The sequence below is a fragment of the Bombus fervidus genome, chromosome 2, assembly GCF_041682495.2.
Source record: "Bombus fervidus isolate BK054 chromosome 2, iyBomFerv1, whole genome shotgun sequence".
Classification (NCBI taxonomy): domain Eukaryota; kingdom Metazoa; phylum Arthropoda; class Insecta; order Hymenoptera; family Apidae; genus Bombus; species Bombus fervidus.
The window spans coordinates 16,963,319-17,540,034 of NC_091518.1; the positions used below are offsets into that span (position 1 = coordinate 16,963,319).

At 35.1% G+C, this 576,716-nt stretch overlaps 3 protein-coding genes and 1 non-coding gene across 7 annotated transcripts; 2 read left to right on the forward strand and 2 right to left on the reverse strand.

Annotated features, from left to right (window-relative positions):
* The first annotated feature begins 12,578 nt into the window (after positions 1–12,578).
* Positions 12,579–31,557, forward strand: LOC139998190 (poly(A)-specific ribonuclease PARN). 2 transcript variants are annotated; one of them, XM_072022544.1, is made up of 12 exons: positions 12,579–12,749; positions 15,252–15,465; positions 15,823–16,098; positions 16,174–16,456; positions 16,532–16,653; positions 16,743–16,969; positions 17,043–17,112; positions 17,182–17,237; positions 17,321–17,407; positions 17,507–17,699; positions 25,694–25,836; positions 26,068–26,300. In XM_072022544.1, exons 1-11 carry the CDS (start codon positions 12,731–12,733, stop codon positions 25,794–25,796), a joined length of 1,650 nt encoding a protein of 549 aa, XP_071878645.1. In that variant the 5' UTR covers positions 12,579–12,730; the 3' UTR covers positions 25,797–25,836; positions 26,068–26,300. The 2 variants fall into 2 exon arrangements, with proteins under 2 accessions (XP_071878645.1, XP_071878644.1); XM_072022543.1 differs by lacking the exons at positions 25,694–25,836; positions 26,068–26,300 and adding exons at positions 28,208–28,296; positions 30,854–31,557 and having other exon boundaries at positions 12,580–12,749.
* Positions 31,558–33,430: 1,873 nt separating this feature from the next.
* Positions 33,431–473,770, forward strand: LOC139998191 (uncharacterized). 3 transcript variants are annotated; one of them, XR_011803208.1, is made up of 11 exons: positions 33,431–34,017; positions 275,380–275,595; positions 280,187–280,460; positions 280,893–281,048; positions 281,736–281,874; positions 282,400–282,607; positions 282,695–283,016; positions 385,964–386,020; positions 434,160–434,265; positions 457,962–458,002; positions 473,754–473,770. XR_011803208.1 is itself a non-coding variant. In XM_072022546.1 (10 exons), the coding sequence occupies exons 1-9, from the start codon at positions 33,868–33,870 to the stop codon at positions 434,216–434,218; spliced, it is 1,581 nt and encodes a 526-aa protein (XP_071878647.1). In that variant the 5' UTR covers positions 33,431–33,867; the 3' UTR covers positions 434,219–434,265; positions 457,962–458,006. The 3 variants fall into 3 exon arrangements, 2 of the variants coding, with proteins under 2 accessions (XP_071878647.1, XP_071878646.1); XM_072022546.1 differs by lacking the exon at positions 473,754–473,770 and having other exon boundaries at positions 457,962–458,006; XM_072022545.1 differs by lacking the exons at positions 385,964–386,020; positions 434,160–434,265; positions 457,962–458,002; positions 473,754–473,770 and adding an exon at positions 284,012–285,009 and having other exon boundaries at positions 33,432–34,017.
* Positions 342,491–344,268, reverse strand: LOC139998267 (uncharacterized). Its single transcript, XM_072022694.1, has 3 exons — positions 343,899–344,268; positions 343,523–343,644; positions 342,491–342,840 (listed from the first exon to the last, which is right to left on the reverse strand). Exons 1-3 carry the CDS (start codon positions 344,229–344,231, stop codon positions 342,498–342,500), a joined length of 798 nt encoding a protein of 265 aa, XP_071878795.1. The 5' UTR covers positions 344,232–344,268; the 3' UTR covers positions 342,491–342,497.
* Positions 473,771–499,788: 26,018 nt separating the features above from the next.
* On the reverse strand, positions 499,789–499,870 carry Trnas-cga (transfer RNA serine (anticodon CGA)). The gene has a single exon. It is a non-coding gene; the product is annotated as a tRNA-Ser (tRNA).
* Between the last annotated feature and the right edge of the window lie 76,846 nt (positions 499,871–576,716).

A 576,716-nucleotide genomic window follows, 5' to 3' on the forward strand; every position in this document is an offset into this window, starting at 1 on the left:
CTCGATACATCTAGCATATATTACATGCCCACAGGTGTTATTATCGTAAAGCTTTTCACCTGCAAAATAAAATTAGATATCTGCAATTATTTAGTAAAGAAATGATAGGCGCATCTGGGTCAATTAAGGTTAATATTTTTAATAGTTAGACCGCGGATGTTTATGCGTTTATATAAAATCTAAAATAATATACAGAATGCACATAATGTGCAGTAACCTAGAGACTATCCACGGTCGAACCTATTCTTGTCAGGAAAGAGCCTCGTCACAGAGCTTCTAAGTCTTCTCATCAAATATCGACAATATACTCTACTATACTTTTAAAAATTCTCAAAACCAGTAGACACACGACTCAAAAGAATTTTTATCATCTGCAGAACGATCTAAAATTGGCTGTTTTCTATCATCCTCTCTTTTATGCTCCTCATAAAACCCAACTTCTTCCTATATACACTAAAATTTTCATTTAACATTCAAACGACTGTGAATGTTCAAGCACGGCTCTTATTTCGTGTTCAGAGTCAGAGAGAGAGAGAGAGAGAGAGAGAGAGAGAGAGAGAGAGAGAGAGAGCAAAGAAGAGCAAGGCGAAAAACAGAACGGTGTAAAAAGTTGAACGAGATGCTTGGGCGGATTTTACGGGCGGATGTCGTTGCTTGAAAGCACACACCAGTTACAGAAGTGTCTTTTCGTTTGTTAACGCAGCGGCGTCGATGCTAAATTACCAGGGCAATAGCGGTTGGAGGTGTAATGTAGCGTTGCTAAGTACCATTGCATTAGTGAGGATACAGTGTACACCGTGTAGGATTGTTATCGTTTTAACAGCAAGGCTAACAGTACCAGTAAATCTCGTTGCGTAGCACAGCAGCGAACACATTTATCTGACCACGTAGTATTTACCGTGTCCGTACGGAACGATCAGTTTTAACGCGATCATGCGTCGTTTACAAGGCAGACGCACGGCCGACCGATTAACGGCCAAATATTGAAATATCTCGGCGTGAGGAAGGAAAGGAGGAAGAATATGTCGGACAAAAACGAAAGTGGAAAGCAAAGTCAAAGAGGAAAATAATACACGGGACGATATTTTGCTATTGGCGATAGTCCAGCAGGAGATAGAACGGAAGCTATTCTACCTTTTTCCGGCCTGATATAGTCGACAGTTACACCGTAACCATTCCGACGACGCTGTTATACAAAAATTCATTTCGAAGACAATACAAAACAGTCGTATTTTACGATTGATAAAGATCCGTGGAATATAGCGAAGCAAGCATACGACAGACAGACAAAGCTATTACGCGTGTCTTTTTTCTTTTTCCTGGCCCCCGGTGTTTGCTCTGTCTCTCGAGGAATGGAGAAAGAGGTGGACCAACAGTCAGTCCATCATGAGATCCAGCCACGCAAGCCGATGATCGATATCTGTAATCTCGGACAGTTCGCACCTGTATTTCAGTTCTTCCCTCAGACACTAGCCGCCCCGGTATTAACTGTAGAAATGGGAAAATTCGGTGTTACCAGCTATTACGTTAACGACCACGCGAACGCATTGCTCGCCGCTTCTCTAATGGGTACACATTGCCCTCGTGTCAGAGTAATAACGACTCTTTCGCGGCTGTTTTTCCGGGCATGGAAATCGTGCCGGACCGATAGCTCGGTGTGTATAGTGTATATTCGGTTGCCGATGCCGATGCCGATGCCGATTCCGATTCCGATCCCGACTGCTGCCTCTACCAGGGTAATCGTCGGCTGATTCCCAATCTCAATAAAGCCAGTAATAGACCAGTTACAACCTAACAGGCTCTTCCATACCCATACCCATCCACCGACCGACCGACCGACCGGTTTCCCTCTTCTCTCTATCCTCCGCGTTCCACGAAATATTTGGCCGACGCAGCTTAACCCGGGGACGACGGGCTTGCATGTGCACCCCAGCGGACTAGAAGCGCGTTCGAGCGTGAAAGCTCCGGCGAAAAATGCGATGCACCGCCGTGAATTTGTAAAACGGTCTCGTCGCTTTTCGCGGAGAACCGAGAAACGTGAAAACTGTACTGCCGTGCCGCGTTACCTTTTTTTGTGCCGAAATTATCGACCCTTTCCCCCGTCGTCGTCTTGACGTCCAACGGTGAACGTGAGTGGTTTTGTCTCCGAGCAGAGATTCGGCCCGGTGAAACGTGAATTTCTGCTCGGCGATGGTCCGCCGGTGGTCCAACGACTACTATCCAACTCCCACCCACTAACGAATTCTTTTCTCCGCTTTATGGTGACATTGTTTCGGAGATTCTGCACAACGTGATGGCACGACTCTGTATCTACTGTCTCTGCGTGTATACGTTTGATTTTTCTTCGTTTCAATGGGTGTAATCGGCAGTATAAATTCGAACCTCGCGAAACGGAATTTTAAAGATTGTAATTCTGGTTCCATCGTCGAAGATAAGGTTGGAAGAAAAGATTCTTCGCTTGTATAACGTCGTATTATTCGTGGTTAGCGAGTCGATAGTCTCCTACTATAATGCGGCTTGTTATTGTTGCGCGTATTTTGTAATATCAGTTGAATAAATAGTTATGTGACTCCAACAAAACGAAGATAATCGTTAGAGTTTATGTAAAGATTTGACAACGTATGTATCATGTGTACGAAATATAATGCACTCGTAAATTGCAATTTAATAATACAAGGATCATAAAATTAGAATTTGTTACAATTAAAATAAGACCAGCAAGAAGACTGTCATTCCTTATTACGACTAATATGACGAAGTGATTGATCATTCATGGAGTTCTTACAATTTATCCCCAACAGCCCCTATGGTTTAGACATAATGTGGCGTTATCGCAATAAAGAAGGTACCATTAGCATCGATAGAATTTCTCTATACTTAGCAACTTCTGAGAATCCTCGTGGTAGAAATCTACTTCACCAGGCTCTTTTTTAGAATTCTGTATAATTATTCTCTTGTAATTATTTCAATAAATTTAAATACCAAAAATTCAATAATTTGATGAAATTTCTAGCCAAGGTGAAGTAAATACAGGACGTAAAACTTTTTTAAATAATTCGTTCTACTTTACGTTAAACGAAATTCAGTGGTATTTTTCTCTATTTATTTTCTTGTATTGTATTTCAGGTAAGTAACAATTACCAATATTTTATTTTCCATTTACGCAGTCACGAACGTACATAATTCAATCTTTCGAAAGAGACGACAATTTTGAATTATTTGCGATGTATAATTCCTAGTACCACGTACATTCAAAATTGCTTATTTCCATAGGAATACGAGTTCACGTAAAACGACACTCTGTGTAGTCGACTAAAGAACGATGTTAAAGCGATAAAGGCATATAACGATCTTAGAAGTTACGCACAGAATATTTCTCTGTGAATTATTATGCAGATGGGTGGTGCAAATCATCAACAAAGTCAAGGATGCTGGTGTTTGTGTACATGGCGTTAGTTTGGTGTCTTGTCGTGTGGTTGACGTTTAATTCAGAATCTTGTGTGTCTTCTGTCTCTGGTCTCGACTTAAGCTTACTCGTGCCGTTTCACCATGAACCCATAAATCTCAGAAAACTTGGGGGTGGCACAGTGCGAAATAGGGCTGGCTGGTGAGCTAACCACTTCCAATTAGCATCGCCAACAACTTTCAACGTCGTAGATCCATGAACGCGAATGAAACTTCACGATTACGAATAAACACCAAGTCCGATGTTGCGTTTCATGTTCGCACATCGAAACAGATAAAACAGTTTAGCACCGGTCTCGTATGCCTGTATCATGATTGTTCATTTCTGAAACTTTGCAGAATGCTAGGCAAAGTGTAACTTCCCGTTCACGTAATACACGTGTTAAATATTCCCTTCGCGATGATATTCCTGGTAAAAAGATACTTTTACCGACTATGAAACGAAAGAAGTATATCACGTAGAAATGTAAGTAATATTACGTTATACCTGGACTACGGATGTTCGTGCAAATTGATATTTTTATGAACATAACTGAGAAAACAGAATGTAAACGAACGCCGCAAATTTTGTAATGTACTACTTTTCCAAAGAAATCTAGATGAAATTGATATAATAGAAAATAATTGAATCCTCTTCTGAACAGCCCATCCACGCGTTAATTCCCTACGGTATTACATTACATTAATTGATTGAAACGATAGTAATCTGCAGTTAATACTTTGAAAGATAAACGCTAAAATCCTGGCTATTTCGGGTCTTTCTTTTATTCCAATTCGACTCTCTTACGATAGCTGTTAAAAACACGATTTAACCCAAGATATTTCAGTTAAATCAGCCTGATATCCAGAGCAACGGATTCCGATGTGGACACCCTGCCTGTCGCAATGTACGGTATGGAACCGAGTGGCAAATAGCTAGTACAAAACAGTGAAAGCTCCCTATGGGCTCATCCCCATGAACGAGCTCCTGCAAAAACATTAATCACGAGCTACTTGTTACCCAGCTGGCTTTATGGCTGTATCACACATTCAGTTAACAAAAAATACCGTGATTCGTTCTATTTCTCATCGTTGCAGTTCATATCGTTATTGTAATTTTTACCGCAACTCGTTCTACATTCCGAACATTTTATCTGCATATTTAATGTTTCTCATCACCAGGAAATATGAGACGCGCAACTGTGTGGTATTATATTTAAATGATGAAAATAAACGAGTAGAAATATAATATACATATAGCGAGCTAGATTTTTTATTTCAGTCATCTAAGTTTCAACATTTTAAGATTTATTCTTGAATTTTTGCATAGAACGATCAAACTTGTATATTATTGATCTATGATATAATATCGAACGAAAAAATGAGAAAGTAACGTATACCGTAGATCTCATAAAAAGACATCAAAAACGAGAATATTGAAATTAGTCGAACAAACTATGTTTTGATGAATGGAAGTTGCATCCTCGTAGAAAATCATCGCTGTCGAGCAATTAACGTAAGTACATAATATATCCTATTTCGATATATATAATAATTTTATATAACGAAGAGTTAAATAATCCGTTTTCAGTTGTGTAGATCGCCTAAGAATTGTTCATAACCGAACTGAGCGAATTACAAGGCAAATTAACTCGAGTATCCTTCTGACTCAATAACGGTACTTTAACTTATCGCGTTAAGCTATATATTTTCTTGAATTAAGAAAAACGAAAGTTTATAAAGCTTGACAAAGCCATTTTGATATTACAATGATTTAGGAAATAGTTCACAGATCTGCCACTTTAACTTCCATAATCTTAGTTTTCCCGGCAGACACTAATCCTTCGTAGGCCATCATCGAGGACTTCATTTCGTCGTCGTGAAACTTCGAAAGCCGGGCGATAATGGCTATCCTGGCTGCAACCTTTTGAATATTCAGTCGGGACAAGATAAGACCAAGATGGAAGAATGATCGTCGCTCGTAACCGCGCGCAAAAACTGGAACTTCATTTTCGGCCGTGAGCAGCGTCACGTGTTAACATCGTTTTTCCGGCCTCGCTCGTCCAACCAACCCTCCCTTCGCGGTTTCTTTTCTCCACGATCTCGACGAGGAAAATCGATCAGAGGTTAAATGTAGCATAAAATTTGAAGAGTCCTCGTACGGCTGGGCCGTCGCGTCGCGGAGCATCGAGCACCGGAATCCTCGAGGCCGCTTCAACAAACGGACGAACGGTTCGCAGAACGTAGCACGCTGCTCCTCGACGAAAGGCAATATGCATGTAAAGAGCACTTGGACCCGCTTTACGACTCGAAAGACCCTTCCGACACGGACGATAGCAATCCGTCTGATGGAAACGATATTCCAGCCTACAATGTGTGTATCGGGAAAACTTTCCTTCGGTCGGTCGAGGTAACTTTGTAATTATTTCTCCTCCTCTGCGGGGATGCGGCGAATACGTTTTAAGCCGGCCGAAAAACGACGCGGGAGCTTTGCTAAGCGGTTTAAATATTTCATGCCCGTCGAGTCTATCAATCGAACGGCTTCTGACGGATGATTTTAGCGACTGCTCTCCGGTTCTTGGTTATCGCCCTCCCGAGGAGCGGGAACATACTGTTCGCGGATTTTTCGTGTATCGTTCTGCTCCTATTCCGAAGTACACTCAAGAGAAAAAACACCTACGTAGTTGGATTTTTCGAGTGTAACTTGAGTATCCTTGTTTTGGAATCGTTTAAAGAGTTGATTTATTGACGTTGAGAAGGCGTGTGACAATAAATATTATGTATATGGTGGTACATGTAAATACATATTAATAATATATTATCCAATAATGTATATTAATAACTATATCCTTTGTTAATATATATGCTCTGTTGTATAATACATTATTCTGAAAGGTATTACTGAAACAATCAGCATCGTCGAATAAACTAGATCGTTGTAAAATTTACGAAAGCGTTAACGCTGTTTAAACGATTTTGAAGAGAATCGCGTTGCAATAATCTGGAGCAAGCTTACTGTTTAAATTCTCATGAACGTGAAAATGATCGTAGTACAGTTAAAGCCGATACGATGTAGTAACGGAAGCCCTAAGGCAGTTTAATTGTGTACGTTTTCTGTGGATCTCGCGGGAACGACCCGAGGTTTGAGAGCTCGTGAGTGACCCTATAAATTCTCGTAATCTGATTTCGAGAGTAGTGAAACCGGCTTCCCTTTCGAAATCGAACCGGAGAATAATAGATTTCCGTGATTTCCTGTAACGTTTTTTCGTCAAATATTGATGGTTACTCAATACTGTTGAAAGTGGTCCGACGCTCTACGGTAATCCTGCAAGACAACCTAACACACGCTCATGATACTTTAATTCATTTGGAAGAATGTAAAACTATTAACAAACCAGCATTAACGTATGCTATTACTTAAAAGAAAATTCTATCTTTAACGTTATTTTCGTTTCAGAGTATGATATTCATATAGAGAAATCTAAAAGAAAGTTGCTTCTTCTATGAACATAGGAAGAAAAAGTGCGTAAATAATCGGGATAAAAAATTAAAAATTTGTATTAATTCTAGATTATTAAAACAAAATATTACACTTTCCATCCATCTTTTTTTTCTTTAATCGAAGGTTTAGAGTCGGATCAACATCTCAGGTCATTTTGTTTTAATTATTTCTAAGAAATAGTAGCTCTTCGCTGTTAATCTTTCGACACGAAAAGATAAAAAATATTTAGCAGTATCAAAGTGTGAATTTGTTTGAATAAGTTAATAAAATTACGTTATTCGATCATCTGAATCCTATTTTTAATTTTCAAGTTATAAATTTTATTGCTCGGTATATGTACATATATAACTTGAGATAATCCTACTTTTATCTATAACACATTCTAGTTTCTAGATCAGAATAAATAAAAGGAAACTGAAAGAAAGTTTAAGTAGACATTCGAACGTGCTAATATTTAACCAGCTTGAAAGCTTCCTTATCGTGCAAGTACCAAGGTTAGAGAAGAGTTATTAGTTAGAATACATGGGCGGATAAACGTCCTGAGGATCTAAGAAATGATTAATATCCGCGAAACCAAATCACCGTGACTAATTTGTAACTTGCAGTTGGGGAACCTCGCTTTATAGTACCATAACAGAAGTACAAGAAACTTCTGATGCCTTCGCAGATTTCCGCCCTTGCAATCGAGTAAAACACGAGGCACTGTGCCTCCCTCGACGTTACGAACTTTCATTTGTCCCACCCTAACCATTTCCTATCGGTCAAAACAATTTCGCAGCTTCTTAATAGACTTAATAAATCAACCGGCTGGAATATCGAATCGAACCTAAACTCTCCAGTGAAACGTCGATATATAAGCAAAAAATCCCGATCGTACCAATTGTATTTTAGAAAAAGTTTTCGATAGGTACGAGAAATCGTACATCATTCTTTCTACCTCGCCACTGTCCCTTTATTAAAATTTTTATGAATTTACTTGAAATATACGATCATAATTTGCACGTAAATTCGCTCGAGGTGTTTGATATGGAAGAATCGGATATTGATATCGGATATTGATTTTGTTCAGGAAAAATGAGAGTGCATTATTGTGAGAATGAGGATCTCTTGCAGGTGAAAAGTACTCGAAGATGGTTCTTGAAGAATAGAGCGTGAATTTTTCCTCTATAAGTTTAATATTAGTTTTCGTTCGAAAATATATGATATCTCGATTTTTGATCAATCATAACATAGATAAAGACACGTGTATGTATTCTAAAGGATTGACTTCAGAAATGGAATAAAATTTATTTGAACAAATTCAGTGCCTACCATAGAAAGATATTTTGGAAATAAAACAGGTCGCTTGTAATTCTCATTAGAATTGACGACTATAGTCTATATATCATTATAACAAACTATTGCAATGCTTTATCTAAGATACATTAATTTATTTATACACAAGTACGTATATCTTCGCAAAGATGGAATGAAAGCTGGTAATAAGCAAGTAAGTTCTAAATTACATTTTACATAACGCTACATACTATAATAGATTGCTACTTATCGAAACAAACCACACAGCCATGACTTCTAGAAAATTGGAAATCGAATGATTTAAAAAATTGCTTGCAGATACACCTGACCATTCGATCGGATCGACGAATCTTACGATTTTTTCTTCGCGGTTCCGCGTACTTTTATTAACCCATTAATTTTTCCAGATCATTTCAGTGGGGAATTACAGCGGTTGGTTGGTACCATGACACTATTAGATTACCGCAAAAATATCTCCCGAGAAACAGTTCGTCGAGGAGGGTATTTTCCTAATCAGGTATACAGCTAATAAGGAAAATTGATGATTTAGGGAGCGAAGGAGAAAAATAATAAGAATAACTGTCGACGGGGGGTACAATGAAATTAAGTCCCAGGAAATGGTTCAACCCTCTGGCAATGGTGCGAAATCTCGAAGGGTGGTCCTATTCTTTTTCTTTTTCTTATTGCCAGTACCTTCAACCGACTGGCTTTCGTCGGTCTTGCGTAGGCAAAATGAAAAATGGCTTCTTATCGGCTACGGGACCTTGCGCAACTTTTCTTTCGAGTGGTCATATAAATTACGGACACCCGATAGAACCTCAAGTAACGGCATTAGGGTGGCAGGGACCCCCGATATCTTCAAACAGCTCGAATGAAAATAATGCGCTGCGGCTGTAGGATACTCGAAGCTATCGAGAGCTCCTTACAAGGTATTAAACCTTTCATTGATCGTAATCACGTTTCGCCAAGCCAGCAAATTATACGACGGTCAAATAATTTGAAACCTAAGACAAGAGAACAACAATCCCTATCATTACCGGAGGAATTTCAAAATATTAAGAAATATCCATCTTTAATTTTTTTCTAATATATTGTTAGATTCTCTGTGATAGAACAAGTTGCGACACTTTACAATCGTTCGCAGGTATATGGATACACATACATATATAGATGCATGGTTGGGAAAATTATGTGGAAAGTACTGGGGAAAAGAGACGGCGTGGAAGGAGCTAGGGGAAAGGTTCCGAATGATTAAGGTTTAGGATTTTGATCATTCGTCGTCACGCGTTGTTGTTTACATAGGCATAGAAATGAGTGTTTGTTGCTAGTGACATGGCGATGACGTAATTCCTTGTCGAGACAAGCTGGCATCCAACGATGTCATACAATTTATAGAATATCTAATTTCTCTTCATAGAATTGAACGAACAGTATGATTAATAATACGTTCTAGTAGCGAGAAGCTGGATTCGCAACATATCGAATTTGAATTCCAAAATCTAACACGACGAATGTTTTATTTTCAGAAATTGAATTACCTAGAATAAAAATTAAAGATGCTAAAATATTCGTTTGCTTTTTTGAAAAAATACGCGACCAAGGGTCGTTCTTGTCATAAGCTCTTCGATTAATTATTTTCATAATTAAAGCAAATTTTTTCTAATTAAGAAAGTAATATCCTGATTAAGTTATTAATATTCACCGATATGCAGGAAGGTAATATGCTTTACCAAGCTGGTTCATAATTAATAATGAATGACAAACACAGGCGGAAACTTGATCAGAAACTATTAACCGCCCCAAAAACGGTCAAACCCTCTGGGAAGGAAAGAAATTGGCATTGTGCAGAACCTCGAATAGGCGTATTCCGTTCTAAATTGGATCCTTCGAATCTTGTCCTTCGCTTTTATTTCGAAGTATTGTTCTTCCAATCTTCCCGTTCGGCCAACCATTTGAAGGAAGCGAATCGCAGTCCACGAGCCGGGAACACATCGAAGAGATAACGATTGAAAGCTTAATTCAATTACCTTTCAATTCGCTTTAATTAGTTCTGGTGCGGAAGTAACGGATTGAGGAACCTCCGCTTGTTATCACTGCAAATTGTTTGCCGATATGATTGGATTCTATTTCCGCTTACTTATTTCATCATATACTAGAATTCTTTTAAGAAAGAGAATCGTCTTGTCCTTGTCTACTTCACTGGAAGATATCAGTGGTATTCAAATCGTGTTAGTGCAATGTTGACGATGTTCGAAAATTATTTATTACTACGTTTGAAAATAAGAATGAAGAGAACAGAGTTAAACGAATGTAAATGTGGAAAAAGTATGGTCGATTTGATTTACATTATCGCTTCGATTTACATTATTTGCTGAAAATTGTAAAAATTCATTGTATTAATGGAAACTAGGGTATTTTCAAATAAACATTATCCTCAAACATTATCTTCATACAGTCCATACACAATCCAAACTACAGGATATATCTAATATAATTCTTGAGTTTTTAGGTAACTAAATTCCATATTTCAAGACTAGAAAAACAATTTCGTACAAACATACAAAATTGAAGGAAATTATTTGTAATTTCCCATCGTTAAAAAATTCATGTACTAGTTTTTCTGTTCCTACATGATTAAAAAATATTTTATAATTTAATACAAAAGTTGCTTAAGACATTGAAATGTAGTTACTATGTACTCAACAGTAGTATGTTCTGTTCATATCTCAAGTGTGATTTACGATGTAAGATCGCAAACTCTGGAAACGTAGACTTATTTTAAATAAAATGCATTTTAAGGAGAAGCGTTGCGACATCTGTACAAATCATTTTGAAAGATCGTTAAATGCTTTTTATTTCAGGGAATTACCAGTTGAATGATTCGTCGGAAAGAAAGCGGAATTTTTCAAGCTTAAGGTGAACAGGACAATGTACGTGTGAAAGTATTGTACCAAGATTCCAGACCTATTGGAACAATCTATCCGGTTATTTCGCTATAGGATTGATCGGATACAATTTATCTTAAATTTTATTCGAATAGATTTTCTTGCACGCTATTTTAGGAATGCGTTATATGGTTTCATAAAACGTTCATGATATGTAATTGTCCATTATTATATTATGATCTAGATGTCTATTTCTGTTTAAAACAAACTATCCTGTCTATCGAATATATGAAAATAAGTAGTAAAATTTAAAATAGTTTCCTATTAGTATAAAGTGAAAATCATTTTTTAGTTACATACAATAAGTACAATTCTATGGGTGATGTTACAATAACATCAACAATGTATCAATAATAACGTAGATAAAGGAATGTCACCTATGAGTGCGGTCATGTGAAATGTATATATCGCGTGACTTTAGTTCTAGAATTCGACTATAGATTGCCTGATATGTCTTTTCTTTTCTCGTTAGTGGTACCTATATTCATCTTTTACTATATAAATGTATCTTTAATAATACTGTATAATAGGAGATGAAGAAATATATTGCCTGATTGTACAGTGACTGAATATAATCGTAGCATGGACGTAATTCTGATCCTTTTATACTTTATTTGAGTATTTTATTTTTATTGAAATATCAATGATATTATACATTCATATTTCGAAAATGTTTTTTTACCTTCTTATATCTGCATTTGGTTATCATACTTTTAACAACATGTTTGAAGCTAATAAAAATTATATACACGTTCAACTTTATTAAATTATAGTAGTAAATAACTTTCATAATTAGTAAAAGATATTAGTATAGAAATATCTTTTATCGAGTATGATTTCTAATAGCATATTTATTTATTTTTTATAAAAGAAAAATATAAATAGGCAGGTAATAACACTAATGGTAAAAAATTTTGAATTACTAAACATACGGATTAAATATTTCTAAAAGCTATGTAGGGAGAGGAAATTTCTACTCTGATAGTCTGTAGTGCTGTTTGGAGTATCGTAGAAATATAAAATTCTATACTGCATTGCGATTATTCGATCATTAGATATGCTATTTTATATTTTACTCATTATATCATACGGATATTTCATAAAAAACTTTTCATTCAAACTAGTATCACAAGCGAGATCTCGTCTATGTTAGTACTATATAGAGTCGATAACGTCACACGTGACACGAAAATGATGACCTCAAAAACGTGGAACACAAAAAAACATCAAGTATCAGATCCGTGATGTACCATCTACTCTGTATCTCGTCGGTGGTTAGGTTACGTTAGGTTTTCAAGCATAATAAACGCGGCGTGAGGAAACAGTATGTCAGTTCTACTCCAGATGGCAATCCATGTACGATGTTATTTTTATCTATAGAGTCCACATTCTAATTTACTTACTTAATGTGGTCAAGTACGAGAAGATCGTGTAGGATCGATGGACCCCGTTAATTTTCGCGTCTAATTTCAGTTCCGGGAAAGAAATAGAAGATGTCCGTTGTAAGTTCAGTGTAGATAAGTAAAAGCAAGGTTAAAAAAAGATGGAAGTGACTTCTTTAAGTGAGTAATCGTAAAAAATAAACATTATACTGTCGGCTTTTATAATGATTGAGAGTGGGATTATTTATAATTATTACATTTATAATTATATTTATGATATTGTAGTTTCTCTAATTAATTTGTAATATGAAGATTCTATACACAAACACGTTGTCTATTTAAAATTAAACGTGTGAAAATGTGAACAGTTATCAAGAAAAGATTAAATTAGAGCATAAAACAAAATTTGTCTCTCTCACGTGACGTGCTATTGTTGCTGCATACATTTTGATAAAATTTTGTAACTACTTTATGAAATTGCAATATTACATATGTAACTTATAAACTTTTGGTGGAAACGTTTTATATAGTATTGTTTTTTATATCTCTTGATAACTAATATGATTGTTTAAAAATAATCTACAGCTTTTTAGGTTATGAAGTTTTGTATAATTTGGAGTTGATATAGTAAATTTTAGTGTTTATTGAGATGTAATTGGCGCAATAAACAAAGTGCTGGAGATGGAATTATTGTGAACTTGTTGTAAAAAATATTATATTTTGAACAAAACACATTGCAATCGCAAGAGTTCAGCAGTATCCAGCAATGTAAGCGTCAATCATAGTATGCAAGAAAGAAATCAAAGAAATGTACAGTATTACAATAACATTATCATAATGATATTATAACATAGTAATATTACAGAAACAATGTTGTAAACTATATATATATATATATATATATATATATATATATATATATATATATATATATATATATATATATATATATATATATATATATATATTGTTAAATCTTTCATGGATATATATATACATATATATATGAAAGAATTAATGAAAGATTTAACAATCAATCTCTCAATATACCATTTTTCTATTTTTGTATAACCGTGTATTTCTAAAATATCATTGCAAATAATAAACTCTAGTAACCGAATTTAATATATTAGGCATTATACTATATGTCATCTATATAAAAGGAAGATATATAGTTATGTTAGAGTTATATAAGGTTAGACTTAGATAATTATCTATAAATAATATGAACGTCATAATGATATAGTGTAGCTAAAACGATGAAAATATGAATATTATAATTTTTGATTCAATTTAATTTATATATTTGGAGGAACTGGAAATATAAGTTTAATGTTTTATATTAATATGGCTTTCTTTACTTCATAGCCTGATCCATTTCCTATTATAAGTAATTAAAAATATTTAAATAGTAACTATGAATAAAATATTTTTCAATATTATGCTTATCCGAAATATCTTGACATTGTATTATATCTAGTTTTATTTTTTGTTTATATATATGCATCATTAGCTATTGCAAATTATTTTTATTCTCAAAATATCAAACTAATCCCAAATAGATACGTCGGTTACACAATCTGTTCAAAATTTGAGCAAGAAAAATTGTTATTATTGCGAAACAATATTTTTATTTTAAACATGTTTTGTTGCATGGATATAAGTTTATTAAGTATATTTAGATAAGAAGAAAAGATTATATCTATCAAGTGTATTGTTAAAGCATTTAAATGATTAATATAACTATACAGCTATTACTTTCAATGCGATTCTTATCTTCTTTCATTAAATTGTTTCAATAATTCATATAATTTATTTTGTGTTACATTTATGAATGACTGTTTATTTATTATCAAAGTTAAATTGCGATTTTCTTCAAATTAACACTATTTATAAATTTTCTCCAATGAGAATGATTAAGTCAGATCAGAGCCTGCTATTACTTTATCTTTAGTTGGAATTATTTGAAATAAAAAATTCTCGAGTATTTACTTTACTAAATGTTGAATGTTATTTTCTAAGTATATATAGTGTACGTGTGCAAACAAAATCTTTGTATGAAAATGAAAATATAGTTTATACATATATATATTTCACAATTTGAAAATTTACGTTACCTTTTTTCTCGGTGAAATCCCGCGCTTCTGTATTACATCTGGACGCAATGTTGAACTCATTTTATGACGTCGCATCATGAATTTCGTCACAATTATTTATGCATAGTACTATCTTGTATAGAATACTATAAAAGTTACTTATTTATTATACTAATTTAACAATAATTATCGCACTGTGTCGCGGACCAATGCGTTAGATTTGAAAATCCTAAAAGCACTACATGCTACCAACCTTTGATCACTGAAGACGTCCCTTCCGTATATCAGCGCGAAATTCGATTACTACTATGTTTTAAATTAATATATTTTTCTAGTTTTATACTTAAATTTAATATATACATATAATAATTTATCATAAATGAAAAAGATGCGTCCTTGTTGTTATACTTAATTAATAGTTATTATAATGTAATAATAAATGTTATCAATAATTAATAATGATTCTATAAATAACTCTAAAAATTCCTCTCTCAATCATCACGAATATATATAAAGTAGGATATAAATAAAGTAACTAAAATCAATGCAATGTTTGATACAAGTAAAGTTTTGAAAATTTTTGCAGATTTTCAAGAAGTCCTTGTGGAATTGGATGAAGTTATAAAAAATGGAACATTCCTTGCCATTGATGGTGAATTTACAGGACTGAATTCAGGGCCTGATGCTGGTGCCTTTGACACACCTGCTCAGTATTATGCAAAATTGAGATCGGGATCAATGGATTTTCTTCTCATACAATTTGGCCTTTCTGTATTTACATTCAATACAAAAACTCAAAAGTACGAAGTTGATCTTAATAAACACTTTTGCAGTTTTAACTAAATGAAATGTTTTCAAATTAAAATTTCATGCATTAATATTTTACTAAATAGATAAATACATAGCATATATAATAGATTTTTGTGAATACCTATTATTTTTCAAGTACGAAATATTCTTGCTAATTTGAAAATTTATGAAAGTAATTTTTTATTCAGTTAAGTTAATAATCCAGTTAATAAGTATCAACATTTTCGGCAGCTATAATATTAATTTACTATTATAAACTGATTGTATGTCTGATTGCTTATTAACGGGGTGTTCGTATCTATATATATTTCCAGATTTGTGTTAATATAATCGTTCTTTTTTTGTAGGTACAATCAACGGTCATACAATTTTTACGTGTTCCCGCGTCCTCTAAACCGTACAGCTACGGATTTGAGATTCATGTGTCAGACATCCTGTATGTCGTTTTTGGCATCGCAAGAATTCGACTTCAATAAACTTTTCAAATTAGGCATTCCTTATTTAACACCAAGCGAAGAAGAAAAATTGATCAAACGATTAGAGGAAAAGCAAAAAATAAGGGAGGAGACATCAGAGATTTTGCCTATTTCGGATGTTGAGAGGCCTCAGATCGAAGAAATTTGGTAAAAATAATTTTAATTTTAAACAACGTTTCTCCATCATTAATATAAACGAAGTTTAATTGAAAACCATTTTAGTAGAAAGATGGATGAATTCATCACTTCCGAAGAAGAAGAACTAGTGATTGATAAGTGTAGTGCTTTTATCAGACGACTAGTTTATCAGGAAGCAAAGCTGAGGTGGCCAAATAAATTGAGGATTGAAAGTAAAATGGAGAATTTTGGATGTAATCTCATTGTACAAAGATTAGGAACTAAAGAAGAAGAAGAACAAAGAGAGATTGAGAAAAGAGAGAAAGAAAGGACAGAAATTCAACATGCAGTTGGATTAAGTATACTCATGAGAAAAATTTCAGATTCTGTGCGTTTTGTTAATCGTGTTTAATTTATCAAGTAAGTAAGGTGTAATCTATAATGATACATATTTTTATTTCAGGGAAAGTTAATAGTTGGTCATAATATGTTACTAGATCTCTGTCATATAATCCATCAATTTTTTGGATATTTGCCAGAATCATATTTGGAATTTAAGTCTCTTCTTCATGGTCTATTTCCAAGGTAAGAGTTTCCCACGTTTTTTTCTGAACATTACTATTATATCTTAATAAATATGATTATTATATATGATATTTTTTTTTTTTTTATAGAATTTTAGATACAAAAATAATTTGCCATTCGCAGCAATTCAAGGAAAATGTACCATCGTCGAATTTAGGTATATTGCTAGAAACAGTTAGTAAATCACCGTTTAAAATTACAGAAGTGGAACCTATCGATGGCAGAAGTTATTCAACGATGGCAGAAAAATGTCACGAGGCCGGTTACGATGCATATATAACTGGAATATGTTTCATTGCATTGTCTAATTATCTTGGTTAGTAACTGACATGATTTTATCCTGAGAACATGATCTGTAAACTTTTTTCACTAGAAATATTCTTTTTTAGGTTCCTTACAAAACCCCGAAGTGCCGATAGTTTTATCGGATTCATCATTACTCGACCCTTTTGTAAACAAGTACGTGTTATTACATTTAATATCATTTATCATGTCTATTATAGTGTTTAATTTATTATTTTGTTATAGACTCCTCATAGCAAGATTGAAAGATATTCCGTACATAAACGTTGTCGGAGAAGATCGTAAGTATCATTTTAAATTTTGCCTTTTTATTCATATATTTTAAGGTGAATCTTATGTTAATAATATACGTTTTCTTTGTCAGCTAATCCAAATAGAGATCATATATTACATATAACATTCCCGAAAGAGTGGAGATTTAATGATATATCTCAATTGTTTAGTCCATTTGGTAAGTATACAGTTACAAAATTCTTCCATTTACTCGATAATCACCACCAACATTTATATAAATGTTATTGTTTTAATGTAACTGATATAACTGTTACAGGAGGTGTGCATGTGTCATGGTTAGATGACACGTCTGCATACATAGGACTATACCGTCGAGATCAAGTTAATGCAGTAATGAAAATTCTAGGTAAAACGAATACCTATAAGATTCAAAGGTATGCTGATTATCAAGCTTCTCTAGGGGTGACCGTTGGTGCAGGAGATCGTAAACGAAAATTATCCTCGTCTGAGTAAGCATAATTACAATGAATACATTTATATTTTTAGTTTGGAATCAAACAATTTATTCTTAATGAATTATTCTTACATCACACGTTTCTTAACTTTAAACAACCATTGAATAACCTTTAACATATTTACTACCAGCATCACACTATCAGCATATGTGTGATATTCAGATTTTATTTTTCAACTTTATATACAGGCTGTTAACGCTATTAGTATCCAGTATTTTTCTCGTAAATGATAAGTATGAGGAAAAAATGAAAGAGAAAGAAGACGAATGGTTATAAATGAACTACATATTCACGATAATATCTCTTTATGAAAAACAAGGAAAGATGAAACGGAGTACCCTTGTATCTATGTTTTCTTTGTCTTACATATGATAAATACTACAAAATTAAAGTTAAAATATTTTTGAGTTTAATCAGTTTTCGGCCACGTTACTCTATTTATCTTTTTTTCGTAGAATGGCAAAAGGATTCGATTTATGCAAACAAAAGGGAAGCCTTTCATTAAAAGAAAAAATAGTGCAACTGCAAAATGAACATGCATTTTTCCACTTGCGAAAAGGTATTATCGTGAAAACATATTTCATTTACAACCATTCATCTTCTTTTTCTTTCATTTTTTCCTCGTACTTATCGTTTACCGTTTGAGAAAAACGTTGGCCAAACTATTAATAGCGTGAACAGCCTGTACATGATTGTATGTATATGTTGTAGTAATAATTCAAAAAACAGAACATAGTATCCGGTAAACGTATTGCTTTAATTCACTATAATGGCAAACTGTTAAGTATCTCTTCTACACCTCATATGAATCTTATATGAATGAAACTTTTCTCCAATTTTGGACACATAAGGCAACATATTATGCAGATGTAATGTTACACTATGTTGTGCCTGTTGATATAAAATTATCAAGTTTCCCTCGTTAATTTCTCAGCTTCTCGGTAGCTGTGATTGTTTTTCTTCTTGACTCGTTGATTTATTGCTTTTCGATCATGTATTTCGCTCAGTCGTCGTAATTTCTGTCGACTAATTTTATTGCTTGTCGCGAACATCTACAGCGGTATCTTCGATGAATGAGCATAATGATAGTAACGAGTGGCGGCACATAGCTCAGTCCATCATAGTCATAAGTTATCTTAGCCAAGGATGATACTGTTGATACCGCGGGATGCGGGATATTAAACGCTGGCAAGAGGTAGCGTCTCATAGTTTAAAAGAAGGAAGTTAACGCATTATAGGAGACTGCGGAATGAGTTGCGCGTGTGCACAATAATAATTTCAAGCGAGCATCGCCGCAAAGCGGACAGAAGGGGTGTGGATGAGCAGAGGGAGGCAACGTTTCAAGCTATAGTCGACTTCTTAGAATTTCCTGTACACGAAAGATTTGCATAGGGTCGTAGAGCTCATTTTAAATTAATGCCAGCGACGCTTGTTACACGCGTGCCTTGACTTCCTCTTTCTCCTGTTTCCTATGCCGCCTGTACTCTTCTTCTTTCTCTTGTGCTTGGTTCGTTCGATGCTTCATCTTTCTTCGTCCACTCCTTTGCCACTTCGTTCCTTCTCATGATCATCACGATGCTAAAGTCGCCAGTAAATCAGAGTTCCTCGCCCTTGCCGACGGAACTTATCGGATGCGCCGATCGAGTATCGATCTGGCGGGTATCAATAAATTGATCGATGCGTATTGAAAAATGACTTCTAAGCTATGATTAATGAACCTACGAGATTTACGAATGAAATCGAAAGAGGGAATTAATGTTGTTTCATATAATGTTAGACACAAGTACTTTAGCAAGTAGTAACTTGGACTTTCTTAATTATGTGTTTTAGATGGGTATGTTGTAAATTATTCCAGGAGGAAACTTGTTATTATTTGGATGAAAAATTATATGTCAACTTTGACTTTTTGATGATGTAGTAGGAGTTGAACGGAGTGGAAGAAAATTGTCTTTACTTTTACTTTCAGTTACCCTACATATTTTAAGATATATATAACGAAATTGGTTATTAGCTAATGTTATGCAGTTCTAAATAGATAAAACGGATATATATATATATATATATATATAATTCTCTTAATCAATACAATTATTATTATACCGCAAGTTGGAAAATGGTTACAATTTGGTCGATTAATCAAAGCTAATATCCTTATTTATTATTAATTTTTATTTAAAAATGTAGTTAATATTGATACTTTCGCAAGAAGAGATTTAAAAAAAATTAAAGTCCTTTATCGTGTTTTCCTACAAATTAAGCAATTTTTATATTCAGTGGATTAACTAGGAACTTTATATCTCAAACGTAATACTGTCAAGATATTCCATGTAATATTCAAAACGGTTGATTACTCATATATAGATACATAATACTTTATAATTTATAAAATAATAAGCCAGATCTAATTTAGTTTCCCCAAAGCTTTTAGGAAATAGAGAGAATGTTTTTCTTTTTTTATTATTTGTTCGAGGTCACACACACCTTTTATGGTTATTAGTGACCAAGTTGAGAATGATCAGGGGAACAAAACCTGTTCGTATTAAATTGTATTATATAAACCGATACGTTTGAGAAAATTTAGAGAGGAAATGGTTTGTTCGAATGAAAAGACAGCTCAAAATTGCTCATAGAGTCGAATCGCGGCGACATATAATACCCTGCCTGATCGCGATCATTACAAGTACAAACGAGCCGCATTGCCTACGTGCGAATAAAAGCAAAAGGACGCTGGTATTAGGGTCTTGATTAGAATAATGTAACATGCTTCGAATAACGTGTCGTGTCGCTCGACGAGGACGCGACCGCAATGCAAATGCGCGCGTATGAATCAGTTACATCTGACACGTGGACAGCTACTGCGATGGATTCTCAAATTGGAATCGGAGGATACACTTCTTTACACTTAAAAAAAAAAAAAAAAAAAAAAAATGCTACATATTTGCTCGCAATCAAACTAGTTCGTTGGTGAGTATCCTGTACCAGTTTCTTCTGTTCATTTTACCGTTTAGTTACTACGCTGTTGAATTACCAACGTTATTATACGTCGCACGAAATGATTAAAGATACTCATTCGTTCGACAGCTATGTACATAATTAATGCAACACAAAATGTTAAGTATGTATTTAGTTAGGTACAAGAATTCAGGACGCGAGACTTTGATGATCTATAAGAAATTTGAAAGATTTTATGTTCTCCGGGAGAAGACATAACAGCTACTAATGATAACTAGACTGCGGATGTTCGTGTAGTTATAACACATTTAAACGTGCAAAACAGTATATACAAACTATCCACGGTAAAGTGCCTACTCTATAATTTAATATTTCGGGAGTGAAATAAATCTCTAGAGATTCTTCATTTCCTTGCATTCATAAAAATCTGAATTTGCCAAGTTAAGAAAATTTTACGAAATTTCTAACGATAATTACTGCTTCTGTTGAGTCGCTGTACATTTCTGTTCACTTTCTTTTTGACTTGTCCTGCCTAGACCATAGGCATTTTTTATCAAACTAAACGGCTCATTGATAAACTGTATTTTGGATTCTGTAGGTTCGTCAGAAACATCTTAAATAAACATCGTTATTCTATAAACAAGGTTAATTAATTAATTAATTCCACTCATTTATAATATCTTCATAAATTCAAATTTAGTTAATTCTTTATATTCCTCGTTATCAATAAATACTTAACATCATTTCTAGTAAGTTTCTACTGTATCCACGTTTCATCGAGCATAATTCGTTAAAAATTACAATTTCTAAGCCCAAGTATTTATATAAGTACTTAAAAATTCACCCTGAAAAAGAAACCATCTCTCTGCACACAAGTTACAGGAATTTAATTCCATTCGAAATCACTTTCCTCGTTACAATCCCAGGACGGCACGCGAACATTTATTCTCCCCCGAGCGACAAGAACATTGTACTCCCGTAATTGCTTAATTACCCTCGCCATGCGTCATTCGCGTTTACCCGAATGTACCGCGCCGTGCTAAATGCACGGCTATTAGAATCGCAAATACGCCGTGGCCGCGGCGTATTATCGCGGTATTTATTTGCCAACTATAAATAAGAACGCCAGCAGATACAGCGACAATTTATAATGGTCAACGTGTGGCCCGGTAATAGCCGTATAAATTACAATTTGAGTTGAACACCGGCGCGCCGTTTTTTCTTTCTCAGTGGATCTCGCTTTCTTAAAACGCCATTTAAATCATATCGATCGGAAAAGTCGTGGCCTCAACACACACATACGCACTCGTCTGATTTCTTTGCGTTCTCCGACGTGGTTACTCGGATCCGGTCGGAAAATTCACCGCGACTTTAATCCTTCATTTTTTCACTCCCCCTCCGTGTCTGCTTTATGATTCGCCGAAGTACATAATGAACACGCCGTAGCCGGACGCACGTGTATCTCTTACCTAGTCTTGGGCATGAGAGCGCGCGTGTGTGTGCATGTGCGTGTTCGGTACTCTGGCATGCCCCATAAGCATATATCACTTGGCGGTACCAATGCATCACTCCGCAAACGCGCGCCAACACCATCGCGGACTGCTTCTGTGTCGCATGCGACTTTTATCTGGTACCGCGTTCTGGAGTGCCCCAGCTATCCTTCGGTCGTGTGCACGAGAAGCTTCTTTCCTTCGGACGAAGCTTTCGTGTCACGCGGAAACACCGTGCGCGACCAGTAATTTATCGACGATGTTGGTTCGCGTGCCGTGATTGCGCGCGCCTATCCACGGACATAGTTTCGATACCCTCGCGGTGCTTTATTAATTTTGAATACTCCTGTTTGTTATTGTCGCTTGTCAGGTTTATTCTTCTTTACCAAGAAAGACTGGTCGTGTGCGATTATTCTTTTGAAATAGGGTTTGTTCTAGGTTTTATATCTGGTTGGTTCCTATGATTGAGTGTTTTGAGGCAAGCGCAGGTGGATCGAAGGTGGACAAAAGTGTAGATCGCAGGGAAATTTGTACGTTTGTTTTGTTATCGAAGTATCGCGAAAATTGGTTACAGCGTAACCGGGTTGGATGTGGTTGATATGAGAATGAAAAATGATACAAGTGTCACCCTTACTTTATAATTGACAGTATAAAGGACTTTCAATTATATTATTCATTTTCGTTTATAGAAAGATAACGTTATTGTATTAATTGAATAGCTTACAATGCTCGAATTGAATAAATATAGCGTACGTTATTCGAATGTATTATTCCGATTATCGTTAAGTGCGGTTAACGTCTGCAACAAGTTTTGTTCGACTTGTTTCGTAATATATCCTTAATTACTCGTTAACGTAGTGTAAATAGGATCAGGCGGAGCGCAGTGAAACGTATTATGTCAGTTTTTCTTTATAACGTTAGTTAAAAAGGAAATGTTATTGACATTATACTTTTAAAAACGCATTAATAATTTTATTATCGAACAAGTAATCATTTGCATTCCGAGGACATTGATAAAACAAATCGAACAACGTATTATCAGTTTAAAATTATAATTTGCTCTGCAAATGAAAGCAGACGGCAATATCTCATTATCCCGCGTGTAATTAAAACTTTTCTTCGTGCGCGCAAGAAACAGCGGTGACGAAGAGTCTGGTCACTTTGCATATCTGGCGGCGTAACTACACCCTGGTGATTTCAATGGACAGCTCGCGAATCGAAGCAATTCGCGGCAAGTAATGACGATTTACGAGGCGGATCACTGTACGGCTGTGCATTAAGCTATTAATATCAACCAGCGCGGCGGGACATTAACCCTCGGCCCAGCTAGATTACTTCCCACCTTCGAAAGGAATCGCACGTAGCACGCCTATTAAATGTTATTTATTGCAACGGCAATTCGTTTATTAAAGAGATTATTAGACATCTACTTCGGTTGCGTTGGTATCGAGCCGGTGAGTTGATCGCAATAAATTCCTGCTCGTCACCATGCAGCAAGTGGTACGAACGACGCGAACGTTGTAGCAACAGTGGTGAGGATTTTTATTACGTCGAACGGCCATTAGGCAGGTCGAACTTGGTCGACACGGTTATCGAACCACGGGACACGAATTTATACTTCGATCGTTCCGCGACTGTTCAATAAATTTTATTTATGCCTCGTATGTTTCATTACTAATGCGGCCAAAAAATTGTCCCATTCTTCCACGCGTGTATATTAATTGCCACGATGAAACAGGTTACCGCGCTCGACCACTCTCGTAATTACCTGCCTTGAAGCGGTGGATCCGATCTGACCAATACGTAGCCTCTTCCAGTGCCGCAGTTTAGAAAAAGATTAAAATTCAACCGCGTTCGGGATAAATTGGCTTATTACGGAAAAAGCCAGTAATAACGCTGTAGGATCGCTGATCGTCGAGTGCCATGCCGGTACAATCTAATTGTAAGTAATCTTCGCGCGGTCAGAAGTGTTATTTTGGTAGACAAGAACCATCACTTTCTTTCTTTAGCTTTCGAGGAGGCAACGTAACGTTTTACCTATTTCATCGTAACCGTATGATTTTTAACGTTTTGTAGAACGCTTTTCTCCGACTCAACGAGAAAAAAGTATTGGTAATTAGTAGAGTATTAATAAAGGTTTATTATTAATATTTTATGTCATAATGTTTTTGTATCGTTTGATTCCATGGAATCAATTCCATTATATTTTAATCGTATGGCATAAATCTTTGATGAAGTTATAATGTTGTGTCGGCATTTTCTAAGTAAGATGTCAACATTGCCAATGAAGAACGAGGCGTGTTTTATGTAAGTGTCATGTTATCGGGTTGCATGAGATTGACAGAGAAAATAAGCGAAAAAGTGAGACGTATTATTTCTGTTAGAAACAGTATTGACGTCTAATGGGTTGGCTTTATGGGAATATCTGATGATATTTTCATGCGTCGAGATAATGTTTGTGGTTTGAAAAAGGTACTTACACCTAGCAGGAGGTAGTAGATTTCCATGCATAATGCAAATACTTTAGAGCAGCTAGTATATCTTGTATCCGAGCACAGCCCCTGTATCTGTATTATGCCTTCGGGATCGCGGCTGTAATGCGTTTAACATGCCTCCAATTTTTCTGTTCTTTTTGCAATTTATTTTCTTCTTTCACTGTCTTTTTCTTCAAAGTATGTATACTCGTTGGGCTGCTACCTCATTAGCGTTATTTCCGAGTCGATTTCGCATTCTGGGAAATTAATTTTTTCTCTATCCTACTATCAACCTCTTTTTACATTTGAAATTATGTTGTGAAGATGCGCATAAAATCCTTCAAATATCAAAGACAATTCAGGTACTTTAATTTGACGAGAAGAACATAAAGAGCGAAAGAAGCTTGAGAAAACTTTTATTACGAAATTTAATTCATCTTGTAGTTTTTAAATAGAATCGTATTCTTGAAAATTCCAGGACATCTACCTGTTTACGTATAGGCTCGCGTTTCATATTAAACATAAACGAATATCTTATCAGAAAAGAAACTTGTATGGTCGTATCTAACAAATTTAAACTCTCTTCGTTCGTTTCATCGAATCATCGTTAGTCTTTGGGAATCTGTAAACTTTCATTGACAATAATATCGTATGGTCACGAATGCTTGAAAAACTATGGGGGTCGTAACTCGCATCCCTTTACACGCAACACGTTGTCTCGATTCGAGACACGTTCGCATGCATTAACCGGCGAATGCGAATGGGAATATCTAGTTTCGGAATAATAATCGGAATGTCGTGAAATAATTCGAGCCATACTCGCATAGAATTCCTTGTTATTCAATGCTTTCGCGGAAGTTTACACAGATACGAGATACATATCCGCTGCACAAAGTTCAAGGTTTCGTTCTGGGATGTAATAAAACGCTTGACAGTCACTCGTTGTGTTTGTAGTTATAACGTAGTTACCATTCCGTGAAATGACGAGAGTTATGAACATAGTAATTGGTCGGGCACGTGGGCGCCTTATTAATACCGTGTTGCCAGCGAGTCTGATCTGTCTGTCTCATAGGGTTGCTGCCAGGGTTGTGACAATGGGATCGTACCTCCAACAAAATGCGTTAAAGCTTGTTCAAAGGATCCGGACATTCTTTCCTCATTTTCCACGAAGATAGCCTCTTTACATTTCTGGAATAATATCATATCATCCTGACGGTGCGTTGACCTTTTAATTACGAAATTCAGTAAATTACAGAAAGTCTTTCCGCACTTTCGCAATCTAAAATTTATATTAACAGTATACGTAAATGAATAACTCAATTGTAACGTATATGGTCATTTTACGTTTTTAATCAATTACTTCTTTTTTGACATTAACAGTACATATTGCTGTGTGCGACTATTTGTTTAAAAGCTTATATGTATAATTGCAACATTTTATTGCAGAATTCGTTTCAATCCCTTCGAAAGGATTAGTTTTAATGGAACAATGCACAAGATGGAGCACTACTTGCGCGGACTGAGATTCGCTATGTACTGTTGGAAGGGATGCAACGAAACGGGTATACGAATCGTTGCGTATCTTAGGGAGATCGTAAACGGCATGTTTCACTAGAATGAATTATTTTTCTGAAAATAAAATCAAGAATTGAACGAATATACGCTAATTTAATTTATTTTTGAAATCGAACATGCGCCGCAATCACTACACTAGCATAAGGTCATCATCTACCTGCGCTTTTTCCACCTTTTTAAAAATATTATTTTTTATGTACGGATCTCACGATTTTTTCTACGGCAACCTAATCATTTCTGTACAAATTTGGTGACCAGATTCCTAATTCTTTCCCTACTTTCTATTCATAATCTCCAAGATATCAATCACGTCTAGATCTTTTCGATTACATTCGATTCTCTCACTTGTTATTTTCTCAGTTTCTCTAAGTCTTCCCACCTCACTCTTACTTTCTTTCTTTTACATTAACTGTCTCTTCCCTTTCCATTTCTTTTCTATCTCTTTAAGAACTGGTATTTTCGTTCTGGAGAAAAATTCTCAACTCTTAGTTGCTCGGCCGGCATCGTTGTTGCTCGCTGTTATTATTGTTTTTATTATTAAGCAAGTGTCGCATTTAGTATAATTTATCATTATTTCGCATGTTTCGAATCCACGTCGTTTATTTCAGCGAAAACAACAAAAGATCTCTTAATTACAGATTCATAGCAATCCGCATCAAACCCTTTCGATTTCGATGTATACGTTTTCATCGAAACCTGTTTGAGCCTCGACAAAGTTCAAGAATGGAGAAAGTATCTTAACGTGATTTACAACCATAAAAATGCACAATTTACGCAGCCGTTCCGTCTTGTGAATACCGTAAAGTCAAAATATATCCTGAGTTAGGTTCGTTAACGCAGGGGGAGAAGGAGCGATTCGAAGACTCGTTAACTTCAGCCATTCCAGTTGGTGACATGGTTGATGTTCGCGAAAGGCACGGATTGGAAGAAAATTCCCAGTTGACAGGATATCTGACATTCTTGCACTGATCAGCCATACTTAACGACGATGTACATCGCATGCACGCACGTGATGCTGCATATTCATAAGTTGTGGTCACAGTTGCGGTAACATTTCCGCGGCAAGCTTCAACACGTGCACCGAATAAATTCTTCCCACTCTTTAATGCTCGATAGCGCACGACTAAAGGCAATTGATCTATTTTTTGCGTAAACTTTGGCCAATAATCGTGCTCGTTCGGTATAAAAATAATCGATACAATGCTTACACGGGAGAGAGATCGACGCCTTTTTATGCACGATCGCGAAATGCGTACGTAAACAGGATAAATACGCGTGACTTGTACCCGTGAATGTTTCGAACGTTCGAGCACAGTATCCTGCGTATGGAAAATTTTACATATCTCAACATATTACAACAGTTAGACAGATACACAGCAGGATATGGTTGCACGAAAATGATTGCAAAATGATGTATGTAAGAAACATTGGTTGTACGATATCATGCGTGGTTTACGAATAACAATTCTAACTTTGATTCGGTTGTTCTGTCAACTAGCCATTTGGTCCTTTGTATCTACGTATATACATTTACAGTAGTGTTTAGTTTGATTGCTGTAAACGTTTGGATTATGTATGATATTTGTAATGCTGTTTAAAACTGACGTTCCTCGATGATCGAAAGAAAAATTTCTCTTTGTCCTTTGCTTCGTATATTCTCTGTCTCAATGTATATAGTAGGCTATAAACTATTCGATATGCGAATAAAGTCCATGGGTCGAGTTGATACTTTGAAATTTTGCAAATGGCCGAAAAAAATAGAAATAACTCACGCTATAAGGTAGTTTATATAAAAATAGAATAATTATGTACTTACTTGTAGCAGTGAACAAGTGCCTCTGTACACTCACCATTAATGTAATTTCTGCCTTGGCATTTAATGAATTTCCCAATAATTCTTTACGTCTTGTAACAAATTTTACTCGTCTACTTTTTAAGACATAGAATTTTTATTAAAAAAAATGTTATGTCAAAGAGGATAGCTCCTATTTTGGTACTTTTTGTATTGTAGGGCTGTCTCGCCGAAGAAAGGGGAAAACTCCGTGCCAACGAACGGCGTGAAGACTACTAAGGACGACGATGGCTGGGAAGTAGCCACAGGTAATGACCTCGAATTATCATCAGAGTCCATCATCCCTTGCTCCTATCCTCATGAACGATCGAGAGCCACGTCGAGGCCCCGTGCAAGTTATCACGAGGGCGTCGAGACGTTCTTATTTGAACAAATGAAGGTCGGGCAGAAAATCAGATTAAACAAGAGCGTTAGTTTGACTACGGATTTCCAGAACGAACGAAAGAAGGACGCGATGCTGGAATACATGATAATGAAACGAAACGTGGAAACTGATAACAATTGCAAGGTAGACGATACGAGGCAAATTTCAAAAAATACTGAAACAAAGTTGTCGAACACAGCCAAAGACGATCGTTATAATTCGTTGATATTAAACAATCGTAACTGCAAGCTGGGAAAAACAAAGAAATGTAATCCTAACAAAGGCACGGGTCAACAATCTGTATCAGTGCAAACTGGTTTGTGTAACAATAAATTGCCTGAGAGAAAGTCATCCGTTTCGACAAAGTGTAAAGAAAATGAAGCGTCAGTTGAATCTTCGTTTTCCTTGAAAAAGACGTTTAGTACAACTTCGTCTCCCTCAGCTAGTCCTCATCTAAGAAACCGGACCAAAAAACAATCGAAAACGAAACCGGTAGTGGTAGAGAAAGTCTATAATAACTCGAAAAACACCTTGGCGCTTGATAAAAAGAAATTTTGCTCAGATGATAAGAAACAAAATAATTCAGAATTGTTGTGCAATTCACCTCAGTCAAGTAAAATTGAACAACGATTCAGTAGAGGGAAATGTTTGTTTATCATGTTAGCAAAAATTTTTACTCTAATTTTTCTTTATTACATTGCGATTAAGACGGATTGAAGGAAGTGAAATGTGATTTTTACTCGGGTTTCGAAGATTAATTTTGTTGACAACGCAACGATAGCGGATTGTTCCTGGTGCTCGATCGTCAATTCCTTAAATTTACTCAATTTGTTTCTTTAAAACATAAATAGTTCGATGACATGTTTTTAGAAAGTATTTATTTTTTAATTTAAAAGAGACCCTGGGTATTATACAGTCGAGGAGGGGAATCCTTGTTTTATGCTATATTGTTAGTATATATGATTTTCATTATTTAATGACCATGTTTTCTTTTGTATTTAATATTTTATACATTTGTTTTTATAAAATATTTCATTTGATAAATGTATAGAATTTGCAATTATTATGCAACGGAACTGAAATTGAAGCTACATGTGACGATATATACAAAATGTCTCAACTATCGTGGCAGCGAATCCAATGGTGATTTCTCATGTAAAGACAAGTTAAAGATGCAGAACAAGGTGTTTGTATATGCAACTTCGTTTACGAGGAGAACGATATTGTCGAAATTTGATCCAGTTACACATCTACTGATTGTAAAACAAAGTCTTATATACAAAAAGTTTGTTTTGTGCACTTTACTTCGTCTTCAGGAATCTCCATTTACCTATCCACGATGGCTGGGCGTTATGTATACGACTTTAACTAATGACCACTCTAAAAATGCGGATATACAAATCGATTCCATAAAAGTGGAATAATGACATCATAATGATTATCACAATTTAGAGATTTTATATTATAAAACTACGTGCTTTAAGACTTTTGCAACTAATAATTATTAAAAGAATGGATATACGCTTTTTAGGAAAGTTATTTATTAGAATGCGTTTTCGAGGCATTTTTATAAACTAAGAATTTTATATATTTAACTTTTTACATTTTATTTAAGAAAGTTTTACACTCTTTTATATATATATATGAGTCTTTTACATCCTACTTAAGGAAAGAAAAGACAGAGTTGTTGCACTTTACATAAGAAGATTCTTTGTAATTAACGATTTACATATTGTAAGGCAATACATTGTGAAAGACAATTTCGATTTTGTTATGTGCAAAATTTATGAAATTGTGGTCACTTGTAACTGTATTTCTGTGATTAGATTGTTAACTTATTGGTGTTATATTAATTGATAAGAGAAATTGTATTGCTCAAACTTCTACGCTGCTTTCAAACAAAAATTTCAATTTTGCTTAAATTTGTACCGACTCGTGATATTTATCATAAATTACAAAATATAGAACGAAATTACTCAAAATACTTTATTCTACTTTTATTGTCGGATTTTACAAGATTATTTTATATTTCAGCTGTATGATAGCAATATCCAGTTCCATAAATTGACAACTAAAATAAGTACAATCTTGTAATCTTTACTTTTTGTAATGGAATGATTAGTAGAATTAAAATTGTAGTATCGAGACAAAATCTGTTATCTACGAATCATTCGAATATTTTATAACACATTCGTTATGTCTCATATTAATGATGATATTGTAATGTTACAAAAGAATGACTGTGTGAAATAGAAAATTTTCTAGTTTACAACTGATTTACAAGTGATATGTTTTATTTCTCTTTTTTTCTGTGTGTATGTGTTGAAATACTATATAAATTCACCTATGAAGTAGTCGATTAAAAATGAAGTATTAGTATCAACTAATAAACTCGAAGGGTTATGTCGTCGCGCATAAACCGATTTTTGTTATGTGCACAGGGAAACGACGCCGGAAGCGGAAGGACCGTACGGACGTAGGTGATGCACGAAAAACGAAGCAGAAATTCCCTGAGGCTGACTCTTGGGAATAGCATTATTCACAAGAGCCAAGTCTCAGATTATAACATATCGTCCTCTGAAGAGACGGTGAATAAGTTGGAAAATCCTGAAACATTTCGACTATATTTTATTGTATCTTATTTCTTGTTCATAATATCAATATAATGATATCAATAATAACTCAAACTTTGCATGGCACTATTTTTTTTTTTTTTTTTTACGCACTTAAAAGCATTAAACATTTACGATTAAAAATGTACATGACTGATCCTTTCGTTTCGTTTAATCGCTAAATTAAACAGTGAATCGTAATAACACGTCAACCAAAAATTAACATTATGTTCTGTAAATTAGCATTTTTGATCGAATTTTATATTTATACGTATAAGATCAAATATTTTCACTAAACACAATGTATTAGTACAAATATATGTATTATGATCTGTGAAATGTAGCCAAATAGCCTGACGCAGATATGTATGTATCTAGTTTCATGTCGAAACTGCTTTATATTGTTAAATACTTTGGAATAAATATACGATTTGACAAAATATTTTTTCTATACATACAGCAGATTACATATAGTCTGTTATCAAATGTAACATTAAATGGATTAATACAATAAAGCACTTGCTGAAAGTCGACAGTCTGTCGTGCTATTTATCTCTTGAAAAGCCCCCTATATTTTCATAAACATCGCTACTCATAATCAGCGAGTATAATTTTTCTTTGATACTTTTAATACCTCTGTTATAAATTATCTATTAATAATATAATAATACTTACAATTTTTTTATTAATATTCTTTTACTCGTTCGTTACATTATTTAAATATTGAAATATTTAGCTATTTAAAAAGTATTAAATAGTCAAGCTCTTGGTTCTCTAAACACGTTGAAAATATTGTATCTTTTACAATACATTAAAACGCTCGGTTTTATTTCTAAAGGAAATAATTTTTCTCTAGAAGCTGTCAATTTGCATATATATTGGAATTTAATTGTCTAATTCGTAACATACCGTAGATATTTATGTATTTTGTGTTTGATTATTTGTTTTTAGGAGAAAGCACTTGCGAAGAAGTATATGTATTCATTCCTTCAAAACTTACAAAATTTGATATTTTACTCGTATCGTGTTATCTGAGAAAATTTCGAATATGTATGTTTCTATGTTTATTGTATCATGAAATACATGTCATATCTTGCACGATGCTTTCGCAAACCTGTACTAAAAAATGGATAATTGATATTTATATACTAGTTTATATACTAGTTCCCATTTGCGCGGGAAATATCATTGGTAGTTCATTAAGATACTACTATTTAATGCAACTTTTATAGAATTACTAACCAACTAAAAAATCAGTAGTTTCTAACAAACTTCTCGTGTGTATCCTGTTCAATTAACGTTCTTTAACGTGTTCGCATCTCCCTGCAATGCTATTCTGAATCATTCGAGAATTTTAAGGTATTAATAAGAAATTAAAGGTTCGAGCCTCATAAACGTTTAGGTTTACGCATGATTTGCATCCGAAAGATTTCATTACATTTACATGCATTTGAAACCAAGCATTTCTTAGAGTCTGTTGAAGCAATAAAACACCATTTAACACGTTCGCTGCTTACGTTCCTGATTCAAGTTGGTGCGTACTTTTACGACTTACAATATGGAAATAATATCGACTTAGACACAGGAGGCAAATTATCAGGTCATACCCATAGCTAATGTCTTCTCTTATTTTGCGCTTTGAATTTCCAGTTAAAATTTACAACCAGCAATTAGAAAGATTGTAAAATTGATATCTACAGGAAAAGTCAATGCTAATGAGTAATGAATGAGAAAGGAATTTTATTTTATTACGAGCGTCAGATAAACTAAAGAGAATGTGTAATTGAAAATTATTACTCCATCCACTTTATCTCTTAGTTAAGTTTATCGTTAGTACGTATAAATTATCGATTCGTTCGATTATTACGAAACCCTATAAAAAAAGTTAAGGCTTCAATGATTTTTTAAGAAATTAATGGTTTATGGAAAAAAATGGAACAAAGCGTTAGGAATGGGTTAATTATTACTAATATGTTCCTATTAATAAATTTAATATTTTATTTTAATATTTTTTTTATTAATTTATTAATACATTAAATCAATGTAATCTTTCTAATTGATAAGTCCTATTTTCGAACATTTAACAGTTACATACGTACATAAATATTACTTATAGAATAATTTATAAAAAAACTACATAATTAAAAAACAGTTTGTAACAATTCATATAAATACATACGTAAACTCTTGCGATATAGAAATAGAATAAAGATTTTCTATAGAAGTTATTTCTTACCCTCTATTATTATAGAGAATATTTGATTTCACTCCGAGATAAAACGAAGGTATAAACAGACGTCGAAAATAATCGTAATTTCTTATGGATCGCCGAATACGTTACATATGTTTACATTTTCAAATACGCGCGACCTTGCACGTAACGTCCACGAATGTTGTCAAATTCTATTCAGTCGAACGTTGTCTGCGCGTGGCTCGGTATGCGATATTTCTCTCCATGCTTTCGAACAAATTTTACGACGTGGCAAGATTTCTGTTTAACTCTAACGATTATCTAATTAAGTATTTCGCGTTACGTTGTTTTATATCTCAAGTTTAAATAGTGATTCGCTATCGAACGATAGAATATCATTAATTGTAAAATCGGTACGTATTTGAAAGGTTCCTTGTGTTCAGTTGTGGCTAATTTCAGTTGGTACCACTTGATCAGTTCTATTTGTCGTCGCGAAATTGCTTCTTCGAATGTTTATCGAATAGTATATTATAGTTTGTTAAAAGATTCGTTCGTTGTGTTTCGTACGTGATTTTCATAGTGATTGTTGTACGTGTTTTCTATCATTTCGCGCACGGTTTTTGTGGAAAGTGTACGCGTACGATTAATCTATATGGACAAAGATTCGCGATCGTTCGAAATGCGAAGAATGTTATTGGACTTTCGGAACCATCTGGATCAAGAGAATGAAAATATCGATGCGACTCCACGGCGCAGAAGCTACGTTAGATTCCCGCGAGTACGGTTGCTTGACTTCAAACCGGTGAGTCATATCTTTGATATTTTTTTGTTATGTTTGATTCAGTCGTTGCAAAGATTATCCTAATTCTACTTTCTACCGGATCTAGGATATCCAAATGACAACATTAAACTTTAGAATGTAAAATAATTAACTCCGTGAAATATATTATGTACATATATATAAAATAGATGATATACGATTAATCTTTAATATAGATTTATAAATAAGGTAATTGGGATACCTTTTTTACCTACTTACGTTCTTCATTTTAACAATCTTAAAATATGATAACCAATAGGAATTTCTGTATAATATCCAATTTGACACTTTAATCGTTCGTTAAATAAATAAGTTAACTTTGACTTATTGACTTAAAAATTTTTTAAAAATACAGTTCTTAAAATACTGAAAATAATTACATCTTGTTTATATATTATACAATCGTTGAAATTAATATATTTTATTGGAAATGTAATTAACGTAATTCTTTATCTCAAACACAGAACCCGATATTTAATATTTGTTTCACATTAAATATTCACTGCATCTTCGGCGAACATATCCAAGTTTGGACTTTGAACTAGAGCTATGTGTAGTAACAGTTTGCTGTTTTGATTGTATTCTCGTAACGTAGACAAGCGTTGGACATTTTTGGGATTTCGAAGGGCATTGCATTTGTAAAAGCAAGGCACATGCCGCATAGAAACCCCAACCCTGCCTCAACGAAATCCAAAACGATCTCGTACAGTTTTCCACGTCTGAAATCAAATTGCATTTTTATTTTCACGAGACATATCTTATCGCTGTGTAAGAACAATATACAACGTCGAATTGATACTGCATGTAAAACAAAGCATTATTAGAGTGCGAATATCGTAGGAAACATAAATTTTTATTTTATTTGGTAGGTGATAAAATTTCCAAGTAATAAAATAGAATATTTACTGCCGATCGTAATAGCAGCTGTAAAAGATAAAAGATCGATACTAACATTCATCTGTGATTTACTGTCAAATCAAGTAAGCATGTAGAAATGTTGCAACTTCAAATGTGAAATCTCACGAGTGGCTTTCAGTATTCTACCGGGTTAGGCTCTGTGCGGACGAGCGGTTTGCAGCGAATCGTCGAGGCAGCTCTTGGAAAACCATGGAAATGCATATCGCGCCATTTCGTGGAAACTGACACAAATTGAAAAACGCTATTTTCGAATTGTTATAAAAATGTCGCAGAGACACTCCTCGGCCAATTATGAAAATCTTATTCATTTATCTTCATAGTGTGGCCGATAGAGGACAGTTATGTCGCTTTCGCTGATTTATGTGGCACTGTGCGGTATCCTACAATTGTGCCTTGTAATTGCGATTTGTGTTTTGACTCGAGAACTAAAATGAAAGGAAAAGAGCACTCGAGCCTGTTGTTTCATAAATTTAGTTTAATTACGTTCAAAAGTAGTTTCTCGCTTCTTCTGGGAAATATACGTTTTCGAATTGTGTTTTAATAAGTATCTAATATTTGAAAAATAACTTTAGCGTAAATTCGTATAACAGAGCATGCATATTATTTTTTAGCGGTTAAAATTTTTTAATACTTTTAAATGACAAGGCAACAACAAGGTTAACAAGCTTTTTCAAGTTTCCTACTTTACACTACTTAGAATTGAATAAATATAAAACATTCTTCACAGCATCGAATGTAGTAAATTCCATTTTTGTGCAGTTTTTATTACTACATGGGGCTATTAAAAATATTGTAGATGTTCCAAGGCACTGAAAATCGTACTTAAAATACGATGAAATATCCCATGCGCAGAATTAAAAAACAAACTTTTTCAACATAAAATATTCGAGGCTTGAAAGTCTTCTCGCGAGACATCGTACTTTTAACGAATATTGAACACGATATGCTGAATAGAGGCGTTCTATGATATTCTTTGCGATATTTACTTCCGGCACTAAATATTATTGATGCATCGATAGCGCGGAAGATCCTCGGTTACGACGGGATGTTTTGTTCGTTGCCTGATTCGCAGCATCTAGCTATAGCGCCATTAACATTGATTTATTGCGATTTTACGCTTCTCTCTTCGTCGACACCTCGGGCATTTGCGAGAATCTTCGCACTTTACAGTCCTTCTTTCTTTGTGTTTTGTATACTGACTGTATCTTGAATCGATCGACATTCTCCTACCATCTTTTGCTTCAGAAAGTATCACGTATCATAGATACGTAACTTTATTGCAAAAAAATTCTGGATTAGATATTATCGCGATTATAGCAGTATCCTTCGAATTTTTATTAAATATTCGAGATAAAGTTTTCACCTTTTATATTAATTTCTATATTATTTATATTTCTATAGAATGTTAAAAAATTTTCTAATATCAGCCCAATTCTTCACAAACTTACGTTGAATACGTTGAATAAACAATCGAAGGCGGTTTAATGTCTATTGGAAATTAAATCTAATGGAAACATAATCAACGCTTTTTACGATATTAGTTGTTTCTATATAAACATATTACTATAATTTGTCGTGTTACGTTGGTTATTTGCATTATTTATTCACATTTTTATTATTCTTATATGTTACTAACTAATCATTTAATCTATCCTGAATATCATCACGGAGAATATTTTCTTTTTGCAACTTAAAGTAAGAAGTTAATTTGGAACATCATTTTTATCTTGACCGGTGTTGGCGAACATTTGCCTCTAAATTATTTGATTTTCTTTTAAATCACGCAATATATCAAAAATAATAAATAATAATAAACCATCACAATATACACAACGATATAGTTTACTATTTATTAAAATATCAATTATTATTAAGTTATTTCTGCACATTATTACAATTTAGCGATTGCCAGTTTCAAACTCATTTAGAACCAAATCGATTAAAAGTTCAATATCAGACGCACGATACGTTACAAAAGCAATATCTTCAACAAATCACATTCAATTTTCACTTCCTCGGGCCTCTGGTATAGAGGCCTTTCAAGTTCTATTGGCCAAGTTCTAAGCTCGCTACGAGATCACCCTGTATATATCTCTGTACACGGAGCGAAGCTTAAAAGGGCGTGCTGCGCTATATTAACAGCAATATACTGCGTCCCACTGTACTGTAATGATTTCTTCGAGTTCTATAGACCATGAGATTTACTGTGCCCGGCAGCACTGCATCGTACAATGATACGACTTCGTTCCCCTACGTAATACCGTTTCTATCCGGACGAGAGTTTCTTTTCGTCCAGGGTAGGAGTTGCACGCTCGGCGTGGGACAGTTTCGACTTGTCACTTTCTGCTCTGTCGATCAGTCTGACAAGTAATCGATCGTTCGTAGAAAGATAACTTGCATGACTGACTGTTAGGGAAACGTTGAAACGTACAAGTGGTAAATAGGCGTGAATTTCTGCTCTTGGATTATTAAAATTAATTATATCAGCCGAAAGTCAACATTTTCTTATTATATATCTCATTTCTCGAGTCCTTGAGTTTGTCGTAACCAGTCAAGTTGTTATAAGTTCGAACAATTTTTAATATTTCGGTTTTTTTGCGTGGAATAGATATCAAATCACTTCAAAGTAGAACCTCGTGCTTATTAATCATATTTTTTTAACGAATAACATATCATTAGCAGCTTTCAGTAACTTTTCAATTTTTCTCTTGAAAGACCTGTACGATTTCCGTGCAAAATACTTGGTTATATAAAATATTATTAAAGTTCGGTTTCTTTAAATCCAATTCGAGGTGGCTATTAAACGTGTCGATTAGTTTAATACAGAGAGGAGTGGTAAAATTGTAATAGGCGATATATTAAAATCACTGTGAGTACAAGTACAGAAATAGCGTACACTGATTGCAATCGTCGCTCGCTCGAAACAATTCAACTTCTCTACTCGTTAATTACTCTACTATTGAACTGTCCTAGACAGCACGTTCGTCTATTTATAACAGCAGTTGTTGTTAGGGTAATAATTCACAATTAGCATGCAGATTTGTCAAATATTATTTTCCTGCAACTATGCATTATTAGGATAAAATAAATTTCTCTTCCAATTGAAACGTGAATACTTCATCTTGTTCTTTGATATTTTCCACAAATATTGGGTTGGCAACTAAGTGATCGCGGATTTTGTCATTAGGTGGTATTGATAAAATCCGCGATCACTTAGTTGTCAACCCATAGATCTTTTGTTTCAAAATTTTCCTAGAACAATACTACGAAATTTGCGACGCTTCGTAAAATCAATTAAAATCAATCATTGCAATCACTCACGTGTTCCTTTATTCATACCTTAGCCATTTTTATTACGCACAGTCGATCCTGTTCCCTGCATATCTTCGTTCGTAGTTTTTCATCGCAAAGTAGTGTTCTTTCTAAGACTGACGGTGACAGTGGAGATATACGTTTCCGTTAAACAATAGCGGTTTGGTCGAAGAGAATAATCCAGACGGTAGGACGATATCGGCATACCTTCTCGTATTGTCGACCTGTAAAATTAACATCTTATCTCGAAAATGTATAATAGCAGTTGAAAGCGCCGTGGCGCCCCGTAACTCTTCATTGACACATTGCGAATTTGCAGGATGTCGAAATATATATATATATATACTTTTAATGACACCACTACAGTGTTTCATTTTCGTGACGTATATTTCTCTGAACGACGTTCGAAGCTTTCGTAAGGTGCTTTTTTCCACCGAAGAGCACTCGAAACTTTCGTACAAGCTGTTTCTTTATTATCCATTTCCTCGGTGGTTATTTTACAAGCAGTATGATTTGCAAACGTCGTTATCATCGTATCATATATCTTGGTTAAAAGCAGACCGCGTAGAAAAAGATGCTGTATCTCCGCATACAGATGAAGTTCTTGTGGACTCTGTTTGAAATTCACATCCTGCCAACCGCGCTACGTGTTATTATAGAGTCGGCGATAATTCCGTATTAACAGCTAGAAATTTTTCGCAGTTTTACGAGGTCGGCTCCTTTATGGAATTACGTTCAGACTTCCATGGGCTATTAAGGCCCTTGCTATAATAGGCATGTTACGGAAATTTTTTCGGTAGACACCGCAATAATAGTTGACTTTCATTGTGTTACGTATACGTACGCGGAGTTTCATCGATTCGTTGCTAGGAAAAGGAGTTGGTTTAGTACCCTTTGGAGGTTGCTACGTTATTACTCGTTTTAACGTCGACGAGTCTCTAAAACGCAGACGCACCATTTATGTGATTAACATTTTTCTTTACACTTCGGCGTATGTAAATTACGCGTTTTAATGTCGTTTAATTTTTAACACATTCACTTTATGTAAATCAACCGTGTATTTTTAAGTTGTGTACGTGGCTGTGTTTATAAATATCCGAGTGCTTTGGTTGATTTGTAATAACGGTATAAGAATCGTACTAAGGTGAACAAATTAACGATGACAATTAGTAATTAGAAGCATCACTTACTACGTTTCTTATGCAATCTACCTAGACTATACGAACGTAAATATAGAAAATCTTAAGGTTATTGATTGATTTCAATTCACATGAAATCATATCGACTTTAAAAGTATCTGTTATCATGTGTTAGATATAGGGTATGCTATTAGTTTTCTTCACATGAATTTTTCATCTGTGGTTAAGAGGCTTACAGTGACCATAAAAAGCATTTGCACATATCCCCGTTTTTCAGTGAAGAGTCTCTTCTTTTTATCAGATTTTACATTTCATTTTCATAGTAGATATCAACTTTATTTGATACCATGAAAACCCCATTGCATGACATGTAATATACTTGGATCAAATTAATTAATATGTAAATGCTATCATAAATACAATGGTGATGTACGAATACTTTTATAGCCACTGTATATCTTTGCACCCTAATAGATTATTCCTCTTTTTAATTATATTTCGTTAAAGTATACCCTACCAACCATTGAATAATATTAGTATCAGAGAGTCAACAAAATTGTACTTATCATATTTTTTCTCCGTAATATTCGTGTAATTTCCCATTACATCTCCTTAGACGTCTATAGATACTAGTTTCATATTAGCTTTCTTACGCGGTAGTCGAGAGACTTGGTCGACGGTTGGGCGTGTGCACTCTGTGCAGGTCGAGGACAAGGAGAACGAAGAAGAAGAAGAAGAAGAAGAAGGTGCGAGAATGGATCTTCGTCCTCGTATATTTCTACGCGGTGCATAAATGCGCGCGTGCATTTAAATAAGGTCGTATCTCTGCCAGATGTTAATAAATTCGTATTCGTGGCTGTATAACGCAAGCTATGCGTTTCGATAAGCGAAAAGGGGAATACTCGAGGTAGCATAGCAATTGTAATTATTATAGCTCGATTTCATACGTCTCTGGTATTACGACTAGATACGGAATATTCGTTATTTGTAGTAAAATCTGGTTGGAATTTTAGTTAGTTCACTGATTAAAAATTCTACCGTTTGACCCTGTCTGAATTTGATTTAAGACGATCATTGAGATTCCACGGAGAGCGAGAATCTTGTTTTTATTAGGTAGTTAAATCTCTTGATAGTTTTGTGTTACGATCACAATGTGCTGTCGAAGAATCGTTGAAGTTAATCATATTTTGTAGTGAATTTGATAATAGCTTGAGAATGCATATATTTGCATATATTTTTGTTGAAAGATGTTTAAACATTAAGGTTGAGCATTTTTTTCAAAATATCATTGCATTTATACACTTTGTTTAATAACGTATTAAAGTATCTTAGATGTAACATATCGCATTTACGTTTTAGTTATTTATGATTAGTTATGATCGATCATGTATTTTTATAGAATCGAAATGCAACGTTATTTGCATTACTATTTAAAATTCTTAAAAAGTTCGCATAAGAATCTGGTTCAATTGATAAGAATCAATAGTTTTTGCTTGATCAAGGTCGGTTATCTTTATAGTGTTTGCAATATTATTTTCTTTGAATAGATAGCTATTCGATAAGTTCAATCTGTACTTAGAAAGAAACGTAAATTTTTTATTATACATCCAATATGTATGAATATATATTAAAGCTGGATAATCGATTTTCTGCACCGATTTACAAATTTACGAAATCACGATGTAAATCTCAAACTGTAACAGTAAGTATACAGTACATTTTTACTGAAATGCAATTTTAATATGACCAGTTAATAATCATTGACGATAAATTTAAAGACACACATGTATAAAAGAAGAATTTGTAACATTTGGAAATTTTTCAGAAGTTAGGTAAGTCTACTAGTATCAATGTTAGTACGTTCAAGAAACACGACTAAGTTTTGATAAATAAAGTAAAACAAGCTCAAACTGTTTTCACCTACGAGTAGCCTTAAAAGCCACGCGAGAATTCACTCTTTTTCTCGCCAATTTTAGCTCTTCTTTCCCACGTCCTGTTCGTTCGTTTCGCGAACAAGCTCCGATACCCCTTTTCATCGCCACTCTATCCCACGTTCGTTTGCATTCATTTCCACTCGATCTCTCCGGTCTCCAATATATTCCGCGAGTGTTTTACGATCATCCCGTTCGAACGGCTTTTAGTAACAATTTGTCGAACACGAAGAACCGACGCGACGCTTGCTTTGCATCGAACTCGGTATTCGGCTTTCGTATCCTGGCCGCGGGAGGACGATTAAATTTGTATGCCCGTTAAAACACAATGCTTGTTGCATGGTCGTCAGTGGGACCTAAAAAAGTCCTTCTGCATAGCATCGTTCGGATCGGCAACAAGAATAGTACCCGGTTCGCGAAGAGCAGCTTACTCGAGCGATACAGCATATGCTCGAACATCGGTCGCATAGCGGGTGGTTGCCGACTAACTAGAGCACTTAAGAATCCTCTCGACCGATCTCATGCTGTACGAAGAAAGGTAAGCAGCGTCAAATAAATTTTCGAGCAGACCAATTTGCCTTTTGGATACAAAAGATATTCCGCGAAGGATATGTTCGCTCGCGATAATAAACGATCATCGGCTCGTCAGGAAGTATTTAATATTCGGATACCGCTAGCTCCGATGATTTCACGCCTTGTGCTGTCTCGGTTTTCCGTTTAATAATCGTTAACACCGTGTATTGCAATAATTTCAGGCGTTTCGTGTTCAGATCGCTGTCGCTTTTTCCGCGAACGTCGCCAGCCAAGGTTCACTGCGAATTATTACGAACCGATACCGATCTAGAATAATCTACCGGTACAGCAACCGGTCGATATTAATGTTATTAGAAAGACGATAAATATGTAAGGAATATGAGACTTGTAATTAACTTACTCACACGTTGGTCGTGTCGTGACGCCTCCCGGGAGCCACTTAAAATTCCAAGCTTCTGTAACACGCATCGACGCTATGTTAGGTATCCCGAACGCCCGCCGTATCACGATGATTAAATCGACCGTCGATTACTTCTTTTTTTTTTTTTTCTACTTTACGCTGCATCGATCTTGACAGCTTCGCCGTGATGAATAAGGCCATTGTGCGCCGTCCTCCGTTCCCGGTCAACACTTTCTTAAATCGATTTTCATTAACTACGTTAAAAGCTTGCATGTAAATCGATACGCCATACCTTTGCGAGTCCTTCTCTCGTGGTATTCCATTAAGCATTAATGGGCCGATTTAAAGGACGTAAATCACCAAACTTAACGAGTCACGTTCTTGGACGGTTACAGTTTCACAAAGAAAAAAGGATCAACGGAATAAAAATGTGCTTGCCACGAAATCTTGTCTGTTTTCGCCGATGAGGCAATAAAAAGCCACCCGCGGCGCGAGTTCACGTGCAATTAGTTTAACGATCTCGAAACTCTATGTTCGACACGACGCGATGTTACTTTATTTGGCAAAAATAAGCTGACGATTCATCGTCGAAACTGCGCGGTTATGCACTCGTTTATTGCTGCGCGCGCTGAGGATTACTTGGGACTTAGCAGGCCAGTAGGATTCATACACAGCCACCACAGGACCACTAAGGCCCAAATCACCCTCAGCTTTTACTGGTCCCTTTGCACGGCGCAACGCCCAAAACTGGACTGGCGGAGTCGGAGCTCGTCGTTTCATCGTATTTGTATTGTTACCCTCCTTGTATTTGTCAGCGTTCCTCTGTAACGAAAAGTATTAAGCAGTTTAGTGGTGAATAATTTCTCTGTAGTCGTTGGAGATCGTAAACGATATACATATGTTAGTGTTCTTTAACCATTATGGTAGAACGTCGGCGCTTCTTACAAGTCGTTTCACGTTTGCATTTTTAACCTAATGTGTTCTTTCGGTCGTTTCAATCGGTCTTATTGTACTTTTCTGTCGCTAACAAATTTCTTATGTTGAAAGATCCAAACGCGATTCAAACACGAAAAGTCAAGAATTACAACAGGATCACAGCTACGTGCGATCCCAATTTTGCATTTTAATATTTAGCCTATGTATATGAATATTTTTGATTCAAAAAATCGTTTAAAAACGGCAGGAAATATCTCACAAAATACAGTCATAACAAAATGTATTGACACGGATCCTTATTTTCCAATAAAGCGGTTTCTCATCAAGCTTTATATTTCATTTTTGTAGCATCACATTTTTGTACTCGTATGAAACTAAATGATACAAAGTTTGATATATTTGAACCTAATTGATCGCTACTTTAATGCTCCAGCGAATATAACGGTATGCAAATACTTTCTGTAGCGACTCTATATCATAGAACATCAAAAAAATGGTCCAATTGAGATCCTTCGTGACGACGATGCAAATGAATATTCGAATGAAACAGTGTGAGTTATTCAAGAATATCAGCAAATATTTCAGAGAATAGATTATATCGTACAATGTCAGAAGTTAATCCAATTGAAGTTGTTTTCGACGAGGGAAATCTAAGAATCGCGTGCTTCTAATAAAACGAGCAATCGATCGAATGCTACGAAATTCTGTTACACAACGAAACGGCAAACCGACAGACGTTACTCTACCATTTGCATCTGCCCCACGGTATTAGCAAGTACGGTAGTGTAATCTACCGATTTAACCTCGATGCACTGCAATCTGACTGAAAGTACGAGCACAGGCCTATATTCGAACAAATGTAAATTAACGTTGAGTCAGTTTCGCGAGCAACTCCTTTCTTCCGCGCGTATATATCATCGAAATGCCGCGTAATTATAATGTCACCAGTTGGCTGCCAACGCGATTATTTATTACATTATACGCTATAAGTAATAACTGACCGACCACCAGCGTGTCTGTCTTATAACGCGGCAAAAGCGTTATTCACAGAGCTGTCTATGTCCGTACGATTTACAGATACAACGATTCGACAACTTGTCTAAAACGAGTTCACGTAGGTACTAGCTGATATTTATACGAGCTAACGGAAATTCGCGTGTTCAGCAAGAACGGACCTATTATAATTCACCCTAACCCATTTTGCGTGCCGGCTAACTTTTTGCGAAAAGTACGAGTACCGTGTTCCACGGTGCAAGCGCTCGGAAGGATCTTGTCCTCTAAACAGATTACAGAGATACGTACGATTCGATTCGTTACGAGTAGTCCGTTGCACATAGTGTGCAAGAGAGAGGTAATGGTAGATTTCGGGGGGCGTTTCTTCGTTACGCTGAAAACGTATCTCGACTTGGGAATTACCATTTGCGCAATCTGTGTTCGTGGACCATTTAGCACCTCGTGGGATTCGTGGCTCGTACATACCGGTCGATCCAGCGATCGTCGAATTAATAATCGGTTCTTTTCGTTACCAGTCGAGCAACGATCTCTCTCGAACGTGTTTTCAGAGCTAGCTGTGTGCCCTGTCATTGACACTTTCCTCGCTGTTGCAACTACTCGGCTAGATCGTGCATTGCCACTTCGTCGGGCAATTAATCCGAGAGCTCGGTTTAATCTCACCGCTCTCGAGCTGTTATTTATTGTTACTCGTGCTCGATAAGAGCGTCTCGAGCCGTGCACCCGTGCACTTCATCGGCGCATATCTCGCGACTATTATCGAGCTGGTTAATTAGATCTTTCGCGATTGCTCGGATTCCATTGCCGCCGGTGTTTCGTTGCTTCGCTTTCGTCATGGATCGTGGTGCACCGCGTCCGTATCGATAGATCGCGCTGAAAGGAGAATAAAAGTAACCGAGCCGGGGATTGCTTTTCTCGTAAAAACTACATTATGTATTCTACTTTTATTTTAGTAGTTTATCTTATAATCGAGATTCCTCAGGGAGGGGGAACAATTCGGTTTACGCGAAAATGACGCAATCCGTGCAGAATGAGATCGATTCAGGTACAGGTAGGAAGAAAGGGTGCTGCGAAAGAGATCGTATTAAACGTGCTCGTTGTACGAGACATTCCTCGGATCAACCACCTTTTCTTGCACCCTTCTCCTTCTCCGGACGCAACAACCGAGAAGTAAGTAGGAATACGGGGTGATTTAAGTGGTCGAGTCGGACAGTAAGCACATAGCAAATGAACATCGTGCGAGCTAAGGTGCCGTGCTAGACGCCATAGCGAAAACGGGATCCACGAAGGTAGAGCAAGCTCGTTGCACGAGGGGAAAACATCCTGACTAGCTTATTAACGAGATTCAGACAAGTAGTAACCCCCACCATCAGCTGAATTGTAATCGGGTTTCTGAACGTGTGTAACCCTTGGTATATTTGAGCCAGGCTCGCTGCTTTCTTTGTTGCAACATGGTAGAAAAGACAGCGTGGGTAACTGAAATCGTAGAAAATAATATTTCGATGTGTGCACACGGCACATTAGGAAAAAAAACCATTGGATCTTTTATGTGGGAATCTCAACAGTTCGAGCGTTTGCGCTTTTTGTCGGAGAACACTTACGATCTTTTTCGAGTCTCCCTTTCTTAATGCCCTGAGTCTCATTCACACTTGCTTTGCATTTCGTTCGATCTTCTTAATGCTGTTTGAACTTGCTGCGCTTGTTCATCTCGATTCCTTTCATCTTCGAAGTTTCTTGCTGCAATGTTGAACATCATTCAGAAGAAGAAATTGCAACACGAGGTATGATTACGAAGCTCGAACGTAAAACAAGATTGTTGTTTCGAATTTTGCTGGACGAATTCTCAATTTTCTTCGTAATGGAATCTCTGCTCGATGTTTAATTCCCATTTTTCATCACATCGGAGATTCCTGATCGCGATTAGTTTAATCGCAAAACGTGACTATAGTGGATTAAACGCGCATACACGTGATATGTGTACGCGCGTAAAAGATACAGATCGGAAAGAGGAAAAAGACGTGCGCAACCTCTGCCGTAAACTCCAATCATGAATCAGGCTTAGGCGTTTTATGCTTTGTACGATTGTCATGCTACCAGACTAGCCACGTTTATCGAGCAATAGATTCACATTTACTGTGTCGAGTCACGGCTCATTCGTAATTAGTTGCGAAGCAACGAGACTAATTGGGAATCGTTAAAATCCGATGGCGGTCAGGTTGTGGCGCATGTACCGGAAATTACTCTTTGGCAAATGACCGAGGCCTCCGGGCAAATTCATTTCGCCGTTTCATCTGCTTCTGTCTTGGATATCTCATCCTGGAATTCGCTGAAATTTTTCTCGTGAATGCGTACCTTGTTAACAATTCTACCCCTAAATGAACCGTATAATTTCTATACATCTCACGAAACAAGCTTCGTGAATGAAAATTTCAGACGTTTCTTTCGTTATTCAAATATCCACATGCCAGTTTGATGTTGGAAAATTTTTATATCTTTCGCTTCTTTCAAGTTGATAGATTTCAAGCTGACTTTTCATTGAAAATTGTACGTATTTCGATAAGGAACCTTGGTATTATGATTGTTTTCTGGCTGAAGCTGCTACTATATCCGAATGATTCAGCGAGAAGGATGTATCTAACGTTAACGATCCTCGATCGTGGCTACGTAAGCTCGCGAGGTTGTAGCGCAACTTAGCTTTCGGTCCGACTAAAAAATGCCGCGAACGACAGTCCCTCGAGCCTTCGCATAAATCCAGCCGTTATCCAAATCAAATCTCCAGCCGAGCGAGGAACTCACTTATTCCTCACCTGAGTTTTATCTGCCGGATCGAGCATTATACTCGACCGGCTAACGCCCGGGAACCAGGGAGAAAGAGAAACAGAAAGAAAAGGGAAAAACAGAAGGAAAGAAAGAGAGGGGCAGAGATGGTTTATCGAAAGCCCGGGGCGCTCTCTCAGACATTCCGGAAATTAACAATTATGATGCTGCTTACTATCATTACGCGTTAAATATCATGGAAGCAGCCTCTAAAACTTAATGACGCCATATGGCATCGGGCAGCAGGAAAATCTTGAAGACGTTCAACGGAAGAACGAAGGAACGCTCGATTCGAGTACGGTGCAATGTATACAGACTGTAATTAATGTATTATAGTAATGAGCAGTTCACGTGCTAGAAGCAGTTGTAATTTAGGGATCCAAGGGTGCGAATCTCAGCGTTACGCTGGTCGAGATTTCAACCTTTTTCCTTCGTTCCTCCATCTTTTCCTTCTGCTCGTACATGTACAAGTATATCTATATGTATATGTATGCGTGTGTGCACGTGTATTATACGCGTGCACTGGTATTTCACCTTCGAAGAAGTGGCGTAGTCCGTGGTCCGCGGACTTCCGGCACACTCGTTAGATCGTGGTGTACATAAAATCGCAGTGGATGAGTAGGTGCCTCCGTTGAAACACTTCTGGCGTTCAGCTACGTGAATAAGCTGAACGGACAGTCGTTAAATGCTTCCGACAGATCTGAATGTCGGTAACCACTGGACGTTCGGGACGAAAAGGGAGCGGACAACCAGAAAGAGCCGCTCGCTTCGATCGGACAGTCTCGACGGACATCGTGATTATTACGTGGGACGCGTTTGATCATGCGCGCCTGTATTGTTTCGGACCTCGTTTCGGACACACATTGATGCAGCGACGCGGGGACGTGCAAATTTATCTTGAGTTTCTTTTCGAGATTTGTTTCATCGTTTTTAGTTTGTTCGTTTTACGATTGTAACGTTTATATCGTACACGTGTAGATGCCGTTGGAAGTGAAAAATCACATACGCGATACTATATGTATTTCTGCATATACGTATATATAGATATACATATGTACGTTACACGTTAAATGCGAGAAAAATCTGTGCAACGTGTGCTAATCACCAATACGCAATAATATTTTCTGTTTTAGTCACAAGTGCCAAGTCGTATAGATTATGAATATTTTCACATCATCTATACGTATGTTATACATATATTAAACGAGTTTGAGTGATTCGTAAGTAGAAGGGTTGCCTGATAGAATTACTGTATTGACGAAGAATTCAGTATACTAATCGCTGTATTAGAAAATCATTATATTAAAAAATACACTTACATCACTATAAATTTAAATAATTTTACAAAATTTGACGTTTATAATATGCTTTTATTATGTGCTATATGAGTCACCTGAAATTATGCATATTCTCTCCACTATCCTCTCTGAAAGAATTTCTATTTTCCGAAATGTGAAATTTTCTACTCTATACACCTATCGTGATAAAATTGAAATTGCTCTGAAACTTTTAACGGAAATATATCAACTTGTAATTTGCAACTCGATATCGTGTGGTTATTTTTTTCCTTTGTCACTTTTTACAAATTCTTACGGTACTGTTATTGTAGCAGCACATGAGCCATAGGACAAGGTGAATCGAGAACGACTCATGTCTTGACGCACGAAACGTAACGACAAATAATCGATCAAAAACAAATTCGAATTTTCCGACCCTCCCCCGATCAGGAAATGGACGCGATCGCGAGCAGTTCAGTTATTATTCGAGTTATTGTTGAAATTATTATACGAGTCATTATACGAGTTTCTACCGAGTTATCGACGAATATCTAGCGAGCATTTTATCAAGTATCCATTGGCAATTCGACTTTGCGATTTTTACTCTGTACGAGCGACTCAGCGAATATAGTTTATGTACTAAATTATTATTTTAAATATATTCGACGGTTTCAACAACGAGCAATTTCGTCCATTAAACCTCACGATCAAACCTCCTATATACCAGTTCCCCATATTATAAATAAAACTTACATCTCGATTTATGCGACTTAGTACAGATCATAAAGAATATAGCATCGTATTGCTATATGTGATAAACGATAACAAGTATAGTGATCGACCAAGCAATTGCTTGCAATTATTAAAATGCCAAAAAAAAAAAGATTTGTTTCAAATACCTATTCTTTCGATATAGAAGAGGAAGCACCAATAAAAAGTAAATCCTAAACCTAAAGCTACAATGCGGCCGGTGGAATATGTTCGAAACATGAAATAAAGAGAAAGCCGTTCATTTAGATAGGGAACATCGATAGAGGAAAGTTTCGTAAAATCTAAAATCGAAAACTAATACGTTACGTGGTGTAATTTCTTATTTTACCAGTTGGAATAGCTAGTCGTGATAAAGAATGACTTTAGGCAAATAATTTACCTTGCTAGGGAGTTTCATATATTAGATATTAACACATAATGTTTGTTAGAGGTCGTATATTATACTTCATACCGCGAGTAAACGAGTTATAACTCCTTGTATATGACGCCATTATCGTACCACATTGGTGTGCATATTATAAAGACCAACCACCGAGTATTACCATTTAACACGCTGCAATATCGCAAATACTTTGGCTTAATTGGCAAATCAAGAGATTAAAAGGTTGTTTAACCCGTACCCGAAATTTACAGATTATTAATACAGATTATTCGTAACATTATCGCATCCTTTGACTAGAAATATACGACAAAAAATTGAAATGTTTTTAATTCTTACATCAGCTCCTTTCCTCGAAATTTTCTTTCTTCTTTAAAATTACTTTTTTTCATGTCTATATAATATACAGTAGAAGATCTTCCTATGGTGTGTATGTGTTATATAAAACATTAAAAAATTTTATTGTCACTGAAACACATCTGTTATGATAGGTCAAATTTGAAATCAATCTGAGAGCGTACACAAAAGTTACAAAATATTTCTTGCAAATATATAATTAGTAAAAAATTAGCATACAGTATGAGTAATCATTTTAAACATATAAGTGTTAAAGATGATTCCACTGAATATTTCAGACTTATTGATGTAACGATAATTGGCTCTTTATATACTTTTGTGGCCTCTGCGAAATATGTAGTCGCATCGAATATCTTGTAGCTTCTGTGTGCATTACCGGATTTGTTTCAAACTCTATCAACATAATCGTGATAGTCGAATTTCATTAAAGTACAGATGAAATTTCAAAATGATTCGTATAACGCGCATGACATACTCGTCAAAGGTTTCCATAAGCGTTCGAATACTTTCATGAACCACTGTATGACTGAAAAGTGAACATAATAAAAATCGACCCAACGATCGTTGTACACTTTTCTGTGAGCGATCGGCACGATTATAATTCCACGCAGTGAGTTCTGCTGCTACTGACTTTCGTCTAAGCAGTCTATTATTAATTTTCGATCATTGAAACCGCCAGGTGAGGCCATGGAATCAATTATTAATTAACTTATTTCAAGTAATAATTGCGACACGGTGTACGTGCTCATTTGCTCGGCTACCCATCGCCCGTACCGAGAGCATCGCGCCACCAGATTTTATCTGCGTGAGAAAACGGATCCATGAAACGTTTCTACGATCGCTCGATCCGATCGATCGCTCATCGGGTAATATACTCGCCAAACGAAAGGTGAGACGCGATCGTTCCTTTGAAATCGCTTTGACGATCGTCTTGAACGCGGATGATTCGATTCTCCCCGGAATCGATCAGGCTTCTAATAGCGTGATTAATATTTATTGGAAGTTTCTTTGGTGTACGCGTACGCGTTTTCTGATCTTTCGGCCGGGAATCGAGAAAATGGAATTCCTGCCAGCTGGTCCGGTACGTTATTAACGAGAATTTTTTCACGAAGGTAATGGTTGCTTACGCTGGCGTAATTGTAGTTTCGAGTTATTAATATGAGATATTCCAATGAAAGCCACTTGTTAAGATACTTCGGGATACAAGTATCGCGACTTTTATCGTTAACATAATGTTGGTAATATCATACTTGTATTGGAATATGATTACAAACGAATTAAGTGGCGTGCAAAATAGTGGGAAATATTATTTTCGGAATTTCTTTCTTTTAATATTCGCTACATTCGATCTCCAATTGTTTAAATTCCTAGTAAAGAGAAAGTGTACGAAAGAAAGTGTAATGTTTCGCTATAATTTACATTTTATTTTTGACGACACCTTTTGAGTAGAATATCTTACTTCGCGATATTTTTATGCCAGTGAAGATAGTTCAATGTTATTCATAGCCTACCTTGTCGCGGTTTTACACATTAAAAATAACAGCGTAACGACGTAAAAAATGTAGTTAGAGTAACGAGGACGGACAATTTACTGCGATCGTTGAAGAACCAGAGAATGATAGTTAGAAAATTATAAATCATAGCCGTAACAAGGAAACGAGCCTCATTTTAAAGTCGTAACCATAACTTACGTTAACGTCGCCTATGTTTTAAGACACTTTCCATGATTCCGTGTAAATAAGTATCTTGTATATCGTGCAACTCGCTTGACTTTTTGCAATCGAATAAATTTAATATTCTAGTTACAGACTTAGCTTATCTCTTGTTACTGTATATGTTTGTTAACATCAAAATTGTGAACTGGTGAACACTGGACAAATAATGTTGTACCCCAGGTTAAGTTTTGTTAGTTTGTGACGAAACAACAAAGGTATTGAGTAAAAAATTTATAATATAAGATTAATTTACATTTCTGAAATGTTTAGCGTTTAATAATATTAGGCACTGATGCGAATATAATTGTTTGATTCTTCGTTCGCACTGTGGCTGAAAATATATGTGGTTTGAGCGAAAAACTAAAAACTTTCGATGATTTTTATCCAAATTTATAAATTTCGCAAAATAAGTTATAAAATTAGAACGAGTTAATTTTTGTTTGAACGAAGACTGGGAAATATATCGGGTGGTATAACAAGATTTATTTTTTATGATTTTTCTTTTTCTATAAATATAATAATATATTGCGAGGAACTTCTAGATTAAAAATATTTTTAGAAGAAAATTATTTCTTATTTATGACCTCCGGATTAACATATGAATGCAATGACTCAGGAAAATGAATACACCTCATGTTTTATTCAAGGAAATATTTAAACCTGCTATGATCATGCGAATGTTCTTTTATATGCTTACGAAAGTTTTCTGTATTTCATTCTTCAAAGATACAGTGCGAAAGACATTTTCATTTACTTGATTAAAAACCGTAAAAGAAAATGTATAGTGAAAGTAAATTATAAAAAATAAATCTTATTCCACTATCCAATATTTTCAAAGTTATTTATTTGAATTAATTAAATTTAATTAAATTTAATCTTCTTATTATGAGAAATAGGTATATCGCATATCGGTATATCAAAAGCATGAAAATTAATCGCACGAGAAAAGAAATCATTTTCATTTTTACGAAATATTCGTTAAATTTTAATTTTCATCGAAACAAAAATGAGAAAAGCACAGAAACAGAGACGATACAAATACCACAATCGGTTTCTATCGCGTGCAGCGTCGATTCTTAGCGAACGCATGCGACTTTCAAAGCGTCTGCCATTTTAGAAAAGCGACGCCATGCCGCGTCGAGGAGACGCACGCAGGAAAATGCGTCGGAATCTTTCGCCGCGGCGAGGATTTATTCGCGGCCACCATCTTACCGCTGATATATAAATTGAATTGTAAATGCGAGGCATGCCGAGGCGGCTGGCCCACACAAGCGGCTTGCATTATGCGTGCGACTATTTGCACGCGTGCTATACACCCACGCGTACGCGTAGACGGTGCTCGGGCAACCTTCGTCCTCTTCGCCCTCGCCTTCGTCTTCATCTTCTTCGCTAACCTCGTCCTTGCCCTCGAATAATATTCGTTTGATCATTCTGTATCCCCGTCCGAATCTATTCTTTCCAAGTAATTTTCCAACTAATAGCGTGTAACGAGGGGCGTATTGAGCAATACGTATGATTTTTATGCGTTTCTGATGCTCCCGCTTTAAGTAGTATCATTTTACATTTCTGTCTTATTTTTCGAAATTTCTTTCTTAACGATGCTTTACGTGGTACAGAGTTAATTGGTTTTCTTAATTCGTGACAAAGTTGTACACAAAGATGGTGATTTACATATCTAATTTAGTCGTTTCTTTAGTCGATATAGATTGCTGTTGTAGAATAGCGAATAGTATGTTAGGTTTCTTATTCATAGAGAGCTCCTTTGTTAATTTGGCTTCGATTGAAATTGTCGTTTGAAGTGTGTCACTGTGCTCGATAGAACATCACTCACACGACGTAGTGGGGGTGTACGCCATTTTGAATAAGCGAACGATTCCAATGATCAATGAGAGCGTGGAGCTTGGCGAAGCACGCTTCTATTTTTATGACCGTGAAAAATACGTAAAGTAGAAAGCGTACACGTACACTTGTGGATATTTATAAATTACCATATAATTATATATGTGATTATAATAATATAAATCAAAATAATAGGGTTAAGTAGCCAACAAAAGTTACACAGATTTCTACGTAGCTTGCATCAATTACTTTGCGTTCCAAAGCAACGAATATACAATAAATAATCGAGCGCCAACGGACTAGAAAATTATAGTTTCCAGTAGAACGTCAAAGGATCGAGTACGATGAAAAAGCACTTTGATAACAAACGTCAATAAAAAAAGAAAAAAAAAAAGAAAAAAGGCTGCAGCTATATTCAATCCACGAATATACATGCATAAAACACAGCGAGAGACGTGTTAATCAAGGCGAACCGGTCGAAGCAGCGACACACTCGTCAATTATTTCTGAAAATATCTGGAAACTCGTTACCAATCAGCTCCAATTCATTCGCACTGCCAATCACCGGGAATCCTTTGAGCGTTAATAAAACGATACACGAAACTGCGATACCGGATATCAACGTGGTTACAAAACGAAACGAAACGAAATTTCCAGAAATATCTCGACGGATGATGTGTCGGAATCTGGTCAGTGAACGAGACACATGCAATCTCGTCTGTCGCGAAGCCTTTCGGGATGATGAAACGTCCGAAAAATCGTAGAGTAACACAAGTTCCGTGCCCGTGCTTCGTTACTCACTCCTCATCAGCATCGGTGCAGCACGTGCATCCGGCATATCGACACATGCGTTCGCGTTGGTCGCGGCGAAGACGCAGGTGCGAATGCGCAGCGTATCCAGATCCTTGTCCATCTCTGTTCGACAAAGGCGACAAAACGTCGAGGGCTTTCACCGTCCTCTTCCGTAAATGCACCAACACCAGGGGAAGGAAATCGCGGGACGCGGTGACGAGAGCACAGTGAGACGAAACAGAACTGCGAGACACGGCCGAGGGAGCAGTTTCTGCCCGAAAAGTGGAGGAGTCGCCGCGGAAGACGGTCGGTCGCGCGTCACGTTTTTCGTCGCTTGCCCGGCCGAGTTTTTCGTCGCTCCGACACTGCCGGGCCACGCACGCAATATTTTTGCTCCGCACGCACATCCCTCTCGCTTTCACGCAACGCGCCTGTGTGTGCGTCCGCGTATACGAACGCTCGAAACGATTCGTTGTATGGGTTTCGAAACGGGGCTGTATTGGCGCGTACGTACGGGGTCGTTTCTCCTCTCTTTCGTTCCCAACCCACACCGCCACCGGGTACTCACACATCACGGCCGATACGTGGCGGGCGATGTTCATAGAAGGGAGAAAAATCGATGGAGCTGGCAGGAGAGAGGCTACGCACGGGAACCCTTCTTCTTTTTAACCCGCGCGCTTTTCGAGGGCTTTAAAGGCCATGGTGATTAGCATAAATTTTGCTACCTTCGACCACACCCTTTCCCAAATCCTCCGGCCAGTTTCCACCTATCCGGGAGTGGGTCGGTGCTCAGGATGCCTGGCTCGATGGCCAGTCAGCATCGTCTTTCGCTACCCCTAGCTTCCGAGGAAGGGTCGGAGCTTCAAGGGAGGCGGGCAGAAAAGCCACCCTTCGTCGAGTTTATTCTGTCTCGGGAGTGGGGTCGCGAAATTTCGCATGGATTCCGTGCGAATACGGGCAAGGGTAGTTTCTCTTTCGACAACGTCATGCCTTCTCCTTCCTTTTCCCCTGATCCTCTATCCACCCCGTTCTTTTTGTTTCTTTCTTTTTTTTTTTTTTTTTTTTTTTTTGTTCGAATCCCTCCCTTGGGTTTGGGTGAGTCACGGGTTATCATGGCGGACTTCTTTGATTCCCTGCCCCTATTTCTGCCGTTGCCACGCTACCAGATACGATGGCAGGGGAACCAGGCGAATCGAGAATCGACGAAGGAGTCTTTATTTTTGTTCCACAGCCGAAAATCTATGCTGTACGTGAGCGCGCGCGTGTTCAATACGACGCCCCGTGTTATCTTTGTACGCTTTTGAAACTGGACCGACCGGATCGGACGTTCTCCGTCCAGGTGTCATACACGATCCTCTTAACCCCCTTTTTATTTTGCTTTGGGAAAATATTAGGAGAAGAATCTTCGTGGGGGACCGGTGGTCTATTTATCGGGTGCGAAGTTGTTCGTTTGTTGCTTCGATCAGACGCTACCCTTTCGATTTCATTCGTCGGTGAGAATGGCGAGGGGCGATGAATCGGTTGTAACGGTGCTCGGTGTTTCTAATGATTTATATTTTGAGGTATCTCGGGTGTCAGAATTTTAATTGTACGCTTCACAATATGTCGTTGTACAATATGGCGTTGGTATATGCTACAGAGAGATGCATTGTGTTGTGTATACGCAGAAAGAGGAATGTTTCAACGAGAGATTTATCGTAGACGCTATGTGTATTTTTATGTAAATTCGGAAAGTACGACGTTTCGTGTAAGGATGTGACTTTAAAAATTTGCCTCAGAACGTAAGGTACAATATTATTTGAGAAGAAACGTAAGATTTTACGTTACATCTTGTCTCTGTAATTTTTATTTTCGACGCACGCGAACGACGCGATCTTGAATATCCGAAATATAACTCTATTCACAAACTTTCTACCTCGAAATAGCTGTAAACATTTCTTCGTAATTGTCTCTTTCTTTGTCTCCACTTAGCCGGAATATAGCAAAGGAATACTTTCACCAGTCCCCAAGATTTCATTTAATTCGATTTCTTCGAACTACTTTGCTCTTTCCACTTGATGCCTTGTAAAATTACATCGCACGTTCACGCTAATCGGTGAAATTTCACAAAATCCTCGCGCGTCGACCACCTTCGGTCGTTTTGAATAAACAAACGCTGTGAACAGTTCAACAAGAAACGCATGCAGCATCTTAAACGCCATTAGAGTAACACCAGCCAAGCCTTGCCTCTCGATATAAACATTACCCTGGCTGATCTTTCCGTGGTGCTCTACTCGCTGCCATTCTGGTCGCGATCGAACGTTTCGAAAGCAACTTTTTGATAGGTAGCTCCGTTAGTGACGAAATGATTCAGCATCGAATGGGTCGAGCCGGTTTTTGCCAGGCCCGGTCTCTCGGTAACACTCGGCTCAAGGTTCGCGGCGACATAATGTTTCAATGTAATGGGACGATAAGAAAGGGAACACGCGAGAAAAACGTACGCCCTGATCGAAATTGGTAAGTAGGCGGTTTAACGAAGCGCAATTTAGTTTCTTCTTTGAGCTGGCCGGAGCCTAGCAGCTGGAAACCGATCGTCCGGCTACCGAAGACCTATCTACCCGGTGATCTGTGGAAACTTGGACAACGGGTAATTACAAAAGTTACCGTGCCACGGTAGGCAAATAGTAGGCCATCCGTGAAGGCAGACAAGGCTCGGCATGTCCCGAGTGATTTAACGCGTCTTGAAAGACACGATGGCATCCGTCAGTCTTTCGATGGACGTTGTTCTCGTTCTCGCGTAATCGTTCGCTTTTCTTGAATGAAATCCTTTTTACGTTCTCTTGTGGCCCTTTCTTTTTCTTCGGTTACCCTCCGCTGTTGCGCCGTAAGCCTATTTTACTAAGGCAATTTCGTATCGTTACTCGGGGAAAGAGCAATTTCGCCTGTCCGGTTGCCGGTTACCAGATTTAATACGCGGTTCTCGAGTAAATGCGTAGTGTATCGCGCAGCAGCGGATAACCGTGGTCGCGATCGGTTTTTACCGCGATTCGACGCAGGAGTTCAGGCGACAGACGTTGATATTTTATTTGCTCGTTGACGGATGACGCGTGTTATTAAATCAATACATCCCTTTGTCGGCGAGCGCGGCTCAGAAATTGCACCGAGTCTCCACGAGACGTGGGACGAGGTTCAATTATTGGCGTTCGCAATACGGATGGAACGAATCTTTAGAATTTAAGGAATGCGCGCTTATGTTCTTCCGCGAGTCAGTCCTCCTCTCCTTTCTTGCGCGTCGCACCAAGGGAACAGACGTCGCGAAATGAATTGTTACGTTTCTTCGGGGCATTGCAATTTGACTAATGTAACGTTGCTCGTTCTGCGACACGTCGTCCTACGTGCTCAATTCATCCCATCAGATTTTTGCGCGTCTTTACGACTGTCCATCCCGACAGATGTGGAAATGAATACCATTTAACATCATGTCACAAACCGATTATTTGCCGAGTACTTACATCATCGATAATGGCAACTTTTTAGCAAGACACGATAAATAGTTATTGTGTTCTGTCTGTTACAAACTCTTTGCAAGAATCTGAATGGTACGTGCTATAGGTTATTTAGCAATTAAATGAAAAAGACTTGTTAGTTACTTAACAGTGGCCTCACGTATTGCAGAGGCTGGTCTTGATATGTAAGGGAAGACGTACACAATTTTAGCGGAGGTACTGAATGGCAAGTACCTTATTGTGTCATTCTTTTCTGAGAGAACTCGGGAGGAAGATATCGAATTGCATAGAGTATATATCTGTTCTGCTTTAGATACATCCAAGAGGGTACTTTGGTAATTCTTGTCTTTTACGCGCTAACATGCACTCTATATATTTAAACAAAACGAGGTAGAACTCTCCCTCCTATTAATATTTTCTAGCTTGTGGAAAAAAATATTTTTTTGTCGATAATTGGTGACAGAAACGCGTCTTCCGATTTTTCGAAAGGAAAACGTAACGTACTAAAAATTAGAAACGCATTTACCAAAACCAAATACGTTTACCGTTCAATTAATTAACAACATTTTGAAATGCGATGTTGCTTACGCGCAATCAAGCGTGAAAAGGTTAAGATAAATCAATTCTCACCCTAGATTTCTACAAAATGCCCGTATAAGATTGTTCAATGAACGCAAGGAAGTATCACGCGCGTTTCATTCTTCCTGCGAGATGAATCTCTGCCGTCAGTTCTTGCATCGCCATTCCCTTCCTTTCTTCCTCGGCTTTTCGTCACGCGCATAACGCATAATTTAAAACAAGCTGAGAGCTCGCGTGCATTTCACGACCAGCGAGAAGAAGCAACCGCCCGACAATTAGCCGCGTCTCGTCTATTTTCTCAGACCAGTTGTTCGCGCGGTCCGCGTCCATCCGCGTGCACATATAGCCGCGTACGTGACACGGTCGTTTCCGAGGAGAAGCGAAAATGCCCTCGGCTCGCGGATACAATTATAACAGCGGAGCAGTTCGCGCTGTGTCTCTGCGCCAACAGTCGTGCCCTTTCTCACGGTCGAGATCGCGAGGTCGCGAGAGAAGTCTGGCCGAGTCGGACGTAAAAGTTGGCGGTAGGCACCTAAGTCGGCCTCTCCTTCGGCTAAACACACGCGAAAGCGCCGCTTCGCTCGAAAGCGTCCTGGCGTAAGTAAGTTACAGTCGAAGCCGTCCGGAGCGACACTCGTGCGGCGACACGGACATTACACCGAGGCCCAGCCGCGGGTAAATCGCCGGATAAAGAGTGCGGAGCGGCGCTCGCTCGGCCGTCGGGCCACACGATTATGCAAACGCAACTTCTGCTTAAGGTTTTCCCGATCGTACGCGCGGAAGAGCCGTGCGAAACGAGCCCACCTCGGTCTCGCTTTTACGACCTTACCGAGAAATTGATGGATAAAAAGGGACATCGAGATCGCACCGCTCGCAGAGTTACGGGTCTATTTGTGACGCGGAGCCGGTATATAGTCTCCCTCCGTATGTAGCCACTTTTGACTACACGCCGGTACTATGGGAATTTTATTAACGACGCGATGCCACTTGTTGGTGTGTGTGTTGTTGTTATTCCCAGCGCCTTAAGTGGAACGAGCTTGGAGGATTCGGAGAAGTCAGTCGTTACGGTGTCGCGTAACTCTTCCTTTCGGTCTCATTATGGGGAGATGAGCAGCATGAGAAGTTTATGACGTTTGGTAGAGAAATCTGCTGAAGTTGTGCCGTTACGAAGTTCAAGGTGTTCGTAGGTTTTGTAGAAGTGTGTTTGGATTGTAGTAGTGATTTCTAGAACGGTTAGTTTCTGATCTGCAAAAGCGTCGATAACCAGTGTTTCTTGAATCTTTTCTTCCGATTTGTTTTATTTTTTCCAAACAAGTAAATGAAATTGTATCATCGAAAACGAATATATATCGACCATGAATGAGAGTTCGAATTGTATCGATGAAGTGTGCGCTGATAACTCGATCCGTATATTACCGATACTGCAGCAGCAATCAGTGCGATGACTTTAAACGCCGAAAAGTCGGGCATTCTTTAAGAAAAAGCCTCAGAAATCAAAGCTACTTAGCAAAAAGATCTTCGTACCTCGAGCAAGAGACTGTTACATATAATTCTGCAAGTTGTACGCCAAACTGATCTCCGTTTGCGCTTCACTGAAGCCATTGAACACGTTTTTCGAGTCATTGAATAACAGACACCGATTCACCGAACGATCGAGCCGAGAGGAGTGAACGGGAAGAAAGAAGGAGCTAATAAATGCCAATGTATACCACCAAACACGTCTCGACGATCCACGATAAAACCTGAAACCTCTCCATTACGAAAGACACTGGCAAAAATATCGCTTCTTCGTTTGCCATTCGGAGGCAAGATCACGTAAAGGAAAGAAAAAGCAAGGTCCATCGGAGCGAAAGAAATCGCGTTCCCGCGATCACGAGGGAACCCCGCGCGAGCATCGCATCGTGCGCATCGGGGAATATACCGCGCCACGTTGGAAACGCTGCAACACGAAGGATTAAAACGCGGCACCGCGATTCCCGGTTGCATACCGCGGCTCCACGGCACTCGGGGGCCCAGTTTAAGTTACGTACGCAGCGATCCTGAGTGACACATGAGAACCGTATAGGACGTGGGACCGGCGCGACGCCGAGTAGCGTGCCGCATATATAGGTATATAGAGGCATGGCAGGCGCCTTGAATGGAGACCATTAACTTCAAACGTATATTATTCAAGCCATTCAGACACGAGGAAATCGTCCCTGCTCTGCATAAGGACGAGCGTAGAGAAACGGGCTTGACATGGGCCCCAGAGTAGCACCGGCTCGCCAGTTCGCTTATGAATCCTCTGCTCCTCGCATACATATGTATCGTCTATTATTGTGCGATGCTTGTCGAGCTACCGTCAAGTAAACGTCACCCGTGTCCGCTACCTTCGTATCGCCGAATTCAAACGACCGTATCGTCCGTGCATCGTTCACTTCGCGATTTATTCTTACTTTTCGGTGAAATTTTGCAAGTTGCTTTCATTGCCGGTGAAACGAAGAATATATATGATAAGTTAAGGTTACTCGAGTGAAGTTAAATAAGTCGACTCGTAATTCGATTAGTTTGGTTATAAATAATTTTTTGACCGATCCATCGTTGAAGATTAAACGCGTCAATTCGTTTCTCGTGCGGTGACATACAGTGAAATATATTATATGCATTGACAATTTGACGGCTATAGTCGATTTGATATTAATGTTGAGAACAGTTGTAATTATCGTAATTCAGTAGCGCGTATATTACTTTATTTCTGAAAATTATCTTTTCGTTTAGGTATTTTTTTTTAGTTCTTTATACGGTGTTTATAGAATACCGTCTCGCTGACTCAAATTAATTCTACCGTGAAATTGTTCGAATCATTTTTCCGTTTTTGACATTTCTCTAGCTGCGTCTGATATGTTGCTTGATCTTAATGAACAACGGCGTTTCCTAATATACAATAGGTTTGATTATTCTGTGCATAGTTAGAGATTGAGATTTAAAATTGTTGAAGTAATTGCTTCTAGGAAAACTCTACATCTTTTTTTTTTGTATACCTATCACCTGGACACCGCCGTTACGAAGAAAATAGAATTTAGTGAAGCAAAATATTAAGAAAAGGAGAGGTCCGTATTATTGTGCTCTTGAATATGAACGTTGGTTTGAGTTACAAGGTCTAGGAAACAAAAGAGCTATAAATAGATTTTTATTGCTGTTTCTTGTAACTTTCAGCTAGAGTTACACACCAAGGTTAATGTTTTGGTAATGCCCTTTGCTATAAATATATCAACGTGCTTCATATCATCTTCTATTCTAACGTAATACTGCTAAAGTGTTGATCTGGACCAGCATATACTCTACCTGTATTTATACTTATACTTACTTCGATATATATTTTTATTACAAATCCATCCACGCGTTCCTCTATCAGATAACATCAACAAAAATGTTGAAGCTCAGGTGATTCAAAAACACTATACTTCCTACTACGACCGTGTAGAATATATAGAGAAGGAATTGAGAAAGGAGTATGGTGGTGGTACGAATCAGTGAACGTGATTCGAGGATTTATCATGGAACTATGGGATTGATAAAGATAGATGTCTGATGAGATCTTTTATTTATGTTAGAAACATCGATGTCGTAACTGGATAGATCGGTGCTCGTATCTGGAATATGGTTTTACGAATTATTACTTAATAAAGACTGTGAGAGGAGATTGGCGTCGACATTTTTGCCCTGAGCTATTATTCGATGTGGGAAGAAACGTTTACTTCAGCCATTTGGATAAATTAATTTGCTTTGCGATGAACGAATAATCGCCTTGCAGGTAGAAACGTATGTTATTAAACAGAGGTACGTGAGAACAATAAAGGAAGAAAATATACCTTTACGAAGATTTGGTAAAGTGATGAAACAATAAAACGATAAAATTAGATTTCGGTATAAGAAACTTGTATATATACGATCTTAACCTTAATAATTAGTTAGAAGTAAAGAAATATGGCCAAGACAAATATGTATATGCAATTATGTTTCTGTCTCAACGAAATGATGAACACTTGTAAGCTTTTAGCAATTGCGAAAGCGTAAATAAAACATATTTTTATTTTTAAAAATTGAAATATTCCCAGTCGTTAAGATACATATGTTCCATTGATGTTAGATACTTTCTTCCCATTTCTCGGCCATTTATGATAGATGAAACAATTCTTATTGCATATCTGTATCTTGAATTTCTTTCCAATCCCTAAGACGTTATGTTTCACTTAGAGCTCAACTATCCTTTGTTGTTAAATCAACTGTAGACGCGATGAAAGATAGTGAGACGCTCCTCTGATTTTGAAGCAACGAAGTATGAAATAATACACGATTGCGTAGCACTAAAAAAGAATACAAAAATTTCATCTACCTTCGATATACAAATTTATCTTCCGTTTGAGAGTAAACCGTCGAATAAAATAGAGCCGTGGATTGCCTAAAACGACGAGAAACGCGCCACTCCCCATCCTTTACATATTACCACAGCAATTTACCATTGCAAATGTTTACGTCGGTACAAACATGTTCTAATCGTCGCAGCTCGAATTCTTACCACAGCAATCCGTCCTAAAAAGCAGCGGCTGCAAGACCGAGGCAATCTCACGCTTCTAGTCCGCCTGTGTACCACACCTTGCCACATATGGAAGACTCCCGGCGAATCGTTTCGAAACGGTATCAACGAGCAAGGTAATCTGCTGAAAAGCAACGTCGTAAAGGGTCCAACTTTCTCCCGTATTCAACAGCCTGAAAAGCCTCTTCGGGATACATGTCGGCGCTTTTTCACCAGGCGATATACGCGATATACACGCGCTTTCGGCGAGGTCGAGACTGGGAAACAATGGGCCCGGATATGCTCATGGGTCGTCGTTAAGAATACGGAATCTGCTCTATCGGACGGTATTGCATATTATCTGGCCTGCCAGGGGGTACTGGTAGTGAGTATGGGCGAGCCAACGAATTATCATGGTAATCACAGAACGGTAGCCGCTGGTACTCAGAGGTCAGACCGATGCCACTAGATTGCACTGCTCCGAGGTACTCGTAGGTGGACACTGCCTATGGTATACAGTGGTATCCTGTGGTGTAACGCGACTACACTGTAATGGCTCGTACCGATTCTATAGCTGAACATTGCTCCCTAGGAAATGGAGTAACGCGTGTACTACAGCCCGTGGATTCCGTACTGGAAGCTTTGAACAACTGCTGTTTCGTGACAGTACAGAAGTTCTTAAGGGGATCGAACTGGTTTTTGGTGTTTCGAAAAATTGAACAGCTTGGCCGGTGAATAACTGTAAAATAACGTGGTAAAATAATTCGCATCGTGGAGAATGATAATGAAAAGCTGGTGGAATAGTGAACGTAGTTTTCGTTTTCACGTATTCCGCGACGAAAGCATCGTATAGAATGAAAATGGATACGGGGAAATTTTATATTTACGCAAACATTGACTCTGTTTGTACAGATACTATAAATCTTTACGAAGTAATTCTATTCAACTGTAAAGATGAAGTTTGGCCAATTCTGTGACATTATTAAATATGTTTTAAAAGCTAGAAGTCTAGTTTTTGATAAACTTATTTAACAAATTTTAAATTGAAAATTTACGTAAGATTGATTATTAAATTAATGGCGAGAGGATTCATGGATTCGTTCGATGAAAGTGCAAATAGACGATCACGAGGAAGAAACTCTCTCGTTCGGATTGAGAATCGCTGGCTGCCTGCGGAGATAAGAAAGTCGTGATCCTGGGTAGTGCAGCACCGCATCGTAAGAGATACACATCTCGTATGCTCCGAATTAATAAATAATAATGCAATATTGTTGGCTGAGCTGACTCGACCTACCGGTCAACTGCCGTACGGCACGTATCGGCTTCAGCCAAAAGATTTCGCTAGAACGTTCGCGTTATGCGCATCTGTGCTTAATGTTTCTCGTTCACGAAATATTTTTAATTTGCCGAAAATTCGACGATCGATATCGCTATTGATATCGGTTTTTTATATTTTGCTACAAATGCTTCACGAAAGACGGAATATGAAAATTATTTGGCCATTATTCTAGATTCTAGAAGAATGTACCGCTTGTTCGAAAATAAGGATCAAAGATATTAAACAAATATCCCGAAAAGAATTTGAGAAATTCCAGAGGATCTATTACGACAGTTCAAGCAAACTACAAGGATTGTTTTATATCGTAGCGTGTTTTTATGAAATTACTATGTGTTTCATCAATGTGACATTGCGAGGAAGAAAAAAAGAAAGCATCGCGCTTATTCATTTTAGCATCGTATATTTTTTAGATCGTGGGAAAAATATTTTTTATCATCAATAATAGAAACGTACGTTCTTTGATGCGAATAAAATTTCAGATCAGTTTCATCGAAAGCAAATACATTTATCATTTCACTAGATAATAATTTAAAGCACAATATTGTGTGTATGAGACTGCCGTGAAAGGGTTATAGATACAGTAGTGAGAAGAATATCGAATCGGTCTTACAATTAGCGTATTTACACCTGTTCCTAGAATTACCTTTAAAAGGTAGACAGTACAAATCTCTATAAATTTGATAAATCTGCAGAGATTGAACCTGTGACTTTCTTAACGCTATATTTTACTTCTCGATCTCGTCCGCTTAACGTGTCCGCACGAACGCGCGTTTGTATCCGTACGTTTCTATTATCCGTAATGAGTGTGAACTTTACCTCGGAACATGACAGTGATAGATCATTTCGCCGGGACTTTTTTCATACGACGTAACAACCGACGATGCCAGAAAACGCGCAAATAGCATTTAATAGTAAAACAAGCCCGCTATAAATTAACCGCGGGCCTGAAGTGCGCGTAATCGCTCACTAAATGCATCAGAGGCCGTAATCACATTCCACGCAGGTCGCACCGAGAAGAGAGATACATCGAGTCTTGAACGCTTTTGCAAAACCGTGAAACAGTTGCAGAAAATCATGTTATCGAGACGGACAAAAACAATCGTGGAACTCGTTTGAGCATCGTACTTTGATCATCGAGTGTACTTCTTGCTTCCGCGAGTCTTAAAACCGTCGCATCGAGCCCACGAACAAAAATCTGCCAACTGTAATTTATCAAAACCGTGATTGCTCCGTCCGAACAAAAATGATTTCCCTTGTTTGCTCGTGGAAACGGCTACATAAAACGCGCGTCTTTCATCAACGCGGAAACCGCTTGATAAACTCGTTTCGCTCGTAAGAATCGGCATGCGAGAAACGTCGAATGCAGCGAAGCGAAGTTTTTGAGGTGGGACGTATCCTCGTGGAGAACTGGCTGAAGTAAAAATGGCGATGAAACGCATCCGTGGTGGCTGGAGAGAAGGGTGAGTCGAAAAGACGACACGCCGCATGTCAAATGTCAGACACACCGCGATAAGGATCTCGAAGAGTCCCCGAGAAGGTACGAGGTTGTCGGTGTCGGGAGCGACGTGGTCTCTCGCATGGACTCATTACCGAGCCTGCAGGATACGTGCAGGATGCGCATCGGCTTCAGACGACGCTCTATTATGCCGCGAAACAATGGTCGTCGTGGCACGGCCTTACACTTGCCGAGAAATAGTTGGTACGTTAAGACAGCAACCATTTCAGGGCAGTAGCAAGGCTGTACCGGTAACATGCTTCTTCATAGAGCCACCATATAATGGAATATAATCGGAATATGGTGCAGCGTGCGAGAAATACGACGTGTCGATTCCATTTCCGGTGCTTTCTATTTCGACGCGTTCGCAAGAGAAATAGAGGATACTGACATCGTGGAATGTTTCACTGAAGTAAGAGAATCTCATGAAAGTTCTCTAGAACGTGAGTTGCTTTGATAGATAGTTGTTGAGCTATTCAGAGTCCAACAGAGTGGTTAACTTCATTTTTCTTAATGCCATTTAGCGTCGAAATATTTGATCGATACTTATCTTGTATAATTTTATCAATCTCTTTTACCTGTTGTTTTTCGCGGAGTAAATCGATTTGGATCATTATAATTTGATTCCGTGGAATTTAGTTGATCTCGCGCGTTTTATTAGATATTTTTGTTCGTGAAATTATGATAGATACCATTTATCATACTTATTGTTAGCTGTTTATTTTCTAGGATATAGTTTTCCGCGATCATGTAATCTCAGATATCGTTAAACGTTAAAGTTCTTAAACACGCAACTTATAATATCAATATGAGAACAACTGTACCTTCTAAAGAGAGTTTAATCTATCCACTTTGCATGGGAAAAATATCGAAGATTGCACACGTTCGAACGATGAAAAATGATAAATTAAAAACGATAGTATTAGAAATTTTAATCATTCGAGAAGTTACTTCTATCTCAATTGTTGCGTAAACACATTTACAAGCAACCCTTCTGCAGAACACTGACAATAACTATACTCTGCCTCGGAGCGTTCAGAAAGGTCATGCAGTATTCTTCTAATGGCCGGTGAATGGATTGTATGTACAAATGCACGAAATTGCTGTATTCTCATTGACCACATGTATTGCTCGTTTCTATGTAATATCAAAATGTTGCATATCGGAATGGTACGGAATATGCAGTGAGTCATCTCGATTTACGCAGTAGCGTTAAGAGAGAAAACGGTTTAGATATAAACTCAAACTCTAACGATACAAGCAAACAATGTTTCTCCGATTGTATTCCATATTCGCCGAAAATTGACCGTAAAGTTACAACATTATCCACGTGTTGCAATGCAAAATTTTCATTTGAATTATCTAATCACGCAATGCTATATTTTAAATTGATATTTAAATTAATATTAAGTCACAAAGAATGTTGAAATTGTGAGAAAGGTAACAAAATAATATTTGTACCAGGCACGAAGAGTTATAATTAAATCTATACAACGTCACGAACCAGTTTCTCATCAAATAAATTCTTCTATACGGTCGATTTTTAACATTAATTCGGTCACAAATTAGTATTTTAATATTCAGACTTGTATTGGACTAGAACAGATTTACATCGTGTCTGACTAGATACGTTCTCATGTTACTGTAACTCCTGTTGTAGTATTAATTCATAACGTATAATCAATTAATCATTAAATTACATACAAGATTCTTGAAACGTTAAACGACATGAAATTGTTCTGCTGATGCAGTTGAAAGTTCTAGATTAACTTTGTCAAAAGAATGAGGAAGCATGTTGAAGACACAACTGTGGCGCGTCCCGTCGTTCGCGAGTAACAGTGATTTACGCGTGATAATTAATTTTCAATTAGTTTGGTGCACGCGTTTGCTTAAGTGGCACTTAAGGATCGTAATAAAGTTAATGGTTCATCTGTAATTAGAGTGCTGACCATTGGAAGGTGTACGCATCAAATCGCGAGAACCTCTCGGTTCTTTTGTGTACTAACCAGCATCCTTTCATGTGCTAGCTATTTCTTTGCTAACAATAAGACAACTAGAATCTAATTAACGTCCCGTGTATGAGTAATAAATGTTAATAAATCATGGCAAATAGTACGCATCGGGCAAGAAGAGCAAATAAAATTGGATGATCGCGCACAGCCCGTTGTACCTTTGTTGGAAGTTTCAGTTTCGTATTACATCTGGGAGATCCGCGAAAATATCTCTTGAAAATTTATGTTATCGTTACAAGTTATATGCTATAGTGATGCATCTGCAAATATGAATCATTGTACGTTGTACGTCTCTTCTTAAGTTACATCTTTGGATTAATTACACATATACTCTTATGGGTGTTTTATCTTATCGTTTCATAATTATTTTAATCTGTGTATGGCTCAATTAATTAATTCAGAAATTATAAATTTTCTTCATTGAAAATTTATAATAAAATTCATTCATTGAAAATATTTTTTAAAATGTTTATAATATTGGCTGTTAGATATCGTTGCACATTAGATGACGCGATACGTTGGAAATATTAATATTCCTTTTATCGTGTGGTTTAGCTTTATAACATATTCTTCTAGCCTTACGAAAAGATCAATTTTTAGTAATAAAATGATTTGTCATTTCTTACTTATTCCCTTTGCCAATTCCAATTAGATAATAGAGCTTTCTAGCTTTCTTAAAATTTCTTTCTTTCTCCTAATAGTTTGTTCACTGTCATTTATAAAAAAAAATACTTCCGCGCCCTATCTTTTACTCCACTTTGTATTCAATTTTCCCATTTTTCAAACTTAACCTAATAAATTTTCCCTTGACCTGAAAGACAATCGAGAAAGTTAACTTATCCAAAAATTTATCCAAACAATTCCGTAATACAAATTCTCCGACAAATCTATTTATAATAAAATCTTATTTGCGTGCTCTGCATTCGACCGGATGTTCACCGTAAATTAACCCTAATTCGTTGAACAGAACCGGTTAAGAAAAATACCGTGTTACAATCGCTGTACGAAGGTCTTGCTCGACTCTGCTGGAGGGTGAAAGCTTCCGATCTCGAAGTATACGATTGCTTACCGGGCATAGTTGTTCTCCAGCGCTCGGGGCAGTCTTCTCTCGACTCTCGTTCCTTCCATTTGCCATTTCTCTTTCCACTCGATTCTCGAGCCTCCCCGCTGGGCTAGGTCAGGCTCGCACCTGCCTACCACGGCACCTGCGCCTGCAAAAGTTCATAATACACTTTCCAGGATTTGCTGTTTACCGTTAGATCGCCTTATTGTTTATCGTTTGGACGAAACACCGGGGGGCCCGATGGAAAATATCCTATTCGCCGCGATACGTAACGAGTGGTCGATTATGGTGGCGCACGCTATGCGGCAAGGTCGTTTCGTGATTCTCCGTTCAACATCATAAATCGCGCGCAATAAAGCTAGCAGAATGGATGAAATTTGAAATTCCCCAGGGAAAGTAGAACAGTGTGGAGTTGGCTTTATTTTGTCTTCTAAACGTAAGTTGAAAATTGGAATGTTCTTGGTGTGATGTTATGATTTTGTAAATAGATGCCATTTTACTCGAATATTTTAGGAAATTTTAGTATAGGGCAAAAATAAATTTCTATGGTGTTAATGACAAGGCAGCTTTAAAAGCATTATGTTTATTTTACTGGCGTGTATAGGTAAATCACAGGATATTGTTACTTTGTTTGGATTTGTCACAAATTTAGAACGTATCAATCATCTTCGTTGCCACAGGAATTCATTAAAAGAAAATAGTAAATTGACGCTCAAGCGTATTTGAACTATCCACAATTGAAGTATAAATTTTGTAAAGAAGCTTTGCAGAAAGTCGCAAGCGATCACCAAAAATACATCGTTCTAGGTTTGCACATTTTCTATGTAAAGTTACGTCATTTTGTAAGTCATTTTATCCACTGCAGTAATTGTAGCGTAGTCTCAATAAACTTCTCGCGCTGCTTTAACGATACAGTACTTTGGTACAATTCATTATCTGTTGCAATAAATATTTCTCGATATGTGTACTTGGAAATTTTCATCTTCGTATCTTATTTTTCATATCGATTGCCATATAATTGCAATCGATCTTGTACCTTCGATTCATCGAACTGAGTCATCACGTTCGTATTGCTCGCGTTACGTAATAAGTTTCTCGATTTAACTACTATGATCTTTTAGATCCTCATACATGATTCATCTATTCGAGATCTGAAACAAATATCCAGCGTGGCGAAACAGTTGGACGATTCGACCGGTGTGGCTTCGTTCCTTCTGTTCGGGTGTCACTCAATCGGCGCGATATTTCAATGATGGTGAACAGAGAAAGTGGGCAACCAGAAAACGACTTGGATTCTCTTGCGGGAGAATCGTCAAACACGGGAAGCGCATCGCTCGTTAGCGCAATAGCGGTTCTAAACTGTGGGAAATGAATCTATGCGCGCGCGAGCGAATCTCGTTGCACGTTTGCGTTAACCGCCGACTTCATTGCCGACATATTCAGTAAATAATCTTAGTTATTCGCCGCGATCGATACAGCCGGCACGATTCTAATCGATGCATCGTTTCGATACCGTCCGATAAACTGTAACGATAGCAATAATTATATTAAGCACGAACAATTCATATACTGCCATCAGCTATCGCCACTTCGATGTTGTTCGTTGTTCGTCATTGCATTGCTATCCGAGATCGGCTGAGAGAGTCTCGAAGCTAGGATTTTACATTTCTAACGTAGATATAATATGGATATTTGTAATATTCAATAGCACCTAGCTGATGTTTCGAGGAAAAATTATAGTTTCAAAAAGATGAGTTTGAGTTGAGATGTTGAAGTGGTAGTTATATTAGTAGAAGAGAATATCGTTTCTATATTATGTTTTACGATGACTACGAAAATTATTTGTACACCGTTGAATTTATTATAGCATCTACGTACATTTGTTATCATTTAGTAACACTTTTATATTCTTACAAAAATTTGATAGAATGGAAATTGAATGTAGAATCAAATAGAAAACGCTTGGTGGAAAAATAAAAATATACGCAAACAGTTTCTGTAGTCACTACGTCTTCGTTAATCTATTAAGAACACGCGATTTATTTAATTACACGTTTCATTTAATTGTATAAATATCACAAAAAATATCAAACATTGAAATATCACAGTGAATCCTTAATCATTGTTAATTTTAATTTATTTTCATTGCCGTTAATATTCAAAGATATATTACAATCCATGAAACACGATAATTCATACACTCGTTTCTTGAAACACGAAGGAACTTTACTGAAACGACGGTATTAGTAAAACATTAATCATCTACATTCCGAGATATTGAATTCATCTTGAAAATACGTCTTACATATTGAGCAACGCAAATTTATAACTTCGACAGGATAAGTCCGCTCTTTCGAGCCTACTCCAAGAACAACGTAAATAAACGAACGCAAATAAACGTTTATTCGAAGAATTTAGTTTCTTGAAACACCGATATAAATTTCCTTAGCGCGTTAGTTTGCGATCCCGTAATGTTATACCGTATGGGAAGATTTATCTATCTAACATTTCTGTTTGTGGTGCCCTGGCATCAGTGGTTGCTGATGCGTAAACGCAGATTTCGTTGAGGTTAGCCTTCTAAGAAAGTTAAAATTCCTCGAGGCGTTCCCTGAGGGTCCAATTATCTCTTCTGCATATTCGCTAATAACAGCTGGCCTGGTTACCAATGGTCCATTCGAGTTTATTTGCCGCCGAGTTTCTGCAGCTGCTTGCAGAAGTTTTTCGTTTTTCTGATTCATTCGACCATTCGTTTCCGTTTATTTCACCGAACGAATCCAACTTCATATGGAAATTTCGCAGTTCATCGATAAACATTGTATTAGGTATATTTTCGCGCAACGCGTTTATGTTTCGTCATCGATTATACGGAGGTGTACACGTGACGATATTATCGACGTATCAACTACTTTTTATTTTATTCAGATTACTGTGGCAACAGAATCGAAAGGTTCCGAGGTATCCCTCGAGCGTCCAATTATCTCTTCCGCGTGTGCGCATCGATGATTACCAGTTTCTAAAGTAGATCAGAGATTCTCCTAACAATACGTTCCTACGGTTGCTTAAAGATTTATTACCTTTAGCGTTTATCGTGCATGTATCTGTTTCCTTGCATTCTGTGTCAATGATCGCGAGTATCACGAAGGAAATTTCACATTGGATTTTTAATATTACGTTGATACCAAAAGATTCGATCAAATATTTTATCCGATAGTTTATTGATACTCGTGGCTGATAAATCTGTCGTTGATCTTGTGCCACATGAAAATGAAATAGAAATAATACGCTTTCATTTGAAACGCTTTAGAATTGCATAAAGAATTCCTTTTCGAACCATTCGCGTCAACAATCTTTTTCCACCTTTATCGAATAGTTTCATCTTTTCTTTTTCACCCAAGACCGTATAGAAATGCAAATTTTTGACGGTAACATGTCCGAACGAAGAGTCTCTGATTCTTGTTCGCCTATTTTTATCCTTGGCGATATTGTAACTGTCACTTCTCATCAGGCATACGATTCATCGTTTTCGAAAGAATCGGCCATTTTCACAAGCGAAAGAACGCGACTCGCGCGCGGAACCGCCTCGCTTTATGCAGATTGCCAACGAAGTCAGAGGTTTTAGAGGGAACCCCCGAGCATCCAATTATCTCTTCCGCATGTTCGCTAATAATTGCCAGTCTAACCCCAGCTAGCGGTGATCCATCGAATTGATTTTCTTCCGAGTTTCTGCAGCTGCTCGAGACGCAGCGTGTTCCCTGCCACGGGCCTGGCCTCTCACTCTCTCTTTCTTTCTCTCTCTTTCTCTTCGTTCCTCTTTCTCCGCCCTTTTCACATCCTTTCGTCGTTGTTTCTCTCCGTACGCGACGAAATCGCGACGAACTCTCGAGCACTCTCGAGGGTCAATTAAAATACCGATGACCATCGTCCCGGGCAGGATTTACGAGCGTGCTGATCTTCGGCCCTGATCGTTCATCCGACAGTCAGCTGGTGTCGAAGTCCACAGCTGGGAACCTCGTTGCGTTTATCATTTGCATTGCAGCTATGCAACGCGCGGATCTTGTGCGTCCTGAGTAGCACGAGCTTGCCATTTCCTTTCTTCTTCGTGGCTCAAACCTTGAGAGCGCCACTTTACCGTGAAGTACACTTGGATTGCGTCCGGATCTTCAAGCTTCGCGGAACATGGTTGCTACTCACGAAGTAGTAGATGCTTGCACAAACGTTCGAGACATGAATTGTACGCTGGTTGCGAGAGTTTCTTATGGGCTTGTTACTTTGTTACCATTTTTGAAAAGACTCGACGAACGTTGCATTTTCAAACGATGATCGATCGAGAGTTACGAGTAATATCGAATTCTTTCCTGTGGAGCTTCGCTTATTGTTCGTTGTTAACACGTTTCAAGCGTCCGATAGGGAGACTCTGAGAGGGATTTGAACAGAATGAAAAGATAACTTGATATTTAAAAGACAAACAAATAGTTTCAATTTTATCGATTAACTGATTTCATGAAATTATTCAGAATTATATAGAATTAAATTGAAAATAGACTAAATATTTTTGGTAACAAGTACAGGAATATTGTAAATAATAATGGGATAGATTCTCGAAGAATAATATTTAATCTTATAAAAACACATTTCTTATAACTTGATCCTATTTCTATATTTTTTTCATAATTTCTTACTTCCGAGTAAAAACATCACAGACCTCGTTTTCTATTTTAAACATCGAAGTTGCAAACCTGCTTCTAGTACACTGAGTCGAACAACTTCGATATTTTTCACAATCCCACGTCAATAGCGATACAGTTTCTAACGTATCCTAAAACTACCGAACCAATTTCTAACTCCAAACCATAGAGCATCAAGTTCAGTTCCATTAAACGTTATAAAACTGTATCGAATAAATCTTAGGTGAGCGAATGCTTATCTGCTATTCACAAATGAAAGGCACTAATTTAAGTTTCTCTAGTAGAGGTAACTCGCCAGTCTGGCATAGCGCTTCCTTGGAAGTCGGTACGATATCGAAAATTCGCAGAATCCGATAAAAGCGAATGTTACGTTGGGATGGCGGGTTAGTACCGATAGTTGAACCGGTCGCATAATAAATAAACGAAGGTCCCTAATGGATCTTAAGCCGGCAACAATGGCTCTGGCCGGCTTCTGGACATGTTTACGAACACAGCAAACTGGCGCGCGCGTATGCAGATGCATGCCACGTGCATGCGCATATGCTTGTGTGATGCAGATCCGTGGAACGCATACGCGTGATGCGAACATTTGTGCATCCACGCGGAGAGGACAGATGCACGCATTCAAACGCGTACGATCGCGTGTATTAGATACGTGGCACGCGATTTCCCGATGCTGCACGGATTTCAAAATGAATCGTGTAACGACCCTGCCCCTTTTTGTTCGTGTTAAAATCTAACCGAATTCTCAATGTAATCTGACTGAGATCTTATTAAAACGCCAACACGTGTACATATTTAGTTTTTTTAGCCGGATAGGTGAATAAGGTATAATTTATCGGCTGCTGCAGTCTTTCTTTCGTATTGGATATACGTTGCACGATTGCAGGAGAACTGTTGTATTTCAGAACTGTTGGGGAAGATTGGAATATGAGTTGCGTTTGTTAAGGCAAGAAAAATTGTTCATTGGTATAAAAGTATATTTTGAAGCACATATTTATCGAGGCTATTCAATCTTGTATCAGTACATTTGAATGAATTTTGCGCATTGGTATCGCGTACATAAATATATTGTGGTAGTATCATATAATGACAGGATGCTTAATGCATTAGAATAACGGAATCCCATTTTTGTTTTTTGTTTTAATTGCACAGAATCGATACAGAATTTTTATTCCATCTTTTTGGAACATATGAGAAATATAAAAGAATATGATCTTACAAAAAGCACGTTCTAATTATTTCCTAAAAATCTTTTTCCCTTCCGCTTTAACGTTAGTATATTCAACAATACATTTTATACTTTAAAAGATAATTCCTTTAAAAGATAATCCACGTAAACTCCTGTCCATATGTGTGACTGAAGATTGAAGATAGCTTATACAATTACATATATGTATAAAAAAAAAAAAAAGAACAAAAGGAAAGTAAAGAAGATTTCATCATAAATATGGCTTTCAGACAAGCTTTATTTCAACTATGTATGTACAATAATCCTTACTGTACATGTATGTAATCCTTGGTGCTTTTAAACATTGTTACACGTAATCCGAAGTACTTATCTGCAAGAGCAAAGTATGACACGTAAACGCCTAGTCGATAAGAGACTCGTAAAATTGCAACACAGAAGTCACATTTACGCGTGATTTACGCGCGAAGGGATGAAGGTGCATTAGAAGATTGCTGCCGGCACGAACGAAGAAAAACGCGCTCTTTCTATTCTCGGTAGACGAACCACAAGGGTATCGCATTCATTACTCTTTATCTTTGCTCCTTGCCAGCTACCAGGGATACCACCACCCGTTCTTCCTACAACACGTTCCACTCGGACGAAGATTTTCGTGCCTCTGCCCGATAAAAGGCTGCCGTGCATGCATATCGCACCACGATAATTTTGACGAGGCTTACACGGTTTTGGTATTAATATTCAGAAAGTACGTGTTCTGGTTATACGAAACAACGATAACGAACTACCGGGCTGATTGTGCTTCGAAGATAAGGAATTATATACGTTTCGACGAGAATTACTGTGGTATTGTCGATAAATTTGGCTTGTTGTTCGTCGCTATTGAATCATGTTGGTAAGGTTGAGTCGTGGGAATCACAGTTTACTTAGAGAGACTTGCGCTGTGATTATGTGTATGGCAAAATGTACTATGTAGTTGCCTCTATGCAGTGTAAGTTAGGATTACTAGATTGTAACGTACGAAATATTCGACTTTCTTGTGTCAATTTTCTAAATACTTTTTTTTTCACTAAATAATTCTATTTTTATAGACGTATTATCGTATATCGTTTTAACTCTAGCGTGGGTAATCGAGGGTATCTGGATGTTCTCGGTTTCTCTATTCTTTTTACCAACTTTTTAATTTTCTTGGGTATTTTTATACCGTAATTTATGTGGTAGTTTCAAGTATTAAAACTATTAACATACTTATACACTTGTTGAACACCGTTTTTGCAACATTTTGGTTGCCTTCGTAAGGATGAAAAATCAAAAAACTTTCTTCGTCATATACAATTTTAACATTTAGGTACGAATATAAGCAAATTCCCTTCAATATCTATAACCCACTAGAGTCCTAATTTCGAAATAATATAAAGATAACACTTCCTATTGTTAAATTAATCGAAAGAGTTTCGATATTTTTCCTGTCTATGTTCGGATACCTAAAGGGTGCGATTATTTCGTCCATTTCATCTGGATAATAATCCTATCCTTCGATCAAATGTTTGATCGAACGACTAAGCCAATACCAAACCTTAAATTTAGAAATCACAGGTTTCAATCGATAAACGCACTGTGTAATTGAGATTCACGTAGATTCCCGATTACTCTTTTTCGTTTCGAACTGCAAAATTAAAGCTCAAAGATGCCCAAGCAGAGATACTATTGGCGTCATGAAATTATGTTCACTGTTGCTCCGATTGAAGAAGCTACCTGCAAGAAAAAGAACAAGGCAGATGCAGCTGGTCGAGAGCGAGATAAGCGAGCCTATCTGTACGCTCCATGCGGGGTATGGAGTTACGAGCGAGTTAGCAGCCGATATGAATGTACGTTGTCTAATAAGGACAGTAGTCTGATTGTGAGACTCGCTTTGCCACGGTGCGGTACCGCCAACTTGCATTAGCGATTTTTTCACTTGATAGCTTGAAAAATGATTCTCTTTTAATCGGTTCAGGAAGCTCTCGATTTGGACTACGTGTTCATCGAGGATACAAAGTGCTACTCGTTCTTGTTACGACTATTAATATTCCATTAAGTGACTGTCCCATGGTATAATGCTGTGGTATTTATTTCATTTTGATCCATTTTTTTTTTTTTTTTTAATTTTATACTTCTTAACTAATGGAGGTTTGTAGCGTTTATCATAGGCAACTGTTGGATATGACAATATATGTATTTGTTGGAATAGATATTTAATTTTGATTTGAATCGTAGCTCAGCGACATAATAATTTGATTTTTGCTTTCTTTCCTTAATGCTATTAATTATTAATTTCGAGGTTTTTCCTTTTTTAGTGAAGTATTACGGATAAAGATTGTAACACTTTTTGGGATATATATGTGTGTAGAATGTAAAGTTATTCATTAAGTTCATCAGGTAATTTATGTTATTAAGTACTCTATATAAATTGCGACCAAATCGATTTTATTTTCGTATCGCTTCTTATTCCATGTTTTATAATTCATTGCAGTCAATTGGATCGTCATATTCGACAAACGCAACATTACAATTTATTTATCAATCTAGAATCTATCAGTTCTATCATTTACTGTTCTGTCATTGTTGCAAAAGTTCATTGTAGGCTTATCAAACGAATAAAATTCTTAATACAAAGAATTCTACATAAACGAAGTCTAGAGTCTCACGAATCGAATACCAATGGTAGGTTGTATCTTTCACGCGCGTTTTCACGCCTGTTCGGCAGTCGCTTTTTTGCTAGAAAAACGAACAGAATTGAACGAGTTGCAGCTACAGCTAATAAACGAGTTACGCTTACAAAACAGAAGTGCAAACGCGTTTCCAGCTGTCGTTGTCCCAGTGGAACACGATAAATATCAAAGGAAGAAGTCGCGCGCTGATTATACTCGTCGCGATACTTTGCACGTCTTCTTTTCATACCCCTGGGAGTAAAGTTATTTTTCGCGGGAACCCATGAAAGGATTCGCCGCCAGCGTGAAATCAACCAACCGTCTTCCATCGGGTTTTCTTCTGTAATGTGAGATCGTTATACGAGTTTCAGACGGGAAAAGGATATCGACCGAACAGGGATAACTTATTTTAGCTGTTACGCGAACAGGTTCTTTTTTTCTAATCTACACCATTGGCTCATTTTCCATCGAATACGTTCGATTCCATCAAAAATTAATTCTATCAGTCTTATCGCTTATTCTTCGCGTTTACACTTTGCGAGGTGTATGGACACTTTCCCTGGAAAATTTATGTCCATATCGTACGTATTACGTGAATATTTTGGAATTTTATTGGCACTGTAATGAGATATGGCTGTTGCGATTGCAATGTTTGTAAAATTTGAAGCCAATCTGAAAGCGTATATAGAAATTATAAGATATTTATCGCAAAAGTAGTATATTAGTAGAAAATTAGTATACAGCATGAATAGTCATCTTAAACGTATAATTGTTAAATACTGTTTCACCGAATATTGGAATTTATTAATAAAATGGATATTTTGTGACTTCTACATAAAATGTAGTAATAAATGAAATATGTATATAATTGCATTAATTATTTTTTAATTTCTATATATATTTTCAGAATTTTTTCAACTTTACGAATACAATCATTGTAGTAACAGAATTATTTTATCGTAATTTGTCGTTAGTCGAATTCGAAGATTACGAAATAGACATTAGTTAGTTTTTAATTCAACGTGGTGTCGAACGCTTCGGGGAAAGTGTTGGATTTTTTCTAAATCCTGGAAAAAGTGGCTATTTAGCCACCTCTTGTTCGACATGAACACGCTTGATCGCGTAACACATGTTTGCAAGCAAGCAACTGCTAGGTACACTTGGTGTGTAATGAACGATGACACATTAAATTAGAAGTTACTGCAGCATTGTTCGCCACGCGAAAGTATGCGACACACGCGAAACTGTTGTTCGTGAGCCATTAAACTGTGTGAGAAGAAACACGGCATACGAAAGCAAAGAAGTTCGATTCACTTCCGCGATGCAGAAGACAAATTCGTATAAGCGCATTGTATATCGACATTATCGATTGTTTATTTATTTCGAATTTCATGTTTCAAATGTTTTAGAAATGTCGATATATTAACATTAATATCTACTGGCTACTTTTCGTTTGATCGATTACTCTAACAAGTCTTTTCGTTGTATAATAATCACGATAAAACTTTAATTTACAAGAATTTCGATACAAATTTCAACGTTCCAGCCTCGTCATTTTTCAACATAGAAAGGAGAAAACAAAATTCGTCGGATAAAATCGAGCGAATCAATTTAATCCAAGATAAAATCAGAAAACGAGTTGGAAACTTGCAAGCGGTAAACCAGAAACGTAATTGTGATTTTTCAATTTCATTCTATGTTTTCCATACGCCATTGTACATAGTCGTGTAAAGAAAGTCATGAAATGTGTATGAATAAGGAATAAATCATATTTATAGAATCATAAGTGACTCAATGGAAACTTTCCTCAATTCCTGAGTCAGAGACCGTCTGTAGAAATCTGTTCGTAGTTTTACGTAACTAATGATCGCCTTACAATAGATAACCTCGAGGATATTTTTAATAGGTTTCGAGGCTGAGGGTGGAGCAACAAACGGTAATTCACCAGTTTTCCTCGTTGTTGATTCATTATGACAGTAAAGTTCATGTAATAATAACGCGTGCGAGTCTCGCGACGTCAATTCCCGACGTTTCAAATTGTTTTTCTGTGTTTTATAGCGAGTCACTAAACGGATCTCCGCTATGTTTTCCAGGTGATATATTACATCGAGTGTAAATAAAAGTCGAGAGCGTAAAAATGATATTAAAAGCGTGCAAGATTTTTTGCTCCATTTCCTTTATAGTGGTCGTTAAAATACGTCTTTCTAAAACGACGGTGTTGATTTTATTAAAAGCTATCATTACTTTCATAATAAAAGAAGATTTAATCAATTCCTAGAGTTTTAATGAATCCTATTTAGAGGAAGATTTAGTATATCGTTTTTATAAAAGTTTTAATAAACGTGTTTACGTTAGAACTTTGCGATATATTTCTAACAAAACGTCTAACAAAATCTTAAAGAAACCACACATAAAATTGCACTGAACTAAAACAAAATTTTATAATTTCTTACAATTTTCAAATGTAACTATTTTCTTGTTTCATTTTCAAAGTTACCGCTTATGCGATAACGATGATCACGATAATGAAACTGATAATAAGCATGGAATACATAGGAAATAAAGATAGGTTACAATACCAAAGAGAAAGTTTAGACTATTTGAAAAATAATTTGAATAGAAAGAATATCTTTGTTTCTAAATATGAAGCTTCATATAATAATACATTTATATCGAAATAATCAAACGAAACAGATCTTGACGAATTGTAAAAGCCATTAACATTACAATGAACTTCTGCAACGTTTTATTTCAATAAAATGAACTCTCTTATGAAGTTTACAAAAATTTCTCTCCATTTATGTATATTTATATCTACGTAGTGGTCCTAATCCGTGAAAACATGAATAAGCTCAGTGTAACTAACTGACCACAACTGTAGAGAAAGCGAGAAAAAAAAAAGAAGCAGAAGAAAATAAAATCCCTCCTTCTTCGGTATTCTCAATTACAAGTTCAATATCCGGCGTTTACGCGCGTATCGCGTAATCGGCAGTCGCGATTCGACACGATTCGAGCGTGACGGGTAGTCGAATTCTTTCTGCGTGGCGCACCTCGGAATTGCTTTTGCAGTCACCGATGCCGTCCACGTTAATAGCAGCTTGTTACGCGAACCGTGGCTCCGCGAAACGGCGTAGTAAATTTGCTGATCAAACGTCTAAATAAACCGCGATACATCGTAAAACGTAATAACCGGCGAGGGCTTGGGATTAATTTTCTCCATGGTAGATCATTTGCGCCGGCCTAGCACGTTAAAGAAGACACGCTTCTTTGCTTTTTCGCCTCTTCCCCGCTTCCGTAAGGTCGTTCGGTCGGATTTTTAATTATTACCTGGCAAAGCGTGTTACGCTCTTAGATGCCACCGCGACACGGTTCACTGTCACGAGCGTTTCTGCTTCGTTGCTACAGAGCCGTAGAATGATTTCTAGTTAATTACACGTCAAGTCGTACGACTCTTGTACGTATTGGACGATGTAACTCGGTATGAAAAGTTGGCGTCGATTCGCTTACTTCCTTGCGTTGCAAACACCGTTTGAATAAGTTTGCGCTGTATCGGGAAAAAGCACGAAATTTGTTATGTTTATTTGTCGTAAATAGGTACACGCATCTTTCTATTTCTATGTAGATACGTAGAGTTTCTATGGCTATGTATTTATGTATTTTCCTTTGGTGTTTATGCGGGAAAATATTCGCCGCTTAAAGTTTTCCTATGTAGCAACATATATATAAGTACACCGATGTTGGTTCAGTTTTATTTCGCGTATTAGTTATTTCATCATTCTTTCTTAATTAAACTTGTATACGATTTTACGTATCTGATTCTATAGTATTTGTATAATACATCGTTTATGATAATACTTATATCTTTCGTTCTTTGAAACTTGATAAACCGAAATCAAGCGATTATTAAAGATATATATTATTACATGTAAGTATGCAATCTTGCTTTCCTACATCTGTAAATATTTTGTCCAATAATAAAAACATGCCTACAAAAATATATAAGATGAATGATAGAAAGTATGCGATTATGTTTGAATGAAGCGAGTATATTCACACTGACGATAGATAACAGAACTAAACTACCAGTAGATAACAGAAATAAAAAAGACATCTTTGTTACCGTTATTGAAATTTAAGGAACCAATAGAAGATAGCAACACAATGACAGAAAGAGTGTCAGAAATTATAAATGATAATTCTAATTCTAATAAAATCAATATCCAATAACGAGATTGCATAATCTTGCAACAAATATCGAAAGTGTTAACATTCACGATTGATACGTTACTTATTCTTGGTATAAAGATGTTCAAAAGATCCTGTCGTCCTGTTCTCCGCGATAACGTTGGAAAATTCCACGAAACTAGCGTCCAGTCGATTTGGAACCGAAGACGACGACCGCAGGAGCTTGTCGCTTGTCAGTTTGGCAACCTGTAAGCCGAACTGTGTCACGTTGAGCGACACAGAGACAGAAGAATCTTTCAAATGGGAAAGAGCGAGAACGAAACGGTTGGTCGTGCCGCAATTCACCAGATTCGTCGGCCGACTGCAGTCGATCGACGCCGCGCGACGTTTCAACGATCCGACGCGACATGCGGTTACCCTTTCTTAAGAGCTCATCCGGTATTTGATTACATGCTGCGGATATCGTGCACCCTGGTAAGGTGCGTATCCACGTATCGTATCACCGTTGCGTGTCATCGTAGCGTGTCATCGTGACGTGTCATCGTGGCGTGTCATAGTAGCGTGTCATCGTTGCGTATCATCGTTGCATGCGTATCCGTATTTCGTATAAAACCCGAGGATACGATCTGTCATGAGAAATAGGGCTGCAGAAATAGGGTTTCTCCTCTGACTGCAATGACTTCACCTCTTGAGTCAGCAACAGCCTTCTACGTTCTTATACATCGCACTCTGAAGACTCTCCCCGAAGAAAAAGAAAAAGAAAAGGAAGTCATCTCGTTGGTGAATGTTTTAAATATTAGATTGTCCGAAATGTTTCTTTCGTTTTATAAGGAAATAATAGACGCACAATGTTTTTTGTTTTATATTGGTTTGTTGAACTATGCATGAACATAATAATAGAAATAGAACGAAATGGATCACACCTAATTCAATAAAATAATATAAAACAGAAATTGTTGTTCATCTGTTATCACCTTATGAAACGAAAGAAACTTTTCGGACAACCTAATACATAAAAGTAGAGATATATACAGTGGGTTTAGTTTATTAGCTGAACTGAATGCATCCTAGTGAACTCGAGTCTTTGTTATAGTTGATTGGTACGAAAGTATTAAAGAGAAATGTACTACGTTTCGAAACGGAATTAATATTGTTTTCAAATTTTCAAACTGTCAGTATGCAAAGTTGTCCCAGAAGTATGTGATGCCATTGTGTGAGAAGTATCGAAGGATCATATTCAATTAAATACAGTATATTTTATTTTGATTTAAGGTTTAACATTATAACCTAATGAAAATCGTTAACTGTATATCATGACTATCTGTTGATATATTTTATAATTACATATACATACATATATTTTGAGAGAAACATTTACGACAAATCGTGAACATTATAATCTTGAAAGATCTGTTCATTGGAAGGTTGTATTTAGGGTGAAAGAGTTTCTGATGCGTAAGCGCGATGGCTTTGAGAGGTGAAATATTCAGGAGAAAAGTTCGGTTGGATGGTAGCCTGGACTAGGGTGGAATGTATAATTAATGTTTCTGTAGTAGCCTCTGATCGCTCTTAAAAATATGTTTGAAATGTCATTCCGAATAGCATAGCGTACGTGGTCATCGTACATACGCTATTTTCATGCTATTAAATTTCTAAAATGAAAACTCTCATCTTGCATGATGTTGCCGGAGTTTATTGATATTTCGAAAGCTCTACTTTCGAAGCGGTGATTATCCGTTGTTTTTTTCTCTCTTTCGTCACTGACGTTAACGTTAACGTTGATAAATTTGGGGAAATTTTCTCTGCATTTTCTATCGTAGCTTCTGATGGCCTTTCGACTTTTTCATTTGTCGTCACTTCGTATGTATTGTTAAAAATTCAAAAAACGTGACGATCTGGAAAATGAGAAAATTCGGGACCGGAAGTTCATAAAAGAATCCAAATTAATCGACAGATTATTATAGTACTTACATAGTTAATCTTAAGTTGTCGCTAATAACCTTGTAGTTACTACGACATAAAACTCTAATTAAAACGAGAGAAGCAGAAAAATGGCTAAAAGTAGCTAGAGATTGTGACGCTACGTGGAACTTTCCACGGTATATCGGTGCTTGTGGTGGTAAACGCGGTACTCCGTGGCGCTCCGTGAAAAGTGGCAACGAGTACATAAAGTACAAAGGGTCCTTTATCATTGTGCTTTTTTCTAGAGTTGATGCTAATTGCACCTTCATGTTTTTGGACGTGAGTTGTCAAGGAAGAGTTTCTCTCAAGGAAAAAGGATATTTGCAAATACCGAGTTGCATACACTAATGAAAGAGAACCGCTGGAATCTACCTCGGTCTATTGCTTTAAGCGGAAGAGAAAAGGAATTACAATCCTTTTTCCTCGTTTGAAAATCTTATGAAACTCTTTCCAGATTCCTGTACTGAAGGGTCCACGCAAAGGATTTTTAACTGAGGGTTTTGTAGAGCCCAAAGGGTAGTTAAAAATATTTTCGGCAGAGCCTCGTCGACCTTCCGCGTGCTGAGAAAATCTCAGTTATTCAACTAGAAAAAATATGAATTATCGACTAACGGTTGCTCTGTCACACAATTTCTTGCGACGAAGATCCAATTCGACCGCATTGTACGCTTGACAAGGGAGATTTAATTCTGAAGAAGCAGGTGTTGTAACAAATGAGAGTTGGAGAGGGACAAACACGAACAAATAGGTTCGCTATTTCGCTTAAGAAGAATTGCATGTCGAACAAGATCTACATTGTTAAATATAAGAGAAGAACTGGCCGATTATTTTTCGAGGGAAGGAAAACTAGAATGGCAAGGTAACTAACTATAGAAAATAGTATGGCAAATATATCTGTAACAAAACATATAACACAGCTATGCATAACGAAAACAAATTGCAATGGTTATATAATATAGTCAACAAGAAGTGTAACTTTACTTAAGTATCATTCTTATTTTTTAACTTATTCTACTCAATGTATTTTTTGTAGATTATTTTTGTATGATAGAAATCGTAGGCTTTTAAAGGCGAATCAGGAACTTCTATATATCTCATCTGTCCCTAGAAATAAAAGAAATGACTTACCTTCTCCCATTCCAGTACTTTCCTTTATCTTCATCTTCTCTTCTCAGTGCCGGTTGAAATATCTCATTATTTTTTGCACTGTTCGATAGTTCCTTTTGCTTTCTTTGCCATTTCCTGCCATGCATCTTCTTTCCTTATTCTATCATTAATAATTTACGTTACTTGGGTTTTAAGTTCCAAGAATGCCAGCCATTTACGATACGTATCTATCAATGCGATAGTTTCCTCCTCGCTTGCTCTCACCGCGCTGATCGCGTATAAACGTTCGAATAAATAGCGTCGAAGTGATCTCTTTTTGGCAGCAAACTAACGCGTACAACACTACTCGGTCGAATTTGGCTCAAACGAATATCGTGTCAACCTTCGGCCGTATCCACGGTTAAAGAAGAAATATCCAAGTTCAGAAACAGATATAATATAAGAGTTAACAACCACCAAAACCCATTAGTTACCCAATTACTTGACAGGACGGATCAGATCTGCAGACTAAAAAGGAAATATTAGATCGAAGCATTAGATTCGACTAGAATTAAACATACTATAAACTTTTATAATCCAAGCTACAGTATCACGCCAAAATAATTTACTTAAAATTCTGTATGAGAATTGATTGTAAATAATCTACTAAATAAAAAAAAAAAAAAAAGAACCTTCGCCGTGAACACGCAGAAGAACGATCCGCTTGTTTTGTCCTTTTTCCGCTTTACGACATCGCGTTCCTGTATGTGTACAGTTTTTGACGTGGCGACGAAAAAGGAGAAACTGACAAGTAACCGATCGGTTCGGTCTGTATTTTTGGATCACATTTTGCTAACCCAACAAAAAAAAAAAAAAAAGAAAGAAAAGAAGTGGTATAACACTTGCCCATCCACGTTGATGTGTATCAGCGATACGATACGTTTTATACGCTTGCGAATTATACAGGATACATATACGTAATGGGTCCGAAAACTCATTGTCGGTTTTTTGCCGTCGCATCAAGGAAATGATACGCATGCACGCAATATACGACGATACGCAACGATGATGTACGACGGTGATACGCAACGGTGATACGATACGAGGATACAGGACAAATGGACACGCAGTGATAGGACAACGAAGAACGTAAGAAATACTTGGAATACCAGCTGGTTACTCCGATATTAAACGTCAGCGGCAATCTTTTCTTCGTGTCATTTTTTACTTGCTTTCTTCGTTCAACGAATCGGATGGTCCCGTCGTTGGTACTTGGACTCATCGTTTCGATAACTGCATTTGACAAGTTACCAGACAGCATTGCGTCGTTAATTGAACAGTTAGTGGTATAAAAAGCGTTGCTTTTTTTGCTTTGAACCGCTAATCAAGATTCGAGCAGCGCATTTATACAGACTTTTTCTGAAACTTTTCCAGACCACGACTACTTAGGATGGAATTTTAATACCGACTACGTAGCTTCTTTTGCTGCAGCGATAGCGATCTCTGGTAGAATCGACGTAAACAAATATGGCATGAGCTAACGGAAGTACGTATAATCGGCATAGGTTCATTGTACACATGTACGCAGCTGATAACCCACTTCAATTCGTACTTCATTCTCTATTATCCTTTGTAATTCGTCGTTTTGCTTTCTTTTCTTTACCGTACACAGCGAGACTGAAGAGCTCGTTAATTCCTAATTAGCTGTGGCTAATTTCTCGACAGAGAAACCCCCATGGACTACCGTATTTGCGAAAAAGAACTCGAACGATGGGAAGTCGATGGTGGTCCGGAATACGATCGTTAACTGGTACACGAGAATCGAGGGCTTGATTATACCGGGATTTCACAAGAAATTTCGAATGTACAAGAACTTGGAAAGCCTAAATTTGGTCATACACTGGCCCATGCTACACCATGGAATTTTTAATTCTCTGCGATATATACATACCTACCTTATATGTCATGGAATAATTTTGTCGTGAAAGGTTTCGGTATCACGAAGTTGTTCTTCTTGCTGTTTTTGCGCTATTGCTTGATATTCGTAATGAATCGGCGGTAGATTTTGATGCATCGATGCGAAATTTGAAGATGAAGAGACGCGTAGAGTACATATTAGGTTGTATAACTTTGTTTTATTTTATTCCAAAGGATAATTTTGTTTTATTATACTTTGCGAATGGATTACGTAATTTATTTATCCGATCACTTCAATGCTCTTGTTCTTCTATAGAAAGATTTCTACGCATGTGCATTTTTATATTCGCTAAATTATTTAACGATTACTAAAAAAGGTTTTCCGAATGGAAGATCGAAGTAATTAACATTCCATTATCATTAGTATCGTAAATATTGGCGATGATCTCAAGGATCGAACGAAACTGTGAGAATTTTTGCCGTATTCTTTTACTAAATTGTCATAATGTTCGTTTGCTCTCAATTGTTGTCACTAAATCCACTTACAAGCAACATTTATCCATATTACTTATGTGCAATTGATATAATAACAACTCCTATACTGCTCCTCAAAATTTTGTAAAATTTATCAAACACCGAAAGACGAACAGATTAATTAAATAACTTAATATACAAAAATATATGCCTAAAATACAGAAAAATTATCCATTATAATTTTTAATAAATAAACCGGATCTTTGTTCGAGTCTTTAATTTTCTTAATATGTTCAAAAAAAAAAAAAATATATATATATAAATTTGTATAAAACTCTGCAGCCTAGTAATGAATAAAAGAAGTGTATACGTGATAACTCGATAACGTACAACTTCCAGGTAATAAGGATGGAGAAATAAAGTGGAAAGAAAGCTGATAATTATGTAGACTACTTGATTATTGGATTTCATTATCGGATCTTGAACACGGCACTTGTTATTCAGTTATACACATGTAAACACGGTAATGAGCAATTACATTTTATACAAGAAGTTGTGGAATCGTCAGATTTCTAAGGACTATCGTTCAATTTACTCGGCGACTGCTGTTTCCGTTGGTAAAGGCTTCGTAATATTTGCTACATTAAAACCTACCGTTTTATTTGGGATCTAAACTTTTTGTTCGTTAAAGTTGTGAAGCATCCTTAATGAAGAGATCAAATATTTTACGTTATTACTTGATGCAAAAACTATGTTAACATATCTATTAAGCGAAAAAGGTTTGTACCGCTTTTACAGATATAACTTGATGTAGTGGAAATTACAAATATTTACGATAGCATCGTCGTTAAAGTATTACGTGCTCCAATTAACCTCACCTTTTACCGCCATTAGAAATATTATTAAGGAATATTATGCATGTATAATAATTCGACGTATATTTACGTTCAACTGAAAAATTTATCCCAAGTTTATATATGTTGAGGTTGTTAGATGTATGTGAATACAAAGGAACGCGTGGATAAATTGTAAGGTAGAAAATATATATTTTAAATACTGAAGTGTAAATACAAGTCGGAATATAATTGAGCTGATCCAGATCCGCACGCTAGCAGTGTTACCCTATGACTGAAAACCCTGAAGCCAACGTCGCCTATCTACTGTTTATGGTTTGCCTAGGACCCAGTCTTTTGTCTATACGCTGTCGATGGCTTCGGCCACTTCAACAATATATCTAATTATTTTATGATATTCTATAATTATACAGAAATTGTATTGTACTTGTGGTAACTTGTTTTTACATATTAATTACTTTTCTTTCTGAAGCTTAATCCTAAGAATTCGCTATCCAAATATGTTATATGAATTTCCCGTGCGCATAATTTTTACAAATTGATCGCGAAATATTATACATACTTCAGCCGCTTATTTTTCTTTAGACGACTGTGTAGGATTAAAAATAGAGATGAATCGGTTTGACTCTTTTGGCGATTCTGCTTGATCTGTTCTATTAAATATTTCTAGTAATTAATTAAAAACGAAAGCAGTGTTATAAATTAGTGGTAATGTAATGGAGATGGTGATTGGAAATCTAAATAGCCAAAGAAACTTAAATCCGACAGTCAGTTCCTTCGAATCTGACAACGAAAATTTGTTCACGGTGAGTTGATACTTGGTTCTTATGAATTATACGATTATAACGTGTCTATCGTTCAGATACGTTGTCTCTCCAATTTTTATATCGTGCTACATCTCGATTTATTTACTTTATTTTCTCTAAATAAGCTTTCCAAATGTTCCCATACTGTAGCAAACATTTTCCCATTTTAGTATCCATCTATCAATACATTTTTGCACCGATTTAAGTCCAATATATACAGTTTCACCGCAAAAGGAACATCCACGAAGTACGTACTTCTTTTTTTCCTGTCTAACGTTTTACAAGCGAAAACAACGAAGTACAATGAACCACCGTGAAGGTAATAAATCGCACAAGATAGGAGGGAATTGCATTGTCTGTCGGAGAAATTAAAAGGTAACGGTGCCCTGTTAGCCAATCCACGCTATACTCGGAATGTCAGCGATACAGTTACGCTTGTTCGATCAATGGCAGGCCGTGGTGGGCGCAAACGGTATAAAACGGTAGCATTCTTCTTCGAGATCTCCTGTCCACTTGGGTTCGCTTCGTCTTCTGCTGGGTTAGGTGCAGGAAGAGTCTCGCGCCCACGTTTCAACGTTTCCACGATAGATAAGGAGACGCGGGTCAGTTTTACGCGGCGATGCAGTGCGTAATTTCCTGTGATACCATTTCAAGCTTCTCTTGCCCCCGGTCGAACGATCTGGGACACGGTGCGACCGAGCCAGGAAGACCACGGAAGGGAAACACGCTATGGGACACGACTGGATAAGACCACGGCTATTGTGTCTCTGCCCACGTGGATGCTAATATTGAATACAAATACGCGCAATAAACCAAGCTGCCCTAGCCTGCCCCCTATCTCTTGGCCGCATTGTTTTCACCCCACCTTGCTACGTTTTCGCGAATATTTTTCCATCACGTCGTCATACGATTTTCGAGTGTCTGCTAAGATAACAAATCTGGTGATATACCTTTCACTCAGCTATGAATCAAGTTTCACTCGACTCGCTTGCCAATTATTTGAATAAGATCACACGTTGGTGAAAAATAGTTGCTTGAATGATACATCATCCTATCTGACTGTGAATATTATGTAGAAGTAATTATGCGTTAATTTACTTGATCAAGCGAACGATTTTTCTTCGGATTATTCAGCTATCACATGAAACAATCTCTTATCTTATTTGGTTTTTACTATTTGTATAAATGTTTCTTGGAACGATCTCTACAAATAGCTTCAGATTCTTACAAAAATTACGTCAAAAGTATAAATTTCTTCGCAGTGTCTCCTACAGTCGCTAAAGTAGAAGTAGTAGTAGTTGAAATGTTTCGATATTTCAAATCGTGACTTTTTATCTTTACCTCAAACACAATTTGCTCGTGTTTGGTTTCACTTAGATTTGTTTGAGATGAGAAATCTGATTGATTTTCGTTTGGTAGCGTTCTTGCTAGAGAGAAATGACTAGGAAATAAATGGTTCATGGAGAGGTATGAAAATAGATCTAATTTTAGAATTTGACAAACATCATAGTTGGTTTATAGACCTGGTTACGAGCGGAGAATTTCTTATGTTCCTTAAGCTTTCGTTGTTACAATGTCCAAGAATAAGATACAAGACGTAGTTCAGAAGATGTTACTTCTTTGAACTTTATAACAATTTTAATCCTCCATAGTAAATTCATTTGATATTAAAAATAATTGCAATGGAGAGTAACGAATCACTTTTTCGCGTGACACTGTTAAAAATTTATCGTATTTGGCTAGAACAGGAAGAAAAATTACTTCGAAATTCTATAAATGTATCAATCGGTTTGAACTATTCCGACTTCAAATATTTATTACAATAATTCTTATCTCACCTCGAATGCAAAAATATTTCTATTCTCTTTGGAAATCAGAAATACCATTGAGTAAACAATTGCTGCGTATAAACTGCTGCATCTAACATTTCAATCTACTTTCACGTCATATTATATTTCTTCGCAATTTTCCTCGAACCATATGATATAAAGCTGTTTGATGCGTACCATTGGAATTATAGAAATTCTCGGGACGCTATTGTTAGCGTGCTTCGCTCTATTTTAAATTTCCCGGGGCTTTCAAATCCAAGGTGGAACGTTGTCTATGCAATAAACTAAGCTACACAACGCGGCCTGTCTTCTATCTCTGCGGTATTGTTCCCATCAGGGAATATGTTTTCTCGTCCTTTCCTGCTTATGTTTCAGTCGACTCCCTCCGATATCGAATCTTACAACTCGGCCTGTGCTTGAAGTCAGATGTTATCGAAGCATTGTCTGCGGCATCGTTTCGCTTAAACATAGTTATCACTTCTTAGCGTGGATTTTTCTCCTAAATATCGTTAGGAACATTCTATTACTGAAAATGGAACAAGTTTCATTTGAAACTTTAGTTAGAAGAAGAATGTTTATGAAGATAAAACGAAGCTATTATAAGAAAATGAGAAAAATTGAGAATAGTACATTAGGAATTTTTACGAAGAAATATTTAGTGAAAGAAGATATTAGTATAATTTATGACGATACATATTATACGGATAAGTATTATTCAAGAATTTTATGAAAGTAACGTTTAGAAATAATAATATTGCAATACGAAAACTTAAATAAATTTAATTCTAAATTAATTCAGAAATACAAAGAATTCGAATAATTCAAAAACATTTCACGTACGTTCTAAGCAACCTATCGAACATTAATGTATACCTATAAGAGAATAGAGAAATTGCCATTATCACCAAGTATCACATTGTAAACAGACATGATAGTTAGAAGCCATATTATTCGTTAAAAGGCTCTACCAGTTCAAGTAATAGGAATCCAACGTTAAATAAACGAATGTTTTATGCAACTCGTTTGGTAATGTCTCGGAGCCGAGACACTGTGATTATCGTACCAACTGAAGAAAGACGTTCGAGGAACAATCTGAAAAGTACTTCCCGGAGGTGTGATCGCCAATAGCTTATCGCTTTCGTTGCCATTGAAACGGATTTTTACGCGAGAGGATCGACTGGAGGAATTCTTGTCCTCGGCCCACAATGGCCTACGCAATGTCTCGTCACATTTTTCCTCCTTTCTATGTCGCGTTCCCGCTTGTACTTTCCGAGGAGAGACGTTTCGGTTCTATTATCCGTCGATTTATTCCGAGTTACGAGTCGTTTCATATGCTGACGCCATCGTGAAAATGGAATTTATGCAAGAAAATGAGCAACACGATAATCATCTTGCTCGGCGGATTATCGATAAAGTTCGCGTTGCTGATGAAAGCAAAATGAAAAGCGAGTAATAAAGTTGCTCAGAATTGAAGTGTTTCGTTTGCTAAGTGTCTATTGTTCGAGAATGCTAGTATTTAATATTTCTTACGATATTTGTACATTACGTAGATGGTACATATGGGTTTGTTGGTAGTTTGTATGTACGATTCCGAAGAAAAACATTTTCACTTCATATTCGAGAGAGATTGCGCAGTAGGACTTGATGTGTTTTGACCGTGAAGTGATTGTAAGATAATTCGGAGATCGAGCAGGTTCTGTATTTTTATGATTATAAAATTCGAATGATTCTTATAGGATAAAATAATTAATAGAGAGTAATTTTGAAAACTAATACGGCAATATTTCTAATGCGTACTTCAAGTTATGATTGCAACTGCGAAAGATGAATTTGATATTTTTCTTGTTAGAATTTTTCAAGCTAATGTTAATGTTCGTATCTTTGAGTTTCAAAGTTAATATAGGTCGGAAATAACGTGTGATAATATATGTAATATTACATGAAATATTTATCTAGATGGTTCAATAAAATACGAAAGTATACTTACACAAAATGAATTCTTTATTTAGAAAAATTTTTAGGTTGGTATGCGATTCGATGCATATGAGCGAAATTACCGATCCCGTTAATATTATATTTCCTTAATTTCAGTTATATTTTTCTCAGAATAATTTATAGCGGCTTGTTTCTTTAATATACATGAACTGCACGTGACGTACATCTGAAGTACACGCAAAGTATACGTAAAGAACACGTAAAGTACGTGTTAAGTTATAATTTTTTTTCACATTGCCAGCGTGTAAAACTTAATCACCATAATCTCGGGACGTGTAAAATTCACCCTTCGAAAATTGATTTCTCGTTTCGTAGTACGTATATCACATACGGAGCATGATTTCGACATCGGGACATGTTATTTTTCCCTTGCGAAAACCGGTCGTAAAGGGGTAACGATCGAAAAATAATAAGATGCTTCTGATTGAAAGGAAAGAAGAGGACGCGCCTGGCGCCGGGTCTAAAGTCTGCTTACGTGGTTGCTTCCTGTTTGGTTTATCACACGAGAAGAGCAGCGATCGATTTCAATTAGTTGATTATATACCGAAAACATAATCCCAAAGTACAACGAAATCAATTTTTTCCCTTGACGAAGACTAATTCACGGTTTTGAGCGGTATGATAATGCGTTTGTAATAAGATGATGGCGAAAAAATTCACATGTCGCGATATAATGGCTCCCTCTGAAACGGTGATAATACGTGGTCGAAATCTGAAATATGTTTTTCAGCTCATTTTAACTTTCTTCCTTTTTAAAACGGTATCAATATATTATATTTATTTTCTGTTTCTAAGAAATAATTTTCGTCGATTAACCAGAGATTCTATCTTATTTATAGTAATATTTAATCGTATCTTTTAATAGATGCTCCTCAAATGCAAAATCTTTAATGAATTTTTCAACAAATAGGCTAATATTTTTAGAAGAAGGAAATTTCTCTTTGTCGCATATAATTCGATATGGAAATTTATGGGATTTATTATTTTAAAACTTCCAAAAATCTAGAAATTCAAAGAGTCTGTAAAGAATAGATTTTCAAAGTCTTCGAAACAATTGGAAATAATCGTATTGAAATATCTCCATCAGCACAATGTAATTACAAGTGTAGCGATTTTATACAAACGTGCTTTTTCAATAATCAACTTGGTACTTTCTGCTGTTTTAATACAGAGATACGTATGTCCATTCATTTCATAGAGATCGACAGTTGACTGTGTACCTCTAACGGTGCTCGTTTCATGTTCACTACTGTTAATTCCACGTCTACCTTGATAGGTGATTGACAGTCACTGCAGCCGTGCGCTGCTTCTGATTCTGTGCAGTTGCACACGGTTACGCACGAGCGTGAATTAAACGTTGACGCGCGTATCCAATCGTTTTTTCTTAGAAATTCAACGGAATTTCAAGAGTGCAACGTGTTTCTAGGTGTTTTTTTTTTTTTTTTTTTTTCTTTTCTTTTCTGTAGCGACTTAATGGCGCCAGTGCTTGGCTCTTAACGTTGTTGGTGGCCGAACCGCGTGCAATTGAATGAGTAAACCTCATATTAAACGTTTGATTAAGCTCGTACGCTTTAAATATTGTATCAACCGTAGCAATATACCTACTATAAAATTCAGAGAATTCTTCGTCCTAATGATATTAAGGTAGAGTTCAAATAGATTCTTTTATGAAGTAGCAATATCAAGAAAGATTCTATAGAAATTAACAAGGAAATCAGACTGTCCTTCTTCTTCTTTATATGCAAAGATACTTCTTCCTTTTAGTCATTTTAAGATATAGTTGGAATAGATTTCTCTGGGAAGAGGCAATATTAAAACAGATTCTATAGAAATTGGTTTCGAAAACAAGTTGTACTTCCTCGTCGTCTTAACACTTCCACTTAATCATTTTAAGATAAACTTCAATGAAGTAGCAATATTAAGACTTCTTACGTTCGTATAGCTTCGCATTTACAGTTTCACGAATATATTGTGAGAAGATAACTCAAGATATGTAAATTGCATGGGATTAATATTTAAATACAATGTTCCGTATAAAGTTCAAATAATTATTATCACCGAATGATACAACGCTGTAGCTGTTCCTTTTAAAAACACCGTATTCCAATACCGTCTAATTGATATTTCACCATTGAGCCTATCAAGCGCGACGAACTAGCTATAATTCGAAGCAGCATTCTTCTTAGGCAGCGTGTTAACGAATCAATTACCTAATTACCTTTCGAAGTACCGAAGTCGAGACAGTACATTAACGTTTCATAACGAGTATCCTTTTGAAGTAACTCGCGGTGTTGTCCTTTCTAATTGCATCGTTTAGCGACATAGAAATTCGATCGAGACGGCTCGATAGATCGAACGACCGATATTACAGGCGTTGCACAGAGGGTTCAAGTAGTATGATCGACCGCTTGATGGAATGTAAAGCAAAAAGTCGAGCCGAGTTCGACGACCTATTCTCTCTATATGTACATATACATTAAAGTGATACATGAAAAGGAAGTGGAATTAAAAAAAAAAGGAAAATGAAATATTACAAATGGAATATCGGAGATACCGATGTGTCTCAGCGAAAAGCAATCAAGACTAATTAACGTGCCAGTTACGCCAACGGGTGGGGATCATGTGTTTTCTCCGTACGCGGGCAGAACATTATTTGTCACGTTCCACGACCGGCGAAGATTATGCAAAATGGCGGGTAATTGGCGCCAGGCGAACTGAAACGAGTTTTTAAATTGATTCCAACCCGATTAGGCAAGACGCAGCTTGGACTTTCTCACACCTTTTCATTTACAAGCTGTTTAATCTGGGCATCGTCAACGCTGCTTCTCGAAGCTTTAAATTAAACAGGGGAGCGCCTGTTATCGAACAGAAGACCGATGCCTATCAAACGGAAGTTGCGTTACGAGCTTCATCTTCTCTTCTTGTCACGATCCTCGCCGACTTAGGAAATTCATTATTCGTGTCTTTTTATTCGATACCGAATCGTGTGTTCCAGTATCTCTACCGAAGGGGTGTGTGGATGCTTTAGACGAATAGAATTGTCTTGCATAGTTAAGCTAATATTATGAGCAAAATTTTACAAGTTACCACAAGGTACAAATTCTTTCATATATGTAATGACACCACGTTTCGAAATAAAACGGATAAAATTCTACGCGTTGACATTACAAATTAGACAGCTCGTAATAAAAACCACGTTTGTCCGTGCTTGTATTTTTTCACGAAAACATTATAATTTAATTATATTTTAGCATCGTTAGTTTCTGCCGAATGCATTTTAATCTCTTATGTTGCGATCATTGTGAGAACATTTTATAAAATCAGGAATAAGTCAAGTAGATCATAAAAATGTCAACAAATTTAACATGAATCGTTTTGACGAGTCCCTTTAATTATAGGCAAACTAATTATAGGTAAACTTGTGTAATTCTAGAAATCTATAACTTACAACGTATCGTTTCTCAATCTACCAATGTTGTTTAATTAGTAAATCATTATGCAGGAGAGCCTAGAAAGTTGCAAGTGAAACCTATTTGAATACAGTTAGGTGTTAAGCTGAAAATAATGAAACCAACCATGGAGAGAACCGATCCGTAATGGTATATACTTTATTGCCAGATTTTATCTCGATTTTTCCTTATCTTATTTTCCATTCTTCTTCTCCATATATGCCGAGAGTTCGGTCGTCGGCCATTAATTAGGAATTGCTTAGCATAGTTGGGTACAATCTGAAAAAGCCGCGCAATTAACCGCGTTCATCTTTTTGCATACTTCTCTATGCCTCTCTGAGGAGGCGTACGTTTGTTGCTGATCGAAATAGTACTGGAATGTGATCCCATTATCGTTGTTGTTCTGTGGCTGGTAAAGGCAACTTGTTTCAATTAGCATAAAATGATACAGGTTCAGATTTTCATATAACAAGGTAAATAGCCTAGAATTATTTTTAACGATTATTTAAATATCCGGTTAAGGAATAGTTTAACCACGATCGACATTAACTACGCTTCTTCATTAACGAAGAATATTATAAAATCAATGTCCTATAGAGTTAGCAGAAAATTACCATTCGATTTCCAGATAATACGACAAGTAGCGTAGAATTATCTTAAGTGCACGATTGTTTAGAACAAAGCTTCCTGATGTTTATGATATAGACGAAAATATTTAATATAATTTTTACTCTACTTTAAACAGCACGTTTTTCCAAATTACAATACTTCTTTCCCAATAGAAAACTTTTAATCGGACAATTCGTTGATTTAAGGATGTCTATAAAAGGATCTGGCAACAGAGGCTTTTCAAAATTTAAGGATTACTCTCGGGTTTTAGAACGTTTGCATCTTTGAACTTCTAAGATTTATTTGTAATTTTTGCGAATTTGCTTTTCACAAATTTGCAAACTTCTAAACTCAACTTCTAAACTAATTACGCGTTATTTATAAGCGTATACTTATTAATCGATAACTACGTACAATGTGGGAGTATTTAGCAATGTCTATCGAAAGTTCTATGACCAAGGAACGATTCGATCAATTGATATTAACTGAGCTACTCGATCGACGAAGAATGCCACAGGAAGATTTAACGATAAGAGTGCTGATTATTGGTAGTTCCCAGCATATGTAGATTCTTGCCCTGGATCATCCTGGATCGTTGGCGGGGAACACGGGCACGCCGATCGTGAGACGATCGCGGGGGCCGATGAATTAAAGATCACCGATCGGTCGCCTTCGGTAGAAGCCGATGAATTTGTCCCGAGACTGCCGCAGGACATTGAGAACATAATCGGTACTCTATTCTTTGAATCGCCACGTATGAGAATCTGCGACTAGAATCGCAAACGTTCACGCTCAAACGACGCAATCCTACGAAGAACGTTTAGAACACTTCTGTTCCATAGAATGTAACAATTGAATCTTGTTTCATGGATTTCTATTTGTGAGAAAAAGGTAATAAATAAAGTATTCCTTAAAGATATTTCTTTAGAGAAAAGATACGAATAATTTTGCTGATTGCTAAGAAGAATGGATTTTTATGATCAGACACTTTGACTACACCAAATGCTCCATTACACCAATCGATTTAATTCAAATGAATATCTTGCACAATTTCCAATTCCATTTGTGAGAAAAAGGTAATAAATAAAGTATTTTTTAAAGATATTTGTTTAGAGAGAAGATACGAATAATTTTGCTGATTGCTAAAAAGAATGGATTTTTATGATCAGACACTTTGACTACACCAAATGCTCCATTACACTAATCGATTTAATTCAAATGAATATCTTGCACAATTTCCAATTCCATTTGTGAGAAAAAGGTAATAAATAAAGTATTTTTTAAAGATATTTCTTTAGAGAGAAGATACGAATAATTGTGCTGATTGCTAAGAAGAATGGATTTTTATGATCAGACACTTTGACTACACCAAATGCTCCATTACACCAATCGATTTAATTCAAATGAATATTTCGCATAATTTCCAATTTGCAAATTAACAGCCAAGCATGGAATCGTACAACCAAACAGTCTGGTGCATAGTGTATGTACATATATTCATATTATGAATACAATTTTTGATCTGTATTTGTAATACATTTTCTTGTATCTTATAACGTCTAGCAATGTTTCAACGATAAAAATCTATTTCGCAATATTATTTCTTTATTCGATATTCTTGTCTGTAAACAGTCATTTATACTTTATTTCTAAATATTCGGAATATATATCGTGTTTCTTTCAAATCCCATATGACTGACGTTAACACGAGCCACAGTATGTAATAAACCGAAACGTCAGGAAGCATTGTATTCAAACGTGAGATTTAGTTAAATATCTAATATCGTTTAACGAATATGTTAAAAATAGCTTTGGGCAAGTTTAAATTCTTCGCGTGCTCCATTTAGGATATATCGATTGAATAATATCTGAAAGAATGACTGTAAATGTATAAGAACGTGGACTTACCGCCACGCAACAATCACAATGTTCGTATGGAACGAAACTCGAAGAAATTGTAGGCTACGACTAGAATTGTAATTTCAAATACAAGCTGCTCCATAGACATGAAAGAGACAACGCCACCGTTTCTCGGGGACTAATGGCGCGAAATCTCAACGCTGCCCGTATCCGTTTCTGAGCTGTGTGGGTGCGTGAAACGGTATACTTGTGCATTATGCACGCAGCGTATAGTTGTTCCTGGTAAGGTATATCTGCCAAGAGGAGCAGCTTCGAGTCCTATTTGTGACACCGGATGTAGTTGTAGCTTTCGATGCAGGGTAGGTATTTTCTCCTATTCCGGTCTCGTTTCTCTTTGATACTCCGGTGCTGACTGCATATGGACTGTTCCAGTTTATTTAAATTTCACGGTTCGTTATTTATGGAGATACGAATACTGGATCATTCGTCGTTTCTTGTGAAATTAAATTTCGCGTTAGGCTAACGAATGGAGAGTTTCGTCTTTAAAATCGTGCGTAAATGCGAAGATAACTGAAGAAGAAAATGGAATCTAAATAGAAAGTTTCGTTTACGAATTAATACATCGAATACTTTAATTTTAATTTAATTTTCATTTAATTAATAAAGTACCAACGTTTAACACGTAATATTACGAATACTTTGCATATCCGATATATTACTTCGACTTTTTCTTATATCGTATTCACCTATTTATTCACCTATGTTCGCATTTAGATATTTCACACATGCATAAACATTGGTAGTCTAGTAATAACCAGTATATCGTATAGAATCGTTTAATAAAAGCTGATAAGTGATAGTTTCACACGTGATAGAGTGTATGCATATTGAGAAACACCCCTATATTTGTTCGATCAATCACTTTGTTTCTTAATTTTATGCTCTTAAAATATTAGAGTGATCCGTTCCATTCAGATAAGCAATGCATTGAATGAAACACATTTACTTTAGAACGTAACACAATATAATATGATATGTCAGTAAAATATTTCTCTTAGAATATTATGCCGAACTCTTAATAGCACCAGCTCGTTATGCAAATGTTTATCACTTACATAGAATCGGAGTGCCGAAATTTTAAAATGTTTCTTGTCGAAGGCATTTTGCAAATTACGCCCATTAAAACAGATTTTCACGCAGAACATCGAGTACGCGTACAAAGTCGACTTTTTTAAACAACTCCATTACACCGAAAGATTGATGTATTGAGATATAACAGGTTTCTTTACAGTTGACATCAACACAGATATGATTAGTTGTAGCAAACTGACGTTATATAAATGTGCTTGCCAGCAAGAATAACGAAATGCGCGCGATTTTCTCCTCCGACACAACGCATGAACGTTTCCAATGAAATATCCTGGTGTTTAATTTGCATAAAATTTCAGTGAACGATATTTCAGTATTGCCACCCTCGATTTTAATGCATCGGCTACGTTTAAAAGTAACAACGGAATTCGCTTTGAGGATTAAGTAATCCACGTGGAAAAATCGCATAATTACCATATAATCCGTCGTATTTCTCCGGTAGCCGCATAGATTATGCGCATAATGGCTAATCCACCTAATCTGCGGTGAATCACGCATTCATTATAGTCGATCACGTGCTTCTCCGAGCACGTTTTACGAAGTTTATTTATTAACCAGCCGCATCAATTTCGAAATCAATTTAATTAATTATCGGGCTAACAGCTACCGTTTGCGTGTACTAAACGATAAATCGTGAATTATATTTGTATTATTTCAGGTTATTTAGAGATTCTAAATTAGTTTCAGGGACTTGCTTAAATAACCCGAATTTCGTGCCTAATCTTCTATCGAACGTTTTCCAATTACATCGTTGTTAGATCGATCGAATTATCGTGTAGTTCCTTCAGGAATTAAGATTTCGGATTCGATCGTTTGTTTAGTCTAAACAATGATTCTTTATACGGTATATTAAAAGAATGCATGTTCTTACGAATATCGATTAACTAAAGTTTTGCAATATTTTCAATTAAGTTGTTTATCGTTGATATCGTTTTTGTTCGCGATTTTAGGTACGTGTTGATTTATTTTCCAAAATTCACTACCAACATTCATTATAATAAACAATGTACACTGTAATGTAATAATCTTTACGCGGAGATATAAATTGCTTAAATAAAAAGAATAGGAAGAAATAGTACGAAGAGTAACACCGACTAACACTCATGTTCAACCCTCTTGTTACTTTATTACAGAAAAATAGTCACTAAAGGACTAAACAATCAGTACCAATAACTCAGTAACGTCGCTGCAGCAAATTCCGGTTACAAATAATTCGAGCATCAGATATCGCGTACGACTCGTGCGAAACAATGTCGCCGCATTGTTCGCTCCACTTTTTCGAGCTCGTAAATTACGCTCGTGGACCTGGTAAGACAATGGTATCAGCGTCCGAAGATGAAGCAATCCGCGTGGAAAAACGCTCTCGTAATTACCATATAATCCATCGTATTTCGCTGATAGCCGCATACCGGGCTACGCGCATAATGGCTAATCTGCCTAATCTACAGCGTGGCTCGCATCCATTACGCTCGACCACGTGTTCCTCTCTCTCCTTGTTTCTCTCTACGAGCGGCTACACGAGGTTGCTTCGGACTCGTCTGTAACCTGGCGCCGTCTCTCGAGGGGTCTCTTTTATTCGCGGCTCGAGAGAATTCGATCTCGAGATCTCTAGGTCCGATATTCCTACCGACACATCCTGGACGTTGTGGAGACCGGGATATATCGCGATCCATGGCGAATCTCCGGTTGAGTGACACGGAGATCGCTTGTTACCGATACACGCGTGTGTAAGACGACGTGTTCGCGTGATTTAATAATTGCCTTATAAGGACGGGGCCTGTAATTGATCGATACGACTCGCCGCTATTCCAGCCTCACCACAGATACCCGTTCCGCACGCTCTCGCTTCGAGATCCACGCTCGTTTCAGCTTTATGCGCCTTTTTTCTACCCGGTTCCCGATGGTTAACCGCTAGATCATCTTCCAGCCGATATAAGCCGAGAATCTGAAAGTGACTGTTCGTTACCAGCCAGGCATCATTTCGAGAACAGTGATGGTTGGTTGTTCGAGACTATCCGGGGAATGGGAGCGATTGCCGGCTGATTGTGGGAATAAAAGTGTCGATACCACCGATAGTAACCGTCTTGTCGTTAGGTGTATCGCGTAAATTTGGATGTAAAATGTGAAGCGGATGTTGTTTGTTTGAGATTATTTGAGGAACGAGAGAGATTGCAAGGTGATTGCGAAAATGAGAGTGCCGATATTCGTGTTTCGTGTTGTTAGATTTATCGTTGCTTGTTTGGATACAGTGGATAGGAAAGATTCGTTCAGAGAAAAGTGCCGATGCGTTTGATCGAAACTTATTAAATGTTAGAATATAAAGATACTCGAATATATATAATAAGATACTGTTTGTAAGATATGAAGCAGTCAACGGGTCTGCTATTTGGAAAATTATCTACAATTTTCGTATTTTTTCATACGGATAGTATTGGCTTTTTGCGTAGCAAGTACAATTAGGTTTAAAAGTCTAAAGATTTTGCAATGTGAAACAATTAGGTTGGAACGATTCTGGTATAGAAATATGTGCAATCTGAATAACAAACTGATAGCAGCTTTTCCCATATTATACTTATATTCGTACGGTTCGGTAGTAACTAATGGCGAGCCAATATGTTCAAACGCTTTTATAACGTTTCTTTGCGTCTTCGAATGTGATATATTTACCCCTTTATTTGTATAGCCTACTACCAGTACATATATTTCGTGTTTCACAAGCTACTCGCTTTCATTCGTATTTCATTCGCTAAAAACGATTTGCTGTTCCATCAATCAGATTATATTATTAGACTGTGGAGGTTTATGCAAATTTATTCTTTCATAAAGGTAACTAAACGAATGAAATTTACAGAAGATTTATATCATCTTGTTGAATATTACAACGAATACTGTGCTTCGGATATTTTATGCATTTTTATGTATTATGTACTTATCGTGTAATTTTGCATCTTTAAATTTCACGTAATTGCATAAACATACTGTTTTCTACGTATTAGTCAACGTATTACCCGTTCTATATGCAGTGGCTCGCGAAATTACTCGAATATTTATAAAATTTTGACGAATATATCGCATGTTTTGTACGAAATGTTTTGATATCTCATCTCGGTTTTCATTTATATTGGTAAAGGTTGAAACAAATATGGAAACGTACTTAGCAGTTACAAGTTTAGACAGCCAATTATCCGCTGGATTAATAAACCTCATTATATTCTAACTATAAACCTCAATATTCACTAGGTCCATCTTTAACACATATTATGCGTTTAATATGTCTGTTCGTGGTGTATACTAATTTTCTTAAAAAATGTAATTTCTATATTAAAATTTGTACAATTTTGTCAGAGTTTGAAACCCTGTGTACCTCGAGAAACAGTAAATTTATAATGCAGGAACTTTATGCAAAAGTTAACGTAAAACCATATAACGCTCTATGAACTTTTTCTTCCGAGCTTCATAAGAAAAAAGCTTGACAAATAGAACTATTTCCACGGCGCGATCTCTCAATCTGCCCGTTGAAGAAGAAATTAATCTCCGAAGACGTTGCTGCAAGCACCAGCCGTACCTGAGGGAAAAGCAAACGGAGCACGTGTCTCTTTGCCTCACTTTGTTGAACGAGGCCAGGAACTCGCGATCGCGTTCCAGCGTGGAGAGCGTCGCGTTCTTTGATAAATATCGAGTTCGTGCTTCCTATTCGTGCTCTCGGGCGCAACGCGTGTGTTTCGTGTAAATTCCAAGTAAATTCGCGGCAGCATGTGGCTACGGTTAGAAACGCGGCGGATCACGTAAGAAGTGGCGGTGTGCAGCGCGCACGGTGCATCGAACGTAATAAATAGGAGGAAGAGAGCATTGCGAACTCCGCCCATGGTCGACTGTCTACCGAAGAAGCCGAGAGTCGTGTTGTGAGTTATGGCTTCTCCGGGTGAATTATAACATGTATAACGCATACCGACGATGGACGCTCGCTTCGAATCCACACGTACACCGAACCGCAGGGGTTAAAGGCGCGGTTGTAACTTCTGGATTTTACGGAAATTTCTTCTGGTAGCTGTGGGAGCATTCTGCCATTTAATAATCACGGCACATGTTTCGTTCTTGGTGTACGTATTGGATCTATGAGCCTCGATATTTTCGATAGTTTTGACAAATTTATACATTAGGTATTTTTTGTAGCAGCAACTAACAAGAAAGGTCTCTATGGTAATAAGTTGGTGTCTACGTTGGATGTTAATCGACACCTCCTTTAACTGGGAATTTTATATCAAGTTATAAATGAGTTATACTTCGCCAAACCTTTAAGACGATGCGTTTATATACGTTGTACGTAATAGTTGAGGAATTCGAGTCATGTAGAGAAAAGAGAAAATCCTTGATTGCAAAACGATCTACGTATAAACGATCCAAAGTATAGGGAAGAATACAACTAAATGGGAATGGGACATTTCATGTTGTAAAACCTGATACAAGTGTGATATTAAAAGTTAATTAAAATAATATTAAATAATTTATTTTCCAGTAGAAACGAGGCAACGCGTTACAAGCTAGAAAAATCTTAAATAAAAAAATTATTCTGCCTAAGAGTTTGGGATTTCGAGAAAGTGACGAGTTAATGTTCGATAAATATGTTAAATATGAATATTCAATATTTTCTTTACGACAAGACTCGTAGTATCTTGTTATATCACGCCTTCCCAAAGTTTTATACCAGATCTATAGTTACGTTGGAAAATAATCTGTGATCCAAGAGTAGTTGATAATTAAAACAGTAAATACGTACTTTCTATTTTAATTATTAGTGTCGTAAATAACGACGTTATTTCACTGTCGTCGTCGTCGTCGAACACTGCTTGCAAGATGATACTCGGGACAAGCAATACAAGTTTGAAATTGCAAAGTGCATCAACTTACAGTACATCCATCAAACCCACACGATCTCTTATATTATTCGTAAAGCCGCAATCTGATCAACATGCAGATGATAGTCGTAGTCGTACTGGATGGATCGTAAAATAATTGTATTTAAATATCGAAGATACGTCGCGTACGTACTTTCTTCGATTCTTCCTTCGACTTTTCCAATTCATTTTGAGAATAAGTCTAGACTACGTCTTGTGTTTTATCCCTAATGTTATGTAGCAAACTGTATGCTTTATAATTTTCCAGATCTTTCATATCATGATCTTTAACTCTTTATCTCGCAAACTTTTACTTGGTTTATCAACGAAAATGATTAATATTGTTTCGAATAAAAGAACATTAATAAGGAAAGTGGGTGTATAATATAATTACGTATAATATATCCTTGCTCTTAGATTAACAAATTCCAGTGGCTAAAAGAATCGATTGTATTAAAAAAAAATTTTAGGTCCATATGTGTCACACGTATGTGTCTTAAGTATCACAGATATCGTCGAATTTCTCTGCAACAGCAAAATATATTAAAACGAAAGTAAAGAGATTAGCTAAAAAGTATTCGTACGCGTTATACGTTCAGAGCATTCTTTTCTTATACTTGATGAACTTACGTATAAAAGCTACATATACATCGAGGAAGACGTAACAATGGTACGATAAAAGTATCCACGCCCACGAAGGAAACACGAAGTACTTCTCGTTACGTTCGTTTCCTTCTTTTGCTCTATCCAAAAAGATGGAAGAAAATTCTCCGAACGTGGAAACAGAAATGGGATATTAAGATGGTCATGATATTGAATGCGGGAGGAGTTTGTGACGATCGTTTACATCGATGCATGATGTGGAAATATATTCCGGCCGTGTAAGTCGTTAAAATCGCGCGTGATCGGTCAGACTTCTTCTGGACGAGGGAAAACACCGTGAAACAGTAGTCGAGGAGGGCCCGCGAGAGATGCGATGTCTCGACAACAGCGTACAACAAGAAAGGGAACAGCAGGATGAGGGCGAACAGGTGAACAGAAAGCGTCAAAGAAGGACTGGAATCCGAAAGAAGTGTCGGAAGGCGCTCTTTCCTGATACATACATAATTCAAGCTTGGAGGAAATCGGCTGGTCGACGCGTTCCGCGCTAAATTTAAATTTTGTGTGCTGCGAATTTAATAGGAGTTCGAGTGTGTTTGAAAATAGCTACGATAGTTCACGAAGGTATTCGAGTACTTGTAGACATTTTTTATGAATGTACTATGCGTGTTAGACGAGACTGAATTTGAAATTTTGATAGCGTGATAATCAGACTCGACGACGATGATTATATTGGAAAAGCTTGAAACAAATCAAAAAATATACACAGGAGCTACGGATATATTTAGCGCGAATATATATTTTCCAGAGATCGTGAAGGTATTTAAGTAGGCAGTATTTAAGTTATTCGATTATCCATTATATTAATAAACCTCGATAGTCAGTGGGATCATTAAAAATATTTATTACATATTTAAAGTGGCTGTTCATGCTGTATATTAATCTTTTACCAAATATATCTTTCGTACATTTTAACGATATTTTCTGCATTTTGCAAAATGGCTATTGCGTTTTGTAATAAACCCGTTCGTTATCAGGTTGCATTAAATCTACTTACGTTTTATTATGGAAAACCAGTAAGTTTCATTTCCTTCTACAAGGAAATTCCTCGCTGATTATATACCGAGAAACTTTACGTTTTACGTAAAATCAAAGGCTGAACACTGTAGTACAAACAAGTACACCTCGTAATTTCCGTAGACAATTTTTCAGCTACTTAGTCCACCACAGATATAATATACTACGTAGAAAAAAAATTCCAAGCTGTAATACCATATTAAAAAAAAAAAATATCCAGAAAATGGTTAAATTTGTAAAAATACCGAAAACATTAATTACTAACCAATTTTTATCAACTCAATATCTTTATATCTTTATCAATAACGGATATTACTTCTAAACGAATTTTAATTAACTTGATATCTTACGAATATTTCAATATACCCAACGATAATTAACGCTTAGCTTTTTTCTTGTAACGGCGAGCAAATTTCGATCAAAGATTTGCGTCGCTGTTCAACGATAATTCTATCTCGCAGCCTACGAATTCTGATTAAATAGTCGTACACGCGTCACGATCCCGATATGTTGTATACTGCAATCAGAAACTGGGAATATCACGAAGTCTGGAACACACTGGCAAGAAAGCGCGAAGCAAGCGAAGGCAAGAAGTCGAAGACAAGAAGTCGAGGGCAAGAAGAGCACGAGGAAGAAGCAGGAAGAGTGGAGTCGGCGGTTTCCTGAATTCCATTGGAAGACGGCCGTACAGGCTGCGCGCGGTGTATCTTGGGTCACTCGGTGTCGGGATTTTTGCAATGTTCTAAGTCGTGCTTTACAAGACAAGTGTAGGAGGCGGGGTCCCGCGGTGAGGGACGGAAAAGCCGTGGAATAAAGGCGGAGAGGCTAGAGAGAGGTGGCGAGTTGGAATAAAGGGTATCGCGAGGAAGAAGGAGGCAGAAAAGGGCGAGGAGAAAGGGCGAGGGAAGAAGCCAACAGAAGAGAGCGAGAGAGAAGGTATAACGCATTGTAAATTGAATCTGAAGGCTGACCAGATGGGCGCTGTCATGGTGGCACGAGCGCCACTATTTCATCCGTCCTGACACTTCTCGAGTGGCCTGACCAAACGAAGGAAAATGATTGCGCCCGACCGAGGACTCGTCTTCCGGCTTAGAAATCTAGCTGCGATCACACCCCTAACCCATTATCCTCGCCCACGTGCTCGTTTCCGCGTAATATCTTCGGACTCTGACAGGACAAATGCGTCCAGCTGGGCACCGCGGGAGGAAGCTAACCGGGCAACCCGTTCAGCCCTCCGCCAAGTCTACCTGACTCTGTCAGTTCTTCCACCGTGAAAGTTCGCGGATTTCGCGTATCGTCCATCTTGGCGAAACACTCGGTCGGCGATCTGACTCGCGACCGTGTCTTGCCGCGATTTCTAATGGATCGGCCGAGCGCCGATGCGTTCGCGTCGTCTTTCATTTTCTCTCGAGCTCCGCCCGGTAAAAAGCCGGGAAACGAATGGCGGACGAGCTGCCGAGCGGACGCCACGCGCATCAACCGGATACGGGATTATAGATTGAAATTTCTCGCCGGGAAAAGGGAGTGTCATTTGCATAGGATTAATTTGAAAGCGACGTGGAAACGGACTCTAGTTTTGGAAATTTCACGGCGATCGAAGAGGCTTCGGATATTTTAAATAGACACGATTCTAGATTAACGTAAGTGCAATTTTTCTGGAAAAATTAAACGCTCAAAAATAGAAGATTAATTTGAAACCGAGTTAGAAACTGGCTCGAATTTTTAGGATCATGGAAAGAATAGGGAAAATTTCCGACGTTTGAAGTAAGTACGATTTTAACTGAACGCTGCTGTAATTTCTTTAGAAGAATTGGATTTTCGGAGACAGTAAGGGCAACGTTATGTACGTAGAGAGATTAATTTGAAAGCGAGTAAGATAAAATGGCTTAACTTTTTAGAAACTCGAGGAAAACTGGCAAAGATCTAAGTACTAGAAATAGGTGTATGTACAAGTTTTTAAGTAAGTTGAGACAGGTACAATTTCTTTGGAAGAATTAGAGTTTCGGAAGAAAGTAAAGGGAGTGTCATTCGCACGGAGAAATTAATTACCATGCGAGCGAAACAGGCTAGGGTTTTGGAAACCTGAGGAGAATTGAGGAAACATAACTCTAATTGTAAGCTAACGCAAAGGTGATTTATTTGAAAGACCAGACAATGTTACACGATTGGATTTATTAGGATACAGAATGTTAGTTGGAATGAAAATTGAATAATTTCTTGAGAACTTAGGACATAACATCTACGATTCTATTGTGCGTCGGAGCCTTGAACTTTCCGTTTGAAATCAGATTCAGATTTACATCGGCAATAAAGTTAAATAAGAAGTAGCACAACATTAGAATGGTAAACAGGCTTCGACTTACCGGCGATATAGATCTCAAAAATGTTCAGTTTTCTAGTTTGTGAATCAATCATTATCCATCTATTACGCCTACACGCAACATAATATGTTTCCTCGGTAAATCTCACAAAGATCCTAATACCTCTCTTTACGATTGAAATTTGCAATAACGAACGAGAAACATAAAATCGAACAATTTACACCTGCCGTTCCCAAGTTACATTCAATAGATGCAGTACCGTGTAGAAGTATTTGAACGCTTTCGAATTATTGCAAATAGATGTACAATATTCTGTATTTCGAGTGAAACTCTTTAATCTAATTCTAATCTGTAGTTTTAACTCAAACAATCGTATACGGTTAGTAGAGATTCATAGAAATAATAGTTAATATGAATAACTATAAACGAAAGAGTAATAATCGAAGAAAATTGATCTTGCAAAGACACTACGGTTAAGTGACGTTTAATCGCTTTTGTTCGATGTTGGGATCATAAAGCGATTGAAATATGTTTTTACTCACGTTCTAGAAAACTATATAGATTTTATGAAATTTCAATTATTCATTAAATAAATAAACATGGAACTTACGTTACGCGGTATTCTTTGTTTCAATTTTTTAGCAGAGCAATTGATCCCAATTACGGCAACAAGTGAAAAAACATTCTTTCGTTATAACGTAAAAAAGAGTATCGATCCTTCTTATCCAGGAAATTCTTATCTTAATTCTTATCTTAAGTAATTTTCCTTGTAATTCGGTTATGGATCATTTTTATGCGCTCTACGTCTGTGTGGAAATGTATAACGCAATACCTCTTCGCCGACTCAAGCGATCTTATCACATGGTTATTCAAATCATTTTCTCTTGCCGAACCTAAAGCACACGATATTTTTTCATTATTTTGTCGTTGCGTTAAAGGCTAACAGTGCCTCGTAATACACAAGCTTGACTATTCTATGCAGAGTATAAGATGCAATTGAAAAATGTTGAAGCTTAGATAACTCAAACAACCCTGTCCCACCGTGTATATCTCTTTACCGACACCTTTTATTTTCTCCAATGAGTCACTCAGTTTGCGAGGTTTCATATCCATAATTCACGAACGCCCTTTACGTAATTCCACATTGTTAGCCACGTTCTTCGCGTTGGACCGGCGGTCGTAATTCCGCGCGGGAATGCGCGTAAGAGGAAAAAAGTCGCGGGCGCTGAATTACGCGAAAGCTGGCAACGGAAACCCGCGGTCGCGTTCTTGCTTGTTGCAAAACAAGAAAGCCTGCGCGGTTCTGAATCAGCGGCGATTTGTAAATGTCGGAGACACGTCCCATGGGCTCGTAAATATTTTATCGCACGGCGAATGATTATTTACGCGTTGGCCGACACCTTCTAATCGTGGCCCCTTCTCTCGCAAACGGCGGCGTGTCGTTTTCTTTACGGGCCGCCATCCAATAATTGACATAATCGTTCTTAAACGCTCATCGTTCACCGATCTCACGGAACGGGGAACACAGACGCAACGTTTCAACGATATCGTGCAGCCTGCACGAGGGTAAAAGGAACGGAGGTTCGCGAACCTGGTCATTATCGTCTCTGAAATTGATTTTTCCCCCGTAAATCAGGCAAATTATTCCGAGGCGTCAACACAGAACGTCCCATGGCGGAGCCGCATCGTTTACACGCGAACATTTATAATGCTCGTAATATCACGGACGATCTGTTGGCAGAAGTAGCGGATGAGGTTTTAGTGCAATCTTTGATGTAGTTTGACTTTTATGGAAGTAACAGCATAAAGCTGAGGCAAAGTTGTCGAGTGAGTCTTCCGATGATTAGAGAATTATGGTTGAGATATTTATTTCGACTGGAATCGTGGTAATAACTTATTACTGATAAATAGTCGGAATATTATCGTGGCACGCTTGACACAGAAGCATAGCGAATATGGTATATTAATCATAAGATGATTCTATATTTCCATATCTTTATATGATATGTAAGAAATTATTTCACAAATAGAAAGCAAGACACGACAAGAAGAATAATAGATTTGAACTCGCCGTTAAACTTATTATTTCCCTACTGATCGTAATAAACGATCGCTACATACCTACTTGGATTCACGAATTTCATTTTCCATGACAAGCGCTTATTATTTAAATCGAGCGGATATATCCATCGGACATAGACATCGGAACACGGTTAACACCCTTTCATTTGAAGATCACCTGTCCGCAAAGTGACAGCAGGTAATCGTTGGATCGCGCGACATCGAACTGGGACAAAATTAAATTTCACCTAAGACGGTGTATCGAAGAAGGAGGGAACGGAAACTGGTCGCTCGTAATATTTTCACCAGTCGTCGAGAGTTGCCACCTTATCGGCCGAATGAATGCCGCCCTAATGAAAACCGGCCCCCCGACTAAAGCGAGCTGATGCTTTAATTAAGCACACTTAAGATCGCGAAGATTCCAGGTTGTTCTGGTTCTGGAAGCCGGTCGGGAACCAGCCTGTGGCTTGTCCTCTTGTTTCGTCCCGCGAGTTATCCGTCTTCCTTCAGCGTCTTCCTCGATCCCGCTGACTCCCTGGCTCTCTCCTCGTCTCTCACGAACATCCTCCGCTCGAAGCAATTACTCAGGAACGAAGGTTCTTGCATTCTCGGATCCCGTGGCACCCCGTTCTTATTGCAGCTTGATAAAGTGGCCATGGCATTAACTTCTCTTCCGAGTCGCGCTATCGGGACACCGCAAATAACGTACGAGCCGATCGTATTTTCCCGCCTGTGACAGAGAGATCGAATCGGGAACCGCGGCCGATGATCGATGATCTGGTCTCCGGATGCCGACGTGGAATAATCGCAGGAAAGTGGAACCGACCAGAGATCCCGCCACGAGCCTCAACCGTGCCGAAGATTAAATGCAAAACGACCAGCTGCTCGTTCGCCATTGTTTGCGTTAGATTTGCTTTATTTCTGTGGAAATATTCGGCTGGTTAGAAAGTCACGTAACCTTTGTCGACACGGTATTTAATTAATTTTCGCGTCACGGTATTGTTGTTGTATTTATAAAAAATTGTCGAGGTTATATCGCTTTCATCGAACTAGGATTTTCGTTAAATAATCTGGTGTCTTTTATGACAACCTTGATTGATGATTTTCCAAAGAATTTTCCTTCCGTTTTAGCAAGCGTTTGCTTCAAGTGGTTTTTGTAGAATTGTACGTTATTCTGTTTCTTCTTACTAAGATTTATAACATTTCCGCTGAGATCGAACCTTTTTTAATACGCTCATCGTTAATGCCCGCACGATGTCCAAAGTTGTTTCGTTGAAACGCATCTTTTCCATTAATCAATGAAAGATAAAATGTTTATCAATGTAGGAATCTATTTCGTAGAGTTGGTTTTTAGAAAACTTGTACGGAATTTCCAACATTTATAGAACTATAACAATATGATGATATATTACATTTTAAACTTTGTACTATTTTTGATAAAGACGATTTTTAGTGTCTTTAATATATTTTCGTTCTATTGGACCTGTGGTCCATTACGAGGTGAATTCGCTGACCTATAATGTCTTTCAATCATTTATTATTATTATCTTCTCCCGTGTTATAGGAGCTTTCGACATAAAATACAGAGTGACTTAATCAAACGAATCTGCACTCATTTTGATTTAAAATATTTACGAACGAACCTGTGTTAAACTCTGTTTAACAATTACTTCAACACTTTCCTAATATTCGCATAGCGTTCGTATTTCAAGGACCAGACCTCAGAATTTCGTTACGCACTGATTAAACAGAAATGTAACAGGCAATAAATCAGTTATGATCAACGTAGATGTCTTCCATAGAATTTTTATTGGAAAATCTATATGGGACTTTTTTCTAACAACGATAAAGATATAACAACATGATAATACGATACGTTGCAGTCGATACTTATCACCGATCATAACAACATAAAATCGTATCTTGCTAAATCTATTCGAATCAAAGATCTTTGGTATCGATGACACGACTAACGTTGGAGGAAAATACAATCATTGAAAGGAGAAATGGCAAGAAGTTGCAGAGGCATTAAATCACGAACGAATAATATTTCGCCAGAAGCAGGAAGAGACTATCTTCGGTTTAATATCGAAGTTGGCCAGCGATGATGGACGATCAAGACGAGCTTCGATGACACTGCTAGATCGGACGAAAGCCACGCTCGCGGAAGAGTTTCTTACTGAGAGATAAGACAGAAGAAAAGTCGTTGACCATTTTAGATAAAAAGAATGGCCGAAGGAGAATCGTATGTCGCCATAGATGATCGATGTCCCGTCGGCTAATTCATAATGCAAAATTATTGCCGCACGATACGTACGACAAGTTTGTTCTGAAACGGGCAGTGTCGCTTTTTGCCGGAACTCTTCGCTAGTGGATCAGAATTCAGATGGTGGTAGGATGATGGACAGCCATGACCGGTACGGATGGCACCTACAACGTCTCCAGGTTCGCATTTGGAAGATTTTATCGTAATCTGATTGGAAAAAGAACAGCATTACCCTGGAAGGTTACCGATGTAGACGAAGAAAGATGAATGTTGCAGAAGAGGATGAATATGAAAGGATTACAGTTGGTAAGTAGTGTTTCAAGTTTTATCGTGGAGTAGCAACATACATGCCGGAAGTAAAAAGTTTGAAGATGGCGACATTAATGCCTTTGGAATTCTATGTAACTTATTATATTAAAATAAATAATTGATACGTCGCGAGCAGTAATAATGATAAATAGGAAGTATAATAATGGTTGAAAATCATAGTGGCGTACCTATGTCACTGCTATTTTTCATAAAACGCTGTTTCGTTTTTACCGTTATGAGAAGATACAACGCGTATTTTTTGAAAATTAAGAAAGACGTGTCGCAACGCAGAATAAAATTACCATTTAGCTTGATTAAAAGAATAATTCTTCGGAGGGTTGTGAAATAAGAATAATTTATATTCGAACAAAGCTGACTTATGGCACAGTGATTTTTCTGCCCACCTCGTAAATAACAAATTTATTTTATTACATCGTATGAAAATTTATTATCGTTCTCTCGGTACATTAACCGTAATTAGTGAAACCTCTTACATCTTTTGGAACAATTTCTTCAAATCAATCCTTCGACCTCTCTTTTCCGATGTAGGAATTAACCCCAAAATTTCGGAGCAACGGTAGAAATAATTAAAATGAGAAACACGTTATTCTTGTTACCGTACGGTTACTAAAGAATGGAAGAATCTTTAGAAATATCGATCAATGGGTTGTGTTGACTTCAACTGGACAGACAACTAGATTTCAAAGATGGCTCCATCATTAAGGACGGACGAGCGTGCAGAATATCGTTTCTGAGCTCCTCGTAGCCGTAACCTCATTTACACTTAAAGGAGCCTGCAGCAGAGCAAAAGGAGTATCCTGCATATTTAAAGTACAGTTTAAAGGACGAACAATGGCACTGCCACCATATGATGGCACCGTATTGTGTGGGGGCTTCTTTTTCTTACTCGTTTTTAGGGGCGTTGCTATTATGGATGCATGAACTTGTTTTACTAGAGACAGTTAACAAACGTCTCCCCGGCCATCTTTCTCGGTCTAATACTTTCGAGGATTCGCAACGTACCTAGGGTGAATGAATTTTGCAGGGCATTAAGCAACATTTTTGTCTGTTTTAAATATTTATCGTGGGAAATAATAATAAGAACTGGTTCCTTGGAATACCACTCTTTGTAAGATTCGTTTCTTAAGTTCCATCGACTCGAAATCGAGCTGATATTATCATTTCGCTGTCTTTTCTTTCTCTATTCAAGTTAGACGGGGAAAGAGAGAATATCGCAAGAAATTTCTATAGAACCTGTCTTTCGTCGTTATTTAAGAAATCCTATGCTTATTGTTAGATAAAGCTTCTTCTCTCGCCCAGATTTGAATTTGCAAGTAGTTGGAGATTAAAAATGAAATATTTGGCATTCTCGAAAACTTTTTTTATATATTCTGTACGATACGTCCGATGTATGGAAATATCTGAAAATAATAGGACGATCCTAAATCAAAACACGGTCTTCGCCTTCCTTCTAGCAAAGAAAATTTAACGTAAAAATTTGTTCAATATGCAAATATTTGAATAATTTAAAAAATTTCCAAAAGATCTTTAAAGAATGAATTTAGATTTCTACCACCATCCTGCGTCTGCCATGGCGGCCATTAGGCGACAGCCATTTTTACCTACCTACCACTCCACCATTACCATCAACCCCCATAATACCTATCTCTCGATCATTCATCTAATAACTAATCCACCGAACACCGTTTAATTTACTCGCTTAAACAATATCTCTTGTTCTCTCCAAACTCATTAACCACGTCGTCTACTACCATCACTTTCACGTTGGACTTATCGATTTTTTCGGTTGCACCTTCTCTTATTTTCCCTTCTTTATGAACGGAGTCCGGCAACGTAATGAACACGTTGCTGGGCCACCCGCACACAGCAACGTGAGGGCGCTGCAGCGGCTATTCTGTAAACTAGAGGACTGCACCTTAGCGTAAAGGGTTGGTTCGGAGGAGGGTGGAGGGTCTCTCGAAGAAAGGAATAATCCGCGGGCTTCCATTGTCTCCGACGTGCCTTACCGTACGAGTATTTTTCTGCCGGCGCGAGTCGAGAACACCAAAAACGACCATATCGCCCGCGTAGCTATTGTTTAGGGAGTATATCGACCGATATGATTTAAAGACCTTGACGTAGAAAGCGGAGACGCTACCTGGACCCTTACGGAGGCCTCTTGTTCGACAGTGGTTCTCAAGATAGCAAGTGCAGATTCTTTGTTTTTTGAAATGTATAACCACTTGATATTAGGTAAAATCTTGCGACGTATTTATTTGAGATTAGCCAGAATTTTGGAATGTAAAATAATTATATTTAGATAGCCAGCATTTTATAACTTACTACGTGAATGTGCCCATAGAACTACGTATGTTAGACGAATAAAGTAAAATAATTTCATGTGTGTGAAATGTGAGATTGAAGAGACAAGGTAATGAAAGTCGTGGCTTTATCAGAAAAATTGGAGATTCTTTGGAAAAATTGTTTGCCATTAACTGACGAAGATGAAACATATGTTCGAGAAACTTTGGATAACGAAATAAAATGATATCGTAGATTCTTCGTATATTTTTATTTTTCGATTTCGTTGCTTACAATTCAACAGAGTGAGAGGAGAATCGATTTCCTTAGAAACGTACAGATATCTAGAAATATTTACGATGTCTTTCTTACGAGTCACTGAGTTATCATCGGATCTTCATCGATGTGAATCTTTTAAAGGACAATCAAAGAGTTTCAGTAGTTCAAAATAATATATTGGATTTTATTAGAAATTCTGTTTCTATATTTATTATACAAACAAACTGGTCGAATATATATTTTATATAATCACATAAAATATTATCAAATTAATTCTTCGTAATAAAACAAAATCGCCTTGTAAATCAAATACCACCAACTGTTCATAAAATATCCAATTCTTCTCGTTCTTCCATTTTAACCTATATATGTACCTGTTATTTTTTCTCCAACCAAAACACCAAGAACAGCAGCAAGAACAGACCGCATTAGAAGTTCCTCACAACTCGAAGACTGAAATACCGTCTAAGGCGAGAATTGCTGCTCGTTCGCTACAGCGTAATACCAATCAGACGGTGAAAACTGCAAATCGAAGGAACGTAGGAGCACACCACTGGAATTGGGTATTAGGCGGAAGCATCGTTTATGAATGCGCACCTGGTCGTTCCGATCGTCGACTCCGCGACTCACGTATGCCGGGACTGCGACGAAATATTCGGTTCACCGTTTCGTTAAGATTCCTGCCGCACTTGAGACGCGATCGGTTTTTGTCGGGAGCTACGCGGAATTCCGGCAGATAACCGTAGCTGTGGTCGGCGGGACGGTATCGTTCGAATAGGTCGTCTTTTATGGTAAGACCGCGGTGCGCTCGATATTAGTCGATCGCATCGATAAAGCGCGGATTGCAACGCGGGGAACGAGTGGAAGCGATGCAAGGCTCGTACTTGCGGATATATCTGACTGGAGACGGGAGATAGGCGAGTCGGTATGCGCGAGTGGTCGCGCCAGAGACGCGGCAAAACGAACAATATCCATGGCCGTACGAGGGCTGATTTGTGTCACGAAGAACCGTGTTCTCGGAACCGTGACGAGATAAATTGGCCGCGCACGGACCGCTTACGAAGACGCGTGTTTGACTATATAGGCGAGCTGAACCAGTAAAACAGCCCGAAGCAGGAATTTTTGAAAACGTTATAATGTAACCAACCACCTTTTCTTTCCTTTCTTCAGCATTTTCCATATCAGTTGCGCGTGGACTACCTCCGTACGCGTATTTATTACTTCTTCCTTCCACCAAGATCATGTTAACGTTCAATCGTGTCTTCTTCTGTATACAACAAATTGTCGTTTAGTTGCTGTTATATGGTTTACAGCATAGATCAGAGAATTCGAAATTCGGAGTTGAACCATAAAATACTCATCATTGCGATATTGGTAAGATGCTCTTTTACACCGTACTATTTCTCTCAAACTTTGACAACAACTAACAATTAATTAATTAATTATTAAATAAAACTGACCTTTTATATGTTATAACGAAACAGTATGGTGGCAAATTTTATATATTGTGGTGAAATTTGTAAACTGTAAGCAGAGACGCAGAAACACGTGTTGGAGGAAACAGGCAGACATTTCCAACATTTTCTGTAATTACCGCTAACTTGAACAGGGGAGATTATTATGTTCATACGACATTTTTTTTATCTATTATAATACGTGGATTCACACCCTGTTGGAGTACAGGTATTAACATGCATTTATGAATAATCCTCTGTAAGATACTCGTTACTAGCTAGAAACTCTACAACTTCATCGTGGATATGCGCTTTCTATGCTATGCTACGCTCATTGACTTTTCGACTGAACTGAATTGTTCGCGTATCATCCTCGTATCAGGATCATCCTTATCCTTAATAAGTCGCGCTCTATCGATATATCGGTACATTCCAATTTCATAAGCGAATGGTCGAAACAGTTGTAAAAGACGATTTAAAGAAGAAGCGTTTAGCATGGTATTCCGAGGGGACATGGTCGATGAAGCGGCGGACCGGATTCGAGGCAGCGAGCAAATCGGAAAAGAAATCTCGCCGTGGAAACGAAGCATCGAGATCTCTCTCCCGATCTGGTGACGCTGGTTATGCCGCTGCACGTTATACCGCGGGGTAGACCGGCCGCGTAAAAACTTGCTTGATAGAAGAAAAAATCGGCACTCATCTAATGATGCCGTGCGCCTGCCGTGGCTCCGTCATACACCGTACGTAACGAACTGGCCGGTCCCGCAAAAAGTCCTCGCCTTCGCGTCCTAACGCGAATTTAAATCGCAACGCTTCACGATTGTCCGCCGGGGATCGCCGCCCGTTCGACCGGCAAATGCAACGTTGCAATAAATCGCCGTTTCTGTGAAAGATTGTCAGACATGTCCCCGGAGCACGGCCAATTACCTTCTGGAACTAGGAGCACAGGCAATAACTCAAAGCTGAGATGCGTTTCATACCTTTGATAATCTTGCTCTCGATCTTTCAACGGTGGATTTGATCTTTAAACCCAGAAGTTTTGTCTTTATGTTAAGAAGTTTGAGCGTCGATGAAGAGGAGCAGCGTTTTTGAGATGTTGAACAGAGATTGGGTTTCTTCGATTACACGGAATCGACTTAATGTAATTTCGTGGACACCCTGTGAGCGCCGCTTAACATGGTTTAAGGTATTACATCAGGTGGTGAAACTTAGGTTACCGATTTTATCATCGATTTACATTATTTTCAGAGTGAAATTACCTACTGTTCGGAGGGATTGAAGCTTTAGAGTTTGAAGTACATAGAAACGTAATTGCGATTTTTTAATCAACTTAATAATTTCTATGCAAAGTATAAGTATTTACTAAATATTTCTGGTTATATTACTGCTCCGTATCATATTACACTTTTTCGAAGAAACCAAGGTTCGATAATTTTTTGTTTAATTAATAATATATGCAAAAATCCATTACTTATTGAAGGAAAAAATGCTTTTGTCAGATCGCATTTTTACGAGAAGGTTAACAACTTCGCTAAATCCATCGTTAAATAAATGAAATACATCAACAAGTGTCATTTAGTTCAGAAAAATGGTCCATTTCTTGTTAATCTCCGAGCTAGATCAGAACCTTCGAGCAACTTGTAAATATTTCAAACATAAAACTATCGTTTAAATATCAATTTTCTTAGAAGTAAATCGACGATTTTGTCCCAAAGTCACCGTGACAAAGAACAATAACCAAAGCACCTTAACATCTTCTTAATGTTTCATTGAAATTTTATAAATTTACAAGGTTGCATTTTTGAGGATTTCGATAATTTTTCGTCAAATATATCGACAAGAGCTTGGTTTTCTCTTTGTATTACATATTTTCTCGCATATCTTTCGCTCTGATTTCTCTGCGTACAATTTCTATACTTTAGCAGTCCCTAGATCTAGCGTTAAACAATTATTCAGATTACGAAAGATCAACTATACATCGGTTACGAAAAATATTCACACACCATTGTATTCATTACATTTATTAATTAATTAGATCCAAGTATATTACATTTTATATCATTCGCTAGTATTTCCTTACGACTACAAAACATTCATATTACGAATATAATATCGTATAAAGTAATGGGATAAGAAAATGCTTCATTAAGAAGGAGAGATACTGTGCGAATGCTTTTTACATCCACCGTATTCCGTCGTGAATTTTTCCATCAATTTGAAAGTTTCGAGCATTGTGAGCGAAGCTTAACGGCAGAGAACAACGCCAGGACACCGGACACGCGACTCGCATACGAATCCCCGGCAGCGTGAGAGTCCAGGCGTCCCAGTCCCTTTTGCCTCCTGGATTCCTTCTAATTGGGCGCATACGCCGCAGTTGCTTTCTCGTCGAATAGACGGGGCTGGCTGCTGCCGTTGCTGCATCCCGACGCTTCTTGCGGCACAGCTACAGTTCTCTCTGCTCCGGACGCATCCGTATCTCGAGCAGCGCACACGCTCCGCGTCCACGCTCGCTCCCACGTTTTTTTTAATCAATCACATTGTCTATTGTGCGTTGCAGCTGTTCCAGCGGACCCGGGCTGATTTGAATTTAATGGGCTGACGTGCATAAGCGGCAACAAGGAATCATTAATTACACCGCCCTGAGATTTCTACATGTCCGCCGGCAAAAATGTGACATGCGCGCGGAACAGAAGAGCTGCTGCTGTTGATGTTGCTTCGCTCTTAAATTAAGCCGCGTTATCCGTCGTCGTGTGGAGCATCGATCGATCCACCGATCGGACGGATGCATTTCATTCGGAGTAATGCCGTTTCATTGTTAAACGACGGATTGAAATGACCGCAGAGTACAAGATGAAGAACGAGGATGTGGGATTTTTGAGATTTTTGGTCCTTCCAAGGGCTCGAAGCTTTACTTTCCCTGATGTTGGTATTGCTTTTTAGAATGTTGGAATAATAGCGTGTTGATGTTCTATAGAACGATACCGCAGCATCTAGTGTTTTAATTACTTTTTATGTTGCACGGTAGGCTATATTTTTCTCGAGTTTCTTTAACGTTAATAGTATTCTGATGTTGTGCTTTAATATTACTTTTATTCTTTTTACTCTGCTTGTTTTTCTATAGCAGAATTTTAATAAGTAGATTCTAGGATTTATTGTTAAATCTGACGCGTAAACAATGTGGCGAACTAAATATCCGCAAGTTTTGTATAGCACATATTCTGAGAACCAAGTATAAAGTTATAAAACATTGTTTCTACAGTTCTTCGTAAGTTTCTACGAATCCTCTATCGTGATAATAAATCGATTTTCAGGACGAGAAATTATGTACTTCCGTTTTTACATCTCGAATCTATTTCAATTTCTTTCATTTCATCGTTTCCACTGGATTTTGCCGTAAATTACGAAATGCCATTTTACATGTCATTAAACTTTTCACAAATTCTGAATTAAATGTCGTACATGAGATTCTAGAATACAATTCAAATCTTTACGCTCTAAATCCCACAGATACAATCAAATCCTCCAATTTCTCTGAACGAATCGTTTAACTTGCGTATTTTAGTTACAAAATTAAATTATTCACAACGATAATTCCTCTTTGATTTGTTTAAATTCAAAATACAATGTCACCTACTTGCGACGCGTACGAGACGAACTCAAAGTGAATTACACGCGCGTCGAATCTCGCGCGAAAATTAATTAGCGGCAATCGCGATCGACGCGTGAAGAAAAAACTGTCAGTTGAATCGAAGCCGAAGCGAAATCGCGAAGAACCGTGTAATAGGATTTTTTTGCGGATATAAGCCGCTGTGGGCAACTATGGAAAACAACTTGCCGATTACCCCCGGTCTACGGTATATGGTATCGTTGGAATCTCGCGTGTCGTATCTGGCACGTGGACGCTCCTCGAACGATCGTCTCCTCGCATGACCATTTCAGGAAATTACCTTGTTCCGCACGTTTTCATTTTTTACGCTGCGTATCCTGGAATCCCTCACGAGATTGCAAAAAACCGGAGCATTCCGTGTGTTCGTTTAGAAGCAGACTTTTCATTCGTCGCACGACCAATTCCGCGATATTCGTGATTTTGTCAGTTCCGACCGATAGCCAAGCTGCAGTGAATATTTATTTTTTGTACAATTTTCGTTACTCGTTTCTATTTTTTCCTTTTCTTTTTTTTTGGGATATTTTTTGGATAGATTTTTCATTTAGATTTCGATTTTAATAGGAATCTAATTAAAATTTAGATTGGGTATTTCTGAGGATTTGACATCGAGTTTCGTGATAAGAAACCTTATCTAATTTTTGTATCTCAATCTCAAACTCGCTTCAATGAACAAATGGACTTATGCATAAAATTGCTACGTGAAATTATACGTACGAGTAGCGATTTTTCAATTCTATCCTTCAAACGAAGAAAAAGTTTAACAATGACAGGATACGATCGGGTAGAAAACGATCCAAAGCGCGCAGCAGGATTAAAATTTTAATATCACCATTTATCCGATATATATATATATATAGACTTATCCGATTTTTCTGAAAGCGCAGTTTCTTCTTCCAAGATTTCTATAGGAAGTTGCGAACGATATCAAGACACGTAGAATGTCGTGGGGAATTTCCTTATGTTCTTGAAATTCTTAAATTTTTTCCAAACGTTTTAAAATTCTTCAAGTTCTGTTTCTCGAAAGCTATGCCGGATATTATACGCATTTTTAATTCGTGAAATTTTACCATGTTGCTGCATATCCGATGATATTCACAGAATGCAGTTTTTGAATATGTAGCCAAGATAAGCCAAGAGTCGAAGTTTGTAACATATCGAAACAAAGCGACGGCTTACGCCTAACAAGAATAATTCTAATCCATATATCTCGCAAATAACACCCTAATCATCGTCTAACAGACAATTTGCCAATCTTTTGCAAACTGAATCTCTCGATGATAAATTATAAAATTTCTGAAAATCTCTTCATTATTATTCCAATATATCACTGATTACCGAAGCGAATTTACTCACAGTGAACTCCTGCAGTGAACGAAACCGTAAAACGTTCACCTCCATACCTTGTAACATTTAACAAGCTCGATAAACGGAACACCATTCGGCCGATTAAACATGCGACCACCCACTGATACCGGTTCGCCATGATGGTGCTTCTTATCAACGGACCAAAACGTGAACTCACTGATCGTTAATTTATCGCCGGGTAGCTTCGTTGCGCGCGTTATCCCTCGAATCGACCAGAGGTTACACAGTCGTGGCAGCGTGTCGCGTATCACAAAGACTGAAAAAGATGTATCGCGTATTACGCGAACGGTTCGAGACCGGTAGAACCGGACCATGCGTATTTATACAGGGGGTTTCAACGGGGCTGCGCTGTTTTATGGTTGTAGAACAGTCGGTGGATGATCGAAACGCAGCCCTGGGGTGTTTCTGCGCAGGAACGCCTGACAAGATGGCGGCAGAACATAGCCATAGTTCTGAACGACGTCGGTGTATGCCTCTTGTTCTCCCCCCGAAGGTAACGAGCAACGTGTAATCTCGCTAAACTATGTGGCCGGATTGATTCCTGGCATTGGCCGCTCGTAAATTCAACGATCCTCTGTGCTTATCGCGTCACACGACCGTCTTCTCGTGCCACGACTACAGGGAAATAGTTCCCTTGATAGAGCCAGACAAGAGAGAAAGAAATAGAGATAGAGATAGAGAGAGAGAGAGAGGCGTTTGTATCGGTGGTTGATGCGTCTCGCAAAAAGGTGTACTTGCCATTCACGTCGCGTTTGGGGACTGTTCAGGCGGAGTTTGCCATCCACCGTCGCTGCAATTGCCCGGTAAAGCGTAGAAATGAAAGTTCGATGGGCGACGGGCGTTGGTTCGGTTTCCGCGATAAAGGCAGAGACATGTTTCCGGAGCAACGGAAATAAAATGGCCAGGAATAAGGAGACGAGTGAGGCTTTTTCGAATAAAGTTAGGATTATCGTTGGGGTAATTCTCTGTCGTGTTGAATTTGAAATGGTAATTTATGTTTCAGAGACTTGTATTACAGGTTTGAATTGTTTATCGAGAAGGTGTTTATAGAGTCTAAGAGTAAAGAATATTTTTCTGCTTTATAATCGATTACTTTGGTTCAATCATATACATCGATGGGCATTATCGTGTTGTGAAACTAATTTCAAAATTTAACACAGTATGATCAAATTGTTGAATTGCTGAATACGTGTCTAAATATCGCGACTATCATGTCCATCACTTATAATGGAAATATAAAAGATCGTGGAACTGTTTTTGAAGTTACTATCGTTTCTTACTTGTAATTTTGTAATAACCACAGGTATGGTATTTAGGTCCAAGAGCTAAGAATATTAAAGACGTGCGGCACGTAGGAAAGTAAGGGATTAGCAAGATCTTCGAAAAATATTAATGCATATCCTTCCTCTCTTATATTAGATTAATTTCTATTATGAATTTTTATTATGAATCTAAATAACAAATTTAATCCGTGGATGGAAATTACAAACGTTTGAGATATTTCACAGAATATTTGTGTAATATTATTCAAGTAAAATAGAGAAGAACATTCTTATTTCTGTTGCATATCGATTAGAATAAGTATGGGAAAGAGGCTGCATATATTAAAAGATTAATACCGTTCTAAAAACTTTATAGTAGACAATTTTTACAAACGTAGGTATTACAAGTACCATAGAACATTACAACTACCACCTTGCACTATTATTTCCACTCAAATAAATTAAATTCAATATATATACGATAAAATAGATGAAATCTTTGTTAAAGAATCAAAGATGAAATTTGTCCTGGAAGAATTCATTCTACCCGTTAACATTACTCGACACTTGTCAAATATATCAGGACTTATCTTCACCGACAATCTTCTTTCCTCTTCTTAATATCGTAGAAAATACCATCTTTCTCATAAAACTGCTTTTCACAGAATTTAGATATTTCCAAGCGCGTTTCGTTTTCATTCTCACGTGCCCGCATGAAAAAACGCGCAAACCACGCAGCCGCTAGCTGTTCGTGGTTGAAGTCTCTTGCGTTAATTTACGCGAACAGCAGTCACCGTCCTCGGCTGAATCGTCGTTAATCAGCGCGCATTTTTGCATGTCCTCGAATTTATTCGCGGACCTAGCCGCCTCGCTTAGAACGCCGCAAGAATTCGCACAAGCGATGAAGCGAGCCGCCCGCTGACATTGTGGCCAATAATTATGACAAACTCCGTCCCGCTTATCAGCCCAAGATACTGTCTGTCAGCTGTACCGGTGCGGCGTGCCACGGTTTAAACGGATTAAGGTTCACCATACGTACGGCTTGGCTGGTTGACTTTTTTAAGACTCGCGACCTTTGCTTCTCGCGTTCGGCCCGGTTGCCCGTGTCCCGTCGCTGATTCTGAAATATGGCGATCCTTCCTTCTTCTGAGCTTTTCCCACCGCTAGGTGAGGCCAAGGAACGAACGGACACCGCGATCTCTTGCTAGAAGAAGCTGAGTAACATCGTTACACGAACTGGGCTTGTAGTTGTTTGATTAAATGGATGCTTCGATTGTTTGGGAATTAATAGAAATTAATAAATACGTTGAGATAGAATTTCAATGCGTTAAAACGACGGTTGTGAGAGGATCTTAAATACTTGAGCAAAAAATGTAAAGATCTATGATAGGAATACTAGTTAGAATTCAGATTTCTCGACAAATGGTCTGCAATTAGAGATTAACTTTAATTTTTAATTCAATTTGCTTTTACTCTTTATATGCAATTTTCACGAAGATACGAAACGATTGCTTAGGTATATAAGGACTTTGTTTTTCGTTTTCATTGATAAAGCAAATATTTTAGGGTAATACAAGGAAAGATAAATAAAAATATTTCCTTACGAGAGATCATAGCTGTTGAATGAAGTAATTAAATCGTTTAATTAAGTTTCGAGAATCTCGACGTTACCAAATATTCAGGCTTCGTTCCTACAGAATTTCTCTCTAGATAAAAATTAGTGTCTCTTTTTTAAAGAAGTATTCAGACAAAATAAAAAGCAGAAAATCTGGAAATGAAGGAATACATAAGGTTTTAAATTACTTTACATCAACTATTTTTATACTAATAAATATTCAATGGAATATCAAGTTTCTTTTATATAACTTTTCGCCATCCTTCTTATTAATAATCCATTGCATCTCTCCCGTCGAAATAGCATCTCCGTTGATTACAATCATCATGGAATCAGTCATTAACGAGTGCTCTATCTGCTACACCTATTACAGAAGATGAAAGCACAAAGTATCAAATTTAAACAAGCCTTCGATAATTAAATTTTCAATGACAAAAAGAGGAAGAGCAAGAAAGATCGATAGAATTCGTAGAATCGACGAAACATCGATTTGTCTCTGATCCAATTAAGGAAAGAAATCCGATGCATTATGGATGATTTGCAGTTACGCCGAGGTCAATTCTCGCTGACGACTGTCTACGAATCGTTAAAGTTTTATTGCATTCTTATTGCTGGCTAATTGAAGCTTCCCTTGGAATGTGTATGATCGCAAGATGGCAATCTGGTCGTTTATGAGCAGCACGTACTTGTCCATGTGCTAAGTCGAGAATTAATGTCGGCATTATCGTGGAAATGAAGACTTTGTACGAAGCTGCGCTTTAAAACTTTCATACATTCTATTCTTATCTTCTCCGCGGCGACTGTTTATGCCCTTTGCCATGAGTAATATTGCATTAGGCGATGGCATAACCGCGTTGTAAAAACTTGAACATAGTTCTTTGGCGTAATTCATCGCGGAAAGATCGTACTTAAGTCTGTACTATCGTGAAGATTAATAAGGTGAATTATCAGGCTAAATATGAATGAAAAACTTTAAGATCTTCTTCTCGTTATTTTCTTTATTACTTGCTCGTTATCTTGCCTCATTTTTATGTTAATAATCGCATAAAGTTATTTCCTGGCATAATAATAAAAAGAGTTATTTTAAAATGGAAAGTTAGCTTCCTGGAAAATCTTTAATTAAAGTGTCGTTGATATCGATAAATTTGTATACGTTCTTTGTCGAATTTATATCTGTTCCATCCTTGTGTCAGACTTCTTTTATCAGACAACTCACAGATTATTTCCACATTCTACGATCACTTACGATCCACCGTGTTTCCCAAACGCGTAGCGAAATTCGAAGAAAATTCAGAAAAGAAAATGTACGTTTCCAATTCCTCGTATAAAACACAATTTTATAAAATAGGGATGTTACTATTTCGTTAATTTTCAGCCATTGCAAATTTCTCCTCGAACGAATCGCAAAACTCGATCAAAAAGTATCTCTGTTCCTGCAATTGGACGATTCACAGAACCGTCGTATGCAATTTTCACAAGAAACCGAACTTTTGTGGTAGAACGTTTCGTAAAAATGTAAAATCGAACCAGGAAGTCTACAAATAGAATAGAATTCGATTCGAAATCGTAAACGCGAAAGGAACGAAGAAGCGTGTGATACGGTTTCGACAAATCTCTACAAATCCTACGGTAGAAGATGCAAACGGAGGTCGTACAGGTGTTCGGGCCCAGTTACGACAGGTATTCTGTTCCGTCCTGCTCCATATCGGACATAAATCGCCGGGACTTGACGTCGTCTTTGAAAGGGCGCCTTAAAATTTATCGCCCGATAAAGAAGATGGCGGTATTCTACCGTGGAACGAGACCAGACTCTGAAACGCCATTCCACACGCGTATTTCACACTGTTACATAAAATCTGTAGCAGGTAGGCGCGAGTATGCAACTGGATCGATACCACGGCCAAAGGATCTCTTTACGACTCGCGCGCGATCGATCACTTTTCACCGTGAAGCGGAAATGAACGGGACACGCGATTGATCTTTCGCCAACAGCTTCGCTTTACGATTGTTCGTTCAGGTTTGAGGCAAACGACGATATTTGTCTTTCTGGAAGGAATGGAAGTTGCGTTTGATCCTTCTTTCTGCGTGTTTCTCTGGCGTTAAAAGCACGGTTTGTTTCTTACAGCTTTGAACACAAAGAAAGGTAAACACATTTTAGACGATGATACGAACGATTGTTACAAAGTTGTTGATAGATCGTCTTGTCGTAGATTGGTTCTTTTAACACCATGAAAGCTAATTATTAACTTACCTATCTAAGAACAAAATAGAAGCTACAGATATATAGATAGATCTAGAGTAGAGTACACGAAGAAGATTGAAAGCTGTCGTTGATATTTGCCAGCAATCGATAAAGAAATCGAAATCGAAGTACTTTTTGATGTTAGTCGAGCTGGTGTTTTCTTCCATTTGATCTTGCGTCAATTTTCTATTAGGTCTTTTATGAATCGGGGATGCACGATGACAACAAAACAAGCTAATTTCTTTGTAATAATTACTCGGCAGTTATTTGTTTTATACTCAACTAAATGTAATCTAGCAACATAAAATATGTAATATAATAGCACATCAACTAAAAAATATCTGCCATTTTCAAATTGAACAATTACCTACGCCATTAACAACTTTAACAGAACGTCTGCAAAGATATCCATTGAACCTCATCGCCAGTCCAAAACAATTCACACGTACGATCACAAAACACAAGTAGCTAAATGAAGACCCAAAAACTATAATTCTTCAACCCATCTCTACCTTCAAACATATCAATCACCGTACTATTAATATCAGCAGCAAAACATTTCTCTTTTGACGCGAAAAGAGAAGAACTCACGGTAGAAAATGAGGAGAGGAGTTCGATCAAGGTGAAGGCAACGCGATGATACAAAGACCCTGAAATTACGAATTTATCAATCATCATTTCCACCGGAAACAAAAAGAAAAGCAACGTGTCGATATTTACCAGTCTCTACGAGCAGGCCGATATACAGGGTGTCTCCTACTTTTTCGATCAACCTGCAGAAATATAATCTACAAGCGAAAATAAGGGAAAATTTTCACGCGGAACTTTGTTGTGATAAACGCTTTGTTACAAAGTAAATAAACCGATATTGAACGTAGTGAAATATTTACGTCCATAAGGATAAATTCACTGTTACGGAATATAGAAAATAATAGTAGATAGAATACAAAAGTAACTACTCGGAAAGAATTAATACAACGAATTGATAACTTAGTTACTGATATTTAATTAAATTCTCAAGAAATTCGGAACGTAACGAATTCCATGCTACATCGATGTCGACGTTGTAGCAACGTACCATGACAATATGCTACGCGATCCGAGTTTAACCACCTAAGCAGTTGTGGTTGCTTGTAGCATGCAGTACTGAAAATGAAGTTTATACATAGAGCTTATATACAGAAATAATGTAGAATCTATCGAAGCTGAATTCGATTTTCTTTTTACTTTCACTCGCAAATTATGCCCCTATCGTTTAGTCGAAAAAAAAGAGGAAACATCCTGTATATTATTTTGTTCCAAGAGGATGCAAGCGCATCGTGTTGGACTACGCGCAGAGATTTGTGGTGGTCGACAACAAGTCGAAGACAAATGCATCGAGCAAACGAATAAAACGTTGCACGAACAAACGTGGCCAGGTGCATCGGTGGGTACGTGACGTAATTGGGTGAGCGAATAGATGAAAATCCTGATCATCGGTACGGAACCGAGCCAATGGCATGGGCCAGTAAACGGTAATAGGTGAGATAGTGGAGGCTTAATGATAGCTTCCTTAATAAGGCGACCTTAGAGAGGAGAAACGATGTTCGTGGCTGTTGCAGGCCTCTCCTCTCGAGAGTCCCTCTCGAGATAATTATTATGAAATGCTACCTACTACGGGGCTACAATCAGACGAACGTGCTTCTGCTTATACACCTGGTTATTTATTTGTTTCTCTATTTAACCGGCACCGGAGGAACGGGAATTCGATTCAATTCACGAGGAAGTCGCTGCTGATGCTTAATACCGGCATCGTTTCCTAGCTAATGCTTTGCCCTTTGCTAATATCGTGGCGATTATGCGTGCTTAATCGATGCTTACCGGCAAAGGAACGGAATTTTAGTGGTCGCGTGTGTTTAGAAAAAATTTCATAAAATCCCGTTTCCTAACAATATATTATAAAATTTCAGTGATATCGGACTTTGATAGAAACGGACAAAATCGTAAGAAATAGAGGAATAATGATATTTATTTTTTAAATGTCGTATTACTATAATGTGTATTACTTTTTCATTATTTAAATTGGACATAGATCGATGACTTCGTGTTGATAGTAGAGAAAAGAATTTCCAAGTGAAACAGTAGGTGTAGTTCTTTCAATACAAATTTCTGTTACGTAATATTTATTATTCGATTAACTTTCAGGCTTCTAAGGAAAACCAATTATAACGCTGAGAAAATATTGAAACATTTTTAGAGTTATTGACTGTATGCAGTTCATATATTTATTCTAGGTATTTAAACGACTGGAATGAAATACTTTGCGATCCATAAAGAGTTTCAATAATTTTATCACGCGAGAATACTCACGTCGGCCACCAAAATTGTTTTCGATAGTAATCGAAGAGACGAAAGAAATAACGATGTTCGTAGACCCTCGAACATCTGCAAACTACGTTCAAGTATGAAGGGATAAACGACCAACTATCTTATTATTAATTATTTTAAATAACATACGTCTCTATGTTGAAATAAGTAATTGTGACAACCAGTTGGAGAATTACGCTAGTGCAATGTTGATTCGTAATGAAGCTTAATTATTATCTGAAAAGGAAGTTGGCCACGTTTAATTGCCATATCGCATATAGCTCCGTATATGTCATAAAGGAACATCGGCACAGTAATTGCATTCTTCAATAATGATAATAATTTCCGATTCCTTGCATTTACGAGTGGATACGGATAGAAAATATGCACTTTCAATACGGGCGGAAGTCACTAGCAGAAATTATGAAAAAAATTTCCACGTCTTTTACCGCTATCAAATTGCTATAAATTCATATCTACAAATTTTCTCCACGCCTGATAATAAAATAATTTCCAACTTTCAAATAATTTTAAACAGTACTAGGCTATACAATATCCGAATTATAGGATTTATTAGAATTAAAAAAAATTAAAGATCTTCAATAGTTGGTGCAAAGACAAGAATATAGAAAATAAATAAAACGTCAAGAACAAGTAAAACGTTTTACAATATTTGAGAGATAAATCACACTCTTATTCAAACTTCGTTTCTCTATCAGTATTTGCAAGAATAAGAATTTTTTATAGAAACTCGCAGTCTAGTTACAGTGGCTGTAAAAAATAGACCAACGGCACATACTGTTATCAGCCAATGAAGTCTTCTCCGCTGGATTTGGCATTTTCACCTTTACAGTATCTTTGTAGTCGTATGAAAGTACCGGATAATATGAAATTTAATATACTTAGACTTAATTAATTAGTATGTAAATGCTACAATAAATATACTGGCGTACTTCTATAGCCACTCTGTAATATTTAATGGACGAAACAAATCTCTTCTTGGGTTCTGTTTCCTCGCTTCTATGTTCGTAAACAGGTGAGTTTGTACAAACGTGCACACAATAACTTGTGAGTTAGAAAACTGAGCGAAAAGAAGCTCAAGATCCTTAACGTGGAACGATCAATGTACCATAAACACCATTAACTCTCAGATTGTTCGTTCGTTCTTAAACCCACCAGATAACTCAAGAGACAACGCAGACGCGTTACTAAGACTCTCGCTAAGACGTGTATCATCGTTTAGAATTTCAATTCGCGTTTACGTGGGCTGGCATGTGTTGAAGCTTTCCACGGGGAATTCGATTCGGCGTGGTCTCCAGTCGGAGTTATGCGTTTCATTATCATAGCGCGGCGTAATGCGTGTAAAAGAGGCGAGCACCGCGCGGATACTTAGTCGAGGCCGTGGCGCCAGTGGCACGCGTGAATTCCACAGGAACCGTACGAGCTGATAAGCCGTAGCTTTATCGGAATTACGGAGGGAAACGTACACAAGAAGTAAATTGCCGGCGACTGGTTTATTGCGTCCGACCTTTTCAATGCGGACCTACACGAGGGAGTTGCATGAAGGAATAAAGATCGCCGGACTATGAATAGGCGAGCATTTCGAGCGCAGTTTACGAGTCAACTTCTTCCTTTGTCAACCTGTGCCTCGCTTTCGTATCGTGCTCGCGACGAAATGGACCTATCCTCGATTTATTTTAGCAACTAGGCTTTAATAAACATGGATGTGCTATAAGGAGATAAAATTTCTTCGGTTTTATGGTCCCCGTATGCGCTGTTAACGTTACGTGTGATACGAGCTTGTTACCAGAGCGAAGAAAATTCTTCACATTGTTAAAAGGGAACCTTTAAACCGTTGTGTTGTGACATAAACACAGCGGGTTATGGAAGCTATATAACGAAGAATGTGGAAATTGTTTTATTGTTGGTATTCGTAGCCTGCGAACATTGAGCAGTTTACTGCTACGTATAATGTGACGTTATCAATCTCAGTCAGTATAGTCGATAGAACCAATATATCGTGGTAAGGTTGTAAATCGAAGCTTTAAGTAGAGTTATTTATCGATGTAGGTCTATCAACAGTTGTATAGAGTCCGTTGAATCTCACGCTGCAAAAATCTGTCATTAGAACTGTATTTTATTAAATATGTTTGGTATTAAATACATGCCGCTTCTTTCTTAAACGTTTGGATTAATAGAAATTAATCTGCAGTTGTTAAAAACACTAACTCTAGGTCGTCTAAAATATTTCAAATAACTTGTCCTAATACTCAAAATACAACTCCTTCGCCCACCATATATCTTCCATCAATTATCTGCTGATTAACTAGTATTTTCCATTAGCATGTACATCTGATTTACATACGATCTAAACCCATCGAAGATTGTATCCAATACTTAACATATCTCGTTAGACAATACTCTCTTATAAACAAATAAATTATCGACAAATCACATTAGCAAACAGATAGAAATTCTACCGCCTTCGTACTCCTTTATAGATAACAATAAAATATCTATTGCTTGTATCGTTTGAGAAAAAATCAACGTTCTCTCGTATTTTTTGTCACGCACGCTATTGATCCCACAAGAGCCCGCCGTTGCGTCGAATGAAAGCGGCATTCGAAGAGATACAAAAGCAAGAGTCCTGATAGCAATAACAGAAACCAAAATAAACATCACGTTTTAGCCGCACCGATCTCGGTTATTTGACGCGAAATCGAAATCCTTTTAATGATACTGGCTACCGGGCGCTAGAATTGTAATTCCAACCAAGTGGCTCTATAGATAACAGCCTTATCGAAATTGTTGCATTCAGAAATAGCGAGAAATAATCGCGATCTCGATGCGGTACCGCCACCACCGGAACTTCCATTGTCCATATAGAATCTGTGCGTTGAACTTTTTAAGAAACCAAAGAAAAATGGTGCTCTTAGTAGGACGCGAAATACCACACGGAGCGGTGGCTTATCTGCCACGTCGATCGTCGTTATCCGCACAAAAGGAAGCTGTGCGCGATCGGAAACGTACGACTCGCTTTGGTTCGCGAGTGCTGGCTATCGCCAGAGAGCCTCGAACTAGCCACGAGAGAACTATAGCCGGAGAAGCATACTACCACTGACCATTCCGGCTGGCCGGAAGAGGAAAAAACGCCGACTCGTAGCCCGGCGTCGCATAATGCGATGGCACACGTGTGCAGAGTGCTTAGGTGCACGCGCGTGCTACGTACGTGTGGGTTCACGCGTACGGAAGCACGCCTCTAGCCGTGCTAAATGAGGGCAAAGCTAATTAGATGGTCCCGCCGGTCGATCCCTTTTCCGTCGCACAATGCGATATAATAATTCGTTCCTCTTTAATTGGCACGGGTCAGCATCGGTATTCCGGCCGAAGAAATCGTAAAGAAAACCATGTGCATCGCCGCGGGAATAGGAGCGGATTTACATGCCAGGAAACCAACAGGACGCTCAGGATAAACCACGGTTTTATTGTTCCGTGATTGGAATTAGTGGTATTAAAGTAAGCTAGGAGTTTGCGTTTTTAAAGCTACAGTCATGCTTCCAAGCTTCACGCTCTAAGGATTAGAGTTATTAAGGCTGGAGAGTTTAACGTGTTATTTGTTGCTACTGATGCATACTATGCGTCCATTCAATTATCGTGCACGCTTTCTAAATAGTAGCGCTAAATACCGTGTGTTGAGTTTTTCAGTTCGCGTGTTTCGATAGACTGATATACAGACACAAGTAAAGTAGTAAATAGCGTGTTAAAATAGACATTATTATTTGGAATAAATATCTTTCTGATGAAAAAAGGTCTAACTAACGGGTAGCCATATTTTAGTAAGTGTGAATGCAATAAGTTCGAAGATTCGCGCACACGGTAGTTGCAAGTGAGAAGCGATTTGAACGTGACGATTTAATTGTACATAAAGAGGAATTATTATTCTTATGGTGAATATTACACAGATGTAAAGTTAACTAGAAATCGAAGAGATAAATGCACGCACCAAGTGAACAATCAACTTCAAAACCTAAATTGATAGTTTAATTGTAAAAAAAAGAGATAAGAGACTAATCCAGTTTATATATTCCTACCATGTTATCCTTCGTAGAATTCGCAGGATTATTCTTAATTTTCTTAGATAAATCTCAAGAATTTCCTTTGATGTAACCCTCATACTCCAGCTCCATCGGTCAACCATTTTCATTCGTGCATACGCTCTTCAAATCCTGTAGACAATCTTCTTCCCCATTACCTTACCCTCCGATCAGCCTAACCGTAATCTTAAACCAAGAAACTGGATCTCGAAAGCAAAGCCAACGCCGCTATCCACTATACCGAAACAGGTTCGTCGTTTCTCAGCAACGTAAAGGTTCAAGTTCGAGCTCGACAAAATGGCCTCTATGTACGAAATTGTAGTATAAGCTAATTAAATGGATCGATATATTGTCCATCCATCTAGAATATCGTGTACGCGTGCGCGTTGGTCCTCGGGATAAAGAAAAGTAGTTGGAAATGGTCGCTATCTTAACCGACTCGCTGTTTACGAGACTAAGCAAGGGAGGGTTTATTTAATCGACGATTCTCGAAGATTTTGCAGGAATAAATTGGGGGAGCGCCGCGTCCATTTAATTGAACTCGATAGTCTTAATGCGCGACGGAACCGGTACGGAACGTGTAAGCGTCTCGATGGCATCGAGCTCGCTCGATGTTCCGTACGCACGGTCGCCTGAATTTATTGCAATCGTTACGTGGGAATAATATAGCCTAGAAAAATCTGTAAGCGGCAATACAGGATGAGCGATAACGATAACGGCCGGGTTATTATATCGGTCGAAAGTTGCGCAGCAAACTGGTCTTCCAGCGAACGTAGTATTATGGGCCGGAGCATTGAAACATGCTGCGGAATGAATATTTATCGGTAAATTGTAGGTACACTTGTACAGGGAGAAGAGCATGTTTGGATACAAAGGAGACGCGGGGAAGGAACAAAGTGCGCTGTTAGTTGCTCGACGAGGTTGTCTTTTTGAAGAATTCTGCGAAGAATGCGAGCGTTCCATCCCTTGGGGTGTAGATTTAAAATTATGCATTTAGTTGGGACGGTTTATCGTGCTCCTGTAGGCTGTATGATAATTTTATTTCATTTCAGGCGTCCAAAGGCTCTATAAATTAATACTTTTCGTTGCGACGGGTCGTTTATAGAAAATTTCGTAATTGATAAAACATACTTAAATTCTGTCGTACGTACGTTTATGTAAAATAAAGAGACACGTGGTCTTATGGCGTGAGATAACGCTGTTAATAGAGTCACGCTTAGAAAAATGTATTAGGTTGTCCGAAAAGTTTCCTTCGTTCTATGAGGAAGTAATAGACGCACAACGTTTTTTGTTTTATATTATTTTGTCGAATTACGTACGATCCATTATGTTCTGTTGAAATAAACACTGTTGTAAAAAACACATTTGCGAAAGAAAGATACTTTTCGGACTACCTAATATACATAATCTATTCGGTATATTGAAAGCGATTCGCCAATCAGGAGTTTTATTTTTCTGCATATATAATGATATGCAGGAATGTTGTGTAGTTATAACTTATAATATACTTAAGTTTTCTATTTATATAATCGTAAGCAATGTATGAACGTATTCTCGATGTGGTGGAAAAAAATTCAAGATGCTGTTTCATCGAGATACTTAAAAACTTTCACAATCACCATTACCAGTAATGTCATACCTTCCCAAATATTTCGTATATGTCGTGAAATAGAAAATTCATCGAAAATACAATTCTACCCTTCAAATTAAATTAAAAGACTTCCAGCTACACGTACCGCGCCTTTTTTTTTTTTTTTTAACAAAAATACTAGAGTCGAAAATTGTCGACGTTTAAGAAGAAATAAAACTCGCCTAAAAAGCAAACTTTTTACCTTCGTGTTAACGACATAGCTTAAATCTTTTTCACAAACTCCATTTTAAATGGAGATGAGCAAATCTTAATCTATCTTAGAGCATGTTCAACAAAAAAAGTTATCTACGATGGTGAAGAACTTGGGTTAATCTCAATTTTTTACTACCTGAACAAAAATGAGAATGCAAGTGCGAGAAGCATCGTGGCGCAGAAAGATCGCAATCTTGATAAGAAGCGACGCATAGACTCGTTCGGAGAAGAAAGAGAACGCGAACACACGAGAACACGAGGCGGGATAATTAAATTAAACTTCACCGAAGCGAGCAGGTTATCTTCTTATTGGCGTTGAACTTCCTTTGCAGTAACGCGGATCCAGACTGGAAAGCCATCAACATTATAATCCGACCTGATGCGTAGCAAATAAATCACTTCGAGCACGAAAATCCTTCGAGATTATAATCCCCATTAGGATTTTTAATAAAACGCTGTATTTGCGCGTCTTTCCCTTCCCATTTAACAAAAAAAAAAAAAAAAAAAAAAAAAGAACCAGAAAGAAAAAGAAAAATTCCAACGTGACGTGAATCAAATAAATTTCGAAATGGAAAATCGTCCAAGATTATAATTTCCTTTTCACCTTTTGGAAAAACGCAAGATTTATCGTTCTCTTCTCATTTAATAGAAAAGAAAGAAAAAAGAAAAAAATCGTAAATGAAAAAAGGAAGGAGAAGAAATAAGGAAGGTTGGAACGATGCAAGCAATTCGAACGAGGAGCATCACGCAATGCTAGAAACAGAAAAAGATAAGATTTTCACGACAGCCGTTTTACCACACGCACATGGCTTACATGAACGGGATTCTGGATTCGAGTAAATCGCGGGATGCTCCCGGTTTAATAGGAACCGATGGTCGTAATACCTGTGGGTACCGGCGCTGAGTACCAGACAGGTACCGCGGGCCACGCGGCCCATTAAGTACGCGCTCGTGTAGTCGCACGTGCACTCGACAAGGAGCGGGGCCACTTAAGTCGCCTGTGAGTAAGTACGTAAAAGTGCAGGAAACGCTGGCTCGTGATGTTGTACCAAGACTCGAAGAATCTTGGCCCTGCTCGGAGAACCAGCTGGCTAAGTTCTCGAATCTTTCAGCATCAAAATACGATACGGAGAAAGTATCGTCGTTGACTGACAGAAATCGAATGCCTTTCAATCGTCGATCAAAATTGTCGAATTTTTAACCATCGAATGAAACGGAACGTTCGTTGAAAATGCGATGAACTGATATTGCCAGAAGACCATTCAGGTTGCGTGTTAAGGTTAGTTGGGGATATTTGCTTTCGCATTTTTCTCTTTCGTAGAATTCGAAATAGCGAAAGAGAGGTTGGTTGGCAATATAATAGTCGAATATTGGCAGAAGTTCATTCGGCTTGTGTGTCAGGGCTAGCTAGAGATATTTGCTCGTTATTAGCCTTTACAGCTTTCTCTTTCGTGCGATTCGAAATGATAGAAGGAATTATACGTCTATAAATATGTTTTAATCGTCGGTCGAAATTATCGAATTATTAACCTCGAAACACAAGGAAGGTCCGTTGAGAATGCAATAGTCGAACACTGCCAGAACTCCGCTCAGCTTGCGTGTTAGAGTTAGGTAGAAATATTTGCTTGTTATTGGCCTTCATAGTTTTCTCTTTCGTGGAATTCGAAATGGTAGAAGAGACTGGAAGTGGCTGGCGAGTGAGACGAAGCGTGTTGCAGGTCGTTCGTGCCTTGGAGCTTGCTGTTTGCTGGAAATCGGCCGGGAATCGCGTGTTCGTGGCTAGGCAACCTCGCCAGGTGACGTGCAGTTATCGTAGATCGCGGAAAGATTTCCAGTAGTCGCGATATAATTACGACTGCATACTGGGCGCGAACGATTCGCGTGCACTCATTAACATCGCGTAACCGTCGTGTAGGAATAGGCGCGGTCAACCATTACAACGATGATTTAAAGTAATTCGCGCGGAAGAAACGCGGAGAATGTACCGGCATTTCGTGTCAAGTCGCGGTTACTCGCGAGAGAAAGAGGCGTTCTCTTCGGTGGAACGCGAGATCGACTGGGTGGTTTCGATCGGTTGCTGGGAATATCGGTCACTCGTTTGAGATTTACATTTAACATTTATTTATAAAACTTTCATGTTTAATAGTTTAGTGTTTAGGCGGTAAATGTTAGGATCGAGTACATGTACTTGGGTATCATGGATTGATTGGAAATATAGAATTCATTCTCTGCATATAATAATTCTACTTATTGAAGAATACTTTACGTTTCAAGTAATTTCAACGGTTTAATAATTATTTAAATAGAGAATTATTACTTATTTAAACAATGTATGTTGTAAAATAGCGTTACTATCTTAAGGGAGCAATTTATGTAAATCTGCTAATCTCAGCTGAATATACAAAAATTTATTCTTAAGCCGTTTTTTAAGCTTCTAGGAAAAATTATAAAGTTATAGATATAATTTGTATTCTTGTGAAATCTTTTGAATAATTTCACTATTTCGTAGTAGCGCGAAGTAACTAGATTGAAAAATATTGTTGTGTTTACCAGCAGCGCGTTTATAAATATTTCTTTCAACAACAACATAGAAACGCAATATATCAAAAGGACAGAAATACCTTTTCGTAAACTTGTTCCTAAGATAACGGCGGTCATGTTTCAAATATTTTCGAGATATTTAAAAATTTTCGTAACATGCTTGATATTATTGACACGCGCGTGTTACATATTCGTTTTAAGTATACATTTTAAATCGAGTCGCGATAATATCTCCCTAAATCCATCTTGCAAAAGTGTACACGCACGCCAGACGATTGATGTATTACTGAAAGGCGACATCATCATTAGCATTTGACTCGATAATATTTCTTATAATTCCCGTTACTATCGGACTGTTTTAAATCATTATCCGACCGGATCACCGAGGAGAGATACATGAAATTATGGCAAACCTCGCTGATCCAGCTGTTTCAGGATTGAACAACTTCCAAGCTAAACCTGAGAAAGTTGATCAATTAAGCTTAGTTGGCGATCGTCAAGAGTACTTTCCTGAATCGAAGTTTTGCAATAGTTTCACCAGCAATAATCTAATTTCAACTGTTACGATTAAGATTGTCTATTATTTATCGATATGGAATATATGAATTATGTTCAATCGTATACCATAAATTCTTCTGCAAACTTATATTGGAATTAAATTGTCTTTATTACGAGACATAAATGTATCTCAAATACATTTGCACTTTAATTTTTAGTCTGCAATTAAACCATGTTTACGTTCAAAAGAACGTAAATCAAAAATTAATATGTGACTCTTTAACGCAGTTATGGTACGCGAAACACAAATTATCAAGATGTATGTATCTCGAATAATTCGCCACTGAATTATTTATACAGACACAAATGTAACCACCGACACGGTACGCGTAATCTCCGCGTTTGCAAACCAACTGTTCAAATATTCTCACATATTTTCCTAATATCTCTATTAATTCAAATGTTAAGTCATCGAGTAAAATACATACATGGAATACAAAATAAACATTTTCAGAAGTTTCCTCGATAATTAATACAAATTTAATCACTTTCCTACCTTCTGTCAATCTCGTCAGTAAAATAAGAAACAACAAGATGAAACATTTGTGATTAATCGTTACGAAAATCTAACAGACGTTTCAACAAACTCTAACAACGATATGGCTAACCAACTAAGTAGCGTTGCGACTCGAATGAAACCGTCAGCGACGATAAATCGTAATTAGTACGTCCCATATTTTTGTTTGTTTACAGGAAATTTAAAAGTGAAAAATTGCAGAGAATACGCGTGATATACAAAAATGTATAAATATCCTAAAATATAGTGGTTTCTATAATAACCGAGGTTCTACTCTTTTAATCATATTCTCAAAAATATGAATTCGCATGAAAGCCGACAGTCTGGTAATTACCAACTGTCGGGATCGCTATGTCTGTATTAAGCGAATATTCCCTTCAATTTGAAATACGAATGCTCGCCAGGGAAGCAAAGGAGCGCACGCATGTATTTCACCTGCCATCTTTACGCCGCACGATCCTACCACGGACACGCGTACCATTTGGAAGACGCGCAGTCGCGGGAAGACAGCGAGACAGTCGAGCTGACAGGTAGGCAGATTTAAGGTTCTTCTTCGTTGGACGAGAAGCTCGCGTGTCACGCCGCGAAGTCGTCTCGTAGGAGTCTGGATGGAACTCGAGAATACACTCACTCGCCACGGAACGAAACAGACCAAACAGGAGATACTGGTAATTAGGAGGTAATTAATCGCGTAATTAATGGACCGTTACACGCATGGCGACACTCGGGAATCGCGTACCACCCTACGCTTAGGTATCGAGTGTCGATTCCACTGGCGAATGCTCGAAGCGGATACATCCTGGAATAGTACACGTGCATGCGGATGTTGAGAAAAAGTGGGAAACATACGGGGGCGGAGGAGTTATTCGTTGCTGAAGACCCTGGATCGAATGTCTGATTTCTTAGCAGAGAGAATTGTTGTTTTCGAAGCCTGCGTTGAAGTATGTTGTCTTTGAAGGCTGAATTATGCGGAAGTAATGCGTGTTGGGAGTCTCAAATGTCGTAATGATTGAGCGTGAAATAGGCGAAGTGGTTGCTGAAACATCAAATAGCCAGAAGGTTCACGCATTTTGGAAATTCAGAATTACGAAACTATGCATTGAACGATGATACTGATCGACGAATTAATTCATCGATGCAATGCGACTTACATACCTGTGTCAGATTAAAATAACTCAGGTGACTCAGTATCTAAAAATTTATATTAATTTTGAATGATTCTACGAGTGGTATACAAATGTTTAAATTTCTGAAATAAATAAATACACGAATGCGTACAAGATTATCACAAATACTTAATAGAGTGAATAGAAATATAAAATACATATAAATAGAATATAAGCCTTTTATTTAGTTACCTAAATAATTTTTCACGTGACAAATTAATCTATAAGACTCAATGACATTTGTCAGAATTTTCTATATAATTGTTGCTATTAACTCGTCACATCGGCATTCTCTTGTCTAATCAATCTTTTCCGATAAATTATCAATCTCCCGTTCAGTTCCGAGAAATGCAACATTTTAACAAATATGTGAAACTTGTATATTGCGACTATCCATAAATTTTCGTTATTAGCTTCTATAATCTTATCACATTGCAATTTGCTCGATTTTTCTCGATAAATTAGTAGCGATTCCGTAAAATTAAAAATTTCCTCGGATAAGGAAAGCAAAAAGTTCCTTTAAGTAAGCGCTATCGACTTGCTCTATCGTAGTATATAAAAATTCTCGTAATTAATTCCGTTTCACAGAATCAAAAATTCCATCAAATAATTATATATTCCATGTTACTCGCACTGTCAACTTTCATCATCTTATTAGACGAAAAATTTCCTAATGAAACAATGTTTTCTCGATATGTTATGTCTCGCATCCAATTACTATGATGCATTTCCTCGAGGATCGTGCACTAGGTGAAAATCTGTCGTTTCGATAACAAGTAGAATAAGAGATCGGACAAGCGGAAAAAGGAAGAGAGGGGCGATATCTGCTAGCGACGACAGTCTCGTTCCCAGGTACCGATCGAGTGGAAGATTTACGCGCGTACCTTCCCCGGATCGTCGCGGCTGATCGATAGATCGTGACGGCGTTCTTGCGTCCTCCGCTTCGCTTAGTTGCCAGGCTGCGTGGGCCTCGACTGCACACCATCACGCATAAACACGTGCGCCTCTTTTCCTAACTTATGCTTTATCGTGCTGGCTGACTGTTGGCTATCAGGATACGTATCACTGTACGTACACGCGTATTTTATACGCGGACGTGTGTTTTCCCAGCTTGGGCGTACGCCTGCTTACAGATAACCAAAAGATACACGAACGTGTGTTAATTTCACTGGACACAGATTTGTCTTGCGTTTTCCATAACGCTAGATTATCTGTTGTGGTAGACAAGGTTTTGTATCGCGAGTTGCATGTGCAGAGTTTACGGTAATGAATTTTTGGTGGACGAATAACAGGTTGCAAACTCTGAAGATTGTAGTTTCTTCTCGTTTTGTTTCCAAAATGAGGAATTATTTTGTTGTAATTTTACCTTTCACCAGTCGTGAAATGGAAACTTTACTTGGTGTGATTAAAAATTTTTTAAGTATTAAAATATTTCCGTAACGTAAATGTTCATATCGTTCCAGCCTTTCTTAGAATATTTATACAATCACGCATAACGTATAAACAGTTTTCTTTATTTTTGACACGTGCACACTACGTTGCAATGTAATATAATATATTATCTTCATCGCATGTTATGCATTTATTTAAAATACAGGACTTGAAAGCCGAAATTTAACTAAAATACAGATACTTCCGCCAGTAACTTGGAAATATCTTATTCAGCCCAGTTACGCAAAGTAAATCAGAGAAATGTAAACGCGCCACGCAACTACTGAATAGCGTATTTGTGGCAAGGAACCAGCATAATCTCGAACAAGACCGACTAGAATCATGAGCAGGGAGAATCGAATTATTCCAGTGAGTAAAGAAACGAGATTTTTCTCTGCTTAACCCGAGCACGGTGTATTATCTAAGCTTCATACCCGGTTCTGTCCAATCGTTTGCATTAGTATCCCTTTCGCCCTCTAATGTCGTTCCGCCTTCTTCCGTCATAAACAGACGTTGCTTTGTATTATCATAAATTTCTCCCTAACGAGGAGCTCGATCGTGGCCTGAAACGGTCGGAAACGACGATCCAACAGTCTCCTCGAAACTAAACGCTGATTCGATGAACGACGATCTGCCTTCTCGTTTAAATATCGCGATCTCCGAAGAGAAAGGTATTTACAAGTGTTTCGTATAACGTTCTAATGGAATCGTTTTTGGTTTATTGATAGTAATTGACGGGCTGAATTGTTAGGTTGATTTATAGGTGGACTCGGGCTATTTCGTTTCGACATAGATTTATTTAATTGCGTTACATATCAGAATGAAAGATGGCTAATGTTGTCAAGATAAGTTAATGCGCGTAAACTCGTACGAGCTAAAAATCTTGTGGAAGATTAATTGCTTATATAAATTTTCGTGATAATACGATCAAAATGTTAATTTCCTATATTTATTGTGTAAGTTTTAGTTTATGGAAGCTTAGGTTTCATAACGTACGATCATTGGACTAGATTTTTAGTAAAATATATTTTTGAGATTGAGAAATATTCGCGGAAGTGCGATCAATTCGTGCAATTAATTTTCCTCGGCAGGTTGCTACTTCTGTAATACAAACTTCGCAACATTTGATAATCAAACACGATTAGTTAAGTAACGTGTGAATTCTAAGAAAATGTTTTAAGAGCTATCAACGATCCTTCAACGGCTAACGCAAACAACTTCACCGAACAAGTTTCTCGATTCGCTCGGCAATTAAACGCCGAGTCACGCATCATCACTCATCAAAATGGTTCAAGAAAGAATCGTTGAACGATCCGTCATAAAATCGTTTTCCGATCGAATGTGTTATTAATTATCCGTTGAAACGAGCAAACCTGGTGGCCGGATAATGGTAGAAAAAGGGAAAAGAGAAGAAAGATAGGATGATCGAAGGAACGCGGCTCGATTTTTGGTACGACAGCCGCTTAAATAATTTCCGGCTAGCATGTTGGTACTAGAGGTGGATACAGCGCTCGTGGAGCAGCAGCTAATGATGATCGATGATGTTCTCACTAGAACATAGCCGCGCTCCGCCTAGACGAGACGCGAACGAGGCTGAGAGCTCGCCGGAACACGGCACTACTCGGAAGAAATGCTTTATTGAATTGTCGAAGACAAGCACCGATGCCAGACATCTGCTCGTTCGAGCCGACAGAAGACGTATGTGTGTCGTCAAAGCGGTAAAATCATCGATCCGTGATTTCTTCGGGTTCCTCCTTTTGTTAGTCGGCTGATTAATCGAAGATGTATTTAAATGAAAGACATCAGTGCCGCTTAGACCGTGCACGTTACGTTACTCGCCCCGTTCTCTCCTTTTTCTTCTGCCTTCGCCTGCATGCTGTTTCTTCGGATTTCGCTGATGATGTTTGAATAGGCTTGGAATGCGTCGATCGACTATTTCCTTTCGTCTGGTCAAAAAAAGGGAAGAAATCGTAGTCGTAAATTGATCTCGTAGATCGAACGCTTTCCTTTAAGAGCGAAATCGCGATTGAAACTTCGTGATGAAGACAGCTACACTCGCTAACGTTAAATGAGTACTCAGGGACGTGGTTTTCTTTAAACTGGTTGCCATAACTTCGAGCGTAAAAAGTTCGCTGTACTTGGAAGATATGGTGTCTATTAAGCTCGTTTGGTTTTTCTTTCGACAAAGAATTATTATCGATGTCAGTGTTTTTCGTGCTTGTAATGTTGGCTGTTTTAGAGATTAGTTAGTTAGAAAAAGATACAGATATGGTCATAGATCGTTTGAGATTCGTAATTACATTTTTGTATAGACTCGAAGTCATCCTTCGAACTTTAAGCAACATTTTACTAGAATTTGGGTAGATTTATATTTTAAAGAAATTTTCAACATTAGAATGAACAGATTTTCATGGATTTTATACTTTGGTGCTTCGTACGTATCATTCACGTTGAAATGGAATCTCAGGTATTACAAGATGATGTTAACATTCGAAAACAATGTAATTACACAGAAATAAAGTTTTATCGTATGTATATGATGGCAGTTCATTTCGCCTTCTTAGACTAATTGCTAATTGACTAATTGTTCCGCTTACGAAGCCATTCATAAGCTGTGTTTTAGACGTACGAATGAATCGATGACGGAAACGAAAACGATGTGAATCGAATTCAATTTGGTTTTTTAAAATAATAATTGTCGCTTATCGTTATACATCGGTACCGTTATACGCATTTATATTTTATCGATCGCGAAAGATATTTCTGCTTAATATATTTGTACGTACTATTTGCTCAGTTTTTAGGTATTCAGAATAAGAGTTGCGATAGAAAAACCATGATAACGTAATTGAGGACCTGAAAAATTAAGTACCGATGCTATCGTAAAACGTTTGATTAATCGATCCCGGACATCCCACGGACTGTTCGCGATACGGTCGAGATTTTACGGTCGAGACAGGACGAAGTGGCAATATTCATAGTGCAGCTAAATAAATAACACTTGTGTATATTACAGAGTTTAGTCTTATTACGGGCTAGATGCATTTTAATACACGCCACTATGCCGGATCCAGTGAACTTCCGCGGTGCCGATATTCCGAGATACTCTTCGATAGTTCTACATACCGGCTTTCTGAAATTAATTGCAAACAGTTCCGTGCTGTTTGCGCCGCGTAGATTAGCATGTACTTCTGTGTATCGATTTCAAATACAGGGTGTGCAAGAAAGCAGCCATTAATTCTACCGCGATAACATGGCGGGTTAAATTTTAAATTGCCGGTTCGCGTATGAACGGCGCACGAATGAATCACTAGCCTGGCGATTAAAATCGAAGCGAGACCGTTTAGACCGAGCATCCGTGTCAGTCGGTGGATTACCGACTTCCTTAGAAAGTAGAAGAAAACGTTGATAACACCGTGCAATACGAATCTTGATCCGCGATATCCACTGGGTGATCTTTGTGGAAATTCTCGGCCTGATCACTGGAATTACTTCGTTGTTCTCGGTTTTTGGAAAACATTATTCTTTTATAAAAATGAGATACTAAATGGAAACAAAAAATGTTAACAAGTCATATCCAGCGTTAATCCTTAAACCAAATACTGTATTTTATGGTTTGGTTTCGTTTCTGCGATACGCCGCTTTATCGGTTAGTTCTTCTGTTAATGGATCTGTGTTTTGAAAAAAATGTAGCTTCCATTCTAGTTTCAATCTTACAAATTTTTAATACAAAGCGTCGTACCGATTAAACGTTAAAAGTTATGAAAAACGTAAAACGTTATGAACACTTAATCAGTGTTTCGCCTGTATTTTCTTTCACCAATCCTATTATTGGCTCAAAATGGATGATGTAGATATCATTTGCTTCGCTTCAATAAATTGTTGATCATGAAGCTTCCTAAGATAACAGAAGTCTAAATCGCTATATTTTTTTTTAATTCGTATATTTTATGAAACACAGGGACATGCAGATTTTTGTTCAATAGCGTATACAATTCTGAAATTTCATAATTCTGAAAAATTATAAAATGTTGTTGCACCTAAAATTGATAAATTTCCTGAGAATTCTCTCAGCTCTGGCTTATACTCTTGCGGATCACCCTGTATAGAATATGCACGCTTCAGGTAGCCAATGGCTTCGAACATTTAACTATAATTCCTATGATAATCTCGGCTATTATCGGGGCTCGTTTGAGTACTTTTTGCTCGACACGGGCTAGCCATACTCGCGTTACCCATGTGATGGCCTATCTCCGCCTCTCAGTCTCGCGAAAAAAGACAAGGACAAATCGCAGAAAAAATTCCATAATCGCTCCATAATTTTTCACCGGCGACAGCGGTTTAAGGCCTACACCGTCCACTGACTCACCTCGATTATGCCCGCCGATTCTGCTGCCCGCCAGGCCAATTTCACGTATCTGAAACAAAAACAGAACGAATGTCAACGACTGCCGACTACTGTCAACGGTGCAAGGATAACGCGTCACTTGAGACTACGTACGGTGCAGCGTAAGGTGCAATTAGCTCCGATCGTTGACATTTAAATACGCGAGGAAGTCTCAAGGAATCGTTCGAATGGTATTTTATTTTTATCTCTACGCTACACAGTTTAGGTACACGATATCGCTGATATTGTTGATATTTTTATTGCCGCATTATTGCCGTTGTACATTCAATTCCTAATTTATGTTTTTCTTATTCTTATTTCTCGTTATCTTTCCAATTTTCTATAAAATTGAGCGTTCGTAATCAAGCAATCTTCTACTGCATCGACTATTAATCATCAACTATTGTCTGTTACCTGATTACTTGCTTCGTTCTTGTTTCAGTTTCATTACTTAACTACTCCATTGCTTCTACATTCATTTCTCTATAAAATTGTCCAACAAACAGTTCCCTTGTTCCCTCTAATTATTTAATATAATTCTTTATAGTATTTCTCTAATTATCTAAACTACTGTCTAATATTGAATACAAAACGGAGAAGAAGGAGATGAACTATATGTATATCGATTTATCAGAAGATATATGAGAATTCAGTTTTTCGATAAATCGGCTCCCTCTAGAAAATTGCTAATAACTCGTCCTTTAAACAACCTCAAGTAGAAAACTTATCCATAAATCAGACAATGTAGCGTCTAATTGGTACTAAAATCTGCTTTCCATCGTCCTAACATCCTACAAATCAGCTTACGAACGAAACTAATTTCAAGTACCTCGACCGTCAGATAATCAACTTCCTGCGAATAGCCATACGCGCATAAACATATAAATACATATAAATACATCGTCAAACGCTTTACTATACCCATATTACGAGACGAAACTGCGACATTGTTCAACATCGCTGAAGCCACTAACGCCGTAGAATAACCACTTTGAAAACAGCATCTCCTAAACGAGCCAAACCAACCATCCAGACACTTTATTCTCGCCAGCTTCTTCGAAGCGTTGAACGGCGGCAAAATCCTAATAATGGCATCGTCCGATTTGAAAAATCGTTCTCTCGGATACGTAATACGCAACAGCAACGTATCACGCACGAGGCGCAGCGTTCAAAGTGTAGGAGCATAAACTCATAGCAATCATACGTGAACGCCCACGCTCGGCCACGGAGAGCTGACCGCTAGAGCAGCCGATGTCCATAATGCGTTCTCCCCTGTGTCCAGCCTCGGCACGACCATCTCTCCGTGCAGCACATGCGCTCTTTTCTTCCCTCCGCCTTCCTTGCCCGTATTTTATTACGCTCGCAAGAGTACCTATGTATCGGCGATTTTAATCGGCCAGCCTCGCGGTATTACAATCAAGAACCGACGACGCAGATACGGCTCGCCACGGTAGATGCATGAATTTTAATGTTATTCCCCTTATTAACTCCCGATGCTACGATTACACCTATCTGCACGGTCTAAGTTGCTACGAAGAACGTAGACTTCTATTTGATCGGTAGCGTTTCGGGCTTTTTGCAATAGTTTGACTATTGCTGTTCGACGGTGGTTGGAAACGTCGTGAAAATTTTCTACGTTTTTCATCCGTTTGGTAAAACCGAGAGACACGAGGGAACTTTAGTAACAAGGTTTATTAATCTATTTATATGTTCAGATGGTGTACACATAAATGACAATTTATATTTTCTTCTTTTGTCTTCGTCTTGCAGCTTATATTTCTTTCGGTGTATTCCGCGTGCGTTGTTCTTACGTTCTCGTCGTTTTGATAAACAATCTGAAATTTTGCCTTCGAATAGAACGATACAACGATCAGGACTGACGACATGCTGCAGCAGTAAATTAAACGAATCGAACAACTTATGTAACTGCTGCATACGCTTGATGGTATACGTATTTATTAATCATTTGAAGAATCGAGGACAATTTACCAATTTGCCTGATAATAATACGTGCATACATGATATATTCTACTCGTTGATACAGAAGTAGAAGACACGTGGTATATTGCAAGAGATTTGAACATCCCTCAAAATATAAAAACCTTTATAACTTTCTAAAATGCCTTGAAATAATTAGGTCGTTTAAAAAATTCGACTTCGATTTCTCGCCCTTTCTCGGGGAAACAAACTCGAACGTCTGCTGAGTCGATCCATTCAACGGCAGATGCTGCGCGCATAAAATCGAACGAGACGAGATCGACGGCTAAGTGAAAGGGTTAACAAAGGTTAATCATCCGTCGAGAGTGTTACACCGTTAGGTAGAAATGTTATATCCAATTTTTACGTCGCGGCCACTGAAACGAAATCGCGTTCAGAGTTTGTCTCGTAGCTGGACGCTGTTCCGCGGACAGATATTTATGATCGAGTTGAGCGAAGCGAGACGCTTGAGAGGCTGTTGAATCGAATCAGAAAATTCAAATTACATCCATTGCAACGGAGCAGACACGCGTGGAAGGGCACGAACGATTTCTGCATTTTCATATCGCGTCTCTCGGTCCTGCTTTCTCGCCTGGTGCTCGTAGATTCTTGGCGCTGACGATCGACAATGGTATGCCGATGATGAGCGATATTGCTCGCTCGAGCGAGAAATCGTTCGGGTTTCCAGCGCACGACGGCTTAGTGACTTTACGATATCAGCGTACAGAACGATGAAACTTACGAGATCGAGAAAATCCGGCTGTTCGAGCGCACTCGCGGAACAATCGCGTGCACGCCGTTGCAAGGTGACTTCAATGCGCTCGAAGAGTTGCATGTTGCTTCGTGGAGTAATTGGAGCTTTCATGGTGATTTTGCGTGTTTATGGTTTTAGCTGGTAGATCGATTTAGACGTTCGCGATACGATGTGAATGTTTCCAGGAATTCGATAAATTTGAACTTCCATCAAATGATTCTTCTTTTAAATAATTCCAAGGTATGCAGAGATAGTTCTTTTTTTTTTTTTTTTTTAGAAGATATTCATCAATAAATTAGTTTCGTGTCAATTTGGAAGAGTTAATGCGTGTAATAAATAAGTTTCGTTTGAGTTTAGTATTTGGAAATTTAGGAACGATCGATGGATTTAATTCTTCGTGAATTATCACGTATTCCATAGAATCTCATGCATGCGATAAGAAATAACTCTTGTGAAAGAGCCTGTATTACACACTAAAAGAAAATGTATTAGACCATTGTATTCTTATAGGTATCGCATACACATGTATATGTGTGTAAATCTTCAAACTGTGTATAGAGTTTTTAAATAACAGAAATATTTGAACGTAATTTTCATACTTCTTACGCAGCTTATATTTAGCATATATGCTAATTGAAATATCTTCGTTTCATATAATTTGATTAGAGAATGTTTAACGCTGCTATTATAGACTCATATTAAATTCTTTTTAGCTCTTATTCTGCATTTATCCTGTGCCATTATTCGATCTTAATCGCGAGATCTTTATTTTTTAAAAATAATAAGCATATTTGAACTCGACTTGAAAGTTCTTCTGATTACACCCTACGTTATACCAGATGAAATACCCACGTTTCATAAAATTTTATTAGAAAATGTTTAATACTGTCATTAGGAATGGTTAAAGGTACACAGTACTGCTACCAAATATTTTCTATCTCTTAAGTTATATTTACTCTGTATCCTTATTTGATTATAATCTCGAGCTACTAGTTGCAACGGACACTTTACAATTTTATTAAACTACTTACTGATTAACCCGTTGAAGGTAACAATTTACTAATATAAATTCCTTGAAATTGGAAAATAAAGATACATCAGATATATGAAATTAATATTGACATTTCTTGATAATATTTACTCCATAAATACTTATCAAATAATGTTAATCGTCGATCAAGATACATACTCTTTCGCTTTTCATGAATGTAAATTTTCATATGCTACTACTACTTTTTCAAACGTTGGATGATTCGTTAGTAACGCTGTCCTCAAAAACAATGTTAACTTCCTAATAACTAAATTCAAACTCGTGAAGATGACTCGTATTTCTATCTCTATTCATATTTATCATACAGCTGTACAAAGAATGTATTAAAAATCTTCCACTACTATTATATTTCAAACTAAGTATACAGCAAATAAAGAAATATAAATCGACATTGAATTTTATACTCTGTTATATAATTAGATCCTCTCGCAGGCAATTGATATATCAAAATACAATCTACACAAAGAAACTGAAACATTCAAATGGATATTTCATATCTTACAACCTGATACATTCTACGATCCCTGCAATGTTCTTGCAACAATAACTATCTCTCTTCCCTGGAAAACGCATTTGCATTTAGAATTACTCCAACAGGAACCATTAATTCATTTCCCCTTTCTCTCGACGCATGCATCAATATCTCAATCCCCAGTGTCTACAAACGAGCCGTACGGATTAAACCGAAGCCGAGCATAATTGAGACATCGGTATCCGCATAGTCCGTAAATTTTCGCGGTTCCGTTGACCAATGCATTATGCATAACGCCAATTCGATTGGCCGTATTCGCGTTCAGAGAAAGTATCGGCGTCCGCCCTGTTACTTATTCACCACGTGTAAAGTAGTAAATTAGACGCAACACTTGTTTCGAATTATCCGGCTTGTAACACGCCTTCTACAATAAGGATCGCCGATCGTTCCGCGTCGACTCACGTTGAAATATCGTTCTCATGGTGCGCTTGTTTTAATTTTAGCCGACGATTCTCAGTCGTTTTGATCGCAGGAAAATGAAAGGACAGAGAGGAAGAAGGAAAGTAGCGGGCGCGTCAAATATCGACACGCTTGTTGGAACGTGCGGTAATCGGGAAACGTGTCGAGGGTGATTGAAAATTTGTGTCCAGTGAAAAGTCGTGCTATACCGGCCATAGCGTAACGCAGACACTGTACGGTAGGTTTTATGTAGGACACTTTGTGTCGGATGTTGCGACAATTTAACTTCATTCGTTTCGCTCGAAAAAGATTTGTGTACAACGCACTGTACGAAATAATTTTCCACTTGGAAATTTCATAGCGATGTTTCATCGAAGAATGAAACAGGAGGAAGGTTGAAAAATCGTACTGACGATAATTTAAATACGATTGACGATAACATCAGCAAGTATCAAATTAAGTTTCAATTAAGTTAGTATATTGTTGGTGTATACGAAACGTTTTTTTGAAGTTTGAATTTAGCGCGTCAATATCTATATCAAATTTCGTTCTATCGTTGATTCTCAACTATATTAAAGTACAAGAAATTTATTTTAAATCGCATATATTTAATGTTAAGAAGATTCATGATAAAAATATGAAACTTTACGTCTGTGACTTTGATGGATAAACAGAATATTTGCGTGATCTTTTATGGGAATTTAAATTTTGGAAAAACGGTACGAAGGTTTCTGGAAGCACGAATTTGACATTTGAGGAGCAAAGATAATTCCTATTTTACTTAAACAATCTTTTAATATATCGATTAATTTAGTATCGATGCTATTCGATTATAGAAGTGTCGGATGTTCCCTCAATCTGTTTGAACGTTAATAAATTTTCATGTCGCTTCTTGCGTCTTAATCCGATCGTATACTTCTTGAAAAGTGAAAGGAACGGATATTACAACATTTCGAAATTATTATATTATGACAAAAGAAAGAATTTTACTTTGCTATCTCGCGAATATTTTTTGTCACATTCGTTTTAAAGCCTCTTTTACTTGTTTCGTTCTCCCTTTCTTTCATAACTAATTGTAAGATTTAAAGAATGTTGATAAGTAGGTACTACTACTTCCTTTAAAGATTTCATGTGGTAAATGTACCAGAGATCATTATAGTAATTACTAGGCTTACGGATAATAATATATATTAAAGTTGTACGGTGGAATAGAGTTTACATAAGTATTTCATAAGTTTGTGTTAATAGCTTCTATCCTCTTACTCCTATTTTCTCTTGGTAAAAGTTCAGTTATCCATAAAAATTCATTTTATGTTTATCTTTATTCCTCAAATAAAGTGAAATAAATTTTCCTAAATTTTATTTCGAGATCGAATCAAATTAAAATGGCTCAAATATATCAGCCTATTAATCTCTTTAATTTAATCACTTACTATTATATGTTTGTATATATATGAAAAATTTAATAACGTAAAAATGCATCCAAAATGCATCCAAAAGCATATAAAATATCCAAAGTATAGTACTTGTTATGATATTTAGAATGTGTGAGATCAATCTCTGTGTGGTATGCATATCTTTAATCCTGATAATTTTGACGTTATTTATCGCAAAGTTAAATTATTATTTCAACAATATCCTATGTACAAGCGCGTGCCGTAAATAATCTTCCTGTAACTCTGGCAATTTTCATGAAATCGTATTGCGAAATCCAATTGTTTCTTTCAGAAACAGAACAGAACAGAACAGCAGAAACAAGGAAGTTCAATAGGTTTGACAGATTGAAACTCTTCGTATTTCTGATATTGTGATAAAGATTAACTTTAAAACGATTATCACGAAAGCGATTCGGAAAAAAAGATTCTCTGTATTTTCTTTTTAACGGTGTGTTTACGATAACTATGAAAATATTGTTAACATCACCAAGTCATGCATATCGCATAAAGAATATACGAGTCTATCACGTAACGCTAGAAAGGGCAAAGACAGGCTACCATTATCCACAGAATCGTGTAAATTAAACCCGCCACCAGCATCACCACCTTCCTCTCTAACATCCTGTCCCGGTTTTCTCACCCGACACCTCAGCGTTCACAAGGAAGTCCCGCAGGGGATCGCACCGACGCGGAAACAATAAATGCAGGTTTATTTATTAACGTGTGCAAGCTCTCGGATCCATGGAATTTTTAATAGGCGATTCGCAAGGCGTACCACGACCACTTCGCTTTCGTTTTCATCGAGATAGATGTTTATCGGCAGTCGGATTAGATTACCGCCTATAAAGTGTCGGGATAAGCGTGGAAGTAAGGCGCAACGAGTTGGAACAATTGGAGCAAAATGAGGGATCGTTGCGCGAGAAAATGTGTGCCGGGTTCACGAGAGAAAGACGGGAAAACAAATCGTCGCTATAGTTCTTAACTATCCTACCTCCATTAGTTTGTAAACTGAGAAAACTCGGTTTAATATTGTGGTAGTATGTTAGCCGGAAAGAACGTGTGAGACGATCGAAAGTTTCTGTTCTAATATTACGCAATTCGACGGACAAACGAGTATGACGCTCTGAAATATGAAAATAAATCGTCAATTTTCTTCGTCAATCTTCGTTTAGCTTTAATACTAAAGGAAAGGTCGATGGAAAAGAGGATCATTCTGAAGTATGATCAGAAAATTCCATTGATCGAACATTTGTGTCTCTGTATTAGCTCGGATATGACAGGTTCTACCGTAATGTCTTTTTTAGCGAATTATAAACTTATTATCCGTTTCTATTATTTTCTTGGTGTGGCTATCGTCAGCCATATATCAGTTTGAAGGGAGAACTGATATAAAATAAATCAAAATATTTTTTCCCGATTATACGTGTATAAAAATTCCTTTGCGCACATTATTCGCGATAATTAAACTTGGACGTTCCAAAGCTCCTCTCGTATTCGTTTAAAAAATAAAGTTAGAAGAATCTAGAGGTAGGGCGACGAAACGCAGTAAAATCGCGGGAGACAGAGAAGGAACAGGAATAGGAATAACAACGAAGCAAGGCTTGAGTACATATACCGGGATCGATCGATCTACGAGGCCTTTTAACGAGAAGAAACGTAAGTCAACGACAGAGCACAGCATGCATATTGCACTGCGCGCCTTAGTTGGACTTTATGGGAACGCTCGCAGGCCGGAAGAAAATCCCCGGTTCGGTTTTTCATGCGTTGATAAAACGAGAAGCAAAGAGGGATCGCGAGCGTGGTAATAGAAACGATCGAGACCGTAAATCCTCGTTTGAGGGAGAAAGGGAGGCGAGGGATGATTGACTGACCGACGGTACTCCTGGTGCAATCACGCCGGACGGCCCCATGGAACGAGAGGCTACCGTTAAAGGGAAATTTTTCACGTCGATCGTATGATTGTTCCTGTTGCTCCTGGCTTTGTGGAGTATGGAATGCGCGAAAGAGATTGCCGCCTGAATCCCTAGTTTCGTTCTCCATCGCATTGTATTTGACGAATTTTGTGGCTCGTGATTGTTATTGGATTGCAGGAAATGGTTTAAAGGAGGAAGAACACGGTTACGTAAAAGTAATTAAAATGTGAATGATGGGTTTTATAAAATTAGCTCTTGTTTTTCTTTTCTTCTTTCTTTCTTTTTTTTTTTTTTTTTTTTTTTTTGTTGCGATTGAATGAAACGTTGCATCGAACGAGGGTATTGTAAAATTGTACGGTGTATAGCACGGATTTGTGAATCAATGAATTTTATACAAAGACCTCGCGCGAGAATATCGTGAATTATATTTTCCTGCTTTTTAAAATGATCGTTTCTAATCGTATGTAGAATATAGAAATTATCTTCTATTTCTAGCAGTTTTATTATTACACAGGAAAGACAAATTGCGAGTAAGATATCGTTGAATTCTTTTTGGAAGACTTCTTCGCGAGCCAAGAAAATAATAATTAACCGTCTCGCTCAAAGCGCACTGCCTTATACAAAGCTAATTCTCATAACGACTAACCTACAGTTCGAACGTTGTCATACAGCAATATGCAAATAAATCTGCACCGTTCATGAAGTCGTCAGAGGAAAATTAAACGTTAAATCGAATTTCCAACAATTCCCATCGAACGATCAATTCGCAGAATCCCGTACGTGTTAACGAAAATCGAGCAATCTCTGATCAGATTTTGATTTCAGGCCGATCGACCAAGACGATTAATACCCGAATCACGTTACACGTCCCACAATTAAATTTGGTCTCGCGATAAATGACTGGAATCGGCGGAACCGGTCGGCGACTCGTTTCTCACCATTGCGTCGCGTCCAGCTCGCGGTCCAAGGATTCCACCCTGGATTGAGTCGGTGATGTAGACGATTTCAGTTTGTTAAAGAGACCCTGGAGGTGAAAAAACGACGAGTCTGGAGAGTCCCGCGGTAGGCGTCCGCGTCGCGTATTTGGCGCGCGGCCGACGCGTAAAAACGGAAGTGGTCCGGTTTCGTGATTCCAGACGGCAGCACACGGCAGAAAAAGGACTTGAGCCGCGGCAGCCAGGTGTCACATTCCATTGGTCGGTCTACCTGGTCTGAAATCCATTTTGGTCGGCCGTCAGTTTCCCTGACGATTATTGGCCAGAATAAATTAAGTCGCTTCTCCTTCTCCCTATCTATATCCTGCTCCCTTCCTCTTTCCTCCTCGTTCTCTCTCCGTGACGACTCGAAATCGCGGAATGCCACACCGTGTAATTACCAATTTAAGTTTTTCTCCCTGCTGTCCCGAGACTTGCGAATCGCTTTCGAATGTATGCATAGGTATCGTTCATTTGAATTATATATATTATTAAACCGTTTCGCCTCTGCGGCGCGGCGTCAAAACTCTTGGCGGAATCGTTCGTGACGAAGGTGAAACGAGCGGTCGTTTTGTAGACTGCAACTTCCTTTTATGGAAGAACGAGTCTGGTTTGTAGAGCATATTAGCGAGGTAGTATCCGTGAGAATGTCTTTTGTTGGCTGGAGAATGAAGATGTTGCTTATGAGTGGTTCGAGAATTAACAGATTAATTTTTGCTATTGGAAAAAAGAAAAGATTTCTTACATATATGTAAATATTATGCGTTGTTTAAATTGTAACGTTTAATTGATTGTGATTTATCATGTACAATAGATGAGAGTTTCATTTGTATATATTAGAAAGTGAGAATTACATTCTATTTACGTTTTTAAAATAAGTGGACGATCCTATAATTTTCTAATGAGAACTAATTAAATTGCGAACTTTAGTTCGCCTTTTCATAGTAATAGGAATTCTTTTCCCTCCGCTAAACAAACCACATAGGTATGTTTCGTCTTAACGACACGGTATCATTACAAATATCATTGAATCGAAAAATATTATATATATTCCTATTCAGTTTAATTAACCACACGTTTTTTTATTTTTAATTGAACTACACATAAAAAAGAAAATGATTTTCCATCAATCGTAACTGTGCACGAGCAACAGTTCTTTACTTTCTCGGTTTCGCTGTATAAATTAGGAGCAGTGAAAAATATTAATCGTTTTAATCTATTAAATTTCCCACGATTTATGTGCGTAGAATATGCAAATCTTCTATTTGCCGACGATAGATTCACTTTTTAAAAAAATAATCTGTTGAATTGATATCTTTACACGCTAGTTTGATGCAAATTTAAAGAAAGAGATCAGATACGTATCTGCTGCTTATCGAACTACTTTTCATTCACAAACTTCAAAACCTGCTCTTTGAGAAAGTGGCGAAACGTTCGCGTCGATGTCGCTGGTAAATCCGTGGCGAACGTGGACGTGGCTTCGTTAGTGTTCGTTTAACTTCAGCGAGATTACGTAAATTGATCCCATTGAGGGTTATATCGTAGTTCGAAAGTGGAAACTAGCAATCCAAGAAATCACAGATGCATTATATAAAGAAGTATAAAGATGAAATTCGAATATTTGGCACTCAGGTATTGGTTAGCTTTCTTTAACCCTAAAGCAAAAATTTTAAACTGTTGCAAGGTTGTTAGTTTCTTCTTCGTTCAACTCAGATATAGGATTTGCAAAGTATTGGGTTGGCAACTAAATGGTTGCGGATTTTGTCAATACCTTGTCTATTGTCAAAATCTGCAATCACTTAATTGCCAGCCCAATAATTAGATTCAAAACATTACGTTCGAAAAGAATGAAGATATGGAATATGAAAATTAGGAATATAATTTAAATTAAATAGGAACATGTGCACGGAAGAATGAAAATTACCTTGAATTCAAATCATTCGAGGGTATTTTATATTATCAAACCACTAAATATTTTAGATTTGTTCCATGATAACAGTTGGATGGCATACTTATTTATGCAATATTCGCGCGACATCACCTGCAACGTATTAAAGCCATAATCGAATCCTGAAAGACCAGAAATATGTACTCATCTATTAAATATTATTATATGATAATGCTACTAGTCTAGGCTATCAATAACGTTACAATAATATTCTAAAATTTACCTTCTAAATGTAAGTTACTTCAAACGTCACGAATTTTCTCGTTTTAAAATTTCGATTCAAACATTTTGCTTCCAAACATCGTTCATCGTCATACTTTATCAAACCGCAGTAGAGACAAATCATTTTCCTATATTATTCCAACTGTTTCACCGAAAATTACACGTAAGAATTTCCAGTACCTATATGTTTCATCAGCATATCAAAGCGAGGCTGGAAAGAGCCTAAGCAGCTCTTTCTTCACGGGTAATTTGCGCGTTAATGAAATCGAGGCATGGAACACGGATGAGTATTACAGCCAACACCTGGTTCCAAGTTACTTCTATCGAGTTCCTCGTCGCATAGTAGCAAATAAACATCCACCTGGTGAACGTCGTACAAAGTTGAAACTGCGTTCCTTCGGGTCTTTTCCAATCTAGGCCAACATGCAAATTCGTCCAGGCCGTTTTCCTAAGTCACGCGAAGACGTATCTAACCGTCGGCATCGTACGCTTTTTACGAGACACATTTCACGACATCGAGACGTCTTTGTTTTAACTGATGATCAAAGAAGGCAAATTTACTGATTCATGTACAATGAAACTGTGAAACAGGTGATTAATTATCGGATTAACAATTTCTGTGATTTTCATATCTTGTGAGAATACATTGAATATAGACATTGTTAAAATTAAGGACAATTTCGTTGTTCGTAATGGTAGTTCAAACATTTATGCGATCGACACGCTGTTAATATTGTTAGTTTTGCAACTTTTGAAAATACACGAGTGAAATTTGTCAATTTGCCTAATAGAACGTGTTCGTAATTGTTTCAGTATCATATTTACCCAACTTTTTTGCTCGTACGTATTGATCCTGCGCTTCTTATAGCTGATTAGCAATCATTATTGTCCGCAAGTGGCTACAGTAGAGAATGTGTCTTTGAAATTCCTATCTGCAGCGCCTCTGGACACGTGTCCATCGAGGTGTGTCCACTTTTATTGTCACAGAGAGTGCGTAGGCTCGACCGCGGTCCGCTGATTTCTCTATCTAATAATTCTTCGAGGTTGTTCTTGGGTCACCCTGTACACTCTAGATGACACAGATAGCGCGAGTGAAACACAGAATGCTGTCGCCTCTTGTACACCTGTAGATCGAATCAGATAAACGCGTTTGGGAAGAAGCAAGTTTACCGAAAATCCGATCGCTACGTGACGATACTTTCTTTTAATATCGTAGAACGTGCACCGACAATGAGATCTTTATTGCATTTTATAGACAGTACGTCTTTTGCGTTTTGAATATATGTTCAAATTTAATCCATATCATTTGTTATTTATTTTATTTTTATTTGTTTGTTTATTATATTTATTATTCAATGGTACCGGCGTAATTTAAAAAATTGGTAAAAGATTATTACACCGTGTTGTATTAATAATTTATTTTAAATACTTCAAAGAGATGCAATAGAAATATTTCTCAAGCAATAGAACATTCTTATTACACCGTTGGATCTAATTTGAGATTAAAGGAGAGTTAAATTAATTTCCTATAAGTAAACTTGATTTGAAATAAATTACGTGGAAAGTATGTTAGCTATTTCCGTCGAAAGTTCATTATTTCTACATACATGGATTGCTGTTAATAGCCATCTTCGTAATTCATTTCGTACAAAATTACTACTAACAATTTGCAACTCACTTCTAATGATGCGAACGAACAGGCTACCCTTATCTTATCAAGGATATCCCAACAGGAAATACTTCATTTCTTTTTTCCTCCACACTTTGCAATCCACGTACTCAAAATCTACCCAGACAGAGAGATATAACTAAAAATTAATTTTCAAAATACGTAACTTCTCTTTTAGAATATTTTTAAACATCGTGGCCTACTAACATAGCGAATGATTATACTTGGTGAAAATACTTTGGTGATCTTTGCAAAATATATATTGTCCGAAAAGTTTCTTTCGTTTCATAAGGTGATAATAGACGAACAACAATTTCTGTTTTATATTATTTTATTGAATTAGATGTTCGTGCATAATTCAATAAACTAATATAAAACAAAAAACATTGTGCATCTATTATTTTCTTATAAAACGAAAGAAACATTTCGGACAACCAGACATGCAATAAATGCCTCGCAATCTCTATGTACATTTTCAGAACGTCAGAAAATTCTCAAAACGTCTCACATAACACACGTGATATACACGTGAAAGTTTTCTGTATCAGATTTTCGAATATTCTCGTAGTCACTTCAAACGCATTAAAATCAATGATCTATCAATTTGCTCACGTTATCAAATAAATACAAAGGAAGAAACACCTATAGGTGCATGAGAATCCAAAGATCATCAAACCGTGAGTAATTCACTGGCAATCTCTTTTCTTCTGGCTGCAATGTCCGCGATCAAGAAGATTAATAGAGAATCCTTAGCGCGTTGGCGGCAGGGCGCGAGCCGAACGTCTTTATCGGTGGGATATCTGTGGCTCGTTCATAGCAAAAAGTCCAGAACCGTCGGTTGACAAATTAAAACAGTGTGGCGTCCTGCTGCCGGTTCCTGCGCCCCGCTGTGAACTCCCTTTCGCTGGCTTCTTTCCATCGTGGCCGTACGCTTCCTTGTTCTTGTTCCGCTCGCGGTTTTTTCGCAGACGCCAGAAAAAGGACAGGCGCGAGCAGATCGGTTGCCGGCACAATGGGACCAGTGACAGGGCCATGAATCAATGGCGGCTGGTCGAGCAGCGGGAATCGAAGAGGAGCGGCGGGTTCGTGCGCGCGATTCAAATGACTTAATTGCGCGAGAATTATGCCGTCCCGGTCCGAATCGACCGTCCAGCGGATCCGATCCGCTCGCGTGCTCCGCGCGAAACACCGATAATCGCTACGGACGCATCCTTCTTTATGGCCCTTAGGCTACGGTTATCTCTTGCTGATCGAATGCCAACGGCTACAACACGAGCTATTGACCGTGACCGATCGTGGTTTTTGCCACACGCTCGTTTATGCACAACGATCCCGTGATACTCTGCGAACCATTTTGCCTCGCCAGTGCTCCTTTTTCTTCTACCAAGTTGCACGGACGCTCGCTATTCTGTATCGGAAGTTACAGTGGAACGATGGTTACCTTTCCGCGCTTCTTTGTGCGGCTATTAGCAATTATTTTGTATAATTTGTGGTTGTACTTTCAGATGTCAAACGTCTTTGGATTAAGTTTGAATATTGTTGAAGTTATTAGATGTATGTGAACAAAGGAACGCGTGGATAAATTGTAAGGTAGAAAATATATTTTAAATACTGAAGTGTAAATACAAATCGCAATATAATTGAGCTGGTCCATATCCGTACGCTAGCAGTGTTACCCTATTGCTGAAAACCCTGAAGTCAGTCTTTTGTCTATACGCTATCGATGGCTTCGGTGCTTGAGAAAACTAAAAGACCAGATGTAGAGTTTTCTTAGAAGTGATGACCACTTCAACAAATATTATAAGAGCGTAATATTTTGGTCTACGCAGCAAATTTTGAGAATTACCTTTTCTACTCGGTAAAAGTTTCACAGCGTATATTCTATTTATTGTATAGAGTATTAAGTAAAGTAGCGTTTCATTATATCTTCCAACGGTTATCTAATTTCTTCTTGATTTAATGATTTATTAATTTAATGATTTAATGTAGAGGTACAAATGAGTTTTTTCTTTTTTTAATGTAGATAACAGTGTTCTTAATATTTAGTGTCTTTGAGCAACTTGCTTCAAGGTGAATGTATATACTTATTTAGATACCTACGTTGGACGAATTAGCCTGTATATTTTTGTTGTTATAATTGTGTTTTGATCGATTGTTATTAAATGATGAAAGGCTTATTATCACGTACCATCCATGTGTAACGGATGTAGTTATATCTTAATGTTATTTACGATAACATTAAACAATCCGATGAAAATGCAGAATTTCGTCAATAAATAAATAATCGTAAGAAATTTCTCAAAGTAGAAAATACGTTTTCGGATGAAAAATTAACGTATCCTTATTACACAAACGATCGATTAATTGAAGAACATAGAATCATACCTTAGATTTAATTGCATTAACCATCGAAATCATAAACTCCAGCAATCACCTGCATGAATAATCAACATGAGAATATGTTATAAGCTTTTGCGAATGATATATTATGTCTCGGAATAACGTCTAACGTTTATTTCTCGGTCTTCATCGTTCATATATCTACGTATTTGATCGTAACTAATATTCTTCACATTTCTTGTAACGTGTGAGAACTACCAGGACCTGTCTATGTATCATCGTTCGTAATTTATTTCTATTTTATTCGAAATAAAATATAATATCAAGGCTTGAAGATCATCTAAAAGAGAACCTTTCCTTCTTGGAGAGCGAATGCTTGGAAGAAGTTGCAGTTGAAACGAGCCTACCTGTTCTCATTTTACGCTACTTTTTGCAATTAACATTATGATCTGCCGCGATCTGACGGGGCTTAGACCGCAGGTTAGTGCCGTTCAGCAGACCTTCAGGGCAGAGCTGAGAGCAAAGTAGTCGCGGACTAGCGATGTCACATGCATTAAAGCGCAGCAGGGGAAAGACGCTTGAGGTAGGAGTCGATATTACACGGCTCGTAAACCATAAGAGCGTGTGTGTTATTCAGTGTTTACGGTTGCGAAACTAATTATTATAAAGAAACATTATCGTGTAAGTGAATCGCAAAGATCCGACTTTAAATGTGCAGAAACATGTAAAAATCGTGTCTCCACGATTTCTGTTACGTAATTCTTCTTCGAAGCATAATTCTCCTTTTTAAGACGGCCGATTGTTACTACGTACAATACGTACGTAATACACGCACCGTTTGCCCGCCGATTTGTTTACGCCCGGGCAAACCTAACACGCTGCCCGTACGACAGACAACGACTGAATGGCACGGCTGTAGGTAGTATGCGTTGAACGTTCTGTGGCGGCTAGATCTTGTTACGATGTGGAAAACATCGGCAGTAGGTACGTGCATATTTGCATAAATTAACGATGGAGCAAAATGCGATCTCATCGAAATATGATTCTTTTTAGAAATTCCTTCCTTCGAAGAGGCAACTTGTTGAAACCGGTAATCTGCACCGCGATATCTTGTTGCTTTCGTTCGAACTGATTAATCTTCCTTAGGAAGATGGATGATATATGTATGTTCATTGGATAAAATTCTTATCGCTGCTTGATAAATTAGATTCGAATAATTTTATTTACGCAGTAAGCTATGTATATTTAAGTTTGATTAAGTGTATTGCTACGAAAGAATTTGATATTATTGAAGGATTATTTTACATACTTACAGACACGAAGATATAATTGTACGCTATACCAGTCGAGCAACTACGAAAGAATAATCACATCTTTTATTACAGTCATCGTAGAATATTATGATACAATAAAAAATCTGTTTCAGTCAATTAGCAAGTTAACATACAACATAGAATTTGCGATCATTGTTTACAAAATATCGTTGTTTTGATAATGTGATGCTACTTAAAGTAAAACACGATGGATCAAAATTACGTATGAATCACTAAATCCTCAGAACGTTTCAACACACGCAACCCGTAACTCGGTAAATAAATCTTCGTCAGAAGACATTCGCACGAGTCAAGCTTTCAACGATCAACACTTTCCAGGCCCGATAGATTTCATAACTTCATTTCGAGCTATAAAGTATTAAAAATTACGTGCACAAGCCTGACGCGGTAATCACTTGCACTCGAATAAACTCTTTACTCTATCACTGTTCGAAGCCAGTCAATTATAACATTCCAGTTAAATCCAACAATCCTGACGAGTGCAAGTTATTCAAATACCTCGAAACAACTATTACGGAAAACTCAGCAACGCTGGCGCTTGATAAATTCTTAAAACGAAAGAAGAAAAAAAAAAAAAAGAAAAATAAAAAAAACAACAAACGCGCTGAACTACGCAATTTCGTATTGTACGCAATTTCTTGGCGTTCCTTCTGTCCGTTCGATGGGCCGTTTGTTGCGCGGAGCTTTTACTCAATAAGGCGGGTTTTTCAGCGCGATAGAGGTTGCATAACGTATGAGTCAATGGGAGCGAAACCGTCCTGGTCGGCTGTGTATGCACGACGGGCCACCCAGCCGGCACAGGGAACTTGTTCTACAATATCTTCCGTCACGGCGGTCTCCTTTATAAAACCACCTTCGATCGGGACAAACGCCAGCACGGCGAAGGCGATCCGTCGTAAACTCGAGCCAACCATTTTTCCTCCATATCCTTGCCAACAGCCGTGCACTTGTTCGTCGCTTCGCCAACGTGAATTCGTTCCCCTCTGTTATTATTCATCGATCTCGCGATTCCCGTGTACAGACCTTCGGAGCTTGTGCGCAGCTTGTTGAACGAGACGCGACGCGACGTTGCGCTTTCTGAAAGGAACTTGCTCGGGAGGACGTTCGTTAGTCCCTCGTGTCTTGGTACGAGATATGGGAACTTGTGAATGGAAATTTGGAGCATATAACACGGCAGAGTTATTTGAGTCGCCTAAGTTTCCATATGTTAAAGTACAGTCTTGAATTTTCTATGGAATAATTAAACTTGTCGTATATTGTGAAACAGCGTTGGTCTTTGATGTAATAACGAAACAGTGAGAAAATATCACGTGCTTTGGGTCCAGTAAGAGAAAATATCAAAAACGAGAAAATGACTCGAACAATCTTTTGGTAGGGTTATTTGAGTCAATGAAGAGTTATTGCATGTGTAAGAACGATTAAGATAAAAGAATTATCGAGAATATTAACATTAGTTAAATAAGCTGTTCTTTTAATGGGTAAAAGTATTCCTGTAGAAACTACTATAATAATATATACGTAATTTCTTTCATTTGTGTATCGCGCAACTAACAACGAGCATCAAAGACTTGGAAGAATGAAACAAAAATGAAACAAGAATTGTTTGAATTGTTCATCCAATCTGTCTATAGAATCTCAAGTACAAATAGTTCACGTTCTAATCTTTGAACATTTACAGTCCACGTGCAGAAAAACCTACTCCTACCGCAATGTTAAAAATCTATATATTTCAATGAAATAAAAAGACAATAACTGCTTAACTGCAAAAGTTCAACTTCGGGTATCTTTCCATAATCAAATTCAATTTCCATCAAGGTGTTTGGCGTGCAACCTTGGCGGTAATTGAATTATTCTGAACGCCTATGGCGACCGCGAAACGAGCGGGTGAAAGAGAGCATTGAAAGTGGCGGCGGCAAAAGGATCAGCAATTAAAGCTGCTCTCTACTCGATAATTCCTCGAACAAACATGAGCCACTCGTAAAAGTCAACGCGCTCTGTTCTTGTTTTATGCTTTACGGCTCTATGAAAGCGCCACAAGCGTTCGTGCGAGGTGAAAGATGTAAAATACGCTTCCGAGATTATTCTATTTCCGCACAATGCTATATCTTGGTCTCGTTTCACGACACCTAGCTTCCACATTATGCTCGCGATTCGCGTTTCACGAGAATATCCACAGCAGTGGTTTTACGACTACTGGCGAATTTTATGCCGAAGCGCATTGCAAAGCGTCGATTTCAAACTCTATAACCATTTACTCGATTCGAGTTAAACCACTGAATGGCGGACTAGCGCTTCTGGAATGATATCGAGAGTTGTTTCGGTCGTTCGTGTCTCAGCATGTTGAGTTGAACTTGATTGTTCGAGTTGATTTGTGTTGGTTTAGTTTGGTACTCTTCTGACGGTAATTTATTCGCTGCTTTCAATTTATTCGTGTTTCTTCTGCTTCTTCATGGTAGATTGTTAATTTAGATTTATGTTAGAACGAGATGGGGTGATTGGGTTATTAACACAAAATTAAAAATATATGGAAGTATATAATGGACGGTTAGTTGATTCTAAATGTAAATATAAAACGTTTTATCATTTAAAAGTATTTTAACGAGATCATAAATAGTTTATAACGAGTAAGTAAAACGGACGATTCAATCGAAGGAACGTTTCACAACAACATATCGATATATATATATATATATAGAAATACTTATATTTCTATTATCTGCAATAAATAATTTAATATAACGCAGGAAGCAATTACACGAGTATATTAATAATGTGTAAAGGTGTAAATTGATAAATTTATAAATATAGATTTTCAATGTCGAAGTGAGTAAATATAGTGAAAAAGTGGCTAAAGTAAGTAGTTAGAGAGCAGAACATAAAAAAAGCGAAGTTATTATAATATATAGCACTTTAATAGTTATTGTAAAAATAGAAAATAATGCTTAATATATATCTATATCCTGAGATAATTGTCTAATAATGTCAATTTTATGGTAGCAAATTTTCTCATCTTATTGAAGTTGTTATATACACAATTGGCGCTTTTTGCAAGGGAACTTGAACACGAATCGGATAATAAAAAATATTAAATCACATATATTAATGGTGAATCGACGTTTATTGTCGACGAATTTATTGAACCATAATTGCTAGTTAGCTGTTGGAACTGGCATCTTTTATTGCTATCAGAGCAATTATCTGCAATTAGACAATTTACTGGTGAAGATGATCTTCACGGCGTCGAAGTCATATATGAATTATTCAAGATGATAATTTTCTCACTCGAAATTATATTTCATTCTACCAATCTGTCCACGAAGAAACATAAAACCGTCCTTTCAGTTTCTTGTCACGACAATTTTATTCTTCCCTATCCCTAGAATATTTGGAATCACTCGGCATAAAATTTTACTTCTTAGCTTCGAAAACAAGAATACACGAAAATGTCTGGTTTAAAAATTCCAGTTCCCTTTTTTCGAAATATAATACAATAAAAAACCGACCATGTACTACTTCAATATAATCATAATATTTTGAGAACGTAACAGTGGCCGTAATTATAAAAGACAGAAGTATGAAGTTAGAGTTCATCCTAAATTCCTTCATTTCTATAACATGTTTTCCCGAAAGAATTGTTAAATGAAACTAAATATAAGAAAAGTCATATAAAAATGAAATTAACCATCGCGTTTCCTACGTTTCTACCCAAGAATATTTATTTCGCATAAAAATGAAATTAACGGTAAAAACTTCCTTATGACAATTCGCTTTCTTACAAATCGATAAATAATAAAATCCAAAATCTCGAATAACAAACATTCCGTTCTATTATTAGAATGAAACGTGGCTTTCTTTCCGAACGTGCTACCTGAATACGAGAAACTACGAAATGTATCACCGTCAAAATATAATTTCGTAGTTCCATGGTTCGGTGTGCATTTGGACCACCCAGTATAGGTTGTCGATGACGTCAGTGGAGTAGTGGAGAAGAAGGCATCGGTCAACGTCGTGGCACGAACATGCAAACTGACAGACACGACTCTATCAGTGATCGTAGACAGGATTCAACATCGTAAACCTCGGGCCCTCTCCATTCCCTGTCCCGCTTCCTCTTTCACTCGTCCCATTCGTGTTCCCCGTTTCGCTTTCGTACGATTCAGGATCGTAAAACTTGGTTCCTCCTTTCATGGGTTTACGGATACCCGTATACAGAGAAGAGTGATACCCCAGTGTTGGACGTGATCGTTTTGCCAGCCGGTATTTTTGTACCTCGTTTGCTCCAGTATTTCGATATTCACGTGGCTTCCTCGTTTCTATTCTCCTTCGTTCCTTTCGTTCATCCCCTTTGTCCGCGGATTGAAGCGTCGTTCTTTCAGAGATATCGAGAATGTCTTCATCGAATCCTGTTGCCATATGGTGGTTCGTTGAAAATATTTAGGAAATATTCTTTGGAATATAATCCTTTGGAGATTGTTCTAGAGTTTTCTAGAGTTTAGAGATTTTAGATTGTTCTAAAGTTGTCTTGGGGGCTTAGAGCCCCTATTTTATGTCTGAATCTTTTACAGGCTTCAGGTGAGAGGGGTTAAGGTGTCGAATACAAATTTTATTTGCCACTTTGTGTAGTTTTTAAACTGGCGTTTTGTTTGTGAATTATTGCTGTATAGATATCTGCGTTGAGGATAGATACATTTAGATAAATATGCGAAACTTGTCCGATATAAGAGACATGTGTTTCACTGTACAAATTTATGTAGGTATCTCTATGAATTTAGTTAGTTTCGAAATGATTTATTCAATGCTACAAAACAGGAAAAAAAAACAGCGAGACACGCAGGTATAAATACTAATTTATACAAAGTTTGGAAGATATATAGGAATTATAGACTTCTATTTATGTTTATTATTAAATCATAATATTGTACAGATGTCGTGTTACATAAACATTGGCTGTTATTAAAAATATTCATATTTTATAAATAACATAGTGGCAGGAAAATGAAACATCTCATTGACTCCAATCTCCCGCGAAATTTACTACTCTCGTATCATGAGCATCCTCTGTGATTATTACGTGAAATTTCTGGTTGTCATCTTTCCGGGAATTCTTTTCATTACCTTGTTCGTCAAACTATCTTTTTAATTACACCGTATCAAGACGAAGCCAGTCATTTTTGAAACCTTTCACACGAAATAACGCGAGGATCTCAGAATCGATCGCTCGTGCAGCTGGCTATGTAAATATTCTCGTAAGAATACACTCGGTATCCTGGCACTTGATTATAAATTGCCGTCTAGAAAGTTACAGCGTGGTTTCCACGTTGCCTTTGAAAGATTATCAAGCACGGTAGAATTTTATCGTCGCACGTTCTTCGATGCATTTACATATATGCGGGTTAAAGAACTGGTTTTCCCAGGAAACTGGCGATTCGTCGCGTAACAAATTTCGCACTGGATTCTTTAAACACCTACGATTATCCTGCATGGGATTAATGTTAATTTATAGTAAAAGATAATAAAACTGATTGACACGTTGCTAAGTTGAAATAAAAAATGTATCACATTGCAACGCTAAATACAGGGAATGCAGTATTTATAAATGACGGTAGAACTCTATTTATCTGGAGGAATAGAAATATTGTATTTCGTTTAGATAAGTAGATTCAGTCAGCGGGGGTCAGACACTTACAATAAGAATTTCGTCCCAATAGCGATTCGAACGAATAGAGTTCCACTGTAATGGAATTAAATTTAGTTTCAACCTGCAACAAATTTTAAATTAAGTAAAAAAGGTGTATAAACGTAAATATTTCAGAATTAAGCCATCACACGATACCTACATCATAAAGATTCTAAATGATTCTACGAAATTTCAAACCCTCAACATTTAATTAAAAATAAAGAAAAATGTTTTTAAAAGTTTTTGAGAATAACTTACAAAAAAATTACAAAGATAAAACCTGATTTTGCTTGAAAATTTGATTGAATAAAAAATCCAACAAAAATTAAAAAATATGTACGCGATTGTAATTTGATTACGTATAATATCTGTATTTTCATGTTCGCTGATGAACAACTTACTCGCTAGCTTTTCTCAGATCGTACGGATTTTATCGACGAAAATGATCGTACATATTTACATTGACAACGTCCCTTTTATTGCTATGCTACGATCTAAGAATAACGAGGCTGTTGCGCGAGATGGAAAAGATGGACATTGTAACAAGCCTGGTCGTACATGGCCCATCTCGGGTTTCAATTAATAAACGATAAACGCCTAGCGCTCAAATCCCATAAACAAACTTTACGAGGAATCATTTTCAGCCCACACGTTAACTACGACACGGCACAAACCTAATTGACGACCGTGGACGTGTCTATACCAGTACCTATACGTTCGAACATTCGATATCTACACGGTGTTCATCAGTTGGAAATTTATCACTGATCACGGTGATCCCTTTTTATCGAGATTTCACTGTAGGCAACGAACTTTCGCACGGATCCGTGACCGTCGTTAACGTGTCTCGATGGTGTTTTATGAATGACGTTAATTTGTAGAGTGATTGAATAATCGAGGTACATTGACTCGCGTCTGGAAAATTGATGAAGTCTTAAAAGGGGATTCGTGCCTTTGTTGCGTGGGAATGATGGATCGTCTTGTCGATCCAGTGATGGCTTCTACGTTTTCTATAGATGGTAAAAGTGGCGATAAATTACGAGGCAGGAGATTTTGGAAACTCGAACGAAAAATGAAAGAATCGAAGGATATGTTTGTGCTCATTCGTCGATCTTCAAGTACGTTACCTTATATGAAAATAAAAGATGTAGCAAGAATTGTATGGAATCTTTGAGCTCTCTAGAGACTCTATAGTACATTTTGGTCAGAGTAGAATTAACAATAAAGTATGGTTCTATAGTTTCTGTCGATCGTTTCAGTACACAGAGTTACAGATATTTCGTCAGGTGGTGATGTAACGTGGAACATAAGAAACGCGCTAGATGTTTAAGACTTATGGAACAGTGTAACTTAAACTTCTCTCTTTTCCAAACTGTGCCATAGAGTTAGACCCATCTAGTCGAAACCAAGTAGATTATCATTTTTTCGTCGATATTCGTGCGTTCACCGCAACTATGATATGTGACTGTCCTCGGGCGAGCGTTACATCAGGTTATCCATGGCCGCGATCACGGTGCAGCGCGTCGATCTGAAATTCATTAGCGCAAGCCGGTCGAGATTTAGCGATGGTTTCGCTGCTGTAGTCGTCACGCAACGATTAGTCACGCCTTTCGATTATGATTTTTATTGGGAAACCGGCTCAGCTTTTCAGGATCGTTAAGGCGAGGTTCGAGGTTCCGCTGATAAATGTAGGTGGCTGGCCATGTCTAGCCCCGTTATCGCTGAATCACCTGGAGCAGATAGTTTCGGAATTCGCTTCGCTGGAATCGCGAGATTGCACGTGGCGCGATCAACGAAAAAGAGAAAAAGAGATACACACAGGAGTCTCTTGTAATATCTGAGAATATATGGCAATAGCACAGTATCGTAGTTAGAAAAATAAAACTCAGCGTGTAGTATTAATTTGATTAGAAAAAGTTCGTTTGGAATGATCAAACTTCAAAATCATTGATTTTTAGACTATAAATAAGCTTAAGCAGTATCTCCTGAACTGATAGAGATATTTTTACTATTAATACAACCACTGATATTTAGATAAATAGTAAATGCGAAATGTATTATTGTTATCTCCTTTAACAGATAACTTAAACGTATAATCCGGTAATTAGAACGACAGATGCTGATTCATTATTAATATGTAGCACTTGTGGAATTGAAGTTCACGTACTGTTACTACAAATCGAGCGAAGTGTCCAGATATTTATAACCGGTAGTGCGACTCAAAATGCGTTAAGCATGAAATATTTGCATGAGTCAGAATCGACCCAACCTTCGCTGCTCGAAGGTTAAACGGCGTTAGCTGACCGTAGCTTGCTAATTGCATCGATTAATAATTTGTATGGTTAGACAAGAGCGCGGGCTAATGGGTGTCACCGAGGGCATCCGACTACCTTGGCGCGTATCGGCTAAGAAAATTCATTGCTTGTCCGCGGCTTGTGGATTCGTGCTTCCGTGCATTCAGCTGGTCCATGGGAGCGAGCTGGCTCTCTCGCGATCAATGCGACCGCGTACACGCGAATAATTCACCGTTTCGCAATCGTCCCATGGGTTACGAATCTCGGCTGGGATAGAGACGGCTGGACTTTCCAACTCGCTTGCATCGGACTGTTTATCGTCGACCAGGATTGGTGACTCTTGTCACTGCTGGTACTATTCTGCGACTCCTTTGTGGGAAAACGTGTTCGCTGACTCTTTCCGAAGTTTATGTTAATTGAGCCGGATCTCTTGTTGGGTGGCTGACGTGTGATTGATGTGGCTGGTAAAGGTATCAAGGGTTGCGTATCAAATTCGTGGTTTTAGGTTTTTAACGTTAAGATGATGAAATACGTTCTTCATTCTCGGAATATTGTATTTCGAGTTAATTTGTAATCGAAGACTATAGGGGAAGAACGCGATAAATTGTATCTCCTATCTTTCACGGGGAAACGGTTTTAAGATTCATTACATTCTCGATCAATCTCATATTACCAAATTTCTCTGCATATTTGGTTTTTGCAGATAAACGCGTATTTCCATCCCCTTGAGAATTTTAAAAGTATTGCTGATCATAATATTACTGTATCGAACATAGCAAAGTATTATTTGTCTTAATAACCATACCTATTGTTCCTTTGGATCGAACACGGTCATATTTAAACTCTCCCGTTCAACTATAAGGCGGCACTAAAGTCAGAAAATGAATAAATATGTATGTACTTATCGTATTTTTCTCCTGTAGTCTTCAATTATATGTATATATGTTCTCTCGATGGTTTTCAATGAAATTACTGTGGATAACCAATTAACATTTTAGATATTCATTGTATTCCACTTTATGCAACACGTAAGTCTCATTTTCCCACCTTTAAATGTCATACCTCAAAATCTAATATCACGAGAAAGGTGATTCATAAATCATTGAAAAAAATCGAAAGAAAATTTTCGTATCTCTCACAAGTATCTTCTGATATCTTTTCTGATAGCATTTTCAACACAAGCAATATTCAAACTCCAATTCGTGCACGTACAATTTCTGCTAATTATAAATTCTACCAACACACCTGTTTTCATTTCATGGTATACGAAAGACACGCGTACAAATCGTTACTACCGACAAATAATTACCAGGAATAAAGATAGGATGTCCTATGGTGCGTTCGATCAATCTTGCTCGGCGTTGTCGCGACACAACCCCGTGGCAACTAATTAATTACAAATACCGGACATATTCATCCATCATTCGATACGGTCACGGACCGAATCTCGAAACATTCTCGAACGTTTCTCTCTTTCGAACATATCCTACGCGTTAATTATTGATTCGACTCTTGTTAAAAGAAGAGGATCCTCTGGCAAAGAGAGCGCGTTCAACGATTTTAACCTGAAAGCTTAGTTTCGCAATCTATTACACCGTGACCGGCCGTCACGTCAGCGTATTTTTTTCAATTTACAAGGTTGCAAGCCCCCGTGATTGCCACATAGTGAGACACGGATTGCCTCTAACCAGCTGAAACGGAGGTTAATCGAGGTAGCTCCGACCTATCCTAGCGCTTCTTGTGCTATCGCCCTGTGGCTTATAGGCCGGCAGACATCCACACGCGATAAATCCGACGTAGCACAAGCTGCCCCGTACCTCTCCCGCTTTATAGCCTGTCATTTCGTCTGATAGAGCTTCGATATAGATGACAGTGGATTACACGGTCGCGATATAATACGAGGGACGTAGTACACGGGGCATCGCCGGACGTTACACGAGCTAGGAATTTCTGATCTCTTGGCCGCCTGAACACGATAGTTCATTGAAAGGACTGTTTTATGCCTATCGTGGATCTGTAACTCGAACGTCAGTGGCCACCTTTAAAACGCGTTCCTTGAATATATTTCAAAGTTTTATCGATCTTCAAGAGGATTTGTCTGATCGAAGAGGCACTAGAAACACGACTGATGATGCACGCCCATTTTTGTATGTTGTACGGTTGGTATTATGTGTGTCTTTGGTGTCGAGTTTAATCGAGTGTACTTGGTAATTCTGGCTTTGACACTTCTAGACGTTTTTATCGACGATTTATTAAGCATTCTTTTGTATGACGTATGTGGTTCATGTATGGTGTTGAATATATTTCTGATTTACGAGCACAAGTAATATATGTAAGTTAGTTCATAACTGAGATCAACAGATAGGCTATAGCAAGGTTAGTGTTTAAAAGTATCTATTTTTGAAATCTTGTGACAAATGAGGAATTTAATCAGACTGCGATCTATTATACGCAAGGTAGAACTGTTTCTCACTTAAACCGTCGCGAATAATATTTTCTTCGTACATTCGTCGACATAATTACACGTAGAACAATAAGCGTAATTTTGAATTTCAAGAGTTTGTCTTGAGAACATCGCCCTCGATCACACCATTGTCCGAAATGAATAATATCGTAGATTTTAAGGTTTCGAGGGGTTTTTATTTTGTAGAAAGAAATTTTTTTTTTCTTTTTTGAAGATATTGAAGTTGAAAAATTGAATTTTGACCACGATAAGCGGATTTACAGACCACTGTGCGTCGCGTCATGAAGAAGTGGAAGAACGACGAGACGGGGTGTTGTGCCCTCATCGGTGCCGGGTCACAGCAATCCCTTTGCACTTGGTACACCGACCGATTCATCTTGCGAGATAGTATCGTGGACAGTAGGCAGACGTTGGAGGATGCTTGGAACGGGCTGCATCAGCGACAGATGAAGGTGTACCTAGGCCGATGTTCGATGCCATCGAGTTACAAGCGCGTATCAAAGCGAGACTCGCGTAAATCCTCTGCTTCCCCGCCAGTTTTTTCTTTCTTTCTTCGCATTTTTTCGCGGCCCTTTTACGGTTGTTGCGATGGCGCATTGTCAGAGAATTTGCAGCGACAGGTGCTGCTTCTACTTTTTGCTCTCTTATTCACTACGACGCTTCTTCTCGTTGTTCTCATTTGTGTTTTACTCGCGTATCGTGCGTGCAATAGCAGCGAAGGTCGTTTGTTGAAAGTGGTTTCGTGCGATCGGCAACAGTGTTACAGTATTGCGTTACTTGTGGATCTTCGTGGTTTAATCGGATACTCGTACTATAATCATACATCGTGGTACTCGATTGAACTAGCATTTTAGAGGATCAGGCGAAATGAACGAGTAGGTTGCTACACGTGAAATGTTACATTTTTTATGATTTACACTTCACTGAGTCCTACGAACGATACGTATATGTACAGCCTCGTTCATAAATATTAAGAAACAGGTGAAAACTTAAGTAGGACTGAAAAGTCATAAGGAAATCGTTAAAACGTTCGAGTATTGTTATCTTCTTTGAAATGTTAAACTGTACAGACATATAATTATTATAATTTCCAAATACATCTCTGTTACGATACGTTTCAAAGTAGCTTTTATGAATCTAATCATTACATCCTCGATCTTTATGCAAGTGTATTCAGAACCACTTTTTGTTGCCACGATCGGCACCAATCTGATCGTTACATATTAATACGATCGTGCAGCCTTGGTACAGCGAAAAATGGCCTCGCGACATGACGCAAATCCCTCGGCGCGTTTAATTATGCACGGCGAACAAAGCGCATCCGCATTGCTGAAGCGTTAGAAGGGTAACGCAAGCGATTCGACGACGTCGGATATTCTATCGGGGACGCGGCGGATAGATTTAGTGGGCTCGCTGGATGTGTGTATTACAATTAGTAATTACACCGCGGATCGAGCGTACGCGCCGTGAAAAGCAGCGTGGGCGCACTGAACGTGAGCGAGCGGATGGAACGAAAGAGGGAAAGAGAGAGATCGTTCGGGTTCGATCGTAAGTTCAATCGTCCCGGGGATATCGTGGCATCCTGAGAAAAGAGAGGACCCCGAAGAAATGTCACGCAGCCGGGGAAAGTCCGCGTGTGAAATCAACGTGAATGTTCTCACGCAGCGTGAAACCGAACGTTTACCCGCGTAAATTTTTTCCAGATCTGGATGATCGATAAATTCTAAGATTCGCGACATTGTTCGCGAGTGTATGATGGGTTTAATTGAAGGCAAAATCACATGATATAGGTATAAGACTTGATACAAATTAACCTAATTACTGTGTCATGTACTGCATCATGAATTATGTTATAGGTACGTAGAATTTGTAAATATCTGATTAAAGTATTATAAGTTGTAAGTTCTTTTTGCGTAAGGAATTTTATTATTTATTCTCGAACAAGAACATATATCTATAAAAAATTATACATTGAAGCGCGATACTTATCAGAATTTAATCATTTGTGAACATTAAAGAATGTATTTCGAATATCAAACGTGATTTTCTATTTCGAAAATAACATTTGACGATGTGTTGTATTGCACTGCTGATATGACAATACATGTACAGATACTATTGACTATAAAAAATATGATTTGTTCTATAACGTAGTATAGAAGGTTTTAGCTATATCTTATTTCTTACAACGTCTCTTATACTAGTTTTTATTAAGAAAGATATACTCTTAATATGATAAGAGACCCTTCTCTGTTTTCTGATTGACATTTTACTATGCGAAATTAATTAATAAATGATAAAGCGAGTAAGGCTTTAATTATATCTTATTTCCGCGGTACCTATTATCAAGTAATAATAGTAGAATGAATGATTCCTTTTAATTATGGCGAGAAAGTATTTGATTGGAAGTCAACCCACTCATATCAAAGTATGAATACGAACAGACTATAAACATTGTATCTTTACGACTTCTCAATTTGAATATCAAATGTGGGTGATAAATAATAATTTTAATGTTTCCAGGGCTGTGGCGTTAATTATTTTCCTTCTTGATAGAATCTATTATAAATATCACGTATCTTCTAGTATCAATCAATATCCCTCTATATCGTTTCATATAACTATCCTTTTAGATCATGAAAATAATTACCGTATCAGAATTGTCTGAAAGCCTTGTCAAAGATTAATAGAGTCTTATGATTCTGTAATATAAAGTCTGCTACAATAGGTTGCAGCATTTGCTAGATATTTCATTTTATTTCTTTCCATGAATATTTTTCACATTTTGTAACCTATTAAAAGCCAACGTTATGTTGCTGCAAAATCTACTTCGCATTTTTTTCAGTCAATTTATATGATCTATGAATTCTGTTTTTTAAGATTTTGTCAAGAGTTCGCTTAATACAGCATAATAATATTTTCCATCACGGCTTCTTCCACTTAGATTTTAAAATTCAATGAAATTTAAAGAAATTAATGTATTTATGATATTGCGCAAAACCATTGTTTGGTCGTTAACGGATTAATCAAATGCAAGGCATAAAAATTTATGATATATATAAAGAAAAACAATATATATATATACATACATAATTTATATATAAATTTATCAATAATAATATTTCACAAATTTTACATATTGTTCGTAAATATCATTTCTTAGACATATTTTTCTGTTAGAAATACCAAGTGAACGTTAAAAGTATATTTATAACATCACCTTACTATGTATAAAGCTCTTACTATGTTTTAACAATTCTTCTCTACTTAATAGCCTAACTTCTCGCACGATCATTATTATTTCATTGAATATCAATCTTGCTTTATCATTCGAGAAGCATCTAAAGAGATTTCCACCAGAAAATAAACGACGAATTAAAACCCACGTCATTGGACGAATGACGGAACGTGCGTAGACAACGCAGAACGCGGAGGTACAGGCGCAAGATCAATTAGCAATTAAGGAGCCGGGTGACATGATCATTAGTCTATCTGTAGAGAGAAGTGGGGTTCCATGCTAATGGGCGCCATTGGCGAACGGACGTCGAGCGTAACACAGCTACTCTACCTCTGGAATGGGTACCGATACATGCATTAAAGCTCAGGATGCTCGGCGCTAATGAACAATCATCGCTACTACTCGCTGTCGAAAGCTCACTCGACCTTCGATAAAGCATTCTGTTCAAGAACCGGACAGTGATACCACATCGACATACGGGGTGGTACTAAAGAGAATCTACGCGTCTCGTTCCTCTGATGCGAATTTCTTTACTGATTAATCATTTTTGTGGAAAATTTTATGGTACATGTATTCTTGATTTCTATTATATCATTAGTATTAGGCTGTCCGAAAAGTGTCTTTCTTTCGCAAACGTGATTTTTACAACAGTGCACCTTCATACAAACGTGAAACCAAGTCTGTGAAATGTCGCGGTGTTTATCTCAACAGAACAAAATGAATCGTACATAATTCGACAAAATAATATAAAACAAAAAAACGATGCTGTGTGTTTATTATTTCCTCGTAAAACGAAAGAAACTTTTCGGACAACCTAATATTATATGTATCGGCATTATAAGTATTTTGTGGAATATGGAAACAGTGGAGAGATTCGTTGGAATAGGCTTCCAATTTTTTGATATTTTCTAATTTTAAAATTTAGCATAGGACACGTATTTTATGTTTTAGTTATCATTATTCTGAGTGTTTTGCGCAATATTCAAATCGAGAAGAGGCTCGTTGGAAATTCATAGTATGAAATTTGAAATAGGTTCTTCGTTGCTTGATAATCTTGATAGAAATTCTATGGAACACACATCTTTCGTGTGAATTATTTACTATGGGTGTTCCGTGGTATTTGAACACTCTGTGTTTCTAGAAATAGCTTTTTTTTATATATATATTTTTCGATTTCGTTCATTGTACTCCTAATGTACTGCTTCGGGATGCTTGTAGAATCTCTGCTGTTACTTTCAGGTCGACTAGAGTTGAAATCACCTACAGGTGTTTATCGAAAAATAACTAGTCTATTCACGTGCCGTTAACTTTTATGAAGGCAAATGAGACAAATTTTGTTTTTATTACGGAGTTAAGATATGGTTTTCTACCGAGTAGTAGTATTTTTTGTATGACTGAAGATACTTTGTTTTCTAAATTTGCATGGACAAAGGTGTGAAAGTAATTCCAATTCTAATAGAATCTATCTAGGATAAAAATATATATAAAAATAATAGGTCGTTTAACGTAGGATTATAAAGTGTCTGTAGAATTAGTTTAATATAACATTTGCCCAGCCTCTTCAATGTACAGTTAGATTTATGATCATCTAGTTTTGGCAAGAGTAAATGTGAGCACATATTTGTATGTGTATACTGGAATGTATAAAGAAAAACACTTCACTTTTTCTTCGTTTAAACATATCGTAAACTTAATCTTACCTTGTGATTATATATCTAATCTCAAAGTCTTCCTAATACTCAAAATTCTTGAAACATATACTCGTGGCTTGTCTTATGCTCCAAGCATCGATACGTCCACGTATATAAATTAAAATTACAATCGATAGCAGTAAACTATCTACCACCTTGACAGCTTTAACTTTTCTTTAATAATCTCAACAATCAATAACGTTTCGTCCCACGTTAAGTTATTTAGCTCCCTCTTACGACACATGACGAGATCAAAGAATTTTATCAATAGTTCAACAATTCTCAAACTATTTCATAACACGTTGCAAATTAAATACACAAGGAAAGGATACACCACTTCCTTCAAAAACCCACAGAAAACCAACACTTTCACCTCACCGCGTATATCCGACCACAGTCCGGTACGATCAAACGGTTACGTGTAGCGGATGATCAGTGACAGTGTCGCGATCGCCACCAAAGAAAACATCCCCATGTAGCGTATGCACAACTAGCTTGAAACACGAAGTTCGTTGCTTGCACACGGAAGCAGGTAAAAACACGAGCACCGAGAGAACGTGAAAGGTAGAGGGAGAAAGAATAATCGATTGATCGGCACATGGATATCGTGGAAATTGTTAAACTGGCCGCGAATGATTCGACTGTACGATCACCCTCGATGTTCATTCGCCACTCACTTTACCTTGCCTCATCCTTCCTATCTCTAGCAGCCGCATGCCCCGTTCTTTCTTTCTTTCTTTCTACGACGTTATACTTTATCGATCGTTAGGTACGACATCGCTCTGCCGTGCTTCGTTAAGCGCGAAACGTAAACGTCAACCTAACGACCGGTGGCAGCCGCTTTAGCTTTTTCCAGCCGCGGTCCGGCTCGTAGGGTCGCCCACAGTGGAGGTCGCGTGGACTTTCTTACGGCGACGTATCGATGCACCACGGCAGACGTCGCCCAACCTTTTTACGGTTCCAGCCGGTTTCCTAGTGGGAGTCGATAGCTGTACACGGACAACGAAGGAAAGAGAAAGAGAGACAGGGGTTAACGATAGGCGCGAGAGGGTTGGGCGCGGGGTGAACGTCGCTAAATTGGTTCCCATCACCGGTGGAGATTTGTAGACGGGAAGAAGCTTTACTTTTGGATGTTAATGGCGTTGCGTGGGTCGCTCGCGATCCTCGGCGACTAGCCGCGCGCCTTTAACGTGGCAAAATAATTCTTCCTAGCACAGCAGTAAAACTTCGACGTTGCCTGTAGCGGTATATAGCGAGGATTCTACTCGAAGGGAATAGCTACAGAAAGGAATTACCTGGAATTTGAATAATTGAATTTGTAAAGGATTAGGTGTAGTTAGGATTAAAGTAGTTGACTATTGATATAGTACGATAAGAGACGAACTTACACAGTAGTAGTGACAGATATTATCAGACATTTAAAACTTGGAAGATTGTACTTGTAAATTTTTATTTACGAAGTTTGCATCGATATAGGATTTTATCGTTGAAGTTTAGTATTAGTATTAGATGGGAGATAGAGCTACAGTAGAAGTGGCAGACATTGTCAGACACTGCGAGTGTAGGAGGTTCTACTCGTGAATTTTTTGTCAGAAGTTGTTGTAACGTAAGTACTTCCCAAGTGTTGGTTTTATTATACATAGGTGTTTATAAATAACATAACCTGCTCTTCAAGATCGATAGGATAATAAGATCGCAGTTTGAAACACTAAATATGGAAGAATCTTTTATTACGTTTAACACATTCGTTTAACAAATACATAAATAACGTAATTTTTTCCAAACATATTAAAACCATTCAAACGATTAATTAAAATTATATATATAGTTATAAAATAGTAATAATAATATTATAAAGTATTTTTTTAGATTTCTTTTTTTCTCTCTATATATACATACTTGACAGTGAAACAGAGTCATTAAAATAATCAATTCTTAGTTTATTGTTGCAATTTTAAGCATACGAATAATTCTTTTATTATATACGATATAATATCCAATTCGAGCAAATTATCAACGTCAGTTATCAAGTAAGAAATATATCGAACAAAAATTTCATAAAATCCCACGTATCACGATTTCGCACGATCGATAAGTTTGTTAGGTATCTCGAAAAGATGCGTGGTAGTTAATTATCCTTAATTACATCAGCACAAGCTAAGCTCACAAACACCTTGGGCAAGCACCATAGCTAACAGAATTTGCAAGGAGTTTTCGTTCGCTCTTTCATGCGTCTACGTCGGCCATCAAGCATCCAAGAGGTAACGTGACGAATGGCTATTAATCATTTTGCTAGTTGAGTTAACATGAGTAATAGCCATTGATAATATGAGCTACTATGTAGAATCGGCCCACTGAAATTTTTCGAGGTTACATATTCATACAGGATACGTTAGTAAGCTGAAACCTTGTTCACAATGTCGTAAAATCGATTAATCTATTCGATACCAGTTTAGCAGGTCGCTGATTGAAAAAAACATAAATTTTTCCCACGTTTAACGTCGTTTCGTTGCAATTTCGATCTAGCGAAATTATTTTAATCAGAAAATATTTACGTACGTACTTGCACGCCTGCTTATTAACGCAAATATTGGTATAAAATATGTAAGAGACAAGGTAATATCAGTGCGTAGTTGACAAACTATGTTGATTAATTTCGTAAATTAAAAAGTACAAGAAAGTAATAACGATTGAAAGTAATAATTATCTGCTGAAATTTTCCTTGGAATTTACGATTAGAGATATTTATAATAATGAGTCGCTTGACAAGCGATGTTGATCAACTTCATAAATTAAAAAATAAGTGACAGTAATGGTATTACGGAGTAAAATTGCCTATGGTATTATTCAAAATTGTCCATGAAATTTACGATGACTTGTGTTATCTTCTTAGGATAAATAAATTTATGGATAAATTTATTAGTCGTTTGTTCCTTGAAGAGTCGAACGCTAATTACATATCTGGGCAATGAAATTGAGAAATTTAGTGAAAGCGAAGTTAATTAGTTTGGCTTTCCAGAGACACGTACATTTTACTTGATAATATTCACATAAATTGCCTTGGTTAAACTAAGTATTGCGCTTGACGTCATTAAATTTTTAATTGGACATTGCTTTGCTTTTTACCGTAACTTTTTATTTTCCAGATTGTTATCGCTATCATTAATTACACTCTATTAAATTATCAAGAAGAAATGACAAATGATTATCTTCGGCCGAATAAAAAAATTGATGAAGTTTTTCAGATCAATTTAGACAATACTTAACTATTAACTAATAACTAAATAACTAAATTATTGATCTAAAGCTTTTGTTAAGGTCCATCGTTGGCTATATTTAATGTCCTTATTACTGCGGAACAAGCATTTCTTATCAATATCACTCTATGTATAAAAGCAAGATATTTTCCAAATAAAACGATACTATGATTTAATGTTTATGAAACCAATTGAACTACCTACGATATATACATACGTATTCGTATATCAAAAGAGTAAAAACTATAAATTTCCTAAAAAAGAATAAAAAACACTCGAGAGTACGCACTGTGTACGCGATAATACAGCATATAATGTAAAGTAAATATACTTAACAGAAGCCCAATTCTTCGACGCGTATTATTAAAAGTCCACCAAACTAGGCTCACTTCCACAATAATTATTTCTATCGATGTCTTCCACGATTCATTTCGGTCTCGAAGCAACCCGCATAGTGCATCCCTGTACTCTCATCGAACAACACACTTCAACTATTAATCTCTGCGGAACAAGATGAAATTAAATCACACCGGCCGCGGGCGTCGTTCTCGAGCACTCGTTCCTCTAATCATGTGGGCGCAGGCATTGTGCCATGCCACGTACTTCCAATTTCCATCGTCCAGTTTCTACTTCCGTGACCCGTGCCACCGTCGGTCAATTACGGCGCACCGTCTGCACCGTGCTGCACTTTGCAACGCTATTTATCAATGCCAGGAATCGCGCGTACGTGTGTTCCGCGTCTGCGCGGGTCAACAAGGATACACGATATTTTCCATAACCCTTGAACTCGGCCCAGAATATCCGGACCAGCTGGTCGACATGGACGTCGGTAAATCGTGTTCTTATTGGGCCAAGAAACAATTTCCGCGATAGTTGCTGTTCAGGCTCGGTCTACGCTGCTATGGTTACGAATGGACAGTCCTTACAGGTTCTCTGCTCGTGTTTTGTTTCCTTGATTTATTTATAAGTAGATCGTGGATGTTTATGCAAATTCGTGTCTTTTATAAATTCAATTAACTCCTTCACAAGCGAGGTTTACGTAACATTGCGGTTTATTGCGTTATTAAAATCCATCGAGTGCTGGCTAAAATGCGATAGAGGATGTTTTCTTCTTCTTCAAAGCTTGATATTTATTTATAACATATATGTTTCGCATGTATTTTTTAATTTCTTTTATCGATTTTTGAATCTTCTTAAAATTTTTAATAACTGACTTTTATATGATTCGGTTTGAAAGTACATTACACTCTAAATAATAGTATCTTATTTAGAGTGTATAATTTGTTGTACACTCAGTACAGTAAACGATGAAATTTTTTTTATTTCAACTATTGTCGGTACTATCGTTCTTATCGAATGTCTTCTCATTGAACGCGGAATATAGCAAACTAAAATTCTTTTCCAGATATTTGATGTATCATAATTGTGGGTTAAGCGAAAGTATTACTTGATTAAACGATAAATGTATTTCTTTCCAGTAAATAGAGTGTTATTACCACAGAGAATACGTTTTTTCTAATATCGATAATTGATAAAAAGAAAATCTTTTTCTACAACTCGAAAAAGATTGATTCCTGAAAGTGCCGACGAGATGAAACCGAAATGAAGATTTATTTCACCTTCAAAATATTACAATAATTTATTTTGAGTGTTTTATATATTTTTGAATATTATATGCATTTTGTATGTTTTTTTTTTTTTTGTAAATTAAACTTCCTATAAATGCAAAAAAGATTCGTTGTCTTCTTATAAGTATTGCGAAGATTGAAGTTGCATCTGATTATTTCGTAGCGTGATTATTTTTAAGAAATCTTTCTAGAGGTTTTTGGGTTTGTTGATAATTCTATTATCGAATCGTGGGAATATTTATAGAGGGCTTTGGTGAGAATGTTAGCTAGATTCTTCGATGGAGGATACTTCAAGTAGGACGTGAGAATGTGGACTTGGTGGATTCGTGTAGAGATTTTCATGGTATTCCTAGTGGTTGGTGTTGTTCAAGATCGATTTTATTATCTGCAATGTATGTTAGCATGTTTTGAAAATGAAGAAGTATGTAATTTTTATCGTATTCGTATTAAACATGGCATTCGTAAGATGAAAGGAATCTCGGAGTATTTAAACGCTCGTAAACTTCAAATGTATATGTTACGAGCCATGATATGTTGAAACTATACCTTCGGTATTTAAATATTCAGATTTGAAATAGAATTAAAATTGTTGAAAATAAATGAAATGTATTGAAATAATTACGAAGTGATTTTATATCATCGATACAATCGCCAATGAACTAACTTGTACAATTATTTATAAATTATCAGTTAATATTGTTGTAAATATACTAGATGTCTCAGTTTTTTCCCATCAAACGTTGTTGGTGTATTCTATAGATCAGGATAAGAAAAAAATAGTCGTATAAAGAAATGGCATTGGAAGCATCGTTATAGAGTCATAACAATAAAACGATATACGAAATGAACATGCGTTACTACGGTACAAAGTACGAATAGATCAGGAATATTTACATCTAGTAGTAGTCAGAAGGTATCATAACATTTTTACGACTCCAACTTCACGAGTAATAAACGAGAACTTCAAAGAGTAATAAATTCAATTTCTTTTTGCCGCTGCCAATCTTGTATCGCCAAGAATTCTGAACATTTTGAAATGGAGTTGTAGTTTGAGTTGTAAAAATATTATGATATCTTCTGACTACTACTACATATAACTATTCCTGATCTACTCGTATTTTGTACCGTAGTACCGCAAGTTCGTATTATAACGTCACATTTCGTATATTGGTTTTTCTTTGTTATAACTTTTTAACAATGATTCCAATGACACGTGTTTATACGACATTTTTCCCTTATCTTAGCCAGTAGAATACGCTGATAACGTTTGGTCGGAAAAAAGAAATTTCTAGTATTGCATACATTTTGATAAACATTAATAGCAAACAATATACTTAAAAAAGAGTACATTTTTTCATACATTTAGGTGACATTAATTAACCTTTAATTCTAATAAGAAAGAAATTCAAAATGTTACGATACAAATAATATATGCGTCGATATAGTATAATATATAAATAATATATAAAATGTACTTCGTAGAGTAGTTATTAATGTTTCAAACCACAAATGACTCGGTTGCGTTTTACGTTTTTCCACAATAATTCCACTAACTACAAGCTATAGCATAAAACTTGTACGTAACATATAACTAAGATAAAATTCTATGACATAAGACTTTCCTACATTCTATCTAATAATAAATCCACGTTTCATCGTTCCATCTAATAAACTCAGGAGGCATGTCGTATCGAGATACCATTATAAGCCTGATCGAAACCGTAGAAGCGACCATAAAGCAAATCTCTAATTTCACGTGTCTCGTCGATTCCCTTCGTCGTTTTTCACGATACCGCGATACGTATTTACGCGCACCTGTTCATCGTCGCGACAGATACTGGTTTAGGAAGAGAAACTTAACAGCTACTCTCTTCAGTGTTCGCAACGATACTTGTCGAAGCAAGTATGCGACTTTCATTGTGGCCTACCGTTCGGTAACTTATCTGGCGATCGGCTAAGCATTCGCCTCGCGCGAGTAATGAGTTTCCCCGGTAATGTCTGGAAATTATCGAAACATGGGCGTATCGACTGACGAAATTTTTGCACAACAGGCCACAAGATTGTTCGAACGCTTTCGTAATTCTTCCCAGGCCACGATTACTGTAATTCCCTCCTCTATCGGGGTTATTTTTGCAGAGGTTAACGATTTTTTTCCAGGGAGCAGATTTTAGAGGAATTCGTTTCGCTGGATTTCGTTTCGTCGACGGATGTTGCATTTTTTTCTTTTTTTTGCGGCTATTATGGGCCTGGAATTATTTAAAAATTCACTGGTTTCCGCTTTCAGTGGAGATATTGTTCAAAGTGGTGGTTGAGAAATTCTTTTGCGAATTATGTAATTTTTGATGAAATAGATTATGATTTATGTATATCGTTTTTCATACTAAAACTATCGATCTATAATATGTATTTAGATTGTATTGTGCATAGATGATTATAATCAAAGTGATACAATAATAGAGATGTATAGACATATGCAATCATGTTTCTATCTCAATAAAGTCAAAATTAATGTTACCAAAAGTATCTTGTTAGTAATCTAACACCTGTAATTTTAGCGGAGTTTGTAGTTTCAGGATTAAAAATTAATATTTATGTTTCATATATACATGTGTTTCAAATGATGAATTTTTGTTTCTTCTGTATTAATTTAAATTCTTACCAATTTAATATTATTAACAAAATTTGAACACTTTTTACACTCAGCATCCCTATTACGATAAGTTGTATATACATTGCATTATTGCTATAACGAAGCCTCCGACCAATTTTTCACATCGTTAACTATCCACAAACGTTCGAACCTAAATAAGATTAAAAACGAAAAGTAAGGTTTCTTCTCTAAAAAAAAAAAAAAAGAACTGTTCCACAAATGCAAAATAAATAACCTGCTTTAAATCACATCATATACCCATCAAGCATTCTCCAACTCCTCCATTCATCTCACTACTAAATTCCAATAATAAATTATATTTCTTGATTCAACACCTTGCCAAATAGGTATATAAGATTACAACTGGAACGAAGATCAGAACGTAACAAATCGCCGTACAATAAATCACATTTCAGGGGAAACCGGGAAAGTAACAAACGACGAATCTCTCGTTATCCGTCAGAAGACTGCAACATTGCCGATCACGATTACAACAGCTGAGAGCATAGGACGGCCAACGTAATTACAGTCCACGGTTGATTAATGGGGACTGAGATTTCAAAAATATAAGATTTCAAAAGATCATCCCGATCGATCGGGGTAAAAGATGGAAAAGACATTTTCACGCGAGGAACAGCGCGCGTCTTGAATCGCGATAGATGTCGCGCACCGTGTCCCCACTCATTTGCCGCGATCACCCGGTATAAACTGCCGTGTTCGCGCGAGTAATGCGAACCTATTTACTCGTCATGCAGATGACCGGTAGCCGTTTCTTCCTTTTTCACCCTCTTCGCGGAGAATCCCCTTCCCTACGGACACCTTCGTCCCGGCAAGTTTCATTACGGCGATAAATTGCGGCCGTAGAGGCTGGAAAGGGGCTTGTGAATGGCCGAACCGATTTGTCGTTTAACGAACGCTTGCCGCGATCGCCTCTCAAGGAGGATCGTTTTACGAGCGTTCGCTTTTATGCGCGTACTTTCCACTTACCGGACGGATCAGGGATTTTTTCCGCACCGCCCGTGAAACCTCCTCGCTTTGAGCAGATTGAGAATTCGATGCGGGGGTGGTTTCTGTCTGATGGACACTCGGCCTTCGTCCTGGAAAAAAGCAAAAAAAAAAAAAAATATTTGAGAATTAGAGTCTGCATGTAACGTTGAATTGTATTTGAAGATTATAGGGAAAATAGACGATAAATCACGTTTCTGGCGAATTACGAGCTTGTTGTCTCCCCACTTTTATGTATTATTTTTTATTTCTCTGTGAAAAACTGCCTATTAGTTTTTATCGCGTGGTATAACTTCCATCTGATACGTTCTTCAGTTATCACGATGGCTCTAAGTAGACTACGCCGTTTTGAATCAATAGGATAAATCGAAGTGTTTCTTTTTGTTATTATTGGTGATTTTGATAAAGACTCAAGTAGATGAATATATTTTTTCCTTGTTAAATGTATATTTAATATTTTTGTGCTCACAATTGCGACAGTTGAGCTTCAACGTTCTAAAGCTCCTATCATACTTGTTAGATTTTATAAGAGAAAACAATTTTAATCCTTTGAATGCGACTGTCGCTAATGGACGATTAAATGAAAATTTCGTGAAACACGAGATTTTTAGCGAATTTTAGATGCGAGTATTTTTCATTGACGTCTCTGTTTTATCATTAGTTTACTGTTTAAATAATTACACTTCTGTGTTTATTTATATTTTTGTATGTGAGCGTATGGTAGAAACCTGCATCTAAAAATTTCCTCTTATTATACATCCAGCTTCGCCATCCTTTTTACGTTCAGAGGGAAATGTAGATTTCTAACAGACCTTCGTTGAATTTTTCTAACGATTCATATTTCGCTCATTAGAGACGCTGAACAACGTCGTACACTTCTTGATTATTTAGGTAGGTGAAACAAATTTTTATTCAGATTCTATTGCCTTAATTATGTTGATGAAAATACAAATTCCGTGTGGTGGTTAATTTTTCCCCTGCTACTAAACCCTCGTTAATCATTTTCTTTATACACAAGGAAGATCATACAGTTGAGAAACATACAACGGGAAACAAAACCGCAAAGAATTTGATCGACTGAAAATGACGAATCGTGTACAAGCCACGCTTTCCGGTATGTTCTGCTAAGCAACGCGTGTTTTTTCATTCCTCGAGATTTTTCACGATAATCGAACGAGAAGGATCGATGCAGAAGGGTTGCATCGAGACAGCCTTAACGAGGAGAGTATGACTCACGAAAACGCGGCCAGTTTTGCCTCCGCGTTCCTCTCCCTTCTCTTCTCTACCCCGTCAGGTCCGTTTTTCTTCGTTTCTCCAGTTCTCCGGTGCTTTATCTCTGTTTCCCGATTGATTTATGCGAACTCGCCGCCGGCAGTAATTAATAGAGATTACGGCCTCGTCCTGAGAAAACTCGTATCCTCGGTCTTCGGCGCCCATATCGAGATTCGATATCGAGCATTCTAGTCACACATGCAAGAATCTTTCCGTTGCATTCACTAACATTCCTGGCGTTATAAGTCTTTTATTTCATCTTCTTTCCTATCTTTTTCGTAGATCACACGCACCCGATTCTATCGTAATCGCATTCAGTGGCCACCGTTCGAATCGGATCGCGAGTTTGACTCGTTTCTGCTTAATGACGCTTAACGAGTAGGATAACGATTTTCCAAACGACTCTCAGTGTTCCCGTTTATCCGTCACGATTCCGTTTCACCGGTGTATTATCTTCTTTCCAAAGCCGAGTCTGGTTCTGTATCCGTTTCGCGTTCATCGCCAATGGGTTTCTGTTTAGCCAAGGAGAAATTGATATCGGGTTCCTAGAGCGCGAGTACGAGCCTGATACGTTAACTTGATTTCACCCGGCCTAACGACGTGTAATCAACGCCGGAGAAATTGCAGTTGACTTTACAAATGGCTTCGCAAACTTATCCCTGTTTCACCTGTTTAATGACGCCTAAACGCCATTACGGAGACGGCAACTGGTTTTACGAAACTCGTAATCAGCATGCAGAAGCTGTTGTTGACTGTAACACGATCATGTTCATGTCGCACTGTTTCCTCGAAATATCAAAATAGTGTTTCGTTGCTGGTTTTTGTCGATTCAGGAAGTTATCATATTACGACTGATATATTTGTGAAAACGTTCGCATTGAAATAGTTGTTTCTATACTTCCTTCGTCTTAGCATGTACATCGTTATTTTTTAGAGTTTATTGCTTACTATTATCCTATTTCCTTTTTCAAGTGTTAATTTTCTCATTCGAAATCCTAAGATCGAATAGCGACGAAAGGTCGGAATAGTAAAGCGAAGATTGTTATTCGTGTCAATTTTATGTTTCATTAATAAATTCGTACAATAAAAATACCACGTAAATACAGTCGTATGTATCGTATGTTAGATACTTACATTAAATACGTATAATATCCTATTGTTTGTCTATTCTACAATCTTTTGACAAGTGTGATAATTATGTAGAATAATTGTTCAACGTAATTATATATTGCCAACGTTCAACTCTTCATTTCTTTATTCTTAATCAATCGTTACGTAATTTCTTTCGTATTATTCACGATCAAGTTACTCATATTCTTATCCACCATAACGCACATGTGTTGCATTAAACAAAGACTTCTCAGTATACTTGTTTAATAGCGCTGAACCACACGGCTGCATTCTAAGTGCAGCTGCAGTTGTTGCAACCATAGCGATTTATCTACGTTATTATTGTTTTTCGTAGATTCTTTTTTGTCATTTTAATCGCTTGTCTGTGCACGGTATCGAGTTTCACGAAGAAGGCCGAAATATCGCCGTGTTTTCTTCGTCTTTGCTCGCGTAATTCATTTCATTGACAAATCGCACTCGTTTGTTCGTACTCTAGATAAACGTTCGAGCGTAGCAGGTATCAGCTGGAGTAATTGGAAATGCGAATGCTAGAACCGTGGAACATGATTCGTTGGATTTTTAACATTCGATTCTTAGGAACACGAATGTGCGTACAATTTTATTGTTAGCTTGTATGCGATATTTAATTGAATACGATTAAGTAGATTAATTGTTGGTGTGGAAAGTAGTTTAGTTCGTAACATGATTATATCTCTGGATTGTTTAGCGAAGGAATGACCTGAAGTATATTTTATTAAAAAATTTGTTACTGACGTTTTTGGAGATACTCAACTGTAACAGCTAAATTATCATTAAATTAAAAACTGGAAGAGTTTGAGAGCATTTACGCAGTTTAATTATTTTTTAAAAACGACTGCTAATATTTATATTTATTCCTCGGTTTACAGTAAAATCTCAGAGCATAAGTTTCTATTTTTGAAGTGATAGCATTTGGAGATACAAAGTTTATTAATTTCAATATACAAAATGTTTTCTAGAAGATTTGCTAAACCAAAGATTACTTTACATTTGCAACTAAACTAAAACTTATACTGTACTCTGAAGACATAAAATGTTGATAAATAAAAATGAAAGAACTTATATCTCATCGTCGTTATTATCGATACTATAAAACAAGCAAACAGATTCTTTATGAATATTTCAACTTTCTCCATTAATCTGATATCGTCAATATCGATCATCAACTACTACATTAGTTGCAATGTCAATTTTTAATTATACAGCGAAAAATACAGTAAAACTCTATTATTCTAGTAATATAAGATTTATGAATATCGACGAATGCACGTTCTAAAAACTGAAAGAAGAAAGTCGAGCCAATTTCAAGCTTCAGTTTCTTCATAATATGTACATTTTGTAACCATAAAACGTAGCTTATTATTTTCGCATTACGAGCTCGCAGAATGCCGGAAACTGCGTCTTATGAGCTCTGAAATTGGGAGCTGACGTACCTCCGAAGTCGTTGGAATTATTATGTTGATGTAATAATGACCACTACCATAATAATCAGTACACGCGTACAGTGCACGTGATCGAACCCCTCATTACACAAATTTTTACAGCTTTCTTTGTTAGTTCGAGATCGTATGAATTTTGAATTAATAACACGTGATAATGCGTTTCGTTCTGCTTGATGCGGATCATTGGCATAACAAACAGTTACATTGCACGATAATCTGATAAGAATAATAAAAATCATAAGAAACCGACTTTTAACAATTTTATATATTGAGCATGAAATTTCGATCTCTATTGCCTTGTTAAACACTTTCAGTTACGATACGATCAGATTTTTAAATTTATTAGAACCACGTGCTTATTTATATGCACAAAGCGCGGTTCAAATATTTTTAACGTTATCTTAAAATGTAGATATAAAACGCGGCTATTAATTTGAATTTAACGATCTATGACAGAATGCAAGATAGTTACTTTTGTGTATGTGTGTGTCTGTGTGACATATTTTTTATTATTTGTGAAACAACATTGGACGTTTATTAGCTATTTGACACTTATATTTCAGTGTTCGTTACAGTAATTCTGAACCAGCAAAATAAATGACACGAGATAAAAATACTTCCAATAGTTCCAAGATCCTATCTTTCTCTTCTATATTATATTTTATATTTGCCACTTTATGCGTGAGCAGAAAATTAAATCAATCGAATGGAAAATAAAAAAATCCCATAAAATGCATGTCTAGATCAAATGTTGCAATATTTCAAGATTACCCAAACCACGGTATCTCTGTCTGTTTCAAAATCTCCTCGAAGACTCGAATAACTCGAGTTATTAACGTTCGTTCTGCGACGAATACTCGCAATTACGGGACCGCTGTTCGCCAGCGATATATTTTATTATAATAATACCCGCACAGGATGTTTGAATAGCAGCGAACGAGGATCGCATAATACGCATTAGCTCCGAAGACAGGACGTTGATTCGACAGTTTCAACGGAGAAGTCAGCGTTCGGAATGACAGCGATCTTGTTGTTCCCGATATACCAGAAGTTGTAATGATTACCCGTGCAAGAAATCATAAGCTTCTTCGTAAACTCGATCAGGAGACTCAGGCATAAGCCGCTTAAAAGGACGATGTCCTCGCTGCTCTCGCAACAGAACACTGAAACGACGTTAGAATTACGCGTCTACTGGTAGCTCGCACCACGAAATCTATCCGCAAAATAAGCTGGAAGCTCTGTAACGCGACACTGGTCAGCTCGTGACCATCCGATTGAACCTCTGACCGAGTCCTATCGCACGATAATTTTGCGACTAATAATATTAAGAAATTGGCGAGTCACGCGTTGTGGATTATAGATTTTGATTTTACATTACAATTCTATATTATAGGGGACTACTTAAAAGACTCACTTTTGTCGCTAAATTTATTATTATTACGCAAGGTGTATTAGTATTGGTATATAAAATAGATCTCTTATGCCAATTTATTCTGTTATCTTGCATTTTTGTGAATTTGTATGATTCTTTGTAAAATATGTGGAAATGTTCGTTCTTCCCCTTGCATTACATATTTTCTAATTTCTTTGATACAAATTTTATACTTTTGTTCCAGTGGATAGTTTTCATGTTAATCCTTTAGAGATCCTGCAGAGTAGCACTGAAGATACGCGTAGAAATGATCAAGAATAGCACTATCGATTTCACATCTTAAATATCACCATGCATAGCGCAGTTATTAACCTTTATTCCCTATGAATATTGGAAAATGTGTATGTTTTGTATCTGATAGCCAAAAATGCAAGAAATCTTGCTGATGAAGAAATAATTATTCTCTAAATGTTTGTCCAGCGGATTAATATTATTGCCAGTATTATCGTATTTATCAATATTTAATGTTCTCAACATCATCTTACGCAAGAGACCTTCTAGCAACTCTGTTGTATTAAAATTTTGTACTAGACTTTTCTGAACTAAGCTTTATTGTCTGAAACATTTTTGTGCGTGTTAATGTCGATCATTTACATTATATCTATCTATAATGTAATTCTTTTTGTCAATTATAGCTCTTGCTTCTAAAACTGTCCTATTTTCTGTATTGCTCTCAAACTTTCTTTCGCTCTCCGTTACATATCGTCAATACAATGCTGAGAACCCTGGCATATCGACGATCACATCGATAATACCATTGATCCTCTGTGTGCGCTTCTCAAATCATTCATTCCTAACTCTTCCTTATTTTACCACAACGTCGAAGGATTAGTACGAACGATCTCATCGAGCCCGAAATATGCATGCAATTCTGACCAGAGCTCTGAACGATAAGTTTCGTGGCGTATACCGGGATTCCGTGTGCAATCAGTCGGCCAAGGTTGGCCCGTGGTCAGCTGTTTCAAGGGGTGTACGGGGGCGCGAGACGAAAACCGGTGGACGCCGGCAAAAAACGACGATGAGACGGTTGGTATGGCGGGGGCAGGGAGGAAAAAAAGGACCCACCGGTCGTCGAGGTTGCACCTGCCACATCGTGGCGCGGCCGTACAAGGCCGACGATCCCGAAGAAACTCGAGGCAGAGGAGCGACGAACAACGCTCGAGTCTCGCCTTAAGCGGCGTCTCTCCTCGAAATCACGATCGATCGATCTTGAGATTCCTCTCGAATCGCGGCGCAGGCCCGCGAAGACGATGTCAGCGCGATCGACATTGAATTTCATACAACGAGCTGCCACAGGAACTCTTCTTCTTTCTCTTTTTCTTTTTCTTTTTTTCTTTCCTAGAGACGCGATTCACGAACGCCGAGGAGATTCTTGGAAGAATACCATGACAGAAGTGGAGAGTTCGTTTGAGAATATGGAAGTTTCTTAGATTATGGATAATTAGGAAGTTTCAGTTTAACGGAATCGTCCGTTAACTAGGAACTTTTGTAATCGAATAAAATAGAGGCAAATTAATTTTAGTTAGGATTGTTTTAGTTCTTGAATTGAAATATTGCTACATTTATTCGAAGAGAAATGACAAAGGATTTGATTTTAGAAATATTAAAGAATACATAAAGAATACATAAAGTATTGGGTGATTTTTAAATGAAAATATTATATATAAGAAATTAACAATTTAACTCGCCTTCTCCTATTAAGGAGTCAAGAAAGTCATTCTTGAATTTGAGGAATGATCGTATTGGCTTGGTGATCATCCATTTGCTTTTATTTGATTTGAATTTATTTGATTTGAATGACTAAGAAAGAAAGAACTTGGGACGTAAAAGGACTTCTTCCTACGAATGTACAACGAATCAAACGGAAGTCAGTATTACTTAATTTTGGAAAAAAATATCAATTACAGGATCAGAATCGTATAATTTAAGTCGCAGATCCAATTATTCTTTAGTTAACTAATAAACCTTGCTTTAATATTCGATATGTTGGTAAGAAATGAAATATCCATAAAATATTGCTTTTAATAGATAAAATGAAATACCAGTGTATTAAACAGTTAGTCTTTCTATCTTCAACCTATTATTACAATAATTTATAATATATGTTTTATTTGATTTTTATATACCATAAATTTAAATTACACCGTAATAAAATGTTGGAATCTGGAGAAATTTCGCTATTTATATGCGCAGAAAGGGGTTGGAAAGCTATTTGATACAAGATAGGAATCGACAGAAAATCACGGTGAGAAAGAAAGAATACAGAGAAAGATCATATTTCTCATCACTGAAATTTCTAATTCCAGCTATTCCACCTTTGTAAAACCTTTCGTATAAAATACGATTGCTTCGCGCCACTTAATTTCCGTACAGATAACCGATCTCCGTTGGCATTCGCACGGTGTGCGGGAAGAAATCGGCGGCAAGAAGTGGAACTACGATCGATCGACCGAATCGCGATTTTACGCGCGTGCGTGCCAGCGTTTATGTTTTACGTGCAATACGTGAATCGCGCCAATTAACGCGTGTTTAATTAGGAACGAACCGAATAATAAGGCGAGAGATCACCTCGAAGTTGTAAGATTATGTGGAATTATGGCAGAGGGTTTAATTAATCGAAAGATAAAGAATGAGAGACACATAATAAGGGGAACAAAAATTTAACCGTATGAGTAATTGCTTTGATTTGCATGCTTTTCATATTTATTCTCGTATATTTTTACGGAATGCTTATTTCCAACTTCCTTTTTAAAGACACAAGCGGTAATTATATATGTATATGAATTATAAAACTTATAATTAGGGAGGGAAGGATAGTTGATAATTCGGTTAGTTCAGTGTTGGTAAAATAGTCATTTAGCTTTTTTCTTTTTACTTCTGATCTTCGGAAGATTGTGAATGGTTGTAATTATTAAAGTAATATCTTTGAATGTTGCAATAAATATTATAACTTTACGTTATACTTCGAATATTGTCATAGAGAAAAATATGATAAGTCGAGTGAATAATGTCGTACAATTCTGAATCACTATTTATGTAGTACCTTCTGAATGAACCAACACGCTTTTTCATACAGCTATATAAAAACGCTTGATCAAATAGAAAATGCTTAGAGTCAGAGAAGAATGTTTGAAATCACATGAACATAGAATTACAGCTTCGATCAATGGTACAAGTATAAAATATTCGAAAGTCATTTATTTCTTTTTATAATCAGTTAGTTCTACCTTGACTTTTTTATCCATTTTCATTGGAAAAACATTGCACAACTTGTGCAATTCACTACCTCTCCATCTGACTGATGAATATTCACATAAGTATGTAGGAATTAATATTACTCATGATAAGAAATCGCATCTTTTTACAAATGTCTGGCCTGTATTGAGCAAGATTTATTCATAGGGGATAAATGAATCATCATTTGCACGTGAATACAGAATAACATGTTTAGAACTCATAGATCATAGTAGAATAAGATATTTAATTAAGATATAACATGATACGTTATTGATGTGAATTGAAAAGATTGCTTTCGCGTAATTACGGAACCTTTGGTTTTTCTAAGTACACCTGTAAAATATACACATTATAGAATGAGAAATGTAACATAATACCAATCTTTATATTTTCTGCGCAAATTATCAAATACAAACAGAACTGGCAACGTTAAAAACTCAGTATAATTGTTATTTATCCATAATTACATTTTCTGACACAAAGTTCAATTTTTTTTAATATTTTGTGGAAACTCATTATTTTTAGAGAGAAGCACAATATATGAAAAATATTCTGAAAAGTATAGTCACGAATGATTGGAACTGACATGCCGTCGAATTACATCATATAAAATTAATCCTTGTACATTACAAATTTGAGATCTGTTTTATCAAGACCGCAATTTTCCAGAGACAAATCTCACTATTTAGCTGAAATTATTCCAATCAAATAAACAGTTCCATTGCTAAATTTGAAATATTTTACCAACAAACTATAATTTCATAGCTCTAATTTACCAACAATTTATCGTAAATCCTCAATTTCAAATACGATGCATATCATATGATATTTCTAGGCTGCTGATTTTCATGGAAATTACAAAAATCAACAAAATACGCAAAGTACAGTACTTCTTATAATATTTATGGATCGTGGATGAAATAAACTACTTAATTTGCATTTGTTTAATCAAATTTAAGAAAATATGAATTTGCATTAAAATCCGTGGCTTAGTTTGATAATATTCTTTTCGCATACTGTACCATAAAAATTCCCATCAAAAATCACGATGATGGAAGATTATCGAAACAACCAGGTGATACGTATCTTGGAAAATAATTCGATCTCCATGAACCGCGCAAAGACACAGCTGAAAGACCTCCGTCGCTGAAAAACGTCAGATTCCATCAGCTATGTAGCTAGTACGGCTCATCAGCAAGGCGGAACGATCGCAAAAGATCGCGATCGAAGCGAGTCACGGCGCGTCGTTGTCGTCATTTTCCCCGTCATTCTCGTCATCGTTGACGACGCGTCGTTTTCAAGCAGAGCGGCCAGAGCTTGTGCACGCTTAGCGAGCCGCGACCAGCAAGATCCAAGATCGCAGAGATCGGAGATCGTGTTCGCTTTGCGATGCCGCCGACTCGTTACCAGATCGTTCTTGCATCTCCTTGTGATCTCCGCACGCACGTATTCGCTTACGCGTGTATACCGACGTTCACCGCTTTCATCCTACCTTTGCTCAGAGAGTACCAGATTGTCAGATTTTAGCAACGTGTTCATGCTTTCCTGGTTGTCTCCATTCTCCATGATAGTACACAGGTGGCCATTTGTTGGAAAATGTGCGTCTATCGATTGTAGATATTCCAATGGTTTATCTGTTTCAATTCTCTTTTAATTTTCATTTTATATCGCTTTTTGTCAAGTATCGAATCGTTCCAGAAAGTTCAATGCAATGTTGACTATATTACTGGTTTTATGAATTTTCCGTCTGTTCTTGTGTCTTCGATATTAGAATAGTAGACGGAGTGGAAATTTACGGCACGGTGTTTACAGTTTCTAAATAGGAAATGGATCTTTTAGATATAATGTTACATTATTTAAAACATATATCTTATTTAAAATGATGTTTGACGCGATAAGTATCGGAGGAGCGTCTTGTATATTTATATATCGTGTGAACGATCTCTTCTCTCCTTTGTAGCTGTCTACCGACTAATAGGAAATTTAATATTGTCTTCTCCATTGAAATATTAATTGGCTTTCATTTTTATTTTATGTCAAATTAAATTTATTACTCATAATTAGACTGTATATGTTTATACATTTATGGAAAACTTAAATGTGCAAAGATATACAGGATGTGTGTATGTACTCTGCAACAATATCCAATATATCGAAAACAGTACTGGTTATAACATTTATAAAAATGTTTATAAAAATATAAATTTGTGTGAACATTTGCAGTTCGCTAGTGGTCCAATATTATATTTTTCTAAAGGTATCGCAAATATGATGAAAATAACAATTCTTATTGGGTCCAATAGCTAACCCCAGCTACAATTAGCATTTTCCAATCAGGTTTCACATTTCGTCTTCGTAGCATTGAATCGTTGTAGTCATGTGAAGATACTGCCAAATTATACGAAATTTGATATATTTGCATGTAATTTATTATAATATAAATATTATAATAAATACAGTGGTGTGCAAGTACTTTTTGTACGCCACTATATATAAACGGAACTCTCTGCCAAGGAACAAAGTATTACAACATCCCATAACCATAACAAAATTCTTCGATAAAATATACAACCAAACCAGCCCATCAATCAATAAGCACGACTGTCTCTCTCGAATTGCAAAACAGTGCCTCTATCATTCACATACGCACCCACCAATAAACGTTCCAGTACCTATAAACGCCTCTGTCGACTGAAACAATTCCAATTCCAGCAGCCAGTATAAATCTTACGCGTCGTACGTGTCAATTCCCCTGTGGCGCGTCTAAATTCGAGCGTTTCCGCGTGGAATTGGAAAAAAGGTACAAGGCGGTCGGGTCAAGCCCGCCATTGTAAATCGGGCCGCGGAAAAATGGTCGCGCGCCGCGGCGAACGTGATTTACCACCTTAATACGTTCGGGCATAATTCGTTCCGCGGACAGTAACTAGGCAGCCGGCTGGACTGTAACGGTTCATGCGAAACGGGCAAAGGGTTCGAGCTATCCCGCGATAATCGTCGGTGGAACGAGCACGCAGAGAGGACGTGATGAAAAATCGTTGAGAGTCGCGCGCAGATCGTTTTATTTTTCGTTGGAATACTGGAGACTCGAATTCGATGAGTTACGCGGTAAGATCGCAACTATCTAGCGAATTCGAAAAAAATATCGAACGCGGTGGCAGGTATTAAATGCTTTATCACGTTCAAAGTCCCGCGATTCGCCTTAATATTCCTGCGTATCTGGCGTGATCCTAGCAGCCGTGTCGGCAGATCGCGTTACACCGAACCTACCTCGCTAATTTACCGCGGTATTCATGCGTTTCTATTTCCTATGGGGTGTTTCGAATGTTGCATTGTGGTGTTTCTTGAGAAACATATTGGATACATATGTCGTAGGTTGCGAATGTGGATCTTATATGGATTATACGAATCATTCAGAAGCTGTGTCTACCGATTAACTTCATATATTGAAGGATAGAAATAAAAGCGATGTTGTTGCATGTACTAAAGACCCTTAGGTATAACGGAACAAAAAGATTGCGATCAGTACTTATAAATAGAACGCGATAAACACCTCATGTATCATGTGTTAGATAAATTCAGCATTTTGGTCTCGACTTTTTGTTTATGCAAATATTTTTACACACGTTCGTTGTCTATCCAACAGGTCCGTACAGAGCGATACGTAGATCCCACGTACGGACCTGCACTGTGTTTCTTAATAGGCACTTAGCCAGAATTACGATTATTCGTGTCTAGATTCATCTTAGGATGGGAAAATTCAATTTAAGAATGCAAAAGTGTACAGATTGTACATTGACGAACCGCATGAAGCGTATATATACTTATTCATTGCTTTCATTATTCTCTCAATCTGAGAGTCAATTCTCGACACACACCCTGTACATTTATCTGCCTGCGTTTCCACACACAGTCACGACGCTTACGTACGAAGATACACACGGCTTACCTGTCCGGATTCTCGGGCAGGTGTAATGTCTTCGTGGAAGCGGAATAATCGGCGTGGAAAATCAACGTGGACGATTACCAGCGACGTCTCGGGTTTCGCATATAGCAATTAAAAGTCAACGATCGGCGTTCAATGTGGAAGGAGCGCGTCCATCTTTATGAAATACGCGGCGTTCATTGTGTCGGTGATATTTCCCACCTTATCGCCCGCTTATCGCGTTATGACTGATCGCTGGTAAAGGGAGAACCTCCGGTTAATGCGCGAATCATTAAGCGAACGCGTACAAATTATCGCTCGCGCGCGATCCTAAAGAGTTATGGATGTTGTCGGAAATCATCTGTTACCGCGTTTTCCATGAAGCATTTTTAGAGAAATCGAAACCGCGACAGTAATAGCGCCTGTGTGAAACTCGCCACTGCCGTTTTTCCTTGTCTTTTAGGGCTGTGCCTGCTGGCACGGCTAACGGACCTGTGCGTGCGTTAATTTTGAGATTATGCAGAGAGGTACTTACACAGGCTCCTGACAGTGCTCCAACACTTGTAGACACCAGTTATGAATATATTATGTGTATTATATGAAACATTTTGAAATTTCACAGAACTTGTTATGAGATTCGATTATCATGGTTATATCGGTAAAACCTGTATGCATTAAATCAATTAGCTGACGGTGAAAGATATTGGAAACAATTAATTATCTCCAAATAATAGTAATCGCTTGTAATTTTATTAGGCCATAATTTAACGAACACGGTAGCAACAAATTATGTGTATTTGTCACAAACGTTCCACGTATTACATAGAATTAAGCAACATTTTCTTTTTCAGTTAAAGCGGTCAGTAGTCTTTCTAAAGTCTTATGTAAAGCTGTCTAGTTTCGTCCATGTGAGTTTTCTCTAATTAACGCCACTTTTGATGTCTAATTAGTCCGTAGGACTAATTAATATCAACTCAATAGATACGTCGGAATTTGATGGAATATCTATGTTTCCTTACGAGGAATCTCAATCGAGATATTATTAGATTTTCATTTTTTACCTTTTTATGGGAATTTTAATGGAGGAGATATCCACAAATTGTAAATTTACAACTCGTGTCGATCACATTGTTACAACAATAAATCTAACAGTTGACATTTGCAAACTACAGGCCATGGAATCATGTTATAACTCGAAATTCATTAATACAAATTATAAAATCATATATACAAACATCTGTATTATTTGAAATATTATGGAGTACACGATAAAGTTGCGAAACACAATTTAGATTCCATACTTCTTATTATACTTCATATTATACAATATACAGGATTTGCCACGAGATCCAAGAACAAATATACATTTGCATTTGCACATCCATTACCTACATTTGTTATAAGTAATGTAGTATACATTTATCATCGTCCCAGAATCATCCCATAAGTAATGAGGTTTCTCTGAGAACTGAATTTAAAATTGTGGAACTCGTTATCATGGAAATTCTATAAAATTGGAATAGAAAATTCCGTACGAATTATTACCTACCAATTATGTGATAATGTACAGTGTATGTATATATATTATATATACACATATTATATATGTATATATATTATATATACATACACTGTATACATAATACATACATTAATATAATATATTAATATAGCGTATTAATGTACTTTTTTGTAATTGCATTTCTCTTTCTTGAAAAAATTTCTCAAGTTTGAGGAAAATAATAAGGAATCATTATTCATGTAACATCATTGCTATGCTAAAAACGTTCTTAAGGCGTCATAAGTCCTTTGCTCGACCAAAATGAAGGCGAGATTAAAATCAAGAATTCGAGGATCGCCGCGGGATTAAACTACATAACTATTCAATCATATCTATCATACATCATCGTAGCATTACAGAGCAAAGCACTATAATGTGGTCCATCGAGTCGCACGACCAACGTCGGTTAGAAACTCGTTAGGACAACGACGGTGTTCTCCTCTACCGCCCGCTACCATTTCCTACGATAGAATCCACTCGCCGTTTAAAAACCGATGTCTCGTTGGTCCGTTGTTAATTACTCGACGGTTAATTACTCGGCCATAACTCGAGGCTGCTTGTCGACCGAACGATTAATTAAGAACGTACGCCTCGCTCTGCCGCGGTAATAAGTCCATCTAGTTTCTTTCAAGCATAGGCACACGCACCTAAACACGAACCTAAGGCATCAACTCGTAGAACGAAAGAAAGAGAGAAAGAGATTGAAAATGGGAGATTGGTAGCGACAGCGGAGACGAACTCGTCTTTAGGGCCGACAGGTGTGACAGCTACCGTGAGAAATCGACGGGCCTCGAGAAGAGAGTAAGAGCCGATCGCAGGAAATACTGGCGGCGTGATAGAGTCAGCTGCGCTGGATGGAAACACGACGAGGTCCTGGACGAAGTACGATCCGCGAGATATCACGGTCGCTTTAAGTGCTTCCCTTCGCGGAACGTCCGATCGTTTCGTGAGCGAGTGTGGAGCACGAGATTACGGGTGTATGACAACCGTTACGCTCCCTCGGGGGCGCTATAAAATTTTACTCATGGCATTAGTCTTTGGTTGCATCGAATCGCGATTAGCGATGGCCTCGAGACGTTTCGAACTCGTTCTCCGGCATGAAGACGGTTCTCGCACGCCTCTTCCAATCGCCCTTTTTTTGCGCTCCACTGTCTTCGTTCCTCGATCTTGCCGTGGAAAGCGTTTCATTCGTTGATCGATGCGCTACGATTGAAGACTACTGGGAAAATATGACATATCTATTTTCCTTGGGTTTCTCATTTTATATTATTCGCCTACTAAAAGAATATATCTCAATGCGAAATTGTCGTAATGGAAAGAATTAATTTTAAAATTCAACTTTCTGAAAGAACATTACGATCGATAAATTTCACGATAAATTTTCTGTGAAAAATGTAATTGTTATTTATCAGGATTTTCCCCGGCGATCTTGAATTCGAATAGGGAATCTTGAATATAGTAATTTCGAGGGTACTTTGTCGTTTAGTCATCCATCTTTTAATGTCCATCTTGTTTATTTTTGTATATTAACATCGACTATTCAAATTGTATCTTACTCCTTGTTTGTCACAGATCATGTTTGATAATATCTTTTAAAAAATTATAGTTGACGACATTCTCCGTCCTTCCTCCTGATTCTCCAATGAAAGATCATCAATCAACGTTAGACTATCGTACTATTCATATAATTTTCTTCAAATGCTAAATGTGGAATTTCAGTAGCTTCTACGATTTATTTTCTGAGTTTCAATTATCTCGATGATTCATGACGTTAAGTAATAATGTCCAGACAGATTTATTACATAAAAATATTAAAGCAAGATATCTACCTCCTGAGTTTTGTTATAGATTTATTAGGTCTGAATTATTATAAATATATTTAGGTTAGATATTTCTTAATTTAGATATCGATCTGATAATTACGTACTATTGCAAATTTCTACTATGTTCATAGTTTTTTTTTTAAATCTGGAAGATTTGGTCACTTTGCAACATCTTTACCGAAATCTTTGATTTCTTATCTCTTTCGTTCATTTACTCGACGTAGTCGAGCAACGTCGTAACTTTTTTAATTTTTTAAATTATTTCTAGAAAGATTCGAGTTCGAATAACAAAACAAATTGAAGAGTTGTACAGTCGATAGGCTCATAAACCGGAAAACGATCATCGAACAGCCATCGTTAACTGAAAATATCCACGAGATATAACATGTAACATGTCATGGTTACAAAGTTGCAGAACCAGTTAAGATCTTGTCTTCTCGCACATTTATTTTGTCTCGGGATATATTTATTTAAATTAAATTGTGATAGATTAATCTTACAACATATTAGGTGTAGCTCCTTTCATCCTCGAATTTATGCAGTGACAAATTTCATGCCTCACTCTAATTCCCTTCTAATTTTATCTCGCTGATCGTATCGCTGATCGCATTTTAAATTCAAATTGTCCACGTAAACCATAATTCATTAATCTGAAATCATTTTAAATAAACAATAAACCTTCTTATTTTCAACGATCTTACAATTCCAGCTGACATCTACAAATTTATCAGTTGCATAAAAAAATTTAATTTCTATTCCTTAAAAGCATCTGAATCTTTTCTTATGTCTACTCTTATAAGGATGCTTTACTACTTTATTTACTGATTTTTAAAAATTACGAGTATATTGTCAGAGTTAAATTAAATTATTCTAGTAAAATCCATTATTTCAAATAATTTGCCAAATTTCTCTATTTAATTTACTACGATAGTCACTCTTTCTTCTACATGCTTTACAAACGCAAATGATAATATCGAATGAACGCTAGTTTCACATCGTGCACACAGATCACTATAATATTCCAAGAATATGCTCAATTTCTCTAAAAATTTCGATAAAAACAACCTTCAGTTTGTTTGACAAAAGGAAGCGGGGAAAGCTTCACGACTGTTTCAAGTTTATACCTCGACTCATATATACCGTATTTTTCACTGCTTTAAAATCGAAAGCAAGACGAATTTCAGTTGGCCGGGCGAAAAGTACGTTCTTACTCATAGCGAATTGAGCCGAGGCGCGATTTATCGACCGATCTGAATTTTCTCGTCGGCGCATAAAAACGCGGGCAGCGCGTTAAAGCTTCCGCCCTTGTGGCGCAATTATTCAAGCGAAACGTATCGCGGTTGAACACGCGAGATACGAGTTAACTTCTGTGATACGCGACGTACGGCAACGCGTGTTCTCCGCTTCTCTCGCGTTACATCAATCGTATGTATGTACATATACTTCATATTTATACGATCGTCGAAGTCCGTTTCCTATTAAAAGCCAGCCAGTCTACGATTGCTTGTCACGAATCTTACAAATATCGAACACATTCGCAAATATCCAACAGACGATATACGACGCGCAGTATACTCGTCTGAATGGCGAGATAATTGTGCGTATTATATCCGAAAGTTGCGCTGTATTATTCGTATAAAGCTACGACTATAGATCACGTAACGGTTTTCTAATGAAATATCGTCGGAATGAATAAGATTTCTTTCCTATTCGTTCGATGAATTAAAGAGTTCCGTTCGGTAGTTCTACGGAGGCCATTACGGTGGCGATTCAACGGGAAATTAATCTTAATAATTGAGAAAGTCGAGCGTATTCAACGGGAAGATTGATCACGAGCGTATTTAACGCCGTTGATACGCGGTAATGATATAGATGTTCGGCTAGGAAAATTAGCGGACAAATAAATTGGATTAGATAGAAAAGTAGGAATGAAGAAATTGATTCTAGGAATGAGGATATAGCGTGTAATCAATTTTACCATTCGCGCGGCCAACGTGTATGCGTAAGCGCGTGCTCGGGAAAGCAGTTTTGGAAGATATCAGGTTGGAATTGAAATTTTAACGCCGGATCATCGAGTTTCCTTCCATTAGTAGTATCTAGCAACACTGATCAGACGTTGCGAACGCGAAAGTTGTTCGTACGTCTTCGATAACGGATCTCGGGAGATTTACGAACGACTGTAGGCGATCCTTCTCTACTCTTCGCCGAGATTATGCAAACTACGTCGTCCGGCAGGAACTCGAAGGGATGATTAAGGAGGGAACACGACGGAAAAAGAAATTCCGGTACGATAGCTTCAACTCTCGTAAAATGATAATTTTATGTGCTTCTTCGGAAATCGCGAAAAAAAGGATTCAGTAACATCCGATCGTTCTTCTTTACGTGTTTATCGTATATAATAAAAATACGTGGAAAGAGATGAAAATATAAAACTATGTTGATAATATGAAATCACAAAGTAAAATTGTTTCAAATTTCATTTCTTTTATGCTAAGCTAATTACGTGCAATTTAAACATAACGGCGTAGAAGTTAAAACGAACAATTTTCAAATCTGTATATGTATTTGCTTCACAATTTTAAGTAATATATGTATTTAATCATTTCTTTATTTAGACGTTAGTTGTTCTGGTTAGTAGCTTGCGATAGGAAGTTAAATTTTGTAATTACCTACTTATAAACATTGATAGAAACTTTTATTTTTGTATCTATTTCCATAGTAGGCTAACTGTATGAATACTTTTGTCTTTAACTGTGAGTACTTTCTTGTCGTGTTCATCTAAAATCGTTCCAGTTTCACAGTGAAAAATCGATTTCAATTTGTATTCGAAAGATCGATGAATTTCTTTTTTTCTTGAAAATTTTTTGTACAAAATCCGCGCGATCTTTCCTACGAAGTAGCTCGCTATTTATTCAATTACAATAAATTATACAATGGCATCGTTAGTAATGGATTGCCGTTATATTCTCCTTATGTGCCTGCCGTCGACAAAGTAAATTACGTGTTTTTACGATTGCGGAAATGGGCAGGTCAAGCAATTATTGCTGTAATATTTATGCCCCGTACTCGTTTGTGATTTAATGTTCATCCAGCTTAATATTACCACTTGCCTGTCACGTTAATTAACGTTTTTGCTACCGCGCGGAACTTATAAAACGCGTGACCAACGTGCACGCTGGTTGCGCGATCGCCGTGAACACGTGGGTTTTGTAAATAACTTTCCAAGGGGATGTTTCGGATACCTGCATTTATGGTTTCGTGAAAATTTATCGTAGCGTCCGTTTCCCTTCGGCAAAGTAGTTTAAGTTTCGCTTCGTCACGTGTAACGTTTCTCACCTGCGAGATTTTATTAACTTCACTGCAAGGAATATCCGTGAGAAGAATGTAAATTTTATTATGCATTAATTTAATGTGTATTACTGAAAGGAAAGGGTGTTTAAAATCTCATTTATAATAATAATTTTATGGCTCGTGGTGCGGTCAAGAATCAAAGATTTAACTGTTAGAACAGTATTTTATGTATTTTCATTAGCAGCTTTGTTAATCATAGTAAGAATATTATCTATTATTTATTAATTGCCTTATTCATTATTCCTGGAAGGGTATCCAAAATAGAACTTGTATTGCGAAAGTTGATCGTGGAATATTGAAAGGAAATTTAAGATTTATTTCTACTTCCTAATAATCCTACGCGTGTATAGTAGCGACAAGAAGTATTTATTAGAAAAAGTATTTATTACGAGTATGTTATTCGATTTATTATAGCATTTACGTAATAGTGAATTAGTCCCAAGCATATTATTTATGGTAATATTTAGTAACGGTGCCATATGATTGCAAAAATTTAATACGAAGATGAAACGCGAAACTTGTAAAACGTTACTTTGAAAAATAAATAACATTATGTATAAATAATTTTTGTACTCTTCGTAAATGTAACGTGTTTAGACAATATTCGCGAAAATAATGTATGAAATCTTGTACTTAATAATTTTGTTCCGATTGAATGACGTGAATAAAGTGTAAGTGGAAACTAGCAGTCAGAGTCAGACATTCTACACAGTTAATGCGATACAAAGTAGGTATATCCTACCAAGTGTTTCTTGTTTTTATTACCTTAGACATATTTTTGTTTAAATAAAGAATGAATAACGTGTAAATTTTGTATGTAATAATTTCATATTAAATTAGATTTATAGCATGGACGTAACTATATTTACTATTTTTAGAGTTGAAAATATGAATTTCTTTCCTATTCAAACTCTGTATAGATTAGAAATTCTAATTAAATTAAAGGATAGATAAAACCTAACGCTAATTTATACATTATTCACGATTTATTTTCCCAGTCTTGTATCCATTTGCATGGCTAATTTATTTTAAGAATATCTTACAAATTCTGCATGAAAGGAAAGCTATCTCTAGCTTTGCTTACTTAACTTTCTCAAAATTAAAAAAAAAAAAAAAAAAAGATTTCAGAAGAGATGTTAGTCTGCAGAATTTGATCAAATTTGTTTTATAAATAATGGGACGAGAAAATAATTCTAAATGTTTCTAGAATTAAGAATAAAACGAAATTTCATCCGAACGATCCAACAAGAAATTGACACATTCATAAGAAATTTTAAAAATAAAGTAATCAAGAAATAAAATATTCAAAAAATAAATTATGGATCATTATTATTCGAATGTATCAAACAGTAAACTTTAAATTTTACAACTTGAGCGCTTTAAACTAGTATCAAAACGTATTAGGATTGCGCATTCCACAAATCAGGCTGGCACTAGACGTGATATTACAGCTTATATGGTGCACTGGTTACACCCTGTGGATAAATGTAGCATAAAAGTCGTGAAAAATCATTGATGTTGTCATTGAGCCGGCTTCTGCACAGGTTCGATTGAATTCACGTTAAAAATATAATCAATATATAAATTGCAATGTTATAAATCGCATAACCAAATGGGAGGAGAACACTGGGGCGCTGATATTTTAATTTTCACATTACGAGGAAAGCAGATCGGTTTTATTCTAATAATGTAGATTATGGTTGTTGTGCAATCAAAGACCTATCGGACTGGTTGCGAATAAATCGTGAAATATGTATTTTGCGGTCATGCGATCTGGCAGTATTACGCGTCTATTGGACTATGACTATGATTATATAACTGAAGAAAATATTAGAAATTAGGTGGTTTATGTTGCGAATTTAATAATTTCGATTTAAGAACCTTAAAAATTTTGTTTCATTTAAACGTTAGTGGTCATTTTGTTTTTATATTAACAACTATAATTGTTAATAATTTAATAATTTTTGTGATCAGTTTTATAACCAATTAAGTATTTTCTAACGAGGTATATATTTTCATTTTTCATTCATTTCTATTCGTATTTCTATTCGCAGACACTTGTGTGATAATTTATCAAAAATCACAGATAAAAGCACAAAATTTGTGTGTACAATATTTTAACAAAAATACGAGAAATCATCGAGCACCAAAGTCTCAAAACCGAATAAGAAAGAGCAAGAATGGTCACAATAACTGTATGCAAGATTCCAGTATCAATAGAACGAAGCTTATTATTTTTATATCGAGTTCTACAAGGTCTACACAAGCAATCTTAATTTTAAATCGTATTAAAGTACAAATCCCCATAGCTTTTTTTCCTCAATTTCTAACGAGGCAATGTTACAATTCAATACGGAGAGGATAAAGGGAAGGAACATCCCTTGTGCAACAAGCTCTCACCGAATTCAATTACTCATCAATACGAACGAACCGTTCGTCGCCCATTTACTTCGTTTCAAGCAAACACCATTCATCTCACGGCAACTAGAAGATTAATAGCATTTATTTATCAGGATAATCGATGTTCACTCGTTTCTTCGCGTGACACTTGACCCGTTCATTCGCCGTGGCAAAGAAAAGCGTCATGTTTCTACTGTAAATGACATTGTAAGAGGTTCGCAACGAGAAATCTCTTAACGCCGTAAGCGCGATTGATTAGTAAGCCATATAAATCGATCAAGCAGCGTTTCGATGAGCCGGTAGCTAGTTTTCGCCGGTCCAACGGACATTTATAACCGGCTTAACTTACAACGAGGCAAAAGAAACGCACACTCGCGTGGACATGCGATCTTTTAATGAAGTAACGCCTAAGACGAGCAAAATGTCGGAGAACGAATAGTAGGTGCTAGCAGTCAAACAGGCCGTAAAGGATTATCGGTTCTGTGCTGAAGAAACTGGACGACGATGGCAGATGCACGATCGTTTCATCCTGTAAAGGCTGATGCTTTTGTTCGCGACGCGCAAAAGTCACGTGTACAAATGTCCATGGTGGACGTTGAGTACTCGTTAAGGACGTTTCCTGCTGGACATCTGCAAAGAATTTGTTGGAACTACGTGAAACTGTTTATCTCGGTTCGATATGGTAATCGTACGTGATGGCAGAACGCGAAGAAACTAGATTTCATATAATTTATTGCAAAAGCAAGGATTTTGCTTGATCGTTTAGAGACACTGATTCGTGTAATTAGTATGAAATATATATGTTAATACGTTATAAAGGGATTGTGAGCGATGGTGTTGGTTTTATTATTACTAGAAAACAATCTTCTGCTAAATATTATTTATCCTTCTCTTCTGTACAATTTTTCTTTAGTCTCGCTACCATTACTGTTACTATTACTATTACGTATTTCATAATTTATATTTTATTACATATTGTGTAATCATTTACGAACTCAAGAGTAAAGTAATAGTATCAAATATGTTATCATACAGAAAAATATCTTAACATGAATCTTGAAAGCTTCTATGATATTACAGAATGATTTAATGCAGTAGATTTTATTCAAGAAACGTAGCTACAGTTCACTGATAGCTGCCTACGACGAAAACTATAGATACGAACGAGATAATATTACGTTTGAGATATCATTTTCTTTACAGTAAACGTGCTTTGATTCGCTTTTTCAACTCGTGCATTAAAATCACGTCATAATAAAATTATGATTAAATACAACAGATACAATTTAAACGCATAGGATGAAATGAAATGTATAACTCGAACATAAAACTTGACAGTTCATTCTTCTGAAATGCATGGTCTCTGCCCTCGTAATCTATTCTTCAACGGCCCCGTGTTATACCGCTTTTTCTCCGATCTAACAAAAAAGAATCAATTTCCCAAGCAGAAGCTGCATAATACCCTTCAAACACGAAACGCAACCCCGTATTACATTCAACGTAAAGTTCAATGTTATAAGAAAGCAGCGCGTATACAAGATATATGTATACATATAAGAAAATATGTAAGAAAATAGCGGACATTACGTCTCATTAAACTTTTTCCTCCTCCAATTCCCTCCATCTGCCTTCTCGAGGAAAGAAGAAAAAATACATAATCCATTCCAGTTTTTCCACGACACCGTGGAACCTCTTCCACTTCAAATGGAAACCGAAGAAACGAAAAACAAAATGAGAATAAAAAAGGAAGAAGGGGAGAAAAGCCATCCCATCAACTGGTAGCATCGAGAGGATTTCTACCTTTCATCGAAACGAACCAGTCGGTCTCGATATCGTTCAGCGTCGATTCGCGTGAAAAACGAACGCCACGCGGAATATTACGTTACCGGTTTCCATCGTTGACTTCGTAAGAATGAAAAACACACGCGTCGAATTATGTATACACTATGTAACGTTCGTTTTCTTTGTTCCATGCCCCGTCAATTCGTCGGCAATATTTCGTCGCACTGTGATCAAGTCGCGCCATATAAGCTTTCTACTCTTCGTATTACATTACCCGGTGTATACGAGGAGCGACGCGAAACGTTGTCGATACATTACGAGAGGATGCGCCACAGCGCGTCTCGTTTTTGCTGCGTGACACACAGAGCCTGGTGTCGTTCATCACGCCCCGATCCTCCGCGATGGATGCCACCGATCGCTTGCAAATCGCCTGGACGTGTCCATAGTACGGGGCTCGTTCGAATATCGGCAAGAGATCATCGCCAGATTAACCCCTGAGTAATGGCGGGTTAAACGAACGCGCGAGTACTCTTCACCGCGAGAATGGATCGAGGAATTAAAGTTGGCAATCGAGACGGATTATGGGAGATTGTTCTTGACCTGTATCGTTACGAGGAAAATGAAACGCTATTATGTAGAGGAATGTTTTCAAGGTTTCGAAGAAGTTGGGCAGAATATTGTTTAATAAACGTGTAAATACTGTTAGTTTGGATTGGTTTGATCAGGAAGTTCAGAAGATTTCCTCTGTTAGGGAAAGAATGTTATTCTTTTGGAAAAAGTAGTTGATTCGAAATTAATCTTACTGTCTGGACATATTGAAATATATTTAAATATATTGTATGAGAAATTTAAGTTGCTTACAGAAATTACAATATGGAAATCTCGTAAGTCACAAATTCTAATGGTAAATGAAACTAATCTCTTAGAGGAAAAATGTGGGAATTTAATTATATTTTTAATAGATACAATTTAACATCCTTCGTTGATTATGATGAATTCGAATACAAAAAAAAGTCACCAATACGTCTATTGATTGTATAGTCACACATTTATAACAATTCCTTTAAGAGGCAAATATTCGATTATCATTCTCATTCCGTTCAATCGATCTGCATGCTTTTTTACATATTCAACTTTGTCATAAACACGTAAACCTGCGTCAGTGTATTTGCAAACAAACGACAAAATATTTGCAAACTATTCACACCAAAGAAAAATTGTACAGCTATTCTTTACTGTTAATTCAACCTTTACCAAAATATACTATCGATCCTTACTCGAGGTTCCCATGTAAATAATAAATCTACTTTATCCCTGTCACAAACGTGTTTAGAAAGAAACTATGCACGATTTCCATAAAAATTGAATTAGATATGCAGCATACCGGCGTACTAGCCGTACTAGGAGCTGAGGGCAAGGCTCGCCCTTCGGCAAAGGGGTAACCTCTTGAGGTGATCGGATCTGAAAGGCTCTTTGCTCGCGGTTCGCTATCGATCGTATTCCTTTGCGAGTCTAGTGGCGTACGATGCGCAGCCAGTTTCGTATGCAACAGAAGCGGCTTCGTGTGTCAGCTTGTAGGGGGGAACGACATTGTCGACGGAGAGAGACGTTTCAATTTAAAAGCGGTCCATTGAATAAACATCCGATCTAATGGCCCTGGTCGATCTATAAATCCCTCCTTCTCCGAGGCTCGAACGGCGATCCAGCGCGATTATATCGATACGTTCGTGCACCGCGACGTTTATCGCGCGAAAGGCCGTGCTTTCACGTCCAACCGACGTCGGCTCGTCCTTTAATGCTCCCGAAAGTTCCTCTACCACCGATTCTGTCTGGGCCTTCTTCTTCTTACGCTTGCTGATTTCTTTCTCAGAGCAAAACACCTTCTACGGAATGGTAGAACGCTTTGCGTGCTGCGAAGATAATTTCTCTCATAGATGAAACAGGTTAATTATTCTATATCGCGGATAGTTAGGCATTTTTGGCAAATTGAAATATATAAATCGCACAGAATGCACATAACATATCAAATATACGAAATATTCAACGTAGAGTATCTCTCATAATATCTAGGGGTGAAATAAACTTCTACTTGCATGGATTTTGATTGGTTTGTAGCGTTGATAAACATATAGATCAATACAAGTATACACGTATATCGGTAATGTATTAACAATTTTAATCATTTATTTATTTCTTTTCTTCTTGTTTGGCTATGTTGTTTTACAGTGTTTTATTGAATCAACATATGGTACATTGAAATTTGTTACGCGTTTTCTTATTGTCGTAAAATAGTAAGAATTTTTAAGGCTGTTACAATGTGAGAATTATGAAACATACAGCCCTACATATTGTGTTTGAAAAAGATATCAAGGACACATGATTATACATAGTTCTATCTTAAAAATGATTCTATAACGCGAACATTATTATCAGTTATAAATAACGTTATATTAATTTTGCTATAAATCAAACGTTGTACGAATTATGGTTCAATTGTTACATGAATGGATATACATGGAATTTATAGAAAAAGATATATTGCTTGTTCAAATCATTTTTTTAAGGAAATAACATTATAAGAAGGATCGATGTACATAAATAACGAATTGCAGCCATAATTGTCCATACCATACATCCAACTAAACATTTAAAAGAAATAAATTCCAGAAAGATCATTTATCTCATTTGAAAGGAACATGCAATCGTTTCCATAGTAACATGGACGCTAAAAACCGCTGAATTTCGTCAAAATGAGATCCCGTACACAGAATCTGTCACAGCCACCAGCTGCAACAAACAAGCTTTTTCAAACATCTGCGTCATTCCATCCCGGATTCGCTGCTTTCCAAATCTTTCCACTTTTTCGTCGAACGAGCAGACCCCTCGGTACATCTTCTGCCGATTGAAAATCGAAGTCCGACCGAGGCTCGTCGTTTCCAATGTTAAAGAGTTCGGGCATTAACACAGCCGATGGTTCGATTCGATCCAATGGCGAGCTGGTTGTATCTAATTTCGTGGTAAAAATCGCGCTCGCATCCGGTCAATCAGAGAGAGCCGCCGGGATAAAAATCGGCCGGCGATTCTGAATCCGCAGCGAGTCCGTTTGTAATCCTGATTGGCAATCTTCCAATCCTCGGTCCACACGATGTCCGCGGAATGGAAGGAAGGAAAGAAGGGAGGAATGGTAGCGAAGAACCGCGTCCACCAGCCGCGGATTGATTTATCTCGATTGCGTTTTCTCTTCGTTCGTTCGCGGCTTCGACGAGCAGAAGTGGAATCCAATTGAAAAGAGACGGAGACGCCCTTCCATTCAGCTTTTTTTCTACGGTCTCAGCCTTGGAAGAGAAGCACGAATGCGCAAGCACGCGTAAATCGAAGATCGTCTTCGTCTCTTTTTTCGAACACGAGGCGCGCCAAGTACAAACCGGTAATCTAATTATTCTACTCCTTTGCGTCGTTTAATCTGGCTATCGTCCGGTTGCAGCTAATTATGTTTATCGGTTACTTTATCCATCGACGATTAAAGGGATTACACATTTCCTTTGCACGATTCTGTCCTTCTTGCTGCTTTCTGCATTCGCTTCGCGAACGCTTCGTGAATCGTTTCGTTTGGAAAAAAGAAAACTCGCTTCCAAATGCCGACGAGGTACGCAGACTTTGGACACGATAGATGCAACGTGACGCGCGAAAAGTCCGGTTAGAATTATTCATTAGGGACACGCAGACGTTCATGGGTGATTCAATTAGCGGAATTCGATTATCGTCCGCTATTAGACTGACTTCTTTACGCATCGTACTGTTGGGCCTGTCGAGCTCACGATCGAGACGGTGATGGGCCTCGGTTGATTATAAGGTCGTGGAAGTAATTGAACGAAAGGATTAACAAAATGATGAAGTGTAATTGGATCTAGTTTTTATAATGCGTATCGGCAATCAGTGTAGTGTTTTAGATGCGCGGAACATACTTTTATTGATTATATGTGCGCGTATAATAAGTTGTGAATTTTCATCGTCTACCGTGATAGAAAAACCATGTGCTACGTATTTAAATGATACTGTGTAGAAGACGAATATTCTGCGAGTACGAAGGCGAAGAACCTTACTTACGTCTTGCAGAGATAGTTCGAAGAATTAATATTTCAGAAACTGTAATTCATGATTTTATCATGATCTATAATTTCCAACTATTCGCTTCGTTTACACCATAAAAGATAATGATTATGACAAATAGCCAAATATAGATAAGAATATTAAACTTCTCGGAATGATTCATTCTCAGCAGTAGGTATGAACAGACTTTAAATGAATACGTCAGTTTCTTACTGCAATCCAATATTTTCCCATATATTATTTCACTGCCCTAAAAAACGGGCAAACTCATTTGTTACTGCACCATAGTTCACTTTAAACGAATTTACAACGCAACCTTCGCTACTCCAACATTTAGTATTCTGACACGTACTTCTAACGCATAATTTCCAACCGGGTTTTATCACCATATCGTTTTGTATATCGAAGAAATCGTTATCAAAAATGACATTTTAACATCTTCGAACGCCGAATTGATACGGCAGTCGATGCAATCGGTATTATTTTCAGAAAAATGAGTAACTCGTTCGTTGAAAAATTGTTCGGTGGAATGATGCAACTGAAATGACTCTTGCAGTAGACGAATGTGTCTCTGGAATATGGCAGCCGGTGATCGGACGATAGTCGGTGAAATCGATTTGCGGTCGAACATCGTGGCTTCGCGTTGCCCGATGCCTGTCATTACTCTCTATGTAAACATTCCAGCCTCGTGCTCCACGCTAAATTACCCGCTTGTCCCGTCTCTTTATCGAACGTCGATCTGCATTCGTTTCTTAGAGCCAGCCGAGAATAAGATCGGAATTCGACCTGGCACAGGTGGAGATCAAATCTCTCCGGAGTTATCATGTTATCCAGTGCTCAACCGTATCGTTCTTTTCTCTGGCATAATGTTAGATTTGAAAGTATTTTAAAAGTTTTTCGATATTTATAGATTTACGTGTAGATAGAGTAACGAGCAGGTTAGGTTGTTCAAAAGATAGATAATCGAAGACTTCATGGGGTTGATATCTGTTTTAGAAATCATTGTTTAAAAAATTTGCCACTTAGATCTGTAGATCTGACAGCTAAATGGAGTGGAATAAACGATTCTGAATTTACATGGAATTATAGGAGTTTAAGTTGAATATATATGACTTTAAGTTATAATTCATACGTGTTTGAGATATACGTAAGTACCGTCAAAGAGATTTCTTAATATTTTACGAGTGTGTTAAATATATGGTTGACGAAAAAGAAAAATGAATTTCGTATAATACTTTTTTTATATTGCTGGCCCCTTCAGATACGAATTCTAAAGACTAACAAGAATTACTTTTTATATTTTCCAAGAGGAACGATACACGTACATATTAAATGATGAACTATTTATCGAAGCATTTTATATACTCAGGAAATATCTATTCAGAATAATATATTTGGAAAAACGTACATACATATAAATTTGAATTAAAAGAAAGTATACATAGAAATGTACTAGTATCTCTGAAAAGGTTGACTTACAAAATATGAATATAGCATAATCTCAATACGTAATATTCCACGAAGATTCCATATTTCTCCCACTAATTTTTTAGCCTATTAACATTATATTGATAGCAGAATAGTTAACAATGCAATATCTCTCGATCCCTTTTAGATACTACCAGCAAACTTCATACATGTAACTCATCCAAAGAACTTTCCCTTGGCAATTTCAAAACAGCGTAAAAACATAAAATATGTTTGCCTGGTGCCCAATTGACGTTGATAAACAACCCATTTCTGCAGGATCGCGTAACGAGAAAAAAAAGCAACTTCGTCTTATACATAACACCTTAAACGCTTGTTTCTGTTTCTCGCATACCATTAGAAGGCTACGAGGCGCCCCTAAACCAATCGGCTGAGCTACACGGTGCCAATAAATTCTCAGCAAAACGTGGTCAGTTAAAGTGTCATCTTCGTTCGCGAACAGCTTCTTGAACCCGTATAGCGGCGGAGACGTAATTTGCGCGGCTCGATCACCATTACCAGGAATCATCAACGGTGTACGATCTGTTGGACGGTTTCGAGGGCTCGTTCTTGCACGACTCGGTCCGTTATTCAAGGAGGAAACGCATATCGGCTTATGTGCTCGATAGTCGGAATCATTTACGATCACTTTGTAGGCCAAGAATTCAGTCGTTACGCGGTTGGTAAACGCGCAGCTCACAGCGTGGATACTGTCAACAATTTAGCGACGCTTAACGAGCCGCGGTAATTAGCACTCTGTCTTGACGGTAATGAAGTCGTTTGAATGTGGCGTCCTACGTGCGCCATCATCCTATCGTTCATAGGGTAAACGCGTGCAAGTGTGCATGAACCAGCTGCACGTCCGTGCCATTCCCGATCGGCTCCCTGCCACGCCACTCCTCTTTTTATTATTATTATTTTGTCTTTATGCGTCGCGCCACGGTAGCTCGTCGACGCGCGTAAACGCTACGATACTTGGGAACCTCGTCCAGCCTGGAATTTCTCGTTAACGCACACCGTATTTTCACGGACTTTCCGTTCACGTCTCTTGGGTCCCTGGCTCTTATACGCTTATAATGCGAAATATAAAGCAAAAATGGGAACACGCGCTAAAGCAAGCAATAATGCGAAAGATGCTGTGAAGACAGAACGCGAAGGTCGAGAATTTGCAGAAACTCGTACGTGAAAATGACTACATTCTGTGGAGATTGTACTAGCAATTACTTTAATATCCCTTGCCGTGCTTCAATACGGTCATAATGTACTCATGAAATCATTTTGAAAATTTTCAGGAATAAAAATACTACGTTTTTATCTACCACAAATGCGGTTTGTCTATTACTATTTCTTTTAAAATAAAGTATTAAAAGTAAAATAAAATATTCAAAAATAAGAATAATCTTAGGGTGTGCAAGCGCTTATACGTACTTTGAAACATTTATCTGGGAAACAAAACGAAGATTAAAAGCTCAGTGACCGCCATGGCAGTGAATATGTCGAATTGGAGACCGCGAAGAATAGAACGGAATGGTGATGCACAAGTATGGTTCCTTGAGTTTCGAAGAAGGTTTATTTGAAATTTGTTGGTTTATGTTCGTCGAAACCTACTATGGTAGCGAAGTTTTATGAGTGGAATTATTTAGGCATTGATGACGGTGAATAGCCGTAAAAGTTTAGCGACGTTGAGACTTTGATGGCGTGATTTTTTTAATTGAAAGCTGAAAAATGATATTCAGAATCGAGTGAAGGTTTGTTTGAAATTTGTTGCTTTATACTTCTTCGAGCGTATTGTGGAAGTCAGGGTTTATGAGAGGAATGATTTAGGTATCGATGGCGATGAACAGAGGAGTTTGGCTATGTTGAGAGTTTGATGACATGATTTTTGAAATTCGAAGCTGGGAAATGATATTCAGAATTGAGAATACAGCGACATAATTAAATAGATTTTATGGTCGCAGTCGTGTGCTGTTTTAACAGTATATCATTTGCAATATGAATAGAAGTGAAAATTTCTAACTATTTAATATTAGAAATACCAAAGTTCTTCTTCACTGGTAATCTTTTTAAGTATAGGTATTTTTTCTATATCTTAAGAACTATCGTTCTTTCTTATCTTTAAAACTTGCCTTTCTTTCAGGTTAAAACTTGTAGATAATTACATATTAGAGAAAATAATATCTAACTGTTGTTAATTTTTTTGATAGATCAATGTGACTGATCTTTCTAACGTTAATTATATATCTGGCTCAATTTTTCGTGTTTCGTATAGGTATCTGACGCCAGGATTAAGATTGTAATTAATAATTCATGCTGGAACAAATTGATAATATCTCATTTATATATATTTTATGCATGTCGCTATGTAATGATGAATGCTTCAACTAATCTGTCACCTATGAGTTGTAAGTTTAAGAATGTAGGTTACCTTTAAATAACATCAGAACCGCATTACCATCGCATATGTTATAGGCACTGTATCGGATTTATGGATGATTATTAAAAAATTAATATAAAATTGAAAAGTGAAAGCGTGAAACAATGTCAAACGAAGAATACTAGAGAAAAGGTCAACTCGTCTCGTGAAACTCACACTGATATACAGGGTTATTCCAAAGTAACCTCGTCAAATTTATAAGCGTATGCAACGTTTAAAGTTAAATAAAAGGTTCTTTTAAGTGATATAACAAGTCTAGGAATTTTATTATCCCATGAGAAAGAGCAGAAGTCGAAGAATATTTCTCTGATTTACGGCTAACATAGCCTCGATTTTTTCACTCTTAACTTTTTATTTCTACGATCAATCTCTCGTCTTTCTTTTATACTACATTTCGTATTTCATATTTTCTCTATTTTATACTTCACAGTATACAATACAACTTATCTCAACTTATCGTAACATTATCATTTTAATTACGACGATTAATAAGACACGCCAGCAGATATTCTCGTGAGTTTAATTTATTAAACCAATGAAAATGCAAACAAAATTATTACATTACTCTTAGCATAAAAGAATCTATTTTAAACGACGTATCAATATATTTTAATATACTATTTAGAAATTTTTGTACAAAAACTCAACAAAAGTGCTATATTTTAATAGAACGAAAAGAATAATTCAATTAAATTAAAATTATATAACTGTCAATGTAAACAGGAATTTTATAACGATACTCACAGATAAATAGGATAAGCGAAACGGTAGAAATTCGAACGAGACAAACGTTTGCTCTAAACTCTAAACAGTCTCAGCCATCGAAAACGGAGACCAACGTGTTCGTCCACTGAAACCACCCTGTAGATCGCAATTAGGCGTAGTATTCTCGCGGCGCGTCTCGTGAAACCGATAATTATCGATCCTATGGCGGTTCGAGAGGCGGCCTCGTGGCACCACGCGAATCTCGCATAGCTCGTAATTTCCCGTAAGAAGACGTTAATACGACGAGGCGTAAGGTTATTAACTCGACGCCTACACGAGCCTCCGCGCATTTTTTTCCATCTCTGCGGCTCGTGCGCGATCTCGCTCTTATGTTCGATTGCGTTTGATACACGCACGCCCTTGGCACCCCCGCAACGCATACACGAAATCGCAGAGAAATCGACTAGTGTCTCTGATTGACGTTAAATTTATGTTAAGGAAACGCCGTGTTTCACGTGGTGCGGGGGATTACTCTCGCGATAAAGTACCTGGAACGCGGCGTTTGCAACTGTTGGATCGCTGACAGCCTAGCAGAAGATGTTGTTGATGCCTAGTTTGGCGGAGTCCTGCTCGAGGTTTTGCTCGTTTAAGGGTTTAGCTGGATTTATGTTAGGGAGTTGCGTTCTTTGTGTGTTTACACGAAGGAATGCTCCGCTCTGAGATATTGCATCCCGGTGCAATTTGTATTCCGTTGTAACTTCTGCTGAGTTTACCCTCTTTAAATGATGATGCTCCCGTGATGGTAGATTTTTTTAATTTAGTAATGTGTTCGTGCAGTTAAGAGAAAGCAAAACGTAAATTGAAATGATCTTTTTCCATGTTAGTTTCATAGCCAGATTTTATTTCTCGTGTAATTAGAACCTTGTTGAAATCGCCGTCCAGTAGGTAAGAGTAATGTATTATGTTTAAACATATAGAAATTTCTGAAAGGAAGTCCCTGTGTAATTATGGAATCTGTTGTACAGTTCTAATTGTAGGAGAAAGATTAAGTAAATAAATACATGATTTAGCTACTTTTATACATGTACTTAATTTTATTTTGTAATTTCTTAGCACTGCCCGGTATTCTTTTAACAACATTGCTATCTTTTGAAAGATCTAACGAACTGTAATAAAAAAAATGTAATCTTTAATTTAGAGCTTAGACTCGTGAGGAAGAATATCACGACAAAATTTGGGTATATTAGGCCAGAGTTGATGAGATATATATTTTCCATTTTTTCTTATAAACAGGAAAGTTTAAAATTCTCGAGGGAAGATTCCAAAGATGTTTCTCTTCTCCTTGGAGCTTTCAATCTCAAATCTAATCAGATTATATTTGTAACAGACATTTTACAAATTTACAATCTGTTGTATCTTCACGATAAACCATAATTGATGCAAGCATAAATAATTAAAAGATAAATATATTTCTAACCGGCTAGTGTGATCTGTGTTCAAATGTCCCATCAGTTATATCGAAGATTTGCATGATCTTCTAATCTGCTTTCTGTATCTAATGATATAAATCGTTCGAGTTCTCGTGTGCAATTATATTTTTTTAATAGCCTTTTCTACTGCATATTAAGATAATTCATTAACTCTTGTAAATATTTATTAACATTCGTCGCAATTTCTTCTTCGACTCTAACTACTCGCAAATCCCTTCTTATAATGTTATTTATTACACCATAAACCTTAACGTTATCGCATAGACTCGAGCTCGTTGGCCAAGTTCGACTTTACCTCTTTCTAATTCAATGTTACAGCCGACTGTTTGTTTTTCGATGAACAAGATAATCACGTTCAATTCGATGTACTTTTATTCTCATTGTTAGATTCTACATCTCGTTGAAATGTTTCTGCCACTCTCTGTACGATAACATAGCTGTAAGAATCTTAATTACAGGCTTGTTAGTAGAGTATATGGTATACGATAACACAGAAATACACGCGATTCTTCGATCTGGTTAAACTTTTTAGTTTCGCGAAAATTTCCACGTAAATAACAAAATTGTTCATTTGCTTGTTAGATAGCGTGAAACCGATTTGATTTACGGTGTTGACCACAATGATCGAGCGACGATATTAACGCGATCGAGCGACGATATTAACGCGATCGAGATAAAACCGTTCGACGAATAAATTTCCAATTGAGACTAATGGCTACGTGCATTAGCATTCTGCGTCGTTTATACTTCATCCGGCCGATATTTCCACGACATATAACGATTATCCGTAACTGACAGCAAATTAATCGCAATTAGTTTTACACCTTCGTAATGACATTTCCGATCGGCCAGCCTTTAATACTAATTTAGATAGAATCAATAGAAGGTTTTTTAATCGAACGACGTTTCTTGGTGGATGTGTTTGGGAAAAAATACAGTAATTCATAAAAGTATACGAGGAATTATAGAAATACTTTTCTAAATATATTGTGCACATTATACAAAATTTTGTATAGATTCGTTAGTATCATAATGTATAACGACTATCGCGATTGTATTTGAATAGTTTTTGGTTAGTATATTCGTGCAGACCAGTCTCTGTTGTAGTTGGGTTTTATCGACAATGAACGCTGTTCGAATGGAAATAAAAGCGAGGATTATTAATTACTTTTTAATTATCATCATTTTCAATTTTAATTTTTATACTTTGTATTTGTTGTGCATCCTTTTAATATATTCATGGATTAAATTTGTAACAAATAATTGTAGCTTAATTAGTTTCTGTACCGTTAATAATGTCAGAAGGTATTTAATGTGTGACGTTAAGTAGTTTCATAAAATGAAAGAAGAGCGAATATTAATTAAATATACCGTTAAATATACCGAAGTAAAAAGTTTTTAATATTAAGCTATACCTACTTTCATAAAACGATGAAAAGGAGAATGTTAATTACGTCTAAATTGTTTTGTTCCACTAATTACGATCGTAAACTGTATTTGCGTACAGTATATTATACATAATGGGTTTGCATATTTATCTCGCATAAGATTCCATTTTTTCTAACAAATCTTTCCCATTTCTAAAGATTATTTATAGGAAAATAGCATATACGGAATCTCATATTTCCGTCCAATAACATTTTCCAATAAAATTACGTCTATTGATATACAAGGATAGAAACTATTGTTTATATTAAAAATATTATCGTATATTATATATCAAATCAGAAATTTATTTACAGATGTAAATTCAATCTAATCTTCTTCAAGTTATACAAATTACGAAAAATAATCAACGATTCTCATTAAAATTACGTGATAGACGTAAGCATTCATTGCCTATACGTACATGTATTTCCAACAAACATCATGCCTAGCACAATCGTCTGTAATATTTGTTTTTTCCAATTCTTCTTCTTCTACTACTACTAACTGACATTATCACCAATTACGATCACCAATTTATTCCAATAGCGTACCTAGATAGAACCACTCTCTTCTCCATTCACCTTCTCTAACAACAACCAACATCATCCATCTATACTCTATCACACGACTACCTCCATTTAAACGAATTCGCACAACCAGTGTATCGATCGTTCGATTCTCTCGGAACGCACCACCATTTCTTCAACGATGGATCATCCTCGAGATAGCGTTTCGCATCTACAACCACCTCCTTACCAACTGCGCTATTACCACACATTTTTCGCGGCGCAGGAATTAATTACTCGCTATAATTACTACTGCGTGGGCGGGCATGAAAAACGAGAAATGGTAGAACTGCTACACAGTTTTCCATGGTATCGACTCTAACTTGCGTTCCATCGTATCAGATTATTTGAAAACTTCGTAGTATCTTTTGAGATTAGACAAAACTTATTTCCTACGATTTTCTACCGAGTGTTGAACGAAAAATGTTGGATCTTAACAATAATCTTTATCCATGTCTTTCTTATTCGTTCGCCCATCGTTCAATCCGATCTTTATCAGACGAGAAAATAAATAATCCAAGTATTCTGCAAAAGATACTTTGAGTTTTTCAGAAAACTATCATCGTAACGTGAGATGACGTTATTTAAGCGAGAAGAATATTTCACTCGAATTTACCTCGTCATTCGCCAAATTCGTTTACAAGAAACTCATAGACGATCTACGTTTGCAAATAGACTGCTTCTAGTTTCAACATATATTTTCAGATTTATTTTTAACTCCATCAACGATCTAACTAATTCTATTTTATTGAGTTGGCAACTAAGTAATTACGGATTTTGTCAGTACCACTTAATGACAAAATCCACAATCACTTAGTTGTCAACTCAATACTCTAACTAATCATGATGACCAAGTCTCACAACAAGGCTAATGAAATTTCGGAATATTTCGTGCAACACACGTGATATACTCACAAACGACATCTGCAAGTGTTCGAATACTCCTTTCTACCTGATGTCGTGAATAAACTTTTCAATCGACCGAATATTTCATACTTTTCCCACGCGTGGATCGCCTTGGTCGAGGGAAGTTGTCGTTTCGATCCGCTGGAAGAGCCTGCTCGCAGGACCGGTTCGATCGCGATCGATAAATCGGATCGCTTATTCGTGTTTGGTCGTGCACGCATTGCTCGATTCGCGAATTTGTATCTTTCCGCTAGATTCCTGTCCCTTCCAGCGACACGACCGTCTCTAATCGCGAACGATCTCGCTGATCGATCTCACCGATCCACCGTGTCTCACCGCGTGGAACATAATTATTGGTCAGCGGAGATAAGAGCGCGATGAGACTCAAGATCGGTTGATAGACTCGTGAGCCGATTAGATAGAATCGGGGAACTGGATCTTAGCCGGATGGAGAAAAAATTCCGATGATGCTTCTGTGGTTATATCTTCGGATTTCCTTGGTGGTTCTTGGCCAACGTTTAGCGAGGCGTGGCGATCGATCGGCCAGACTTCACGGCGTAGGCGCGAATTTGATGACTTTATCGAAGGTTGGAGAAACGTGAGCGTATTTTTTCAAATTATTAATAACATTGATTACGAGCAACGTGGAAAATAACGTTTCCAGTTTGTTTGAGACTATCTGTGGTAGTGGCTCGTATTGCTTTCAGCGGTATTGAGGATATTAAATCCTGACTTGCTTTATCCTCTCCATTATTTATTATATCCTGTAAATACTCATTTGTGGTTAGAGAGGATCTCGGTATTTGTTTAAGATTTCTAGCTATTTTTAATGTATCATGTTATTTTCTACCGCTTGAAAGATACATAAATGTTCATAATGTTACGAACATTGCTTCTGTAAAACCTTCGTCGGAATTTAGAAATAGGATTGTTTATGTTGCATTCTTTTAATTAATAAAATTTTAGAAGTAGAGAGATCGTTTGTCTTGTTATAAGTTACATGTTACCTAATCACACGGATTCGATCGTTAAAATTGAAAAAATTGTAAGAATTAAAATCGATCAGCTCGACAAATGCTTTTGATTAAAAGGCGCAAACATTTCAGTGTCCTAAAAATGCATTAATTTCCTTTACAGATCGAATAAGCTGGCGATAATTAATAATTAACGCAATAAAGATCTTTTTTTTTTTACCATGATTTATAAAGCTTTAAGTATTGCTTGCCACGAATCGATGCATTTAATAATCGAAACTCGATATAAAATTGTCCGCAGGGAAAGCTGGTTCGCAAACTTCCTTTCATATCGGTACTGCAATGATGTACGCGTGCCTTTCTTTTTCAAGTTGAAGCAGATAAACCAACGATTATCATTCTTCTCATATGGCAATAAAGTTTGATCAGCGAGCCGTGAGAAAAGGAAATTTCCAAGCCAGTAGTCTGCTACATCTCGACTGGATGCTTTAATCTTTCGAGATAACAATCGAACTTCCATCAGCGGTGTATCGTGGCCCGATTCGCGCGAAAGACGATTCGATCGACGATAGAAATACACGATAGAGAAGAGAGATTGGCAGGGTAAGAGAGATCAGCCAGCTGCAGATAGCAGTAAAAGTGATTACTCCTGTGAGCCAGATGAGGTGAGGGAAAGGGTAAAATAAGAACATGATAAAATATAGTTACGATTCAAGATTTAAGAGAAACGAAAGCCATATAAAATAAGGTCACCGTGTAATTATAATTAAAAAGTGAAATAAGGAATCTGCGGAATATAAACGTTAATAAAAATGAGACTCGAAGGTTATTAAAAATTATTACAAAATTATTATGGAAATATAATAATTATAGTGTAATTATAACGTTTATATTACTGTATAATTTTGGTAACAATAAATTACAGTCGAATGATATAAATAACATAAGAACAGTGTAAAAATATAAAACAGAATCGCTATTTAATTAAAACTAAAAAGTCGTAAAAATAAAAAAAAAAACGTCCATATAATAAGAGTTTAAAAAGTATAGGAAGAGATGATTTAAAATAATTATAAGAACATAAGAATATAAGTGGCATTCCTTCGTAATAATGGTGAGATGACATAAGTAGCACAATAAGAAGATAAAAAATTCAGAGAGTGAAAGAAAAAATTCGCTCTGTAAGAAAATAAATGGTATGTAGTATCTCGAGAATATGATATTAGACAAGTTTTTTGAAACCATTAAGTAAATGGGATGAAGGGAGAAAAGGAAGCAAGAGAGAATAAAGCAGAAGTAGACTACAAAAAACATATCACTATTCAAGAGGGCTTAAAGAAAGGAGCTAAGTAAAAAAGTGAGAAACGAGCAAAACGAAGGGGCGAGGAAGAATAAAGTGAGAAGTACGATTGAAGTTAAGATAACGAAACTTTCAGGAGCAGCGAAGGCGAAACACATCGTGAAGTACAGAATGAAATAAAAGATCTGAAGAAGAAGATAGGATAGGAAGGTTGGAAGAGATAAACGACGTGAATATTGAATTGCCAAGTAGAATTTGAATCTCAAGAACAAACATCCATTGAAACATGAAACAAATAGATACAACGAAAAATATGATGAATAGCAAATGTAATTAGATCTTGAGTAACAATTATTATATATACGTAAATCTACGAAAATTTGATCGCTTGTATGTAATAAAGTAATTCATAATAATATTCGTGCAAACAAATCAAACAAAAATAGAACGAACTAGTGGCGAAAGGGTGTATCCCTATAATTGAATATACAATCGCAAATAATTATAATCAATGTAAAAACTTCAGACCAACTGTATAAAAATCAACGTTAACCGAATTAATTTCTACGACATCTAAAAAGGCGTATAACTTCATTGGAAGGGACCTTCGTGCCTATCCCCACCCCAACAGAAAAACAGCTCTCAAAAGGACCGCCTCTGAGGTTCGCTCGCCCTATGAAACTCGTTCCTCGACAAGCTGTACCGTTAATACCAAGGACACGGGGGATGAAGACCCACGAGCAATTTAGCAAATTGAACGTCGTAAGAGGTATATTATGGAAGCTGCAACGAAGTTCAGAGCGCGAAACGATGAATGGGACGCAGCATGAAGTGGCGTCCCAAAATAAACCGATGGAAAAAAGAGGAAAAGGAGAATCAAGGACAAGAAGAAAGAAGACGATGAAGAAGAAGCCTCGGAAGAAGACGAAGACGAAAGAGAACACAGGCAGCCAGGCGAATAGATGCACGAACGAGGAGGAAGACAAGGAAGAGATCTAAGGGAAGAAAAGGACGATGTAGAAGTCAGTGGCGAAGTGATGCGGAGGAGAAGAAAGGGAAGGGAAGATCGCGTAGGCCTGGTCTCTCGGGGTGAACGCACGATTATGTGATCACTCGAGGATGCACTGGTTCTTTTTATCCCTCTCACAAAACTAGTTTACACCGAGAGAACGGAGAACGAACCGGGAGGGAGCTTGTGGCTGGAAAGAAGAAGGCGAAAGAAGAAAGAGCTGGATTCGAGCGTAGAAGAAGGAAGGAAGAAGCCAAGGATCTCTGTGTCGACAGCCGATCTGATTGGATTTATCAGAGGCAAATGCGTTCGGCCGAGGCTGTGTAACCCTTTTTTCACCTTGGCAAGATTAAATCGAATGCCCTCGGGGACCCGTGTCGCTGCTCGACACGACCGTGCGTCTCTCCGAAAGGATTAGAAGAGCATCGATTATTGACACGGAACACACCGCGTTTCATAATCTTCCTTAAATGTGCAGGAAAAATTTAATTACAATTCCACCGACCGTGACAACGATACCTGGTATCTTAATCGAAGACGAGACACGGTACTCTGCATGCGTTCAATTACTTTTTAAATGGACTCTTTTGACAATCTTGCTACCACGATACTGCAGGATATTAATTTTCGTTTGTCGACTGTTGGCGTTGTACGTTGTCTCCTTTTTCTTGTTATCGATTTATTGTATAGAGAGATGGTATAGAGAGATGTTCGCTTTTATTGAGTGAGATAGAATCCGGATCGACGATTTCTGCGAACCAATGAAATATTCGCGAATTCGATACAACGTTCCATTGCATCGGGAATGTTTGCGTTTCTCACGCTATCGAATAGTTTCCACGAATGAGCAGAGTGGGTATAATTTAGTGTTCGGTTTTCTAAACAAGTTGGACTGTTCTACGAAGGAACGAGTTTCTGCGAAATAGCATAGGGTAAGGTTAATAAGCATATCGCTACAATGTTGTTATTTCTTATTAGTACATTCATCTTGTCATAGAATCATCCAAGTGCTGACAACTATTACCGAACATTTAGTTAAATATTATATTAGAATTATTATATTTCACTTTTCACTACCCCAACAAATCTATCAAATATTCTCTTATCCTATGATTATTGAAGTTAAAGAAACGAAGCTGTCAATTATATCTTCTACTCTTACTTTGAGTTACTGACATTGTATAATAACATCTCTCCCGAGCTTATCTTACTTGAAACTATTATTTCCAAGTTAAACCAACTATAATATCACCAATTTCAAACGGCAAAGCTACATTCGAGTTCCTTAATAATTACAAATAATCCTGTAGAAGATCGGTATTCCTGGACCAGGGGCGTATTTTCAAACTGGTGATGCGTTGAAATCACTAGCTTGGAGCGAGCGTGGAACAAAATGGTGTCTTTGGCGGGTATCCGTCATCGCGAGGCTGACGGTCACGCGGACAACACAAGAGCAATTTTTTTCTCGTCGCCGACGTTCCACGGAAACCTGTTCATCATGTCGTGGATCTCGTCGATATATTGCCTCTCTAGGCCTAGCCTCCTCAGACGAGAGGAGAACGGCGCATTTAATTAGCCCGGCGGAGCCACCAACGGCAGGATGTTTGAAATTATGAATCGCGCTTTGATTATACGAGTTCCGAGAGAAAAAGGGCCGACTTGCGTTCAAGATTATTTTCTGCACTGGGATAACCGGCGTACGTGCTTTTTCCATAACGATAGATGATTGAAGTTTTATAATATCCGTGCTGTTCGTGGATTAGAAGTTAAAAGTCTGAAGGAAAGGCCCTTAGTGTTACGATCCTCCGCGTCTTTTTACTGTTTCCTATTTTGTCTGAGATTGCTACTTTTTATTAAATCGTTGCGATAGAGCGTTTTACTGATTATTTGGAATTTGTTGTGCTTCTAATCGAAGTTGTGAAATTAGAAAGATTGCGTTCTATGGATGAGACGGGAAAGCTGTTAGATACTAACCGGCCAGGTTTTTTGAATGTATCGAACGTTTTTCAAGTATGAAGCTTTTTCTAGAAGAGATACACGTCGAATTTTAATTTCACGTTGAAGGCTGATTAATTTGCCTACGATGTTGTTTTTCCACAGATTTTTATAACGAAACATTTATTTCGTACTTTCGTTCATGCGACAGATATGACATCGATTCCCTCGTTGTGGATGGTTGCAAAGTCTAGCATAAAATTACCAATATCTTAGCAAAAACTACTTTTGTGCCGCTAACACAATAATATTAGTCTAATATCTCAAACTGACGACTTTTTCCCAACTATAATTGACGAGTAGACTGCTGATATTGATTCATTTGTAATACAAAAGATGAAAAAACGCACAAAACCTATGTGACATACACAAATATAAAAGATATTCAGTTCTTAGTAGATGAAAGAAATTTCTACATTGGTTCCACTTCTTTGCTACTGTTTATAAACTTATGAAATCCCATAAGAATCCATAGCTCCAATTCGGTGCTGTCTCTGCTGTTCGCAAATTTCCGATCATCCTTCCAGCAAATACTACCTTTCACTCACTACTTAACGCATCTGCAAACCGCGTACGATCCCGGCTAGAGAGATGCATGCTAACCAAGTTCTGATCGCGCTGGAACCGGCTCGCGATAAAAGCAAGCGCCGGATCGGTAACGTTTCGTCGGAAGCGGTTCTAGAAAGGCGTCCGCAACGATGAGAAATACATGAGCACAGTACGTGGTAATAGGCAGGTAATTCCATTAGAATACGTTACGGTGTCTAGATGGAACGAAGAAGAACGCAGACGTTTAGGACTGATAAAGAAAGAGCAAAGAAATAAAGAGAGAGAGAGAGAGAGAGAGAGAGAAAGCATGTTTCTGCCGGGAGAGAAGAAGGAACCGTGCACACGAATGGAGAGAAGATGGGCGCAGTAGAGGGAGGCAAGGAGAGAAAAAAGGATCGAGGCACCCCCTGGGGAGCCGAGAAGCCACCCAAGAAGCAAACTCTCCGATAACTTGTAGGACATACCGCGGCTTTGCTATTCAAGCTTCGCCAAGTAATACCATAAATATTCCTGGCCGTATGCCAGGATCCATGCTGCTGCAGAGAGCTCGATATGCGACGGCCAAAGAGAAAACGATAGACGAATAGAAGGATGCTGAGAGGAGGCGGCCGGCAGGGATGGAAGTGGATCTGTGGCTGTGGCAAGAGGCCGTGGAATTATGCAAGAAAGCTTTTTCAACGATCGCGAAACGAGGATACACCGACGTTGGAAATATTTATGGGATGAAATATGGTAAACGGGCCGGCCGACACCAACCGAGGTAAAATAGTGTTTCGAACCGAACGGACATGGAGTTCGGAAAACTCGTGTCTCGTTCGTTCTTCTGTTCGTTCTTCGGAATACGGGCTAACGTTATTGCCGGCCAAATGAGACTCTTCGCAAAGTATACTGTGAACTGCAATCGAGGATTTTTATATCGGAGGTGCTTGTTTTGGACATAGCAGACGTTTGACGAATTTTCAAGCATTAATTCTTTAATTTGACGTTGGTTTTCGATATTCGAAGCTGAAATGTCCATACTTTTTATCGGACTACTCGGATTCTCCATGAAGAAATTATTTTGTAGCATACGTTATGAAAGAAGTTATAGTTGCAATTATGATACGTTATTTTTTTAAATTATTGTGTTATGGTTTTTTAAAAACCTGTGTTTTAGTATTCTAGAGAAAATAGATTTTCCACAGAAAATGAGTTCTTACTATGAACAATTTTATTGGTTAAGGATAAGATGATCATAAATGTTATCTTTTAACGTTACTCTGTTTATAAGAAACACGACTTCGTTTAAGTGTGTTTCTTCGTTCTATCTTATATAAAATTCAATTTCTTTCGATGAGTTTAAGTATTACTATTAATTGCATGCAACAGAGAATAATATTTCAAAGCACGTGAAAGTTAAAAATATTTAATGAAAATAAAAATATTAGATTGAATTTAAGTTCACGACTGCTGTGAGAGGATAAAAGATCTTTTCATAAAAATATTTTCTAAGCTAGAACGATGAAAATATAATTTCGTGACTCTAATTTGCTTGAAGCGCATTCTTGGCCCCCCTCGAAGATCGAGAACGATCGGCCAATAACGATAATTGTCTTTAATTACGGAAATAATTGCATCGATCCCGATCTATAACGGTTCACCGATGGAAGGTGTGTCTCTATACAGAAATAGCTCGTGCACTGTCAGCTGGTTTCGACCTTTCAAGGAGTCTCTATGGCGTTTAGGATACGGACGGCGATTTTAAATACCATTTTACTGACCATTTTACCATCATAACATTATTTACGCAATAATAAAACTGTTCATAATGGTAATTGGCTGTAATTATGGATATTAATACCGAATACTAATACCATAAATTCTGAAATCCTAAAAAGAAGAATGTTTTTATGTTTCGTTGAAACTTCGAAACTTCTGAAACTCTTATCTTAAATGGTACTTTTATACTTCGTTAAAATTTTAGAACTTTAAGGACATAGTTCGGATTAAAATTTAAAATAGGAATTTTGAGTGAAATATATAAGTTATTAAATTATTAGGTTTTATACGACTTTATAGTGTTTTATAGAATGTTTGCTGTTACAAAACGAGGTTTTCTAGTGGTCGAGGGAGGTTTTTCTTCTACGTAATTAAAGTTTCAATGATTATGACCTATAAGTCGACAATAATATTAATGGGTGTCGACGAAAAAGGATTTACTACGAGTTTCTACTCTACTATGTCGCAATGGACGATTTACTATTTCATTCAAGTGACGATCAAGATCGATCGATTGCACAGGCAGCTTGCTTTTTGCATGTAATTACAATCCAATTAGCAATGCAAATGCGTAATTGTCAAGGAAGATAAATACAAAGCTCGGGAACGTTGTATAGGAATTTGCTTTTCCAAAATCTTTTAGAATTCCAAATAGAAGTTTATTAAAATATTTGACATAATACTATTACCTTCCTTCAACCTCCTACGATTTGTCTCTTTTGAAACAACAACTTTTACAATTTTCTGGTTCTAAAAATATACTCTTCGTTTATATTATAATAATAAAAACGAAAATATATAAATAGTAAGATCGTTGACTATGAGCAAATCAGATTATTAATAAAATTATTACTATCGACTAGCTCAATTGCGTTACATTCTAATGTCAGTGTTTCTTCTTTAAAAGCTAAATCACATCAAACATTAAAACCTTAATTGGTTTGTCTTAAAAATTTTAAAGACAAACCAATCTTCTGCAAAAATTGCAAAACTCAACCTACGAGTTGTTAATTGCCTATTACAATGGTCGACGTGACTTTAAGCATCTAATTAAAAGATAAAAAAAATACTTTCACACGAAATATCTAAATATAATAAACCTAAGCCAAGCAAAAAGAATTGGCAGCCAAATTTTTAACGTGAACACACCGCTTCGCAAAATTTTACTTAAATAAACAACATAGGAATTTTCTCATAAATTCGCCACTTTCTTTTCATAACTTTTACAATTACTTGTTACTGCGTAAACAACTAATTTAAATACCAACAAAAACATCACGGTAACGGTTCCAACGACGAGTATGACTGTCAAATCGCAAGTACAGCGTGACGTTAATAATAAAAAAGGAAAAAACCTATAGTTGCTATGGTTTTCCATTAAAAGGGCGTGCAAGATCGGTCGATTACATCTTCGATGAAGCTGACCACTCGTGTGAACGTGATCATTTTTCCGCGATCGTTGAAAAAACGGGTAAACCGTTTCTTGCCACGAGGGTTTTTCAATCGTTGATTTCACGCGATGGAAATTGCCTGGTGAAGTATATCCGGGTTTTGTCGCGTTTCGGCTATTCTTTTCCAGGTTTCAGCGTAAAATCGCGATTTAGTTCTGGTTGTACTAGTAGTAGAGTCATCGTGCATTGAATGGTATTCTTAGAAGGTCATTCTCTGTTCCCGGGAAGTTGTTAAAGCAGAATCGTCACGCTCGCGTTTTTATTAATGAAGCCATTACGGAGCAAGGGACATCCCGTAGTCTTGCGATTTAATTTTCTTCGATATTAATTACCGTTCTTCTGAGCGACTTCTTTTTCGCGTGATCATCCATTTCGTGTGATTGCCTAACACTTAAAATACCAAAGGTTTCTTTTCTTTAATATATTCTTAATTTTTCTTCTTGTAGATATTTTCCTTATATCTCTCGATGTATTTTTAATTCTTCTAAGCGTAAATATTCTTGTATTTTAAAAGCAGTCGCTGGAAAGTAATCAGCTGTTATTTTAAATAAAATACGAGAAAGATATTTGCCTTCCTTTAAAGATAAAAACTTGCGAATGGTTATAATTGTTAGTGAAAATAATAGTTTTCGCGGATTTCTTAGTACGTTAAAACAATGCGATTGATCTTTTTGGTATTAAGTATGTGTGGTTGATAGTAAACACTAAACATGTCTAAAAATTCACAGTTATTTTCCACAAAAATTGCTAGTAATTTAATGTAGAATGTAATTTGTAATTATTACTATGTTCCTTTGTATAAAAATCCCATAGTTGGATCATAATAATAGTAAGTAATAGTAAGAGAAATTCATAAAACGCTTTTGATTTGGACTTTCTCACGATTCCCTGAATCTTCTTCAAATGTACACCTATCAGAGATTCAATATTCGTTATAAAAACAGATAACTAATAAACTATATATTTTCGACAAATAGAGAACAGTGCTACATTGAAAACGGATAATGAAATACGAAGAAACTTCTAAAACGACCAAATAAAATTTCGAAACTTGTTGCCATGTAATTAACAATATGAAATTAACTTTAGTTTCCTGTGTCTCAACCTTAGAAACCTTGTATCCCTTCAACAAGAATTGCTGCATAGAAACGAGAGGAAAAGCTCGAGGGGATCAGGTTGGCTGGAAATTAAAACGCGTCTCATAGAACCGCGCGTCATCGCGTTCGCTGCAAAGGAGACGTGAACGCACGGTAGGAAAAACGAGATATTTATCGGCGGCTGACTAGTGTTGAGGTCCTGTCGAGTCGTTCAATTTACAACAATTACAAAGCACAATGCAACAGAGCGGACCGTACGTTCACCGTTCGGTCGGATATTGCCTCTTCCATTACGGTAACCGGACTTTAATCGTCGAGATTACCACAGGTTTCAGCCGTGCACGCTTTCTATCAGCGTTCTGTCCTGGCCAGCCTTCCTCAAGGAAGAAAAAAAGGGGTCCAATCGTGTGTCCATGTATTGGATATCCCTTGTTGAACCGGCAGCCAATTTTACGCTTTGCAAAACAATATTGTTACTGAAACGGCTGCTCGTTAAAGTAACGACAGCGTTAAGCGATCGGGCAGCGATTGACGCGTCGACTGACTTTGCCGCCGCTCGTGTAATTATCGATCCCTCGTATTGGGAAACGCTATAATTTCGCGACTTTTAATTTATAATCGAGGAAGCGTTCAGTCGAAAAAATGTTCCACGGTAAATTAACACCTGGTCCGCTTATCGGCTGCGTTTGTTTTCACGTTATTTAAAAAACAAACTAATAGTATAGTTTATAGACGAGTCGATGGATTAGTAGATGATGATGATTGAGAGAGGCTAGATATCGTCTGGAGAATATCGGTTTTTTGTGTATATAAAAGATATTTACTTTGCGTTTAACATAACGTTTTAGCGTGTAGATAATAAATACATAATAAAGATAACGTGCTGTTAGTTGGATTAAATTGGAAAGATAGACGTTTTGCATGGAAAAAAGCATGAGTTTCCATCAATAACGCCAGTTTCGTTCTTTAAGAAAGAAATTGCGAAGGACGTCATTTTTACGGTAATTCGATAGAAAATCTTTTCTTGAAGAACACTTGTAGATTTCTTCTGTAAATTGTATTATTTGTAACATTACCTATATATATTTCATTGGTTTCAAATTTTATCATTACATTCATGACAGTCATGTCTGATTACAGAGCTGGTAAAAATCTTAAAATGATTTGTTTAATATATACGATATAGACGTAAAAATTTTCTGTGGTAGATGTTCAAATATTTTCATGAGCCAGGACATGTATTTTTAATTTAACAGTTTCGTGTGGATTTTTATGTACATGTACGTAGTACAATTTAGCAGTGTTTGATATAACAAATCACTATTTATTTACCTAGTTGCATGTCCTTAAAAAATTAATAAAACTAAACTATTCGTGATACAATTTCGCTGATTACCTTATCCAAATAATTCGATATCTAATTTCGCCGAAAAATTTTCGCAATAAAAAATTTCATATTGTGCATATATACGCAAGTATCTATATGACAAGCGAGTGCAAATCTACATACCATGTTGAAGAAATCATGAAACGTGATAAGAGACGGCTCAAGAAACGGACAATTCATACAAACAGTGATCTAAAAGTCTCGATCAAAGCTTCTGGCGGAAATCACGTATAAAATTATTAAATTTCATTATGATACTCGTACTTCACCGGTCCGTCGTTCTAGCGTTAACAAATAAAAAGGAGCAAGCATCACGACAATCCTATTTCATACACACATTCTTAAGTCTGCATCAATCAAACGCCCGCTTCTCTCCGCGATCGCTCGCAGTTGTTGCAAATTTATTTCAACATTGTCTAGCAGTTCTAAAAAAATCGCATCACGAACCAAGCGAAAGAACGGCAAGTGGCACGTGTTGACCCTCTTTGTAACGAGTCTTATAACGACTCGGAGAAGGATCCAGTCTCGTGAGTAGATCGCGAACAAGCGGCAACGCTACCGAAAACACGTTTCCACAGAGGTGTCCGTTTCGCAAACGGCGTTCGATCCCGCCAGAATGCCGGCCGATCGTGCATAGGTCTCGCCGGTTATTCAGATCACCCTATGAATGGAGATGAAATAGCAGGCCGTGCGCGGTATACGTTCACGAAGGCGCACTACGCGGTCGCTCGTGCACCCGACAGGTACTTATTGATGGAGATAAGCCCATTGGTTTCCGAGTGGTGCGTTGTTGCCTCACCGCGGCTGCGGCCGAGGTAAATAAGGAGTGGGCCCAGCATGAGGCCCAACGATCGTGGCCTGGTCCGCCTAACAGGGGTTAGGTCGTCTCATAATCGTTCCTTCGGCTGACCGCTGCCTCGTCGTGTCGCGATTAGGCAACGCCAATTATCGATCGTTGTCGCTTGACGCGATTAATCGAACTCATTCGGGAGCGATCGTGAGGTTGAGGAGCCGAGGTTGGCCAGCGCAGTCGAAAGTTTGCCCTCGATAGATCATTTGCTTCGTCGATTCCTTGTTGTTGAAGATCTTTCTCTCGAGTTCGTGGGTGGTTTGCGTTAGATTTGGTAGATTTTATAAATTCGATGTCGCAGATCTGCATATTGGATTGTTCGGTAGAAGAACTGGTCGGAGGATCGAGATTGCACGCACGTGCGATCATAGCGATTGGATAGATCGATCGGAAGGAATTCCTCAGGAATTGGGAAAATCGACATCCAGTGAACTTTCGAAGATTACTCGAAGAAATTATTTATTTGTTGACTGGAGAACTTGATGTTTCATTCTTTGATAGAAGCATTCTTTGAATTTTGCTGGATTAAAAGGTTCGAGATGATTGAGATTGCGTGTATGTATGATCAGAGTGATTGGATAATTTAATTTTGAAAATAGATTTAGGAAATTGATTGTGAGTGAAGCTTGGAAGACGAAGATGTTAATCGAATGATAAGATTTGATGGCGGATATTGGGTATTGCGGTAAAAGAATTGTTCTGATATTGCCATGTTGAGAGATTGTCAAGGTTGTATGCGTGATTAAAATGATTGCATATTTTGATCGAAATGAATTTTTAAGGACAAGGCGAGAAAATTGATATCCAATGAAGTTTGAAAAATGAAGTTATTAAACGGACTTTGCTTGAGATAAATTCAAGGTTGTGGTTTAAGTAAAAGTTGTTTCCGAGAGATTGCAGCGTTTCTTTGAAAGATTGCGCCATTTATCATCGAGATACCGTACATTAAATTTTGTTCGTTTCCAATATGCTTAATATCAAATATAATACTGAAAAATTTCACTGTAAAAATTAAGTCAAAGATAGATTCTTCAAACTTTTGATCTTTCGTTATATAAGATTTTCAAGGTAGAACTTTTTCACTTAAATTGTATTTGTTGCAATATATTTAAGCAACGTTAGAATTATCGAAGAATGAGTGAAAGGTTTGCATGTGTATTTGAACAAAAGCATAGCAAAATTGGTTGAAGTGCTGAATGTTTTATTATTTGATTAACCGATGAAAGAAAAATGAAATATGAAAGAATTGAAATTTATATTCTCCGTCGTATTAATAAATCGGTACACTACGTGTATGATATTTGTGTCATAGTTGAATTCACAGCTGTCTAGTTCTGGAATTTTTCTGCATACATTATGCACGTACTGCGTATGTATGAACATATAACTTGTTCTTGAATTATAAATACAGATCTTACAGTCTAGCATAGCTGTACCTGAATCACAATATAAGAATATGAAATTTGACTATGTATACAAAAACTACCTCCTGCATAATACTCCAAAATGCTTTTCAGTATTCTCTTCGTAACGATCAAATAAAAATTTATCATTACTTTATTAAAACTCACGTAAATATTGGTTTGAAACAATAAAGATAATATATGTAACTTGAATGCGACAAAATTTGTAAAATGGTATTCAGAACAGAGATACATATTTCACGAAAACCACAGTTTCACAAATTAAAAAATTAATTTAATTTTGTTACATTGGCCTTCGTTGTAAAATTTAAAAACCAGATGAATTTTGTCATCTTTATTATTATTTCAATTATCAGACATTTATACTTCATATGACTATTATTGAATATCATTTGCATCTATCCATTACTTATGATAGGTATGTCAACGTTAGATCGAATCTAAAACATACCAGGATCAATAATAATTTAAACGCCTTCGTATCGAAAGCTGACTCAAGTATCTATAGTGGTTCGATTTTTAACCACCATCCTGCTTATTCTTCTCCGTGAATAATTGTTACAAGATCGAAACAATTTGTTCCACTCGAGGATTACGATTACGACCACTTGGTTGCATAATGTTGTATGCAAATGACACAGTACTATTTTTTCCCACCTTAATACCTTTGCGTCTGTTCAGATCATTGGCTACAGCGTATAAGCTGTGATTGAACGTTGCCAACTACATGAGACGGAGATATTCGCGAAGATATGACGTGCTTTGAGTCTCGATCATACGATAGCCAGGTATTCAGTCTCAAGGAATACTCGAGACTTGGAACGAAAGTATTCGATTCTTTCCCAGTGAATTAGATCACTGAATATTACAGTATAGAAGTTATTTGAGTCAGCTAAACTTCAACATCTTAACATTCAATCTTGAACTTTGCACACATTAGTCAAACCTGTTGTACATTACGAGATATCCTTAGCTTTTAATACAATGACGAGAGAATAAGAAGATATCGTGTACTTTATGTGTAGTAAGAAAAATATCGAAAATCTAAAATCTAAAAAAACACACACATGATTCAAATAGCCGTATGGCAAAGATTGAGTGGAATGTGGAGATGTTTAATATAATAAGTAATAAAATAAGCTGGAGAATAACTTACAGAAATATAAGATACGTACATTACTGAATTAATTAACCTTAGAACAAACTATTTTTCTTTTGATGAGAACGCATCACGTGTTAAATTGTCTGTTTTTAAATGCAGTCGCTCAAAAATTGCTCATAACCGAATTTGGTGGTTATTCAGCAAACAATACGGTAATTCAAACAACCATATCTTCCTCTTTACCTCACTGAGATCGCTTCGCTGATTCGTTTTTATTAAAAATAAAGAAGAAAACGAAGAAATAAAAATACCAACAAGCTTCATACCATACTTGAACGAGATAGCAGCGGTTTTAGTAGACGCCAGCCTCGGGATAAATTCTCGTAGCAATGTTTATCGCTATATTATATTCTTTCTTGACGTCGCCGGCCGCAGCGAAGCGTGTAACAGGTATAAAGAGAATCGTTTGCCGTGTTTTTACGAGATCGTTCGACAATTTGAGGCAATATAAAACACCGTGTGCAGCCGCGTTACTCTTCCTCTCCTTGCCAGTTGGAGAAAATTTGCCAGCCACGGTAGATTTTCCGCGCGAAGCCGTTCGATTGAAATCGACTGTAACTACCGCGAGTCGAGAGTGAATCCTTTAGGCCTCGTGGAAATTTACATGAATGCAGGCTAAAATACGCGCGACATTTGAATACGAACGTCGAGCTTGTAGCCGATTTTTGCGGTATCCGACCAGGGAATTGTTATTACGGTAAATTGTGATATCGCCGAGATTTTTGCTCTCGTTGTGAAATCGAAGATTTCACGGGTGGACGAAGGAATGTTTCAGTTCTTGCAACAGAAAGATGCTACGGTGCAAAGCGTGTTTTCCTAACAATGTGTGTTATGCATTTTGTTGTGCAGGTTGTGGGGGAATAAATCATTTTTGAGGTAGGATCTTTTTAGTGATAATATGCTTCGTACTGTTTACAGGCTACAAAGATAAGAATCAATATTCTATCGCATTACTATCTCTTCAAGCTTCTCAATACTCAAAAAGTTAAAAATTATCAAGAAATACTTTTTATTTTCAGACATTTTAGCCTCGTTATTTCTCTTTTACGAAGCTCTCGTATAATCCTCCAACATTTTCCATTCCTATACTCACCGATAAACCTCGGATATTTATGCAAATTCATATTCTCATGAATATAATTACAGAAAAAAAAAGAAGACCGAGTTGAGAATTGTTTTACCCATGAAATATTATAACGAATACTATGCATTGCATATTTTATATACTTTTTCATATTATCCGCATTCTATGTATTCTTGCAGCTTCATATTTCCCATAAATGTTGCATGTCTATTCATCAAATTTTAAATCTTAGGTCTCAGAGGGACTCTCTATTTCCAAACTACTTTAATTTCGTTACTACTCTTCCCAGAGGATTTCGCAGAAGTGTACTAGGAATTCTTGCGCTGTCTATCGCGCGAAGAGCCGTCGGTCGGGCCACTGCTCGCGCTCGGCGAGTCGTTCGTTCCGGGCTCCGCCCGATCGCGGTGCAACCTGCGATTATTGATGGAATCTCGGTAAACGGCGATTCCTGGACGCGCAGCCCAACCACCACCATGGGATCTGCCGTTCTCTCGGACGATTTTACCCGCTGCATCACGTACCACCTTAATGAACGACGTCGAAACGTTTCGACACGTTCAAATTGGCCGTTGATCCACGGCATACCGACGTCCCAGCGGATATCTACGCCCGTAGCTTTCCCTCTGTCCCTCCTGTCATCCCGTCATTCCGCTGCAACCGCATTATTGCGTCCTGATGCGCTCCGCTTCGATGTAAACAGCTTCACGGCTAATGATATAATTAGACTTCTCTATCAATTTGCGTACGGCTCTCGGACTTCCTCTTCGCTGCTCGACTTACAACCTGCCTGCATTCTTACCCTACTTTTACGTGCAAATTATCGTTCTTCCTTCTTTTAATGGATCTCGATATTTTATGCAAGCGTACGATGTGCTTTTTAATTCGTTCGTGATCGATATAGAGTAGGTTGTGATGTAGCAGCTTTTTTATTCTGCTTATTGAGATGTTGTGCTATTTATTTCGTTGTCCATTAGAAGAGTCATCTGTTTGTTTCAATGCATCTTCAGGGTAGATTTTAGATCTAAATTTTAGATGAAATTTGTATGTTTTTGCGTCCCCTGTACCCCTAATGATGAAAGCTCAAGGAATAATTAATTTTCTAATCACGTGAAAATTGCATCCACGAATCGATTTGTTGCATCGTGTTTCGTATCAGTAGAATTTGTATCTACCTTCTTAAAATTGTTCTTTAAATATCGGCAATATAAATGATAAATAAAAGTGACAACGATTTTATGCAGAGAGTTAGAAAAATCTCTTACTGAATTTAATGAATTTAATAAAGAAACCAAAATCAGCTCTTTAATTTCAGCATATTGGAATGAGTGGCCGCGTGGTTCTCTGTAGATTCAGATTATATCCTTCGTTGAATGTTACATCTGATTGATAGTACGTATACATATATTTCGTTCTTATCTGTTTCTATTCGTGTTTCTTAAAGTGCTCTAAATTTAATTCGATTTTTAGTAATGCTAATTCAATTTTTACTCAATTTATTTTATTACTATCATTTCACTTGATATCGTTTGCATTACATTTTTCTGTACTTACATAAATGTTGCAAATTGTAAACCTTACAAAATTGTTTTACGTATTGAGAAATGAATTAGTCGAATATCAAAATAATATTTCATTACTAATTTAATAATTGCACACCTCTAAATGTTTTATTCCATTGACAGTCCTATTTTATATCGTACCATACGTTATATCGTATTTTATTTTGTAATTTATTTGTTTCGTTCTTATACTAAATTGTACAACTTGATGCCACACCCTGTAGATTCTCCATTTTAGCTTTGTATAGGAACGAACTTGAATGTTCCCCATGGGTTGCCACTAGGATACACCCTCGGTAACCCCTGCTTGTCGTTAAGGGCGGCTGAAAGGGGTTGGACAAAGGGGTTAACTACCCAATCCTGATAGAGGCAACAGTTAGAGGATCGAACTGGACGAAGAAGGGACGACGTACCGCTCTCCAGACGAATTGTTCCAGCTACTTTCGAATCAAAAGTTTTATTTCAAGACGAGAAAGATTTATTCCTACCTCTTTGAACTGTAACAGTTTTCGTGATATTTCCTGAATCTATTTAACTTTTTTATATATTAATATTTTCGCTCAATCGTTAATCATTATTAAATTAACAATTATTTAAACCATTCATTACCATACACGATATATTATAATTGTTTCTTATAGAATTTGTTTAGTGAAAACTATATATTAGAAGTTATAATGAAACGAGAAGTTTTTATAAATTTATTTCATTCCGTTTTAACCGATTAAATATAATATTTCTGAAGAGCTAATACATATAGGTTTTATACCTTTCTTGCCATTCTGTGCAAAAGAAAGATTTCAGATAATTTAGTCTTGGGAAAGAGTTTTTAAGAATACGGTGGTTACAAAAGGTATTTGTACGTATTCTCATTTTTCGAACAAGCATTTTTCATCAGTTTTTGTATATCATTTTCATAATATCAGATTTTTGTAGTCAGACCAAAATACTACTTACTGATACAAAATTTTATATATTTGGACTTTATTAATTAATATTTGAATATTATAATAAATACAATGGTATGTAAATGCTTTCTGTACCCATTGTACATGGTAAAATAAACAAAATCCGTATTAGTAATAATTTTCCTATATCTTTGTTAAGAATAAAAATTCCAATAGAACAGAAAGAGGACTATAATATTACTATATCACCGGTGATCTTTTTACGTTGAACGTTCAAATATTTTCTCATAATTAATATATAGGATATTATTCAACTGTACCGTAGAAAAGTTGTTCTATCGTTATTCGTCGTCTTTCAGTCGAAATCGATTAGAAACACCATCGATCGAGCGTACCAATGGTAACTGCATATCGTATTATTAGTGCGCCTCTGTGCAACGCTTGGTTAGCTTTCTGAGGTAAACAGTTTCACGCGTAATGACGTAATGAACTTCTATCAATTTACTTTGCTCGCGATCTCTTTCCTCTCTGCTGCTTTATTTACCTGTTCGTCAAGATCGGTAGCCCGTTCGTAATTATTATCCTGTCATAAAGCCGCAAGACAGATTGTAAGTTCGTTGGATCTATGAGAAGATCCATTAAGCGCATGATACCAGTGCACAAGATTTTATCATCTTTATTATTTGACGTTTCGTTTATCGCTAGTCGAACAATGCAAACGCGGATTCGCTTGCAAAAATATTAATCTATTAAGAAGAAATTCCGCCACGTGAATCATCTTCGTCGATCGATCTCGTTTATCATGATTGATAATCGAATCAACGATGAACGAACAGATTTGACACCGATGAAATATTATTTCGCTTGGCTCCTTGTTTATAAATTGCTGCCAGATAATCTTGAAATCATTAAAAATACTTTGTTGCGAGTGAAGATGAAACAATTTACGATTAAGTTGTACAAAATTTTAATTTTAGAGATTTCCTAAAGGACGGAAAATAATGAAGTAGCTTTGGAGTTGAATTATAAAGACTTAGAATTTGAAGCAACTTTTTAGAAGAATTAACAAATTTTTATTTTCTACATTTCTAAGGATTTATTTAATAAATTTTAGATTCTACTAATTTTTCACTCAATGTTTTGTCTTATAATTAATATTTATTAGACAAAATTTTAATCTTCGCTGGATAGAAGCTACTATTCTATTTTTATATCTTTATCTATGTTTTTTGTAAGTTCTTCTATTTCTAGATAGAAAATCCATGTACTAAGCAGTAAATCTTGATTTAAGCAACTCATAAAATATTAGTAGGAAACTAATATATAAAACTAAGATATTAATGACATCCTTAAGATTTGAAATAGGATATTGACTCTACCGTAGAATCCGTACGATTGGAATTAAACTATCTTGTGGTCAATTCGTTTATGGCATTGATCAACTTTTTAGACGCTCATAACATGTCATATGGTCTAACGATGTTCTACCTTATAATTAGTATTTATTAGACAGATTATTTAAATCTTCGCAGAATAGAAGCTAATATTCTATTTTTATATTTTTATTTATATTTCTTATAAGTTCTTCTATCTCTCGATAGAAAATGCATGTCCTAAGCAATAAATTTCGATTTAAGCAATTCATAAAATATTAATAGAAAACTATAATAACATTCTTAGGATTCGAAATAGGATATTGACTCTATCGTAGAATGCGTGAGGTGAGAATTAATCTGTCTTGTGGCCAATTCGCTTATCGCATTGATCACCTTCTTAGACGAGCATAAGATGTCATATAGTCTAGTTTAAAATTACGTTGATCATTATCGAGCCATAAATTTAATTAAGACATCGACGACACGTTACAGCGAAAGATTTGATGAATATGAAACTAACTGGATAACTTTCCAAAGCTTCCAAACTTTTTCTGCGTATCTGCTTATCATTTACGACTTTATATTCGTGGTTCTTCCTTCGAGGACCGCAAGAAATCGCAGCGCAGAAAGGTGAAAGGGAAAAAGAGAATCCTTGTGTTATTACGCGTGACAAGGGCGCATTAAGTTTCTGGATGCACCTGCAAAGATAGCAGAAGTCCGGCAGTAAATTCATTATAAACGACATCCTTTGGCATGTCTTACGTGACTTCTCATCTGAACACGAGCATGGCTTTACGACGAAATCGAATGAGACTTTCTATGTTAAATAAAACCGCGTCTCGTGATAATTCGAACGCCAATAAATTTCTGAACTGCAGTTGATCAGAACACGTCAAGCTTCGTCTGTGGTTCGCATCGATATTTCGTTTAAATCCTTCATTCATCGCGCTTCTTGCTTTTGTTTGCCTGCTATAGTGGTACGTGATGCATAAATTACAAGTCGCGTCGAATGTTGTACAGATTTTTGTTTCTACTTGTTTGATGAATTTGTAGAGCTTGTATAATACGTCAAACATCGATGATGAGATTTTTGAAGCAGATTAAAGTGTCGAAAATTGATTTATGACCGAGTGCGATGGAAATCATTGATCGATCGATGAGAATGAGGTGATTGTGAATCGAGAGGTGATTGTGCTGAATTTCATCGAGTATGTATATATTTTATTGCAGTAGATGAAAAGGGAAAGGACTAAGAAAAAGGGTATCTGTGTCGTAAATGCAAATGTATTCTAGATAATTATTATACAATCACCAGATTGTAACAGAAATGAAACTTTCAACGCTATCTTGTTTATAATTAAGCCTAGAAATATAACGTCCAAGTGGATGAATGTAACATACAATTTAAATCGTGTCCAAGTTAATCAAAAATAAAATATACCGTATTTTTTAGAAACAGTGATTCTATCATAAGAGGAGAAAGCAAATTACGATGAAATTTGAAAAGAAGTGGACGAGATAAGTTATCAAATGGAAGCACTTTAGAAAGAAACAATTAAACGACTATGTGATCCGAAAGGATGTTCAACAGTTGCACAGTGCAAACTACTTAATGCACGGTTTCACGCGTAATGATCCAATGAACTTCTATCAATCTACTCACGCGAGGTTTCCACGACTTGACCATTAGCCTCGCCACGAACAAGCAACGAGGATTTTGCAAGCTGCACGATCCAACGAACCTTTCTATATTAGATCGACCGCGATGCAATTTTAAATCATCCTTCTCCATAATGAAAATGTTGGTTTTTTTTACTAATAAAAGAACATTCATATATCTCTCGCTCGATTATACTCTATATTCTCTTTTATATACTTTATTCTATTTTATGCATAGTCCATTTGCTATCGTAAAGAAGTTTTAACGATGGTCGATGAAAGATTTGTATGTTTCACAAATGATAGAAAATTATGTGATAATTTGCTACACACGTAGGATGAAAGAAAAGAAAATTAATTTTATGTTAAAGATCGTTTGCCTAAAGCCTTTCACTTAATATTCTATTTTTCTGTTTTCGCGCAAAAAATAACAAATGAAAAATATAATTTTACTTATATGCAACGTGTTGATAAAAACATTTATCACACCTAACGATGAAATCACCTTTTAAACGTTATTATTAACAAGGTCAGATTGATATTACAAGACGTTGCAGCATATACCTTCGACTGCGAGGTAGTTACATATCCATGTCATTATTTTCAGATCATTGTACGCAATTTATCGTCGAAGCTTCAAATTGCTCAAACATTATAGGGTATTCACGCGTTACATCTTTTAGATCATCAATAAATCCTTTCAGTTTATACATATAAACATTTATCGCGCCGTTTAACAGGAACTAGCTGGCAAATGAAATACGGGCTGTTCGAAAATTATCCTGAACATGATGTATCAACTTTATTTATGCTTATATTCATTTGGTGCATTTTCATCTGCTCGGTTCGCGCAAATGCAATCTGTTTCAATCAATTCGGATGTCTAGTAATCGTTTAAAATCACTCGCGGCACGATACGTATCTGCGTGTTACGCGGATAACGTTCTATATTATATAATTATCATGTTGTGTTATTGATAAGAATAATAATCGATCACTCTGATCGTAAATTAAGTGTCCGTCGGTGATTCCGCGACTGACATTACCCGGATACATCTCGTCTCGTTACTTTACAATTTCTCGTTCGACCGGGTGTCGTATGATAAATCGAGCGTATCCAATCAGAACGGTTGCTTCTAGCTTGGTTACTTCTTTGTAGAAATAAGAATAGGAAAGGGCAGACCGTGATAAAGGTAGAAGAAACAAATTGTGTAGATTTCATGGAAATGATAAAGTTGAAAATAAATAGAATAAAAAGTATGGGATCGTTGGAAAAGTTGGTAGCGAAATTTAAAAACAATTTAGAGATGATGTATTTTTGTAGAATTAGATCTCTTGCTGTTATAAATAAAATTATTTGAAATAAACAATAGATAAAGTTGAAATTCTATCTATAGTATATAGATGATATTTATTTCTCAGATTGTGTCATGGAATATGATCTTATTACACTATAATATAAACACGAATAATAGGTATTATAGAAATATTTAAAAAATATAAATATAGGTTTAAGTTAAAATTAGTTCTAATAGTAGTTAATGATAAAATTAGTCCCAATGAAGATAGAAAGAATGGAAAATCTAATTCAGAAAATAAATATTCGTCTCCTCTGCTGTGAGTCACAGCAACGATAACGTGAATGTATTTCTTTAAAAAACTAAACAAGATACGTTCAGGATTATTTCAGTACTTTTAATTTTTTTTGAGTTTTAACTAACTTGAATCAAGAAGAATGTTACAGTAACAATTTCCTCGATAACTAACAATTAATTGCAATATCTAATGGCAGAAATCTTTATAATTGGATGATTGTAAAATTTTTTAATGATACACAGAATCAAATAACATGCATTAAAACATTAAGTACGAATTATAATTAATTTTTACAATACTTAATTTATACTACATACGAATGAAGGAGCACACAAATTGAACAATTATCCAAATATTTTAAAAACAAACCGTGTGAAACTCGATCTTGTACGCCGTTGGCATAAATACGGTATTGCCAATCACTATGGAACGCGTAATAACGTATTGAATACGGATATTAAGCGACATTATACAATCAGGTTTCCAATGAAAAAATGATTGTGTGGTCCGTCACTGTGATTTTGTAATGATGGTGTACGCAAAAACAAGTACGAGTAGATATATGTATCTATATTAAAATAACGAGTGATCAGCTGATGAAAAATGCGGTTAGATGACTTTTCTTTGCATCATACGATTTCCATCAATGCATCTTCATAAAAAAGCGTTCATATATGTTTAAAACTAATATCATTATCAATAATTATCGAATAAAAGAAATCTTTTAATCTATACTTTAAATTAGGAAAATTTATATACGTAAATGCATAAAAATCACTATCACTTAATCATCGCTAATATACATATATAATAGAAGCCTGTTCTTTTAACATAAAGTGCTTATAAATTATTTCGCACACGAGAAATTTTTTAATTTAAAACCTCGTTGTGGAAGAAAGGGTTTGACCATGCTTGGCCAAGAATTAGCCTGATACATGCATGAAATAATTTCCTATCGATTGTCTGGTTGAGATTAGGCAAATTCGCGTACACTTGACAAGTTCCTAAAACTTGATTCGCTCGAAAATGAAACTTCCAACGCACTTTTGTTATCCTTGACTTTTGCTATGTTTCGATTCATAGAAAAGAATTCAGTAAAATTTCATTTACTGGAACGAAATAGTCGATGCCCAATTAACTGAACTATTGTCGATTGAAGCCAGTTATCTAACTCCTATTATGTGACCAGAAAATAACAAATACTGTGGAAAATGAGTAAACTTCTATTACAACGTACGTGTAAACTGCTATTCCTCGACAAGTTCAAAGATCAAATAAACGGAGTTCCACTATGGAGTATGAGAGAAAGGAAATTCGCGAAAAAAGAAAAATGTTGATTGCAAATCGCCATTTTCCTGAAGCTCGCTTCTTCCCGATGAGGAACGAATCCGCGGTTAATCGTGCGTGAACTCGGGTAAAAGGGCTCGCGTGCCAACACGCATAAACGGCCGGGTGAACAGAGCGCTAGACTCGAGCGGATCGCACGTGGGGAAGCAGCATGGTACGGTTGAAAAAATTTTCACGAACGACTCTCGTTTCACGGGATCGTCGCGTGACGACGCGACGCTCGTGGGCCGGGGTTGCTTGCGCAACGGAACGAACGAGATCGTTGTCGTCTTACCGGGTCGAGGCGTGGGCGTGTGCGGCCTGTTTCGAGGAGCGCGCGCTTCCGGGGCAAAAATTCGAGTCGCTCAGGTGCGACAGAGCACGGAAATTGGAACGTGACGTGGTAGCCAGGTGTAGTACCCTGGAGAAATCGGCTGATCGATGTGAGACCGGCGTATCAGCCTGCTTCCAACCAGTAAATTCAACGACCAGTGTCGAAACAGCATGGAAATTTGACGACGCTTTAAACAAGAGAAGACTACAAAGTCGACAAAGTCGAAGTTAGTAGGATGTGGGAGTAGAAAGTCTTGATGAAATATATGCGAAGCGATGAAGTTAAGTGCGAAACCTGGAACCAGTGAAACGCTGCTTGAACAGCTCTAGAGATCACAGCTCTATGGGAACCGATGGTGGAATGTTGAATTTGGTCGTCGCGGCAGAAATCAATTTGTAGCTTTTGCTCGGCTGCTAATACGTTTCAGAAGAACAGGGATACGCGTATATTTAAATGGAAAGTTGATAGGAGGAGTCAATTGAAAGTGCAAGTCGATTCAAATATCAAAGGTGTAAGCGTGGAGTGTGAAGTTCGTATTAAAACTTGAGAATTGCTTGAACGTTAATGTTGTCTTATAAAATGCAATTTTTAACATGTTATGTATTGAACTTATGTTTTGAAAATTTTGAATAGCATAAAGAGTTTCTAGTACAAATGATCTTTTACAATGTAATAATAATTAACTCTATATATCGCTACTAGTATCTAATGTTTTCCTTCTGGATAGTTCATACGTGGAAAAGATAGAAAAAGATACATAGATACGTTACTTTCGTTTATATTTTAAATAAACAATTACAATTTTTTTAACGTTATATGAATGATATTATTCAGGCAACTTCAACGATGCACCACACGCATGTATATGTATACGAAAAAGAAATATTGATATCTTATCTAGAATATAACGTTTAATAAAAATCATCGCTCGAAAGTACATGTTTACTTCTTTCTTATATCTTACATTTTCTTATATCTTTCTCTAAAATACACACTCAACACAATTCGACGATTCTAACAAACACAAACTCGACTTGAACGAAACATGAAATTCCAGCAGAACCTGTACAATCCACACTGCATCGAAAATACACCTGGAACCGTAAAACCGCAATTACGGAGATGAAAGTAGCCTGCAGAAATTCAGGGAGTGTAAACGAAGAACGGTGTTTCGCATCCCATCGACACGCGCGATCTTAACGAGACCATTATTCAAGAATCGTTCGATTCTCCCGCGTAAAACGACCACTCGATAAATAGCCGGGCCGTTTTAATTACCCAGCTGGAGGAAGAAGAAAACGTAGCCGGCCGTTGGACCGCTCGTAGCTTCCCGGTTCACGCAGCCCCGTTTAATTAGCCCCGCGTTTCGTTCGCCTTATCAATTATCCACTTTCCGCGTAATAACACGTGTTATTCTCGGCCACGGAACCGGACAGATAAATATATTTAACCGATCAATCAGCCTGTATACCTACGTGGAAACGCTATTGGCCGTGAGAAAACTTCTTCTTCGTCGGACCGAAGCGGTTCATCAGTTTCCAGGAGCCTCGCGAGTGACAGATCCGGTGGGTTGACTGGCCACAATGGAAACGCGCCGGCTCGTTGCGTGTCAAGCCTGTTATGTAGGTGTCAACACCATTCCAAGAATCGTTTTTTACCGTCCTTTACACTCTACGCCGGCATTTCTTCCTCGTTCTACAGAGCAATGCCTGATCGCGGATCTAATCCGCCACATGGCATCTCTCGTTCTTCCACACCCGCTATTCTACGCTATTCGAGGCTCGTGTCTCGGTCGGCCTCGTCACGCCTCGCGACCCTGTTCGCTCGAAATGTCCCGTACACGGAGCTTTCTGCTTCGTTACGGAGAAGAATTTGTTCGGAACGCGATATGGGCATTGCTAATGAAGTCTTTGGAAGCGTAAATGATCAGTGGGCCGATTAAATCTTTCGTTGGAATGAGCATGTTAAATATCCGAGATTCATATACATATGTACGTTTTATACGATGATGTTGGAAATTGTGAATTTTGTCCGTATTGATCATTCGGCATTTTTAAACTTACTTTGCAAGTAATTTTGAAGAAATTTTAACTTTTGTTTCTATCGCATAGGTCTTGGAAAGTTCTATTGCCAAACGTTAGAATAATTGACTCTTAAGGGGAAGAATTTGTCTTGTTCTCTCGTTTCATAGAACAAAAGTATCGAAATTTACCGGTTAATCTAATAGGTAATATTCAATATTCGTTAACTTTACTTATTTTCCTCTTGGACGAAACTGATATAAAACTCTTAATCATTTTGTAGAAAGTTATCATTTCAATACGAAGCTCTAATTTCTGCTTGTATTTTTATTTTACTAGTCTCTTATAAGTAGTTTTAATTAACGAGTTGATAAGAATAATGCCTGGGAATATCAATTAATCGATAAAATATTATGTATAGGATATAAAATACTCGAGTAGTATCTCGATGAAAAATCTTCTGAACGTTTCCAATTTGTAATAAATAATCTCAGGCATACGCTAAGTCAGTTAAATAAATCAATATGAAACAGTCATAACATGAACTGTAATAGTTCCATTCAATCTTTTAAACTAATAATATTCAGCCTATAAAATTTTCATTCATTTACAATATAAAAGTGATATACACGCGAGTGATAAATTAGAACCGACCAATGATTAGGATTAAGAATTATGATACATCTTAAGAGCAATTCAAATTCAACACACTAAAAGCAATATAAATTCAGACCAGTTCTTAAATAAAATACAACCAAAGACCTTTTATGTTCGTATTTAATATTTTATTCGACTATGCAAGAAACGATCGGTAAGTAGGTACATGCGAAAGCTCTGGGCTAATAGCGTATTATTAATTTTTCAATTACTTGCTAATTGTGGGACTATTAACGTAATATCTTCTAATACCTATTATTTGCTTTAGTCGCTAGCCTCGGTTGGAAGAGAGTTTTCTTTCGGAATACGGCGAGTTTCCTCGGGGGCGTTTGATATTCACGTCCCTACGCAATCGTTCGTGACGCTGCTAAAACTCGCGGATAATGTTAATACCGATGCTAAAATCAGCTACGTAGTCAACCGTAATTCTTGGTTGTCAGGATGCAGTACGCGCAACCTTTTAAAGTAAATTGCAACCCCGATTCTACTGTGAACTATGAACATACGGTACCCGACGACGATTCATTTCACTTCTTAAAACCATAAGTGACAAACGCGTCAGAATTACATCTTTCGTCTTTCGTGAAAGAGCAATTTTGAAATTCAATATATAGTATCAACCAATTCCGTATCAAAATTACCCTTTTATTTCATTCTGGGATTAAATGTGTGTTTCTATTAGTTTCTTAAATATTTGAGAGATACTAACAACGTTCGATATATGCAGATTGATATTAATTAAATTAAACTAACTAGTGTCACTTGTTTCTTGCGAAACACCGTGGATTTACCACTTATTTTTCAACTATTTCATATTCACTTATCCATATGACACAAAAGTCAGAAAATTATAAAATATAGGCTTATAATGGTGTTCTTGTGTGACTCTGCGAGAGCTGTTCGTTTAGGAATGAGTTATCGATTCTGATTAAGCATCCCTACGTTCTTATCTCGAGCAATGCAATTTAAAAAAACCGTTCATAAATCTCCCCATCTTCTAAAACCAACTGTCGTAACCCAATAAAAGCTCTGATTGATAAACCCATTAAAGACCAAACAATAGTTTTTCGTTTAATGATATAAACACTGCAATTTCATCAAATTTCACAAAATTATAGAATCTAGGTGAAAGAAATTGCGAAGAAAGAATTACTAAACAAACCCTTACAATTCCCTTTCAATGTCAGTATTAGGAAACAGAATTCGATAATGGAAAGTGGTGAATTAAATAAAAAATGGACGATTATCCTCCTAATATGATTTATCTGACGAAAGATAAAGAATGCCATATCATCGACTTCCTTTTCCCTACTATAACCATTTCGACGAAACTAATCACAATTCTATTCGCAATTTCTCTGACCACGTAAACCGTGTCTCTCTTTACGAACCAACGTAATCGACGAGGGAGCGTAAGGGATTTTCGCATGATGACACCGGTGAAACAGCCCTCTAATAACGTTTCGACGATAGCGAACGAACCAGCGATATACGCGATGGTAACCGGTTAATTATCGCGTTTCTATTTCGGACACGCCCAGGTCTTTTTTAGGGAGAGACAAAGATGCGGAACCCATTGTCGGAGAAGCCATCGACCGAACTGGATTCCCGAACGAACGCATCTCACGTGAAAGAGAACTAAGCTAGGGAGAAAGAGAAGAAGATACAACGGTGTTGGTGTGGTGCCTTTATAATTTTACGCGCTCACCAAGGGTAGCTGACGGAAATTAAAACAGGGAAATTAACCGAACCATCGTTACGAAATACCAAGTCGATGTAACGAACTCGTTTACGCGGTGTCGTGGTGGAGACACGTATATCAGTTTCAGCTGGGCAAAGAAGTAGATTCGATAAAAATTCGTACATTCGACTTTTTGAAATGTTTGATATACTTTATCGAATCAGAGGTAGTTTAAACTATCGGAAGTTTGAGCTGAGTACGCTTCCAAAATCAAATCCTAAGAATCTGTATTAACTTATATTTATAATGTTTAATGTATCATACATACGTGTACATGTCTTTCAATTTTTCTTTCAATAGAATGGTATACTATCGTTGTTAGTTCTTAAAATTTCATTCTATCAATTATTTGCTTCTTTATGCGCTTTCAGTATTAAAAAACGAAATCACTGTTCATTTGAGCTTGTCCTCTTCTATGTCCCACTTTTTATAGAATTTTGTATTTAAACTTGCATGTAAAAGTGGATTCTCTTTGCATTTTTTTCCTTTTTTCTCCGTCTTGCTTTGTTATATCCAGGTCTTGAAATTTTCAAAATCAAGTAAATTTCAACTTGAAACGAGCTTTACCTTTTTACTCTTCGTTAATACTTCTCACATGAATATAAGTATGAATTACTACAAAATTGGTTGGAATTTCGTTTCTTTTGATATATCATCTAGGTAATTCATTGTTTCATATAAAGTAACCATATCTTTCATTTAACATAAATTTGTCATACACAGAACAATATCTTCGTACTATTTTAACAAGAACTAATTTAATTTCATCGACTCCGTCAATCGCCAAAATTTCAAACTTCAAAGTATTCGATTAATATCGAGGTCAGTTCGATAGAAATTTCCTTAAAATTTGACACATTTATTCTCGAAATACGTAGGTGTATCCCGTAGCTCGCTAGATTTCGTGAGTGGAGCGTACGAGTGGGATTGATCGCGTGGTTTCCGGCTGGCTACGAAATCGATTTAGCGTCGGATCGAATCAGGTGTAGCCACGCTTCGACGTCGGATAACTTTCGAGGATCGTTCGTCACGTGATCGACGATACGTCACGATGATCGATCACCGAATACAGAGATATGCTCGAGTGTCCGCTCAACGGAATGCAATGGATACAAAGAGGAACGCGTTAGTTTCTCTTCTCTTGTTTTCCGGCCCGTGACGTACCGTATCCTCCTCCCCCGTGTCGACGCTGAACTGTCATCCATCTCCACGTTGCCTTCTGGAAATATAAATGGCTTACTGGATGCCGCGTTATCTCTGCACGAGTTCATATCGATCCTTCCTCGTGCTATCGGTTGAACCTTCGAGTTTCACCAGTTGCGCGATTGTTCTTACGCACCGAATTTGTAATATATTGTTCGCTACCTTCTTTTTAGACAGATTTACCATTTATTTATAATTTGATTTTGATTGGCTTTGATTTTAAATCGGCGTTAGTTTATGTAAATTATTATTCAAGCAACGAACGTAGGAACTGATTCAGTGCTTTCTTTAAAATAAATTCATCATTGATTTATCAGCTTCACTTTGAAATTAATTCTAGTTTATTTAAATTTATTATTCAATCGATAGATATTAAAATATTCTAATTTCTTGACTTTGACCTTAAATCATTCCTGATCTCTTTAAATTATTATTCAGTTAATAAATGTAAAAATTAGCACGATGCCTTTTTTCTAAAGTAAATTTCCTGTTTACTTCTCGTCTTTATATTTGAATCAGTCCTTATTTAAATTATTGCTCAATTATATAGAAGTTTGAGATTTCCCACGAAGATTCACCGTCCCGTGAAGTTTCAATTAGTCGATTGTCTTTATTTATGGCGACTGAACCACGCCAGGATTTTCCCGGTTTCGTTAATAGGATTTGTGGCGCGAGATCTTTGTAAGTAGATGGTTTTCGAGTCCTTTCAAGCGTCGTTAGTTGGCAGTTATGTATGGGGGCTGCAGAAACTTGCACAATATGGATGATCATTTGCTTGCACAAGGTAAAATTGTTCTGACTTGGAATAAAGCATTGTTTTGTAGGTATAATTTAAAGTTTTAAAACTTTTTAAAAATTTTATAATTTAAATCTTCTATTTAGAAATTCATCGATTTAATTAATTTAAATTTCTAATTCATTTAGAAATGTATCAGTTTTATGAGCTCTTTCGTACTACACGATCTTTAATTCAGATGTTCTGTGTAATATTTCTTTTTATAACAATAATGGCACGTGAATTTTCTTTAAATGAAAAGTAAAATAATATTATTTCTATATACTATGCTATATATTTTCTGCCATAAAGAGTAATAATGGTACTCGTCAATGTAATGAGAGCTTTGTTATGGATATATACACAGTTTTCCAAAATTACGAATTTACAAGAAACTTCATCAGTATCGACTTCTTCAAAATAATTAACAACGTATTCTCGACATCTATGAATATTTCATTCATTTAAACCGTACAGAAGCCAAAATGATTAACTCCACTTTTAGCACCATTCTCAATTTCTCAGTTAACTTAACAGTTGATTACGATCCAATTCTGAAGAAAAAAGAACATATTCCTACAAGTTTCTTTTTTGCAAGGAAAGAGCATACATAGTGGTAAATTCAAAGACAAGTTAACAAAAATAATATAATATCGCACCATCATCACTTTTCTCTATTTTTCAATTTATAACTATCGATCAATCTGTTATAGCTTCTGAGCAACTCGGTCGATTATTTCGCACTCGGTGTTGTATATTCTTGATAGAAAATTCCTACAGGAATATTAGAGAAACACTTTTCCACCATCAATAAATATTAACAAAGATTTCTTCCTGCCACACAATGAATATTTTCAAAGAGATAACGCGAAGTTCGTTTCTGCTCCTCCCTCAGACCTGAACAAATCTTCTCAAGACCTACACACGCTACCTCCACTTCGTCCACGAAAGATTGTTTAGTCATTGCAAAGGCAAAAAGAATCGCTCCGTGCCACGGTGGGTTTTCCACATAGCAGCTAACGAGAGTAAACGAGTCGTAGCAACATCCTACGTGGATAGGCAAGGCGCGTTTACCCGTTTCACAACTCTTTCTCCGTAACGTCACCTCCTACCTCTGCTCCTCCTCCACCTCGCGAGCTGCTCCTCGATTGGAGTAGCTTGGTTCGCGAGAAGTCTGGCTCCCTCTCTTGCTCCATCGGCACCTTCACGAGCTCCGTCTCTCTTGTCACGTTCTACTCGGCTCCGTTTCGATGGTGCAGGCCCAGCATCCGTTAGTCAGAGCTATTCGAATGCACCGATTTCGACCGTAGCTTATCCACTTCACCGACCAATAATTTCACCTCGTGATAGCAGTTTTCTGGCGACTGCGCCTCGCTGATAACCGACCTCCCTTACCGCTGCAACGCGTATTCCACCCTCCTCCGCTTTTTCGTCTCTTTGTATCGTTGGTCAACCTCTTGCTGGGTTTGCTTTCCTGCTCACGAGGCTTCATCGACACCCCTTCGTTCTTTGTCCTCTTGTTCGTATACACATACTTGCAGCGTTTCGCCTATGCGCTCGACTCGAATTGGTTCTCTTTTGTCGGAGTGATAGGGGTTTATAAAAGAAGTACGAGTTTCTTTAGGCAAACGGTTTATTATATGTAGAATAGTCGAGGATTTTTGAATTTATAGGGTCAGGGAAGATCGAGGAGATCGTAGTTTGGTAGTCGAGATTCGTTGAATTTTATAGCAGTTGTTTGTTTCGTTGTATTTATTACGAATTTTGGTTTGTTCTTCTTATTCCTTCGGTGTGCTTTTTGTTTCACTTTTGGTTTATCAACATGTTTTTAGACTCTCGGGAATGTCGGAATGGAATGGGCAGCGTGACATTTTCAAATTACTTTTATTTTTTTAAATTTCTAATTTATTATTCCTTGGTTTATAATCCTTCAATTAATAATCCTTTCATTATGGAATGCGTTTGTGTGTATTACATACGACGTTTATAGTTTTAAACTTTTCGTTCGAAGTACATAATTATAAACTAGCATAAGGTGTGTCAATAAATTGTATTTTAATTCACTGACTTTTTCTCATTTTCTGCTGAACTGGGTAATTTAGCGCGTGATAGAGTAATTTAACGTGCTATAATTATTCATAGATAAGTGCAAGTTTCTGATAAAATAGGAATTTCTACCACGCTTGAAGAACTTTTCAAATAACCCATATATTTATGTAAATAAGTTAATAACATATCAGAAAGAAAGATATAAAAGATATCTATGGAAATGATTAAAAATTTTAAAGTAAAAATTTTCAATGTTTAATATGCCTGAGATACGTTAACAGCTGCATGATAATCAGTATCTTTAAACTTTTTATCAATGTTACGTATAAAGACATACTAACAGATATAATTCCCTATGTGTTTCCTAACATCATAATTTAATATACATTTAATAATTCAAGCATTTTAATATGATGCGAGAATGATTAAACGATTCAACGTGGCCAGAAAATTAAGTAAGACAACATCTACAAATGTTTAAATAATAATTTAGTTTTTATAGTTCGGTATTTAAGTAATGTTCATGGATAATTCACATCTGGCAACTAATCTCTGCTTCTCAACGTACTAATTAACATACTACGCAAATTATCTACAAAGTTCATCATTAGTTCCTCCAAGATCAGATTAGGATTATACCTGCAAGTAATTACTCTTTCTTCGTAGACTAGATTAACATAATATAATCTGTAGAGAGTATCATTGATTCTTCATACATATGCAGAAAAACATAACATAATCATACATAGAAATATACACATGTGAAACATGTTATCCGAAAGGAGTAATTAACACATCTAGTGTTTCATATTTGCACGAAAATCTGGAATAAGATATTTAATACATCAGAATACAGAGGAAACATTGAAATAACGAAGAAATATTGAATATGAATATTTAACATATTACCGTTTAATGCAGCAATTTATTATTTTCTTAATCTGTGGGATTTCAATTTGTCAATCGTCGATATCGCAAGATACGATAAATATAATAAAAATTTGTAAATCGGACACCATAAAAAAGTTCAAAACAATTCGACGCGTAATTAGTAAATTAATTGATCCATAAATATTTCAAAGTAACATCTAACCAAACAACATCGTATATCACTTAAACAATCATCCTCCAAATATTTGCTTCAAATAACACCAAGCCTGTAACAAGGACCAGATTTCTGTTAAAAAGAAATACCCTCCAATCTCCATACGGCACCAGATAAACCGAAGTCTCGTGGAACGCGACAAAATCACGGTCGTTCTCGAGACAGGATGCGACTGAATCGAGCAAGTTATTGCGACGACTAAGTCCATAAAGGATAGCTAGCGAGGACGCGCGATATTCAGCGCGAAACAGAAGAGTCCAGGCAGCTGGATTGTGGGAGGAAAGGTAGGTGAGAGCGAAGAGATTGGAAACTGTATCGCTGGACGCGGAGGAAGTTTCGAACGGCTCTGCGTAGGACAATATGGTGATCGTTTCAAGTTGGAGTCTCGTTACCAGAAGGTGTATACTCTGTATAGGATATTGTCATTGCATGGACACGAAGAAACAACCAGGTAATTGTTCACTCATGGCTATCTGTAAATACGAAAAGCAACTAGATCTATCGACGATGAAATGAACGTAGCCAGGTCAGTTGACACTCAGCTATCTTCGTGAAGTCGTGGCTCGAACTTACTATAGAAGCCAATTTATATGTGCTCCACTTATATAAACGAAACTTCACTCGTTACTTGTCTAATTAATCGAACTGTAATTGAGCTGCTATTATTTGAACAACTAATACAAGGCATCGCTCCAATTCCGTTCAAATAGAACGTAAACGCACAGCAGAGCATTGATTTTTCTCTAAACGTTTATTATTCACATTTATCTCCACTACTTTAAAACGCATATTCTACTTTAAGATTGATTTATTTGACGATGTAAATCATTTGTCGTTACATTCTCCGCAAAACATCCGATTTATTTCATATTAATGCATCGTATTATGCTGCATGAATTCATTGTCCGGTAAATGTGTGTGTAGTATATTTTTGGTATAATACAACGATTTTCAAGCTTTTTCATCTGACGGCATACGTAAACCAATTGTTAAAATTCTGTAGCGTACCAAATGTAAAAAAATATATCATAAGAAATGTTATATTTGATTCGAGACAGTGAATTCGCACCGATTATTTTGTTTACTCGACGATCGAAGGGAAAAGGGTTCAGTGATCCTGGCTAAATAGTCAGATATTGCGTGTTTTAAAAGTTCTTGCGGCATACGAGTTAAAAATTGCGATCATAATATAAACAAAGAATTTATTCATGAACCGATACGCAACTATTTTGCTCGCAAAATTCCTAAATTTCTAAAGTTCGTAACACTATTATGTATTTGCGAGCAAACGTTTGAGGGAGTCCTCCTATATGAATGCAAACTTCTATTGACCAAATTCCTACCAATAGCTAGTTTCCCGACAGATTCGTATAAATGGGACTCTACTGTATCGCTCGTGGTTCGTTCCTGCTTCCTTGGACTTTCGTTTACCCGAGTTTCGATTGTGACTTCTCTGATGGCGGATTAAGAGGGCAACGGAGCCGGAACAGGCGGAGAGTCACGAGAGAGTCGGGCGATATTCGTGGAACGAGCGGAATTTATTAGCGCTGCCGAGCAACGGTGATTGCAGCTGATTGGAATTGATAGTTACCATTGCTCTAGGCCCCTGACTGGCCGATCATCACAATGTATTATTATGATATCTACGCGAGACCGTTTGGACGGTGTGCTCGTTTTTCATTGATCCGCCAGACGTAGGCGCGTGCAATCGCGGAAGGAATTTTGAGAGGCTGATATGCTCGATCTCTAAAGTCACTTGGCAAGTAATGGATGGAAGTGTTTGTGTTCGCGTTTGAATATTGTGTAGGCGTGTCGCTGATAATTGGCATGTTCGATCAACTGTTTTGTTAGTTTTCCAAAAATTTCACTTTTCATGACATTATAGTTTGGTTTGTAGATTATTGGATCTTCGATAACCTTAAACATAATGTTTGTTGAAATAAATTTCAAAATGCAATATAATTTCATTTTTTCCTGTAATATACGTAGTTATTTAATTACAAATTCTAACCGAAGAATAACGAGAAAGAATTAAGGAACGTCGCTATTAAGAAGAAGATCAATGAAATGAATTATATTACTTACAACATGAAGCGTATACTCTAATTAGGAAATTACTAAAACCGCATACTTCCTCTTTTTTCTCCTTATTCTTTAGGTGTACAATACCAAATCACAAATGAATTATGAAGGAACATGCATATACGAAACGTACTGTGTTCACACTTAATGCAACGAAATAAGATTTTTTTGGATTTTAAATCACAAAGAACCTTGTATTTTAATAAGTAATATATTTTTGTCTAATCATAAAAAGATAACAACCAATACCTCTAAGCAAATGTAACTGTCGTAGTGTGTCCGTGGTTTGTGCGTATCGATTCAGTAGAATCGACTGTCTGACAAAGTAGTAGTTACGAACTTCAGATGGACATACGTGACTCGCATCTAAAAAAAAATCTGTTCTGTTTAAACACAATACGATTTTGAATCTATTGTACGCAATATCTCATTGACAGCTCTGAATGTACATCATGTAATCGAATGGAGCTTTTAGCACGACCGGCTAATACCTGACGGGTGTCAAAAGGATTATCTACTTCTATTGAAACGGGTGATGGTCATTTCAATTTTCCTTTCTAATTCAAATTCATTTCTAAATCGATCTCTGAAAACATGCGACACCATCCAGTACTTTATTTTCGCTGTCGAAAAATTCTCTCTAATCACCGGAACGCAATTATTCTATGGCAACGAATAAAAAATTTTTTAAACGCACGAGTATCATCGAAATACAGGATATCGTTGCAATATCTTCTCGAATCACTTGGTCGCGACCAAACGATCGTTAACTTCTCGGAACAGGACTGGAGAGTATCATAATACAGCTGCAAAAAACAGCTCCATTAGAATATATATTATTACAAAAAAAAAAAAAGTCGAACGATCAGCGAGTACGTATAGTTAGGTGCTCGGATCTTAGTTAGGCGAAGAAACGATCGACCTTGCCTCGATCGAACGCTCGGTAATAATAAAACGATCCATGAACACCGCATGAAAAATATTTAATAGTCTGAGGGAATACTAACGATAAACTTCGATTTCCTGCTGCATCTGAGAGAGATCAGATATTGAAAAGTTCCACGCGTTATTCGCGTTAATCTCGATCATGGTCGATCGGACGACGCAAAGAACCAGGATAAAGGAAGGAGGCTATAGTTTTTGTTAATCCGACGATCTTGATGACGAAGATTCAGCTGTTCCGAGCGTATCATATTGAAAATAGCCTAGGAAAGGATGCACGGAATGCTGTATCATACCGGTTAGCGATTGATCAACAAAGATGACTTGTTACTACCGTCGACAGTGGTATCTCGAAGCACGGGATGCCATTTTTATCGAGATGTTATCGAACGCGTATTTATTGAGCAGGAAGAGTACACACACGCAAGAACGATACGAGCGCGGATTTCGATGGGCTATCGCGCTTTATTAGGTTTCAAGAACTCACTTACGTGACTGTCTTTCGCGACGCTCGTACATCATTGTAATTGCTTATGAACCCGCTATCTCTTATACGTAACACGGTAAATGTTCGATCTTAAAGTTTCTGCCCGACTTGGTTTCTGCATTCCTTTACTTAGATCAAATCGAAGAATATCGATAAAGAATCCCTGGATACGTGGATTTTTATAAATTTCTTTCTGTTCCAAGTACATGTATCTCTGCGTGTCTGACTACATTTGGTTTGCGAGTTCATACGAGTTATGGAAACTTACCAATGGCGCCGGAAATCCATCGTCTGTGCACGCATCGAAGTCCCCGGGGCCTCGATCTTCCAACGACGAAGTCACCACTGCTCGACGACGTACATACGCACCTGAAATTTTCTTTCCGATCTTCTGTCCTATTATTATTCATCGAATTAAAGTCCCTCTTTCTCCATCCAATCATACGTGTTATCTGTATCGTAACGAGTGTTCGCTAAAAATATTCCATTTTAATCGTTGCAAAGTTCCGCATCACAATCATTTCACGAAAATGACCATTTCAATTTCATATTTCGAGGATATTCGATACAATTAGATTATTACACTTAGCTTCACACCTAAAGGAACGGTTCAACGATTTCATCCTCTTTCTCGCTCTCTCAACGTATCCCTGTCCTTTTCTTTGTTTGCCTGGTATCATTTTCGCGCGAAAAGGAAACGGCTCTCCGTCGGACGCCCACGTGCCATGTGCTCGTTTCAACCGCTCGTTTTTCGTAACCCGCGACGCGAATGACCCGTGACAAACTCGCATACGAAGCTCGTACCGGTTCGTTTATGAAACCCGACACCTTTGGCATTAAAACCGCATTATATGCTCCTTGGGTAGCGGAGCTGGCTCGATGGACTCCGATCTGGAACCGGAAGCGCAACACCTGTCAGACTGTTGCGCGTGGGCCTCCGTTAACCGCGACGTGCTGTGACTTTCAACAGAATTTTCATTCGGATTACGAAATCGTAGTATTTTCATCGACGTTTTGCTCTCGATGGAATTAAAAAATACTGAAAAATTTCAAATTTGAGAATCGATAAAACGACATTTTTCTGCAAGACCAAGACATTCCAATTGACCAGGGTACACGAGAGTCCACACCTCGATATTACGCTTCGACGAAGGTTTGTTTATCGATCGAGCTATACATGCTTCGAGGCGGCCTTTCTCTCACGTTCTCGGCTCGCAGGAAGTTGGCAAATCCTCCTTTTTTCGTTCCGTCTCTGTTCCTCCGGTTCCCTCGGTCTCGTTCGCCTCGTGCTTCTCTATCGTTCGCTCTTTTTTCGCCTGTTCTTTCTTCTACGCTCTTTCGCCGTGCCCGTGCAGTTTCACGTCCTTTCTTCGTCTCACTGCCCCCGTTGCACCTCCTCCCTCGATCGCGCGCGTACCAAGCCTAATCGTCCACTTTGCCGATACGGTGAAAACGCGATTTATCCTCGTCACGCGTCACAAGGCACGACCGCTGCGAATCGAACTTGTCAGTCAGTGGACGATCTCGCACTCCGAGTATCTTCTCACGAGGAAATAGTCCAAACGAGCTTCGACACCTGTTAATAAGATCATTTCTCCGTAGCTCCCTCTGTTAACATTCTCCTAGTATCATCGACGTATACGAAAATATGTTTTCTTTCAAACGAACGATCTTAGAACGGTCCGTGGTTCACTGGATGGAACGTCACGTTGTCCCGTAGATAAAGCTCGTTCACTGTATCCCTGATCTGGCCACCGCGCCGTAAGGTATCCCATCTTCTCCGAGCTCTTTTTTCCTCCATCGATCCCCTATCGATCCGCGTGATCATAGACCTCGCCGGTAATCGTCGGAAATGCCGGTACTCTCGATTACCCAGTCGATTTCCCGTAAAATTCGAGTCCATGGCAACAGAGAAACGATAGTCACGTTGGAACGTCGTTCGCGAGGAAATCCTTCGATCGAAACGAGATTTCAAACTCGAGGTTCGACGAGCCTGAAACACGACCCCGACGAACGCGACGCGAACATCCGTGAAAATGTTACACGAACGTCGAGAAGCACGAGATAAGGAGGGTCGCGGATGGCACGCGCGAACTGGGAAGTTCGAATCGGTCGGAGATTCACAGGGAGGCTCATCCGAGGGATGACCTTGCCCTAGGACAACTCGGTGCTCCTCCTCGTCGGGGCATCGGCGAACGACTGAGGGCTGCAGACGCCGGGCCCCGGAACTGGGGACCCGACACGCCACGATCCGCTCGAGCACTGCACCGTGTTTCAGGACCAGTTCGGCCGCTTCACTTGGCTCCGAAGGAAGGATGCCGTGCGTGGTTGCTCACTCCTCGCGTTGCCCCTCGATCCCCTCCTCTGGCTCCCTCCTCTGCCTTCACCAGCCTCCTTGCTCGCTGGCTGCTACTCTCGCAACCCCCTCCCCACGTCACTCGTCGAGATCGCCCCCCTTTCGAACGCGTTGCCCCCTTGTGCTCGCTGACGAATCTCTTCTTTCGCGAGAACCTCGAGTTGGCTGTGGTCAGGGGACCGAACGCGCCGAATCGAACCATCGAAGCTTTTAGGTGCCCGCGAGGGTGACTCAGAGATCGAACTCGCTTTTCCTTGCGCGTGTTTCTCTTCTACAATCTCGTCAGTGGTATTTGGCGTTAATTGGATATAATGTTTCTTTAAAAATACGTAGGTTTGCTATGACTCAAGGAAGATGCGACGAACAAACGATTTCATTCCAATTTGATTTTGATCGATTTGGAGCTGGTTTTTCTCAGTTTACTAGAATTACTGGAAAATGGAGCTACTTCCTTATTTCTGCAAACCCTTCGATCGCTAATGTCATCTATATACGAAATGGATTTATGATAAAATTAAAGCATAGCATATTAGTATATTTATCAACTGTACTTTGTAATTACAATCACGCCTATCATCTATATTTGTCTCAAATGTATCCGGTGATGTATGGATTGTCTATGTGTTAAATGATCTATCTAACAAGACGCGATAACTGATCGAAGAGTTTACAGAAACTTTTAAATTCAATTTTCAATTCGAGTTACTGTACGCTTCTCATGGGTTTCATTCATTTTAGTTCTAGTGCATTGACGCCTGTAACGATTCTTGAACGGAGATTTTAGTTGCAACGTATCCTTCTTTCTTATCGATACCTGTCTTGCCGCTTTTATGTACGCTACATTTGACGTGTCTTATATAGATAATCAGCCGGTACGAGCTTACCGCGATTTGCAATCATCGCATTTTCGTTTTATCAGCCCCTACAGAATCCTGCCCCTTCGTCTTTCTGACGTATCAGTCTCGCAGATCTTCGTTTGTAAAACATTAATCTACAGCTAGTACTGGTGCCGCCCGGTCACTCGAAAGTCATCCTCCTATCTTCGTTGAATCTCTCACGGATCGATTCGAATTTGACAAACTTGCAGCCGGTGCAGCGGTGACTGGAATATCGCGAGTTCTCGCGTTGCCTACCGTTCCACCGTATCTGTACGCGAGATCTCTCCCCGTTCGAACATGTGGCACGGCGTAGTAGCAATCCTCCTCTTTCGTTGAACCAGCCGATGCAGTACGACGATCGTAGTAAGCCTGCCAAGATAGCTTGCCCCCTTCTTCCGTTGCTTTTCCTGCTGCCAATCGCATCCTGGATCCCCCCTGCGAACCTGATGGCCCACCTGGGCCCAACCTCTTCGCGTCCGACGGGAGCCAATCGCCGTGTCTAACGTACGATCTAATGTCTCGGTTGTAACGGGTGTCGAAAGTGGAGGGAGATCGATCCTGTTGCTTGTATTGCATCGCACGCACATACTATGTTCTACGCCCGACAGACCGGATTGTTACAGGCATCGAGCTTCGAGTAGAAAATACTTGACATGTTTCTGATTCTTCGGGTTTCAATCGCGTTTTTATTGCTAGTAGTTTTATTTTAACTAATTACCACCATTAACTTTATTTGTGTTTCGTTTCAAGGTTTCGCGAGCATTCCAGTTCACTTTCTGCGGGCAGACTTGAAAAAAAAATGTCGCGTTTCCCATCTGCCGTTAGCTTGCCCTACTAACGTACTGATAAAAACACGATCGGAGTTTGAAAATCCACAAATATATCATCTAAACATCGAGGCAAATTTGAACAAGAAATCTCGTTTCTCCTCTGCTCTATATGTCACTTCAAGGATCACTAATATGTCGTTCAACGACCGTGAAAAATAAAAATCCAAAAAATACTTGTTAGGAGAGTTTCGTGATCGACTTCTTGGGGAAATTGTCGAGGATTTTACATGATTTCGTGATGGGTTTGAAATAACACTGTACATATTGGCGTTAGAAATAGCTGTTTAAATATGTTGGTATAATAGGTGTGTTGGTGTTTAGGGTAAGGTTCAACAGGTGTTGGCCTGCTGGCAGGAAGTTAGAGATGGTCGTAAGTAAATAAGAAATTCTTTTGTTATATTTTATGCTTTGTTTCATAGGGAAATAAAGAAAAATGTTAGGAAAAAGAAGAAACATATTTGAGCAAGAGAATCGATGTATTAAATTGATTATTTCGACAAGTCAGACACGTTGTATGGATAAGTGAAGATACTAGTTTATACACAGAAATTTAATTAAATCCCTCATATACTATGCTTACATGTAAAAATGTAATTTCAATAAGATCGTCGTTTGATACAACTTATATTTAGTATAAAACAGCAGTATCGAGTATATGAGCACTCAATAGAGTAAAACTCAATAGAGTATAAAGTAACATAGCACATAAGTATAACAATATATAGGTGCTAAACCCATATAAAAATACTGACTCGCTTAGAAACTTTGAAATTATTATCCAACTAACCTTTCGATACATCAAATTTTTAAGAATTTAATTTAATACTCGAATACCTCGAATCAATACCAATCAGAAAACCAACGGTTCGTCGAACCGTACCAAATCGATCTTCATCGATTAATAAATCTAAATAACTCTTATTCGTAAATATCTTATATCACGAATCACAGGACCACCTCAATTTTATATCCTGCAGCGTTTGATCGTTCGCTGTATTATCTTCGATCGGCAATTCAACAAGACTGGATCTCGTTAAAATCGTTGACCGTGTAATTAGCATGGACACGTTAATTGACCCACGTGCTCGGCTATACAGCGGGGCCACAAAGTAGGCGACACTTTGTTTCACTGTCCGTTGACCCAATTGCCACAAGAATGCCAACGTAAAACCGTAAAAATGATGACTTTGATCGCTAGAAGTATGAAAACATAAATGTCGTCACGGTTCACTTGGTGATATATTGTATCTACGGCAGCGTATGTGGCTCTAATAAGCATTTAGCTGTTTCCATAGAATTTTACGATACGATCAGCATAATTTGTCGCACGTAGGCACGACCCGTTGCGATACCGACAGCACTAATTCATTAGCCAGCGTTTCTTTCTATCCGTTTTTTCTATCCGCACCCGCTACGCGTGAACTCAATATCTGTATTACGCCGCGAGATTCTGAATCGCCAGCGGAACAACCTGTTCCCGCGAACACGTTGCTAATGCGTACGGCTTTGTGTACGTGGATTTTTCTACTGATTTCCCGCGCACGTACTCTGCGATTAATGGCGCCTCTGCAAACATCTACTTGTTCTTGTTTCGACGTCGACGATGTAGCCACGACAGTTTTCGCTTCTGTCATCATTAATCAAATTTTCGGTAATATTTCATGCTTCTATGAGATTGTGCAATTGCGGATTAATTGGTTGTTTCTCGAAGACTAAAGATATTTGTCGTTAGGTGATGTTTACTGTAAACGTATGTTTAATAGAAATAATAGAAATATATTTGATAGAAACATAAAGCAACATTATACAGCGTAAACAACCATCCGAAGTATAACAATAGATGTTAAAAATGATCCCACTTATGAGAGACGATGCTTGGTAATATAGAGAATATCCATGAAAGCTGTCTACAGATGATTGAATATTTTCATGAGCAACCGCAGCTGTCGTGTCGCATTCAAGATACTATTCTTCATCAAATGGAAATTTAAATTCATTTTCTATTCATTTTATATAGTATGAAATTAAATATACAACTTGCTATAATTATAAATTATAGAGACAGAATAAAAGAAACTTAAAATTAAATTACATTATCAGAAGCAAGAAAATACTTTCCAATTGCCCTGTCCCCATTCAATCACGAAAACTGAAAACTCATCGTTGGATAATTACGCTTCAAGCTTCCAGTAACAAAATAGAAAAAGAACTATTTAACCGAGCGTATAGAAGCTACATGACAAATAAAACAGAACATAAACTTATTCGATATCTTTTACTTTTGATAAGCGGTTAATTGCTAGAGAAGTGTTCCAATGAAAACATCGTTAAAAAGGACATCGCGATTACCAAACGAAAAACAAAAGAAAAAAATCATTGACATACACGTTGACAGTGTAGCGATGTACAATTATATACTTGGTTGAATCTTTTTCATTTTTTTTCTTTTTTTCTTTTTTTTTTTTTCTTTTTGTTTTTTTCGTAATCCGAATAAAAACGTTCATGGGAGGTTGAAGATTACGATGCGTCGGCATCTTTGATATTCAGATCGGAGATTTCTGGCTCGCGTGTGCAATTGCACCTGCGCATCGTAACGTCGATGCATATGCAGAACGTTTGACGTTACGGAATGAAGAGTACAACGTGCACGATGCTACATGTTCATGCCATTAATTTGTTTCCCGTGCGTACGCCGATACCGCCCGCGGTTGAATTATTCATAAGTATTCAACAGGCCACTTTCTGACAACCAGATCAAAGCTGACATTAAACGGATCGCATTCGGCCGATTTGCGGAACCGTGGAAAGAATTTTCTCGGAATTCTCGATTCTTTCTCGGCTATTCAGGTACTTGAATTTTGAGAGCATAAAGGCGAAGCTGCTGTTTTTGCAAGATGCAAAAAGATTTACATTTGCTATAGAGAAAACGCTACATAATAAACGATTTCTAGGACGTCTTAAAAAGATATCGATGATATAATAACGTATCACGGTTCAATTAATGCTTTTGTTACATTGTATGCGCTTCACGGAAGTGTCTAGTCCGTTGCTGATGTTACATTAACGCAGAAGCTGCAAGTAATGAAAGATGCGGAAGAAATTAAATTGCATCTCGATAAGATAGTACGTAGATAGCATATTTTTCAGAATATTTGTTAAGCATTTCTAAAAATATATTATGCTTTTTTTACTATTACGTTTCAACTATAATTAGCATAATTCGATGCGTATCTTTATCTTTTTTTAAGAGCTTTTTCACATAATTAATTTTCGAAGTACACCGTTGCCCGTTGAAATACGTAGATGTATTATATATTATAAATTTTCTAAAAATATATCTACAAAGGGTTGTAAAAAGTAATTGATATTATGACAGTCTATAGTTTCGAAATATCCAAGGCTGCGGTAGAATTAATATCTAATCCAAAAATCAAATAGAATTTTGTTTAAATAGTATCTCAGATTTGAAGATTGCTCTACTATAAAACAAAAAATATATAACTTACCTTTCATTTGTTCTTCCTATATATAAGCAATTACAAACTCAACATTTTTAATACGCAATGCACGAAAGTGAAACGATTAAGATAAGGATAATATCAACTCTTTTCCACGCTCGAAAGACTCAACGCACGAAGCAAAGAAAGGATGAACCTGAAGAACAGATAGTCTCGCGTGATGCTCATTTCTCCGCCACGTATACATTTCACGAGGGACACGAGCTCTTCTGTAAGAGTCGCTCTTCCTATCCCTTAATTCCTTGTTCTGTCATTGTTCCTCGTTGTCGTGTTGCAACTCCGTTCTCAAGAAGGACCCCCTGCGAAGTTGATCCACCGGTAAATATCGAGCTGCAGGTGTTGTGGCGAAGCTTCTCGGAGATGGCAAGGCGCCTGGCTACGTACGTACACGCGACGCATACGCGTCGCGACGCGGTATGCGTGTACGATGTCATCTGCTGACCGGTTTGAGCTGATAGAAACGCGCCACCGTGGGAAGAAAGAGCTGTTGAAGAGGACAAAGTATCGTCTGAAATGGACGTAGAAAAATGCGAAGAAATATTGGACAGTAATTTCTATGGCTGCGAGGTAGAGTTAGATTTGCAAGAGGAGCTCCTTCAGCTACGTTGACCGAGTTTCGAAGGTCCTTTGCCTTGTTCTTGCAAGTAGTCTTTGGGTCAGTGTTCCGAGTCAAAATTTGAATGGCTGTGTTTCGGTGGATGTTTAGGAAGGAATATTTGATCTTGTTCTTTATATCGTTTTTTGATATTTCAAATTATAGTTGAGCCTTACGTAATTACTGTCCAATTTATTCATGTCTTTACGATCATCATATTATAAATTATTCTGTCCATGGAAAATTACGATCTCAAGCGGAAGATGTAGTTCACTGAAACATAATATTTCTATCTGGCAACCGAACATATTTATGTAATTTTTCATCTATTTATTACTAAGCTGCAAACGAAGTTTATGCAAATTTATACTTCTATGAGCATCTCTGGAATTGTTCCATATTATATGGCAAACTTCCACAATCCATTCATTACATACAACAACTATTAGGATGCCCACATCTTTTCTTTAATTATATTCATTTGCATAAACAAGGCTAGTATGTTCCAAAAACGATAAAAGTCTATCTGTAGTTTTAATCGATCTACTAATAAACCTATTGTGGCGGCCGATGTGACTGAAAGCGATTAGTTAAAAGGAAACATTGCTGAAATCCAGAAATATTCGGGAAGATCTTAACCTCCCCTGTATCCTCTGCACAACCGGGATCAACCCTTTAGCACCTTGCAACAAGAGACCCGTCTAGAAAATATTGGTCAGACAGGTTCGCGGCAGCTGAACAACATTTCGACGGAGCTCGCTGCTCTTCGCTGGGGGTCCTCTACATTTTCGGTACCTATGGGAAAATCTTCCGCGATTTCCTACTACGCAACGTCAAGACAGCTGTTTGAAGTTTTTAAGGTTTAGCTTCATGCAAATCAGACGCTAGACCGCTGAATTTATTGGCTTCGAATGTCACGTCATCAAAGACAGCGGCAAGAAATTCGTGATACGCCTCTGGACCCCCGTGGGACTTGGTTCCTTGACGATCTTTTCCTCGAAGCTTTCCTGTTTGATTTTTTTCTAGCCTTCGTGAGAATGAACCGAGGATTCTGGTGTAAGTATATGAGAATGCACGTTGACCTGATGATATGAACAATTTTTCGACTGGAATATAATTAAAACAGGCAGAGAGAGAAACAAGTATTACAAAAATGAATAAAGTTCTAAGATAAAATCGTAAAATATCTTCGTTAATCGTCTATTAATTTTCATTGATTTTTTAATTTTATTGTATATTCACGTTGACACTTTGTATAATATTAATAGAATATTATTTAGCAATGAAAAAATGTTTCCTTCACGATTTACGTAATAGTTTTTGAATTTGTAGCGTTTCTAATAATATGTCGTTTATGTGTATTCCTACTAACCGTGTTATTGCTTATCGCTTTTTAAAAGTCAATTTAATCCCATCATAAAATTCAATTATTAATTCTATACATTCGTATGATGCTTACAAAGATATGATCATTTTCGTAATAAAAATATATCTTCTTAAAATTAACCAAGTGTCCCTATATGATTTCCCATAGACTATATCGTATGTGAATCTGACAGGAGACGAACAGTTTATGTAATTGAAGTTCATGTAATACGAGTTCACTAATTTTCTCCAGTCTCTGGTAACATATTTGGTTCATATAATAATTCAGATAAGTAATTTCGATCAATAAGAATTCGTTTAAACAGAGTTCACATAAACAGAGTTCTACTATAGTCTAACATAATACGCTATACATAATTCATAATACATTAACAAAATACATAAAACTAACTAAAATTCCCACCCTTCTAACCTACAAAAATCCTCCACCTGCCTACAGTGATTTCAGCCCATGTATTTTTTGAATCTGCTCCCACGGGTATCATTGGCAATCATCACCTCGGTCCATAAAATTCGATCCACAGTTTCCACGCGACGGGGTCTCGTCTTAAACGGATAAGCTGGAATCCCGGCGGATTTTCCGCGTGAGTAGCGTGCAAGAAACACGACCGACGAAATCTCGAACGTTTAATCTCCGAGCGGCCTTACCTCCCGGTCATCGTGGTCCCGTCCAGCTTTATGCAAATGCGCGAGACTCGGTGACGGGGTTGCAGGGAGGGACACGAGGACGTCTCCTATGCGACGCGCCGGTTCGCATTATGTACACTGTACACCATCCAGACAGAGAGATGGTGGTTACGTTTCTTCTCTCGCACCCCATAAATTACCGGGCGTACAACATTTAATGGGCCGGTGCCTACGCCGGGGCCAGGTCCCTTTGCTACCTTAACGCCATATCGCGTGTTTAGCGCCGCGGGGCACTCACGAGCGGAAAATACACTCAGCGACGACAACTTTATTTTATTCAGCCTGCCCCGACGTCGATAAGAACGAATATACAAGGTGTCCGGTAACCATAAACGGCGTTACTGCCGACCAGGATATGATTACTCGCGCAGAGGTATGATGAAAATGTAGAATGAAGTTTCTGCACACGAGGCTTCGGTTTCAAGAAGAACGATTTCGATCATCTGCTATTCATTCTAAATTTCAACTTGATAAATTTCTCTTTATGTTATTTACTAAGTCAACAGTGTATTTTAGATGGAAAGACTAATATACACTAACAGATATATTAATATTTTAGCAGTAGAACGGCGAAGAATTGAAATTAATCAATATTCTTGTTTTCGACCAATTATGAGGACTGTGTAATAATTATTTAATTTAAAGGGCATAACTGCGTGTGGAATATTATGCTTGACATTTTGAACTGTTTCTACATCGCTGAAATTAATTTTAAGAAGCGATACTTAATCTTATGATCGATGAAATTGTTTGAATCGAATTCAATAAAATAGACTAGTAGTACAAATCGACAGAAAGTAGGATAAAAGTATTGATATTGGCCTTGTTTATTAATTCAAATATGAACAAAAACAGAAGTTCAGAATCGAAAAGTGCAGAATCAGAACTTGGACTTAGTCACACACATACGCATATACATACCCAGTAGATTTTCAAAATCGTTTCTCTTGAAAACAAAGCCTCATGTGTGATAACTTTGTCTTATTTCTTCCACTTACTTTTTTATGAGCAATCATCCATTGCTTACTCGATAATGTCATCAGTTACTGGACACCTTGTATGCTATGGCTAAATACTATTCCAATGCTATAGCGTGTTTCATATTTAATTCATTATTTGTTCTATTGAAACAAAATGGATCATATATAATTCAATAATATAATATAAAACAAAAAATATTGTGAATCTATTATTTCCCTATAAAATTAAACTTTTGGAACAACCTGATACATACACGTGTACATGATTTTTAGCGCTTTGGATAGTAATTCACAATTTGATTTCATGGAATGGTTGGTTGTAAAGACCTGTGCGTGGACTCGTTAAGAAACAATAATATGAATTAGGAAAATATTAGTTTTCATTGATTTCAATAGCGGTTGGTTTAGTTATTACTATTTGGTTGATGCTTGCGTAATGTCGTTTTACTGAAGCTTCAATTTGACGATGTAATAGCCATTAAGTTATATTCTACTATAAACTAGCCATTTCAATAGTTTTGAAAGCAAAACTCTAACTGGTGTTAATAATTTCTACAATTTTTTATCCTTTTCTAGTTTTAAGATGGAAAAATTTCTTGCATCGTCAAAGACAAAGAGCAATTGATGTAGAATTTATTACAGGAACGATGTAGTTTCCTTGTCGTAATAATCTTTAGAAATGTGAATTGTGTCGGGCCAACTCCCCCTTTGAGTTCAAAAATTACGCGAAGCCTATTCATATAGTATAAATGGGGTATAGCCTTAAACCAGTTTAGTAAAACTCGATTCTCTGTTAGCTTTGATGTCTGACCATAGAAATAGAGACTACAAGCTTTCTTTCTTATTGCCTCTGGCTATACTATGTGCATTCAAATACGTTTCTAAAATTTGTATATATTGAAAAATTGTAAAAATTATAAATGTTATCGCGCGTTATAAAACATTTATTATGAACATTTTTGACCTCACAATATCGAGGAATTTAAATGATAAACAATGTAAGTGTCAGAAGCAAAGCTTTCTAATAAAAAGAAAAAACTTATATCACTTATATGATATAGTTTATCACTTGAACACTGCACACCTCCAATCTTTACAGACTTAATAAGAATAAATGGCAAAAAAGTGTATTGTGTTAGCTAAATTTATTTACTTCGACTGAAAACTTTCATTTTTCTCAACCACAGATTAATTAGCACTTATGATCATACATTTCCGTTCATAAGTACTGGGACACCTTTTGTTTGGATTTATAAGAACTCTTTCTGCGAGTTATAAGAGAAACATAATGTATTAAAACTCTTTACGTGTACATCCCCATAATGCCCTAATCTAAATTTTATACAAACGAACTCGGAGTAACAAAATTAACACAATTGCCAGAATTAGTTAAAGCAGCTATCGAGAGACATAAATGACATAAATATGAAGAAATTCAATGTTATTATAATATATGTATAAAGATAAGATTTTTCTATTATAATCCTAAACATTCTTCGTTTAAAATTCAGCCATCTCTAATTTTTAAAATAGCCATCTGCCTATTTTTACATTAAATTTCAAACCAGATAATACTGTACAAATAGTTTCTTAATCATTCTCGAGGATAACTTCACTTTCTGCAAGTGTCTTGATACTTATGGATACGAGCATATCTCTACCTCGCGATGCTTCTAAAAGCCAAAATATATCATTCTAGCACTTACGACTCTTTCCACCGTATCTCACATGGCACATATATGTTACCTTTCTTCTTTCTTCGACACTCGCATCTTTGATCATTCCAACTCCTCGAATCAATTTCGCAGACTTGCCAACAAAGAGAAAGAAAGGGTGGCAGGAAGGAAAGCAAAGAAATGCCAGCGTATAACCAATTACAGTAACATCCTCGAAAGAAAACCGCATGACGTAGAACCAGAAGCGAGGAGCAATAAATCGCGATACAGACGATTTAAATGGACGATCGTTCACCGTTACGGCCGAGAGAACGGCCTCGAGGGAACGCCGTCGTAACTCGGAATTAGGATGCCACCTTTCTGCTTTCCCGTTTAAAGTATCGTCCCGGAAATCCAAGGCAGAAGCGCGTTGCTTGTGGCCGTTCGTGCAGCAGAAGAAGAGCCAGTATATTTATAGGAATTTCTCGCGATAAGTCCAGAACATCATGCACAGAGCCTAACAAACACACACCCAATCCTTTGGAAGTATAACTTTGTGCATAAATTATGGTCTTCATATTTCATTAAGCTTTGTCATGATTTTTATCACGTAATGATGTTTGGTATATCGCGATTTTCGGCCCCGAACGCATAAATTTCAAAATTCTCCTCTTGTCAAAAATATTGGATCTGCGATCGCGCCCGAACGAGCTGTTTTTAACAAATTTTAATAAATTCTAATGAACGATGAAAGAGATTGAAGAAAAGAAGTTTAGATTTTACATTTCACAATGAGGAAAAATCGAAGTCCAACACAAACATTAAGAAATCGATTAGAAAGAATAAGAAATTCAAACCTGTTCGTACGTGGCTGAAAATCCAGTAGACAAGATCAGGTTCAAGACCCAGTTCTATTTGTCATTCGTTCGAAACCAGATGTTCGCTGGGGGTATAAGGCCTGCTCGATATAAATATTATCCCTTCGTACTTCACTCCACTAGACGTACATAATGCTAGTAGCTCAAATTATTTTGCCAAAAGTCCTTTATCTTCGTACAATGATAAATACAATGTTGAATTTTACGTGTGACTTAATTTGTTCTCTTCTTATTTGAAGAATCTGTGAAAAGATATAGAATAAGGAATTTAACAGCAATATAACGATAGATAAATTTTAATATTTAAATAATATTTTCAAAGAGCGTTTAAGGTTTATTTTAAAAAAATTTATTTTATAGTTTTACATTGTATTTTTCGTTCTAATAATAAGACATTAAGAAAATTCAATTAGAATTATTGATAGATAGTATTATAAGATTGAAAATATGAATTGAATCATATTATATTCTACGGATGTATCTCATTTGTAATATTATTTAGAATTTTCTATTATATTCTCGAATATCTATATTTTGGTCACTAATTGTTTTTGTGAATATCCCTTACTTTACAATTTTATTGTTATTAATCAGAGTATAAGGTAAATTGTAAAGTAATTAAAGTTAATTTATCGTTTAAATTATATTACTTCCAGTTTCAATAGATAACATAAAATAATGTATATCATATAGATCAGTTAAAAAATTAAAAATAAAATTTTATTTGATATAGTTCAAGCAATTTATTAGTTTTAATTTACTCGATATTAATACGTACTATCTTATGTATTTTTTTTTTCAGAAAAATGTTCCGAGATCAGTTGCCTCAAATTGTCAACCCTGTGCTGCAAAATCTACTTCGCAAGTTGCTAGAAAGTATCCATTTAAGTTTCCAAGTCAGGGTCATGCGGTAGATAGATTTATAAATATCAAATACAACAAGGAAGCTGCAAATTATCTTCTGACAAGAAAACCCAGTAATATGTCGAAGCAAAATGAAATCGATGTGTTTAAGCAGGTAAGCTAAATTTAGTTACATTAATTCAATAATTTAACAGAAATAATAACTTTTATACTTGACAAATTTTTTTAACTTGATTTATATGAAGTTAAATAATTTTCAAATACAATAGAGCATGTACTTCGATAACTTCATATATTATAAGAATTCTACATTTTCTCTATAATAGTTTCCACTTTCTTTTTCACAGAAGATAAGAAACAAAAGGTTCGCCCTTTTATCAATTATATAATTACATTTTTCTTAAGCGTTCTCAAAATCTTAAAATGTTAAGTAATGTTTCTTAAAATTTAAAAATCTACGTATTATACATATTTTCAACCCGCAAATATTTTCTATTCCAAGGAATTAAATACAACGAACACAGTTACAACGAACGCGACAGTTATCAAAATTTTTCGGACAAAATGTAATATTATTATATCGTTGAACTATAAAGTTTCAGAATAAAAAATTGGTCAGTCGCATAAGTAGTATATACGGTATCTTATAAAGTACAGTATTGTACTAATTTTTACATGAAGAATGTTATTAATGTATAAGCTCCGCTGAAGTAGAATGATGATGTTCTGATCATTAGGCGTACTTCCAATCTGCACATATAATATTTTACAAAATTATTATGCATAAACTGTTCAATACGGGCGGATCTCTATGTTGAATATCCTTGATTCCCAAAATAAATGACTTAAAATACGTACCGGTTTTAAAGCTTGTTTACAGCGTCGCCCGAAACGATCGTATTACGCGATTTTAATGGGTCCGAACGTTAGAAAAATTCTTGAACGGTAGTTGTTGCAACATCAAACATTGAATTAGCATAAAGGCTGTCCGGATGTAGGCGTAAGTTATCTTGTTCATGTTTATCGACGTAAGGGTATATAATCTTCGATAATTGATAGAGATAAGATCGAAATCACGGCGGGGAAGAGACTCACTACACGGAAATTACTGTTCTTAGAGGCCGAGGAAATAGTTGAAGTTCCACGAGAATAAAAAAGAACATAAACGGAAAAACAAAGAACTTCGTCCTTACCGTCTCATAATTCTAAATGTATCGTGTTGCCCCTTATGGTGTGTAAGGACTTCCAACAGATGATTTTGAGAATGAATATTTATTAGGTCGTACCACATAATCCGTCAAGAGGATTGGATAATACTAACGCGAATTCATCGTGTGAATGTCGCCATTTGTTTCAATGTTTCGCCTGACTTCTTCATAGGAAAAAAACATGGTTGTCAAGATACACGATGGATACACGAAATGAGTATCGCGATACTGCGTTTAATGAGAATCATCGTGTGAATGTTCCCATTGGTGTACATGAATATTCAGTATCTATCATACACGTATCTTCGCGTGAAACCGGTCTAAGATGTCCACGATGCTTTATTGGAAAATTCCTATAAAATGTAGTATACACGTATACAATGTAGCATATAAGTCTTTTCGTAAGTTGTTTTATTTTGTTACCTTATCTTGTCAAAAAATTTAGTATAGAAATATAGGAAAGTATGACACATGAGTTCAATCGTCAGTGTATTCTTCCCGCTTTTCTATCTCGCTTCAAAAAAACATCTGTGGTTTAGAATTTGGACGAAGTGTCTCTCTTGGAACTTCGAAACGATGTCTGTTATGTCTCTACATGCAGAGCTTTCGGACAAATTAAATTATTATTCTCAGTTCTTATTATTTGTTTGCCTATTCTTACGAAATTCATAAATACTGTGATTCTGATTGTCATTCTTCCATCACTCTGCTAGTCTTCTTGAAATTTTCCCTTATTAGAGATTTTATAATAAAGAAAGAATCGAAAAGTAACGATATAATTTTTATGTAAGACGGGCAACGATATTTCATCGAATAACAACAATGGAAGAATACGAGAACTTGTGAGACGATCTAAAAGGAATTATAAAAATGGAATTTATAACTTTTTACCAGAAATATAATACTAGAAATTATAACAAAGAATTTCAGTAATTATTAATAAAGAATTTCAAACCTTTTGGAGTTAACCTAATCAGCAAGGAAATAAATGGCACGAACTTACTGAACACTTATGGGATGATTAATATACAAGAAAAGTAGAAAGGAAATACGAGGTTATAAAATTGATCGGAAAATTCTAATTAAATGGAAATCTCAAAGTTATTGGCTGAAGAAGTTCCAGGAATGTAATTTCCTGTGTGTAACGCAACTTCGATATCATTACTGTAATAACAGGCAGCAACATGGTAGCATAGTTTCCTCTGCCGATTTTCTATCTCCCGTCCTCTTCACCCTTCTACCTGTTTTCTTCTCCTACCCTGTCCGTTTGCCCTCCCTGCTTGATATTCAACCAATGCATATTTCACTTTATCCTTATTTCCGTATAATGGAGGTTTATCTATGAATATATGCTTCATTGATGCACACTGTTTTACGATGCGATTTATGGCGATAATCGCACGCTGTGGCTTATTTTCGTCTCGTTCTAAAGATGAAGAGAGAAGCTATTAAGATTATTATTATTATTATTAGAGAGAGAGGGAGAGAGAGAGAGAGAGAGAGAGAGAGAGAGCAAGGGGCGAGAGGAAGCTTGGAAATCTTTACCCTAGGGAATAGGGAGATTGTGTGCAATAGTGGGTTATTTAGAAGATTCAGATATAGATAATGACGTTGAGATTTTTATTTGATCATTTTCTGAATGCGTTGTGAAAAAATGATAATCCGTTAACTAGGAAAAACAGGTTAACTCGTTACTCGGTTTCCCTAATCTCGTCAAGATAATAATTTCATTATTTATGAATCTCCTACTTTTTTATGTATTACCTCGTTTATACTGAAAATAAATTGGATGTATCATATATGATATATGGAAGAATTAAAATCATCTGTCAGAGATTAATTTGGTTTTATTAACTTGTAACGTTTTTACAGGATTATAGAAATTTCTACTTAAAAGATGACCTTAGCAGGTTAGCAGGTTAAAAAGTTTTTAAGTAGATGATAAAGGAAATGGAATATGAAAAGAATTTCTCTTCTTGAGAGGCAATCCTGTAGGTTCGATCTTAAGGAGTTTGGAATACTATAGATTTTATGGCGTTCAATGTAAATGTTTCTGAATTCTAGAAGGGTTGAAATATTTTTGTCAAAGAGATTTCTGAAGATACTCTAATAAAGACATGATTTGTTGATAATTACTAGATCTAATTATTTGAATCTAACAGCTTCTAAACTTTAAGATGAATGGAATATCTCAGTTAGAGAAATTTTTCGAAGTATAGAAAAATCATTTCTTAGTAATTAATGTGCACTTGAGACAGCGGAAAGTTTTCTTTAAGAAATAATTCGTGAATGTTATTTCAGAAGCGTTATAACATTGTGCAGCTCTAAGGATTCGAAATCGAAATTTACCACATTTCACCAACAATAAAGTACTTCAGTGATAGGGATCAAATATGTGATCAAACGAATGACAATCTTAAGTAATGTTAAATGTAAATGTTTAGATGAAGATTGAACAAGCTCAAACGTGTACCGTTTCATTATCGCATTATACACAGTTCAGTTCCGATAGTACGAAACAAGATCATTATCATATCATTAAATTCTCATAATCGATGAATGTGTTATAAACGAACGCCGCCACGAACTACGATGTCGAATCGATCGTTAGCGACTCCGATTGTTCGTGTTTAAAGACCTAATCGATCGATCGTAATTACCTCACGAGCGATAAATCGATTTCTAATTAAGATCGTGACGCCTCAGGAAAATGGGGAATCAACTATTATACACGTATTCTATACGTATTAAATTCTGATCATAGTACATTATTTTAGTTTCCACCATTTTCGAAATTCTATGATAACAGTTTTCAAGCTAACGTGAAACCTGGTTATGAAATGGTGATTTCAATCTCAAATTATCGCTATAATGCTTGTCTTTAATCGATCATGTATTCAATCTGTTGATTAAGGTCAACTGAATTGTTGAGAATATTAAGAAATTTTGTAAATTCTAGTTTATTATAATTTATATACTGTAAATTAATGCAATATCGTTATTATTACATTTTCAATGTTTATACGTTTGTAGGAGACGTAAAAACGAAAAACTGTATGAAATATATAAAATATAGAGATATATTAAATAAAATATGCGAGATCTCATTCTCGTTGCAATGTGTATTTAGTGGATGAAAAGAATCTTTATGTTTATTTAGTTGTGTTTATAAAAATCGGATTTGCATAAACACCCACAGTCTAGTTATTATATACAACTTTATTGTACATATATTTGATTTCTCTTGATCAATCCAAGCTGAAGCTTCATTCACAATCTAAAGTTGTACTCAAAATAAGAATTACAAGAACGTTGTAAAATTCGCATTCAATTTACCAAAGTTCGTATTTTATTTTATTCCGATTGAAAATTCTCGTGGTCAAACCACGAGATACGGAGACGTTACAAAAATTCACATCCGATTTACCAAAAAGAAAGGAAACGAAGGAGAAAATGTAGAAATTCACAGGAACACACAGTGCAAATTTTTCGCTGTCAATTGTCGCTTAAGTCACTAAACCCTGACAAACGGCACAGCTGGAATCTCTGTCGGATAATTGGCGAAAGAAATTTATGCACCAATTAATGGCGAAAGAAAACGTAATACCAGGACTGAGGCAGAAACAAGTGCTGCGCCGCAGCCACTTATCCTCGGAAAACAAGGTGCCTGGAAGCTTAGTAGGCCTGCCTAAAGACCTGTGGGACGAGGAATACTTCAAAGATGGAATGTGGAAATCGAAGCCACGAAAAAGGCCTTTAATAGGCATTATGTATTCCGTATTAAATACGCATGAATTCTCCACGTTATCAGGTAAGAATTTCATGGCGTATTTAGAACGTTTTCCATGATGTATAAAAATATGGTATGCCATCGCGAACCACCAGCTTCCTTCATTTATATAGAAAGTTGCATTTTAATCTTCGATATTTGTGTTATTATTATATTATTATATACTTAAACTGACTGCATTACTATACCTCTCGTATTTGTCTTTTTATTTCGAAAATTTATGAACCTGCTTTGATACTAATGTTTTCGTCATTGACTCGTTTAATAATATGTCTCTCTGTTTATTAAAGATCTTAATTAAGTTATGTACTCTCTAGTTTGTATGTTCTCGAGATGTTTATAGTACTCTATACTATAATATTATATCATTATATTAGATTACACTGTAGTATACAATGCACGGAATATGTTTGAGAAAATATATTGAAATTATGTTTATTCTTTGTCTTTAAGAGTACCAGAAACGACGAATTGATTGGAGTTCGGCAAATGCAATCGCAGTAGCAACCGATGATATGGTGAAATTTTACAATATATTCAAATCTGATATTACAGACTCGATATGTCTGAAAGTACATAATGTTGATTCATTAAAATGGAATAACGCTGGTAGGTAACGCTACGCAAAATATATAATTACTGGTGTGTTAAAGAGTCTATTACGCATATTAAATCTATTAAAAAATTGAAAACTGAAGCTGCCTATAATGAACTTAGCTACAAAAGTATAAAATTAACGTATTTCGTTACGTTTTCCCGACATCGTTAGATACATATATTTTTATTTACTTTATTATTGAGTATTCGGACAAAATTAAATTTTTCATTATTTTAAAACAAATAATCTCAATCTAATACTACATATAATTTATTACATCGATTGCGAATCTTAAAAATAAACGTGTTTGAAATTTTCTGGCTACAAACTTATCGACTTACGAAATTCTGCATTCCTTTTCGCTATCTATCGATTGATATTTAGAAACACTATAGATTGAAGATTCCAATAAATTTGGAAAATTCTCTATAGTATTTCAAATATGATATACCATATCCGAAATCCATTATTCAAATATCCATGGGTTTGCGAGTTGTAAGTTATAACGCTATAACAAAATACTTAAATGGAAAGTTAATATCAATTTTTAAATTCGTCAATCCATAAACAAAGAGATCGTGTCTACATTAAAATAATTCTAATTTCAATTATCAATTACTTATGTAAGTATATAGTTTTCTTATTATTGCAATTAATATTGACAATATCTTAGAAGGAAATGTTACATTTCTGTCCAGGTAATAAACTGTTGATATGCACTCCGTCGTTCGTGGAACTGTACTGTATAAATAGGCAGAAGATGATTTGGACGACAGCCACGTGCGATAGTGACGTGAATTGCATCTGCTGGTCTAACAACGACCAACATGCCGTCACGTGAGTAGTATCTATCTATACAGAGATTTGTGCTTGTTGCATAAATATAATATAAACACGAATGACCATTCATCATTGAATATCATTTCAATCTATTAACGACGTTTTATTACGATCTGATCTGGCTTGATAAATGTCATTGATTAACTTACCACAATTATATACTTATCGATCGTCTACGGTCTCTCGTCGCCTCGCCGTGAGCCACTTTTTAATTATTCTATTAATTTGTCGTTAACATTACAATTTATGTTTCTTATAAAATCTAATAAGCGAATCGAATCTTTCCCTAGGTCTTATCTTTCTACTTGTGTTCATAGAGATATAGAATTTGCATAAATCTACTTATAAATCTACTCAATCTTCAATTATTATTAGAATTTAATGACCAGTTTAGTAGGTATTTCAATAAGTTAACAAAATTCAGAGTGCTGTCGGTAGGATGTTTGCTTTCATTTATATTTCGTTTGTAATTAACTAGAAAATAGATAAAAGTTACATGTGAATTTCTTTAATATTGTGCAGTGCTGACCGAAGTATGATCACGATATATTTAGCTCAGGATGGCAAGGTCGTTAATTCGTTCCCCGCGTTTTCTTCAACTATTTTAACGATCGCATTTTCATCGAATTATCAATATCTGGCAACTTCGGCGATAGAAGGGAAAGTTCGGATTTTCCAGTGGCCAAGTTTGATCGTGCACATTGACATTCTTTACTACGAGCCTATTCTAGTAAGTCTATATCTCTCATTACGCACGAACACTTTTATCGTCTGCAAAGTTGGACACTGTTTAAAATGAATAATGTATTATATCCAGGCTATAGCTTGGCACCCGTACGAAAATGGTTTATTATGCATAGGCGGTGGCCTGGGTGACGCTTCGCTGACCCTTTGGGACATGAACAGGTTAAGTACACCGACTTATCGCGACGTCCGGTTCCAAGGTATCGTGAAGAGTATGATATGGAATAAGCACAGTGGTGAGCTTGTCGTTCACTGGTCGTACGCGGAGCAGCATAATGACGCATGCACTGCGATACCGGTTCTCGCGAGCCTCGATCGCATTGTGGACGAGATACCTTTGGATAAGGATATACGAATCAACACCATTATGTGGAACTCTGATCAAACGCAATTAGGTACGTGAGAATCCTCTCGTTTATTTTATTATTCGATGAAACTGTGAAATCGTAATTGGATCTGTGATAAATGTCACGTGTATTAAACGTAATAAGGGTTTCGGATTCGAAGCGTTTAGTGATTTATGAGACGAGAAGAAGATTATTAGACGTAATGTTAAAATATAAAAATTCCTTAAGTCCCATGGTATCTGCACCTGATGTTATTTCTGTAACTGTGATCGATCGTGATCGATTATGGGTTCCATAGAATGCTCTCTGTGAGTACTATGTTCTTTGATGTTATATGAATTTGAATTGTTGAATTTGAAGTATGTTTTTCTGTATCTGCTCTGGTAGATAGGTTTCGAGTGGGAAGTATGATCATATCACTGCTTGGCAATGATAGCTACACAACTGACAAAATTTTTAATTTGTTTTTATTGCATACAAGGTCTACGTTATGTTTCTATTTTTATCATGTAACACGGTTATTTTATCATGAATATTTATCATCAGTTGAGAGGGCAGTTACGTTAAAGTAATAAGGCCTGCATTTAGTATTTTCAAAAATATAAATTTTGAGAAGCCTCTCGTCCGAAGCTTTCACATTTTTTGAGTTGTGACATTATCAACAGCGTATAAAGCAGCGATATGGAGAGTTCTTAGTTTGAACGGTAAATTATTGGTTTTTATACTGTTTGCTTATTTTGTGGTTCTAAGAATGCAGTTGTTTCTGTCGAATATTAATACATATTTCTTCGCAAAAAGACAAGAAATTCGTTGAAAAATGTTAACAGCTAGAAAGCTATAAAAGTTTCGAAAACATGTGTTTTTGGATAATGATTAAACAAGGAATCTAACAATTGAATATTTTGTAATTTGTATGTTTTTGTTCGTAGTACTGCTATGTAGTTTGTGAACTTTGTGAAATTATCGTACCTCCATTTTTACGTAAATTAATAATTCTAATGTCATCAAGGAAATTAACAAGTGAATGTACATATTTTTTTTAGCTATTCAGTCTGACGAATCTTTAATGATATGGAATTTTTTCGGTAACGATCGCCAATATCAAAGATGTAAGAAACAACGCAAACATATACAAAGTGATACAAGATCTACGAACTTTAAAGAATTTGAATATTATAATATACGGTAGAACCGACGTATTCAAGAAATTTTTTAATATTCATAAAAAATTATTAGAAATATTTAAAAAACTTACTTATAAGTAAGCCAAAACTTAACTAATAGCCGTGACCACTAGCTTTTAATATACCTCATATAATTCGGTATTTTGTCCAATTTTACCACCTTTTATTTTAATATACAAATATCATGTATTTCGTTTTTTAACAATTATAGACTATCATTTTTTAACGTATTGTAAAATGTTACCAAATCTCGAATTATTGCTACAATCAATTTTTTTGAATATCAGTCTATGAATGTCCTATTTATTGCTGCGATTACATGATTTTAATTATGATTATTATATAATATATTTAAAAATAGATATTAAAAGTTAGTAATTCTAGTTAAAAATAAAGGAAAAGATGCACTGATTTTTAGTGTTCGTTGTAATGTTTGGAGCACTGGATGCACTTTATATTCTAAACCAAAAATTCTTTTTTACAATGAAATTTATAAAGTTTCATATTATATTGCATTCGTGATTTATGTGATTATGTATGATAAAATTCATTATTTGGATACATCGGACCTACTGCATACCAAAAATTAGTAACAGTAACGGGTAATGTCTTGAATCAAAAATTTTTATTTTATATAATTATTTGTATCTCTCGACATTTAGTTTCATACATAATTAATGTAATCAACCTATGTTGAGCAAAATCCAATTATTTGAAAATGTAAATTAAATGAATTGAAATCGTGCTTTCCTAAGCATACGCAGTGTTATGGAATTAGGTAACTTATATTGTAATTATATGACTCACTTTTCTTTGTTGATCAGAAGAAAAAATATATATATATTCTATTAAAATTTCATAAGTTTATTTCTAAAAATCTCTTTATGTTTACCTATAAAACAATTGAAAAAGCAAAACACTAAAAAAAAAAATATAAATACTAACTCCAAAGATACGTACTTGACTGCAAAACTATATTTACAGCAATTACAAAAATTTAGTTTCCTATAAAATTTCCATCTATAAAATCGAAACGCGTAGCTAAACGCTATCTAGATAGAAAGAATAAATACGGTCGTTGCAAAGTACAAGTACAGGCCACTTTAAATTAATTTCACCAATTAAGTTTCAAAAACAGCGAACAACTAAGATAATTAGATACCCTTCTTAAAATTACCTATCCGAACCACTCAACCATGTTATAATTTTGTTTAAAAGAATTTTTTTCATGCCACTAACATTGTATAACATACTGTTCCTTTCAAATACATCGATCGCTTGACCGTATCTCTATCTTCACAGCTTCACACACAAAGATCCCATATCATCTTCCTATCGTATCACGAGCTACACGTTTCATCATAACGTCGAATCATTTCCAACGTCGCGATCGAGAGAACCGATGAAAAAGGAAGGAAAGGATAAAAATCATGCGAAAGTCGTTTCGCAAAACGATTATAGCGTGCCAACGATTAAGGACGATTATGATCGAATCACGCGCAATTTAAATTTTTCCGGGCCCATTGAGCAGCAGGTTTATCGATCGACCGGAAGATAAGCCGGCACAATCTCGTGCTAGAACTGTTAACGACCGTCTGGACTATCATCAAATAGATTTTCACGTTTCGCCACCTTTGGCAATTCCCGTCTAAATTACACGATTATCTTTCGGCTACTACTTACACAAGAAAAGGGAAGGGTATGTAGACCATTTCGCGAGCAACCACTCTGGCAAATGCCGCGTAATTATGGTTTTGTATAGTTCGGTAGTTTTTTTCAATTAAATACTGTCTCCTAATTCTAACTTAATGGTCTAAAAGAATTACAGTAAAGAATTTACAAGATCGTATTATAGAAGAAAACTTATTTATAAAAAGTTGAACATTTTCCAGAAGACTCAAGTACTATAGTTTCGATGTCAGAAGCTTCTTCTCATAGATTTATTTTACGATTGACGTTATAAAATAACTCTTCTTTTACTTGGTGTTTTAACCAAAGATAAGGAAATGGGAAGGTGAAAGGTAATTATTGCAATGCATTCGTGGCTGAATAAAATTTGATTTATTGAGATTTCCTATCGATTATAATAAATCTTCGTCGGCTACAAATGTATGCAACGATAAATTTCAAGAATCAGAATGGGTAGATCGGGTCTGAATGGATTCCAGATTTGACAAGAAGAAAATGCACATTTAAAGGATTAAATAAAATTATGACTGTTTTGCAGCCTGATGGCTATGAAAAATCTTTATATATAAAGTCACTGTAGTTGTACTTTTGCAAATTATACTGTTTAATTATATTTATTATGCTATTTTGCAAGGGCAACGCTTCGATTAAAAAACGGCTGCTTTATCCCTTTTTTTAATACAAAGGATATAACAATTGACTATAAAACTTCAATTTATTAGCCAAATAACAGAAGAAAAAAGTTGTTTCCATCGTCAAATAGATAAGTAATTTATAATTCTCTGCATCAGACTTCCTATTTTCTAAAAATTCAGAACAGTATATTTTTCTTATTTCTATCATTTTTCTAGAAAATTGACAACACTATTAATACACTCCAAATACGATTTCAATTACTACCTCTCAATTGCACAAAGTTTACATACAATTAATTACAAACTCTACTTATTTGTAATTCATCTATTCTTATTATTTTCCATATTCTGGCGTTGCGATAGCAGTCACCAACCTCTAAACAAAACCTATGGTAACCATCGTCCTTCAATCTGTAACAACTTCCACCAATTTTCGTCGATCAAGCTAAATGTTCATCATCTTTTACAACTTACTCTTCTTAAATGAACAATTTCCACACGTCCATCGTCACCCATCGCGTTGAACCCAACGGCAATCTCCAACAACTATTGAATTCTACTTTCACAGGTCGCATGTCCAGCGCGGTGTCTTTTTGTTCGTTACGTCGTCCACTTATGGAAATCGGGATTTCGTTGAGATTAAACGGCCCAGCAAGGACGCGGTTAATGGTCTCAAATTACCGTCCTCGCCTCGGCCCCCTCGCTTAACATAAAGTAACTAGAACAGACGCGGCATTACGGAGCTCGCGCTAATGCCACGCTGCTCGCTAATAACAAGCGAGCGGGACCGATGAAAAACCGCGCGACCAAACCAGTTAGCCGCCGCAGACCGAAGGAGCTTTAACGTTCCGCTCGAGCCGCGCTCAATCGTGTCCAATCGAACGATAAGTTAATCGATGACGGAAATCAGAGGCAGACGCTTGAATTATCGCTCGCGTAATTTGGCCCCTCCACGCTTGCAATTATCCGTATCTCTGATTCAACGATAGTTCAAACTTACGAAGATGATCGCCGTGATCTGCGAGCAAATTCGTGATGTAAACTTGCGTCAAGTTTTATGATGCGGCTCGTGATTAGGGAATTGCCGATTTTTACGCATTTAAGTGAAAATGAATTATCTTCGTTAATGTTGGAATTCCTATCACGCATCCTACCAGAGTACACCGATACTATACAATCTCTGTCACAGTGAAGTTAATTCGCTTCTTTTTTATCACAAAGGTGATCCAGCAGAAAATGCAATCAGCTCATCAGACCCGAAACTAAACCAAATTCCACTAAATTGAAAATTCAGTCACGAACAGTCACCCCATATTCTCACCCTCGTGCGACCGTTCCATATCGAATGTGGTCCAAACCAAATTGAATCGTGCTTGTTCGACAACAGAAACGACAAAAATTCGATTTCGCTCTGTATTCGAGTGTACGCGCATTTCTTAGTTAGTCGAAACCGTTAATTGGCCGGCTGGATGCAGTGTTTATGGTTGGGCAGTCGTCGTAAAACGGTTGCTGATTATCATTACATACAATCACGCTTAGATCCACCGATACCAGCCTTCTCGAACGATATTTATTACCATAACCGTACCATAGCAGATTCTGGCTCGATTCGCTACTTTTCTTCGTCGTTTTCTCCGTGGCTCAAAACGAGAAGCAGTTCGCGGCGGATGTCAACCACTTTGAGTATTCTTTTACGTTCTACTCCCTTCCCTTTCGTTTTGTTTCCTGTTGCTTTTGCGTCTCGATGCACGGAATCCATCGTAATAGGTCCTTCGATCTTGTAATCGGATATTGAATCGATGAACAGCCGGTTGATTTACATCTTCCTCGACAGCCCGTGTAATAACAGTGCATCGTTGCTCGTCTTCTATTGGGATTACAACGGTCATGAGTTTTAAGGAGATTATTCTAATAATGTAACCGTATTGCCATTGCTGATATCGAACACTGGGACGTTATCGTTACTCGGTGAGCAGCCTATACTTTCAATTTTCTCTTGCTACGATATCGTCGAACTTGTAAACGAGTTAATGATTTATTTTTTTGTGGAAGAAGTATTGGGAGGTAAAAAAGTAAATTTGCACAGACAATTAGCTGTATTCTTTTTATTCAGTCGGCGGAAGAAAAATTATTTAGTACAATTTGAATTTACGTTCATTTGGTGGAATAATATCGTATAATTATTTATGAATTTATTGGTTATACCGGTTAATTTATGGTTAACATTTTTCGCAATGTGTCTACTCAGAAATTATTCGAAGATCTACGGATGAATAATACAGATTATCAAGTTTAAATCTGAGTTTTAGAATGTGTATCATGGCGAATAAATCTTTGTACCCGATGACTTTTGCGATCTCTTCGGAGATTTGAAGGGTCAGATGCGGTCGTAGAGATTGCGAGCTCCAAGTGCTGATTGATCCTGCGCATAGATACACTAAACCATCGGTCGAATTGACATGGACAATTGATTATTGTGGAATATTTAATGAGAAAGTATTGACTTACTAATTCTCTTTCGTAATTACATCTTGAACTATGGAAGCATGATATTTGAGAAATTAGTGAAATACGAGGAAAATAGAAGATACTGTATTTTGGATAAGTTCAGAATTTTCTTTTTTCAACGTAAACTAGGTTATTAAAATCGCAGGAATACGTTTCAATTTCCTTCATTATTTACAAGTTATTTATAATAACTTTTATTCATAAGAGAAACTCGAAATTACGATTTACGAAACACAGGAGGCATGAAATAGTGAAGAAATTTTTTAATTCATAAATTCTCGTAGAATTTCTACTTTCTTACAATTTTGTAGTAACACTCCTTTTTAATTTAAAATATTTTATGAATCGAAAATAGAAGTCAAATTTACAGTAAAGGAAGAAGAAGATAAATAGTAAAACATCCACGTGTTAGCTATAGTTTTAATCAAGCAGTATCGGAACATTCTTATTCAGAAATGTTCACCTGCGGCCTCTGATGAACCGAAAAATCCAAAGAATTATGACAATGAACATAATATATCTACCTATGTCGTACTTATCAACACTGTAGGAGGATTATTTATCCGGATCTTTCAAACAACTACTGTTCCTGATTCGAGAGATCTCATTTTTCAACAAGACATATTCGCATAATATAACATTAAAGCATCAAAGCTCATACTTTAACTTTACAAAAGCTTTAACTTTAAATTAGTAGGATCTTTTAAATTTTTCCTAAATTTCGTTACGAACTTCCCGAACTGCCAAATAATTCGTCGGGTGGAATCTCGGCGTAACGTCAAGGCCACATTCGTTTCGTTCCAGATGCGTGAAATCTCGTGTTTCATGACTCGGTCTTCAGACAGAAGTAAGACGCATGGTAGCACGGTAGCCAGGGTGCACTATCTGTGTGCATTTATCATGCGGACAGTTACACCAGTCCTTGGTTCTTCTCCTCTGTCACAGAATTAATGAGACGGTCGAACATTAAGGGAAACGGTTAGAAAAAGAAAGCGAAATGTTGGGGAAAAGGCGAGTCACTCGTTTTCTTCGAAAGCGAAAGTTTTTTTTGCTCTGTGACAAAGGACACGATGTCTGTCTCATGTAGATAAAACGTATGGCAGACGAAACAGTCTCGAGTAATGTTACTTAATAATCTCCTACTTGAAAAGCGATCTATCTTCTTGAGAACGACAACATTTCGAGTAGTACAGATAAATATATCGATCCGAGCCATAGGCAAAGAACATTTAAACGGATACATGTGGACATGTAATAGCGTCTTCGCGGTTTATCTGGCGATTCAGAAGAAAGATAATGCCTAGCCCTTCCTATGCATTATTTTTTATTATTTCTCTTTACCGAAGAATTATTGCTGGCTGTGGAAGAAATGGCGCAGGGAAATATTTTTGTTGTACCATGGATGGCCTGTATTTCAAAATACAGTGTCACTGATAAATAGAGTGGCTCTATAAAAATCATAGTTTTTAATGCATTTTATGGTACTTAGAGATAATTCTAAAGGTTCTCTTTCTCTCTTTCTTTAGATAATGATAACGGTATTTATAGATGAAAATTTACTGATAATTAAGATCATATTTCGTAGAATTGTAAGTATTGAGACATAATGCTTTTCAATTATTTAGAAAAATAAATTACATTTTATCACGAAGAAGATACTGTATGTTTAGAGTAATATAACAATCTGTACGTACGTATGTATAATAAACTATAATGTTCCAAATTAATTCGGAATATCAAAGTTATAGGAGTTACTGAATGTATAATTCACTCGAAGGAAAAGATAATGAAAACTATTTTAATGAAATAAATTTTGCAATCAAAATTTGATAATACTATACCATTTACCATCTGAATTAATTCCATTTTAATATAATTACTGTTTGATACTAAATTTTGTTGATAAAATTGTTTCTCTTGATGCTTATTTTTCGGAAAAATAGTATTTTTCTACGGATCATTTCGTCTTCTCTAAAACTTTCTCTACAAATTTCGCAAACTATTCTCAAATCTGTATCTCTAGAAAACGTATCGTTCAATCAATGTCAATTACAACGCACCGCAAATACAAAATACTTCTAATGTACCTCGCAAAAAGCTAACTATACTTTCTACTTCCTACAATTTCAGAGACATATCGTTACGTCAATTTCAGTGCATACCGCTTAATTACCTAAATCACTTCCTTTCCACAGCATCTAACTTATAAGATGCTCTGTACCATTTTATTTCCTGCCTTCAATCTTCCTCCGGTGATCTACAATTTTCTCCCTGGTACCGAGTGAACTAGCCAGTGGAAAGAAACGTTGGAACGTCGAAAAGCAGAGGAAAAAGGAGTAGAAGAGATCCAAGGCAAGAGCTACCGCGGCAGGGGTCTCGATTACGAAGGGGAAGAGCACGTAGTGCACGTACTACTCGCAATTCGAAATAGCTAGGCCATAAATTAGTAGCTGGCTATCTGAGCGCGGCGATAGAGGGAGAAAAGGAGCAATTATTTCCTTTGGACGCCATATTTCAGTTCGAACATCTTAATAACCGTGGATGTTGTGGCTTCTCCTCGAATAAGACGAGGATAACCGCGAAGGAAACGAAGAGAGGCAGAGAGGAAGAAACAGAAGGGCGGGTGATACGTAGGAAGGAAAATCAGAAAATAAGAAAAATGTAAGATAAAGATGAGGAGGAAAAGATTTATTCGCGATCGACTCTAAATCTCAATGGCTCCGCTTATCCTTATTTCTCCTGGTTTAAGCGTCTTCCTTTTGCGATCATTTCCTCGTGGCAGCTTCTGGCTAGATCGAAAGAAAGGTGGTTTACAAGAACGGTTTATCAGTATCGACCACCTTGACGTCTTCATGCAATTATAAAGTCGGCCATGTATAGATGATCGGTTCAAATTACCATTCGCTGTTTTGTTAGCGATTCGCGCTACTACTAATAATCTTCGCTACTAATCCTCAACGTACCGATTAACGATCATCGGAATAGTAATCGTTAATTAGTATGCACGATCCGAACGTCAACGGTATTGGTCTATGGGATAAAATTACGACGATCGAGAATTAGATCGAACTATTTAACGATCGCAATAAAGATTCTTTACGTAATAAAGATACTCGTGGCTTTCAAATATTTTTACTTTTATGCTCATTTAATACCTCATAACGTAATGCAGGTATAACGTAACACAAGTGCCGTGCCACTTTTTGTCGAAGCTGTATTTATAAAGTGCAAATATTAAGTCTTTAGATTATTCTACGTGATCTTGTGAGCAATAATCAAATCAGAATCAAAATTTCTTTTGAATAGAACAAATCGTTCCAGTAAATTCAATAACATTTTTATTAAGCTGAAACGTAAGAAGGATACAACGTTGAATATGCGCTTTACCGGTAGTCATTGTATTTGCGATTATTTTTATTGAGTTATAACATCACATTCGGATGCTAAAGGAGATGCTCGAATTTGAAAAAAAAGTATAAAACTCAAACTGGAGAACTTTTATTTACTCGTAACGTTTAATTACTTTTTATTCGTCAATTTTCAATAAAAGAATGAGTATTTATACGAAAAGTAAGTGTAGAGATTGATAATTAGTTTTACGTATCTTCATTTATCTTTACTTTACTGAAACATGATGAAATTTCACGTGACTAATGCGTACAAAATAATACGAATCGCTAACGATGTTCAAATCAGGTCGAAAGAAAAGAATTTCAGTTTGTATATCATGTACGACTCGTTGCAGCGTACTGATTATCTTTGAATTGCACGATTCAGCGAATATAACTCTGTAACGCAAGAAACGATTGCGACACTTTCAATTACAAGTCGTTAGTGGCTTACGTTCGTCATTATCGAATCGTAACTTTTTATGCTTTCTTGCATCCTTCTTCTCTTGTATTAACAAGAACTTACTTTGCATTATTTAGCAGCGAATATCAGAAAACGACAACGGATACATCTTTTGGAATTTATTACATCTCAATTTTTACTATTTTAATCAAAAATATTAAATACAAAAATTGACAATAATATTGATCGTCTAACGTTCCTTTACGCTACAATTACAATGGATTCTTTTTTCGGCCGGATTGATGTTCGCATAAACTCCGTATGTTATTCTAATGAAAAATGTATACATGTAAATTTTTGTAATCTTTTTACGCGTTCTAGTCTTCAGATGTTACATTCGTCAGAACGGCAGTTCGTCCGACTACGCATCCGCTATAACCGTAGCCTTAGACGGTAACACGTTTTCTCGTGTAAATCATTCGCGGATTAACATGGCGCAGGGAAAAGCGAATGTGCAAGTCGGCCCTAAAGAGGCGTTGCTCGGGCACCGGTATATGTACTTTGCATATACGCCGCTGAATCACGTCTCGTTGCTTGGTAGCCGTTAAAAGCGCCGTATATCATGTCGCTAAAGGACATGAATTGTGGGTGGATCTGATTTGGAGGGAACACCATGACAAAACTAAAGAGTGCACTATGCGCGGGTTGGACTAGCCGAGAGAACGAACGCTCTAACGAGCCGCGAGCTTTCAATTGCGCGATTCGCAGCTGCGTTTTGCGCAACACGCCGTTTCGCGAGGACACAATGCATCTGGAAGTGACTTCAGCGAATAGTTCTTGAACAAAAGCGTTTAAGGCGGATTTATTGGACGATCGACTAGCCCAACATCGTTCTATGCCATTTCACATCGTTCCTTCGCGAGTTTTCAGCTACATTATAACCGATAATACTTGGTTGCGTGATTCTTATGCTGGCCGATTTGCAACGTGTCAAATACTATGAGAAATCGTTCTTGGTAATTTGGTATACGACTTGGATAATAGACGACGATTGTTATTTGGAATTTGTCATACGATATAATTGCGTGTATATGACTGTGTATTATAATGGATACGGGTGTCACGTGAGAAAGATCGAGGAGAACTTTTTACGAAGTAGATAAGGAGGTTAAACGTGTTGCAAATTGTGATTTTATTTATGTAAAATACATGCCTTATTCGAATTTTAATTGGTACGATGGTTTCACATTTTTCATTGCGTACTTTTACGTTATATATTTAATACAGGAATGTTGCAGCGAGATTTTAAAGAAACTTTTGTTATACTTTTGTTGAATAAAAACCTGCTGCTGCTTTAAATAATATATACATTTATCCGTGTTATCTTCCTTCGAAATCTTCCTTCAGAAATGGAAAGCTTCCTCTTCATTTGCCTATCTTCCTCTAATAATCAAGATATTGCGAATAATTACACTTACCAGTAAAAGTAGTAATTTATTATACCAAATCGTTAATGGTCGAAAATGATCCAATTAGCCTTTCAATATTCTTGCCTGTCTTAACACACGTGAGCTACATCTCTGATGAGCTCGTTCCGAGCATCCACAAAATTCCGCTCGCTGTTCTTTGTCCATTCAGCTTAGTTCGCGTTCATTTGTTGAAGCTGCTGATCACAATCATCGTAGCCCGAAGAGGCGAGAAAGAACAGCGCCATGAGTAGAGAAGTCTGATTAGAATAATTACATACGATTATTCAATCAACGTCACTCATAATAGGGTTCACTATATGTTCACAGCGATGTATTGATACACGCTTGCACGAGCGTGTAAAGCTTAAAAAGGTTAGTCTCGTGGTGAAGTAGCCACAAGACTGATTAACGGCAACGAGCAATTTAAGATTTTTCGAGGTGGAACAGAAACAGCTGAAGAATCGACTAACCCGAGCATGGTAGCAATTTGCTCGAGTGTTTTATGTTTCATCCAATCGACCGGATGAATACTAATCGAACGGGTGAATACTAATCGACTGTCCCATGGAAATTTACGAGAAGCTGTTTTTTAGAACGACAAGTTTTCCTAGTTTAATCTTCTTCGGTTTATGCAAATTGAAGTGTTTAAAAAAGTAAATGTTATATAAATTAAATAGCATATGTACACACATAATTTACAGAGTCGCGTTAAAAGTATACCTGAATATGTAAAAAGTAAATAGCATACATTGCAATTTCAGTATCAATCTAATTTCCTATTACACAAGATCAGTGAATCTCACAGTGGTTGACAAGAATATTTAATTATCTAAATATTTTTATGATCTTTGCGAACTATACGTACATCTGTACAAAATATCTTGTAGCTTCTACGTACGTTTTCAGATCTGTTCCAAAGTTTATCAATATAAATCATGATGATCGAGTCTCATAACGGTGCTAATAGAATTTCATAACAAGACACATAGTATATCTATTTATATAAAATCCCTGCACTTGTTCGAATATTTCTTAACTGTAATCTATAAGCTACGAATCTGTTAATTGACAATTTCCAAGAAACCGTAGCAAGAACGTCCGAGAGCAACCTCGATCACACTCACCCTACTTGTATCAGCCAAATTTTTCGACCTCGATCGTCTACGTTTCCGTATCGCGAGTGTGACACACGTCGAACCGGAAGAGGTCGCGAATCAAAGCGTATCGTTGGTCTCGTTCGTATTTCCGCCGGCTGGAATCCAGACACTCGGCCGTAGTACAGCGTGCAGCTGCGCGGTCGGAATTCTTCGCATAAATTGTGCATGTGTGCACGTTCGTGAAAGAGCGTGGGCGGTTGGAAGCTGAATTGGTGGGGTTGCAGACCCCTGGCGAACCTCGTGGTGTGCCGCGTGTCTGTGCGCACAGCGCAGCGTGGATAAATAATCGTGGAAATCTCGGTGCAGATATAGCTAGACGGTGTGGTGAGTGAGACGTAAATGGAGATTCAACCTGATTCCGCATCGATTTCTATCTGACGCGGGTATCGGTTCTCCGGCGACGTCGCCGGGCCAGCTGTGCGAACCGCGTTTTCGCATTTTGTCATAAGCACGGAGAATAGAGGAAGGAGAAGGAGAAGATTAGCGATGAAGACTCTGTCGAGAATGTGTAAGTTGAACTCTTAATAAATGAGTTTTACTGGATGTGATTGAAAAACAAAATATGAGTTGATGTTCACTATAATATATAAATGGCTAGGAATTATAGTGGTGTAAATCAATGCGCTATTATTGTTTGTAAGATAGTGTTTTATGTTTATTGTTATATCAGTTCATATATTTTATATATTTTATATGATTCATGGACATATATAATTCATATATTTTTTCAAGTCGCGAAAATGTATGCTGCGGAGAATAAAATAAAGCTATAACGTAATTATGAAACCAAAGGGATGACAGTTTTATGAGTCGAGGTACGTGAGTAGAATCTCAAAATCTCGATTTGTACCACTGTAACTTTAACTCGCCACTTGTATGTGTACTTAATGGTTAATGAAAGATACGAAAGGAATAGGGAAGTCATCCTAATCGGAAACAATGGCATGTACGAGATTTTAGTATTTTAGAATAAATTTCTTCTTTCTTGTAATTTAGAATACTCTTACTTCTTTTAATCGTAGTCTTAACAATAAGTTTATTTTACTTTCGTTGGTTACATTATTTTTGTTTCACGTAATAAATGGTTTCCCAGGTTATCCAAAAATTACATGTAATTCATTCGTGATAAGCGTGAATGTTATCGTTGTAGAAAACTCCTAGAAACTCTTGTCTCTAAGAAACTCCCAGAAAAATTTACAAATCAACGATGGTGCATTTTTTGAGAATTTAAATAATCGTATGTAAAATATACAGCTAAGAGTTAGTTCTTCTGCTTACACCATATATTTTCCATTATAATTTCTTTAACACAAATTTTACTCTTTAATCACCGATAGTTCTGATATTAAGTTTCATCAAAAGCCTCCTTCTCCACGAGCGAAAGCGCAAGTTACAGAATCTCTCGCGGAGCAGTATCAATTTCATTTTTCCCGCAACGATCATTCCATTCTCGGTTATAGCACCGTGTGTATCCCGTATAATTTATAGTTCATTAAAACTATTAATTTACTCCATAAAACGTGAACGAAGAAAGAAAGTTCGAACCGACTGGCCGTCCTTTTCTTTTTCATCGTTCGATAATACGTTCGCCTACCCTTTATAACGCGTTCGGTCGAAACACACAGCGAATCGTCGGACAGAAAGCGGCGCGGAGAGAAAGAAGGAACGATCCACTCAATTATTTCTCGATCCTGCGGCGCATGAATGAACGAATAGATTCCGGGGACGCACGCGGCTGATAAATGCGTGCCGGCTTCGCCATTATTTTCTATAAACGGTCATTACTTGAATTTATAGCGCGGCCGCGGCCGCGTGCTTGCGTGTTCGCCTGCGTGCGTCGCTTAGAAACCCACCACGAAACTCTAGTTCGTGTATTAAGTTGAACAACACGCTTCCTGCGTGCGCTCGTACGTTTCACGTACCGTCCGTATATACACACGGCCACGCGTGTGCACGCCTACGATCTCGACACGAAACTTTATCCGAGAAGGCCAGCTAAATTGGACGCACTGATACCTACCTTTCCGCGATATAAGTGGTGATAAACGTTCGTTGATGTTTCGTGCTCTCACGAGTCGTCAGATTTTCCGTTGATGGATGGAAAGATGATTTAGATCTTGAGAAGTTAGGATTTGTTGGGATAGGTTTGTGCTAGAGGTATGTCTCTTATAGCACGTACAGTAGAACTCCATTTACTTGAACGAAATTTTAGTCAATGCCCAGTTAACTGAATTTACAATCTTGCTGCTTGCATTCATTTGTCTGAACGTGAGCTCCTATTCTTGTGTCTACCTCTTGTGATACGAACTCTAATCGTATAAACTGTTTGTCTCCCGATAAGTTCAGATAAGTGGAGTTTTACTTTATAGACGGAAGCTGGAAAGTAGTCCTCTGATAGTCTCGACACAAACATACAGATAAACACGCGTATTGTCCAAAAATGTCGTATATACTGTTAAGGTTATTGGATGTATGTGAATACAAAGGAACGCATGGATATATTGTAAGGTAGAAAATATATATATTTTGAATATTAAAGTGTAAGTACAAAGTTTGGAATATAATATGGCTGGTCCAGATCCGCACGCTAGCAGCGTTACCCTATGACTGAAAAACCCTGAAGCCAACGTTGAATGTGTATCGTTTATGGTTTGCCTTCGACGCAGTCTTCAACACCCTCCCTAAAACTCTGCATCCTTACATACAATTATCTCTTTGCAAATATTTGATGCTTAATTTCGTCAATGCCTTTCTCTTTACCATTCAAATTAATTTATTACTAAAAAATACTATGAGAACACTTAACAGATCATGTAGAGTTTTTCCTTCTTTTACAAGTGATAACCACTTCGACATATACAAATAAAACAATATGGCAACACGCGGTGATGATAAGCAGCAGTACCTTTCTTGGTTCTGTTTCGTGCTATGAGATTTCTTTCCAGTTCCGTACTTTGCCAACACGTTTTTCGTATAATACGGTCTGACGATGGACGGAACATTCTACTTATATTACGCTGTCTGTAGAAAGTGATTTCGATAAAATATGGTCTGTAGATTGAAAAATCCTTGTACAAAACAGAACTTTCAGCGAATGAATAAGGAATATTTGCGTTGTCAGTAACTCATTAATTCATCGGTACGTCTAGTGATTAGTATGAAAAAATGCAAGTTTAGTTATCCATAGATAGTTTAAAAATTCTAATTAAGAAAAAGTGAAAAAAATAGGTAACAGATAGGTAAATAATATTATGTCTTAAATGGACGAATAAATAAAAGTTTAGGTAATAACGTATATCTTTTAAATGAAAAATATTTCGATTGAAGAGCGAATAGAAGATATATATTCGAGGAGTTTCAGGAGAATAGAGTATCCAGCAGAGGTACCTGCATTATTATGTATAGTAGGTATATGCATGTCGTATACACATTGAAGTTTCACTTTGTATTATACTTCAAAATTATATAGGATGGTTCTGTCATTAGCTAGCTTAAAAGTAGTAAAGATGATGGTTGGTAAATTAACATTTTTGTAACCTTTTTGGAGAGATTAGTAGTACTATTATTTCATATCATTTTATTTTTATTCTTACTTTTAATTGAAATATTACAGAAGGAGTAGAGCTATATTTTTTATCCATTTCTAAAAGTTTTAAGAATCCTGTAAATATAATCCCTTTTTCTTATTTTTTGAAACAAAAATTTTCGATTTCTCCATATCGATTCCTATCCTAAGAAGATTAACTATACTTCCTGCATTCTACACATGTTTGATCGAATGGTTTAGGAATGAAGCAACCTGAAGACAAAGAAAGATCTCCAGAATCGCTAACAATCGCTTATATCGTTATTTTAATTATTGCCCATAGCTTCACTGATAATAAAAAATAAAATCATTGCAATTCTTCTCATTCACAACATCTTAGTTACAAATTACGTCTTATCAAAAATAAGCAAATATTTAGGTATTTTTGAATGCTGATACATACTAATAAAAAAAATTCTGTCAATACACACGCTACCGAATTTTCGATCAATCCAACATGCGGATATTCCAAAGAACCACATACTTCCAAAAATTGCTAGAAGAAACAAAAAAAATGTATGGGTTTAACACGGTCAGAAGGATGCTTCCTGCTCCGTCAAATCGCGCGGCGGCAAGCGTGACAACGAAGAGAAAAACACGATTAGATTTAATAATACGGAAAGTCGGCAAGATTTCGCAGGTGGTCGTACACTTTTATACTCCGCCGTCTGAAACTTCAGCCAGTTGTAACTCAAGTCAAGGGGCTACGCACTTGGCCGGCACAAAGCTATCTAAAGATCTTCCTCGCATTCTGCTGAAGAATAGACTTCTAACCGGTGTGAGATACGCGGCAGGCGAAGATCGCGATCTTTCGGTTCGGCTATTCTCTTCTGGCTTGCTCGCGTAGCTCGCGCCGCGTTGCATAAACTCGCCACGAGCCGAGAGTACTCGAGCCTCCGCTTCGATCCACCGGTGTCGATGAGCGATCTGTTTTTCATTCTATTCTTACGAACGCCGCCATCACATTGTTGCTGGATAGAGGTAGTAGATACGTAGGTGTTTCATAAATATTAAATTACAAGTTAGGACGTTGGCGAAACTGACTTCGGTATGAATGTTAACGCCACTTTACGAATAATTAATTGCTGATGAGTTGTTCGATGAATAATAGTGACTTTGTGTTTTATGAACTTAGGTACAGACACTGACGCCAATTTTTAGTTCTCTCCTCTTTTCTTATGAAAAGTTGAAGATTCAGTGGGTACAGAAAATTATAACAGACGCGTTTCTCTTATATAACGTAGTATTTTGTCGATACTATTGGAGGATTTCATTCATAGGATTTTGCAAATTCTCGGTAATTGGAAATTGGAAGTAGTATCGTTTATTACTCTTGAATGATGCGTCCGAGTTTATTATTTTTACTAGTTTCTATGGCTTTTCTTGTTGTCTAAGAATCGGTTATACTATCAAAATTTATGTTACGAAAGAGTTAGGTTGCAAATATTGAAAAATATATTTATTAATAAAACAAATAAATGTATACCAACTTGCTAAACATCATTTTTATTTCACTAAATGTATTTCATAAAGAAATTCCTCAATACTATTGGCAAGCATACTCAACGATATAACTAACAAATCGATCGAAATGATCGATTCGAAATTTTCCATAGGAATTCTATAAATTAACAACGATACGATTTTAGAAATTTGAATAATCTTTAATAAAATATACAGATGTAAGCGTTTGTTCTTTCTCTAATATCACATATGGTTCTATTTTTCCACGTACCTTCCGTTTTCATTTCTTTCATACAAATTTCACGCTTTAGTCTCGGGTACTTCTAATGTTAGATCTCATCATCAATCATCGCGTATGAGAGTCACCGTTCCATTCCTTGCGATTCACCCATGCCACTCCGTTATGTCGGTCCAACAAATGCAACAAAGATACTGCGCACAACTCCCGACAAGGCTCTAATTCCACGACACTCCTCCACACAAGCGCAAACTCGAAGTGACGCGCGTGCAACGCGGCTGTTTGCTGCGGCGCGTGTGGCGGTCCTTAGAAAGCGGCGAATCGGCGAGCATTGAGAGCACCGAGGCCGGACATTTCGCCGGATCGAATCGCATTCCATCGGTTGGATTTTTTCCCGATGGCGGAGAGTTAACGGACCGGCCGCTAGCATAATTAATTCTTCCGGGCGGCACACAAGCGAGTGTACCGAGGTTTCTTAGGGGCTCCCAGGTGGCCTGGACCGACTCGCGGCTCTTCCGGCGACCTGGCAGTCCAAGAACCAGCTTAAAAAGTCCGCGCCTCGCCGCGTGGACCGAGAGAGAGCAGAGGTTGTACTATCCACGGGGCCTTCTTTGTGGAACTCGTGCCGCCACACCTGCGCCAATGTACCAACGGCCAACCATTGCCACCATCCACCTCTGGCCACGGGGACAAGAGCAGGATATAGGACCCCATATAGGTACAGAGGAATGTCCTCCAGGAAGTCGATGCTCGCGGCCGGCTGACATCGTGAAAAACCAGAGCGAACGAGAAAACGAGAAGGCAAAACTTCTTTGAATTGTCCCGTGATTTTGAAGTTAACGAGCGTACCGGAATTGTCGCTGGGATTCGACATTCGCATTGGCGTCGATCGGCACATTCTGTTCGGTCGTTGTACGTAGCAGATAAGTAGAGCGGCGTAATAAAAAACGGAATAGGTATAAACGAGAATAAGAGTGAGGAAAATTTCTTGAGTTTCAATAATTCTCATATATCATAATTTATATAGTCTTTCGATAAAAGTGTATAATCTTGGTCACGGAAGTTTCTTAATATTTGTTATATTGTAGAAAGATGTTTATGTTCATATTGTATGGGTTATATAAAACATTTTGAAATTTCATTAGCTCTATAAAAATATCCCACTGTCATAGGCAGGTCATCACAAGTTACAGGATATTCATTGGAAATGTATGTTTAAAAAATTAGTATACATGATGAATATTCATTTTAAGCATATAACAAGTGTTAACTATGGTTCTGTTGAATATTCATAATCACTATCTTCCAAGTATCTAATTTCCACATTTGCTTCAAACGTGATCAATATAATCGCGATAGCCGAGTCTCATAATAATGCTACTTGAATTTCAAAATGTTCAGTATGACACAGATAATATATTCATAAAAGTTGTCTACAAATTTTGGAATAATTTCGCGAACTTGTCTGCCTCCTAGGAAATATCTGATGTAGCGTGGTATATAAGTTTCTAAGTAACAATAGTAATTAACTCCATAAGTTCAACAATTAAAAGAAATATTTTAAATATTACAGTTATTTAATAATTTCTTTGGAATTGACGCTTATTTATGTCATCTTCTTGCAGACATAATAATAATAATAAACTTATGAAAGTAAATAATTTGTCTCTTCCAGAAGGGGCAGTTGCTTTCGCTGCAGTTCAAGGTCATCTAATTTTTTGAAGGTTAAAAATTCGGTCGCAAAATAGATTTTAAAATCTACGTATACCGCGAGACGCGCTCGTATTGCCAGTAGTCTTTTACTTAGAAGACACGTGGATTTCGAGCGTTGACAATCGCCCTAAATCAGCTTGTAGATCGCTAGAGACGTACAGAAAGACGTTTAAACGGACGGCGCGTGTAAATCATTGATCGGATCTAGCTACTTTTTCGCGATTTTTCCCTTTCACTCTTGCGAGCTCTATTGAGACGCCTTGGGTAACGGATCGCCCCATAGTATAGGGCCCATACACATAGATTGCGTCGCGCCCTCGCGTTCTCCGCTCGTTCCATCGCCGCGTACTGTCGCGCCCTTCGGGCTACGCGACGCCTACGCGCGTGGAAAAATATCCACGGAACGACTTGTAATGCGTACTTGCTTTCTTACCCCTGTATACGCTCCTAGGGAAACGGATTTTATGGTAAACTATGTTATTACCCATAGTGAACACGCTGCGAAAGGGAAACGCGGTTAAGTAGTATTTTTTATGTTTCATTCTTGAATTGTCGGAGAGTAAATCGAGTTATTTTAGCGTAATGAAATTTTTAATGGATTATAAAATTAAGTGAGATTGATAGTAGTTAATTTATGATTAATACATTCCTTGTACTTCGACGATATTTATGATGTGATCTATCAAGAAATCTAACAGTATAGTGAAACTTTTTGAAATCAAAAATTCCAAAAGGAGAAGATTATAAACGTCTATAAATTTATTCATATTATTTTTCATGGATAAGAACGAAACCAAATAAAAATGTTCATGTGGTGTCAAATAAGTGTTACAGAAAATATAAATAAGTTATTCGTTACGTGATATATAGATCTTAACGAAAATTGATCATAATACGAGTTAACATAAAATTAGACAGCTAACTGGACTGATCTATGAATAAGGTATGATAGATTCATAATACTGCTCAATTAGATTATTAATATTATTCTTACGAGTAATTAATATATTCTTAATAAAATCTTCCCTCCTTAGCAAACGAAATTCTTCAAAGATAAATGTCCATTAGATAAGTACGTTTCTCTCGATTTTCGAATTTTATTCCAATCTTACGATTAAACAGAGGAATTTTAATAGCATAACTAAAAACAAAAACAACATCTTGGATCCACAGATGTACCTTTCAAAGATAAATGATAAGTTGAAGAAGTTTTCTGAAAACCGAGGTCATAATTAAAGCAAGCAATATTTTAATCTCTTCGATTATATCTTCGATAATATCTTTTAATGTATTTAATGTTTTAAAAATGGCTTAAAACATGAAAAATGTATCGAATTTTGAAACTCTTCCCCTGTGAAAAATGGAAAATATGATTTTTCGTATTTTTTCCCCTATAATCTTCGTGTCACATAAATTTCCGAGAACGAAATGACAAATTCTCTAGAGTACTGTTTAAATACGACGAAATAAACGACATATATGAACAAGCACGCGGAGAACAGCGCGGTTCCATCGGGAAAGGAACACGACGACGCGATGTCACGATGCAAAGCGGATATTCCGTTCGCCACGATTAATCCAAGAATTTATCGCGGTCCTTCGTCGTCGCTTCGGGCTGAAATAAAGTTTCACCGCAATCGTGGAGGCACATGCGATATCTTTCTAGCAGTAATGAGAAACCGCCTTGGGCGCGACTTCGACGCGGGACACCCTGAGTGTATGAGCGTAGAAATAAACTCGATGCGTCGCCGGATGTTAGTCGAGAACGATATTTTTCATGATCGTGTAGAATATGATTAAGTATGTATTTCCTTGGATCGATCAGCGTGCAATGACGCGTAAGTTCGAGATGTATATTAATAGCAACGAGGATAACTACACAAAGTGTTCTTTACGAAGCGTAGGATTATGGCTGTTGCGTAGCTTCGTTTTTTAACTAAACTTAGGTACATTTTAGAATTCTTCAGTGGTTGCACGAGTTGTTGTAGATGTAGAATCACTATTGGATACTTTGATACGGATAACAAGCGTGGAAGTAGATATTATACAACAAGTTTCTCGATTGGAGGGCTGAATATCATAGTAGTGTAAGTCAAAATTTTGAGAATTTTAATTTTATCACGTATATAAGCTGTTACATGTATGATCCCTTTAGTTTCATAATTTAACTAAAGATCTTAACTTAAGGAAGAAGTACTTATTAAGATACGAAAATCATGGCATGAAAAAATATAGTGAATTTTTTATAGCAATAAAGGCAGAACATTATTTTATAAAAATTAGCAATTTATTATTGAAACCTATCGTGAGTTTATTTTGTATTTATTCTATTAGGAGTGATAATCAGAATTATTCGTAGTAGTGCACATAGGCGTAAAAGCACACTGATCGATGAAAAGTTTGAACAATAATTTGGTCAGACTGAGATAACATTGTTATTACATTTTTATTCAGTGTATTATCGAGGTATTTATTGTTGCACCGTTATACAACAATAAAAGTACAATTTTTTTATTAATATTTTATTAGTATCAGTACGTTGATAATCAAAATACAAACTTTGCTATACCTGATTTGTTTAATACATTTTATATAAGACGTATTCTATACACGATTTTCTGGTTTCCAGTATTTTTTCCCTTTCATTTTTTATACCGAATTCGAAAACAATTTGCGTAAAATATTCAAGCATTTTTATACACTCCTTGAATTTTATAGAAATTCCTACAAACTGAAACGCAATTAACATCACAACTCCTAACAAACCGCCCCACCATGCAGCTTAATTTATTGAGATACGAGAAATAAACCATTTAATCGATACCCCGCTATCTGAATTGGAAGCAAAAAATGTTAATCAGAGTTAACAGCGTTACGATCGTAAACTTGGCGCCATAAGAGAAGTTATTCAGCGGGAGAGTTATAGAGAAATATTTTCTATAGAGGAAGACAAGCAAAATTCCAAACGAACTCGGCGTCCATCGAAGCAAGTTAATCGAAAGGCGTGAAAAACGCACAGCCAACACGCGTTCCTCCCTTAATATGTACATAATCGGTGGTAGGCTACTGACTTCTTCGGTCATCGATTCCTGCTGAAGTCATCGACACGTGACTCGGGACCGGTCCTGTAATCCAGTTCTGTCTCGACCCAATCAGGCCACGGCACTTAGGGTATATCGGCGAACAACAAAACAACAACCGGTGGCGAGGTCCTGATTACTATCGCAAGATCAAGGACGTCCACCTACGCCGTCGTGTATACCGTTACTATCGAATTCGTGACCACCACGAGGATATCTTGCGACTCAGCTCCGCTCCAACATGGTCCTTATCGTCTAATTAATTTTTTTTTTTTTAATTATACCGCTACTAAGTTTACCGATTTGTCGATTGTTCTCGTTCAAGGAATTTTTCCAGGGGTGAGAGAAATTTTTTTATACAGGATATTGGTTATAATTAAAAATGAAATTCAATATAGTCCATGTTACGCTGAAGTAATTTAGTATCGTACAGCAAAGTTAGCGAAGTTTGTGTCCTATATGTATATTATTTATATAAATGCATATTAAGAATTATCCAACATTATTCATAATACCATTGCTAATTATGGAAATGGAATTTACTAAATTTCATATTACATTGCACAATCTTATTATTTACAGTAAAAGTAGTTATATATAAAGTTAGTATATATGTAATTATATAGCAGTATAACAGTATGAAACGTAGATCTCTAAATTTTTCTCAAAAATTATGCAACAATTTTAATCTACCGTAAACATAAAATTTAATAGATTCTACATTTGATCAATTTGCTGATCGACTAGAAGAAGGAGGAATAGGATGGTTGTAAATTTCAGAAACCTGTCATCGTTGCTTGCATGGATAATTTAATAGAGCGATGTAATTGCAAACGGTGCTGCAAATGTTGGTTGCACCTTGTTGGATTATTTAGGATCGATAGTCTTGATTGCAAGTTTGAAATAAAGATAAAAAGCAACAATTGAAATACGGAATCGTTTCAGGTACAAATTACATACGGAAAGTACCTTGATCTCGTATGAACTGGTTCAAATACAGAACAACAGACAGTGCATGAGAGTTTAAATAAATAAGTAAAATATCAAATACAAGGTACCTCATTTATTAAAACGAGATATTTTTATTTCACTCAATTATTTGAACGCGAGATTCTATTAATACGAGCACAAAGTCATGGATAGCGGGGAATTGATGAATTCTAATTTTGTCAATCCATTTAATCTTACTTTAATCTCATTCGTCAGAAATTTTCTGTATCATATCTCTCAAATCTCCTAGGAATATATATTTTATCTGTTAATTTTCTTACGATTTTTCCACGATCTCTTTACAACTGCACCTAGTTGAAAATTCCCTTTATCATGCAAATTTATGCAACTCTATCTGTCATCTTTCAATATCCTTCCATCCTCGTAGTATCAACCACGAGATCAATATCCATCATTTATCAAAGATAACGAAAGCGAACAGGATAGATTATCAACTTAACGACAATAAATTTTCATCATTGACGACATTAACAGACTGCTAACTGTAGAAAATACAACCGATCGTAGATCACGTCGAAAGACGCATAAATAATAATCAATATGATTTTTTTCTTTCTTTCTTTATTAAGCCCCTCAAAATCCTTCTCATAACGAGTTACCTTTATATTAATCTCATCTTTACAATAAGTAAATATAACAATTTACGTAAAATCATGATTGCATTAGTTTCTACATTACTTTCGCTCTTGTATAAATTTTTACATAAAGATCTTACATTTATAGATTTACTATTTCTCGACTACATTTTGCGTCACTTATATTCCAACACACGACAGAGACACAGAAAGAGATGCAGATAATCCTAAACTACAGCGATTAATATTGACGATGAAATCATATGAGAGATATTTTTGTTATTGTCTTTGAAACGAATTTCTCTAAATTCTTTCGTACTCAGATTACATCTGTACAAATGATTCACGAAAATCTGTAGATGGAATAAAAATACCGTTACCAATTTGCTCTATAGCTGCAGTTTTAGCCAACGCATGGAATTTTTTCATCGCCCGGTATACCTGTGTATATGTGACTAGGCCAAAAAATTCTAAACTACTATTATTTGCGAAAAAAAATGCCTACATTTATCTTAATTCCTTTTAACGCTGCATTATACTTCATTTTAGAAAATTATACACATAGATAAACAGAATTGTAACTCGATCGGAGTAGAGTGTCCTTTGTTTGTGGCAAAGGATAATCTGTCTTCTATTTTAAATTTATTATTATTCATTTATTATTAACCAATCGCATAGATAAATCAGGTAAATGATAGAAAGGAAAGACTTACCGCGATGACGGCTGGACGACAACTCCCCAACTGATACGATTCGAACGTTCTAAGCCGTATCTTAGATCATTTTCAAGTTTCTTGCCGCACATTCTATCATTTGCTTTTGTTGGGATCGTTTACATTAATCGATATGGATCGACTCGACATTGTTTATCACAGATGATAAGTGACTCAACGTTTCGGCAAACGACGTTGCAATGAGTTGCAAATAAAATGTGTTCGGTGTAAAGTGATTGCGTCAGCGATACATAGAAATTTTTCGTTTTATTTCTACTCTGCAAATCCTGTTCTGTTAACTTTTTTCGCATACCTCGAAATTTCAATAGGCTGTCTGAAGTTTCCGATGACAGCTTCGATATTTGATCGAAGGGGACGAGATATCTCGAGAGCAACTTCGTAGATGGATAATATTTAATAGACTTTAGGGCTTGGTAAAAATGTTTGCTGACCACATTCCATGGCAATCGGCAAATGTCGCGTCGTTCATGCTCCGTTGGACGTTGATCAGCTTGAAATCCTCCGACCGGATGGAAAATATTGGATTCTTAATTAAGCCGTACGTGAAATTACTAGTTCGTATGGACCGTAGAAAAAGAAAATCATCGCTTCCTGAGCCGAGCTACTTCGTTCTTATTGGATTGCGTTGATGTTGGATACACGATCGTAATTAGTACGATTAGAAATGGCGCGGTGGTTGTACTGATGTGTACTTTTTCGCATTTTCGATGCGATGCGAATGAGTTAATTTAAAGATAGATCGTTTCTCGATGTTCAGGTATTTTACTTGGAATCATCGCTTCGAATTTAATTTCGTGATAAAGAGTAGAGTGATAACAGAATTTGCGATGGAGTAGATAAATACGTCCTCGTGCATAAGTTAGCACACAGTTGTTAATTTTAAATACAAACATTAATGAAATTGATCTGTATTAAAATCTTCAAAACATAACGTAGCACAGTTTTTCTTTAAAGTATTTTTGAGGTTGAAGTTGACTGATTGAAGAACTAGTGGATAAATTTGTAATAGAAAAGTATATTGAAATAATTAAAGGTATAAGTATAATGTATAAGTTTATGCTGATTCAGATCCTTACTCTCTTAGTGTTACTAGACAATGGAATGATAGGGAGCATGTTCATATATTTATAGCAAAAGGACATTACCAAAAAAGTTAACCTTATAGCTTGAGCTAGAGACTACAGGGAACATAAATAGAAATCTGTTTATTAGTTCCTTTGTTCCTAGACCTTGCAACCTAAAACATAATATATATTCAAGGGTACAATAATATGCACCGCTCCTTATTTAGAATATTTCTGCGTAATAGCAGTCTCCAGGTCACGGATATACAGAAATAAAAATGTAGAGTTTTTCTTGAAGTATAAAGATATACTTCAACAAGTATAAAGATTACAGGGACAAAGTGTGATAGGACACGCTCTTTACTTTTTATGAAAAAGCAGTTTTAAGATTCGGTGTGTCGTGAGTCAATCTTGTGTTTTTATTTAGTTTTGGAATTTATCATATATTCCTTCCTCCTCTTCAAAGTAAACAATATATTGCTTTCCTTCATAGCTGTATCTGTGTTTTTCTTTCTTTTTTCTTTTTTTTTACAAAATTTAGAGTTAGTTTAAAAGTCTCTGAATTGTTTTTATTTTCAACTATGCCACGTTAGAGTATTATTCTCCAGTCATGGAACGACACTGAGATCAGAAAATCATGCGTTTGTGATGCTTTTTCTTGTCTTTATATACAGTTAATAAGTATCAGCATCATTATGCAGTTAAAATATCCATTTATGCATATCGTAAATGTAGTAAATATTCCGTGATTTGTAGTTTAAACCTTTTGATAATGTAATAAAACAACAAAGAATTAACAATATACGATTTAGAAAATAATTATCTGTTTATCCAAGATTTGTCTTATATAAGATTTCCTGCGTTTTTGATATCAGATGTAATATAGAATACAGTCTTTTGAGAAAATTGATACAATAATTAGATACTAATAACTAAGTTACGTGAAATGATATTTAAGATATCAAATTTACATGCTATATTTTACACCTAAATAGTAGAAGTCTGCCTCATGCTACATTGTGAAAGGGTTAATTTTGTTAGTTTCCTTGTTAGAATATTGCGTCATTAAAAATATTATCCGATGGATTTGCCTATCGATATTTAATATCTAGTAAGCTTCTATTTATTTGCAAATATTGTTACAGTTATAATTAACAATAGCATTATTTATTTTCAGTTTAAATTTTCAGTTTGTATCGAGATACACGATCGTAATTTGGATAGAGAAGCCAGTTCATAAATATGTATCAGAATTCTACCGATATAATCAAAGTGATCGATCATTTTCTGCTGCAACATCGCGTCGGTAGCAGTTTGCACAATATAGATAAATTGTTCGTTGGTTAGAGAATTGTACCGGGGAAAAAGTAAAGATTATTTTTGCTATTGCAAGCAAACTTACAGTTACAATTTATTTTATTTATTATACGTATCAATTATACGTATTTACAGGTTTTGTTTAATAAAAAGAACCGCCGGGACTTTATAATCTTAGACAGTGACCGATTAGTATCGATATGGTTTATAAAACGTATTGGATCGATTCTTGTTTGCGGAGCAATAAGATAATTATATGTTGGACTGGCGTTAAGTGTATCTATCATAAGTTCAAATAAGATTTAGAAACGTGATGTGGAGCTAACGTGCATTTCAGAAGCCTGCTCTGTATATTACGATTCTTACGTGTACAATAAAATATACCACACTTCTATTGACTAATAGAAATTTCTATTATCGAATACAAAAACATGTTTAACTTAATTGAACAATATATATTTAGTCTACGGCTATCGACAGGTTTTTAATGCATTATTTTACTATTAAAATATCCCTGAAATTAATTTTTTTTAACGCGAATAATATGCAATTTTTAAGGAACTATGTTACGATCTTCTTTATAATACAATCACAGTATTATAACGAGAATGAAATTCATTATTCTTTCTTAAAGTAATTGACTGTTAGTGAATAATAAGTGTTAATTAAGATTTCCTCCTATAGATATTTGTATTCCTTAAAAACGTTAAAACTGCTAAAAATAAATACTTCATTTTCTCAACAGTGACTTGTGAATGTAGAGAGTGGGAAAATGTTTGAATTGTTTAAAAAATTATCATTAATGTTAGAAAGTTTTTAGAAAATTTGTACATATTTGAGGTACAAGAAGTTTGTTGGTAATAATTTGAATACGAAAAGTGAAAAAATATTGTACGATGTAAAGGATTTCTCAAAGCTCTCTAATTATTAAAATTTCCCTCATAATCCTTTACCTTAAGCAATAAAATTTCTTTAACTTTTATTCCTCTCATCGTGGATTGTACATACAATAATGGTGAGTATTTATTTTTAGTAAGTTTAATATAATAGACACGACAAAGCCATGATTCAATGATTACATTGCGATCGTTTTGTCATAGGTTTTCTAGCCTTTACAATCGAAAGAGGTCGTCCGCGTAATCCGGGATTCAGTAGAGCATAAACGCCATATCAGATCGATCACAGAGGAATGTGGTCGTGACTGTTTTCATTCTGAATATATTAAATATTATTCATTAACAGAACAGCAATATGCGCTTAAAGAATAACCTGAGAATTCCTTTCGCACGACACATGAATTTCAAATAAGTCTGAGAGATTTCGAATCCACTTTCGCAAATCGGAATTCCTTTTATCACAGTATATCCGGAATTCCTGTTATTTCTTACATTTTTTTCATCGACATTGATAGTAAATTAATCTGGATAAAATTACACTGAATCGGTGTATGGATTGTTTATTTTCCATATTGAAGGAAAATATATTCTCAAATACATTTTTTAAGCTAACAATGACGTAAAGAATTTTTACGTGGAAGATAAATCGCAAAATTGAAACTTCGTATTACCAACTCAAACTACTTGACTATTTAAATATTCATTCCTTTTCCATGTTTCACTTAAATTCCTGTACATTCTGAGGTACAGAGATTTAAGAGCCTAAGAACATGTTTGCTATCGATATGGAAAATAAATCGACTAACGAAAGCTCCAATTATACCAACAAATATACTATATATTTTCACACGGTTTTATACCTTTATAAACATAAAAGTAAGTACTTGGAATCCAAATAGAAATTCGCTTCATCCGCTAGATATTATTATATAAAGTACCCTACCTTTGATACTCTACATATCTTTGCTTGTTACATGCATTTTATGAACTTCTGCATCTTCCTATAAATTTACTATAAACATCCGTAGTCTGCCAACAAAATACTCTCCACAGGGAAATTAAAGCGATTTTTACCAAATCACCTAGGACGTCCAGGATTATCCACATATTTGCCAATTTATCAGCAATCAATTAGGATTGCAGTCTACTTAAAATAAACAACAATTCACATTGAGAGAGAATCCGCTTCTCGTCGACGCGGCTAACTCGATTTCTAATCTCGAAGCTCATTGCCAGTGGTTGTCGGTCGACAGAAAGATTAGTTGCAGTACGGTGGCGCGTAATATACGCGGGATAAAAAAGCTTAAAGGGCGAACGAACGAACAGATGGTATCCACATTCCAGCCATTTTGGTCGTCTCGTTTGCAGCCACCTTATGCAATTTTATATTCAGACGTATAACAGTGTCCGCCACTTTCGTTCCGTCCCTTGATAAATATTGGATCGCGTGCCGGGGTATGTTTAACGCGAACTAAAACGGTCGTGGCCGTTTTACCGGGCAACGAGAGTAGAAGGAGAACAGGTTTTAATTGCTCAACGTAGAATGATTGAAATTGTTGAGATGATTATTGAGGTTCTTGTTCCATGAATCGTACATGGGGTATAGTTATTCAGTGGACTGGCATCTGCGAGCAAATGGAAAAGGGGTGTACGCTGTTAATAGCTGCGTCAGTATATGGCCCTGGTGAAAGTAGACTCTGTTGGAGTTAAATTGTCTGTATTTCTCATTTAATCGGAAGCGATTGAACATCAGCTCTTATGAGTTATTTCGAGAAAAGAAAGAAGAATAGAATATCTTGTGAAATATTCTAACTTAATTAGCATGATAGATATACGAGTAAACGGCGCTTAAACGACAAGCGCGTCGTTTTAGAAAATCGTCAATTATTACTTTCGTCTTTCTTTATCGTACAAAACTTCACATACGTATCGTACTATCGCTTGATCTTTTCCGATGAAAACTAATGCATTTAATTATCATTCGAGTGATTTACACGCATGTATCGTTTTATTTATCAAGTTCTAATATCTGCTTGAGTTTAGAAAAGATTTTTAACCATTCATTTTCAAATAGATGATAGAATATCATTGCAAATAGACGATAAAAATGTAGAGTTTTGTCATAGCAAATAATTATCAAAGATGTAGGAAAGAACTCCTAATGAATCATTCAGATCAATAATACGACAACCAAAATGTATTACGCGTCTGAATAGTCAATTTAATTACATTAGTTAATTGAGAAAATCGAAGATAGATCAAAATATTGGTACCAATTTTTACAAATTAACGATAACAATAATCTAATAAATAAAGGCTACGTTCGTCTATAATATACAATAACAAATAGAGAGAGTGTACGGTTACGAAAAATACAAATTATCATGCAATATTTATCGGTCAGTATAATTAATCCATTAAATCACTCAGAAATTTTTCTAAATTAATGACAGCATCAGATCCAATAAATGTATTCAGATATCAACATAATTTCCACCTTGCCAAGTATCGGACAGCTACTATCATATACACCAAATGTCAGACATGTTGAAACTGAACGCAAGGAAACCATTTCTTATGATATTTCCTCCACGCACACATCACGCAACAACCATTCTACAATCAGATAGGTTGAAGAGTTGATCATAGGTTTTCGTATCTCGCGATTTAAAGACGCGTCGCTTTTAGGTATCTCGACATACAAAAATAACCTGGGGCAATTGATGCTTGTTCCTTTTACTGGCAATGTCAAACGCATCGATCGGAAACATTTTTTAACAACCGTTCATTTTCCAAATACAATTTCCTCGTGGATTTTACAGAAGGGATCGTTTAATGTTTGAAAGGGACAATCGTGTTCTCGCATTGCTGTAACATTATAGCAAACACGGATAATTGCATAATCAACGTGGATCGCGTTTAAGAAGGAAATATATACTTTGTTGCTTTCATGAAATTACTGCTACGGAAACTGTTAATTATTTCTTTTGGTTCATGTTTAGTTTCATCATATTTGTAAATTTTAGATACGCCTATATGACGTGCATTTAAAGGCTTGCAGTCCCTTCCGTGATTATTTTGCAAATTGAAATTAGCAGCTTTTACATGGTAACTCGAGGTTCTATGTAGAATGTTCGGTATTGATTGACGTTATAATTGACTTGCAAGATCGATAGCAAATTGATAGGTGTAGTATTCAGTGATTGAAATTTTGCATCAAACTATGCGTATATTAAAGTTATAATTAAATACGATAGTAATATACATCGAGATCGCCTTTCTATCTTTCTAGTTACACTGATTTCATCCGTCTTATCTGTCCTAATTCATTTTATAATTAAAAAATTAAAGATCCTAAAGATGCGGAGATTGTTAGGTAATACGTTGCTTTCAATATTGCATATTGGCGTTCAAAAATAATATGAATACTACAGGTGGAGAACATAGTCACATTTGTCGTCATTTATAGAAGAGCAATTCTAAAACGCGACCAACCAACTCCACATCAAAACATCAAAACAATGGATTATACCTTTTCTCGATTATTTCACATGAAAAAGTACTTCTTTTCATCTACCAGGAGACATAAAAATCAAAAAGCCAATAACATGGTATTATCGTATTTTTTCCCCATTTGATCTTCGTATGTTATTATACGTAACTTTTTAATTAAAATTCATTTTGTCAAAAATAAACGATTGTCGGGGTACTTTTGAACGGTAATATATTTCCACGGATTTCTCTCTAGTTGTCAATAAGAAAAAATTACAGGGATAAAATCTGTTTCGAAAGTAATCTGCGCTTAAACGACACATCGTGCCAACCACTATCGATCCGGAACGCGGTAATGGCACCGATACAAAGCATCGATAAACGTAATTGTGACCGACGCTGCCGCTGATCTACCCGAGGGCCTGATTTTCCGAGCATTCGAAGTCGACGAGTTGGCTACCTTCTCTCGCTGATATGGCCGCGCGGTTTCTTTACTTTTATTCGTCGAACGGCCTATAAATAGTGAAAATTGCCGTAATTATGAGGAGGCAGAGAAAGTAATCGGACGTAAGGCTGGTGCCGGAGGGCGATTCTTGCGATTCGTAAAGCAACATGCTCGATTATCGCGAATCTCCTCAGAGAGAAGAATTTCAAGGGAGGCGTAATCGGGTGTAACGTTAATCTCGGGCCATTTTTGTTCGTTCGAATACAGTCAACCGGTGACGTCAACAATTTATTCTGATGAATACGTTGGTGATACGATTAATGTATTCGTAATTTGATATTGTTTTTTCATTTTGCAAACATCCAGGAAGATAGTGGTAGTAATGGTATGTTACAGTAGTTATATATTTGTATGTATCTATGGAGTTAATTTGTTCGATATCCCGTTTAATGGAGAGTTTCTTCTATTTTTTTCTCCTTTATTGGTTATTTTTTGGTTATTTTAATATCAAGTTCCTCCTTTGATATACCTAGAGTGATTTTACTTAAATTATTCTGATGTATAATCTCTTCCTTTCATTCTTTTTTCTTTTTTGTGTGTGTGTGTAACTGAAATATAATATGTTAGATGAAAGAGCGAAACAATGTAGTTAAATGAAATGTCCCTTTCTGCAAGTTAAAAAGTTCCACTAGAATTTTTAATATTCGATAGTTTGGAGCATTCGTCCACTTCGTTAACGATTTAATGTGTTTTAATATTTTTCAATTTTTCGACGATATCTTGATCTAATTCTCGCCATATATCGAACTTAATTAAGCGAAACGTTCGTTCTCATAATTTAAAAACTTCCGTAAGTTTTCAAATTTAGTATATCATATTTCAATATTCGTCTATTTACTTAGGAACTTGGGGCGTTTCGATATTTCACAATTGTTTGAATTATATCTCATATTAATTCCAATCATATATGAAATTTAATTAAATGAAAGATAATATATAATTATAGGGATTTTACGAGACGCTTTGCTATTCAATATCTTAAGACACATTCGCCTACTTTGTTAGTGTTTTATGTGTATTACATAAATAACTTTACAATTTTTGGAAAGTAATAACAAGCCGACAGATAAAATTCGAGAATAAATACTGACATAAAAGTCAATATAAATTTCACTTTACCATACATTCACTTCTTTCTCGATACAAACGCCACTCTCTATCAATACCATTCGTCATGAAATGGCAATAATGGCATAAAATGGTAAGCACAGAAATGGGAACATTTTATTTACCTAACTTACCTGAAATACTATTTACTTATAAATTAACATTATTATGCTATGGAATTAGATATTAAACAAACAATAATTTCGGTTAAATTGTAGAAAGTCCTTGTACCAATTTAGAACCATATCTCCTGGCAAGCTCTCAGCGAGAACTTCCCACTTCTTATCCGCAGCTTATTACGTCCAGTAATCGATTAAAGCTTTTGGAGGATTAAATTTCATCTTGTTACTCATGCCAATTAAGTCTGGCGATATATATAACCGTATTATCATAAAAGTCAGTGACTGATTTACATAGTAAAACGTAAACACGTCTCTTATGCTGCTCGTTCCTCTTCATCCTGCGTGACAGATCATTTTTTAACAATAGTCGAGTGCGGAAAAATCAATTAAAATATCGCGTCCCGCGAAACGACAGGATAAACAAGATCATTCGTCAATAAAAGTAATCGGCCATGCCACGGGAAGTGTAATTATACGGAGTATAATGATCACGTGCGTTTGATGAGAGACAGGGCAGGGAGGTAACGAAGCGGTGCAGCGCGATCAGGCGAACAAGCGAAGCACACCGAATACGTGAACGTTTTTCATCGATCGATCGATCGATCGACTGATCGATTCACGGCGACGAAGCGACGCTTGGCTCGATCGATCAGATCCACGGAAGGAATTTTTCCTGTAGATCCGAAGTTACGATAGTAAGAAGCTTGTGGATACCATTGAATGCTTGGATGACTCGATTAATAGCGGCACAACCTGGCTCTGCGTTGCTGAAATGAGTGCAGTCGATACTGGTTACAACGTAGCGCATGAATTCACATTTCTAGTGACGAAAGTTATTAGGTGTCGACATTTTGCGAATCTTTTTACTCGATGACTCAACCGCTATAATAATATTTCTATAATGTTGTCAAGTTGATAGGGTTGTGTAATACTTGACGTCAGTGGTCGATGTTTTGTGGTTTATCGAGAACGTTGGTTACAAGTAGCGATAAGTGTCATTGTTAGAAATGAATTACGTATTTCGATATTGACTGCTTCTTTTTAAGTTTTATCGTTGTTACGTACGGAGCGCACATGCATTTGTACGTATACTATCGCTCGTCTTTTTACAGGAAATTTGATTACGTAATTATATAGGTAAAAATTATGTGCTGCTAAAAAAGAAATTCCGTATTATTATTTCGTTACTATAATGGAATTTATTTTAGAAAGATTAATAGACGCGCGTTGAAATTGTGGTATCTGTGTTTAACAAATAACGCGTTTAACAATTTTTCACAACAAATGGAAAATTTGGAAATATTTCTCTCATGATATCCTTGGTTTATCTTGTCGCTACGATACAGATCAGGTAAAGCAGATCTGTATCTACTTTTACACCTGGAAAAAGTCTATTAGTTTTAGTCTCTATTGTATGTATGTATTGTTTTTACTACTTTCTTATTAATTTACATATTTTGCGAAATTAATATCCTATTTGTTACGCCCCGAGGCTTACTATAGGCCGTGTTCCTAACTGTCGCAGACAGATCGTCTTATATGACCGGCGAAATATATACAATGTAGCGAGAAGCACATAGTCGTCATCAAGCAGCGAGTTCTAGAAACGTTGATTCACCTTCGGTCCGTTATTTTATCTACGCAAAGGTGGCATACGTGATTGTAACATCAATCACATATCAATCCACATCAGAGACCAGGCCGCATGCCGAGGGCAAGATGGCAACCAGATGTCTACACATCCTTGCCGCGTATCCTCAATATTCTTAAGAACCCACCATAAATCTCGGTATTTTCATAGTTAACAACAAGCACCTTTTATTTCGAGCGTTCTTTACACTTTTGCCTACTACGGCAAGATACGGGAAAGTTAGTTTTCTCACGTTCGGTATCTTCCGTTAGCAACCTTCTCTCAAGCGCGGTTAGCACCCTTCCTCACCCACAAACCTACAATAATTAGCCAATTGACAGCGAAGTCTATTGCCCTCACTTTCCGAGCGAAGGTCTTTCTCGACTAATCCGATGATCTCGTGCCCTTAGACACACCCCACCATAGTTTTCATCTGCAGCATCACCGCGACGGAAAACACATTCTTTTCCGTGAGGTCTTATTAGCCAGTTATCTAGCGTCTTTACGATCGATGAATATTCTACGTTTCGATAAAGAGTTAGTCAAGTAATCCTTGTAAAAGTAAGTCGAGTCCGAGTTAGACTTTGGAGCAAAGTACATCTGTTATCCCGTAGACCGCGCATTCGTTATCGAACCTAAGGCCATTGCCATTAGTGTCTAATTACCGCAGTCACTTGCCAATCTTGTAACATCCATACTTGTGTTAATAAACGTTATCTCGATTGTGTAAGAACAATGAATAATTCCTGTGAAGATTCATTACACGCCTCTAACCCTAATCTTAATGATAACTCGACATATATAAATAAACCAAAATCGAGCTGAGGTGTATTTAAGTGATTATATAGAGATGTTAAACAGTTGTTGTTATCAAAGTTTTTAACATCAAACGTCTTAAAGAACGAGTAGAACGCGATCGGACAAGAGTCGTGTGTCCGCGTTGCCAATTGCCGGAAGAACACGAAGAGTTTGAGCGATCGATCAGAGACCGATCATAGTACTCGAGGACGCTGTAAAATACACAAGAAACAGGGCGAACAACGAATACACTGGCTGCCGTGATTGAGATCGTGATAACGATAACGATCTTGTTGGCACGTGAAAAAGCTGCCGACCTGTTTTTTGCACGCGCAGCCAACGCGATGCACGCGGGAAAGTGAGCGGTCTGGCTCGTTCCGCCCACGCTTTCGATGTTGTTTGCCGTGGATCGGTATGTTTGCGAGCATGCTTTGCAAATAGGCAGCGGTAGAAGGGTATTGCACTTTTTAACGGAGATGGAGGAGGCAGACGATGTCTTTGGAACTCGTTCATGTTGGTGTCAAAGAGCGTTATTTATGAATCAATGTTCAGAAGCATTGAGAAACTTGCGAAAAATTTTTGGTAAACTTGAAAAGTCATTAGGGAATTATTAGAGTCTTTAAGAACGGTTATTTCAAGACGTTAAACTATAAGGGATTCATATATTCAATATTAGAATAATTAGACGGCCGATATCTTCGGGTAATTAGACTTAATTTATTAAAATATATTAAGAAATTAGGGTGAGAAATTGTTTTACCTACGAAACGTTATTAGAGGATATTACAATTTGGATTCTTTTCTTTTGTATGTTTTAAGCGTATTCTACGCATTTTAGCATCTTCAAACGCTCCATAAATGCATAGCAATAATTTCATCAATTTGATATAAAATGAATTTTCTTCTCGTTTGCGCATATTTGTCGCGACGTTCGATCAATTTTGTCATTTATAATGTAACTGTATTTCTTGTCAAATTTACAATAGAAATTTAGATTTTGATTAGGCTTCCTGGAACTATTTCATTACTATCTAATTTATGTTAAATCCTCTCAATAGGATTTAAATTAGATAGATGCCAGGGCGTCAATATAATTTTTATAATTTATTATATCGTGTAATTGCTTTAAGTAGGTTTAACTCTTTGCTTTTCACTTGTTCGATGGTAACCTTGCGCGAATATAGAATTCTGATCGACTAATCGTTTTCTTGGTACTTTAGATTAATTGTTACCTTTCGTATGGAATCAATAAATGTCTTTATAAATATCTATTAACTTGTGAATAGGCATATATACGTTATGCATATACGATTTAGTGTACGGTTTATTATCGTGTAAAGTGATAAGCTGACAATTAGTACCGATATCTTAGATTAAATGTGTCGGTTAGTTTCTTTGATGAGGTTCGTAAACTAGCTTCTCGTTATCGAGGGAATTCGTGTAAATTAAATTTCATGTGCAATCGAAGATATTTATTTTCGAAATTGTAGCGTTATAAACTGAGATTTTGCAACAATTCGAATTTGATCATATATTTTAACTTCTAAATCTTCTATTTCAATGCGATTTCCTGACGCCAAAAAATAAACTTGAATTTTTTTAAATAATAAGTAAATACACGCATAATAAGAATAATAAAAGCATGACGAATAGGAAGAATAAGAATGGAGTGACTGACGTCAGCATAATTTTAATTAAATCGTTTAAAAAAGACAAGTGTCTTTCTAGTTCTATTAATCCTATATAATATCAATTTACTTTCGTCGCAATAATTATAGTTTGAATTTAACTTCGATGGACCATAGGAAAGTAATTGTATATATCATTAAAAAATTTAGATTTCTGTTTTTCTCATGCAACAATCTCGTATAATCAAATGCAGTTTCCCATTCTGATAAAAGATCAATAATTCATTTAATATATCACACAGCGGCAAATATATGTACATCAATAAACAATCAACCATATCAACATATATAAATATATGTAAAGCAATAAACATAAAATAATAATAAAATGTTATAAATTTCAACGTTCTGTTGGAAAGAATTAACAACAAGAAAAAATTAGTGTCAGAAAGTTGTAAAGAATAATTCATTCAGTTGAACAAATGGTTCAAGATTGAGTTCAATAAAAATAAAAGGTTTGGTCGTTTATTAAAAATCACCATCCAACTCGCGAGATAAACATCAATTTATAGATTCTATTTCATGTTTACGCAGTACTGTTTGAATAACTGCAAGCAACGCCGCGTATTTCATAGCAGTCTATAATTTTTCACAATTAGTAACAAAGCGTTTGTCGTTGCCTGTGATCTGCTCGCAAGCTGCTTAAACTTTACGAGCCGCTCGTCATTAATGGAACGCAAGTCTTAACAAATAGCACTGGCCATGTTAAAAATCACACGTGATAATCACCCGTGCACGCGATTCTCTTAAACTCTCTTCGTATCATGCAACAACGCGCAAACAGCGACGAAAGCCTGGAAGGGCTAGCTGTCTCGATCGTCCAGTCGGATTTTGTGATTGCAATTAATGCCACGTAGCCGCTCATTAATTGCCCTTACAATGGGCCTGTATTTAGCGCTAACTAGTCTCACTCGAAGCAGGCTCGAAGACAAGAAAAAGGGAGGATACCGCGTCGCGTCGTGGACATTAATTAACTAGCCGCCACGGCGCGGCGTTCAACGATAAATTAGAGATCTGCACCGATCGGAATCATCGATAATAATCGGCTTCCGAAACCACTTTGTCGCTTATGAGACGTTTTACGAAGTGTTTCCAATACATGATTCATGGTACGCCTTATTTTAGTTTTGAGCGGCTGATGGTCAAAAAATTATAATTAGATTGGGAATTTTTATGCATTTATGATAAATTTGGTGGTTCAGAAATGCAGAATATACGAAAATATATAAATTATACGAAGTATGGGACTTATCGTGATATTTAATAACGAATTTCCCATAAACTCATAATCGGTAATACAACCACTAATTGTAGAAATAGAATAATTCTACATATGCGTACAATGGCACGTGAAGGTATTTGAACACTTACCTTAAAAATCTTCTATGTGTGTTTTACATAAAAGATTTTGAAATTTCACTAACGTTATAATGAGATACAACTGCCACAATTATATCGGTAAAATTTAAAACTAATCTGAAAATATATATGGGAGTTGGAAAACATTTATTGCAAACATATATTTCGTAGAAAACTACTGTACAACACGAATGACGATCTTAAGCATGTAAGTGTTAAAAATCCGCTGAATATCGAGGCTCGTTGATATAAATAACAGTTGTCACTTAAGATACTTTTATGAGCTGTAAAATATATACTTGTATGAAATGTATTATAATTTTCCATACATACTTTCAGTCGTCAGAAACTTTGCCTTATTTCAAAATTTACCACGTTCCAAATTTTACTTTAAATATAAAACATAATTGTGACAATCTTGTCTTATTACAACGTTAATGAAATTTCAAAGTGTTTCATGCACCATAATATTTTCATAAAAAGTGTCTATAAAAGTTCGAAATACTTCGCTGAGTATGCACGTACGTAGAATATAATAATTCGAATGCTTGAATGACAGATAATGTTAATCTGTCGAGTGTTTGTTCGTGTACGCGACGTGATTCGATCATGAAGCAGTCAATTTCATGTGACGGCGAATGAAGTCGTTAAGAAGGCAAGGCCTGTGAAAATGACCACGACAACGGCGATCTATATCGATTACGAAGAGCGGGGAGATTCGATTTGGAATCGGTTCCGCCGTTGGTGGCTAATGGCCGTCAACGGAAGACACACACTGGCCATTGAGACGATGTTTTAACGTTGGTCGTTAAGGTTTTTATTCTTATGCAAGCACGCCGTTGATGGATTCGAGGTGGCTAAACGTTCCACTGGCGCGAACGTTTGGCCTCGTTAGGAGCACCGAACTTTTTCTCAATGAGGTTTTGCACACCGTGATAGATGATCGCTACGTTTCGTATGTGGCAGATTTGTTATACTGTCCAGGGATCTAGAGAAGTGTATTTCTAGGTAGATTGGTATGTGTTTGGTGCTTATGTGGAATCTGGTAGAGGATAATTGTACTAATTTTGTTGTATTGGATTTAACCGTAGTTAAAAATAGACAGATGACAGAATGTTGTTAAGGTGTTCGGTTACAGACGAATCTCTTTAATGATTTTGAGTAAGAGGAGTCTATTTTATAATTAGATAGAATCGATTTGATTATCATAATTTAATTTTGTTCATTATTTCATTAAGATCGTTGATATGGAAATTGTTAACTTCGTGAACACAGATTTCGTAGTTAGATGTATTTAGCTTCTTAATAAGACGGATATTTTTTGTTCAAATATTGCAAAATGTTATTGATTAATATTAAAAATTTTCATGTAATTAAGAACTCAAATTTGTAAAAACTTATAATATCAAACTCATTCAAAGGAGTTGCCCAAGCAAAACGCATGAAATATTACCCTATAATTAATACCTCAATATCTTCAGCAATTATCAAATTATACACATCACAGTAACAATTTTAATCAAGTAGGAGGAGAGTTACTCGAACAAGAATTATAAAAATTATTATACATCCGATATTCTACATCTTCGTTAAATGCGAAACTCGTATATTACACCAAAATGTTTACAACTACCAAGACAATTACTCAAACGAGGAAATTAAACAATTACTCTACGTTCAATACATTTTCCTGTTACATTCGAGCGATCTAAAATTTAAGAATAATAACGGCTGCCGAAAAAGTGGAATTTTTTTTTTTTAGATACAGTGTTTCTATCTGAAAACTTCTTTTTTTAAATCCACATTCTACATATAATAGATTCTTAATAGTAATATATCTAAAGAACATTGGAACTACCAAACTGATCAAAACATAAGATTTCAAGTTTCGTTTTCTTACAAATTACATGCTAAACGTAAACAAAATTCTTCTGACAAAATTAACGTTGACTACAAGTAAGATAGAAAGACGACTGAATATATATTTATTTATTTTCGTCGTGTCACTTTAATTACAATCATTTTCACAGACAACATATTCGGGTATACACCGACGATTGATAACTGTAGCATAAATAATAACATAAATTAAGGCGGCAGAATTCGCGAAAGAGATTGGTTACTTTTCAATCAAACATTAATGCGATCGAATCGTACCAAGGAGAGTAGGCATCTTGCGAAATCTGTAATAGACAGGAAGGAACGCCGACTGGTAGTTATCAGCGGGGTTACATACGAGGTTCAGCTGATGGTCGCATAAATATCGAGCGGCTGTTTTCCAAGACCATTTAAATGCATTGGCTGATTCATTAAAATACGGGACGGGTAATCTAGAGGCGATCATTCATCATCATTTTTCGCGTCCTCTCTGTCCTTTTCTATCTTTCTTTGGTCTGTTTGGCGCACGCATGACCGGTGGCTTCTTGCGAGCATGTTCCGCGTAATTGAATCACGGTCGCTCGAACGCGCGTACAAGCCAGTCGAGAAAGCAGAAATCAGGTTTCTAATCGATTTCTGGGTCCCCGGTATATACGCCGAACCGACGAAATCCTTTAACTTATCCAAAGGGGCCTGAAGAAATCGCTGGACAAGCAACCATCTTCGTTTTGTTCCTTTTCGCATTCCGTTGAGTTAATATTGTTCCCGACCCAACAGACCAGATGCCTGCGTTAATCTTCGTTCTATTACAGTTTTAATTAGAAGCGTGTGTACGCCGATCTTATGTAAGTTTGAAATTGCACAGCTCATCTATCGCAATCGCGCCACTGCTGCGAGCGTTCTTTAATTGGTAGCAGTTGTTAGAAGCGACAGTGAATTTCTTCCTCTTCTCTTCTTTTCCTTCTTATTTTTCCTTTTACTGAAAATTTAGTAGCAATGCGATATATGGCAGCTCGGTTCTTCGCAATACATAGATTACTGATTTAGTTTCTATTTATCATAAAGTAACGTCATCCCCCATTTACATGCTCAATTGGTATGATGCGTTCAAATCGATGCGCTGAGTTTAATCTCCTTCGTATGTTTTTCATTTTTTCTGTCAGAACGTTAACATTTCTCACTTTTCTCGATAATTGGTTAGAACGCTAGGCCAATTGTTCATCAAACTCTTCGCTGATTAACCGTTTATTCTCAGTTATTTACTTCGCGTACCAGGTTGTCAGGAATTATACTGTACTTTCTCCTTATGTTAGAATTAAAAGTGCTAATAAGAACTCATGTTGTTCAGTGCAAAATGTGTTAAAATTATATTAATATTTGAGTGAAAACCATATGTAGTCAACATTAATGAACATGTATCTTATGTGATACGTTATCTACCTAAGATCCTGTCCAACTTATTGTATATTGTTATCAACATAAAATAGGAAATGACGAAAAGTAATAAATATCACCACGAATATAATACGACTGATTTTTCCCACTTATAATTATAAATGTAACATATTCTGTATATTGTTCGTTTATTTCTTCTCGTTAAACCGTAGAAGTGTAATCTAGAAGAGAAAATAGGAAAAGGAAACACTGTATGTAAGTTCCTATAAATGCTTTATTGTAAAGTTATAATCAAATATTACACGCAGTCAAAGAAACGTATTCATAATCAGAATCAGGATGAATGAAAAATATTGTATATTCGTACAAGATAATATTTTTCGTGCACTAGAAAGTAGTCAATGGAGCCAGAGTTCCCCTTTGTCGCATTCAGCAATTATAAACAGTATAACGTAGGTGTAATTTATTATCTGTCTGCATGTTTTATCAATTTTTATATTACACGTGACTTATGAATTATGGAAATCGTTGTTCATAGCTATGCGATAACTTCACTCTGAATTATTAATCGGTAATAATAATCTGGTATTTTAAGTAAGTTTTTCGGTAGAAAATCGCCATGAATACTCTTGATGTCTCAATTATGATTTATTGTCTACTTTTATTTATACATGTATCATGGTGCATCATATATCATGATATATAATTCATGACTTGCGAATTATACAAATAATTTTCCGTTGCCATGCGATAACTGCGAAACTTATTCAATCGATGTTTAATATTCAGGTGCCAGAAATTCTCGTTCAAATAGAAAATTGGTATATTCAGCGACGCTTTAATTTTAGTTTATGCTTTAGTTATATTTGTACATCAGGATGTCACGTATGATATATGAAATATGTAAATTGCTTCGCGTGATCAACATTCATCACATTATTATTGTACATAATTATGCAATTTATTAAATATGCATGAGAATGATTAAATATTTCGTACACAGAGAAATCAAACCATGTGTACTACCTACAATAAGTATAACACATCCAAGTAAAAAATAATACATAAATTATAAGTGAAACGTGTACTGAAAAGATACAAAAGTTTATGCAAAAATAGGAAAATTAATGATCTCATCACAACCAAAATAATACAATCTTCTTATGAAACCCACTATCGATATAAATATAACGAATTAACAGAAACTAACAAGTTCATATGCTTCTAATACCAATACTAATATAAAACTTGCAATAATAATATAAAAGTTTGATCAACTTTCTTTTTCACTATCTTGGATCGTTATCATGTAGCAAACTTCCTTGAAAAAATATATAAAGCGACATTTAAGTCGTTAAATCAACGCATAACTTGGTAATATTTTAAGCACAACACTGAACTGACGCTAATTTAACATTTAAGGCGTGTCGCATTCGTTCGGCCACGACAAACGGTAATCGTTTCTCTACTCTGAATTGCCATTAGAAACTTGAAGTGTTAAATCCTACTAAATCACGTCTCTCAGCGAAATTAACGATTCATTAAAATTCCTCATAGAGGAATTTCGATATATTCACCGACCATAGAATATAAATAGAATGTTTAAAGTATATGAATACGGAGCATTACGTTATCGCAAAACTATGCGAAGTAACTATCCCTCGGTTCAAATAAACCGCTGTTTGCAACAGGTGCTGTGGTTTCGCGAATGAACCTTTGAATGAGCTGTTTCGCCACTTAAAATGCTCCGTCGAGAAAAAAATAAAAAAATAAAAAAATAAAAAATAAAAAAAGCGAAGAAAGGATCATTTTACGGTGAAAGCAGACCAACGTCATACGAGACAGTTTATGAAGCTCGTTTACGCGCAATTATATCGTGCTGGAGTCGCGTCGCAGGGCAAAAGTATTGTAGAAAGTACGAGGACGTTTGCACAACGAACGTTCCGCACGGTATTGTAATTATTAAATGTTAAATATTATAAAGGCGAGTCGTTTGTCAGGGCGAAAGCTTGCAAAAAATCGAGGGACGTGCGTGCCTTGAATGTTTTACGAGCGCGACGATATTCGAACTATATGTATAATAAATTGATAGTGGCGTAAGTGCTCGAACGCATGCGATCGAAATCGCGGTGTTTGCATCGCCATATTGTGAAACTTTCGACCGAATTTTGTAATTATAGCGGCGTAAATATGCCTGGCTACGTTTGGAGAGTTCAGTAAATATTATTAGTGAAATTTTTCAGTGATAAATCAGAAGTAAACGAAGCCAATTGGTTCCTTCGCGTAACAGTATCCGGTTTGATAAAAAAATAAGCAAAGTTCTACAAGCATACTTATAAATCAATATAATCGAGAAAAATCGTCAATATTTATAATCGAAAAACATCCTCAACTTGTGATAATAATCGTTAGCTTCTCAAAATTTGAAAAAGGAATTTTTATAAGTAAATATCTACAATAAAATTGTAATCGTTATAACACTTGTGAAATATTTGAATAATATTGATAACTTAGTTTTTAATTTGTTAAATTATAATGGAAGCTTATAGATTTTGCAATTTGCCAATTCATTAATGTTAATAGTCGATAAATTGTTATATAAAGAAATATTTGGCCGCGATTTTCAAGTAAAATTTTTTACGTGTTTGGAGTTTCTGAATGTTGTTCCTATCGTTAGATTTTACTCATAAGATATGGAAAAACATAAAGAAATATCATTGGACTAATAAAGTAATAGGAACGGATAACAACTTTTAACTAAATGCAAGCGATTTCAAATGGAATTCAAGCAATTTTGAATAGAATCTATATTGACGATTTTTAATAGAATTTAAACATATAATAACGAAATGAAATATAGAAAAATCTGTAAGCAAGCATAAATGAAATATTTTTACTACGAGAACAAATACACAGACATACATATAAGTACATCTGAAAAGAACGAATATAAAATTTTAATTGGAACGTTTCGAATACTTTTATGACTAGCCATAAATACTTTTGATTATTCTGGAAAGAAGAAACAAGGATAAACTACGATATAAATTCTTGCAAACTACACGTATCTTGGATCCCATTTAGGGAAAACATAGTTGAAAAAGCACGCCAGCGATTCCTATCTCATTAAACGTGAACGATGGGGTAATAACGCGAAGCGCGTTTTAATCAATAATTTACCGCTAATTTGTTACAGTTAATTATGATATCCATTGGAACGTGGGACGTGAATTTATCGGTACAGCCACGGTGTTTGATTTCAATGTAACTCGCGAGACTCCAGCACCGAGCAGTTTTGCGATTCGACATTTCTTAATCAACCAGTACACAACAGTTAAAGTAAATTCATTCTGGTTTCATAAAAACTACGATGACGCGCTGCAAGGTCATCTTTAGTTAATTACAGAACTAGCAAAATACGTGGATATACACAAATATTTATTAAAGCGTTTTCGAGATGGAACAAGTCGTCTTTACTGGATCGATCTTATCTGGTGAAATTTTGTTATTTTAATCGGTATTCGTCCATAATTGGTTTTCTCGATGGAAAATTTTGTTTACCTCAGTGCTGTGGTTATAAGAAACTTTTGTAATAACAAGCAGAACAGGTTCGGTAAGAAAATTCGCGTTACATTTAATCCAACGATCTTGCTAATTAAACTATTTTAAATGAAACAATCTTGTAGCTTGGTAGAAATATGGGAGCTGTTATATATCTATTGCATCTTATGTTATCACTTTTACAAAAAATAATTACTTGGGAATTTTAATGAAATCGTTCACTAGATCAGTTATAATCTTTGTTGCTATGACGAAACTTATTTTAGAAGTTCAATATTGTTTTATTTTGTTTCTAGTTTTCCGTACTCCGCATAAAATTTCTGAATACTTGAAGATGAGAATGATAAAAGAATACTCGGAAATGATCTCCTATGTTAGCTAAAGGAATGTTATATACAATGGTCCAATAAGAATTTTAATTATGTTATCTCGCAGTGATTCATCAGATTTGTATAAAATTGTGACTTTTTTACTTATTTTATGCAAATGTATCTCTTCGAGAAATCACCGGATTTGCACACAATTAAATTAATTAAATCATATGCTTGAATAAAAGTAAAAATAAAATAAAACAATAATTCTACAAGAACGTTTATTATCTTTACTCGGTGTTATTTTCACTATTCTATATGTTTCTAAGAAATCATCAAGTTTCTACATAATCAAATTAAACTGATCAAATATCAGAAATATCACTTGACGTCGTGCCATCAAATATTTTTTTATGTTTTACCAAAATTATTTAAACTAGGTAGCGGTTTTTATTTATTTTAAAGATTGAATCGAATACGCGAATAAATAAATCATCATTTATTCTGAACACCATTACACTAAAAATCGAATTAGGGCCTAAAACTGTCGTTTATTTTATCACGCCAGGATTAATCCTCCGTGTCGTCGTTTAATTTCAATCAGATACTCTAATTCCGGTGCTGGCTTACGAATCAACGACGTCACCGTTTGAGGAACTCACTGCTATAAATGCGAAGGCAACAACGTATGCATCGGACAATAATTTGTCAGCCTTTTACCAAGCGTGATTCACGGTTGATTGATGCTTCACGGCGCGTACCCATCATCCATGGTCGTTTAAATGGTAGCACGATCGGATCCTTGTTCGGAATGATTATTAATGACCAGTATCATTCGCGCCTGTACCGCGTCAGGATCGTCGAACAGGAGTCTTCGGTGATACATGACAAGTGCTTCGGACGACGATTAACGTCGTCTGTCTTTGGATGTGTCATTTGCGCTGTTTTAAAGATAGTGGTGTTTAAAACGGTAAAATTTTATTGCCATAAATTTTCACTAGTCATAAACTAAAGTCATATTACAATGGATTGTATTTGTCTACGAAGAAAATCAATTATAGTATATATGTGATCTTGCTTTGTAAGCTAATCAAAGTTTAATAAGTAGTTTTATGATAAAATATATATAAAGAATATATATTCTTTATGTGCTAAAATCAAAAGTTATTTAGATATGAGAGGAAAATTGCTGTTATTAACTTAAATTAATTGATGTGTTCTCATGCATATATGTGTATATACACTTGATTTTATCAAATTTAAGTTTTTTGAAACAATAGCTATATACAATTAGTACGTGTTAAGTAAATGCGAAGACCGTAGAGGAGGAAAGTGACAAGCCACATTTTATATAGTTTACAGAATATTTTTAAAATTATCGATCGTCAATGAATATTCTTTGATAATTTGTACACAATGTGATTGGAAGAATTTTATAATATTTTATTAATTTCTTATTTCAACGAAAGTCAGTTAATGTATCTAAAGAAACAAAGAAAAAAAGAAGATATCTTCTATGAAGATACTAAGACAACTTGATCAGAGAATAAATCGCATATGCACGTCCTTGATATAAAATTTTCTTCCCTATCTTCACATTTTGGTCGATATAAAAAATATCTTATTCCGTGCGAATTATAGTTGCTTGCTCTTGATATTGTATACATACACTGTCAAGATCACACGGACGATAATTCGTGGAGATTAACAAACTGCAATTTTTCGACTTGTATCTTTGCAACAGTATGGAAAAAATAAAAGTGTCACGTCGTAATAAGATCAGGGAAGAAAGAGGCAGCAATTTCTCACCAGGGATCAGTTATTTCGACGACGGTTATTTGCATAATGTTACGTTATAGACAGATCGACACGAGATACCGTATCTTAAAATGTTTCTTTGCGACACTTATGAATATCTGAGCGCACGCTATCGTAGAAATACAGGGAACCCTACATATGTATGGTGATGGTTGATACATTAATGATTGTAGCCTTTAAGTCCGGATATGCCTCGTTGTTCCTGCGATCAGCCACACTTCCTCCCATTTATAATCTTTTCAAGAATATGAAATGGTATAGTAGTCGCGCTACTTTTTCTGTCCAGGGAAATGTCATCTATCGAGAGACATTGGTAAATATCAAGAAACGTTACGTTTCACAATAGGCACATGCATTTTGTTAAAAGATTCTTGATGGAGCTATTCATTTTGTAAAGATAATTATATTTTTTATGATTATATTATTTGTAAAATACGTCGTGAAGAAAATTTGACAATATAGAGAAAGTTATAAATATGTATTTTGCGAGTTTCATTGAATATTTTTCATCGCTTTTAAATTATTACATGTACAGGGTTTGATAGAAAAAAAAGATTTCTAGTTTTGGGTAAGATCCTTTTTCGTTATTGAGTACATAGTCCAAATACTCTTAAAAACATCTCATTTGGGTATTAAAATTTCTTTGTTATTTCAAAAACTATCTCGTAATTGTAGAACTTACTGATATAGTAAAACTTCACATTTAAAATTTTTATTTGCCACTAGAAGTTCAGAAAATTTCTCGAAATTCCTCTGCGAATCTAACACCGTTCTTTGTATAAAAGTTTGTCAACATTTGTGCAACATTTGAAGAAAAAATTAGGATTAACATAGAATTTGTTAAATTTTTAATTTTTATGCCTTAATTAGATTATTTCAATGTTTTATTACTTAAATTTCTATCCCTTATTTTTTGATTGTTTTATCGATTTGTTCAATAGATGTTTTAAACATACATCGTTAAACACTATATGAAAGATTCAAGTTAAGCTGATCTTATTTATGGTACATTATATTCTGCGGAAAATAGTACTTGCTAATTCTGCGACGCTAGAGTCTCACCTGTCCCGGAAGACTTAACGAGAGATTGATGGCTATGAAATTGAAGGGAGCGAAATGATAATGTGATAAATCACAGTAAATTAGCTACAAAGTACCCTTGTTTCTTCGAAGTTAAAAAAGTCCTCTGCAATTACAACACCACATAATACTAACGTTCACAGTCTATCGATTCTGCGAAAGCTTCACCTTTCATTACTTTTCAGTCGTCGTATTCCTAATTCTTAGAAGATATTATGTGATATTACAGAAATAAAAGTGACATAATATTCTTTGAATGAAGTGCTTTCTTCACTACTACAGTGTTGAACAAAATTAGCTCATCTTGTTAGAACCTGTATGAATTTACAAGAAATAGGATTGTGAAATATAGCTTTCAACCTTTATGTGAGAAATATAATTGTTATTAATTCCAAAACTACTCGTCAAATTTATTTTTACTAAAAAAGAAATTCCTAATCTGTTCATCATATGTACGCGATGCCCAAACAATTTGATAAAAAAACAAAATAAAAAAGAAAAGTAATTAAAAATTCAAAACGCTCGCTCTAATCATCGCTAATATCGGGCAAACATACTAAACCTTATCTAGAATCTTTGCGTGTGCGTAGAATTCGACAAGCTTGACCGACTGATTAGTTTCGATCGTGTTTTCTCCATAGTCCGGTAAAAACAATGCTTTTCATACAGAACCCAACCTAAACGCGGAAGTGTTTGTAATGAATTGAAGGGATCATTTAGATAGCATTGTGTCTTACGACTGCTGATTATTTCTAATGAAGCTTATTTATCGCACTATTCGTTTAGCCAATATCTGACCGTGTAATCGGACTCCTACGGTTCGTCCACCATGGAGAGCGGTTCCTGGTTGAAAGTTCTCTTTCTCAAGTATGCGTCATCACCTGGATGGATTGTTCTCATGTAGCCAATTACACTTGTTCCAAATGTATAATAATCGTTTAAGATTATCTCGGTGAATAAGTATTCCATGGAAAGCAATTTTCTTGGGATATTTCATACGACGTAATATAATCGTAAAATATATAAACGGAAGGTTTAGATATTCGCTGATAATAGTACGGTGGTAAGTATATGTACAAACAAAGCAATTTGATTTCCTGAAAATATTATACTACTGACACAGATCAGATTTTCCTACAGAGTTTTGCGTGCGTTTGTAATATATAGGTTTTTTCACAAAATTCTTCTGTGAAATGTAATTTTTGTGTCTTTCGTTATATTAACAGATTTTACAATTCAATAGAAACATTATTATACATTAATTAAGATGACTGCTTAAGATGACTATTCATGCCACATATTAATATTTCACTAAATATATATATGTTCGCATAATACATATTTTATGATCTCTACATACATTTCTGGACTGGTTCATTGTTGTTCTAATTCGTACAATTATATGTAATATGGACATAAAGCATTTCTATGGTAAATGTTCAAATATTTTTATTTACAATTTTTCATTGCAAAATTGTAAAGATTCGTATAAGCACCTGTTATCAAACTGCAGAGGCAGCAATGATCAAATTACGATTAATAGAAGTAAACTTCAACTTGCAGATATCGAGCATTTCTTTCTGAATTCGAGTTACAGAGATAAAATAATACACTCAAACACATAGTCAATAATAATTTGAGACAAAGTAAGTTTCTACTTCGAATGATAGACATTTTAACTGCGAATCGGAATGAAATTAATAAAACTGAATATACATGTGTAAAGTATACATAATATATATAAAGATTCGAGTTATCCAAATTGATCTGTATTTAATAAGTGAACATCAATAGTGGTTGCTCCACGTGTGACATTAAAGGGTTTACAAGGGAAGTTTCGTAGTTTACGGCGTGTTTTAGTGCTACTTTATGACGAGGTAGGGCTGATTAAATCGTTCGATTATCTCTCGCGGATTATCTGCAACCTGGATGGTTTTACGACATAACGGGGCCTTGGAGATTGAATAATAAATGCTTTTGTATAGCAGTCGCAAGAAGTCTTCATTGCATTTGATTTGTTGTTCCGTGCTAATGTTCGCGTTCAGTGTGTGCCTGATTTATGGCTGCCGTTTTGCAATGACCTATACGCGGGAAATTTAATTGAAAAACATTTCAAGTTGCTCCGGAACAATATGTATTTAATATCGCACAATCCTACGCGTAATATAGTATAGTAACTGGTAGAGAATGTAAAATGCAAAGGTAACACAACTGCTGCTTGTAATTACTGACTGAACGAGGTTTCATAAGAGCAGTTTGAATGGATCTTACTTTAAAGGTTTCGTGATTATCTTACAATTTATTTCGTTCTTTTATCGGCATTATTTTGACACTTTAAACGTTTGGTACTTATTGACTGCAAAATCAAAAAATAAATAAAAAATATTCAGTCTAAATAATTAAGAGATATAGTTATTCTTTTTTTCTGATTGTTTCTCATTGATTGCTCTCTTTTGTTTTTATTGCTTCCTTATTACATGTAAGTGGAAATTTAATATGTTTTTATCTCTCTAATTTATTATCGATCATAGATAAGATTCTAAGTTACAAAGAGACCAGTAGCATTCGATAACGAAAATATTCTATCGGAAGCGAAACTGGATTAACAATTTTTGTTACACGTATGTATATCGAAATTATGTTGCTCGCACGAACATATATGTGTATTAACTGCATAGAAGAATAATGATAACAGATAACAAGATTTCGAGGAAACATATCTCATATTTTATGGTACGTTTAATCTCGTGTTGATGACGCCGATCGCGTCATTTAATGAATTTCATATGTTTCATTAGTAATTTATTAGCTTTATTGATGGAAATTCCATGAGATAACACGATTTGATTTATATCGGAAGTCATTTAGTGAACGTGCCTTTTAATACAAAGTAATTAGAGCTTTATATTACATAAGAAAAATTTGGAGATTTCTACCTATAATAGGTGTTTCTAGAATCTTCTAAATTACCAAATATCATAAATTGCATCTATAATTATAAGCAATTATAACATTGTATTTTATAATCACGATTTATGATAAATTTCCACGTACCTGTTATTTATTATTTGTAATGTGTTTCGTGTGATTTTATAACTATATTCTTCATCCTTAATAAAAATCTAACAAATCAATCTGAAATTTCATTTTGTTTATCACTTTGTACCAACTTTAACACTGCATGAAATGTTTTTTCACTAAGAAAATAAATTGTTACATATATATATCACAACCTTTACCGCTTAAGTATACATATATCCTTGAAACTACCCCTGTTCCTTACAACCAACGATTTTCTTTCCCAACATTCGCACATTTTTCCCGCGAAAATAGAATATTTCTTTACGCCGGCAGCTTTTATTTTACAGAACTATCCAACTAAAAGTACTCGTAAAATTCTTCAGCAAACTCGCACAAAGGGACGTAAACGTCTAATAAGACCGTAGCCTTTCGAAACACGTCGACGATTCGTTCGTTCTTCCGATCGATAAACGTTCCAGTCGAGCGTCCCCAAGAGATCACCATTTAGAATCATTAAAAAAAGAAAGAAGAACGTGCATTGTCGCAAAATAAGTACATTTGTACGCGGCAATTGCAGTTTTTGAGCTGTTAGATCGCGATCGGTGCAACGTTGCTTACACTTATCTTTGCGTCTCACGTATCGAATGGTACGCGGGGCGGTGTGTAAGCGCGTGGCATTAAAGGTTCACAGGCAATTCCCTTTGGTTTATGGTGTATTTAGTACCGCGGGTATGGCCGTTTCATAGGCCATACGTTGCTGTGGCTGCTCGTCGAGGAGGCCGTAAACCAGGGTACAGGATCGGCTGCGCGAATCCTATGCCCGTTTTTTCGCGCCACTCGTACATTGTACACCAACCGAGTACCGAGTAATCTCTTTCTACCAAGCTCGTGAATTTTTCCAATTTTTTTTTTTTTTCATATTCTTCTTTCTTCCCTTTTGATTATCTATCTTGCCTTGTATTATTCCCGGCTTCTTTTTCTCGGTATAATATAATGTTTTGCGAACTTGTTTAAGCTGGTATGGTTGCTAGGGCTGTTCAAGCGACCAGGAGTTGTAGTTCCTTCTTTCTCACGTAAAAAGACATAGTTGAGTTTGAGCGGCGCGGTTGGATGAAAGGGGGTAGTTCTTCGAAAGTTATTTTTCCACGTATATTGGACTTTGGGGAGTAATTAAGTGGCGATTAAGTTTTATTAAGTTGTAACGTACGACATTTCCTGCGTTCCATGGATAATACTTTACTGAATCTTATAAAAAAGAAGTATCTTTGTATAGATAAAAGGATGTGTACGTATACTCCTTAAATATGGAATTAAATATGGAAATTCTACGAATTTTTTGACGCACTAAGATGCGTACTCTTAAAATGATAGGCTTAATATTATATCTATTCGTATCTTTTAGATCCACTCTCTCTTCCCTATGTTAGTGTTTATCAAAGTATAGCTATTTCCTCGGCGTTGAGAAAATTATGTAAAGTGTTCGTAATTTCTGGTAATAAAGTGCCTGTAATTTTATCCCAAGATATCTACGATTTAAATACTCTAATCTTCCTAATTCAGTATAGGAATACATTGATAATAATAACATCGTAATTTAAGCATAAATAATTTCAGTTGCTTCGGTAAGGCAAATATACAGAATTCGATATGTGCAGACTTTCGTGACTGACCGTATATTGAGTATCGTCGGAGTGAGTTGAGAGCCGTTTGAATATCGTATCTGAGGAAAGAGTTGTCAAAACGTTTCAGTCGTGTCGAGTGGTATATTAATTTATTATAATCATTATACATTCTACCGCCATTTGTCATCAACATTCATAATAAATTCTTATTTATCACTCGTAATATTTCCACAATAGATAACAATAAATTCAAGAAATATCATCGTAAATCGCAAGGTAAGAAATCTAGAGAACGAAAAGTATGGCTCACGCATACTCGAGAGACCTGTGTACACGTGTAGGCACGCGTGTTCGCGCGGGATGAATTCGTGTACTGGCCGAGTCTCGCGTGTCGGAGCGCCGTTACTCGCTGGACCGTTGTCACAACCTGGTCCGCTTCGTATCGGCTTCCTAGCCCCGCTTTCCTTCTGGAAAAGTTCCGTTTACACGCTCGTCGACGAACAAATCATCGCCCGCTGCGATTTGCCATAATTAGCATACGACCTCGCCTACGCGTCAAGCCGCGTTCACGGCGGGTGAGTTCTTTTTCACAAGATGTCCCACGCGAGTGCGTGCCCGCCGGTGTTCGTATTCCGTGGTGGTGGTCGTCTTCTTTGTGTTTGTAATGTTGGAATGGAGCTAGAAATATAGGAGAATAGAAATGGATATTGAAATGGTTGAAAAAGAGAAATCGATATAGAAATAGGGAGATCGAAAAATGGAAAAATAAGGGGCGGAAATTGATATAGGAAGGTAGAACGCAAATGGAAAAATAGAAAGATGGATATAGAAACGTAGAACATAAATCGAAAAATGGAAAGATACGAATGGAAAAGGAAATACAAAGTAAGTAGGAGAATGTGAAGCATGAAAAATGTGAAACATACAGGTGTAATCGACAGAAAGGTGACTGATAATGAATTGTAGATTCAACAGAGCTGTCAACTTATAATATAAATCTGTACAAAATAATGTGAGATAACAGCGTGAGTAAAGGTTATGAAAAAGAAAGGACAATATCGAAAATTCAAATTAAAAAACGATGCACCGGTACGTATTTTATTTTGCTTTATATTCTATTACAATTTTTTTTTTTAATTTAAAAAAGGAATTTTAAAAATAATGATGTTCTTATAACCATGATATTTGCATATTTTGGGACTTACAGTCAAAAATAAGTCCGTAACTAATTTCATTAATATAGTATTTCGCTAAAAATAGAAACTGCATACGCATACTGATTACTAAAGTTCGAAGAGTTCTGGCACTGCAGGAGAAAGGGAATTTTTAGAATGGAAGTCGTCGCTAGTACCTAAAATTGAATAAAAATAGAAATTGAACAAGTGTTCTTTTTCTGAACGAAGCTTGAAGGTTCATCCCGCACTGTGGGAGGGAAAGAATTTTTAGAAGTACAATTTCAGGATAAGAATTCTGAGATTAGCATGTACAACAAGATGAAATTGTGGTAGTAGTAAATTTAGGAGTGCGTTGGTATAAAAGGAGCTGAGCCCTTAAAAAAGGGCAGACTGAAGGTTTAGTGCAGAGTTGTTCGAGAGAATTCGGAGAGTCAGCGCAGGATACGAGTGAGTGAAATATATATTTGTTCGATTAGTTATATACGGTATATGTTATTAAAATATATGAAATAGTTCGATCGTCTTAATTCGTGATTGTTACTATTTAATAATGTTAAAAAACATGTTCCAAAATATAAAAAATAGAATATTGTTCACGATGCAAATGGAAGGATGGTAATTTTATCTATTTTGCTCGTGAATTTATTAACCACCTATCTTTATGTTATGTAGCGCAGAATTTTTAATAATTTTCTATTCAATAAAGGGAAAGTAATTTTAATTTTATAAAATTTTATATACATACGTGGTATTGCAATTATCTAAAGCGTAATTTAACAATTGTGCACGTACATTTGCGTACGTAGATTCATACATATCTACATAGAATTTTATTTTGATATTGAAATACTAACTACACGTTACTTATAATTCTCTCCAAAATTCATTGTGAAGCTATAAAACATCAATTTAACGTACACAATCTAACAACTACTAACGATATCGATATACCTCATACAGCACGTAGTAAGTATACTTGTACTTGTGCTACATTTATATTACAAAACGAAACAAGCGGCTATACATAGATGCAAAGCATATTTCGCTTGATAAATCATTATCGTAATCATGCAGGAAACATATATTTTATCTCGTCAACCAGCGAAACGAAATTATTTTGAAACTATTATTAATTACGGTAACAGTTATAAGATTAATTAATTTATTCGCATCAGGCCACACAAAACCAGTAGCTAATTTAACAATTTACAATCTCGGGGCTCAATTTACGCGCCTAATTGATATCTACATTAATCAGAAAGATTCTTAGGGGAAAAAGACGAGTGAAAAAGTTCCAAGACGTATATTTAATTCAATTCGAATGATACGACTGAGAGCAATTTAAAGATACTTCTCGTAATCCTTTTTGGCTTGAACGCAATCGATCTCTGTGAGCGCGTCTCCGTGTCAGCATGGCGGTCAATTAATGCACGGAATTAATTAGACGAACGATCGAATCAGTGTACGGAATTAATAATTATAATTCGAGTGGTGTAATAATTATTAAGGGAAAGCAACCTGTTTCCACTCAGGTTGACCGAGGTTAATTCGATGTAAATATATGTAAGTGCTACGGATACACGTACGTGTTCCGGAGGGTTCGGCCGATTTAAATGTTCTCAAAGTTGTACGGTAGAAAATTATTGTGATCCTTCGACGAAAAGGAACTGTCCGCGGCGGGATAATAGCCAACGTTCGCGCGAACTTCGAACAAGCAGCACGCTCCCGATCGAATATACACAGTGTATCTGCAACAGAGAATATATCTATTGAATAGTGGTCAGATATTAATTTATGATTTGACAAGCGAAATTTTATGTGAAGTTAGAAAATTAGATTTTCATTGCCCCTTGTGATTTAGGTTATAGCTTTCAAGTGATGTTTAACAATATTCGAATGAAAACATGTTGAATGGAAAGTTGGAAATATTGGAAGTTAAATTGGAAATTCAATTTAACAATTCGTGATGTTATAGGATTTACAATTTAGAATTTATTTGTGACTATATATCCAAATGAAGAAATGTTGAGCTTGAAAATTGAATTCGAAATTCAGTTCATTATGTTATAAGATTATGTTTTCTATTCCTTGTGCAATGTATACTAGAATCGTAATTTAATCTCAATTTTAATATTCTGTGATTGTTATGTAAATTCTACGATTACAATTACTTCCATTACGATCGGTTTATGTGAAAAGTGCTGTATATTTGTACCATTCTCCACTTTGTAAGCGAAATTTTATTTTTTTATAATTTACTTTCTTTTTAAGAGTTTCATATATTTGTACAAATAATTTATAAAATTAACGTATAATATAAGCGATACGTTATCTGTAAAGTACTCTAACCGTTCAATCTATATAGAATCAAATCATTCATTAAACGATATGAAACTACGATAACAACTATAAAACGATATAAAAATATTATTTCTAAAGCAAATTACAGTCCGAAGGATGTCACTATCGCCACAATTCTCCCATTAATTTATATATGCAGACTTCCGCCTCCCTCGTGCAGAGCACTCGCGTGTCGCGGTCACGTGTCGCATTAATAATTCATTTCCGCATATCGTGCGTATTTCACGTATTACGCGAGTAATCGATTAACCTCCCTGGAAGCAAATTTGACTACAACATCTGGTAAAATTCAAGGAACACACGTGCGACCACCAAACGTTCTGGTCGCATTATTTTTCTTTTTCATTAAAATTTCTTTTTCCAAATGTATCCGGTCACGAAGCGAATAAGTAATATTTTTTGCCAAACATCGCAATTTTTCGATTAAAAAATGAAAGAATTTATAAAATACGTGTTGTCATGCACTGCAGACACACCCTGTATACGGGTGGTTGCAGCTACGAGCAACTACGACAGGAAGTCGTTACGGGATACCGGTAACCGTGAGGCTAAGTCAAATCGATGCACGCGAGGCGCTTTCGAAACTCGCTCGCTCCTCCCACTGCGGAAAATAAATAATAACGCGCGAGTAGCCGGCAGTTGCCCGTGGGACGATACCAAAGTTGTTTTAGCCGAGATGTTCGAGTTCGTGACAAACGTAGGATGCACTTTTCCGATGCTCGTTTTTCACTCGCGTTCCAATTAGCTACCTGATTTGCGAAGGCAGAATTATATGAAAACTATCAGGTTCTATAGTTTATCAGGTTGGTGCGTACGAAATATTGTTTCTCGAACTTAATATATCTGAGAATGAAGGAAAATATTAAGGGAAGGTCTTATAACAAGTTCCAGTTAATTTAGTTTGTAATCTTTACGCGAAATAAAAATCTGTGTGCTCTAAAAGCTTCTAAGTCAAAACAAGGTATTTAGATCTTATGGAAAAAATAGAAATAAAACGTTTTACAATATGATTCATTGAATTTATGAGGAAGCTTGCCACGGTAAGTGCTGAAAGCTTCCATTCGTTATTGATTATTATATACTTTCAAGTCTATATATTTCTTTATTTTTTTCGAGTATAAACATTAAACAAAGTTCAGCACAATTTCGCACAATTTCGTAAAAATTCTCCAAAATTGGTTAAAACTTGGCGAACAATTCTTATTGAAATCTTGAAAATTGTGTATACTTACATTTTTCGAAACTTAAAACGAAACTTAAAGAAGTAGCCCCAAAGTACGTATTTAACAATACTGTACAAGCTTTTGAATCTGTCATTTGTTTCAAAATGAAATAATTTTACGGAGGTTATTTGTGGGATCTAAGTTCGAAGACGGGACCGAGAAACCGATCGAAAGAAACGCGTCGGCTTAGGATGAAAAGCAGTTAACGGCATATCATGAGAAGAGAGAGCGATTCAGCGTCGTGGAGGATCTTTCTCACGGAGCTCTTCGCTATAGGGCAGAGATGTCTGCATATGCCCGACGACACGATTATGATTTATGCCGAATCGAATCGAACCTGATTTATGAGAACGTAATGTTCTTAACTCTAGGATATGCCTGCCTGCTTGGAAGGCGGCTCGTGGAACGATTTCCGAAACGCATTCTGACGAACGAACTCGAGTAAAACAGTTCAACTGTCGCTCAAGGCAATGCTATCACAAAAGAAGTGTTTTCATTAAACGCGTATCGGTCATTAATAATAGTTTCCTGGAGTTTACATTCGAAATTAAGAGAATACCAATCGTATTGTTGATTTATAGTTTATATCTTTGGCTCGTCTGTTCGAGAGATAATTTAAAGAAATTAAAAGTGATTTGATAATTACATAAACCGTTAAAGTTCAACTAACGATGGAAATTAGTTGTAGGGTATCTTACATAATACATATTTGTTTAGAATAGCAACGTATAATAAAAATTAATTATTGCATATAATGATGTGTATTACGAATGGATAACATTTTATTAAAAATTAATTACTGTGTGTAACAGTAACTCGAAATATAAATAAGATAATTGTAATGGATAATATTGTTAATCTTTTAGAAATATAATTTTGAGGGATATAATTGTCTACATTCTTCTAACTTTTATTTTAACCCTAAATTTTATTTTTCCACCACGTATCGTTATTATTAAATTACAAGCTCTTACAGACTTTTGTGGGAAATTTAAATATGAAAAAATATTTAAAACACGCACGACATGCTAAATACATAAAATATCTAAATTACAATATATATTCATATATGTATGATATTTGTAACATCGTTTATCATCGATTAAGCTGTATTTCCTTAGTTGTACTAAAAATGAACATTTGAATTTACATAAACATATTGGAAATCTATTGATTATCGATAAAAACTTCGTCTAAAAAATTTCAATTCTGTAAACCACAATTTCATATCTATAACATTTAGCATTCACTTCTGTTTCTTTTTTTTTTTTTTATTTCTTCCCTTTCTTTTTTTTGCCTTTTTTCTTACGCGTAGTCAATGTTGGATCTACTAAAGGTGGGCGCGGTAATTTAGGAGGCGGACTTCCTAGAGCAAGGTAATCAGCTACCGGAGAAATTCCAACGATATCTTTCATTAGGTTGCCCGGTGGAGCGGTATCCAATAGATTATCCATCATGAGATTTCCCATGGCCGCTAAATTATCTCCGACCGGTATGCTCATTCCTTTAGATAGCTTCGATAATTCTTTAGCGTTGCACTTATATTCTGGTCCCTGGGGGTGGCTTTTGAAGACAAAGCAATTGGGTGCGAGGGCGTATGGAGTTACGAGACTTCTAAATAATATTATAATTATGGTACAGTTAAATAACGATGGAATAAGATCTCTATAGAATTTGTCAAGTGGTATGTATGAGTCGTCGTTATATTTCATGCATTTGTAGTTATTTTGTCATAAACAGACTGGAAATTTTTATTTGCACTGCAGCTTCATATCTGTATTTAACATAATTAAAGAAATGGAACCTACATAAAGATTTATTTTATAACAAGTACTCCATTTTGAATGTTTTTTATATTTTTGCGAATTACATACATTTTGAACATTTCTACACCTTTGAATCTCCCATAAGTGTATCAAAATTCGCGGTCTGCTTACAGACTATGAATATTTATGCATTTACAGAAGAAATGTGCAGAAATGTGCACACAATATACAAAAATGTATAAAATGTTCGAAGGAAAGTGCTTCGTGTGAATTTAGGTGTCATTTCTTTAAATTGAAAGATTTATCAAATTTAATAAAGATCATCTATTAATAAATTTATTTTTAATGCTATTACTGTTAATAATTTCTTTGAAGAAATTGGAAACTTTGTCAATAGAGGATGACTGACTATACAACGCGAAAGAATTCTTTCTATATGTAAATATAAATATTAAATTTCGAAGTTAAATTTTTGATTAAATTCACAAACTTCAGTTCATCGTAAGAAGTAAATAAAACTTGCACAATACCTTCCTAAATTTATAACTGTAATATCCAGATCTAAGTAGCCAGCAAAACTGTTACCAGAGTCGACTAATTCGAATGGACCACTAAATACAAACGGTGTTGGGTCCTCGACGCATACTTTGCCCTATGAAGCAGAAATTTCAAATATTTGGCTACAAGCAGTAATATTTATGCCATCTCATATAATGCTGTTAAAGTGAATGTATTAATTCAATAAATATACGTATATATACACTTATTAGTTAATGTATACATAAATTATTTGTATTAATGCATAAATGCATTCACAAGTAATTATGTCTAAACTTTTAATAGTAGGATCACAGTATGTTCATGTTTTCACAGAAATGACGAATAAAATGGAAAATAATGTCTTACCAAGTCACATGCACAGCCGCTAAGACGTGTCTGAGTGGAACAAATAGGAAAATTGTCGTCTAGTCTAAAAACGCCAATTTTTAAAAAAAGTCTCTTCATCTTCTTGACCATTTCTTCGCATGGCATTAAGAAATGAAAAGATTGGCCACCATTGAACTTGTAAATGTAAATTATATCGTCTTTAACAGATCGATCGCGTTCTAAGATCTCAGTGGCTGGGAAATTAATGAACACGACTTTCGTGACAAGCGTTGATCCGCCCGTGTCTGCGTATGCCTCCTTATTTATCATTAATTGGGACACGTAAACGTCCAAAAGATATAATCCATACATAATTTATATTTATGTACTGTATAATTTTTTCCTTTTGCGAGAGGTTACGGAATACTTAAAGATTTTACGGAATGAAGTTGCGACAGTAACGTAAAGACGTTTCATGAATTATTACCAATCAGTATAATGAATTTTGCCATGTTTTACTATAGGTGAATTTAAAAAATTAACGATTTACAAATTGCTTCGAGAAGAAATCTTAATGAAGGAGAAACAAATATTTAAAGGAACATTTATCGAATATATTTAGAGAACTTCAAAATTTACAAAACGATTATAAAATGTAATGGTACAAACATTAATAATATGTTCCAACCAATAAATCATTTTAGATATTATTATTTTATTTATCCTTATTCAGTCGAATTACTGATTTTCCTATAACAGAATTAACCCACCAAATATCTGCACAAACTCAAAAGTATTAAACTTAAAGTTTATCATCTACAGAATTATTTTATCCTAAAGTATCAATGAATCGATATTCGTAGCAAGTAACGCAATTTAGAAACAACATAAAACTAAGTTTTTCCAAACAAATACTTTCTTTATGAACGCTAGAAAACGATGCAATTCTCTTCGTTGCTGAGAGATCTACGAAAAGTCACGAAACCGAGATTAAGGTTCATCACCATCGATCATTTTTAAAATGTAACTTCTAACAAAATTCAATCGATCCGAAAATACGGTTAAACTCCTGCAGCGATGTTCTAATTGCGGGGCAAGATTTGCAAGACGTGGCTTGTGAAGTTCGGTGAATTATAGCCGGGTCGCCGTGCACGCTGCATCTTTCATGCTCGTCTAGACCAGGTTAAGCGCTCGAGTTTACGAACGATGAAAGACGAAAGGGTTTAGGTGTCTGGGTTAGGCATAGGTTAAGTCAGGGTTAGGAACCGTGAAACCGGTTTTCAGAACCGCGAGTCGGTGATTCGGAGCCGATGTGATTTACAGTTAGACACGCGGATTGATAGACTCGTTCGGGATAATTGCCGAAACATCGTTAGCTGTTTATGGTCAAATTATTTCTTCGCACGATTCTATTATGCATTGTTGAATAGCGAACGGATTGTAAGTTGTTGTACATAATATACATAATTATAAAAATATTCGAACTCGTAGAGAAATGTGTATTTATTACGCGTGTTATATATTACTGAAGATAATTTAGAAAATAGATACTTAAAAAATATATCATTAAAATTTGTTATTTACAAGGATAGATTATTTGAAGTAACTTCCATTGGTTTCTGACGTATTGAATTCCCTGTTACAATAAGAGTCTCGTAAAGATCAAAATAAATGATAGCCTGATGATGATATATGTCTGTGGTGAATGGGATAGATGTAATTGAACATTTCAGCTATGGTACGATATTTCTTGTCTATTCTTCACCAATAAATAAGCTTTAACATTGTGTCACTGGATAACAGCAGCCTTTGTGCTGTTTAATCACAGATTTATCTTCATAATTGTTACATTTAATATCCAATTTTGAAATAGCAATCCCAATCCACTTTCGTTATTTAGCAGAAATTCTTTCCACTCTCAAGAAATAATTGTAAATTCCAAAGAAATTCTTAAACGATTATAGCATTCAAGAGTAAGCAATATGGCTATCGAGCAGGTTGTATATCGCACTACGTGAATATTCTTTAGGCGATACATAGGTTGAAAGTATTCGAACACTTCTGGGTACCTTTTTGATGAATGTATTATGCGTGTTATACAAAACATTTTGAATTTTCATTAGCACGGTTACAAGATTCGACCATCGTGATTATGCTGGTCAAGTTTGAAATAAATCAGGAAAAATTAGGAATTAAAGGGTATTTAATAAATATTGTATACTTGATGGAAATCACAGAAATATTTGAAACCTCGATATTTCTTTTACTGCGAGGTATTTAACAGTTAGTATATTATGTACTTTAGATGGTTATTCATGTTGTATACCAAGGACGTGATTTATACTATTTGATATATATTTACAGCAAAAATCATTAGAGTGCTAGTGGAATTTCAAAATATTTTATATAACACACACAATATACAAGACAAAATTTCTTATAATAAGTGTGTTAAAATATGTATGCTAAAATGAATTGTGTGGACATGTAGAATATATGAAAAAAGAAAGATTGTTTTACAGATTGCAGAGATTTTGATATTTGCATAGATAGGTAATTTTAATGTCTTACAATTAGAGAAATTTCTTCTTTTTCTAAAAGACATAAATAATAGGAAAATAAATACATGAACAATGAACACAAAATGGATCTATTATTCTATATAAAAATGTGGAATATAAAATCTACATATGTGAGGCTACATTTACACATAAATATATTTTAACACGTTTCAATAGATGAAGCAATGAATTTCATATTTATTAAGATAACTGTACGGTAAAATATTTTCAATTTCGATGAACATTATAAAGAAAATCCATTAAATGATACATGATAAAAATTCAATTGAAATTATGTTACAGCCATATATTTCACAAGACATATCCAATTGCGGCAACAGTGTTGGTTTTATTTATAGCTTCAATTAAAGTGACTACATGATTAATTTTCTCACAACATATGACAAGAGGATTAGTTGATGAAGATATTAAATGCGAAATGATTTTCTAGAAAAGATAGGTAAAAATAGAGAACCATAATGGCACGATATTGAAACAACTTCTTAATTACTTTATAATTACTTCGTAATTAGAACATCGATTCAGTGTTACAGTACTACAATTCCTTATCTTACTAATATAATTTTTATAATGTTGCTGGGCTATGTTGCAAAATTTTTCTGTCGATACTAATTAGTTTGGTGTCGGCTGGGCATGATACATCGCAATAAGAGTTCTTGATCATTTATCTGATTATAAGGCTACATTTATCCGATTGGAAAGCTACAATTTGTTATCTTAGTTCTACTGTTCTATCGAGAGTTACAAAATGTCGACTGCACCTATCATATTTTTTATCTATATAATCAATACTTGTCAGTATTTAAACACACCTCCCTGTGAAAACTGCTTATAATCATTCTATATTATTCTAAAAAAATTTTTATTGGTGTTTGCATTACATTATATGATGTTTCCTTCTGTACATAGTTGAATCTCCAATAACAGATAACATTGTGCTCTCACTAAAATCTAATATAACATTTAATGTGTATTAATTATATCTAACACAATTCCACATGAAAATAAAAAAATACATCTCCATCTCTTTCGTGCGTTTATTTTCCTGCACACGCTAGACATTTTTTGACGATGCCTAAAATTTGTACATAATATTTACGACATTATCCAAGTCGTTTGGAAGATGAAAATAAAAATCAACATTAAGCACTCAAAGTACAACAAGCATCGATCGACCAAATTCGATCATAAAATGGATTTAACTACACAAAACCATAATTCTTCACAAAAATAAAAATTCTTCATCAATTTTTGTCTTCTCGTACAAAATTCCATATTACTTTTAAGAAACGAATATAAAAAATCAACATCACGTACTCATAAATTGAAAACAGAAAAGCCAACAGCCTGCTGATCGACGCATAAAATATCTCGCACAAACGTTCGACAAGTAGCACATCGTTACGACGCGAACGAGGCACGTTTGAAAATCTCGAGCGAAGGAAAAACACTTTTCCGCGTTAACCGCGTACCTCGAGCTACGACAACGTGTAAGCATTTTCGACGCTATTACCTTTCGTGGGAGCTGTTAAGCAGCGTACAGAAAGCGCCCAAGGCGAAATAGATCCGGGGTGAGAACTAATTATTGTTATTAAGACGTTCGAGGGCGGGCCAGCGGTGTCGAGTCATATTCCTGCGGCTTATCGGGCTCGCTGGCTCGTATCTCGCAATTAGGATATCGCGCCAGTGAATTCTTCTATGTTTTGCAACCGTTTCAACGAACGCGTGTTACACGCTGACCCTGTCACAGGGATTGTGAGTTTGTTTGTTCTTGCCCAACGTTCGGCTGACAGTGAACGGCTAAGTAAATCGAATCAGATCGCGTGTTTGTTAAACTCGAAAGTGTAATTGAAATAATTTTATATAGGAAGGGGAATTTTTAAATCGAAGTTTAAACCTTACGGTCTTATGTAATTTTTAAATGGTAATATATGATTATATGAATTAAATCGTTCTGTCTAGCTAAATGTAAAAAGAAAAAGAAGAAAACTGGAATTAAAACGTTTTCGTGTACGAAAGGCGACTTATATTGGAATTTTAGTTGACTTGGGTTATTGGATAACGCAGACTTTGCTTTATCGTATAATTTCGAGGTGGTAATAAATGATTATAGGAATTAAAACGTTATCATCTAGGATAAGAATGATTTTTGTATTAAGATTTAATTTGGAACTCTCGTTCTCGTGCAATTTCTTGTGATAATACATATACGATTGTACGAATTACATTGTCTTATCTTGTTAAATGTAAAAATACAATTTAAATGATTTTTTTTTTGTAGAAAAAATAATTCTTTATTCTTCTTTAAGTTATTGCTTTTCTACGTGTTTGCTTTCTTGCATAATATCAAGATTGTGTACAATATATGATCCTGCAGACTAAACGATTTCGTCTTGTTAAATGTATAGATGCAATTAAAATACATTTACGTAAAGCAATTTTACATTTTGATTTAATATCAGAACTAAAAGTAGTGAAAACGACCAATTCGTACATTTTTTGAGACATGGTATGGTATTCTAAATTTTTGGAACTATTGTGTGTATGTATTTTTATATTTCAAACCTAGCCCTTTCATGGTGTTTTATATTTTCTCTCGTATCTTTCATTCTGAATTCTTTTCTACGTGCCTTATTTTTATTCGCCATTGGTACTAGTGTTAAATTGCTTGGGATCATAAATAACATAAAAAACGATTTCGTCTTGTTAAATGTATAGATGCAATTAAAATACATTTACGTAAAGCAATTTTACATTTGGATTTAATATCAGAACTAAAAGTAGTGAAAACGACCAATTCGTACATTTTTTTAGACATTGTATGGTATTCTAAATTTTTGGAACTATTGTGTGTATGTATTTTTATATTTCAAACCTAGCCCTTTCATGGTGTTTTATATTTTCTCTCGTATCTTTCATTCTGAATTCTTTTCTACGTGCCATATTTTTATTCGTCATTGGTACTAGTGTTAAATTGCTTGGGATCATAAATAACATAGATGCTTTGCATTCTTACGTGATTTCCAGGTGATAATGAATGGTTGTATAAGTTACATGATTATCGATTAAGTTAAAAATGCAATCGAAAGTTTTCGTGTAGGAATGGTGATTTTTATAGTAGCACCTACTAAAGTTAGCTAAGGTCCTAGGTAATCTAGGCTTTGCATTCTTGTGTGATTTCAACGTCATAATGAATGGCTATCTAGGTTAAATCGTCTTGTCTGTTTTCTAAATACAGAACTGCAATTGAAACATTCTTGAGTAGAAAAGGTGACTTTTATATTGGAATTCAACGTTGGTTTAGGTTATTGCTTATCTGGATTTAGCATTCTTCTGTGATTTCTAGGTGATAATGAATGGTTGTTCGTCGGTTAAATATCCTATCTATTTGTTAAATGCAGTAATACAGATAAAACCTTCTTACGTACCAAAGGTAATATATCGCGATTTAAGTTAGTTTGGTTTACCATTGAGCCGGAATTTACGCTCTGGTATACTTTCGAGGTGATAATGAATGATCGTACGATTCGAATTATCTTGTTTGTTTCTTGCGTTTGAAGGTGCAATCAAAATGCTTTTGTAATAATGAGAGAGATTCTTATTTCGAGTATCAGTTGCTTACGATTCAAGTTATCAGTTTAGGTATCAGTAAAACTTGACATATATATATTTTGAATAATTTAAAATTATTTAGTATTTTAAAGGTTTTACTGGATGTTCAATAGAAACAGGTATAACTATTGCTTTAGGAAAACAAACTGATATATTGAATTGAATTAAACATTTTAATTCAATGTAAAGAGATATCTTTATATGAAACTAGAGAACAGACGAATAAAATTATTTTTTATCACTATTCATTTATTCAGAAGGAGGAAGAAAGATATGTACGACAAAAGATATTGTTGATGTTATTAGATGTGTGAACAAAGGAACGCGTGGATAAATTGTAAAGTAGAAAATATATTTTAATACAGAAGTGTAAATACAAGTAGGAATATAATTTGAGCTGGTGCAGATCCGCACGCTAGCAGTGTTACCCTATGACTGAAAGCCCTGAAGCCATCGTCGCCTGTCTATTGTTTATAGTCTGCCTTGGTCCCAGTCTTTTGTTTATACGCTGTCGATGGCTTCAGTGCTTGAGAAAACTAAAAAGACCAAATGTAGAGTTTTCTTAGAAGTGGTGACCACTTCAACAGATATGAGTATAATATAATTTAATCAGCGGAATAAATATCATAATGAGTATAATATATAATTCAATAAATGTTAATAGATATCATCATAGTAAATATTCCTCAACACAAGGGAGAATTACGTAACAATACTTTATCGAGAAAGAAATATGATTAAAAGGAACAGAATGTCTTTCTTTGAAATTATTGCAAGTACATTCTGTTCTAATCTTGCTTGACAGCAACTTCGATGCATTCACATTTTAATTTGACGAACATTCAACGATTACGTCCTATGTACAGAAATTATAATCACATGAATCACATGTCGCCGTACAACCCGTTTCATCGTATCGTATCTACGTAATTATCCTGTATGTTACATAATTTTATAATAGTCCTTTGAAAACCGATGCAAAGATTGTAAAATAAAATTGGTAAATAAAATAAAAAATCTGTAATAGCTAAATAGTTGCTTCTTAAATAATGTCGTTGAAGGAGATAAATTAGAGACCAATTAGTATTTTTATTTCAAAGGACAGCCACACAACTTTTGCAGTACTTGTACTAATAATAGCAGCTTGAACGCATAAGAAAAATTAGTTGATTTAACAGGATGCAATTTTATAATATATGCACTTTAATTTTTTATGAGATTCCTGATTACAGAGATATCGATATCAAATTTATTCTTTGAAATTGTATTTCATACATTTTTTTGTTATAAGATACTATATTATACACATTAAAATTGCGTGTATAAAGAACATATTCTTGGTGAAAAAACTTATTCGAAATATTTGTTTATTAATGAGATTCTCGAATTACATTTCTATCTTAAAGTATAGAAATATTGAATGATTTTTCTTCAATAATAAAATACCATTCATAAAATAATTTACACGAATTATGACGGCAATGTCGGATGAATAACATGAAAAAATAGGAAATTTCACACAAAACAGGTTTACAAAAAAAAAAAAAAACAAATGTTGGTGGCTTGATTTATTTTAGTACAAATATTGTATTCGACATTTTTGATTTGATTAGTTAATGAATTGATGGAGGAATAATATTTTTATTTATTTGCATTAGTTACACCCTTTTAACAGAAGATGTGATATTGAAAGAGTCAAGTATTAAATGAGGATGAATAATATACTAGTAAAATAGTACACTACTCGTGTCATGAGTGGATAACATTAATTCAGGAATTTCAAGATACATACTTTATGAAACAAAAAATTTATATATTTTGCCAAATTTTAAAAATAATAAATTTTGTGTGTAAGATACTATTACAAAACTTTATGAAGGATAAAAATACATAAACCAAAAAAAAAAAAAAGAAAAAAAAAATGAAATAGAATTCTTGAAAAATCTTTTTTGCCTTCATCGTACACCAAATTCTCGACTCATACTTATAATAAAAGAATTTTACATTACAACTGAAAAGTTGTGACGATAAACGACATATATAAATACCAGAAATAAATATTTCTAGTAAAATCAAAAAATATGTTTTCACCAATTTTGACATTTACATCTTTTGTTACGTGAATGCTATGGGTTTTCAAAATTGACCACCTTTGTATCGAGTTGTAACATAAATTCGTCCTATTCTTGTATTTATTATATGCTTTCCGGTAATAAAAAAATGTAACACGACAAAAATGTTGCGTTATGAGATATTCAAATTTTCACAGGTGATACGGTTGATCGATCACAATAAATTTTTATCAAAATGGTTGCTTAATGGTTTTTAAATATAATCTGAAAATATCGAACATATGTGAGAATGAAGTTGATAAACGGTCGAGGAAACAAAGAGAATAAAACGAATATGATATTGCGGTCCAGTCGGTTTAGAAGAAAAATAAATGTGAAGTATTATACGCTCATGTTTTTCAACCACAGTCTAGTTAGCACTTATTATCATACCTCTATCTCGAGATAGGTTTAAGGGCTAAAATAATAAATTATTTCAATATTTGTTACGCTTTTCCACCGCATTCCATATCAAACTTATCTCCTTTCTCAGTAAAAACACCGATTTCTATTTATCTTCTTTTTTTTTATTTACATCGTTTATTTCAACGCCTCAATTATCAAAGTTCTCGCGTTTAGTAACATTTCAATCGCAATTTTCGATGGCGATTGAACACGTTCGTAGTGGATGGAATGCGGAGCAATTTAATACGTCAGTGAAAGCGATTATAGTTAGTTTATGCAAAATCGCTGACCGAGCGTTAAATAATTTCCGGAAGGGATACGCTTATTTTTATCTACCATAATCACCGACAGAATTTCTTGTGGTTCTATATTTTTAATTCTTAATGTTTCTTTTAGCGAAGCAACAGCGTTGGAACGTTGTTAAAATATATTAAATGGTAGCCGTTTGTAAATCGAAAACTTTATTGCTTCTTAGTAACTGACATGACTTTAAGTAACCAAAATAACTTCCTTCATTTATGTCATTGTTTCTTTACGTTCCATTAATTTATGTGTTTATTAATTCATTATATGGGATAGAAGCTACATTTTATGACGATGAAATGATTTTTCTTTGAAGAAGATGAAATCAGGAATTCAGTTCTCCACTTCTTCCGTATTTTGGCATTTTTTCGTAAAGGATAGGTTTAAATTATGTATGTACGGTATACATACCACAATAAATGTACATTCGAGGGCAAAACGTAGAAGGAATACAGTATATAAAATAATAAACAGTTCTCGATCAATATTTTGACCCAACACGAACGAAGAACAATACATGTCTACAAAATATGTTTCCATGAATAGAAAAAGTAGGACAGATCTGATTGATTTGTATTGTTATTAAGTTCATAAATCTTCTAATCGCGAAATTAAAGAAATTTTATATGAATGTTTTTGATAGTTCACATGTAAATAAATAAATAGAAGATTTATTCATAATAATTAATTATTTTGTGTCTTTTGCTATATACACTAGAGGACAAAAGTTTAAGATGACTATCTTTCTGCAAATTGTCGCTAAATACCCAACAATTCGAAGTTATCCTTACAATTTCATGTACACTCAGACTCTATTTACAAACAGACTTACTTTACTAAACAGACGACGAGACTTTCAAAACACGAACAATACTTGAGAGGATGAGCGTGGAACGATTCGATGCTATATTTCCTGCGAACATTAGTTTTAGTGGGGCATCGAATTAATCGAACAATAATAAGATTATTTAACATGACATATAAAATTTATAGTAACAATAACGATTTATAATATAATAACAAGTAACTAAATTTAGGAATCTGCGTGCAGAAGATAGAAAAATTGCTATATCACTTCGCAAGAAAGAAAAGCATTTGTCGAAATTGGTTTTTATATGGTGTACCCCGTAATAGGCGATTACGCTGACAGGAAATTAACATTCATTGGAAAAATATTCGTTAAAAATATAACGACATAGTAAGATATTTCAAAGGAACATAAATATTTTAATACTTATATTGCACAATAAAATAGTACAACAACCTAGCCATATTCCTTTAATTGAAAGTAAGTAATCTAATAAATCTAATAAATGGTCTACATGAAATAAAATAATATTAATACAATATATGAAAAAACTATCGTAATACATGACTTCGTTTTACCAAATTTATCCTGTCACCGTGCCATTTCGAGAAGAATCTATGCAACATAAATGTAATATAATACAGCATAGAATAATAGAACATCAAGAACATAAAATATAACCAACGAAAGTCGAATAACGCTAAACGATATTATTAAAAAAAAAAAGAAAAAATATCACCAATGTCTTCTTCAAAACGATCGTATCAAAAACTTAATTAATAAAATCATACAGAAATAGTAATTTAATCAATTCAATAAATCGATGACCTTAACCACATGCAAGAAACATGCCAGGTTAAGGTGGAGTCCTGTTGAACAAAGTGATGCCGAGGGGAACTAGGAAGAACATCCTGCTAGACTATAAGGACGGGAGAATAATGCGATTGCACGTTTATTCGTATATTATTGCGGCGATAAACAGCACTGTTAATTCTCGGTCGCGTTCAGGCCGGGCGTTCAGGCCGGGCGTTAGCCTCATGCTACGTTCCCCGATCCCGATATGATATCTCAATGACGCTTGTTGAATTTGCATTGCATTAGGCACGTACATAGCTATATACGTAGCTACGACGGTTACGTTAACAAGAGAAAGTGTTAACGATAGGGAGAGTGTTAACGAGAGAATGACGCGGTAACAACGAGGAAAAATAGTGGCAGTAACACTCTAACAATAAATGCTCGTCGTAATTTTGCCGTACGTCGCTCGCTCGTTAGACTTTTTACGCGCGGTGAAACCCGGCGAAACCGGAGGCAAAGGAGGCTCATTCCGCTCGCAACAAACGTTTCTATGTATGTATATTCATGTAGATCGTATACCGAGACGTTTAAAACGTTCCACGGCTGTTTTAAATTACATTGAATAGGAATAATCGAACGCTTGGATATCGATACGATTATCTTTTCGTGTTTTTCCTACGAAATGTTTATTGCGCTAGATTTCCGATCATTAGGTTTGATACTGGAAAATATGAACCTACGGTCACCTTATACTGGTGTTCTATCTATTTTTTGGTTCGATGAAATTATGTATTAAAGAGTTCGGAATGTTCTTTTGCGGATTTTAAGGTAATTGGACAGATTGAATATGTTGAAGCGAGCGGAACTGAGAACTTGAATTAATTGTATACAAGAATGTATAAGAACTTTACGTGGCTATGTTAAAATTTGTTAATATCTATGATACTGTTGCTAGTATTTGACAGTTATAGTTCGAAACGTTAAGGCCTGCGTGCACTGCGGCAGAAACTTAAAAAGATGATCGAACTTCAATGATATCCGTGTTATCGTTTAAATACAACGCCTTGTAAATTGTACTTCGTAAAATACATTACCATAAATAGATAATTATGCAGCACTGGCGCGCGAGTAACAATATTTACCAGATAATACAATTTATTACTCAAGTTCTATCTTTCCAATCGTAAATAATCATTCGCAGTCTAATTATCAAATACGAATAAATATTATAATATTCGGGTTAAATTTCTAATAAATAAATAGTTAATAGACAATTAATCACAAAAGTCTTCAATTAATAACTAACGTTGCGTCGAAAGAATACCAAGAGCAGCAGTGTAACGAGAAACGCAACATTTTGTATGAAAGAAAATACGTTTCGTCTCTCGGCTCTATATATCACGCTCGTCAAGCCTTCTCGCTAAAGGTAGACTTCTCGTTTTCCCTCTGACTCTGCCATTAAAGCGACAAAAAAAAAAAAAAAAGGATCTACCAGCGAAAAAAGCAAAAAAATGTAGATCGTCAATAGCCCAACACACAAGTTCTCATCAACGCAATCTCTCGCGGGATCGCGTTGAATCGCACAAGGATGGAACACGTCGCTCGTTGGCTTATACACGCGGGATAAATTCCAGACGGTCATTCCGTGCTTCTGACAACGATCCCCATGGACGAAAAGCGTCCTTAGTCACCGCGGTGAACGGTGTAAGTTGCGCAGAAAAGCACCGATAACTGGAAACGTTGTAATCATAACTTCTTACGGGGTGACGATTACCCAAGCATCGCGCGATAAAACCGAGCCCATCCTGGTTTACTCGCCTTTCCCTTTCACCCCTCCTGCCCCTTGAACCATCTACGTCTACGGTCTTCTCGTTTCTTCCGCTTGGTTCGATTCTTCCCTCTTCGCTTCTTTGCTGCTACTATTTTTCTTCTATTTTCTCTTCTCGATTCTCCTTCTCCCTCTTGGCGATCGTCGTGGTTTCCCCAGGCATCGTATCCGTTCGAACTCGCATGCGAGAAGAAGGTGGGCACCGTTTCGTCGATAACGAACTGGTTAACACGCGTTCATTACCCGCGGCCACGTAGGTATATTAACCAGGCCCGATCCTGGCCGGATCCTCTTCTACCTGCCAGCGGCCATCTCGTAATCATTTCTTTCCGTTTCCCCCCACGTCGTTAGATATCCGATCGGTCACGCGGTGCTTTATCGAATTCCAATGGAACACTGACGGTACAGTGAGAGAGAGAGAAAGAGTGTGAGAGAGGGAGAGATCATTTGGATAACTAATTGGTCAATGACTTACGGCTACGTGGTAGCTATTTCGATGAAGCGAGGAATGTAGGTTAGAAGATCGAATGACATGTAATATTTGGGAACCTTTTGCAATGAGTAGAATGTTTATGTACTTGTTGGGGATTTAAGAATGCAAAAGGTAAAGAACAAAAATGTAAACATCGTACGAATAGATAGGTACAATATCCAAAATACTTGAAGGTACAAAAATGCATATGATACACGATAGGCAGAAATATATGCGTAAAGGCTACAGGTGATGGGCATGATAAATCATATTTGTCGTCCTTCGTAGAAGAGCAATTTTATAATTCAATAATGTGTAATTCAACAATTTAATAATTCGATAATTTGACAATTTAATGGTAGATCAATATAATCGAGTAATTTGGATATTTAGCTTGTAATTAATATTTAACAATTAAATCATTTCTTCACAAATATTGCTGTGATTAAAGATAACAGAAATAATAAATCGATGGGCAACACCTTTCACTTAAAAAAGGTATAAATACGACTGAAAGATCACTGCAACGTGCATTTATAAGTACATTTGTAAGCAAAATTGCAACGGTATATTATTAGTCTGTGCAACCAATTATTTGAGTCTCTGCTCTTGAATTTTCTCCTCTTGCTTAATTGCCCACTTAAATAAATTTTCAGTCACTTTATTAAAGACGCTTATGCACTTATTTAATCTGAACCGGTAACAAAAACTCTAATCAAAGGTATGATTTAAATAAGCAATGATAGATGTTCCTTGCTCAAATTGAATATTCGCATATGTATTGCATTGTAGAAACGGATATAAAGCGATCTAATCGACACCTTAATTAACGTCATAAAGTATTTTTACGGAGATACAGTCTAATCATATCTGATCTCGTTTGGCACGTTATGAACTGTAATTTATTAAAATTCGTAAAAATATAACGGAAATGGCACGGAAACCTGATTTTCTACTTCGGGATTTAAAAAGAAAAATGTTAAAAGTTCCGTATGGATATGATGAAATATTGAGATAGGTATAAAGTTAGTGTAGTTAGGCTCTTTAAAGGATACATTTCAGAAACTAAGTGTCAAATATTAAGCGCCATATTATGGGACTATTGGAAATTATCCTTTTAAATTTTCTGTTATATATAGAAGTAACATTTTGTAGCTGCGAAAGATGTTTAATTCTACAATATATTTTTCTAATTTTTATCTCTTTGTAGTAGGTATATCATTAACACTTACAATTAGTGGATACTAGTGGTGATACTTCTCGGATTTTTTATTTTACTTTCTTTTAATTTCACTTTCAATTTATACCAAGGATACATTATTTTTTTTATCGACTCGGAATATTATATTCTTAAGTCTATCCTGTAAAATAAAAATCTACAGAGTAGTATTATTGAAACGATATTTCTTTAAATGTCTATTTTTCTTCAACGATGAAATTAACAATCTCAAATGTCAATGAATTATAATTGATCGATAGAAATATCAATATAATATTAATATATAATATTTACGTAATATTGTATACATATATTGTATGTCATATAATATCACATAAATATACTCTCAAGCTTTATTCTCAAACAGCCACGCCTAAAATAATCCAACCTTTCAAATCACGAAACTCACAGCTCAGACGACGCTTCATTCAAACCGTCGTGTATCGTTGTTGCTCATGTCCTAGAGCGGAGTCGACTCGCTAAAGGAAACTAGCCGCGACTACGAAATTATGCAGTGGCCTCTTCCGTTAACGGAGGAACTCAGACAGACGGTCCACCTTAATCTTGGAGGTCTGGCCGAGTCGAACGGCACGGAACAACGGGCAGTAGTACACGGGAAGGCAGCATTAGCGTGCTAAGCAGATGCAGATGAAACAAATGGATTCGCTCGGTGACCGTCGTAAATCCACGGTATCGTTGACACGATCCGTACACCCTCGCACGAACCGTGCTACGAACTCTCTCCGTTACGACCTTCTGCCTTCCCTGCCCTTTTCTCATTCTCTGCCGAGAAACTGGACATCACCCACTATATACGCGCCAGTTTTGATTTATGTGAAAGGTGACGCGTCGTTCGAATCGATTACCGGGGCTGATAAACGCGTTAACCTGGGCCCACGGAGAGAAAGGAACAAAGAATTTAGAAGGAAGGAACTCGCAGAAACGAAGGTGGCGAATTTCTAGAGGATAAATACCGATATGGTATAATTCACGGTAATTGTATCGTTTTGTAGATTGAGAGTAATTTGAAAGATTACAATTAATTGCAGATGCTTATGCGTTTGTGGGAAAATTTGATCGCAAGTCGATGGATCGTTATGTGGGATGTATAACTGGGGTTAGGGTAATTGTGTTTTTATTTTGAACATAAAAACGATTTGAAAGATCGGTCACACGTCATCGACACGTGATTTTTATGGATTTATGGGAAAATAAGTCGCACAGGTTGATAGTTCTGTGGGATATGGGGTAGTTGTGTTTTGTATAGCACATGAAATATTTTACATTGTAGGTTTTAGGGGTATAGTAATGGAAGTTTCAGTAGCTCTGTATCAAGTGAAATGTAAAGATGCCAGAAGTGTGCAAAAATACCCAATATGTAAAATATGCAAAAATAAAATATTTGTTAGAATGTTTAGTAGGTGGATGAATCTCTAATCTCATTTTACTTATGTTCATAAAAATCTGATTTTATGTAATATTGGCAGGCAAATGATTCGAATGTCTCGACAAAAGTTTGAGAATTGAACGGGGAAGTAAAAGAGTATTATAGGAAGAATATATAGAATAGAAGAATAGAACATTTTGAACTTTGAAGTTGAGATGAATTATACATACGAACTTTTTTGTAGATTTTGTGCAATTATTATTTTGTTTAATTATTAGAATATTAGAGTATAATAATGTAAATGTTCAACAATTCGACATTATTGCTCTATTATTTATATCAATATTCCTCGCAAAATATATGAATAATTTGATTATCCAGTTGATAGATATACTATCATAATTATTTTTTAGAATAAATTAGTGAAATTTTAATTCCACATTTCGCACGTTATTTAAAGTCCGTTCTATTCTTCCACTCCTTGGATTCAACTATGTGCACGAAACTAATAAACATTGTACAACTACATATATTGTATCTACTATAATTATACGTTTCAAGAGCTTTTCAACTTATCACCGTAACTAACACGAGAAATCGATTAATCAGAACAATCGACGAGCTCGTAACAAAACCATTTTTCAAATCTTTTAACTTCGTAATAAAGCGTACGATAGACGGAGTTGAAATTTACAACATGATGGAATCAATATTATAAAAATGATTTATGTCGTGACTACAGAAACAGCCTTCGTCAGGATTCCATAAGTGCACGATTTAATTAGATACAGCTGTGCCATGTAATTACAGGTATATCCACAATAATGCAATCAATATGCGAATAATAATAAATAATATGATACAATGAATAATATAATGACTCGTGTAATATGCTGAATATTTTGTTAAAAAAGTCTTAAAATATATTCAACAAAAATTAAAAATATTAAAAAGAATTCTTTTGCTCTCTCGAGAAACTAAAACATAAACAGGTATTGTTTCTCTCATGAACCCTTTAATTTTTTTATAACAAAGTGAATCCTTCGGATGTCCTAAATTTCTCCCAACATTAGGAATGAATGAAACACTTTACATCTGTGCATGGGAAAGATCAAACGACTTCGAGCCGAATAGAATATCCCAGTCGAGTAAAACCTATCTTTATTTCTGCAAAATAAAATGCAGACAAAGAAACTAGCCGCTTTAAGGTATCAATTAGCGGCCAGCTACCAGTACCATGCTTTCGTAACATTGGCAAAGCTTTATCTTCTCGCGGAATGGCGCGGTAAGGCGCAAATTAGAGTCCACGCTGCGGTGCGGAGCGAATGACTAAATCCTTGGACGCAAGTTTCGCAAGTGGAACAGCGTTGAACCGTGTCAGCGGTTCGTCGATGCACGGGACTTTTTTTTTAACCGCGAACACCTGTAATAAATACGTTGTCTCAATTGGAATCTAATTAATGGTACGTAATTCCCGCTTATCGCGATCGAGAGCTCGCGGTACACCTCCGTTCCATTAACGCAATTTACGAAGCCTCGAGAGACCGAGAAACAGTTATGCGTAGTATGAATTATTTTCTACTTTTGCCGCCAACGAATACTATTCTCAGAGAGTTCGAAGGTAATATAATAACTTGTATCGTGTTTCTGAGGATTTTCAGCTTCTCTTTTTTTAAATATACGAATAAACGTACAGTAAAAATTTGAGTACTACAACATTGATAAGCTCCTGTGTAGGAATAATTAGAAAACGAAAGTAGAAACTGAAAGACATTGCTACATTCTTGTATTAAATTTTTATTTTTATTGCTTCAAAACTAGACAGTAAAACTATTTTAATTGATTTTAGTAAATATTATCGTTGGTTTATACTATATTGTTTTGTACGATTTTGCTATTTATATAATATATGTACCATCATAGCTCATAGTTGAGCTAAATTGAATTATGCTGTCGTTTAATTACATCGTACTTGAAATATAATGTAAATGAATTAGAGACCAGAACTCTGAAGAAGCGAGATGAATGTTTATATTTACCTTTCACGTCTGTATTTTTGTCATGCTCATACGCCGTATCTTCCGTTTACCGTTCATACATGACTCAATCTTATGTTTATGTTTTTCAATTATATTATTCAATTGCACTTTGTAATTATGCTTCAATTGCAATTATAGATTGCACTGTAATTTAATCAAATGAGATATCTGCATTACTAATTACAATGTAATTGAATACAATGTAATTGAATACAATGTAATTGAACTGCTTTGTAATTATAATTGACGGCGTAATTCTGCGCAACCATAAAATATATTAAAATAATAAAACGTACTAAAGCAGACAAATTAACGTAATTAAATTAAGTTTGCAAACTTAAATTATCTTATACATCTTATATAACAGTTGGAGCAACAGATCATTCTACTAATATTTTACACAAATACGTGAATACACATTATACTAGGCATTAATCTCTTAATTCATCAAGTAATACTCGCACTACGCCCAAACATATCAAATTTCCACAAAAATTCCACGATTAAGTCGTCAAAATATTCACATCAACGAATCATTTAACGTAAAATAAAGTCATGAATTTTCGCATAATTTTTAATACAAACACATTCGGTAAATACTAGAATGCATGCCTTGAAAAACAGCTTCTGTTTTGAAACGATATTCCAACCGACTGCCGACATATGAATCTTTAAAGCATAAGATACTCACGTTGCACGGTTTCTTGAATGGTGGCCGAAATTCCAGAAATCGGTGTGACCTACATTTTTTTCTTGGAAACGTGTACGTCGCTAGTAGTAGTAGTAGTAATAGTAGTAGCAATAGTAGTAGTAGCAGCAGCAACAGTAGTAAAAAAAAGCTGACGCGTTGTCTGTCACTGATCACCGCACGCCCGTCGATCGTGGGGTAGGTCACGAGAGTGTGAGAGCGAGAGGTGCGAGTGTACGAAAGAGATAAACAATGCGGATCTCTTTGCAAGATGATATCTCAACAGTGAAACACCGTATCGAGATGAAACAAAAAGCGTTTGAGATGGTATAGCTTCCTGCTTCGTGTACGAATCGTGTACGAAAATTCATATGAGAAATTCGACACTTGCCAATATAAATAAAGTCAAAAAAGAAAGTCTTTGATATCAGTGCACCAATATCTATGGATCGTAAAGATCGAGTAATTTTAAACGGATTAAGAACAAGTCACGCAAATGTAATTAATTTTTTTCTTATCGCAAAGGAAAAGCCTATGACCACCTATGACATGTGTAACATTAAAAGTTCTATAAAATATGTTCTCGTAAGTTGCTCCAAATATGTATGGGACTAAAAGGAATACGATAAGCAATACGACATTCTTTCTAATTTATTAGATATTTTACAACGAGAAAACTGTAAGAATATTTTATCATTTCTGTTGAAGCGTATTGGGCTTTATCATCTAACGTAAACAACCAAAATTTACCGTATTATTCCATGTTTCATATACTGTGCATGTACATTATATTAAGAAAATTGTACAGTGACAACATAAAGTGGTCACTAATAACATTTAAATCTAATCTAAAATAAGAAGAAAGATGTTTGTTGTTTGATTAATGGTAGACAGTTCATGGGTTCTTTTAAACGTAAATTGATATTGTAAGTGCCCTATATAAAGATTTTTGAAGATTTAACTGTCAATTATAATAATATTATATTAATTTTCTCGTGCAACACTTGTATTGCATTTATACCAGAAGAAGATTGGAAAATGTTTGACAAAGAACACGATGTGATGAAAAATAAATGAAAAAAACTGAATGTGAATTATTCAGGCGGTTGAATAGCTTCGTGACCAACTGTACATGCATCAGTCTGTAGTTTATACTGGTCAAAAAATATGAAAAGGCGTGACCGCCTCTTGTTAACCGATTTCTGTATTCCGATATTGGAATCAGGCGTTGCGGCTGCCAATGCTGATACCTGCAATGGACGGAACAATATTGCAGAAATGTTGTCGAGAATTTACACGTTGCAGGCGCACAACCGCGGACACAGAATTACGCGGCCGTAGGCTTCTTCAAGACCGGTTTCTTTGAAAAACGATGAAATCGCTTTTGTTCCGATATTACCTGTATTGTTTTGTTAGCCAGAATCGTCTTTAAAATTCAGTTTTAAAATAATAGTGAGTATTTTAATTTGACATTTTTGAATCGATCTTACGTTTGAAATTCAAACCTATTATGATATTAACTACGTTTGTTATGCAAGCAAAAAATATGAAGTATTAAAGAATAGCAACATATGCAAGAAAATTTGGATAAAAATTCTCTAGGCAACAAGCTTTGTAAGAATAAATTATATTTTAGATGAAAATTTTAAGACTTCAAAAACCTGTCTCCACACAATGTAGATTTTAAAAGGGATAATAAAAGAATTATTTAAAAAGAATTAAAAACAATATCGTGTTTAGCAGAACATAAATCTGTGCTTCTAAAGACTTCAAGAGAACAGTTCTTATATATAAGGAGAAATTCTTATATAGCTCTAAAAGCAATTGATTTCTATGTTTTTGAGAAAATTGCTGTCAATTAAACTTTTCTAAGATATAAGAAGACATTCGTCGAATTACAAAAAATCTTTCATTTCGATCTTTCTTATTATTCAACGAACAATTTTATAAACTACCTCGAAACGAATCCTCACTCGCTATAAATAGCTCAAGGGTTGTACTAATCGGCCCACGAAATGAAAAGTAGAGAAATGTAGTCACGTTACAAATATTTTTTACCATTATTTTAAATTTACGATTATTATTAACCCATCCATTTTCCGAGAAGTTAAAACATTAATCACGTATCTGATAATAAAGTTGAAAAATTTACAGAAAATGGAGTTAATCGACTTGTCTTCTGAGAAGATCGCATGATCCCTAGGTGGTTCACAGACCAATTTAATTCATTGGGTCTGACCGCGTACCCAAACTAAGAAAATTGTCTTGAATGGAAATGCATCGCGTCGCGTCTCGATGCTACACCTTGATTGCCTAAAGTCCATAAATAGCGAAGTCGCGGTTCGCGCGATTTTCATTGAAATGCAAAGTATAAACGATAAGAAACGTTGGAAAAAGAATGGCGCGCGCAGAGCCACGGAATGGAGGCAGATGATTTAGCGGTCGCAACAGCGCGTCTTATTCTGGTCGATCCGCGTAAATCAAGGATCCTGTCCACGGCGAGGACCATACGAAGCAATTAATAGCGCGTTCGTAATGCGCTGTTGGCATGCGAGAGAGCGGTCGCGCCGCCTTTATTTTCCGATGCGATGAAATATTGGATCGGTCGGCGCGCGGGATTCCACCGGCTTCGTGGAATGAGGAAATTGCCTGCTCGCAAACGCCTCGCGCCGCTGTACCACTTGAATTCTCGCGCGCCAGCGGATACGTAAGACGTAAGCGATCGCCACGCGTTCTAACGCTTATCGATCTTAGCCAATGAGTTTTCCGGCACGCGAGTTCTCAGCATTGGGAATGAGTTCGAGAAGATACTTGAATAAAGATTTTTAGACCGAAAGATTGATGGAGGATGGTATTAATTTATTCAATTCGTGTGAAATGTTGCTCTTTGCTTTACAGTTGTTCATTGAACAATTTATACGATATACAGGTTATTTTGGAATTTTGATGCAAAACATCAGGAATTTATAGTACTCGTGAGAACAAGCAAGATAGCGTTAATAAATATTAATAAATAATAAAATAAAATAATACTAATAGGTTCGAATCTCATTAGTTTCGCTGTTATAAGACGTTCTCGACTGTGAGCCTGTAACGAACTTAGGCCAGCTATTTTCAATCTTTTTCATCTTATAGCATGCATAAATCAATCGCTAAAATTCTGCGGCGCACCAAAGAATGTTTTTATTTTTATTTGGCTATCTAAGGGAAACGAGATGAGTGCTTTTGACCGAACAGTCAGATATTGCATGTTTTGAAAATTCTTCCGGCACGCCACCGTTATTTATAGCTGAATATTTAACGAACGTAAAAGAAGAAACGAAAGATTTCCAGAGAAAAATGAACCGAAGAAATGTGAAGTTTATCTTCAGAAATAGAACACTATAGTTCAGTTTAGTTATATAAATAAATATTAGATATTTTCCAGATATATACTCATGTATGTATCTGCATGTATTCGTCTATCAAGCAGCTGTCAAGTTGTATTAGGTGTAGAGTTATGTTATATTCTTTCACTTGCCTTCAGTTGTTTATCTAAACGAATGACAGATTACATACTTGACACAGTGGGTATCAAATAGTACTTTGTTTCGCAATTCACAAAGCGGTTATATATCTTTTTGCCTTTTGACCATTCCGTAACCGACCAAGGTATTCGAAAAACGGTACGCGAATAGTTAAGACAGCGAGTTCAAGACACATTGTTTTGAACTTTAACAGACACCATGATAAACTGCCACCCTCGAATAGTATTTGAATAACAGTCGCCGTCAATTCCTGGAATGCACCACCTACAATTCTAAGAATTCAGGACCTGTTCCCTCTTACAAGAATTCTTTAGCAATCAATTAGAATAACTAAGCGAAGTTCTCCACTAATCACCTTAACATACCCTACAACCAACGTGCCGTTATAAATTGCATTTTAACATTCTTTGTCTGATTTTTATAACGTATGTGTGAAAGTGTGCTGAGAAAAAAACTGGAATAATATGTAACAGATATCGATAATAAATGAAAGAAACTGATTTATATCATGAAATTCTGAAATATTCGAATTTCCACAGACTTTAAGCTTCAATTATATAGAAATTAAACAAACACAATTGAAATTAATACAAATTTAGTATAAATTAAATAAATATTGATATTCCTACAAATTTTCTCATAACTGTTATATCGTGGGCACTGTATTAAAATACCGAAATAAGTTGCTATCTGTTTGTACGATGTAACACTTAACCTCGTTTTAAAGTAGCATGATCAATCGTAAGAAAAATTCTACTTTATGATTTATGCGTAGAAATACACATTTTGAAATAAATTTACGATTGACGCGTATCTCTAAAAGAATAACAGCAATAAAACAGAACGAATAATTTGTCTCGATAGATCCGACACTTCGCTTTTCGTTTCGCTGCGAGTTACTTATCGATATTACGATAAAATAAAATTGTCGAAAAGAGAAAACAGGCCACCTTTCGTTTATTATATTACGCAACAAATACCGATATCAATGAATTGAACAGGTATATATCTACATAAATTGAACAGTGATCAGACTGTAAACGATTGTAAATATTGCTCGTAGGAAGAAAATTAAACTCGATGAGATTCGATATCGCCAGTTGTCCGTAATAGAAGCGTAATCCGAAGCTAAATTTCTGTTGAAGGCGTTTTGCAACGACTAGAAGAAACCACGACAACGAAACGTACGAGATAATAGAGAAAACGGTAGTGAGAGACAGAGAATTTGTAAACTGGCTGACTGAAATTGCGTAGTACTTATTGTGATGTTTTCTTTCACGCTTCCTTATGCTCGTATCCGAGCGAACCTGCTACGATTTTCTTATCTCGAGGGAGACATTCTACGTTGTACTTAATGTCCAGATGACGGCATCGCAGGAAAATGTAACTTCGTTGAAAAATTTGTGAACTGTGTAAAAGCGTTTCTTCGTGAGAATAGTCAGGCATATTCATTATTGTTGGATTGTATGAAACTATTTTACAAATTTAAATATTCCCATAAAATCCTTTCAAACGACGACGTTAAATTCAGTAGCGTTGAATCGAGGCAATGGAAATTTTTCATTCTTAGGCTCCTGATGTGCAGACTGCGGATTTTTATCCATTTATGGAAATTTCGACGATACAAAGACACGAGATATTTAAAATAGAGTACTCATGATCTTCACTAAACGACAGAAATCACTGTTGAACTTTCATTTTCGTAGTTGCATTCAGAAGAATATGAATCTGCGTAAATATCTGTGAGCTAATTATATCCAATGATGTTATCGTAATTGCAAAGAATAGGTAATTGTGAAAAACCATTGATAACGTATAAAAGATGAATTCTATCTTTCTTCGTCTAAATATTCGTTTACTCGTTGCTTTAACAATTTGTCTATTTTCTACGCAGAACAAAAAGCGAATACTTTGATAAGCACGTACAAAACAAAATTTCCTTCAAACACGTTAACATTCTATCTATGAATAAATTATTCATAAAAGTTAACGACTTAAATTTTCATGTTCTAACACAACTATGTTTAACACAACCTGTGGCAAAGAATGAACGGTGACTTTGCGCGTTGCACTTAAGTGTCGTGTATTTTTATTTCGCTATTTGGCAAATTTCATTTGCAAGCCGACCCACAGCCCACACGCGCCACTTAGCGAAAACTCGTCTGTTAAAAGTCGGTCATTGCTCGTTTTCTTGCTAACAAAGTATCATAAGTGTTGAGGTTGACTGATAGTGGAATCACTGGTTGAATTTGTAATAGAAAAATATATTGAAATAAGTATACTGATCCAAATCCAAATGTTACAATACAATAGGAAGAAGGTGTGATAGGGAGCACGTTGATATATTTATAGTAAAGGACATTACCAAAAAGTTAACTTTGGTGTGTAGCTCTAGCTGAAGGCTACAGAAAACGGCAATAGAAATCTACTTATAGCTCTTTTGTTTTTAGACCTTGTAACCCAAAATAAAATTTATATTCAAGCGCACAATTATATGGACCTCTCCCTATTTTCATTTTTTTTCACTAAATTCTATTCTCTTCGTAACAGCGGTCTCTAGGTCACGAATATACAAAAGAAAAGGTGTAGAGTTTTTCTTGATGTAATTACTTCAACAATAAGTCAGTATTCATATAAGTAGTAGCACTAAGATTATAATTCATTAAAGATTATTTAGTACCTAATCGTATCAATAGTTATTTCCCGCAGTAGTGGGTGGTCCTTCGAGTTAGTTGTTTTTATTAGTCGGCACACCTTAGTGCAAGTGCCAACCAATCCCGAACGATCTACATTCGATTAATCACAGCGAATTATTAACCTGCATAAACTATCGCATCATATTTCTCTGTCAACGTTGCACAGAGAAGCATCTGACTATTTATTTATTCGTAAATTACTAATAATGGTCGCAACAGCGACCTGTAATATCCGTCGCATTTAAACTATCGTAGACTTCCTGTCAATTTATTATCGTCATATACGCGTTGTTAATGGTGAGATTATTATTCGACGAATCTTAATTACTGTACGCATCTGACGTGTGCAATCTCATTGAACCAGTCCGATCAGGTTAGCGTTTGACAGCGATCAATAATAATCGATTGGCAAGGATCGGTGTACCAACGTCTCGATGCAACTTAGTCGACAATGTACATAAAAAGTTTCTCGCTTATCAGTCTTTTTAACTTCTGATAATCATTTGAATTCCACATGCAGGCTCTATTAGTCTCTTTATTCAGGACTTGCTTCTACATTCCAGAATATATTATAATTTTTAGAATATGTAATTAAGGAAAGAAATATGATTTATATATAGATAATTCAGCCATGGATAGTTTATTTATTGTGCGTCAATTATGACAAAAATGTTTTCACAAGATACGTACGAAAATCGCGAGAGAAGAACGTGATAAGTGATATTTTTCAATTCAGTGTCAATTTTATTGTTAATTTCTTCGTTCTAACACGATTTTGGTATTAAATATATGTACGTGGTTGTTACATTTCAAAAATATCGATCATCACACTAGTTAGTTACTTTGTAAAACTTCTTGGATTTATTATCGATGTTTCGAAGTTGCATAATATGTTTTGGCACGCAACAAATTATTTGTCTTTTCAATTGAATTGTAATATAGTAAAATACCATCTTTTACACACCAAATGATATAAGAATAGTAATAAATAAATAGTATTTCTCGCGCGTTCTTTAAATATCACAATTATTCCAAATTTTTCAAATATTCCATAAATATTCCACAATCTGCATTTTCGACACATTCATTATCATTCAAACAAAATCACTCAAATGAAATCACCACTCGTCCCAGTTCGTGACCGTCGTGAAATTGAACATCGACACCGCGGGATCACGGGTTAAAAGTTTCTCGCTCGGCCTCGATCGTTATCACGGAGGACGGCCTCCGAGGAAGAGAATAGTTGCATGCGACGTGCCCTGGCTGACTCGGACGTATGATAATATCGCTGCCGGGTATCCACAATCTTCTTGTACGATGCGACGGCCGCGATGGACGGAAAATGTCACCGAATGACGGGGCAATCGCCGCAACAGAGATCCGACGATCCGTCCTCTCATTTCGTCGAGGATAAACGCGCGCGTTTCGCGATCCGCAGGACGCGCACCAGCAAGATCATTTGCCGATCCTCCTCGATCAAAGTTCATTGACCTACATCGATCCCTGGAAACACGCTTTTGTTCTATTATTAGGGACGCTGTACCACGTACAAGGTTGCTGTGAGATTTTGATTTGTAGAGTTTCCTTGAAAATGAGATCTTTTGATAAATTTGGGGGTTTTAACGCGTGAAATACTAATAAATTTGAATTTTGAAATTAATAAAATATAATAGAAAACAAGTAAGATAGAATTTATAAAATATCTAGGTATCTTTTAAATATTATATCACCGTATAGAATTAAATAAAACAAGATACTAGTGTTTTAATGTGATAACTGAACGATGGTAATTACTATCAAACACAATTTAATTTCTATTAGCACGATCTCACTACAGTTTTATTCTAAATAAAACTGAATTTTATTGTTTGATATAAATCAACCTTTTTATCTTAAACCAATCAATTCATTCTCAGGTAAAGTAATATATAAATGAAAATACATAATTTAGCATAACACATAGGTATAATATATCGCGCAATTTTTCCAATAAAAAAACACAATCCCCCGAGGATCAAATCTTTTATCCTATACTGTTTCTTATATACGTAATTACATGAAAACAAATGTATAGACACGTATACACCTGTCTGTTGAAATAACATCGAAGTATCCATCAAGCTCCTTCCAATAAGAATCATTAAAATCGACAAAAAGGTTAATGTTCGTCCTTCTCTAATCTCAACGAGCAATAAACTATCGAAATGGACAGACGTAGGTACGATACAGGTAGGAAAAATCAATATAGAACCAATACGCTTCGATTTTATGGTTCATCCATTTCATATCGCACGCTCCTATAATTACGGCGGAGAAAGGCTCTAAAACAGCAAAGACGAGATACATAGAGACAGAAGAAACAATCTGAAACACGTGGACGTTGGCCGATTAGAAAGCAGGAAGCGTGGTTTTTCGCGAACCACGGCTTATTAATAATTTAGCCAGGCTGCTCGAATGACATGAAACTCGGCGATTAATGCTTATCATACCTTAATCAAGGCGCTCGTTTATACCGCGTACAAGTTAGCCTACGGACAGCTAATTGCCTAACCGAGTGACTAAGCAACCAGCCAACATATCAATCGATATCGATACATTACTTTTTCCTCCCTTTTCTTCTTCGCGTTACACAAAGCACGCCGTTGTGCTTGTGAAGGATTGGACGAGTCGGCCAGGAACGAGGAAGCAATCGACGAGCCATCGAAATGAGCAATTACCAATCGTTAGGTAATTAACCGCACCGTTTTATCCTGGAACTTCTCCGTTCGATTATTCGACCTGCGGCTCTCGATCTATCGCCATCATCGTAGCCACTTTCATACATCCTTCTAATGTTGCACGTTTATTGTCTGTCACACGAGCTTTCAACACACTATGATCAATGTAGGTAGATCAATGTATAGGGTTCATGGATCGTAGAAGATTTGTGGGGACGTTTAACCGGTCTACGGTTAAAAATAACGTCGAACAGTATTGGGTAATGTCCTATGAAAAATGACTTGGTTTCTTTGCAATGGAAATTTGTTTTGTTTTGAGAGCAGGTGCGAATGTTTAGCGTTATGTTGTCTTATAAGTAATGTATTTTTTTTTTTCTGCGAAAAGATTGAAACGGAAAGATTAATTACTGCATAAGTAATATCGTCCTTAGATATGTCACTTAAGAACATTAAAATATTAACGAATGATATGCTATTTGTTTCTTTCTAAAAGTTACTTCTCGTTGCTGTGGCTTTTTTATCATTTTTTGATTCCTCTCTTAGATGATTGACACGAGATATTCGACTGCCGTTTTGAGATTCGTTATTGTTACTTACTTTCTATGGCACCTTATGGTAATCGAATGTCCAATTGAAAATCTATGGATATTACGTTCAGAAGATACAGTGAATAACGCAATATCTAATTTCCAATTCTACGGTTTTAAATATTTTATCTAATGTTTCCACTTTATTACTGTTCTATTAAAATCTTCTACGATCTATCAGTGTGAAATATGATGGTCATTATAAACAAAATCTTTGATATTAAAACGGTGCTGTACCAATGATGAGTAACAACACAAGTAAATAAATGACGAGTAAATAAAATAAAATTAAAGTGATTAGATCGACTCATAGACAATTTCCTTTTTCCTCATTTTTCGTTTGTTATTGTTCAATACATCTTACAGTTTATATTATTTCGTTATGTACAATCCCTGCAATGAAAATTAATGAGCAAATTTTCCCACAAAAAATTATTCAATAAACTGTCACATTTGCTCGTCGTTTATCAAGACAATGTTTTATAGAAAGCATTGTTTTAACCACACCGATAGCGACACCAACAAACACATTTCAATCTTTTGCAAGCAGCACAAATCATTGGACTCGGCAATAACTTTCTACGTTTGCCCTCCCGGGACACACCTTAACCGCGACAAAGATAATCATCGTTGTTCTTATCGATGCACGCGTCGGGAGCACACTAAATTGTAATAACTCCAGTGGAACGGCGCGTGTACACCTGGAGACATTAAGATGCCGTGCTCGGAATTACGTGTTAATTATTGCGTTGGATCGCTTTTAAACTCTCGGACGGTTGTTTCGGTGCTGTTCCGTGGATCCATTAAATCGTTACGCGGTATCGCTATTTACGACGACGTTTCTCATTATTAAAATTCCCGATCGGACACGACTTGAAAACGAGATCGAAAAGAGCGCGAGTACCTTGGTAAATGGAATAGAAACGTTTCGTTTTCATAACAGCGAACGAAAGCGAAGCTGGATCGACAATGACTTAGCCGCTATATGGAAAGATACGACAGGTATGCGCGAGGTGCGCCGAGAAAAATCACGCTGAAGGATATAATCCGAAACTTTAAACGCCTTTCGTCGTTTTCCGTTCAGCCGACTGTTCTTTGCCAAGTAAAAACGGAACCCACGTTACCGTTCAGCTCTCGATCGCATTCCTAGATCGTAGATCGGCCTCGGATCATTTGTAAACAATATGCTTCGGGACGAAATAACGCGAGATTCATCGGACAAAGGTCGTTCGACTGAGAAAAAATCGACGCTTAAAAGAGAAAGTGTTTGCCGTGCGTGTAGTTACGAGGGGGACAATTTGAGAATTTTACGTATGTTTGACGTATTGTTGTGAGAAACTTGTATTGGCCGTGTGTACAGTAATCATAGGACTGCAGATGTTTATGCACATTTGTATCTTGATGAAACTAAGAAACTAGAAAGATGAAATTTACGCAGAAAGAGTCACTTTTTCGTTTTGGACATTTTATATATTTTTGCATTTTATATACATTTTGTGCTGTTTCGCAACTTCTAATTTCACGTAAAAGCATAAACACCTGCAGTTTACTGGAATTGAACACGAGTATGTATATTGCGCTGGTTTGTAGTGGTAGATAATAGCGTGAGAAATTTTAGCTGGATGTTTCTTTGTTAGTTTTGTATTACTGAGTGAAATATTGAGATACTGGTTTGTCTTAAAACTGTACTGTCTTCGTTTGAAATTTTAGTTGAGTGGAGTAATTGAATTATAATCAGTGATTTATTGTAGTGGATATGTTCTGTTAATTGTGAGTTAATGAATGAAATATTTAAGTATTGATCCATTGCAGTGTTGTTAAGTTCAAATTGTGAAATGGAATACTTATTGTCAGATACTGATTTATGATAGATCAAATTTTGAAAGGAAATATCTCATCGTACACAGAGTGGTTAAATTGAAATTTGTTTGTTTTTAGTCTTGGATAAAATAAAATATTCGGATGTTGGGTCGTTGAAAGAAATTTTAATATTCACGTGTATCGTATATGGTTATACGTACAGTGACCGATGATGTTCAAGTGTGATATATTTGTGTCAGACATTTTTCACACATTACGTTTATAACATAATAATTCGTAAATAAAATATCTATTTATGTAGAGTCTTATACGTGCAGAGATAAATTTCATACGCAGAATCATTTAATTGGCACATCTGATGAATTCGTTTCATCTAATAAAATCTTAATAAGTAATGAAAATTCGATTACCAATAAATGTGTTAATCAAATCAACACCTATCCACGTGAGTCAGTAATTACATTTGGAAGCGTTTAATCGTCAAAGGGTTCCACCGACGAGTCACTGCGCCACTACGAATAATTCGCAGATTATCGGCTGATTGAACGCGACCTCGGTGAAGGTATTTGGAGAATTCTCGTTCTCGTGGCGACCTTAGAAGGCCTTCTCGTGACTGTGTCGGCTCCCCATAATTTTCTCTCTCGCTTTTATCCCCCGTTTCTGGCTTGGCCGGTCTACCTCTCCTGACATTAGACCTGCAACGCAACCCGAGAACACCGAACAGTTGCATGGCTCCGAACTGGCTATTCTAACGTGGTCAGTTCTCCAGGATAGGATTTCGCAAACGTTCTGTGCTTGGATTCCTATTTCTTGCTCGGTTTCATGACCTCTTAATTTTATGGAGTATCGAAAACACGCTGGCCAGCGCTGCAATAATAAGCATGCAACGTGTTAAATTGCCATCCGGTAAACGCAAGCGATTTCGTTGCATGACTTGACGTGACCGCTGGCCAGCAAATTCTTCCCATACATTGTAACCTCTATCATGTCGAACGTTGCAAGATGATACAGGTTTCACACTTTTGTACGAAGATAATTTAAGCTTTGCCGCCAGTACAGTTACATATATACAGGATGTGCCAAACGACACCCTTTAACGATAGAACCTTGTCAGTGTTTTATATTCTGTGGGTATAATGAAGCAAAAAAGGAAAAATATACCATGTACATATGTTTGTGCGAGATGATGAATATGTCAGAATATCAGCTTAGGAATTTGAAGTGGCACAAGGTAAGATGCACAATAGATCTATAAGAAATAGAGAGTAAGAAACGGGTTAATGTTTAAGGTAAATGAAAGGAGAAAATGAATGAGAAGAATGGGTGAGTTAAGTTGGTATTTTAAAGCCAGGATAAATGTAAACCAAGACCAAATACCTTAGCTATGAGGCTGAAATAACGAATATGTGTACGTGGTAAAAATTTTTTATTGGATATTCCAGAACCTCGCCACAAAATTAGCGTAGTTGAGTAATGTTTATTCTAGGATAATTCTCTGTTTCGAAAATCACAAATATTCGTAATGCGAGCCATTCGAAAGTCACATAAATCAACACCATAAATTGAAAAATACTGGAAACACCCAAGCACTGTTTTATAAATTTATCGTAGAATCTACGATTATTCGTATGATTTTCTTGCAACGAATGAACTCATGGAAGTGAATCATTTCTTTTGAGGTGGATTATTAAACGTGTTGGTTTGTTTATTAAAGAGACAAGCGATAAAATTGTAATAGTCAATTATATTAAAATCATTGTAAGTACAAATACAGAGAGAGTGTATGCCTGTCGTAATCGTCGCTCGCTCAATGCTACTGTTCAACTATACGCTTGCTATTTGACCATTTGACTCGCTATAATGACTGTCCTAGAGAACACGTTCGTTTATTATAAAAAGTTCAAATGTAACTCTAGTTGACGATTACAAATAACAGCGATAATATTTTGTCCAGGGTTTGTTTACCTTTGAACCTAGCAAACCAAAACAACGTTGGTATTGCAAGGCACAATAATATGAGTCTCTCCTCGTGTACCTGACTCGTATGCCGCTACACTTTCTTAATAATTGAATATAAATCGTTTACTCACGTAATGAAAATAAAAGATTAATAAAATGCAGGGTTGACCTGTTTGACTTCTCAGAAGCTCGTATAAAATCACGATTCTAATTTGAAGAAATTTTAAGAATTTTAAGAAACAAAATGTTCCTGTTAAGTATCAATTTCAGCGAACAATTACCATGGTTTCCAAGTAAATTGAATCTCAAGTAAATTCCGGAAAAAATGAAAATTGTGGTTCATTAATATCTAGCAAGAAATTTTAACGAACTGATTGTTCTCGTATTGTTCGGTAGAACGGTTGACCGTTCGCTTCTATTCATTTATGAGGGTTATCATTATCTTGTCAAGCGAGTAATTACGCGAGTCGGGAGCGATTAAGAGGAGAGTATAGAATTTATTGAAGAGAGCAAAGGAAGGGAAAATGGTTAGCTACGATCCAACTTATTAATCTGAACGTATTTAAAGAGATGTGGCTTCGCGATAAAGCACCGATACGATTATGTGACACGTATAGGGTAAAATGCTCGTATGCTATTGTTCATTCGAACTTATTATAACCTTAATGAGCGTACGGTGGTAACGGTATCTGAGAGATCGACGAATGGAATGTTCGCAAAAAGAGGCTAGATCGCTTGTCAGACACTCGAACCTATTACAAGCTCTGCTGACGGGTACGAGGTTAACCTCGTGTCAATTGCAATTGATCTATTAAATCATAAATGCCTCACCCTTGTTAATTACTTCGTCGACCAGAAGGTCAATAATTCCAGCCACTGTTTTCATGTTCCGTGATTGCTTCTTCAAGATATTGATATATGAAAGTATATTCTATAATGGATGTGCATTAAGGATATCATTTATCATGAATAAATATTAGGGTGAAAAGGAAGACACGAGGAAGAAAATTTTTAATGAAAAATAATTGGAATTTTTGCTTAGTTCTGGATTTTTTAACATGCAACTTCTATAATATATTTTATAATTTAATAGTAACCGTTTTACTTCACTTTGGACATTTAACCTCCACAATTGGTATTATTAGCATGGTAGGAGGTAGATTGTTATTTAATCTTAGTTTCGTTTTGCTCTATGCGTGCTGATATTATTTTGTATTTTATATGATAAAGACGATTAATCACATTTAAAATATAAAATACAAATTTAAGAATTCAATTAAGTATCCAACACGACGAATCTAGTACAAACTTTTGTTTTCCATGATCCAACTAAATCAGTTACGGATGAAATATCTGTAATAATATCTGCCAGAATATAAACGAGAAAAAGTATAAATAACAAGTAATACTTTGATACGAATTAAACATATTTTAGTAAATTCCTTATTGCAAATATGATAGGAATTCGACAGTCGTTTCTGTTTAACTATAAACATTGGAACTTTAATTATCAAATATATATGTACAAATATAATTCCACGGTAATGTAACTTTCAAAAAACCACGAAAAATCACATTTCGAAACTTGTATTACATTTCATCTAACCATTCTATTGCCTGAATGACACAAATTCAATCGTTCGTGATATTGCGTAAACATGACATGATACCAAAACTTCAACCTCTCACATTTTCCGCGCAGATTATTATTATACGTGTAGATTTCGATCCTTCGATAACAGGAATAGATTAGCCACGGTATTAATCGTAATAAGACTTGCATCATAAATCATGAATAGTTAATCGATGCTCGAGAAGATTGCAAAGTATCTGGAATAACGTAGGATTCGATGCAAGATATTCTTTATACACCTTTCACATTTCACGTGCACAATGGCGACCGTGTACACGATACACTCATAACGCGGACGATTTTTCGTGCGGATCAGTTCATACTTTACAACAATTACGGCTTTCGAAATATTTTTCCATTCTCGGTATGATATGTAATTCAATTGTACCGTTCTTCCACGTTGTATTTGCCTCGCGGAATTTCTCTCCCCCTCTTTCGTACAAGTTCGTATCTGTTAGATTACATCTAGTCCCAGTTTACTACCGTCGAGAGCTTAAATACTGCAGAGGTTAAAACTTACGGTAAAATTGCTATCTTCGTCTTCGATCGAATTCGCATTAGCGGGTAATGCTTGCCTACGAAATACACGCAGAATCGAGCGTTAAAACCGCGCAGGAGAAAGAAATGGATATATTAAGAGAAGATGAAAAAATGTCCATAATTGCAAATTTTATCCCAGCCGGTATAGTGTTAAATTATAGTCCACGGATATAGTCTCGGCCTAATTAGGCTATTACTATATCGTTACGGTTTAATCCGGCTTAGCTAAGAACTTGTGTTTCCGATAGAAAAATGTATTAATGATCCATCGGGAGAATTGTTTTTCAAATGGATTTTTAAATTTTCATGACGGTAACGATGTTGATTCTTGTTAGAATGAATCAACAAATAGAAGAAACAATGTTTTTTGTTCGCTAACAGTAGTTTTCTCAGCGATATCGGCGATCTTATCAAATGCTTCTATTGTTCCTTTAAATTATTTAAGAATTTATTGTAATAAAAGAATCTACTATTAATATCTGTAGCATTAATTTCAAATTAATCACAAAATTGGTAGAAGATTCAAAGAACAATGCCAAATTTTTGAACAGTAGTGCATATTTGTTATTAACAATTCAAAGCATCTTACATCCAAATGCCAATAATAAAAAAAAGTTATATGAAATGATAAAATGATTTAATTAGTAATATAACAAGTGTAAAACAAATTCTCTTGATTTAATAAACTAGCAACTTGAAAGAAGTTAACGATACGGCAGAGAACGATGCGATAATAAATAAGGGAACGAGTAAAATAAAGTAGAATAAGACAGAGAATAAGATAGCCTGGTTCTCGGCGTTGTTGAGTAATGTATTTCTATTTGCCGACATTGGCACCAGGTATTTACCTCGTTCAAGTGGAAGCGTCTCTTATTTATCCACGAAACCGCGAAGCCACTGTCCATGCGAGAGGCAACAAATCAAAATCGACAAAGGAACTGTCGGCGCTTCGCTCGGTAGACGATGAAGAGCAGGTTGAGCGAAGCGAAGAAGAAACATTTGTACGAGTAAATTAACTGGGAATGGTACGTGTTTCCTGAACAATGGATATCTTGTCGAGAATTCCACCGAGGAACGCAGACCAGAATCGTTTATTTCTGATTGATTAAAGAAAAAGGTAAAAAGGAAAAGGGAATAATGGAATCAGAATTATAACATCGATAATGTTTCTTTTACATTTCCAATATTCTCAATGTTATTCTCATAGCGTGATTGAAATTTAAAGGTAGATTAGCAGGTTATTGTATTGTCATATTCAACATGAAATCAATCCTGACAGTCCTTTACAAAACACACGAAAGCTCGTGAATCTTCTAGAAAACATGCACACATGCTCCTGAATATGCTATCAAAAAGTCCACACGTCCTATATACCGGTGTCCTATTCCTTAACTGTTCTAACTCCATCCTTCAGAAAAATGTAATTAATCAATCTACATATCTCTCACTGCTACAAAGAATACACGTTTTTTGATAATACGATGGAAATTCTGCTTTGAAAGCAACGAATATTCAGCTCGTTTAAGTTTTAACTCAACGCGATCATTTTAAACATCACAGACCTTAAACACAGTTTTCTCAGTTCATAAATTAATGGACGTGGAACAGTTAAGAATTAAACGATGCAACGGCGAGTCGGTACTTTTCGCATTCGCTGTAAACTTTTGCTCCGACCATTTCCTAGTCTTTCCTTTCTATCGATCCAACCTCGCTGAAAACGATAGTACAACAAGGTAACCAACATCAGAAATGAGAGGACGAAGAGAAAGAAGAAGAACAAGATGCTCAAAGAGCCGAGCATTTGTTCAGACGGACGGATGAATATGGGGGAGAGTGCACGTGGTAGAGGCTCAGTGTGGGCAGTACGGTAACCTTCCCGGACAATGGGTATCTTGTCGAAGGATCTACGGGTTAGCGGCAAGATAATACAACGCGGCAGTGTCCGAGGTGGTAGTATAAACCTGGATCGCAGAAGGTGGAGTCACCTGTAAAATGTCGGCACAATGCCTCGACCACGTCACAGGTGTCTCGCCGTGAAAGTCCGCAAGGGGTACGTCAACCGGCTAACGTTCCTGACCGGTGTCCCGGTGGAACCCACGTATTCAGACAATGAGTAAAGAGCCATTAGATCGATTGGACACATTGTAATTGCGCTGGCCAAGCCAATGCGATATTAGTCGTTAATTTATTGAGAGCTGGATAGTTGCGTTGTCTGACTGGACGAACTCGTGACAGAAATGTGGGGGCATGAGATACTGACATTTTAATGGGAGCAATGACATTTGTTAATGTACCCTTCGAGGAGCTTGTCTCTCATTGGGTTTCATTAATTAAAATAATTAGAGTTTGTATAGTTATTTAATACGAAATGGTTTGTTAAGAGGCGTTTGTGTATTTATTTGATGTAAAAGAATTTGTTGAAAGGTGTTCGTACACTGATTTCATGTAAGAGGGTTCGTTGAAGGGTGTTTATGTACAAGAATTTCACGTAAAGAGATTTGTTTAAGAGATGTTTACGTATATACTCATCCGATATAGAAAGATTTATTAAAAATATTTTACGTGATAATTTGATACGTAGGGGCTTGTCGATTGGCTCTTTTCTTCTTTTTTATGCAATTCTAAAATTAGAAATGCAGACGTTCCATTGAGAAGATCGATAGCCTTATCTAGCAACGAGTTATCTTTCAACTTTTAACATAGAACAATTATATGCAGAATATGTGTATTGCTCATAGAAATCGTTATTATATGCAATGATGACCACAGAAATAAAGCGATCACAGGAACTATAAAAATGTTTGTAACCGTACCAAAAAAGTCAATCTATCCGATTAAATCTCTTCTGCAATACAATTGTACATATATCAAACACACGTTGTATCTGCAATACGAAACGTCGAATTAAATCATTCAATTATGTTTACATTCCGATGCAAATATAAGCTTAGCTAGACATAAATCAATCATATGCTGGCACAAATTATTTCCACAGTACCAAACGTCGAATCGAATCGTTGAATTAAGTTGCAAATAAGTTCCAATGCAGGTACAAACTACCTATATTAAAACATAAATCGTCCGCGTAAATACGCAAATCACCTAACTAAATCTATCATACCTGTACTCTATTTATATTAAACGAAGAACATGAGCGTAACTTTTGCGATTGACAAAGCTTTCATTCATCCTAAATATATTTCACCGATATAACGTGACATGTAATTACATCGATTAAACGTTTTGTTCTAGCCATTAATCATTGGGCAAATAGCGTGTCAAATTACCAATTAAATATAAAACATACGATATTGTGTGCGATAAACATAAGAACTTCTGAAAAGTTTAAAAAATTTTTAAAGCGAAAAAAAGTTTTAAAAGACATTTTACAAATTTTGGTTAATTTTTGGCTAAATGATTACGTGCTAATCAATTACAGGGACATAAAAATTATCTTCACAATACGGTAGGACTTCGATTAACCGATTTAATGCTCGGTGGATAATCGAAGCCCCACGAGGAACAAGTGAAAACGAATTTTCTATACCAAAGTAAGTTCTTTCTCCTTAGAAGATTTCCGTTTATAATATGATATATCTGCGTCTAAATTTGATCTATTTTCTCAATTTTATATAAATTAGTTTCTTCCACGAATTTAAAAATAGAAGAGATCCGATTAATCGGAGCCCTACTGTATTAAATTTCCACCCAAATCACATCCATTCGAACGTCGATGGCTTACTGCACAAATATTGCACGTTCATCTTCTGTAATATTTGTTTTTATATGTAACAAATAATTCTCCACCGTTTCTTTATGCTGCTTAAAAATCATTTTCATATCTATTTCTTAAATTTATCAAAAAATAACATTTCTGTTTCCTGTATTTAGCGTGTACATGGAGATCCCCAAGGACCATCATCCATGTTTATTTAATTATAAAGTACCATTAAATTATTTTAACCGTTTTCCTCGAAAATGTTAAAAGTGGGCGTACAATATTTATGCAATAGGCGGCCAGTCATCGCTGTTCTAATCATGCAAGTCATTGTTAGAAACTCGTAAATGTTCACCAAAGATACCACATACCGAATCAAATCATCCAAATGGATCTTATACAAAGCGAACGGTTCGAAAGCTCCAGGAAGAAGAAATGAAAGACAACCTACCGTTACGCCAGGTTAAGCGTCCGCAGTTGGCACATTCCAGTAGAAGCGCGGGCGGTCCCCGGTTGTAAAGATACCAGACTGATACGCACCAGTCGACGTAATACCGACGAATGAATCACGGTTCTTGTAGGAAGTGACCAGCCGGTGAAAATGTCCGGTTTAGACAAAGGCGAAGCGCGGTCTGGGCCCGGTGAGTGGCTGAACTCTTTGTAGTCGCGCTAACGAAGAGGGTCGGGCCGATAGACGATCTCAGCACGGCTGGAATGTTTTCGTCCGGCATCGAGCATCGCATCTGCCATTAGCATTCGAGCCCTCTCGCCTCGATGGTGCGACGTTCACTGTTAGATTCGATGCTGGTCAGACCCAGCGTCGTGCACGATTCCATCAAAAGTCCGAGCTACCAGCTGATCAGGATGCGCTCGTCCACGCTTGGTAATTTATCTTGTCTCTCGTGCTGCCAAGTTGCTGCCGGATAGCTACCGCTTTCTGTTTCCATGCCACTCGGCGACGATCCGATATGGAGATATCAGATTCATACTCTGCTGTAGAATCGAGTTTGCATCTTGGTCCATTTTGTTTCGCGAGTTTTTAATCCTTTGCGGACGTATGTCTACTCAGTTACCAAAACAAAGAGCCATTCTAATTATATATCATACGGATAATGAGTCAACATGCTTTGGAAATGCGTAGGAGATTTTGCAAGTTAGTGCAGTTAGATCCTGCTCATTCTTAAAATTTAATAACAAAGAACCTAAAATGGCAAAAATGAATTGCTATTACGCGAGCTGCTTGTCCTCCGACGAGTTGAGATAAATGCAATTCTACAGTATGTAAAGAATGCAACACGATCTAACACGACGGAATATAATTTAACGATTACCATTAAAAAATTCCGTATTAAGCCATCTGTTTGATTCTGTGTTTGATTTTCATCGTAAAAAAGCTTTGTAGGTATATAAAAATATTACTAAATTATACGAAATTTAAAATACTTGAACATAGTTAGTTAGTATGTAATGCTATAATAGACACAACGGCGCGTCAATACTTTTTGTAGCTGCTGTAGCTAACATTAGAAACCCAGAACTACAACAACCAACGTAATTTCCTCGAGTTACCATTTCAACTTTTCCAAGAAACAGTAGCTTTCCTTACAAGCTTTCAAATTCAATATACCCAATTCATTTCACAAAATCAACAACCGTGTTCTACGTTAAAACCCTCCAAACCTCTTCAAACTCAACCGCTTCCGCGAACCTCGTAGATCGCAGGTATGTACGTAAGCCGATGGAAAGGAGTAGCTCGATTAATTTCAATACCAATATACGATCCGTATAGTTACCTGCACTACACGGTCGAATCGAAAAATCTTCTAATTGAAGTAGCCCGATACACGCAAACGAGAACACGTGCACACAGAACGTTCCATTAGCTGGATCCACGTGCTCGCTCGCGCAGCACGAGCAATCAGCAGCGTGTATACTCGACGAGCGCGAAGCGAAATAAAAGCACAGGGTCCAGGTTGCGGGTCGAAGTTGCATCGATGCGTGCTTCGTAAAACAGTATCCATAATGCATCTACCACGCCCTAAAGAACTTCCATCTCGCGACCCGTGCCTGCGAGCGAATCGCCCCAACTCGTCTCGATTCTGCCTCGAATCGAGTTATATAGCACCGTGAGGCCTTCTTCGTGTCCGATAAAAGGCTCGTTGCGCGCTAATAAACACGAGCCCCGGCGGACTTCGATCGCGCTACGTCCGCCAGAGATCCATCGATGTCGATGCCGATTCGGTCGTAATGGTACGTGGAAACGATTTGGATCGACGATCGCCGGAAGTTGATTTAATTCTCCAGTGGTTTCCTATGGAGAGGTATGCGATGGTTGGAACGGGTTTGAGAAAGTACAGGTTCTCGTCTTGAGAAGATATAGCATCGATATCGTGGCGATTTATTGATTTCGAAAGAATTTATTAGGTATACAGTGGCTACGAAAATTGCTATTGACACATCATTGTATTTATTATAACTGTTGCATACTAATTAATTCGGTCGAAATTTGTTGCATTTCGTATCGTTTAGTAGTACTTTCATAGAAGTAGAGAAATTTGATATCTGATAAGCGAAATGTATAGAACTTAATGAAAAACTGGTTTATTAAGAAACAAGAGCATATGCCAATATTTTCTCTAGCCACTACATTTAAATTTATGACTATAATGGATAGATAGACCGCGGATGTTTGTGTAAATCTATATTTCTATCGCTATAACTGTAGAAATGGAACATAAATAGAAGTTCATTTCACACGTTGAACATTGTAATTGATATTATGCTTTGATATCTTCTACTATGCGCGTAGTCGATATTTTTGTATTTTTAATTTGCTATAGATGCATAGAAATGATGGCCATCGTATGCATAAGCAATTAAAACACTGCTGTTACAGCTGCCGTATTTTTATTTATATCGAATATTTGTTATTTTAAAGGATGATACCAGATATATTGCAAATTGGTTTGTATTTGATTAAAAGGTTTAAAAAAGAAAAATATTTGCAAGTCGATTCGAATCTTATATCGAAAATAAATCATTTACACGTTTATTTCGTCTACTAAAATTGGAACATGAATTTTAAGGAAGGTGGAGAAGATAAAAGGAAGTTTGACTCGAGATAAAATAAGATTATGATTTATGAACGTAGATGGCTGCATCTTTATTAAAGGAAGCAGAATGTTCGTGTCTCAAAACACGTACAAACCAAATTATCTACATGAGAGCCCAGTGTCGTTATTAATAAGTATTTTACCTGTGTTGCAGCATGATCGAAATTAATTTTGAGGGCTACTTTATTATTAACTTTTGGGAAGATAACATCGCGGATAATTATCGAAACTCTCTTATAAATTACATATCTTATTAATCAAAAAATCGGAGAGAATATAAAAAGTATTTGGAGCTAAGAGTTGGTTAACAAATTATTTCATGTTTTAGATTAGTGTACTTCTACTACTGCTACTGGTTATAACTATATTTTGCGAGGAATAATATAAAGATTACCTGTTCTTATTATTTCAAATATTATCAAGAAGAATTATAAACTGCTTCGTATATCTATTGTTACGACCGTTCGCGGAGAGACGCGGTCGCGAGGAAAACGCGTCAGTGAGAGGCGTAAATTCTCGCTACGATTCGTATAACCCACGCCGCGAATTAGTCGTTTCCCTGTTTCGGTTAAGATAACAGAGATGGTTCAATGAATTTAACACTGTATTAACAGGTTAATATAACTTGTATATTTAACAATAAATTATGTAATAATAAAAGCGTCACAAATTATTTAGCGATGAATACAGTTAATGCGTTACAGAAATTCGACCCGACTTTACGATATCTTTCAATGAATTCGTTAGACTAAGCGACTTTAATTTCAATCGTCAGACCTCTCGATGTACGTCGTTTGAATCTTCAAATGAGACTGATTGCCCTTAGATCAATTCTTTGTCTTCTCGGGGAGACGACCCCCAACTACGTTCGGATCACGCCACCATTCGCGCCTATGATCATGTAGGCCGCCTTCCTTGTGAGAATAAAATAACGGACCGAAATCGACGTTTCTGGAACTCGCTGCTTGCTAACAATTATGCGCTCGTCGGTACATCGTATATTTTTCATTGGGCAGATAAGACGATCCGTCTGCGACGCTGTAGAACCGCGAGCGTCGGTTAGAAATACGATCTATACTAAGCCTCGTGGCGTAACATCTATATTTTTTTATAATTAATATATTACTAACAACAATTTCCTCGTATTGTGTTATTTCATAATGGTTAGCTTTCCCAAAGAGTATTATATCTAATTTTAAGCAAAATTAATAATTGCACTGAAAAGCAAAGAAAGAAGAAACAGACCTGCATCAATATTTCAAATGCTGTAACTTAAATTACATTACGTATTTTCTTTTGTGACTGTGCGTGTTACGTTGAAATTGGCTAATTTACAATCGTAAATCGAAGCGCGATCAAAACATTTTTTTGCTAAACTCGAGTTCGAAGTCAATTGATATTGGAATTTCCTTGAGCCGTTTGTAAGAGCAATCATAATCACAGGTTAAATTTCGAGTTAGGTCTTTTTCATCGGCTTTCTCGTTTGCTTTCAGAATGTAAGAACGCGCTTATGTACGTGTATATTCCTTATGATGTTGCAGATGGTTGCAGTGGGAAAAAAGAAGAAAAATGGACGATACTTCGTTTCCGCTGCAAGGGTGAGTGCTACAGACGATATATTTTATACCTCATATGTTTGATCCTCCTATGATCTTCGAAGTTTTACGTCGTAACTTCAATTTTCCAATAAACAATGTAATATAATGTTTTTAGAAAAAACCTTAGTGTGTTCAACTCGCATCGTAAAGAATATTCGGAACAGCTGTTTCGTATTATCGTGAAAATGTAAATAGCTTTTAGTGATAGAAAAGAACGATTAGGTGGAAAATATTCCAGATAACATAGCGGGGTTAAATGTCTGTAGTAGTAGTTGTAAAACAATATTTAGTATAACTTATTAATACATTGCGTTGTCAAGAAACATACAGATCAGATAAGTTCTTCCATTTGTTCTTAGCAATTAGTTCTTACTAATTTTTATTTATTATTAATTTTGACTAATTTTATTTTTAGTTTTTTAAATAAATGTATTAACGGCAATAGACAGTACTTATTCATCATAGTGTGTTCACTTGTACAAAACTTACTTATCATCAAAATCAGTCGATCCTTTTTTCTTGGAAGAGAATATATAGAATCTGTCTATTGGTTTATTTGTGATAATATTGTTACGAAAGTAAGACAACTCAAAAATAGTAATTTTACAAGAAACACTAAGGATTATTTTTATCAATCAGATGCTTGTTATTTTCAGTTTATTAATTGTAATGAATTCTAAAAAACATTCTCATAATAATAACACGAGCAATACATTTATCGATGTATCATTTTGTAACAAAATGGTAAAGTTTATTCTTCTGTGAACTTTGTCATTCTAATCCTGTTATTCTATCTAATTGTCTTATTTTTTGCAAAGTGATAGTATGTAAATTACGTTTCTTACTTAATTATCATAAACATTATGCAAATATTCTAGCATGATAACAAGTATATTACTACCATGTTTGCATTCATTATTATCGTCAAGCATTTAGATCACATAGAATATAGAATTGAACTGTGTTATTAATAGTATACTAATTACAATAAAATACAATAATAAGTAGTATGTAGTCATAAATAGGTTTTACGTGGAAAATACCATAACTTCTGTAATAAATTACTTTAAATGTTCTTAAGCAACGATAATTTGCTAAAATTAAATACTAATCCTTAATAAGTAATATATGCATAATCACAATAAATCTTGATAAGAGAGATAACATAATTTCCTGAATAAATTAAATATTAAATATTTCTAAACATCAACAATTTGCTAAACTTATATCGCCTGTACGAATAAAGTTCTGCATAATATATGTGTTTATTTCTCCAATATCTACTATACATATTGTTATTAATGGAAGTTAATAATAGCTAATGAAATTCCAATCATTTTATATTAGAATTTTGTAACTGTATATCGCAATTCGTAATGAACGATCAAGTGCAAATATATGCAGGTAGCGCAGATAATTTCCCTGGTCGATCTCCTCGTTCAATATTTATCACACTGGTCGTTATCAAATTGCTACTGAATTATTCAATTTCGAATAGTATCAAATATCCTAAATGAGAATTCAAACTGGATATACAAAGTGGATGTATTTCACGTACCACCTTACAACAAGATAATTAAAAAGTACAAAACGAAGGGCAATGCTTGTAAAAACGTTTCAAACAGGAGGTAGCCGAAGAGTAGCGATTCTTGTCTTTCGTAGGGGTCAAGCGCAATTTAAGATAACGCGAATTTTTCTAATGCCCTAACCCGCGTAGCAGTTGTTAGACGCTTATCAAACGTTGTTATCATCGAGCAATTATCAGACGTCGTTGCATGTCTACTTACAACTAGCACTCGAACGCTTTGAACTTTAATTATCGAAGGTGTTGGCCGATGATGAAGTTGCCCTCCTAACTTTCCTCGTATCTTCCTCAACCTGAACGTTTCGAGGTAATCGATAATAACTACCTAAACGTGAACGTCAAAGCAATAATGGCCACTATAAAACATTCCGTAAAACTGAGACTATCAGGGAACAGTTAAAAAGCGTTTATAAAGTGTGCGAAGATGGATCTAAGTTGGAAATAAGTTTGTTTAAAATCGGTCTTTATTAGGATTGAAAGAGTCGATGATTGGAAATAAAAGTAGAAGATGATAGTCGATATACTGGGTTGGATGAATAAAATGTATGTACTACTTTGGATGTCTTCAAAATTAAAGGAGGAAATTCAATTAAATTATTTAGTCTCGTTTATTCAATTTCAAATAAAATTACTTTATGTAATAAGAACTATTGTACGATTGTAATAATTGAATTTTACTTGCTTTTACAATGTTTGTTGTAAGAAGTACCGTTAACAAAGAGTAATGACTTAAGAAAGCACATAAACATGATTTTAATTACAATAGTTGGTCATTACCATCATAACGATCTACTACTATACGAAATATTTTTTAGTAAAAGAAATTGTTGTCCTATTTTCATAGCACTGAGAATATTTAAATCGATAACTTTCATTATCCATGATATATTGTTTCTATTATGTAAATTAAATCATTTAGTAATAAAAATGAAGTGTTTTTCAACGCTGCTGCTGTGGCTCGATAAATAAAATAGAATAATTATATTTTTATAAGAATTAAATAGATAGAAATTCAGATAAATAGAACTCTTCCTCATTTAAAAATAAATATAATAAAACGTAATTATATAATAATTCAAGCATCTGACTCGATATTTAGTTTGAAGATCCGGGATATTATATAAAATTACTCAGAAATTTTCCGGTTTCTTTAAAATAATAATATATTCATAATTCAGAATTCATAATTCAGAATAATATATTCACGAAAAGTTATACTCTATATTACATAAATCATTCAGTAATCTTCAAATTACAAGGATCGATATCAGATGGTTATTGAATTATTCAAAGCTTAACAGTATTTTATATAAAAGGTGGTGAAAGATAAAGAAAGCAAGGAGAAGTGGAATGATTATTGTCGGACTTGCCTCGCAACCGATATTGGAAATTACAATATTCAAAATAAATGTAAATATTGTATATCCTTGCGCCAAGATCTGTAAAACACTTCATTTCATTTTTAATTTTTGTGCGTGCTCGCGAATTCGTCACGTTCATTCGAGACATTACGCTTATCGCACGCCAAACGAATATAAAGGAATATTAAACACAAAATGTGCGATCGAAACGAAGCGAACGTGCGTAGCGAAGCTTCAAAATCTCATGACTCGATCGTTGCAGCAAGAAAATAGCAGCACGAAAGGATTGCTTCTCGAGACGATTCTTAGAATGAAATACAAATAGTGACGAATAAACGAATTTGATTTTCTCGATACGATTCTAATTTCTCTCTGTAACAATGAAAGACGTTTGCCGTTGATAGACCAAGCGATTCTGAATTCTTTCCGAAACGTCAGACCTAGCGATTCTAATTTGCTCGATCCGCTCGAGAGTTTGGTAGGGCTCAGATAGAAGACATTCGAAATCATTCATACTGATTGATTGTTCATCGAGCGCTCGTTAGATTCGTCATTCACGCACTTCCGCGCGCCCGAAGCGCAGATATTTGGACGAACATAAGGCTTTGAACGATTAGGTAGCAATCGTGAAATTCCTTCGGGTGGCCTTCGATCGGTCAGATCGTTACAATTAGTTAAGACATCATTCGGGAGAAACCACGATAACATGACGAATATAAAAGTAGAAGAGATTGTCGCTATTGCTGAAACGAATCGTCGTAAGTCCCAATGTCTCGACTCAAAAATATCCCCTTGTCTTATGGTAGCATAAAATTATCAACGAAAATCCTCATCTTTTGTTGCTTCGGACGGAGCAATTTTTTTTTCAATTAAAAGTTTCATTTTTTAATAGTATCACATATATTGATTAGATTGAAATTATATGGTGTTGTAGTAACTGGTTAGACAGCTATTCTTCTTTTTTTTTTTTTTTTTTTTTTCTTATAATACCAGAAGGAATTGATGGATTTCAAAGTAATATTACGAGCAAATTTATTTTGGATGTACAATAATTTGAAGAAAATGAATTTCAAAATGAAACAAAAGTACATTATAATCAGTGTTATAATGATTCATATACTGTGTATTTCAATAATCTTCAGAAATAATTTCAAGGAAATAGAGAAATAATTTAATAGAATTGATTAAATGTTTCATTCGCTCGCAGCAAAGGAAATTATATAGAAATTTTACTTAGCGTTTAACCGGTATAGGAGTAGGTCTCTGATCTCGCCACATTTATTTAAATAGAGGCTTCTGACCATATAAGAAAAACAGAAAACAAGGGATTCTCGCGGCCGTCGTCGCAAGAATAGAGATACCCAGCAAACAGAAGCATGCAAGAAGTAGAAAGTCTGCAAGTTACAGACGTCTCTTTTACCGATGGTAGTTCGGTGAATTAATTGGACGCTTTACAACTGGCGCTAGCAAACGATCTATGTTCTTCTTTACCGATTGTATAGTCGGTATGAAAAGTATACGCGTATTTATTTATATCGATCTATAAATTTAGTTTAGTCTACAGTTTCAAAATTCTCTGCGAGAATTTAGTTGAAATTAATTTTTTCCCTGGAAGAGCATTTTTGACGATACGAAATTTGTATAGGCTACAATTTTTTTTTTTTTTTTCAAATTATAGATTACTTCTCGATTTATTCGTTTTATCTAAACACCGAGTATCAAAATCTACTGCAGAAGATTTAAATCAATTGCATATTCTCGTAAGAAAATGTTTTGAATGATTCGAAATAAAAATCATGTTCCAGTTTTAAAGCGTTAATGTTAAAAGAGAAATTTATTCTTTTATTTCGTGTGTCGTAAACTGTGAATCGTATTTTTAAATGCAACGCCGTATGCTTAGTAAGAAATTAATAATATTGTATAAATATGTATTAAATGACATGAAACTTATACTGAAAAATTGAGATGCTGAAGATAAATTTATTTAAAAACACTTAATCTTGTGAAAGTTGCGATATATCATTCAGTCTATTGACAACATATTTAAAATGCACGAAATCAGTGATATTAATATCCTTAATTACGAACAGAAGACGTATTATAAAAATTGCTATAAATGTCAATACAAATTGAATTATGTTGAGATATTCAATAAAATTTATCTTATAGCTTGCTCATTATTTTTTTTATTTATGTCTCATAATATTCCGATTCTCGTATTGAGTAAAATATGAAACTAACTATCGTTCGAAACATCCTCAGCTTAGACTCAACGTATGACTCATCGTTATCAAAATTGCCTCTTGCAAAACGTGAATCGCGTTATCACACATGGTTTCCATAACTATCTACAAAATTTAGATCGTATATTGTCTATACGTTACTTCCAAAGCCATTTCAAGAAGCGACGATATTTGATAGTAAAATAATACGTTTGTTTTCTGATTATAGCAACGAACGCCTCGTTCTTACGAGTTTAATATTATTTTTTACTGGTTTTCTACATAACTTAACTCTGTTATGTTTAAGATTACGGTGTTAGGATCGGTTACAGCGTGTTAAATCGTGAAATTATTTGCCTGTCAGTTCCAATCACCCACGCTTTCCGTAGTGTAAAAATTACGAGTAAAATTAAACAAAAATTTGTATAATAATAAAATGCACAGTGTCCTACTCAAAATCTCAGATCATGCGATGTTTCGTTTGGCCGGTATACGAGTATGGCTATAATTGAAGAACTTTATCGAAAGTCTGATCTTAGCAAATGCAATCTTCAAAGCTATGGAAATTTACTTGTAAACATTTTAAAAACTGTGATAAATTAATAATTGTTACTGCAAGTAAAAATCATAGAATAGTGATCAATGAATTTTCACTAATCGAGTTCATTTGAAATGTTTTAATCACAATTAAATACTTGTATTTCTCATCTACAAATAGTAAAATATGAACCGTAATATTTATTAGTAATAACGATTTGTAGTTCGTAATTCGTCCAATTTTCTTAATAATAATAATAATTCCTTCTCCTTGTGTCAGGTTGACTTAATTTGTCGATAAATGATATAGGTGCAACAATGCGAACAATCTAATGCCATAGTATATAGAAATTCTACTTTTTTATTCTCAATAAGAGAAACGTAAACTTACACGTGCTTGTCTCTTTATCATATTAATATTTTATCATTTGACAATTCAATTGAAAATAAGATGCATGAAAGTTAACAAGTATTTATCGAATATTAAATGTACATCGTTAATGTTTCACCGATGAGATATTTTTCACTTCATTTTATCCCCTTGCCACTTTCAAAGTTATTTCAAAGAAACCAAATAGAAAAATAACAAGGAAAAACAGTTCGATTTATATGCAAAGGAGACGCGAGAAACGTCATAAAGTCGAGTTTAAGGAACCATTCACCTCGGTGGAAATGATCAAGAAATTCATCCATACGCGAATGTAGCCGCGAGGTCGTACGATGCACGAGTTTATCCTCGCGTGGCGAACCGTAAGAGGAAAACGCGGCCTTTCGAAATCACGTTCGACCCTATGGACCAGCAATTGATAGCCACGGAACTCGGAGGATGCGTTTTCGTTTCGAAGTGCCGGACGAGCGTCTAACAGTGGCAGACCGGTTTAATGAGGCCACGCTCGAAACAGCGTTCTTCTTGCATATCCTCCTCGAACAGCCTCCAGGGAACAAACTCCGCGTAATTTCGCTTCGACGGCATATCTGCTCGCGTTCACGTCCTTATATACCGACGTACAAGGATCTCGAGCGTGTGAATGGTTCACGATGCTCGTACAAACGTTCGCCATGAAAATAGACCGACTTTTTTCACGAGATTATTTATTTGGATGAAAGATAAAGAGATAGGAATTTTACTTGAATTTTAGTCGAAGATGGTTCGTTAAGAATCTGTTGAGAAATTTTCTTTAGAAATCATTCGTTATAAGGAATTCTTGTTGAGGAATTTTACTTACAACTGATTTTGAATTGGTTGTTTAATTGTTTATTAAACAATTTTATTTAAGATTGATTCGTTAAGATTATAATAATGGATTTCGTTTAAAAATGATTAGTTGAATGTTTGTTAATCAACTTTAATTAGAATTGAGAGAAATTAGATCTTACATGGGTAGCATGATTCTTCATAGTGACTTCTCATACAAACATATATTTAACTCTGGATATGTCCTTTCCTGTATATTGGCTGCCTTTGAGACGGCTATATAATTTATATTTATATAATTTTAGACGGCGATATTTCTATGATTTAAATCTGGAAAGAAGAATAGATTTTAAAAAATTATGTGTTTATTAGTAACTCCACTTTTTCGTAGAATCCAAATGGTTGGTTCCGTTCAAATATGTTGGAAGATTAAATTTGCATACTGTTGAAATGATAATAAAAGACATTTGTTTAATGAACCAAATGGTTTCGCGTAGCTAAATTCGTTTCAAATTACCGTTTGATTCAATTATGTGAGGTATTTCAAGGTAAAGTTCCCAATTAACTAGATCGGTATCTTTCCAAGACAAACGGTAAAAATTATACATACGTTCTCGAGACAATAACGTACCTACACATTTTGGTCCGATAAAGGATGACAAAGACTGTACAATTTTGCCAATTAACTCCTAATTAACCGTAAAGTACGAAGGAAGTAATCAAAGTGAGAAAATTTATAATGAATTAATGTCTTTAAACGGATATTATATTCTGTGTAATTCGTTAAATCAATATTTCTGGAAAGATAAAAAAGATTCTCGTATTTGTATATTTTGTCGAAACAACATTTCGTTACTTTAAAGTTAATTGTATCATTTATTCATTCGTATCGGACAGTTAACGTTACATTATAAGTTTACTTGATTTACGTTCGTTATTAAAAATCAGCTTCTGATTGGCTCATAAAATTCGATATGTGTAATGATTGCCTTAAACGTTCATAAACGAAAGTAGAACAGAAGGACGAAAATTCGTTTATAAGGGAAGCATGAACGGATGATTAAATAAATGTGATGCAATATTTGAAATAAAACAGATGGTTGTTAGCCTTATAAAATGATGCGTCGTTATTTTAATAACATCATATACGAGACATTTCATGATTGCCTTATGTTTTCCATTGCAAAATAATTGAGTTTCATAATTTAAGATAAATTGTAAACCATTAAATTGACTGCCCAGAGGTTCTACAGCTTGTTAAGCTTACTGCTCCATCGAGATCTTTCAGAAGATTCCCAATTTTCCACACATCCTGTGCACAACCAATTACGCTTCTAGTAGTTGCATTATTCGCATTTCCAAACATGTTTATTTACTTGCTCATCGATTAGATTACTTTTGCGAATCGCTTTCTGTATTTAAAAAAAGGTGTTAGAAATGCAGTAATTTTCTGATATTTCCGTACCATTTATGATCCGTTATTGTCACTAATGGCAGATATTTGTTCCTTTTTTATTATCGTATCTTTCCTGTATCAGAGTGTGCCTGTGCATAAATAACTAATAATAATAATAGCAACAAGAACAATAATTATTATTATTATTGAAAAAAAGGATTTGATTAATTCGTAACTTATAGTGCTGTTATGCAAACGAACTTTGTAAAGATATTATTATGAACATGAAAATTATTTATACGGATTATTCACTCTCAGAATGTCTTCTTGTGGTAATCGTAGTAGAAACTATCACAAAGATCAATTTATTTAACATTGTAATTCAATTAAAATAGTATAAATCGCTCAGCTCAAATTACCTCCATCAGCTTCTTCAAATCAGCTCCATTACAGAGAATTCTAAACAACTTTTGAATTCTACCATCGATGATTTTTATAGGTTTGGAATAGTGAAACTAAGTTAATCGCTGGAAAAGAGCGTGGAATTATGTGAAAATTTCTTTGATCAACTAATACGATCTTTTAAAGAAATTGCGTGTATTTAAATGTTTATTCGAAAAAGCGATTACACCGATAATAATAAATTAAAATAGTATCACATTGCTACTTTTCTTATACTAATCGTAAGCTATATTATTCATATAAAACTATCTTTAAGGAACTAAATGTGCTAATACTTTTCCCAATATTTTATCCACTGTACTTTAGTCAGTCTGTTAGAGTATTACAAAATTAATCTATCTTTCTCTATCGATCGATTTAAACTTATCATCTACCGATCATTTGTTTCATAAAAACACTCCTCTCTTGTTATCTGCCAAACCATTTACATAGCACGTTATTAAAGAATGATATTGCAATCCGAACGAAACGCTTTTGGAATCGCAACATCGATCCAGCAAGCCCCGGACAAATTATAAGCTAGCAATTAACCAACGCGTTCCCCTGCGATACAAATCCTCGTAAAAAGAATTTATTCTGTTTGTTAGAGTAACGATAATGGTCGAAGTATAAAGAGACGAAAAATGGTCGGCTTAAGCTGGGCTTCGGTTACAAATCACGTACATCGAACCGCGTATCGTAATGCTTTTCCTTTCCCTGGCAACCGACAACATCGACGTCAGACCGCGAACAGACGTATTTATTCTACATAGTGGGGCAGTGTTTCTGAAAGCTGCACAATTCTCTCCGTTAAGTTGTCCAGAGCGATTCGATCGTTTGGTTTCGACAGACGGTCTCGAAATCCCATTCAGCTTGAGGGACGAGCGCGCGATTTACTCAACCGTCTGCGAGTCATCCTGAGATAAATTTCAAATACCGAAATGAGAAATAATAAGATACAGAAAGAGAAACGGGTCTCTTATTTTATTTTGTCCCTTTAATTGATTATTTATAGCTGTATCAATTACTATGATAAGTTATTATTAACTCGCGTGATATATAATTTATTATGCAAAGATTGGTTTGGTTGTAAAATTTTTAGAAATTAGAATTTTTAATGCTTCGTTGCAACTTTTCAAATTATCATCTTTACAGTAATTTGGAAAATTCTGTAGTCGGATTTTCGTTATACGTACATACTACTATACACGTTTAGTACTTCGTTTCTAGAAATCCGAGGTAATATCATAATTTACCTGTCGATATATTTGTATATTATTGAAAGTCGCACACACGCGATGTACTGCTGAAGAAATTACTTGTCGTTAAAAATTTGATCAATTAATTGTTCTATAACGAAGTACGTACTTTAGATGCTGCGTTTTGAACGAGTTACAGATGATAAGATTCGCAATAGAGCTTTTCGTTCGGCTTCTCGAGAGGCTGGTCGATATGCCATTTCCCTCGTAGGGGAGTGCTCGAAGTGACGAGCGAATTGCGAGACTGTACGATTAGGCGCCTTAAGGTTCATAACACGGTTCCGAGCCCCGATGATATAACCGGGTGCTTCTGGGTTTTATTCAGACAAGATTTACGTTGTACTGTCTTTATGACTCTTCTGGTTTACTGGAGAATGCCGGAAGCAGGTGATTAGAAATTGCTTCTATTTACATAAATAACCATTTTCTTATTGATACATACTAACTTCGAATGAGTTTTAGGATCAGAACTCGAAATCTTCCCGATTAAGTGGTCTTAAATTTCATAAATTTAAAAATTTCGAGCTTTGAAATTTAGAAACTCCAAATTTAGAAACTTACTGATAATTTTATATTTAGTTTCTAGCTTTTGAAAATTCGAACTTAAAAATTTTTAATCTTGTAATACTTTAATTTCTAAATCAAAAGATTCTCTTAGAAATTAAAATGTTTAATGTAAAATGTATATATACAGTCTTTAATGTTAATCGTAATTCTTTCATCCAGCAATATTTTCTAAGTTTTGTCATTCTAAATAACTTCACGCACGTTATATAATTGACTTGTCAAGTTTATTAACTTAATGTAGTTAGTTCGCAAACATAGTTCGTGAGTAAGTTGATCTAAAACGTGGAATAAATGTAGAACCATTGAGAGAGAAACTGGTGGTAATTTAATTCAGAACTAAGAAGAAAGAAATATCGCCTTGTACGGTACATGGAATTTTTTAACAAGACTCCAAATTGTACTTAAATCCACATTTACTATGATTGGTATAGTTAGATAGGAATGATCAAAGATTTAATAATAGACAATTAATGAAAAGGAAATTATTCCTTATATATCAATGGAATTTTTAGTCATAATTCTGTATAACATCACTTGAGATTGCTATCTTATGTAGAAAATAAAATAAAAAGTAGCCGAAACTTGAATTAACTTCTTCAACTATTTCTGATCTTTAATTAACTTAACACGATCAACATTTCTCTTTCCAAAAATCATTATAAACGTTTAGTGGTAGGTGCAACATAAACCCTTTAATCAAAAAGAAAATATACAATTAATAGTAAATTTCTTTCTTTTCTCCTTTCAATTTTCGCTAAAACACAATATTATTTGGACAATATATTTCTAACAATTCAAGCAATATTAGTATGTAAATCTTGAAAACCAGTCGTTGATCCTTTTTCAAACTAACTATAGCGGCCAATTTGGAATTGAAAAAGATACATACCTATACGTATATCTATACGTTTTGAATATTAGTCCATCTTATATATTATCATTATTATGTATTTTGCATTGTCAAAGGAGCGACGCTTCGAAAGGAGTATATCTTAACTACTAAATACCGTAATATAAATTTTACTTTTTATCGTTTATATGTATATCTTTCCATATTATCGTCACTCTGTATCCATATTACCCTTTGGTCCATTGTCAGGTATTTATACTTATCATCAGAGCATAAACATCCACAATCCAATTATCATCACATTATTGCATAGCTTTCAAATAACGTATGTATTTATCACAAGCATTCTAAATCTGGCACCTATTTTATCTACTAAAATAGAAAAATAATAATCGGCCATAATTTAACCCGGTGAACACGAAAAATCCAATTACACAGGGTTAACAAGTAAGCTCAAGAAAGGTAGTCTTCCACAGAATTCCAAGTCGTCTCTTCGACGAAGACCTTTCCCTTTCGTTCGACAAGGCACCGATAAACTCTGGTTTTAAAGGGAAATCGTGCGTGGGCTTCTAATCTCGCGTTTCGTTCGACGATTTGTTTCACGATCGTGCTGGCCGTAAAACGAGAAGCTCGTTCGAACAATTTACAAAGCGAGAGGGAAAGAGAGAGAAAATTTCGAACGTGCATTGAAGTCACGTTTGCTCGGTTCCATATAAACGGCGAATCGACAATTAGACCGGCATATTATGCCGGTAGACGGTCTCGAGCAAGACCTAGAACGAAAAAGTTTGATCCAAAAGCAGACGCTCCTAATTACGACGATCCATCTACGATGAAGTGACTGGATCGCGTGATCGCTCGTCCATAAAAGAAAGTTTCGTAAGTTTAACGATCTAGTTGGCGAAAAAGAAGACACCAGGGAGAAAGATGAAGAGAGGAGATGCTTGAATTTCACGAGAGAATTTCCTGGATGGATGTGACGTGGATAAATCCCGTGCATTTACGGGAGACGGTTTAATAGGACCGATTCGTGTGAACGAGATATTCTGTGAGAAAAATGATTGGTATGTCGTAAATCGGTGTCCAAAGCAATTTGGAAAATTGAATGTTTGTAGAAAGTGGTGTATCTCTCCAGTTTTGTACGATTTATATTTTTTGTCTTATTTAATAATTAATTCAATTACGATTTTAATTAAGTGTGTTGAAAGGAGACTGTACTTTTGGAAGGCAGAATAAGTGGAAGATGAAGAATGAAATTTACATAATTAAACTGATATTATATATTGTTCAGTTTATAAATTGAGTTCTTAAGAGAAGATAAATCAAGTAAAAACAGATGGGTGGAAAGTTATAAGATAATATATTGGTAACGATAGTTCAACATATTGTCTGGGTGTCTTACTTTTTTTACATTCGCAGGTGTAGCATAGAAAACAGCAATGGTAAAAAGTCAGAAAAAGAAAATAGAGCAATCTTCTAAATTGTTAACATTGCCTCGTAAGATCATGTCAATATCATAGTAATTCTATTCTTTTTAAAAGTTCATATTCTGATTTTTCAAATGATTTTCAACTCTTTCTATGTCCTTCTTAATCTCTTTCAATTATAACAAAAATATCTTTGTTCATTTAAAAATCTATCGCAATTACAGTCTTCTAGAATATAGATTATATACTTTTGTTTCAAAAATAAGTGACACGCAAAAAGATGCCGTGTTTTGAACGAATTATTCTTCGCTCAAATACAAGTCGACAGATCGGTGCAACCTCTTGATCCTATAAAAAGGAAAACATGCTGAACGTAAGAGTCTTAAAATAATTCTCGATGAACCGAGAACGAGGTCGGTGAATAATATTCGTTGGCGGCTGAGAGGAAAGTAATTATAAAAGTGTTATACAGTGCCCTCGTTGAATTATGCATTTCCAGAGAAACCCTGTTCCGCCCTTGTCAACTTGTCACTTCACGTCAACGTTCTCTCGAGATTAAGTTCATTTTCGGTAGAAACACTCGTCGTTTCTGGACCAGACGCCACCAACGACGCGTTTTATCATATTCTGGACACTCTGTGGTTTAACATATTTTTCTTTCTCGACATCGCCTGGTTCATCTTAATTTAGCCACGCCAATTTTCGCCTTAAATGAGTTTTCTATCGGTTTTTCTTTTAATTCAGGAACTAACATAAATTGAAATATATAAATTGTATAAATTAAGTGAAAATTTAAGTCATAAAAAATACCAAAGACTACCTATAGATGATGTCTGACAATAGCTGAAGATTGGGACTTTAATTAAAATTTAATAAAATCTTAATCGATTGTTAAATCGTGTATTTAATTAAAGATTAATTAAAGTTCGAGGTTGCGTATATTATAATAAAATGAAATTTCCAATTTTTATAATTTAAAGCGTCTTTCTTTTGTACGGTGTATATTATATGTTATGTATCATTTACGTTCTTATTACACGTAATGCTGTATATTTTATGGAAACTTTTATTTGCTTATCGGTTTGCTCTCATATCTTCATTTGCATAAAATATGCGCTTGGGAAATTTACTTTTCTATTTTAATGCTAATTTTATATTCCTTTACGTTCTTAAATTAAATATCGAAACTTTTATTTTGATCATACCGTGTTCTCAGTGCTTTTATTTCTCCCAGAATGCCTAACGAGTACCCTGCAAATATTTACATATTTATGGGAAATTTAAAGATACTACGATGTGAAGAATGAAATGTATCATACAGAATTATATAAGATATCCACAGTGAACGTAAAGATAAAATAAAATATCTAAAAATGTATAATTCAATAAACATTACTCAACATGTATTAAGTATTAAACATAATATATACTGAATTTATTTATGAATTAGTATAAGCGTCGTTTATGAGCCATAAAAAATCTCCTTTGGAGCTCCGTGTTTCGACAACAACCCTGAATTATGTCGATTTTCTTTTCACATAAAATTATAGGGGTTATAAAAGTGTTTTAAAAGCAATGCAGACAGTATTCTTCTATGACTACAGATTTGATAGCCGGCGAGGGTGAATGGCACTGATGTAGCACATAAAGATTAAAGACACCTTTCATAATCGATAAAACTGGTTTTTGTGTAGATGGTATGCGTTCACGTTCAATCTTTCACGCCTCCCGATGTTTTATCAGGTGGTCGTTGACCTGCCCGGCAATCATTTTTACCGCAGCAGCACACAATAGATAAATATTTCGTGTAGGCACGTAAGAACGACGACCCTTTGGTTTTTCATTCAGGTTTCAATCAACCTACTGAAATTGAATTTTTTGTTTACCGAGCTCTTTCATCTGGACGAATTAAACAACCGAACCGGGAGAAAGAAACTATGCTCTCAATTTTACCGATGAAACTTCAACCTTTTTTTATCGATGTATTTAATATTGGGTTCGGTAGAGAAGAAATGCGACGAGTTTACAGTGAATTTCCTATCAAATGTATTATATACACGGTTACAACAAATATGAAAGTTGGGTGCAGCGGATTTTTGGTCGCATGATTTTTGGGTCACCATGCGTCTCTGTTAAGTAAACATTTAATTCTCATACGAAAATTTGTTATACAGATTCTAATACATAAAATGAGAATATTGTGGTTGATACGTTCGATAGTGAGATGGTTTACTATACGACTTAGTTTATTAAAGAAACGATTGCAATAGTCGGTATACATTTAAAGTACAAGTAAGTACACTGTAAGTACAAGTACAGAGATGGTGTATGCTGGTCATAATTGTCTCGCTATTCGACTGTAGACTCGCTATATGATTTGCTATAATCACTGTCCTAGAGAGCACGTTCGTCTGTTTATAACTACAGTTGTTATTATACAAAGTTCGAGTGTAACTTCGGTTGATGATTACAAATAACAGCGATGATATTTTGTTCGCAGTTTGCATTTGCCTTTGAGCCTAGTAAAGCAAAACAACGTTGACATTCCAAGGCACAAGAATATGAGTCTCTTCGAACCTTCCGTTGACTTATGTGACTCTACAATAGTATTAATATAACAATATCATACTAAGTTCAAGCAATAAGAAATTGTAGGAGGTATGCGTGTAGGAATGTTTGAAATATAAGAAACAAAAATGATACTTTAGAGTATTATCTTGCATATTAATTCTTGCTGAAGAATAAATATTGGGAACATTCAACACATTTTATAAAATATAATAATTTGTATATTATAATATATAAATATTAGAAGAATTAAAGACATCAGCACTAAGTATATCCTATCTATTACAAATATTACAAACTTTTAAAATATTGAATACCAGATATATACAGATATTAGAAGTATAAAGGATACCAACGTTATTAGGAATACTGGAAATGCTAGCAATGCTTAAGCGTCCAGGCTAACAGCATTTCTATGAGAAACCGACTTCAGGAAAATCGCCTGGAATGCACGAAGCAATTAATTAAGCAATTAACTACGATCAATTAGATGTAGTACCTAAAACGAAATCATTGAATACACTTTTCTACGAATTTGTTCCAATTGAAAAGTATAGATAGTAACCAAAAATATATCATTTAAAAATTTGATAATAAAAGAAATAATAGATAATCGTTATCTTGAATAATATTATTCTTCAAAAAATATTTAGTAAAATATAAAAGCGCGGCACGAACTTTTCAATCCAATAATTATTTCATATAGTATAGATGAAGGGAATATTTTCTACGCAAAACACGAACGGGTTTTACAAAAATAGAATACGGATGTTTACTGGTCTCACGAGTAAGATACTGGGCGTGTAATTTGTTTTTCTCTGACTGGAATTCCAATGATTTTCCGGTTTAAATTACAGATGAGAATTTATCGGCTGATTTCGATAAATACTTGTAGGTGAGAATTATAATCTTCCGTCGACATATACCGTGTGAACGAGCTGTACGCTTGAACACGGAAATACCTTTGTTTTTCGTGGTCGGAAATTCCGATTTTTACTTCAGGTCCAGTTATTTAAATAATTGCTATAAACAGCAATATGAATGTTTGCAATGTGCTAATGACACTGAACAACAATTTCAAGCAGAGTTAACGATGATCTACAAGAAATTTCTTTACATAATCTTCTTCGTACGAAATAAAACTATTTTTCTTTTAAATGCATAAATGCAAATATTTATTTAAACAAAATTAAAATTTGGGTACATCAATATATATATATAGACTTCCTATAAGTAATGGGACAGTACGAAGGGAAAATCGAATTCTTTTATTTCGGAAGTAGTATAAGTCAACCATTCGTGCAGCATGTTATTCGAAAAACATTGCAAAGATATTTACACGATCGACTAATATTATTTTGAGTTATATCAAACGATATGAGTTATATATTGATCTACGTTTTAGCTCTGAATTGTGGAATAAAGGATAATGAAATCGCGTTTCATGTCAATATGTGACTATCAGATCACGATCACTTTCGACGATCAAAAGAACGCCCACTAACTATCGAAACGCGCTTTCCCTTCTTCGAATTACTTCCTCCAAACGAAAGCCTCTCATTGTGAACAGTGATTACACAGTCTGAGCACTTAATCATAGATCATTACAGTCTCTACCGCGTATTCTTTTCGTTATTTTGCCCGTGAGACAACGCTGATTTATGTGTCTCGGCATCAGTAACATTTTCCGGCTCATCTGTTGCACGAGTTAATACACTTCACAATAAACTTCCGTCAAATATCAAAGCTATATTTTGTTTAATTTGGAGATAAAATCGCGATTAATAATATAGTTCGATATAAAAGCATCGTGAATAAATGTACTTTGTGGTTTTGAATGAAATATTGTATTTGTAGGTAATGATATGTGCAATGTGCATTGTGCTTAATTTGGGATATTTCAAGGGAATCATTTCAGATAATTTGTGTTATCTAAATAGCTTTGTAAAATTATGCATGAATGTACACACATTAATTCATAAAAGTTTTCCATTCAGTTTTTTTAAATATATGAAGATCACGTATTGATAATTTAATTTTGATCGTCGAAATTTGCATTAAAAATCAACGTGATCGTAGGATTTTATTTTCTAATAAAATTAACTTACGAAATAAGTGAGCTACACTGTCGCTATGCAGCGGCTCGATTGATCCGAAGCCTTTCGATTATCTCATCGAGTAATTTTTGTAATTAACAAACCGTGTTTTTTTTTTTGTTACCTTTGCAAGAAAGTAAAAATCTCGAACGAAAGATATAAATTATGCTCGAAACCAACCGATCGTTATAATAACAACGAATCGAGTATTTTCTCGCACGGCTCTGCAGATTTCCAAGAACCATGTTATTGCCAAATAAAAATTCCTCCGTACAGAATCGTTCTTGGTAGCCATGAATTACCCGCGGCACCCTAAGTCACGTTCACGCGAAACCCACAAAAATCGTGAAGGCGACGGAACCAAGCGAAGGAATGTGGTAAACGGTGATTTACGGGTCGACTTGCTGGCCGGCGAATTGAAAAATTAATTAACCACAATGCAGCAGCGTCGATTACTGCGGTCACCGGCTTTTTTTTTCACGGTTGTACTTTTCCTCTCGTTGATCTCTTGCCGGACACGTGTCTCTGTATCTCAAGCGTTTCTTTGGCTCGTTGGTTCTCCCGCGCGGGAAACGGCGACGTGCGCCAACGACTGTCATTAACTTACGGCCACGGTGTCGGTGTGACATTTCAGAAATGTCTCCTGCCGCGAAGTGGGTTACCGTAGCAGGTCCAACTGGCATAACGCGCGCACACAGTGTCTCGCCAGGACCGTCGATAAATCGTATAAGTGGACTTTCTATCGGCTCGATTGATCGAAGCCTTTCGAATTAGAGGCAAAGATAAAGATTTTCGATTGTTGCGTGTAATTCGATAATCGTCGGTTGTATTAACTTTCTTTGCGGAAATTAGATATTTTCAGTAAAAAATTCTATGTTCGATGTAACTAGCTCTAGGGCTACTTTTAAACGACGCATTTCGTAAAACATGAAATTTTCTATTTATGTGTATGTTTAAGAAATTCCTTATCCTATCTGCAGGATATTATGCGTTTTATTAGCAGTTTATTTTCAAGCATGTTCGTTCTTTAACTTATTAATTTAATAGAACTGAAACATTTAAACTTGTCAATTCTCGTATCGCCAAGACTTTAATTTTTCAAACTCTCGTCGAATTTCCTTACTCGCGCATTTTCAGACTTTTAAATTTGCTAATACTGAAATAAATCGAAGGTTTATTAGAGACTTCAAAACTTGATTTCACTATTTACAATAACTTCTTCCAGTAACAGATATTGGAAAAAAATAAATTTTTGGAAATAAATTTGAAGTAGTTTCATGCTGAATATTTCTGAATATATCCGTGATATACTCTTGTAAATATATGTATCTTCAATTTCATGATGTTTTATTAGAAAATTATTTTTATTTATCATAAATTTAATTCGAAGTCCGATATTTCTCACTAAATTTGTTCCTTTGTATGAAAATTAAGTTTCTTAATAAGTAACTTAAATAGGTAGACAAATTAGGTAAATTAAGTAAATTTAAATGGATAGATTTACGTAAATGTAAAAATGTGAATGCGTAACGCGAAACTGTAAACATATGAAAATATGAAAATGTTTCATTTGAAGATCTCCATTATTTAAATCATTCGCGAATGAATTCTTCTTTCATCGATGAATCGCTTATTAAAAGAGACACCTTATAGAGTCGTTTAGTTGCAACTCGAATCGTCTACCGTACATAGCAACCAACATCGTTAACGTTCAATCTTACTCAAGTAACTACTGCAAAAAGTTGCATACATCAATCGCTTAATTTCGATCCTTACTCGTGCTTGCTCAATTCAAGATTATCGAAAGTGAGATTTTAATTCGATTCGTAAATCTCGAATATTTAGTTAACTCTTTATAGGATTTGAAACATGATTTGGAAGCTTGGAAGTAGGTGTATATTTCTTAAAATTTTGTTCTTTACATTACACACGTCTGCATTGATAAGAAATTTACTTCTAGCAACTATTATTATCTCTTGACCATAATTTCTTTTCTCAGAGACAAAAAAGATTTTACTTTTATACGTTTCCATTTAAAATTCTAAGGACGCCTCCTATTTTCAATAAAAAGTTGTTATTTGGCGCAGACTATAAATTTTTAACTGTATACGTTTTTTCGATAAAATTGTTCATCTATTAGTAGTGTATACTTTCTCTATTCTATAAAGTATCAAATTAAAAGTCTATGATCTTTATCAATTTTGCAACAAATATAATAGATGTTCACTAAGACATCTAAGAGTGGATGTGTACATTTATATACTTTATACAATTTCATTTTTCCCAGATATTAAAGTATTGAAAATAGTATAATATTGGAAATGATTATTAAAACCATAGTATCTGAAAACCATTCAATAAATACAACAAATATTAAAAATTTAAATCTGTATGCCACGTAAATTCTAAAACGACTTCAAGAAACGTAGAAACACAATTCAGTCAACGACGATCAACTCCAGGTACGCGCAACACGAAATGCTCATTTGCAGAATTTGCTAATTCCCCAGCTGTCAGTATAAAACGTCCGTATAAAATGCCTCTAACTTAGATCTTATCAACCATTATTATATTACTGTCAAGAAGTCTGTTTATAGTAATTTGCCAGTTGTTAAATTAAAATGAGAAACTACAATCAAGTATGATTCTTTCATCTGAGAAACAGAAAGAATTCCGATTATTTATCTACGCTTACCATACAATTTCGATTTTCATAGACGCCAACAGCACACAATATAATATGATATTCACTGCAACATTGAATTTCACGACTATTAAAACCACGGAACTTGAAAATCCTTCAACGAATACAACAAATACCATAAATTGAAATCCATTTACAACGTAAATCCTAAAGAGACTTCGCATAAAAACACGCATTCACACGTTCCTCTGCACAGTTCACCCACCAACGATCAATTCCAACTACACGCAACACCGAATGCTCATTTACAGAAAATTTACCAATCCCCTTGTCGTCGGTACAAAATACCTCTAACTCAGATCCTATCAACGAACGATCCTCCTTTCGATCGCGAAAAAATCCTGAAACATCGCGTGGGTGTCGCCCGATCTTGAATTCAGTCGATTCTCCCGGAGAAATCCCCTTCGCTGTATACTACTTTCTTGTCCTTTCTCATTACCGCGTGCTGGGTAGCAGATAAGTTTAATTATAATTTAGGTCGTAACCAAGAGGGGTCCAGGGGTTGGCCTTGAATCGGGCAGCGGCTAAAACCTTCGTTTTATCGCGGCCCGTGCAAGGAGAGCGAGAGCTGGACGCGAATGGCGATCGGAGAACGAGCAAAGGCGGACAGCCGATAAGGCAAGTTGGCCAGGACGAAAACAGGACGTGGCAGGACAAGGAGGTCTGTGAAAGGTGTGCGCAAGAAAGACCGTGTGTCTGTATGCTTGGCCATTCGCGGTTGACCACCGGTCCAGTGGGTCCACTTTACGCTCGTGGAATTGCAAAATCGAACCATGGGGCTACATCGTGACTGCGTCTCACATGGTGTGATTATTATTTCGACGTCGAATTCGTGCATCCGCCACGCGATTACGTTTAACTTCTGACAGGTTTCGAGAAACGGTACGAGATGCGTGCTCGAACGTCGATGCATGCAGACGCATTTCTGTTGTGCGAATGATGATGATGAGCTGCGAAAGCATGGGAAGAAAGTTGACAAGGCTTCTTCTTTTTTACGCGATCGAATCTGATATGATACGATATGAAATTAATCCTTCTTTTTGTTTTTGGATATCTTACCATCGCGTCGTGTGGGAGGAAGATCGTATGAATTTTTAACTTAACGAGATATTTACTGCATTTTTTATGCAAACATTTACAATCGTGCACAAGAATAAGTGGACAAAATAATGGAAATAGGTATGAACGAAATTTCGTTAATTTGTTTACACAAAAATGTAAATGTCAATTTCAATTGTTTCATAAACAATCTATGTACTAACACTTAGTACTAATTAAAGCTTTAGTACCAGATTAAACTTTATTGATACCTACTTCCGCTACCTGTACACTTATCCTTGTCCTCGACTGTAGTTGATAAAAAGATTAGTACATAACATGAATAGTTATCTCAGATATATAAAAAACGTTAAAAATAGTCCTATCAAAAATTGAGCTTTCTTAGGGTAATGGATAATTGACTATTTCAATATTTTTATCATCTTTGCGAAATATGTATATGTATTTTTGCAGTAAATATCTTGTACCTTATATGTATATTTTGAAAGTTTCAAATTTTATTAATACAATCACGATAGCCTAATATCGTATCAGTGGTAATTAAATTCTACACTGTTTCATGTAACATGTAATATATTTATAACTTTATATTCACTGTTGACACCGTAACGAAATAAACCAATAATTAAGTACAGCTAACTCGATCAATCAATACACTTTCTCCGTAACTTGCCTATAAACAAAAAATTCATGTTGATAAATGTACTCGTAACATACTGCCTTAACAGTTTAATGACTTGTGGCGAGAACATAAGTTTTAAGTGTCACGTAATATTCGTCACTGTTATGACGGTAGATTGAAATCTCTCCGTTGAAAATTATGCCAGCTTGAAACAAGTTCCAAGACACGGAGACTAAAGAGGGTTCGTATGTAAATTTAATTGTATTAGGTAATCTCGTCGATGTTCGCGATCTGCGTGTTAAACATGCGCAATTTGTTCTTGTTCGTTACAAGGCAGGAGACGAGGAATAAATATGGGAAAAAAGAAACAAAAAGTTAATGGGGCTATTTGTCATTGTATACGAAGTCATTATTCGGATATTAAATTTCCAATAAACGTAAATTCAATGGAAACTATCTCGAGAATAGTTCGTGATATCCATTTGAATGAGTCGACCAGATTTAACGCTTTCAATCTTGGAACCGACGCGTTTTATTGTTACAAAACGAGAAATTATTTGGTTGAATGAAATACCTTCGTGCTTTTATGATATTTGATATGGCTGTTTTGTATTTGAAGAATGAACGTAATATTATAACCAGTAATTCAGTCTCCTTTAGTTTCTATTGTAATACAATCTTCCAACGCTTTACAGGCTCCTCGATTTCTTTTTCATAAAAATTTTGTTACTTCAATGCGGAACAATTTTCACCGATTGCTCGTTTCATCATAAATCTTGAATTTTTTTATACGGATGATTCTTACGATGATGTAAACAGATTATAATCGGGTGTTACTAAATTAGATAAACATACAGAAGGAAACGTAAAGAACATAAAGAAAAGAATTTCCATAACTTGGCAGTTTAATTTCCTTTTTTTCTGACACCAGAAAACATGCAAACATTCCTCTTAAAGACTTCCTTTTTGGTTAATTAAAAATAAACTTGCAATTATGACATCCTATAGAAAAACTTTCTATTCAATTTAGTATTTCTATCTAGATGCATAATCTGACCGCTTTAATGAGTTAATTGTGCAATTTTATTTTGCTTTGAAGGACGAAAGAGAAAATTAATTTATTCCAGTTATTACATAAATTATACTGCACATTGTCGTTCAAATTATATTACGTATATAACGAATTAATAAAAAATTTTGCAAGAATAAACGAGAATCAAGATTGAAGCTCTAATTTAATTCCATTAATGTCATTCTTGATTCGCGATTACGTAAAGAGTAATTGCAAAATATCAAGCTTTTAATTACTCCATATCGTTACGTTATCATTACAAATTGGGTCTGATGCGTGAAAGAGATTATGTAAAAGGTTCAAGAGAAAACAAATATTTTGCCCGCTTTTGATTCATTTTTGCACGAGATTCTGCTGATACAAAAGTCTCGTTTGTATTCTGCAGCGAAATATAAATTGTTGAAAAAATTAAATATAATATATATGTATTATACTACTGATACTTTTTCTCCTTTAAATACTCGCCACTTATTCATGTTTTGTAAACCATATACGTATCTACCAAAACTTACCTCTATTATTACCAACATTCAATATTTGCTTTTCAATTTCTACCTGCTTTTCATTTCAGTTTGAGCCTTTAACAACTCATAATAATTACTGTTTTTAAATTAAAATTACTATGTAAAAAAAATTAGAATCTTCAACAGAAATTAATGCAAATTATCCCATTATGATAATGCGATATATAAATGCTAATATTTTCTAATGTCAAAATCATTGGTTCGTGTTCGACTTTCATGGCTTGCAATAATTTTCGATGAAAAATGATATTGCCGGTCAAATTTGTTTCCAACGCCTATCGTCCACTTTGATACTTGAATAATTTTTGGAATATAATATGCAAATAAGTTGGAGTAATGAGTGTTACGATTGCAAAGGAACATGTTGCAGTGGCAACATATTTCAGTTGTCATGCAATGCATATATTATCCTATAATTAACGGAGCAATGTAAGATTAAATTCGTTAAGGTGTTACGATAATTAATCGCAGCGGAAATTAAATCGTTGCAATTTTCATCATACGAGACATTTAAGTGTCTTATAATATGTCGAGCAGAAAATTAGAGGTATGCATAAGATAGTTATATTAGCTTGTCAAGTCGTTCCTCCTTTTTCTTCCTTTTCCATTTTCAAGCGTAAATTTTAATTAGTAAAATAGAGCTACACGTATAGTTGCGTAGCTTGTGCGTATTATGTGCACAAAATGTTTCCTATGTAGAAATTTGTTACTTAAATCATAGTTCAGGATAAAATGAATTTAGAAATTAATTAATTTATATATGTAATATTTAATTGTGAAGAGAATCTAAGTGATGTATTTATAGACACGTTGTGATGTTACACATTTGTTTATAGAATAGTTTTATCAATGTAAAAAGAAGTTTAAAGTTCAATGGCTTTAGATTTTGAAAATTTTATCAAACTGTTATTAAATTCATAAATAATTAGTTATTGGTCATAATAGTACAAGTTTTGCTGTATATAATTTATTATCTAAGCAAAACAGGTCCTCAAAATATAAAATTTTTAAAGGCCTCAAATTTAAACGCTTCAAATGTTAATATTACAAATGAAATATTACAATTTTTCAAACATACATAGGTATTAATCTTCAAACTACGTAAGTGCATTTAATTAATTTTTGGATTCGTTGATCCTTACGTCACATAAGCAATCTAAATTATTGAAAATAATAATTAATAATACTTACAAGCAATTTAAGGTATAAACGATAGATTTTGATGTTTGATTACTATAATAAGCACTCGAACTAATGAAACGAATTCTGCCACCAACGAGTCTAATTGATAAAAGAAGACAACGATGAAGTGAAACAGTAGCATTTATATTGAAGTTATAGATTACAAATCAAGCCAATTTCCAACATAACAGACTTTGAGAAAAGGAACACGATACTAAAATAATTTCAATTAATGAATACGCATTCTGTTCTTCTCGCCAATACTCCTTTAGACATAACAATCAACCACTTCATGAATATTCTCTCCTCTTTCTTTTCCCTTCTTATCATCCCCCAGCTTCTCGCATCTCAAGGTGAAACCAGGATGCCATTGTCCGATCGATTATGTAAATCTCGACGTAACATGCTACGACGAACAGGGGAAAGATAAAATTTGACTAGTCTCCGACCTGTTCTGGACTGTCTCGATAACATGACACGTCAGGAAGACGTTTAAGGTATACATGCATACGTATCATAATCGTTGCGAAGGGAACTGTGTCGATGTGTATCGCGAATGAAAGTCAGTTAAAATAATTCGCCTAATGCTGTGATAAAATAAATCACAATTATATTTATTGTACATATATAATAATTATTATTTCTTATATTAATTATATGAGAAAATAAATAATGATAAATTAAAATGTGATGAAAGTAAAATTCATTCGATTATGATCTCCTATTTTCTTTCTATTTCTTATTACCAGACCTCCAGGGTTCTATAAAATTTGTTTAAAAAGTTCTGGTCTCAATGGAGATTTTTCTAACGAAAAATTTAACTATGTGAAAGGGTTGTTCTCGTACCTTTTAGTGAAAATATGAAATTTGAACTTTCTAGAAAGCTGCAAATATTAAATTTCAATGTTGAAAACCTTGCGTTTAAAAGCTTCACATATAAAATCAAATATTTATAAACAGCTTTACATGCAATATTTCTACTGAAAGTCTTCTATCGTTTACTATACAATACTAATACAGATATTCAATGAAAAAGTGGTACAGTTGTAGCTTCTTCCGAAAGCGAGATGAATAGAGAAAACAATGCATAACATTTCATATTTATATTTCTAGTATTTTCTTACAAATTTCCAAATCTTTGTAAATTGTACAGTAATGCGTAGACTGCAGATATTTACACATTTATGACAAGTATAATATGTAAAAACATATGTATAAAGATGTATATACATAAATGCAAAAGTACATGAGTTATAGTATTATATTTAGAAAAATAAAACATTCATTCTTTTTCTGTATCTCTGAAAATATGAATTTGTATAAACATTCGCAGTGCAATAATGATCGTAGTAAATATGTCAATGTTTGAGTAATAGAGATTTCTCTATTGCAGTTAACTTCACGTACAGTTTCTCAAACTAAAAATTTTCTCACTTGTACCACTTTTCACCCTACATCATTCAGTTATTACAATAATTGTCAAACAATCAACATCATTGGACAGCGGATTTTTATGAAAATTTATATTTTCGTAAACAAAACTAAAGAAATAAAATTTAAATATATATTTGTTTTAATCATTAATAATCGTAAAAATTACTTCACTTGGGATATTTTACATATTTTTGTATATTACGCACATGTACGCAGTTTAATCATCACAGCGACACTTCTTGTAAAAATTACTGTGCATTTATTATTCCATAATTCCTATGAAAAAAAAATAAACATGTTAATTCTTACAAAATAATAAATGCACAGAATGCGTAATTAAAGAGAGATTAAAGAAGAAAGAGAAGCCGATTCTTCAGTCTATAATCTGACAATCTTTTACGATGTTGTCCGCCGTCAACGGAGCTTGATATGCATCCGACAGGATCGTTAATGTGTCTACTCGCTGTCAAGCGTGGAGGATCGACGAAAATCGTGGCGGTTCAAGAGTTTCAGACCGCTTTCGAACCGTGTGCTCGGGCTCTCGTTTGCGTAATTCGATCAAGGAAAGCCGGACTGGACCGATAATGAAAGCTCCCCGCGAGGGAACGCGAACTCAATTTCGTATGCACGCTGACAGTGTAATTACCGAGCGTTACAACCAGTGAAATGACAATCGATGTGATCGAGCCAGCGGATACAACGAGTTATTACTATGAATTCTTTGAATGTGATTTCTGAGAGAGGCTCAGTTTTCTGGGAAAATTGAGACGAATGAAAATTTTCGCAATTCAATGATGCGATTAATGAATGTGATTTGCGTTTGATTCGAAGAAATGTGAGAAAAGAATGTGTGCATACATGTATAGAGGCTTAGGAAAGTAGATATGTTTTATTATATTACACGAAACATTTTGAAATTTCATCGACACTGTTGCGAGACTCGACTATTAATATGATCGTCTCGATAAGGGTTGAAACAAAACTGAAAATATACATGGTGTGTTCGAATGACACGTATAAGCAGTCATAAAGCGATAGAAGAAAATATTTTTATATGACGCTTCGTTTCCGGCAAAATCGAGTTTGAAAATTTGTGAAGTGAACTTAATCTTTGGTTTGTTTCGGACTAGACAAAAGTAAAGTAAATCATCGACAGGATCCTGTATAGTACTTAATATAGTAATTCTATTATAGAAAAATTACTATTCTTTCATGGATTGCTACATTTAAATGGACATTCAAAACGAAGAGCAAAAAAGGCGTATATATAACTACGAGTTCATGATATTAAGCGACTGAACTGACAGCAAGTACCGATCAAACGAACATTCTATAAAAATATATACTTCAATACTTTCAAAAGACTTTTTATTCGCTTCTATAATATTAACAGGCTGTATTGACAGAAATTTTCCATCATGAAAATCCCATCTGCAATATCTATTATTATACTCAATTAAATCGCCGATAAATAACTCATCGAAAGTTAAATAAAGAGAAATTTCAAAGCAGAGCAAAGATTATATTTACGATACTTCTCGGAGATAAAAATTCCTCGATTACAGGATGAAATAAGTTACTGGCACAAAACGCTTAAAAGCATTCCAACGTCCAAAATCTTAATCTGAACGAAAGTAAAATATATGCACAGACTTTCGTGAGGAAAAAAGAAATTGATTCCTCGAGTCCATTTTATTCGCATAACTTTTTCAAGTGTAAACCTCGTATCGGTCCATTAAACGCGATGACCACGTAAAATGAAGCTTGTGATCGGTATATCTTGCTCTGTCGGTTACTCTACTCTGTACACACGATTTAGGCAAACGATAAGAGGATTATCTGAGGGTATCACGTTGTCATTCAGCAGAATTAACGACGACGTCCCGCGTAAGTACCTTTCTCCGTGTATATCACCTTATACACGTGTGCAGTGCACACTATGCGACGTGAAGTGCACGTGAATTTATACGTGCACGAGCACCTGTCTGCCGTTATCTCCTGCTTCTTTTACGCGTTACGAAAGGAAAATGATATTTTGTTTGTTGATATACATACATTGTTACGTGTGCATTTATACTCGCGCCTGGAACACTCGCTTGTAGATTTATTTGCCTGAAAGGCGATAAGAAAACCGTGTTTGTTCTCAGTTTTCAATTTTTGTTAGTTCCTCCAATTTTCAAATTTTCCTTTCCCATATTCGAACTTCTAAAATTTTTAAGTTTTAATTTAATTAAGAAGAGATTTTATTTCTATATTTTTCACTTCTTTCTTTTTTATTTTATCATCTTGTACTTTTCACACGAGACGATATTACTCGTGAAATTATCTAATACGAAAATACAATGAATAGCAGCAGAAATAATCGTTCTAATCGATGATTTCAAAAACAACGTGCATCGATTATTCCCTATCGAAGACCACGTCCAGGCGGATTTTTGAAGTAAGTTGCGCGCGATAAATTACGGGACGCGCGTATAGACGAGTCAAATACGTGATCGAGCAGGCAGCCACGAACAGGCGCGTGTGGATCGATGCACGTGTATGGTTTTGGGCGATTAAATGGAAAGTAGCGAGGCAATCAGCAGGTAATGATCTTCGTTGGGTATCGTGGTTGCTGGCCTCTTCTTCTCGGTTGGCCGCGACCGTCTATGAAACCTAGGAATGACTGGCAGGCCGAAGCAACCGTACTTTCCGACTTTCCATTTTCCCGGCGAGTTCACCTTTTCCGGGCAAAATCTTTCTTTCCTGCAACCTCGGCCGATCCAACGACGTCCAAGTATTAACGAGGGAAAATTTATCACGTGCCTTTACGTAGCCGTGCTCCCGCCAAATAAGTACTTCCTCCTTCTGCCTCTGGAAGTCGCTCATTCTGAGAATCTCTCGAGAGACGATTGCCCTTGGAACGATTTGTTCTTTGATGAGTTTCGTGAAAGGTCGATGAATTTTTGGGGTACATGCATATTATCATCAGTTAATTATGAACATTTTTGCATTGCATAATATGTAAAAATATACGTATGGAATATTCAGATTAGAGTATTTGTTACAATATTTAATAGTCGAAACAAATCTTTGCTTAGGTTCCACTTCTTTAATTGCGTTCATAGATGTATGAAAATTTATTCGTAAAACTTCAACAAATTATGATATTGCATAAACACGCGCAGTCTAATCGTCAGATACAGAGAACGACTGGATAGAAAATCCATTATAAAGGAGAATTGAAAAAATTATAAATTAATAGAAGAATTTACAGTTGTAAATCACTACGTATCTTCGCAGAATCAATTTACTCAAAAAAAGAGGTTTCATATAAAAATATTGTCATTCTACTGGTTTTACTTTACTCTTTTTTAGGAGAATCTGTGATCAGTTATTTTAGTAACACTTGTATTTTGATTAGATAACGGGCTTCCTCTCTTGAAAGATGTTCACGGTGTTTATTATACGCTTTGTACCAAAGTTTCATGAACATTTCGGTTCGTTTCTTCAAGGCAAGCCCGAAGCTTCTCAACTGAAATTTCTGCTGACGCGTGAAACGTCAGATCTGCCCTGAACAAAACGAGCTGGAATGTTTACGAAACATGGGAACAATACGCGAAATACTATTAAAAACGCGATCGAAATTTGGAGAACTATAAATACATTGTCGATCACGGATATTACGGCACCTACATGTATTGAAAAATTCTAACGAATCTTACCCTATTTAGTACTTTACATCATAAGACACGTACGAGACGAATGAAATAACAGAATTGTAAGAAAATATTGAGAAAATAAAAGCGATGAAAAGAATGCAATTTGCATTAAATATCAGCTACTATCTCCATACTTATCCTCCGGCGGTGTGTCTCATCTAAATATTAATTCGTACGATCATCGAAGATCGTAAGCTTTGACTGATTTCACAACCTCGCTAAATCGTTTGCATCTACTATGAGTAAGCATAGATCATGGATAACATGATCTGGAAGTAAGTTTCGCGCGTAATCCGCGCGTGTCGCGTGAATCGGTTAACCAAAGAGTCAGAATCGCGAACGGGCGCGTCAAACGCGCGTGGAGAACGTCGTAGAGCAGCCATGCTCAAAACCGAGCGTCTACTCTGATTTTAAAAACAGAAGAGCAGAAAGAGAAAGGAACGATCGTGTCGCGAGCATAAATCGAAAGAAATCGATAAATCGGAAGGATTAAAAGCAACAGGAGGTCTCTATAAACAGTGATCGATACGGTTGACGTTAAAGCGCGAGGTAACAGTGATCGAATCTTGGGAAACGAGGCGAGTAATCGTCGAGCGAATCGCGAGCAGTTCTAGAGGGAGGAAAAAGGAAGGAGAGCGAAAGGTGTGGGACGACGAAGCGGGGAAATGAAACCGATAAGGCGATTCGAGGCTAACCTTCGCGGCGGAGAAAGAGAAAAGTGAATTGGGGCAAAGGTCTCTGACATCGTGGCTGGCCGTGGGAGAGGAACAAGCTACGGAGAAGTGGTACGACCGGCTTCTAGAGGAGAGAGAGGTAACTGTTAAGATCGAAAGTGCTTTTACACGAAGACACCTGTTGGACGATCCTCGCGCCAAACGACCGTCGCTCCATCTCCCCGTTCGTGATTTCAGACCAGATGCTTTTCCATTTTTTATCCACCTCTGTTTGATCATTTCTTCGATCGGGAGAGATGGTTGACTTTTATTGATACACGGAATTTTGCAAAATGTTGCGAATTTCGCAAGATTTGACGACGTTTTTAGAGAAACTCTGAGAGAATGTGATTTCGCCAGTAGTTTCGGATCTAGGAATGCAATAAAGTTTGGAATTTTGGAGATTGGAGCTTGAGCGTTTAACGAGGAATTTCCTTGGTAAATGTTTCAAATTTTAGAAAGCGTTTCGAGTTTCTGAATTGAAAATCGTGTTAGGTTTAGCATAAAATTTGGCTCCTTTTTAGAAAAACTTCTGTTTCGTAACAGTACATTTTACTTATGGTTGTTGTACTACAAATACAATATATAAGCGGATTTTTCCTTCATTTTAGTTGTTATTTATTTTATTTATTGATGATAAATTGTATTATAAGTATCGTGCAGGTGATATCGAAAATGTTAACTATGACGTGCATCGACGTATACATTTGTTTTACATCATAAATTTGCAAATTTAATGTGGAAAGTTTCACTTCATTCAGTGTATTTCATTTACAGATTATTATCTTTTTCACGAAAGATTTTTTTACAAAATTATAATGAAGTAAGAAACGTTTGTAAATCAATCAGACGCACGAAATTATTTAATTGGATGTACCTTACAAACAAGAAGATTGAATTGTAAAGTAACGATACGTGTATAAGATTTGAGTACAAGTTAAGAAGAGATTGTTGAGTGTAATACATTTTATTATACTTAATCTTCTATAACGTCATGAGACATAGAAGTATTTTCGTTATAGGGAGCTAAAACGATACATTTATCACATACATAAATTTGTTGTATCAAAAAGCCCATAACAATTTTTCGTCGGACTTGATGGAAGTTGAAATTCATCTATTTAAAGAAAATTTCTTTCATACATTTTTCCAAGCTTGTAAAATATATTAAATTACAGCTTTGGTGTTACAATTATTATTATATTACTTGTATATTATATATTATATATATTATTATTATGTTACTTCATAACATTTGCAACATGTTCGAATACTTCACTCAAAAATTCTCCAAAAATTAAGAATGTAGACAGAGGCGTCAGAAATTTTGGAATGATTTCTTAAATCCAGACGTCCTCAATTTCTGAAACCGGTCTATAATCGCAACCTGTTTTAGCAATTTTTAACATGCGAGGAAAGAAATTTCTAGAAGGTATAATGATACACCTTTGGATAAAAGTATGCCAGTTCCTTTATCAACAGCGTGATAAATGGAATTATACTTTATAAAGACGTGCATTGCTTTAAAACTGAGCATTCGCATTATAATGTATACTTTTACTCGATGTTACGCTTACTTCCATTCACAAGCCAGAGAATATTATTCGAATCAAATTAAAATATCTGTAATTTTTTCAAACAAGTCGCTTCGAACACGTATGCTTTTAAGCTTAAAACATTCGATTATGACAGACAATCACAAACTAAAGATTGTTTAACTCTTAACAGCATACATCGATACATTTAAATAAGATAATATTATATGATTTTGGATTTTTTAATTGGTTGCTTACAGTGAGATTCTATGAATTTATTGAATCACTGTAACGAATTATTCTGTTGAAATCGTCGGTGGAATTTTACAATTTTTTGAGAAAGAAATTTGTTTCAAGAATTGTGTTAAAAATTGTGACAGTTGTTAATTGGAATCTCTTCAATTATCTTTTATAAAAAAGAAATTAATATTAGAATATGATCGAACAGGGAAAAACTTGTTATAATGTAAAATAATGATCTGGTAATTTTCCATAAATTATGTCATATATATTCCATAAATATATATTAATAATTAAAAATCCGTGGTAATTTTTGTATTGCATGTAGGATATCAAACTTTTCCAAATCAAACCAAAATCAAACAATATTAATAATAATAACAGACATAGATCGTGATAATAGCAATGGTGATAAAAATAAAAATAAAAAGAGCAATGTCTATTGACAGTGGATCTTCTTTTTTAAAATTTGTGTCATTAATTTGATATATCCATATATACAACTCAATAATATTTCGAATTTAGTCATTTTTTAAGCAACTACTTAATCCTATCATATTCACCGTGTACATTTTAATCATTGCCATTTAAAACACGTTGTTATCTCATCAAATGCATCATTAATACATAGAATCGATGATGTTAGATATCTCGTTTGGATAGATAATATTTCGAAGACATTATTTTACGCGCATTATCGCATACACAGACATTCCTTTGACGTATGTTTGCTGACTAATATCAATTTAAATACATAACGTTGACAGTTCATGTCGTACTGATAAATTTTTCTATAGCAAATAATTAATTACACTAGTTTCCTTCTACATATCTTGATACGTATGAAATTAATTCTGTAATGCTTTAATAATGAGTGTACGTGTTTATATTAGTAATTCACTAATGGTGGTTCTTACAAGCAAAGAATATTTTTATTTAGAATTTTCGTATTATAAATTTTCTGATTAATTTTATATTTGTAGCTTTATTCTTTAGCCCAGGAAGATCCTAAACCTTAAATTGCAAAACATTTTAAAACTACTGGACGAAGCGGCTCTTGCGTTAGATCACAAACGATAAGCTTTACTTTAGTATATTAGAAAATTATATTAAAAGTTGTGTAATAATCTTTAGAAAACAGAAATTACAAAATGCAAATATACGTTAGATGTAGGCAAAATATTAAAGAGAATTATTTTTCTTATTCCAAGCAGCGATCGTTAGATTGCTTATTCGATATATCATTAATTTTGTTAAAAGCAGAAATATTCAAGAAGCACCGGAGGAAATGTCAGACAAATTAAAAACACATCTATAAGATATTACTACAAATCGAAATTCTATTTCTGGAAAATTCAATCGAAGCAATTCATAATGTGGTATTAACTACGAATATCGAATTCACTTAGCCAAGAAATCTGAAATTAAGTTATTCAGCCATAATCGAGATGTTCCTTCGCGACTTTGACGTATGGAGACGACGAATTGTTGTATTTCAATCGAACCGGTTTCTTTAGCGAACCGAGAAACCAACAGCTATGGGAGTCATACGGTGGTCCATTGAAAAATACCATAATCCTAATAAAATAGTAAGAATAGCCAGCGTGAATTATTGTCGATAGATATGCGAGACGCATTCGTCGAAGGCGAACAAGACGATGTCCTTGAGGCAAAGAAAATCCAAAGAACTTGAATACGAATTCCTTAACCTCGTGTCTACAGCAAAGTATTAACCCTTTTTACCCCACGTGTGAGATAAAATCCTTGTTTTTTGTTTTATGAATATACAGGGTGTCTGAAAAAATAGGAATCAAACTTATACTACGTATTAATCAGATAAATTCATATAAATTTACGACCGAAAATGCTTCATTCGAGAGTTGCAAGTGTTCAACCTGTAAAAATTCTTTCAATTGAAATATTGTTCATTTTGACAGTTAATTACATTGAGATCAGTGTCAGATACTAAGCTTGTCTCTTTCAACACTATGAATGTTTCATAAAGGAAAGCAATCTTTTTTTTTTTACTACAATCTTACTTATTGATCTCGAAAGTTAGGAAACAGTAATTGTTAGGGATAGATTTATCGCCAATATATCACTAACGTACTGGTAAATTACTACAGCACAACAATGAATACATAGAATAACGTTTAAAGAAGCACAGGTAAATAAGTGTATAAATTGTAAATAACATAACATTATAGAGGATTAAATTCGATTCAAAATGATACATACGCTTGCATTGAGGATTATGTAAATTGATAGTTGGGCATATTGAGAAATGAATAACAAGGAAAATAAGAGAATCGGATTTTGTTCCAGTCACTGAAGAGCTCAAGTTAAGGGTTATTGCAGCGATTGCGTACGTTGGGCAACAAATTATGGCGAATTAATATTACAAGACTCGTAAAATGGAGCAAGCGAATTGCATTAGGTATATTAATGCTCTCCAGTTATAAATTATTTCGATTCTAACTAATAATACGTCAAAGAGGGAATTATGATGGATTTACATTTCGAGAGAGTATGATGTATAATTTATGGAGCAAAGTAATAAAATTTAATTTTGAGATTTAAAGTTGCTAAAAAAGAAAGAAATTCTTTGTCCGTTACGTTCAACCTTTTTACATACAGAACGAATTCACATTGTAAATTAGTACATTTTTATATAGATTCATTATACAGATTCAAATTTTAATAGAGATTTGTAAATAAAATAAATAGATTCTTTTACATACATTGAACCTTTAACAAAAATGCGCACATTAAATAGATTTTTAAACTTATTTATTTTTGTTTTAAATGTTGCTGAATGAACATGAATTATTTTTCTGAATATTGAACGAGCAAGGAAATATCATGTTTACCACATTTTTTTGGTGTCATGTATAACAAATTAATTAAAATAAAGGTATTCTAATCCTCTAGAGGTATTTTACGCCTCTGCCCTACAAAAATGTATTAAAATAAGTTAATAGACAAGATCAACATACTACTTCACAAAACGCAAATAAGATTCGTATCAGAATTCAATTATTCGGCAGTCTAAAAATATACCGATAATAAGGTTGTGTAGAAATAAGGCAGTTTTATAATCCTTGAAACTGAATTAATGCGAGGAAGTTGATTAATATCAGGCAATACATATGTATGTACGTATTTCGTTGCAATTTTCCAAAGATACATGTAACGATATTATTTCATTGATTAATTAAAAAATACAGCATTGTGATGTAATTAGGGATGGTAGTTGGATGATATTTGTGTAAAAAATATGCAATAAATCAACTTTTTTGTATATGTTACGTAAATTATTCTTGCGATCAAAAGTAACGTAATCGTTATTACGTCGTATGTTTCATTGAAAATCAAAATAAAATTATGATTACGACAAATACAAGTACGATGTTCCTTCAAATGATACTGATTAATGTCCTGATTTTATCATTATTCAAGAAATAATCATTTCTATAAAAATCAGTTATACACTGGAGTATTTCTATAATCGCCTAATTATAAGATTTGTCTGTCCCGAATATAATGTTCAATTACGTAATGAGAATGCACGATCTAATATGTAATATCATCGCTTTTAGACTAATTGCGTTGAGTTAATTTTTTTTATTAATAGCATTTTTAATCTTGCTCCCCTACAATTCCTTCAAAGTATATTTTACAATAGTTGAAATAAACAAATAAATCTTAAAGATTATTAATTTACTTCGTTTCACCTTTATGTTACCATAGTCAAAGTCATAAAATTAATTGGCTTCGTCCACAAGTATGATAATTGAAGTAAATAACAAGAAACAAGTTGGCTGATTATCACATGTCTAATCTTAGAAATCTTATCTCGCTTATTGCCAATTATGTACATCTCCAATGAATCGATATTATTAAATTTACAAATTAATAGTTTCTCGAACATGACTACTCTTATATGAAATTTAATCAAAAATGTATAACTTCGAGTGAATTTTTAATGGTAATAAAATTTTTATAAATTTGTTCCCTATTATTAAAATATTTAAGCAGACTTTTTTTATATTTCTTGAAACAAACGTGTACATTTGAATTATTTCTCGATGTTCTTCATAACGAAAGCTATAGCAATAATATATACTCGTAGCTTTAACAAATTTACGTATGAATCACTGTAGGATACTTTTATAACAACCTGTAGCTTCGATACATTAGTATTGGCGTATCATGAAATCACAGCTAACGAGTAGCTCCGGCAGGTGTTCCCGGAAACATGTAAATAATGTTATTCAGAATGCAGTAAGAATGCACAGTTGCATAAGTGCTATTTCCCGATAGCGACGCTGAAAATATTCGATCCAGGCGATAATCGACCGAATTTACCTCAACGCCGGATTGTTACAATCGCAATAGATTCACTACAGATATTTTGTTCGTTTAAACAAGCACATCCATAATTTCACATGGATTTCGGAGCACTTTAAAAATAAACGAGCAAAATTGCAATACTATGCAATATTGCGCAGCTTGCATAATTTATTTCTTTTTCTTCTTAAGCATATGAAATCTCGATGGAGATTTATTCCGCCTTGCCTTATTATCTTAGAAAAGAACAAATCACAAGTTTGTCCTTTAATTTATAAGATGCATATTAAGATTACAAATTAAGTATAATATATATTGATTGTAAATTTAGTAAAATAACCATATGAATTTATATAATATAATAATAAATCTGTTTAGAAAGTTTGTTGCTCTACATTTAGTTCGAGAAAGAGGGAAAGGCAGGGGGAGATTAGGATGGAATGATTAGAAGTTTTTGTGTAATTCCTTCTGTAACGAAAATTCCTTTCCTTTATAGGGTTAATTATATCATTAATTAAATATTTCATGTTTCTGCTTCAGCAAATGTAAACGTCTACATTATCAAAAATACTCGCACATTTTTAAGAGCTGTAAAAACATATCGATTGATTTGATAGCTCTATTGTCACTAAAAGTACTGTCAATTTTTTCAGAAGCGCCTACTCGATTACAAAAGAGAGAAAACTGAAACCCATTATTTCAACAGGTTTAATGATTCTAGCGTTAATTCAATAGTTTGTAAATTGTGCTAAATTTCATGATATTAGTGTTAAATTAGTAGACAGTCGTTTTCCTTTGAAGTTGAGTCAAGCAAGTCAAACAGAATTTCGCAAAGATACCCTTACGTATTTGCACGAAATTATTGATTAACGATAAATTTGCAACGTTTCTTGGAATTCGTTTCACAAAATCCCCTGCAGCCAGTGTTTCAGGCGATTCACGTCGTTGTCAATGACCAGTGAACATTGTACAATAAATCCTAACGAAATCCCCGATGCGTGTGTAGCAAATGCGATAAATAACAGTTTTAGAAAGCATTATGGACATGGACGTTCGCCTAAGTTCTCGATTTCCATTCACTGCCCCCGCTTAATATTCCCTGCGAGGAGAGCTCGGATTATCGTTCATCTTTTTCCTTTTTTTTCTTTCCATCCTCCACTCTCGGGTGGCCGATCTAAGGGGAGAGTTAAAAGACCGTACGATGTCCACTGAATATCCACGTTTATGCACGTTCGCGAATTTCCTTTCAGGAGGTACACGACACACCAAGATGTTTGCTTCCATGCACGTCTCTTGTTATACGTCGCCAAGATTCGTTGACCTTTGAAAGAACCGCCTTACGTTTTTAACCAAAAGCATGTAAAAGCAAATCGTTTATAGTTTGCGTTTTTTCGAAGATTTTGCTATGAATGCATCTTTTGCGGAAAACTTCAACTTCACTTTATGTGTATATATATATATATTTCTTTCTCTGAATCATAATATTTAATAAATTTAAATTTAAATTTATCGAAGTCTCCATATTTATAAAATTAATACCTTATCCGGCGTGGAATAATTTATTATTGTATATCATCGACACAATTTTATTTATTATTGTTATTATATATCTTTTCCTTTGCGTTATTTAAAAAGTTTAAATCCAGATTTATTTATTCAAATTTCAATATTTATTATATTGAGAAATTCTCCAATTTGATACATTGAATAATTTATCTTGATGAAATTATATCAATCAAAATTTTATCAGTTTATTAATTCATATTTTCGATCATTCTTATTTTCTCTTCTCTTTCTGTAACAAATGAAGTTGTAACAAAGGGTTGGGAAGATTTTTTAACTGTTGAATAAATATAATCATTTCTTTTGAGAAAATGGATTAAAAGAAACTGTACGTAATTAATTTTTACAAGTGTCGAATATTTGCTAAAAGGAAGATTAAAGCGGAAAGAAGTTTGTTTTATATACATACCATGTTTGTTGATTTGAATGACTTAAAAACTACATAACGTGGTGAAAACATTACGTGGTAAAAATATCGTGTGTTATTATTTAAGTATTTTTGAGGATAATCTGCAGGGAGTAATAAAAATTATTTTTTTTTTTTATGAAAGTGCTTTTGCAAGTTCTTCTGCAGTTATCGCAAATATTGTTTCGTACTCTTTTTTGAAATATTACGATAATGTTATTTCACGCAGCTTTATCGTTCTTATAAATTATTCTTTCTATCTTTTCTTTCCTTTGGTTTTAATGTTACTTCAACTTCGATGGTTATTTTAGCAACACTGTCTAAATTTTGCTTTTTTTTTTTTATTACGAGTTTAAGGTCATATGCACCTTCCAAAATTATTAGTGATCCCAGTGACAGTATAATGGTCATGTAGTGGGACAAACACTTATCTATAGTAAGTAGTAAAATCCAATATCCTTCAGCAAGGCTAGGACCTTTTGGCAAAAGACTTCTTTTTTTAGCGAGTTTAACGAATTTTGTAATTCATGTTATGTTCTTTTCATACTGTACTTAAAGACAGGTATTTAGAATGTGATTGATGTGTTTTGTATGTCGCAAGTATCACAAATTTTTATTTATTTTAAGTACTACTTGCTTAAGTACTATTTTATTCTCAAAACTTTAATATTCCTTGATATATGAGTCGACAATGATGTGTACAATATTATTTTTTCGAAATGTAGATGCACAAAATTTCATCAGGTCATGCTACAAATAATTTTGTCTCTTATTTTGCTTCCTGAATTCCGGAAGAAAGATTAAACCGTAAATATTGAAAATAGCTATTTAATGCTTAGAAACATTACAAATAGATTATTACTACAAAATGATCAATAGTAGTAATAGTGCTTAATTGTGTTTTATGACAACAGTGTTTAACCGCAGGTAGCAAAAGCAATATTATATAGAATAAAGCGATCCAATTGAAAATTATTACGTGACCCACATTATTTTACACATTTATCATTAGCGTAAAAAAATTCGTTCTGGTAACATTGGAATACTTTAAAAGATACGATACGATGAAACGTTCCAAAACAGTATAGTGAAATATTTTTGGTAAAAAATCTTAACAATCAAAATCTGAATGTTTTGAAAAGAAATTTAAGAACGAAAATAATATTTTTAAGAAGTATAAAAGTATTGAAACATAGTTTTACAAGATAATAGATAATACATCATACGATAGGAAATACGATAAACTTTTTATGTTCTAAGGTTAAATATGTATAATAAACACATTAATTGCAAATTTAATTATTCTCACGGTTTATCGTGTTTTATTCTATTGAATTAACTTGCATCTACAAGCGAACGTTTTTTGTAATTAGCTTTACGAATCGGTTTCGTTATGCACAAACAGAGTATCAGTCTTGAAGGATTGTTGACCTTGTTATCGCTCCAACACCTGTATAATTAACGATGCAATCTACGTACTTATCTGGCATGTAGTTAAAACAAGAAAGCACATTACGAATTGACGAAACGATAGATATGCAGGTTTTATCAGAAATTAACATGCCCACAAAATTGAGCAAGCTTATTATACAGTCAGGCCGTTTGCATTAAGTCTTTACAATTCCTTTTCCTTATCTTCGAAAGCTTGTATTTAAGTGTATTTGTATTTCCTACTTTTGTATCGCTTTCGGTTTATCGTTCGATAAATAGTTTTTCTACGCAAAGATTGTATCAAAATTCAAATATTACATAATATGCACGAACCACGAAATTTTTTATCACTGCGTTTTATTATCGAAGGCATTAAAAATGCATACAAAAAAAGTTAAAAGCCTTCAAAGGTATCATGTTTGTTTTTTAATATTTTAACGATCTATAAGAAGTTTTTATTAATCCTTTTATTTTTTAAACGAAATTCTTGGATTCTGAATATTTTTCTGTAAAAGTCTGCTGCAGTTGTTGGTTAATCGTATAATAAAAATTTTGAAATGCAGAATTAAATCAATTGCAATTGTACAATGCTATTTTTCTTCGATATAAACCTGCGTGCAATTAATACAAAGATTATGACAAAATTATTATTTATTAATATTCTTCAATTATTTCTCCATCATACGGTTACTTTCTCGTGTCAAAGAAATACAATTATAAGGAGGACGCATAAAAATCAATAAGAAAGCACGTGAGTATATATTTATTTTTGCTCTTGTAACTCTAAAAGGAGATTTCTTTCGGATAACTGTCACATTATTTCTATATTAATAATCGTTAATGGCTGGCTTGAGGTGGGTGTCGTAAATTAGACAATATGAATGCATCACATATACTTAATGACTATCATTATCTGCGAACAGAACAGTATGAAAGAGTACCCGCCTGCGGGGAGCCTGGTTGCATTCGATTCGAACCCTTGACCAAATCGATTTTAGGTCGCGATACCCGCATGGAATTCTCTGTTTGATTACGTTCTGACGCTCGTTTGTTTGCTTATTTCTGGAATAACATACACGAAGTTGATTAAATAACAGAACGATGGAGGCAGTGTCAATTAATTGGGCAATAAGCAATGAGTTATAGCTTATGCGACATAAATTTCAGTGGGTATCGCATCAATAAGAATAATACGCACGATAGTAGTGAATTTCATAATAATTGATCATCAGGCTATTATATATATAATCGATGAAGTGTATAAATTTCAATTAATAATAATGATAGAGGGGATCGTAGAAAAAAGAGTTGGTTCTTGTTTATGAGAGAGATGTGTATTTTATATATATTGAAATTTCTTATTTAATTATAAAAAATTGTAAATATGAAAGATTAATAGTCGATATGGAAGTTTATCTTAAATTGATTATCCAAAGTCCTGTACTCTTTATAATATTTAATGTAAGTAATACAATTTTCTATCTAAATTACATCTCTTTAATTATATTCGTAAAAATATAGATACCGACATTTAGCGATGACGATCTCGTGTCACCGCGATGTTAAATTTTATACTCGTTCGAAAACGCGTTTTAATACGATTTAAAAGGGAAATTAAGAAAAGAGTGGGGGGAAAAAGGCAACTTTCGATCGACTGAAGAATTCCGCGAACCGTAGCCGGCCGATTTCACGCAGTGGCATTTAGGAAATGCAAATTCCCCGGCCTGACATTTCGCTCGGTCTCGCGCAGCGTCACGTTAAACTGTAAGTCGCTTCTTGACGGCTACGAATCGCTTACCCGCGGCTAAATAGAAGGGAAACGATCCCTGAACTTCCTGTCGGCTCCGCTATCTTGTCAATCAACTGTGAATCAATTTTTCTAACATTTCAGGAGGCACGTTTCACGCGCGATGATTGGATCAATCGTTTCGACGTTACCTAACCAATTCAGAGATTGAAAACGCTGTTTTCAATTTTGTATGTTAAGCATGAAATAATCGATGGAAGAATGATTATACGAAGATATTGAAAAAAACGAATGGATTTTTAAAGGGGAAATTAATGGCTTCTGTTCGATCTTATACCTTAAGAGTAATGTGAAAGGCAATTTCGTATCATTAGATTATTTATGAATTATCGAACCAAATTTACTTGAAAATGCATGTAGAATGCAGTAAGTAAACGTAGTTAGGACGAAACTGGTGAATCAACGATCTTTGCTTTCCCATATTATTTGTGGAAAACTAAAAATAATATAAACTCGCCACTATGCGCTGTTGAAACATTTTTAATGACTTAAATTTTCCTCGAATAATATGAAATTGTATCGACTATTTGTTTAACTTGTGATCTTATTGAAACTTATTGGTTTATGTTACTACGTGTTATATTGATAATTTGTTAATATCTTCTATTTATTGTCTTCAATATATTATTATAGAAATAATATAGATATTCTGTCCATTGTTAAAAAATAGGGAAAATAACTAAAATAGCATCTGTGTATATTATTCATAACCATTTAGTTATTATGAATATCATTTTTAATTATTTCTAAAGGTTTCCTATCTTTCGTACAATCTCATCCCATCAACGTAAATCTAATTATCTTAATAAACAGAATATTTCTGCATGATATAACAAAATATATTTTAAATAAAGAAATAATTATTACACCAAGAAACATTATTTATAATATTTACAATTCAGTGTGTCCAATAATGATAACTAAACTGTATGCAACAGTTCGCAATTTGTATTACTTATCCAATTATTACATCTCGATTATTACCAACCAAGTGTGACGATAAAACTAATCAAGTTACTATCAAATTCACGAAGTCTTTAAATAGATGAAAGCTTATTAATACCAAAGTCGATCAACGAAATGTTGGATAGTATTTATTATTACTACTACTAATATTTCTAGTTGTACCGTTCGAAGTTTAAAATATGACTCAAAATTAATATATTCATAGTTTCCATTGCTAATTTGGGACATTTTTATTGCCACAAAGTATTTTAAAATTAAGTTTTTCTCAATGCTTAATCCGAATAATTTTCGACACAATGTGTATATTTCCATAAAAAAAAACACACAAATATTTCTTAATTGATGTATAATTTTTACCATAATGGTCACAGGTATCCAACAAACCCTAGTATAATTGCATAACGCAGTTTTTAGATAAAAATTTGTTATCTTCGTAGAAGAAAATATACAGCTTACCGAAGTACATAAATATTTTATTACATGGAAAAAAACATATTACGTATTTTACTATCCCTTTACTATTCCAGATATCATAATTCTACGATTTAAAGACTAAAATTTCCTACAAATTAATTCCATATCTACATTAAAGAATATAATCTGACCTAATTGAACTTTTTATGAAGCTTAGAATATCTATGCTTTTTGCTAAATGAATATACATATATACCTAATCAATAAACTCTTCAAACTGCATTTATTTTAAAAATCTATTATTTCTCATAGCGAAGTACCACTGTAGTTTGTCGTGACAGCTTCACAATTAATTAAAAAAGTCGATAATAAGGATGATTAAGAGAACGTCAGCATCCAACTGAACAAAACGAAAAATTTGTAACGCTGTAAGGTAAATTTCGGGAACGTTAAGGAGGTTATAGCTGCTAAGATAATTTCGATGATGGAAGACACGTGAGGAACAGTTGCATCCTCAAATTACCAATAATGATTGCCTTCCACCCGATAACTTTATTCAAGCCTGTTATTACAGACAATTTTTTCGACACAAGCGATTCCGTATGAAGATTTAGTTTTGTTCATTTACGAACGATGCGCGTATGAAATATTCGTTTCGAATTCAAAATAATTGCAAAATTGATCGTAGTCGATAAGATCGAAATTTAAAAGGCGTCTCGAAATGAACATCGAGTTTATTTCGTTTGAATTAAAAGGAAGTATGCTCATGAAACTCGAGGAAAGAAAACGAATGGCGGATATTAACGAATATCAATGACGATTTCGGAAAAATAATTATTGAAAAATCTACTAAGCCTTGCTTATCTTAATATGAATATAATTTCGACATTTTTGTTTCGGTGATAATAAGAAGATTTCCTTTTAGGTGTATGACAGGGAATTATATTGAAATTGAAATTTGCATGATAATTTTACACTTTGATATTTATCTTATTGGTTTTATCGTATAAAGAGACGATTTCGAAAGAACGTGCAAAATCTTTCGGTATTAAATTTAAACGTATTATTTTTCTTGCCCGTTTTTCTTCAATTTATTTATCTATAAATTGCGAATTGTATCGAGTAAATTAATTTGATTTCGTAAATGGAAGTAGGTATGACATTGACTTTAATAATATTAATAGAAATGAGATTGTTATATATTGTTAATAGAAATGAATAATCTGATGATATTTGTACATCTTGTTAAAGCACGAGTATTAAAAACCCCGAACAAAATACAAGAAAAAACAAGGAGAGGAAAGTTTTAAGCGTTAAAAAAATACGCAATTCAACGATATTCAACGATATTCAACGATAGAGATATTCAACGATAAGAATGTAATTTACAAAATGTTTTCAATTATACAACAGAAGCAATTGATAAAATATTCAACGTTAAAAATACAAGTGATTCTTTTCATACAATAAAATAAAGAATGTTAATTTGGATTTTCGTTTTCGTCTGTGAAAATATACAGGAATATATTATCTTATCTCTCTTTCGAATATTATCTTTCTCGTTCAATCTGTTGTTCGTGTGTATTTAACATTTGTACTTTTTAACATAACAAAACTTTATAAAAATCCATCCTTAAATATGTATATCACAATAATACGAAACAGTAATGTTGTTTATTTGCTTATATTATTTGCTTTGCAATTCCTAAGTACTTAAATACTATCCTTGTGAAATAATGAGATTCATTATCGTGCTAACATGATTTGAAATCAATTGAAGGTCAAGATAGTAGACAGCAATTATGTTTAGCTGCTTAAACGAATCATCGAGTAATTTTCTTCAATGATCGAACTAAGTGGGATAAGTAACAAGGTTTTATACTATGCATATAAATGTGTTTCCTCGACTTTATCATATTCTGCTATTCTTTCCAAACGATCACTACAGATTGGGTTATTTGCGATACTACTCTGTACGTTCTTGAATTTTTTCCAAATTTTATCAACATAATTATAATAACCGTTTTGCGTTTATAATACCAATAAAATTTCAAACAGATCTACATGTATAATATATTTAACATATCCATAGCAATTTTCTATGGTAAACATTCAAATACTTTCATGAATCGCTATATTTACTATTGTTATATCGTACGTGAATATAGATTTTACGTCTACATTGAAATATTCCTCCTATAATTCTTCTACTACTTATTTTCCACTTGATTATTTTACATTCAAGTAAACTTTTAGCTTTAAAATATCTAACTTACATCATCCTACATTCACTTCACCCTAACAACGATATTTATAGTGTTATTTTTCATCAATATTTTTCCATTTGTGCCAAACAAATTGGACGTTTTATCTGCTTTATTACCTATTATTTACTAACTTTTATCATTCATACTTTTTCCATGCCAGATTATCTGCAAATTGAGGAATATCGCGAAAGTGAGTATCTTCTCTTTTTAATCTACCCATCATTTACTTACGTGCGTATTCATGTTATCCGTACTATCTCTATTCTTTGCCATCGATAATATTGTACCGTCTCCATTCAACAATTGACACGTTATACGCGTAACGTACATATAAATTACTTTTGATCGAAGACTATCGCGGATGGTTAGTCAATTTACAGTCACGCCCTAGATACACATACCATTAGGATTGAGTGGAATTAACATACACGTACATGTTCGCCTACGCGGAATCACGCGACGGAATACACCTCGTAGACTTTTGCCGACCTCAATAACGTGACGTCCTATTAGCGGTTCGATCGCGCGGTTCGACTAATTGCGTCAGACGTGAAATTAATTAATCATTACCAACCGGAAGGTAATCGAGATTTATCACGAGCACCATCGATTTGTTTTACTACGGACGAGATGCAGACTGGACACGCGATGCGATTCTGCTCTATATTTTTATTTCTGTACGAGGTCTCTAAGATTTTTATATGATATTTTTGTCGAATCTTACGACGATTACTAATTTTCCATGGATGATAATATTGGTGATTAGTAAAGTGCGAATTTCTATGCATTTGTGCAAAATTTTTGGACGCCAAAACGAATAGAATATACGTAATGTGCAGAAATTAGGGGTGTGCTGGAACCATAAAATATCGGGAACCCGACCCTATCCGTCCCAAGTATCCCGTAATTCGAGATTGTCGAGATTCTCGAGAATTATAAAATTATATAGTATACTATAATATTTTATAATAAAATATTATATCTGTCGCATATTTCGTTATTACTTTTGCTCCATATTCTAGTCAGTATAATTTTAAAATTCTCGTGAAACCCGCGAGTCTTGGGAATCCCCACTTAGTCGAGAATCTTGAAACTCCCGGGAATCCCAACAATCTCTAGTTATAAGATACTTATGAGATAAAAATTGGCCAGCCGATCTGATCCGATATTTTTGGGATCTTGCACACTTCTGTGTAAAAGTGAACCATTTTCTAGAATGAAAATATCATTATTTTACCTAGTAGGATTATATTGGTTAAAAAAACAAAAAATGCACGATACATTATGAAGTTTACACGCTAGAAGAATTTTAGAAAGTGTTTGAATTAATTGTAAACACGAGGTTTATTATTTATTATTAACTCTATCATTTGAAATCTATACTGAATTTTAGAAATTCAGGGAAAAGCTTAGAAAACTCCACCATGAATTTTATAATATAACAGGTATTTATTATAGTATACGACTAAAGTATTATATACCCATAAAACCAAATCTAGATTGATCCATGTAAAAGAAAACTATGTACGCATCGAACATACATATAAAGAAAATGTACATATTTTTTCGGTATATAGTAGTTTCTATATCTTGAGATTGTATTGTTGTTTTTTAATTCTGTGTATTCATCTATCTGTTTAAGATTAATGGAGAATCGCATACTCATTACTCATTCTTGCAATAATTTCTTATAAACGGACCAAGTAACGGACGCTAAGTCATAATAAATTGTCTTGAAAAAAGTTATGCAAGTCACACGGATTGGTAAATCTGTGATCTTGACACTTACAATGAGATTCTTTGTAGTAAAATTAGCAGTACCGCTAATGAAAACGAAGGATTGTTTCGAGAAAATTAACACTTATTTATCTGTACAATTTCATAGTGGAATATCTATTATATTTTCATAAATAAAACATTATTAAATACAAATTGTCAATTAACGTTTAAATTATTTAAACGATGTTGGAATATTTAGATATTATTAATATTAGTAGTTCCAGATAGAATAATAAGAACGAATGAAAGAAAAATTTCACTGAATACTATTTTGTGCATTTCATTCGAGAAGAAATTCTTAATATGCGTACTAGGCGATCAAATTATCTAATTGCGGGGTGAATGACTCGTTGAATCGTTGAATTCTGAAGCAAAACACGTCCGCGTGTGCGTTTAAGCTCGCTTCGAGCACGTTTAGTACGTGTCCGCAATATTAACATTTTTTCCTTGAAATTCCCCGGGAACACCTGAATTATCATTTTTCAAGAAAACTAGACGTCAATTTGTCGGGCTATGTTTTCTCAGAAGGCAAACTTTTCTCACATCTCGCATCAGGTGATAAACTTCGCGTTTAACAAGTCACTTTTCAATTTTAAGTAGATTCGTCACTCGTGTACATCCTCCGTAGTCTTCGTCACTTAAAATTACTCAATGCGAAACATTTTTAGAGTTTGATATTTTTTATAATAAACTGAATAATCATCAGTTTATTATAAAATACGCGTATTATTTTTTGTATCGTAAAACATTAGGACATTATAGCGCAGATATTTAGAACTAAAAGTTAGTTATACGTCGAAACTTAGAATAATTTCTGATGTAATATATAATGTTTCTGAATATAAAAAGAATTTTCTGTTAAACAGAATCAGTAAACTTCTACCAGTTGGACTATCGCACAACTTTATTATCAGACATATTTTGACAAATGGATTTAAGTTATGGAAGATCGGGACCTGCATTGATAGATGGGTAAGTAAGATCCTACAAAACTTCTATCATTTTCTACTAATCGATTAAACAGTATGCGTGGTTTATTATTATTAATAATACAAATATCTCAGTTTTATTTATTTATTATTATTTTTTTTCGATCTTATTAAATGTATTACCAAAAATCTGGGAACTTCATCTCAATATATTGACTTCACTATATACGTTGCATAAATTGAAAATTGATTGAAAAGATATAAAGTACGTAAGGAAGCTATAATAATAGTAATAAACATAGATAAGTTTGTAAATAAGACAGTATTATATAAATCTCATTTTTGTAAAGTACACATATACCCACTTTTCATTTCTCATTCTCACATACGTTTTATCATATTCATATCATATTTGAAGTCTTTTTTATTAGAATTCTCTTAATTAATTTGTCTGGCATTTATACTACCATCCACAAACACTTGATGTAATTTGATTAAAAGGTTGATATTTTTGTCATATGTCGATTTGTTATATCTTGTCATGCAGCTGTGACAATACACTCTGATAAGTTTCAACGGAATATATCAGCATCATTTATGATTGACACTTGACAAAATCTCTATAAACTTTTAGATCAACTATTGTTTTCATTAATATCTCCAAACTGTATATACATATTTACCAGAGATAAAACCAAAGACTAAAATTAAATTAAGGACTTTCGTTTGAAGTATATTCTATATACTTTCAATAATCATTGGGAAATGTCCAAATTCTTACGGATGCACTGTAGTGTATGCATATCGTTTACCGTCACACTATTACTACCACCAAGACATAGATCCAAGTCATCTTCGTACAAAACCAACTCACAACCCTTATCATTCGTCTCTCTGTACGCGTCGTAAAGACAAGTATGATCATAGTCGTTACTATTTTAACGAGGTCCAGACGACACTTAACTTATGCATTCTCGTCACATGCGCCTCAGCAAATAGGTATGTAGGTGATAGAAACTTTTTTTCCACGTGCAACACGCCCGTGCTGACTCACTTCGAGTATGCATCGAGTCGAGAAATCGACTCTGCATCCTGATTGGAACACGATTTCCGTGAAACCGTTGATTTCACCGTTGCGCCAAAATGCTTCCGTTTTCGTTGACAACCTTTTAACACTCCGACGATAATCCACACCAATGGTCATAATTAACAGAAATAATAAAACTTGTTTACATTATACGAACCTTTCAGAAACGAAAGTCGAGGATTGGACTTTATCTCAATTTCACTATTTAGACATACGATTAGCGTACAATTTTTATCGAATGACAAATAATTTATTTTTATAATTTTATAATTTTATTTGTCGTAAAGAAGAGTTACAGAGAATTGTAAATTTCAAGATAGATTTTAATTTGTGCAGTAGAACTGTTGTTTGTATAAACTGTATTTATTTGAACGATATTTTAATTAGTATCTAGTTCAATGAATGAACTTACTGAATATACTTATAACATCTGAATTTTTGAATTTCTACTGTATGAAGAATCGTAGTTCTTAATTATATTTATAAAAGTGTGAAGTTGTATAAATATCCTCCTTCGAATTTCTATTTCTATCGAAATATATCGAAAATCATAATCGTAAAATTCAAAGTAAGAACATCTAAAAGTCAGTATTAAATCTCCTTCGTTATCAATCTTTCTTGCCATTTTTCGAAAAATGTTGTCGATAACAGGTCGTTGTTAGTAGTAAAAGCAGCTGGCTGATAAAGCGTTAATATTTCAATACGTAATCAATTGTATGAAATTCTCACGTCGATTAATCGTGTCGTCCCTGTAGCACGATCAAACGCGACTCGCGACAACTTAATGGAACGATAAGCTAGCGGTTAGAGAAAGCTGAGCTTGATAAATTCGAACGGTATTCGAGTTCAGGTCTTGATAAATTCGATCATGATAATCGTGACGGAGAACGATGGTCTCGAATGAATTTAATTTTCTGTTAGATGTCGTTTCTGTTCGTTCTATATGAATGTGGTTCTTGGTGAGATAAAAGAATAAAGTAAAAAGGATTTTATTGTGCTGATTTCGATGCTTTTGTGCGATGCTTTTGTCGAGTAATTGCGATATATTGCGATTTACAATTTTCCTTTTTTTCTCATTCTCTTCTTTTTAGATTTATTACAGGTAAATTTCACAATTGTATTAACACGATTAATGATATTTTTCAAGTTACAAGTTACGAATCAGAAATTGATAAATTCCATCGTATAGTGGTAATAATTTTGCTAAGTTTGTAAATTTAATTAATAAATTTCACAAATTGTCCTATTTAATATAAAATTCTAAAATGAAATTCCACATGAATGACCTATGACTTACTCAATTGCTTAATTATGCAAAGAGAGTTCAAGGGGATTGATAACTATACTGATTTGTATCAATCTAAACGATTAGTCTGAAACAAATGAAAGGGATTTACATAGTATTAGAAAGACAGCAGAATGCTTATACAGGAATTTTCTTAACGTTGAATTTTTCTCTTGCAGAATTTTTATTTCACCAATTTTCGCTTTCTTTTAGAATACATATACAAAATTCTATCAATATTCTGACTATTCATGATGAATATTCATGAACCGCTAATATTTTGATTACAAATCCTGTTAATATTTGATGAGCACGTATTAAAGGATGATATTGAACCGTAAAATCGAAACTCTGAAGAAACGACATTTCACACGCATCAACTTAATATTTCTAAAAGTAGCCATAATTTTACATAATCTTGCCATGAGTATTATAATAACATTGTAAACTGCTAATTTAATCGATGCATTTGCCTTATCCTCGTATAAAATCTATTAAAGTTACACGTTTAAACTCTAGCATTTCGTTTCATACATAATAATCACATGGTCTTTTTTCAAGCATCCTTGAAATGTTGCAGACACTCGATTCAGTCGATCAATCGAAACTTTCTTAAATATGCTTAAAATACAACGTTTCGAATAAGTTGAAATCACGTTCGTTTCACAGTCATCATTCTCCGTCAGATTTATCGTTGTCGAATTTATCAATCTCGAAAACAACATGTATCCGTTTTTTGTTCTTCGCGAGACTTATTTATTATTGCAACGAAGCGATGCATTTTACCATATCTTCGGTGCTTTAATGTATCGAAGTACACAGAGTGTTTCAGGATGAGTGTTAACAATTCAAAAAGTACTTTGGAATATTGGTTGCAAAATAAAATTTGTTCTAAATAACATAGTTCTTTTATCAATTGTATAGCTTATATTTGTAAATTAAAATTAGATTATATAATGTTAGTAACGTAGAAATGTATATATATAGGGAATGAATCATGCAACCGATGACTACTAACGAGACAACTGATAAGGGAATATTTCTTGAATAGGAAAAGTAGAACAACAGAATTCTGTTCCATATTTCAAATTTGTTTTATTATGTAGTCCCAGTCTCGTTTCTAATAATTGTAAGAATAATTATACGGCGCTCTATATGATAATCATACAACAATAATTTCATCAAGTTTAGAATTTACATTTCTATTCAAGAAACATTAATTATCTATGCTGGAACAACATGCTGTATTCTTTAATACTGAGCATGGAGTCTCTATCATCTGTGAAATATAAATATAACTAATTGTAACAAGATTTAAAGAAAACTAACTAAAACGGCTAAAGTTTAAACAACTTCAACCAATTTTTCTCTCAACTTGTCATACATCCATACCGATAGATATACATATATATGTGTATGATTAATCGTGGCAAGATCTTTCCACCGTATATAAAACAATTCCATTTCATTAATATTGTCAATGTAGACGTAACAACGAGTAAATACTTTCTCATAGAGTATGCGACGATATAATTCTGTACCAATGAGCAATAAAATCTATAAATACTAAAGCTCTTTCTCTAAAATAGAAAAGACAAGTAAAAAAGAAACGAAGAATATTCTGAGAAGATTTATCGCAATAAGATTAATGTATAATATAAATAACCACAGTTGCTGAAATTCGAAAAATAACTAGTTCTAGTATAACACGTTATTTTTTAAGAGTGTTTTATAGTCTGTCAAAAACGTTCACATTTATCTTGAAGTATTCTGGGTGTTTATCCCTGTGATTGATCGAATATTGCGATCGTTCGAGGTTTGTTGGATTTTGCATGTGGTGTACCAACTAAGTAAGAAACTAGCTATTTAGCTCGAAGGACCAGCCACTAATATGGGAAATAAATTCCGGCACGATTGCTAAGGGCGAAGGATAATACATAAACTAGCGAAAACGTGATTTAATTCGAAACAACAACCAACTATTGGCTAGGACAGGTGACGACTACAAGTGTCGACTTTGTGACGAGTAACGACCAAGGAAGACAACTAGCAACTAAGGATGGCGATTGACAACTAACTACTTGTTTCTAAGAGGCAACCAATTTTGCAGCATCTCGCTCCAGTAAATCTGTAGCGAAACATACCCCTGGGGGGGAAATAAAGAGATTAGTCGCTGGTTTAGCAACAGGGTAATCTCGCCAGGTCAAAGGTCACCAGAAGATTCTTTGGGATATGACCTTATGCTACTTTTCTAGCAAGAAAACGAACAATGGTCTCTAAAGAGACGAATTTTTACCAAGTGCCGCGTGTGGGACGCATACTAAAATGTATAAAATGCTTCGCTGTGTCATAAAGTCACCGGCGTTGCATTCCTTAACACTGAGTATTAAATAAGAGTGAAAAAAGTGGAAAAGATGTTTTTGATTATATAAAGTCATCGTTCGACGTAGTAGTCTCGAAGAAGAGAAAAAAAATATTTCCTTTTTTTATGTCATGTAACATCGTATGTAAATAACGTTAATGTCCATCGATTCACTTTCTCTCTTACCTCCCTCGATCTTCGGATCGCATGACACACAGGAACAGTGAACGAGCATTCGTTGAAAGGAGATTGTCCCGTGGCCGATCTATCGATCGATAGATCTCTGCGGGTTGACCGACAGGCCGATTGAAAACCGGTGAAAGTTGCCTGTGGTTCTCTGTATTCTGCTTCCATTGCCATCGATTCCGTTCATTTCTTTGCTTGACCGCGTGTTAGTGCGATTACAAAACCGCGAGCTTTTCTTCCCGTTGTCTGCCGATCAATTTTTCCTTCACTTCTCATTCTCAGCTCTGGTTTTTAAATAAAATTAGCTGCTTGATAAAATTATGAAAATATTTCTCTATGTTATATCGATTTTCTTTAAACGTGGCTGTTACATTATAGCGACTCCCTATTATCAGACTACAAATGTTTCTGCATTTTGGAGAAAATTAAGGGGCCAATGATCTATAGGACGCATATAATGTGCAAAAATATATAACATATTTAAGGTAGAATATTTATTATAATACTTAGTAGATGAGATAAACTTATAATATAAAAATCCATAAATATCCGTAGTCTAGTCGTTATTTTTATTCTCGTGCCACTAACATTTCATAAAAGAGATAAGGCTCTTTTAAATTGATCGTGGTTCCTATAGTAGTAGGCAGATTGTAAATGGTTATGCAAAATCAAATTTTATGCATACATCTTAAGAAATAGAACCTAAGCAGAGATTTTACTCGCCCACTAGAATTATAATAATTACTATGGATATCTTCTGCATACTATGTACATCCTGGATATTCTTGCATCTTTCAAATTTGCATAAATGCATAAACATTTACAGTCGAATAATAGGAAATTTATGCTGCGAATAAATTAAATGTTTTAGTACGCGTAAAAAAATACATTATACATATAGTTGACAAAAAAATTGAAATCACTTATTCCATTGTATCTATACCCAATCTCGTAAATTATTAACTTCGTTATTAATTCGACGTCATTGCTATGGATACTAATAATTCTAAAATGATAATTTTCTTTAGCTGGATATATTTTTTACGAAAATGTCCCTAAAGTAAAATGCTGTGATAGAATTGAATGAAATTTCATTTGTTAGAAAAATTCTATAAAAATTCTATTGACAAATACGAAAATAAATGGAAAATAAAATTTTTAAATTATAGAAGGAGTCATTGCTTTCTAAGGAATCTTCTAATAGAGTGACTTGTAGAATTTTTTTCTATCGAGTTTCGTTGTTTATTAGAATCGAATTAAAAATTAAAGAAAATTTAATTCTTCCACATTCCTTAACCATTTCCTATAACATTTTCGATGACGCGATATTTTATCTACTAATGCTATTGTTCTTAGTAATTGTTCTATCACTGTGATTATCACGGTCGAATAAAATCAAGTACATTGCTGAGGTGTTTGTAATTTATAGAAACGATTTCTCTCTTAGTCATAGTTACAAAGATTTAATATACCAGATACCAATGTTTTATCGATCTCGAGAAACTAGTATAAATCTGATTGCAAAGAAATATTAAGACTAGGGATAATAAATGAATCTAGCGTTTCAACAATGTTTCATGTACTTCATGTTTGATTAGATATCGATTGTTTATAAAGATTGAGTAAAAGTCGTACGTATCGAAGAAAGGTGGTTGCAATCGTTATCTACATTCTATATCATAGGAAAAGAAATCGAGTGAAATTCCACTTTCACCTCTCTTTTAAACTAGCTTCCCGCTACGAAGAAAGAATCATATCACTCTTGTTGGACATTCGTACGCACGCGAGATATTTTCATATAAAAGATCGTTATTTTTATTTTATTAACAATACAATGTTAGTTGCGAACTTTCATACGTTAACATACTTAAGAGATATGTAATCCTGAAAAACCTTAATGAATATATATGATCGTTGTAATGTACGAGTAGAAAGTATAAATTTGTCTTCTGAAATATAAAAGTGTTTAATTATTGTAACATATGGCGTGAAACCGGCAAGATGACTTTCGTCTTGACTAATCCTTAAAGTCTGCCATAATTTTTATGCATGATTCATCATTATCGATAGTGTTCCCGTTATCTGAATTGTGTCAGAATGACACATTAAAGCCTCTTAAACTGCACATACGAGCCTCTCAGAAACCAAACCTATCAATTCCACTTTTCATCAGTTTCTCGATTTTATTACATAAACACACGATTAATATTCAATTCTTAAGAACTAAATTACACACATTTATTTATTCCATTTACTATTATGACACAAGTTTTTTTATTAAAAAATCTATTTTTACCACAAGTTACACAAGTTATCTTGACTAGTAGTGGAAACTTGGTCTGATGTTTGGACTGAAACGCATCGATTAGATTAATTCGATCGATTTACCAAAAATTCTACTACAGAGGTTCTGTACATCCATCAAGTTGTACCGACATCATTTATTTTCAGATAAACCTATCACGAGAGAAAGAAGATTATTAAAGTCCCAAATTACATTCAATATTACAAATCTATTCAAAAATACATTCACTATGGCAAACATCGATCCAAATGAGTATTTACCATCCCTAAATTCCCCTTTTAAATGCACATTCATCATCACAAACACGTGTCGAGAAATTCATTCGCTATTACACACACCTTTTCAAAAACCTATTCAAATTTACATTCAGAACTACAGATTCTAAATCTATATTTACGTTCACGAATTTTCACAAGAAGTCAAAGATTATGCAATCTCCATCAGAACCGAATCTTTTATCACCCGACGTGATACCGATTCCCGGCGTAATTTTTCACCGACGGGGAAACGGATCTCACGCCCCGATAAATTGACGTCTGGTGCTGTAATCTCGATGATCCAGAATGAACGATAGCGTTTTCTGTATCGTGAAGAGATTACGCGACCTCACGTAGAACTCTGAACGATTAATCGGCGCGGTTAATGAGCCGATCGGTAACGAGATCCAGGAACGAAATCACTGGACCAAGCGCGAATCATCGTCCACAAGAGAGGAAGAACCGTCTTTCTAACTATGTACGTATCTATCTTGCTTAGTAGGTCGAATCGATTACTCCCCCTCCCCGTATGCTCGAAAACAAGATTAATCGAAAGCAGGCGCGCCAGTATGACGATACCGCGATGCTGTGATGCTGCGAAATAGGCTTTCGGATCGCTTTTGTTCTTGCCTTATTATTTTCAATTGCATCAACTGCCAGGATTATTAGCGATTACTTTTTGATAAATAATTCACGTGTATCGTCGTGGTATTCGCGTACAAAGCTTTAATAGTTTGAGGCACATGGACCTCTGTTATCGGTACCAAGATTCTAATATCTCGACACGTATACGTAGAGAGAGTAACAATGACTTCGTGAAACTGACGAACACGAGGTTAATCTACAGTTTCGTGTAAATTTCAAACCACTAAAACCGCAGCGAAATAATCGCGGTACAGTTACGAATCGATCATATAGATCTTGTTTCGTCGATATAGCTCTAATCTTCCTCTCGTATTCTCCCCTTTAGTTTTCCGCCCTGGTATTACTCAATCGCTATATTACACCTAGCGTGGAAAACTTTCGAGGTTTCGATCGATCGTTTCCTACAGACGAACGTGATGACATGACGTTATGCTATTTAAAGACCATCTTTCGAAATACTTGCGGGATAGAAATAGGATAAAGTAATGTACTTATTAGTGATTTAAAAGATTTGATTGATATTGTATTAGAGGAACAAATTAATTAGTGGACACGATAAATGGAAAAAAAGTTTGAAACGTTTTCTAAACTGTATAAAATGATTTCTATCTTGTCTGATTAGTCGACTGGTTTATCGAAACTGGTTTAATGTTGTTTGATTAGGTTGAATCGTTTTAAGCGTAAGGTTAGATGATTAATTCTGCTATCGAGTGTCATTCCTGTCGACTAACTCTGGCTCTGTTACACTTGAATGCAACGGAACCTCCTTGAAATTGATTAATCTTGCACGCGGTTCATGCGAACTCTCTTGCGACAAAGCACTATTCGTAAGTTGAAGGCTGACACGTAAAGTAGAATCGTATTTTAATCGATTTTATAATAAAGTCTAACTTTTGTCAAGTTAAAGTATTTACGTATAATTATCATGATCTTAATTTACATACTGGCGTCTCTTTAACACTTTTTCGACGGGATATTTTTTATTAATATAAAATGATTGATAGATCGAATTGAAACTAAGTTTATAATTACAAACTGTGAGCAGAATAGAAAAAAATGGTAATACTAATTGATATTATATTATTATCTTCGTTGTTAAAAGAAAAATTCCATTCAATTGTGAAAATTTTTATTTAAAAAAGGAAGAATACCCACGACGATAAATAGAAAGTGCAAACGCAACGAAACAGATAAGATTACATTGTTTCATAACAACGACGAATTTCGCACTGGCAAATCATTAGTTGATAAGAAGGTTCAAAATGGAGCACCGTTTGTATCAATCACTATCGTTTCGACGAACCGATAATTTAATTGCTAAACAAAGAATCAGCTACGAGGAATCGCAATTCACTCTGCAACGTTCGACAAGCTCGCAGAACATCGTTTATCTTCTATTTCGATCGGCGTTGCTTTGAAATAGCATTCGATGACGAACGAAATACTAGATTCAAATCTAAGAGACAGGTCGCCGTAACTGCAATAACTTGTTGCTATCCGATCCGTGGAATTGAAAGGACAAATGCATCGTAGGATATATATTCAGTTTGTATCGATCGTTCTTCTCGTATCTATTCGCCGTTTAAATAACAAAAAAGTACCTAATAGCGATGATGTAATAATAAAGAATACAACTTTAAGAGTCTTTAAAAATATAATATTTAAACAATAAAATGATTCTCTTTAGTCTTTGGTAAATTACTCTTGTTATTCTAGTACTCGTTGTAATACGCTGATAAATACAGTTATAAAAAATTATTGTAATCTAAGGAAAGCTTAGTTTGTAAATATAATACATTAAGGAGTGAACACGAACAGAATAGGTCATTCCAAAACTCACAAGAATATTATATGATATATAGGATCGTAAGAACGTATTTGCGTGTGTTTTCTCATGTATGAAAATATCTTCTTACATTGACGAGGATGGAAAGCAGATTTATTGATATTTTCTGTAATATATGAGGACATGTGCGAGTGAAAGATGTTTCTTTATAGAAAGACTTTTAGGAAACTAGCTACATAAGCCAACATTGTCAATTCATTAGAAGAGTAACAGAAATAAAAAGTTAAATTTCCCAGAAAATCAGTTTGAAGTAGAAAGTTTCAAATGAAAAGTTATTAATCATCGACGAATTTCGCAATGAACGAATTTTGTTTCTTCTATATTGTAGCTACTAGCCCATATTTTCAGTATGTCTGGTAAAACGTTGTTTATGTGGATCGCTTATTGAAACAGTTTTTGAATCATGATATTAGGTTGTCCGAAAAGTTTCTTTCGTTTTATAAGGAAATAATAGACGCACAATGTTTTTTGTTTTATATTAGTTTATTGAATTATGCACGAACATAATAGTAGAATTAGAACGAAACGGATCACACCTAATTCAGTAAAATAATATAAAACAGAATTTGTTGTTCATCTATTATCACTTTATGAAACGAAAGAAACTTTTCGGACAACCTAATGTTTTCTCACTAGCTACTACAATTGTTTTCGAATAATACTTCTAGAAAATAATTCGCTCTTAGCGTTTATTTCTACTGAAATCTCAAGCCTGACGACTTTTAACATTTATCACTCTACCCGTAAACCAACGATATATTCTTTTATCAAAAAAAAAAAAGAAATACTTCGAGTTATTGTCTGATCTTACCTTGACCAATTCAAGGTTGTACGTTAAGAAACAGAAATAATTGCTTCTTATCAAATGGTTCGTAAAGACAATCGTGATAAACGATCCTAGCAAGTCTTAAATCGGCGTTGTACACGATTATCCGATACTCGGAAGTGAATAACAATACTAAATTGCCGCGTCACTAATGCCTGTATATCCTCGCGATAATGAAACTTATATTCCAATAGAAGAGAGAAAAAAAAACATATTCGAAGATACAGTCAATTATTTAACATCGTTAAAGCATTCGAGAAACGTTGTATGGTCGGCAGTTTTTCCAGAGATAGATAATGTTACAACTTAGTCGTCTGATATATAATTGACAGTTTTTGAGAAACGTTTCATATTACCGAGAATGAAAGGAAGAAAATTATGCGATGTCGTTGAATAATGGATGGAATAATTCAAATTTAATATTGCAACGTTAACAAAGTTGATCGAATGTGAGAAATGGATTGAGGTGGACGAATAATTGAAATTGTTTTCGACCTTATTGAATAATCATTTGGGAATTTTCCATTGCACTCTTAAAAATCTTTTTGAATTGTTTAAGCTATAGTATTTTGTTTGTTTTTTTTTTAAGAATTTAAAGAAAACGAATTGATACTTAAAAAATATTAGACAAAAATATTAGATATTTAAATACCATAATGTAATTGAGCAGAAACATAGACTCTGTACTACGACCATCAACAGTCTTGGAGGAAAAATAAAAATTCAATCGTGAAAGAATCTTTGAATTCAATTTGTTCCTTTCTTTATTAAGGTCAGACTCTAGTGCTGTGGAGATAAAATAGATTGTACTACATAAAATGGTATAGATGTATGGTAATATATATATATGTGTAATGGTAACTTTGTGTCAATTGTTATTACCAGTTAATCTTAAACAAATTGAAGATTAAATTAAAAGAAATCTTTCTCCCAAGTACTATTTAACTTTATTTACCTATACATGGTGATCCTAAGAAAAATGTATATTATTTTAGAATTAAAATATATTTAGTACAGTATACGGCGAAACGTTTCTCAAGAACTATTAATTATTTATTATATTGGTTAATGGTTAAAGTTATAAGATAATGTTAAACACGTTAAAGAAGAGAGGAGAACGAACAATATTACAAATTGCGAGAATTTGATACCAGGTATTTAATGATCACATTTCATTAAAATGAAGATATCCGAGGCCCAATTTAAGCTGATATATAAAGCTACAAAGGCCATTACACCGTATCATTTCTACTTCTACAGCGTAGCATTCACCGTCAATTTTTCTTCATTATTTAATCGCGTGCTCGCTGTTTATCATCCGATCAAACGTGTCACAGCAACCCTAATCCGTGTCACGATTGTAGGAGAACCTATCGTGATCATCTGTCTTTATTAGCGCATAAATAACCGTGCGCCAAAGTCCCGAAATGAGCGTAAACGGCGAGAAGGTCATTAATCGAGACACGCTGGCCAGCGAAACCGGAAAAGTGCGCTCTCTGCCGGTTCCTGGTACGATAGAGCAACCTATAATTACAGAGAAAGCGGCATATACGTACGTATATCGTTCGTGTTCAGATGCAACAAGGTCGCACATCATCGAGCCATGGTCTACGTTTCTACGGTGCTTATTATTAAATTACGCAACCGTGACAGACGTACATATATCTTTCTTTTATTAGTCCCGCAATCCTTTTGATTTTTCCCCATGTGTTGTAGTTTGCTCTGAATTAATTAACGTATGTATCTACTCGCGGAAATTCAGAAAATCATTCGAACGTTTACATATACCTTTTATCAATATACCGTGTGTATTATATGAAATATTTTGAAATTTTATTAGTATTGCGACGAGACCTGGCTATCATGATTCGATTGATATAATTATAAAATTATATTGGCAAAAAGACAGGCTCAAAAGTGCAAGCTACAAGATGTTTATTTTATTTTATTTTACTTAGTGCAAGTACATATGTGCATCTACATATATTTCGTAAAAATCAAAAAAATATTTGAGCTGTCAATTAATCACCAAATTAATAAGCTGTAGGTTCAATGGAATCATCTTTAATACTCGTTATGCGTCTAAGATGGTTATTTATACAGTGCAATAATTTTTTACTAAATATATGTTCACAATCAAGTATTATATGATTTATATATACAGTCTCGGATTAGTTTCAAATTTTTTCAATATAATCATAACTTATCAATATAATCAAGAACGTCTGATATAACGTACACAACATACACGTAAACGTTGTCTATAATAAGTGATTAAACATTTTCATAAACTGTTGTATATAGAACGTTGATAAAAAATGGTAAATCGTAGACAAATCAGTTGCAGATTTGCAAAGATTTGCAGATATCTAGCTGTATTTTCGCGCCAAGGTTTTATGAATCTAATTAAATCTAATTTTAAAAAGAACCTATTCAGTTGAAGTTTAAGCTTTTTCAGAAATAATTGAATTTGAACGAATTTCAATGGAACAATAGCCTATCCGATTAGGCTCCATAAAATGTGTATTTCATTGTTCGTGTTTACAAATCTTTCATTTTTCTATTCTTCTTATCATCTTTAACATAGAATTTCCTTTCTAAAATCATCGAGTTTCAGAAGAGAACTAATTTGTACAAATATAAGTAACAATAGAGATTATAAATGTCGCTAATCTTCTACTCTTTAAATAACTGAAGTATTACCTATATAGATAAAAAATATCATAATCTACAAATCTTTAGAGATTTTACGTTTATATCTTTACGATAAGAAAGCAGCAAATGGTTCAACTAACTTGCATCAGTTAAAACTACGATAACTTTCTAAACCCGGACTGATCTTTTTTGATTAAATCAACGTAACGACTGAAACCATAAATCAACATTTTGTGTAACTTGTTGGGATACGATAGGCAATCAGGCGCCAAGGGTCAATTGCGTGCATTGATAAAGAATGTTGGAAAAAATGTTTGACAAAAAATGTGCGTGGAACTCGTTTTTAATTGCTGTCGTCTAATTGTCGACTAATCAACCAGTATTTTGAATATCAGCACGCAACATAAATGTTTCCATGCAACACATTCTCGCGTAGAAAATTCAAATATTTTAAGTTCTGTGAGGATTGTATAATAAACTATTAATTTCTATTTTGAAATTAGTAAAAACTTGATGTCTTTGTGCTATATATCGATCAATAATTAATTAATAAATTTATTTGTATAACCTTTTTACATGAGAAAATTTGCAATTCAGTAATTTTATAAGGAGACAATATTAAGAGGCACTACTATACCTATTATAAACATTAACATCTAGGATAATTCATCGAACTGACGTCAGAGCTTCGGAAACGCTGATAATGAATGGCGCGTAAAAAAATCTAATAAAAGATATGAGAATGAAATTTCATAGGAGGAAGATGTAATTTCAATCTCATCATTCTCATACGCGATGGGAATTAATTATTTTTCTCAAACTATACCACTATAACGAGTTTATATACGTGCATTTCTTTTTACATTACAGGCAACAGAAAGATAACAAGCGTGCGTACATAATGATGCTAATTACACGTCTTCGTACGGAATAATCCTAAGGTATTTAGTAGCCTGGAATTACGACTTTCCAGTTTCACCTTCTCAAACATTTTGCTTCTTAGACCCATAGAAGTAGAGGACCGCTGAGATTCACTGAGCGTACGCAAATTTCATTAATCAGATTCGACATGGAATGATATTTATGTTAACAGCTTCTACAAACAGAAGTATAAAAAGTACCGATTGAAATGAATCGCGATCTGTAGTGTCATTAATTTAGTTCTATCTTCTCTTATGTTCGATTCTGATGTCTGTTACATTATTCGGCGCGTAATATTGATGATTTTATTAATGTTTCCGAGCGGGGCGGATGATTGAAATTAAGTAAGGGGTCGTGAACTGCTTGATCAACGTGCAACATTAATATGTTGATGAAAATAATTAAAGGATCATCCGTTGGAATGACTTCATCGTTTGGTAAAACAGCCGGTGCAAATGGCTTTATCGTTTAGCAGAGTATCCAGTGTGTTATGTAAGGTAGAAACTCTCCAGGGATTTGTATGAAATATCGTGCACCAGTTCAAATGAACTTTTGTGAGCGTACAAAGAAGCAGTAGATGTTAGATCATGCAGTAGATCATACTATAATCAATAACTCATGTACATTTTTATCGGTTCGTTTCTTAACAAGATAAATTCGTGTTTCTACAAGTATAGAAAATTGATAAAACGAAGCAGGAAAATTAATATGCATATGTTAGGTCGTAATGTATGAAGTGTTCGTTTTCTTCGATTGAAATAAATGTGCTTTTGCACTTCACCGGAATAAGGTTATTAGCCTATGTAACTTTGTCATCGAGATACGGTATTTCTGATAGTATTTCTAAAAGATATTGGTTTTCCGAATTTTATAAAATTTTCACAAATTCATTACCATCTTCCTTTTCAACGTTGGTGTCGCTGAAGGGAAATTTAGGAAACAACGATATACAGTACGTTGAATAGTATTACACATTCGTTAGTAACATTCTCTTCAAAAACTACGTTATACGAGGTATATAATAATTTATTTGTCCAAATGAATATGTGTAAAAATATTATTATTTCAGTATTTTTAGATTGACAATAGTATACAGCAATGACCAAATTGTAGTAATTTGTTCCTTGTTCCAAAAAAACTTATTACTTTACACAAGGAATCATTCAAGATAAGATAAAATTGATCTTGTTCCACCCCATTCTGTCATATCGTACGATAAGGACACACCATCGCTCATTTGAATGAAATAACCTTGACATTTCCACCCAACAACTTCTGCCTACGTACTCACCTACACTCTGTTATTCACTGTTACTCGGCAACTTCCACCCACATGTTCGCTTAAAACCCTATTCACTTCCACCCAACAACCACCTACGTATCCACCTACACCCTATTCACTTCCACCCTACACTGTAATATTTTCTACGAACCTTTTCAACCCCCTGAAATCAATTCCTTCCAATTTAACCTATATGTGTACTCCAGTTTTAATCTAGCTTCGACCTACACTGTACCTTTCAATCTCTTTTAACTCTATAAAATCAATACCCTCCAATTTAACATTTCAATGTGAGTGCATGTACAAAGTGAGAGTGTAATCTACGTTTTGTAGTTAGAAAATACTGAAAATAGAATATTTCAAGAATATGAAACAATAATATCGAAGAATAGAATATTTAACCCTGATGTTCTCTTCTCGGATCTGTACATTTTATTAAGTACATACATACAGTACATGGTTTTTATCATTTTACCGCCTTTGAGCATTTTATATCTTTGGAAAAGAGAATATACCAGAAGAAAAGTATTTCATGAAAAGAAGATATCCGAAGAGATACAAACGTGAAGAAGTAGAGAGAACAGTAGGATTGATTTAGGAAACAAATATGCTGAATTTCCAATTTATGATATGTGATCAATTATTGTACTTTATTCAAACGTAATCCTTGATTCAAAAGCTGGATTTCCAAGTCACGATCGTTAGAAGAATAGCGAAATGTTTTCTAAACCACAACAACGAACATTTTATTCCTTGGCAAAACATTTGGAAATCTAAAAGCAGTCATGAGAAATACGCTTCAAAGAATTCGTATTTTCAAATGATGGTGACTATTTGACAATAACATGATTTTCCACATTTATAACTTTCAACCTTCGATGAATCATACGCATAAAGAAATCGACGATTTTGTCATTTCCCTTACGAACAATTTAAAAACACGAAGAGGGACTATTTTTTGGGACACGCTGCATTTACCACACTTACTGTAAATAAAAATATTCGTGTTATTATTTTTTCAACACTCGGAGTATTTACATTTCAACTCGATCGATGATCCGTTCAATTCGATCGAAACTGTCCCTAGCTGCAAGACACGTGTTTGCGAATTACGACACAACTTTCCGTACCCCAAATCGTGTCACAGTGTTCAGGTTCATTTAAAATCACCAAACGCCGAGATCCTGTTAGTGGGTTTCGGGAAATTGGGTCGGCGATCGTTTAAAAAAGGCGATCGTGGCCCGTGGACGGAAGAAAGGCGGACAGACGAGATCACGTCGCGTCCTGAAGCGGCGCTAATTTAGAAGGATCGTGCGCGCCGGTTTGTCCGAAACGGTTGCTAAATCGGTCGCCATTACGTTGTGCGCGATCGGTCCACTTAACCTCTTGCGTCCCATCGACCGATTATTACCGGCAACTAGATAATGATCAATGATCGAACCGTCTCGCTCGAGCGGCTTTTGATAAGTTCATTGCAAACCGGTCATCGCCGTATAAGGGCGAGAACCGACGCGACGATCGTGAAAGACACGGTTCGTCGATCGTCTCGCGATCTTTCAACGATCGATCGCGTTTTCAACGTCGTCCCCTTCTCTCTTCTACGACGACGTTGCACCAATGGATATAGTACGTATTCCCTTGGCCGTTGCAGACATAAATCTTCCTCGCGCCGAACGGTGAAACTCGTTAGAAACTCGAGGAACTTGCGACTGGGTTTCACTTGGATAAAAATGAACGCGTTCTCGCTAGGAAAGATTCGTTTTTCGCGGTTTAAATGCCATTCGACGACGTTTGATAGAGAAAGTTTATGGATACGGAATTTTATTGTATTTTTGAAGTTGACGATCCTATGATCGTACTTTGTGAAAAAAAGTCTTTGAATACGTTCGGATAGTTCTATTGAGGATTCGATTAATGACATTGTAAAAATAATTGATCTTGCTATGTAACAGATTTGAATACGTTGGAATAGTTCTATTGAGGATTCGATTAATGACATTGTAAAAATAATTGATCTTGCTATGTAATAGATTTTGTATGTAAGTACGTGCAAATGTATAGGTGTGTTGGAAGCATAAAAACTTTTTCTGTAATGGTAATCTCGTTATGACATTGCTAAATTTTCATAAGTAAACAGATATTAATAAGAATAACGTATAGAATCGTTTCTAATCGAAGATCAAGAATCGTAGTAGAATAGACTTTCCAATAGTTTTAAGAATGTAATAATTATATTCGATCAATCCCATATTACCAAGACTATTGATTAGTAGCATCAAATTATCGATTTTGAGTAAGTTGTGTATTTATACTTATGTGTTTCTGCCTGCCTTTCGAACCCATTAAAAATATTGATTAACATATTACATAAATATTAATTGTTACTTTACTTGCTTAATTACTCATTGACGGAACATTAGCTATTTACTATCTACCTATCTTTTCTAAATTTGTTTCTGAACTTGACAGGTTATTTTCCCATTTTCACTATATCATATATTATAGTACCCCGTTAGCCACTAGATGGCATTGAAATTAGAAAATCAACAGAAATGATTTATCTTATCTCGTTTTTGTCTCACATTTTTCAAATGTGATTGCGATAAATTGAAAAGATATAATGCAACCATAAATTTCGAAGCATGGTAAAGTATTGTCAATTATATTATAAAGAATATTTTGTAATTACTAAAAAATTATACAAAATAATTTATTTAAAATATCACGGATATGTTACGATATCAATGAATGGAAAAAGTTTATTACGTAGATACACTATCATTATACATATATTTGGACATATATTATGGCCTTTTAACGTATCAAACTGTTTTGTATACATATTTTGTAGATAATTATGAAAAATAAAGATCTTGCAGACATTTTCTCACATATACACAATATATTGGCCGTCGTTATTAACCAAAAGAAGAATGTAAAACGATACGATCGATGCTAATTAACATGTTATCTTGAATCAACATACTAGTTGGGCGTCAGTTTGATTTAAAAAGTATTCGAGCTTGTTATTGCGTTAATATTATTATGAAGAAATAATCGAAATTTTATAATTCAACTTCGATATTTTGTTTTTGTGTTTACAAATCACGATACGATAATTATTCATTACTTATTCATTATTATAATTAAATAATGTCAAGAATGATATTAATAATTATTGGTTTTTAATTAACATTTAAATTGGAAGAGGATAAAGAAATATTGAGTGTACGATGTGAAACAGTTTTATAGACTTAAATAGCATTGAACGTTAAAAATTATACTTAAAAAGTAGATAGTATATTATTTTGACTAGGTTACTGATGATACATTCAATCGTATTATTTTTAAATTCATGCGAAAAACATAGTTGACTATACATGTACGTTATCAGTTAATTTTAAATAATTGATAGCGATTTATTAATAACGTTATCAATGTTATGCTTGCATGAATTGATAAAAAGACATCGAACGTGAGACAGTTAACATTATTATCTGAAATATTGCTATCGATTGTGCTAACAAATGTGTCGCATACATGTAGAACAGGTTCAGTAGAAAAATTATTATGACAGTCTAGGCTTATCTAATTGTTTCGAAAGGTCACCTTGATTTTTTCTGTAATGTCACTCCATAGTTCTACTTTGACAAAGTGACAATACAAACTGAATAAATAATCATGTAAACAGATGTGTTATCTCGATCGACACCATTCGCATGCTTGTTTCCTAAAACTTAAAAATATTACCAGAGGTCATAAAAAAAGTAGAAACAAGGATTATAACAATTTATATATTATATACATGTAGTATAATATACATGTATAAAAATAAAACGATCTTATACATGAACAAAAATAATAAATTTATGTAGAACATATTGTTTATTACCTAATTTTAATAGAATAAACTTTTCTTTCTACGACGATCTTTTTCGATATCTATTGTTTACTCTCAAATTTAAGGCTTCGGTATATATTTCATTGTAACAAGTAGATTAAGAATACTTATGCAAAAATATATAAGATATCGAAATTAAAGTGCTACATTGAACATTTTATTAAAGTTTTATTTCTTGTATTATTTAAAAATAAAAATTGTATTTACTCATAAAAATATGAAATTCTATGCACATCACATACGGCAACATAACAATTCTAGCACAAAATGAATTCTTCGATCGAAATAACATTTTGGATAGAACAACATTCTCTGCAACAAAGTTAGTTAATTGAACTGATTGAAGGTTAAGACAACGACACTAAGACAATCAGAGCAGTATTAACATCTTCGTTTCTTTATTCCACGAGGAAGTGGGGGAAATGATCTCCAAGTGTTTTAAAGATTATCTTCAAAATAAACAAAAAAGAATCAACCTTCAACGATGTAACCGCGTTACTTGTTTAGTTCGCAAGGCCACTGTACCTTTTTCCATACCATTGATAGGAAGCAAGAAAAATCGAGACTCATCGATCGACATACGCAAGAAACGACCTTGTTCATTGTGCACTTGTTAATACACAACAGCTGTGTACTTATCCTGTGTTTGATCACATGAAAACAAGTACAATCTTTCAGAATTTTATTGGATTCTCCTTGTTCCAATCCGAATATAAATATAAAGACATTTTAGTTCACAAAAATGATGTAAACTGTATCGTAAGTCAATGCTGTACAACGATAGACATTTAGATTTGTTAGTCCGCATCTAGAAAAGAGAGAAAGAGATAAATAGTCACTGTTATCACAGAATAAAGCTGACACTAATTAGCCATGTGTATTATCAAGGAAATTAATTTGTATTATATTTCAAAGACCTTATTATGCATCTATTTTAATAAACACTATGTTCGCAATTAACAAGTTTCCCTATTAACAAGATGACTATACTGATAGAATAACGTTTTACGTAAAACTGTATAATTCTATAAAGAGAAATTTCCTTCGAAAAGTAGGCTTCGATCATAAATATTCAGTGTGTGTTTAAGTAATAGTTTCTCTTACATAAAAATTTCAATGTAAAATCTTTGAATAAAAGTCTGGCTTTTTAAAATACAGGGAGTAACCTTTTATATTAAATTATACATTACGAAATGGAGACGATAGTTAAGAATTTTCATATTAATTAAAAATTAGAATATTGTAAATACAACTTACTCATTTAACGATATAAGAATACTCATTTAATTATGTTTACTGTGTCCATGATATCATCACATTTCTGTCATTCTGTTTTTTCTGATACGATGAAATCAAGCGACCACTAAGGTTGGAAACATTTTATTGCAAGCTGTAAACGTTTTAGAAAACAATATCAAGCGACTATTATTTGATTATCAAAGCAGAAGGTCGATATCTTGTACGAATGTTGGTTGAAGTGGTCTTGGTATTGGTATGAAGGCCACCTTTGTAATTCTTTGATGAAACAATAGTATATCTTTTTCATCGAGTATCAATAGTATTTTATAGCGAAATTTACGAGCAGCAAGTTGGCCTGTCGATTCACTGGACACGTGCCAATCTCCATTCGGTTACAACATAAAATCATTTTATCGGATTACTAAGCATATTGCACACATATACTAAAAACATTTATAATAAAACTGTTACCTCGTAAATGAATAAAAAAGCTAACAAAAAATTATTCATTCCATTTTTTGAATCGTGATAATTTTTTTTTCATTGTGAAAAAGATAATAGAGGCAACAAGTTATAATTATTTGGAAAGTATGTAAGACATACTCTTCCGAATATGCTGAAATTTTGTTATTATAAGTTACGTATAGGCAATGTTAGAAAGATGTATAATAAAAATGTCAGAATCTTATTATCAACTATCGCGAATAAGAAGAATAATTGCTGTGAAAGATGTTGAAACCATAAATTTACGGCTCAAAAACATCATCCTCTATTTCGCTTAAGATAATTTTGTAAACCATAAGTGGATCAAAATTATTTAAAATAAATTGCTCTTAAACATTAAAAAATATTTGTAACATTAGTTATATATATGTTATTAACATCTATATATATATATATGTGTGTGCTTATCATACTTTTCATATGTCGTCTTGAAATGCAACTGGTATTTTTTACATTTCAATTATAATCACGAATACGATTAAACATTAGAAGGCAAAATGTTATGAAACGATATCGGTATATCGGTTTCCGTCCCCAAGTTGAACATCTCAATCCGGTGGAGTCGAGTGGGTACAGGTCGTTAAGCTTTCGTATCGAATTCAACATTCGTTGGCCGTTATCCGATAATGATTAATTAAAACGTCCGATCGCCGACGGTGTTGAATTTCCGGAGTTTCCTTGGCTGCTGCTGCTGTATCGTACCGTAGCGCGGGAACGTTCAAGGACGAGCCAGGTGAAAGCGTTTTGCGTTTTTCCTTGTACACCGTCGCACATTGAGGCGTGCAGTGGACAAAAATCGAAATAGTCATTGTTCGATTTTGATCTTATTATTCGATGATATCATCAGTTTGCAAGCAAGTTATATAAACGTAAATAATAATTTCCCCTAAAATTGTTAAATAAAAATCGTCTGTACGTGAAAATCTAATAACTTGAAAATTAGTTCATTCAATCATTATACATCTTTGTTCTTTAATTCTTGTTAAATAGTATTTGTTACGCCTTAAATATGAAGAATTTGTGCAAAGATACGTATAATTTTAGTTTACGATCGAGAAATTTCTTTCTTTCTTCAACGAGTAATTTAACAATGACGATGAAACAAACTATCCTGTCATTTTGATCGTTCTGTGTCAAGAAAGTATCGTGCTACATTGCTGAAACTTCTTTCTGCCGCAGACTGCTATACTGGATGTTCTTTATTTCTTTCCTCCTCTTTTTTTTTTTTTTTTTTTTTTTTTTGTCAAATCTATTCGTAATCGCAATTTAATGGACAAATGGATCTCTGACTATACTTGTTCCCAGAAAAGTTTAAAGTCTACAAAAATTCTCCGTTTTTTATTAAATATCAGCACAATATGTGACGAAATGGAAGGAAGGATAAATGATTTCCGCATAATACGAAAAAATGACAAGATTGCTTCCGGAATCGGCAGTACATTTACTTAAACGTCACCGTGTGTAATTGAACAAAGAAATAAATATTCATGATATTTAAACTGAGTCAAAGAGTGAGGAAAATACTAACAAAAATTGAATGAATCGTCTCTTAGTCTGATAGCCTGTTATCAAGTTGCAGGAAAACTGCACGTTATATGCATTTTTTGTATCTTTAACTCGAATCCTCATTCAAATGCCGCACTGTAAAACGTAGGAACATGAAAACGTGCCTGCAAACGTGCGAACGTGACCTGTAAACGTGCGAACGTTGCCTGCGAACGTACGAACGTGATCTGCGAACGTGGCCCGCGAATTTTGATTTTTCTCCCGTATCCTGAATTGTTACATTGTGCTCCGCGGTGAAATCCTTCTCGTACAGATTACATGCTCGCTGCGCGTAAAATCACCGTTCATCGATAAACTAAAATAGCAAAAAAAGAGAAACTGCTGAAAAAACGACAGCCACCCAATATTCGTTTATTAATAGACTATGGAAGTTTATGCATATTCATGTTCTTACGAAGGCAACTAAACAAATGAAAGCAACACGCTTCATCCACCGAATAATATAACGATATATATATAGATATTAGACTTTGAATATTTTATACGTTTTCGTCTATTTGCATTTTTATATTTAAAATTTTTTCATAAATATATATATATATAACCGCAGTTTATTAGGAAGAACAGGAGATAGGTTTATGAAGAAAATTATTATCGAATTGAACATGAATAACTGATTATATGTGAAAAATATTTATTTACGTTACGTTAAAGCAATTAATTACCAATTTAGTGGATATAATAATTTTTTCTATTTAGAAATTCCCTGTTTCTTTCTTTTATATGAATCATACCATATTTGTATAATACTAATATTTATCTAATAAATTTTAATGTTTAAACTATATATATAGATAGATTCTATGATATATAAATAAATATGTATACATCAAATAACCAATACTTATACAAATTGTCACCGTTTGTTGTAGGAAGTAGGAGCTAGTGTGACAGAAGCTGATAATCCCCTTTAGTGAGTGAAAATATTTAACATTCTTTGACGTAATGGATGCTTCATGTTCGCTGCTGTGAACAAGTACGTCTTACGTAAAATTGTGCTCGATATTTGCTTGTTGCTGCTAATTTGCATCTCATTTATTCGACTATGTTCGATAATTTTCCCTTTTATAAACATTAAAACGTAAAATTTAAACATATGCTTACGCTTGCACATTCTGTTTCACAATGTTTGCCAGACGCGTTCACGTGAATGTAAAAAAATAGAAGACTATTAGTTATACAACGTCGTAAGTTTTGCATATTAATTGTATTGATGTTTAACACTCTAATACTTGTTTGATAAACTCATAAATTTTATGCCACATGTCGTTTGTCGCGTGAGATAATAGCTGACATTGAATCGGAAACAAATGAGTGAGTTGCAGCGTAAACTGAAAAATGTGGTTGAAGTTCGGCTTTTGATTCCAGTTTAATCGAATTTGTATTCGGGTTACAAATTCCTGAACGTTCGTTAATTTCATTCGCACGCATGGGGAAGGCAATTATTTTAATAATTAAGCATTTTAATGGGCTAAATGTGAATTACATTAACGACGAGAATAATGATTTTTAGAAATGGGTTACGAAATTTGGAAATTTGGAATAATTTTTTTTTTACGAAATTGATTCACAAATAAAAAAATAGTTGAATTATAACACAGTCGTTTCGTTTCGTTTCATTTCAATTAAATTGCGTTAGCTATGTAAATATATTGCTTTTGCACCTCTTATGTATACTAAATTATTTTTTTATACAATATCCGTGAGCGCGTGTAGTACGCAATATAGTCCAAGTGTCCTAATTTCACAGTATTAAAGTGAAATTTCAACTACGTTTCGTAAGTGTTTATATTTTCATATATTAATTAAAAAGTGAATTCAAAATCCAAGTCAAACGATAAATTACGTTTTGTCGTTGATTCACTCGATGAATGTACCGTTTCCTAGTATACTCGCTCTACGTTAATAAATCAAACTTTCGAATTAAATATTTCTCATAGAATTTTTAATATACATTTCATCATAAATATTATCTTTTCCATCATACTGTTCTAATTTCAATAAAAATTCATGAATACTAAATATTATGAGTATCGCGTATAACCTCTTCATTTATAACACTATCGTGACAGTTTATTCGAAAAAATTGTTAAATTCTCTCAATTAATATTCACAGCTATTATCTACCCGAAGAATATTAAAATGGAGTCATTTATCACATAAAATGATCGATGTTTTGTGTAACGTGATTCAACTGCCTAATTCTAGATATCTTCAAATTTTCTCCAGTGCCAATGAAAATTCAAAATGTTTCGTAATATACGTAACATATTCATAAGGGGTGTCTGCGACTGCTCTAATACTTTCCTGAGCCTGTGTACATCGTGATCACGGGTCAATTCTCGACCGATAATCACGCGGTCGCGGTTTGCGAGATCTCACGAACGTGTACACGTAAGCCAGAACGAAAATAAATGGCGTGCAACGGTACGAGTAATCGTAAGTTGATCGAATTACTCGCGAAATCATCTCGATTGACTTATTCGCCCCGCGAAAGCAAAGTCACGAATCGATTGTAAACATCGGTTAAGCGTCGTTAAACGACGTTACTACAAGCCTTCGATCGATGATCGTTTACCAACTGCACGCCGAAAAGTCGCCGTTAATTCGAGACAATTTCACGGAGGGACAGGTCCATTTGATCGCCTCTCGTAGCTGTGTATTGCCTCAGGATCGACTCGAAGGACCGGAATCCGGAATCGATTATCCGCGGAGCCTGCAGCCGCACTTGTGCAATGAGATATCGCGCACGTGTCTGTGAAAGTCGCGTTGCTGATAGACGTGAAATAGTGGTGCACGGTTTATGGAAAAAATTCGAAACGAAAGTGCCGACTTGTTGAATACGAAATGAGGGAACGCATGGATGGAAACGAAAGTTGGGGTGGTGGAAGAATGGATTCGGGGAGATTTCGCGTGAAAAAGTGAGAGATAGAATTATTAGTTTTTAGAATTATATTAGATTTGTGGTAGGCTAATATTTTAGAATTATTAATTCGGGATTGATTGAACCGCTTGTCGGTTAATGTTGAGGTATTATTCAGAAGTATTTATGAATTTTAAGTATTTAATTTTCAGTATGAATATTAAACAGCTGGGGTAATTTTGTTTTTGAGAGAAATAAAAAAGTATTCGAATAACATGAATATTGCGAATATCCGAATTATCTGAACGTAAATTTGAACAACGAAAGGAAGCAGTGGGAAGAATCAGTGAACTGCTAAATGAACCATCTCCTGGTGGATCCAAATAAATGCAATTTTAGAAACTATCAACGTTAACAAGTTCTCTCGTATAATAGCAACAAATTTAGCAATGAAACAAGCGAAGCTCTATAAATGAATTTCACAAGTTATAAGTCAGTTGATTGTCCTATTTGGTGTAAAATTATGAAATTATGAAATTATAATCTATAACTTGTAACTTACCGATTTATGAATGTTCTTCATCGATTAACTAGAAATATATCGACACAAACATATAGAAAAATTAAAAAATAATGTGCAGGAGTATCCAGGGTCTCTGATTCAACACTTCAACATTGTCCACTAACACCCCAGAAACACGACCATACCGGAAAAACAAAGATATTTTCTTAGAATCAATTTAGACCACAACAAAGCGGCGAAATAACGCAAGCAATGGTTAAAGAGCGGCGATTCGAACGATAAAGTTAATAGCGAGAATGGTGCGATCGCATGTTGTCGTTCAATCGAACGACTGACAGCGTGTCTCGGTTCCTCGTTGTCTTGTGTTCCCGTAAATCGAAATCTAGTGACGTTCTAGATCGGTAATTATAGCGTCCAAAGCAAATAGAAGTCGCTTATCTGCCACGTTCCGCGTATCGCACAGATTATCGCTTCGATCCCACGATCATTCGAAGAGCAGATTAATCGTACGGTTTTGTCTTTTAATTGCAGAAATCGGGGCCGTCACGCGACTCTTTCAATTCATGCCGACGCATCTGTCTCGCGAACATGTGTACGTTATACAGGGTGATCTACTTTAATGCTAGTATATATAATATAATCTTTTAACTTGCCACTTTATACGTATTGTTTTGTCAATGTCGAATATTAACATGTGCGCTGAAAATTGTTTTTTAGTAAATACAAACTAAAATGGATGATCAATTGATCGAGTAGCGACCTTTTTTTTGTTATAACTACACTACGGATTTGTATGTATGTATACTTTATGAAGTTCTGTATGTTATCTGTACGTAATGCACACAATATCTATTTAAAAATATATAAAATATCCAGAGTGAAATAATTATTATAATATTTAGTAAGTGAAGTCAATCTGTGATTAAGTTTCAATTTGTTATTTTTTTTAACAAAAATATGAATTCGTATGAAAATCCGTGATCTAATTATAACCAAATAATCAATGCATATAAAACAGAATATTTTCATTAAAAAAAAAACACACATTAAGAATAGGTATTTAAAAAGATAATTGAATTGAGTTGTTACAATATGAGGAGGCTACACCACTTTCTAGTAGTTCAAGTAAACCAACAGAAACCAACTTAAAATCAATTAAAATCAAATTGCTTTTACAAATGTGCTAAAAATTCATAGTCCACTGATATTCGTAATAGTAAACTTCTGCAGTTTTTAATGTGAAACCTATAACTTACTTTCTTTTCTAATAAATACAATTTACACATTGGAGCTATCTCCTTATCGCTGCAAACCTTTTAATTGCAACTGAATATTTAATCGTCTGAATATGACCGTAGTGTCCACCAAAAAATATTTTGTAATTCTTTTGGATTAAGAATTCACGATTTTGAGTATCCTTTGGACTAATTATAGTTTAATTTTTTCAAAATTCTCGATATCAGATTATTTCTAAATAAAAGCTTTGCTATATTTAGAAGAAAGAATATAGACATTTATTTCTTCTTACCATTAAATTGTAAGAAATGATATGAAGAATACGCTTTGATCAATCTTTAACTTATATCAAGGAGATGTACATTATAGTTCAAAAGTTTGTGGTTATTTTTAATATTTATGATTTACGAGAAAAATAAAAATAAGGTAACTTATTCATCTTTATCGAAGAGATTAATTTATATACTTAAACCAAGCAGATCACAAGTATATTTATTTATTTATTTAGTCCTGACTTTTATATTGTATAGTACATCTTTATCCCTAGACGTATATGTACATGTATATGTAGATACCATCAATGGGCAGCATAATTTAGCTTAAAAAAACTGCATCGTCAAAGTGACGTTAGAAGATTACAAATTCACGGTAATATTCAATTAAGTTTGATTTGCACAAAATGTACATTTTTGTCATTAAATCATAAAATAAAATTATACTGACTAACGTAGGCTAATGGAGATTGATACAATATTGAGAAAACGTCACGCCAAACATTCTTATATTATGTAGTAGACAATTCTAATTATCCTTGTCATTTATAATTCTTGGTATATTTATTACACAACTTTGGCAATGCTTATATAATTTTCCTTCAATTTCTAAAATTACACTGTTGAATATAAAAAACGAAAAAACACAGAGAACACGGAATATTCTTACCTCATGGAATGAGGTACAAGAAGCATGTTTAATGTTTCATAACTTCTTCAATCATCAACTTTTTATCAATGTCGATCTTAAAGAACTATATTTCATGCTGAGCGATGGGTATGCTTTTTAACTTTACGGAAATAGATATTGTAAAAAATGAATTTTCAATGAATATTTATTATTTTTATCTTTTTGAAAATGATACATTTTGATGTTTTAAAAATACGTTGTTTTTTAAATTATTCAAAACTAATATTTCTAGAAAAGGAATATTAACTTCTGAAATCTACAATTGATTTCAGAAATCTAGAATTTTTCTAGTTTACAAAAATATTTATTATGTAGCATTCGAAATACATATTTTGCAGACTAAATAAAAATAACAAATAATTGTTGAAAACACTATTTTTATTTCAATCATATTATTTATCTTATTGAATACAAATGCTTAGTAGAGCTAAGATACGAATATAATTTTTTTGATCAGATGACAGTAGCAAATCGTTCTTAACGACTTATGTATTCTAATAAAAATTATAGATACTTCATTGAGAAATGAAACATAGTTAATTTTATATACTTGCACATGAAATAGGATACCTGTCGCGAAATTTTTCCAGTACATATAAATGTCTAACCTTCGTATATCGGATATAATTTTCCATATATTTCTATGTAATTAGATAATTTTCTGAAACACACGAAACATTGCTTCAAAAAACGTAGTCGGAGATCTCAATGAATTTATTAACATAGCAGCATAAGGATATTTTATACACATTCTTGAATTTATCTTAAAATGACAATAAAAAGTATACAAGGTATATATTTTCTCTCAAAAAATTATATTAATATCAATTATATTAATAACAGCTTAAAACACCCCATTAAGTTTAATTCGCAATATCAGACGATTTCCGTATAGAAAAATTCTTACATTTTCATTTTTCCTATTTAGATGATATTTACCTAAAAAATTTTCCTTCGAAAATAAGTTTTACCTATGAATATAATTTATCTGGAAACGAAATTTATTATGCAACAACATAGTTTCACAAGATCAAATCGATCAACTGATCAAATCAGCAGTTTCTCTATCTGAAGCGTGTTAGATGTTTTAACCAACCAAGCGTCTTAAATGATAGCCATAAAGGACCACCCTGTATACGCAGAATCCATTTCGAAACGCGAGCCAATAACGAGACTTTTTGCTACGTTAGACATGAGAGATCAGCTCGTCGTCTGACCGAACATCGATCGTTACGAAATTACATTAATCAGAGTCGTTTCGCGTTGCCGGTCGTTAATTGCTCGGAAGAGTCTATCGTATAGAGCGTGCGAATCCGAAGCTCGATGCGAAACCTTTCATTAGGAATTACTTTCTTGTCCTTCGTACCCTGAATTGTCTCGATAGATCGATACGAATTTTCTCACCGTAACTCGCGAACGTTAACGATCATTCAGAGCCAATTATGTCGAGATCTGCTCGTGTCTAATAAAAATACCTAACATCTACCACCCTTTCTTTTCTTTAAACGCAATTTATGTTTGTGTAGAGTCAAATTAGACGTATAAATATAAATAAGGGAATTTTATTTATTTCAAGTTTCACTTATTCCATTCGGTATTTTATATTTCCCAGATTATTTAATATCCTCTATGATTTTGTGTTATTTATTTTAAGAAACGAATAAATTACTTCCGATTTTGATTAGTTTGCCAGTATTTGGTATTTTAATCCGTAAATTGAAGATTATGCTGCTAAATTTAAAACATATAATATAACTCATAGAAGAAAATGTTATGAAATATAACAAGCTCGTATATAAAACTCTCATAGGTATTTTAAATATTGAAAAGAAATTATTATTCATTAAGGATAATTCATGAATGTAAAGGAAGCATTAATATAGCAAAACATTGATTAACAAAAAGAGTTACATAAATCAAAGAAGCGCCTATTATTATTTATTTATATATCGTAAAAATATTTCGAGGTATAAAATGAATACATCGTTATCATATCATGAATCAGCAAAGTATAAGATCTTCTGAAGCAAAAAACCTAAACGATACAAAATATATGTAAGAAACCTTTAAGAAAATACATCGTGTTCCTCGATGTTAAGGATTCCTTAAATTTATGGTAACACACGCTTTAGCGGTGTCGATGACTTTCGTCGTTACAGCAGACACGGCAAAGTCGTACATTGTGGTTCGCCATAAATGATTGCTCGTCATTAGTGATCGTGTTCCCGACCATCCAACATTATCGCGCCACGCACCAAACAAAAACGAGGCACTATTCGTTTCTCTGTGATTCCCGTTCTCGATGTTTTTACTCCATTAAACGTGAAATCTCTCCAACCGTGTAAATTAATGAGTTTCTTGCCGGTGAATCACTCATGAGATACCATATACATGGAAGATTTCTCATGAAGAGGATTACAAGCATATATTTGTAAATTTTGTGGAATATTAATCCCTTTAACGAAATGTAGTAGACTGATGGATCAAAGAATGTTTAAAAAGGTAAACGGTGTGAAAAAGGACTGTAATTTTACAATATGATTGTAATAGTAAAAAATACGAAGGTTCAGAAAATTATATTTTAGGGTAGATCATCTGCAAAAGTATTTATCAATCTTTCATTCTTTTTTATCTGACATTATGTTATTTCATTTGTTAAATTTTTGTTTATACGAAACGTTATAAAAAGATGAAGCAGTTTTGAAATTTCTAACACGGAAATATTTTAGGTGTTAGATGTTGATATAATTACTGTGTCAAGAGTCATTGAATTTTGATGTCGAAGCAAACTTTTTGATCATTTTTAACATAAAATGATTAAAAATTTTGCTTGCCTGTATCAGTTTATTTTTATTATATAACAAATATCTTCATATAATAAATATAGAAATTTCACATGGAAATATAGAGAAAGTTATGAATTATGTGAACGGTAAAATTTATATATCCAAACTCGGTAACTCTACGCAAATATCGAGAATTTTCAGCATTAATAAATTTTTTTAACGAGCATAGCCATCATTAAAAATTATATTCATACGCTATAAATTAAATGTATGGATATTTTATCCGCATTTGTAATTCACATGATAAATCTATATTCTGCAAGGATAAAATAATTTCTAGAACGGCGAAACAAAAGCTAATTTTTATTGATTCGAGTTTAAACAATATAATCTTACTTATTCGTTCCTTAGAACTTATAATCTAACAATATACGAAAATAATGTATTATAATTTACGATGCGTTAACAATGTCTGATAAATTAAAAATTACAATTAACGATGTATCGTAATTGTATGTAATTTGTTTGATAATTTACACAGAATGTGCAGTTGTACTGAAAAATAATCTCTATACGAAGGTTTTAATTGCCTCGATAAAAAAGAAAGTTTGTATTGCACAGAAATGCATGATATTTAAGAAACGCGTTCGTATCTTCTATCTCAATCCGATATATCTCTTTCTCTACCTTCTATCTCTTTCGGTAACGTCGCGCAAAGTGTTAGGAAAATATGTAGCATCGTAAAGATGAAAGATAAAATTCAACTGGCGCGGATTGAAAGTCGAACGAAACAAATTTACTACGCGAGTTTGCGAACGAGCGAATCGTACCTACCTATACGATCTTTATCGTCCATTGCCGTAAATGTTAGGAGGATGTGCAGAGAGGATTCGGGAAAAAAAAAAAAAAAATATACGTAAACTCGCGGAGAAAGTTGGAACGGGAAAATGTTCCGCTCAATTATCCTTTAAACGGCACGTTTAGTAGTTAATCTGATTCTTTTTTGTTCCCTCGTTCGAAACTTTCAGCCTCGAGGAAAATGATCGTCGTATAGCGATAATAATGGGATAATAATATGTACATATACACATATGTATATATGTATATATGTATATATGTATATACATATTTCGTTGTCGGTACGAAGACTTTAATTCCATGGGAACTGACAGGCACCCGAGTTTCCAGGTGTTAGATCTCTGGTTTCACTTGATTTATAAACGCGATTGTGGCATTAATATTTATACGCGCAGGCATTGTTGTTATCATTAATGCAACATTGGATCACAACAGAATCTTGAGAAGAACAGAGATTCTCTCACGCTCAAGTTGAAGATAAATAGATGAATTCGATAAGTTAAGAGAAATGTTTTTCAATAAATTGGAATTTAGCAAAAATTAACCAATAGAGTTTAATAATACTCGATAATGCTAAAATGTATATACATAATATATAAAATTTGTATCATTGTAAACTGTTAATTGATTTTTAACGTTTGAATGTTTTCTGCATAAAACTGTTTAGCAACAATAACGAAATATACAGAATTTAAATCTGGTTGATGTAAATAATTCTTTTATATTGTACGAATATTTGCAGATTAATTGATATGTATTGGAATATTCTTAGGATTGTTTTGCAGTGTCTATACCTCTTTCCTAACAGTTCGAAGTACAAGAAACGAGGTTCCCAGAACGGTTGGAATGCGACCGTGAAACAGTTCACACATTCTGGATTGTAAATTTTGATCGTGAGAAGTCGATCCCGTGTGCTTGACTCTTGGAGAGTGAATCGTCGATATAATTCTATAGAAATCATTTAAAACGTGTTTCTATGTTTCTAGAGTTCCAATGAAACAATTCAAGTTAGTAACACGACTACATGAAATATTCATCTTGTAGCATATTTTCCGTATATTAAAAAAATTGTTATCACGTATGTCATATAACTCGTGTCCATTTATTAGATAATGTATTGTTAGTTTAAATTATATAACATCAACAAATTTTCGAATTTTCCTTTGAACTTATAAAAACAAATCTTAATTTATCAAAATTCAAACAAAGTACATCATCACATTTTTTTTTTCTGTTTAAGATACACATATCTGGAAGCAAATTGAAAAGATTGATTATTACAATGTCATATTATACTTTTTATTACTTTTATGCTTCATAGCATGCTTTTTGATTTTTATTAAATATTTTAGGAAACATTAACATCTAACAAATACCCGTCATTAACGTTACAAGATAAAGATGTCTTTATGATATCTCCTATCGAAGATCCAATCCGAAGATTACGAAAAAAGAAGAATTATTTAAAATAATTCCCTATCTCTTTTAAGAACTTTAATCATTCTTTTTAATTTAATATTTTAAAATGTTAACATTTCCTAAAATATCTAATAAAATTCAAAAAACATACTATGAAGCGTAAAACTTTCAACTCGGAGATTAAAAAAAGAATACCATTCATAAACTGTTAATAAAACAACTCACAAAACTGTAAATCTCGGTACACAAGATTCATGTACCTACTACAAATGATAATTCCAAAGGATATCGTTAACCGGTTGTACAAACGTAACAGAAGATTGGACAAGAAAGAGAGAAGAAAAAGGGGATGTAATGGGCAAGTTGTTTGGTCGCGAAACCCGGATGCCAAACCGTAACACCATAATCACCGCTCGCCGTAGTTTCACCGTTAATGACGTTGGCGCGCGTTTGTAACGGGCGCTTCATCGCGATGGAGGCCAGTGGAGTTGCGTCTATTCATCCCGGAGGATTAGCCCGTGCCACGGGTTACAGGTACTGATCGATGCCAACGTTAATTGCACGCAAACGTAACGTACGCGCGCGCTGTTATGTAAATGCGGCACGTATTCGCCAAGCCGAACTGTATTTCCGCTAAATCGAGGCAATCTTCCAAGCCTGTTACAATATCGACGGCAATAAATTGTTGGTCGACTTGCTATTTCTGGGGTTGAATATCGTTTAGCCAATTAACTGGCCGCTGATTCGCTTTTTATCTCTGTTTCTTTTGGGAAAGCGTTCGACTTCCTTTTTCATTCTCATTTTCTCTCATTTTGCTTTCTAATTTCCACGCGTTAAAAAAAAAAAAAAAAATCCTATTTTCCGGTAACGCAGTCAAGTTTTCTTAGATTAATGGTAAATCGATACCGGTTAGACGAGCTTGTGGTGGTCTCGTATCATTTTTACGTCTTTTAGATTTCTTTTAGGAAATACTTGCCTTAATAGGCGGTTTAGTTAATGATAACACGATACGGAATAATGTTATTCATTTATCAGAGAGATCGCGTTGGTGTGTTTAACAGTAAATTTCCTTTTACTTGCGTGGTTTTTATTTGTCGTTGATCTATTCGCGTTGTAAAAGGAGTGCTCGTAGATTTTCTGTGAAGTTACGTAGGATGTATAGATTCTTGGAGATTTCGAAGTTTCGCGGTTGGAATGTGCACTGATGGTGTTTGAGATTGATTATGGCTGATCGGGCATGTATGTGTTACACGCATGCGAGATTGATCGCCGGCAATCGGGACTGTTGACATAGTTGGTGTTGAAATTTGCGGAGTGGAACGCTAATATAGAAATTTTCTTCAATATAGCAAAGACGAGTTAATAATTGTAGAAATTCATTTTAATGTTTCATTAACATATACATTTTAGTTTCATAATATCAATATTTTCATAACTTTGACTACGTTTAACAAGTAATAATTTCGACCTTTAGTTTGCTGAAATTCATCGTCAAATTGAAAGAAAATTACATTTGAAAATATACTTTTTATTCGAACGAAGATCTTAACAAATTGATTTAATATATTTGTATAAGTCAAACAGGCTGCACGTATTTTGTTCTAATCAAACTCTCATTATGTTACGTTAGATTATTTTAATCAAAATAATGAATCAAATCTCATGCACAACAATTTAACAGGACACTTAGTATCTCTTAGAAAAAAAAAGATGTTATAAATTCTAATATTCGATTTTAACGAAGTTAAAGTAACATTTAAGTGCACGACAATTGTCACAAATTTGTTCACAAGTAGGAAAATAATTCTGATCTTTATGTCTAACGACAATGGCCTTTTTAGGAACATTCGTTCATTAACTAAACTGAAATTTACTTTAAGTAGCAAACTGAATTCCAGTTACAAATATTTTAATTTTATATTATTAAATAGGTTTTAGAGATATTAAGTGAAATTAACATTATATCTAAAGTTTGAACGTCTTCAATGTATCTTTGTATCAACACTAATATATCTATTGAAACCAAAATTCAGTAATCTTGCAGAAATATTATACAATTTCTTTTTTCTTCTAATTCAACGGAATTAACGAGCAATGACCATCAACTCTTTATTATTATAATCATTTGCGTTTCTTCACTCAAAGAATTTCTCTCTAGTTGGGATTAATTATTATTATTACTATATGTGTTTCTTCACTCAAAGAATATCTCTCTGGTTTGGATTAATATATACGGACTACATCAAATTCGTATTAATGTGATTATTATAGAAATGCTCGTACTGTTGTTGATGTATTTAGTATTACTTCTATCAATCTCATTATTATTATTATTTACATTTTAATTTAATAGTAGTGTTAAAATTTTGCAAATATGAAAAAAAAAAACGAAGCGTGCCTGTGTGTGTGTTTTTTCGCAGCTGTTACAATTTTCAAGTTAAATATAGTCGATATTAAGTAAATAGATCCACAACTTTCGACGCAATTTATTTTACTACAACTAAAAGCGTCTCAATTCACTTACGTGAAAAATCAAATGAAACCACAGCTCAACTCTATGAATACAATTTACCTCGTGTCACGACAACAAACAACAAAAAGCTGTCTATAATAAAAGCTAAAAATTACGCGACAGTAACATCAATATGATTCGATATCATCCATATGATCGTTGTTTTCAATGTTTTATGCCAATCACGTCACGATTTTACCGCGTTCACGATTCATCGGAATAATAGAATTATGAATGGGGAAGTCGTCGCGCTACGAGCATGGACGTATAAGATAATTGCGACTGGTTGCTAATTGGACGGTGCTCGCGTAAGCGTCGCTTGTTTAATTGTCGCGATGATTTACGAGACTCGTCGCCGGTTAATTGCGCGTTCTCGTGTCTCGAGCACCGATGAAAAGTGAAAACTCGGCATGTTTTTCCATCTCGTAAAACGCGTACAGCGATACCGACGACGACGTGATTGATGGAAATCCTTCGTGCCGTCTCGTTCGTTTGGAAAAGTTGCGACGAACGCTTACGATCCGCGAACCAGGTGAAAACGTTGTACAGCTATAATGGATACTCAAGCCTGGCAGGAAGCCTTGCAGCTGTTAATTGGAATTTAAATTGGAGTTTTGAAAGTGTACACAATGGGAAACAGCGATAAATATATTTAATTACATTCCGGGTTTCTTGAGATGCGCTGTGCATTTAGAGAATGCTTGTATGTAAACACTGCTGGGCAGTAGTCTTACATAGGGTGTCCTAAACTTAAACCGCCAAACTGCAAGGATTTAATCCATAGGTGAAAAGAAGGGAAAGAACGTTACGTAAAGTTTGTCAATAAACGACGCATTTTCCATTACAACAGACAGAAGGTGACTGTATTTTTGTGTCAGCGTAGTTACATATTTCTTATCGCGTGGTAGCAATTTCTTGTCGTTGATAGTTATGATAATAATGGAATGAAAAATGATTAGCTAGTATTTTTTAATTCTTCATTTCGAAATATCGTCCTTATGCTCGGGTACAAGCTTCACATCGATGAACAATGGAAATAATAATATTTCCCAGTTTCTGAAAATTTCGTTGAGTTTCAGGAATTGCATTTTTTATTCGTTTCACTAGTTTATCATGGGACCTCACTTTTGTAGAATAAACCTTTTGTTTTCTAGTTCCTAGTAATCAAAAAATCATGGAGGCTAAACAGCTGGTCACTACGATCTTTCCATCTTTTAAATGTATTTCGCACAAAGAACTAGTGTAACGAATAAAAAACGCAGGTTTTGAAACTCGACGATATTTTCAGGAACTGCGTAATATTATTATTTTCATTATTCGTCAATGTCAAGCATGTGTCCGAGCGCAAGGACGACGTTTTGAAATGAGGAATTAAAAATACTAGGTAATCATTTTTTATTCAATTATTATCATAACTATTAACGACACGATAAAAAAAAAAAAAAAACGTGCAACTACACTGACACAATAATACAGTCAATTTTTGTCTGCTGCAATGAAGAATGCCTCGTTATCTGTTTTATACATACAATAATCGTTTATAACTCTGTCACAAAGCGTTTATTGACAAACTTTATGTAACATTCCTTTTTTCTTCTTTCTGTCTGTAAATTAGGTTTTTTTGCAGCTCGACGTTTTAAGTTTGGGACACCGTATATGTGATTATTTATTTGTAGAAATTTACAGTAAAATTTATATTTACTTGGTGAATTTATATCAGGACGAGAGTGTAAATAATATAGAGGAAATTATTAAAAATATAAATGACAGAAATTCTATAAATTGCAATTTATATGTAAATTGATACAGAATTGGAAAATTAGTAACAAGTACTACTACGTACTACATATTATATTATACATTATATATATTACATATTATATATTTATTTCCTTAAAAACTAAAAAAGCATATCAAACACTCCGAAATTATATGTTCAATACATTTTGCATGGCAGAGCAACATTGTAAAATGCTTATTACGAACGTTGTATTAAAATGTCGAGTAAGTTTTCAATAAAACTTTGTTTCACGGCGTTGCAATTAAACTAATTTAACCGAAATCCGTAACAGAACCGTAACACGAGGACAGAATTCAGTGTCGCGATAATAACGTTAAATAATTGAGTTTGCGACACGGAAAGGGGTTAACTTTTATTATCACGCTTGTGGCGCGTAACGACTCGACTTTCAGAGAAAATAATTAGTCGAAACGGAGGCTAATTGAGCGTGGTTGGCGTAATTCGACGGTGATTTTCGTGGAAATGAATATGTAACGTAAGCTAGGCCGGTCAACGGCTTTGCGTATTGTTCGTTATACTGTATAATTATGTGCAAATTTATGACTCACCGTGGACCTTGGCTTTAGGATAACGGATTTACCATGCGTACCAGTAGCGCTCTGCAAAAAGAGAAGAAAAAAAGAAAAGCATAAGCACCTCGTATACCATGTAAAATATGTAAAACAGTTGGCGAGGTAACTGTAACGTGTGTAATTGCTGTTCGAAAGAGTTATGGTGTTATAGTGCCGTAGTTGGATAATTGTTTGAAATGTAACGTTTAATATGATGAAATATGTATTTGCAACAGTGGTTCGAAATACGTAATTCTGAATAATTCAACGAGCTAAGAAATGTGTAACTCGTTACTGTTATGTAGCACGTTTAATAGAAAAGAAGCTTTTCGGGAAAAGTTCTTTCCAATTAAAGATTATGTGTGTAACAGTCTTCTTGTTTTTTAATATTATGATAAATTTTATGAAGTATTCAATGAATAATCTAATAAAAAAGATAAAATAAATTGTATCGCGAAATATTGTATTTCTACTACAAGATGACTCACATATTACGGTACGATATTACGTAGTCTAATTTGTTTAAATTAATTCGAATATTTTATTGAATCAGTTTAAAGATTTTTTCCTAATGTGTTTGATTAATAAATTATAACATCTTTATGTTTCTCAAGTTAGCGAAACCAGTTTAAAATATATTTTCAGGAATACTATTTTAAGTATCACTTTTGCAAACAAATTGAAGTACATATTTTCTTTCGTATGTTTTATATTTTTACAGTTCTCTGTATCTTGTGCTAAATATTATATAAATACTAGTTAGGTGCATTTTTACTTACATAATAAATTTAAAAAGAAGTAGATCAAAATAAATTACTTTAATCCACATAATATTCCAAATTTTCTATAAAAATAATTTACAACATGTGACAGTAAGTATACTAATATATACAAATATCTGTTTAACTAAAACATGCTTTGTTCCAATTCCTCGTCCTTTCCGCATAATCTAGACACACCAGAAATATTCATATATCAACCAATTACATTTTTCATCAGTTGAATTTTCATTGCACTTAATCGCTTACTAACCTGTTCCCTCAACCCTGATTAGAATTTAATGACTTGCATAGTACCTTTTAATCGACGGAGCACGTACATGAAAACTGTATATCATAACGCTCGAAAACAAACTTTTTTCATTAATTCCAGATGGTTCGAATAGCACGAACAAGGAACTCGATCTCGATCGCGGACATTTACGTAATTCTTCCATTAGCAGCACGGTGAGCATTTTTGCGGATAAGAACAATGATCTGCGCGAAGGTAGGCGAACAGCTGGAATTCTCTGCTGGTCTACAAAAAGTTCCTCTTAGAAATGCTTAATGGTGGCTCGCGAGGCATTCGTAGGAGTATCGAACGTTTTATACCAAAAAAAAAAAAAAAAAGGAAAAAAAGAAAGAAAAAGAAAAAACACTGTTGGACCTATATACGATGCGAAAAAACATGTGTCGATTTGTACGCGATGTACAAAATGCGTAGAAAACGAATTCTTGTTTCGTAGCTTTCACATTGAGTTTCAGAGATCTCCAGAATCGAAATAGCTGTTTAAAGGACTCGTTGTGCAGTTACTTGTTCCAGGAATATCAATCGACTGTGTAAAGTGTAAAACGTTGTATCGTTCGGTAGTTTGGCAAAGTTAAATTAGCTTTTGCAAAATAATTAGCTTGTAGCGACAGAAATTTATAGAACCTGGTGGTAGATTTACAAAATCTCGGTTACAGGAGCAAGAAGTGACATAGATATTTCATTCGTGCAACGTACAAATATTTTTGTTTAGTAACTGATAATACTAGCTAGTATTATTAGCGAAATTCTCAATCTGTAAGTTACTATAATTGTTATACATATTAAATATTTTTGCATTATGATAACAAGTTCGATAATAAATTAAGTTTCACAAATAAATGTTACGAATTACAAGTTACATATTTGACTGTCCTATTCGACGTAAAATTGTAAAAGAGAAATCTATAACCTACAACTCATTGATACTACTAATTGATGAATTATTTTGCAAAAGGACCCAGGTACCTAAGTAGCAGAATATCACTAAATATCACTAAAAATATCTAGAAACAATTCGCAAAGTAATTTGCATTAAATTCACAATTTTTTGATAACGAAACGTATCTGTAGTTTATAATCAAATAATAATCGGAAGCACTTTAATGAAGGAATATTTTCATTTTATTTATGTAACACTACTAACTACGTAATACGAATTCATGAAATGCATTGCAATTTACAATGTATAAGATTGGCAGGATATGAAAGATAATATCTTGTAGCAAAATAAATTAAAGATAATTCAGTAGAAGATTTTCAAGCTTCCTTTTAGAACAAAGTTTACGACAAAATCTAGTTGGTCTTAAAATGATCTAACTATTTATAAAAGTATTACTTAAACGATATTTAATACCAAACAGTTCTCATTAATTTTTTAAACAGCATCTAATATCGAACAATCATTATTTATCTCTTAATATATAACTTGCTTGGTATTCAGTATAGAATTTATGATCTCCAAAATCAAAGTTTGATCTTCAAAATCAAATAATTTCCCCATTGATTTATCACGATATTTAGAAAAGCCAAAAAAAAAAAAAAAAAAAAAGAAAAAAAACGCCAAAAGATTTCGTTGTAGAATAATCCTAATTCCATTCATGTCTTGAAAGTTTTTCTCTTAATGGGCAGCTGATGTTGTTTATAAACTTCGTAATGTATATGATTCATGTTTATGGGCCAGAATGGGGCGCGATTGCTATTTTTAATGAATTGTTGATACTTGATCCGAGCTGCACGAGAATTTTGCTGATCCTCTGCCGTGGAATTTCGATGCCATTGATTTAGTAAGCCACGCAGGCTCCCGTGTCTGGTTCTGAATACAATTTCACGTCCGGCCGACGATTTTTGGACGGTCTGTCTGCCGAGGGTCAACGATCCGTTCCTTAATGCAAGAATGCTACCTGACGCATTCGTAATTGCTGGTCGTATGATATAACACGCCGTTGATAAGCTGTTCGAACAACCGATTGCCTAATATTTATGTCACAAACCGGTAATTGTTCGACATTTGATATTCTTTTCATTCCTATTTCTTTTTTAAATTTGTGATGTTCTTAACGTCTGTCTTTCTCAATGATAGGTATATTTTTAGTTTCTTTTTCTATCTTGATGCTTCAAATCTTTTAATCGTTATTTTTCTTTAAGTTCGACATTTTTCGATTTGTATTCCTTTTCCGTTTGATATTTGAAAAACCCTTTTCATTCTAACTTGTGTATTTGAGATCCCTAACATTTCTCTATTTTCCTGATTTTCTGTCGACAGTTTCCTTAAAAAAGAGTGTGAAGAGGATTAAGGTAAAGCTTTCGAAATACGGGAACATCGAAAAAGATTAAGCTGTATATACGAAAGAGGTAGCCATAGAATTACAAAAAAAAAAAAAAAACGTTAGATTTCAAAGTAAAAAGAGAATTAATGACTCATGACTATTAACTCAAATTAGAGTAATAGTATAAACGCAGTAGCGGGATTTAATAAAGCTCCCTTTTTTTCTTGCAAACGTGTTCCAGAACTCTAATTAATATCGCGTCCTGCAAACTAATTACGCCTCTTCAAGAATTTCCTTTGATCGTTTAAACGAGAATTTCCCAGCGTTTCTACGGTGGCGCAAATATATTACCGGATAAAACTTTGTAACGTCACGAAAGCAATGAAATTGCATTCAAACTTTCTACAAAGTATAATAGTACATAAACTCCTGTAGTAGCCTCGATGCTTTGAAATTTCAAATGGAGCTTTTTATTAAGAGATTGAGTTTCCTCTTTTTTAATTTTATTCCTTACTAAATTCCAAAAGTACTCATTTAAGTAAGAAACATGTCATAAGATGATTAGAGTACCAAATTATCAGTATAAGAGTAATATTTCTGCGTGTAATAATTATTATGAAACGCATCTATGTATCTTATGTAATAATTCTACTTTCATGCACTTTAGCTATATCGTAAAGTTTTACTGTTTTTAGCTGCAGGCAAAACAATATTACATATTATTCTTTCAAAAGACAAGCAAAGTTTTATGAGAAGAGAAACGAGAAATTCATAACGTTCTAACTCAAGACATTCTTCGTTTGATTCAGTAAGATAAGCACATGTTGAATAACAAAATTCTTGTTTTTTTTTTTTACAAAAGTTAAAAGGAAAATTTTTTAAAATATTTTAGAAACAACAATTAATAACATTAACATTTCACATTATGCGCGTTATACGTCATTTAAACATATTTTATACTTTTCTAATTATCTCTCCCTTAATTCATATATAGACCACATTTATCATTTTTTGGGTATGCTGAATTAGTATGGTAAATATGGTATCATATCACATTTATTATTTGTATCGTATCGTACGTCTAATTAATATTAATGACCAGACTGCGGATGTTTATGCATTTATGGTAACTTTCAAAGTGAAAAAAATGCACAGAATACGCGTAATATGCAAAAGTGTATAAAATATACAAATTTTTCTCTATTTGCCTTTATAAACATACGAATTTGCATAAATATCAGCAATCTATTAATGGCATTCCAGTTTCGAACAAGAGAAAGATAAAAAGGCAAATCTCATAAAAAAGGAAACGTTTTAGCGTCCTGCAATTTGCATTTGTTTCGTAACAAATTTTTGCAGTTTAACCACACGTCTCGCTGGATATTTAAATATTTGCTAATAGTGGCACTACTTTTTTCAACTTCCTACATTCTCCTTTCTCGGTATTACCTGTATCCCACGTGTTTCGTGACCAACATGTCAAACACAGCGAAACGATCAACTACAGTTTAATCAAACGGAAGACATATCATTACGAAGTATAATTATCCACTGTCTTCACAAGTAACATGAAATTTATGAAAATTTCGAAATAACGAACACGAAAATTATTACATCATTTGAACGACTTTATTACTAGAAAGGGCAAAGGATAACGAAACTAACATGAGAACCTAGTAGAGCAATTGCTTTCTTATCGAATCCAAAGTGATTTATGTTCAATAAGATTTGATCCATGTAAAAAGAAAAAAAGGAACATAAAGCAATTGCTGAATTCCCAAGTGTCTTATACTAACAATATATGTATACCACAATTCAGAAGTATTTGCAATAGTTTGATCGATTTTTAGTAACAGTATTTGAATTTGAACAAAGTATAGAAATTAAGAATGAGTTAATAATTTTAAGCGATATGTAGTATCTTTTTATAGTATCAAAGAGGAAGAGTATAAGTTTAAATTATTTATTAAAGGACCGGAACCACTTTTGTTTCGTTATTTACTATTAAATATTTTACTATTTACCAGATATATGTACTGCAAACAATTATTATTAAAATATGACTCTTTACGCTAACGTCGGAAGGGATTCTATTAATTTAAAGGAAGTAATTTCATTTAATTTATAATTCAGAAAATAAATAGTTCGAGGATAAAGAGCTTGCCAGCTAATAAAATGGTTCTGAAAGGATTGACAGTTACAAATACCAGTTTTATTATCGTCTATTGGAATTTAAAACAGTAATTTAATTGCGATATAATATTCTATCATAAGTGTATAAGTAAGATAATTATGAAGAGTAAAATTATTGTAGTTTAATTTATTCGCGATGTTGAAAATCAGAACGTGTTCTATCAAATATAAGCAAATATTTGAATACTTTCGTGCAGTAGTGTATATGGCTCTACAAATGAAATAAGTGCTCTTTGCATTACTCATTTCTTCCACTAATATTTTATTTTAATTGCATTGAGAAAACTCGTATGATTTATAAGAGTTATACAACTATCCTATATATTGTGTCAATAATTTACATTTTACTATATAATTTTCATGAATGTCTTGATATATTGCGACTAATTATTAAGAATGAAGTACAAGTAAAATATACATGTGCCTACTGCATTCCAATCTCATTTAAGTACCAAATATGTCATAAACTAACTGCAGCACTAAGTTATCAACACGAGAGTAATATTTCTTTATTTAATAACTTTTAAAAGAAGAATGTACAATATCCTGAGTGTTCTACCTTTCTGTGATTTGTCTTGCAAAGTTTTACAGCTTCGATCTCTAAGAAGAGATTTGACACGTCATTTTTCTAAAGCAAGCGCAATTTCATGAAATATGAAGTTATACGTTTAAAACCATTTAATTAAGCAGTAAAATTACACGTAACATTCTCCACGCTTAGAACATGCAACTTGCAACATTATCAGAACGACTTCATTACCCTAGAAAGCGCAAAGAAAAACGAAACTAAAGGAACTCAATTACTTGGTTACCAAAGCCAAAGTGATTTATGTCGAAGAAAAATTCGAGAGCATACCAATGAAAATATCTTAATTAACACACCTGTCTCACTCGCGTACCGTTTTAATTAGAGAATGAATATCAAAGTGGAAAAGATTCCACAAATAACGAATTCGTAACGCGGGATTATTCGTCGCTTCTCCCAGGGGAAAGTGCCCGTAAGGCTGTTACAAATATTCACGCACAGTCATCAATCATCGATTCTTTTCCTTCCAAGCGAATAATCCGACAATGAACCACAGCTTCGTATAATACGCCAATTATCCTTAATGCAGATTAATCAGATCTTTGATAGGAAGTGAGATATTCTAATTCGCAACAAAGAGCTAAAAATTTGAATGCAAGTGTTCTCCATTTGTTTGAGACGAAAATTTTCAATTAGAATCACGTGTTAATTAGTTCAATAGACTGTGCTGGAATATAGAGTAGAATAGTACAGTTACATGCAAAAGTTTTCTATACTCTACAAAATGACTATTTATATTCAGTTAAAATATAGATAAATGTTTGCTGTGTAGTTATTATGTTTTATATTGTGAAGATTTCCCTTTTATTGCTTTATGCGTTAAGTAAATTTTTACAAAAAAGTAAGAAGATTTTCTTGATTGTATATTCATATATAACTACCATCATGTTTTCGAATTGAACATATTCTCTTCTTTTTCTACTAATTCTATTGCTTATTTTATTCCATTTTCCTTTTTTTTTTTTTTCACTTATATATCTGTTTTATAACTTTTCCATTTTTGAAACAAGAAACGAATTTTGTATAGGTAATAGTGTACAAGATTTTCACTTTAATAAAATATACCTGTATATATAACTCGAATTTATAAGATTTCACTTAATTGTTTCCTAACTTTTGAACAGTGGTGTATGTCCTAAAAAACACAAAATTCTGTGAGAAAAGACTTTTATATTCAGATTAATCTATAATTTATGTTGGTCGTTAAAATTAGTAGCTAATACAATAATTAGAACAGCGATCCTTAAACGTATCAACGCTAATTAAGCGTATAGAAATCTCTGAACTTCCTGTGTCAGCTATAATAGCTGGAATGAAATTATAACGAATTATGGATATCTGTGTTCTGAATTTAATCACAGATACACTTATACAGCTGTATTTAACAACTATCATTATTTTTCTCTTCACATCCGAACCGGATATTTATATATATTTAGAAAAAAAATTGAAAATTGTATTTTTTTATATATCATTCACTATATTGGAATCGAGAAAAAGTTATATTAGTTATTAATTCTTCTACAATATATATCATAACCATTTTTTATACTAACAAAGAGCTAACCATTTTTTATATTAACAAAGGCTCGTAGAAAATTAATTTTAGAATCAATTACTTTCAACGTCGTTATATGTAAAAGTAGCCAATTTGAGAATTTTATCCAAAGACTAACATTCTTCGCCAGTGAATTTCATAATCGATGTCATATAGTAAAACCACGAAATAGCAATAACCACGAATCGAATATTCTTATCTAAATCGGAATTTCAACGTGCACTCGTATCATGGCGTTTTATTGGGAAATATTATCGGAATAGAAGACAAGAATTTTGTGTAAACCCGCAAGGAATCTATATCTCCGGCTAAAATTCGAACAGCGATCGAACAAAATGATTTCGTCTTTCTGCTTGACTCAATACGTTCACTTGGTTCCACATCCTTGGTTTTCTTATAAGGTAGACGTATGTAACAAAATCGGCATTTTTTAGATATCTGCAAAAATTAATTCTGAAAGCAAGCTATATTTAGGATAGGAACGTCATAGCTATCCTATAATGTGGATTATTAATTATATATTAATTATGCTATAATGTTATGTGACAAGAAAAATGTTACAATTTACGAAAACCGTTTCATCCCTTTCTTTACTCGTGAGAAATATACATAAATAATATCATTAGAGACTCTCTTAAAACTTGAATAATTTTAGCTAATTTAATTACGTGCATATGTAGATCATGTTCTCGAAATACGAGCTTCCAGAGTTAATAGAGTTAATTGCTTGTACATTAAAATTACTATGTATAGATATCCATCGTGAACAACTTGCAGAATAATATAGAAATGTGAAATAATAGGATACTAGAAAAACAAAATTACAGAATAATATATGTCCCCATACAGAATTTAGTTTATGAAATTTTCCAGGACGTATCTTGTGCGTGGGAGTGTTTCAAAAGTGGAATAGGTCAATGAACAATAGAATAATAGAAAATTAGAATCGTAAGATAATATGTCTCCAAATTTTGTTAATTTAATTCACGAAATTCGGTCGAATGATGAAAATACCGTACAAAATTTATTTTCAATAAAAGACGGCGAGGAAAATGTGAAATACAAATATAATTGTTAAATAAATAATAAATTAATAGAATAATATATGTTCCGAAATTGTTTAATTTTTCTTATATAATTCAGTCAAAGGACAAAAATATTTGCGCAAAAGAGTGAAAAACGTCATGAGTGGAATGGGTCAATGATTAATAGACTAGCGGAAAGATAAGATCGTGCAATAATATATCATTTCAATCCTTTTAATTTGACTTATAAAATTCAGCCAAATAACAAAAAAGGGCAAAAGAAGATTGCCAGGAAGTAGCGAAAAAAAAGTGAAAATCAACCATGAGTGGAATAGGTCAATAAATAAATAAACGACGACGTGCAAAATTGTTGAAAGGATAACGAGAAACGAACGTCTCCTTCCAGGGGAAAGCAGCTCGCAAATATACGTGCAGCATTGTTCGTGTGTGTACAATGTGCCGGCTAATGAGCGTAATGATTCCTTGGAATGTGCATCTAAACTGCTATCTGCGGCTCGACGCGTGCACGTACGGTTCTTCACGCGAGCTGCACACATGTGCTAACCGAGCCAGTCCTCGTTTTACATACGTTCTAGTGGAGAGCATTTATGGAATGAGTGGCATTAAATGATGCTTGAAAGAACGAAAGGGGACTTAAGACAGCTCTTAAAGCGTGATTTTAACCGAGAATTTTCGTTGGTGATTAGCAATTAGAGAAATGAAAATGAAGTTTCATAGGTCTGTCTGTCTGAAAGACAGATATCGTGGAAATTTATCCACGAGATGATCAGATGTTAATTCATGTTGTTTATGGCACATGCATTATTCATAGTTGTATGTTTAAGAAGGATAAGAGTAATGAATTTATAGGTGAAAAATATCAGGCTTTAAGGTATTATCTAACGCAGAATATTTTAGGTTGCAGTATTTGGGAAATGGACAAAAATGTAAATTATTGAATCGTGAACGAATAGTTCTAGAAACATTATTGTAATGTTTGTTATATTAATATAATTATTGGAAATAAGAAAATATTGTCTGATATTGAATCATAAATGAGCATTATCTTAGAAGTAGATTCAGGAATATTATTGGAATGTCATATAATTATTGGAAATAGAATAATCTCGTTGGATTTTCAATCACATTGAATTAAGTATTATTTTAGGTTCAATTTTAGTAAATTATCTAAATGGGATTTTAGACGAAGGAACTCTGTCGATTCAAGAATTTTCGAATGGTGGAACCGATAACTTTTATTAATCTGAAACGATGGAAATAATTTGGACAGAAGTGGTAGAAAATAAAAGTAAAGCTTTAAAGAAACGGTCATTTCTTGTTCTATTTATAAGATATGGATGAAATATAATACAATATAACATCTTAAAATATCAACTAATCAGTTTCATATCTCTGAAAATGTAAAATCAAAACCATCTATCAAAAGGAGATTAAATCTCTTGAATACTCCAAAAAAGAAAGACATTCATCGATACTAAAAGCAATGTCGGTTAATTGAAAACTTGAGTTGCCCGTTAATTAAACGTTTGTCAACCGGAATAACTACACGGAGTTTTAAACGAAACTTTCTTTTTTTACTTACTTTAGTTGGAACAAAGCTCGGATGCAAGGATAACATCTGTTATAACTTGATTACAAAATAAACGGTTCCTATCTGATCGATCTGTTCCCGTGTGCGACATCGGGAGAATTAATTTCGTTCGTTAAGTTAAAGGATCCCCCGTACCGAGTTTCTTTTATCGCTTCGTAATTTATGAATTCGACTGCGTGATAAATTGCACGCTAAAAGCAAGCCCGAAAATTACACCATGATTTATAAAAGTGCCTTGCATTGCAAAACGTCGCGGGCGTAATCGCTTTGGCAATGAGACTTTTAATTGCCGTAATATCCACTCGATTACATTCCATGTACACTTGTCATTTCGCGATCATTTCCATACCGAGATTCTATTTTTTTCTTTTTCTTGTTCTTCTCTGTGGGCTACTTGTGTAACTTTGTTAGCTTTGTCGTGATATATAATGTATCTTACTTTGCAAAGAAACGCCTGCAATTTGTTATAATGGTTTGAAAAATCGGAATAAAATTGTGGCATTTAACGATGTTTAGTTTTGCGTAACTATGCAGATTGTATTTCTCTTGTGGTAGCCATTGTTTTAGAATTATTATGTCTAGAAATATCTTTCTAAAGTTTATGTTTTATTCTTCTTGTACTTCGGTTGTTGCTATAATTACTTTACTTTTCCGTTTCTTCTTATTTCCGTTATATTTATTGCCATACAGAATTACGTATAAGAATTGCTATATACGATTAAAGGTACAGCGAAGACAATGTAGAATGTGTGTTTCAGTAATTTATCGTATAATGAACAAAACGGTATCTTGTAAACGTTTTATCACGTCTAGTCTATAAAGTTTATCTCTTTATATTTATCTATTCACATAAATTATGAAAATTCATATACGATGTTACGTTGGTTTTGTAAAATATACTGTTTGAAAGAATAGGTGTCGTGAAGGATCAGCAATTAAATACATCAGTATTCAAACAGAATTATACTACCATTAGCAGCATAAAGCAACAATTACATCGATGTAATTATTTGCTATGAGATTGGTGCGTGTGAAATATTTCTCTGAAATTTTAATTCCACGGGTAAATAACGTCCATTACATTTTGTTCCGTCGTTAATTATCTCTACTAACATTGAAGAAAAAGTAGTTTGTTACAAGTCACACGTATTGAATATTAGGAAGATGTAGAATAAAAATATTACAACCTCATTATTAGTCATCGTGAATAATCGGAACGTTCGTACGACTTCCTTGTATGAGCTCAACTTTGGAAAAAAGTGTCACGAATGTTCCTGAAAACACGAATTCAATGTTTTAAGTAATTTAATGCATAAATTATTTTGGAAAGACGACTATAAAAGACTGTAACGATCTTCGTTAAGAGAATTTTGTAATTCTAGAACAGACAACTTTATAAAGCCGATGTAATGAAAGCGTGTCCACAGAAGCACAGAAACAGAAACTGAATATCACTCTGAATGTGCGTAAATTACTTTGATCAAATATATGACTTTACTGGGAAACCACATATGGTTGAAGTTTTATTTAATAAAATATTTCATAACTAGAGCGCGGATTTCCATGCAAATTTACATTTTCATCGACACAGTCAAGGAGATAGAAACGAAACAGGGATACCTTTTACCATTTATTAACAATTCTATCGAGTATTCTACTATTGGCTTGGCAAGTAAGTGACTGCTGATTTTGTCATTACCACCTAATGCCAAAAGTAGTTAGCAAAATTAACCCTCACTTAGTTGCCAAGCCAATATATATTATATGCATCTTCTGCGTTTATGCATCTTCAAATGCTGCATGAATGCATAAAAATTCTCTCTCTACTAATAACATTAACTATTTGCAATTTTACTAACGTGGCCGGTGCACGAAACGCGACACTCCTGCAATAAAATTAAAAGGCGATAAAAAGAAAGTAATATCGAAGAAATCCAAGCTGATACCTCGATTTTAATATTATGTCGCAACAAATTTCTGATATATCGATGAAACATTATCCGACACCTTCTCTTTGCCAAAATAAAATCTCATTTCCACTGCAACAGGCGAAACACGAATCTTGTATCAGTTTCGTGTGACTGAAAAATGATCATTCAGCCGAAAGACATACTCGCTGTGCATTCTCCGGGGCGAATGACAGGACTCAATCTTCTTATCGTCAGCGGGTTATTAATCGATCTCGATCAGGGACAAGCATAAACGAAAATCCGTGTATCTGTTTTGGAACGCGGTTGGAATCGATCGATTCCGCAGAAACTTTCTCTTGCGAGCGGCTGGTCGGCAACCACTCGTTGATTAAAAATACCTTTTCATTCGCTCATATACCGCAGCAAGATCTCATTGCTTGTATACGCAGAGAGACTCGCTTACCTTGTTTCGGGGAATCGTCAGATCTGTTTTCTTTTTTTTTTTTTTTTTTTTTTTTTCAACGAAGGTCCCCAAGTTCGTTTCAACCAATTTATTCCGGGATCGGTGTTTGCGAAAGTCGAAATTCCTGTTCCAACCTCTTTTGTTCGATTTCTGCATTCTTTATGCTCACGTGCGCGATCTTATTATACACGAGAGCAAACATACACGTTGAATTTCACGAGAAAAAACTAACTTCATTTATACACAAGTAATGAGGTCTTATCGTGGTGTATGAACAAATTGAAAGGTATTTTTAATGAACGAACGATTCCGAATAATAGGATGTTTGCTGATATAATGATTTCAGGTGGAAGAATATTGGAGACGATCGGAGAGAGGAGAAATTTAATGAAAATAGTATTGTACAATGAACAGTTTTGAAGTTACAAGCGTGTTTATTGAAATTGAGAAGATTCGAACGAAGATGGTTTAGAAATCGAAAGATCTCGAATAAGATGATATTCGAGGACGCAATGATTTCGAGCGGAAAAATATTTTGTTTTTTTTTTTTAAATAGGGAGGTACTCGATAATAGAAACATAAAAAATATAAATGTATTTTAGAATCAAGAAGTTTCAAATTAAATGTTTCAAATTCCGAATGGAAGAAGAATAGGTGATTAAGAAGAAAAGAATTTTAAAATAACAGAATATTCCATAATATTCAAACTCTGAAAATGCCAATGTATTTAATGATTACAAGAGTTTTGAACCGTCTAAACATTTTTAACGATGTGACATATAATTAGATATTTATAAATTAGCGACGAAGAGAGGAGACTTTTAAAAGAAATGCAATTGTTAAAGTGTTGCAGACAGAAAAATAATTTCTTGAATAAAATAAATTCATCGCAGAGAATCGTAAAAGAAATACGATAGTCTAAAAACTTTTAATTTAGTATTTGGCTCAATTGCTTGCAGGTATTTGGCATTGACAATATTCAAATTAATTAATACTTGATATTAAAACAATTCTTAATAGAAAACATCCCATGATAAAAGAATCTTGAAAGAAAGAACATTTCGAATAAAAGACTATTTGATCGAAAGATTCGAACGCAAATCACGCATCACGATAAACGATACACCGTTTGTCTTCAGCCTTAGGCGTTGAAATCACCTGGTTCGCTTAACCATCGTGATTTTGGTCGTTAAAGATGATTAATTCACAAAAGAATACGTATTAACCATTGAATATTATAATTTTCGATATTAGTAGAAATTTCTGGTTTGTACACGTATTATTATCGTGATTATCCTGCGTGAAAGCGGAGATGTTTGCGATGATTTTAAGGTTGTAAAAGCGAATATACACGCGTATTGGTAATGATGATGGGAGAGGTGTTCGCAGGAATGATCGTCAATTTTGGTTTTGTTACTGTTTGGGAGAAAGTTATAAATGCATATGAATTATAAGATTGAACGACATTTATTACAGACCGGTTAAAAGTGGATCTTTCTGAATCTTTCCTATAAGCCATAAAAATAAAATAAACATCTGTTAGTTTAATACCGAGAACTGCTACAACGTGTACATAAATATATCGTATATTGATGATTATAATTAGAAGTAGTATAATGAAAATAAATTGGTATACTTAGCTTACACTGAATATCTAAATATCTTTTTATTTTGTATAATTTTATATAAAACATAATGATAGGTTTAAGATATAATGAATGGTTTGAGAGTAGGAATGTCGTGAAAGAAAAATTTCTTTTTAAGATTATGTTTTATGAGCCCTTCTAAAGTCATCGTTATTTCTTGACGAAGCAACATAGTATATTCCTTTTAATTACTTATGACGAATTATAATTTAAACATTTTGCAATATCGTTACAAACGAGGAAAATATTCAGACGTTAGTTCTGAGTCGAGATATTTGAAATAATTGTATTTCTATTCCAATAAAAATCATCATAAAACTGGGCATCGGTATTTACCAAAGCACGTGCAAATACGTGAAATCCGAAATTCATCGCGATAAATTTAGTACTTGCAGCGTTGAAGTGCGACTATGTCAAGAAATATACAGAGACAGCGAAACTTCTCCAACCTATTTCAAAATCTTCCTCCTATTTTAAGAACATATTATATATACACATACACATATCGGTTATACAACGATTATACAACGTAGTTCTTAAATCTTTCACACAGCGCTAGCACAGACAGCTTACAAACCTAATTAAACGTACAGATGAAACATGTTCAATTAAACCTCTTTAGCTTTATCACGTCCGATAATCAGCAGCATGCGACTTAATAGCCCTCAACTTTCAAAAATGTCTGTCACAGTTCGCGTTATCTGGATCGATCGATTCGACTCAAACTCGTGGAAAGAAATCATCGTGAGTCAGCATCCCTTTCTATCTCCTTCCCCAAATGAGAGGCTCAGTGGAGAAATTGTACAAGTACATATTTTTCAAACTCAAGGAAAGCGTAGGAGATGATAGATGACGTGTTTATCCGTGAATTTTTAAGTCTTTGCACAAACACTTTCATGCGCGAGTACCTACATAATAGACACGTATTATTAATAAAACGATTAATCAACGGTTGACTGGTTGATATTTTGTGTTTGTGCAATATAAGGAATAAAAATACGATACAATGAAAGTTGGCGAAAATTGTACTTGTGTGGGTTATAGAAAAATAGTGGATTATGTGTTAAATCGATAATCTGTTGATCTAAGGCTCATTGAGAACATTTGCGGTGAATTGACTTAGTTGAGAAATGCCGTCGTCGACTATTGTATCCTCTCTGCTAATTTTATGGCATTTTCTAGTAACCTATCTACGATGATTAGCGAAGTGATCAGTGAGAAATAGCTGTTATATTATTTATTTTCAGGATGAGCAATTCAATCTCTCAATTCTTCATCCTATATATCACCTTTATTAAAAAGATCATACATAAGTATAATATTGCAGGGTCATTGTTTAGAAGCATACAGATTTCTTTACTACAGACTTCACCTTTCCCCACAGGTTTCTCCAATTAAAGATTCTGTCATTCGTTTCATTCCTCGTCGAAACTTTTCAGGGAAATCTTGTTGGTAAGTCGTTAAGGTAAGATACTCGATGTTCAAAAATCAGTATCCGTAGTGCTAATGTAGCTAGATGCGTGAATACGCTGATTCGTAGACAGAGTGCGATCTATTAAAAACGAGGACAGATCCTATACTTGCGGTAGACCTAATTTGGCTGATGCGCAAAAGAACAGTTCAGTCCTAGAAATCATTGAGCGTGTACCCTAGTGGAATTTGAATACTACGAAATGTTTACGTAATTTCGAGGAACAATTTAATTCGACGAAATTCTTAATTGCAAGGAGATCTAATCCGTGATGATGTTAATCCCATGGTTCTTTAATTTTCAGAAAACATTAACTCCGCAAAATTCTTTTGAATTACAGGATTTTTGATCAATGAGTTTTGAGAATAATCGTTTCTTAAAATATAAACTAGTATTGAGTGTCTTTTTATATACAATATTTATTGTAATATTGTGCGTCCCGTGTTCTTCTTCTTCGTTAGCTTCCTTCTGTTATCGATTGCTTACGAAAGAATTCCGACGTTAAAGATAGCAAGTTATTAAAGTAATATCGAAGAAAGTTGAACGTTCGACCAACGCTGCAAATTTATCACGAGGAACGATTCGATATTTGTAATATAATACGTTATGCTCTTCCCAGATTGCAGATCGATGATAAATTTTCGTTGGCGTAAAAGCTAATATTCAGTCGTAATAGTCTTTCATACGGAGTGGAGTGGCTTAAAAGAGCACGAACAAAGACACTAGCTCGCGAGGCATTCTCTAATATCGACTTTTAAAGAGTTCGCCTAGCAGAGAAACCTTTCGTAAGGCCATTGTCTGCATTTAGCCTGTGCCAACCCCGATTGATCATCGACGATGACCCCGTCCGACTCGCGAGGTCATCGCAAGTATGCTCCAACATTTCTATAGGAGCCACATAGGTCGATGGTGCATCGGAGATCGATACAAATAATCATATTGCTGTCAACACATCGGGACGATATATCTCGGAAATTTACGCGTTGCAGTAGAACTCCGTTTACAACAAACATGCTATGGCACAAACAATACATGTAATTGAAGTTAATACGAAAGCTAGAGGAGAAGATATAATAAGTCGTATTTTTCATTTTTCACATGTTATTGTACATATTACCAAAAATGTCTTTTTATTTACTTTACTCACGGAAATATAAAAATATCGAAGATATTCAAGTATTATTGCTTGTCTTAATGTTTGCGCGCTTGGTCTTCGCAAAACTTCGTCGACTTAAAGAGTTGACTTCGTCGTCGCTGCAACGTACTATCGAAAACGTGCTTGAAACCCAGGATACCGCAATTATACGATTTAACTCTTGCGAAAGTTGCAAATTTTAAAAAGTTTAGAGACCTATTTTTATGAGATTTCTAACTTTGGACCTAACAGCTTGTTCTCATTTTCAAACATGTCGTAATAGAGTATTACTCTCTGGTCATAAAATGACATTAAATTCAGAAAATTAACAAAGATGTATTTATCGTTGTTATCACGATGTTATTACGTTCTTCTCCTATGATCTTCGTATAATAGTTCACGTCTAGATAAGCGAATGCAGCCAATAATTCAGTTATTTGGCCAGCAACTAGAATTTCCTTCAATTAGATGGAGTTCGTGCAAACGAAGTTCTATTATTTGTGTTTGTTTAGGTCAATTTTAGAGTTCTATTAAAACTGTACTGTAGGCATTAGATTCTGTTAGAGTTGCGCTATTCAATAATGTCGCACTATAGTAGGTATTATAGATGTCTATAATATTTGGAGCAATATTCGGCGAATATCGTTAGAAACTTTAAAACTAGGGAAATTCAAAAAGAAGAGCTGCAGTCAGCAAGGAATTTCGATATCAAAAATGTAGATTACAATGGGATATTCTTAGTTTAAGCTGAATAGTTTATATCTCTAATTTAATTTATTATTTATTAATTTATATAAGATTTAGCTTTTTACATGAATAATTAAAATTTTCTCTCGTTCTAAACTTTGGGGAATATTACTCTAAATACTATATATAATACTACTTCTGTTAGGGGCTTGAGAAGTTTTTAACGACCGAAAATGTTTTTAAGATTGGATTTGATTCAAAGCAAAGATTTTTATTGTTGTTGGTTATATTAGAATTATGATAATATAGATTTTTTTTAAATGAGAAGCCTATGGGATTATAGTCCTTCTAAAATAAAAAAAATTGGAGATTTTATAAAACCAGAGCGCTTAATAATGAAAAAATTTTGCAGAATTAATGTACGATTTTGTCAAAATTAAGGGCAGCTCTCGTGGGACTAACTAACGTTCTTCTAAGATTGGAATTATTTTAGGATTCCGCCAAATGAAATTTTCCTCGTAGTCACATGAATATTTCGTAGAAATTCGTCAAATTCTATCAGGATTGGAGATTTCATCAAATGAAATTGCTCCGAAGGTTTCGCGAAATTTAATGTTCTAGAATTACATCGATATCCCGTAGAATCGGAGTTTTATGAAAGTAAACGCACCTTCGAATTAAATTCCTTAGAATTGAAATTCTCCTGGAATTGAACAGATATTTTACGTAATTACAATTTATTCGTGATTATAATTTACACGAAATTAGAATTATCATTCGAACCAAATTTCGCCAATAGAAATTTGAAACACTTTCGTGTTTAAATAAAATTAGCACTAAAATTGAAATTCTCTTAAAACGCAGCGTCAATCCCACGAAAATCACAATAAAGCTCACTTACGTAGACAGAACTAATTAGTAGAACTTTTTACTACTTATTAATGACTCAACTAATTAGCGGTTGCTAGTATATTAACGTTTGGCGCTTGATTATACTAATTAAGTATACGAATCGCGAGTCTATAGTTAATTATTAAACAATTAATCAGTTAACCTTTTAAGCGTGAAAGACAAGATATCTGATCACTCGAAAACGCCTTCGTAACAGGCACGATCTATTACTCTCCTCCAAACTCTAGCAATTGCAATCATTCAGAAACCGTAAAATATGATTTGTTGAACTTTCCGCCTCGCATGATGGATGTACTTGTCATTAGTCAATTTTTACGCCCACGGAATTGATTGTTTTCTACGGACAATACATTTATTTAACAATTTTTATTGTTCTTATGAAACGAAACGATTTACAAACATTTTATAAGTCACTAACATTATTAAAGATGTCAAAGGTATAATTTTCTTGATATTTTAAAGCGACGTTTTCTACGAACTATTATTCACCGGATAAACTATGATTATTAATTGATCTGTTTATTTTAGAACTTTAGAAACGATTATGCTCGCGCATCTCGTTACCTGGTAGTTTCTCGCATATATACTCGTACATCGATAGAAAACTATGCCATAATTAAATTATGAAGGTGAAATATGACTGTTTAAGATTTCCCTAATAAGCCAAGACAAATGTTGCAAACACAGAATTTTCTTCAAACGAGAAACTAAACTACACAATCTACACGATCCCTTTTATTTCAAATATCCACCAAATTTCCATCTCGAACATTATAATCAGTAGACTTATCCAAATTTATATTTGCACAAACATAACGAATAAGCTGTGATCTAGACAGAGATTTGCTCCGTCTATTAAACATTCTAACAAATATCGAATGTTGAGTATCTTACAACAACCTAATTATTGGACTACGGTTTTTATGTATTTTAATACTTGGAGATCTAGAAACGCGTAGAATACATATTTGCTGTTTTAAGTATCTAAGACAGTGTATCGTACTCCTTATATTGTAACTTTTAGAATAATCTATCATTCTATATCTAGAATATTTACAATACTATGTCAAGGATAATTCCTAACTTTTCATAAATATCGACAGACTAATCACCGGTTTCTTAGAATATCCAAGATAGAAATCACTTACTGTAATATTTCAAGGAAATAAATCTCTATTTAAATTTTATTTCTCTAATTTCGTTCGTACAGACGCATTTATTTCCATAAACATCCGCGACCTTACATTCAAAGAAACATCAACCGAACTATGTACACTTTACGACTTTCCACTGAATGATCGATCAACTATCACCAACGGAAGTCTAAATCTGCCAACCAACCAAATTCCAAGATCCTTCAGGTGGTCGCGTGGAGATACTATTGACCCAGAAAGTAGTGAGATGATTCAGCAGGGGCATGAATACAGCCGGATGATAATAATCGCAAACCGCGACACGGCTCGGTGAAAGCACATCAGAGCGTGGTCGTGTTCCACCAGGGATACGATCGAAACGGGACGCGAAGGAATCAAACGAAACGAAGAAACGCACGACTTCTCTAGCACTCGGAATTGCACGCGGCAGGGATGTACACGCGTGAACTCTCGGTCTCTTGCTCATAGCCTACATACGAGACGACGTTAATGGACGAACACGTGACACAAGGCCGTACGATCACCTTGGTGCCCCACACGCCTCTCGAGACGCCTTGTCGTCCTTTTTCCGACCAACGGAATAGCGGAACTCGCCATTTTACAGTTAACCAGCAACCGACGAGCACACCGACCGATACCGAGTCCATCAACGGCTCTCTTCAAACTAAGTCGCGTACTCGACCTTCGACCGATCGACGATATCCATCCATACGATGTCGATTGGTTGTATTATAAATATTCGTGTATGGGAGACAACTGACTGTCACGGCTCGTGGTTGTTGATATGTTACGTAACTACCGTCGACTGTCGCGTTGGTCATTGAGAATTCACGCTACTAATTTCTTTAGAACATCGAAACTGTTAAATCGAACAAAGTAACGGTTTTCAGATTCTTCTCCTTTTTTTTATGATTACTGAAAACATATAGGTATTTTTGCGAAAATTAATATAGATTTCTATTTAGGTTGATTTTTATTTGTTCGCATTTTTTTCGTGGCAGTCGACGTGTTAATGACAGAGAATACCGATTGGCGAACTAATTATAATTTACGCTACTATCTACTGGTATAAGGACACGTTGCATTTACTGGAAAATTCTAACTTTCGCTTTATTTTACACTGGAACTTTATTTAGCTGATCTTCATTTAATCCGATAAAATGTTAATTAATATGCGATCCAGTGAATCTTTGTTGGTTAAACCTAGTAATTTGGATGTGATTACCTATTATGCGAGCGTGGAAAATAATAGGCAGTGAGGAAAATTAATGAATTCCTATTATATGATTCACAGTTATATCGTTTATCCTTTAGACAAGGAGTGATCGCTTTAAAGTGATAGTACAGTTATCATTTTTAACAGACAACACGAATCTCTCTTTAATTTCTGTTTATGTAGTTGCGTTCATAAAAATATAAATTTTTAATAATAACGCGCAGTCTAGTAGAAATCAGAAAAGAATCAAAAGAACTCTGAATTTGGAAATACCTTTCCATTGTAATCGTGTCGTGAACGATACAGACGAAGAGTAGGTACAAACTCATTGGACAACAAACTTTCGAAGATAGTCAGAGGTCCTTAAAAAACGAATCAAAACACGTATTAAAAGTAGTCAGAAATTCTTATAAAGCGGATATAGGGGACTATAAAGAAGCATATGTATGAGAAGCGCGGAATCGTGACTAACTCTTAGAACTTCCTGTTCTTAGACGATAAGGTCGAGGTCGACGGACAACGAGCTCCGTGAACAAAATTGCTGGTTGAATTTTAGGCAGTTTGTAGCTCGTTAACCTCTTTAGAGATCGCCACGGCGAATTGTATGGAGATTTGGCGTGTGGTTTTATTCTAATCTCACGATGGTTCTAGACATTCGGAATGGGGATTGATGGTGCCAAAGACATTGTGGTTTTCGGAATCTTGGCAATTTAGCGAGTTCTACGTCCTGGCTTCTTTCTCATGAGGTTAAAATTGTTTTCTTGCGTTTAATGGATATCATAAAATAATTGTGAATTTCTGCTGTTGCGTTATAATTGAAATACTAAACGATGTGGACGGAAAAAGTGAAGAATTTCGATAAAAATAAGAAAAAAGAAAAGACACATTTTGATTGTTGATTTTGTCGTTTACGTCGTTCATCGGACGAACGCTATAGATTTTCAGAATGTATCATGTTTACAGATTTAAAAGAAGAATATATGATAAAAAATGTATCAAGTTGATTTATTTGAAAATTATACTTTCATCCTTTTATGATCTTGAGATAGCCTTAATAATTGAAATAAATTATTCTAACGTTCATAACTTTCATTGCCATATTCAGCGTGGAATTTACATCCTTTCTCGCAAAGAAAGTCGGAGATTTATGTTTTTACTATTTACATTGTCCTCGCCATTCCGACTCTCCAATTATCATTTTTTATTAGTTGTATTTACGTAACATCGTGATGAAAATTTATCATTAAGAAGAATCTATTGCAAAATTATGTTATAAAATCTGAAATTGTAAATTATATTATGTAGTATTTAAATATATATTACGTAATATACACATATGCCTGTATAATACATATACGTAATTAACAACTTTGCATAGTACGTATGTATATTGTAATTTATAATTACGTGTGTATAATGTACAATGTGCGAATTGTAATTAATGTGCATTATAAGCATTACCGAAAAAGTATGTCGTACGCGTATCTATTTATCTACGCTACTGATAGAGAGTTTGAAAGGCGCATGATCCTTAATGAATATGCAATGTGATAAATGTATGCTAAGAATCTTTGGTAATAACATTAAATTATAATTCATGAATTGCTTTACATGATATCCAATTAGAAGGTTACGAAGTACCATGCAATGGGATACAATTTGCCACCTCCTGTGCTTATTATTGTGTTACATACATACGTATGTATGTATGTTTGGAATTTGTAAAAGAAAGTAGACGTAGCAAGGAAGCCTTCGAATTAATGGTAGATGTAATATTCAGAGCATAATCTAAATAACGGGGAAGAAAATGAGCATAATAAAAATTACCATGTATGCTGTGTACAATAAGACTTGATTAGCTAGAAGAATCTATACAATTTTATAACAAAAAATGCACAAAGAGCGATCTTTGAGAGCTAAGATACACTCGTTATAAAACTTTGTCCGCGATGTTACATATGATCAATAAAAAGTATTAAATCTATATTTGGAAACATACGAATTTTTAATAAAGAACATTAACAGTTTCCACGCGCCGATAACCGGTCCTTCTCTCGACTTTCATATTCAAATAGGTTTTTAGCAATATAAACGCGAATTGACGCGTGAATCACGCGCATAAACTTTAGCTTTTTATTTTTAAATCCGTCAATTTATGACCGTACATTGTTCAGACATATAGAGACATAAATTACACAACCATTTTACTGCAGTCCATAAAAAAAGGAAAACACTATCAATAGAAAAATCAACAGAAAAATTGGCATTATTATCACTATATCACAGCTTTGCTTCAAGACTGACGCAACTCGAAAACATCAATTTTGATGTGTTATATTATGTGTTTTGATACATTACGGTAACTCATCTTAAGAATCCATCAAGGAGAATAACGCTCATAAAACGGTACGAGATATTATCCTTGTCGTTTCCATTTTATGACTCTAACGAACTCTGAAGAATCAATCACATTTACGTCTTTTCTAGCACTATACAATACACAGATAATTAACCTCAAGCATTTAAAACCAGTAAAGAGTGTTTACACTTTGCTCCATGAAACCGAGGAATGTGTAAATAAACTGATAAAGATAACCATCATTTTCCACGTCAAATGCCAAGGAATATTCTCTTGACACTAAAAGCCTTGCTAAAATGGAAACGAATTTTTTCCAATTTTTCCAGTGTTTCAATACTCGGTGAAAAATTTTAGATAAAAATATATCCTAATAACCCGAATATTATCTATTTTATTAATTTATTAACAAATTCATTCTTATTATATTATTACCGAATATTAAAATATTATTAATACATATACATATTTGGAGATCCATAGCGTTCAAGTGATAAATGATGAAAGCTAGAATTAACGCAAATGTATTGTTTCCTTCTATTGGACATTTTCGCTTTTTGCGGTTACGTTCTTTGTTACCTTGTTGTCAGCTCCTCTTTAAGAAATCGTACGAACTCCTACACTTTCCTTGAATCTATGACGTGGTCACTACCATATTCGCGTCTCTTGAATTGATTCTCCGCCCAAGTGTTTGTAAAACACACGAAACGTAGTTTTTTAAAAAGCATAAATGAGCAAAGATAGCCATCGTTTCTACGTGAAATGCCAACAGGTATTTCCTCGTAGGTAAAAAACCTCGCTTTGATAGCTCAGCAACGATTAACGTAGCAGCGTTTAAACGTCGTTTCCGCGATAGCCGCGATTATGACATTTACGCGCCTACGATACACGTCGAAACCACGATCGCGGTTTGCCAATCGCGACGGCCGGCGAATTATCTAGGAATTCAGGTGAGCTTGTGGAAAGAAACGCGGCAAGAAGCGAATAATCAATGAATAAAGAAGATCCGGCCGGTAATTCGAGCTGGATTTTTCATCGTGCTCAATTATAGCGGACCGTTAAATGGCCGGTCGTCTGGCAAAAGCAAAACGTCGCGGCTAACTCTCGCAGCTTTAATAGTTCCAGTCGCATTCCGTATCCAACCACGTAATGAATGAAATTGCTTGTTGTTAATTGATCTACTTTTCCTAGCCGGGCCACCCTTTTCTGGTCAGAAGGAAACACGTTTTTTCACCATGAGACCGATGATCGATTCACAGGCATTCATTTTGGTTAACATCGGTATGGTGTAATAATATACCGACTAATAATGTTAGTGAACTGGCGCACTACAAATCATTGGTTGTACACCTATTTTTTCTTTTTCTTTTTCTTTGTGGTTTCGCAATAATCGACTGACTTGTAATTTGTAAAATTTACTTGTAGAACTTCATTTGTTTCATCATCGAACTTGCTGCTCTTATACAAATTACTGAATTGACAAGTAGGTTATACATAGATTTCTCTTTTATACCTTTAAGATGTTACGTTGAATAGAATAATTAGGTGGTTTGTACGTTTGTAGTTTGTAAAATTTGTTTGCAAACTTTTTGACTAATTCATTGCCTACTTTGCTGTTCTTATGCAAGAAAATTGATAGCAATTTACGACTCGTGACTTGTACAATTTTATCAATAGCATTAACTTAAATAATAGTGCGAGATTGAATTTCTATATAACTTGTGACTGTTATGGGAGATGATTAGATCGCTGTTCATATTTGGAAAACGATGGAAATGATGAAATAATTAGAAGAGACAAGATCCTGTAATTTTGATTATGTATTGCTTGCTTTGGAATTCAAATAATATTTTCAGGTATATGTATATTAGGTATTGATTTCTCGTCAAAATTTTGTATTTCTTACTCAAAAAATATATAATAGGAATATTTATGAGTCTGACTTTTTTTCACGTCAGTGATAGTCGTCTATTCTAAAGAGTATGTTAATAATAAATTGTGTTGATAAACACAAAGTTAATAAAAAATAATGTTTGTTCGTATCTGTTTTCTTCTCTACTGTATACATATATATCTGTATCACTTAATTTATAATTGTTACTTTAAAATCAATATTCAACTTTCAATTTATCATTTAAAATTATTCTTACCATAATAATTCTTCTCAAAATAATTCTTACCAATTTTTACATACACTCTAGTACTCTGTTCAAATATTATGTAGATAATTCTAAACTTAACTTCTTTCAGAGCATATTATTATTTCCTTCACTCTGAGATCAAAACTATTCAAATAATTTATCAAGAAGGAAAATAAATATTTTATGAAGATTCCTTTCAATATTATTAAACACGCTAGGGATTAATAATGACTCGATGAGTGGGTATTTAAGCGGGTCGGAATGTAGGAAGCTGTTTAAATACGTCGACGATTGCAAAACAAATTAGAGAGAAAGTGATGAAACAAATTGCCAGTCCGGCATTTCCTTCTTCTATTGTAGAAATAACTACATTCCGTGGGCCGACTTTTCGCGTTCTTTGTTGAATTACCAATTTTTAATTATTAAGCATATTAAGTATAATTTTACAACACACGCGTGTGTGACGTAAAGTATGTGCCGGAATAAGAACATGCTTACAAAAGAACGATATACATGACGTTCTTATGATCTCTTCGATACTTATAACGATGCAATTTAATTGGAATTTGCCTACCCTTTCTATTAATTATGTGGAAGAATTACGAAGGATATAATATGGATCCAAACGACGATTAATATATGTACTTTTTGAATGTAGAATTCTTTCTTGCACTTTAATTGCAATCATTGTTATTGATTTATGTAGATATTAACGATTTTAATAAATTGAATAAAAATTTGAATTGAATAAAAATGCGCTAATAAATTTCATCTTTTTTAACGAGGTCTATAAGAATTTTTTTTTTGAAACACTTTTATACGGTCGATTTTTATTGACTATAATAAATATTTTTACTACTTTATAATGTACACGGATGTAGTCGTAAAATTAAAGGTGCAGTAGAAACACGGTCTCATTAAATCAGAACTATAACTGGAATAAGAAAAGCTATATTAATTTTTTATTTTAAACCAACAACACTCGTATAATTTGTTGTAAACGTAATAACTTTGAAGCACATTGTTAGACAGCCAACATAGATCACGTTGCTTTAAAATTAATATTTGTGCTCATTAAAATCCATGCAATAATTAATCAAATATAATAAAATGAAATTATAAAATACGTGCAATGCTTAACAGTAATAAATATATACTTTGAACGTCTACGCAATCTCATACCTTTACGAACAAAAGTAAAGAAACACGACCTAGATAGAAATTTGCTTCATCCTCTAAATATCATAACCTCGATACTCTACATTTTATACTAAATATACGTTTAAAAATCATGCACATTTTGTACATTTTCGCGTCTTGAAATCTCCCAGACATAAACATCCAGTCTACTAATAACTAACTTCTCAAACAGCCTACCATTCATTCCTCCATAAAACAGCGTTACCATAATTACCATTAAAAACCGACTATATAATTAAATTCAAACGCGCACCACCATAATCACACGTAATTTAACATAATGTTACTATTGATGCTTACGAACAATTCGACGCAGTTTCAAGCGTCGGACTTGTTCCTTCACGGTGTTTTTACTACTTTCACTAATTCCGCCGCTTCTGCCTTTACTTTCGAGTGGATAGAACGAACGTGCTCGAATCGTAAAAGTACATACGCGTGACGAAGAAGTTAATGGTGAAAGACGATCGGTCCTCGAGTTATCGTGAAACCCGGTCGTTTTACAAAGGGAAGGGTGATTATACGCGAAGAAGGAATCGATTGGAGGGGTTCGAGTTAAATGGGGTGTGTGAGGGTGGAAAAAAAATATTCGCAGCCGGTAGGATTCGAACCTACGCTCCCAGAGGGAATCTGATTTCGAGTCAGACGCCTTAACCACTCGGCCACGGCTGCTCACCCCTTGTACATTTGTTGCGCACAAAGGGTAAATTGGGGCAAACCACCCCTAATCACAGCTTCATATATCAATTTTCTTATTTATTGATTTAAACATCGAACGAATTTATATATTTTTCATGATGTAAAGTAGCCGTTAAAAATTTGTAGACCTCCAGTTTGTTAATTCTTCATGAAAATTTAATTTTTTTTCAATTGGTTTTAACGTTGTTTCAACGTTGAAGCACGTTATGCGATTGATCATTCATGTAGAAATCGTTAACTAAAAATTTGGTAATCTACGATCTTCGGTATATTTTTGATGCGAATAAAAATTGCCTAAGATTCGTTAAGTTTTCATTCATCAAATGATTATGTCGTATATGTACGTCAGAAATAGAATCGATTCGTAGCCAAAATTGCTGATGTAATCGGATTCTGATAATTGTTACGTCTCTCAATTTTTGAGACTTTTCTGTGTTAAACCTAAATAGATATATCGTATCACGTTAATCGACTTATTCAAACCTATCTTTCTCCGTTCAATAGTAAATTCAAATTTACATACAGTACTGTATTGGTGATGGCGTACATACACATATGGTGAACGAAAATTCATATCAGTATGAAGTATACTTTCAGTGATAAATCGTAGTAGTCAAGGAACTATTAAGATGTTCATATGTACGTTTCTATTCTTCTCGCAAGTAATTTTGTAGTTTTTGCGCTCTAATAGAACGTGCTGAATGATAGTTGACACTAAGATGACTCACTGATTAAACTTTGTGTTTATCTGATAAGTATGAGTAGATTAGATCTGCATGACCTACCTTAATTCTGCTGATTGAAGCTCGTATTAAACGGTTAATTGGGACAGGAAATCTTTGTCATCGAGCGATTTGTTTCTTGAATTCTTTAGTAGAATAAATTTTTTATTAATATATGCCTGTACTTTTGAGATTTTGGAGGAAAGACGTAAGAATTTTATTAAAATTGTTTTTGATAAAATAGTCAGTGATATGAAATAATATAGAAGCTATATTGTTAAATTACATTTAAAGTATGTTAGTAATGAAGCTGTATAGAATTAATGTGTAATAAAGTTCGTAAAAAGTTGGGTTTAGTTTATTCAATGTAGTATGCAATTAGTTTTCTATTTGCTAATTGCTCCTCAGCCTTAACACATTTTGCGAATTGTATATGTATGTACCTACATTCCTTACACGCTCAGAATGTATCGAATACAATTGCATATTCTCGATGATGTATTATAAAATAGCGTTGAAAATTTATATGTTTTTAATTTGTTTAGTTTTTTAAAGAAATTTACTGTTAGTTAATAATAAAATCATCGTGCGATTATTATTAAACAATTTGTTTTTCCTTGAGTAAATATTCATGAATTACAGTAAATAAATATTATAAACAATAAATTCTCAATCGTCGTTTTAAAAATATTTTCTTTCTATCGCACTTGTTGATATTTTTAAGACACATAAAAGAACAACGGATCTCCAGTAACAGATTTAAAATTAAAACCATCAAACTTGAAAATCGAAAGTAACCTTGAAAAAAACTGTTTATTGGGAAAAAACTGGTATCAGAAATTTCGTTCCAAGGTAAACGAAGGAACACGATTAAGGATATCTAGTTATGTTCGCCCAGATCTTTAATAAATCATAATAAATTTGGAAATTATTCAACATTTCTTAGTAAACTTATTTACATAGCAATCGCACGATAACAAAAAAAAAGCTCACGAGTCGCAAAAACAAGATGAATAAAAGGTAGCTCGTTAAATTAATGAAGGATAGTGTCTAGAGGGAAAGAACATTTAATAATTTGAATTCTATGTAACTTTTAACGTAATGAATCGAATTGTTAAGCTATCGAATCGAATTTATTAATAGCGAATGATTATAAATTAATATCTAACAGCTGATTTTTAAAAGAAATATATTTCTCGCTGCAAAAATTAAACAATTCTCATGATTATAATTTTAAAAGTCACTTCTTCCATAATTCTTGATTTATTCACTGTGAAAAAGGAGATTCTTTAAATAGGTTGGAATAAAAATGTTTCAAATAATATGCAAGATCTGTATTAGAAGTTTTACTAAATGTAAAATTCTGCAGGTAATTTCAAAGGAAATGATATTAAACGTAAAACGTTAAAAGTTAACGACTAAAGGATTAGTGAATTATTTGAGTACACTCGGTAAAAGCATTATTCTTCTCTCTAAAATTCTATAAAAATTTAAGGGATTTCTTTGCGAATAAATAATTTTAATGCCACCTAATCTGGGAGAAGATATTTGAGAAATAAAGATATCATTTTTTTCTGCAACTTATTATGTATACATATGCGTATATAATTTCCAATTTGTGGAAGAACCATATTTTTAATAAAAATTTATAACAAACATTTACATTTCCAATATTTTTCCATATACATCTGTATTTAAAATTCTTATGTTTACAAATTCAAAATTTGTTAAAGACGACTCTTAAAAAATCATCTCAATAATGATATATTCATCGAGGATTGAGTTCCTGAATTTTTAAAATAAAATATTGTGAATGATCACTATGGAATGCTGAGATTGAGTTACTCGAGATGCTGAATGGTGCTATGGACCATCGAAACATGATTCATACTAACTGTACACTGGAGAAGCTTATAAATCGCAACGAATCTCGCAATTCTACGCTCGTTACGATCATTGGGAAAAATAAGATCGTGGGAAACGCGAGGGTGAGAAGAATGAAAACTCATAGGCAAAGCATGTAATATGATCTGTTTATAAAAAATTATGAAAATGGCGAGAAACTTACCAAGTACTGCGCACGGGATTAACCTTTCTCAAAAACTGTAACAATGCACCTTGGATGAAACAAAAGATTTTGATGAAGAAAAAGATTTAACAAAAGAATTAACAAAAAATTCCTTTTGTGTAGTTTTACAAATGAAAAATTTCGAAATAGGAAGTATCTTGATGTATAATAAATTAAAAAGTTGCTAAAGTAAGATTAATTCGTTGTGGAGTGTGAGTAGGAAGTTTGATACACAGTTTAAATTTCTACGGCTTAAATTGAACCTTTTTATAAGAAAAAAAGACATTAACGAACGTAACGAACTTTTAATCTTCCTTCTTGCTTCATTTGTTACTAAAATTAACTTTTCATAATCTTGTGTTAAAACTTCCAACTGCGATGACACTGTATCGGACGTCTTCAATCGCGCAAAATTCAACTTCTAAAATTCTCGAGCTCCTATTCCAATCGTCAACGATGTTTCGCCATACAATGATTACGTATAAACATATACGTATTATTTCTTTATAACTTCTAAATTGCTTTATATTATTATTTAAGAAAATAAATAGAAACGTATTTTTTGTGCAAACGTTATTGCGCAACGTAAAACCTTTTCACGAATCTCCTCTGTATAAAATAAAAAATAAAAATGAACGTGCCCTTACGTCTCAAAAGAGTCTGATCCTACATTGTCGATAGTTGTCTGAAGAAAAATTCACGAAGCTCGGTTGTACTTGGACGCGCTACGCGAAAACCCAACTCAACTCTAAAATACAGTTAAAATCGACAAACTTAACAAAGCGTTACATACCATAATTAAAATCTACACAATTATATCGTTGAATTTACAGTGGCTACAAAAAGTACATATTTGCACACATCCCTATCTTCCAATCAAGCGTTTCTTTATAATCTACAAAGTGTTTCTTTAGAACATTTCATCTTCGTAGTATCAAACTTTTGCACTCATATAAAAGCTCTATTAAAATGATACGAGATTTAATATATCGGAGTCAACAAACTAATATGCTACGATATTTTCTGTAGCCACTGCATGCGCCGTAAAATCTACTCGCGAGCAACATTCATGGATCGTCCTTAAGGAATGATTTACGCCTATCCCGTGCGTTTGCATAGTATTCGCAAGTCACCGTTAATTCACCATGAAGATCGATTCTTCGTTCACGTACAAACGATCGATATTTTTCACTCTATAACGAGATGCTCGCGTGGAAGGACACCGGATATTAAACAGGATATTAATCGAAGCTACCAGGAGAGAAAATGAAAAAGAAACAGTTGATGTAACGCATTAGAAGCATTAGGATAGAAAAACAGAACAGAGAAACATAGTGAACTTTCTCGTGGTGTCGTTTATGCATTTATTCTCTGTAGAATCCGGACGTGTAAGATGTGGCCAGCAACCAGTCACAATCAGCGATCTCTCAAGCAGTGAAGTCCGTTTGCGGCTGTTCCAGATTGCGTCCTTGCCGCGCGGAGTGCAACGGCATGCGTGTCGGTACGTAACGGGTGTTCCGATCTCGCGATGTGCCGTTTTTTCGCCATTTGAATAGTGCAAGGCGATTTCGTCGTGTTAGTTAACGTACAGTGAAACTGTATTCGTTCGAACTGCAATTATTGGAACGAAATTATAGCTAGTGTCTAATTAAATGCACTCTTGCCGGTTGAATCTATTTGTTTGAATGTATAAATTATCTGTCTAAACAAACACGTTCGAAAGCCACGTTGATCAACACAAATAGAAAAATACTGTAAAGCGATGATGTTACAAACGTTGTTTTTTAAAGCTACTTTAGAATTTACTACTATTTAGTCGATGAATTCGTGGGAGTTGCGTCATTTGCTGTTTGAGAATTGAACGTTAATCGGGTGATGCAAATAGTGATGCAACGACGTTACCAATCAATTAATTAACAAAAAGTGGAGTTGGTCAGTTTGATTTCTCGGAGGCTCGTATTAATGGAATAATATATATAAAAAAAGAGAAAATATACAAATTCAAACATAATCAATGTCAGATATTTAGTTAATCGAGAATATGTCCGTAGTCCACAATTAAGTTGATAGATAAGTTATAAGATTAGATATCAAAATCTTCAAACGTTCGAGATTAAAATCTTTAGACATTAAAGATTAGAACCTTTAACGTTATTGACGTTTCTTTAAGTGCTTCGGTTCAACTTTTCAAATTTTAACTAAAATCTGATTTAATTAAAATTAAAATTCTACTAAAGTCTTCATATATTAATGTATACCAGTATATCAGAACTCCGCTAAATCCAAGCCATTGTTTCTAAACGATATTGTATTCAGTAACCATTCTCCACATCTGTAACCCTATATGCAAATGTACACTTCACTTACGAAATCTGTACGAATAAATATATCCGAGCTTCTGGCGGCGTGAAATTGGAACCGAAATTGTAATGCACTTTGATCAAACCTTTCGATTCACTAACAGACAAAAAAAAAAAAGACATTCTGACACACTTCTCTTACGAACAGGCAACGGTATACTTTCAAGCCAGATGAAAAGAATCCGAACGACGAAAACAACGCGTTCCATCCAATTAAAGGAATATCAATGATCTTTATACATTTACTGTTACTTCCTCCCCGTTCCTTAAACGAACGAGCTTCTCCAGTTTGCGAATTGTGAAAGTGCACCTTCGAGAAAAACAAAGAGATCGATTCTGGTTCACCCTTGTTGGAATTTTAACGAGCTCTTAAGATTCTGAAGGACTTGAAATGACGAATAACGTGTATAGTTGCAAAAAAAAAAGCGAAAAACAATTTTTTAAATAGAAGGGGATATAAATTTTATACAGAGCACAGTGGGATAAATTATAAGCGTTAAAGTAATTGAAGGTTTCATAATAAAAACGAGACTTGTTAAATTTTTTGATCTTTTAAATAATTATTACGTATTTTAAAAATTATTATCCGAGTATTATTTTTCGATTGTTTATTGTATATATGATAATTTATTTTCTTACTAATAAGAATATTATTCATATATTATCGATATACGGTGAGGGACAAAAGTATTCGTACACTCTCTATGACAAAATAACTTTTTTAAAATTACACCAAATTGTTTCTTCTTTTTTTTTTTTTTTTGAGACATTAGAAACATTAGTTTACTAGACGATAGTAAACAATATTTTGAACAAATTTCAATTAGTCGGAATTGCTAAGAAATGGCAAATGGTCGCGTTTTACAACTTTTTAATGTGAACCTGAACGTGTAAGAAAAATTTGAACAATACATTTTATAAATTTATGTCAGTTACATACTGTGAATCTCCTCGTTTCATTGTATTGAATATATTCATTTCTTGCATTTACATGCATTATTATTTTAATTTCTCCTTAAAAAGTTACATGATCTCATACATCTTCTTTGGATCAGTGACAATAATACCACGCTTGGATCTTTGAACTAATTTTTATTATTTATTAATGTCTAGGTGTTCGCAGAACATATGAGAAGAAGTTTTTCTAAAATTTTTCTGTTTCCAAGAAGTCTCATCTACTTTTTAAAATGTTTTCCTTACTATTAAAGGAACATGAAGTATTGCGTTAATTGCTATAAAATGTACATAGAAGGAATATTTTCTAATCATATTGAAGCGGAATAAAGTTTGTTGAATTAAATACAAAAGGAAATTAGAATACAAAATTTAATAAAAATTCATCCTCTGAATTTTATTTTCATAGGAAATTTTATGAAGTTTTCCTGTTTATTCTGTGTATTATAGCAGTTAGCAAGAAGTTACTTGTTAATTACAAAGACTCAGTTATATCAGTGAACATAAATATGCAATCAAAAAGAAGGAGAACAAGAAAAGTTTTTTAAAAAGGAGATTTATTTGAATACAGCCACTATAATGACTGCAGACCTGTCAAAGAGATAATATTTCGCAAAAGCAACTCAACTGAAAACTTATCTCTCTTATTATGTCACGATCAATAACATCTCAACAGAAGTTTTCTTTTTTTATGGTAGTACCTATATGTCGGTTTATCAAGGTATACTTGTACGATATTACTGCGTGTTATTAATCGTTCGTTGGTCCACATATGAATACATTTGTCACATTTGCACGCATAAATGTCATACAGTGAAATCTTGATTATTAGAACATTAATTATCGCTCAATGAAAAATTATGGGCGACACGTTGTAGGTAAAATTGCGAAAGGATAATAAAATAAATTATTATATCTTTATTTAAAAATAATCCCGTTTGATAATAATATCTACGAAATAATTTAAAAGGAATTATGTCTCGTATAAAAAATGTTCGCATATGAGAAATTCGATTATTCGAATAACGTGTGCCGCAAATATTTTTTATTTCAATTATTGGTAACAATCGAAAAACGAAGAATTTAACAAATATCGAATATAATAATAGCAATTAATGTTCTCGCAGAAAGTCGATCAAAAATTCCTGTCCTTGGCTCCACATTGCTAAAAATAAAGATTATCAGAACAATTACAGTGAAACAACCATAATTACAGTGTTTGCCTCTTGTAAATTGAAAGGCCATTACTGTTTGATAGAAATAGCCGGTGTAAAGGCAAACAGCTAACAGGGGAAGAAGCAAAAAGAAAAAAGAAGTGCAACGAGTCGTGGCCGGCGTTTCTTATCTCGCCATTTGCCGTGAAACGTAACGCGAACCTTTGACATTCACTTTCTAACGGAACTAATGTGCGCGCTGATATTGTGAAAAATCGACGCTTGAAAATATGCGAACCGAGTCGCCAATGGTTAAGCAAAACGGAAAAATGATTGGGAAAGGTAGAACGGGGTGGAAAGGCTAGTGGTAGTTCATGATAAGAAAGGGTTCGATAACTCTATATATATACAGTGGCTATAAAAAATATTTGCACAGCAGATTCTACATTTCAATTTCACAGTAACAAATTTTTGTACACGTACAAAAGCGCTACTAATAGAAATAATTGTTATAATCATTATAAGTTTACAAATAATAAGCTATTTGTAAGATCTTTTTTATATATGGTTCTGTATCTGGAAATTTTTTATGTACATCTATATTTACTTTTTTTTTTGTATATTCTAAATATGTATAAAACATTATTATTCTCTCCTCCTTATAGAAAAATCTTACTTTTTACAAAGCATATTTTTCTTGGCATTCTTATGAATAAGACATGGTGTACTTAAATTTTGATCGCTTTTACCAAAAACAAATATATATTTTGTCTAGTTAATTATACAGTAATTTAATAAAGTATGGCGTTATATACAACATTAAATATAGAAGAATTAGTGCAGAAAAAGGTAACATATAAAAATAACTGTAGAATTGACACATAATATACGATAACCAATATATGTATAAACGATAATCCATTTATTTTCGATTTAAAAAAGGAAAAGAGGAAGACCATCCGATATAATAATTTTTGCATAATTTCAAATAGTCTTTTCCGTTTCTTAGAAATGGACTGTTTTTCTATTATTACAATATTTATAATGCGTGTATTAGAACAGAACGAATCTATGTTACAGTACAATATAATATTTTTACGTGAAGTAGTACATCGTGCAGGAAGAAGAATAAAAAAATGTCGATTTCGGAGTGAGATACAAAAGCGTATCAGGCGCGTAAAAAGTTATTTCGTGTCCATAAACACCGGTTGGCTTCACGCATGAATGTAAAGTGAACGTGCTCAAACAGTAAACCGCGGTTCACCCGTTAGATTCGCATTCTTACCGAGTACGCGAGTCCTAGTTTTCTGACTCTCACCCACAACAGCGTCGAGAGCAGATTCCAGAACAGAATATATACTGTATCCTGTCTATCCTATCCTATGCTATCCCTATCCATCTGTCTGCGATCGTTCAAAGCCGTGGAACGTATGTACGTATCACGTGTACGAATGGCGTCTTTCGAAAGTATCCTGAACGATTGCTAACTTCTTCATCGATACCGTAGATATACAGTACCCGCAAGTATCAGTCTATTTCAGACAGAGATCTCTACAATATCCTTTTTATTACTTATCTTGTTTGATTTCTTTCTCCAATGTGATTGGAGAATAATTACTCTGTAACATAAGTTTCTTTCATTTTCAGATATCGCTGATTTATGTAAGATACTTGATAAAGTGATAGGACTTTATTCTTTTCCTTTATATATATATACTTATTGTAAAGTGAATTTTAAGACCTTTATGACGGAGAAATTGTATGTTTACCTTGTTCTTAAAAATTTATTAGTAGAAAAAGAGATTATGATAAACATATATATATATAGCTTATATCCTAGCTTTTCTGTTTTATTATATATCTTATTCCTTTCTGCCTTGTATAATCAATTTCTTTAACCATATTATATAATCTATGATGATTCTTACTAGCAGGGCCAAGTAGCTTTCAAGAGCAAAATATATCTGAATTTTCTTCTTGTAGGTTAAAAATTAATTTCCATTTTCGTTTACTTTTGGATAAAATAAACTAAGGAATCGTTTTTTAGAACGTTTACCTTTAACTTTGACGTAGATGATGATTGAAATGGTGATTTGACGAAGGATTTTAATCAAAGTGTTTGGAATTTCAAAATATTGAAGCGTTAAACATTTTTAAGGCGACTAATATTTATAGAATTCTTAATATTAATAAACATTTTCATGATTTATGGAACAAGTATCTGGATTCATTATCATGTCATTATCTTCTCAACTATAGTTTGCTTTTTATCTCATAGATATTATATTCGTAAAAATTTTAAATGAAGAAAACAAGATAATGCGCTTTGTTTATTCTATTACATAAAATTTGTATCCACAAAATAATTATTGCGAAACCAGCAAATATCTATAATTTAAAAAAATGACAGACTCGGAAAAATTAGTTTCATTATCTGTTGAATATTGCTTCGGTTGTAAAAATTAACATGCCTATAAAACTTCAATAAAAAAAAAAAGGTACATGTTTGTAAAAGACGTAACAAAAAAGAAAAAATAAAGGACATTCGCCTAGACGCAAAAAACATAAAATCTGTCGTTAAACCTGTGCTCTAAGAGATGCAATAAAACCTCATGCGATAATCGAATAATCGAGGTCATATTTTATGTTTAAAAATGAGTACAATATTTACACGCAGATAAACGTTACATGACAATCAAAAGCATTAAGATAATAATACGAAATTAATAATATCAGAATGATTGAAACCCGATTGTTACTTATTCTTCTTTCTCTGCTTCTTTCAGCATTTAACATTTTACCAGTGTAGGAAAGATGGTAAAAAGTGTATCAGACGAGTTAAACTGTTTCTACATTATACGTTCATCCTTTTCAACCTCATTCTAATTAGAACTTACAATTCTAACTTTAGCTTAGCTTAATTTTAATGGCTAAAGTAAATCGTTCAGCATTTGTATCTTTTTTTCACCGTATTCTGTATAGAGTTTACACTTTATTTGGACTTTACACAATAGAATTTACTTTAACCGGTAAAAGAATCGTTTTTCACTTTCTTGACACTTTAACCGTTTAGCATTACAACATTTCAATTATGATGCGTAATCTATAACAAAATTACACCGTTGAGAAACATTTAAAGAGCTGCTATAAAATTGTATTACAAAATTAGCAGCTGTAAATATTGTTATGTAATGTGAAAACGTATAGTTTGTAAGTGTACTACATATAACATACACAAGATGTGCACGCTATTAATTCTCGGCGTTTTTCTCGTAAAAGATAAGTACGAGGAAAAAACGAAACAGGAGAAAGATGACTAGTTCGAAATGAACTATGCACATATTCGCGGTAATATCTTTTTGTAAGTGCAAAAGCCTATGGGTATTTTGCAATCGCAGGAATTTTCTTAAATGGAAACCTTCCTTTTTTTCGCATACATTCAATCCTCTCGCGATTCCACGAAAAGAAAAGTATTACAGTAATACAGTCGAAAACTGATTAGTCTAAAAGATGTTTCAACTTTAATTAGGATATGAAAAGCAAGAAAAGACGAAGCGCAGTACTCTTGTATTTATGTCTTCGTTGCCTTACATGCGACAAATTCTAGATGAAAAAGAAAAATTAAAGATAAAATTATCTTTTAAACTAATCAGTTCTCGACTATACTACCTTAATACATTTTTTCGTAGAATGACGAAAGAGTTCGATATATGCAGACAAAAAACGAAAGCTTCCATTTAAAAAAATATTTTTCCGTTTGCAAAAGAAATATTATCGTAAATACGCCCACTTTGAGCCATTCATCTGTCTTCTTTTTCATCTTTTCCTCGTACTTATCTTTTGCGAGAAGAACGCTGGAAACTAATAGCATGATCATATACGCAAGATACACAATTTACAAGTGCATACATATAACATATATCCGCATAGAATTTACATCCTTCTCCTTTGAAAGCATCTCAAAAGTTTGCCTACTTCCGTGATTTATCATATCAACGTCTCCGTCACCAAGTCGACCACTCTTTCTCGAAGAAAATCGTCTCGATATAGCATATAATCGTGTTTACGTTAGTTCGATCCGTTCGCGAACAAACGAAAGAAACAATCCCCATACTCCGGCCGTAACGAGGCACAATGGTAGCAAACGTGTAATCGCAGTGTCGAGCACACGGCAATGGGGCAGAGGAGAGAACCACCGTTACTCACTCTTACTTCTGCCGGGTGAACGACGAACGGTTCTCCCGATCGGATCGTCGTAGCACACTTTCGCAACGCAGGATGCGCGCGAGAGACGCCGACGGACCCCGATTCAATTGAAATTCAATTACAAAACTATTTTCGAGCCTTGACTGGCCTGGATCCCCTGAAACCGGTGTGTCCTGTGTGCAGGGCCGAGAATCCTTGCCACTTCCCCCCTCCCCTTCCTTGTAACCGCAAGAAAGGCATAGCTCCGAGGAGAAAGTATTCTTATTCCGCTCGTAGGATAGTCTGCCTCTGGTCTGCGCCTGACCGATCGTCCGATGCTTGTCGCAATTTCTATCCTAAACGGAGATACGCTGATCGAGCCGACCCGGGAATCCCGTTTTTCGAGAGTTCACTGACGCGTTCTTAGGGCAAAGGATTTTTGTTGTATTCGGTTGTTCAAAAAATTCCTGACGTTTCTGACAGATAATTACCGTAATTACTGTAGCGGGTTGTTTGAAAAGCTCTTGGCATCTTTCGACGATCGCTACACGTATCTTGTCTTGTATTCGATAAAATGAAATTTATTTATTCTTAGGAATTATTCGTTCCTATTGAAATATGAAAATGTTAAAATTAAATACCACTCCTGATTGAAATCTGTTTAATTATAGATGTTTCGTATCTCGGTAGAACAGCTACGTCCCGTGTACCAATGAAGAGCATAGGAGGTACACGTTAAATGTTAAGTTATCTTTGTTTTCACTTTTGGAAAGACTTCTTAATGGTATTGAGCCTCTAAAGAGAAAATTGATAATTTCTTCGGCGTGTCATTTTTGTTGAAAACCAAAGGAATTATTAATGAAAGAAAAATTCCTTAAAAAATATGATATCACCGATATTAATCGGAAATGTCAAATAGCGTTAAATATTAGGTTGTCCGAAAAGTAACAAGTTTTTCTTTTACAGACGCGTTTTTTACAACAACGCATCTTTATACAAACATGAAACCTAATCTTTCAAATTTTGTGTTCTTTATCTTGATAAAACAAAATGGATCATACGTAATTCGATAAAATAATATAATGTCGGAAATAACGGAAAATGTCGTGCATCCGTTATTTCTTTATAAAACGAAAGAAACTTTTCGGACGACCTAGTAGAATCGGATGGAAGTTTTGAGGCGAATGTATGTGACAGCAAAAAATTTTATTGTAGCAGGTTGAGCATGACGTAAAAAATGTGTTTTCGGAGATTATTAGGTGCTAATTGGAAAGAAAAGGAGGTTAAAGAAGAAATAATATTATGACTAAAATGACTATCGTTTCTTAATACCATAAGAAAGTACGAATATATTTTGTATTGAGAAATCCTTTGCCAAATTGAATAATTTAAAGTGTAAATTTTGCTTGCTTCTTAAAGATTCGCAGTAATAATATTGAATCAAAATAAAAATCTGTGTTTGTTATTGATGGAAATTATTTTAAAAAATATTCACCATTTCATCAATTATCAATTGTCAATTTCGTAATGGGTATTATAAAATATCGTACGTTCTTTGAATTACACATATTTTGCGAATGTAGAGAGAAAAAAGATAGAATTCAGTTTATGTCTCAATTTCTTTATGTAAATTATTTTTCAAACGAGAAATTCCTATTTCGACATATGTCTTCTTTTTTTATGCAAAGAAGTTCCATATGTAAAATAGAATTTCTTCGATCACGAAGTTACTCATAGTTTATCATACGAATTATAGCTCATCCTACTTTACAAATAACACGAAACAAGACATTTCTAAAAACCACCTACTCATCACTTTCTATTCGACCCTAATAAATTATCCCATACTTTGCTTTCGATGTATCATACGTTGCCACGAAACGCATGATATATCATTAATATTACTATAACAAGAAATTTACTTTACTGTTTCCTTCGACAGTCAAATTCCAAATTTCGAACTGAATTTCGAATATCCTCGTCGCTGGTATATATTTAAAGATGAAGAAAATACGACTTCTACAACTGGAATTCAATAATCTTATTTAATACGATTCAGAATCGAAGAAAATGCTAATTTTAGAAGCGAAACTAAATATCCGAAGAACTGAAATAAATTGAATTAAATATCTTTCGTTAACGATATACGAAAACGATATCACATAGAATACGAAGAATTTTAAAGTTAAATTAGAAACCATAGTTAAAGATATTCAAAAATAGAAAAATGAAATATCTTCGTCGGCGGTATTCGTGAACGAGGTAAAGGAACGATTCCATGAAATAGTTCGATTAGAAAGCACGTGATCGGTCGAATGCAAAAGATCGCCGTAGTCGGGCTTCATTGAATTTCATTGGTCGATCACATTCAATCTCCGTACATCAGTTTTCGATGAGGAACAACGGGATTCGTGGCATTCTAGGTGCGGTGCCCGTTGTATTCACCGGCCGTTTCTATTCGAAACTCGTGCCGACCGGCGCGGTTCTACACGTTCCTTACACCCGTGCAAGCCTTCTTGCAAGATGAATGCTCGAGTACTCTCTCGATTCTCGGTTTCGTGCTAGGAATAAAATCGATCTCCATAGGTGTATTAAGGTCTAAATGGGAAAAGAATCTTCGGCCTTCGGTCGTTAATTCTACCACCACTATAAATAAAGGGAATACGGTGTGAATAGATCAGACGTGATAATGATATTAAAAATGCCCACCGAATTGTATATAGGAAGAAGTTTCAGTTTCACAACTTGTCGATTCGGCGAGGATAAAGGCAATCGTTCCATTCTTCGGATAATTGTGGGAAAAATATACAATTTGAAAGGTTGATACAAATTTAATAAAAATTCAGGTCATTTACTTTCATAATCGTTTTGTGAAAGTTTGTAACCGGATAACGCGAATTTCCATTAATTCGATATTTATTCAACTATAGTAAGATTTTAGCGAACCACGAAGTACTGAAAAATGAAATATTGGGTTTGAGGTAGTGGAAGAAATATTAGCAAAGAAACAGTTTATTTGGCTTTAAAGTTAAATGCTTGCGATGCTTAGACTATGTTTTGGAAAAGTTTAATATATATTTAGTTTTATAATGAAATATTCGTAATACTTAGTGAACACTTTGTAAAAACGTGAAATTAATTTTGTTCCCTTATGACGGTCGTAAATCGTATTTTCAAATTTAATATTTTATTATTGGGAATTATTGGGAATAGCGCAAAAAAATTTTCGATTAGTTTAGTAGATTTAAAGAATAAAATATAAGTAAAACGTTTAGTGTACCTTTGTTCTCAGGAAATAAAAATTCATAGGCAATATATACATATGGGTAACAGAAAAAAATAATAAAAATATTTTTCACTAAATTTTGTCATAAATAAATATAACACAACGTTTCTTTATTTATCTTTATGGAAGTGCCTTTTCATATATGTACACGTGTATTTTGAAACGAAGGCAAAAGTGTAGAAAATAAGAAACATATGTTTTAACATACTTTGTTACTGCATAACCGTAAGCTTCAGCTTCTCAATGAGCAAAAACAATTTTCTCTAACGTTCTATATAGATTATTTATTTATGTATTCGATCTGTAATAGCGAACACTTTTTGTTCATCGTATAAAATTAATCCATAACATTAAAATGCATTTTTATGTAATAAAACGATTGTTTCATGCGTTACGTATATAATAGCCAATATCTCTAAAACTACAAAAACTTCAAGTTCCTTGTTCCAAATTTACAACAATAAGAAAAGACAATCGAACAGTCCATAAAACGACTAATTGATACCTGCTTACATTATCATAAAAATAAAATAATCCCAGTCAAGTTAGCGATTTAAATATAGGAACAGCATAAAAAATATTTTAAAAAATTGATATCACGACAATTAATCGGAAAAAAGTTACATTTAGTGCGTAGTTAATGGATACCAAAGAAGATAACAAGCCAATAATTCCTAAGATAAACATTTTCATCCGGACAACGATAGGCTATTAAAAATTAATTGACATCGATAGCATTTCACTTTTATTTCTTTCGAGACAGACGGCCATTCTTCCGTCATTTTTGTAATCAAAGTCGAACAAAATTTAGTCATCACGGATTCGAATTATTATACGTCGCCAATAAACACCATATAGGTACGTATCAATTCACAAATTTCTGCACATTGATGACTTTTACCAGAATATTTCTTAAATTAAATTTATAATAAAATTTATATGATTTATGATCACTAAAAGATAAAAAATATAACATACGCGAAGAACTACAAATGTATAGAAGAACTAGATACTAACAATAAGCGAAGAAGCATACTAACATAAATACGTCTAAAATTTTACATTCTTGGTTTATAATAATATTTTCGTAAATTGATTTTTTCTAACTTTTGCAAACCAAAATGATAATATAATCTAGTAATAAGCGTCAATTTTACTTTATTGTTATTTCACTTATTCCTATATCAAACGTACGTGTTCCCACCTTAAACATTATTCTACATTTTTCATACAATTACCTTTATTTCCTCTCTAGTTCTTCGACTGGATAAATTTTACACGAGCATTGCATCTGTAGAATTTGACGATCCACGGTACGGCGATGATAAATTTTTATTGGTCAGTTGCTCGCCCGACCTGTCGACATTTATTACTGCTGCTATCTGGTACCGGTTCGTGGGCACGCGGATTGCAATGCGAACCAGTATCGAGAGATGAAAGGAAGGAACGGAAGGCTATGTTAACGCGTCGGGGGCGACAATAATAGAGTTCTGCGTTTCGATTTATTGTAGGCTGGCCGTTAGCGGCTTGTAATTTATTGAAGTGGAATATTGGAATTGTTCGAGTAGCCTTTGACGCCTCGACTGATCGATATTGCTTACTTGCTTCGTATACAGCTTATTCATTTCGGTTTTTGTTAAGCAACTAAATGAATTTTATCGTTGTTGTTCTATTATTTAAAGTCACGTCAACTACTAGGTTTGGGATATTAGCGACCACTTTTCTTAACACAACGCACACGTACGTTCTCGTTTTTCGCTAAGCTGCAGCAGTCTAAAGGCTAGTCTACACTAGCAGAGATTTATTCGTAGACACGTATTCGCAGGCAATTTTCCGCGGACAAAGGAAAACGAAATTCAAGTCCAGAGACAATCCGCGAGTAAAAACCTAGTGCAGACAAGTGTCGGCAGAACATGCGTTCGCAGTCAATCTATATACGTCGTCCGATGAAAAGCCTCGTAAAATGCACGTTCACGGACAAGTATTTTGTCTTCCATTAGAATGGAAGACGAGAGACAACGTCTGCGAGCAAATGTAGGGAAAATGTGTTTTTTACTCCATTTAGGAAGCAACGATCCCGCTGTGCGATGGTGAGATTTATGACGAGGCATTCGCTATTGCAGCAAGGAAAGGCGAAAGTAGAAAATTTGAAAATACATGCTGTTTGTCGAAATCACTGCAGAGTCACGTACCATCCATTCGTGGATATGTCGTAAAGAATTGTTCGGAAAGCGAACTTCAGCTCAACTTCATTTTTTTCAAAGGAATTACACAGTTTTTAATACACTACTCGATCTGTCATGGTGTTTCCTATAAAAGTTATTAACCTATGTATTTATATCGAAAAAACATTGCTTGGAAGGGTTGAAAAATTTTAATCAAATTATTAAATTCTGGGCTTCTATCAAATATTAACAAACGCATGTGTAGTATTTTATGGGAGACAACTTTTTCATACATGATATTCATTGTTTATATTAAATGATATTCGGCTGCAGAAGCAGGTGTATGCATTTATTCTTCAAAAGTCAGGATTTAAAAAGCACGAGGTACTGCGCTTCGTACTTAAGAAGAACTTCGACAATCCGTGTGTTCCATCTCTAACATATCTTCAACTCATCGACATCGAAATGTACCCGGGTAGCCGGCACGCTGCTAGTGAACAAACGACATTGCCTGCGATGTACATACGTCTTTTGGCGAGTGTAGGCGGGCAATGTACGCGGACGATGTCTGTCAGTGTAAACGCGCCTTAGATCTGCTAGCAAGGTATCGTTTGTGACAATCATTGTAGTACAGTCGAAATCTATTTATTGAAATGAATTGTTAGTTAATGCCCGATTGACCGAACTTTTACCGGTTGAATTTTCTTATCCGAACATGAGCTCGTATTATACGGTAGACAAATAATAGCACGGAAAATTTTATATAAACTTCTATCGTGTAAACTATTTGTCCTGCGATAGGTTCAGATAAGTGGAATTCTAATACATTTAATAATTAATAGTTGCGTCTAATGTTTATTGAACCATTCATGTACATTCACAATACAGTCACGTACACGCAGGGTGGGCGACAACGAGTGTGCGAAGGTTGGATCTAAGGGGAAATCGACTTATGCGCGCTGTATTCGCGTTATTCGGAGTATAATGCGCTCCTAATTTTCTTCATATCTCTCGTAGCAGGGGAGATACGTCAATTTGAATATTTCATTCATACGTAATTTAATAAAATGGTACGGTGAAAGTTAAAAGCGATTTTCAGGTTTGATCACACAAGCAATTTCCTTCTTATCGTTTTACTATAACGGCCTTGAAAGGTATTTTAAGTGCATCCATGTACGAACCTATTTCACAGTTTTATAAAGAAATGGATTTAAAGCATATTATGTTAACAAAGAGGGTTGAAAAATTCTCTACTCGTATACACACAATTTATTACAAGTTTCTAATAAAAGATAACTTGAAAACCAGATCAAAAATCATACTTCAGAAACTAAATGGAAAAGAGCAGCGATGAAATATTTTCACAATGTCAAACTCGTTACTCTACTTTCTCTAAACGTCAAATCAAAAACCCACGCGCACATTTCAAGTAACTTAGGAATCTTAATTTCATAATCGGAGCAAAAATCATGAAATTTGTGCATAGAATTTAAATTCGAACATTAACTTTAAGTTATATCGAGCTTTATGTATAGAGACTATAATCGCCCAGATATATCGGCTTGCTCCTAATATACTTACAACTTTTTAAACAATTGCAATCCAAAAATTGAAAACACCATCGAAAAAATCTATGTACTCTTCATTCGTACGAACATCGTACTCTACTCCAACTGCATGCTCTTTATCCATATAAATATAGATACTTGTATAGGGAAAATAAAGCTCGTACGAGTTGTTAAATGCCCAATGAAAAAGATATCGACCTAAAAAACAAAAGCAGCAATAAAATATTTGCACAGTTCCATAATGTTTCCGCATTCTCCGCGTGCATCAAACCAAAGAATCATTCTGGCTGAAGTAAAAGTCTGAAGCAAAAGTATTCCAATAGCAATCGTCAGTAATCCACCCAAATCTGAACATTCGTTACAAAACCTGCATATAATTCTCCGACTATACAACATTATAACATCTAACATGTAAAGTTACCGGCTAATAAACCGACTACCGAACCAGCCCGCCATTATATTTTAACTATCTACCAATATTTCACGGTTGAGCCATGCGGTTTCCCTCTCACTTGACAAGCGACCAGAATCTTTTTCTACTACGGGGCGTGATCACATAGGTGTACCGACACCCGATTTACATGAAAAGAACGCGCGACAAGGAGCAGCGCGTGTACGCAATCGGCAGCGAGCGAGACCCGCGCGTCTGAATTATGCGAACCGTTTCACTGGCTGTTCAATAGAAGAAAAGAGAAGAAAGGAAGAGAAAAAAGAAAAAAGTCGACTCGAGATTCGAACCTGCCGATCGCGTTAGGCCGCGTCGATTGAAAGTTGCCGCGAATTTTTTATCTCTGTTAATTATATTCCCTGCCAAGGTCTTTTTACGCTGTTACATTCCTCGCCGTTGCCAGCAACAAGAGGCTAAAGCCTCGTTCAGATTGGTTAAGCTGAGTACCTATTTCCTTGAATTTCAGTCGTTCGAGGCTTTAGTTCGTCGTTGAAACTTTAAGAACTTTTAAGAAGAAGAAATTGTCGTGTTATTGTAATCCTAAACTTCGTCACTAAGAACCGATATTCATTTTATGAACAAAATTTAATCAACATTTCAATTTACTACAGAGGAGAAGACGAAAACTCGTACGAAATGTTTGTAATAATGTTCTTATTAAATCCTGTTAATTTATCAAAATGGTTCATTATATTATTAAATGTAATACGATCAATAGGAATGAAGAAATTGTTAGGGAAGAATACTAAAGACAACAAAGCCCTTTAAATTACACGAAGCTAGGTAACTTGATTAACGAGGATCACAGTAGGAAGAATATTTCAAATCAGCTACATATCAGTCATATAAATAAATGTCTTCAAGTTACGTGGATTAACCTGAAGGAGGCTCGACGTTTTGATACGCGTGCACGTGCGACCAGTAACATTTTTCCTTCGATGAGTCTAGTCGGGAACGAGTCTCGGTGATCGAAAGGACGATCCAAGACACCTGTTCTAATCGTCGATCTAAGGATCTAAGACTAGAGAATCGAGCGGCTCCGCGGGGTTAAATCACGACGACTCGACGTCGCTTCGCGGCAACCACTAGCGAAGGATAAGGAACTCGTCCTGCGCGAGACCTTTCACTCGCCACACAGATTACGTTCAGCTGGTCAGGTTCATAAAGAGATTTATCGATCCCTCGATTTATAAAGTCGCCGATTTGCCACCTGTTCGCTGCCATACTGGACACACTGAAAAGGTGGTTAGTGGAACTTGCTTTGACGTAGTTGCTGTTAGGATTCTTGGTTGGGTTACTCGCTTGTTCCTTGATAACTTGTGATCGAAGGAATGACGAGAATACAGAATATGGATCAATGAATTTAGGATTAACTCTTTGGCCTTCTGCCTGTTACGGCTGAGTTTAATTCGTGACGTGGATTATACGGTTGTAATTCGACAAGGGTGAGTTATATTTATGAGAGAATCTAGTTTGAAAAACTTTGATATTTCTACGTGTAACTTTTAAGCCCAATTTCTTATGCTCTGTATTTCACCACCTTGTACAGCCATTTACAACACCGCATATTCAGTTAAAAAGAAGTGGCGAACGGAGAGAAACAGAGGAGAATCGCAAGTAGTCGTACCAACTCTGCATGTAGGAATTAGTGATCATACCAACCTGACATTTATCTTAACAATTTCGAAGCTTGGAAAATATTAAGTACAAATTTTATCCATACAAAGTTTAACACTTCGTATTTGTTACAATGTTACAACTAGATTGTACATAACTGTGAATGCACATAATACGATAAAATATGTAAAATATTCAAAATATAGTAGTCATTATTGTTAAAGTAATACTATATAACGTTTTATTAAATACAAAATTTATTTAGAACAGAATAACTTCTTTAGATATAACGTAATAACTTGATATATTCACGAACAGCGTACAATTCTCTTGTACATCTCAAACAGGAATGAATTTGTTTTATTGCGCATTCATTCGTTCAACACATACACGATGCGCTGGTCTCATGGCGTTTTCCTTTTGTCTTCCTCTCTTTCATTCCTCGCTCGTACAATACATATGTACATGCATCTATTTTCTAACAACTATATCTTTTATCGAGGTTCCATTATTTCAAATTACATTCGTGGAAGTATGAATCTGCATAAATATTTGCGGCCTAGTTACAACAACAGATACTTAGTAACTATCTTAGTAACTATCAAAGCGATTAAATTAAATAGTCACTAAACAAAATCTTGGAACAAGATATTAAGTAATTGTTTTAGATAATTTTGCGAAAATTTGGGGTGCTGTTTGAATAGGGAGAATTATCTATTTACAGTCCTCTTACTTAGCTATCGACTGATTCGTACGTCGAAGGTTTCCAGTTGAGAAAGAAGAAGAAATTCAAGCAGTATGTCTTATGTGGAATATATGAATACGTTAAGAATCTACGTCAAGAATACAATGAAATGTGATATAAATTTGGAAAGAAATGTGATACAACATAGAGCATGGTTATGTTCGAAATAAAAGATATAATACAACTCGAAATAAATAATACAGTATGTGATTAAATGTTGAATTTTTATTATGCACATAGAACTATTATTCGCACAAGTTTCCTACTCTTCTCAAATTACAGTTTGAAAGGAAATATAGTCTTATCACGATAAATCTTCAATTGACACGACCATCCATCTGTAGAGATTTAAGAAGACATTTATTAAACCATAGATGAATGCGATCATTTATTTGCCATCTGCTCTTTGGATGATATATTGTAAAAACGACGGTAGAACTTCTTTGAATACACGATGATACCAAGACGACATTACCAAGAAATGTGAAAGATTATATTTAAAGAAAACATATGACATGGTAAGTGTCAGATCTAGGAAGATGCACGAAGACTTTTATTGAGTTTTTGATTTATAAAATCACTGATGAGCCACCTGTTTGCCAATAATTGCGCAGTAAAGATGGCGATTAGTGCAATTTATTCCATCATAAAGATTCTTGATTGTCTTCTATTTCTTTTCTCTTCGAACTGTTCTCGCAATCTATGACTAGAAAACGGTAAATGAATTATCTGAATTTTGTAATTCTTCAATTCTGGAATCTCAGCTATCACCGTTTATTTTTTTACTAACAATAAATGTACACACAAAAACGGATAAATTAACGAAACAATATCGGACATAGAGATAGCGAGGTAAATAGTTCTTCGATATTAGAATTACATTTCTATTAAAATAGCCATGATAATTGACTTGCAAGAAAAATTGTTCATATTTTTCACCGAATATCGCATCGTGAAAAATCTACATTAATATAAATTTGCTCGATCTTTACGAAGAGTCACAATCTAATTAATTCATTTTTACAATGAATTAGTAGCCACGTCAGTTTAGACGTTTCAAACAGTTTCTGTTCTAAGGAACATTGTTCAATGAAGTCATGGCCGATGGAATATTTCTGAAAAATTAAGTCAGTGCGCTCAGCATCCCTTATCAAATTCATCATCGACTTGTCCTCAAAGAATGAACACATCCAAGTTCGGCGTTGCACCTCCGAAAAACTTGATCCGTGAAAAACAATTCGGCTCAGTCTCGACGCGTTCCGCATGAAGAGACCGTAAATTATCCACGAATCGAGGCGAGATTTATGCCTTTCGATTCTGGCCCGTTAAACGTGTCCTGTTAAAGCGCGAAAGAGCGTACCGATGACGGTAACCTACCGACAGAGATTATATCCACGACGACAGGGCGAAGCGGAAGATTTATGACCAGCTTTTTATCCAATAGGATATGGGTGCTTGGAAAAACGATCCGCTCGATGTGTTTCACGTCGAAAGAGGTGTGGATTATTTCCGCGCGGACAGGTTGCAATGAGATTTACACAGCTGCTCTCTGCCCTTCATTCAATAATACTACCGAACGCGTATCCTCGAGATTCTCGAATAAATCGAGTTGAAAATAATTCCCTGAGACTAAGTGGATCGTGTTAAGATTAAGGTGACGGCGGCACGGTGCCCTTGAGTGGATCGGTCAGTATCGGCGAAGGATTAAAAAGCTGAAACCGCGAACGATTTTCGGATGTCAAATATAATTTCATCGCTGTAACAGGTTCGAGTAAAAATTCGCACCACGACCGGTTTACTTTTTCGTCGAACGGTGCTCGGTTAGAAAGTTAACCTGCAAATGGTTTAATTACTAAATGCCGCGTGCTAAATCAATCGCAGAAATGATTTATCGCACGATTTTCCTCGCGTTTTAACATTACGTTGAGTCACGTCGGCGTTTTCGAAACGGTGAATTGATTTTCACGTAGATATAAGGATAATTTTCAATGGAATTTAACGAAGATTATGGCGCTTGCAAGGATATCGACTGACTGAAATGTGGAATTTTTCAAATTGGTTAGTTTCGCGAGGGAAACGTTCTGCTGTTTTTCATAGCAAGTTGTTTTTGGTATTGCTAAACTTCACATTTTTAGAGAAGTTGCTAATCGTTTAGAAGCGAATGCAAATTCTGTGATAAGTAATGCTCTTAGGCCATCGATGATTGTAAATAACAGAAGGTTTGAAAGGTACAAATGTATGTACGTGGTGAAAGTCTAAGGAGTAGGTACTTCCTCTTAAAAATATTATGCAAATTGTATATTGTAATATGAAAACATTAATACTGTGACCTTTAAATCCATAAATGTAATCTTTTTCAAATAACTCACCCATTGAGAAGTTGAAGCGCAAGTTATACCTGTGTGGGTACAAGCGAAGGCGTTTGTTCCTCTTCTCGTTAATAGAGTACTCCGAAGAATAATTCACGAACAAAGTTTATGAAAATTCTATGAATAATATTAAAAAGTAACATTTCAAGATGATCTTCTTTGAATTAATTAATGAATTAATAATTAATGAATTATAATTGCTCGGTATTACTTCGTGATGCGCGTATATTTAACTATATAATAAACTGTTACAAATTATTTTATATAATTCTATCTTTCAGTGTATTATGCGTATATCGTATCTGTGTAGAAGTTACAACGTTTAATAATAATGTCAGGTATTAAATAGTAATGTTCATGAAAAATTAAAACTAAGCTACTTGGTGTTATTCTAAATATAAAAAATTATATTTAAAATAACTATATAATTGTTGGAATAGATTTATTTAATCGAAAGTAACCGATCATCGTATTTACTCGTTTACGTAATATGTAAATTTTATTCTTAATCTGGTTCCAAGGTCCGAAATACACGATATCGTTGCAGCAAACAGTTTTCACGTTTGGAATAAAACAAACTACATATTTTACCGATTTGCCTGCTTGCAATACTTTGCAAACGTGCAAAATATATTTTACCGTAAATCTGTTATCGTGAGAACCAAGAGATAATTTAAAAACGAACCGTGAAAAACACTTTACCTTTTTGATGGTATCGCTCATACGAATTCCATGCGTTGTTTATGCACTGTTCCTTTCGTTTGATACACAATTTGTTTTCGCGTTGCCGTGAGCAGACATAAATAAAACAAAATACCAGATCGTAATGTGTACATAAAAGAAATATATGCGCTCTTTTGTATGCAAGTGTAATTGATTTTTATGCAATTATCCTTATTCCGTAGTCATTTTCTGTATATTATGCACCTACATATGTGACCACATATAGTGGCTCGTAAAAATATTTGAACATTTACCATAGAAAATTTGTATATATACATTGTGTATATGTTTCTGTTTTATTATTATTTAAAGTTTACAGTAACTGCCAGGATTATTAGCAAACTACATTTTTGTACAAATGAAATACACACATGAATATTCTCGTTTTTTTTTTTTTTTTTTGCTAGAGACATTAGTAGTTACTCTTTATTTAATTCATTAGTAGTCTAATGAAATTTTCAAATATTTTCTATAACACACAGACGATATTCATAAAAGAATTGTACACGTTGTCGAATATTTTCATATGTATACGTGAAGCTGATTTATTCGCTATAAATAATCAAATTATATTTCGTAAGGAAAATATTTTTAACCAGTCGTATATAAATGACTGTGGCTAGTTAATTTGAAAAGTTCTGAACTAATCGATCCCTGATATTTATTCCTCTCGGCTATTTGTTCTTGGATACTGAATTAGTCGGATTAGTATACCACTAAGCGAGTAAGTTAAATCATTTTCATGGAAATGTTTTCAACGATGAATAAATGCGTCAATGAAGTTATTAATATACGTTAGTGTCACATATAGATATCGAAGTTTTTAAAAGTAATTGATGTGACTATGCAATGGAAGTGTCTCTTTACTGTGTAGGTGGTGAAAGAATTTCTGCAACGTACAAAGGAAGAAGATGTCGCAGCAATTCCGGAGAACATTCCTGCAATAATGTGACAGATCGTAGAATTCATCGACGGTGAGTAGAATTTTTGCTGAAGATGCAGTGAAAATGATTATTGATCGTATAAAGTGCGTGTAAAATATACATGTGTGTGTGTATATGGTTAATATTTTTAGAATTATGTGTATGGATTATTAGTCATTTACAATGATAGTAAAAACAATCACAGTGACAAACCATGATGAGTAAATGTAATATGAATTATTACTAAGAACGAATTGAGATCTAATCTTTTCTAATACTCAAAAATATGTTAAATAATAAAATAAATAGAATTTTATTTTAATATTGTTAAAACGGTCGGTTCCTCGATATTCAACGATTTTTCGTTATCTCCTAACGATAAGAATAAATTACCTACTTGAAATCCTCTTTTATCTTGTTCAATTTTTTATTAAATTGTTTGAAATAAAATAGAATGCGAATAAGGCAGGTGAAGATCGTCAACGAGCATTCTAGAAAACTAGAAGCGCCAAAAAGATAGGATTTTATATATATTGTTCCGATAAACAGTATAATATACCGATTTAGTATTTTGTTAAAAACCTTCAGTTCCGGTCCATTTGTTTTAACGTCTGATAACAATCTACGCGCTTCTTTAATTTTACCCGAATCGTATTAGGTTGTCCGAAAAGTTTCTTTCGTTTTATGAGGAAATAATAAACGCACAACGTTTTTTGTTTTATATTATTTTGTCGAATTACGTACGATCCATTTTGTTCTGTTGAGATAAAAACCGCGACATTTCGCAGACTTGGTTTCACTTTTCTATGAAGGTGCATTATTGTAAAAAACACGTTTGTGAAAGAATGACACTTTTCGGACAACCAAATATTAACATTTACCGTATCTACCAATAATTTAAATACTAACGAAGTTTCACTTTCTTGTTAAACTATGTATCGTTTATAGAAATCCCCGGATCATTCTATAATAAAATGATTTTGTTTATGTTAATACACGTTTCGCCGCTCAGACTTTTAACTGTTCCAACTTTATTTTTCGAAAAAAGGTAATTAACCGATGCCATCGGTATAGAGAATACAGATTTATGATAATCCGATGAAAATTCTACATAGAAAGTAGCAAATCTTCAAAAATTCCTTCAAGTCCTAACTCTACAAAATAACACCAAACTCCACTAACTTTAAGCTCAGTTTTCTCAGTTTACAAACTAGAAGCGTAGACATAAAACCATTAAGAACCAATACGATGTTATGCAGAATTTAGAAACAGAACTTTCCAATCAACCTACTATTCCATTTCTCTATCCCATATTTTTCATTTTTCCCATATTTTCAAACTATTTTCTTCGTCGTGGTCGTAAGTGGACGAACGTTCTTTTGCGTTGGTTCAGAAGATTCTTAATGCACCTATTGAATCTACCAATAATTCAAATAGCTGCGCTATATCTGAAACCACGTGGAACTCATACAGACGTTCACATTGTATCATAAACATTCGTATAGAATTCTGTCGATAGAATTTTCCAATCGACGTGTTACATCTCCTACGTACTTTACATGTTATCCAATTTTTTTCATCGTGCCTCTACGCTTTTCGTTGGACACAAACGTTTTATCGTTCCCCAGGCAACCTAGACGAGCAATCAACGAGATATGGAAACTGTTCGTATCACGTTGAATCTTGATGGTATCGTTATCGATTGGCCGCTATTAACTCGGAGCGACGACTGACCGATAGAATGCACTTAACGCCCCGCGTGAAAAGTGAAAGAGCTTTGGGGCGGCCGTGACTTTTAGCCGCGCAGCTGCTCGAAACGACAACGATCACGATGACAATGTTTTCATTAGCGTGTTAGCCATATCTCCTTGTCGAGCTACGATCTTGTCGACAGGATATAATTCAAAGTTGGAAAGATGTGTAATTTACGACGTAGATCGTCGTATCTAAAGCAGAGAGAAGAGGCACATGATGTTTCGCTGTAAATCATTGCATGTGAATACCTGTATTGGTTTATCGCGTCGTCCAGAACGCTGATTATTAATCTGACTAATTAACCAGATTATCAAACTACAGATTTTTACGCGAGTTTGTTCAACTTATTGTCTAAAATTAAATGGAGATTACTTGAAGACGTTTAGAAAGAAAATTAGAGGTTTGTTGCACTTATTAAAAATTATAATCAACACTCTGCTTTAAATACTTTATATATTTTTCAATATAGTTTTTTCTTTATCATATAATTTTAGTATTATTATTATTTCATTTGTTCTGCACGTAAATGCATAAAACTCCATTAATTATATAGAATCTGACTGATTACTAAATGACATAAGTAAAAATTACGGATGATGAATTCAACAATTTTTTAACAAAAGTAAGAAATAATAATGATTCTGTGATATGTTTTTTCTCTTTCTTTTTTCTTTTTTATTGAAATGCAAACCACGACAATTTCGAGATTTTAAATAGGCAATTTTCGATCTGTAGGTAACGAATTAATTTACATATTGATATACAATAGATTAATATTACGTGGTGATCGTTGAAAAAAAGCAAACTACGGAGGGGAAATGATTTTGTGGCGTTACGAAGATAACGTTAATCAAATTTGTGTAGATTAAAAGCGTATAAGTTAATAGATATCATCCGGTGTAGAAACTGAATTAATCGAACAGTAATTAAGGTATTTAATGGAAATACTGATTAACGAAATAAACGAAATTATTATAACGTAACCTGGAATTTAATATCAAATTTTCTCAATTTACTACGAATAATAGAATTCTCTATTATTACAATTTGTATTTAGCGTAATAGTATTATGTTGTTATGTTTCACGTTGTCAGTATGTTTATCACGACAATAAAATCATTAATTGAACGAAATTATAGCATAAAAAGGCTATTTTCATTTATAACAGGAATACAAAATTTGTATACTTGGAGAAAATTGTAACATTGAACATGACTTAAAGAATAAATTGCACGCCGTTTCATCTTGTTTTTTATTTGTCACGATTCCTCTGGCCATAATCTCCACGTTGTATTTTCAATTCTACTGTATCTACGTATTGTATCTATTTCAGAATTATTTTCATACGCGTTTCTCTCATATTTACAAGTTAAATCTCAATGGTATATTCTCACGATTTTGCGCGTCCGACGTTCGAAGCGAGAAAGCGCACGTATTACGATCACGAGAATTCGTGATTCGCGTTTAACAGAAGGAAAGTCAACGAAACTGCTGACAAAAAAGAAGATCAAAAGCTTACACCATCGGAATCTCGCACGGGGACGTGCGAAACAATTGTAAAAGATGTATAAAACAAACTTTTTGCACTGAAATAGGATTTGCTTTCCTTTTATTAATCAATTTTAAAATATATATCCAATTTAAAATGAAATTTCATCGAAGAGAAAAGTTTTGGTAGAAGAATTGATTTCCTTATTGTTTTATTTAATATTCTAAGCAGCTTTAAATATCACGGAATATTGAAAAAGATTATAATTTTTACATGAAAACTGATTTCTACTATATTAGATTACATTAGTTTAATTGAAAAAAAGAAATTTTTTATATAAAAGTTCTAGATCTGTAGATTTTCAGATTGTTTGGAACGACGTGAACAGATAATTGTGAGAGAAGCAGAGGAAGGTTTCCTTTTGCCAGCAACTGCATAAAGTCTGATAAAATATTTTCAAGTTTTAACTACGTACCGTGTGGAATCAACGCAAACTGTATATGTCGTGTGCACGTGTGCCATAAGCGCTTTGCAATGTTTACAGTATGTACTCGATTCTTGAGATATTATTTGTTTAGTAATTCAAAAGAACGAATCAATGTATATTTGATAAAATAATATTTTTATCAAACATCTGGAGATTTTATTTCATGCAATAAAAACTTCAATATCAGACTTTAATATAAAATTAATTAGACAACAGACTAAGATACACAACGATAGGCTATTTAATATTTAGATTATTTTATGTAATTTATTAATTCAAATGTCTGCGTATTCGAATAGAATTATCAATAAAATTTTTTCAAATAAATAAAATCAAAAAGTATCAAAGAAAGGTCAAACTATGGATAGACAAAAGCATTGAGAAAAATCCTTTGAAAAATTTCATCAAATGCAGAATCTGGAAAATTAATGTACGAGCGTTTGAAAAATCTGTAAATTATCTCTTTGATATGAACTATAAATCCCTAAAAATGTGCAAATCTTATCTATCTTTTTAAAAGTGAAATACTTTAATAGTATTTATATAATAGTACTTCAATAGTATTTTATATAAATTAGAGACTGGAATCGCGCAGAATGTGCAACTCTTTTAATGAATATGAAATGAATTTATGTAAACTAATAAGGTAGTGCATTTTATCGAATTTCGCACAGCCGAGAAAACGCGATAAATTTCGCCAAGTAGATTTGAATGGACAACCTTCTTCCTACAATATATCTATGTATATTGGTATTACGCGTGTTTTCGTTGGCTAGGAATTTTATTGCTTAAATATTCTGACTTGAAACACACTAATGAACACCCGTTTGCTCGCGTAATGACGCAATTGAAGTGTTCGTGGTATATTCAAATAGCGAAATAAACCGTGGAAATCATTTAATCGTGGAAACATTAAAGAATCTTACTAACGTTTACGCGGACGCAAGTGTTTTTGCATTACCTCTCATTCCAACCGTCATTTTTTCTCTTAATTCGTTTAAACTTTGTGAATATTGGATTTTTTCAACAATTTCTTCGGTTTGATAGAGATTTGGATTAAGTCGATTACTTAATCATTCGATAATTATTTTTATTTGTATTAATTGGAGTGAAAGCGAAGCATTGTAGAAAAATATTAGAAACTCGTGTAAATATTTTCACTTCGTGCAACACGATATTCCTTTATTCCACAAGATATTCCTTTACGTGTAACGCGAAGAATGTTAAGGAAATGTAGTAAATCTTTACTTTATATCCACGTTATAATAAAATAATGAATATAAAGATATATAATTTTCTGTCCTATATCGATAACGGGTAGACTGCAAATATTTATGCAAATTTACACTTTTATAAATATTATTAAATAAAAGAGACGCGAATGCGAATTTAGTTTACTCTACAATTAATACTTCGCAATGATATTGGATATTTTGCGTATCCTTGGGTATCATATGCATCCTTAAATTGTCCATAAATGCACAAACATCCGCAGCCTAATAATATATAATAATAATAATAAATTACTACTTTTCTAAAATGCTACTCCGTAAGTTTACATTTTTTAACAACGATAACAATATTGTGAAAAATCGTCAAAATCGAAATATTCTCCGATCGAAAAGGAATTCGCTATCAACATGAAAATCGACCAACGACCCAGCCAATCAAAACAGAGAAAGATTACTTACTGGTAAAATATACCTATTAACATTGCGGACGTCTATGCTTAATAATTACACAGAGATACACAAGTTTCATTCACTCCGGAGTATAATTTTTACTGTCATCAACCACGAAACTCTCTATCGGATGCAACATGAAGACGAAACACGTCCATTTACCGCTCGTGATTCGAGTTAATTAAGCGCACGCGATCGTAATATCCTTTCGAAATGAAGCAGTGGATCGGATTGTCGGCGCGGAATCCTAAACGGGATCGACGAAATGAACGTGACGTTAATGTCGGTCAATTAATCGTTATTAATAAGGTGTTCGATTAAAATATCGTCAGGCGATTGAGACCGCTCGGAAATGTAAGGATAATTATAATGGATCGAGGGTAACCAGTGGAATAAAAAGAAAAACAAAAAAAAAAAAAAAGTGGTAGACATGAAACGGCCGGCAATGGAGAGGAATCCGCCCTCGCCCGGGGCGCAATTTCTCCCAACCGATTCAGGTCGAAGCCTCGAGAGCTAAGAAGAGTGGCGAAAAGAGAGAAGCCATTCTCCATGGGACCAGACCGGAGTCTCCGTGGAACAAGAAGAAAAAGAAGAAAGAAAGAGCGAGAGGAATGAAAGAGTATAAGAAGAGCGAGGTGGGGAGAAATAGCTGATGGTGAAGAAGGAGGCGACGAAAGGGAAACGTGGAAAAATAATTGGTACGATAAACGAATAGGGGATGCGACGATAGGAATTTCAGAAGCTCGGATGAAATTGTTCGTAAGGTGAGAAAAATTGATGGATCAATTGAGTTAGGACGCCGCAGAGATTAAAGATGAAGGAAGAGAATGGTGAGAAGGTATCGAAGAATTGGGATATGAAAGAGATTATAATCGGGATTATGATCAGAAAAATACACTTAGAAAGAAGTTTTGGAGATTTTAAACGAGAAACTCTATTGGAATTTGTACTGGACGATTGACTTTTAAAATTTCACGTTCGTCTAAGGTCGATGTGCTATATTCTTTGCTGGAATGCGGATACTTCATGAAAATTCAAATCTTTACGTATACTTTGGATATTTTACATGTTTTCGCACCTTTATATATCTTGTACGTTTCTTCAATACTTTTTACCATTAATGCTATCATAACATTGTTGAGACACTTAACGAGGAACAACAACTTTTTCTTTTCATTTTTAAATGATATATAGAAATTCCACGATTGTGTGTGTGTGTGTAATTATTCCGAGGAATGAGTTTTGTCTATTGACAAAACTAATATCCAATATTCAACTCATACTTAAAGATACACTCTCGAAATCGATGAGTGCAACTATTATATTTTTCAATGGTAAATGACATTCTCCTACGTAAAATTTTATAGAAATATTAAACGATTACCATGACGCATTGACAAATATTGTCAGGAGCAAGGTACAATGGTTTTCTAAAAAGAATGGCTGTCAAATACAAAAGCTTATATCTTTCTTACAAACGACAGTGACAAAATATCATGTTCCAAACCTGAGGGATATTTAACAGGATCGAAATCAAAAATATTAAATATAGAAAGCCCATCGAGATAATAAGAAAAAAGGAAGGAATCCAACAAATCGAACCATCGATTTAAACGCGAAATCGAGCATCTTCCACAAAATATAACAACATGCAACAACGACAAAGAAGGGAAAAAATTCTTCACGCGCAAAACGAAAGGAAGGAAAGAATCGTTGGAGCAACAACAACGTTAACACGTAAAAATCCAAGGAAAACGAGCCGCGGCAAGGTATAAATGTACGAGGAAAGATGAACGAACGTAGAAGAAACGAAGAAGAAGAAACGAGATAGATGGCCCGATGAAAAATGAAGCAAACGATGGCTGATTACGAGAAGAGCCCACCGTGTGCCGATCCTGCACGCGTATATATCTTCATTTCGCAACGATCCTTGGTATGGTTACTCGATATACGAGGCAATAGCGGCGCATAAAATGCGACTGCCTCGACCGGTGCATGCAACGAAGATTTACATTGGCTTCGAATACCCTCGATGCTCGTTGCCATAGGCCCATTTTTTTCCTTTTCTCCTCTCATTTCGTACTCTTTTCTGGGGCTTCTTGCGCCTACGAAACGCGTCCTCTCGAATACCTTTGCTTCTCCTCCTCCGTCGTCAGCCACGGAACCGATCCAGACATCTTTCAAACGTCTTCTTGATCTATATGCTCGCCGTTAGATTCCGGGAGCAGAGCAATATCAGGTCGAACCTTCGCCGAGATGTTCTTTTGTAACCGAGAAACGTGGCGAGGAACAAAAAGAGAGAGACAGAGAAAGATAGAAAGAGAGGAAGAGGGAAAGAGAGAAAGGGAGAAAGAGATATGTGTAACAGTAGTTGGCAGAGACTGTGTCTATTTCACAGGTGAACGCGATCTCGCGCGATTTATAACCGCCATTTCAGATATAATCCCGTTTAGTGCGTGGATTCGCTCCATTTTGTGACGCTCTACTTGGTTACTGTTCTCCTCCTCGTTCACTTTTTTCCTTCATTTTGGTCTGGTTTTTTTTTTTTTTTTTTTTCTTTGATTTACTGGAGACAGGTTAACGGATCGAGGTTTGATCGAACAACCGATTTTGCTTCTTTCGACGCTGAATGTTCCCTTACGAAAACACGTGCGATTGTTTTTAAGAGAACCGTTTCAATGATGAATTATATCGAACATATAACGACGATCGTATATACTAGATATTGTCGAAAAATAGCCTCGATTCTTTTTAACAAGATGTATTTTAATTCTATTTTACTTTAGTTAGTCGTGTTCTACTTTACTTCCTTTCGAAAATATGCGCGGTATGTAGCTACGATTATTCTTTAAGAAAACTAAAGATTAGCATATGCATGTCAGCGTCTCTAATTTAATAGTTTTCGACAGACGTATTTTAGTTTGAAAATTATTGTAATTATATGTAAAATATAAAATCTTGCAATCATCGTAGCTATTACGTTGTCCGATAAGTTTCTTTCGTTTTATAAGATGAGAATAAATGAACTACAGTTTCTGTTTTACATTATCTTATTGAATTAGGTATGATCAATTTCGTTATATTTCTGTTATTATATTCGTGCATAATTCAATAAATTAATATGAAACAAAAAACATTGTGCGTCTATTATTTCCTTATAAAACGAAAGAAACTTTTCGGACAACCTGCTACTTACGTATGGTAGAATATTATGATGTAATTAAGTTCATTTTCAGAAGCTGACATTTGCAAATACTGTTGCTGTTAATCTAAAGAATTATTTTGCTACTCGACAGACCCTTCATGTTCAGATCCTTTAATTTCGAAACGATGAGTCAGATTAAAAAGGTTTGTCTAAATTGGTCGAAAGACTTCTACTTATATAATAAAATATACGTATAGCAAATAGTAAAATTGATTGTAATCATGGGTTTTGATAGGTAATTTAAATGTATAATCTGCTATATAATGCTATAAGAAGACAGTAAATATAGCTTCGAGTGTACAAATTAATCATTAATTTGTACACTTTGATTAAATTGAAATACTACTACCATAAATTTATTTCCATTTTCGTCAATGCAAATATATCTTTTAATGATTTTGATTTATTAGAATAATTGAAATAATTTAAGTATTTATATAATTTAGGTTAAAGTAACAAACTTGATTTTACGTGCGATTACGTTTAAACGTATTGAATTTATTACTACTCTCTACCACGGTTGAGAAAGTTTAATGGCTTGAATTTAGTTTGGAATATTCTGCTAGAGCGAACATGGTAGAGCTATTCAAAGTATTCTAGCAAGTTAAAGTGGATCGGGTGTATGAAACCGTTCATCAAATAACTCTGTGTCTAACTCAATTTCGAATCGAATTTCATGTTTCTAGAAAAATGTTTAGAAACGTCACTTTTTTCCCGAGTAAATATCATATCTCAAGGCAGCAAGTCTTCAAACTTAGATAAAAATAATTTAATGCTCACGTAACTAAAAGCCACTCAACGAGACTTTCGTGTGTTTAAAAGATTTTCGTATAATTGGAAGATTATTTGAAAAAGCATATTACGTAAAAAAGATAAGAATAAAAAAGTAAAAGAGGGGACAAGGTCCCATTAGGTTTACATTGATGAACTTTCGTGCATTTACCTGCAAGTACACATCAATATTGAAGACATTTGTTAATCATCCTTCTTAATTGACCTTCTTAAGCAATTAATAGCGTAAGAAAAACTTAATAATTATCGAAGATTTTTATTGTATTTTACGCTAGCCATTTTTATTTGTGGCTAACTGCTTAGGCTCTGATTCCATCGTACAATCTATTTCATAATTGCGTCTCTTAATTAAGGAAAATTCTAATTAATTGATCGACTCTTCGACCTTTTCTTGCTGTTCGACAAACGTAGGTGCGTGATTATATATTTAAACCGTTTGGAAAGAATCACGATGAAATCATGTTGGCATTTAATCGACTTATTGTGCTAATCGTAAACGACTTTTGTTGAAAAATGCGTGTTTATTGCATTTTATTTATTAATCAAGATTTTCATTGCTTGACATTCGGTTCGTCAAAAAAACATTCCATTACTTATCAAAAACGAATTATTAATTACATCAATAAGATCTTTTTAAAATAATTCACGTGATGAATACCAATGACGCTTTCATTTCTGAAATTCACATAGAATGAAGTCGACAAAGTTGATGCTAGATATAACGAGTCCACGCGCAAAGATTAGATTAGATAATCGCTGAAACAAATAAATCGACAGACTGCAAACAGGGCAGAAGTCTGCCGAGTTAATTCGTGACTTAATCTCCGTAATAGTTGTTTGATTAGAAGTATAGATTTTTGTTGCAACCAGAACACGATACATCGCTTCAAAGAGGAAAAGAATGCTATCGAGCTGATAAAGAAGTTCCAGTCCGATAAATCGCGTTAGTTCCTACTCTAGAAGTATTCCATTAAAACTAGAATTTGTGTTACCAGATAAATATCTGTAAAACAAACCTTCGTTCCTTTCACTCTTATTTAAGAATATTATTTACCACGTTGTTACGACTTAAATAAAACCAGATTTACATATTTGCTGTAAGAGTCAGATATGGTATAAGAGTGACACAACCAGGAAGAGGAAATTCGAAGTAGGAAATTATTAATTAAACTTAATTACCTAACAATGAGAAGCCTTTTATCTTGTTTATAATTTAGTTAATCATCTTTGGGAGAGTCTAATCAAATTTTATTTATGTATAACGCTTTCTACGAGCAAGGGGAGGAATTAAAACAACTTTCCATTGAATTGTGACATTGTTCCTGTTAAATAGGTAGTTTAATGTAATACAATGTACTTAAAAGTAGTACTAGTTGTAGCTTTTTTCCAAAACTAAAGTGAATGGAAAAGAAACACATAAGATGTATACCTATATAAGTAGGTATTACGTAGCTGTGTCACCATAAAACACGCACTTCAGGACTACTGCGTGGAATGTGATAATAAGGACAAAGAAAAAATTAAAAATTCTCAACAGCGTGCAGTCACTTCTTGGAAAGAAAATGCCTCTTAAAAAGTCCTTAAACGTCTTAAAGCAAGTAGGCATGCCCATTAAGTACAAAAATCAGCGAAACTCGTCAATCAGCAATACGTTTAACCTGATATCCTTTCAGGAAATATGACATTAAATAAGTAACTACGAAAGAAGAAAATTATGATACTTCCTTGTTATTAAATATCTCGTTTTTAAAGTTAACGCGATATGTCAAAATCATTTTTAAGATGTGTCGTTTTTCTCGACAAATTAACGTTATAAAGAAACACAGTTCATTTCATACGAAGAATATCAGGCAACACATTTGCGTTGGTATATTTTCAATTAAGCGAAAAAAAGGAAAGAAGCACTGCTCTCACAGTATTACGTAATATCTAGTAACGCGAGTCTCGATATGCAAAAGGGAGTAGAATTTAAATATAAAAGGACGTTCCACGTTATCTCCTTACAATGGACAACGAGAACAAAGGGGAAAGAGTTAAAACGAAGCGTAGCTCTCCCCCATCCATGCTTTTATTCCGTAGAAATCGTGTCGTGTGTCGTGTCTCGACCCTCTCGCGGCCAGTATCGAATTAAATCCTTGTAAATACATTAGTCCTTTGCCTCGTGAGCGTGTGATAGCCGCGTTGTAGAAAAAATAGTGTTACGCGTAAAAATCGATACCGCGATTGCATGGCAGACAGCGGTCGAAATCGACTAGGTAATCCTAGACAGTGCAAGGTGAGCATTACGTCTCCATCGGTTAAGCAACAGGCCGCCTACTGTAATTTCAAGATCCCTAATCGTCTGTAGCCGTCTAGAAGAAACATTAATCCTGTCGCGTATTAATGATCTCCCGATAGCTGCTATTTATTAAGATCTCTAATCCCCTCCTATTCCTGGCACCGGTCTGCAAGGAATATTGTAATATTTCGCGTACTTTTCGTCCAGCTATCGATTCACGTAGAACGAACACACCTGTCGAACCTGGGAATTTACTGGAAATTATTCGTGTTAATACGACAGTAGTGCGGTAAAATTGTTTCCAGATTATAGGAGCCGAGGAAATGGTTACATGGAAAAGATTCGAAAATTTGTACTTGTACGATATTACTTTTCCCATTTTTTTATGGCAAACTAATTCGAAGATTTTTGTATTTCTATCTAGATTAGAATTCTATACGTATAATCATTAAATTGAAATGTGTGAGAATTAAATTTGTAATTCTATATCATTTTCTTAAATTGAGATAATTCGAAATCACAGGATTATGATAAAGAGCTTGAAAATGGAAAGTTACCATTCCTCTCGTTGATATATTGCCTTTTTATGATTTATTTTTTACGATATTCGTTATGTTTTATTTACAAACGAAAAGGTATCTTGTATTTGCAAGTTATTATACGATATTCCAATACGTTATTAATAGAATTATGTATCAATAACGATACAATAATAACATTCTATAAAAGATATTAAATTTTTATATTTTACAAGATAGATCAAATTTTAACAATGAACAGTAAGAACGAAAAGATAAATAGATAAATAAACTGAGCGAGAAGAAGTAAAGGAAGCTATTCCTTTAGTTTTTATAATGAAATATAATAACTAACTCGAATGTAGAAAACAGAATTATCGTTAGAACTTCCTTTAGAATATATTAGTATCACGCTTTTACCCATTAAAGAAATCGGAGACATAAAAATACCAGGGATAATAACATTCTCAAGAAAATAAACTGGAATAAGAAATTTAAAATGAAAATCTAGTTCTAAAACTTCGTTACTTAATTCGACTTCCTATAACTCAACACGTGTACGGCGAACTACATACATATATAACAATATAACATCTGCTAGGAGAAAGTTTAGAAACTCTGAAGATGACATTGTCCAGATCATCAAATCTTTTCATTTCTAAAGATCAGCTCTCTCTCCCTCTCTCTCTTTTTCTATGGACTTAAGGCTACCTCGTTTAATGAGCTTCTCAATGAGATAAAATTAATGTTAACCCGTACGTTATGAATAACGTCATACTCGTACACGTAATCAAGCAACCTGGCCAATGTACATACGCATTTAATTCGAATCAATCTAAAAGTCACACCAGACATTTTGCGAAACATATTTATTCGAACGAGACGTTTTTCTTAGTCCAACCGGTAGACGTTTATTATGATTTCTAAGAGACAGATAGAAAGAAAAAGCTATCAACGATGAAGATTTACGAGGTATCGATCGACTACCGATGTTTCTCGATTCACTTTCCTGTTTTCTCGCGGGACAGTCTAAATGAAACCGGCATGGAGAGGCGGCCGCGCGAAATCGATCGCGAGATTTCATCAACGGAGCTTTCCGGCTCGCGTTACACCGCCTAGAAAAAAATGCCAGTCCGCAAGTATCACGATTCGATTCACGGTGGATCTGTGATCCGTTTAATCGAGATCAACGACCTCGTCGATGGTCGATTTGTTGGAGATATCTCGCCGAGGCTCTACCTTGTCTTGCTTCTTTCTCTTACGGCTGTATATTTTTTCTAATACGGCAGCTAACGAAGGTCTTTGAACATTTATGATAGAAAACATTTATGTACATGTACGTCGTGTGTGGTTTATAAAACATTTCAAAATTTCATTAGCACTGCGACCAGGTATTGCTGTTACGATTATATTGGCAAAATTTGAAACCAATCTGAAAATGTATAGAGAAATTATAAGATATTTATTGCAAATAAAAAGCAGATAATAAATAGTAGGTTTTCTGCATGAATGGCCACGTTAAGCATATAATAAGTGTTGAATATTATCCCACTTGAATATCGAGGTTTATTAATACGAATGGATGATTTAAAATACCTTGCAGCTTCGATATACACTTATTTTTAGATTTGTTCCAAGCTTTACTAATACAATCATAATAATCGGATCTCATTATGGCGCTAATGAAATTTCAGTATTGAAATGAAATTTCCTATAACACGCACAATATTTGCACAAAAGGTTTCTACAAGTGCTGGAATATTTTCATAAGCTACTATACGTTACGAAATCTCTTTCCACTTTACTTATTTTCTCTTTTCACTTTCTTTATGTTTTTCGCTACGATTCTTTTGAAATTGAAGGCCCCTTCGGTATATAAAACGAAGACAGATTTTACAAATAATATAAATACACATAGCTTGAATATTTGACTACTTTAAATAATTGATTATAGGGCACCGTATGTATGTAAGTAGAATGTTTATCATTTTCAACTACATAGTCTTTAAAATACAGATCAGATGACAGAACTTTTTCCAAATTGATATTCGTGATTAACTTAAAACAGCGATATTTGAAACCACTAGATAACTTATAGTATAATATTATATATAATAATTGATTAACCAAAAGATATTTGTATTAGTCATTTTCCAGACTAATAAATTTAATTACCTGTCTGTTTCACAAATAGGTGAGACGTATTAGGGATTATTTCTTCATTAATTTATGCGTTTTAATACTGATATACGATGGACATGAATCAGCTAAAATGTCCTGATACTTATGGCCGGTACAAATATTCGCAATCTGGTAATAACATAATGACATATCTTTAAAAGTCTCGCGATAAAATATAGCTGTAAATATAGCCAGAAAAAACAAAACAAGCATAATCAGTCACAATCCAAAAACAATTAATCGCTGTAGTGTACGATAAAAAATCTTGGCGGGCGATCTGAAGAGGATGAAACGCAGAAGATCGATTATGAAACGAACAATTAATCGCCAAAGCAGACAAGACGAGACAAAAGCAATCGGAAAGCTGATTCGAGCACGTGCTCGTACGTTTTATCATCGTTTTTATCGGTCGGTTTGAATACTTGCGCACGATCGAGCGTCCCTTTTTCGCGAAATCCTGTGTCGGCACGAAACGACTCCTTTCACCCGGATCCTGCCAGGAGAATGCTATCGTTGAAACGAGGAGGAAATGAAAGGCAAGAAAGAAGCGCGCGAATAAACACGTGCAAGGATGCCTTTAAGAGGCCAGAAAGAAATTACGAGGTGGAAGTATAAAGTCGTTTCGACGAAAGTGAGCGGCGTAATTTCGTTTTGCAAAAAGATCCCGTTTCTTTCTCCGTCTTTACCTTGCGCCGTTACAAAGCAAATCGGTAGAAAGAAGCCTCGATTAATCATGCGGTGCGTACAATTGGTTGAAGCGACATAAAGATCGTAGGAGAAAAACATGATAAATATATTCTTGTCGATTTTATGATTTTAACGTTATTTTATAATTAAACGGGAGAATTTCACCGTGACACGATTTTCATCGTGACCAAGATAATCTACGCGACTATAAACAGAATACATAACAATAATAATTACAATTTCGTGGATTTGATTTTAATATTATTTTGCGAATTTTAAGGAGAATTTCAGTAGGATAGAAATTTCCTGACTTTAGTGTCGCTCTGTGATTAAACAGGAGAATTTTGGAGAATGATACAAATGAAAATGAAAAAACATGTCAGATTCAAAGTAGTACAGAGTACAGCGAGTCGCAGAATTATTCGTTCTCCTAAAAATGTGAAATTCGTATGATTAATACGTGTGCCTTATTACTACGGTGAATAATTGACTCTAAATACATACAATCGATTGCTATAACAGTGCTAATGAAATTTTAAATATATTTAATATAGTACACGGAAAATATCTTCACACGTATTTGAATATTTTCCGAGACACTGTATAAATTCCATTTTCCATAATTAATATGCTCCTTAGAGTCTTTAGAAAATTTCAAATTGCAACATATGCATATTATATGATTTATTTTTTCATCATTTAGCATTAAATTTTAAAATATGGTACTAAGGCGATAGCTATAATTCCTACTAACGAAGTATCCCACGTCACTACCAACTCGCCATTTCATTTTTTGTCATTATATCACAATCAAACACACAATGTATCATCATTTAAACGCCTGTCTTTGGATTTCTCCTTTAAGCCAAAATGATCACGATTGAATAATAAACAACGCGATTATCTCGAACATGCCCGGCCCGATAACAAAACGTACAGAACGAATAATGATAAAATAATCGAAATTTTTAATAGTTCCGGGCACTTTTATGAGTAATAAGTCCAGAAGTTTATAACCTTTTTTTAACTGGTGTAATATGCGACCACTATTGTTATTCGGTGTACATATTGTGTTCGAGCAATAAAAGATTTTTTAAGAATAACGATTGCTATATTGTAACGTCGAAATGAAATGAAATTTGTGGCTTATGAATTGGTGCAAGAAGAAGCATGTAGGTACATTTTGTTGAATACGAACTTTTTCCAATGAAATACACGCTTTGACGATACTTAAGTAATATTTGTTGAGTTAGAAAATTGAACGACGAGTAGTCGTCTTTATGATAATAGTTTGCGTGGAACTTAATATTCATAGAATTACGAAATGCGAGCAATAATGAAAAATAATTGTTAAAGAAGAATAAAAGTTTTAAAAATTTCATTTATGCACGAACGTACTATTCGTAGAAAACTTATTCTAACGCTACGATAAAAATTAAGATAAAGCGTTGCATTAAAATGCAAAGATTAGATAGCAGCGTGAAATATGAGGAAAATTGCAAATTCTATAGATAGCTCTTTTAGTTAAACGAAATCAAACACAAGTGTCAGCGAAATTATTTAGTTTTGTTGTATGAAACCAAAGTTTCAATTTAATAAATACGCAGTTAAACACGAGAACCGAAGAAAGAGCAAGAACTAGTGAAACTATCATATTGACTGCAACGATAAGAAAACGATTCCTTCTCAGACGTTGAAGATTTCTTTGTTTTATATTTATTCTTCTAAAATGGAACTATTCTTGATTAAATTATTAATTAGGAAAAATAAATATACATATATCGACAGAAATTATCAATATTTTCAACATAATCTATTTACTTCGTTCTAACATATCTTCGCGTATTTATTAAATCCATTAACTTCGCTATTCTTGTTCCCATTTGCTAAGAATTAAATAAATAAATAAACTTGTAGTTTACTAGACAAACAAGTGTTCGAACGCGGAAGCGAGAAAAATAACGAAAACAAGTTCATTACGATATGCGACAGCAGCAAGGACGATTCCGCTAAAAATGTCTTTATTCTGTAACTTCCTTGAAATAGAAAACAAATTCTAATTGAACCAAGCTGAACATAAAAGAAAATAACACGAACTTTGTTCCAATGTACGAAACAAGTCTTCGAACGTATATATCAATTAATTAACAAAGGCACATTAATTACAAGGACAATTCTTATCGATAAAAATCATATTTTTACGCATTGCTTCTTACATAAAGACCCGTGCGTTGAACGAAACTAGATATCAACGTTCAAGAAATATAATATTTGCCTTTTAAGGTAGAACATAAAGTTCTACTTCACCCGACAAGTATCTGAACGCGAAAACCGAAGAAATGCACCTTTTATGGTAAGAAATGAAGTTCTAATTCATCAAACAGGTATTTCAGAGTGAAAACCAAAGGAGCAGCGAGAATGTACATTAATTACGACAAGAAGAAGCACATTCCTCTTACGTTGCCTTAATCACTCATTAATCCACATGGCATTTACTTATTTCAACTTCAGGAATACTTCGCGAAGTTGAGTAGCAAGATACCGTTAAAGGCTAAGATTTATTGCACAAAGCAAATGTGAACGTTCCTCTGCAAGTGAAATGCAGCTTTCATTTACAAATCTAAATGTTTTAAGCGAAATGGAAGAAATCGATACACCGTGAAGGAGAGAGACAATGGAACAATATATATGGAAGCAAAAATGTGTTGCGTTAGTCACGACATTTTGGATGAAATAGTTATTTCTAAATTTATTGGATTAAAAGTTTACCCATTTGAAACATCTATAGAATAAATCATACGATTTTAATGTGATTAATACAACCAATTGGTAAAATAGATCTCCCTGTATATTTATGAATCTCATTCTTATCTAAGATCATTCAATTGGCAGCAAAATGTCATTGAATGAACTTACGTATCGTGTTACAGCAACATTATTAATGATCAAGTTAGCAGACAACATAATCTGTTTTCTCACATTTTTTTTACCCTTTAACATATCGTTGACCGGCTGTGTGTTGTTTAAACGATTAATTTATACAATTGTAAATTTGAATAACTGTTTAAACTCGTTGTAGCATTGCTGTATTCCGGAAACAGTGTGGAAAACAGCCAACAATGCGTTAGGCCTTAGCAAGGTTTTGACGAATTTGGAAAAAAGTTTGACGAATTTCGAGAAAGTGATAGACAAAATTAATGTTAGAAAGTGTTAGGTGTAAAAAATACCGTAAGACGGATTAACAATATAGAATTAACAGAATTCAATTCAGGCAATCTGAGAATTTTTTATTCATTATCGCAATCTGTGATATTATAGAATTTTTGGGAGCTTTGCGACTTTAATATTGTCAATTAATAAAACCTGAAAAATTAGATATACGTATGTGCATCGTTAAGCAAAATAGTTACGTTGGGACAGCTTTCACAATACGGTAATTTGATAAACAAAATAATCAAATCCGAGAAAACTGTAATAATATCAACAAGAATACGAATGTTTAAGAATCAACAGGAAATGATTTGATAGTTTCCAGACGATAAATCTCGTACGTAATATACTACATTTCCACTCGATCATTCGATCTTTTTCTTAATTTAATAACTTTCATAATCCATACGAAGCGTAAAATTCCAATTTCCATGTTCCCTGCAGAGTATAGACTTACAATTTCCATATCGAGGATTTCAATAGATTGCGTTTATCGTGCGCCCGCGAAGTATCACAGGATTGATCCATTGATCGTTGAAGGACGTTAAAAAGTCCGGTATCTAACAGACACTATCAGCTGCAACGTCAATCATATTATTGGCAGTACCCCCACCTTGACATCAAAGGTTGAATGCAACGAAGGCAAACAGGATGTTAATATATAGAAAAGGTTAAACGAACTACATAAAAAAATAGAAAACGGGAAATAGCATATATAATCGATAATTAATTGCTGCTTTTTAACCATGGACTGTATAATGTATCGCTAGAGAAAAGTTCACGCGGTATTAATATACGGCTATGCATGACACGTAGCCATAATTTATTCGTATAACAGCGAGAATTTTACTTAGGAACGGTCGTTGCACTTTAAAAGGCGATTTAAGGATGTTGCAAAATTGCCTCGCATGCAAATAAACGATAATAAACGATACTAAGTGATACTTATCGGAAGAAAGAGCGTTATTTAGAGTCATAATCAAATGCTATCGCCGTTAACTGCTTGATTCAATGCATACAACTTTGTCAGTTATACGTGGAAAGCTTTACTCGCCAATCGATGTAAGTGGTGTTTTGCGATGAAGTTTGAGAGTCTTAAAATCGAAAGTAGCATTACAACTTGTACACTAATCATTGCAGGAAGTACGAAGTTACTTTCTGACAACGCGGAAAACAAGATAGAGACTTTACGCGCTACTCCTTTCGAATTCGATCAGATTTATCGTAACTTCTTCGACTCGATAAGCAAACCTGTGTTCTCAAAATTTGGCATCCACACTGTACGATTGTATTAATATTTCTAATTGTTCCAAGATAAATATACAGTCGAACTTCTGTTGAGAATGCCCGATATTTAACTTAATTTGTCTGAAACAAACGCGTCTCGCGAGGAATAAAAAATTAAAGGTCCTTCTGAGAGTTAATTTGAAACACAATAGAATTCACGATTTAACAATGTTTATCAAGGAAATCTAATCACTCGACGATTTAATACGATATTTAAAGTTTAAATTACAGTGTTATTCTTTTAAAGCGTTGCCGTATAATAATCTTCTAATCGACGTAACATAACTAGACATTGTTATATATGTTGTATAGCTGTGCACGAATATTTCTTCGCGAAACAGCGCACAAATACAATTACCATAGGCCGGGCTGAAAATCACGATGATGTAAGTCGATTCACTGCCACTTTCCATAACATAACAGTATTCTATGTTAATTACTGTAAAAAAATTCGTGGTATTTTCCTAAGTTGTGAAAATCAATGACATGGTCGAGAATAAAGTTTATAAGTCAATCAGGGTTAACGAGAATAAAGTTATAACTTAAATACACATAGAACTTGTAAGAGTTGAAATATGCGAGCAAATTTAAATTCTCGACCTGGACTTCCATCACTACGATCTCTAATCTGCGATATACAGCAGAAACGACGTTTAAACGATCGTTGGCCCGATAAAACAAGTAAGTTCGAAGATCGAAATCAGATCTAATTCGATGATATCGAATTCTTTGAGCCGACAATGCGGCCGATTCACAAGAAGAAAACGCACGTTGCGTTTGACATTTGTCTGGCATTTGGAAAGCACGCGAGCCGTCCCGTGTCGCTCGTGACAAATCATAATGTCGGACGTGCGCCGACAATTCGAACAACGCGACGATGAAAAATGATGCGCGCACGCGGCGGTACTATTTTTCTCGTCCCGGAAAAATCAGCTTCTATTGTTCTTGTTTCGCGGTGGGGCGCGGATCGTTGCTCGACGTCTTACACCATTGGGAAACTCGAGTCGTGGAACTCGAATGCATGCAACGATACGGCGCGCCGATGCCACGCGATAACGCACCGTTCGCTAATGAGCAGATGATGAATGGACCCGTGTTACCTCATAGATAACAGTGAAACCCGCCGTAAGAATGGGATGTTGCCGTGCATTGGGGAATACCTTCGTCTCGGGTCGGTGTGCACCGATTCCCGGAAATGTCGACCGCTCAGAATGCTACTCTTCATAGGAGGAGACTTGGTTTCGTCGTCGTTATTGGCGATGAGATCAACTTTGTTCTATAAGCGTTACTTCGTTCATTCGTAATGAGTAAACCGCGGATTTTTATGCGTTTATATTTATAATCAGAAAATTAGAAAGTATTAGGTCGTCCGAAAAGTTTCTTTCGTTTTGTAAAGAAATAATGGATGTACAACATTTTCCGTTTTATATTATTTTATCGAATTACGTATGAGCCATTCTGTTCCATCAAAATAAAGATCACAATGTTCGACAGATTAGGTTTCATGTTTGTATAAAGATGCGTTGTTGTAAAAAACGTCTCTGTAAAGGAAAGGCACTTTCCGGACAACCTAATACAAAGTACGAAAGAGTATATGAAATATGCAAAATATAGTGCTTTGTCTTGTAATACACCTACGTCTGTGACTATTTTTACTGAGATTCTAATTTCCATAAAATTTCGTTGTCTAATGATGAATAAAGTTTAGGGTCTGTCACGTCCTAAAGTTCATTCGCTTATAACGAAAAATTAGCTTATACAAGGAATTTAGGATTTAAATTTCTTCACAACCTAACATGCATTCGCTTGTCGAGAGATACGTATTAATTAATACGATGTACGGAATTTAAGGTTTCTTGCAACCTGAGATATATATTCGTTCGTAATAAGATATAGATCAATTTAGGGTGAATAAAAACGTAAAAACAATTTTTAAATTACTCGGTAAGCGCTACGGAGAGAAACTGATGCAATGGAACATGTTCGTATTGTATGATGAGTAGTTGGTCTGCGCACTAGTGCGCATAGCGTTCAGGTGCAACCACGAGGACATAAATATGGACGCTTCTCTACGAGATTGCACCATCAAACAACAATGTGCTGCAGTTCGCTATCTTTGGGTCGAAGGAGTGAAACTTTGTGAAAATTCAACAATCTGAGTTTGAACTTCTTCCGTATCCTTCTTATAACTTGGATATGGCAGTATGTGATTATCGCATCTTCGCTCAAAGAGACGTTACTTCGCCTTAGATTCACCTCTGATGATAAAGTAAAAGAAGCTGTGCATACTTGGCTTCGAGAAAAGCCAAAAAGCTTTTCCTCGGAAACGGAGAAGCTAATGGAACGATACAACGAATCATGCTGCCGTGAAGCTATGTAAAAACGTGATATATTCGTTTATTCGCAATTATTGTTAGATTAATTAATTCAATTAATTCAATAAACAGTTAAATGGTATTTTACTTTGTCCTTGTTGTTTTGTTCACCCTTGTACGTATAAAAGGTTCGTTTCATAAGGCTCACTTCACAAAGTTTGTATTTCGTCATTCGAACATTTCTCACAGTAATATACTAAATTATACTAACAAACGAAGATGAGAAAACGGATGAAAATTACTGTGAATATATAATGAAAGAACGCGAGAACGATCGCCGAGTTTCTGTCACTATGAAAACAGCAAATAATAAAGACTCGAAGTTGTAAATTAAATGTCATAAATTAAACACGCTCGGTATTGAATCATGAGACAAACAAATTACATTCTTTGTAGAATTGTCTATGTTAACAAACATTAATTAAAAATATACGTATACCATGTGAAAGTAATATATATATATAGATATGTACCATAAATTAAAACTTTATAAAATGACATTCATTTAATAGAAGTAATTTAGATTGCTGATTTACAAATATTACTTACGATCTAATAATCTCCTTACAACGTATTTCGTGAAAATATTCGCATATACTCAAATACTTAGTATCGTTTTACGTATAAAGCCTCGTATTCTTTATATTTGGTTAGTTATAATTTTTTATAGTTCGTCTAAATAAGAGATTATACGTGACATTCGTAATCATTGGTATTTAGACGAATATATTGGGTTGGCAACTAAGTGATTACGGATTTTTTCATTAGATGATATTGACAAAAATCCACACTTAGTTGCCAATCCAATATAATAGGTTCGAACAGTTGGCTGTATAGTGTACGAGACTGCATGAAGGTAAAGAGACAACGAAGTTTTAAAAAGAAAGTCACAGATTTAATATGAAATTTTCTTTCCTTTGTATGATGCTTTTAAAAGTAAAACTTGACAGTTGAGAGATACGTAATATATGCAGCAGAGCATCATTTAACCTTTTCGTTCATAAAACACTGTCACCACCTTGACGTGTATCTGTAACCGACACACAACTATTAAACATGATGTTGTGAGAAAGATTAAAAAGGTAGGGCAAAAGAGAAAAGGGATTGAGAAGTTAAGCCTCTTAACGCTATTGACGTTGCATTTCTGTTGCATTTTTTTCTACGCGATTAATCTTAACTTGTATGCGATTGGTCCATTTCTCATCTTGTTAACTGGAACGTTTCTCGATTGGAAATGTTCTTTGTTCTCTTTGTTTAAACTGATAAACCGAATTAATTCTTTATCGTCTGTACAAATGCACTTGTAATGCAAAAAATGTAATAATAAAAACTTGATAAGTTAATAATTTTCTATTAGAAAGAAGCTCTTAGTCTCTATGCCTTGCGTCTTATCGTTTAAATAAAATTTCTTATCCATGAGCAGAATATATTCACGTTAAATTTCTCGTACCTCCTACATTTGACTTTTATCTTCTTTTACATTTTATAAGCAATCTCCATTGATATTACTCCTCTAAACTTTAAAGATCAGATCGCATCTCACGTTTCTTGTTCGATGTAATTAAACGTTGAAGGACTCGTTTCAAATCGATTAATAATCCCCAGTAAGACATTTTAAATAAAAAGCTCACAACTCGAAACACCTAAAGAAAAATTCCAATGATTATGATTAATCGCGAAATGATTAGCGCTTTCACTTGTTTGGTTAGAAAGTTTAAGGGTCCCTTTACTTTTTATCTCGTACGAGCCCAGTGAATAATATTTTATAATTATATCTCAGATTATTTTGACTTAATTCGTTTGGGGGAACGTCATTAGCTTCTCTATCGACCTAGTGCTCATTACGAAACTGTACTAATGCATTCTTCGAGATACGACTGAAAGAAATAACGAACGATGAGCAAAATATGTCTTGTGTCTGATTAAGTATGTGACACGCAATTAACTTGTCGACACGAAAGTGTGGATTGTGAAATCGGCTTAAAAAGTAATTAATGTGCGGTATATGGTATTACCAAACTTCCAACTTGTACCGCATTCCGTTGTTGAAAAAATGATCGATGAAACATCAAACGTGGCAACAGTCAGATTTCCAATGCTAATCGGTTTGGTACTGGTTAATCGGACTGTCGGACAATTATGCGCTTAATCACCTTTGGTATTTCTGAGTCATTTATTGTTACAGTTAATTATCGTAGAATTCAGGTAGCCAGGTAATTTGGCCTTCGCTCGTTATACTCGAGTTCTTTCACCAAATTATTTCAGTGATCTCGCGAATGGCATTAGCACTCGTTCGTACAATAATTATATGATTACGAGCATCGACGATATTTTCAGTGACAACAAAATTACACTTGTACAGAAAAATTCGTCTAAAGTAAATTCTCGGGGTACATCAGAAGATTTTTCGACGTGTTTCATCGCTCGAAGCGTATAATCTCGCTGTGTGCACCGATTTATTATATAGCGTGGCATAAAATAAGAAAGGCAATTTAAAATAATTATTTCAGAAGGCATCGGGTTGGCTCGTGTTGATTTACTCGAATTTACAACTCCGTCTGCCAGAAAAATCACCGTTAATCACATCCTTAAAAGAAATTTGTTATCATTATCGTCTGCCATCATCATCATGCTATGCTTCCGTTGCTCCCTTTTCCCTCGTATTCACGATCGATACTTTTCTACATGTGAACTCTGATTGAAGACAAACCATTCGTTTTTACGAGTCAGTTGGAGAAAAACTTCTGTCGATTATTATCAAATGCAATTACAATCGAAATTCTTGGATATCATCTGTGACGTAAGAATACCAATTCTGATGTGAGATATCTCCGTGATTGAGATAATCTCTGTGTTATCCCCCTAAAGAAAATAATATTTCGTAGAAAAATAATTTCTCCACACTCGAGAAGATTCTAATCTTATAATTTTCTCGAGATCAAAATTATAAAACTTTTACAACAACGATGCCACCAGTATCAATATTTCTTATCTAATATCAATCGGAAAACCAATCATGTGATAATCAATTTTTGTTATCTAAATAATCGAATCAGTATAAATATTCGTTACGTTTAATTGCGCAATAAAATTTACAAAGTCACTTGTTATCCAATATCAATTATAAAATAATAAATTTTTGTTATATAAGTAATTGAATCGCCATAAATATTCTGCCACTTTTAGTCGTAGAATAAGACTTATAAAGTACTATTTACAAAAATATTGCACGCCTAAAATACCATCAAGTAGTTACTATTTGAAGCATAGTCTTTGCATTAAAGTATTGCGTATTTGAAGCTGCCAAATACGCGATCCTGACGATATTTAAGAACATTATTTTCATGGATCTTTACACTCATGCTGTAACAATGGTGAAAAGTATCTATACTTATAATACACGTGTTATTTGAAAAGTTTCAGAACATCTGGAATTAGACTAACAATGGAAATTAAAAGTGATATCCTTCAGGATATAAAGAATTAAATCAGGTTTAAAAGAAAATACTCATTTTCGTGAATAAATATCGAGATGAGACATAGTTATTACACAGTTTTTACATAGCCAATGACTATGAGTCAGCAAACAATGTCCAATACTTAACTCTTAAAACGTTCGGAGAACCTCACAATAAGTAAATTTATCAATTCAACAAAGTCCTGGAAGAAGGAAAAAGCTCCAACAAAAACACGATCTTAGTATATCATGCTCAAAGAATGACAGATCGATACCAGGTGTGTAATTGATTTTTCTCAATCGACCAGGTGCGAACGCGGAAAGAAAAAGAAATAGTCGCAGCGCGTGGTACCGTTCTCCAGTCTCTGACGTATTTTCGTTCGCGTGTGACCAGCCTTCGTATCCGGATTTGCGTGACCTTTTGTGGATCGAGCATGTGTCTAACAAGCGTGAAAACGGAAAAGGAATAAATAGAAAACAGAGCCAAGAGGTAAGAAACAAAAATACTGAGAAATAGAAAAAAGGACAATTATAACGTGAAATAAACTATAACGATACCCTTATCAAGAGTTTCGCCGTTCAAATCTATGAAAAACGTGAAAATTGTTAAGGATCCTCGAGAACGCGCGTTGCGATCCTATTGAAAGTTTGAGGTTCGAGAAAAGAGAGAAATCTTTTGTTCCGTGGAAGTCGACGAATAGGTAAACATTTTCAATTTTCGTAGTGTTTCTTTGTTTCGTTACTGAAAGTATCGACAGCTAGGTGTATAGAAAGCATAGAAAATTTCAAGGGCGCCATGGTAAAACAAATTGAAAATTCGACGGACGAACTTCTTTTCTTTTCTTCGAAATATTCGAAAAATGAAGGAGGGCAGTTGTTCCTTGGGCGATCACGGGAAGATGAATAGATATAAATACGCGGAATAGTTCGCATAACTGAATTTCATATTACAGGATGATTTTTCATCTATGTAATACAAGTTTACATTTAGATAAGTGAATTCAATTAGTCAACATCAAGCAATTTAAAACATTTGGCAACATCTAAGCGATGCAGCCTTTTTGAAAATTAACTTTAAACGAAAGTTGTTACTATTAAGCATTTATACAATTGGAATAAGAACTAATACAAAAAGGATAAAAAGTTGTAAAAAAGAAAAATACAAGAAGATTCATTTCGGATTAATCGCAGTTGGTAATTTTGTATTTTATTCGGACCAAGAACCGCACTAATTACGGAGTAGCCTAATGTCATTATTTTTTGCATACTTTTATTCCTTATTAACCGCTCACCTGATTTATTTACCAGTAACCACGCCCATTCTAAAAAGTAACCTAATTAACTCCACCATTGACGTGGAACAGATGAATGAGAAGCGTGTCCGTGTCTTCTAACGGTTGCCTGTACTCCTGCTGGCCGCTATAAGCCATAGTTTTCTTGGACGATAGTGAAATTTGTTAAACGAGCAGCGTCGAACCGCGTCTCGTACTAAACGACACGTGGCTTTGGTAAATTATCGCGCACGCGAAACGATCGGATCCAAGGCGTTATTCGCGAGAAAAAAAGAGTATAATGCGTTCGAGGGAGGGTGGCCATAAATCGTTTGCTACGTAACGAAACCGCGGCTAATTTATTCGCAGTTGAAAATCTTCCGAGAAATGTCAGACGAGCCTTCGTATACGCTAATATCAGGAATTACGCATCGTCGACTAAAATTACAGATTGCACGGCATCACGATGTAATCGCGCAAAACAGGTGATTGATAACGTACAAAGCTGAACGGAGCTCAACGAGGAAAATGGAAATGAGCGATAGAGAACCCGGTGATGGTTGTCAAAAGGCGAGAAATTATGCATGTCGAACTGACACGCCTAATTTCGAGTGGCCATTGTGGAAAGTACTTGCGAATGGCGTTTCGAAGATGAGCAGAAGTTCAAACGTGCGGTAAATCGGTGTACGTTAGATTTTGATATTTTGTCTTTTGGTCTGATTGAATCTGAATTAAAATAAACGAAGAGAAGAAGTATATACGTGGTTGATAAGTATTGAAATATCCGAGCAACGTTTAGGGAAATGGGATTGGTGTCATGAATAGTATGCGGTATAGTTTTGTCACAATGATTTCGCTTTTAACCTTTACACGCTGTCAGGCGACAATGGCGACATAGTAAAGAACGTGTTTTATAGCCGCAGGCAGCTATAATCGTTCTCTATTTACATTGTAATCCTTTCGATACTCAATTATTCATTTCTCATTTTTTTCTTCTTCTTCTTCTGTTATTTTTTCTCTCGGCTCTAAGTATAGCGTTCGCTTTCTGATATCGAACTTGATTATAGCATGCCATTCTAGATATAATAACGCGCCGATGCTTTACGAGCTATTATACGCGGTAAGAAAATGTCTCTTCTAGACTCGATTAACATAAAGGATTTCAGGTATGCGTTCCATCGCATTTCCCTCTTACAGATTTTCTTCCTGTTGAGAATATCAAAGAAACAGTCGCGATCGAAGGCTATGAAATTTAAAATACAAGCTTGAAGATCGAGTGATTACGCGACTTCTATTAGTCTCCTCAAGGAGAGATAATTAATCCTAAGAAGATTCATGGAAACGAATTTAAATGACCGATGATATCACTTGAGGCCAATTGTTTCCACTGGTACTTAATTCTTCAACAAATAATTCAAATTTAAGTAAACTCACGAAACATTATTTTTAGACGATACCAGTGACCATGCTATAACCAAAACTACATTTTTACCAAATGTAATATCTCCGTTATTTCGAAATCTTTATCGCTATTATTATTAAAATTCAATATAATCACTATTTATCGCCTACTGATTCCAATATTCTTCGGTTCTCTTATACGGTTGCTACAAAAATTCGCACACCATTGTATCTATTGTAACATTTATATAGCAATTAATTAGATTCGAGTACATTAAACTACGTATCAGTCAGTAGTACTTTCGCTTAATTGTTTTCAGGATTTGCATTTTACTTTTTATTTATAGCTTCTAGCGTTTATTCAAAAGGTAACTGAGAATTTTTTCTTTCTGTTTGATTGATTTCTAATTGTATGTCCTTATTCGCATCTGACGTTGCTTTAGAAAAATTTAATTTCAACGCGACTTCCTTTTACGGACAAATAGAATTCGATTGATGAATGGATGAAACGCATTGGGAAAGCACGATGGTAGCAGAAAATGATCCAGAAAATAATGGCGCCAGCAACGCATACATCAGATTGTCAGCTGAAACAACCGATGGCGTATAGGAGAATTACGTAAGAGTCTGTTAGCAGAAGCGATTACTATAACCGCCGATGCTCGTTCGAGAAACATCCCGAAGAGGAGGCACATTCTTCTTCTCTCTTTCTGTCGTGTCAGAGACACACGTAGCACGGAGAAATTGCGGTTGGATGTCAGGCTAACCAACGACTGGTGAAGTTTCAATCGCCAATAATTTCTACCGCGCATCGCGCGTGCAAAATGAATTTCGCGCGTGTCGGCCGCGCGACGGTAAAGCGATTTTAATTTCTTCTCGGTGCTCGCGTTCATAGAAAATGCACTCCACGAAATTCACCTAAGTGATTCGAAAATAAGTATGATGACTCTTATTTGAGGATGAAATAATATGACGGGAGAATGACGTCGATTGTATACATCTTGTTAAATTGATTTTCGTTTCTCAGTGTAAATTTAATAGCGTCTGTTCCCTTTTTCGGCTGTAGATTAATCTTTTCATTCTTCTCTTTTTTCTTTTTTTTTTTGCGATAGAAATTTTCGATTTACTGGAACATATAAGGGAATAATTTCTTCAATTTTCGTTGATTGTTGCAATTTGTAATTTTACGAGATTTCGCTGATAATATTCATTTGGTCGTACAGAAAGGCTAATATTTCATTCGTGAAAAAAGATTTTCATCGAAGTATAAATTTCCAAGTATAAATAGACAAATATGTAATGCCGTGTGCGAATGTTTTACTTAAAAGAAACTCCGAAGAAGACGTTAATACTGAGTCCAGAAAATATTTGACATGGCAATATTCGGGAAGGGACGTAAATTAAATTAAGAATAATATCTGCGTCATGTAATGCGCATGATTCTAATCAACTGATTGATCTACGTTTTAATTTCCAGCAAGTAACCAAGAATGGAAACATTTGAAAGAACGCTTGAATTATGTGATCGTAATAATAACTTGTAGCACAAGCAACGAACTTCCTGTAGAATTTCTACGTTTCGTAAAAACGAGTTGCATTAAAATGCCAGGGCAGCAATTTACTATTTATTGTAACTGGAAAATCCAAAAACCCTCACTTTCTCGTGTTCCATTCTAATAAGCAGAAGGTATTTCTTCCCATTCTCGATATCACTGAATCATCGTGCTTTGAAACGTTACTTTTACTCGCTACTAAAAATAGATTAATTAAAAGGAAAAGAAGCAAGAGGAATTACAAAATCACCTCATCTCACAACTTCGTGTTCTTTTTAACCCGTTATTGATAAAAGAAACATCGCAAGAAAATGGCGAATGCATAACACGAAAATGGAAAAATATCAAATAGAATCTATCCGTTAAGAAAATTAATGGCTGGTTTAGAGGAATTGCATTGGCACATTCTTCGCCATCCATCATCCATCCCATAGATTCTAGTCCGTTGGCATTTTTATTTTCTGGCGACATGAACGCGCCAAACGATTCGCGACGCATCCTCCGCGAGGTTAATATAGGTTTGTAGGCGCTTATTGAACAGACAGAGTTGACACCGCTCGACGCCGGCGATGTTAAACGAGCCGCGGTGCAATTACATGCCGTTGTAATCACCGTACCCGCTCGATGCTGACTCATAATCAGCTTGCTCTCCGAGCCGTACGTATCCCTTTGCCATTTAATCCTGAACGTGGTAATTTCGCAGTCCCGCGAGATCGAACCTCCGTTCTCGCGAACACGTACAACGTTTCTTTAGCCGAGCTTTTGCATTCGCGATGCTTTCAATTTTGGGATTACAGGAATATCCTGTCGGTGATAGGGTGTCACGGCTGTCGTTTGTTCCGTCGTTCTTCGGAATTTTATATTTTATTTTCCTCTCTTTCTATGCTCATTGATATTTTCTTTTATTAACATATCTGTCAGTCTTATCACGTATTTATCAGTTTTTATTTAACTATTTGGAATCTCGTGCATATGTCAATTTTCTCTTTGGTATTTTTTTTTTTTTTTTTTTTTTTGATATTTTATTCTTTTCTTTTTTCATTTTATTTCGATTTATTCTTTTACAAGCGTATTACGTTATCGTATATAGCACTCTATGGTTATTTGCTTTATTTTACGTTTTATTTTTATTTCGTGCTTTGTTATATTTGACAAAACGGACTGCGCGAAGTTACGCGTCAGTTTATTGAATATTTGCAGATAGACGGAGAATTGAAAAACAATAATCGAATTACGGTTTACGATTTTAATAAAGAATTTCTGGTCGATGAATTTTATCATTTTTGCCGTTCTTTTTGCTATTTTATTTTATTTTATTCCGATTAATTTTATTATAGCTATGTCCCACGCATAAAATTCGACTTTATTTCTTATGCTGTTTCCACTTGGTGTTTCAGTGTATTAGACAGGAAAAGTGTGTGAAGTTATACATTGGGTTCGTCGAATGTTCGAAGATAAATAGCGAATTGGAAAATATACGGATTACGGTTTATGGTTTAAACGGAGAATTTCTGGTCGATGAAATATTCAAACGCAACAGTTAAGTGTTTCTGTCAAGTGAAATTGCTTAATAACAGTACCAGACTTGTACAGGTATATCTCTTTTGTCAGAGTCATTTAACTTCTGTGCAAGTAGGTATCTCTACAGGCGCTGATTTGTGTAGATTCGAAAGATAAACCTCTAAGTACAGTAAATATGATAGTTAAAAGATTTGTATACGAATAACATAAAAAGAACAAATATTTGCAATCAAAAACAAGGAATTTTAAAAATTGAGAATCGTATTTGCACATATTTTTACAACAACGAAGATATAATCGAAAGAAATTTAATTTCAACTACCCTCTTTTTGACAATTCTCTCATTAACGAAAGGATTACGTAAATGGAAAGAATGTAATAAAAATAATAAGTTACAATCGGTCAAAGCATGATTATTTTGATGTAAATCGAAAATGATCAACCCTTCTGACTTTGTAAGAAACTTCAACGCAGACCTATTAGAGCAATATCGAACACGCCCAACACTGGATGATTTTATCGAATAAATGCAACGTGCGATCAAATAATATTTGTTTTTATATATTGTCACTAATTTAGAGCTTGATACTGGTTAAATATTTTCGTTGAATACTTTGATCGATATTTTGCTAATTATTTTATTGTGACAAAATAGTTCGGATCGAAATTATAATCATAAAGTTGAAAGTTGGATAACTAAGGATAAATCAATTTCTGTTATAGAAATCGATTTTAATTCAAACAAATGTAAGTATAATTTAATGCATATTTAACACAAATGAAACGACACTTGAAAAATTAAGGAAATTACAAATTATTATGTTCGAGAGATTCCGAGTAATCCGAGTAACGAACTAACTCGTTTCAGCCGATTAACAAGTTAGGAAATCAGACAACTTACTGTTGGTGTTAAAAATTTAGTTAACCACCGGTCATCGATTAAGATCAAGTAGATTTTGATTACAATAATTTTGATTTTATTTCACGATGGTCAAGATGTACTGGATCTCTTCAATCATACTTTACTTAATGTTACGTATTAGTTTATTGCACAAGAAATGTCGTTTTTCACTAAAACGTTAGTGATTCCTTCAATATGCATTATATACGTATTAAGTCAAAGTAATTTTCACATAATTTAATACAGGTACTTTCCGAATGAGTAACTACGTTCATTACACTAGATTTACAAGTTCAACATACAAGCTTCACAGGAAATGTCAGTTATGTATTTAAAAATTCTTGAAATACAACTATCGCAGTTTCTTGTCAAATAATTTATTCATTAAAAATGTTAAATTTATATTTCCGACACTTTCATGACATTTTTTTTCATAGTTAAACTCGTACATAAAAGAGCAAATCATATAAATATTCTAATTATCCGTGAGTCAATAATGAAATTTCGATATCTTGTTATAAATCTTTTTATCATTGAATGTATATAAAATAGCAAGTTTCTTCTTTGATATGGTTGATAAATGACAAAGGACAAAAATAACTGGTATTAACTGGACAAGTTAAAACTTCGTTAAAACAACGTTTCAGATGCAAAGCTATCAATATTAACCCTCAGATAACGCAGACTGAATCAGTACATATTGACTTATACAGATATACAGATATAGATTTATTTCTTGCTGAATTAAATTTAGGTGTAATTGTTCTATCAAACTACACATATTTACAAAAATATTCGAACACTTGTAAACACCATTTATGAATATTATACGTATTATACGAAACATTTTGAGGTTTCATTGACACTGTAGCGAAACAAGGTTCTTCGGATTATACTGATAAAATCTGATACCAATCTGAAAATGTATATAAAAGATACGAGATATTTACTACGAATATACATTTAATTAAAAAAAAAAAAAAAAAAAAAAATAGTATATAGCGTGAATAGCCGTCTAAACACATAACAAGTGTTTTAAGAACGATTCCACTGAAGAGTGACGTTTATTGAAGCAATAGAATCTCGAGTGTTTAAATACTTTCGAGATCTCTGTGAAATATAGTCTTGCAATTATCTTGTAATTTGTATGCAGATTTTTAGATTGGTTCGAACTTTTATAATCGTGAGAATGGTATCTCGTAGCAACAGTAATAAAATTTTAAAATGTTTTATTTAAAGATACGTTCGAAGCAACGTGCAAGAGCAGGAGCATTCGCTCGTTTTCGTTTAGTGTAAACGGTCATGAAGCAATCTGTTCATAAACTCAATCGCCAAACAGCGAAAGTATACTCGTTTACACGTTAATTTTATTAAATTTCCTCGCTCGGTCATTCATCTGTTAAATCTGTAACATCTGCCGAGATAAACCGGTGATCATCCACTTATCAAACCGTAGCATGGAAATATATTGTATTTGAAGGAACATCTCTCGAAAAAGGTAATTATTACCTGTAGAATAAGGTAGTATTTGCAAGGGGATCAAGGAGAGGAAGAAAATTATCGATGGTCCGATCGAAAGTTAGGCAAGCTTTTCTAAATGTTGCAATTTGAGAATAAATTGCCGGTTGGTTGCAATTCCCGATCGAGAACGCGCAATCGTTCGTGAAGTTACGGTGTGCGCGAGCGCGGAGAGCTCACGCGCGCGCGCGTTCCTAGTTATTGCAGTAATAGTGTTACAATTTTGTAACTCGTTCGACCTTTTCCCACTTTCTCTCGAATCTCGGCCTAGCAAACGCGCGGCGCGTACTGCAGAAAGGACAAACATGTCGCGAGCTCGCTGACAGCTCGCGCTGCCAGAACACGTACGGCCTTGCCGAGGAAAGTTGACCACTGGCTCTACCACGCCCTACTCTGGCATTCTCCGGTTTGCGACCATGCACACGCACCCACACGCGTCTGCACGCTAACGTTCGCTCTTTTGCGCCAATATACGTGCAGGTTCCGGCTGAATAACATATACGAGCAAAAATGAAGTGATTCCTTGTGGTAAAATACGAAGGAAATATAGAACATTTTTCCATACGATGTTACGTATCAGAAAAAATTCAGTCTGAAAATTTATCAAGTATACTTGAACGTGGCTACGGTTAAATTATCAACGACGAAATTTTTTTTTGGAATACCGATAACGATTATGGATGGCAGCGTTACACAGTTGGTCATTTCAGGATAGTTATGGAAAAGCAAACCGATAACTGAAAAGTCTTCAGGAAATTAGTAAAACTTTATGAAAGTTGCAATTTTTCTTTGTAATTTCTACGGTCTACGAATACAAAATTTTTACTGACTGTTGCTATTCATGGGTATATCGTTATTTTGTATGGATACAAAATTTTTGTCGATTTATTTATTCCTTGATAACCTGTGTATTATACGTTGTTATATCCCAATCAGTTTATAAATATGCGAGTGTGTATTCTACACTTGTAAAAAGCAATCTATATTTGAAGGATTTGCAAGAAATTAATAAAATCCTTTAATATTGAAAAATCGAAGGAAAAGAATGATCGTACGTGGTCTATTCTAAATCGAAATACAAATTTTAATATGACGTACATATATGGCAAAAGGTATGAGGTTGCCAGGAGGTCATAATAAGAAGGAAAAGATTGGAAAACTTGGTTTCAGGAAGATAACCAATTTTTCCAATCGAAGAATGATCAATGTTCAACCAGGTGTTTTTCAGAGATACGCTTCGATCGCAATAAGCAGAAGCACGAATCTTTCTTTCGTTTATAATGAAAAGTAGTACTCTTCTACCCTCTGTGTTTTATCATAACAGCTCATAAAAAAGTTCCTTTTACCTTCTTCTGTTCTATACTCTTAATCTTACGATCATTGTTAAAATATTGTCCTTACTTCCTCCGAAAAAACTATTCTCTTTCCCAAAGAACATTTCTTTTACTAAAAATAACGGTAGATCAGGATCCTAACAATAAAAAGAAATTTTGCCTTCATAAAATTTACAATCAAATTTTTTAAGAGGATTTTTTAAGGGGATCCATTCTTGTGTTCGTACCTGTTCTCAGAAACGTGCAGACTTGTTATAGGAAACAGGAATATTAAATTTTACTTTCGAACTTAATTTACTCGAAAACAAGTATTCCTCGAACGAAAGAGAATGTTACTCCTTCTTTCTTTCGTTATTTTTACACGTAGAATAGTCACTGATTTTCGGACACCCTGTATATGTACGGCTCGATTCTATACTGTGGGCGGATAGTCGCTTCGCGGATTAATGGCCAAAAGTGGGCTAAACGCGGCTCCCGTAGACGATCGACCGTCGCGATTTCGTTCTTCCACGCAGCATTGCTCTTTCATCCGCCCACGCGTTCAATCTCGAGCACGCATGACGCGCGGATCACGAGCGGAACGCGATTCTCCGCGCCTCGCTCAAGCGGCGCAAGAGAAATTTTTCGCCTGTCACTGCGAAGCGCCGTTTGTCTCATGGGGATCCCTTTGTAACTTTGTACCGATCATGAATCAAGGGATACTCAAACCGATCTTATTCGATTGCTAATCTCAAAAGAAATCTCTCAATAAGAAATTGCCAAATTACTAGGTTTAACTAAGTACCATTACTGTTGCGTGCCATTAAGAAATTTTGCAAACATGTTTAATCAGACGATGGTGTAATGGAGTACGATATAACCCAACATCATTGAACTAGCACATCAAAAGCGATACTTTAGAGAATTTTAATTAGTATCATAAAATAAATTAATGGTATTTAGTCGTTCGCTGTTTTCTTGTATTTCGCATTTCCTTGCAGTCAATATTAGTTAAAATTATTACAGACATTGCTTTTGGATTACAAAAGCGAAAGATCTATTTCTACGAAAATTTTGTACGTCTTTGTGCTACTTTGTTGCTAAACTTCCTTGCTATTGCTAGTGTTCAATATCTTCTGCGATTCATATAACATACCGAATTACTTTTATGCATTAAAGTTATAAAGGCGATCTATTATGCTTAATCATAATTGAAGTAAATCTTGCTTGGAAAATAGGATTAGGTAATAATATTATTATAGTTTGAGTTCTCTATATTCTTTATTACTTGCCTGTGAGTATTATATGAGTTAGAGAAGCATATTTATGATTCAATATAAAGTAGTGTAGAATCTTGTACTACTATGATTAGTTTATTTATAATAAATGGATTAAACAGACGTTGACTAAACAGGAAACGATGGTTATTTAACATGAATTAATCACAACAACGTATTATATTTGAGACAACTAGATAATTAATTAGCAACTCTCGTCACCACGGATTCAACTCTCTCTCAATAACGCTAGCAACACTGCCTCGACAACGCAATTCGCACTCTCTGACTTCTCAACTCATACTGCTGTTAATTCGTTTATATCCCTTAATAACTTCTTGTCTTTTGTCTTAGCCTCGTATCTTTTGTCTTAGCCCCACCACGCACATGCTCAGCAACCGCGTGTTTATAATTCGCACGACACCACCCAGGCTCCTCGTCCACGATACTGCGGTAGAATTAGCGTCGAAATTAAAAAGAAAATAAGTTAGAGTATGCGATGTCTCGTTAAACGAGTTATGTTAAATTTGTTTACAACGCTGACGGGTTAATGGAATCTTATTTTTGCCGATGGTTATAAAAAGTGAACGATCTCAGCTATGGAAACCACATTCGAGCTTCTTCCGATACTCATACGACTTTCTAAAAAAATAACTGTTCTAAATTGAAGAGATAAAGTTTCTGAAGATTGTAGTCTATGTAGGTTCTCGCACGCGTGTGTCTTCGAAATAGGTCTTCTATGAATTATAACGACGTTATTTAAATTGCTAGAATTCTTTGATTTTGAACACAAGTAAATATTACTTTAACGTTCGTTTATCTTCCGTTCTTAAAGCCCAATCACTCTTTTTCTTTGCTACCAAACTGATACGACGATAAAAAATAATGTAATAACAAGTTGAATAGCTTGGCGTACAAATTTATTCATCGCCAACTAATATTTTTCTTCAAATAAGAACTTTCTACATAATGGTGTAATCTTTCAAATTGAAATAAAAGATAAATAAGGATTAACAGGAAAAAGAATCGTTCACCAAAAAGAATTCTTCGACAATTTATCTGAATTTATACGAAGTATAAATCGCCATATACATCGAGCAAGTGTGTTAACATATATCTGCTGCCGTATAGATTGTACAGTATGAGGTGTAACCGATGAGGCAATATACTGAATATATTATACAAATAAGGTTATTCTATTAAAACGTTCAAGTTTGCTGTATCAATTTTTTAAGCCTTTTTCTTCTCAGCAAATGCTTTTGTCTTTGTCAATCGCTTTATATATCGTTTAAAAAGTTTGAGAATATTCTTTTTCGCATATGATCCTAACCTTCTAACATTTACTTGTATAATAATCGTCTGGCGTTCGATAGAACAAAATTGCTCCAATGCCGCCGTTCTCTTCAAAGATACCGATCTCATAACTCACCAATTATTTTGCAGAAAAAGGACAGTAAATTTGTTCACCTCGATCTTCGTAAAAACGAAACACTATTCGTATCCTAGAAAACCTATAACTCGAGCCTTTCAAGAGATCAAAAGTGTGCAGGGTTGTTTCAAACCGCCCAGTCGAACGGAATAGTCCACTTATCCCCGATTAAGAAAATGGCTGCGAAAATCGACATCGCGTGGAACGCGATAATTCCTTCCCTTTCGAATCGGAAACAACGATATTCGTAACTATCCAGAGGGAACGGGTCGCCGCGCCATCATAAAGATCTATAATTTGCCACTTGTGCAATTACGCGGCCGATTGATGGAAAAATCCCTCTATCAACAGATCGCTAACTGTATCCGTGCAACCCGTTTTGCACTATGTAAAACACGTTTCACTCTTACAAATTACACGTTTCACGGACGTTAACGTGATCATTTCAAGCGCTGATAACGTCGTCGGTCGGCCAGCATGGCAGGATACGATTTTTTCTAGCGTGAAAACGCGAGGAGACACGCGCGGATTCTTCTCGTCATCCGGTTCTTACATTCCCCCGCCATCGAGTTAGGACCACATACAGAAATTTCACTTCTCTGACTAGTTGTCTAAAAAATGTCATGCACGTATAAGGTAAAAAAAGGGGATAATTGCGATAACCATAGTATATAATTATAATATAGTCTAGACACGAGATAAAATATTTATTGCAAATTACTTTTCACGAACTTAAACTATTGAACTATTAGTAGAACGTGAAAGCAATTAGTTTCAGTTTGATTTATTAAATAAAATTAACAACTGTAAGCGAAAAGTGTTTCTCATTCTAATTATCTACGCTTTCGTGTGAGCGATGGACTTATGCTTCAAATATATATTATATGTATACATCTTGTATACTTTAAATATATTATATATATTATATACGTACCTGTGTATACATTTTATTCAAAATTACTATTCGTTACATAAATACAATTTATGTTTCGAACTAATCACAATAAGTGTGTTGTGATATATTAGAGAAAACAACGGATACAATAATCCTATTGGAAACAAATATATAAGACAATAATCCATTGAACATTATAGCGTTTGATCGTTAACAGCCGCTTGGTAAGTCGCTTCTTCGATTTCCAGCGGTAGAATGGCTGGACTTGTCGCCAACCGTTTGGAGCCGGAACACACGCGGCCTTGTCGAGGATAGTTTAACCACCGGCCTCACCACGCCCTGCTCTGACATTCTCCATGATTACGCGCGTACACCCACACGAGCTCGACGCAGACTTCGACGCTGTCCTCTTTGTTGCGTGGGCGGACTATTCCTTGCAGTGAAAACGCACGAGGATGTAATATCGAATTTTCTTTTCGCCTCGTGAAAACATTGCTCGTCGCCCGTACAAGTAGCTTTACGCGGTGTAGTCCGCCGGGAAAGTAACACAATGACGTCGGATCGCAGCACGTGGTGGGAAAGAATCGTCGTTATCGTTGAATCTGTGCGTTGGTTTTCCTTATTCGACTCGGAAAATAGAATTGAAGCTAAAGGATATAATTTGATGTCGACTATTTGAAAATATTTTTGTTTTATTTTAGAAATTTAACGTTAGATTGCAGATTTTTGTGCGCTCGTGGGAAACTTTACGGCGTGATCGTTTATAGAATCTACGTAAGTTGTGAAAGTATATAAAGTAGAAGTAAAGTAATATTTGTTACGATATGTAGTAAAGCGAAGCAAATGTTTCTTTAGATTCTACTTCTTTAGGTAACAAGTATTATTAGCTATTAGGTATATTCATAAAAATATGAAATTACATAAACGTCCTCGGCATATTTGTTCTTACCCTATATTGTTACTCTATAATAGTAACTTATTAAATATAATATATTTATAACTCTACGATAAGAATTTTCGTTCCTCGATGGGCTTATTAAAAAATGTATTTGGATTTGACTGTTGGTTATATCCTGTTACTCGGAATAAACGAATTTATTTTCTTAAATAATTAAACTTTCCTATGTTTAGAGCAACAAATTGATGAATATTTTTACTGTATTATTTGCGTCACCGCTGCACTATGATGTAAATTAAGTACACTTTTATGGTGAAAGATAATTGCTTCCTCTGTCTCTAGCTGTACTATATTTGTTTTATCTTTGATTCGATCCAACATCTATAATATTTTTTATACTAATTCACTTATATACTTTAGTTCCACTCGGAAATAATATAGAAATTCGAGTCGTGTTATACGATATTGAAATTTCGTAAAATAATTGTAATAATAAAATTATAGAAAAGAACATTAAGTTTACAGTTTCAAAAAAAAAATAATTATATAACTAATGTTCACATATTCTGAATTTAATTTTTCCTTGCAATTTTAGGCAATACGCAGCACGATTTAAATCAACTTGTAACAATTATTTAATGTATTTAATATCGTTTGTCAAAGCATCATGCTATGTGCGTGTCTTGCCTTCTGTCGTTTTACTAAAGCTATGAAAATTAGATTTCTAATGACGCAGTTATCCTGATCTAAACATTCCATGGAACATATTCATATAGAACAGTTATACATATTCATAACAAACAGGAATGATCTGACATTTCAAATTTCATTTTCTTTTTGTTCATCAAGTAGGGAAATCGAGAATTGTGAAAAGATTTTATTTTGTGAAAGTCAGGTTCGCAGTTTGATAATTGTGTGTGTGTGTGTGTATGTGTATGTGAGCGAATTATTGACTAATAAATAAATATGTAGATTCGATTTCAGGGAAGGTGAACGTCGCCGTTGCGGTTTTAATCGCGGTCTTACGTTAGAAAGTGGCTATTATATGCTTCGTATACCTGATTAAATATCGTAAAGATTATTGATGACGAAGTTACTCGCTAATTTTCTTCTCTTACGCTTCCCGAAACGATCCATGATATTTCCTGAAATTTAATACGTCGCGTTCTTCCTATATTACACTTATAAGTTTCGTTTGACTATTACAAATTAGATTTGCTTCCTTTGATTATACAAAACTACTAAAATAATAATTTATCACGTATAATAATTTACATGTAAATTAATCCAGTGTCTTTTTTAATAACCATTCACTTCTTTTTAATAACCATTTTAATTCTAAATATATTCTCGTTTTATGGTAGCTTACAAGATATATTATCTATAATATCTTACGTAATTTGATCCAGTTTAATCGAATAATGGAGATTTTTCTTGATGTTTAAAGTTGATAATATGCGAGCAATAACTAAAATTCATATGTCGTTTGAAAAGACATTGAATTAATTTACGTACTAATTATTGAAAAGATTTGGAAAATTATAGTGCATTGACATAAATAACTTCTTTAATCGTTTACAATCTATTTCTACGGTGCACGATACGTTTTACTGCGTAAGATTGTGTTCTGTGTTTTATGAGACGATGGCGAACTTCTGACAATGCGAAACGCGGCTAGTAGTATATCAGTTGACAGGATTAAAGGTACAGAATTACCATTTCGTATCTCGGTACTTGGCTTATCTGTGGCTTCGTGAGTTATTCAAAGTTATGGACAATTAATTATCGAAATTATTCGATGTTTACAGAGACAAAATGGGAGGAAATTTCATTATGTAATCACTATTATTTATGACACGACATGAAGATTTAATCTCATTAATTCGTTTCAATATTATTAACTTGATACAATAATATAGCGATATAATTTTGAAATGAATATTAAAATTGAAATTGAAATTGAAATTGAAATCGTTAATAATAAGTAAGTGAGAAAAGATACACAAGAGTAACAGGTAATAAAAAAAGGTTGTATTTATTCAGGTAGCTTCGAGCAAAATTATTCTGAATATTCATAGCATGTTGAATAAACGTAATATAAATATTTTTTCAAAAGAATCGTATCTAGAAATATGTAGATACATAACTTATATATAGAGCAGCTGCAACATGAACATCATTAATTAAACTATAATTTCCTACGAGTTGCAGCTGTAGCAGAAGCATTAATTATTACCAACTCTACAAAACTTTCAACGATAACGGTTTGTTCGTCTATTCGTTATTATTGTGCTTGCAATTGGCTGATGAAAACGCTACGACTGTTATATTGTACATTACTCGTAACAAAAGACAGCAAGGTCGTAGGATACCGACAGTCTAGGCTGTCTTTCACACAACTAAAATCACAATATCGAACAATGAAATGATTTCATGAGCACAATTATTTTTCTGAAGAAAGACAGACAGAGAGAGAGAGAGAGAACTTAATGTTCTACATCGTAATCCTTTTAAGTTAAAACACACACTTCTTCGCACACGTATAAAATTAAAGCATAAAATTTTATACGTGGTTTTCTTAAAAATGATAATTTTATATGAGATATAAAGTAGAATGATATTACTTTTAATTTTGCAATCTACGACAGTATCTGAAATTAATTCTTTCATTTCTGAACTGTAATACTTGTGGATTTAAAAAAGACATTGTAGTAAAAATAGAATGTACAAGAATATATTTCAAACATACATCTATATAATGAAGTACAAAAAGATATTTTTCTGTCAATTTATAAAATTCAATTAAAGATATGCTTTTTTAAAAAGTGCAGTCCACGTCTCACGAATAATAAATACAATTTTTCCATAGAAAGGCGATGTTTATAAAACAATCAACACGTTCATCGTAAGCGTAGAATTGGTCTTAAAAACTGTACCACCTCCTTTTCGCAAAAATATCAAAGACAATTTTTTCCTCCTATTGATAACCGATAGAAAGAAATCTCTTCCCTGTACATCGAAGAAACTTCGATTCTGCAAACTTTAACTACGTAATGTAGCATTTTTTATCCAATAAAATACTGCTTTGTCATATAAATATCGTTCACGGGGATTCCCTTGACCCAACGCTCACCAAAAAGATCAAAAATAAATTTAACGTGTCAGCTCGTACACGCAGGACAGTCCGGAACGTATAAGAGTGGCGCCATGAGGCAAAAACGAGACACGCGCGAATATCATGAAATAAAATGTGCAGCAATTACATAACGAGAGATCAAAAGACGCGCGTGCATAGACTCGGCACAAAGAAACAACATCGGTGTATAAACCCATCAATCGTAATTATTACGATACACGTGAGCCAAACTCGTCCATGCCGCCCGTGTAACTGAACCTGCAGCAACTACTGACTTTAGAGTTTTCGAAACAGCACAGCACGGCATTTAATTTGTAACCGTGAATTGCGACTTTTGCTAATCGTTCTAGTCATAGTTCACTTCTAGTGTGGTTATTAAAATTATTAAAACAAATTATTATTATTATGCTATTTCCAAGAGATTAAACGTAATAGACGTTTAAGGGTCTCAACGCCAAATAAGATATGGTTAACCACGTGTGTTTAAATATATTAAGAGTAATTTTAAAATTAAAAGATAAGATACATACGATATGACCTGACTGAGCATCGCGCAAAATAACTTAACGACTGTCATTTACAGACGCACTTTTTATATAAAACGCAAGATAGAATAACGTTTTGTTATATGAAGTTGCATTTCTAAATAAATCAATGTTGAAGATTCCTCGAGTACGTGTGTACATTCGACTGTACTGTAGAATAGCTGTTGACTTGTGACTCGTTTACCATTCACAATTTAAATTCTTAGTCTTTGTCAAAGGTCACTAAAGAACCAGACGTCGTTACATTAGATAATTAACTGCAAAAGGAAAAATTCTTAAACAAGCGGTACTCGTATTTCGTTATATATCCCTTACTTGATACGATGAATTAAAACAACAATAAAAATACCATAGTGATATCTATTAAACGCAGATGTAAATAAGATTGTGCGTAAATGTATATTGCACATGTAGCCGCCGAATTATCGACATCAATTTATTTCGAAATAAAGCATCGTACGAAAAATATCGCTTCACACATTTCACCTATGCTTTCACCTAAATTTAGTTCCCTTTTCACAGATCATAATAAGACATAATCCCTGCCAGATTCACTGGCATTGGTCATTTCTATATGAATGCTATTTACGATCTTCCCATTTGTTAACCGTAAACTTCAGTAACTAACCGTTTCATTCTATTTTATAAATTCAAGGTACAAAATAAAGAGGAAAATTATCTATGGAATAATCTTACAACAACCGCACATTTTCTCTTCCCATAGCCTACAAAATCTCTTATGGCCATTTCAGGAAATATACGCAGATATTCCCCAGGCACATTCGTTCACGTCTATCGAAAACCGTAGGTGGTCGTGCATTTTTCTTTTATCCCCTAATTTCGGGCATTCAACCCTTTCCCTATCTCTTGCACTCGAAATTCAGTCACTGGGAACACAGGCTTTCAACAAATTTCCGTTCCCACGTGATCACCGTGACTGTGCTATCGATGAGTCGGCTGATAATTGGACGATCCGTAAAAGGATTGAGATCGGTCGTCAGATTTCATTTCTTTCGCGGCAGGAACAACAACCGGTTGTTTACTTCATTGCAATCGGCCGAGGTACCATCTTAGCAGCTGGTCGAATGGAAGCAGAACGGTGGCTGAATCTGCTGCCAACGATCGTACCGGATAATTAATTATTATGCTGTTGGTTTGGTCACGGTCCAGCTACCTTGTCCAGACGCTTGCGAACGTGAAAGCCGATCGTCGTTCATGAAACGAATCGAGAAACAACGCTTCTGTGCACCTACTGCGTTTTCCTTCCGATTTCCTCGTACTATCGCTCGTAAAGATTTGCATACTCGATGCAACTCGATCAACGAGTCGATATCTTCTCTCGTATTTTGACTAATAAACAAACAAGCAAACTAATAAACAAAGAAACAAAAATATTCGGATAATGAAACTTGCCGGTGATAGGACAATCAGTTTTTTTATATCAAATGTTATTTGCTCAAATAGAGATGAGAGAAATTGTCAGTTTACTGTAATATCCAAGGACCCCGTGTCTTTTCGGCTGCCGAATTATATACATTTTTAGCGTGAGAACGTACATTCTCGTCATTTTCATTTGTTACTTATACATTTGATACAATGATACGATGATACATTGAATGATAGGCATTTGTGACAGAAGAAAGCACGTGTTACCAGCAGGCATTCTGGTCGGATAACAGAATATTCGGATAGTAGAACGTTCAGATACTAATATATTCGACTATGTAAGACTCTACTGTTTTTTCAAAATTATAATTGAAGAACGTTTCTATACTTCTTGCAAAGAACCAGGATAAGATGTTATATTAAAACTGAAACAAGGAATATATATATATTCATCATACGAATTCGATATTTATCTACGCCTAACGAGTAGCTGTAAATACTATAAAATCTATACAAAGTTTTCGTATGTGGCTAGAAACGCATATTTCAATCGCCATAACATCCCAACGTCGAACAAACGCGCATGCTTAAAGTGATTTTCAAGCCACAGGATCAATTTTCATCCATCCTAACCGTTTCATTTTATTTTATAAATTCAAAGTGCAAAATAAAGATCAAAATTATCTATGGAATAATCTTACAACATCTTCGATTAACTACTACCTATTTTTTTATACGAACTAATATCAAATATTGTTTTCGTCGTTATCTATTAACTATCATGACTAATATCATAACTATAAGATGAAATCAGAGTCAAAAATTAGATTAAAAAGTTTCGCTTGCGATGTATTTTATATATTTGTAATTATTCGAGCGCCCAAACGCTCGTTATGGGCAACGGTATACACTTTCACTTTTATCAGCGCTTCTGTTGCTTTTCTTTGTTCCTTTTTCCCTGCGTTCCTTTTTTCCTGATTCGATGGATGAATAATCGGATCGAAGAGATTTACGACATCAGAAACGTAGACGATCGATTAAAGATTTGCTTTGAAACAGTTATCTCTGGAAGCAAGATGTCTGCGATATCCTACGGAGAAATTTCAATTTTAATTTATGGATCGAAGGGTGAATTACTCTTTATTACGTAACGATGGTGTATGCTAATTTGAGTCGCATCGGTAATATGAAATGGCGATCGTAAATTTTAGGTTCTTCTTGGGTAAATCAGCTACGATTGTGTTATGAATATATTTGAAAGCTTCTCTTGAATGTATATGTATATGTATATGTATATATTTCCTTACAAATTGAAAGAATATGCCATTAATTTTATATTCTTGCAGTCACCTTTTTATATCAGGATTTAAATCAGACACAAGATACAAATATATAATCGTTTCATCATTGATGAAATCTCTATATATTTTTAATAATAAATATTTCTTTACATACATACACGCAGTACTTTTGTTATTATGAAATAATATCATTGTTATATCTTGAATATGGAAACCTCGAATAATCGTAATTACTACATTCGACAAAATTTAATAATTTTCAATTTTGTATATGAATATCATAGAAAACAAGTAAAATAAATACATTTTTGTTATTTTCGCTTAAAATGAAATGTTTTAATAAGATAATTAGAAATGAAAAGAACCTATTAGACGTAGCTAAAGATATGCTATACAAATATGTAAATACAGATATGTTAATACAGATAATGTTTTAATATCTTCAATATCTTAATATCGTTAGTGTATGCTAATTAATGCTAATCAATATAACAATGTATATGCAAACTATTATTTTCAAAATATAAAAAGGGTGGAAACGTATATACGCTGTAATGAAATCAAATTTTTTCGACAGAAAACCCATGTGTTCTTTCTCTGTAGTTTCCACGCTTCAAAAAAGATGTGTACAAAAATACATTTCAAAAAAAAGAGCACAAAATTTCACTTCTGCGTAAAAAGAAGCCAATTGAATTTCTAATATCAGTGTGAGTTACACGCGCATCACAAGTGAACGTGTTTCTTTTTACGAACACGTTCGCCCATTTATTTTCCTTTTCCCTTCAACCACGTACACGATTGACTATCATTGAAACAACTGGGTGAGAATAATAAGAAAAGAAAGAAAGAAAAAGGCGGGAAAAAGAAATAGCTGACGAAAGAATGATCTAAGCGTGCGCTGTCTTTCACGCGCGCCTTGCTATTCGCGATTTATATGAACGCATTCTTCGTATTTTCATGGCATACATTGCATACGCTTATTATTGAATGTTCTCCACCCTCTATTATTCCGCGATACATATCGATTTATTGTCGGCTGTTTTTGCCGAGGAAACGTGGCACGATAGCCTTGAATGTCAGCCGAGAATGTGAGAGAGCAATTCGGTGCACGAGATTCGGTCGTATCGAGTTGATGGATCTGCCACGCTAATTGAATAATTCTGCATATTGGCCACCCGTTATCGGCCCGACACGAATTCGCTTTAGCAATTTCGTCGAAGCATCCGCGATCGTGGCTGGAACGTAGTTGCGCAACGGTTCTCCGATTTTCTCCTCGTTTCGTTCCCGTTTTATCTCGCCGTTGCATTGTTTCACTCGCAATCGCGTATCTCCAGCTGACATAATACCGACGCGTAGGACGTTCAAATGTAATGACGTAAACGGATCCAATGTTTTGAGATGAAATGATATAAAAATTTATAAGGAGAATGCGCTGAATTGTCCGAGCGTTGAACCAAGGGTTGCTCTATATACGTATTTAGTGTTTTCATCGATAAAGAGACGGAGAAGTCACAAAACTTGTTGCATAAATAAATCAAAGTTATCGGTTTTAAAAAGTAAAACTGCGCGGGGAATGTTTGTTCATCGTATAAAATTATACTACGGCTTGGGATTCAAAGGGACAGAATCATAAAATATACGAAAGTCAGCAAAGAAAATATTTAAATGAGAATATTTTGATATTTTATAAATGAATGATATGCATGTACGAGGAAAAGAACAAAATATATGAAAAGAAGATTATCCTTAATTTGCTAAAACGTTTATTATCGTTATCGGTAGTTCGGTTAGTAAAAAATATGCTGGAAAAGATATTGAAATGCGAGTTATGGTAAGACCAACGAGTTAGCAAATACTTGCAAGAATTTATACCAATAAAAATGTCAAAGTTTATGCGTTATAATAGCATTCTCGAGTTTCAACGATCGAAATTATTTTATGAAGACAGTATGTGATGATATGACGTGAAGAAAATGGCCCGAAAGATACCAAGGTCTCAATTGAGAAATCTTGTGGTGATCCATCATATTCGCTGGACGTTAGCCTGACAGATTTACAACTCTCTCCAGGTTCCTGAAGCTATATGGGCACGAGATGAGGGTATAAGAGACTGCGCGATGATGTCAAACGTGGTATTTTGTAAGTAAATTTAAGTGAATTTCGTAAAAGTCAAAGTAAAAAAATTAATTGAAAAATAAAAAGATTCGTGAATCACCTTCCACTTAAAACAATTATCGAATCATCAAATTTCACGTTATTGCATATCTGTTTATATTACTTGATCTTTCGTTATTTAACTTTGCTGTGTCGAATATTTCAGTTGAATCAATTTAATTAACAAAAGAATAAAACTTTGGCGCATATAGAATAGGAATTAGAAATTATGTATATCGACATTATATTTTTTCGTTACATTTCCTTCCAAAATTAATAAATTCCTTAAAGAGAAAAAGAAACACGATTATATAAAAATGTAGATCAGAATAAGAACACATTATCCTCGTATAATTTTATAACAACTAATTAAAGTATACTAAAAAATAAAATAGTTTAACAATGAACTATTTCCAGAAATTCATGAGTTATCTTTTATCTCTCATTTTAAATAATCAATACTCACATCCAGATAATTGGAATTGCAAACATACATCCATAACTATCCCTTAAATTAGCGTCAACGCATCATGCTGTTGTTTCTGACAATGCGAAGATTTTAGTTTTTTAATAAACACAAAGAATCGTCTTCGGATACAATAATGAAATTCAAATCAATTCATCAGTCACAGGAAAAATGCGTATAAAACATGATCAAGTGTTATTTATACTAGGATGTTTGTTACACAACCGATTCTACGATAATAAGGGCGACCGATCGGTTTGCGAAATCACAGCATATAAATACAAAGGGCACGAAGAACACGTGAATGTCCTTCAATGTAAAACATCCTGGTCAGTGGCCCAGTTTGTACACGTGCGAACGCATGTGTGTTCTCCATCTTGAGCGCTTTCTTGCTCGAACATCGACTGAACCGTTTGTTGCAAACGGCTAATGGCGTCAACTGTCGATCAATTTATAACCAATCCTCCTTTTCCCTTTCTTTCGCATAATTACGCACGCGAAGTTACTAATTGACTGAAATTTTTCCGTGTTTCTTATATATTTCTTTGGGGAAAAAAGAATCGAAGAACCGACGAGATTGCCTTTCATATGAAAAGTTAAAGTAAATATCATCTCTTACGATGGAATGAACGTGGCATAGCATTTCCAATGCTTTCGTATCGTTATTAATGATGCATTAATTTTATTTGTGCTATTGAACGCGTATAGGAAAATTATTATTATTGACGTTGAGAAACAATGCTCTCTTCTTTATATTAAATTAAAGATACATTTCATGAAATATGGTGTATTAATTATAAAAAATTTTGCTGCAAATTAAACTCTAAAGAATCGAGGTTAACAAATTTATTTATCATTAAGGCCGAGTAGTATCTTTGAGTGTTAATTTAAATCTTTACAAGCAAACTGAGTTGTCGAAGAAAGTTCTGTTCTATCAAGTTCCTATTTTTATTCAAGAAAGTTTCAGCTATTTGTTTCGTATTATAAAAGCGACATTGAGACAAGTGTTTTCTATCTTTTTAGATTTTTTTTTGAGGCTTTAAAATATGAAAAAGTGCGTTTGCTTAGGAAGGGTTAATACGGAAATACGATAAAGTGTGCTACAACAAATTTTGTCGATTATACACGAAAACAGGTGCAAGAGAATATACCAGAACCTTGGTAAAAAAGAAAAAAGCTGCGAAACGAATCTGTTGCACATAAGAAATTTATTGCATTGACGACCAGAACGAATCGAAACTTATAGTTCCAACGTGCACTCATATACCCGTGAAACACGGAAAGTCTACTTTCTAAAATAAAATTTCAAATGCATAATTGTTCTATTTCCATATTAAAGATTAAAAATCGTGATACGATCCCCGGTTGTTACATAGTTACTTTAGGAAGTATTTTAAATACCGTCGACAGGCTACTAACCTGTTTGACGGGATATCAACGTTAAATAATCGACGACGAGTAATTAACATAATTTTTAATATAGGCTTTATGAAATAACGACAGAAGCGTGGGTTGAGAAAATGGCAGAATTTTTGCTATTTATTATCATTGAAATGTCGGCGTTATTTTGTAACTGTTATATAACTCGTTACGTTTCTACCATTGTAGCAACAAGGTAGCTTTACACTCCAAGTTTGTTATTTATTTAATTACTTCTAAATAATAATTTCCTTCTTATGGTAACTGTTGAAGTTCTTAGTAATATTTTCATCTATTGTACAATTGAGTAAGCTGCAATATATGTACGTATTATACGATATTCTCAGAAGTAAAGTATTTCGTATAGGTATCATTTTCCCGTTTCTTCTTGACCAATTGCAAAGTAACATTTTCAAATTAAAATCTTCTCATATTAAGAAATTTTTAACCTATTAAAATAAAGAACGTACAATTTTAATGGATAGAAAAGAAAAAAGATAGCCTTTTTCACGTTGAAAGAAGGTCATTGCTCGTACAGTGTTTTTGGTGAAGAATTCTAAAAATATTTGTAACAAATGTATTCTTAATATTATTATATTAACCCAATTGTGACAAGGAAGAATTCCAAATGTAGATCAACTACTTTTTCCTATGCGGTACAGTAGGAAGTCCACTTACTATCCAAATTACTGTGAACTATACTATCACAATATACGTAGTGATAGCAGCAATATTGTTAAAATTTTCCTGTCAAAGTTATCGGGATGTTTTACTACAACATACAACAATTAAGCTGTTGTGTAATACTTTAGATTAGATATATAAGTAAATACAGCTTGCATAATTCTTAAATATGAATTTTCGGCAAAGTTTTACGCCAGTTATTCTGACTATCAGTATCGTCTCTGTATTATTGTGCTCAACGATCTATCGCCCTTTTTGCTGATTCGATAACCACTTTTCGAACCATATTTTTTCACAAATACAAACTTGGTCGAATCTCTGAAACAGAAATATTCTGATGTATTTTCTTTCGTCCGATAAAAATCCTTATCGCTTACTATTTCTTCGTGAATAAGTTGTAGAACAGAATTAAGTTTGAAAGATCATTATCTTCGAATTAATTTCACCTAAAGTTTGTTTAATTTAATGTTACACGAAATTGCTTCCAATTTTCAACCATTTTCCTAATAGAAACTATTTTCTACTAGTCCAGCGCGTTATACAAGTGTCCTTGAAATTATCAGACTGCGCTGTTTTACAAAAATCATATTGCGTTACGTACTAGCGACTACGAACATTAGGTAGAGTTAGAGAAATTGTTTCAGATTGGTTGATAACGTGGTATAATGTAAAACACCGACTGAAGTAAAAGTTGGAGAATCCCGATAAACGAAAAGTCAACTGTCCGTTTAAAAGTCAACCTGATCGATTCTGTTTCCTGACAGCTTCGTAATTTGTCTGGAAAAATCGTTGTTTAATCTAGAAAAGAAGAACGAAAGGAATAAAATCGGAGTTTTTCAATATTTACGCAACTAAATTGTATCGCAAGTAGGTGTCCAAATACTTATACGCGACAGTGTAGATGGATCGCCTATACCACTATACACACAATCAACACTGTCCCACTTCTGAACAGTTCAAACGCGGCGAACAATGGTAAAAAGCAAAGAAAAAGGGGAAGCAGAATAGAAAAGAAATAATTTATCGCTCACACGAAAGCAACCTGATATAATCCATCACAA

Bases quoted from the DNA above. Each gene is read 5' to 3' on its own strand.
- LOC139998190 (XM_072022543.1), top strand. The intron at 16,457-16,531 runs GTGCGTTTTGTT...TTTTTATTTCAG, and splicing joins TGAGAAAAATTTCAGATTCT to GGAAAGTTAATAGTTGGTCA. The intron at 17,408-17,506 runs GTAAGTATACAG...TAACTGTTACAG, and splicing joins TCAATTGTTTAGTCCATTTG to GAGGTGTGCATGTGTCATGG.
- LOC139998191 (XM_072022545.1), top strand. From the start codon at position 33,868: ATGGACAAAGATTCGCGATCGTTCGAAATGCGAAGAATGTTATTGGAC. The intron at 280,461-280,892 runs GTAAGAATTTCA...TTTGTCTTTAAG, and splicing joins TGAATTCTCCACGTTATCAG to AGTACCAGAAACGACGAATT. The intron at 283,017-284,011 runs GTACGTGAGAAT...TATTTTTTTTAG, and splicing joins CTCTGATCAAACGCAATTAG to CTATTCAGTCTGACGAATCT.
- LOC139998267 (XM_072022694.1), bottom strand. From the start codon at position 344,231: ATGTATGGATTATATCTTTTGGACGTTTACGTGTCCCAATTAATGATA. The intron at 343,645-343,898 runs GTAAGACATTAT...TCTGCTTCATAG, and splicing joins GCGGCTGTGCATGTGACTTG to GGCAAAGTATGCGTCGAGGA. The intron at 342,841-343,522 runs GTATTGTGCAAG...AATATTATTTAG, and splicing joins ACAGTTATAAATTTAGGAAG to AAGTCTCGTAACTCCATACG.